Genomic DNA, 446,408 nt, shown 5'->3' with positions numbered 1-446,408 from the left:
GTCGTCCAGCTACACACGTAGGCTTGGCCTCCCTTCACTCAGGACCTGCCCTTCTGGCCTGGAGGCTGTCATTCATTCATTCATTCATTCATTCATTCATTCATTCATTCATTCATTCAATTAATTTATATGCTGCTCATCTCCCCGGGGGGGGGCTTACAATCTCAGTTGCCTTTCCACACACCCCCAGCCTCTCTGAGTATTGGACTGTCGCCCTCCTCCCTCCCAGCCATGGGATGGGGGAACAGCAGTCAACGTCCTCCAGAAGGCTGAAGGTGGTCTTGGGATTCCCCTTGGCTGAGGACGGGATTTGTGGCGGGCAAATGGCTTCCGCACCACACAGGCCCTTTAGTTCTGGATTTTCTTTGCCCGTTCTGAAATGGAGAGCCCAATTAATGCCACCAGGTTATTTTTGCATTCCATCCTTTGCCATGGGTTGTAGCAATGTGTTCTTTTTAGTTGTGGAACCCCGTTAAGGTCCACCCTGTCCAGGCAAAACAGTGTTGCAGCTTTTCAGGGCTCTTACACTTTAAAGGAGGGTTTCTCAACCTCAGCGACTTTAAGATGTGTGGACTTCAACTCCCAGAATTCCCCAGCCAGCACGGCTGGCTGGGGAATTCTGGGAGTTGAAGTCCACACATCTTAGAGTCGCTGAGGTTGAGAAACCCTGCTTTAAACACTTCCCATTTTACATATACATCTTCTGTTTTGCAAGGGAAGAACTCATAACAAAGGACATAATTGACGATTACGTCACTTTTCTTCCCTTTTTCCCCTCCACCGAGATCTGGATGAGAATCGGTGGGTTTAAATTCTGGGCAGGGAGTCCGAGGTTAAACGTTTGGAACGATCGCCTGCTTACAGACATCCTGCCGCATCAGCGCCCGTCCGGGTGAGCAGGAGCCTATGCCTTTCGTTGTTTTGCACGGAGGCTTTTCAAACCGAGATTAGCTCAGGAGGGCTTCGGGGTGAGGCCAAGACAATGTTGTCTCTGAAGACAGCTGCCCTGTGCTTCTCACCAGCCAGCTGGGCGAGGGCTGTCAGAACAGGTCCTGCCAGCCCTATTAGCAAGCCGCCCTCGCGCTGGGCCGCATGACAAGGTGTGAAGGCGCAGAGGGAGAGGCTGGAGCGTGCCAGGGGACGGGGGTCTTGGCTGGTGGGGGGGGCAGGGCAGAAAGACAGGGAGGGAGGGAGGGAGGGAGGCAAGACCTGTGCAGGCTGGCGACAGCATCCAAGGGGTGGGAAGCAGCTGGTAATTAGCCTCGCCCGCCTGCATCATGCCAGCTTCTGGGCCTGGAGAAGTGAGGAAGTTCAGCATGCAAGGAAGCAATTATCCAGAGCATGCAACTCTGGGGGAAAGGGAAAGAGGGCAGCCCCACTGCTTTGGGGGGTGGGGGGGACAATAGACAGGTCGGGGCTCCAGGACAGAAGCTGCTAACTCTGCCCCACTCCGGACCTCTTTGCAAGGCAAAGGCTGACTCCCCCTTCCTTGGCGCAGTTTCCGAAAGAGGAAGACCTTGTCCAGCAGAAGACGACAAACATCTCAAAACAACCCCCCAACCCACAACTGTTCCAGCATGATCTAGGGCAAGGCACCAATTTTCATCTTGGATCCAGGAAGAGGCCAACCCAGGGACCCCCATTTAGCCACCTTGTCCCCAGTGCTGTTTCCAAGGCAATCGCTGGGGCCCAGAATTGGTTTGACCCCCCCCGAAAATGCCTCTCCAGTTGAGCAACCTCATGGAAGGCATGGAAAGGGGGGGGGTCCAAAGAGATGGGGAGGTGTAAAACAGAGAGGGAAGGAGGCTGAAACCCTGGAGGTTGAGAAGAGGCACCAGATAGGTCAAGAGCAGTTGATCTGAGAGTTTTAAAGGGCGGGGGGGGGGGTAAATAGCATAGGAAATGAGATTGCAAATTAACGCTTTGGCTTATAAATTGCAAATCCCCGGGGCTCACCCCTGCTGCTTGGTAAAGCACCATGGACACACTGGGTGTGTGTGTGTGTGCGCACGCGCGTGTGCACGCACATGTGTGTCTTCCATACAAATTCTGGGAAGCTGGGAAGCTGGGAACTCCTATAGAGTCAGGCCAGCCCAATCTCAGAAGGTTGAAAAGGTTCTGGCCCAATTTCTCCTCAAGCAATGTGCTTGAGCTCCATAGGTTTGGCGGGGTGTCAACCCTACAAGGTAGGCCAGGTCAGGAAAGAGACTCCCCAGGACTATGGGAACCTGCTTATTGTTGCAAGGTATAACAACAGAATTTTGAAAGTCTGTTCTCCCTCCCTCTTCTCATACTCAAGAGAATCAAGGCAAAGCAATCTTGAGTTTCTTCCTCACAGTCTCTTCCATTCTGGAACTTTGCTGCTGAATACCTTCTTCAAGGCCATCTCTGTACCCCGCACAGGATGCGACTGCTCATTGATCATCTTCCCCCCACTTCAGAACTTGGTTTATGACTGGGATGGTCTAGGGCTTGCTGATAGACTGATACCAGGGACTAGTCACTTGGCTGAAGCCCCGGAAGAGAGGGAGGGGCTGGGGAGGTACCTGAGTTTAAGTCCCTCCTTGGCCATCTGTTCCAGAAGCTGACCCTGAGGATTCAGCTCAACCCCATGGATGGTGCCTCAATCCTGTCTCCCACATGGTGAAACTGCTGGGTGAGATCCAGTGCCCTCCTCTGCTCCATTTTTCCCATCTACAGTACTGTTTGGGACCCAGTAACATTTGGAGTGGCCATGTTCCCAGAAGGCATTGAAGTCCATCCATCTTCAAGTTGCCAAGGTTGAAAAACACTGATCTAGGACTAATCCACTACAGACAGTCCTCACTTAACAACCATTCATTTAGTGACTGTTCAAAGTTACAACGGTGCTGAACAAAGGGACTTACAACCGGACCTTGCACTTACAACCGTCGCAGCACCCCTATGGTCACGTGATCACAATCCAGGCGCTTGGCGACCAGCTCGCACTTACAACAGTTGCAGCATTCCGGAGTCCTGTGATCACCATTTGCGACCTTCCCAACCAGCTTCCAGCAAGCAAAATCAGTGGGGAAACACATGATTTGCTTAACAACCTTGTGATTCGCTTAATGACCGCTGCAAAACAGGTCATAAAATCGGGCGCAACTCGTTTAACAATCGCCCTGCTTGACCACAAATTTTCTGGTCCCTATTGTGGTCGTTAAGCGAAGACTCCCTGAACTACAATGTTTGCTCCTGAAAAAGCCAGGGAGGTGCGCGATAGCCTCAGCCTTTACTTATGGCTCAGCTGCAGCACGTTTTATCTGAAACCACAAATCTTCCAAGTACAGCACTGAAGAAATTGGGCGATGCTTGCAGTCTGCGCCACGGTTCTCCATCATGCAACGGCTGTGGTTGCTTTCCCCAGCCCCCCCCAACTGGGGAACCCCCCCATGGGTAGGCGAGAAGGCGCACTTTCTGGTGGCCCTTCAGCGTGGCGACCAGCTGCCTCTTTAGAAAGCATTCAGCGTGAGTGTGATCTTGAGGGTTCCTGTTAGGGACTATCACCCTGCTTCTCACGTTGCCTCGCATCAGCTTATGCACCCCGAATAAGGCAGAAGCACTCCAAAGTTTTATAGCAATAATTACGCTAGGACATCCTTCCTGATTCCCAGCAACCGATGAGTTTTTTTCTGCTCTGGTCTTGCAAAACTTTTTCACCGAGGCGACATTCAGTAGGTGAAGGTGCTTTTCCTAAATCATCTGGGGAGGAATAAAAAATCGTGATTGATTAGGTGCCATCAAGTTGGGGTCATCTCTTAGCAACCACATAGATCAATCTTCCGCAGGATTAAAAAAAAAATCCACAGACCTCCTTAAGTGGACAGATCTGAATGACTCCATTTGCCAGTTTTTGGCAAGCGGTCAAGAGGGAGCCTCCAAGATTGGTGGCAGTCTATCTCTGAGAACCAACCGGGGGGAGAGGGTTTAAGGCCAGAAACACCTGGATTATGGGATTCATCTGAAGGCTAAGCAGGCCTTTGATCCGTTTTGGAGCACTTCTGGGTTCTTCTCCTCTGTTTGCAAGAGAGCCTACTGGAATGCGTGGCCATCACGAATTAAATTATTAATAATAATGATGATGACGATGTTCCTTCCCCAGAAAATGTCAAGGCAAGCCTGGCTGTTCCCTCCACCCCCGAAGCAACTCCACTGGCAACCTGTGCCAAGAACAGCTCCATCGAAAGACTCCCCTCCCTCGCCAGTCGCCGGAAAAGGCCCTTTCTCGCAGACACTCATCAGAAAATGGGCAAGCAGGGATCGGAGAGAGGCACCTTTGGGATTTGGACAGAGGCAGCTACGTCTCCCTGCAGTTTAGCCTCCTTTCTCTGGTCTCCGTTGTGGGGCTTATTTGCCCCCCCCCACGAAAGGGGTGGTCGAGGGACAATGGCTCTTCCTAGTCATTTCCCATCAGTTTGAAACCTGGCCTCAAATCCTGATCCAAAATCTTCTGTTTTCTAACTTACCAGCACTCGGGCTCCTGCAGGAGCAACGAATATGCATTGGGGGGGCAATGTGACCCCGACACATCCTTGGTCTCGCTGGGGCGGAGCTGCACCGGCCCTCTTGCAAGGGAGGTGGCCAGGCTGTCAGTGGCTCTGCCAGGACCTGGTGGCTGGCAGGGCGTCTTCTCAGGCCACACCCCTTGCCCCATGTTCAAGTTTCCCAGGCGGTGGGTTCCCTCAACAGGCCGCGGAAGGAGCTGCTGCAGGCCCCCACTCTGAAGCCGGCGCAGCAGACTTCAAGCAGGCGGCCATCCCAAGAAAGCGCACTTCGGCCTGCAGCAGAGAGAGGAGACCTGATCTGCTTTTTTTGGGGTTCACATCCCAAAACACTGCTGCTTTCCAAAGGTTTCCGTGCAAACCTGAGGGAGGCTGTTCAGTCCAGAGATCCCTCTCTGATCCTTGGGTTCCTGCAAAGACCTACCATCTTACGCAAATCGTGGTTCCGTCCAAGCTTGGGCACAACCCCGTGGGCACTATGAGGGTGCCCGGCATCACAGCTGCTGGGGTTGTGTGGCCCCCAGTTCTCACCCAGGCGTTTTGCTTGGGAGAATTAGAACTGAGAGAGTTGGTGACCAAGGATTATGGGGGCTGAAACCTGTTGTGGTCGGAAGGCACCGATCCGAGAGGCGAGTGAAGAGAAGGCTGCTGAGGGCATCTGCGCTGCACGCTTAACCCTTTGGTTGTGGGGGCGGTGGCTTGATGCTCTTTACCATCCTCCGGTGTTCAGAGGACTGTCACATAAAAAGGCAGGTTGGCCGAGGACTTCGAGCAACAGGTTCCAAGGAGACGCCGCCTCTGGCCAGGGCTTCCAGTCTTCGGCTGTCCAACATCTTGGCCTGCTTGGCTCATGTTCCAAAACTTCATGTCTGCTTTAGCTTTGCCGGCTGGGTGAATCCAACTATTCCAGGTTTTAAGCTATGGTTGATGGCTTAGTGTTGCATGTGGACAATTATGGCTGATTCAGCAAACCACCATTAAGCTTATTATGGTGCAGTCTGAGATACATACCCAACCTTCACCTTGGAGGCAGATGGATTTCCCTTGTTCCAGCAGAATGGATGGCCGCCAACCTGGACACCCCGGGGCCTCCAGATGGTTGGGCTACGATTCCAGAATTCTCCCCGCTGTCCTGGATTCTGGAAGCTAAAGGCCCCCATGTTGGGGGCTCCAGGTCAGGGGAGGCACCTATGGCAGTATTTCCTACCGGAGGAGGAGGGTGGCGGCATCTGTGCAGGCAGCTTCCCCGACCTCTTCCCAGAAAGACCCGGGCCTGGTTACCGAATTAAAGCCCAGCGCCCAACAGCTGCGCCCCCCCATCCCGTTAGCACCCTGGGCAGCGGTCCTGACTGGCGCGGGTGCGAACGGCGGCTCAGCGGCAGGTCGGGCGGAAGGCGAGGGAAGGCGCGAGGGCGCCCCCGCCAGCCCCACCTCGCCCGGCCCCACTTTTTGGCCACCGGCCTTCTGCGCGCCAGAGACAGTCACCCCCTCCCCGGGTCACCAGCGCAGGCAAGGGGCGCGGGGGTCCGGGCGGCCACGCCCGTGTCCCCTTGGCCCTCTGGGAGCGGGACCCTCCCCAGCCGCTTCGGCGGCGTCCGGGAGGGGCTGCTCGGCCTTGCGGGTCTGGGGGCCGCCCTGCAGCCCGTCCTGCCGCCTGGGGGCCGGGCTGCGCGGCCCCTCCGCCTTTCGCGGCCCGAGGCCCCGCGCCGTCCGCCCCTCGAGAGGCGGCCCCTCCCGCGCTCCCTCCGGCCCTTCCCGGCCGGGCTCCTCGCCTGTGCCGCCCCTCCCCCGCGGGCCCGGGCCCACCCGCCTCCCGCCGCCGCGCGGCTCCCGCCCCCCGCCCTGACGCGGGCGCTGATGCGGGGTGGTGGGCGAGGCAGGCGGCGGCGAGCGAGCGAGCAAGCGAACGGGCAGCGGCGGCGGCGGCACGGCGGGCAGGGAGGGGCGGAGGGCGGTGGGCGGCAGGCAGGGAGCGAGCGCGCGGCGGCGGCGGCGGCGGCGGCGCTCGGTCCAGCCTCCGCCTGCTCCTGCCGGCGCTCGGCCTCCGCGGCGGCCCCGCTTCCCGCAATCCCCCTCCCCCATGGCCTTCGGCTGAGAGCCTCCCCCCGCTCCCGCTCCCGCTCCCTCCCCCCAGGATGCGGGCAGCGCGCGTCGAGGGCGGCGGAGGCGGAGAGCCCCGCGCGGCTGCACCCCAAGACCCGGCCAGCGAGCGCGGAGCCCAGAGGCGGCGGCGGCGGCGGCGCGGCGGCTGCCGCTTCTCCTCCCGCGGCGGCTGCTAAGGCCGGTAAGGACCGGGCGGGCAAGCGCGGCGGGCGGGCGGGCGGGCGAGGGCGGAGGGACCCGTCTCCCCAGCGCCGGCATCGCTGCTGCCGCTCCATTTTCCCTGCGCTCCGCTCTCGCCCGCGGACTGCCCCCTCCCCGCAAGCCCGCATCTCCCTCTCCTCTCGCAAGCTTGGCCCCCCCGCCTCCCGGGCGCCCCTCTCGTGCCCCCCAGCTCCGAAATTCCCATTGGCGCGGAGCCATTCGGGGACCAAGGCCCCAGGTGCTCTTTTCCACGCGCTCGCCTCCCCTCCGGGCTGCTCCCACAGTCCCTCCGCCATACCCTTCGAAGGAAAATCTCCCCCCCCCCGGTAGATTTTCCTGCTGGCAGGTGGCTTCTGATGCCTCCCCTTCGCTCCGCAATGGAGGCTCCCCCTCCCTCCCTCCCTCCCTCCCTCCTCGGATGCCCCCCTTTCCCGCTCACCCCAGCTGCCGCCTTCTCCATCCATTTTGGTGCACCCCCGGACACCTGGGCACTGCCCGGCTGGACGCCTCCCTCGCTCCCCTCCCATCTTTGGGCCCGCCCGCTGCACCCCCCCCCCGGCCCCTCCTAGACCTGGGGCCTTTTCCAAGCAGCCGGTGGGACTGGCTTTGTCCCCCAGTTTGGCTCCCTGGAGGCTGAACGTGGCTTTGGGGGGGGGGTGCGGTGCTGACACATACAACACTGCCTGGCAAGCGAGCCACCCCCACCGGTGGAGAGGAGAGGTGGGTTGTGGGGCACAGAGAAGGAGGCTGGGGGGGTCGGAGGAGAAGAGAGGTTCTTGGGGGGGACACCGGATCGCGGTGGGGGGAGGAAAGAGCAGCTGTGATCAGAGCGACAGCCCAGCCGAAGGAGGAAAGGGAGGGGGCAAAGCTGGCCCTGGAAGGGAGGGAGGGAGGGAGGGTCTCCCCTGGGCCAAGCGGCAGTGGAGGCAGCAGCAAGGCTGGGGTGCATCTGTTGGGGGCTGCTGGAGCCCAGAGAGAGCAGGCAGGAGCATCACCCGGGGCTTGGGGGGGCACTGCCAGGGGGGCTCTGGAAGTACCCCCTGCCCCTCTCCAGATGGGGGCTTGCTGTTCCAGGAAGGATAGAGGGTTCTGGGGTGGATGCAGGTGGGGGGAGAGGGGCCCCTTGAAAAGGAGACAGAGAAAGAATCCGCCTTGTGGCCTCTGGCGGTGAGGGAGCCCTGGCCCCCGGCTGTGAGCCTCCTCCTGACCCTGCTCAAGGACCACCCTTAAGGAAGGCTTTGGGGTGCAAAATGCAAGATTCCCTCCAGAGCAGGCAGAAAGCCCCCTTCTCCCCCTTAAGGTTTTCTAGCTTTGGGGGAGGAAGGCAGAGAAGTGTGTAGAAGACCGAATGGGGTGTGGAGAAACGTGCAGAGGGGGAATCCCCCCAGGTCCTTGTCTAGAAACTAAACTGAGCAAAGGAAGAACTACTTTGTCCAGCCACAGCAAACCTGTGAAACTCAATGCGGCAAGGAACAGCAAGGCAGCTTGAAAGGGCCTGGAGGTTCTGGGAAACTGTGGCCCTGGGTTCAGGCCATATGCTCAGACCGTAAATATAAATAAATAATAGGATTCAGAACTGCTTCTAGGGACCTTACCTGGAAGGGGGCTGTCCCTGAATGGAATGGGCAGAGAGGGGCCCTAGAGATCAGGCCCTCTTTCTGCCTTGGGGGCTTCAATGCCTTCACCTTCCCCTATCTCCCCCCTCCCCAAACCCCCAAGGGAGTCTGTAATGCAGCACATGTCCCAAAATCAGACTTACAAAAAATCTGGTTAGTTTGAACCCTGGTAGCTGTTTTTTGATAGGGTGAGTGCAGTGCGTGAGCTCCCGTTTGACTCACTATGGTGAACCCAGAATAGAAATTTAATAGACTGAAAAAAGTAAAATGCACCCATAAATAAATACGGTTCATTGTATGGTGTGAACCCTGAAAGTGGGGCTGATCAAGGAAGCAGGCTAGGCGTGTTGGGTGAACGCTGGGCTGGACGTGCGCTCCAGACTTCTGGGTTCCAACCATGCGCACTCTTGCTCAAGCTTGCTTTGGGACCCTCCCAACTTGATGCCACCCCAGCCAGGCAATCCTTGGCCCAGGGAATCTGGGAACTGTGGCCCTAGCCCATCTGGAAGCAGCTGATCTAAGTTTCTCACATGGGGGGGAGGAGAACATGTGGGTTGCTCAGACCCATCAGCCTGAGTGGATGTTGTTGTCACTGGGTGGGTAAGCTTCAGCTCCTCCCCCTTGGGTCAGGGGCTCTCCCTACCCAACCAAGTGCAGGAACAAAATGGGGAGAGGGTTATGCATACCCTGAGCTGCCCTCTGGGGCAACTGCCCCCACCCCCCGCCCACAAACTCGGAGGCAGGCCTCACAGCAGAGCAGGGGGGAGGAGAAATAACAGGGACTGAGCCTTATTCAACCTTTTGCTGGCGAAGCTGGTAGGGGCTTATGGGATCTGTAGTCCTCCAGGCCCGGAGGGGGCCTGCCTGCTTTCGATTTAAGAAAGATCAGACTGCAAAGGATGTTGGAGGCCGTAAAGGGGGGCCTCTTGTCCAGAAGCTGTGAACCCCAGATTCCAAGCGCTTCGGTGGGGAGGGTCTTCATCCCCCTCGGCCTGGGCCTTGGAGGCCTCCTTACCGGCTGGAATGTGGGAGGCTGGAAGGCGGCTTTGGGAGAGGACCAAGGCAGAAGGTCCGATGCAGAGTGTCTTTTGACAAAAGGAGACCTTAGTGCATTGGGGCTTCAGGCAGTGAGTGAGCCCTGCCGGTTCGGAGGGTTAGGGATTCTGGGGAGAGTGGACGGCGCCCCTGTGGCCCGACCAGTCTATCTCTGGGACCAAGAGCGGGCTGCTTCTGGCTGGCCCCGTTGGACTGAGGAGCCGTGTGGGAAGGGCCGGCGGCCCCCTCCCCAAAGCCTGGCCCTTTACTCGCTGCGTGCTGTCACTGAGAAAGGTGCCATCGGAACCAGGCGGTCGGGAGGCAGAGAGAGGAGAAAGGCGGGGCGGAAGGCAGCCTTGCCCCCCCCCCCCCCGCACCCTCCCGATCTGCTGGGGCTCCAAGTCCCAGAACGGGGGCAAGGGATGCTGGCACATCCGGAGGGGAAATGGGTTGGTGGCAGCGGGGGCTGTGCCCGGGAAGGGAAGGGAAGGGACTGAGCTGGGCTTTGGGCGATGAGAGATTCCTGCAGCGAACGGAGCGCGAACCCAGAGCCCCCGGGCGCTCCTCCGGGCCTGGCGGTGAGGAAGCCTTTCTGCTCCTTCCCAAAGCCGGGGGCTGAGCAGGACTCTCCGCCCCCCCCGGAAAGCCTTCTGGGGAATCGCGAGGAGGCTTGGGGACCCCCAGCACCGCAAACGGGTCTGGGGGGATCGCCCCAGCCTCCGAGCAGGCAGAGCACAGCAAGGGCCCCGGCTTTGTCGGGTGGCCCCCGAGATGTGCGGGACGAGAGTGCCGTGGCAGCAAGCCCGGCCTTTCCAGGCAGGGAGGGGGGATTCAGGGGTCCCCCAAGCCCCCCTCCTGGCCCATCCTCCCCAGCGCCGGCCTCTGCACCTGCCTTCCCGCCCCGCGACGGGGAGGGAGCTGCGTAGTAGCACCTGGGGGGCCGGGGAGCCTGCTCTGCGCGGGCGGGCGAGTGCGGCGCCGGCAGATGGGTCTCGGGCTGGATCCTGGCCTCCTTCCAAGGGGGGGGGGGGCTCCGCGTGCCCCTCGGCGGCTGGGCCACGCCAGCCCCGCGTCTCTCGACAGCCCTTCCTTTGACGTCCCTCCGTACGTCGATACGTGTGTGTGTGTTTGTGTGTGTGTGGCGCGTGTTCACGCGCCCGCCCGACGTGTGTGTCCCCGCAGTGTGCTTCTGTGTGGCTGCCGGGAGCCGGGAGGCGCGGGGAGAGGCCCGATCGGCAGCCGGTGTCCGCCCCGGAGCGGGAAACCCGTAACGGTCCCAATCGGGGAGCTTAATTCGCCGGGAGAAGGGGCTCCTGGCCGCGGCCGGGGGAGGGAGGGAGCCGACCGTCCCCCCCCCCCGCTGCATTTTGGCAGATGGGCAGGCATCGTTGGCGCTCTCGCTTCTTGCTTACCTCAACGCCTTCCTTTCGGTCACTCGAGTTGCACGTATTTGTCTAAAGTAATGGTCCGAGCAGGACCAGCCAGCGTTTCCTCCCTCCCTCCCTCCCTTAAACCCTCTCCCAGCCTTTCGCAGCCTTCTGCTGCTGTCTCTCGGTGTCTTGGATCCCCACACCCATCATCCCCAACTGGCTGGGTGGGGGGCAGGCAAAGAGGCAGGCAGTTCAGTCCAGCCCATCTGGAGGGCACCGGGTTGGAGAATGCAGATCCAAGCCCAACCCAGGCCCAGCCTCCCCCAACCTGGCACCCTCCTGGTGGTCTGGCCTTCACCTGCCAGAAACGCTGAAAGCCTGGAGGTGATTCCTTCCCATTCCGGGTTTCCCTGCAGGGAGGGGGGGAACCCTTTGGCCCTCACTCTGGGTTCCCCTCCACCAGCTCCAAGGCAGGCGTCTTTGCACCTGTTGCCACCTCCTTCTCCTCCTCCTCCTCCTCCTCCAGGTGGCACCAGATCTTCTCTAGGCCACGTTCTCCCCCAGCCCTGGAACTGTTCCTTCCCCTTCCCCTTCCCCTTCCCCCTCCCCTTCCTTGTCTCCCAGTGTACCCACAAGGGGAGGGTTCTTCCCTGTTGTGGGTGGGGGACCTCGTTCCCTGGCCAGCCTCCTCCCACCCATTTCCCCAGCAGGCAAATCAGGTGGAAGATGCAGGATCTGGGCCTCCTCTTGCCCGGCCGGCCGGCCGCTCTGGCCCTCTGCCCGCTTCAGAGCTGGTGGCTCCCTTGGTCTGGCTGGCCTCCAGCAAAGCTTTTTCTATTGAGGATTCTGCTTCCGGCTCTGGGCCCCCTCCTCCCTCTCTGCCAGCTGCACGGAGAGGCAGCCAGGCGCCTGGAAATCCCCCTCCCCAGAAGGCCAGAGCCACAGGCGCAGGAGGAAGCCCTGCCCCAGCCCTGCCCCTGGACCTTCTGCCCTGGGTACAGCCTCCGCTCTCCCTCCCTCCTAATCAAAGGGACAAACAGGTTCACACAGCACACTTTACCAGGTCAGGCACTAACTTGAAGACTGACCGTAGCTGGTCATTTTGTGGATTAGCTTCTTGTGTGAGTTCAGCCCATCAGGTGACTGCAAAGTATTGTGCAAACCAGTGTTTCTCAACCTTGGCAACTTGAAGATGCCTGGACTTCAACTCCCAGAATTCCCCAGCCAGCATGGCTGGCTGGGGAATTCTGGGAGTTGAAGTCCAGGCATCTTCAAGTTGCCAAGGTTGAGAAACACTGGTGTAAAACACAAAAAGGATGAATTTGAGAACTAGTTGAGCGTCCTGTCTGGACCCCTGACCCCTTGGACTTAGTGCTGCAGGAGCAAGATCCTTCCGGCGTGGCAGAAGGAGAAGACTTGCCCAGGTGGCTCCTTGGTCTCCTGCTGCCAAGCCTCATCCACCCATGGGAAGGAACCTGACACCGTACACGTCATCACATCATGGTGCACGATGACATCATAAGAGGTGATGTCATCGTGACTTCCAGTGGATGTGTGCGTGCACACCTGGTTCCTTCTTCGTGCCCTTTGCAGAAACTTACTTATTTCTTGGGGATTCCGATGCACATCTGGGATCTGTAACAGCTGAACACCCTCCAGTTGTCTTGTGGGGTGGAGAAGGATGGCACTGATGCCAAGGAATCCCAAATCAAGCCTAAATCCTAAAGCTTCCAAGTGGCGGCACCAGATTTGCCCGTTCCCAGATGCGGACCAGGTTCTCTTTGATGTGGCTTAGCGCATCCTGTGAACCTCCACATTGCAGTTCATAAGCCATGCTTTATGGCTTTGCGGGATGTGCACACTCAAAACTGTGGCTTTTTGAATAAACTGTGGCTTTGAACAAAGGGCAGGACAGGTCCCTGGTCTTCAGCTGACCTCGCACGACAGGGAAAACGACATGGCAAGGCTGGCCGATAAAATACCGGCATGTTTTTTGCAGGGAAAAATGGTTGGTTGCCACATGTGTCTTCCAAGCCCCATCTCCCAAGCGTGGGGCAGCCCGCTGCCATTTGGAAAGAGGCGTTCTCATCCTCCCCCCCTTTTAAAAATTGATGTCTTATTCCTGGCCGGTCTCCAGAACAAAACGAAACTCAAAGGTAGCAGCTGGTCATCGGGTGACTGTGGAAATCTCTGTAAATGCTGCACTTTGGCATCGGGAGATGCTAAATTATTTTTCCACCAAGCTCTTAGCCGTGCTGGCTGGGGGCAATGGGGGTTGTAGTCCAGCTTCTGTGAGGTGATGGGTGTTGGGGGTGGCTGTTCTCGCCCAACCCTGAGCAACTCCCCAGAGCCTGGAGCAGAAGGAGCCATTCCCTGGTGCTTTCCCCCTAGAAGGTGGGCCCCACTGTGGAGGGAGGGGGCAGTCCCCTTGCATGCAGGCCCCACTGAGCTCCTAGGCGCCCCAACTGGGAGGTTCCCCCAGTTGCGTGGGGTGATGGCAATGGCACTTTGCAGGAGGTCTGTTTGCATTTGCTCATGGGGAGCCCCTTAGAGTAAACCTGGTTCCCCCCCACTGGTTGGTGGCTGCACAGACAGCCCTCTGCCCAGGCCCCAGCCTCCCCCCAGACGGCCATTGTGCAGGGCCCAGTGAATAGGAGTGGCTGGATCTGGGTCCAGCAAGGGCCATCACCTAAAGCAGTGTTTTTCAACCTGGGCAACTTTAAGATGTGTGGACTTCAACTCCCAGAATTCCCCGGCCAGCATGCTTTAAGATGTGTGGACTTCAACTCCCAGAATTCCCCAGCCAGCATGCTTTAAGATGTGTGGACTTCAACTCTGGCTGGGGAATTCTGGGAGTTGAAGTTCACATATCTTAAAGTTGCCCAGGTTGAGAAACACAGACCTAAAGCAGTAACATGGGTCATTTATACGGGCACAGAATATTTATGTGAGCATCACTGGGTCTGTGAACATGGCTTTGGGATTTAGTAGTTTGCAGAAATCCAGCTGTGGTCTCTGTCCCCGTGTCTCGTGGAAGAGGGCTGGCATGAGGTGCAAATATGAAAGCCTTTCAGTGGGTTAGTTTTAACCCCCAAACTGGTGGAAAGCGACTTGATTGGCGCTCCTGTGGCTGGGAGCCCCCACGTTCAGCCATGGCACCCCTGTGTGAGTGAATGGGCGCTTCCTCTGGGTTCAGACATTGACCCATAAACGAAATTTGCTGGGTTCAAATATAAAAAGCACACATCAAAGTTAAAAATGAAGAAGCTTTGCATCCTGTATGGATGCAGCTGCTGGTTAAGGGGATTGTGTGACCCAACCTGTGTTGCCATTCATACATTAAATGAGGGCATGGGGGCAGACAGACTGTTGTTGAAACACCACTAATCCAGATAAATGGCTGTGAGCCCCAGAATGTCCTGCATTTCTCTGGGTCTAAAGCATTGTTTCTTGACTTCAGCAACTTTTAAGATGTATGGACTTCATCTCCCAGAATTCCCTGGCCAGCATGCTGGCCAGGGAAATCTGGGAGATGAAGTCCACACATCTTAAAGTTGCTGAGGTTGAGAAACACTGGTCTAAAGGAACAATTGACCAGGGGCATTAACTCATCCTAAAAGAGAGACAGAGTCCTGGAGAGGCCCCGTGAAACACTCCGTCCTATTTCTTTCTTTAGTTTTCACTTTGGCCCTCACTCTCCGGCCAGATGGGGGATTCAAAAGATTGGGGTGTGGGTTAGCCCTTGACTTTGTCTGAGGTGGCGCTGACCCTGGTTATGTCACTGCAGATGAAGCTGTATGTGAGGGAGGACATGGCATTCTCCAGGCCTCCACAGAAGGAGGCCGGAGGACCACCACGAGGGGCCTTGATTGAGTGTGCGGCTGGGGGAAAGGGCGGAGGGAGTCGGCCAGCAGGTGGTACACTTGGCCGGCCGTGTGATGCCAACACAGCCCATGCCCAGGGGCTCAGTGCAGACAGACCTGCAGCAGTCCTGCCGATAGAACTGCGTCTAGGAAGAGAAAACCAGAGTTTCTCAGCCATCGTGGTGTTCAGTAGGTGCCCCGATGCACAGCAGGGTTTCGGAAGGCCTTGCTTGGTAGGAAAATTACCCGTGTGTGTTCGGAGGTGCTCTGCTCTGCTCTGCTCTGCTCTGGCACTGACGGCATCGGCGCCTGGGGGATATCATGATTTCATGGCTCAAAGACTGCAAATTCCATCATTCCTATTATTTGGGTAATGATGTCATGAATGTGGATGACATCACTTCCCCCTCCCCTGCAGACGCCTACAGCTCAGCAGGAGCCCCTGGAAACTGGGAAGGACTCCCCCGTGCTTATGAATGGTTTTGAGGCACATTCATCAGTTATTTCTTCTGTGTGTTGTGATTCAGAGATGCAGATCCTGATATGAAAAGGTCCTTTGGTTCCAAGGGTGAGGAATAAGGTTTTCCACGCAGCTGGGAGAATGCAGAGTGGGTTTTTCAACCTCGGCAACTTTAAGATGTGCGGGCTTCAACTCCCAGAATTCCCCACCCAGGGGATTTTGGGAATTGAAGTCTGCACATCTTAAAGTTGCCAAGGTTGAGAAACACTGATGTAGAGTTAAGACAAGGTCTTCCGCCTTGGTGCAAAGGCAGGTTCCTTGTCTTGCAAATTCCAGCAATCCCCCAGCCCAGCTGATCCTAGGAGCGCTGGGAATTGTGGTTTAGAAAGCAGGTCAAGTTTTAACTCAGCAGACAGTCTACTGTGTTCTTCCATTCCATAGTTTTGACCCTGCTGACGGGATTATGAGACTTGAAATCTTGCATGCCCGGAGGGCACCGGGTAAGGGACTGCTTTTCTCACCTGCAGACATTGCAAAATCTCTAGGTGGGTTCCTATGATTTGCAAGGCTCAGTGGGAAGGGAGTTGGGCACTTTGGGGTCCTGGGCGTAGTGAGAACCAGCCATCGGCTTGGCAGGTTGGTTGAGCGAGGCCATCCCATTGAGACATGTTGGGGATTGCCCAGGAGACGAGCACAGCTGTTGGGCTTGTTAAGCTGGGTTGAGCATTTACCGCGTTGTTGGTGTCTGGCTTGGGACCCAGAGGCTGAACTGAGTGCAAATATCCGACCTCCATCGCCCCGGGCCAGTTTGGAAGACCATGGATGATGTGTGTGTTAGTCCAGCTCACGGACAGTGCCCTTCCGGGGCAGACTCAGTAGGACAAGCGACGCCTAACCAACAGCAGCCCGCCGTAGCAGACCTTTTGTTGTGGTGGGCTCCCCGCTACTCTCCTCTGCATGTTGCCTCCGTATCCTTCCCTTCTCTCCTTCCACCCTCATCAGCATCCCTCCATCTCCTGGGCTCCTCCGAATTTAGCTGCATCCAGCCATCCAGCCTGCTCGCCCTGGCACCCCACGCCCCTTCCTTCTCTCTGCCCCACCCCACGCCCCTTCTCTTGGTCTGTCCTCCGTTCAGTCCCAGGTGTGGGGCGCCTGGTCTCCTGCCTGCTGATCCGCTGCGCTGGCCATCCGTGCGTTAGTTGGAGGGAGTTGGGTTCTGGCACCCCCTTCCGGCCCCTCTCTCTGGGCCTTTGGATTCTCCCAGACGCAATTTTGTACTAATTACATGTTCCTGCTTCTAATTGCCACATTGTGAATGATAAACAAAAAACTCCAATTTTATTTAATTAAAGACCTGGGAGAATCCACCAGGGAGAATTGTACGGTGAAGACTCGGGAGCTGGAGAGAACGCCACAGCCCTCTCTGGAGTGGATCCTCCCAGGATAATGAGGCCGCTTAGGCCCGTGTGTCTCCATGGGCTTGGGTTATCAAGCAGAGTTAGCGATGGCGTGCCTACCATTTTCCTGAGGCTGGGGTGGCAAAGCTGGGCAGACAGCAGTCCCTGGATGAGTACCAGAAGTGGGACACCATGGGCCAGGAGCCACTTGGTCTCGGACACCTTAACTGTCCTTCCAGACCAGGGGAAACCAAAGACGGTGACCTCATAATCTAAGGGAGCCCCCAACCTGATGTCCTGAGGCCTGGGCCGTGGAGGGAGAAGCCACCTGGACATCTTCAGGTAGCTACGCTGACTCCTGGCATGTCCCCAGATGGTGAAGATACACGCAGATCCTCTTTCAGAATGCACCCTTCCCAGACACAGGAGTTGTTATGGGTTGGCCCTGGACTGGGGACCCCTGAGCTCTCATCTCATTCCTCTTTTTGTGGGGGATCAAGGATCTGGCTTGCTTCTGGAAACAGCCTTGGGCATCCTTTTGGGGCGGGCTGGGTGCTTTGGCTGATGTTGACGAATCCACCCTGATGCTTCCCACTCCCCTCTGGGCCCCCAGAGTTGCTTACCATGGTCCTTGGCTGTTCTCCCTTGAAACTAGGTCTGCCCAAGATGCTGGTCTGTTTGTGGTTCAGCATCTCGTGGGAAGCCCAGCACGGGAACTCGGCCTGCATGTTTAGCTGTTGTATGGTTTGGGCATCGCCGATTATGTCAGCACGGCCACTGAGTTTCACTGAGGCAGGTTTAGGGTTGGGAGAGATGGGGGTAAGCAAAATTTGTCTCCTGGGCTCCCCGAGGCGCAGAAGGGCTGCTTCTTCTGTGCCCGCCCTGCTCCCGCTGGCTGCCCTTTCTCTGCCGCCTCTGGTTGACCTCCCGTTCTCTCTTCCCCGTCCCCCAACCTCTAGGTGCCTCCCTCAGGCTTCGCTGGAGGCTGTCGTGCTCTGGAGCCGCTATGGAACGCAACAGATGCCGTTTCTCTGCCCGAAAACTTCCGTGGGTCTCCTGCTAAGACCGCTGGGTTTTCTAACCTTCTGGGCTCCGCCGGCGGCTTCTCCGGGTTATTTCCTCCTCTTCCTCCTCCTCCTCCGCTGCTGCTGCTGCTGCTCCTCAGGTCGGCTGCCTCTGCCTCGGTCTCCCCCCCGCGAAGGACGCTCTCTGGCCTCGCGCCCTCTCCGGCCACCATGTTCCTCTCACCCCCGAGCCTCGTCCTGCGGGTGCTGAATGTCCGGGCGGGCTCCGCCCTCCTGTTCTGGCTCTTGGGGCTGACCCTCCGCTCGCCGCCCCTCTCGGGGCAGAAGCCCGAGGACAAGTACCCCGTGGTGCCCACCAACTACGGGAAGCTGCGAGGCATCAAGAAAGGCCTGAATAACGAGATCCTGGGCCCCGTGGTCCAGTACCTGGGCATCCCGTACGCCACGCCGCCCGTAGGGGAGCGACGCTTCCAGCCGCCCGAGGCTCCTGCTTCCTGGTCCGAGGTGCGCAATGCCACAGCTTTTGCTCCTGTCTGTCCCCAGAATATCCATGGCATGCTTCCAGGGATTATGCTGCCGGTCTGGTTCACCGACAATTTGGAGATTGTGGCCGGCTACGTCCAGAATCAAAGCGAAGATTGTCTCTACCTCAACATCTATGTCCCCATGGAGGACGGTAAGCACGGGGGGAAGCAGGGAAGGGGAGCAGACACGGTGGTGCCGGCCGGGGTCTTACACCCCCTCTCTGTCCCGCCCACCTCCCAAGGGGGCTTCCCGGCCAAAGCCCCTTCTCTCTCTTGGAGGGGCAGTTCTTCCCACCCCCCAGCCTTCTTCCAGCCCCCTGGCTGCTCTCCAATGCCGCGTGCTAACTTCACCCCTCCATCCGACTGTCCATGCTGCCTAACGCGTGCCCACCCTGCTTCCTGGGGGTGGGGGGGCTTCGGGCCCCTTTCCTTGAGGACTCCCTCTGCAGATGCATCAGTGGCGGCTGGCCCCGAAGGGCGGGAGTTCTTGCTGTTTTGGCTCCCGGGGTGGGGCAAGAGGAGGCAGCCGTCTGTCGCGGAAGGCGTGGTTGGAGGCACCCCCACGAGAATCCGCAGAAGCGTAGCTTTGCCGCCCTTCCGGGAAGTTTCGGTCCATCCGGCGCCCCCCCACTCTTCTTTCAGCCCAATCTTGCGTGGTCCCGGAGGAGCCACGACTGACGTGCATTTTGATCATTACTCATGATAACGAACACACAGCCTTTGTACATGTCTGCTGCCTCCTCTGGCTGGTAGAATTGCATGAACTGCCGCCTTCTCCTCACACAGATTCCGGGCTCTGCCTTGGCCGGGGTTGCCCCCGGTTTTTGGGCAGGGGTGGGAGGGGGGTTCCCAGCCCATCTCGAGATCCTCGGTGCAAAACAGGCGCCTTTCGCCTCAGCCACGGTGCCTTCCCCAAGGGAAATGGGCCAGCAGAGGTATATAACTGGGGGGACAGGATACGCTGAAGGAGATCAGAAGCTTCCTGGATCCGGGGCTCTGCTGAGAATCTTCCTAGCTTAGCAAGACATGTGCCGCTCTGCCACGCAGCCTGGAGGCTGTGAAACCAGGATCGGGTGGAAGTTAGAGCAGAGCCTGCGGGACTGTTTGGAAGCCCTCTTCCCATTTACACAAAGGGAGGGACTCACACAATTTGCAGGTCTGGATGCCGGGGACCCCCGCCCCCGTTAAACTTGCAACTCAGCTTTCCCCACTGAAAATGCCCTGGCCAGGACAGGAACAGATACGCAACTTCTGAATAGCCCAGGTTGGGGACACTATGACTCTTCATCCTGCTTACTGAAGTTCCTGATTCTACCCTGCCCCCCCCCCGCATTATTCAGCCTCAGTAGTGTGGCTGGAGCAGGCATCCCCCCCCCCAGCTTGCATCGAATGCTTATGCATCTGGCTGTTCTTCTGTCTGGACAGCTTCTGTCCCCCAACTCTTTTCCTGGGTCTGTCTGTCTTGGGTCACGTGAAGACGCCCTTTTCCACAATCATTCTGCGTTCTTTGCTTCCGCTTCTCCCCCTCCCCTGAAAGAGCAAGGGGATTGCCTGGGGTGGGGTTCAGGGGTATCCGCAGGATGCGGTCAAAAAGGTCAAGATGGCGGCCACAGTGGTGTGATGCACATTAAAGAAACCAGGCAGAGCTTCGGTTCCACCGTTCTTGCTGCCACGTTGGCATTTTTGACCATATCCTGGCCCATACGTTTATTCATTTATTTCTCAGTTTGCGTGCCCCCTTAATTAGGCAGCTGCTCCCCCATTTCCCGCCTCGCCTGAAACCCTTCCAGAGCCCCCTCTATTCCTAACCCCGGCGCCCCGAAAGTTGTCTTCCACAAATTTGGCCTTCCGCTCCCTGTGCTGGAGGGGCAGTCCTGCGACCCATCTGGGCTGCTCAGCTGCGACTCGGGCACCCTCGCCCTGGGCCGTCCCTGCTTCCCAAGCCCCTCTGGACTGGCAGGCAGGAGCCCAGCAAGTGTCCTACGTAGTGTTGACTCTCCAGGCTCCTTGCTGAAATTTCTGCCTGCCTGGCGCACGGTGAATACCCGTCTGCCTCTCTTGGTGCACACACACATGGGCCGTCCTCGGGAAGGACGGGTGCCCGGCGTGGGTCTCTCACCCCAGGGACAGAAATGCTGCCCAGGGCCTCCCCTCCCTGCGCGGGGCTTATTTGAACCTGCCCCCCATCCTGGCTGGGGTGAGAGAGGCTGAAGGGGGGGTGTTTCTCCTGCCTTTCTTCTCCCCTCTCCCCCGCTGGGCTCATTTCTCCTTTTCCATGGCTCCCCCGTTTCCTTCTTCCCTGCCCAGCCATCAAACCTCAGGGCTAATCCAAGCCTTGCCAAAGTGTGGGAAATGCGGGGGGTGGTGGGGGTGGGGGTGGAATAAAGGGGGTGGTGGGGAGAGGTTTTAAAAAAATAAATGAGAAAGGGCTGTGGGGTTGGAGGAACAGCCAGCCTTCCCAGTCTCTTCTCCACCGCCCCCCCCATTTTCTAGCCCGCCGTCCTTTTGCAGCATTGCTAAGTCAGTTGCCTTGGTAACAGGGAAAAAATTGCATTTCAAAAAAAACAGCTAAAGCGAATCCCAAACCGGTAGGCAGGAAAACAAGACAGCTGAGTGTCCTTTGCTGCTGCTGCTGCCGCCGCTGCTGCCGGAGCAACCCCTTCTGGAGCTGGTATTCGCTTCCCCACCTCTTCTCCCCCCTGCTCCCCCCCCCGCCCCTTTGTCACTCTGCCGTGTCACACGTGCCTCTTCCAGATTCCCCTCTGGGCACCTGGGCAGGAAGACCTCAGGTGCGCCCCCTCCCTCCATCAAAGGGGTGCGGGGTTCCCCTCTTCGGGGGGGCAGGGAAGCAGCAGAGCCCTCTTCCTCCTCCGGCGTGGGGGGGCTGGAGCTAGAGAGAGAAAGGAGGACAGGCGGGGAACGTTTCTGCTGACGTGAACAAGAAGGCATGCAAGTTTACATCAGGTGAAAGATGGTTTAATTTGGAGAAGGGGGGCAATTCCATGCTGCTGCTCCAGATAGAGCCTCCTCGTTTTAGGACCCTTGTGCAACACGCAGGGTGCAAGATTTCTCTGGATTCTTTCCCCCCATCGTCTCCCCGCCTTCCTGTAATTCCTGGCTAGTAAAGCGGATAAGAGTAAGACCCACCACAGCAATTCCCGCCCCCGCTCCCCCGGCAACAGATACCTGATTAGAGAAATCTGTTTGTTGGTTACTTGAATTCGTTTGGATGTCATGCCCCTATAATTAGAAGTCAGCCCCACGGAGTTCCGCGGTGCTGGGTCGAAGCATAGGAACCGTAATTTGAAGAAGGGGGAACCGTGCTTTCCTTGTCTTAGGTGACCCCCATTTCCATTTCAGAAAGGACCGTCATAAAAAGGGAGGCCTCTTTCGGGGTGTTGCTTGGTGCCAGCTGTGGCTTTCCAAGAATTTCTATGAAAAATAATTAATTGGGGGGAAAAATTGGCTGATTAAGCAGGGACGTCTGTTTAGTCAATTAAAGAGGTTTCCACTCAATTATTCTAACCGATTAATCCATTAAAAGTTTATACCCCGAATGATAGCAAAGACAATTGTTATCACTACTAACACTTACGACTGTTACCAATAACGTGGTTACTAATAAGGATCCGGAGCCGGAGTGAACCACGAGGCTGAGTCTGTGGCACCACCAAGTTAGAGCTACTGGAAGGAGAGGAACTCTGTGCATGCTCCCTTGTGCCCCCTTCCTTCCAAAGGAAATGAGGCGGGATGCAAAGGACCCCCCCCCCGCACCGGTTCTTTTGCTCAGCTGTCCCGACCAAGGAGAGACTTTGGAGGAAGCAGCGGTCTTCTCCAGGGTCTCAGGGTCCAGACCCTCCACAGGCTGAACTGCAGCCCTTTCCCCCAGGGGCTTCTCCCCTGAGCGGGCTTGTAATGGTCTGTGCAATTTGGAACCGGTTACAAGCTTTTCCAGGGGAGGAATCACAGAGAGGGGAGTGCTAGCCTTTCACAGGTAGCACTGGGAAGGTCTGGAGAAATTATTTAGGAAGACGGAGCCGGTACAGATTTCGCTGCTGCAAGAGGAAGCATAATTTGGGGTGAAATTGGAATCGTTCCTTTCGCTGCAAAGATTGGTTGTTTTCTCAAAGGCTTCCACTTGACGTAACCAAAGCAAGAGTAATTCTACGCTTCATGTTTGGAGCCCGGGGAATATATCGGCAACGGGCAGCAATCCTCAAATTGTATCTCTCCCCCCCCCAAAAAAAAGAAGGAATGCCACAGGTCCTGATAGCTGCCGTTTCCTAAGAACTGGTTTTGGGATTCTGGACTCACTATGTTTTCCATAGCTCTAAGAAAAGAAAGGCGTTGCAGAACAAGGAAGTGATAAATCTGAGTTTATTACTCAGATGTGGACAGACAATCCATTTGACAGACAATCCGAGGGCCACTTCCCCACCTGATCTTCTTTTAATGGGAAACCACGTTGGCCTTCAGCAGTTCCAGGAAATGACATCTCATCCTATTTATCTCAGCTTCCTCAATCAGGTGCCCCCCACCCCCAGGTTGGCACAACACCCTCAGTGGGGGACGGGGGGAGTTGGTGTCCAACACATCTACAGGGCATGGGGCTGGCGGGCCAACAGGATAGGGTGGAACATGATCTCATAGTTGGAGCACCCTGGGAATTGTAGTTCTGGAAGGGAAAACGAGAAAGACTCCCAAGTGCCAGGATCTGGGGGGAGTGGGGAGGCCAGTTGGGGAGGGTCGCAGGGAGCTTCATGACCAGGTTCATGAGCCGGTCCTCCTGGGCTGCCTGAGAGTCCTGGGCCCGGAGGACTCTCCCACACCCTTGCTCTTCTTCTGCTTTTCTCTTCCTCCCTCCTCCTCTCACTGGCCTCTTGCTTTAACCATGGTGAGAAAGCTGTCCTGTCTTCATCCTCAAATTGCCAGCATCCCCTCGTTTATGGGAAAGAGGGCAGAGAGAGAAAGGGGGGACGCCTTTCCATCATGCTTTTCCCCACTGGGCCAGCCGAGCTGAGCGAAAAGTCGCCCCCTTTGCCCTTCCCTGGTGTCCCCTCCGGCCATCAAGACTCACTTCCCCAAGCTTTCCAGTTGTGGCCACGCTCCTGCACTGGTCCACCCTGCCCCATCCTGGCTGACAGCCCCCATCCTGGAGGCGGTAGCCGCGTGGAGTGCTAGACCAGGAAGGAGCAACATTGGAGGAGCTGAGGACCCCACTCAGCCTCCTGACGTGCCAGAGGGCCCCAGAAGGAACAGGGCAAATTGTGTGTGTGTGTGTGTGTGTCATTCTGGGGGGGGACGACAGGAGGGAGAGGTTCCCGAGAGCCCAGAATCCCAGTTTCCCATCAGTTTGGGCAGTTTGGGGGCTGGTGGTTGAGATGAAGGTGGAGCCCTTTGTCTCCTAGAAGCTTCCCAATTTTGAAGAGGAAGAGAAATGAAAAAAACCGCCCCAGGTACCCCTTTCCTCCTGTCCGTCTTCCCTGCGCCCCTTCCGGGGGAGGGGGCTTACTCCCTTCTGTGGTTCGAGCACCCGGGCAGGAGAGAGCGCCCGGCTGGGCCCTCGGTCTCTGCCAGGCAGGGACCAGCTGCGGGACCAGCCTTGGGATGGCCACAGCCGCAGAGGGCAGCCCCCAGACTTTCCGCCCCGCTGTACTGACCAAGACCACCCCCTTCTGGCTTGAGAGCTCCCTGTCCCTGGAGGCCGGGGGTGTGCGCGAAGGAGGTCAAAAAAGTCAAGATGGTAGCCACGGCAGCCTGATCGAAGCCCCACATTTTTATGCGTGTTGCATGCACAACACACGTCAAAAGGGGGCAGGCTTGCGGTTGCCATCTTGAATTTTTTCAGTAGAGCCCCTGCCTTACCGCAGCTGTCTTGGGGGTGCTCGAAAAGTCCAACTTTCTCTCCAAGAAGATCCCCCAAACTGCACACGCTGTTGCCTGCTTTCCGTTCAGCCCCTCTCTCTCGCCTTCCATCTTCCTCCTGGCAGGATCGGTTGATCGCACGATGCCAGGCAGGAATCCAAGCGGTACAACCTTTTCAACCCATGAATTATCTGGCTGGGGAGATTCCACCGCGGTTGGACTCCTACCTGTCCGTCACCCGTGAAATGCGCAGGAACCCAGCTAGAAAAAGCAGTAGGGCTGGACCCCAGAATCAGCCCCCTCCACCCCCCACTCTTGGGGTTTCCAAGTTTGGGAGAGAAGATTCGTTTCCATCCATTTCCGTATTTAACCGTCCGCAGCTGCCCGATCCCTTTGTTTCCTCTCTAACCAACCTTTAATTTCACAGCTTCCAATTTCTTTGTATTTCTGTGTCATTTTTTTCTGGTGGGGGAACAGGAAAAAAATAATCACGTGCACACACATTATACGCACATTCAATCCCAGGAAAAAAAAACCCTAAAGATTGTTTGTATTTTGCTTAAAAAAAATGTTTTTTTCCCTTTTTGATGAACCAAAAACAATCTCTTTTTTTCTTGATCTTTCTCTCTCTTTTTTTCCCCTGTCCCATTTTTCTTTTTTCTTCTTTTTTCTTGCTCTTAGGTCCGCTCACGAAAAAGCGTGAGGAAGCGTCAGCTAACAATCCCACTCCAGACGAAGGTATTTTTTCTGCATGTTTCACAATCTTGCTTTTTAAAATATTTTCCTTTTTTTTGGTTTTTACTTCTTTTTTTATAAAAACCAGAACAAATGATATATATAAACTTTTGACCCCACCCCTTTTTTCCTTTTTTTGGTCTTCTCTTTGAACAAAAAGCCCCCTCCCCTTCTTGTTTTCCAAAAATCATCATGATTTTCACCAGCGGTTCAGTTTCCTCCCTTTCTTCAGCTTGTCCTCTTTTTTTCTTTCTCCCCTTTTTTTGGGAAGGGAAAAATGCCCTTTACCCAAGTAGGTCATTAGATAGAGGGGCTTAAAAGACTTTTTGTTAAAAAAAAAAAAGAAGTTTAGCTGGTTTGGGAACTGTATGTCAGGAGGTAAAATATTCTTCAAAGCTAACCTATTGTCCTGTTGTAAATTAAGGTGGATTTTTCTGGAGGATTGACCAGGGTTGTTCCCTACAAGACTTATTCAACAGTGAATTTGTAAAAAGAAGAAAGTTGGGGGGAAGAAAAGGGTTTGGCTGGACAGAGAGTCTCTTTGTGTTCCTGGTTAGGTTAGTTTCCCACTTCCCACAACAACTGAACATTTAGGAGCAGCGTTTCCTTCCAAGGGGGCCTCACTTGTCACAATCTGTAAATATTTGAACGGGTTTGCATTTGGTTCCCCTCTGTCCCGAAGAAGCAGAGAAGACAAGATCCCATTTTTCTCCTGAACCCATTTTTGAGAAATCTTGGAGGAAACGTGCTGTGTTGTTTGCTCCTCAATGCCACTAGAGGAAGGGCTGTATGTCCCGGGTAGTAAAGAGGGGGATTGGCCTGCCCGTGGTGCACCACGGAAGCTGCGGCCCTGGGATGATGTGGGTCTCGGAAGCATCTTAAGATGCAAGAATCAAAGACCGACTTTCCAGATCGGAATTTGACCCAGCTTGTGCCACCAGTTGCGCTTCTCCACCGCCTCCATAACCCCTGGACCCAGCAGCCAAGAGGGGAGGTCCAGTTTTCTTGGGAAGTGCCCGCTGGGTCTAGATTTAGAGTGTTGAAACAGGGCAGTGCAGGAAAGAAATCTCCAGGATCAGGTGAGGCTCCCTGCGTGGGGCCGAGGGAGAATGACATGGTTCTGTGGCCTTGGGCTACTTTGCTTAACTGGAAACGGTAGCGCTTCTCGACAGGCATCCTCCCTTATAGCCACTGAAGCAGATGTGATGTGTTGACTCCTAATTCCATGCTGGATGGGAGTAAAAGGAATTGGAGGCCAAATAGGGGGCACCAGAGTTATGAAAGGTAAATGTAGCTCCAGATAGTCTACTCTGACTGCTAGTGACCCTTCAGGAAGAGTCTTCTGGTCCCTGATCTTCAACAGAACCAGCTGGGGCTGAAGTGGAGCGTTTTGTAGGCCAAATGGCATTCTTTCCACTGAGCTGCGCCCGTCCCCAGGTTAAATTTGCAAAACGCTTTTTGAAATGTATGGACCTTAGATTTGTCACTGAGAACACGAAGGAAGGAAGGAAGGAAGGAAGGAAGGAAGGAAGGAAGGAAGGAAGGAAGGAAGGAAGGAAGGAAGGAAGGAAGGAAGGAAGGAAGGAAGGAAGGAAGGAAGGAAGGAAGGACTCCAAAATGAATCAATGGCTTTCTTTCTACAGGACAATAAAGTCTGGGGGGAGAGGTAGGAATACAAAAAGGGTTCAGTTGATTCAGTCGTTAAATCCACTGGAAAGAAAAGACAGATCAAGTCATGCAGTGGCTTAAACCAACCCAATCCAGTTAGTACTATTGTGGGAATACTTAAACCCAGTCAGTTCACCCATTCTGCCCACCCACTCCTCCAAGCAAAAGAGCAGGGGAGAAAGAACAGCTGGAAAAGCAAGCCTCTCCATTACAGAACCCCCTGGCAAGGCCTGCAGCTCAGAATAAGCCCCCAAATGCTGACTGGCTGTTTTGGTCAAGCTGTGCCTATTGCTCTTTACCTGGCCAGTGGGAGGGGCTTAGTGATGTCATGAAGCCTTGCCAGTACTCTTCTGGCCCAAGGGCTGATGGGATACTGCCAACTTCCAGGAAAACATGGGTGGGAGCATAGTCCCCCCCACAAAAGGATGATTTAACCAAGTTAGTGTGATTGTGCATTGCCAGAAGCACCCAAAAGGAGATTTTACAGAGTTAGCGGCTGATGAGATAAACTGGTTTATGTGACCAGGACTAGAATCTTGCTATTACAACGATGATGATGGTTATCTTATTCAGTGGTTTTGCCAGTTGAAGCTGATGTTTTTATTTGGGGTTAATCCCACTGAACTGGGCGAGGCAGGTGCTCCAATTTTTGAGCGTGGGTGTGGTTTTCGGTCACAGCTGATGGTGAAATGGGACTGTGCAGCCCAAAAGGTGCTTTTCGGCAGGCGGGGCTGTGAAATCACGCCCCCGCCCCCCGAAGATTGCTTTGTCCTAGGGTTATGGAGTTCCAGCTGTTGTTGTGCCTGGGAAAAGCTGCGCCGGGTTTCAAGAGGTGCAGAGAAACACTCAGCGGTGCAAAGCATCCTTTTGCCTTTCAGCTGGAATCCACGCCGCCCCGCCCTAAAGCACTTGCTCGTTTCCGTGATTTATCTGCCGTTCGTGTCCAAGAAGGGGGCAAGTAAATGGCTGAAATAAATGAAATGCACTTTTTAAAAAAGACGTTGCATAGCCGTTCCCAAATGATGGTGAACGACGTCCCAGAGATCAATATTGTCAACAGGGGGGTAATGGCTGCAGGAGGGAGGGGAGCGTCAGCGGAGACTTATTTCAAAGAGAGCTGGAACATTATGGTGGGTGAGGCAGAAGAGGCGTTGGGGGAATGGCAGGGGTTGAATAGAAATTGGGCCCGGGGAGGAGCAGTTGTGTCCTGCCCTAATTATTTCTTAGTATAGGAGTTTGGGTTGCGTCTCTTTGGGGTCTTTCAACCCGGTAAAGAAAATGATCCAGGATGGTGGCTAATTCCCAGCTATTGTGGGAAGCAAAACCTTCAGCGTACATACTGGTTCGGGGGGTAACAGCATGAGCAGCCCCGATGATGGCTTAGTCCTGTCCTCCCCCCCCCAAGGCACCACTGTAGATCAGCATTTCTCAACCTTGGCAGCTTTCAGATGGGTGGACTCCAACTCCCAGAATTCCCTAGCCAGCATGGGGAATTCTGGGAGTTGGAGTCCACCCATCTGAAAGCTGCCAAGGTTGAGAAACACTGCTGTGGATTCTTTACCCATGATTACTTTTGAGGGCAACGTGTCATCTGAACAACAGTCTCTTATGGGCCGGCGCTAGCCACAGAGAGAACCCATGCACTGCTTTAATGTGCCCCCCCCCTGCATGTCTTAACTGGATCAGCCGCCTCTCTGCTTTCAGACAAAACCTCGGCTTCCAACCTAGCAAATGGGACGAGGGAGTCCCCAGTGCATCCCTCAGGTATGCACAAGGACGTATTCACCCAACAGAGCACGGTGTTCCAACCGGCAAGAGTCACGTCTTCCTCTTCGCCTTGATGTGGAAGCTGGAAGTTTCTGCCGTGGGCTCAGCCACATTCCCTGTTATCTCTGAACTCTGGGAATGCGGTTTCTTTTAAAACTGTGGTTTCAGAGCATGCCGGACTCCAAAGCCACAGCTCAATCCTGGCTTGTTGTGACAAACCACAATTTTAAAGAAACCACCGTTCTCTGGATTTGGCCGCAGAAGGTGAACTGTGGTTGGTGTGAAGGAGTGAATGTTTCCAGTCTTCTTCAGCAATGCAGGGAGGGAGGAGTGTGCAAACCTTACATGATAGTACGTAGTGGGGAAACATGGCTTGGGGTGATCAGACTGGCCCCACAGTTACTTCCTTGCAACTAAACAATCTGCACACAACTCCAGTGCTCAATGGAGTAGCAAAAGGAGCTGAGTTGTAGAAAGAAAAAAATCTTAGGTAGAAAACTAGGAAGCAGGCAAGGTGGAGATTTTCCCCTATATATATTAGATTTCTACTGACCGGGATTTCCCTCCCCACGTTTTCTGGGAAAAGCTGCGCTGATTTGAGGGATGTTCAAAATATTGAGTCTCGGAGACGGAACATTTGGGGAGATTCCAGAAGGCTCCTCCAGATGACACTGATCAGCCTATTCTAGAGATGGTCCAACAGTTTTCCTTCCAGAACAGGAAGTGGCTCGTGATGTTCTTGATGTGGTGTGGCCTGAGATACCAGAATGGAACATTTTATCTAATGGATGTAGATCTTGGGATTCTCCCCATTGCTGTACTGTGTAAGGTGATCCTGACTAAAGTAAGAAAGCCCTGAGATGTCATCATGGCTTATGTCTGAACGTGTAGGGAGACATAGCTTGGTGAGCAACATCACATTTCTCTTCCATCTAATGAGAAGGAGAACCCCAAAGAGCAGAAATAGAGAGTGGGAAGTTAACCTTTGACTAAACCCCTAAAATCTGTGATTCTGCTGAAGGGGTAAATTGTGGCCTGTAGGGGAACTTTGTGCACCATAGTTTAGGAAGTCTTCTTCCCCTTCAGTTGGTCTAGCTTGCTCATCGTGTGCTTAAAAAGGCAGGATGAGATTTAAGGAAGAACGATAAAGATAAAACCATAGAGAATGTCGCCTCGAACCAATGCCAGGTCAGAGTTAAACACCGAATCTTTTAATGACAACCCTATTGCTAGTTTCTATCTGGTGCCGAGAGAATAAAAACAGGGACGTCATCTGAGCTTTTCCGGGGAGGATTTTCCAGATGTGGGGTGCCTCTCCTGAGAAGATGTTCTCCTTGGTCTCTCCTATTGCCTATTATTCCATGGGGGCAACTGAAGACCCCCACTGATGATCTTAAAGAATGGGGAGCCAGCTGGAACCAGATATAAGGTCCTCTGTGTGAGAGTTAACTTCCTTACCTTCACTGGCTCTTTCTCAAGAGGCTTCAGTTTCGAAAGTCAGCTCCTAGTTCCTACAGGGGTGACAGTGGAACCGTTTTGAGTTGGTGCAAGAGTCCCCAAAGGCACGGCTTTTGAACATTTGCTGGCTTGGAAAGGCACACTGATTGTTTCCATGGGCCTGGCAGGGAATCAAAATCCCCACCTACGCACCTCCTGGAGATTGGCTCTCCCTCGATTCAGTCCTGCTGGGAAACGCCTTGCAGCCTGCTGGACCATCAACCGTGCATAGAATGGCCTTGGTGCCTTCCAGATGTTTTGGGACTGCTGGCTGAGAATCCTGGGAGTTTCAGGCACCATATGTATGTGTTTGGAACGCCTAGTTGGCAATGAGCAGGGAGTCTACAACTCGCATGAGATAAAGATAGACGTTCGGACCATCCCTCAGCAAGGAAACAAGAACGCGTGCTTCCCTACAAGAATTTGTTGCTCCTGAAGGTGGTGATGGCTTAGGGGGTGTCCTGTTGAAGGGCAGCGAGTCAGACTTCTGGAAGAGAGAAGGTGAGGAGGCCAAGTCAGAAGGTCTAGAAGCAGAGAAAGGGTCAAAACCAGGTTCTTGGACAGTGGAACACAAGCATTTGTTCTTCACTGGTGACCTGGCAGAAATTTAGTTGTCCAGAAAGATCTCACAGTTCTGGGCAGAGTCTAAACTCAGTAGCTGTTGCTGTAGCACAGGATTGTTGCAAATGTAGAGCTTTTGTACTCCGTTTTGGAGGACTTGCCAAGCTCAGCTGTTCACTCCTAAGGCTTAGCCTGTCAGAAAATTATTCGTATGTAAGAGCTCCTGGAATCTGCTTTTTGGGGGATGGTCTTCCTTGCAAGTCAGCCTTCTTTTGTTTGCTGAATAGCTCAGTAGCCTGCAGGGTCTGCACCCTGCAGGATCTCCTCTTATATATCAAAGCCAGTTTGGGTCAAAGTGGAGTTGGGTTCCCTGCATTTCAGTCTGGTCATTTGAGGATGTTCTCCAAGGGCGGTGCTTCTCAGCATCTTAGAATATCTCCGGCTCTGTTGGAAATGAGGTGCTGGGTCATCAGGACCAGACTTTTGAGATAACAGGTTACATTAACTTCAGCCAAAACATATCACAGCAATCTTTGTTACTGGAGGTTGACAGCATCTCAGGACTGTCCACGAGAGTCCTGCTTGCAACCATAAAACATGAGAAATTGCAATTAAAGTCGTAAATCAGTTTAGGGCCTTACCAGAAAGAAGTGGAAGAACTGAGGGCAGGCAAGCCTGGTCTTCAGGCCAAGAGGTCGCACAGCCAATGTCCAGGGATGGTACAAATGGTCGATCCAGGACATTCTGAAGAGGGGAGACATGACAGCTCGTGACAGGGTGGGAGCTGGGCAGCAGAGGGAGGGCACGGGTTCTTACCAACCCTTCAGATAAGGTGATTCCCATATTGGCAGTGATGTGGGGTAATGCACGGTGTCTCAGGCTGAGCGGCATCTCATCTCGAAATTGCAAGTGTCTTTTCTCCTTAGGAACCAGGAAGGGCCTTGCTGCTCAGCATGGCTGGCTCCTTCCTCTGGGGCGAGAGGATGTAAGACCACAGCAGCCCCCTTAGTGGATGTGGAATCCTGCAAGGACGCCGAGCCTTGGATTTTGTGGAAACCATTTTTGGCGAGGGCCGCCCCCCTGGAAGGATGGCTAGGGTTGGCATCAGGTTTGGGGAGCATGGGCAAAAAGCAGAATCAGGGACCTAGCAGGTCTTTGGGGCATGTGGTGTTCTGGGGGTGTCTGCAGTTGAGGAAACGTGGCAAGGGTGCACGGAGACCTGTGTGTTATTTGGTGTGGGGGGGGGAATGTAGGTAGGGCCAGCACAGAAATGAATTCAATTCATCATGTACAATTTATATCATTACTTGCTCCCCTCATCGTTAAAACAAGGAGTTTTGGAGAGGCTCTGGGGGCCATTTTTAGAGGACCCAATCCTGCCCCACCGGTGTTACCTCCCAAGCGGCACGATGACCTGACATGACGTGCTTAATCAGGTCAAGAGGAAGTAGTTCATGGTAGTGGGAGAAGAACTAAGCCCAGTCAGCAGGGAGAAGGTTATAGAAAGTTAATTTTAACTCCAGATGGCCGCTGGAGTCAGCTGTGCTACGCACATCTGTACAAGAGGGTGAACTGACTACCAGAACAGAGATAAACTCCTAGAGCGGCCCTCAAAAGGAGCTGTTCTAGGAATTCTGTCTTGCTGCTTGTTTTATGTTTCATTCCACTTGAGAGTTGGTGACCCTCTGTCCACCTGGTGTTGGCCCCAGTCAGGCCATCATTGATCACCATTGCAGCTGGGAGAATGTAGAGCGGGGTTTTTCAACCTTGGCAACTGGAAGATGCGTGGACTTCAACTCCCAGAATTCCCCAGCCAGCTATGCTGGCTGGGGAATTCTGGGAGTTGAAGTCCACGCATCTTCCAGTTGCCAAGGTTGAAATAGACAAAACCAAGGCACGATCCATAATGCAGTCCCCCATCTTGGGAATGGCTCCGATGGCTGTGCAAAAGCCTTACCTGTGGGGCAGTGGGATCTGAGGACTGCGCCCTCCCCTGGCAGAGCCTCTGCAGAGTGAACGGTGGGAGAGGAACGCAGCAAGGGGCCTCCAAGGATGGAGAGGGACTTGCAAGGATCTGCCCTGGCCTGAGGCCGGAGGGAGGTCTTCAGCCACCTTGGCCCATCCGTATCGCCAGAGCCAGGCTGGGGCTGGGCAGACCCAGGTCAGAATGGCTGGAGGGTGCCACGCGAACGCTCCCTGGGGCCCGCGTGCAGATGTGGGGGGAGCACCTTTTCTTAGCCCCCACCCTCCCTGTTTGTTCCCCTCAGGAAAGCAGGGGGAGGGGGTGAGTGGAAACTGCTAATTAAGACCTCCGTGCACCTAATTAACGCTCTCCCCTTGCACTGAATTAATTAGGTTCCAGGTTGCCATGGAAATGGGATGTGACCTAGAAACGGAGGCAGGGGGTTGAGGAGGGAGGGGGCATTTTGTGGTTGGTTTTTCCTCTCCCCCCCATCAGATCACAAGGGGGCTGCAATCTGCCAGGACTCTTTGACCTCAGAGCAACTTTTCGTAACAAAGGCAGGCAGAAAAAGGAAGCGAAATCAGACTGAACCCCAAACATCTCAGAAACTTGCTGAGAAGTTTGCAGCTTGATTGAGTTAACCCTCCAGCCTCTCATCAACCACCCTCCTCCAGCACCAACCATGGCCCAGGTCCACCAGCATATCTCTCCCCTTAACCTTGGCTGCTGACCTTTCTCACCTACTGACCATGTTCCTCATCCACGGGTTTGGTTGCTCCCCAGAACCACCTGGGGGGATTCAGGTCTTCTCAGCTCCTGGATGGTCCAGTCATTCCCCCTCGCCTTGGCCTCTCCTAGCCCCTCATCCTTCACGAGCCCCCCCAGCTTCTCCTCTCATGGGCTGATCACCCTTGAGTCTTTGGCAGACCCCATGGTCCTTGGGGCTCTGACAACTTGGTCTTCTCAGCCGCAGGTTCTCCTCTACGCTTGGTTGGATGGTTCATTACAACCAAGCAATGACCACACGTTGTTCTTTGCAGATAGCCTGGTCCTTTGACCAGCACGGCACCCCCAACCGTGCGGCCTGTGGCTCTTCTGCCTTTGGGACACATCCCCTTGCTATTGATGCTTCCTGGGTACCAACCCTGGGGAGTCCGAAGCAGGTCCTTGAGTCAAAGGGGTCTTTCATCGGAAGTGGGGTAAGACAGTATGGCCACCTTCGCCCTTCTGTTGCGGCTGCATGCATCTCCCAGCTGGGATGGCGTCCAAAGGTGGACTGTCTTGGTTGTGTGGAGTCCTTGGTGCTCTCTGGGCTTGGTGGCTGCCTTGCGGACGTTTCATTACCCGACTGGGTCACATCATCAGTGGGATGATCATCGAGGAACGCCGTCTAGCACTGATGATGTGGCCCAGTCGGATAATGAAGCGTCTGCAAGGCAACCGCCCAGCTCGGAGAGCATCGAGGACTCCACAGTTCAACCCTGAGCTACAGAGATTCTCTTCTATCCTGGTTTTCTCTGCCTCATGCTGGCTGCCTTTCTCCTCTCACAGATATCCGAGACAGTGGGAAAAAACCCGTGATGCTCTTCATCCATGGTGGATCTTACATGGAAGGGACCGGGAACATGTTTGACGGCAGTGTCTTGGCTGCGTATGGCAATGTGATTGTTGTCACCCTGAACTACCGGCTCGGCGTGCTGGGTATGGGGGAGAGAGATCCTAGCCTAGGCCTCTGCCTCGGGGGGCGGGGGAGTCACCCCAGGGGTCAGGAGCTTTGCCCTCGAGTCCGGTGGCTTCTTCCAGGGGGAGTCAGACCCCTTCCCTGTCCCCTAGATCAGGGGTAGGCGATGCATGCAACTCCCCCAGCCCCTTTTCCAGTCCTGAGAGCCCCTGCAGGTATTTGCTGATGGATGGACGGATGGACGGACGGACTTCCTTGCCCGCTCCCTGATTTATTTTCCAAACTATAGGTCGTGCCCCAAGCCTAACAGACCCTAGGTGGACAAGAATAAAATGAATCATTTCAAAAACAAGAACAAGCAAAATAGTTGCTTCTCCTTGGTAGAGAGGGCTAGGGCTTTGGGGGTCTTTGGGGGGGGGGCTGCCTTAGGTTTTTTTTTTAGCTCCTTGGATCAACTTAGATCAGGGTTTCTCAACCACCAACTTTAAGATGTGTGGACTTCAACTGGGGAATTCTGGGAGATGAGGTCCACGCATCTTAAAGTTGCGAAGGTCGAGAAACCTTGAGTTAGATTATGGAATTTAAATGACAGCTTTGAAAACTATTATCGTTGCTGTTGTTATGGCCCATTCCTATTTGCAGCATCATGCTTGGGAGATAAAACGATCCTGATCTTTAAACGATCTTTGACTGTTGCTGTGGGTGACCTCATGTTTCGCCTAACCGATACACAGAGAGAACTGCGTGTTGTTAAAAACGTTGCATTTGCATTCAAGCATCCTCATGCAGCAAAAGCCAGAGGTGGACCTTTGCCCTGGAGGATGGGTAGTGTAGTGCAGAAGGCAGCTATTAAGCTGGAGAGAAGACATCCCTCGCTTTTGGGGCTGGGGGTCCCAGCCTGGCACAAGAGCCCCGGCCTTCACATCGACATTGCCCACCACATCTGCATTGGGTGTGGCTCGGCTCCTTCCACCTCTCCCTTTGTTCCCCCTCTGGGCGTGAAATTTACCCAGGCACAGCAGAAATTAATATTTCATTAAAAAGTGTTTAATAATTAATGGCAAGGCCTCGTTATCTCTAGCAAAAGAGCCCCAGGATGGAATAATGATTAATTTTAAAGGAGATTGTTCATGTGTTGATGCAAATGTTTAGCAGAGGCAAAAAAGAAAAAAAAGATATAAAAAGATGCCTTCAGATCGATCGCTTTCTTCAGCTTCTTTTGTTTAAAATAGATACAAAGCAGTCTTCGCTGCGGAAATTACCACATTGGGCTGCCTGATCAAAGCTTGTGTGCCTGGAGGTGGAATAGCATAGAGGAAGAGACAGGGACTAAAAAAATCAGGAAAAGGAGCATGGAATAGAAGTTCTGGGTTTTGTTGTAGTTGAGGGTTTCTCAACCTTGGCAACTTTAAGATGGGTGGACTTCAACTCCCAGAATTCCCCAGCCAGCCATGCTGGCTGGGGAATTCTGGGAGTTGAAGTCCACCCATCTTAAAGTTGCCATGGTTGAGAAACCCTGTTCTAGTCTCTAAATCTAGGCATGACGAATTCTGCCAAGGAGTCACCCAGGGAGGGAAGGACTCAGCTTCCGTCCCAGATGTGGACTTGCACATTTGTGGAAAGCACTGCAGGACGGAGACCAACTGATGCTAACGGGTGCTCCAGGGGGTGGTCATAATACAGTGACCCTCATCTCCTGTTCCTCATTTCTTTCTCTCTATTCCTCCCTCGACAGGGTTCATGAGCACTGGCGACCAATCGGCCAAGGGGAACTACGGTCTCCTCGACCAGATTCAGGCCTTGCGATGGCTGAATGAGAACATTGGCCATTTCGGGGGGGACCCTGAGCGCATCACCATCTTTGGCTCAGGGGCCGGGGCCTCCTGTGTCAACCTTCTCATCCTGTCTCACCACTCGGAAGGTAGTGCTTTGGTGGCCCGGGCGGGTGGCAACTGGCACCCTCCAGAGCAGTGTTTCTCAACCTTGGCAACATTAAGATGGGTGGACTTCAACTCCCAGAATTCCCCAGCCAGCATGGCTGGCTGGGGGATTCTGGGAGTTGAAGTCCACCCATCTTAAAGTTGCCAAGGTTGAGAAACTCTGCTCTGGAGGGGTGTAAAGAAGTGTCAGTGTTCACTACATTTGGGGAACTGTTCGATTTATCTCCTGCATTTAATGATTTAATTGATACGTTGCTGGTATGGACGTTAACAGGGTGTCCGCACTGGGGGGCGGGGGAGGATAAAGAAAACCAAGAGACAAGGCTTCTATCATGTGATTGTGGTGCCATCTTAGCTTTTTCACACACACACATGGATACCCACGTATGCAGACACTGTTCTGTTTGAGTACCTGCTTACATGCAGAAGGTCCGGTTTCAACTGTGGGCATGTTCTGCTGAAAGGACCAGCGGCTTCCCAATCCTCGTCTTCAGATGTGCTGGGAGGGACAGCAACTCCTAGTGTTCTCTCTTAATCTTAGGTGTCCGCCCGTAATAATAGGTGGGAAGGACCTTGGGAGACAGGAGAGAGAGCTGCAGACCGGACAGCCGGCGTGTAAAAGGTGTCTCAGCCCACAGAAGGAAAAGGGGAGTGGGAAGCATGTCAGGAGGGACCCTCCCTAGTTTTCCAGAGAGTAAAAGGAAGGGAGGGGAGAAATACTTTCAGACTTGCAAGATTCTGTTAATGCCACCTTACAATAAAGATAGAGCTAGTAACCAATGCCATGGATTTTGTCTGGGCTACCTCGACGGGCTGACGTCATCCCTCCCCTTGGTCGCTGATTCCTCTTTTCCTTCCCCACCCATAGGTTTGTTCCAGAAAGCTATTGCTCAGAGCGGCACCGCCATTTCCAGTTGGTCAGTCAACTACCAGCCACTCAAATACACCCGGATGCTGGCCTCTAAGGTGGGCTGCGATCACATGGACACCAGCAGCACGGTGGAGTGTCTGCGGCGCAAGCCTTATCGGGAGCTGGTGGACCAAGACATTCAGCCCGCACGCTACCACATTGCGTTTGGCCCCGTGGTGGATGGCGACGTGGTCCCAGATGACCCGGAGATCTTGATGCAGCAAGGCGAGTTCCTCAACTATGACATCCTCATTGGTGTCAACCAGGGAGAGGGGCTGAAGTTTGTGGAGGACTCCATGGAGAACGAAGATGGCATCTCAGCCAGCTACTTTGACTTCACCATTTCCAACTTTGTGGACAACCTGTACGGCTACCCCGAAGGCAAGGATATCTTGCGGGAGACCATCAAGTTCATGTATACTGACTGGGCTGATCGAGACAACGGTGAGATGCGCCGGAAAACCCTCCTGGCTCTCTTCACTGACCACCAGTGGGTAGCTCCTGCCGTGGCTACCGCTAAACTCCACGCCGAGTACCAGTCGCCTGTGTACTTCTATACCTTCTATCATCACTGCCAGACGGACACTCGTCCTGAGTGGGCTGATGCAGCCCATGGGGATGAGATCCCCTACGTCTTCGGCGTGCCCATGATTGGGGCCACGGACCTCTTTCCTTGCAACTTTTCCAAGAACGATGTCATGCTGAGTGCCGTTGTAATGACATACTGGACCAATTTTGCAAAGACAGGGTGAGATAATAATGACGATCATAACCACAACAGCAGAAGGTCAAAAGAGCGAGGGGCAGAGTGGGGAAGGGGGCAGCACAGTAGCTTCAGGGTTGGAAAGCTGGCGAACGGTAATTTGGGTGACCAGCTCCTACATTCAACAGATACAGATATGAGAAGGTAAATGGATGAAGGCAGTCTTCATTCAGTCAAAAGGAGGGACGAGAGAAGAACAGAGAATACTTTCTTTCTCGGAAGGTTTGGGAAAAGGTTGGTTGGGAAATGTGGCCATTTGGTGGTTGAGCGTGACATGTAGTTCATCAGGATTTGTGTGTGAGAAACAGAAAGGCATGTTTCAACCCACCTGAACTTGAAGGAAGAGAAGGAAGTCTGTGGAATGCGTTGTCTGGGCAGGCCCTGGCTAAAATCAAGCCAAGATCAAGACCCTGGTCAAGCATAGAGGAGCAGAAGGCCACTCTAAGCCAAGGAGAGTTTACGATCCAAGTCAACAACCAGGGAGAACTCCTTGCACCAGAAATGGGTCACTCTGAGTTTAAGGCCTTAGAAGTCCTGAAGAGTTGCCCATTATCTAGGTTGGAGAAGTAGAGAAACGGTTTTTTTGTGGAAGGGGGCTTCTGAAGAGCTTGGTGATGATTTCGGTGGAAGGGGGAAGGGATAAAATTGTCGGTCTGTTTGGGGAAACAGGTTGGGGTTCTGTTTCTTAAAAAAAAAAAGCAGAAGATGTGTTATGCCAGTCTGCCATTGAATTCTGGGGGTAGGGGCATTCAGGGGGTCAAAAAGGGGGCTGGCTGGGGCCCATGGACTGTCCAGCCATATATCACAGAGGAGGAAAATACTGTGCTTGAATAGGGAGGAAATGTTAGGTGGCATTATGAAGGGGTGTGGGAGAGGGTTAGGGTTAGGGTTTCGCCCAAACCTTCCCCTTCCACAAGATGAGGGGGAGCAGCCATGAGGCGGGAGAAGGCAGGACTAGAGACCAGGAGAGCAATCGAGGCCTGCCGGGCATTCTTTATCCGGAAAGCAATGCTTTGGGTAGAGGTGTCTGCAGCGGGGGTCAAAAAAGTCAAGATGGCACCTGCGTGCATGTAAAAAAGATGGGACTTCCATTGTGTGGGTGCAGTTGTCATCTTGACTTTTTTTAAATACCTCCCCCCCCAGCAGACACCTCTCAGTTGTTGGACCATCTTCTCAGCAGGGGAGTTGCCCAGAGGGATGAATGAGGCCCAGGTCACCAGTCATGGACTGCAAGGTTGCCTTGGGGGGAAGAGCTTGCCATCAGCTGTCTTGATGGTCCAGGTGTCTGCAATGCCCCCCCACCAGTTCCTCAGAAATACAGGTAGTCCGCATTTAGTGACTGCCTCGTTTAGTGACCGTTTACAGTTAAGACAGTGATGAGAAAGTAACCTTACGACCCATCCTCGCATTTACAACCTTTGCAGGTTTGTAAAACAAAGGAAAGCTGAAGTAAGATCATAAGCACAGTTGCGGTTTCACTTGGCGATCGCTTTGCTTAACAACCGAGTTGCCAGTCCCAATTGTGGTCGTTAAACGAGGACTACCTGTACACCCCCTTGTGCCAGGGACTGAGATGGTCAGTGCATTGCACAAAGAAATACATGGCCGGCGGGGGGAGTGGTTGGAAGGTCCAGAAGGAAGAGCAGAACTTCTGGTCCCATCTACTTTCATGTCATTGCCCCCCCAGCTAACTCTCCCCCATACAAAACGGGGCAGTCTCCTAGCTGGGAAGAAGACAACCCACCCCACACTGTTCCAGAAGCTGTGACAGGTCTGCACGGAGGCTGCTGGAGTGGCAGAGGAAATGGAGTTGTAGTTTCTGGGCCCCGTGCCCGTTCCTCGGTGCCAGCTTTCCCCAGCCCACCAGGGATCCTCAACCACAGCTCCCATCATCCTCAGGCAGCCGGGGCAAAGGCTGTGATCGAAAATATTGAGATATTGAGCGAGGGAGCCTTAGCATACAGACTCTGCATCTCTCATGGGTCCTGAGGATGCCCGGTGAGAACTGGCATTTTCTGGCACTTTTCATTAGGAAACAAACAGGAGCATTTATTTCACGAGGTTTAATTTAGTGTTTCTCAACCGTGGCAATTTTAAGATGGGTGGACTTCAACTCCCAGATTCCCCAGCCAGCACAGCATTCTGGGAGTTGAAGTCCACCCATCTTAAAGTTGCCAAGGTTGAGAAACACTGGTGTAATTGATAGGGCAGCAATCCTGTCCCAGTCTCCTCTTTTCCTATTCTACTTCTCTAATAACAAGAACAACGATAATACTCTTAGTCACAAAAGAAAGATAATGGGGAGAGGAATGGCTTGAAAATTTCGCACAAACCCCAATATTTTGGAACCCAGATGCTCAAACTCTTTCTAAAGAGGTCCAGCGTCCTAACCCTTGCCAGTAGCTTTTCCGAGGCAATGTTCTTACAGACTTCCCTACATTTATTTATTTTACTTTTTCAGGAGTCTAAATCCGAAAAATAAGCTCAATCTGGTAGCATGTGAAAGAGGGAAACTTGGGGGGGGGCGGGGGGAACCCAGAGAGAATTCAGTTTATGAATGCAAATGTAATCTGGCTAGGAGATTTGCACTGTGGCAAAAATGACTTGGAGAGGATTTTAGCAAAAAAACCCGTTTTACTTCCAAAGTTACTCTCATAGCAAAGGAACTCAGAGAAGGGAGAGTTATGTGCTATTCACAGAATTTTGGAGTTGGAGGGGACCCTGTGGATCATCTAGTCCAGTGTTGTCCAAACTTGGCCACTTTAAGATGAGTGGACTTCAACTCCCAGAATTCTGGGAGTTGAAGTCCACTCATCTTAAAGTGGCCAAGTTTGGACAACACTGATCTAGTCCAAACCTGTATCCAGGATACAGGATAACCAGTAAACCATACTTGAGAGGCGGCTGTTTGTAAAAACCTCCAGGTAGATTCTTTAGCTTTCATTTATTTATATGGGAAGGCTGACCTTTGGCTAAACGTCAGCCTGGATTTCCTAACCATATGAAGTTGGGCAATTGGATAATTTTAGCCTTTGTTTTAATGGTAGGGAACCATATTTAGACAGTAAAATATTCTAAATATTCCATGTTTGCAAATATGGTAAGTCCTGCCCTGCTGGTTCCTTGGTTGGTTAGATTTCCCTTCCAGCTTTTATTCAATCCTTTATCTCCTGTTTTTGCATCTCATAGGCTGTTTATGCTAAAATTCTGACCGAAGGGCAAAACTCTCTTGCTGTCAAGCGAGGAACCAGGTGTGTGAACAGCTTCTGGAAGTTTTTTGGCTCCTGATATTCATCTTTCCCCTGTTAGGAAGTTATGCTTTCCAGCCATACATTCCAGAAACCATGTCTGGAAGCCATTCCCAGAATCCCTTAAGACCCCAGAGCGTTGGCCCCGTGCATGCTTGCGTGGAGAGCGCCAAGATTTGCATGCCCGAAGGAAGAACTCTAGGACTCGGATCGCAGTTAGGGATGGGAGCTTCCCGCGACGTTTGCCTGATCCGAAGCGGCTGAGGTGCCATCTTGGGTAGGTCAGCATCCTTTCTTTCTCTCCCCTCCGCAGGGACCCCAACCAGCCGGTGCCGCAGGACACCAAGTTCATCCACACCAAACCGAACCGCTTTGAGGAGGTGGTGTGGACCAAGTTCAACACGAAAGACAAGCAGTATCTGCACATCGGCCTGAAGCCCCGGGTGCGGGACAACTATCGTGCTAACAAGGTGGCTTTCTGGCTGGAACTGGTGCCCCACCTCCACAACCTTCACGAGCCCCCCTACACGTCGACCACCACCCGGATCCCCCCATACGTCACCCGCTGGCCCAGCACCCGGGTGGGGCCAAGCACAACGCGCCAGTCCATCTCTACCCTTCCCCCGGATGAAGATGACGTCGGTCGGCCCCCACGCTACGTCCCCTTCCCCGGAGACTCGCGGGACTACTCCACCGAGCTCAGCGTGACCGTGGCCGTCGGGGCCTCCCTGCTCTTTTTGAACATCTTGGCTTTCGCTGCCCTCTACTACAAACGGGACAAGCGGCACGAGCTGCGGAGCGGGCGACGCCTCAGCCCCCAGCGGAGTGCAGCCAACGACCTGGTGCACGGCGGGCAGGAGGAAGAAATCATGTCCCTTCAGATCAAGCACTTGGAGCATGACGCGCACGACCTGGAGCCCCTCCGACCGCATGAAATCTTACGCCCTGCCTGCCCTCCCGACTACACCCTGGCTCTCCGCCGGGCGCCTGACGACGTCCCCCTGATGACCCCCAATACCATCACCATGATCCCCAGCACCATCACGGGTATGCAAGCTTTGCACCCCTTCAACACGTTCCCCACTGGACACAACAACACCCTTCCTCACCCTCACTCCACCACCCGTGTATAGTTGTCCTCCTCTCTGTGCCCTAAGCCGCCCGGTGGGAGGGGGTCTCTTTCCAACCTGCTCCGAGAGGGAGGCCCTCTTCCCGCCCCATGGCCCCGACAGGCCTTTTGTACAACACTGTGGGGGAACAGCAGGGTGGGATCGCTAGAGAGGCCCGGGGGTAGCCCGGTGGGGTTGGCAGCCCTTCGCCCAAACCTGGTTGCGCCTTGGAGCTTCCACCATCCTCTGAGACGTGGCGTAGCACGGAAGCCAAGGGAGCATGGGAGGCCGCCATTCTTCCGAGAAGTCAAGAATTGGAGTTAGCGGGCACACTGGTGGGAGAACAGCGTCCTTCCGCTCAGGTGTGGAGGGACGTTGGAGAAGCTGATTATCACTTTGAAGGGTGTTTGGGTGCTCAGGTTGCTGGGGAGGCAGAGGGGGAGAGAGGTTCTGGAGAGGACCATAGCCTTCCCAGCCAGGGAGCTGGCACCATTCCTTGGTCCTCCTGAAAAAGAACCAGGCAAGTTCTAGGCACACAGCAAACACAGGAAGGGCCTCGTTAGCTGTTTTGGGGGCTGGATAAACCAGCTCTAAACCTGGGTATCAAAGCCTAGAGGGAGGAAGGACGAAACCAGCATCTGCCCAACTTTTCTATGCCAACCTCCACAGAATCTCCTTGACCCCGCGCGCGCACAGCACCGGATCACACCAGAGAGCAGCTGGTTGCTCTTCCTCTGTCCAGCTTGGTGGCTTGGCCATCTTTTCTGTGGAGCCAAGAAGCGTGTGGAGCAAGGAAAGGACCACGCCCTTGGTCATCTGCGTTCTTAGTTTTTTTGCTGTTTTTCCCAAGCGGAGCTGGGTAGATAGTGCCCAGGTGAGGCCATCTGAGAGCAGATGCTCAACCTCCCATCTGACCCAGGATCGATGGCAGCAGGACCCGAGGGCACTGTGAGGAAGAGTGGGCCACTGGTTGGCATCCCACTGAATGGGAAAGAGAAGTTGATCTCACTCCTTCCTTCTAGAGTGGAGGGTCCAACGGTCTGAAGAGAGAACGCCATCTCTTTCTCGTGCCCTGGAACAAGCCCCTTTTCCATTAGTTTTATCCGCTGGCCTCCAGGAACCAAGAAGAGAGAGCTCCCCCAGGATCCCCAGTGGGCCACCGGGCCACCACTTCCTGTCTCTGCTGGAAGAGGTAGGGGTGAGAACCCCCGGGGAGGCCAGAAGGGAAGCCAGGGCGGGTTCGCGTGCCAGGTCTCTGCAGGCCTGTAGGCTGCTTCCAGGGAGAAAGATGGAGCCCAACAATGGGGCATTCGCTTTTACCGAAGGGGAGAGTAGCAAGAATTTCTCTTTTGTTGGGTTTAAAAATAGGTTATTGCCAGAGATGGAAATCGGGAAGCTCTTTAAAAAAAAAGGAAACGGGACGCAAACATGCCCAGCATTGCAGATCTTGACCCTCCCGGTCGTCCCCCAGTGACATGTTCTCCAGTCTTTTGAAAAATCTTTTTAGGAAGTTGGAAATGCCAAGCCGTGTCTACATTGGACCTTGGAGGTCCCCTTAGATTTGAGGGAGAGAAAACGTCTTTCCTTGCCAACCTCCTCTTCCTTTCTACTTGCCTGGCCCTCCGGGCACACGTCCCACCTGGCACCCCCACTTCTCTTTTGAAGCTTTCTCCTCTTTCTGAAAATGTTCGAACGGGTGAGGGGCGTCCGGGGCTCAGAGGCTTGGGGAAGGCCTTTGTCGTGGCATCTCTGGATCGGGGCTTGGGGCTCCTTCAGGGAGCAGGAAGACTCGTGAGGGGAAAGGCGCTTCTTCTCTGCCTCCATGCGGCTTTTGGAGAGCATCCTCATTCAGATGAGGAGTTCGGTGGGCATCCGCCGTCCCAGCCCATCGTGGCTCCCCCAGAATCCTTCCTGCACAACACGACAATCTCCCGGGCTGGTCCATTGACTGGGGGGGGCTGAGTACCCAGGCATGGGGGTGCTTGGAAGAGCCCATCGTCTTGGGGGGACCGTGAGGCACCAGGCTTTGGACAAAGCTGAGAGTGGAGAAGCCTCCTGAATCCTGGTGCCATTCCAGAGTTGGGTTCTCCCCGTCCTCACCAGGGGACTGCCCAGAAGGCTCTGGGTGGCGGCGGCTGGATTGAATCCTTGTCCCACGAGCGGGCAGGGACGATCCTTCCCACCTTTGCAGGGCGGGGCCCTTTAAAATCGTGCCTACCCACCCAGGTGCGTTGCTTTCTAGGTGCTCCTGCAGTCCTTGCTGATTCTTGCCACGGGTGCCCTCCCTGTATTGTCATCCAGCGTCTTTCTCCCTCCCCTGGACAGGCACCACCACTGGCCGCGGTCTCAGGTCTGCACTACAGTTTTAAATTGCTTGAATTAAGTTGCAACAACACTGTGGTTAAATCTGCAATGTAGACAAGAAGGCCGTCCCATTGCAGACTCCTCTGTTTCGTCGTCGTCCTCCTCCTCCTCGTACTCAGCCGCCACGTGGGTCTTCTTCTGCCCAGTCCATCTGCTCGTGCCCATGTAGAAACTAGAATGCAGTGAACGATCCTTCATTCATCCCTGATCATGTGTAGCTTGGCTTGCTTCCATGAGCCATCTGCTTTTCTCCTAATCATTTACTCTCTTCTTCTGGTGTGATGCGTGCTTCCTCATTGCCCATGAGAACAAGGGTTCCATAAATCGCTGACAGGGTGGGGAGAGCCTGTGGGGCGCATCAAGGCACCCACCCTTCTAGCCGGCATTCCTTGGGTTCTTCCGTACGACGAGGCATCCTCCAGTCCCACCGTGGCAACAGAATCCTATTCCTCCAACATATTCGTGATTTCCACAGAACTGGACTGTCCTGCCTTTAATTTGGGTACATTTTCTCTTAGATCCAGTTAAGACACAGGAAATCCATCCTTTCTTTGCTTTTTTAAAGCACACCATTCTTGAACTCTCTCTGCTGCCTCTCGCCTTGTGCCTCTGCTAATTGTTCTTGGAGAATTTGTTCATCTTTAGTTGTTAATATTCCGATGGAGGGAAGGATAAGAGAAGACAGTGAAGGTTAGGTGAGAGGAAGGGTGGAGAGGAGTTTTGTTCTAAGCCATTTGGGGACTCCATCTCTCTTTGCAATGTTTCAAGTTGGTTTCCTTTTTTTAAAAAAAGAGACTTTATTATGAATAAATATATATCTATATCCATTTTTTTAAAAAAGGAAAACAATTATTTTGTAAAAAAAAATCTAAATAAATAAAAAAGCAAAATTTGTGCCAAACTCAGCGGGGGGGGGGGCATTTTGCTACTGCTTGTTTCAATGATTGGAGGGGTTCCTTTGCTTTGCGATTTAAGTTTGCTAGAGCTTGTGTGAGACATGTCTATGCCAAGGAAAAGAATGCCATTCCGACCTCAGTTGCACTCTGGCAGGCAGACTCCGCCGCCTGACACTCTTGCCAACCGCCGTCACGCCCCCTCCTCTGCACTCGTGCCCCTCCGCTGCCTGTCCCGGATCGGCCCCCTGCCATGAGCGAGAAGCACATGGTTGCCTTGGGGAGCAACCCAAGATGGGAGGCTTCCAAGAAGCTGGACGGAGCTAAATCCCGAGAGGTCCCCGAAATCAGCTCTGGCTGCCAGACCTCGGTGCTGTTGACCCCGCCTGCTCCCCTCCACCCACGTCCTCCTCGGCTGAGATCGACGGCTGCTCCTTCCTCTTGTCCGAAACTGAGTGTGACAGGCCCCTGGAAGCGCCTTCCCGGATTTGGGGCGAAGAGGTGTGTGCCTGTGGTGTGACGTTCTTCCTCCTGACCTGTCCCCGCGGCCCCGCTGGGGTGCCAAGCCAAGAGAGAGGCTGCCTTGGGCGGGACGCTCCCCAGCTCCCCTCTTGTGCTCCGGAGAAAGGGCGCCGGGGATGGAGAAGGGACGAGGCGCCATCCCCATCAACCCCACTTGTCTGCTGAGGACATTTTCCTTCTGGGCATGATGGATGGGCCCTTCCTCTTATACCCCCCACAAATGGAGAGAATCTATTTTTATGAGACTTAGACCTGGCCAGGAGGGGGGCCAATTTTGGAAAACAACCTCCTGCCCCGGCTTCAACGGGTCCCCCTTGTGCCCCGAACAGAGCCACCCCCCCCCCCCGACCGACCTCCAGACTTTGCTAGCCCGCCCTGGCCCGGGGAGGGCTTTTCTCCAGCTTACGGAAAGACGTGCGATTTAAACAAACCAACAGAAATTAAGGTGGTGCTTTTCTTCGTTTTGTTTGTTATGACCTGGATAATGGATGAGCGAGCTCCGGTGTGTCTGGGGGGGGCGGGGGTTGCACGCCCCCCTCAGAAGACGAGGACCTTGGGGCGCAGGGGGGAGGCTGGGATAGAGCTGAGATGCTGTACACATTTTTAAACCTTGCAAGACATGGAAAATGATATTGTAAATATAAAAAAAAGATTTAATTGTTGAATCTGCTTCTTATGTGGCAGCGTTCGGGGAGGGGAGGGGAGGGAGGGGAGGGGGAAATACCCGGGCGCTCCGGAGAGAGACCGCTGTCAGTCTTTATCCCAGGATCGGTGCGGGACGAGGCGGGCTGCCACGGGCCCAGCGCTGACCCTTCTGGAACCGGAATTCCTGGGCTGAGGTTTGGGAGAGGAGGGAGAATTGGCCGTAACTGTTTGGATCCCCACGTGGTCCCGCGGGCTGACGCAATGTGGACCACAGGCTCGGCATCTGGACTTGTACACCGCACTATGCCATGGCTTGCTGGATCAACCACAATCAGCTGGGTTCACGCAACACTCCTGAGCCCCAGCCGAATGGCCCAGCGTGTGAACCCCGCTACGCTCATTCGCCGGCGGTTCCTTCTGCCCACCGCCCCTCCACCCTCCGCCCCTGCCTTCCTCTCCCCACCTTCCGCGCGCTCGTTCAAGGCCCCCCCCGCTTCTTCCGGGGCCCCGCGTCCTCGCCTGGCGCCTGCCATTTGAGGAGGGGGCTGTCCCCTCAGGGCAGCGGGCGGAGTTGCGCAGCCTCGGGGTCTGCCCGCCCCGGCCAAAGCCCCGGGCGGAGGGGCTGCAGCGATGCGAAAGGGGCGGCGGGCGCGCTCGCGTTGCGCCTCGGCGGGCAGGTTGCTATAAATAGCCGCTCGCTCGCTCCGGTTCCAGGCTGCGCCAGCCGCGGGAAGAGGGCAGCGCCGCCCCAAGTGCGCGCCCGGGCGGAGGGGAGGGCGAAAGAAAAGCGGCGGGGCGTCGTCGCCAGCCCTGCCCGCCCTCGCAAGCCCCACACCCGGAGCGGCCCGGGGGGCGAGCGGCGAAGCCCCGACGCCGCGCCCGGCCTCAAGCCCGGGAGGGGGCGGCTGGAGGGGGCAGCAGCCACGTAGCGCCTCGGCTGGCTTTCGGGAGGGGGGGCGGAGGCGGCCCGCCCTCTCGCCTCTGCAGCCCCGCTTGGACCGAAGGAAGGCGGCTCGCCTCGCGACCGAAGGGCTTCAGGGCGCGCGCGCCGCCCAGGCGGGCTCCTCGGAGCGCGGGGGCGCCCTGCCCGTGCTCGCAGCGCACGGAGAGCTGCGGCGCGGCGGGGGGGGGAAGGGGAGGGCGCAGCCCAGACCCGGAGCCGGTCGCCGTCTGCGGCCGGGAAGGCGGCCCTGGAGGGAGAGCGAGCGAGCGAGCGGGCGGGCGGGCGCGCGCGCAAGAGCAACTCCGGGAAGCCCCCCGAGTCGCGCCGCGCCCCGAATGGGTGCTCCGGGGCCCGGAAGCCTGGCACGACTGCAGCCTCGCCCCCCGGCGCGTGCCCTCGGCGGCGATCGGCTGCTCCTGAACAGGGAGGCTCCCTTTCGCTCTTGGGAATCTGGCTCGGAAGCCAACGGCCGCGCTGGCTGAGGCGGTGGGGAGGCGGCTGCGCTGCGAGCGCCGCAGGGCCCGGGCGGAGGCGGCCTTGGCCCTGGCCCGGCGCCCCCTCGGCAGGCCGTGCCCCGGCCTCCGGCAGGGCGCCGATCGTTGAGGCGCGAGCGCGGCCCTTCCCGAGGGCGGGGGGGGCGCCCTGAGGCTGCGTCGGGTCGGTTCCCGCCGGACATCCCGGGCGGGCGGCGGACTCCCCCCGGTGCGCTTCCCTGCAAGCCGGACCAGGGCCCACGTTCACTCGCTGCAGCGTTTTGTGCGAGGTGGGCCGCGCTGCTGGGCGGGGGGCGGGGGGCGGGAGTTGAAGATCCGACGCCCCGGAGGGCGCCATGTTGGGGAAGACTGGCCTGAAACATCAGTGCAGCTGCGGCCCAAGATGGAGACGCCCTCCCACGCCCCCTCCGCTGCGCCAGGCGGCGTCCCTGCGCCGCTGCGGCCCCCTGGCGGCCCGGGATGGTCATTGCAGCTCCGCGGAACACGGTCGTGTCAAGACTGGTCGTTAAGAGAGAAGCGGACGCTTCAACGTGCAGCGTTCCGTTTTTACCCACGTGGGGAAATTGTGCAGAAGAGGGATGGGGTGGAAAATTCGGGGGTGCGTGACTTTGCCCGAAGGACAAGAGTGGACGCTCGCTTCTCCCTCCCCACGTGCTGGAATATCGGAAGCCAGATAATTCTGGTTTGTGACTAATAAAATATTGATCAGAACCGAGACCACGGAAGACCCAGGCGTGGGAGACAGATGCCAGAGAAAGAAAGGGGACCACGGGGAAAAGTCCAAAGGAGGTTTTCCTTCGCTCCTAGCCTCAGCACTCCGTCTGCCCACCCCCAATTGTGTAGAACAGGCCTTGCCATTGTCCAGTTTGCCATGTGGAGCCGAAGAACTGCGCACCCTAAAACACGGCACAGCTATATTTCTCAACCTTGGCAGCTTTAAGACGTCCGGACTTCAACTCCCAGAATTCCCTGGCTGGGAATGTTGGCTGGGGAATTCTGGGAGTTGAAGTCCGGCCGTCTTAAAGTGCCCACGGTTGAGAAACACTGTAGCAGCGAGCGAGGGCGAAGGAAGGGTCTGCGAGCCTTTAAATCGCGCCGGCAACTGTTGCAGCTGCGCTCTCTCGCCGGCTCCCTTAGATTGGCTACCATGCCGTGATTGACGTTCTTAGCTCAACCTCGTAGGCGAATCAGGCCGGAGAGCAACAACAACAACAACAACGAAAAGGAGAAGGGTGGGAACTCATTTCTCATTGGATAATTGCCTGAGTCCAATCTCAGAGGAGCTTGTCATTGGCTTCCGAAAGGGCCGCCTTTCCGGAAGCGGTAGCGAGCGCTGATTGGCTACACTGACCCGTTTATGGGCGCGGCTTGCCTATGAAAGAGGCCCCGAGGACGCTGATTGGCTAAGGCGCACCCTAGTCGGAAGAGTTCGAGCCTGGCTCAGCGGGTGAAGGAGGATGGCGGCCGCAGCTGGGTTTTTCCGCCGCCTCGGGGCGGTGAGCGGGGCGGCCGCGGTGGGAGCGGCCGCCTACGGGGCTCACGGTGAGCGGCGGGGCTGGACTGGACTGGACGCGGGCTGGTCGCGGGCTGGTCCCCGGAGCCCGCTTGCGGGGGCGCTCGGAGCGAGGAGGGCCGCGCTGCAACTTGGCGGGGGTCTTCGCGGGGGCTGCTTTGCCGGGCGCCCGGCGGAGGTCGGGTGGCGCGGCTCCTTCCGCCTCCAGGCTCCTGGGGTTGCAGCGCCCGGAATGGCCAAGCGAGGGGGGGGGCTTCTACGGCTCCCGCCGGCCCTGCTTACGGCGCCATTCCGGCAGACCCCCGCCCTGGGCGTCGGTGGAAACCACGGTGACGTCACGCAGCATGCCCTCGCCGCGCGCAGCTGACCTCATTTGCACCAAGCCATCGAGGGGCTCGTCCCCGCGCGCCCAGCTGTGGGAGGGGCCGAGTGACGGCAGGGCGTCTGACCCGGGCGGGGAGGGCGTGTCCGGAACGGCCGGAGCCGGCCGCCGAGGCCTCTGGGCTCCCCGGGGCGCAGCGAAGCGGTCCCGCGGCTCGGGGCAGGCAAAGGCCGCCGGTGCGCGCTGCGCTCCCCGGCCTTCCCCCTAATAACCGGCCGCTGCTGCTGCTCTTCTTCCAGGGTTCCGCCCCCGGGAACAGCAAGAGTACCTGAAAGAGGTAACGCACACGCGTCCACACACACGCACGTCCGCGTATGTCCCTTGGGCGCTCTGGGCAGGAGCTCCGGCGCCCTGGTGCCTGACGCCTGGGCTGAGAATCACTTCTGCTGCTGGCAAAGCAGGCACCAAGTTGGGGGGCGCTTTGGGCTTCTGCCACCCAACCCGGGGCTTCTCCTGCAGCTGGAGCTGTGGGCGGGCAGAGCGGGTCCTCACGGGTTGATGCTTCCTTTGCAGTTGTATGGCACTGCCAACAAGTACCACTTCCTGCACAGCCTGGCCCTCTTGGCCGTGCCCCATTGCCGATACCCCATGATGGTAGGTATTCTGGACCTCCGAGTCCCTTTGGGAGTGGGGCACGCCACCCGACTTCCTCCAGACACAGCACTGGCAACAGCGGGTGGCAAGTGGTGTCTCCCTTCGGAGGTGGCATGAAAGAGGGGCAGGGCGTCCTGCCTCTTTTGACCCCGCCCTGCTCTCCAGGGTTTCAGCCAGCTAATTCTTGGGGGAGGGGACATTCTGCTTTCTTCCCCTTTCTGAAAATCTGGGCCCTCTCCCAACGGGGTCAGATCCCTGGCCTGCAATGTGCTGCTTGTCCATGGGAAGCCTCTCCCTCCCTCCCCTGGCTGAACGTGAATCCTCTAGAGCTGTGTTTCTCAACTTTGGCAACTTGAAGATGGGTGGACTTCAACTCCCAGAATTCCCCAGCCAGGGAATTCTGGGATTTGAAGTCCGGACATCTTAAAGTGGCCAAGGTTGAGAAATACAGCTGTGCTGTGTTTTAGGGTGCACAGTTCTTAGGCTCCATGGCTGGCTGGGGAATTCTAGGAGTTGAAGTCCACCCATCTTCAAGTTGCCAAAGTTGAGAAACGTGGCTCTAGAGCCACGTTCAGCTTCTGCGCTGCGGTTTTTCCAACTCCATCCAGCTGGGGCAACCAGACTCCCGGCTTCTCCTGGCTTGGAACAGGAAGGGGCATCTGTGCTTTGGAGTGGGAGGGGCAGCCATTAAAGAACTCTTGGCTTTTGTCTCTCGCAGGCTGGGACCATCCTGTCCACAGGCATGGGGCTCTTCTGTGGGCCCTTCTATTACCACGCACTAACGGGAGAGCCTGCCTTCACCCACGTGGCACCCTACGGTGGAAGCCTCCTGATCCTTGGCTGGCTGGCCTTGGCTCCCTGACAGCCCCTCCCCAATCTCCACGTTGTCCCCCAGCCCTGGGCGAGCCAGGAGCATCTGCTTTGCCTTTGGACACCTCCCCTCTGCAGGACGGGCCAAGAGGAGCTCCTGCCTGCACGGGGTCGGGGGGGCCTCTGGGCCAAGACTGGAGCGGCTTCTCTTCGGGGCCTGTCCGAAACCTGCGCTGGGGTTGAATTCTCGAAGGGCTGAGGCCTCTCTCTTTTTAATGAAAATCTCAGTTGTTATAATGGATGGAGATTTGTGACGGGAAGGGAACGGATCGCATTAAGCCATGGATGTTGGGTTTGCTAGAATGTACAGTATGATGCAACTTTAATCATTGTTTACATGACTTTAATAAATGAACTTGATTTTACTTATTCAAGCCACATCCACTTTTAGTTGTGAAACTGAGGCAGCCCCAGGTTGAGTAATAGGAGACCCCCAGGCCAGGGGGGTGAGGTGGGGTGGGGTGGGGGGGTATCTGTTTCAGCTTCCCCCACCCCCAGTGGAAGGGCTGGGCAGCTGCTGCTGTATTTAAACAGCTTGGATTGCACTGTAGGCCACAGGATGTGGGGTTTGGGATGTGCTGGCTAGGGCTGATGGAAATTGTAGTTCAACTCATCCGTGATTTCAGTGTCAGGTGGGAGATGGCACCCTCTGAAATAGTGTGGCTGTGGATAATGGAATGTGGCAAAACAAGCCTTTATTGCGAAACAACCATGGGCTCTCTGGGAAATTAGATTTAAAATGTTGTATCCCTCCTGTAAAATAGGGTGGTCATAAAAATGCCACAGCTATCGGAGAAGCAATCTGGGTTTTCAGCTAAAGTTCCCAAATGCATCAGTGGACTTTGTGTCCGAGTCATGCGAAAGAGAGCGAGTGAGTCTTGGGGCCGTCCACAGGCAAAACTGCTTCTGGGAACTGTTGCAACCCTGAAGAAACCCTAACGGGAATATTCTGGCAAGCCCCTGAAAACCAGCTGGCCTCAGTGTGGCTGGGCAGAGGGAAGGAAGGCTTGGGTATGCCCCCAAGGCTGAGTTTGGGGTTCACTTTGAGAGGGGCATCAAATCGCCTTTTGTAGATGAATGTAAAAGACTGGATAATGTAAAGGTTAAGAGGACAAAAACTGGCATTTCCAAGTGTGATGTAATAATGCTAAGAGAGGGTGCCCTTTGTGGGTCTGCAGGAGGGACAGCCTTGGGGAGTTTGGTATTTCCCCCTATCCCTCCCCACACCCCAAGAGTTTCTGCAAGATGAAGGAGCACAGCCAGATTCCAGCCGTTGGCCCCTAAAAATAAATAAAAGGTGATTTTTCAACCCTGAGGTGGAGCAAAAGAGATTAGATAGGTGTGTGCAGGTAGGCTGAGGTGGGCACTGCCGGGAAAAGAGGCTCTCCCTGGGCTAGAGCAGCGTTTCTCACCCTTGGCAACTTTGAGAGGTGGACTTCAACTCCCAGCATTCCCCAGCCTGCAAAACACCGGGCTAGTACATAGAATCAAATTTGTTTCGAGGCCCTTTGCACATGCCCCAAGGAGGCTGCGCAGCTCGGGGTTCAGGCGCCTACCTGAGCTTTGGGAGCTGCGTTCGCACAACAGCAGCCCCCTGGGCTGAAGACCAGCGGCCGCCGCCTCACCGCAAGCCCCCGGCTTTAGCGCGGCTCCGGCTGCGGCTCCGCGGGGGCGCTGAGCCCAGCGGGAAGCTCCTGCTCGCGCCCAGAGAGCGGCTTGCGAAAAACCCCGGAACCCCGCTTGCGCTCCCCCGGCCCGCCGAGTGGCTGGGGCGGATGGGCGTTGCGTTGCGGCGCAGCCCTCCGCAAGGGTCCCTGCGGAGCCACGGCAGAAAGGCCAGGCCGCTCGCCGGCGGGGAGGACGGGCAGCGCCGGGCAGGGGCGATCGCGGGCCCCGCTCTCGCCTCTTCCCTCTTCCCTCTTCCCTCTGCCCGCAGCCCCAGCGGCGCCTTACCCGGCCGGCCTTCGAAGGGGGCGGGCGGTGGAGCCCGCAGCCCCCGCAAGGGGTTAAGCCGCCCTCGCCGCCCCTCCCCGGCCCCCGCCTGCCCCGCCCCCCCGCCGAGCAGAACAAAGAGCGGCGGGGCCACGCCGCTTTCGTTTCCTCGGCCGGCGGGGCGCGCAGCGGAGGCGCCTTCCCGCTGGGCCTGAAGGTAACGGCAGGGCGGGGCGGGCCCGGGATCCGGCCGCGGAGGGCGCCCGTTCCCTGCCGCGGCCGCTTTGGCTCCGTTTGCAGGAGGCCCCCCGAGGCCCCGCTTGCTGCCTTTCCTGAGGCTGCGCAGCCCTCTCCCATCATCCCCGGCCATGACGGGCGGGGTAGTCCCGGGAGCGGCTCTGGGTGCTTTTCTTCCTCTTCTCTTTTCTGCCCGCGGCTTTGCGGGGCCAGATTTCTCTTCTCGCGCCGCCGCTTTCAAGGGAGGTGGCGGCGTTCCTCGCTCCCTCTGCCCCCGGCGTGGCCTACCCTGCCGGGGTGGAGCAGCACAAGGATTGCCGGACGAACATGGCCGAGTTCTCAGGGCTGCAAACCATGGTTTGCAAGCCACCGCGGCCGGCATCACAGTGCGCGCTAAGCCGAACCCGAACCGCTCCCAGCTCTGATCCCCCTTATTTTGAAGCCCCCGGAACGCCCCAGAAACGAGTGGGCTCCTGCGGCAGGGGCCGCGCCTCTTTCCAGCCCGATCTCGAGGCTTTGTCGGCCGGCCGGTAGGCCGGCCGGTCTGCGCCTTTCCAATCCGGAGCCCCCTCGGGCCCGTCCGTCGGCCTCGCCGGCGCGGATTTCCGCCCGCCGAGGAGCCCTGTGGAACGCGGCGGCCCGCGCGCTGGGCTGCGCCGAGGAGGGCGCTCCCTGAGACTCCCTTCGGTCGCTCCCGCCGTGAAATGCCTCCTCGCCTTCGTTTTCCGGTCGGAGGTGGGCTTCTCCCCCGTCTTCCCGTCCTCCCCCTCCCGCCCCGACCGAGGGCTCCTGCCTCCGTTTGCGCCCCCCTTCTGGAAGGGGCAGCCCACGGGGAGGGTCGCGATCAGGGAGGAGCGCCGGGAGCCGCGAATGCCGAGGGCGCGGGCGGGAGCCGAGGGCGCCTCCGGGGTGCGCGAGGTTTCCTGCTGGGGAAGGCTCGGCAACATTCTTGCGGACCGCGCGAGCGAGGCCGCGACCGCCGCTTTCCTTTTCGGGCAAGAATCGGAGGCTGCCGGCGTTGGGGGGGGGGGCATTCCGCGCCGGCCCTTTTCTGCCAGCGGGCGAGAGCCGTCAGGCTCCCAGTTTCGGCGGGGGGCATCCCTCGGGGGCGTCGATAGCCAGAGCGCCCTTTCGTCTGTTCCTTCAAGCCCGGCCCGGCTTGGAGGGCGGGAGGTGGGCTTGGGAAGGGCCGGGGCCAGAGGGAGGGGCTGGGGCCAGGGAGCGGCAGCGAGGCTTATTGGTTGGATCAGCCTCCCGGGCCCCCCGTCCTCAGCCCCCCGGCAGACTGCCGGATGGTCTTCCAGCATGTGGGGGGCGCTCGGTTGGGGAAGAAGGCTCGGCGCCGGCTGGAGGGCGCGGGCAGGCTCCGCTCCGGCCCCCCGCCCCTCCCCGCAGCCCCTTGGAGAGGGATCCAGTTTCACGCCGGTCACGTGCGGCGCGCAGCCCGAGGAAGGGCCGTTCCTGGAGGAGCAGCTGGTCCCCGCCGTTGCCCGGCGAAGGGCTTCTCCCCTGCGGGCCTGGCGGCCGGTTGGGCGGGCCGTCTCCGTGTGCGCAGCCGGGCGCCTCGCCGCCGCCGCCCCCGGGTTGATCCGAATCGGTGCTTTGGAGGAGACTGGTGCGCTCTGCGGCTCCCCGGGTAGGCTCGCCCCGGTGGGAGGCAGGCGGGGCGGCGGCTGCGCGCTTGGCCCCCGCCGGGGGTTCCCTGGCCTCCCCGAAGGGGACGCGGGCGCAGATCTCTGGCCTGGCGCTTCTCTTAAAGGGGCCCGTTTTTAAGGGCAGCGCAGAAGGAACCGCTTCCCCTTGGCCTCAGCGGGCAAGGCCTTACCGGTTGGATTTCTGGCCGGTGAGAACTCGGAGCCTTACCCAACGGTATGGGCAGTTCCATTGGTCTGAGTCCTGGTGCGTTTGGCTGCCTCCCCGCTGGCCTCTGCCGCGAATTCATAGAAATCCCGAGCGAGGCCAGGCAGGAGTCTGCAGACGTGGAGTCCAGCGCGGGTTGGCCTGGGGGACGCCAGCTGAGGTTGCCTGGGGAAGGCAGTGCCCGCCTGAGCCCAGCAGAGGCCCGCTGCAGTGGATGGGTCTGGGGTGCTTCTCCAACCCAGCGCTTTCCCAGGGTGTTGGACTTCAACTCCCACGGTGCTCAGCCAGTCCGTTGGCAGGTGGGAGCTCCAGTCCCACGCGTTCTCGGCTAGGAGGAGGCTGATCTGATGAATCGAGAGGCGGTTTGTGGAGGAACCCGGTCAGATGGCGCGATGGATGTGCTGGACCTTTGGGGGCAGATGCTGAGCCCCCCCTTCTGTTAAGCGGAGTCACTGTTTCACCCCAGCTCTCTCCCTCTTCGACAGGGTTATCTGGGGACCCAGCAGAGCTTGGAGGGAGACCACTGACAGCGGCCTCTGAACCACCTGCAGGGATCTCCCGATGGAAGGCGCAGGCGGGTGCTGATCCGACATCGCCAGGAGCGGGATCCCTTCCCTCGGAAGACGGGGACCATGGCAGCGCCAGGTTCGCTGCTCTTCTCTTGCCTCTGCCCCCTCCTTGCTCTTGCACGGCACTGCCTCGTTAAGGGGATGGGGAAGCGCCATTTCCCCATGTGCGTTTCCGTTACCTTTTGCCTTTGGAGAGGGGAGCATTTTCTGCCTAGTGGTATTTGCTGTTTGACCCGTGCCTCCCAACCCTTGCATTTCTAATCCTGGGCAATTTCTGGGATTTCGGCAGCAAATGCCAGACCAGAGGGTTGCGCTTCGATGCGGTTTACGCGCCCCTTCTCTTTCAGGTTTCTTGGAGAAGAGTTTAGGGGGCCCAAGATCGCCAAACTGGAGTGCCGGTTCTTGGGCAGGATCTGTCGGGAAAAAATTAGGTGGGGGCTTAGTGTGGCATGGCAGGTGGTGGGGGAGGCCAAGCCATGAATTGGCAGTTGGCAAGTTCCTGTGGGCCAAAATGAGGCTGCTTTCCAGGGGGGTGTGAATCAGTCTGCATTTCAGTTCCAGTTTGGAATTTTCCATTCCCAGTTCTCGGACTTGAAGTCCACACATCTTAAAGTTGGCTAGGTTGAAAAACTGCTCTAGAGACTTGGCCATCATCAGCAGGAGCAAACAGTTCTGTAAACCTAAAAGTCAACAGGGAATTTGGGTGAAGCTTGAGTGGTGAAAGACTCAGGGCGGACAGAAGGGGAAAAACGTCTTAAGAGGGCACGGTGGTAGACTCAGGAACTCCTTGCCACAAGACATAATGGCTGCTTCAGAAGGAAAGTTGTCGAGGCAGGTGGGTTTCCTGATCGTTTGCTAAGTAGGAAAGTTCTCCGGATCTGATGAGCTGTGACTGAATTGCCCACAGCCTTTCTGTTTATGTTCTTTGCTTCCCAAGTACTAATATTATGATTTCTTTTTACTGTCATTTGCAGCAACAGGTGGCTGGGAAGAGGAGAAACTAAACTAAATATGTTAAACTGCTGTCAAAAGTTTATTTTTCCTTGGGAAAAGGCCAATGAGAGGAGACAGAATGAAGGTTTGCCAAACAGGAAAAATGGCGGGGGGGGCAGTGGACAGAGAAAAATTGTTCTCTCCTGTGCAGTCCTTCTGTGGAATGAATAAATTTTGCATTGGCCCAAAGGGATGGCTTTAGAAGGGGAAGAGCTTAGTTACAAACATTCATTGAGGGCAGAAGGGATGTGTGAGCTAACAGGAACCTCCATCTTTGGGAGCAGTTTAGCTGCCTGGCGGAGGCTGGAGATAAACCAGAAAGACTAGCCAACTTTTTTGAAAATAGTTTTGCCTTGATTTTAATTACCTTGTTTTAGGCTTAACTTTCTACCAAGTGTATTTTTTAACTGCTGCAAGTCGTCCAGAGTGTTGTGTCAACAGAAAGGCGAGAATGACATCAATATAGTCCAAAAATTATGGCTTGTTGGTGCCTTTCCTGCATGCTTCCCAGAACTGTTGCCCTCTTCCCACCCTGCTGCCTTTTGGGGACTGCAAGCAGGGCATGATGGGAGTTGCAGTACCTGCCCGCTTCCCAGAAACCCCAGAGGGGGGTGCAGGACTGAGCTGCCCGGGAGGGAGGGAGGGAGAGGGGGGACGGCCCATTCACAGAAAGCGGAGCTGGCGATGATGTGGGCATGCCCGGTGCCTTTGTAGCTGTTTTGCCAGAAGCCGGGCAGGGCCAGGAGGGTGGATGGAGGGCGCGGCTGGAATGCACCTGGGTGTGATAGGAAACCGGGGGGCGGGGGGGAGGCTGAGTCACTCCCTCCACTCCTGATGTAATGATGTAACTCCTGTGACCCTATGAAACATCATCCCCCCCACCCCCGGGGTCAGGCTGGCCTCGATCTTGATGTCCTTCTGGAGTCGCAAATGCGAGAAGGGCGGCTATAGAAATTGAATCAATGAATGAGTCCAGGACCTGTCTGAGCAACCTTCGGCCCTGCTAGACTTGCAGGAGAAGCGCTTCCTTCACCCTCCAGCCCCCTCTTGTGCTCGTTCCCTTCCCCTCCCCTCCATCCCTGCCTAAAGGAAGACTCCTGAGCAAGTGCAGAGAGCACCACCCCTTGGTCAGCTGCGGCTGATCAGTCCACCTAGGTTTGAGGCAAAGGCAGAGGCAGTGCCCTCCTTTCAGAAATTAAGAGCTCAGGGGAGCGGCCTCTGCCCTCCCAACCTCGGGGTCCCTTTTTCCATGCGTTATTTCTGCCCCCGCTTCCCCCCGCCTGATCCCCACCAGGCCCTGTGCTCGGTGTCGGAGACTTTCCTGCGTTATGTCGCCGTTTTCCAGCTTCCTCAGCTCTCCTTCTGTTTCTTTCCAAAAGCTGCCTAGTGGCACTGCCTTCCTCCCGGGTGCCAGTTGCGGTTCCCAGAATTCTCAGCTAACCTGGCCTTTGGCTAGGGGATTCTGGGAGCTGCAGTCCTAACACATTTGGCAGAGCCGGGTGGGGGACGGCTGACCTGGGCTTATGACCCATCTCTGCTTCCTCCCTTGCTAAATTTCACCTTCCTTTCGTTGTCGTTTTCCTTCAGCCCAGGGCCCACCGCCCGCCTTTTGCATCTTTATGGGCCTTCCGGTTTCTCTCTGCGCTTGCCCCCTTCCGTAAACCCTCCCTTAAATCCTTGCAAACAGAATCTCCTCTGTCTCTTACCTGTTGTTCTTTTAAAAGGGACAAAGGACTTTTCGGGGGGAAACTGCTTTGCGAGCAGAATTCTGTTTTTCTCCTTTTTCTTCCTGGGCTGTTCAGGGACCGACTCCCTCCCTCCAGGACTACATTTCCCATTCTGCCCTTGTGCTCTTTGGAAACGGCCACTGTTTGTAGGTGGGAGAAAGCCACCTGCTCTGCTTAAAGGCACAGCGACAGTTTCAGGAGTCGGGGCGTGATGGGTCTCTTGTGACTGCTGCTCTCTCTTTGGTCCTCATTACAGGGTACCATGTTCCACAGCCAGGATATCCTGTTGCTTCTCCCCCTTACCCCGTTGTGCCACAACCACACGCTGGGCCCTCTGCACCAAGCCCAGGGTTCAATGTCTATTCTGCTGCTGGCCACGGGGCTGGCCACGTTGCTCCGCCCCAGCCTCCACCCCGAGGATATCGGGACCACGCTGCTACGCCTCAACATCACCAGCCGCCAGATCCCCACGTGGCCATCACCCCTTACCTGCCTGTGGCAACCAGCATCCCCCCTGGCTTGGAGTACCTTACCCAGGTAAGCACAGGGCTGGCTCTGCTGCTGGACAGAGCAAACTGGCTGCAGATGCTGGAAGACGATGTGGTTAGGGAGGGGGTGGGCAATGCCCAGCCTGCTCCAAGCCGCTTTGTACCTTCCAGCTGTGATGAAAGATGGTGCCCCGCCATCAGGGCTGAAATAAGATTCAGCTGTTCGCAAGCGCACCTGTGCAGAAGGAACGCAAGTCCTGGTTTGAGGCTGCAGCCCTCAAGGAATCTGCCTTAGCAGGGGGAAGGTGTGCTTTGTCTGCAAGGCCCTGGGTTTGGCCCCTAGCAATTCCCAGTCAAAAACTGCTCTTGATGTAGGAGGCTCTGCTGGTTCCCTCGCTGGTGCTGCCCCACCAAAGGCAGCCAGAAATCCTTTAAATGAGCCAGAAGTACGGTGCCTGATCATGGCCCTGGCTGATTGCTAGAAAATCTTTATCGCTCTCTCCGTGAGAACAGTTCATGCGCTGATCAGCCCACATTTCGAACATTGGAAGCATCTGGTTTTGCTGCAGAATGAACCATGGCTGCAGTTCAGTCCTGAGTATTGTCTACAAAGATTTTCCCTTGGGAAATCTTTTCTGCCTTCTCCCCTCCCCTCCCCTCCCCTCCCCTCCCCTCCCATGCATGTCAATGATTAGGCCAGGAATCCTGTTATAAGCAGCCTACAGACTGGGTTTGGGGGCTGCTCTGCCTTCCCCTTTCTGGATTGGGGAGCTGCTTGGCATTCAGAGACAATGATAAAGGGATGCACTGCTGCCCTCAGCCCATTTTCAGGATTTTGTTTTTGCACGCGCGTCTGCTTGTTTGCGTTGGTGATGTAACTGCTTGCTCGCTCCTGGGCCCTCGAAGGCCGCGCTCTCTGATTCTGCTCTGTCTCTTCTCTCCAGGTGGACCAAATTTTGATCCATCAGAAAGTGGAACTTGTGGAAGGTATGGGGTCAAAACCGCTGAAATGCCTTTTAGAACTTGTGCGCAGACCGATTTTGCTGCCCTTCCAATGCTCAGCTTCTGTAGGGCCTTGCACTGGGGGAGTGGTGCGGTCAGGACAGTAGCAGAACTTGAAGACAGAGGTTGGGGGGCCCTGTAGATGCTAAAGGTGCAGGACTGTCTGGGACTTCTGGTGTTGGGCGCCTGTTGCAAGCCACAATGACACCACAATGACGCACATCATGTGCAGCGTGAGGTCAGCACATCAGCTACACATCATGCAAAGAGTGCAAGTCTGAAAATCGTTATTGATTTATTTGCTAGGGTTTCTATGTGCTAAACTCCAAAGGGATTCTGAGCAGTTATGTTCTTCTCTTTTGATCAGAAGGTATAAAATGAAAAGAAGAGAAAAGGTATAACAAGAGAACCGTTTGGCATTACCATTAACATTACAAGAACGCTCGGACTTCAAAATGCCATGGAGCTTTTCTACATCTCTTTCCTAGAGTTGGGGACAATTAGCATCCCTAGTCCCAGATGGGAGGGATCCCGGTGGCTCCCTCAGAGCCCCTCCTTTTGGGGGGTCCCCCACTCACCTCCCTGCGCAATTCTCTCGAGGCTGGTTGACTTCCAAGATGGAGCAATGCCCGAGGTGGCTTGCAGGGGTTTTCCTAAACCGCCTCTCCTGTCTAAAGGAAGAACTGCATGAACATGCTCAAGAAGAACTCTGTGCCAGCTCAGCTGGCATGAGAAGCGAAGCAAGGCGAAACTGGCAGTAGCCATCTGTTGTGGGAACGCGCCTCTGCATGTTGTGTGGATCTGGCAGAACAAGCGGTGACGACCTTACGGGTGCCGTGACTTCATTCCACGGCGTGAGGCAGCCATTATTGGTGTCCTGCGAGGACGACGCCTTTATCGTGGCAGCAAGATGTGGCTTGTGCTCATCTACAGTCCCCGCAGCAGCAGAGCCCGCCACGCGCTTTCGCGCTGATCACCCTGCTCTCGATCCCCGGTAACGGCAGCCTTTTCCTCCGCAGCCTTCATCGGCTTTGAAGGCAACAACAAGTACGAGGTGCGGAACAGCCTGGGCCAGCACATCTTCCACGCGGAAGAGCAGAACGACTGTTGCACGCGCAACTGCTGCGGCTCCCTGCGCCGTTTCTCCATGCGGCTGGACGACCCCACCGGCCGCGAAGTCATTCGCCTGGTCCGGCCGCTGAAGTGCGTCAGCTGCTGGTTCCCCTGCTGCCTTCAGGAGGTAAAGGGGCAGGGGCTGCAGGAATGCGGTTTGGATTCGATCACGAGGGCCAGAAGCTTGGATTCTCAGAAGCGAGAGCGTTTTAAGTTTGCGCAGTAAACCTGCTGAGCGGTGGGGAGAGGTCTCCCTGCCCTTTCAAACTGTCCTGGCGCGGGTGCTTCTGATGTTCCTGGCAGAGAAGCTGGCTGCGGGTCCTCTTGACCGCCAACTTTAACCGACAGTGAAATTTTCCCCGAGTTTCCTTTAACGAGATTGATTAAAAAGGAGTGGAATCAGGTTACAGAAATTGCAGCAACTGGGTTGTTTTTACTTGGGACCCCAGTTTATCTCTCAGCTTCTTAAGGTAGAGACCTTTTCGGGGGCCCCCGTGAACAGGAAGGAGGTTAAGTGTGGGTCAGATTGTGGACTAAACTAAAGCGGGACTGTGGTTTAGCCCTTGCGAAGCAGCTGTTGTGTTGTGTGTGAATCTCTCCATCCTGTTACGTTGCAATTTGGCTTATTTGTCCAAGGATTGGGGGTGACCTGGGCACAGCCACAGAGGCTTCTTGACCCCATTTTAGGAGCCGGCACAGTTTCCCCGGTGCCAGTCTTTCCTTTCCTTTCCTTCCCACAGATGGAAGTGCAGTGCCCCCCGGGCACCACCATCGGGTACGTGGTGCAGACGTGGCATCCGTTCACGCCCCGGTTCTCCATCCAGAACGTCGAGAAGGAGACGGTGCTGCGCGTTTTGGGGCCCTGCTTTGCCTGCAGCTGCGGCGGGGATGTCAGCTTTGAGGTGCGCCCAGGGAGAGCACTTCTGCAGAGAACGGGCTCAAATTTTCCCAAGTTGGGGGGGAGGGGCACTTTGCACATGCTCAGGAACCCCACGCCCTTTAGAATATTTTCCTCAGGTCTTAAAAAATGCCCCTTTTTAAAAAAGCCTTTAAAAAAATTAAGATGGGGGTCCACTTCCTGCGCCGGGTCGAGCAGGAAATACGGTGTATGTTTGAGGTGGGGTCACGGGGAGAGCTTCCTTATGCAGTCCCCTCCCTGGTGTCTCCCTGCAGGTGAAGACGCGGGACGAGTCGCGCGGGGTGGGCCGGATCAGCAAGCAGTGGAGCGGCCTCATCAAGGAGATCTTCACTGATACGGACAACTTTGGGATCCAGTTCCCCATGGACCTGGACGTGAAGGTCAAAGCGGTGCTGCTGGGCGCATGCTTCCTCATCGTGAGTCCGGGTCAGAGATGGGGAGGGGCTGTGGGCTCTGGAATCTGGGGGGTGCCCCTTCCCTGCAGCTCAGCCCCTCCCCATATCCTGGAGGAGACCGCCAGGCGCTTCGCTCGAGCAACGTGTCTCCTACTTTCCGCTGGCAGGATTTCATGTTTTTCGAGAAGACGGGAGAAGTTGGACAGAGGAGCTCCGTGATCACAAGCTGAAATCATCTCAAATTACGGACGATTCCCCCAGTTCTGACCAGAAGGAGAGTGTGTGTGCACGTGTGTGTGTGTGTGTCTAACAGCAATGGAGCAGGGCGACGGGATTAGGGCCGTGTTCTCTTCCGGGTCTGTGTGCCGATGCGCTTGAGGGTCTCGTAGTGGCCGAGAACTCATGCCGGGTCTGTAGCCAGACGGTCAAGCATCCGCCCTCCCTTCCCAGGAGCTGGTGAAAGCCGTGGGATTGGCTGGTCATCGGACGGTTCTTCTGCACCAACCTTGCGAGACTGTCCCGGGCCCTGTATCTGCGGTCCCCTGGCTGAGGATTCTGGGAGTTGAAGTCCAGCTCTCTGAAGGGCTCCCGGTTGGGGAAGGTTGGGTTTGGTCTGTGAGTTTAAAGCCGGGGTGGTGATTCTGGAACAGCAGCTGCAGCGCCAGGTTTGAGCAAGTCCCCTGAGCAGTTCACGGGGAAATGCTTGACCTAGAAGACGGCTGTCTGCGCTCAGCTGCGTTGGCGTGCCTGCCCAGGTTCTGGATGATGGGGCCAGGGGGGTCTGCAGGGTGTGGTCAAACAGGTCAAGATGGTGGCTTTGATGGTGTAAACAAAACTCTGTTTTGCACATAAAGCCAGGCAGAGCCTTGCCCTCTAAACCTGAAGAAAGGAACCTTAGAGTGGTATTTTGCAAACTTGGCACTTTTAAGACGTGTGGACTTCAACTCCCAGAATTCCCCAGCCAGCCTTGCCGGCTGGGGAATTCTGGAAGTTGAAGTCCACACATCTTAAAGTCGCTGAGGTTGAGAAACACTGCCTTAGAGAGAGGTTTTATTGCTTAAATGTTCCTCTGTGGAGTTACCGCAATCGGTAGGGAAGGATGGCGGTGCCCCAAAGGTTATCCAGACCTTCAGGGAGAAGAGGGAAGGAATCAGCCATCCGAGAGATGCTGCAGGCAGATTATTAAAAAAAGGGCACTTTATAATTCCAGATTGGCAGCAGTGCTGCAGCCTTTCCCAAAGAAACTGTCTGAACAATTGGGGCAGAGGCAAAAAAATAAGTGCGTGTTAAAGAAAACAACAACCAGTCATTGGTTTAACAAAGGCACAGTTGTTAGAGCTGATGACCTCAAGGCAAGGAGCAAAATGCACGCCTCAGATGCTTTTGTTGTTTTAAAAAGGAACATCTGGACACTTCTGTCTGCCCCAGTCGGTGATTCACAATTCCCTTTTTTTCTCTCTCTCTCTCTCTCTCTTTCTTTCTTTCTGGCCTCAGACATTTGGGCTTTGATTTGTTTGACAGCCTCTCCCCACTTGGAGCCCTCCAGTGATAGGCTGGGCTGACTGGGTGTGATGGGAGTTGTAGTCTTAAGCGATCGAGAATGACACTACTCTGGGTGTGAGCATGTATAGAATATGTACAGTGTGTCAGTGTGTGTCGGTGTGGCTCGGACCGGTTGGCACGGGTGACGAAGCAAACGCCACAGACGTGTTGGGCCAGCCGTAGGCGGTTCTTCTCTGTCCTGCCCAAACTTATGAATAGTTTTGCTGTCAGAACTGGGGGCTCTCCCCGGCTCATCTTCCTTGACGCCTTTTAACAACCTCCTGCCTCCAGCCAAGATGCCGGACATGAATGTCTGCATTGGTCATCAGTGCCACGTTGCCTTAACCACTAGACCAGGAAGACCCCCACCCCTTTTGAGTGCGGTTGGCGGCTCTACCGTCAGCTCAGGGTTGGGGTCGCGGCGAGGCAGACAGCAGCCCCTTTCCCACCCCTGCATTCCAAAGGCTTGCATAATATTAATGTTCAGTGTATTTTTCTGTACTGTATTTAAATATTTACACCAAGCGTTTTACGGAGGGTCGGGCGGGATGGCATGGGGGATGCACAAGGGGACAAGTAAGAGTTTGCTCCCCGCAATGCTTGCAGAACGGTGACTATGGGAAAAGGACCCGTAGCTGAAAATGAAGGTGGTCGTAGAAGCCGTTGCTTGCTTGGAAAAATTCAGGCCGCTGAGTGTTGTGTTCCTTGAGGGTCCTCCAGCTCAGGCAGTGTTCTCCAACCTGTGGCTTGGGTGATGGGAATTGTAGTCCTCCCTGTACAGGGAGGAAGGTTGGACCTAGAGTGGGAGGCTGAGAGGACCACAAGGAAGGCCTTTGTGGGGGGGGGGGGAACCAATTTTGGGCCTCTGGGATGACAAGGCTTCTGTTTTTCCAGGCCAAACCAAAGAGGAATAAACATATGTAGCACAGGTCCTTTCGTGGTCCTTTGATTGATTGACTGATTGATTGATTTTATTGGATGCCTGTAGCTGCCCATCTCGCCTGTTGTGATAGTGGGCATCAAACATAAGATTAAAAATCAGCAGAAGCACACCAAAATAATACAATAGTAACATGATGGAGTCTAACCAAAGCCGTACAACGGCAGTCTAAAAGCAAAACTCTGGCAGGCTCGCCCGACCTCCAGACCCCCTGCCCGGCTTTTACTCCTTGTTCTTCTGTTCTCCTCCTCAACTTTCTGTATTTGGCCTCGCCAAAGGTGTGGTGTCTCCAGGAAGTGCCCAGATGGCCACAGATACATTTGTGTACAGAGAGCAAACTGGGTCTGCAATTTGGGGTTTTGGTTCAGGGTTTGTCCAGGGTCTGCCTGGAGCGTGATGCGAGAGGCGTACTGCCTGTGTTCACGCAACATGCGAAATCCTCCAACAAAATTGGCAGCTTGTCTCCTTGGCAAGAAAACTGCAGGGACTTGTCCCGGCAGTCTCCGGGAATCGGACACGATTGAACAGATACCTAGCTAGCTATCATCTCTCGGTCTTCACAAAGCATGCAATGACCAGACAGGTTCTGTGTCATCCCCTTCAGACAACCGCTGGTTGCTACCAAACACTGAACTGCTCACAACTCTCGCTTCCCCATTTTAATCTGATCTAGCGCGTTGTGCAACCTGACCCACTGAAAATGATCAAAGGTGTTCTGGGGATCAGCCAAACAGCGAAGCCCCAATTGCTGGATTAATGCAGGGGATCAAGCCATGGGTGTTTGGCCCAATATTTCACCGCCATCTTCAGAAAGGCGCTCTGTGCTGGGCCCAAAGATGTCCGTTGGGGGGATGTTACAAAGTCAAGATGGTGGCACAACGGCAATCGAAGGTCCCACCACGTGGCTGCCATTTTGACTTTTTTATTGCACCCTGCAGACGCCGCTGCTGGGCAGAGTTCTCAAACTGGCGATCAGGGAGCGCGTGAGCCCTTGGACAGGCAGGCTGCAATTAACAGAAGTTGGTGCTGGCTTGCTGTAAATAACTCATGCCTAACTGACCCTTCTCTCCTTTGACAGAATTATTAATTTAGTAGATCAGGGGCATGCTGTAGACATAGTTTACCTGGACCTGGACTTTCTAGTGACATTCTCCTTCAAAAAATGGTAAATGATGGGTTAAATGATACCTAAAACGGAATGTAGAGATGACCTTGGTGAAGGGATGAATGACCCTGACTGAGCCCACCTTGAAGGGCTGACAATATCACTGTTAGATGGATTCACAGCTGGTTCAGTGACACCATCCAAGGAGTGCTCATTATTGACTACACTTCAGCTTGTGGGGGGAGTATTGAGTGGCCTCCTGGACTTTGTGCCACTCCACATTTTAATCAAGACTTGGATGGAGCAGAGGGAACATTTATGTTTGCAGCTGATACAAAGCTGGAGGGTGGCTAATAACTTCCGAGGAGATTCAAAAAGATCTGGAACAGGCGTGAGGAGTGGATGGAAATGAAGAGGAGAAATGCCAATTTCTGCGCCTGGAGAGAAAAACGAAAGCGTCTAGGGCGGGGATGGGATCTGGGTGTGCCTGTTGACCACAAGTTGAACGTGAGCCAGCAGCAAGATGCAGCTGCAAGAAAAGCCAATAGGATCTTTAACGGGAGCACAGAGCCCAGGTCTTGAGAAGTGGTTCTTATTCTGGCTTGCACCCTGGCCAGACCCCATCTGGAGTCCTGCATCCAATACTGGGGCAAACGAGTCTAAAAGGAACGTGGACCACCTGGAGAGTGTTCGGGAGGGCTACCAAGATGGCAAGGGGCCTGAAAACCAAGCCACGTCAGGAACACTTAAAGGCTACATTGGGTCTACCAAAGAGATGACAGAGGAGAGAGATAATGGCAACCTTCAACCATCTAACCCAGTGTTTCTCAACCGTGGCAGCTTGAAGGTGGGTGGACTTCAGCTCCCAGAATTCCCCAGCCAGCATGTCTGGCTGAAGTCCACCCACCTTCAAGCTGCCACGGTTGAGAAACACTGCTCTACAATAGTGGATTCTGTCCGGCACAGGGGGATTCTTCCCATTCTGTGGTTCTGTTTGGTAGGGGGATTGGGCACGGTGACCAGCATGACAAACCAGGTTTAAAACAAACCATAACACAGCTCTTTGGCCAGTCAGTGAGACGAATGTCAGTGGGCGTATGGTGTATGGGAAGAATATAGCAAAGATGCTGGGCAGAAATTCTGCAGGTCTGGCTCCAGTTTTAACGCATGCTTGTGCTGTTCTGTACGTAGGTCCGCCATTAACAACAGCTGGGCACTTCTGGACTGTTTAAGACATTCCCTCTGTAAACGAAACAGGAGAGACTCCTCCGTTTCTGCACAGCCTCCGCTGTGGCACCCCGCTGGGCACTTCCTTGCTGGGTTTGAAGTGGTGCCTACAATAAAGCGGTGCCAGCAGGGTGCATGTCCCCCCCTCCTCCAGAGACACCCTAGGAGTGCACTGATAAATGACCACCTTTATTCGCCTCTTACAAACGTGACCACCCAGAGAGGGGCAGGAAAGCATCTTGCTTTCGCCCGCTGTCCCCCGAGGAACCGAGCTGGAGGCCAGGTGCGTGGACATTTGGGGAGGGGCTGGATGGGCCCTTCCCGTTTGCCCTCCAATGACCTCTCTCTCCCTCCCACCCCAAATTGAGAGCCTCCACGCAGGGAAGAAGCGAAGCGCGCCGGCTAGCCGTGTTTATAAATAAGAAAAGCTGAAGGTTGTCAGAAGAACGCAAGTTACAGTTCTCTCGTCTGCTATCCGGCCGTCGTTGGCCTGGGAAGTTGTGGCGCAGCCCAGTTGAGGTATACCTCCTCAAAGAGGACTAGAACCTTGGGCCACAAGGCTGGGAGGAGTTCTGCATTCACAGGCTGTCAACAGAACCACCAGCTCTTCTGCCAAAATGGGTAGCGCTGAGCCCCCTCTGGGAGCATCTGCCTGGCTTGGGGGGGTGGGGGGGCTATTTGTACATGTGACCAAAGTCATTAGAGGCATCATGAGCAGTGGGTCCTTAGAGAGCCTCCGAAGGTCCCCTGGGAAAGCCCCCCCACCCCCGGAAGGCGAGAGGCGCTTTTCCACGAATGGCCCTTGCTCACAGGCGCCGGAGAAGGCGAGCGGGGATCCCACGGCCACCTGTGGCTGCTCAGGTCCGAAGCCCCCGGCTGAGGACGTAGCGCGAGGCCATGGCGAGGTTCCAGCGGTGCTTCTCCAGGATCCGCCGGCATTCCTCCCAGGAGAGGGAGCTGACGTTGAACAGCTGGTTGACCTGTCGGAAGGGAGGGGCTGTGGGTCCCGCGGCTCGGGGCTCTGGGGCTCCCATCTTGCCCCAGCTCAGCGTGGAAATATCTCCCCAGGACGAGGTGAGCTGGCCGTTGCTGAAGCCTGTCCCCTCCTCCAGGGACACCTGCCCTCCCCCTCCGCGAGGCACAGCTGGAACAGCTGACCGGCCGACCCCAAGGTGGGATCAGCGAGATCGTATCGCACCTTCAGCATCTGGACCGTTTTGGAGACATCCCAGTTGTTCACCCTCAAGGCCTCGTGGCATTCCTCGGTTGTCACCCCGTGGACCCGTTCTTCCACCTGGGGGGCCAAACGGGCATCCTCAGCCAAGAGGCCGCAGGCTCCTGAGCACCCCCCAGAGTCCTTTGCATCGGGCTTAGCTCAGGAGAAGAAAAGGCCTGCAATGGGGGGACGTGGGAGGCGGGCCGAATGAGCGCGTGGGCCTCCTCTTCCTTCAAGGCTTGGTTAGCCTTTGCCAACCCAGCAACTGCCACTGCGTTGGACTACAACTCCCATCACCGTCAGGAGTGTCCACAGGGGGCTAAAAAAAATTTGTGATGGAAACCCTTGTGGAAAAGCCACGTAGCCAAGATCCAGTCCTGCAGCGGAGGGACCCCTGGCCGCTCCCCTCTTTAAAGCCCCCAAAAGTCAAGAGGGCGCCCACGAGGGCTGACATCTTTAACCGCGCCCTGCAGACCGCCCTGGACGTCTACTCCTCACCTCCTTGATCTTCTTCTCGATCTCGCTCATGGTCAGCCTTTGCCCACCAGAGGGGGGCGGCCCCACAGCTCCTTTGGGGACCGGCCTGGGCATCCGCTGGTCCTTCTCCCTGGGCACGGGGGCGTCCACCTTGGGCAGGGCCCAGGAAGGCAGGGCCGGGTTCGGGAAGCGGGAGGCAGGCTTGGGGGGGCCGCGATTCTCAGGCGGTGGGGCTGAAGGGAGGGGCACCGGAAGGTCGCTGAAACGCCGCTGGGCAGCCCCGCTGGGCAAGTCCGTCCTGAAGGGCGGGAACCTCGGCTTGTGGCGCAAGATGGTCAACTCGGAAATGGACTCCAAGCTTTTGGAGAGGCCTGAAGGGGGGAGCAGTTGAGGTTGGGGGGGAAGAGGGGCAGAAGGCTCCTCTAGTCCCTGGGGGGAGGTGGATACTCACGTGCCAGTTGCAGCAACTGCTTGCCCTTGCTTGGGTTCCCCCCACGCAATTTTGTTTTTTTCCTAGGATACAGAAGACACCCCCCCACCCCCGGTTACTGAAGGCATGTTCATTCCCCGCGGGGCAAGACAATTAAACCTGGTGCCCCAGTGGGCCTCTGCTCCCACCCAAATGAATGCCCTGGAGCCAGCGGGAGAGCCAGGCGAGCGGGTCCAGCCACACCCTGCTCTGCCCCTGTCCCACGTCCTTTGCTTGGCGGGAAGGTGTTAGCCCTTCTTGCCGAAGCCGGACAGAACGTGCAGCGCCACCACTGGCCACTTGGTGGCAGGACATGCAGCGCCACTGGACATAGTCCTGCAGGGATCCCACTGCACACCCTCTCAACGTGAAGGGCGTGTGTGTGCGCGTGTGTGTGTGCATGATGCCCATCTCCCACATACTCCTCCTTCTGGTCTTGACCCCCCCATCCTCGATCAGGGTCGATGTCCCCATGACTCAGGTGGAGCAAGGAGCTTCGGATGGGGAGGCTGATCCGCGGGGCCCCTACAGGGGGCGCCCCTTCCTCTGCCGTCACGATGGAAGATGGGAAAATGCCAACTTTCAGCGTCCGTTTATTCTGCCCTCGCCAGGTGGACGGTTCAGGGCTGGAGGGGCGAGAAAGGGGGGAGATGAGAACACGCCCCACGGCACCCCCTATCCTAAAGCTAGTAGCACTGGGAGGGGGGTGTTCAGGTCCTTCAGTCCCAGGCTTCTGAAACCTGGCATTTCCTAGGTGGGCTGGGACTACAACTCCCATCAACTTATGGTAGGCTCTAGAAAGCCTGGGAACGTTCGGAACAAAAGTTAATTTTTAGGGCCTTGTAGCATCTCAGCAGAAGCCAGAAGGGGCAGGGACAAAGGAATAAACCGAGGTTCCTGGGGGCGCTTAAAAGAGGCTAGATGGAGGTCTGAAGGTGATGAATAGATTTAGAGGATTAGATTTGGTAGACAGAGCGCCTGAAGAACTATGGACGGAGGTCCGTAACATTGTACAGGAGGCAGCAACTAAAACCATCCCAAGGAAAAAGAAATGCAAGGAAGCAAAATGGCTGTCTGAGGAGGCTTTACAAATAGCTGTGGAAAGAAGGAATGCGAAAAGCAAGGGTGAAAGGGAAAGATATAAGCAACTGAATGCAGATTTCCAGAGAATAGCCAGGAGAGATAAGAAGGCCTTCTTAAATGAACAATGCAAAGAAATCGAGGAAAACAATAGAATGGGGAAGACTAGAGATCTCTACAAGAAAATTGGAGATATGAAAGGAACGTTTAGTGCAAAGATGGGCATGATAAAGGACAAAAAAGGCAGGGACCTAACAGAAGCAGAAGAGATTAAGAAGAGGTGGCAAGAATACACAGAAGAACTATACAAGAAAGATCTTAATGTCCCTGATGTCCATGCTGGTGTCGTCACGGACCTTGAGCCAGACATCCTGGAGAGTGAAGTCAAGTGGGCCTTAGGAAGCATTGCTAACAACAAAGCTAGTGGAGATGACAGTATTCCAGCTGAGTTATTTAAAATACTAAAAGACGATGCTGTTAAAGTGCTGCACTCAATATGCCAGCAAGTCTGGAAAACGCAACAGTGGCCACGGGATTGGAAAAGGTCAGTTTACGTTCCAATTCCAAAGAAGGGCAATGCCAAAGAATGCTCAAACTATCGCGCAATTGCACTCATTTCACATGCTAGCAAGGTTATGCTCAAAATCCTACAAGCTAGGCTTCAGCAGTACGTGAACCGAGAACTACCGGATGTACAAGCTGGGTTTCGAAGAGGCAGAGGAACTAGAGATCAAATCGCCAACATTCGCTGGATCATGGAGAAAGCATGAGAGTTCCAGAAAAACATCTACTTCTGCTTCACTGACTATGCAAAAGCCTTCGATTGTGTGGATCACAACAAACTGTGGCAAATTCTTAAAGAGATGGGAGTACCAGACCACCTTACCTGTCTCCTGAGAAATCTGTATGTGGGCCAAGAAGCAACAGTCAGAACCGGTCACGGAACAACCGATTGGTTCAAAATAGGGAAAGGTGTACGACAAGGCTGTATACTGTCACCCTGCTTATTTAACCTGTATGCAGAGTACATCATGAGAAATGCCAGGCTGGAAGAATCACAAGCCGGAATCAAGATTGCAGGGAGAATCATCAACAACCTCAGATATGCGGACAATACCACCCTAATGGCAGAAAGTGAAGAAGAACTAAAGAGCCTCTTGATGAGGGTGAAAGAGGAGAGTGCAAAAGCTGGCTTGAAACTCAACATTAAAAAAACTAAGATCATGGCATCTGGACCCATCAATTCCTGGCAAATAGAAGGGGTAGAAATGGAAGCAGTAACAGACTTCATTTATCTGGGCTCCAAGATCACCACAGACGGAGACTGCAGCCATGAAATTAAAAGACGCTTGCTCCTTGGGAGGAAAGCCATGGCAAGCCTAGATAGCATATTAAAAAGCAGAGACGTCACCTTGCCGACAAAGATCCGCATAGTCAAAGCTATGGTTTTTCCAGTAGTAATGTATGGCTGTGAGAGCTGGAGCATAAAGAAGGCTGAGCGCCGAAGAATTGATGCCTTTGAACTGTGGTGCTGGAGAAGACTCTTAAGAGTTCCCTGGACTGCTAGGAGGTCAAACCAGTCAATCTTAAAGGAAATCAACCCTGATTGCTCATTGGAAGGATCGATAATGAAGCTCAAGCTCAGATACTTTGGTCACCTAATGCGAAGAGAGGACTCTTTGGAAAAGACCCTGATGCTGGGAAAGATTGAAGGCAAAAGGAGAAGAGGACGGCAGAGGATGAGATGGTTAGAGAGCATCACTGAAGCAATGAGCATGAAACTGAGCCAACTCCGGGAGGCAGTGAAGGACAGGGAGGCCTGGCGCAATATGGTTCATGGGGCCACGAAGAGTCGGACATGACTTAACGACTGAACAACAACAACCCGCTCCAGCCCTTCCCTCCTACGATTCTAGGAACAGATGCAAGAAGGCACCAGAAGAGAAGAGGCGAGTCAGACTTTGAGGACTAGAAACTTGAAAAGCAGGAGTGGAGCAGGAGTCGGATGGAGCTGAAGGACAGGGAGGCTATGTCATGGGGGGGGGGGCTGGATGAGAGCAGGCCCCTCCCTTTCTCCCAAAGAGAACCGGGCATCCTCACTCACCTGCCTTCGATAATCGTGACCACGTCGTTCACTTCCACCCTCAGCCACCCGGGATCACTCAAGCTGCGGGAGGCCTTCACCTCTTTGGGACGGACCTGCGATAAAAAGAGGTGCAGAAGTGTGACTGAGAACCTCGGAAAGGGTTCTGTCGGTGGGGCGTGGTCAAAAAAGTCAAGATGGCACCCAAGCGGGTGCAACTGGAGCTCGGCCTGCGAAGCTTCTGTCGCACTGTTGTGGCCACTGACACCTTTTTTGACCACATCCTGCCAACCCCCCCGCTGGAGGGGATGCTTGATCCCCAGGGGAGCCCCCTCTGGCTCCTGCCTTCCCCAATCCTTCGGCAAGGCCCCCAGAGCCCTTCCCAAAACCACACCAATTTTAATTCCGAATGCAACAGAAAGCATGAGATAACGCAATGCAGAGGGAGGAGTAACAGTCACTGTGTTTAATTCATGTAATTTTAACGAGGGTTAAGTCAAAGGAAATCCCACCTCGGCTTGCTTGCAGCCACGTCTGTATCCAACCCCCCCCCCTTTCTGAGCGTGGCCCTGGGCCCCAATACCAACAGCGTATCAGCCTTTCTGCCAAGGCTTTTCAACGGCCTGGGATCCAGGGAAAGGCTGATTCCAGCTGAAGTAGATGGATCGCCTTTCTGGCAATGCCGTGCAAAGGAAGAATGGGGAGGAAGGTCCGCAGGAAAGTCAAGCAGGAAAGTCAAGGTGGGGTCCATGACTGTAGGATCAAACTCTGCTCTTTTCTTAACACGTGCTAAGGCAGAGGAGGAGACGGGTACCCTTGGGTTCATTTTATAGAGCAACAGTAGGGTATCAGCTTAGGAAACTGTGCTTTTCTTCTTTTTTCCCAGTGGTGTTCAGATAAACACAGATTAACCTGGTTGCTGCAGGGTCTTGCAAGCCACCTGCCTTCTAGATGTGTGAACTTCAGCTCCCAGAACCACCAGCAGCAGCAGCAGCAGCAGCAGCATAGCCGCCACTGAGAATTCTGGGAGTTGAAGTCCACACATCTGGAAGGCCCTAAGTTGAGAAATGCTGTGACTGAGCCACGAATGGCCCGATGCCCAACCACCTGGCAGTCACCAGCGGGACAGCTGCTCCCCAGATGGGGGACCCACATCCTTCTGTCTCAAGGACGGCCTCCTGGCGCCAAAGAGAGACCTCCCTCCCCACCCCCTTGCCGGTGTTGTGTGAACACGGCCTCCCGCTCACCTCCTGCAACAGGTGGACGATGTCCCGGAACTTCGGCCTCTCCTCGGGGTTGTGGGCCCAGCATTTCAGGGCCAGAGAGTAGATGCCCCTCGGACAATCATCAGTCCTTTCGAGCCGCCCACCTTCTCTGTCTATTTTGATCATGATCTGGGAGGAAGGAAGGGAAAAAAGCCCCCCCACATTTCAGGTTTAGGGGCCACCCAGAGACCTGCAAGAACTCAGAAAGTCAAGATGGCAGCTGTGATCAAACCTCTGCCCATTTTTATGGGCATTGCACATGTGATGCACATGAAAAACAGGTGGAGCTTTGTTTGCACAGTTGCAGCCACCATTTTGACTTTTTCGACCATGCCGTGTGCAGACCCCCCGGAAAAGCAGCTGTTCCCCCAGCATCAGTAGGGAAAGCACACTGCCTCTGAACAGGCCAACCTGATGACCTCCAGATGTCTTAGACTACAGTTCCCATCTTCCCCCACACAGGCTTCTGCACTGGCAAAATGTGCCACCCCCGGGCCTTGGTCTCACCTGCCTCCCGGTCAAACCCATCCAGGGCTCTTCGCAGTAGGAAAACATCTCCCAGAGGGTGACTCCAAACATCCAGACGTCAGAGGCGCTGGTGAAGATGCCCAGGCGCAGACTCTCTGGGGCACACCTGGAAAGATGGCAAGGAGGAGCCGGTCAACTGGGCGGGCTTCCTTCTCGGGCTAGGGGTTAGGGGTTGGCTTGGGAGGCAAAAGTGAGAGGTTAGAAGTGCTTAGCTCTTCTGCCAGCAAACGCCAAGTCAGATTTGCAAACGCAGGAGAGCAAAAGGCAAAACACTCCATCCAATTGGAACGTGCTGCAGATTTCTCCCGCTGGGCAGTTCTGCAGGGTGAAAGTCACCCAATCTGGATTGCTGGAGGAAAAAAGGAAGCTGAGAACTTGCTGCCATCATCACTCAGGATGGAAACTCGCAGACGGAGATTAGTTCTGAGCAGAAAGCGAAAGGAAGCTTCTCTCCCCACACCCCCCGAGGTTTGCGAAAGGGTAGGCGAGGGGATGGCTGGGGCACGCTCTGCACCGGGATGCTCAGGGACACACCAATGTTTCACGGGCCCAAGCCCAGATCGTGCCCTTAAATCCTGGGGTGCTACGTTCCTTCACTCAGGCCTCGACAAGACTCTAGTCCTCATGCCAGCTGAGGGGCCAGCAACAGCGTAAGGAGAAGGGGAAGGAGCGTTACATCCTCCCAGCCTCCATGGGCAGTGGTGGTGGTGAAGCAGAAGCCTTACCAGGCGAACGGGATGCGCCGGTGGGCTGACATGACGTAGCGGTCACTCTTGCTGGACAATGGCCGCATGAGGCCAAAATCTCCAATCTTGGCGTGCTCCTCGGAGACCAGGAGAATGTTGCGGGCGGCCAGGTCCCGATGGACGAAGAGCTTGGACTCCAGGTAGGCCATGGCCCCCGCGACCTGAGCCGCGTAGCTCCAGAGCTGGTGCAGGGGAAACGGAGGGTGGAGGCGGTCGTACAGAGAACCCAGCGTGGCCAACTCCGTTACCTGCCAGGAGAAAGGATTAGTGGTGGCCGGGCCCTTTCCGCCGTAGGCTGAACCCCAGAATAACTCAGCAGGCTAAGCCGCTGGGAAAAAGAAAGGCTTAAAATTCACCAGGGTAAAGGTGTGCAAATGCAGCCCTCGATCCTTCACTGGCCGGGTTGCACATGTTGTGCGAACCCAACTAAAGAATCTTCGCACTCATGTCCTTTGCTCACACACGTCCAGGACTCCCGAACCCTCCGGCTGTTCAGACACCCAGGAAGTTTGGAAGGATGCTGAAAGATTTGCCCCCCCCCTTACCATCTTGAGGGGCTGGGTGAGCACCACGCCATGGAGGCGGAGGAGATGGGGGTGGTCCAGGCAGCACATGGCGTTGACCTCATTGAGGAAGTCAATCAGCGCCCCTGGATCGGAGGAGACGTCTGACCGCAGCGTCTTCACGGCCACGGGGATCTGGGAGAGGGAAGGAAGACCCGGAAGGGGGAGTTGAAGCCTCCTGCTCTAACAACACACAAAGCACGCCATCTCTGAGAGGCCAGAGGCAAACTAGGCGGGCACCAACTCTTGTTCTCCTTGGCATGGGGCACTGCAGCAGAGTTGACACAGGGAAAGGTCTGGAAAGTGCAATTGGTGCAAAATACAGTGGCCAGACTGCTGACCAGTGCAAGGGCCTGGAATCATGTGATTCTTGTGTGCTGAAAGGCCTTCTTTGGCTGCTAGTTGCCGACTGTGCACTGCTTTCCTTTAAAGCCCTAAAGGGTTGGGTTACCTGCAGGTCCCCTTTCCTGCTCTGAATCTGCTTGGCTACTCCGATCTGCAGAGGCCCTTCTGAAAGGCAGGAAGGTCCTTCTCCTGAGCGGCCCCCCCAGGTGCAGAATACAATGGCCCCCCAGGATTGAGGATGACACAGCAAAAGGCCCCCTCTTTCGCCAAGCTTTTAATTCTTTGTTGAGCCAGTCTGGGTTGTAATGACAGGCACACCTAGGGAGGTCAGCCGTGAGCAAAGCCAGTGCCCCCTTGGCTTAGCGGCTGACGGGCGAGCAGGCCAGGCGCTTACCAGGGCCCCCCCAGGAGCGTGCCACTCCGCACGGTGCACGACCCCGAAGCAGCCGTCCCCCAGCCGCTCGCAGAGCTGGAGATCCCACTCGCTGATCAAGCATTTGAGGGAGGCGTCCGTATCCAGCCGGGGAGCAGCCGAGGGCTGGGAGTTCAGCGTTTCTTCGCTTTCTGGACTTCGCCCTCCTGTGAACATCTGGGAGGAGCAAGAAAGAGAAAGAGACAACATCAGGCTGGTGCCCCTCACAATGGCGCTAAGCACCGGAGCAGCCATAGCTGCCTGCGGGAGAATCAAGGCGCTCTTGTGGCCCCTCCTGACAGCTCTGGGCTGCTCTGAGACACGGGAAAACTTCGCCAACGGAGTTGGAAAGTAACAGCGCAACAGAGAATTTAACAGACCTCCATTCAGCAGACTTTGGATGCAACAGACCGAGGCAGAGTCCAGGCTTCAGCCCTATTTAACAGACAAGTCTGCTAAATCTGTATGGCATTTGGCCAAACAACATTTGGAATCAGCAGACTCGTCCATTAAACAAGAGTGAAGTCCAGACTCAGATTCGGTAAGCAAAATAAAATCAGATTTAACTTGGGATTTCAGTGGCCTCCACCCTCCAACAGTCTCTTAAGGAACAACAACAGCAACACAGCAATAATGATACACAAAAGCTAATCAATGTATTCTAAACCTCTTCCTAAAGTGCAGTCAGGAAGGTCATATTTCAACCAGCAACCAGGGAAATCAAGCCACTGTGGTTGAGGAGCTTAGGGGGCTTACAGGGGAAAGCAAAGGGGGTTCGCACAAGATCTTAAATCCAACAAACGCTGCTGCCTTGCTCACCGCTAGCGTCCTGTGGTGGCGTCTTGCACGTGACAAACTCAGAAGCTCACGGGCAAATGACACGGTTTACAGGATTTGGGTCACTTGCCTGTGCAAATTCCACAATCTGCCTCATCAGCACAACCACACTGTTGTGTCACTTCTCCCACTCCTCAAACTCGCCGTGACCAAATCCATCCCCCCGTGTTCAGCTCCCCAGAAGCTGCGCGAGAGAACCGCTGGCTTCCCACGGCTTGCTGCAGCAGAAATGCCTCGGCAGGCGTGCCGCGTAAAGCCCCCCGCCTGTCTCTTCGCGGGAGGGTCAGGGCACCCACCTTGTAGACCCAGGACCTGGGCCGCTGGCCTTGGCCTTGGCCCTTCCTGCGCTTCAAGGCCTCTTCGAGTCGACGCTGCCCTGCAAGAGAAGGTGGCAAGAGGTGGGGTGATTCCTCAGGCCAGGAAAACCGAGTTCTCGCCCAAACGAATGTTGCGTTGCAAAGCAAAGCACTTTGCCTGGACGGGTGACTTAATGGCTTGGCGGTCTCACGGCTGGGCAGAAAAGAAGGAAAGCCGGTGTCTTTCCCACCTGCTACCTGCTCTCGGAAAGGGGAGACTTATATATTTAGTTTAAATGGACATATGCCCATCTTCAGCCCCACTGACTCCTGTTCCATCCTCCTTTGATACCGTGCGCCCTCCCCAGCCTTTCTCTCGGCAGTTCATGAGGACTAGAAAGCCTGGCAGGCTTGTGAGATGCGGAGTCTCTGAGCAGACTCCTCAGTTCCTGCCCCCTGCCAGCACCCTCCAACCCTGTCCGGCAATGCAAGTGCCCCCTCACCTGGGCGCCCCATGCCAATGCGGTCTAGGTCAAGGGGCTTGACGTAGTCAAAATGGCCCGGGCGGGTGACGTGAAGCTCATCTCGGATCCTGGTGTAAAACTGTTCCAGCTGGATTTCACTCAGCAGCTGCAGAAGCCACTCGGTCCCATCGTCTGGAGCCATTGGGGGGGCTTACGGGGGGCAGGAGGAAAAAAAGGGAATGTGGGATTAGAGCAGTGTTTCTCAACCTTGGCCGCTTGAAGATGGGCGGACTTCAACTCCCAGAATTCCCCAGCCAGCCATGCTGGCTGGGGAATTCTGGGAGTTGAAGTCCGCCCATCTTCAAGCGGCCAAGGTTGAGAAACCCTGGATTAGAGAAACCTCACATTGGCGTAAAAGGACACTTCAGGTGTGCAAACAAACACAGTCTGAATGTTGCTGTAAAGTCAGCAAAATTTCTCCAGGCCAGTAAGGTTTTATCGATTCCAGACTTCTCCTGCGAGGCACGTAGCTTGGCTCACTGGCGGAAGTGATCTTTTTTGAGTAAATCCGCCGCCTGCCTGCAGATTCCACAAGTAAACTTAGCTGGCAGCTTCCCAATGTGCTGAATTATATTTCTCGCCACCGCAACCGCTGTGGTTGAGGAGAGCCGTGGTCCAAATGTATCTAGAAGGCGCTGTTCTCCGTCCCTGTTCTCAGTGGGGAACGTGGCTCCTGAAAACATCATCTCTGGGGACAAGTTGGAATTTGCTCTGCAAAGAATGAAACCTCGCCCCACCAGCCAGAATCTCCTTTGGGCAGGCAACGGGTCAATGTCCCGGGTGGTCAATTCGTTTTGCTTTCAACTTCTTCAGGAGAGCAGATAAAAATCCAACTGGTGTGGCTTTTTCGCTGGGACAGAGCCAGATGTTTTCAGGACCAGGGAGCCCTTCCAGCATGAGCCTGATTTGCGGGGGGGGGGGGCTCCCTGGCCTGCAGTCCCCTTTCCCTTCCCCCTGATGAATTCTGCATCTCAGGCTGAAGAGGGACATCGCCCCCCCAGCACCTGACCCTGCCCACATCTGCGTATGAAATACTTGGCCTTTCTACGGGTGGGTCTGCCTGGGGGGGGGGGTTAGAAAACATCCAGTCAAGGGGGGAAGCAAACAGGCCAAACTGGATGCACTTGGGCTGGGATCCGCCTTGGCGAGACAAGGAGCAACGTGGAGGGCAGGGGAGAGAGGAAGTCCCTGGGCTGGGGGGCAGAGAAGTCCCACCCCAACTTTTTCAGCTGGTGTTGTGAGAAAGGGCGAAATGGAGGGGTGCCACGCCCCCCTGCCTCTGGGAGCAACCCCACCTCCAAGGCCCCTGTCCTGCCCCCCAGCCCATTTCTCCGGGGGGGGCGACCGGCTCTGCGCAAACACGAATCAGGGCCTGATTGAGATGCCCAGAGAAGCAGATTTGCAGAAAGGGGGTCAGGAGCCTTCTGCCTCTCCCGGCCACTGCCTTCACCCAAGACGCTCCATCCCCACTTCTGGCCAAAGTGGGGTGTCATCTCATTAACCCCCTTTGTGGATTGGCTCCTCTGGCTTCAAGATGAGTTCCAGAAAGGCTGGATTACACAAGACGAAGGCAGGAAAGAGGGCTGGCCATAAACCAGGATCGCTGCGTGGGGACAATTCCCTTGTCGAAATCAACCCAAGCACAGCCTGCCTCACACCCTGTGCAGGGACAAGGATGTGGGTCCCCAACACACAACTTGCCAACGACCCCAGGCTGCAATTTGGGGGATTTGCTCGATGGGGGGCTCCCCTTCCCAGAACGAACCCCAATTTTGGGGCAAGGGGGCAGCTGTGGTCTTTCTGCTTGGCTGACTTTGAGGTTCGTTCAAGAAATTCATTCCCCACCTCTGCATCCTGCTGGAGGAATCCTCACTCCCTGTTGAATCTCTAACTGGACGACAGGCAGAGATTCAACAGGGAGTGAGGGTCTTGTCACCAAGACAAGGCTCATAAAAATGCTACCAGTGCTACCATCGCCATGTATTCGTGATAAAGATGTCATATTCTTGCCATTAAAGATTTTCTACAGTATATTATTTTTATTTTAAGATCAGTAAGAGTCAGAGTCTCCAGGGATAAGTTGCATAAATAAATAAACAAATGAGATCTTCCCCTAAAATGATAATATGCCAAACTTGAAATGCTAGTGCAAAGGGGAAGGATTGCCCAGGGGCGCTGGCAGGGAAGGGGAGGTCAAAAAAGTCAAGGTGCCCCCACCATCAGCCCGTCCCTTTTAACATGTGTTGTGGCCGCCATCCTGACTTTTTTGACCCCCCTCCCTACCCGCTGATGCCCTGGGCATTACCCCGCCTTCTGAGTCCACCCCCCCGCCCATTCCCTTCCCTGGTTTCTCTGCGTGGGCTCTGGCTCCAGGTCTGTCCTCTCCGGAGTTCCTCCCACGCAGCAGCGGGGCCGCCCTGGCGAAGTCCAGCCCAAAGCAAACACGGCTCGGGCGGTGAGTCAACACCAGCCGCCTCGCCGACTTGCCTGGGGAGGGCTCCCTGGGCTTGGCTTGGCTACGAAGAGCAGGGGAAGAAGGGGCCGCCGGGGGTGGGGGGCGCCGGGCCCAGCCTTCATCCTGCCCGGCGCCCAGCCCGGCCCTCTTCCCAGGCGGGAGCCGTCTCCCCTTCCGCCGACGGGCGGGGAGGCTGCTCCGACGCGGAGCTCTTGCTCCAAGACCGGCCAAGAGACCAGGCGGCACGGCAGGAAGGAGGCCGGGGCGGCCTCAGAGCTCCCAAAGCAGGTCCCCCAACTCGGGGCGCTGCCTACCCGGCTCCACCGCCCCTCTCCGAGGGCAGCTCCCCTGAGCACCCCTTCCAACGAGCAGGACTGCCGCGCCGGTGACCCTCAGCCCATGCCCGGGGATGACGGCAGTTGGGGCCCCACCCAGGAGCCGTGCCCCGCCTGTCCTCCTCCGCTGTGGTGGGGGGGGGGTCAAGGCCTGCCCCAAACTCCTCCGAGTGGCAACCGGAGCAGCTTCAGAAACCAGCTGGCGCGCCGGGGCATCTCCAGCCTTTTTCTGTCCCCTGTGAACCAGGAAGGCCCGTCCGATGCCACCTCTCCAGGGACCTCAGTGGCCCCAGAAACCCTTCCCGGCTTGCCAGAAGGGGCCAGCCCCAGCCCCACAAGTGCCGTCTCCACTCAAGCGGCCCTCTGCCAAATGGGCGTCCTCTCCTCTGCCAAATGGGCGTCCTCTCTGTGGCAAAGGCAGCCCCCTCCCCAATCCTCTGCCCTCCTTGCCAGGGGACGCATTAGCAGGCTGTTCACCGGGTAATGGGGCCCTTTCACAGCGCTGCAAGAGAGGCCCAGGCGGGTTTGCAAATGAAAAGGAAAGGGGTCGCTTGGATGCCTCCAGTTCCAGAATCTGAAACGTCCCATTTGCACGTTTTATCCCCAGGGGATGCTCGGGCTCTGCAGGAGAGGCCAAGGGGTACACTTTTTGTCCCCGGCTTTTTCATTTATTTGCATTAAAACATGTCGTAGAATCAGAGTTGGAGAGCCACAAAGGATATCTAGTCAACCCCCTCCTCATGCAGGATCCACTGGAGCAGTGTTTCTCAACCTTGGCCACTTTAAGATGGGTGGACTTCGACTCCCAGAATTCCCCAGCCAGCAGGGCTGGCTGGGGAATTCTGGGAGTCGAAGTCCACCCATCTTAAAGTGGCCAAGGTTGAGAAACACTGCCTTAGGTACTTGTATCAGATGTTGGGGTGCCAAAAAATAATGGTGACACTCACAGGAAATTGTCACCTCACACACTGGCGGTCATTTGGCCCAGGCACTGCTAATGACAGAGGGTGCTCCTTCGCTAATTCCCTGTTTCATTCTTTTTAATTAAAGAATCGGAAATAAGTTAATAATCAGGACAGCAGAGATCCCGGCCTGCCTCTGCTTTTTACCCCACGTCCTACGCTTAACCGCCGGCCACCAGATCCGACTCCTTACACAGGTAGGCATCCGAGAGCCAGGACGCAGCTCTCCCCAGCTTGAGTGGGTCTGGATATGTGGGACCACAACCTCCATCATTTTCAAACAGCTTGGGGGACACCATCTGGAGAGGTCCCAATGGGGCAGCCCTCTTTCACAACGGCCACGCTCCACCTTCTCACGGGAACCAGGGGATCGAGGCCAGAGATCAACCCTACAGGGAGGCGTGAATCTGATCTCCAGCGTCTCTCAGCAAAATAGTCCCAAATTGGTCTCGTAAACCATTCTTCCATTGCTTTGACTGATTTATTGCCGCCGTTCAGTGTCAGAAAATCGGAGGGATCTAGTAGGAAATCTACTTACAAAGGGATCTAATTTTTCCAAAGGAAACTAGCAGGAAATCTACTCACAAAGGGATCTAATTTTTCCACCTAGCACTATGAATTATGTGTTGAACTACCACCATTGCTGGTTACAGCAAAGCTCTTTTTAGTCAGTTGTACTAGCCAGAAAACGGGCGACGAGACTGAGTTTTGGCTGCTACTGTATAGATTAACACTTCTCCCCTGACCCCGGTTCAATATCCGATGATGCTTTCAACTAAGCCTCGTGTGTTGCATTTTCAGGATGGGGGAGATTGTTCTGGAGGACAGGATATCTCCCAAAGAAATCTCCTCTGTGTCCTCAGCAACAGCTAATAAGAAGCGGTAGATCCAAAGGACTGGCTGGGAATTTCAAAATCCCATTTCTAGCCTTCCCTGGCAAGTCACCACGGGTTGGCCTCAGCAGTTCCACCTATCAAATGGGAACAAGCAGGAGCACAGAACGCTTTGCACAGAAGAGACTGGCTGTACTAGCAGATAAAAGACAGAAATATTGAAAGCCAGGGCAGTGCAAATTAAAGGAGAGAGAGTGTGTGTGTGTGTGTGAGACAAAAAGTTAATATAAACTTTAAAGGCGCCTTATAACTTGCAGCCATGGGCGCGAGTCCAAGGCGGGAGTCGCGAAGCGGAAGAACCTGGGGGAAAAGCCTGCATGCGCAGCTCCCTCCCCTCGCACCGAGGTGTCCAGGCCTTTATTTTCCTCGTAATTACCGCGGGGAAATGCCTGGCGTGCCAGGTGAGCGAAACTCAAAACTGGAGGAAGGATTTCCTGTGTGGAAAAGGTGCCCGAAGAAGCAAATTGGACCCGGGCAGAGGAACTCGCCATTGTGGAGAGAAAATACCAGCCAGAAAACGCAGGCAAACCAGAAAAAGTGTGCCACCAGAAGTGGGGCGGGGGGGGGCATTAATTTCTTAATCAAGAAATTAACGGATGGATGGATGGATGGGTGGGAGGGAGGGAGGGAGGGAGGGCAGGCGAAGGGGCACCTGGTCGGAGAAAGCAGGAAACGACCGTTCCCTCTTGAGAAGTCCGTGGGGACGCCTCTGCCCCAAATCCCTCACCTTTCGCCGCTCACCTGCGCGAAGGGATCCGCGGAGAGTTCGGCTTCTCTGTTATGGCAGCAGATCCGCCCGCCCGCCTGCCTGCCCGCCTGCCTGCCTGCCTTCCTTCCTGGACGGGCAGCCAAGGGAGGCGGGCGGGTGGCTGAGCTCGCTCCCCACGCCTCCCCCACGGCTCACCTGGCCGCCAGGTGGGAGGAGGAGGGGCGGGGAGGGGCGGGGGGCGGAGCTCGGCTTGACCCGAAAGGCCAGGCGGGCGCTGGGGCTTCCAGCCCGGGGCCAGGCGGGACCTCCCACCCGGGTGGCGGGGTGGGGCGGGCGGGCAGCCAGGCGCCTTGCCCAGCTCGGGGCGCTCGTCTCCCCGGGGAGCTCCGGGGTCAGGCGCGCGGAAGCATCCTCGGGCCCTCGCGTCTTTGCTCCTGGCCCTGCGTGGGCGGGGGTCTCGGCGGACCTCCAGGGATGCGGGAGAAGCCACGGGCTGAATCCGGGGTACAAGCCGGGCCTGCAGCGCGCCTCTTCTGCGGCAGCTGCTCTTGGGGTGGTGGGAACTCGGCAGGGAGTGATGCGGGAGGCTTCGTGGGCCAAAGGTGGCCCCGGAGACGGGAGAACGGAGGGGCGGGATCTTGGGAAAGAGGAGAATCGTTCCGAAGAGGCGCGGGAGGGAGGAAGGAAGGAACCAGACTGGGGAAATTTGCCCCCGCACCGAGTTTCAGCGCTTGGGGCGCCTCCTCCGGCCGCGCTAGCCTGGCGCCACGACGCTCGCTCTCCGACTGCCGGGGTTCGTGTCCCCATGCGTCGTCACCCGCGACTCACCCCAGCACCCCCCCCCCCGGAGCCTGTCTTTAGCTGCACAGCGTCTGGGGGGCAGGGAGGGAGGGGCCGCGTAAAATAGAGGTCGCCACTGCAGCCCTGCGATTGCCGCCTTGTCCACCCCCGGGGTATTTTTGATCCTCTGCAATACATGTCAGCCAAGCTGTGGGGCTTCACTTGCACAGTCGTGGTCACCATCTTGACTTTTCTGCCCCCCACCCTGCAGACACCCCTGTTTAGATGTTCTGAGCTTAAGGAGGCCTCTTTGTCTTCTTCCAATGGAAGTCTTGCTGGGCCAACAGTTGATGGTGTCTCTGGGAGAGGCACCTGGCAGCTCCGATTGACTCTGAGACCTGCTGCAGCCCCCTCCCCCATGCCTGCCCCTCCCCTTTGGGGCTCTTAACTGGGGCTGAAGGCGACATGGCTGCTGCAGGGGCACCTGATCACAGAACATCTGCCCACAACCATTACGGGGCACCACATGGGCACGGGGTCAGCATTCTTATGGGCAAGCACCGCAGCTGCTTTGAAGCCCGCGCCAAGGAGTCTTCTGAAAGATGGCTGGACTGTAAGAAAAAGGGCTCTGCTCGGTGTCGCCTGGGAAAGGCACAGCTAGCGGTGTGTTTGTGGTTATGACTTACGGTTTTGTACTGTTTTTGCTGATCAGGGTTTTGTGTGGTCATACATTTGACTTTTCCCTACACCAGTGCAATTTTGAGTACTCCAGGGGCTACTTCCTAGTGCCGTCGGCCACCAGTCAGGACCGGCGCTGCCATTCCTGTGCTGGGACAGGTGGGAGCTGGCGTGAAACCAGCAAACGTGCTGCCCGGTTCCCCTTTTTGCCTGCATGACGGGTCACAGAGCAGGGAAGACTGCTGACTGAGGCACCAGGAGACCCTCATCCACAGCTCTCCTCCACTCCACCAACCTAGCCATTTCCAGACACGGGTTCAGTGCCCTTCGGGAAGAACGCTCCACCTGTGTTCAGAAGGTGGACGTTGGATGCAACGGGAAAAAATTGCTTTGGAGAAGAGGCCCACAGGGACATTGGGAGCATCAAAGACACTGTCTCGCAGGAATGTCCGGGGATGGTGTCAAAAAAGTCAAGATGGCAGCTGCAACCGTGTGATAATCCCCCCTTTTACAAGTGTCTCATATGTGATATGTGCAATAAAAGAGGCAGGGCTTGATCCCATGGTTGCAACCACTGTGATTTTTGGCAACTGCCCACACCCCGACAGCTGCCCTCCCACCTTGGCTTCTGCAGGAGTTGCCACTCAGCTGCCCACAAATGGGGGGGATTAAGGATGTGTTTTACCTCTGCAACAGGGGAGTAGTGGTGAGGAGAGGAATATTTTCTCTGCAGGGGTCAGATTTACAAAACTGAAGGTCTTAAATTAGCAAGCTAAACAATTAAGAGGTTGTAGCCTCTTCGGTTTGTTGTAGCTGCTCCGTCCGACAAGTCCCAGCAATGTGGTTTCGACATGATCGATTGCGCAGGAGGCCCCATATCACTCCCCGAGCCAGAGTCAAGCCTCTAACTGTTTGTTTCCCCCACCCACACACATTGCTCCGAGCCATGAACAGACAGCAGTGCTGACACACGGTCTGCATCTCCAATGCAGCGGGATTGCAAAACGCAGCGGCGAACCCGGAGGGCCATGAGTCCATATGCTTCGAGGGGGTACTCAGCCCATCTGCCTGTTTTTGACGCACCTTCTTTGCCAATCCACACTTGCACGCAGAGTGTGAACAAACACACACTTGCCTTTGTTCAGATACTTCACACGCTTTTCTTTTTTCTAGCACTTGCACTTATTTTACATATACACGCATTCCTGTGTGCGCGAACAAAGCATGCTTTCTGGGTGGGAATGGTGATGGAGCCAGCCACATTCCTGCACACCGGGGTCCACATCTTTTCACTCGTGCACGTTCGCTGCTCGTGTGCCAAGGGAGGGGATGCTAGGAGCGGCCTGCGTCCTTCCCCTCCCATCCCACTGAGGCATCTACTTGGTTCCAAGGCCGGGACGGAGCCAAAACCTACAAGCAGAAAAGGGAAAAATGGCTGTCCAGACAACCTTTAGTGACCTGTTGCACAGGGTGATTTATGGTGCAAGTATGCAGAATGTGTCGCACGCAGCTTTCTGCAAGCTGCCGGCCCTCCAGGATTCCCAGCTCAGTGCTAGCTCAGAATTCTGGGAATTCAGTCCCTTGAGGGCCGGGGGTTGGGGAAGGCTGCTGACGTGGGTACAAGCCACTGCCCCTTTAGACTGCATCCAGACCACGTGGTAATCCTTGAACCCAGGGGGATGAAGCACATGGCGCCCAAACAGATAAATTGTGAAAGGGTAAGGTGACTCCTGGGTTCACAGAAGACCTGGGCTAGATTCGCCGAACCATTTGAAGCACAAGCTGTCCGACTTTGGTTGACCTAGACTAATGTTTTTCAAACTTGGCCACTTTAAGAGGGGTGGACTTCAACTCCCAGAATTCCCCTGCCAGCATGGCTGGCAGGGGAATTCTGGGAGTTGAAGTCCACCCCTCTTAAAGTGGCCAAGTTTGAAAAACACCGACCTAGACCAAGCCATGCAAGGATTCCACAACGTCATCAGTGCCTTGACCCACCCACAGGCAAAGCATGTGGGGTCTGCCTGAGAGACCCTGACCCACGCTTTCATGAAGGAGAACCCTCCTCCACACGATCTCCATCCTCCTGGGAGCCACCTCCCCATTCAGCGCCCCCCGCCCCATTCTGGGCGGCCTCCTGGCCGTCTGCCCACCTCCCCCAGGAAAGGCCACTCACTCCAGCGCACAGGAGACCAGTCCCAGGAGGAAGCAGGAGCCGGAGAGGATAAGGAGCAGCTGGATGACCTTTGGCAAGCCTTGGTACTCTGTGGGGCAGAGGAGAAGCAAGGGGGGAGTTCCCTGGGGAGGAAGGGAGGGCGGTGGCCCCAGAGAGCAGGGAGGGAGGGACACCGGAAGAGCCTGGGAAAGCAGCAGTGGAGGGGGGAAACGGGAACAGCAGGTGGGGAAAGAGGCTGGGGGTGGGGGGCAAGAAGGGGGGGGAAACCAGGCGGGGAGGGGGAGCAAACTGGGAGAACCGGGCAGGCTCAGCCAGGGAGGGAGAGAGGGGCCCGCTGCCCACCAGGCTACCGCCAGGGAGGGGGCAGGAGAGGAGGGTGGTGGGGCCGGCCTCTCACCTGGGTAGCAGGTCCTCACGTCCCAACAGGGCATCTCCACCCTGCGGCAGGTGGAGCAGTTGAACAGGGAGGCCACGACCTCTGCCAGGAGAGAACGGGGGGGGGGGTTAGCCGTGGCCCTTGGCCCTGTGGCCCCAAGTTGCACAGGTGAACTGTGGCTCCCCTGCAGAGGCGCTGGGGGGGGCTATGCAAGGTCAGCGAGGGAGGCCGTTCTCCTCGGCTTCCCCCACCCTGCGCCCAGAGCGGCTTCTTTCACTCCAGTCGCCTTTCTGCTTTAATGCCAGCCAGCCCTGCCGGGCAAGACGCAGCTCTGCCCGCCTGCTCCCAGGCCGTTCATTAATTGATTAAATCTGCCGACATTGGCTGGTGACTAAAGGGAATCCCTTCGTGGCTGAGGCGGATCCCAGCAATTTATGAGAGTAATTGGCATCTTGAAGGAGCTCGGAATGGACGAGGCGCCTCTTTTAGGGCAAGGGCAATTCTCGGGATTTTGCTTTCAAATTCATCCAGGCAGGGTCATTGGGGGTTCAAGAAGTCAAGAGGGAAGGTGCATGTGAAAAAGAGGTGTGGTTTTGCACAATTGAGGCGGCCACCTTGTCCTATGTTGACTGCCCCAATCCCCTTACGTCCAAGATGCCTTTTTAAAAAGTCAATTTCAAAGGCTTTTGGTAAAGATTAGATTTGTCTTATTTCTGCCTTTCCCCCCTTTTGTGCCAGAGGCATTGAAATATTTGCATGGGCTCTGTTCCTAGGGGTAATATAGAGGGGGTTTGCCCTTAAAGAGCAGGATTTTATTCTCTATTTATTATTAAATTTATAGCGCACCTTTCTGTACCAACACTCATGGCAGCTGACAACAATTTAAAAATGCAAAATGTAGCAGAAATATCAATATAATGAAAATCAAAGTCGGGCTTTAAGATCAATCAAACGTCATTAAAATAATTATCCATCAGATGCTTTGTGGGGAAGCCCAGCCCTTCTCCCCAAACTTACGACAAGCAGGAGGACACAGGGCTAGAAGAGAAAGAATTAAAAAAATATATAAATTGTTAGAAAGCAGATGGACACAAAAAATAAATACCCCAGACATGAGTAACTGGGAACAACCCTTGGCTGATAACCATGAGGACTAGATCCCTGTGTGACCTGCAAAACTTTTGGAGCAAATGATGCTTTTGAATTTGGGGTAGGCTGTCCTTGCACACCCCCGTAGCCCACAGATGACTTGATGTTTGTCCATTATCCAATACCACCAGTGTCAGTGGCCCCCTAATCCTGGGCGTGTAAGATCATTTGGGGAGAAGACTAGACACACTCTGCAAACAGAATCACAAAATGTGAGGATCAGAGGGGACCTTCAAGGTCATCTAGTCCACCCCCCGCCGGCTCTGCTTCCTGTCTGAGCAACGCCCCAGCACTGCTGGACCCATACGTCAAATGATGCTGCAGAGTCAGACTCAGCATCTCTGTTTAGGAAATTCCTCCGAGCTGAGTCGCAGGCATCTGCCAGGACAAGCAGAAACCCTCGTCTCGGAGGCGAGCGAGCGCCATTGCGAAGAAAGCAGGCAGACAGGTCAACAGGCCAAACAACACCCCTGATAGCTGAGTGCGGCTTCTCACACCTTCCCGGGTCTCCCCTGGCATCTTAACCTCATGAAGCCAGTTCCAAAACTTCGGGACGTCAGCAAAACTTTGCTTTATTTCTGAGGAAAAAAAGAGGAGAGTCCTGCAGAGCTGTGGACTATGGCTCCCACCATCCCCAGCCACACCCAGAGGCTGCCTTGACCAATTTGTCCAGGGAAAAGCCAGCCAGCCAGCCAGCCAGCCACCCTGGCACCCTGCCGAAGCCCCCCAGGACTGGGGGCCCCGGGACACTTACCTATCACCCGGAGGACGCGATGGGCTTTTTCCAGGAGCAGATCCAGAGCCACCTCGTCTGGGCAGGGGAAGCAGAGAAGGGGGTCATGGAGGACTGTGCTGCAAGCCGGGGCTGGGCCTGGGGGAGATCTGGCTGGGGAAAAGCTGGTGGCCAGCCCTGCTTGGCCCTGAAGCCCGGAAAGCAGTGCGGGCTAACCCTGTGTTGTTTGGCCTGGCCTACCTCGCAGGGCCCGTGGTCCGGAGGCTTATGAGACCCAGCACCCAGGAAGCCTCTCTTGGAGGAGCACGAAATTTAAGGGGGAAAAAAAAAACTGCAATGGAGGCAGATTTGCACAGCTGGCTGAACCTGGCTGTGAAATTGATGCCTTTTATGGACTGACATACTCCCTTGAACCCTAAAGTAACCAAGTTGTCCGCATTCGCACAAGCAAGCCACAAGTCCACCCCAAGCTGAGCTCCACACCCCAGCTGGCTTGGGCCTTTCCGGGATGCGACTGACCAGTGGAGTTACTTTAACCCTAGGAATGACCAGCCTTGGGGTCAGTGTCACCCTTTGCAAGATCTTTTGCGTGATCTCACAGCACAGCAGCCTCCCCTACAAAATGACCTAGTTAAATGTGTGGGAACACGGCCAATAGCCATCTTGGCATCCCCAAATGTCTTGGGCCTCAGATCCCAGAACGCACAGCCAGCACGGCCTCTGGAGGAGGCCAGCCTGGGAAAGGCTGAGAGCCTATTTTCTCCAGTGCCCTCCGTACTCCGTGGGGACCTGCATTTTCTTCCCTGAGCACGGACAAGACGGTTGAGGTGCAGAGTCTGTGAAAAGTCAGAACCACTTCTCTAGGTGCTAATGACAACAGGAATGATCTGAGGGATACATAAATATTTTACAGGTAGTCCTCGACTTACGACCATTCGCTTAATGACCATTTGAAGTTACAACAGTGTTGAAAGAAGTGACTTACGACTGGTCCTCGCACTTACAGCCATCACAGCGTCCCCATAGTCACATGATCAAAATTTGGGCACTTGGCAACCGGCGTATATTTACAATGGCCACAGCATCCTGGGGTCACCTGATCACCATTAGTAATCTTCCCAGCCAGCTTCTGACTAGCCAAGTCAACAAGGGAAGCCAAATTCACTTAACAACCACAGCAAAAACGGTCATAAAATCGGGTGTGAGTCACTTAACGACTTCATTGCTTAGCACTAGAAGTTCTGGTCCCAGTTGTGGTCGTAAGTTGAGTACTACCTGTACTGAGATGTGAACTGCAGCAAAATGTTGCAGCTTCACATCCTCTCGCTAGCCCTCCATGAAACGCATTCGGCATCCTAGTATTGCTCTTTCCCTCGCCAAAAGGCAGGATGCTGCTGGAGTATTTGGCGTTTGCATTTTACTGGTACAATGGGCAGCAAAGCAACTCTGGCCGACCAGGCCGTGCTGGGCACAGGGCTACATTATTCCTATGGGTCAGGCTTCTCCTCAGCACGATTCTTCCCCTCCTTCTTCATCCCCCCTCCACCCCGGGCTGGTTCAGGGTCCTGGCATCTCTACCTAAGGCAAAGTCCCGAACGGCCTCTCCCCCCCAGGGGTAGTTGGAGCAGGTGCCCTGGTGGAAGCGTTCTCGATAGCGGGCACAGAGCTGGGCAAAGCGCACCCGCAGGTTTTTGAACTGCGGCCCGCAGTTGAGGCAAGCCTCTGCGCTGGGGCCCCGGCTGGCCAGAAGGAAGAGGAAGAGGACTGCTGTGGCGGTCAGCAGGCCACCTGGCCCCAGGGCCCCTGGGGTGGAGGGTGCTGGAGGGCCCATGGTGGGCAGCAGCTCGGCGGAGCTGGGAAGGGGTGGGTGGGGCCCTCAGGGACTTCCGGAACCCCCTTTCCACGGTCCGTTTGGGCCGTGGCTTTGGCGACGGTTCTAGAGCCCCGAGGTTCATCCTTGGCGGAGCAGGAGAGCAGCCCTCAAGGCCGGTGGGCCATCTGGGGGGTGAAGCCAGGAAGGGGCATCTGGGGACGGGTTTCAAGCAAGTGGAAGCGTGTTTGTCTTTCCGCGAGGAGAATTTTTTCAGTTTTTAGGGGGGGACCACGCTGGGACAAGGGAAGAAAGGCATTAGGACCGAAGACCCCTTGATGCCTCGGGCCCCTGCCGTCTTATTTGCTGGGAATGCTGGGACGTGCACCCCTATCTTTGGGGCGGCTGGAGGACTGCCCTCCTTTGCAATGGGCTTCCTCTGAAGACTCTTCTCAAACGCCCCTGGGGCTGAAACCAGCAAGTAGGAAAGCAGGGGCCAATCCTTACTCCAGTGTTTCTCAACCTTGGCCACTTGAAGATGGGTGGACTTCAACTCCCAGAATTCCCCAGCCAGCCATGAATTCCTCCTCCTCATCTGTGAAAGTTTCTTATTTTGGGACGCTGTGCCTACCGCTGTGGGGGTGTCGATGCTCTTTTGGACCCCTGGATTTGCGACGGCTTTCTTGGGATTTTTGGAGTGCCACTATTGCGCTGGGTGAATGTCGCCCGCCCTGTTCAGTGCCGGTGTTCTCGAAGGGCAGGCTGTAATTTTTGATAAAGCTAACGCATCTTCTGCACGCCCTGGCAGGCACACCCTTGTGGCTTATTCACACCGCCCGGGGCTGAGGCGGCTGCGGGTGTCACGTGAGGCTTGACCTAAATTCTGGCTTGGGCCTGAGTAAGCACCCTCCCCAGGCCCACTTCTCCCTGCGCGCGGCTCTGACACACAGACGGGTGTGTCACGGGCACATGCTCCCAGACTCACAACTCTCCCGTGCACTGTGCGGCCCAATCTTTCGCTCCCCGTCCTCTGCCCTTCCCACCCTTCCTGGAAGAGACCCAGGCAAAGTTCAGACCAGACGGTTGGCGCATGAGAGGGCTGGGTTTCAAGGAGGCCCCGGCACATCTGCAGCCGGGCCAGAATTCTGCGGTTCCTGCGAGACGCTGCAGGTCCGAGGGGCCAGGTGGCATATCCCCAATGGAGCCTGCGCGGAGGGCTCCTTTTCCCAGGCCCCCCTCACCTGGACCCTGAGCATGCAGGAGGAAAGGGGGGGTGACTGTCAAGGCGCTGCAGAGCATGGGGAACCCCCTCCCCAAGACCAAGAATGGTGGAGTTGGAAGGTCCCCCCCAAGGATCATAGTCAGGGTGCCGCAGAACCAGTTTCACCGTCTCTGAGTGGTGCCTGTACAGCCTCTTCTTGACAATCCCCATGGTGGCCAAATCCTGGCTTGCTTAAAAGCACCACCTCCCTTTGAAGATACAGCAGACGGGCATTCAGCAGGCCGACAGCAACGGTGCACCGCGGGCTCCCAGCAAAGCAGCCCTAAGCAGAAGCAGAAGCAGAAGCAGAAGCAGAGCGTATATCCCCTTGGCCTACTACGTTGCAAAGAAAAGGCAGACACGGGGGTAAATCACAGCGTGACGGTGGAATGGTTTCGATAAACCCATCTGGGTGACCTTACTCCAGTGTTTCTCAACCTCGGCCCCTTGAGCATTAGCTGGCTGGGGAGTTCTGGGAGTTGAAGTTCACCCATCTTCAAGTCGCTGAGGTTGAGAAACACTGGGTTAAGGAACCCCTTAAGAGTCCCCTCTTCCCCCTCAGCCCTCTCCCTCCCCCGCAATAAGCCCCACACCCTGCATTGGGCATCCGTGGAAGGCGAATCCTCGGCACTTCCTGCCAGCCACTGGAGAGCGCCCGTTGGAGATCCACTCGGAGAATGACGCCATCTGCTGCCTTGGCTCCGGCAGACAGTGGGAGCTGCGCCCTCTGCTGGCTAAGCGGTGCAGCTGCACGTTGGCCTTAAAACATCTGGTCGCCAGAGGTTTATCCTACGAATAGCTAACCCAGTTCACTGTTCCCAGTGGGGACAGCAGCCCAGTGCATCTGAGAAACCCCAAGCAGTGGGAGGAAGACCAACTGCCTGGTTCCAGGAGCAAAATTATTCCAGATATGTAGTTTTTTCTGGCAGCACAGGGTTTGTGGGGCTTTTCTCCTTACCTCTCACTCCCAAAGAGAACCTAGCACCCAAGGCAGAGAATGCATGGCCTCTCTTCAGCATCCCCTGCCTGGGTGCCCTCCGGACGGGGACCAACTTTCAGTAGTAGCCATGCTGAGTCGAGAAGCTTGGGATTTGTAGTCCCCACCTCTGGAGAAGGTCCAAGGTGGGAGAGCTCACAGCTCAGCCGCTGGTTTATGCTGTAGTTTGGGCTCTCGTGATGGTGAACCAGCCCTCCGTTCTGCCGAACGGGATTTTGGCAAGATGGAAGGAAGCGGGCATTGAATATTGAGTATTTTCTATTAAAGGAAGCTAAGCTGCCATTTTGGGTATGCACCCGATTATTTGCAAACTAAAATATGCAGCTAATGCAAATGGAGTCTTTTGGTATATTTAAAGCAAACACACTTTAGTGCATGAAAAAAAAATCCCCCAGGCCGGCCATTCTCAAATCCACCCATTTCCGCGCATGCTAATCTCCACTTAGCTGTTGCGGCCCACACAGATCCCGGGGTCAAGGACGCAGCTAGACAACAGATGTCGATGTGGCTCCCAGAATCTCACATCTAACACGTCTTTCCTGGCCGCAGCATTTGCGGATTTCATTTTAACATCACGTAAGTTGAGGAACAGCGACGGAGAGATCGGTGGGCTGGTATATCCGGGCGCAGCATCCACCGATTCCCAGATGTTGTTACATCTCACAAACAGCTGGGGAATCTGCTGGCCTCCCTTGCCCAGCAACCCCAGATTTCAAGGCAAGACCATATGGAAAAGCAACACTGGCAAGCTTTATTGGAACAGGGCAATCAAACCGAGGGCCTCACATTCCCCTGAGCTGCTGCAAAGCCCACTCCCCATCCCACCCCCCAGACAGGCAGGCCCCGACATTGCTCTTGAAACAGGCAAATCAGTCCAGATGGAGCTTGTATGACGTTCTTCCCATTTTCCACCCCAGCTGAAAACACATTTATTCGCTATTTTTGTGTCTGGCAGGTCATCGCCGGCAAAAGATGAAGGCACCAGGAAAACTGACCCTAGGAAGCCATCTAGGGCAGCATTTCTCAACCTTTCAGATGTGTGAGACTACAGTTCCCATAATCCCCCACTAGCAGCTTGGAGCGGCCTTTTGTGTGCAGAGCATAGAAAGCCTCTCAGGTATGATACCATAAATTAGAAGCAAAATAAATTAAAAAGGAAGGTGTACAACGACTACCCCCATTAATTACATGCACACCCCAAAAATCATGTTCATTAATTGCAGGGCAAAAACTAGTCAGAGGCCAGCTGAACTGTTACAGCATCCACTTGACAATAATCTGAACATCTTGGAAAAACACTGCCTCCTGGCGTCTTAAAAACTAGATACATTTTGGTGGACTGCAATTTACCCCATCAGGTGTGAATTATAATCCACCATGGCTTACGCGAAACTAAAACAAACCAGGTTCATCATTTTGGGGTCATAAGACTCGCTGGGCAAGCGAAGGGTTGGGCAGAAAAAGCAGCTCATTTTTTGCAAACTTTAAAGGAGGCCCATGAAGATCAAGGACCAGTGCTTCCCAACCTCAGCCACTTTAAGATGGGTGGACTTCAACTCCCAGAATTCCCCAGCCAGCCAACTCTGGGAGTTGAAGTCCGCCCATCTGAAAGTGGCTGAGGTTGGGAAGCACCACAAAGGGCTGAGCAGCTCTTCAGATTAAAGGCAAGGAAAGGCTGGGGGCACACGGAGTCTGAGAATACTTGTGGGGGTACAGTTGCTGAATGGTGCCCTGCGTGCGCCACCCTCCTCCTGCTTTGAATCCAAACCACTGCTGAGCACAAAGGTGTGGACAGGCCCACTGGCAGCCAACTTCTGCAATGCTCCCCGTTTACCCCATAGCTGTAGGCCTGCCATATCCTCCCCAGGCTCCCCCACATCTCAGGGCACTTGGCTTTTGCTCCTGGGCCTCCAGGAAAAGCCACAATGATGTCACATGCGCCACGAGGTCACTGCACAAACGAGATGAATTCCATGTACGGATTTCAGGCTGCGGTCCACACAGATGACCTAGCGTGGGCCGTTTACACAAGCGCGTTGTGACGTGCATGACATCATTTGCAGGAGAGCGTCACCGTGATGTCACTGTCCCTCCCCACCGATGCTCCTGCCTCCCCCGTCCATCTCCCCACGTAGATTCTTCATCGCCGCAGCCAAGGAGGGAAGATTTGGACAGAGGGACCACGTCCACGGCTCTTCTGCTTTGCTGCTACGTCGGAGGCCGAAAGCAGAGGCAACGGATGAGATCTAGAAGGGGGGGGAGAAGAAGGGGGGGGAACGGGAGAGAAACTGTAAAGCCTCTCTGATCAAGCCACACAAAGGCAGACTTTGGCTCTGCAGACAAAGGCCTGTTTGTCAGGGCCACAGAAGGGAGTTTTTCTTCTCCCTCTGACCTCCAGGCATCGCCACGTACCACTCGCTGCCCACCCCAGAGAGAGCGCATCTTCTCCACGCAGGCTTCCCCAACCGGTGGCCCTCCGGGACTGCCGTTCCCCCATTCCCTGCCCAGCCCACTTTTTAGGGCACGTTCCTTTCGAGCGCTCAGATCCTCACCCTGGAGAGCAAAACTTGGCGTTCCTCATCCTCATCCTCTTCCCTCCCTCCCATCGTGAACTGGGAGATCACGCAGCTTTTTGGAGCTCCGCCCAGTTTGGCATCTTCAAAGGGCCGCTGTGCCCTCGAAGCAGCCGCCTAACCCTGGAAGGCACCTTGCCTGCCCACTCCAGTGCCAGGTCTCAGGAGAAGCCCTCCCTGCCATCCCCCTCTTCTCTCCCGGCTTCAGGCATCGTGCCACCTTTAAAGCCAGGGGCCCTTGGCAAAACCAGAAACGTGGCCCTGCCGTGAGGGCAAGGCCCGCGAGACTTGGATGTTGGGCTAAGCCGGAGTAAGGTTTGTTTGATTTCAGCTTGAGGTGCTGCATGAATCCACCCACTCTGGCTTGTGGCATAACACAACAGAGCCAACCGGCTTAGGCATGTTTATGCAATAAACATGGTTACGTGAACTCCAGCTCTGAACAGCACATGCTTTATTTCCCTCAGGAAAAGGGCCGCAGTCTGCTTCACATCCCACTTTAGTGTTGTGGGTCCTGGGGGGAGGACGAGCAAGGGACACCCTGGGTCTCGCAACATCATGGTGCCCGTGAGGTCATCGTGGCTTCTTCTGGCCGCTTACCCTGTCGATTCTGCTCGAGGCAGAGCTGGCTGCCACAGTCTACCTCTCTGCCCTGGTGTTCGGGGGGACGCCGCTCAATGCCGCGCAAGCCGCACAGAGCGGGCATTCAGGATATCCGCCGGGTCAGGGAACACCAAATCCACGCGGAAGCCTTGCGCGAGTGCCACCTTCAGCACCTCCTCCAGGAATTCATTGGAGGACCTGATCTCTCTGCCGTCCACACGCAGGGGGTGCAGCTTCTGTTTGGCATACTCTGCAGTGGGCAGAGCAGGTGGGCATGGGGCCCACTCCAAGCAAAGGTGGTGGCACATTGTGCTTTCTACATGGGACGTTTCTGGAGAACAGTCCGGCGTCTCATCATCCGTTTCCACATCTTCTTCCATGGAATCGCCCAGGCAAATTCTCAGATCGCCATTAGACGACCAACCGTCCAGCTGCCTCTTACGTCCTCTGCCCTCCCTGTGGGCTGCGTGGACTTCTGGAAACCCTGGCCCTCTCTGAGACTGGTCCGGCTTCCCCCCAGAAGGCCCTTTGTCCAAACTCCCGTTGGCGCATTCGGGGCGGCCCAGGCGTCTACGTAGGACGGCCAGGAAGTGCCTGTCCGTGCAGAAGACGTTGGCCGTGAAGATCTCAAGGCAGCAAGAGCTGAGTTCGTAGTTCTGCGGCCCACGGCGCACGTTGAAGTGCAGCCGGCGCAGGTGCAAGTCCACATCTGCGTGGAGCACCGCGTTGGTCCGCTGGCGCCACCGCTCCACCTCGACCCGCCGCAGCTCCTCCAGAAGGGGACGGATCTGGTAGAAGTCCGCCTCGGCCCGCAGCAGGGAGAGCTCGGCGTAGCCCTCCGGAAGGTCCAGCCGGCCAAAACGGAGGAAGTTCAGGACGTGGCGGAAGGTCTTGCCGTCCCGGTCGATGAAGTAGTTCCCGCAGCTGTCCAGGAGGGCTGGCTGTGGATCGCGGAACATGGCCCCCAGCATGGAGTCAGGGAACCGGGTCAGCGTGTCCAGCGTGGTGCTGTAGAGTTTCCCACCCACGTTCAGGGTCACGAGGTGGCCGGTCCGGCCCAGACCCTCGCAGGTATCCGGCATCCTCAAGAAGCCACCTGTGGGGAGGAGAAGAGGAGGGGGTGTTGCTCAGAGGGAGCCTTCAGGAGCCTTCAGCCCTGCCCAATTTGTTGGTGCACCTTTGGGCCACTAAACATTGGACAAAGGAAAATGTTCCCGAGCTCCCTGGCAAAAAACATTGCTTGATCCGCTCCACCCGCACTTTTGGGCTGGGGAAAGAAAGGGGACCTAGACAAGCAGGGACCCGGAGCAGAGCAGGGAGCCCGGGCACACGGGGCGGGGGGGCAAAGGTGCGCCTCCCTGGCCAGGTCGGGGCGGTTCCCGGCCTGGGACCTCCCCGTCGGAGTTGCTGCCTGCGGGGGCCGGGTGGGCTGGCGGAGCTCCGAGCAGGCAAGCCGATTCGCCGGCCTTTCGCTGAGATGTCCGAGGGGGCGGCGGGGGCGATCAGGAGGGGAAGCCGACAAGCGCACCTGTAAAGCCGGGAGGAGGAGCAGCGGCCTCGGACTCAGCCCCCCCATCGGCGCCGGCCTCGGAAGGATGCGGACTGGGGTCCTCCCCTCTCCCCTCCGTGCCCGAAAGCCGGGGCGCGTCCTGGGAGAGCCTTCGGGGCTGGCCCGGCAGAGGTCCCCGGGCTGGGGGGGCGAGGGTCCCGCCCGCGAAGTCTCCCCGGCCGCGCTTCGGGAAGCCGATCCGGCCGCCGGGGGGGCGCAGAGCGAGCGGGGGCCGTACCTGGCGGGCGCCTCGGCGCGGTCTCGGAGCGGCTCCGCGGCGCCGGTGCAGGAAGCCAAGCGCGTCTCGCCTGACTCAGCTTCTCTGGGCGCCGCCGCCGCCGCCCTTTATAGGGGAGGGAGCGGCGGGGGCGGGCGGAGTGGCTCCCCGCCCCGGGAAGGCCGGCCGGGGGGCCGGGGCTCTCGCTCCGCCGCTTCTGCCCCTCGGAGCCGCCAGGCTGGCCCTGCCCGCACCCCGGAGCCGCGCTCGGAGCGCCCCCCTGGGAATGCGCCCCTCGCCCTTCCGGCCCCCTCCCGGCGCGCACAGGGCCGGAGCAGCCCCGGACGCCCTGCGGGGGCAGCTGCGGCGGCGGCTCTCGTCGTCGTCCCGTCCCGAGCGCCGCCGGTCTCTGCCTCCCGGCCCGAGCGATGCCCGTCCGCCCGCCCGCCCGCCGCCAAGTCGGGCCGCAGGAGAGGCCCCGGCGGCGGCGGCGGCGGGAGCGAGGAGGGAAGCGGGGGTCTCTCCTGACCTGGAATTCCGCCTTCCTTGCGCGGCTTCTCCTAGCCCGTTTCTCGGGTGCAAGAGACGGACGAGCAGCCGGCAGCCGGTTCGGGGTCTGGGCAGCGCAGAAGCCAAGGGGGCGAATGCGTGGAGAAGCGAGGGCGGTGCAGGGAAGGTGGGAACCTGGGTTCGAGGCTCCCCGGGCCACGCAGGTTTCGTGGGAGACTCCGGGCCACTCCAATTTCTCCTTCTCCGCCCAGCTCAGCCTACCTTGCGGGGTGGTGGTGATGGGAAAGAATGGGAGGCAGGAATGCCCTACTATCTTGCAGGAAAGGCGGCTAGGAATGAACAGATAAAAGACTCCTGCGAAGGTCATTGCATCCGCCTTCTAAACAAAGAAGTAAGATAGATAAACGAGGGCCCCACGGCATGTGCATATATATATCTGTTCATTCCTAGCCGCCTTTCCTGCAAGATAGTAGGGCATTCCTGCCTCCCATTCTTTCCCATAACCACCACCCCGCAAGGTAGGCTGAGCTGGGCAGAGAAGGAGAAATTGGACTGGCCCGGAGTATGTATGTATGTATGTATGTATGTATAAATAAATATACATATATACACACACACACACAAACATATATATATATATATATATATATATATATATATATATATATATATTGTCTCGTCCATGTATAGACATTGTGGTAGTAGACAAAGACCAGAAGACAGCGGTAGTGATAGATTCCACAGAAGGTCGTGGAGAATAACAGGACTAAGATCCTGGGGGCTTCCAGATCCAGACAGACAGGCAGGTACTGGCCAATCAACCAGACCTCGTGGTAGTAGACAAGGACCAGAAGACGGGTGGTGATAGATGTAGCGGTGCCAAGTGACAGCCACATCAGGAAGGAGGAGTATGAGAAGCAGGAGAAGTACCGGGGCCTGAAGGAAGAACTAGAGAGGATGTGGAAAGTCAAGGCCAACGTGGTCCCAGTGGTGGTAGGAGCACTTGGGGCCGTGACTCCTAAGCCGGGAGAGGGGCTCCAACAGACCCCAGGAACAACATCAGAGCTCTCTGTGCAGAAGAGTGCAGTGCTAGGAACAGCTAAGAGACTCTGCAGAACCCTCAAACTCCCAGGCCTCTGGTAGAGGACCCGAGATTGAGGAAGACACGTACCACCCATAGGGGTGAGAGGGGATTTATATATATATATATATGTATATATCTATGTATGTATGTGTGTGTGTGTGTGTGTGTGTGTGTGTGTATATATATATATATATATATATATATATATATATATATAAATTAAATCTATATGCTGCCCATCTCCCCCAGAGGGCGGCCCTGGGCATGTCCTTATTTATTACGTTTGTCTGTTTTATTGATCGGTAATTCTGTTGAAAGCCCTTTGCAGGGTGGTAACTAAGATAGAGGGCAAGGGGGTGGGTTTCCCAGTGGCTAAACCCCCCCAATGGACAGATGATTCAGGAGGGCCGCTGCTAAGGTCCCCTTCAGCTTTTCCAACTTTGGGGGGACACACAAAACTGCCTTCTGCTGAGTCAGGCTTGCCCCAGCCCACCCTGCGGCCAAGCAGGGCTCTGTCCCAAGGCCTGGGCTAGGCATGTTCCACCCCAGGGGCTGCTGAGCCCCTCCTTTTGGGGGTAACCATCTGCAGGACTCGCTGCTTGATTGCTGACCATGGCTGGTGTCTTCTCCACCCGCTCACCAGCGTGGCACTTTCTTCGTGCCCTTTTACAAGCCCCAACAAAACTGGCGCTTGGCCGCAGCGGGCCCTGCTGTGGCTCAGCCCCCACCCCCTGCACAGGCCACATTCTTCCCTCGCTGTCGTAATGACATTCAGGAGCTCGTTGCCCAACCCTGTTTCCCAGGTAGAAACCAAACAAACTGGGTGAGTCCTGGAAGGAAACCAGGCTGGGGAGCCGCCCCCGCAGAAGCGATCCTGCGCCTCGTTTTCAGTGGCACGTAGATGCGTCTGAACGCACCCCGGGTGACCTGCTGCAAACGTTCCAGGTTTGTTTTCCAGAAGCTGGTCGTATTGTAAAACCTGCTGCTAATTTCTGACTTGAGTCACTGTCTGCGACCTGAATCAGAGGCCTCCCGTAGTGCCAGGCCTCCCAGCACATCAGCTGGGAAGGAGAGGCGCCTCTGCCTATGGAATTGCCCCGGGCCTTTGCAGCTCTCCCTGAAACTTTCCTAAAATTCCCTCATTCCTCCTCCCTGTTTCCCAGGGAGGGACTCGTTTGTCTTATTTAGATGTCTACTGGATGGAATCTCGTCTGCGTGGGAGACAAGCAGAGATGGCGCCGAGGAACCATCTTCAGGCCACGGGAGGTTCCTGAAGAATCCAGCTGGATTTTGGGGGCGGCAAAACGCTCGTGGCCTGATCCAGCTTCAGGTTTCTTCCAGAGCTCTCCATGCCAGGGTTCAGGACCCTCAATTGTAGCATTGAGATTTTCAGCCCTGAGGATGCACCTGTGCTCTACCTTGCTACCTTAAGAAACGTAGTTAATCCAAACCATGGATTAACACCTTGGCGTTACGGCCTGACTCAGAGAAGGTGAGTAAACTGGAGAAGCAAGGCCCTTTCCAAACCAGCCTCAGCAAAGGTGTCTCACATCCTCTTCTGCTCCGTGACCAACAGCACGGCATATCCTGGCCGGGGGAACAAAGCCTGTTTCGGCACCTACCAACCAGCTGTGCCAGCTGTTACTTGCGAGTCACGTCCGCCAGAACCTGGAGACACTCAACGGGGAGGAGAGGCAGTTTTGAGAAGAGCCAGTGACTGGTTTTCACCAGCAGCATCCCCACAGGGCTAAACTGATGTGGCTGCTGAGCCCCGAGGTGGCGAGCAGAGAAGCCCCACGTTCTCTTGGCTTCCATCTTTTCCCCAAGCCCGTCTCCCTCCATGTATGAAGGAATACAGCACCCAGCATGCCCAGCCAAGGGAAGGCACCAGGCTTGGAAAGATTAAATCTAGTTAATCCCCGACTCTGAATTGCTGAGAAGTTACACCCTTTGGTGCCCTTCACACCAGCTGGCCCCTGGCATAGCCAGCGAGACAGAAGTGCCACGCCGTCTGGCCCTTCTCATTCCTCAGTCTCCAAAACTGGCATATTCCTGCAGCAAAATCAGATTACTTGCCTAATTGATGCTGAGTATGCGATCTGAATGTTGTGCATCGCAGAAACTTTTAATGCATGGATGTTCAGAACATACATAGAGGCTGGCGTTGGAGCAAAATGGTTTCTCTTAGCCAAGCTTAATTCAAGCGTCTCAAAGTTGTCCCCTTCAGCTAAGTTTTCAGCCAAAGCATATTGTGGACCTAAATCCTATATTAATTGGTCAGACCTGTACCACTGGCTTTGGTCTATTCAACGCTAGAAAAGGCCCCATTTTCGATCTCTAACTATGCACCTTTTGCCCCACTGAGCAGAAATGCCACGTGTTCTCACTCCTTTGGGGGAAATGGTCAGCCAGGGGCCTGACGGGGGCGGAGGGTGGTGCAATGCACAGAAAAATGGGGCAGGGCTTCAATCCCACCATTTTGACTTTTTTGCCCCCCTCCCAGCTTCTGGATAGCCCCTGCTGTTGGCTATAGATAATGAACGAAATGAGCAGCTTCAGTAAGTTAAGTGAAAGGTTTGGAGAAAACCCGTTCAGGTGGTCGTGGGGTGCAGGAAAATAGGCTGCAGAGATTGATTGGGGAGGGGGTCTGTCAGGGACGCCAGAAGAGAGGACAATATGGCAGAAAGGGGGGAGGGAGGCAGAAATGGCCACTGTTTGGAGACAAAGCAAGTAATGGGGGTGCCAACAGAGCCCAACTGACCCCCAGATGTTCCGGGAGGCTGCTGAAGGCCAGAAGTCACGCAATCCGACGTGCCAATTCTGCGGATGGAAGGGAGGAGCTTGGGAACAAAGCGGGGAACCTTGCCAGGACCCAGTCCAAACCGGGATCCCCTGGACCCACCACCAGCGACAGCCACCGCCTCCCCTTAAGTATTCATCTCCATCTCGCAGATCCAGCCGTAGTCGCGGGTGCAGTGGTCGTCGTTCCAGCAGCCGTCGCGGTGAAGGTGGGCGCAGTCCTCCCCACCCCCGAGGCCGTGGCCGTACCAGTCGTCCGGCTGATCGGCGCACCAGTACCTGAGTCAAAAAGACGGGATTGGTTCCTTGGGTGTATTTGTGCCTTCAAGCAGAATAAAACCAGCGCCCCCCCGGAAAAAAAGCCATCCCGGTTCACAGAGGGGAATCCACAGATCACGTTCCATGGAGAATCAGAATTTGGGGGGGGAGCAGCACCACAGGGTTAGATCCTGGCCCCCGCCCTCTTCCATATTTTTACTAACAACTCAGATGAAAAGCCGGAGCAAGCATGCCTCAAATCTGCAGATGGCCCAAACTGAATGGCAGGGTTGCTAACGACCGAGGCAAGAGAAATAAAATTCAAAGCAGTCTGGACCGGTTCTAGAAATTAAACCATAAAATGAAATGTAGCAAAGGAAAAATGCAAAGTTCTCCATTGGGGAACCAAACCAAATGCCCAGAGAGACACAGAGGATGCCTGCCCCAGAAATACTGTAATTTTTGTGGAAAAGACGCTGGCACTTGAGTTGGTTGCAAAATAAATATAAATTTGTGGTGCAACCTGGCTGAAAAAAAGGCCAAGGCCACTTCGGACTACATGAACAGACGGGTGTCCGCAAGGTGTGGTCAACAGAGTCAAGATGGTGGCACCAGGGGATGGCCGAAGCTCAGAGGAGTCAACTTGACTTTTTTGACCAGACCCTGCAGACCCCCCTGTCAGTAGAAATCTATTTTAAAAGCCCCAAAAGCATTTGTTCTCCTCAATTGTGCACTTGCCAGACCTGAACCCAGATCGAGCATCCCGTTTTTAGAAAAATTCAGGGAAACTGGATCTGGTGGCTCGAAGCGCCCACAGGAATGGTCTGGGGAGGGCAAATATTTAAGTCCTATAAAGGGCGACTGAAGGAGCTGAAGTTTCTTTAGCTTTGGAGAGAGAAGAGCTGGGTGGGGAGAGGCACAGAGTAACCCTCTTGAAATCTCTGAAGGGAGGCCACGCAGGAGAAAAGGCCAATTCCATCTCTTTCACCAAGAATGCAAGACTGAAACGGGACCTTCTCCTAAGAGGAAAGAGCAGCTGGACCCAGAGCCGTGTTTCTCAACCTCGTCCGCTTGAAGATGGGTGGGCTTCAACTCCCAGAATTCCCCCGCCTGCCCTAAGCTGGCGGTTGGAGTAGATGGCCTCAAGAGTTCCGCCCAAGGGCTTCCCCAAGGCTGCTAGCCAAAGGCATTCTGGGGGAATCCCCCCCAGTGAACTTACTGTTGCTGAATGGCGTAGGGCGACCCGTCCACCCACTTCCAGCTGCCACTGGAGTCCGTCAGCCCGATCCACATGTACTGAGGCCTCACGCGCACCGCCACGAATTGCTGCCATGAGAAAGGGGAAGAGTAGCTTCAGGGCATCCCAACCTCTCGGTCTACCCGGGTAGGAATGCCCCTCCCAGCGTATGGTAGAGTTGGAAGGAATATCTAGCCCAGTGTTTCTCAACCTCGGGCACTTTAAGATGTGTGGACTTCAACTCCCAGAATTCCCCAGCCAGCATGGCTGGCTGGGGAATTCTGGGAGTTGAAGTCCACACATCTTAAAGTTGCCGAGGTTGAGAAACATGGATCTAGTCCAACTGCGTCTTGAGTCAAACACTGGAATGGGTAGAAACGCCACCACCTACTTGCTCCTCGTAGGAGTTGATGATCACCAGGTGGGCGTCGCGGCTCTCGCACTCGGCTTTGGCTTCCTGCCACGGCTTCCCCACCCGGGACTCCCAGTAGCAGCTTTTCCGAAACGCATCCCAGCCCTTCGGACAGCAAGCCTCCACTCGGTCTGGGAAGGTAGAAAACGGGCCAGGATGAGAGGAGGAGACGGCTTCGGCCATGCCGGACTATGACTCCCATCGCCCCCAGCCAGCACCTCCTCTCCTTCCTCTGGAGAGAAGCCCGGGATGAATCGGCGGGCGTTTGCTAGGACTTGGGAAGGGCGTCAAGAATGGTTTGCTGTGCTGTTTTGGGGGAGCATTGATGGAATGTGGGGTTTAGCTATTTCGTTATGAATTTGCAAACTGCCCAGAGTTCCATGGCATATACGTTTAATAAAGTATTATTATATTCATTCAGTTTATACGGCCGCCCACCTCAAACACATGACTCTGGGTGGCTAACAGAGAATAAAGACTGTTTCTCAACCTTAACAACTTTAAGATAGGTGGACTTCAACTCCCAGAATTCCCCAGCCAGCCTTGCTGGCTGGGGAATTCTGGGAGTTGAAGTCCACCTATCTTAAAGTTGCTAAGGCTGAGAAATACTGCAGTAGAAAGAGACGGGCAGTGCCTTAAGCTGTTTGCACTGCACTCCTGTCCAAGGAAACAATGGGCCCAGCGTCCCCAAAGATGAAAAGGACGCCTCTTCCCATCCCCTGCAATTAACATCTGGAATTCGTCTCAAAGAGCCCTCTCCAGAAGAACCATCAGCCGCTGGGGACCAAGGGAGCGGATCTTCCCATCATGCACTGGTCCTGAGCATCTCCACCACCCGAAGCCCTGCCAGGAAACCCATCGGGGCAGCCCGATGCCGAACGCCGGAAGAGCGTCCGCTCCTCTGGGCGTGGGACGGCGCCCGGAAAAGGCCGGAATCCGAGGCATGGGCAAGGGAGGCCGGAGACACCAACGAAGGAGACGGAGGAGAAGCCTGGATTGGCTTCTCCTCCAGGTCTGCGCCAGGCCTCATTCTTGGCATTCCAGGGCTTCACACGCCCAGCGGGCGAACCTGTTCGATTGTGCTTAAAATCCTCAAAGTCGCAATTCAGCCTTATGTGACTCTTCTGCAGCTCTTTCATCTGGTTTAGGAGGTGTTCTCTGGCTGTGAAAGTGAGCGAGAGCGAGAGAGAGAGAGAGAGAGGGCCTATTTTAAAAATAAAACTATTTTAACGTGTTTTGAAAGACAGGCGCTTTCCGAAGCTAGGTATGAAAGCCCTGGGAGGGAACTTCACCCCAGCTTCACCGCTCCTTCCAGCCAGAATTCCAGCGTGTGGCTGGGCTGGAGTTTTAAGCAGCCTCTGATTTTTTCGTCCCGTCAAGTTTGCGGTTTTCCCACAGCAGCAAGAAGGCAAAGCGTTAGCCATCATCGGAGCAGTCCGTGGCGAAACACATAAAAAACGTGGGCAGGCCAGCTCTGTTCCAGAGAAGGGTTCTGCGTGGAGTCAGGCCGGGATGTCCACCGAGCGCGGCCCCAAAAATAAGGATGCCGGCCACAGTGGTGCATCTTATTTCTAGATAGCAGGGCTGATTTCGAGAGAACGAGGATGCAAACTTCCCCAGAGATGGCAGAGAAACGTTTACAATTCACAGCCTGGACTTTGCAGGCCTGGGCAACCATCTCCTCCAGGAAGGGACTGGCTGTCAGAGGTCAAATAAGACCCTTTCTCTCATCTTTTAGGGCTTCCCCACCCCTCCAAATGGATTGAGGTCCCTATTAATCTATTCCCCCTTCCTTATTTTCCTCTTTGAGGCCCCCCAAATCTGCAAAAGAAGTGGATCGTTTAAGGAAGGCTCTGTTGCACTTCCAGACTGATCAGCCTAAAGCAGTGTTTCTCAACCTCAGCAACTTTATTATGGGATTACAGTCCTCCTACAGGAAAGAACCCCAATTTAGGACCTGCTGTAGAATATGAACTTCCAGTGTTTCTCAACCTCAGCAACTTTAAGATATGTGGACTTCAACTCCCAGAATTCCCCAGCCAGCATGGCTGGCTGGGGAATTCTGGGGGTTGAAGTCCACACCTCTTAAAGTTGTCGAGGTTGAGAATCACTGACCTACATCAACCAGATTGCCATTAAAAGAAGTCATCTATTTACTAAACCTAAAATTGTCTGTGTGGAAGCATTTCAAAGAAAAAAAAATATTTAGAAACCTCGACAGTCCAGGAGCCTCCATGGGGAGTTGGGGTGGGGTGTCAAAAGAGTCAATATTCCTTAATGGTTTTAAAGTAAGTTTTTTTAAAAAATGCAGGTAGGGCCCTGCACGGTACCGACTTGACTTTTTTGACCCCCCCCCCCTACTTTGCATTTTTTACAGGTAAGTTTCTCCACGTAAATACGTTGTAAAAAGCTCGTCAGATGCCATGAACGTGAGTTCATCGGATCAGGGGCGTCTGCAGGAGGAAGAGGGTTTGTCATAAGCCAGGATGACCGCTGCAACTGTGCAATTGAAGCCCCACCCTCTCTTTACGTGGGTGGTGTAATAGTGGGTGTCATCTTGATGTTATTGACCCCTCCCCAAGGATGCTTTTGACAGCCCCCCCCCCATTTTGTCCTGCAAGCCTACAAGGAAGGACAAGCAGATAGAAGGGGTGAACGGTGAACGGTTGTGCCCTTCACAAGCACACACGTGTGTGTATGCGTACAAAGGACACACGCATGCCCACACTTCAACCCCATAGCCCAGCCCTCATCAAAGAATTTCTCCAGACAATCATTTGGGTCTTTTACGATTGGAGAAAACCTGCCCAGGTCTTGCCCTGCTTTTCTGCGTGGGCCGAGGAAGAAACAGAAGACGGAAACTGCCAGCGCCGAACGCCTTAGAGAGGGATTAACCCCACCGAGCGATGAAACGCCGTTTCCCCACGGGTCCTGTGGACGCTCGGTTGGCCTCCACAGTCCGAGGGAAGGTGTAAGGCAGCATTTTTCAACTCTGGGAACTTTATGAGAGGTGGACTTCAACTCCCGGACTGTGGGCGTCCCGCAGAAATTCTGGACTGTTGCCCGTCGGCTACACCCTCGTCCGGGTTGGGCTGCAGCGGCCAGGGACAAAAAGCACTTTGCCCAACCTTCAGAGGGGTTGCCGACGACGCCTGGGGTGACAGAAGAAATCGCCCAATTCCCCAGACGGGGGGGGGGGGGAAGGGAGGGCTGGGTTCAACATTCACTCCTGGGAGCCAGTTGGAGGAAGGGGGGGGTTGCTGGAGAAATCTCCCCCCCCAAAAGTAACTCTGAAAAGGGTATATCTGGGAAAGCGGGGACTTTTCCTGCATCCCCGCCATTTTCCATTTGGGTGGGAGGGCCACGGGGAAGAGCGCTTGGCATTCCCTGGCAAAGCTCCATGGGCAAAGAAGGGGGAGTCGGGACCGCCGGGTTTTGCTCCCGTACCTCCGTTGGCCTCCTCAGTCAGTTGCTTCACTCTCCCCTCCACGTCAGTGAGTCTCCCCTCGGCACCTGTCTCTGCAAGGCACAGATGGAACTGATGTTAGCCCTGCAAGGTAGACCAGACCAGAAGCACCACCAGGAGGACTCCCTCTATCTTTATGGTACGGCGGCAGGAACAGAATCTTGCAAGATGGAAAGGATCCCTCCCCTCCTCCCCTTTTACTCTCCGAAAATGAGGGAGGGTCCCTTCAGAGACGCTTCCCGCGCCCTCTCGCCTTTGGCGGGCTGAGATACCTTGTCCAGTCTGCGGCTCTCCCTCCTGCCTCCCGAGGTCATTCCCACAGACCCTTAGAACTGGGGAGGGATGGGGAGCCCCCCCCACCTCCCCCTGGCATCCCACTGCCCACCTTGCTTCTGCTTGGGGACAGAACCAGCTGAGTCTAGCGCAAGAGTGATGCTAAGCAGAATAAAAGGAACGGAAGAACGAAGCTATTAAGGGGAACCAAGGCTAACCTCGGTTAAGCAGCCCGTTGAGTCAGTCAAGCTTCTTTCGGACGGGTATCTTGTTCTCCCACAGATATGAACTGGGGTAAGAACTCTGCATTTGGGTGCAAAGATTTTTCTGCCTTGACTCTTTCATCCTGAACTGGACTCTCGGTCGCGTTTCTCTGAATCCTGAAGTTGGCCACCTTTGGTCACGGGGCTGCCCCAGACGTGTTGGGAATGCAGTGGAAGCCCCCCGCAGCTGGGGTGGCTGGGGAGTGGCCATGGGGAACGAAGGGCCGAGGATTCTGGCCCTGGACTAGATGACCCCCTGGGCCCCGGCAATCCTCACCTTCTCTGTTTTGAGGATTCTAGAAAGCCGCTTTAACTAGTTATGTCTCTTGGCTGAAGTCAGCTTTGGGGTATATTGTTCATTTTTCTGTGGTACGCCACCCAGAGTCACACGGTGTGAGTTGGGCAGCCCCATAAAATCCATCAAATAAATAAATAAACGTTGTTGGGAGCTAACATTAAAGGAATTTTGCGGGGGCAGGAGGAGGAAGTTCTTCCAGGGTCATTCTGGACTATCTTAAATGCTGTGTGGGGTTTTGTTTTAGAAGCAGCAGCGTTTTTATGGGCCCAAGCGCAGGGCCAGCTCACTTTCATTCCAGACCTGCGGCGCGACACGAGCAGAAACCGGAACCAGACCCAGAGTTTTAACTTCCGCTGATCCCTGCGAGGCTTACCTTGTTTCTGGAGATCCGTGATCTCCTTCCCAGCTGTTTGATTGAGGCTCTCGAGACTCTCCTGGACCTTCTGCAACTGAGAGTTGTAGAGATGGCCTGGGAGGCAACAAGAGGAAGGGAAAAGTCTTGAGGAAGAGGAGGGCCTAATTCTGTCCTAAATGTTGTACCCAACTGCTTTCTTATTTTGCCCCGTCTGCGCTCTGCCTGGTGATCACCTGGTGGTCGCCAGTTCCCTGGCCTTTTGTTGTGCTCCGACCTCTCTTCCGGCGTTGTCCCACACCAGCTCACTCACCTTTGGCCCCAAACACGATGACCGTCACGGTGAGGACGATGCTGAGACCCAGCAGGATTAGAACCAGATGTCGGCTAGGGCAGACACGTCGGCCCCAGGTTCGGCTCCGAGGCAGCTTGGGAGGAGCTAAGAGAAGAGGACCCAAACATGTTTTTTTTTCCCCCAAACCTCAACCTCCACTTACTAATGGCATCTAATGCTTACTCAATCAGCATCTTCCAGCAGGGCTGCAGGGCTGGGATCTTGGTGCACATCTCATGGAATCAGGCATTCAGACTCTAAGTATGTTTGGAGTTCAGCTTCCAAGCGGGACGAGGAAATAATCAGTGCAAAAAAGATGTCTCATGCAGGCCAACCCTTGCTTAATCCAACTGGAAGGTGTAAGGCAGCATTTCTCAACCTTGGCAACTTTATGAGAAGTGGACTTCAACTCCCAGAATTCTGTGCTGGCTGGGGAATTCTGGGAGTTGAAGTCCACTTCTCATAAAGTTGCCAAGGTTGAGAAATGCTGGTCTAAAGCAAAGTGAGTGAAGGAAGGAGACAGAGCAGGTCATAAGTAGAGCAATAGAAATGTCAGTGGAAAACTGGGAGGATAGGAGTAGGAGAGAAACAGGAATCTAGGCCACGGTGGATCTAATAAGAGAGAGGAAGGCACAGGCTTCATCTGACCTAGCATAAACTCCTACTAGGTCCTAGACCTAGCCTATAATTATACTTGTAGAAAGCTGCCTCCACATCTGGCCGCCTTAGAACAATTCACCCACTGCTTTGCCACAATTAGGCGAAAGGGCCACTGCAATCTTAATTAGTAGCTTTCTTTCCCTTTTACAGTGTATGAATGAAGAGACCACTCCAAAGTGCTGCCAAGAGCTATAAGATCAGAGCAGGCTAAACATGTATTCACAAAGAGTCGAATAAATAAAAGGAGCAAACAAATGTATAAATAATCCTGGAACGGGGTCGACCAGGAAGCGCTAAACGAGGCAGAAGCTTTTATTTCAAGGTGCAATAGTCCTTCTGTGGCATTTTCCTAATCCAATTTGGATAACAAATTGGAGCTGCCCCTATATTTAATCACAAACCCCTGGAAAAACATTTTTGGGAAAATGGGGGAGGCAAAGTAAGAAAAACAACACAGTTTGGCATTTAGTAACTAAACCAGAGGCTCCACGTTGCCTGCAAGATATAGGAGAACAATGGATGGGGATCGCTGGCAAAGAGACAAGTGATTTTTAGTTGCTAGCTACCCTGTTCCTCTTTCATGAAGCTCCCTTGCATATTACTCACGACCTTTCAAGAAAGTGGGGGGGCAAAGTCTGCTACAGGACCAGCATTTCTCAACCTTGGCAGCTTGAAGATGGGTGGACTTCAACTCCCAGAATTCCCCAGCCAGCCATGCTGGCTGGGGAATTCTGGGAGTTGAAGTCCACCCATCTTCAAGCTGCCAAGGTTGAGAAAACTGTAGAAGACGGTGCCCACTGGCTAAGAAAGAGCTACAGACTGACATTCAAGGACTGCAGTGCTTATGCGGGGCTAGAAAAAGCTTTGCCAGAACCTGGCTCCTGCGCACCTTTTCTCTTGGGCACGTCATCCTCGTTCTCCGCATTGAAAGCCACGGAAAGATCCTGGTAATCTCGGATCATTTCGAGACGCTTCCTGGGAAGAGGTCCAACCCCCTGGAAACACAAAATAAGGGCCACGGTCGGAGGGTGAGCTGAGCTTGGCAGAAATCGCCCTCCTTCCCTTTCTTCCGGAGGGGCTTCTGGGCCACCTGGCTTTCGGGCTCTGCCTCCTGAGCCAGGGGCCTTGAGGGCATCTCCTTACCTTTTTGTCTCAAGGAAGGACGCCCGGAAGGCAACCTGCACCCTTCTTGCCAAAGTCACCCCTCCTGGCCGGGGCCAAGTCTTCCAACCTCCCGCACGAGTCACTGAATCCCTGGTAGGAGCAACAGAGAAACCAGGGATGAGAAAGACTCGGGGGCTTCCTGCAGCACCTAAGAAGGTCCCATCAGGGCAATGCGACGTCTGCACCGTTCCCTGCTTCCCTTTCCTCAGGAAAAACAGGCAGTCCCAAGAGGGCCTTTAAAGATGAGTTTTTCATATATCTGCATTGATGAATGAACCTAAAAGTCTCCTTTTAAGAGAAGAGATTTCCCCCCTCCACGCTCACATTCTCTTGCCTTGGATATCCAGCCTCCCTCTCTGTCTCCATACCCTTAAGTTTTAAGAGACCTTCCCTTGCTGTGTGGACTCTCTGAAACCCAGTCCTTGGTTTTACCTCCTGGCCCTTCTTGGTGCTTGCAATACCAACATTATTTGCAGTTCTGGGGGTAGCTGATGGTTTGAGGACGCTCCTTCCGTCTTTTAGCTTCTGTATATATTTTTATCGTTTTTTGAATCCCTTTTTTTTTTACTCGTAAGCCGCCTAGAGTCACTTATACAGCGAGATGAGCGGCGTACACATTTGATGAATGAAATAAATAAATATAAAAGGCCAACATGGCTTCTCTTCCAGAAGAGAACCGCAGAGACCGCAGAGGTGACTTCCAAACTGTTCACCTCACCTTATTTGTCATGGGGGAAACAGCCAGTGTCCTCTCTATCCGGCCGACCCACTGGCCGGCCCCCGCGAGATTTTCCGAGGGCAGGATTCCTCCCATCTGGGGTTCTGGGCCCCTGGCAGCAGGGAGGGAATAACCCAAGCCCCCACCCCCTTCGCACCCTCAGAGCCTCCCCAATTGTCACGTATACTGCAAAAGTCAGAAAATCATCACGCACGCCTAATCGTATCCTCTCTTCTGCATTTAAAGCCGCTTCACGAATGCACTTCTTGTCCTGTCCTGGACTGTTTGCCCGGACCCTGGAGAAGGGCCCCTGGCTTGCCAGTCCAGGGCCAAGCACCCCGAACCCCAACCCTAGAGGGAGAGAGAAATGGGTACAACCTGGCCAAGGCTAATCCTGTCTTATCTGACTGAGGTTCCAGGGGCCCCTGGTCCTCACCCACCAGCGCCGACGGTTTCACTTCTTCCTCTGTTGATCTTTGCACTGTCAATATGTGACTCTCTGCAGGGTGTTCCAAACTCTCCAAAAGTTTGCCAAGCTGTGCCAGAAGGGAAGCGCCTCGCTCGTTCTGCAATGGGTCATTTTTATATTGAGCTCAGCTCCTCCCTTGGCTCCCTCCCAGAAGTGAAAGCGAAGCCCCCGTGGCCACCCCTTCGGAAGAGCGTTTCCCCAAACATAGGAACCAAGGAGTACACAAAACGTTATGCAATACATGCAGATCACAGACCGTACAACTCTCAATAAATACTCGTGTTTTTAGCTGGCGCAATAGACGCCTTTTCTCGATGCAGAGAGACGAGGGTGGCTTTGGGCCACCTATTGAGAAATAGGTGGACAAAGACCAGAACGAGCGCTCTGTAGGGGAGTAGAGCAGTGTTTCTCAACCTTGGCAGCTTGAAGGTGGGTGGACTTCAACTCCCAGGCTGGCTGGGGAATTCTGGGAGTTGAAGTCCACCCATCTTAAGGTTGCCAAGGTCAAGAAACACTAGGTTAGATGGACAACTGGTAGGGTTGACAAAAGGAGAGTGGATGACAGGGGTTCCAGGGGGGTCAAAAAAGTCAAGGTGCTGGTTGTGCTCATGTGATCAAAGCCCCTCCTCTTTTTTATATATGTCTGCAACACACATAAAAATGGTGTGTTTTACTGGTGCTCCCAGGTTCGGCTTTTGGTCACTCACTCACACACAGCCTGTTGAGGCACATGGATCTCGTAAGCCCCCCTTGCCTTCTACCTGGGTTTTCCAAATGGGGGGCCAGAGCAGACAGACACACAGCCCTGGCCAGCAGCCGGGAAGTAATTGGGGGCACACACACGTTACTTTCAGCAAACCCCGAGGCACAGCAGGTTCTTTGGAATACATGGAGACTGGTGAATTGGAAGCTGCCACAAAACGTCACTGGCCAGAATGCACATTTGCTCTTTCTCACATGTACACACTCATCCCCACTTAACGTCTTTCACAACTAGGCTGCTGGGCACGAGCTAGAAGCGTCAGGGACGGAGGCCGCCAAGTCTGGATCCCAAAGGATTCAAGGAGTGGGTGGGCTTCAGGACCCTTTTTGTCCCCAGAAGTTCTTGCTTTGTTGATTGATGGGGTGGGGGGGCGGTTCCCATGTGCTCAGGCCCAACTTCCTTCGGCTGGTTCAGGTGACATTTTTCCTAGTTGCCTTACTGACTTGCTTCCTTCTTATCTAGCTCCCCAAAAGGATCTTTTAGACAAGATTCCTGCTTCCCCGCCTGCTTCCTCTTTAGTTAGGGCAGCTTCAGCCTGGTTGCACATCTGGAGCTTTGGTCATGCAGATGTGACCACCATCTTTCTTTACTTCTTTGGCTGCCCCCGTGCACGTCCTTGGTGGGGAGCAGCAGAACAGAAAAATCGCAGTATCTCCCCCGTCTCTGTCTTCTTTTTAATTGCAGGGCTTCCCAGTATTTGATATAAATTGCTGAGTCATAAGGCAAAATTTCTTGATGGCGTCGATGACTCCAGTGCATTGTTTTTCCACCTTGGCAACTGTAAGATGTCAGCCACCCGCGCACCTGCCTTCTTGAGAAGGGGACGTCTGGCTTCCTGTTTTGGGAGACCTTCCACCATTTCCTCTTTCGGAGGCCAGTGTGGCTTTGCGGTGAAATTCTGCGGCCACGTTTTCCTGATATCGCTTTACGGAGCTTGGGGTCCCATCTGGCCGATGAATTTTAGAGCCAACGGGGAGCTCGCTTTAGGAGTGGGGTTCTCCTTTGGAGGGGGGAGAGATACGGTGGGGGTGGGCAAGCTGGGCAGGGCCTCTCGTGCATGGCATTGGGGCGCAGTCTTCCGCTGGGGGGAAGAACGAGCACAGTCTTTCTCAAACGCGGCCACTTGAAGGTGTCCGGACCACGGCCGACTGGGGAATTCTGGGACTTGAAGTCCACACAACGTCAGGTGGCCAAGATGGAAAAACGCCACTCTACGGCCCTTGGAGGCTATAAAGGTAGAGTTGCCTCTGCTTCGTCATGGCTAGTGCGGCCGAGCGGGATTTTTGGTTCTTCATTGCTTAGCTTTTTCTGTAGTCTCTATTCCGTATCCATTATTTTAGGGTTCACTTTAAGGCCTTAACTGACCCCGCCTGCAAGTTGCTTCACTACAACTTTGCCATCTTTTGGATGGATCCGATCCAAATTTAGAAACTTTCGTTTCTGCAAATCCAATCCAACGCAGCTTCATTTGCACCCGGGGTCTGATTTCCCAACTGACTTTCTTTTTCATCTGATTGCAGGCCATTTAGCATTTACTCCAGAGCCCTTCATTTGTTGTTGGCCATTTCACTGACTACACTCAGAACGAGGGCAATCGTATCCTTAAAATCTGCTGACCGAAAAGTTCCTGGAACTCAGTCAGCGGATTTTGAGTTCACTGCCATGACAGATGCACGAAGGAACTCCCTCCATGTGCCGGCAAAACCTTCTACCAGCAGTCTTTCCACCCACGTGTTGACACTTGGCATTTTTATAGATAGATTTTCTTCACAGTCATCGGTCCCCAACCAGGTCCTTCAGGCCTTGGCATCGGTGCACTCCCTCCACCTTGCTGCTGGGCTTCCTCCTCTTTTCTGCCACTTTCTAACTTCATGGGCTGCTCACGAGAACGGAGACTTTGCATAACGTCTTCAAAGAATTGTAACTGGAGCCTGGTGTCTCGAGTGAGAACTCGAGGTCCTTTGGTTCAACGATCCATCGGTCTCTTTTCTTGGCTGTCCACGGTCTTCTCCGGAGTCTTCCCCAACCCCAAAGTTCAAAGGCGCCAATGCCCTTCTGCTCCTGCTCCTGCTCCTGCTCCTTCAAAGTCCAACTTCTGCTTCCGTAGAGGGTCACGGGGAACCCCATGGCTTGCACGATTCTGCTCTTCGTAGGCTCAGACACATTGGAACGTCTGAATACCTTTTTCCGAAGCCTTCGTGGTTGCTCTACGACATGTCTTGACTGCTGCTTCCTCTACTGCTGATAGTCAGTCCCGAAAGGCAGAAGTTCTCCACCGCTTTGATTTTTTCATTCTCAGTTCCAAGGCTGGTGGCTGTACTAATGCTGGTGGTTCTTCTTCCTCTTTAAATGGAGTCCCCTTTTTTCCACTCGCTCCTTGACTGTCATTCCCAGAGCTTGCAGCTCCTTTGCGTTTTCAGCTAACAGAGGAGCACCGTCGGTGTGAGTGTATTTAATTCTGCAGGATTCTGTTAACAGGGTCTATACCAGCAGAGTTCCAGTTAATCTTTTGGAGCCTGTCTTCTGGCCTACATCAGTCTTGAAAGGCTGACCATGTTTTCCCTTCCCTTCCTCTTAGGCCAAAGAGAGTCAGGGCAGAATCACTTTAACTGTCTTTCTAATGCAGTGTTTCTCAACCTTGGCAACTTTAAGAAGTGTGGACTTCAACTGCTAAACTACTAAACTGGAAAGGAAGATTCCCCTGGACAATGTGGGGTCCTCAGGGAGGGCGTTAAGAGCAGACTCTTCTGAATGGCCTTTGTCAGCTAAGGATTGACTTTCGGGCGAGCTGCTCGAAGCCATTTGCAAATACAAATAGAGCAATAAATGCAACACTGTTCTTCCTGGGTGTGGAGGCTGATGTGGGGAACAGCAACTTAGATGGTGCAGCACAGGGAAGAACAGGAGAATATTTCCCTGGCCTGGGATCTTGCTGGGCACCATGGGCTTTGGATACTTTGCCCAGAAAGGACCCACTTAGAGTCTTGGATAGTTTCCCCAAGGGGGTATCTGGCATAATCCAACGGTGAAGAAAAAGAATTGCCCAACACAAAGAAAAGCCATCTTTAGTTTAGCAAATTAGACAATCACACAATCAGCTATAAAATGCTGAAGAAGGAAATGGAGGAGAAGGGGAACTTGTGTACCAGAGAAATGGCAAAAGCCGACTCCTGGGGCTTTCCTATCATGGTTTTGTGAAGCATGAACTCTCTTTCCTGAGCAACCATCCTGCAGGGTTTCACTTCCCCCTGGTCTTCTGGAGATTTGCTCCGCAGTTTCCCGCCGTTGCTCTGAAACGGATATTTTTGCCAACTCACAACTTATTGACTTCTCCTGTATGGGAGCGCTGAGCCTCTTCTTCAGCCAAAAGCCTTTCAGAGCAAGTCGCGCTGGGGCAGTTAGAGCAGCCCGTCCCGAACTCAACGAGCTTCAGAGCTCGGAGCTCCTCGGAAGGTCGCCCGGTCCCATTCTCTCGGCATCGGTCAGACCTTTGGGGCTGTGCGATCCCTGCAAAGAAGTCAGGCCCCAAAAATGGATGTTTAAGAGGCCGCAGCAACATTAACGCCTCTGCCCAGCCTTGACGTACCCCCCAACAGAAGGAGCCCCCCTCTGGGGCTTTCCAAGCGGGTAGTTCCAGGGGCAACCAGCTTCTTCTACCCGTGTCCCAAAAAGCTTCCTTGTCGCGGTCGCCCACTGGCTCTACTCATGTGGCAGCCGAGAACAGGCGGGCCCCGTGGTCGGCATGCCAGCTTTTCGAATTCAGGGCAGCCGTCCCGTCTCCTTTTCCTTCTCCACCTGCCCAAAGCTCGCATCTTTCCAATGTCCCTCCTAGTCTGAGACGCGGGGCTGGCTTCTCTCCAGTTTACCATTCCGGCTGCGAGTGAACCCCCACCCACACGTCGTTGCCCTTTCCAGAAGGGAACGCCGGGCACAGGAGGACGAGAGCCGCCGAAGCCTGGGGAGAGGCTTACAAGGTGCCAGGAGCATCACGCCGCGTCTCTCTGCTCACGTCAAAAGCCTCCAGGCCAGAACGGGAGGCCCACCTGCCTTTGGAAGATGAAAGCAAACCCTCGGAACGGAGAGACCTGGGCAGGCGGGCACGATACGGTCCCATCCAGAAGATGGGGGAGAAGGGGCATTCCAGGCCCACGTGTAAGTTGCTGTTTGGCTGGGTTAACGCAACCCAACCGGAATTAACCCCCTTCTGCATTGGTACAACGCACCGAGCAGTTGAAGAAACAGGTTGGATTTGCACAGGGGGAAAAAAACCCATCAAGGTTACAACTAGCCAACCTTAGGGGCCTTTAATGCGGAACAATCCCCACTGAAATTAAACGCGGAGTGTTTTTACTATCAGTTGAAGACTTATTTGGCGGCCCAAAGGTTCTGCAGTTATGAACTACCTACCCTTATAGTTGCTGAAATGAAGTTCATGTTTTCTTTTGGAAGGGACGGATTTCATTTTACTTGTGACTGTTTTGCTGCAGACTGCTCTGAGATTTCAGACATGATGAAAAGTGGAATATAATTTGTAACGAATAAATGCATTGCTAATTGGGTGATTTGATTTGATTTGATTTGATCATCATCAGGGAAAATAACACCAGGGAGTCGATGTTGTAGGATGGAGGGACTTTGATTCCCCGCATAAACTAGGCCCCCCCAAAAGCTAAGCAGGATTGGGCCTTGATTGAGACACCCCCAGAAATCCCAGGGCTGGGAGGTTGAAAAAAAGACAGGGGAAGAAGGTAATGGCAATTCACTTCAGCACTGTGGTCACCAAACCTGAATGATGCGTTCAGGAAGCAAGAGTGTCTGCAGGGTGTGGTCAAAAAAGTCAATATGGCAGCCACACTGGTGAAATAGAATGGGGAGTTCTGGGAGTTGAAGTCCACCCATCTTCAAGTCTCCAAGTTTGTTCTTCCCCCCAGCGGAAGACTGAGCCCCAATGCCATGCACGAGAGGCCCTGCCCAGCTTGCCCACCCGCACCGTGTCCCTCCCTTCCAAAGGAGACCCCCACAACCCCGTTGGCTCTAAAATTCATCGGCCAGATGGGACCCCAAGCTCCGTAAAGCGATATCAGGGAAACGTGGCCGCAGAATTTCACCGCAAAGCCACACTGGCCTCCGAAAGAGGAAATGGTGGAAGGTCTCTGAAAACGAAGCCAAACATCCACCTTCTCAAGTACGCAGGCGGGGGGGGGGGAGGCCATGACTCAGAACCGCTTGAATACTCTGGAAACAGGGCTGATTTCCCCTCGCCCCCCCCCCGGTCTCGTCAGCCCCCTCTTGCAATCTGCAGAGAGTTGCTGGTGGGGTGCAAAGATTCACTGATGGGCCGTGAACTCAACTGGGGGTGTCCTGGGGGGCTCCGTCCATTTGAGGAACGCCCCTCCCAGCCCACCTCCTTGCAAATCTCACTAAGCCATGGAGGGAAAGTGCCAGTGGGGATGGGGTCTGCAAAACTGTAAGAGCCCCCCCCCCCCACACACACACACAGAGGCACGCAACCGGTAGAGTTTTGTCTTTGAGCAAAAGGCTGGCAGGAAGGTGCGGGGGGTGGGTGGGAATCGCTCTCCCAAAAGTGAAGTGGGGCAGGAGACAGAGAAGTGGTCGGGGTAAAAAGGAAACTGGATTCAGTGGAAAAGCTGATTTAGATAACTGAGGACAATTAATACAATTGTGATTCTGTTAGTCGGATGCAACTAAAATGAATAATATGATTATGGGGCAGTACTTTCTCCCTTCTGCTCTGTTATCGACCACAGCTGGATAGCAATTTTTTTAATGGCTTGGAGAGAGTGCGCGAAGACCCTCACTTGGCATGATAGGGGGTTCATCATGGCTGGCTGGGGAATTCTGGGAGTCGAAGTCCCCACGTCTTCAAGGGGCCAAGGTTGAGAAATGTTGGCAGAAAGATTTGAACTTCGATGCTGTGATCCTTCAATCGCCCGTCAGCTGGCTGTTAATGAGCATAGCTGAAAGGCAGAAGGGTCCAGGGAGGGTCAAAAAAGTCAAAATGGTGCTGGTGCAATCACCACCACTATCTTGCCTTTATTCCCCCAATGAATCCAAGGATGTATAAGAGATTCAAGGCAGAAAAGACTTAAACCACCCACGTTCTTGCCCCACGTCTGCGCGAGAACCACAAATGGTCCCAGAAGAAGCTGGACTAACACAGCAGGGCTGTTCTTGTCTCTTTAGTTCACTGGAAATGTGGATTGATAGCTTCCCTCTTCCTTCCCTTTTACTCTATAAAAAAACAAAGGCAGGACATTGCTTTTTTTCCACTGTGGAACAAAACTTATTTTTAAAAAGTGCAGTGATGGCACATCCAAGGGAGGCATAGAAGGAGGAGGAACACCTTTCCACATGTGTCCCCCCCTGGCAGGGCTTCTGGAAGTCCTCTCTGGGTGCAGAACGCCTTGGCCTTGAGCAGCGTCCAGTGCGACAGGCAGCATTTGCTGGGGAGGGGGCAGGAGTCCCTTTTCCAAACACGCAGCATTAAAATGCCCGTGGGTCAAACCGCACTGAGTTTTTTTCAGTAATAGATCTCTTCTAAAGATTATATACAGGTCGTTCTTGTTTAGCGACTGCCTCATTTAGCGACCATTTGCAGTTACGACAGTGATGAAAAAGTAACTTTACGACCAATCCTCGCACTGTTGACCTTCACAGGTCTGTAAAGCAAAGGAAAGCTGAAGTCGGATCTTGGGCAGTCGTGGTTCCACTTTGCCACTGCTTTGTTTAACGACTGAGAGGCCGGTCCCCATTGTGGTCACTAAACGAGGGCGACTTGCATGACCAAGCTGGTTATCTAGCTGCACCTTTTCATGAATAGATACTATTCAAGATATGACAACAGGAAAAATCCTTAGTTCTTACTGAACGATAGAGCGTTAATAGCTTTTGTGCCCGTATTCCTCATTGCGATGCTTTTGAAGAAGGAAATCCAACTTCCTCTTCGTGGGGCTTATATAACTGCTTTTGAAAGCTGGTAGAAGTCCTTCTGAATTGTCCAACTTCCTTATTCAAAGTCAATGCCGGCATTTGGACAGTAACCATGGCATGTAAACTTTTGACGGTATCCTGCACCATCCAGTGGAAGCATGACGAACCTCAGATAATGAGATAGAAAGCTAAGAGATAAACGTTAAAAAAAAAAAAAGGAATTGTTACTGCTGGTTTCGTGGGCTGCAGAAAAGGCCTTTGATATGGCCCAGTGGAAAACTTTGGAGCCGTCATCGATTTTCTCTTGTTAATTAATCGGATTAAAAAGGGCTCCTCTAATCCTTTGGCCACGGTTATTAGAAATGGGATTCTTCCCCTATCAAGAGGTCTTCTGAACCTCATAAAGGCTGTCCTTTATCTCCTATTTCATTTGATATTGGATCCCCTGGATACAACGGCGTGATGAACTACCAGGTTACTCAGTACATGGAAATCTCTCATATATTTGTATAGGAAATGCACGTACCAAAAAGTGATGCTTCTATGGAAATTTGGGAGGGGGGAGGAGGCTTTTCCTCAGTGCCTGAATTCTTTTGAACACCTTGGAATGATTTTCCCAAGGAAAAAATATTGGTAGGTGTAACAATTTCAAACTGCTAATCCCAAATTAATATGGTTAAAATTTCCAGGGAGATGATGGGCGAAAAACATTTGTTGTAAAAATCCTTCAAGATCAATGTAAGTATTTTGAGGGATTCTCCTGTTAATACGTTTAAAGCAGTGTTTCTCAACCTTGGGGACTTTAAGATGTGTGGACTTCAACTCCCAGAATTCCCCAGCCAGCATGGCTGGCTGGGGAATTCTGGGAGTTGAAGTCCACACATCTTAAAGTCCCCAAGGTTGAGAAACATTGGTTTAAGCTAATTCAAGCAGACAGATCACTTTTTGTCGTTTTCTCTTTCTGTATATTTCAAAAAAGACTTTTTAAAAGCCAAAGTGCTCAGGGAGGGGGCAGTCCCACCAGTGCAGTCCCCCCCCCAAAAGAAATCACGCTGCTGGACACGCCTGTGGGTTTTCATTGATTTTTAATTATTCATTGCCGAAGGCGATAATATTTCTATGCAAAATACTCTCTTATATCTCCCCCCAGCCCAGCCCCGCCCCCCCACCCCTGCCGATCCTCAGTGCCCCCCCCGCAAGAAACCACCCCAGCTAGTTCTTTTTGGCATTTTGGAAAGGGGAGCGACCCTTTGCGCCTGGCCAACTCCTTCCGTGTTGGCGGCGGGGGGGGGGCACAGGGATCCTGTCCCTGGGTAGAAAGCCCTTGACAAGTCAGTCAGCAGGATGGCAGCCACCTCTGGAGTGCTGAGCATGGGGGGGGCAGGGGGCAGGGCTGAGACCCCCTCTAGCTCCCCCCAAACCCTGCCCAGCCTTGAGCCTCTGGGGCCAGAAGCAGCTTCTCCAGGAGGGCCCAAGTTTGCAGGTCCTCCCCGGGGTAATAAATAAATCTTTCTCTCTCTATACATATATACCTATATACTCCCCCCTCCCCGCCTTTCCATGGACAATGGTTCCTCCCAGGCCACTGCCTTCTCAGCCTGGCATTGGCCACCGGGGGGGGGCACCCAAAGCCATTTATGCCACCCCAAGCTGCCGCTCTGTTGTGCTCAGAACCCCCCTTTCTTCTGCCCGCCTCTCTCTTCCCTTTTCCAGGCGAGCTTCTAATGTTGGCTCTCTCACCTGGACATGTAAAAGAAACAACTATATGAAGGTGTTTGGGGGGGAAAAACGGGGGCCTGGTCTACCCGCCGGGGCAGGGGGCGTCAGCGGCGGGGACGGGGCTCGTCTGCTCTGCCACCTGGAAGCCTCTCTGCCTCAGAGGGCAGGGCCAGGCAGTTTGGAAATGTTCGCTTTCTCCCCTGCCTCCGAGTCTTTGATGCCTACCATGCTGAGGACTAGCAACTTGGTTCCCTTTCTGGAGAGCATCAGTTGCGTCAACCCCGTCAGGGCAGGCGGAACCCGCAAGGCACAACGTCCCAGCAGCCAAGCGGGTGATTTCCCCACTGAAAAAGCAACTCTCCCTCCTGTCCTTCGGTAATTCACAACTTTTACCGCCCCCCCACCCCCCCACCCCCGGCCACGACCCGTTAAGAGGTATTGAATTTTGTGTCTTGCAGGGGACTGCCAAAGCAGTGTGGGGGCGGGGGGGCGGACAAATTTATCTAACCCATCCTCTTCCCCCACTTTCTCTGTTTTTCTTTTATGTACAAAAAATCATCATCATCAATCCATTCCTTCTGGAAATTAAAATTTCCCGCCCGTTAAAACTGTTCTCCTTTATATATTTTTTTTCGTACACCACGCACAGCCGCACCAAAATACTTGATAGGACCGCAAAAATAATCACAGGACATAGAAAAAAAAAAAAATTTTTTTATCTTCTTTCGCTCTCTTTCTCATCTCCTCCTCCTCCTCCCCTCCCTTGCACGGAAAGAAAAATAGAGATTGCTGCAGTTCCCCCTTTTTTTGCTCATTCTTGAAGCCACAGGTGACTCCTCACACACTCAAGAGGAAATAAATAAGAAGAATCAAAAGAAGAAAAATGCAACTGAAAAAAAGCATTTTTTCATATATATATATATGTGACATTTATTTCACATATATATGAATGTAAGAAATTCCAAAGTCACTTGGCTATTCTGCACAAGCACAAATTATTTTCCTCCAGTCCTTGTTTTAACTCAGTGTTTCTCAACCTCGGCAACTTTAAGATGGGTGGACTGCAACTCCCAGCATGCCCCAGCCAGCCATGCTGGCTGGGGCATGCTGGGAGTTGAAGTCCACCCATCTTAAAGTTGCCGAGGTTGAGAAGCGCTGTTTTAACTGACAATTATTCTTCAGTCAAACTCACGGAGGGAAAGAAGGAAAGCTAAAATCTTCCTTTCCAGGGGAAAAACAGGTATTTTAAAAAGCAAAATGGAGGGTGGTGATTTTGACCCACCCTTTGCAGGCTCGTCCTTCTCTCACTACACTCCCGATCTCATCCTTCCTCTGCTCTAAAGAAGATGATCAAAGAATCAAAAGTCTTGCCAAACTCTTCTTCCACTTTCTATCACTCGACTGATTCTATCGAAGACAGAAGTGGATTAAAAGCGGCTTCTGCTTGTAGGGAAAAAAAAAAGAAAATGAAAATTCCTTCCTTCCTTCCTTCCTTCCTTCCTTCCTTCCTTCCTTCCTTCCTTCCTTCCTTCCTTCCTTCCTTCCTTCCTTCCTTCCTTCCTTCCTTCCTTCCTTCCTTCCTTCCTTCCTTCCTTCCTTCCTTCCTTCCTTCCTTCCTTCCTTCCTTCCTTCCTTCCTTCCTTCCAATTCCTACCTTGCTTTCTGCCTGTAGAATAAAAGGGATCAGAATCTAAGGACCAGCCCCCCCTTTTGTCCCCCAACACCGCCACCTGCCCCCCAAATGACCGCATGCAAGTGCTAGCGCTGTTGGGGATGGGGGAAAAGCCCCTCTTTTGGGCCGCAGAAAGAAAACGTTGGGGGGCACTGCAACGCGAGGTTGGCAAGAAGAGAAAAGGACCCCCCCCGGTACTAAAGAAGAGAAGAAGAAACTCAAAGAAGGGTGTATCTCAAGGCGTCCCCCCCCACCCCAAAGAGTAGCCAACAGCTAAGTTCGAGGTGGCAAAGGCAGGGCGCTCCTCTGCTCCCGAGGCGGCTCCGGCGTCGTCATCGTGGTTGCAGAGTTGGTGGGTGGTTGGCAGAATTCAGGATCCCTTCCCGGAAAATTCAGTTCATCGCCCCTAAAGTCTCTCGCGAGCCGGGATCCAGATGTAGGGACCAGACAGCTCCTCCACGATCCTCTTGATCTTGTGGTAGACCTCCTCGAAGCTCTCTCCTTCTACGATGGCTGGGGGGGAGAGAAGAGAGGCTAAGGGCCCTGGGCTGGGCAAGGGGGCCCTCCTGGCCCTGAAGGCGGGGGCTCTCGGCTGGGGAGGGAAGGCCGGGCCGAAACTGCCCACATTTGGTCAATCAGGATTCGCGCAAATCGCCCCGACACCGATCGTTGCTCCCCACGTCCAGCCCTTCCGTTCCCTTCCCAGAGGGTGCCTCCGATCACGCACAGAGTGCTTCTTCTCCTACAGCATCTTTACTCCCGGCCCTGGATGCCAAAGATTGAGATCCCTATTATCGGACATCAACAATATCCTTCTGCAGTGTTTCTCCACCTTGGCTGCTTGGAGATGTGTGGACTTCAACTCCCAGAATTCCCCAGTCAGCCACGAATTCTGGGAGTTAAAGTCCAGACATCTGGGAATTCTGGGAGCTGAAGTCCCGACATCTTCAAGCGGGCAAATTGAGAGGCTCTGCTCTATCACATTTAAATCTCGCCTACTGTATCCTCAACAGAATTTTATGCATTCAAACCGCTATAAAAGCAACCGATACGAAAAGCAAGTTTCTCTCAGCTTGGCCTCCAACAGGAACACTGAAGCTGATATTACAGACGTAATCTGAGTAGCTGCGGCTTCGGAGGAGCCACGTGTTCACGGCATACGTCAAGCTGAAAAGAGAGACGTGCCGCTCCTTACAGCGACAAGGAGGCTGGGCACTCTAGCGGCTGTCCGCTTCCGAACAAAGAAAGTCTGCACATGCTCAAAGGCCTTCTTTGCACATGCTCCGAGGCCAGCCAGCCAGAACAGAGCCTACGTTTCTGTATAGAAGGAAATGTTGCTCTCAGCTCCGTGCAACCTCCGAGAGCGATGCCCAAGGCACAAGCGCACTCACTTTGACCGCATCTCCACGTAGGTTTGTGGACTAGATACGTGCATATGGACTAGAAACTTGACGTTATTAAAAGAAAAAGTTTTGTGAAAACCGTCCTGGGCAACAAAGCTGCTCTCTTCTTTGAAACAGAGGCAGTTCTCTGGGTGGGGGGCTTACCCGAAAAGCATTCTGTAAACTCTTGCTCCAGTTTCGTAGCTCTGTCGAAGGCCTTCCGCGCCTGCTCCTCCGTTATCCGCTTGTTAATTTCTCTGGGACCACAAACAGAGGACCAGGACGTCAAAGGCTGATACACCCACGAAGCCCCGAGGACCTGCCCCGTCCCCTCGTTCACGTCCACCCTGGCTCTCTGCACGTGTGCAGATAACCCCACTGGGGTTCTCCCTCCTCCTCCCTCGTCCAACGTTCTGCGGCTTCTCAGCACCGAATGCGGGAAAGGGACGCCGACCGGAGGGGTGGACCGGTCCTAAATATGGAAGCTCCAGGTGTGTTGGACTACGACTAGTGGCTGGGCTGGTTGTGAATGATGGGAAGGGTAGTCCAGCGCACCTGCAGACCTTGGGTTGGAGAAGGCTGGAATGTGAGGACAAGGATTGCCAGTTTAGCGAGTTGCTGTGCTGGAGCTGGTCGTAACTCGAGGGGCTGTTCTCTTAACGGACGTAAGTCTCTTCCGGAGCGACCAAAGAAAACCCAAAGAGCCGCTCGCGGACCCCGCCTGCTGCAGAGATGCAATGCTTGCTCCCGGTGCTTAGCGCTTTGCGTGTGGAGGAAGACTGCCCCTAAACATGGGGGCTCCATTTACCCTGTCTGCCAAATGTCCACCTAGCCTCTAAGCGTAGAGCCACGGAGGCTGCTGGCTTCCCCGGCCTCGTGGCCGTGAATGCCACAGCTTCGTCCTCTGCCCTTTGAAGGTGTTTTCCTCTCATCTCGTCCCCGTCAGGCCCCAGCAGCGCACAAGAACAACAAAACCGTCCCCTTTGCTCGGCTGCAGCCCCCGGCGCCCCCCGCTTGCTCCCGCCCCAAACCCTGAGCACCACACACGGGCAGCCGGGCTACTCACAAAACATTCTCGAGGGAGCGCGGCCGAATGAAAATGGCGATGGGGTGAAGCTGAGCCGCTTGCAGCCTCCGGACGGCGTTGGCTGAAACGTCCAAAATGCAGTGCTTGCCCTGGTGGGGGGAGAGAGAGAGAGAGAGAGATGGGGTCAGCACCCCCCGGAGGGCGCGCCTGTGCACACGCGCAGGGGTCTGCCTGGGGACGCCCCCCCTTGCTCCCTCAAAGCACGGCTGTCCGTTGCCTGCACGGCCACTCCGCTCTCAGCCGGTGGGGGCCTGGAACTGGGCGTCAGATGACGGGTTACGACCGGTGGGGCCCTGCCGAAGCCCGCCTGGACTAGGGAAGCGCTCTCTCTCTCTCTCTCTCTCTCTCTCCGCCTAGCTGTCAGCCCTACAAGGTAGGCCAGACTAAGAAACCAATGCCATTTTATTGGGACGGACAGCTGCAGCGACAGAATCTTGCACGTCTGAATGTGCTCCTTCCCACCCACCCGGCTCACTTTATCTTCCTCTAAACTAGGGAGGGGCCTGAGACGTTTCCTCAGATTAATTTCTTGGAAAGGACTCGAGCCGCGCTTGTCTGACTGCTGCTCTTCCTCCTGCCTGCAACCCCATTCCGTGGGCTCTCTAAACTAGCCTACCTCACAAGGCCGTTGTATGGATAACAAGGGAGGACTGTCGTAGTCTCCCAAGGCAAGGCACGAAAGACCCATTCTAGGCACACGCCAACCAAGGGGACAAGGGAGCCTCCCAAAACTCAGTCAATTAGTTGATCAGATCAGTTGGGCTCCTACAACCAACTGAGCCAATCGCACCGGCCAAGCTTAGCAGGCTGGGGAAATACTCCCCAACTTGGTGAGGGGCGTTGGGGGAACCCAACCGATATATTTTACAGATAGTCCTTGTTTAACAACCACTCACTCAGTGACTATTCAAAGTTATGAAGGTGCTAAATGAGGAGACTTACAATGGGTCCTCGTAGTTGTGGCCGTCTCAGCATCCCCATGGTCACGTGATCGCAATTTGGGTGCCTGGTGACCAGCATGCAATTACAACGGTCACATTATCCCGTGGTCACATGAACGCCATTTGCGACCTTCCCTGCTGGCTTCTAACAAGAAAGTCAGTGGGGAAGCTGGCAGGAGGTCACAAATGGTGACCATGTGACACTGCGTGGAATTTGCCTAACAATGGCAACTGGGACTGCCACAACTGCCGTTGTAAGTCAGTGCAGTCACGTGATATCGGGCTTTATGACTGGGTCGCTTAGCGATGGGAGTTTCCAGTCCCAGTTACCATCGTTAAGCAAGGACTACCTGTACTGCGTTGTCCTGGTTACCAGTAGTCCTTGCTTAACAACCACAATAGGGACCAGAAAATTTGTTGTTAAGTGGGACAGTTATTAAGCAAGATGCACACGATTTTACGACCTTTTTTGTAGTGGTTGTTAAGCAAATCACCATGGTCGTTAAGCAAATCATGCTGTTCCCCATTGATTTTGCTTGCCGAAAGCCGGCAGGGAAGGTTGCAAATGGCGATCACGTGACCATGGGATGCTGCAATTGTCATTAAGTGTGAGTTGGTTGCCAAGCGCCTCGATTGTGATCACGTGACTGTGGGGTTGCTGTGACAGTTGTAAGTGTGAGGACCAGTTGTAAGTCCCTTTGTTCAGGTCTGTTGTAACTTCGAATAGTTGCTAAATGAATGGTCGTTAAGTGAGGACTACCTGTACTGAAATATTATGTATCTTACTCCCAGGTCATCTTTGGGAAATCACCTTTGGTGCAAATGCAGCTGTTCCTGTTGCTGCTGACTCGGCTAAGGAGCTGTGTGAACCAGCCCCTGCAAATTCTCTTCCTTGCAGGGGTGCTGCAGGGATGGGGTAAAAATATGGGAGCCACAGCCACGTGGTCAAAGCCCCGTCCTATTTTTACGTGCGCCCTGCAGACACCCCCGCTTGCGCGCCTCCCAGTCCCACCACATACCTGTTCGGCCACCTCCCGTACGGACTGGACGCTCGTCCCGTAAAGGTGGCTGTTGTACTGTCCAGCCTCAATGAATTTGTGGCTTTGAATGTCCTTCTCCATCTTCTCCCGCGAAGCCACAAAGTGGTAATCTCGGCCGTCCACTTCATACTCCCGCTTCGGCCGCGTGGTGTCTGCAGAGGCCAGGAAGGGAGAATGTCTGTCACTGCCGGGGCGGGCTGGAGGCGGTCTCTGCCCGCGGGAGCAGCTCCTGGGCGACCCCAGACCCGCTTCCCCAGTAAGAGGGCAAGGGGGCATCTCTCAGCGGTCGACTCACGTGGGACGCAAGAACCAAATTTGTCTGGAAATTCGGAGAGGAGGTCATCGTTGACCCGGTCCTTGGTGGGGCCCAAAATAATGATGGGGCGGGCGTAATGAACTAGAACGAAAGGCAGAGCAGTTAAAATGGAGGCGGAGGCCGTCGGTCACCTGAAAGGGGAGAGGCAAAATCCAAACAGGGACGCTGAAACCTTTGAGCACCTGAGACTTTTTGCACTTCACCAAATGGTGGGTGCAGGTGCAAGCGGAGAACGATGGGGGTTGGAGTTACCCCACACACAACCACTGCTGGGTGGAGCTAGACTCCGACAAGACGGGGAGGTCACGGTCTCCCCCCTGAACTCCTTGTTGTAGCAATACTCCGTGGAGGTGAGAGGTAGAGTGGGGAGCCAGAAGTGCGATGCTGCTGCAAAAAAGCCCGAAGCTGCTTGGTCTACTAGCAGGAGCACCGAGTCCCAGTCCCAGAAAGTAACTGCCCTTTCGGCATTCAGTGCCCAGTTCTGGTGCGCTGCAGTCTGCAGGGACGGGGGCAAACTGGAGCAAGGGCTATCAAGATGGGAGGAGGGGATCTGGGAAGCAAGGGCTGTGAGGAACAGGGAGAGGACCCGGGTAGGAGTCGCCTGCAGAGGGGAGACGGGCGGCATCTTCAGGTATCGAGGGGGCTGTCCTCCTGCGAAGGGAGCGGGCGCGGGGATGGTCCAGTTGCGTGTATTTGAAAGTGGGCATAGTAAGACGCGGAGGACAAGGGGCTGTGCCGGATGTCCAGCGGGGGGGGGGGGTCCAAAAATTGAAGGTGGCAGCTGTCACCTGCGAATGACCCGGGTGTGCAAAAGGCCTGAAGAGGCAGGTTTCTGAATTGGAAGAGCGTGAATTAGTGAAGCAGCGCAGAATGGGGCTGATGCTGAAATCTGGGTAGAGCAAATCCAGGATGTTTCCCCAGATATTTTAAACCGGCTTCACAGCTTCTGTTTGGCTACTTTGCATCTTTTCAGCTTGTGTGATATCGAAGGAGAAAGCCAAACCGGTTTGCCTGCTGCTCCTGGGGTTGAGGGAGGCGGAAAGAGCGGGTGGAAGGAGGCAACTCCTGGGGTGTCACCAGGGACAAGGGGGGAGAGGCGGATAGGCAGAGGGTTTGGCCAGGGAAAGAAACCAACCCTTCTCCGCAATGCAGCCTGCTCCAATCAGGTGCCCTTCAGAGGTGTTGGACTACATCCCCCATCACTCCCAGCCAGCTTGGGGAAGCCTTTCAACTGCCTTGCACAGGGGTGGTTCTTCCTTCTCATTTCTACACCTTACAGGTAGTCTTCACTTAACGACCACAATAGGGACCAGAAAATTTGTTGTTAAGTGGGGCGGTTCTTAAGCGAGGCATCATGTGACTGCACCTGATTTTATGGCAGTCGTTAAGCGAATCATCACAGTCATTAAGTGAATCATGTGGTTCCCCATTGATTTTGCTTGCTGGAAGCCGGCTAGGAAGGTTGCAAATGATGATCGTGTGACCCCAGGATGCTGCAATTGTCATAAGTGTGAGCTGGTTGCCAAGTGCCTGGATTGTGATCACATGACCACAGGGGTGCTATGACAGATGTAAGTGCGAGGACTGGTCGTAAGTAGCTTTTTTCAGCGCTGTTGTAACTTCGAACAGTAGCTAAACAAGTGGGCGTTAAGCGAGGACTCCCTACACATCATTTCTACCTTGGGCTTCCTGAACTGCTGATACTCCGATTGCCTCTTTTTTTTTTTTTCCTCTTTTCGCTTCCAGCCTTCTGACCCATCTCTGTCTTTCTGGGATTTTAAACAACCGTCCTGCCCGCTGCCTTTTTACTGGAAGACGGGATACTAATGTTCTGAACAGAAGCCCAAGCGCGGGGCGGCGGGGAGAAAGCAAAGGAGCCAGAAACGGGGTTTTCACCTTCCATCTGCACAACAGTTTCGTAGCTCAAGACAGCGTCTTCTCGACCTGGAGAGGAAAAGAAGGGGGCCCGGTCACCTTCCTTCTTGGCAGGACGCGCCCCGGGCGCCAAGGCTCGCACTAGGCGGGGGTCGGAGGAGCAGGGCGGGGAGCGGAAACGACTGGCTGCAAGCAGGGAGGGAAGGGGGCGGAAGACGGGGGACTGCCAAACGCGGGACAGGAGCACTGACGGGAGCTGAGACAGGCACCCACCTTGACAGCCTGATCCGGGCACCCGATCCTGGAGAGGGAAGGAAGAGAAGTGAGGAAGAGGGTGAGAGAAGGAGCAGAGAGAAAGCGACGGGAACGCACACACAAAGAAGCCTGCGCGCTTCTGCCGCGGAGCTGGGCCCCCGTCGGTTGAGGCTGGAGGGGTTTCCTGCTGCTGAAGGACGGCCAAACGCAGGAACAGGGGCAGGACAAAATGGGGCGGCTGGTCCCGCCCCCAGAGGTCCTCCAGATGTGGCCTAATGACAAACCCCATCCTTCCGCCCAGCGGGACACACACCTCTGGAGGATGGGGACAGCTGCTTGGGACAGCCGTTACATGTAACGTTTGGGTTCTCATAAGAAAGAGGTTTCCAAGCTGCAGAAGAAATCCGGGGGGAAACGCCCTTCAGGGCAAAACGCAGAGCGGGTCTCTCTCCGGGCACACCTGTTCTTTTGAGGTCACCCAACGAAACTACCTAGCAGAGGTCGGAGGGCAGGGAATGGCCATCGCTGGCTCAGAGGTGCCTTTCCCAACCGTGGCACCTTTAGGACATGTGGACCTCGACTCCCAGAATTCCCCAGCCAGCAAGCCAACAAATGAATAAAATGTGTAACAGGTAGTCCTCGAGTTACGACAGCAATTGGGACCAGAATTTCTGTTGCTAAGCAGTGAGGTCGTAAAGCAAAGAGGGAACCTGCTGTCCTTAACAGAATTGCGGCAGTCGTTAGGTGAGGACCTCCTCACAACTTCCTCTGGCTCCACAACCAAAATTAGTGGGGAAGCCGGCAGAAAGTTGCAAGTCCCAGGTGGCTTGCAAGCAGGCCAGCAGCCAGGTAAGTGCCTGCTGCCGAGTGGGGGAGGGTACACGGGGGTGCGCGAGGGGTGGGGAGGTGCAGCAAGGCTCAGGGAGGGTGTGCGGGCTACGCAAGGATGCAAGGGAGGTGTGGCGTGGATGTGTGGGAGTGTGCAAGTGGCTGGTGCAGCGTGAGCATAGAGGGGCTGGGGGAGGGCACGTGGGTGGGGGAGATTTACCCCAGTGACTTCTGACCTTCCCTGCCAGCTTCCCCATTGACTTTTTGGGGAAGCCAGCAGGGAAGGTCACAAATGGCGATCACACGATCGCAGGGTGCTGCAACCAGTTGTAAGTGCAAGCTGGTTGCCAAGCTCCCAGATCACAATCACATGACTTCATAACGTAACTTCGAACCATCACTGAACAAATGGTCGTAAGTCGAGAACTACCTGTAGCCAGAAACGGTGTGGCCAGACTCCAGATTAGTTGCTGCTCCATCATTCCAAATCATCTGTCAGCTTAGAGCTCTTGGCAAATGCCCCCCCCCATTCTGTCTGGATCCTTAACTCCGGCCTTTTCTGGCCACTCAAGGGCAGGGATGCGACTCACCTTTGCTTTTAACCGCGTCCACTCCCGTCGCTCGACCCTGCAGAAGGCAGAGAGGAGGAGCATCACCCCGTGCCTTTCTTCTCAGCCCCTCCACCAATTGCCAAAGCCCGGTATCTTCTCCAACTGCCCAAGGACGCCCCCCGCCCCACCAAATCAAGAACCACCCCAAATGGCACAAGAGCACTGCATCTCGCAACTAAGAATGTCAACGTCTTGCAAGACTCCACACGGTTTCATGAAATTGATTTACATTATTTACCATATCAATTTAAGGAGCACCCAAATCACTAAAATCTGGCAGGGGTTTTGCACGTCCTCATGCAAGAATTTGGTGTTTTCGCACAACCAAGGAAGGCTGCAGGCATTTCCCAAGACTGGGCAATTCGGCATGCCAAGCTCACACAGCCGGACACATTTTAATGTGGCCTGGGCCCCTCTTTTGGAAGTAACAGGAGATACGTCCCCACCACCCACCCAAAGCCCCTTCCCTTACCGCCGCTTGCTGGGAATAAAGCCGATCTCGTCACTGTCCCCATCCGGGTGGACCCGCCGGGCTTGCCACCATTCCTCGTCAGAAGCGTCAATCACGTGGAGGACGTCCCCGAAATGGAAGCTCAGAGCTTGGCTTAAGAACCCACAATCCTTGGTCTTGTCGTAGTCGAAGAGAGCCCTGATTGGTGGGGAGGGGGGCGTGTAGGGGAGAAGGCCGAGGTATCATGGACTGAGCTAAGTTCTGCCTAAAATCCTCCCCTTCCCTTAATTAGTGGGGCGTGACAAACAGCAGCCTCCCAGAAGTGTTGGACTTCAGCGCCCATAATCCCTGCCATGGGAACTGAAGGCTAACACATCTGGAAGACACCGGATTGGGGATGTTCAAATTAAGGGAACAATTCACAATTCAGATTCAGAATCTTTGAAACCTAAAATGAAAATATAGTATCTGGGTGGTGATGGGGGAACATCTGCATTCTTCTCTCATTTCTAGAGATGCCAGGTTGGGGAACAGGAAGATGGTTCTCAGGATTCATCACTGTCTAGTAGACAGGTCTTCTCGTCTCCCCACATCTCTCCCCTTGTCTCAGCAGCGCCCATCCAATCTTTGCCGACCTCAAAAACCTAATCCGGGTTGGGCCGGGTTAACCCTTGGATGGATGACCAGCAGCAAAGCTCACGCGGTATCGGTGAAAAAATACCATCACGGCCACCATGGTGACTTTTCTGACCCCCTGGGGCTTGGGGAAGGGGGCGCTAATCCAAGGTCTCACCGGATGTAGAAGCCTCTCTTGGGGTTACTCCGGAGCGACGCGGTCCCTGAACCCAAACTGCTGTTCATCAGTTGTTCCCGGAGATCATGGATCTTGGCCTCAAAGCGGCTGTACTCTGCAAGAGGGAGGATCAGAGGAACAGGGGGTTGATGCCGCTGGGCTCATAGAATCACGGAGCTGTAGAGTTGGAGGGCACACCACGGGTCATCCACTGCCTCATCGTGCAGGAAAACCGATTAAACTATCCTTGAGAGGTTCCTCTTCTTCAAAACCTCCAGAGATGGAGGAGCCAGCACCTTCATAGGTAGCCTGGTCTACTGTGGTTGAGACCTCACCCTCGGGAAGACACAGGCGCTGTCTTGCTCATCTACCAGGGCCACCTCCTTGAACCACAGGGCTCAGCCTTCTCCGCATCTGGATAAGGTTGGCCCTTTGCAGTTTGCAGCCCCTTCCCCTCCAATATTCCCCTCCAAATTCTCCCCTGTCGTTTGCTCCAATAGCCCTCGGCTGGATGGAGGCAGAGTCGGAAGCTATCTTCCCCGATTGAGGGTTTCATTTTCACCCTCCCCCCTCCCATGGACACTCATGCACGTTGCGTGTGCCTCCCCACCCCCAAGCACTCACCATCTGGCTTGTACTGGGCAATGATGGTGACCGTCTGCCCGGCGTTTTTCAGGGCAATGGCAGCCTGTTCATGAGTTGCGTTCCTGAGATCCACGCCATTGACCTGTCAAAGGAGGTCGGTGAGAGCCATCATTCTGGGTTAACTTGAGGTCAGGCCCCAGCTGGCCCCTGGAGGAAGCAGGAATTGGGAGGGAGTGTCTTACGGAGAGGATCTGGTCCCCTTTCCGGAGCTCCCCGCTGAGGTCAGCTGGTCCTCCAGCCAGGATGAAGGAGATAAAAATGCCCTCGCCGTCTTCACCCCCGACAATGTTGAAACCCAGCCCTGTAGAGCCACGGTGGATCACAATGCGGCGCGGTTCCCTGAAGAGACAAGGGACAGGAATGGGAGAAATAGAGAGCTGGAAGGATCCTTACTGGTCATGCAGTCCAGCCCCCTGCTCCCTTGCTGGCTGGAGAACTCTGGGAGTTGAAGTCCAGCCATCTTAAAGTTGCCAAGTTTGAAAAGTGCTGCAGCAGAACATCTCTGATAGGTGACCCTCCAGCCTCTCCTCCTCCTAATGTCTAGCCTGATTCCTTCCTTGTAGGTTCTGGTCCTGCCCTGCACAGCAGCAGAGAGTGAACCCACTCCCTCCTCTGGGTGACAGCCCTTCAGATAGTTAAAGACCGTTCTCAGACCTCCTCTCAGTCTCTTTTGCAGACTAAACACACCCACATCCTTTACGTCTTCCTCGGCGAGACTGGGGTCCGGGCCACTCGCCATCTTGGTAGCCCTCCTCTGAACTCACTCCGGTTTGTCAGTGTTTTTGAAGTGCGGTGCCCACAACTGAGCGCCAAGCCATCATCAGCCCCAAAGGACGGCGGGAGGGAAAACTGGGAGCTTGGGACCGCATTGGCCCTCCCTTCTAAACATTTTCGGTGCGTGCCCCTCCAACTCTCAGAAGTATTTATCACAATTTAGAGGCTGCCTGACTCCAAGCAACACAGGGAGGCTTACGTTTTAAAAATAAGGAAAGTAGGAAAACTGAGACAGCTTGATGTCCCGGTGAAGGTGCTGGACTAGAAACCAGGCAACTGTGAGTTCTAGTCCTCCCTTAGGTATGAACTGTCACTCTGTCTCAGCCCAGCCCACCTCACAGGGTTTGGTGGTGGGGGAAACAGGACGAGGGGGCATTATGTATGCTGCCTTGAGCTGTACAAAATAAAGCTGGGATATAAATCGGAGGAATAAATTAAGGAGATCCTGAGGCCACGCTGAGCAGAGGCATCCGCTGGCCTTGGTGCTGAATGTGGGTGTGAATTCAGCACCACGGTCAGCGAACCGCTCTGCCAAGGCTCTGCGGTGGGAGGGGATCCAGACCCCCAGGAGGCGGAGCCAGCACTCACCTGGGAATATCCTCCTCCCCCATCAGTTCTTTCGGGATGGGGGAGTATCTTCGAGGAGAGGTGGGGGTCATGGCTTGCGGGTAGTCTGTACCCAGGTAACTCTGATGGCCAATTTCGTTGTCCAGGTGATGGGAGTAAGCTAATAATAAATAATAACAACTTATTAAATGTACATGCCACCCGACGCCCAGCCACTCTGCCAAATGAATACGCGAAAGGCAAAAGGAAAGAAAGCCCATGTAAAGAAGGGAGATGGCATTTTGCACAGACAGAGAGCTTGAGTTCAAAATTTGCAAATGAAGTGCTAAGAAATGTATTGGGCGGGGCAATAAAGTGTCTTAAAAAAAATGAACGAGGCTCCCCTTTCGTTAAAAACAGTGTCTTTAATGTCCCTGGCAGTCAGGGATAAAGAAAAACCCACTTCTCTGCAAGCATCATGAGTTCCGATGGGTCTCGCACACGGCCATCCCCAGACCCACAGCTGCCCACAGATACCTCCATTACGAGCTCTCTAGGAGATGGGGAATGGGCAGCGGCAGGAGGAAGGGGCGGGAAGCCACTCACAGGAAGTGAGGTCAGGGGGGGCGTAGGAGTCGTTCAGGTCGAGGGTGGTGGGCTTGGCCACCTTCAGGTACACAACGTCAAACGTGTTCTTCAGAGCTGCCACGGCGTCTTCGTGCATCACGTCCTCCAGACTCACGTTGTTTACCTGCAAGAAGGGGAAGACGGGGCTGTTGGTCGACGGACTCACCCGTTGCCCGGGGAGAAGACATCCAGCATCTCACCCAATCCATGTTCATCCTGACTAGTTGCAAACCGAGTATCTGCTTAGCTTATCTGGATATTGTTCTCGGCTGGGGTTGGGACTTTGTCCCTCATCTTAACATGTTTCCTGAATCCCCCCGGTTAAGCTGGTTTACATTTCAATGTACTGTGTGAACCCAGAAAACGAGCCTGCTCCATGGCCACCCTGTCTGTTTCCCCGTGGAGCGTAAAGCAGGGAGGGACGTTTTGTTCCTGCAGCCTCATTTTAATCTGCTGCGAGAGGGGTGCTTGGGCCTCAAGGGAGATGTATCGGCCACTTCCCTGCCGCCTGGGGAAAGAGAAAAGGCAGCAGAGGATGGCAGAAAGACGAAGGAGGAGTTTCGAGAGATGATGTGTCCCACCATTTCATGCCAGCCCCGTCCAGAAAAACATTCTCTATTCATTCCCCTCTACTAGCCTCAAGACTGGTCAAAATATGGACTTGGCTTTAGAGATTGTACCCACTAAGGTACCTATGTTGGGGGCACGGTCAAAAAAATCCCAATTTAATTATTAATTAAAGCATTTATAACAGCTGCCCAACTCAGAGCATGTGGCAAAGGATGGGGCCTGTGACTGCCCATCAAAGCCTCACCCTTTTTAAATCTTCAGCATGTGTAAAAACAGGGCAAGGCTTTGATGGCGCAGTCACAACTGCCATCTTGACTTTATTTACCTCCACCTCAGACACCCCTCTTATCAATATTTTGCTAGCAAGAAAATGATGCTATTCTTGACTGCTTGAAGGGCTTTTGGAAGAGGCCAAGGTGGGAACTTCATACACTCTTTCCTCCAAGAAAATGCCCCTGATTGTAAGGAGTCTTCCTGGACTAGGCTAATCCAGGATTCACCTCAGGGGAGGGAGGACCCCAACTGGGGCCATTAACTAACTTCAGATGGGGAAACAGACACTTTCCTAGAAGAAAAACAAAGAAGCTGACATTTCTGTATGCAGCTTCTGCCCACCCTCAAAGCCTTAATGGGCAGATTACAATTCTGAGATGATGGGAGATGTAATCCAACTCCCTGGAGGCTCCCCTCTTGTGGAAAGTTGTAGATTTCCCCCAACCTACGCCTAGGAGTGCCCACAGGAAGAAGGCAGCCAGCGACATCCCACGTAGCATGACTTCAATGCACCAATTGATGAGTTGGGTTGGGTTAAATTAGGTTGAGCTGGGTTGAGTTGAGTTGGGTTGGGTTGGGTTGAGTTGGGTTGCATCATCACTGCTTCTGCCCGATGCCTATTCTGTCAACCATTGTTGGTCTGGACTGAAATTATCTATTCCTTTGGTGATCTCTGGATTTGACTTTTGGGGAGTTAAGTTCTTGCAAGGCAACTCCCCCACCCCCGTTCTTACCGCCAGGATTTTGTCCCCGATCTGCAGCCGCCCGTCCTTGTGGGCTGCCCCGCCCTCAATGATCTTGGTGACGTAGATGCTGTTGTCACCAGGAATGTGCTGGTTGCCCACCCCACCCGCAATGCTGAAGCCCAGCCCTATGGAGAAAGAACAGGGAAGAAAATCAGTACAGGGATGGCTGGGGGGAGTGGGGGAGTAAAAAAGCCCCACCCCTTTCCCACATGTGTTGACACAGTTGTGGCTGCCATCTTGGCCTCTTTGACCCCTCCCCCAGGAGACACCTTTGGATCGGTGGTGGTGGCATTTTTAGGGGTGGAAAAATGACCTGCTGCTTTATTCCCCAAGGAGCAGGTCATCTTCCCAGTGAGAGATACGAAACTTAGAGGAGGGGAGGGAGAGGGCTGGACAGGAGGCGAAGAGATCTGGAGAAAGCCTTTTCCTAGGGGTGAGTTCCTTTGAGCAATTTTGAGAACTGCTTGTGCTGGGATGATGAAGGTCCACAGGTCTGGAAGATGGCCTCTAAGGTCACCTAGCCCAACCCCGTCCGAGGCAGGATCCACTTCAGCATCTCTGACATGCACATCTGGATGGCTTGAAGGCCTCTAGCAAAGGGGAGCTCACACTTCCGGGGATAGCCAAAAAGACAGCCTGAATTCAACAGCCCTTTTCTCTCATTTGCTCCCAGCACCTGGCATTTAAAGGTACACCAAACCTGCCCATGGAGGTTCTCTTTATGAAGCTTACTCTTGCTAGGGGTGGGGGGTGGAGATTTTTTTCCTTGGGAATACCGTTCTCTACGGAGGGCATTCTTCTCCCTAATCAGGAGCACAAGTAGACAGACATTGGCTACGTGGGAGAACGTGGCTTCACCCAAATGGGAGCCGGGATGCAGCGCCGTCCAAAGGGGGGAACATGAGCTGGGCTCCTTCCAAGTGCACATCTTCTTCCCCAGGTCACTGGGACGTCTTGGGGCGGGGGGGGGGGGCTCACCTTTAGGGCCTTTGATCAGCTTGATCTCTATCACTTTCTCCGCCAGCGGTTTCCTGCGCATGACGTAGAGTCGCACGATGGAGCCCGCCTCCTTCAGCGCCTCAACCGCCGTGCTGTGCGTCACCTCCCGTACATCCACATCGTTCACGAAAAGGATGCTGTCGTTCACTCTGACCGGGGAGAAATCAGATGAGACACATCAAAACCAGATGGAGCTCTGATTGCCCGGCTGTGGCCGCCATTTTGACTTTTTTGACCACACCCGGTGGCTACCCTGGGGGGGGCACTTCTTTGAGGGGAATGGGTAGAGAGCCCAGCCCAGTCACCACCTATTTTACCACACTGCCTTCCAGAATGATCCAACTGAGCCCTTCAGCCACCCCGGTTGGGGTGAGGGGAGTCTAGGGGTTATCTTCTTATAGCATTTCTATCTTGGCTTTCAAACCCAGCAGGTGACAACTTTAGCCAGCCTTGGCTGATCTTGGAAAGAAAAGGTCAGCAGGGTTAGGCTTGGAAAATGCTTGGATGGGGGACCACCAGGATATCCCAGGTTTCTAGGTGAATCTAAAAATCGAGCAGTCAAAACTGCCTCCCACTTTGGTATTGTTGTGTAGAAAATTGGCTGTATTGAGCACAGGCTCAACTTGATGGAATACTTCCCTTTTTTCCCTGCCTAGAAGTCAGTCAAGGCCACAGCAACCCTTCAATGATTAAAGCCACCAAAAATAAAAATAAGATCGACAATTCCTTCATTCAGACTGAAAAGTCCTGCTGGAAGTGGCGGATCCTGTTTCTCTTCCTGCACCATTTGAGCCCAATTCTGCCGGAATCCACTACCCGGGAGCTGGACTGCAGAAGGCCTAAACAAACCTTGGAAAATTAGGGGGTCCTTAAGGGGGCCTTTCCTGGTGATCTAAAGACCCGGATGGGTCCGTATTGAGACCAGCAGTTTTGCAGATGCTTAAAGGTTAAAAACGACCCTTTCAACAGTGCTCAGCCAGAAAACAACGTCCACCGGCACGTCTCTCTTAATAAAGGCATTACGTGCATCCAATATTGTTTCCCATTATCAGCTCGGCTGCCAGTTTGGCAAACAATTCAGGGAAGCCCCCCGTGCCCCCCAAGAAGGCAAGTTGAGATGCTCCCCAGATCCCCGAGTGGAAGACGGTGGCTGTTCAGAGAAGGCAGCTCTGCTAGGCTTCTCCCCCCACCGCCCACCGCCCACCACCCCACCCGATGCTCACCTTAACCTCCCATCCTGAGCAGCTGCGCCCCCCGGAATGATTTTGGTAATGAAGATGCTGGGGTCGTCACCCACGTGCGGGTTGTCGGTGCCCCCGGCGATGCTGAACCCCAGCCCCGAGTTGCCCTGGGAGAGAATAAATCTAAATGCAAGTTAACCGATACGACTGCCGCGCCCGCAGGTCACGTCCCACTGCGGAAACCAGAGTTGGTTTAACGTGATGGTTGGTTCACTCGACATGAGAAGAGAGGGTGGGTTTCCCACGGTCCAAGTGGAACTGGAAACGCCTCAATTCTAGTTGAGCTTAATCTAGACCAGTGTTTCTCGACCTTGGCAACTTTAAGATGGGTGGACTTCAACTCCCAGAATTCCCCAGCCAGCTGGGGAATTCTGGGAGTTGAAGTCCACCCATCTTAAAGTTGCCAAGGTCGAGAAACACTGGTCTAACATGTTGTGTGAACCAGAAACATCCTTCCCCAGGCCCAAACCCAGCCATCAACTGACCCAAATACCTTCCTCGTTTCAACCATCCCCCTTCAGTTAAACAGATTCACCTCCAATCCCATCCCTTACGGCTAGTCCCCCCTTGCCCGCCCGCCCCCCGGAATTACCCTCTCTAGAGTGATCTCTTCGTATTCCATCTCGCCTTCCGTTCCATTGACCTGGGGAAAGAAGGGGAAGGGCGGAGGTTGGCGGAGGCAGGTTTACCGACCCAAGAGCCAAGAGCTTCTGGGAGACCCTTGGGGCAAGTGGCCGGAGAAGGGGGCATGCAAGGGGGGGAGAGGGGGAGAGAGGCCCAGGGAGGCCATGCGGTCGAGCTCTGCAGAAACTCACATAAGCTGGTGCTTCTAAAGTGTCCGTGTTGACGATGACTGGTGGGGAGTTAGCCTAGAGGAGAAAGAGAGAGAAAGAGGAGGCGGTGAAATTATGGGGCTGCCCAGGTCCAAGGCAACATCTCGTAACTCTTGCAAGGCTCTTACGCGGGCCCGGACATGCAAGGTCAAAGGGTCCTACCCCAAGTTTTTTTCCCTGTGGAAGTCCTGCAGGCACCCCGGACCTCTTCTCCCCTGGCCAAGAGGTGCCCCAGCCAGTTCTCCCCAAATCCTAAGCGCGGCATTTTCCCTGCCATCGGCCCACAGCCACCTTGCAGGGCTCCTGCGAGACTCTCGGGGGGCAGAAGGGAGACCCTCCGCCGAAGCCGTAAATCCCACACAATGGAAACAGGACCCTCCAGTCTCCGCATTAAAGGGAAAACATGGAATGAACGCGGCCAAAGGTTGGGCTGTGGGTCCCCAAGCCCGTTTCGAGGGGGAGGCTCAGACCGTGGGTACCCCCAATATTTAGGCAAGGTTGGTTCCCCTGATTGACGGAAGTGAGGATGAAGTGGCCCAGGGGACCGATGGATGGCCAAGGGGGCACCCCAAGTGCATCTGTTGGGATACCAAGTTGGGGCATCCGGAGGCACTGTGCCTCCAAGAGGAAGGTGGCAATGGCGGGCGCCGAGCTGTTTGTCCTGCAATTAAGTGGATTGAAATCCCGTTTGGCTCCCGATCCGCCAACCTCTCCCCCGCCACCACTGGCATTCTCTCCCTCTCATTCTTCCACCTCCAGTGGCCGCTGACAACAGTAGCCATGGCAACTCCATGACAACAGCATCTCCCTTTGGGGACGGAAAAGAAGGGGACCGCCAGGCCAGGAGCGCTTGCACCAGCCTCCCTCCCTCCTAACCTGACGCAGCAAATGACCAGAGGCGGGGGGGCTATTTTAGGTAAAAGGGACGCACCCCCACCTAGGCCAAAATGACTCCCCTCCCTCCTTCTGCTGCGGGGGGAAGGGGCAATATCGGACTCCAGCTCAGCCTTCCACCCTGACCTCCTTTGGGTGTGTTTGGACCACAACTCCCATCGTCCCCACCTGGGGGGACGGACGCTGGAGTCCAACACTCCCACAGGCAGCGAAGGCTGGACTGGTGTTGCAGAGGTTTGCACCTGAAAAAGGCAGCCCTCAGGGGTGCTCTTGACGGACCCACACACCGTGACTGCGTTTGTGCAGCAAGGAGGCCACCAAGGCCCGGACCCCCCGACAATTAGTGTTACTGTGGGTCGCACGGTCAGCTGGTTGTTTAGGCTGGATTTGGCACTTTTATCCCCCTATCGAGCCCTATTATTATTATTATTATTATTATTATTATTATTATTATTCCTCTTCGCCAGGGCTATGATGAAAAGGCCTGGAGTGAAGCTCTTCCAAGGGTGGGGGAGAGAAGAGAGAGAGGAAGCCCCCATCAACGCCACTCAGACGCCCATTTCCCCTCTGCAATGCTTTCAAGGAGGTGGACGGGCAGCTCCCAGAATTCCCGGCCACCCCAGCGAAGGGCGTTCTGGGAGTTGCCGTCCCCCTCCGGAGGGTGCCAGGTTTAGCAAGCGAGCGGATGAACCTCGCCTCCTTTTGCACCCCGGCGCCTTCCCAAGATCCCCTTTCCTCCCCCTGCCAACCTGTTCTGCCCTTCTGGCGAGTGCTCAGTTTCAAAGAATGATAACGTTGGAAGGGGGCATCAGAGGTCATCCAGTCGAACCCCCAGTTGAGTGCATGATCTACCATCCGGCCTCCCCTGGGAGACCCCCAGCGGAAGAGGCTTCCCCACTTCAAAAGGCAGCCTGACCGGTCACACAGGTCAAGGAGCTCTGCCTTAGCTCTGGCCTCCTTGTCATTTGACCCCCTTGGTGTGAATCCCGCCTCTGGGCCAACAGAGAACAAGCCCACTCCCTGTCCGGGGTGGGGGCCGTTCCACCTGTCATCCACCTTTCGGCTAAACACGCCCAGATCCCTTAAGAGGTCTTCCATGGGCTTGGTTTCCAGACCCCTCCCCTCTGAACTGCCCATTATTCCCTGCCCCCTTGGAACTGGGGTGCCCAAAACTGGACCCAGAGCCCCAAGGGGGTCGGACCAGGGCAGAGCAGAGGGGACCCTTCCCATTAGCTGTCTTTCCCCCATTCATAACCTTCTTGGCATGTTTCAGTCTCAGTCCCTCTACTGCAGTGTTTCTCAACCTTGGCAGCTTGAAGATGGGTGGACTTCAACTCCCAGAATTCCCCAGCCAGCCAATTCAGCCTGGCTGCCTGGGGAATTCTGGGAGTTGAAGTCCACCCATCTTCAAGCTGCCAAGGTTGAGAAACACTGCTCTACTGTTTGAGCCCCCAGCTGTCTCTCTGCCCCCCGACAGCAACAAAGCACCCCCCGGAGGAGGCGGCCTGCATAAGATGGGCCGGGGAATGCTGATGCCCCAATCCAGATGCAATGACTACAGCTCCCATCATCCTCAGGCAAGGTTGGCTGGCCTAGGCATTCATCTCATCCACCAAACCCTCCAGAATTGAGGCTTCTGGCTTTGCTTCCGTTGGAGCCCGACTCCCCGGACCCTTCCCCCAGAACTTCCCCCAGGGGCCCCTTCTGCCCCCCCAGCCCAACCCTTTTCATTCTCAGCCCTTCTCTTTTCCGAGACAGAGGCAGGGGGACACTCCAGCTGAGCTCTCCTAGGGCTTAAGGAAAGCAAGGCGGTACGGGGCCACGCCGGGACTCGGACGGAAGGCCACTAGGAAATGCCAGGAGTGGAGGCTAGGCTGGGAAACTTTTTTTAGAAATGCAGAAGCGATGCAGGAAAGCTATGCCTGTGCAGCCAGCTCACCCCAGCTTGTCAGACCTCCGCCGGTGTTGGAGGGAAGGACGTGGGGACTCAGCACCATCCCGGGGATGGAGGGAGGGGACGCTGATGCGCTGGACCCCAAGGCTGGCTGTCGGGGGCCACAGGGGGGGCAGAGAAGGCTCAGCCCCCACCTCCGGGGGTCTCTGGTCTTCCCACAATGAGAAGAATGGCGAACATGTGCTGTGGGCTGGTGCCAGGTTGGCAGCTGCGTGTGGGTAGAGGGACTGTGTGGGAGAAGGTTTGTGGAAGCGCAGGCAGGTGGGTGGCATTTGATGATCTCTGCAGGGGGCTTTTGGGAGAAGGCCGGGTGCGAAAGAGAGCGCGAGAGGGGCCGCGGCACCCGGCAGGTTGGCTGAACTACCATCTACAGCCCGGGGGCCTCTGCAGTTCCCTTGAACTTCATGTGGGAGAGACAAGACTGGGTGTCGGGAGTAACGGGGGGCACCCCAAGAGGAGGGACCCGAGCTTGGGAGCACTGCATCCGTGTAGGTGCGCTCTCCAGCCCCAGCCTTGATCTGGGCTGGCTGGTGGAATAAGGAAGCTGCGGTGCCCATACATCTGGAGGGCACCCTGTTGGGGAACACTGCCATTACACAGCGTTACACAAACAATGGCAGTGTCCCCCAACGGGGCGCCCTCCTGATGTGTCGCAACGCTACAAAACATGTTCCTGAGTCAATATTCCCCATTTACCGACTTCCCAGGGCTTGGGCCCATATGGCTGTGCTGGCAAGGGATGATGGGTGCTGGAGTCCAGCCCAGCCACCCCACCCTGATTGGTGCAGCAATCCTCCTGCCCCTCTGGCCAGGCCCGAGAGGAGAAGGGGTGATGTGCAGCTGTGCCCACCGCTGCATCTGTGCCTGATCCAAAACTAGCCGAGCGGTGGAGATCCAGCTCTTGCGGGGGGGGGCTGCGCTAAGAGCAGCGGCGGGGGGGGGGCTGCCTGCGCATGGGAAAGGAGAGAAGGCAGCAAGGGAAGGGGGTGTCCTTGCGGAAGGAATGCCCCCCGGGAACCGTGGAGAACATCCTCCCCCCACCCCAGGAGACCCACTCAGGGAGGCCCAGCTGCACGGCCACTTCAGCTCCTGGAGTTTAAAACTTGTAAGAAACAAATAATAAAAAGGGGACGAGTCCACCTGACTCACGCACCCCGACCACTAAGGAGAGGGACACTGCTACCAAAAAGGCCACAATGCGGGGGGTCCTCAGGTTATGAACGCCCACTTTACGGACGACCCATAGTTAAGGACGGAGCCTACTGTAGCAAAATTCAAGTTAAAGGCACAATGATTCGAGTTCATTACACAATGCTCCTTATACAGTATTATACAATCATGCTGTTCCAGCTTACGTACAAATTCGACTTACGGACAGACCTTGGGAACAGAACTCATTCTTAAGATGAGGACTCCCTGTACAGTACGCTGTATTCTGACACACTTTGCCACAAAAGCAACTATGCATGGTGTTGTCGATGCGTTGCAGCCTGCAGAGGTCGATCCGTGCACAAAGCGCTCAGGGGCGCAGGTGACCCACCACGAATGCATCAAATGTGTCACTGGGCACTCAGCGATCTTGATCTCTTGCCCCGCACCAAGACAGGACCAACAGGACACTTTCGGAAAGGAGACCACCCTGACACAACCCCTCCTATTTGTTCCGAGGCAGAGCAAGGAAGCGGACCTCACGCAGGACTAGCTGCACCCTGTGTCCTTGTGGTTAATCTCCCCTAAATCCTTCCACGGGAGTAAGCCTGAAGTAGGTGGGCTGTACTTTTCACAGTTTAAATGGGCCTCCCGCAAATGGGCATATATATCCACGTGCAGATTCTCATCCATATTATTAAACCCGCCTCGCAGATGCTGGGCAATATTGCAACATAGCAACGTTTTAAAAAATAGAACAAGCTTTGAAAAATATCCTTCCCTTTAGAAAATTAGAACGTCAAGGAAAGGCTGGTTGAAACCCATATCCCTGAGATGCTAGATTTCTTCGTGCAAGTATGGTGGGTTGCCAACTATTGAGACCACAACTCCATGTCAAGACACACAGGTGAGAAGGGTTTGCCACCTTGCTGGGAACAGCCCCTTAAGGGCTTAATGCTCTGCTACCCACCCTGTGGTTGAGGTGTGTGCGAATGCTGACCGTGACTTTGTTAGCGTAATCGGTCGACGGAGCCCATCCCTGATTATTAAGGCTGGTTAGAAAACGGAGCCCATGCAAGGTCTCCTACTGAATCCTGGCTTACGGAATTCGGCACAACTGAATTAATCCTGGGATGGAAGGACGGGGCCATACAGTTCCCTGAAGAGCCTCCATGGGTTTCTAGCAGCGAGTGCGATTCCTTCACCTCGCAATCTCAACGCCCACCTTTGGTTTCTAAAAAGCCCCTGAAAAGGGGGACACAAACTTTTTTCAGCCTGCTGTACTTGGCCGGGAATGTCCCAGCAGGATTGCAGAAAAGAACGCGCTCTGCCCGTGGTCAGAAGCCCAGGGACATTTCTCAGGATGGCGATCTGAAAACGCAGGGAAGGAGCGAAGGCTGGGGGTCCAGGAGCAGGGCAGGGACCAGGGGAGGGGGGTGTGCATGGGGGGAGATGGCAGTTCGACCCCCACTTCTCTCCGTGTCCCGTCTGGGCCAGGGCAGCTCAGCGCGGGAGCATCGGAGGACGCAGCCCAGAAGCGCTGCCTCTCCTGGGGACGGGACCATTTCTATTTCTACAAAGGCGTTGCACAAGCAACCCACTTTTCCTTTCCAAAAAGAGAACGGGGCTGGGGGGGGAGTAAGGCCGTAAATCTGCTGCCAGGGGAGGGAGGGATGAATTATTTAGAGCTGCTAATGAGGCTGCCTCCTTCTGTGCTGAAAACTCAATGAGTTTCATTTCATTACACACACACACACACACACACACACAGAGCATCTTTTTTGGGAGAGGGAGAAAACTCCCGCGGTGGCTCCCCCTAGCAGCCACCTGGATTACTGCAGATCAGATTTGGCGACCTGACTCCCCGGGTGCTGGGACTACAACTCCCAGAGTTCCTCCTCTGCTGTTGGGAATTCCAAGGCTTCTCACTAACGGCTTGCCCCCCCCCCCGCCAGCTGCATGACAGCTGGAGAGGCTTCTGGCTTCAAAGAACCAAGCCAAAACTCACCTCTCCGACCACAGGGGAGGTTGCATTTCACCCTGCAGGCTGGCTGGGGAATTCTGGGAGTTGAAGTCCACCCCGTTGAGCTTGAGAAACCCGGGCCCAGTCCTCACGCTGGCGGGCTGCCGGCTGGCAGATGAATTGTTTGTCCGTCTCTCCTGACCCCTGAACTGCTGGAAGCCCCATCGCAAGACATGGACTCCCCTTCCCAGCAGCCCCCAGCAGCAGGAGGGGACTTGCAGCCAATCAGAGCCAGAGCCTCTGCTGAAAAGGACGGGCCCTCCCCCCCCCCGCAGCTCCCCACTCCTGCTCTGGAGGGCATGCCCCTCCCCCCTCCCCCCCTTTGAATCTTGGATGCATTGAAGGATGCAGAAATAGCAAAAGCAGGTTGGCCTTTTGGCCCCCCCGCCCCCACAGCCACTGCACTGATCCCCCCCCCTTGCCAGGCAATGCAGCACTTCTCAGAAGCAAATGCACCAACCCCAGCAGGCCTTTCATCTTCAAAGCAACACCCTTCCTCTGACCTGGGGGGGAGGAAGCCGGCGGGGGCGCAGGAGGGGGCGGGAAACTGAGGCAGAGAGGCCGGCCGGCCGGCCTGCCTGCAGAGATGGCTAAACTGGTGCTTTCCTTAAAAGCGGGGGGGGCGTTGACAGCAAGACCGCTTGCAAATGTCGACAGGTTCAGGGTTGAAATGAAATGCAACCGAGGGGTGTTCCCTCCCCCGCCCCCCCGGCCACTTTCCCTTTCTTAGGAAAAATAGCAGAATGGATTATTTGAAAGTCATGTCCTGCACGCCCCCCCCCCCTTTCTCTCCCATTCATAACTCGGGAACATTTACAGTATAAACACGCTGACGCCATCTGTCTCGAAGGCTGACGCACTCCACTTGCCCCAACAGAAAACAACAACACACACACACAGACGCACACACAGACACACCGGGACATAAACACACACCGCTTCATTCAGACAAGCTGGCCCGGCCCCCCCCTTCCTCCCCTTTCATTCAGCCTCCAAATCTCACCCCTCATCCTCCCCCCAATTAAAATCATCTGCCCAGGGACACACAACACCCAGACCGATGGCTGGGGGGGTCTCCAAAGGGGGACTTGGTCTCCCTGACCGGGGCCCTTCTCACCCTCCCATCCAATGACCCACCTGGACCCCAGCAGTGCAGCACCTCCAGGCGGCCGAACACCCCACCCCATCAGGTGGCCCTGGGGCTCCAGCGGCCCCCAAGCAAGCCACTCCTCTCCTGACAGAATGGGGGGCTCTCTTGGGGTCATTTCTTATGGGGCAAACTTCTAAGGGTATGTGGAGGGGGTTGACTGTGGGGCTTGGAAACCGGGGACCCCCATGGACTGATGTCCCCCTGATGGAGGGAGAAGTTTTTACCTTGCTGGAGCTGCCCCCCCACGGCAGTCCCAACCTGCTCATCCCCACAAGCTGAGCTCTCCTGCCAGAGGAGCTCCCCCCACCCCCAGTGAGTCCCCAGAGAGAGAATGCAAAGCCCCTGCCCTGCCTCCATGTCTCATTGCTTAAGTCACTCCCCCTCGGGCCTAGGAGAATACACGAGCACCCCCCCAGCATCATCCTTCCCAAAACCGGCCCCTTCTCTCTTCTGGGCCTTCTGCCCCCCAGCAGTCTGGCCCACCCAACCCACAGGACCAGCCCTTTGCTCCATCCTGCCTGGCGGTGGCCCCCCAAAATGTAATCCACACCCCCAAATATCTGCACTGAGTCTTACTGGGCACAGCTGTCTGGGACTACAGCCCCCGGTCGGAAGGGATGGGAGTTGTAGTCCAGTGCAGCTGGAAGGCCAGGTTGGAGGCTGCTGCCCTAGACTCCCAGAGCAGGAGTGACTCCAGGGAGACCCCTCGCTCCCCCCTGTCCAAACCAACCCTGCGCTCCCTGCAGCCTCCAAAGAAAACCTGGGGGTCTTTTAAAAACTGCCTCCTTGTCCAGTGCTCAACCCTCCTCCCTTTGCCGTCCCAAATTATAGCCCCCCACCCCCGTCGCTGCCCCCACAATACCGTGAGCAGATGCCGTTCCCTCTTCGCCTTCCGGACGTTGCTAAGAAAGCGACGGCCCATTTTCTTGGCATACCAGACGGATACAAACATGATGCCCCGGGGGGGGGGGACGTGCCACCGAAAGGTGGGGTTGGACCGAGGCAGGGTCACCCCCGTTCCTTGCGAGCCCCTTCAAAATTCCAAAATTCCTCCAAGCTTTGCTGTCCTGATCTGGGGGTTTAGTTTGCTTGGGGAGGAAGGGGCCCCCAGGCTACATCTGCCTGGAAACTTCTGTGCTGGGCTGGATGGCAGGAGGCTGACTTGTACCACTGACTGGCGGGGGGGCAGAGAAGGCGCTCTATTCCTCCGCCCGGCTCAGCCTCGTCATCCTCAGTCGAGTGGCAACCTCTCCTTCCTTCCTTCCTTCCTTCCTTCCTTCCTTCCTTCCTTCCTTCCTTCCTTCCTTCCTTCCTTCCTTCCTTCCTTCCTTCCTTCCTTCCTTCCGCCTGCTTGTGTCAGGTGCAAAGAAGCGGGGGTCCAAACCAGCTCACACTCTCAATGGGGCAGGAAAGAATTCAATAAAAGAGGAGGAGCCAGCCCCAAAAAGGGAAAAAAGGGGGAATGGGCAATCTCTGCGTGGGGAGCAAGGGGTGGCGAGGCCGGGGGGCGATCGCAGGCTCCCTGCTGCTGGATCCTGCAGCACGGTAGGTAGGCATCTCCCGGGCGCCGGACGCCCCTTTCTGCCCCCCCACCAGCATGCTCCTCCCCACTGCCTTTCTGCAACCGTTGGCTCTTAGCAGATGGAGGCCCAGGTGGAGCGGCATCGGATCCCCCACGCCTGCTGGGGCCAGAGATGCAGGAAAGGGGGAGGAAGAAAGCAAGCCCCTCTGGGAAGGGGGCTTAGATAGAAAGCGAGGTCTCCCCCCCACCCCGCTGGCCATCCAGAGGCCTCCGCTCTGCACCCCCCAGCCTGGGGGGCAGCTCGAGGGCAGCCTCTCCGCGGCTGGTTTCCACAGCCGGGGCCCCATCGCTCGAGAGCATCTTTTCAGCGGCGGGGAGGGAGGGGGAAGGGGCTCCGGGCTTCCGGTGGCAGCCGGCGGGGGGCAGAAAAAAAGGCACAAGGGCTCTGGGTCTTGGGGGGACGGGGCGGCGGGTCAGCACGGAGAAGACCCGGGAGGGGGGCTGGGGGGCGGGAGGGAGGGGGTGCTGGAAGCAGAGCCCGCCTGATGGCTGGGGAAAGGGAGAAGAAAGGAGCCCGGAAAAAGGAGGGGCACGGCTGCCCGGTGGGCCACAGGTCCTGGACCGAAGGGATGGGGAGCAGGTGGGCGCCCGCTGGAAGACCCCCATTACCTGCTCAAGAAGGACGGAGCTCCTCCGAAACAGCGGGGCCGAAGGGCCGGCCAGAGGCTGGGCAGGCAGGGGCGCGCCAGGGCCGGCTCCCGGGCACCAAACTGACGCCGCCAGGCGGGCTTTTGGACCGGGAAGAGGCGCCGTCCAGGAGCGCCCCGCTGTTGGCCGCATCAGCCACCAGGGGGAGCCCTTCTCCTGCTGCTGCCTGCTGCAAAGCCTTCGGGCCGCCTTCCCCAACCTGGCGCCCTGCACATGTGTGGGGCTCTGGGCATGCCGGGAGCTGTAGTCCCAACGCAGCTGGAGGGGACCAGATGGGCGAAGGCCAGCCTAAGGGGCCGAAGGGGAAGAAAAGCGACAGATCTTGTTGGAGGGGGAGGGGAAGGAATAGCGGGGAGGGGGAGCAAGTGAAGGGGAGAAGGAGGGAGATGGCGCTCTCCCCACGCCTGCCATCCTGCTGGGGGAGCTGCGCTGGGCTCCATTTCAGCCCCACGAGCAGTCCTGCTCCTCCCTCCCCTCCCTGCCTCTGCTCCGGACCTCCAATTAACGGGGTTCAAACCAGGAATCAGGGAGCTGCTCGCACCTTTTCCCATCGCACATTCTACGAAAAGGCAGAAGCTTCGGGGCCTTTTCATAAAATGTGCGAGTCAGAAAAAGTGCTACTGGACTCCTTGTGATTTTTGCCCCCCCTCCCCCCCCCGCGGTAGACGAACTCTCCGATGGGATGGGAGGGAAGGAAGGAAAAGCCTCGGGCAGTCGTCGTAGTAATAACGATACCCTACAGATCCTCTCTAAATCAGTTTCCTCCTCCTGGCATCTTCCTTCTCCAATGGGGACCCCCCCCAGTTGAAAAACGCGGAGTGGGAGGATGCACCGCTCTGGAGATGGAGGTTCCATCTAGCTGGGGGGGACACGGATGCTTAAATTCTCCACCCCCGATACAAGGGGCTGATCTGGCCCCGAGAGCCCTTGGACGTGAAAAGCCCCCAGACTCCAACAGGGCAAAATATTCTGCCTGGTCCAGAAACGCCGAAAGAGAAGATTCGTCGGAGGCCGCATAATTAGCACCACCAGGGCATCTGTTTGCTGCTTCCTGGAAGTTATGATTCCCCCAAATTCCTAGGGAGAAGCCCCTGTTTTTGAATTAAAAAGGGCCTTTGCCCATTTGCCTCCCCCTACCACCCTAGAGAAGATCCCTGTTTGAATGCCATGCCTCTCCACACTCTAAATCAGTGTTTTTTTCAACCTTGGCCACTTTAAGATGTGTTGACTTCAACTGCCAGAATCGGACACGTTTCACAGTTCAGTCGGTGCTGCTGTCGGGGAATCCCGGGGGTACGATCAGTTTGGCACCTCCTGCCTACGTGAGGCTGGCATGGTTGTGAGTTCTCCTCCCCAGCTGCCGGGCACTGTCCTGCAGGGCCATTCTGCTTTGGGCAGTGAGGCGGTCCAGATCCTTCAGAGGGGTTCCTACCCTGTATCTCTCCAAACCCTGGCTTGGAGACGGGATCAGCCTGACCAGCCGTGAAGTGAGGGGGCTGAGAGGCGAAGAGGGGGGAGAGGGAGAGAGCTGGCTTAACTTCCTTATGGTGCAACTCTCCCTGCGCTTGTCAGCTTTTGAGCTTGGGTTTAGCACTCTGCTGGAATAGCGCTAAGCCCACGTTCCAAGGAAGCCAACCACAGGAGGGCTGTTCCAGAAGAGTGCTAAAGCCACGCTAGAAAGTAGCAGAAAACATCTGCGCAAGTTCTGATGGAAGACAAACCCTCCCTGCCCCCCCCCCGCCCCAGTCTTATCCACCCCCTCCTCGGCCCCATCCCAACCCACGTTATGGAGAACGATGGGGGAATGTTTCCCCATCAGCTGGCGATGTTTCAGGAGAAGGGAAGGGAAGGAAGCTGGACAAGTCCCTGCCATAACACGCTCTGTATGATGTAAATGAAGACCATTGTGCCCCTGGCAGAATGGCCATTGCCAAGGGGGGGCAGTACATGTTCTGCTCCTCAAGGACTGGTGCGCCACGCCGGGCTGGATGAAGAGCCCTGGAAGCGCTTTGTGGAGGCTCTGATGGCCGATGCCCAGGACAGAAGTGGAGCCCCGCTATTTCTGCCAGCTGCCCTGGTATTTGTAAGGAAGAACAGGGGAGACAAAGTCACCTGGAAACACCTGGATCCCCTCTCCCAAGCACAGATCTGCCCTGCCACCCTTCTACTGTTCCCTGAAGAAGCTTTCTTCTGGAGGGGGGCACAGATGTACCATCTTTTCAGCCGCAGAACAGCGTGGAACACACGGAGATTTTAATGCCAGCCTACCTTACCAGGTGCTTGTCGAGGACAAGGCCACACACTTGAAACATTCTCAACCATCCGCATGCAACTGATAAAACTTATTTAATTAGCATTGGTATATCCCATCATTCATACTGCACTGACTCTTATTTTTTAAAACAGGAGAAGAAACAACATAAACTAAAACCCGCGGCGTTGTAAAGTCAGCGTTAAAAAAACCAGCAGCGTCTGTCCTCGACCTAAACAGCATGGTTAAAAAAAATATAGAAAGGAGCCTTTCCCTGGTGCTGGAACTAAGCAGGATTGGGCCTTTAGCAGGAAAGGGAACCACCAGGAAATCCTGGGCAGCAGACTGAAGAGCCCTTTCTGCATTGATGCTAGGACCGCCACACGGATCTATCGATGGAATAACCGAGAGCTGAGCTCCGTTCACAGAAATGTTTACCCTCCCCTTAAAAGGAACTGGGGGGAGACAGACTCCATCCTGACCCTTTTGAATCTCTTCCTAATTGGTACGAAGCTGCATAAAATTGATGGAAAAGTTTAAGCGCAGGCTTTAGGAAAATCCTTTTCGCATCCTTGCTTTGGGGAGAAGGGACTAGCAAGGAGCCCACCGCTCTGCAAAGGCTCTGGGAAATTTCAGTTTCCCCCCCTCAACCAGCGAGAGCTGGAGACCCACGGAAAGGCTCCCTGGGCCGAGGAGGCAGACGTCCATAAAACGGCGTTGGGTCTCAGACGGATCCAGGTCGGGTCTCAGAGGAGCCCTGCTTCGGTTCCACCCCCCCAAAAAACTTTCAGAAACCGTCCCAGGTTGGGAGGAATTTAAAGCACGTCTCTCCGCCCTCCTTTCAGGAGTCCTGCAAGGGCTGTGTCCAAACCCACGAATTGGACCGTTCAGAGTGTGAAGGTTGGGGCCCCGCACGGGCCCATTTCCCGCACCTCCCCACTTGAGGCATGGCGGTGACCCCAAACCACGTTCGCCACATGAAGACCGTCCGTCTAACCCCCGAATCCAACCTTCCTCCCCACGGTTCGCGATTGTAAATACATATACCTCTCAGCAGGGCAGAGCGGAGGCCACGCGTGTTGTGGGGCTGTGGAAAGGTTGTGTGAGGGTGGATGTCGGGGGGGCACACAATGCACCAAGCCATGCCCATCATGCCCACACATGCATGCACAATGCAGAGCAGTGTTTCTCCACCCTGGCAACTTGAAGATGTGTGGACTTCAACTCCCAGAATTCCCTAGCCAGCCAGGCTGGCTGGGGAATTCTGGGAGTTGAAGTCCACACATCTTCAAGCTGCCAGGGTGGAGAAACACTGACGTAGAGAGTAAACAGAGCCACAACAGGTACCTACACTCATGCCAACCTCCTGGCATACCCAGGATAGGGCGGTGGGGGCAGTCTGCCCAGGCGCAGACCAGAAGTGGGTGCACTGTCTGGCAACTTGGGGACGACAAGGAGGTGTCTCTCCAGAGGGACGGTGGCAAGTATGGAGTCAGGTCGCTGCTGCCAGCACCCTGATCAGCTGTTTGACAGCTGGTGGCACAGCACAGCGGCAACCGAGGAGGGAAAGTGCTAAAAAGTCACCCGCTCCGGGTGTCACACTTTCCAGGTGCGCCACTGCCTGCCTCATGTCCAGGTAGCCTTGGGTGATCCCGCTGCCGTATCCTGTATCCCCGAATTCAGCGCTGGGGGCGACAGCCACCCACCTGCCAGAATCACCCCCGGCTTTGCGCTTCCACGCTGGGGCGTTTGTGCCCATCTGCAATTTGAGGACTATTGAAAGCACTGGCCTTCGGGGCCAAGGAGGAGCAAATCAGACACAGGCCTGGGTGAAAACTAACCTGGGCCTCGTTGGGAAGAAAGGGGAAATTTGGGGAAGTTTAAAAACGTTCATTTTTCAGCAGGATTTTGTTTCTCGTTCCAGGGGTAAGAGCTCGGGTTGCTCCGTGTGCGCACGAGATCGTTCCACATCTAAAAAGCCAGGAGTAATGCTGGCTGCTAATGCTCTATGAAAACTCAGCGAGGAACAGAAAACTGAAGAACAAAGTCTTCCAGCTTGCCAGGACCACGCGCATGTGGACGCTGTGCCGCAGCACGTCGCCAAGACAGAGACACCCTAATACACGTCATGAGTGCAAAATAGCACACCGCCAACAGTTTTGAAATCTCACAGGCTCTGCGCTCCCCATCTGGCCTCATGCTGGCGTTCCTTGGGTAGGAGCGACCCCCCGCCTTCCACCAACACTGCCACTGGACGAGGCTGAGCAGAGCATTATTTCTGACGTTCTTCAACAGCAACGTGAAACACCCGGAGGAAATCTGAGGCCGTTGACGTAGGCTTGGGTAATGCTCCTCCTCTGAAAAACTGTGTATGCGTCTCAGAGCGTGGGGCGCAATGTGGGGAGGGTCAACGAGCCTCAAGCAGGCCGTTCTTAAAATGCTGGGAGTAGCCGTCACCCCCGAAGGAACTCAGAGCCAAAGGCAAATGTTGGTCTCTCGCTGCCCAGGACCCGAAAGCCACAGATCTGCACATTTTCAAGAAGCTGTGCACAGACACATTTGCAGCCAAGACAACTGGTGCCAAGCCACTCTGCGTGACAAGAAAAGTGCCACACTGACGCACTGGCTGCACAACGGAAAGACTGGCATGCATCAAGAATGATTCTTCACACCAAAGCGACAGCGACACACGCAGGCTTCAACGACAGGGCCCTGGCAAGGTACAGGGGCCAGCCTCTCCTGACCCACCACCTATTGCTGCATGTAACCCAAATACACGTCAACATGCACCACGTCTCGCGCACAGGAACAGAGACACGGCAGTCATGCCAGCGCACAGGTGACAATGCCCACGGACTCCAGTGAAGACCACGGTGGGTGCAGGTGTGTGGAGGGGGTGCGGCAGGGGTGGGCGGGGCCAGGTGCGCCCGTGGTGGCAGCGACAGAACGGTGCCCCCTCTCCTGGCCGGGGCACCCGTGCCCCCCCTTCCTACCTTGATGGGGGAGATGTGCGAGTGAGACACGTAGCCGTGGACGCTCTCGATCTGGGATAGGTTCTTCTCCGCCACGTGGACCAGCTCGGGGGCCTTTACCTGGTTGGGGAGGTGGGCGGGGCTATGCTCCAGCGGGGGGCTGTCTTCATCTTGGTAACGATATTTCTGAAAGGAAAGAGGCAGACCGTCAGCGCCGACGCCTGGCATGACCCGCAGAGGAAGCAGGCGGCTTTCGCGCCAGCCGACACCTGGATCTGCGCCAGGGCTCGTCTCGTGATCCCAAAGCTGGGGACAGTGAGACCACAGCCCCTCAAGCTCCCCCCGCAAACCGGGCCCACATCTTTGGAAATACAGCAGTGATGGGCAAATTGTGCCTGCCCCATTCGGGGGAAAGTAATTGCGGCAGCCAGCCCCCTTCCTCCAAATTTGAGACCAAAAGGGACCCCAGGGGGCCAACTGGAAGATGCCAATGCAGACCCTGCCACTTTTCCTGACGCCTCCCTCCCTAAATACCGCCGCCCTTCAGTTCTCAGGTCCATCTCTGACCGCTATCAGTGCCTTGAACCCCACAGGACCCTTCCCCATTTCCAGAGTGCCCCCATCTTCTGTCCTCCCACCTGGGCCAGAGGTTTGCAGGCAGGTCAAAAAAGTCAAGATGGGAGCCAGGACCACGTGACTGAAGCCCTGTCCCTTTGCATATTGTATTAAAAAAAAAAGATGGGGGTTCAAACACCCAGTTGTACCTCCACCTTGACTTTTTTGACCCTGCCCCCCATGGAGACCCCTGGCCTTCAAAGTCACCACATGGGAGCAGGGAGGGACGTCAATTAAACATCGCCAAAGCAGGGAAACGGGCAGGAGAAACACAACAAAAGCGATTACAGGATTGGGGAAAATCAAAGCGTTTCGATTTCTAAGAGATTCATTTCTCCGTGGCCCCAAAGAGCAGTTTCAAGGAAACCCACAGAAGACATCAAACAGAAGGGAGCTGCCAGGCGCACAAGCGTTTCAAAAGTGCTGGACTTCAATCTCCAGTGCCCAGTTGGTACAGACATGAGCGGTTTTTAAAAAGGCGTTTTAATACTTCCTTTAAGAAAAAGGTCTCCCGTGCAGGGAAAAAGGCCTTTTCAGCCAGTCCCTGAATCACTCCCAGCCTTGTGACCCTGACCGGGAAGAGTCTGCTTTTAACCCCCGAGCTTATTCTGAACTGCAGGGTTCAGGGGCTACAATCTGGAAAGTCGGAAGTTGCTCTGAGCATGTGCAGAATGTGCTGGAACAAGACCAGAGAAATTGCTGGGGCTTTTCCTCATGCACGAGACCCCGGAATTGAGGGTGGGGGCACGGGGGTCCACTGGAGGAAACAAAGGAGACAAATACTGCAGTGTTACACAGAATGACCTCGCTGTGCAAGATACAACTGTCAGAATAAACTTTTTTTCATTAAGAAGAATAAGAATGATTAATTTTAAAAAGTCCCGTAATTTGTGTCATATGCACAATAATGCCAGGATATGTATGGCATCACCGTGACTTCTACTAGGGGCTTGAGGGGAGCGGGGCTTTACATTAAACCAGTGTTTTTCCAACTTGGCCCCTTGAAGATGCGTGGACTTCAATTCCCAGAATTCCCCAGCCAAGTTTGAGAAACCCTGCATTAAACTGATCCCGCCCCCCCCCCCCGCAAATAGCTACCATTCCACAGTTCTGGAATCTTTATCCATGATTAATATTGCATGATTTTGACTTGACGGTTAAACACTTTTTATTGCAAATTGTCACGTTTAATTGTCACATTGCAAATAGTCATTTTGGGAACCACTTGGGGAGGTGTTATGTAGACGATGATGATTGGTGACTTTTTCACTCTCCTTCCCTTTCCCCCTCTTCTTTTGCTGTGATTTCCACTGACACACTCAGACTGCACATTTTCACAAAAATGCCTACTACCGTTCCACTCCCAACAAGAACACAGCAATGGTCCTGCTCGGTGAAGCCAAGGGCCATCTAGCCCAGCCTCTTCATTCTGCCAGCAGCCAGCCAGGTGCCTCCAAGGAGCTTCCGAGTAGGAGAGGGCACCTTCCCCTCTCTTGCTGGTGTTCCCCTGCAAGTGGGACCCGGAGGCACCTGCACCCAACCTGGAAGCAGCCCTGGGTCTTCAGGGCTGACAGGGAGACCTGTCCTCCATGAATCCCCCTTCAAAGCCATTCCAGATAGGGGCCACCACCATGCCTTGCAGGAATGAACTCCACAGACTGTGAGAAGCTAAGGAGAGCCCTCTTCCCTCAGCCCAAGGGCCATCCTGGGCCAGATGCCTCCAAGGAGCTCCCACGCAGGAGGTGGAGATGCTCCCCTGCAAGTGGGACCTGGAGGCACCTGCTCCCAACCTGGAGATAACATGGAATCTTGTTGACCCTAAAAAAACCAGCACACCAGGAATGTATCAAATCCCCCTTTAAAGTCCTCCCAGTTAATGGTTAACCCCCCAAGCCCACAGAATGCAAGTGTCAAGCCCTCCCGCCTACCCCACTGGGCTGGAAGGAAGCAAAAATTACACAACTTTGGGATGGTGTCTGTAATGCTCCTCTGGGGTAGATTCAGGAACTGAGAAAGGAATTTCAACCCTCATTTATTCACTGTAGGAGGAAAGCCACATTAGGCTACAGTAGCTAAAAGCCAGAAGGATTTCATAAGAAGCTTTTTAATAAAAGGTGTTTGTTGGAGAAGGCGCTACCAGACTCCTCCTGACTTTTAACCTCATTTATAGTGAGTTCATTAAGGAGGAGTTTCTCGGAATGATCTCAAAATCTTCTTCCCAGCCCTCTGGCCATCTTGGCTGAGCTGCCATGTCGAAGCGCTTGCATCCACATTTCCAGGCCTTTTCCAGCCACCCCACAATCTTCCACATCAAGAACAGGACAAGACCCATCTTGGTGCAGTATTTCGTTTCTTCCCCTTGCAAGTTGGGATCTAGAGCCAACCCTGAGTTGGGCATTCAGGGGCTGGAGCATCATAAAAATAATGTGCCGGAAAAAATTCCTCCAGGGACAGCCTGGAGCTAAAGAGGGAAAAAGCTACATTTTGCCAAAGGCAGCCCACCGCCGTCCCTGGGTGGCAACGACTCCAAGGAACTGAAAGCCCCCTTCCACGAAAGGGGGTCTTTGGAAGGAAGGGAATCACCAACTGCACGAGTGGCAAGCATGCCCAAATTGTCCGAGTCGTGTGAGCTGGGCACAGTCTAAACTTCTGTTGATTGATCAATCAACTGAAGCTGGAAAGGAAGGCAGAGGAAACCCCTTAGTGCCTCTTTTTCAAATGCCCCCCCATCAAGGACCACGAAATGAACATTTGGGACAGCCCTCCCTTGGGTTGTCTTCATCTTGAAGAGCTGGAACTTGGTATGTTTCAGCCCACGGACCACAATCGCATTTGTGTATTCCCTTCCAGACTTTCCATTCAAATACTTTTTAAGACGAAATCCTGTACTCCAAAGATTAATCCAAAATTAAGAACATATTTACTACTTGAATTGTTTTATAAACCACATGCCATAATAACTCTTCTTGGTCAACGTTTTCAAGTAGCAATCTCTGAATACTCGGGAGATAAGGGTTGACGCAGGTCCAGCTCAATGATCCTCAAATGTCCTATAGAAGAGTTCCTCAACCTTGGCAACTTTAAGATGGGTGGACTTCAACTCCCAGAATTCCCCAGCCAGCAAGAATTCTGGGAGTTGAAGTCCACCCATCTTAAAGTTGCCAAGGTTGAGGAACCCTGTCCTACAGTACTCAACTTTTGTCTCTGCATGTGAGTGTTTTTGCACAAGATCGCAGCTAAGTGGAGTGAAAATACGGAGGCAGTGAGTGGGCTCTGCTTGGCCAGCCATGTTGGGGTTCACGTGGGGAGGATGGAGTAGACCTGATGGACCTCTGTGGATCACCAGGGGCCACTGGAGCAATGCAACATCCAGAAGCAGGACTTCTGAGATGCAAGACCCTCTCTCTCTCTTTCTCTCTCATGCACACACACAAATGTTGCGTCCTGCTTTCGGTTATCTCAATGCAGTTCCAACCAGATCTGCCTCGCAGCACATGAGGGGTGGCAGGCTTGCTATGGAGCTGGGGGAGTCTTTCCTGTGGCAGCACTGGGTGCAAAAAATGCGGTGGGACCTGATGCTTGCAATGTTTACCAGTCCTGTACTTCGAGGTATGAGCAAAGTACCTTCTGTTCCACGGAAAAAGTGCTTGGAATCAAAGGCATTCACCTTCCTGGTGCCCAGCATTTAGCAATAAACCCTGAATGTAAGTATTGTTCCAAATGCCCTCACATACAGTACTTACCTGCACCATGTTGCAAAAATGTGGGCAAACTGGCTTCCCAACACGGAAAGAAAACTAGCTAGTTTATGTTTGGGCCCCTGGAAATACAGTACAGAGATCTATATTAGAGTGCATAAATAGAGGCTTGGAACAAAACTGAAGTAGGGAGTTGAAGAGGATTTGGGGAAAATGTCCCCCTCTCCACTCAGCTACAGTCTTGATTTCTTCTCTTTTCCTTTTCATGGTACCCCAAAGGGAAAGAAATAATTATGGTTGCTCCCTTGCAGCTCGATTGTCTGGAGTGAAGGAGTTACTGAAGCCTGCAGAACACAGTCCAACTGGGACTTTTAAATGCGGATTGACAGGGAATCAGAAGGCTGGGGGAACGGAGGTTGAAGCCACAGAAAGCAAAGAGCACAAACCTTTAGCAAGAATCTCCTCCTAACATCGAATTATGGGGGGGCACCCCAGTCTGACCTTGGCTTACAAAGCACGTTTTCAACTATAGGTACAGACAGTCTCTCCAGAAAAGTATGCTATTGGGAACAAAAATGAATGCTGGATTTGTGCTGGATAGATTCGTTTGGAAAGAGAGGAGAGGCAGAGGAGAGCAGCAAAGATGGGGATGGGCTCGGGGGGCTGAGTCCTACAAAGAAAGGTTAAAGCAGCTGGGTATGCTTAGCCTAAAGAAGAGAAATGCAAGATTCTGCACCTGGCAGGAAAAACCAGACGCGCAGGGACCAGACAGGTGGTACCTGGCTCAGCAGTAGCATTTGCGAGAGGATCCGGGTGCCTTGGTGGAGCACAGATCAAGCATGAGCCTGCAATGTGCTGCCGCTGCCCAAAGGCCCAAGGCGATCTTCAGCCGCGTTGACAGATACACAATGTCCGGATCCCGGGAAGAGATAGTCCCGCTCTACGCTGCATTGCCCAGACCGGGCCTGGCGTGAGGGGTCCGGTTCTGGTCACCTCAACGCAAGAAGGACGCTGAGGAACTGGAGAGGGGCAGAGAAGAGCCACCGGGACGGGGATGGGCTCGGAGGCTGAGTCCTGCAAAGTCCGGATAAAGGACCTGGATGCTTTTGGCCTAAAGAGGAGAAGGAACACGAGCGCCGTCTTCCAAGCCTCAAAGGGCTGCCCCAGGGAGGAGGGGGGGATTTGTTCTCCAGGGGTAGGACAAGAACCAAGGGTAGAAACTTTATAGGAGATGCAAAACTGAAATAAGGAGGAATTTCCTGGCCATGATTGCTACCAGGCGGGGGACCAGCCTCCCTCCTAGAGTTGTGAGGGCTCCATCGCTGGAGGTCTCCAAGCCAAGTTTGGACAGCCCCTTGTCCAGGATGGTCTGAGGCTTCCTGCCCTGGGCAGGGGGTTGGACTGGGTGACGTCCAAGGTCCCTTCCCAGCGTAGGTTTCTATGAGTTGAAGGTACTGGTCTCACCTTATTAAAAACTAAAGCAGAGCTGGGGAAATAAAGTCGCATCGCCAGTTGTGACCCCAACCATGGCACGTGAACACAGTTAAGCCTGGGAAGAAGACAGCAGTAACCACATCGCTCAACTTTTCCCTGCCTTGGCCATTGTTATTTAGAGAAAGAGGCCTGATTCACTGTAACAAGAGAGTAAGAACTGAATATTCATCATCGGTTGAGTCTGGATTTTCCTGGAAAAGATGGGAAAATGATCTGGGAGCAGAAAGGGCTCTCCTCTTAAACATCTGGGCCAAACTCCCCTGGACCAGCTGAGCCAAATTGGTTGCACAAAGCGTTTGCATGGCCTCCGTGGGCAAGAGGGGACGCTAACTTACACCAGAAATACAGGAGGATTCAAGGGGCGTTCGTGGGGTTTCCCCACACGATCCTTTCAGAGTCTCATTTTTTTAAAAACTGCAAACGGAAGCAGTTTCCCGGCCCGAATGCTTTTCGCTTGGAAGAAGAACGGAGCGCCCCACTAGATCTGGCCATTATTGTTGATTAGCCCTCAAAGAGCACCCCCGGAGCAGCGGGGGCGAATTCACTCTGTTCCTGACACGCTTCGGGCAGGGCGAACAGAGGAACAGACCAGCCATGAGGGATTCCCAAGAGGAGGAGACGCAAGGGAAGAAGCTTTCCCAGAAAAAGTCGTTCCAGATCGTAGCTTCCTCGGGAAGGGCAGAGATGGGTTAATCCAGAGTGTTTCAACCTTGGCAACTTTAAGATGCATGGACTTCAACTCCCAGAATTCCCCAGCCAGCAGGAAAACAGAGTCCCTGAGAAGTGGGGGGAGGATGGCATCATAAGTGACATCACAGACATCATGACATCGTCCTGCAACTGAGCTATAATTTGCATCACTGACTTCCTTGGCAGGATGATGTCACAATGCGCTACATGGGCTGCCCAACTGTCATCCTGTAGCCTCCAAATGTGTAGGACTACAAGGCCAGTAATCCCCTGCCAGCATCTCAGCCTTGCTGGATCAACCAAAACGGCTCCGTTCATCCAACCGGGCGCTTCCGGAAGGCAAAGGATCACTGTGGACATCCTAGTCCATTGCATTCTAGCAAGTGGTGTTCACAAGCGCGCTGCCTCTGCGCATGGCACCCCTGGCTATGAAATGCCATGCCCCCGCGTACCGGAGCCACAAGGCCCACGAAGTCTGCACGGCGTGAAGCCATCCAGGTTGCGAGACACCCTGGAAGCTGAAGTCCCAACCCAGCTCAAGGCCGCCAAGACAGCACGAGTTATGGCCGTCTTTTCCTCGTCTCGGATCCTTTCTAGATTTGGAGGTGAACGGTGGCCCTGTCGCTTTAATTTCTTGGGACGACTTTCCCCTTTGAGGGCCCAGCAAAAGAAAGACTGACCTGCGCCAGCAAAGCCCTTTCCCCATTGGCTGAACTGCTGTGACGTCGCTAGAGGTTCAGCCACGCAGGTGCAACAGCATGGAGTGGTAGGAGAATATATGGCACTGGTTAGGGTATACAAAATAAAGTAAACCTTCCTTTGCCCTAGTTATCTTTGCAGGGACTTGAGAATACAATAAGCCATAAAGCCAGTGTTTCTCAACCTTGGCCACTTGAAGATGTGTGGACTTCAACTCCCAGAATTCCCCAGCCAGCCATGCTGGCTGGGGAATTCTGGGAGTTGAAGTCCACGCATCTTCAAGTGGCCAAGGTTGAGAAACATTGCATAAAACACTCAGGAAGCCAGGAATGCTGGTAACTTTAGGGGGAAAATATTTGAGGCAACCTAAGTTCTGGGAAGCAAGGACAACATGAGATAAACATATAAGAGGTACCTTGCTAAAAGTAACCATGTTCATAGGATAACATCTTTGTTCCTTCACTGCTATCGCTGTTGCCTTGTCCAAGAAGTTAAGTTTTCTTATGTGATGCTTTTAACTGGGTTTTCATTATACAGCTAGTCCTTGTTTAGCGACCATAATTGGGACTGACAACTTGGTCATTAAGTGAAGCGGACGCTCAGGGAAACTATGACTGTGCTTCAGCTTTTCTTTGCCTTACAGAACTGCGAAGGTCATAAATGCAAGGATTGGTTGGTCGCTAAGTTTATCACCATTGTAACTGCAAATGGTCACTAAAAAGGCAGTCACTAAACGAGGACTACCTATATATTTTTTATTCCGTAAGCCACCTAGAATCTTTTTGGACTTGGTCAGCCTTAACAAATCAAATCAATGAGTCAATAAATGGTTTTTTCATAGTGCCACGCATCCCATCCCCACCCTTTTTAGGCTTTGCTTGGTCTTTCCTCCAGCACCATAATAAACAACTTTGCTTCAATGCGACCATGACTTGGTCTCCAGTCTAAACAAACTTTTTGGGAAATTGGTGAAAGGGAATTCAATTAGAGTGGCATAGGGACCAGAATACACCCCACATATCATCAGAAGCATCAGTAGGGGAGCCAAGACAGCAGCTATAAGCACATGACTGAAACCCTTTTTGACATGCCCCTGATTTTCTGAAAATTATTTGCAGATTGGAGCCAGCTTTTTGCATGGACCCCAATAACCGGAGAGGAAATTAATTAATTTTAATTAATTTAAAATTTAAAATTTTTAATTTAATTAATTTAATTAAAAATTTTAATTAATTTAAAATTAAAAATAATTAATTAATTACTATTATTTAAAAGACCTATATGGCCGCCCATCTTAAGCAACTCTGGGCGGCTCACTATGTTCCTTAATGGGAATATTCCATATTTCTTATTTCTAAACTCCAACACTTTGAAGGAGACATTTACAGAACTTCAGAAAGATTTTATAACCAGCCCGTCCATTTAAAGATAAGCCCAAACGTTGCAAAAACCATGACACTGGGATATTTCTTATGGCCCAAGTTCGCGTGGTCTGCAAGTCTTCTTCCCCAGCTGAGACAGCATAACCTGTTGTGTTTCTTGCTCGGAAAAGATGCATCGTTTCCCCGCTCAGCGAGAAATCAACCAGAGATGGTGCCCTAAAGCCAAAGGAGCATTTGCTCATACCTCCAGCATGGACTCCTTGACACTGCTTTTTAAGAGGGGAAAAACAAAACAAGCATTTTTCAGGAGGGAGCAATTTGCCGGCCCAGCAGATTCTGGAAAATTCTGTTCTGGGAATTTGCTGAGAGCAGACACTCCCACCCCAGATCTGCACCAGAGTCACGGGATGCTAAGATTCAGACACAAATATACCTTGTTCTGGTCTACCTAACATGGCTGGAAGTGCAGAAAAACCACCTTTTCCCAAACAGGAGATCCAGACATTATCTGACCTTGTGGCTGAGACAGCAACAGGACTGGATACCTCCAAATGGATCACACTTTATTTCCATCGCCACCACCCCCTTTCATCTATTAATAGTGTTTCTCAACCTCAACAACTTTAAGATATGTGGACTTCAACTCCCAGAATTCCCCAGCCAGCCATGCTGGCTGGGGAATTCTGGGAGTTGAAGTCCACATATCTTAAAGTTGCTGAGGTTGAGAAACACTGGAAGTTCATATTCTACAGCAGGTCCTAAATTGGGGTTCTTTCCTGTAGGAGGACTGTAATCCCATAATTTCTGCTAGGAGTTAAGGATCCAACCCATCCAGAGGACACCAAGATGAGGAAGGCTGCTAATGTGTCTTCATCCCCCAGCAAGTAGATCTGAGCAGGCCAGCAAGCTACCTTGCAACGCAAGACCTAAATTATTTATATTGTCCCTTTTCATACACAACCTGAGGAGCTGGTCCTAAGTCAAAAGAGCCCCCCCATTGGCCGACAAGCAAAGCCCACGCTGCCTGGATTTTGATGGAGGCTGCTTCTCATGAACTTTCTTATGGGCAACCAGGCAGCTCCAGGAACCTCATCTGAGAGTCAGCTCCGTGTTTGTTCTCCCCCTTCAAATCTGCTGAGACGGCCATCTGTTCATTGCAAAGCCCATCTCTCCATGGCAACTAGCATGTTTTCCCCGTGTAAGGGGGATCGTGTTCTTCAAAGGCATGAGAGAACTTGAGGAGAATTGGGCTGAGGTCCACTGAGGCTGGGTCTAGTTCAAGAAGAAGCAGAGGAGAGCAACTGCCCTCCCGGCTCCCAGGGACAAAAGACTCGAGGATGGGGGCCCAGGTACGTGGTGGGCAGAGGGGCCAGCCAGGGGCCGGGCCCTGGGGATGGAAGTCCTCCCGATTCTGCCCAGGTGAGGAAGCTGCTTCAGGACTTTCTTTCTCTGCAATCGCAAGAGGATGAAGATTTCTAACTCTTATCAGTCAGTCAACATTCAACTGCTTAATGACAGTGACAAACACGTGCTTGAGTCTGCGGGTGAATTTTGGAAACAGCCGTGACAATGTGCGTGGCAGTGATTTCTGGCTCATTCTACTATTCCTGGGGTTCTCCCATTTTCTATGATTTAGCACCTGGTTTTAACCTGGGTTTTGGCGCAAGCCCTCGTACTGGATCTTTTCAGATTATGTACCGTTCATCTTCACATATGTATAGTCCATGGATTTGGATTATCTGCCATTGGGTAAATTACTTTGCCTTCTTGCGGCTATATAAATTTGATAGATAGATAGATAGATAGATAGATAGATAGATAGATAGATAGATAGATAGATAGATAAATAAATAAATAAAATTAAAATAATATGATGTGGGTTGGAGGCCACAAGAGAAGGAAAAGGAAGATTTAAGGAGAGCAGAGAACCCACTTCAGTTTCCACCCGTGCCTTGGAAAGCCTCTCTTCATTCAGGAGGACTCCCTGCCCCATGGGCCACTATGTAGAAACTATGGAAGGAAACAGCCCCCGCCCTTGCCAGGAGCTCAAGCGGGTGGTCAGTCCACTTCCACCGGTCCACCCCTGATGCCTCTGTCATAATTCTTTGCCCTTTCCAGGCGAGACTCAGGGACACGGGAAGAGTGCAAGTTGATTGTCCTCCACCTTAGCCCACCCAGGTCCTATGAACATCCCCAGGAGATCTCCTTGGGGAGAAGAAGGCACCTTTGGACCTCCAGAAGCCACATTCTGGTGCAATTCCTGTCCAGCCAGAGAGGGTGGGCCGGGGTGAAAAGCCAGACTTTGCCTGGGCCAGCTCCAAGGCTCTTCCCATCAGCCTGGCCCAACTGATGGTTTGGACCACAACTCCCACACGCCCAGCGGGAACAGCTCTTGGCTGGAGATGAAGGGAGTTGCAACCAAGCTACCCGGGGTGGGTGGCTGGGCACCAGCTTGGGGAAGACTGTGGGAGATGCTCAGGCGTTTTCCTTCCAACGTGGCTTCAGGCTGGGCACTCCAGGGCTTCACCTGTTTTCTTACTACCTAAGACTGGCAACTTCTCTGGAAATGTTCTTGGGACGGGAGCCAGATACGCAATGCCCCGAAATAATGAAAAAGGGAAAATCGGGATAGATCAAGGTTTCTCAACCCTGACTTTAAGATGGGTGGACTTCAACTCCCAGAATTCCGGGAGTTGAAGTCCACCCATCTTAAAGTTGCTACGGTTGAGAAACACTGGGATAGATGCCCCCCCCCGCACTTACTGTAGGCTACCCCAAGCAGCAGCCACGGACCAACCCCGAGAGAAGCCGTGTGCAACGCCCCTCCCACCTGAAAGAGCCCTCCCCACGTGGGACTGGGTTTCCCAAAATGATCAGCTCCGCACACAAGAAACGGGACCGCCCCCCCTCCCGCCCAGCACCGCCCGCTTGGTTACCTGGGGGAGCGCCGAAGCCACCGGCACGATTAAGCCCGCCCCCGAGCTCTGACTGGCTGGTGGCGAGAGCCACGGCCGCCCTGCCATCTGCTGCCCCTCCGAGGCGCCCCTCCCTGAGCGGAGCTCCGGATTAATCCCTAAAGCCTCTTAAAGAACGGGCGAGCCGGCTTTCCTCTTCGGAAAGACCCGCTGGACAGCCGGCGCCGGGGGCGGGGGGCCCACTGCGGGAGCAGACCTTCCTCTGCCCCCGGGGCTGCCCTCCCTCCTCAGCCTGGATCCCCCCCAGCTGCCTTGGACTCCGACTCCCATCATCCCCCCGCCCGCGGGACTGGAACGGGGGTCCCGGCGGCCGAAGAGCGGGCTGCAACTCCAACTCCAGCCACGCTCCGGAGAGGGGCTCCACGCCCCCGCGGGAGTGACTCTGGGGCAGGATCCGAGGCCCCGGGCTCCGGGGGGTCTTCCTGCCGCCCCGCAAGTGAACCCTTGGCCGAGCAACACAGCCCGCGCGGGTCTCCGCGTTCGGCGCTCGGGGGGCTCCCCTCTTCCAGCTGCCCCCTCCGTCCTCCCGCTTCCCACCCCGGAAAGAGGGAGGCGGGGGGACTCGGGGGTCCCCCACTCCGTTTCGTCGCCGGCAGCTCGGAGATCCCGGAGCCGAGTCCTGCTCCGCCGGCTCGGGGGAAGGCGGCTCCGGGACCTCGCTCGACGGCCCCGGCGTCTCTCCCATCGCGGGCAACGGAGAGCCGCCCGTCCGCGGTTCCCCCGGACGAAGGCCGGGCTGGCTGCTGCGCTCCACGGGCGCGCCGCGCGGGCGGCCAGGTCCGTCGGCCCGGGGTGGGCGGGGAGAGGCCCTACCTTGCAGCCGAAGACGAGCGAGAGCGTCCGGTTGCTGCAGGTGACCTTGCACTGGCACAGGACGGGCGAGAAGCAGCCCGGCTGGCAGACCGCGGGGCACACGCCGTTCAGCCCCATCGCTCAGCCGCCCCGGCCGGGGCCCATCGGCTACCCGCCGCCGCCGCCGCCGCCGCCGCGCACTGGCCGCACCTGCGCTGCCCGCCGCCCTGCGGGCTCCAGCTGCCGCTCCCCCCGGCCGGCCAACTCCGCTCCCCTCCCCCCAGGATGGGCGCGGCCCCGCCTCCCGCTCCTCCCAGCAGGCAAGGGCAAGGATTGGGCCAGGGGGGCGGAGGCGGAGGTGCTCTGCCCGGCCCCCTCCAAGCAGAAGGACCTTCGGCAGGACAGGGAGGTGGGGACAACAACAGTGGCACCTAGAGACGCGCTGCTCCTGAACCTGGAGGTTCTCTTTCACCAGCTCCCACTCAGTACAGGAAAGCCCCAAAGTGGGACTCCTCTTGTTCTGGGGGCTGCTCAGGAAGGCCACGGCCTCCCCACACCCCCAATTTCCCGCCAGTGATGCTTGGTGCCAGTTATGCGCAATGCCCATAACACAAGCAGAGCTTTGATCATACCATCAAAGCCACCACCGTGACTTTTTTGACTGTCCCCTGCAGAGAATCCTGCTTTTTTCCAAAAAGGTTGGATCTGGTTGGTCCTTGCCTGGAGACCACTGTGGAGTCCCAGGGCTGTGGACCAGGAAGCCACATCTAGATCTCAGAAGAAGGCCATGACAAGCCGCTTCTGTATTTCTGCTGGGGTCCCCTAGAGTCCAGTTGAACTCCCATCTCTACCTTTACCTTAAAGCAGGTACATTTGACTTTGTCAACCCACAGAATTAGACTGTATTGTTTTATTCAGCCAAATCCTGTAGGAGAAAAGAGGACGACACACAGTCTTCGGATCAGAAGGTGGAGGCGCCCAAAAGGAGGCCATCAAGACTAGAAGGAAGAGTTGGCCATTTTGTTTATTTATTTATTTATTCCATTGCTAAGACCTCCCACTCACCAGGTTACAGGAGCCAAGGGTTCTGGAGTCTCTCGGCAATGCACAGGCTATGGTGAGCAAACAGGAGAACCCTTAATGCACAAAGGTGGAGACGATCTAATACGCATTACTGAAATCTGGTGGGACATAACTTACGGGTGGAACACAAGGGCTGAAGGATCTAATTCAGTGTTTCTCAACCTTGGCAAGTTTGAGATGTGTGGACTTCAACTCCCAGAATTCCGGGAGTTGAAGTCCACACATCTCAAACTTGCCAAAGTTGAGAAACACTGATCTAAGTTATACAGAAGGATGAATAAGGAAACAAGGAAGACGAGTATTTTATGGGGAGGAAGTACACACAAGTTGAGGTCCAGAAATTGGAACATGAGGGTCCCAGTCAAGAACATCTGGTAAGAATTCAAGAAAGAGAGAGGGGGAGATATATCATGGTGAGGGTGTGCTATAGACCACCAAGCCAGTTAGACCTGATCTCAGAACTTCAACTCTCTGGGCACCTGTTGGAAAGCCAACTTGGCCAAGATTGGCCAAGATCTCAACACCTCCTCAGTGGTCTTGCTATTTCAGTTACCAGAAGGCTGAAGAAGAGATCTCCTAGATCAGATCCTAACCAAGAGGGAATTGGTGGTTGAGGAGATAAAAGCAGGGGGAACTTTGAGAGGATGTGACCATGTCATCTTGGGGTTCGAGATGCTACGGGAAGAGAAACTGGAACACAGTCATACACGCACACCAAATATCAGGGGAGACAATTTCAGTAAGCTTAGAGAAGTGTTGGGTAGGATCCCAAGCACAGAAATCTGCAGGTCAAAGGGAGCACACGAGAGTTGGGAGCTTCTCAAAAATAAGATACTGGAAGTCCAGTTGAAGACATGCCAAGAAGGAGAAAAAGGAAGCACTTTGGCTAAGAGTCGAAAGGGACATTTATAGGAAGACCAGCGATGAGATCATCAATGAGGAACTCCAGCAAGTGGTCTACCAAGCCAGCAAAGACAGTTCCCCAGACCAGTGTTGCTCAACCTCGGCAACTTTAAGATGAGTGGACTTCAACTCCCAGAATTCCCCAGCCAGCCATGCTGGCTGGGGAATTCTGGGAGTTGAAGACCACCCATCTTAAAGTTGCCGAGGTTGAGAAACACTGGCCAGACAAACACCCTGTCCTCATCTCTTAGTTCCTGACTCTTGCTCTTTCTACTTTGAAACAGCACAGACTTCTCTAAGCAGTTGCGTGAGCTTTTGGAAATGAAGATAATCCACTTTTGCAAAGCACGGGAAGGTTGCAAAAAAAGCCTCTAAATGCTTCCAGCTACCAAGTTCAACGGTGAGGAACACAATTCAATGAAATTTACATGGAGCTGTTGAAGTCAAGACAAAACCGGGAGGCTGAAGGAAAATCTTTAGCAGGAACTCCTAAACGGAACGCAGAGATCGTTGCAAACGATCTGCTGAAACGCTGAGTGGATGCTCGAGTAGTTACCCACAACCCACCGTTGCTTATAGTACCAAGTTCTGCATGGGGGGAATGGTCAGAAGGAAACACTGTCACACCAATGCCCACCTTGATCAGCCTGAAATGTCTCGGTACAAGATGCTTTGGCTGGCGAAACCAAAATGGGCCTCTTTGGTCAGAACGACACAAGACCCCTTTGGAGAGAAAAGGGTGAAGCCTTTGAACGGGAGGAAAAAAACACCTTATGCTCTATTGCGGTGTGACAGCCAGTGGCACAGGAAATATTGTGCAGGTGGGAGGAAGAATGCATTCCACGAAATAGCCACATATCCTAGAAGCTAAGGTCCCACAGGCAGTGAAGCAAATGGAAACTGGAAGGAAGTTGCGTAGTTCAGCAAGACCTCAGTCCCAACCATGCCTCTAGATCAGTGTTGCTCAACCTCGGCCACTTTAAGACGCGTGGACTTCAACTCCCAGAATTCCCCAGCCAGCCTTGCTGGCTGGGGAATTCTGGGAGTTGAAGTCCACGCGTCTTAAAGTGGCCGAGGTTGAGAAACACTGCTCTGGATCAACCTTGAAGTGCCTCCAGGAAAAATCCCAAAAGTGGGAAGAGAAAGACCCTCAGCTGCCTGCAGGAAATGTTTGACAGCTGTAATTTCTAGCTCTTCCAAAGTATGGGAAGCGAGTCCTAACTTCTGCACCCTCGTGTAAGCCTCTGCGCATAAACAGTAAGCACACCTCCAAACTTGCAGAAAAAGCGTTACATTTAACTTCGATCCCTCTAGAATTTGGGTCAGCTTTGAGGGATCCATTGAAACGTATCATTTGCATCAGTTGCAAGCCCAGGTGAGGTGCCTCCTCGTCCTGTTCTCTCCTGCATCTTTCCCCAACACTAGCACATGGTTTTTGCTTATAGATTCCATGCTATTTTTTTTTTCCTCCTAAATGTGGGGAGCAGAGAGTTTGGGTTATTCGTGCTTGCTCTTTTGGAGACAAAGAAACACTAGCTTTGGGGAAAAGGACAGGCGCCTTGCTCACTCATAATGCACTCAGGCTGTGATGGAAATTGCTTTGGGTCCCATTCCCTCAAGCAGAATAGGAAGAATAGATTGGAGTGTTTTCCACCTGGCCAGACCAGCCTCCCGCAACCTGGCCGAGGTTTCAGAGCCCCCCTTTGGAGCTGGGTCTGCTGAGAAGCAGTAGGGAAACAGAGCAAGTGCCTTGCAGTCCCCTTTGGTGGGCTTTTGGAGCACATCTGGTGAGACATGGCTTATCAACATCTGCCTGGCTCAGATCCCACTTCAGAGCTCCTCCTCTTAGATCCTCACTGGCTCATCTCAAGTGACTGGCAGGCACACTGGCCAGGATCTGGGGTGGGAGGGGTCTTCCCCAGCCCTGCCAGGGGGTGCAGAATAATGTATCCCAAGCTGTCCTTCCAGGTTGGAGACATCATAAAGTCCTCCTCCCCCCAGGATTCAGAGGAACACTCAACATTTACTGTGATTTTGAATAGCAAGGAATATACAGTACTTGGTTCTGGGTGCAGAATTGGGTAACCCACTCAGATAATTAATTGCTTATATCCAGGGGAGGAGGAAAACCTCCATGTGGGATGGCAAATTCCAGGTTGTAGTTATTTCTAGTTATAGCAAACTTCACCTGTACCAAACTGGGTTAAACTGCTGGTTTGGTAAAAGGGCAATGCCTCCCTCAAACTCCTGGTGATCTTCCAGCTGCATCTATACCATTTTGGGGGGAGTGCACCAAGGGGCTTCCGGGACGTGTCTGATGCCTCCCTTCCTAGAACTAACCACACCTGACGCTGCTTAACTTTTGGGGATCAACTAGAGTTGGCTGCACATGATGACTTTGGGTTTGGGCAAATGTGAGAAAGCCTCACCCAGAATCTCAGGGGCTGGGGGTTTTTTTGCGGGGCAGACCCCTGGATTCAAAAATGCAACCTGTTTGTTCACAGAGGCAACTTCAAGAGCTGCAGGGAACAAGCCGGACCCCTGCGGTGAGATGGTGTCCCAGCAAGGCCCTCAGCCCTGATCACTTTTCATCTCGACATGCGTGAGAAAGGAGTCCAGACGCACAGGGATCTCTCCTGCCCCGGCCAACTGCCTGACTGGTTCCCAATCATACAGACATTTCACCCCTCTCTGCCCACACCAGGGCAATCTTCGGCCCTGCCCCTCGCCTCTCTCTTCTGGCACCTTCTCCACCTTCTCATATGAAGACAGACCTCAGGACCGTTGCAACAAAAACGCTCAGCTTTGACGGAGGGACCAGCTCAACACCCGAATTTTAAGCAGGTTGAATCCCGCAGAGGCTGCTGCCGTAGCTGACTTTTCTTCCACCCCCAGGATAGGGAGCGTTGCAGAACAGCTTGCTAACACGCCGGTTCACAGGGTTTTGACCCTCGGCTCTTCGAAAGGTCTAAAATCGCCTGCCTTGAGTCACAGTCTTCCGGAGGTTAAACTACAGCTTCCACGGTCCACCCAAAAGCACGCTCACTGGGAGATGATGAAGTCGTATAAAACAATATATGCTGTTACTCTCTCCCCAGAGCAGAAGGATGGAACCAACCGACAATTTTGCTTAAATGTTTAAGACCATTTGCAAGAAATGTGGGTTGCTCTCCCTGCCTAGCACAGCGGGACCATGGCCCGACCTGAGGAAAGCTTAACACACAATCCTGAATTCCAGTCAAAAATCAGAATGGCTGATCACTCGATTTCTCGCTTGCTTTCTGCCTCCAGCCAAGGCCCCACCTCAAAAGCCACCTCTGGGGGCCGCTGGTCTGTGCCAACAGCTTTCCCAGAGCTGCCCCCATTTTCACACATTGCCCTAAGCCACGATGGCTGTGGCTTGCAGCTTCAAAGGGTGCACGAATCCAAGCACTGTGGTTTAACTTTCTACAAACCAGGCCGTGACTGCATGGTCAACAAACTACGGTTGCAAAGAGAGGCTCGCCACAAGTTTTGCATGGATGCAGAACTTCTGTCCCACCTTTTCAAACCCCTTGCACACAACATCCTCCCTCTTGAAAATCTGCACACACACCAAGACAGGCGCACCCTCACTCGCACATTGCTTCTGTAATTATGACATGCTTCTACTGCAGACAAGACATCCGGTCTACTGGGGAGAATTAAAGGGAGGGAGGGAGGGAGGGAGGGAGGCACCAGCGATGCAACTTTCTGTGGCCCTGCTGAGGTTTTGATGCTGAATTCATGGCACCAAAGAGCCACCAAATCTAACTCTGGTCCAAGGTGCAAAAGCATTTCATTTGGATGAAAATATCAAAACATAATCTGCACCAGGATGAGACGCCCAAGTCACACACAACCCATCCATGTTAGCCACCAACTGTTTTTGACTGAAGGGACCCTTTAAAACATCATGCTCAGGGAAACTGGGCTCTCTCCTGTCCTGTTTGTGCGAAAGCAGACATCCGCACGCCAGCAAAGTCCACCTTTTGGAAGGTGGCACGTCAAGCCGAAAGAGTTTCAGATCCTTGGGGGGGGTCTCCTGGGTGGGTGGGAATAAGAGGCCGTGACTTCTCAGTGACCCACTCCCCAGCCACTTCCAGAGCTGGCGGAAGAAAGAACCTACTTCCCGTCTTCTTGTGTCTGACTTGGCTTCAGCAGTTAGAGGGTCTCTGCGTCACTCTCTGAAGATTGCCACAAGCAGCCAACCTGATTAGAGACCCTGCAGCTAGGCCTGAGCTATGTCACTGCTTGGGGGGGTAGGGGGTGGGGGGCGGAGAGTACCTTGTCTCAAATTCAGCTTCCCAACTTCAGAAGCCGAATCTCCTGCCTCAATTCTCCTCTCTGGCCGTTTTGCTCCCCTGCAGGACAACCAGAGGTCAAAGTGTCTCTGAGCATGTGCAAACATCCTCCAGAAAATCGATCAATAATGCTAGCCAGACCTTATAGCAAGGGGCGGGGGTTAGGGGATTTGAATGACCTTTCTCCCAAGAAGCTATGCATGGGGGAAGGTAAATGAGCAACTCCAGTCCTTCTTTTCACCTCCCTCCTCCCCAGCTGTGTCGGCGTGGGCTATTCCAAGCTGATTAATCCCTAGGGTTAATCAGAGATCCTCCCCCCTCCCTTTTCCCAATGGGGACAGGAGACAGCGCCACCCTCCTCCCTCCGCAAGCAGACTGAAAAGATGCCGCTGAGCCCCCACAGCACTGCACCCTGCACGATGCGGAGCATCCCTCTGCCCCCCAAGGGTGGATCACAAGGATTCCCCAGACCCTTCCCCCTGCTGTCACTTTCCCCAGTCTGTGGCCTTCCAAAGGGGTCCACGTGGCAGTTTGGAGAACCCCCAGCCCTAGAGCATCACTTCATCTTTGCCCCAGGTCAAGAAATAGGGGCCTGCCCTGGAGGAGCAGCAGCAACAGGAGCAGGCGGGAGAGGGGAAATGGCTGTTCAGCCCCGGCATATCGAAAGGAGAGGGGCTTTCTGGTGAGCCCAGAGAAGCTGGGGAGCAGGGAAGCTCCTCGTCAACTTGAGATTAAAGTACACAGAGGGAGCAGTTGAAAGCTGCTGGTGCGCCCACAATGTCGCTGGGTCTCTGCAAGGGAATTCCTCCCTCCCGCCTTCAACCCAGCAGTTTGGAGATGCAACTCCCACCCTACACCTGGTACCAACCCGGCTTCCCCGGGGGGCGGGGGGGCGATCCTTGTCCCGGATGCTCTCGGGGTTTGGGGATGAAGATGTGAAGGCCTCTGGGTCGCTTCTCTGGGGCCCTAGAGCAGGTCCCACAAGGCTCTCCCGGCCAGCCTGGGCTGGAGTTGTTCAGACCAGGAGTCTGGGCCACCCAACAGCCAGCCAGCTGCAGTCAAGAGCAAACAAGAGATGGCGGGAGGGTTTCCCCCATCCCATCACCTGCCAGCAGCTGGGATGCAAGACGGACACTGCGGTTGGAGAAGCTATTCCAGAGAGACTCGACTACCTCTGACTTAATGCTGGCTTTCCTCTAGAGCAGTGTTTCTCAACCTCAGCAACTTTAAGAGGCGTGGACTTCAACTCCCAGAATTCCCCAGCCAGCCTTGCTTGGAAAAAAATTACGGCGCTTCTTCCAGAGGGAAGCAAGGCAAGGGCCAGGATCTGGTCCCGTGGGCAGTTCTGGGCCGTCCAGTGCTCTTCTGCCATTGCTCAGTTGGACACCTCCATTCCCTTAAGCCTCAAAGATTCAGCTTGGAGGTTGGAGAAACTTTTCAAGCAGCCCCCCACCCACCCCCTGCAATCATAGTTTTCTCCCGAAGGGGAAGGGGATTTCCCTCGGAAGTAGAAGAACAAAGCATGGTCTTAATAAATTAATGTTTAAGTTACATTTCATTGACCGGGACAGAAACAGCTGTCTGTTGGGGGGAGGTCAATGGGCATGTAAAAAAAGGGACAGCCCTTTGATTGCATGGTCACGGCTACCATCTTGACTGTTTTGACACACAGACACACAGACACTCCTGCAGGAAGATCTGGGTTGTACTTCATCCAGCTAAACTCTAATGCAATTTACTTGGGGTTCAGTGTGTTGGATGAAGCCAGTTCTCGTAGCTTAGCCATGGCTAAACCAACATGGTGTAGGTCAGTGTTTCTCAATCTTGGCAACTTTAAGATGTGTGGACTTCAGCTCCCAGAATTCCCCAGCCAGCTTTGCTGGCTGGGGAATTCTGGGAGTTGAAGTCCACACATCTTAAAGTTGCCAAGATTGAGAAACACTGATGTAGGGCTATGTGAGAACATGGTCTCCCTTCCACACACAAAGGGCTTTGTCCGGCCTGCCAACAAAGCAGGCGTTTACTCAAAGTCGGGGACAAATGGGCCCACCCCCCTGCTTTTGGGGGGCCCTTGACAAGTGACTGATCAGACGTCCTTCCCACCCAACTACAAGGCTGAACGTTGAGAATCAGGTCTCTGTGTCACTTTCCTAGCAGTCTTGACGGGCCTTACTTTTTAAAAGGCTGCTGAAGAGGAAAGAGAATCAAGTCCTTCGGAGTTATATTTCTGGAAGAACGTTTTCAAGAACGCTTTCAGATTAAGTCAGCCAAGTCTCTCCTTCAACACTGCAAGCTTTGGAATAATTCTCTTCTATTAGAACAGGAGAGCACGTCCCCTTCGATTGGAATATTCTGAATAGTTTATACCTATGCAAATAAGTCAGCCCATCCAGAAAATGGGAGACTTCTTGTTTGAAAAAGAAAAAAACCTTGCTTGAATCGTTTGTTAAAATCAGGAACACCTAATTGCTCTTCATCCGTGGAATTTCTCTTGTTTTAATAACAAAAGTTAAGAGCCTTTTCAAGCAAACCTGGGCCCCTTCCGCCCTCCCCCCCCATGCTACTCGCTTATTTCTCTCAACATTTGTGGCAACCATTCGAAATACAAGAAGCCGGTCTTTCTGTCTACACCCAGCAGCCATTTGGAAAAAAAGAAAAAGAAAAGAAAAGGTTAATATTTCCGGGAGCCCCTGAAGGGGTAGTGACATATTTTAGCATCTCTGCAGCCACAATTGCGATAAAAAAGCCTCTGTGCCCTTGGAAACCGGACGGATTCTGCAGAGGGACATTAAGCAGCAGAACAAACCCCCAAAGCCTGCAAATAACCCCAGCTGATCAACCGTATTGATAACCAACAAAAACCAGCATGGAGTGGCTGGGGGAACGTCCTGTCCTGTCCCCGAAGCCATTCGTGCCCAGAGTTTGGAAATGAATGCAACTGGGGGGAGGCGTCTGAAAGGAAATCTAAAAGGAGAGAAGGAATAGCCCTGATCCTCAGTGACCTCTCTCCCTGGGGAGGGCAGCATGCATGGAAGGGGAGGGGGCTTAGGTTGCCAATTAGCCAGGGGGCTGATTAAAAGGGAGGGGGGAGAGGCAGAGCGGGTGCTGCGTCCGGCCGCGGCTACATTGGAGGCAGCGAACTGGGCCACATCGGCCAATGGAGGGGTGGGCCGGGGTCTCCAGGGAGCGGGCCCACAGAGAGCAGGGCTGGGGGGTGGAAGGGGGAAGGCCAGGTGAGAGTGTCTGTGTGTCTGAGAAAGAGACAGGGAGAGACCAGATGTGGGGCAAATACATTATAACGTTTGGGATGCCGGAGGGAGGCCCCGGCGTGGCTGGGAATACTGGGAACGGCCGGGGGGGGGGTCATCTTCGGGGTGCCAAAAAAATGTGGGGCTGCAGGTAAGCCTGTGAGCTGTGGTGGGAGAGTCAAGGGCACAAACCCAAGCCTGGGGGTGGGGTCTAGCAGAAATAAAGGGGGTGAGTGACTGATGGCACCCCGACACCACGTCCTTTCACTTCAGAAATTATTTAATTATTTTAACCATAACCAGGGACTCCACTGCGGCTGCTGGAAGAGATGCACTGAAAACATCCGCTAGGCTGCGGGGGGGGGGGGGGGGGGAGGTTGGTCCATATTTGTGCCTAATCGCCTCCCCCCCTCCGCATTTCACTTGCACACACCGAGACCTTTTCCAGGGTCAGGACAAGCCCACCCGGCCCTTCGGCTGGGGGAGTCCCGCGGCAGCCCCTGGGAGCGGGTCCGGAGGCACGCCGGGGCCTTGCCCGACCCCTCCCCGCCCTCTCGCTCCCACCTGTTGCCGGGGGGAGGCAGAGGCACGGGCACGGGCGAGGGCGGCGGGCGGCCTGGGGGCTGCGGCGGGGGTCGGAAAGATAGAAGAGGTGGAACCTACCACGCAAAGGCACATGGAAGAAAGTCTCTCCTTCGTCTTCATGGGGGTGGGGGTGGAGAGGGGGCGCTGGGAGGGGGCCGCTGCTGCTGGAGGAGGAGGGGGCTCGCGCCCCGGGAGGAAGGACGGACCGGGAAAGGAGGGCGGCGGAGGGGGAGGAGGAGGAGAAGCGGATCCAGGCGGGGTGGCGGGGGAGGGAGGGAGGCGATTCCAAAAACTGCTGCGGCAGGGGGAGGGGAGGGCCGGGGCGTGCGCGCGGCGGGCGGCGGGCGGCGGGCGGCGGGGCTGCGGCGCGGGGGAGACCGTCGCAGGCGGCGGGGAGCGCCCAGGACGCTGCGCTGGGCGGGGGCGGGGGGCGAGAGGGGAGGAGGCGCCCTTGCGGCCCCCGAGCGCTGCGGACCGAGGGCGCGCGGCCGGGCGGCCGGCCGGGCGGGTGGCTGCGCCGCTGCCCCGAAGGGAAGGCGAGCGTGCGGGGAAGGAGCCAGACGCCGCCGCTGCAGCACGCCGGGAGTGGCCGGGCAGCCGGCGGAGGAGCGGCGCTTGCCTGCCGGCGCTCGGCCGAAGGCGGGGCAGCGGAGCCGCCGGGCCCGAGCGAGCGAGCGCCGGCCGCTTTGCCCGTACGCCCCGGTGCTGGGGAGCGGCCGCAGCCGAAGCCGGGGGCGAGCAGCGGCCCTTCCTCCGGCGCAGGACGCCGAGCCGGGCACTCCGCCGCTGCGGCTCGGGCGCGCGGGGCGGCCCGGGACCCGGAGAGCGGCAGCGGCGCCTCCGCGCCCGCGTGTGGCCGAAGGGCGCGCGCGTGTCCCGGAGAGGGGCCGGGGCCGGGGCCGGGCGCTCCGGAGTGGGGGGCAGGAGGAGGCGGGAGAGCCCCGGGAACGCAGCGCCCGGCCCGCGTCCCTCGCGGCCGAGCGCGGGGTTCCCGGGAGGCCCCCGGGCGGCCCTGGAAGCGCGCCTGTTCCGCACACGCGTCCTCCGCAGAGCAGGACCAGCCCTGGCCAGAGCGGCCCGGCTGGCCGGCGGGCCGCAGCCGCGCCGCCGGGAGGGCTGCGGCAGGCCTAGGCGCGCGTGCTGGTGCTGGTGCAGGTGCAGGTGCTGGTGCAGTGGCACGCCGGCAGCGGACGCCCGGGGCCCGGGGCACAGCTGCCCCCCCCCCGCGGCCCACGCCGGGTCTGCTTCCGAGCCCCCGGGGAGCCGGAGCGCAGCCGGGAACGCCCCCCGGCCGATGGCGGGGAGGGGGCGAGCCGCCGTATCTGGAGCGGAGCGTGGCCTCCGAGGGGTCCGCGAGGAAGCCGGAAGTTCGCGGCGGCTGGGGTAAGGCAGCGCGCCTCGGCCTCGGCGGTTTCGGCCGTGGAGGTGACCCGCGCCCCGGGCAGGGGCCGCTTCTCCCGCGGCTCTTCTCGACCCCGCCAGGCTGACCCGTCCGTGGTCAGCCCGGTCGCCGGGCTGTGAGACTCCGTTTGCCCATCTGGAGCATGGGCACAACCAAACTGGCCCACCTCTGCCCCGGAATGGCTGGGGATTATTGAGGAGCAGCCAGGGACTGTATCGGAGAGGGCATGCCAGCCTTCCCCAGACTGGAATGATGGGAATTGTAGTCCCAACCAGCCTTAACCCTACAATCTACTTCCCTTTTAGAGGATTCCTGCCCCGAGGGAGATGGAGGACTGGCGGGTGAGGGGGGAGCCATCCCTCCCTCCCTCCCTCCCCATCTCCCCCCACACCGCGCAGACCCAGGGGGCGGAGCCACCTTTTTCCCCCCTCCATCATCCGCAGTGATGCGTTTCCTACATTCATCCCAGCCTCCCTGTCTCTTAGTTGCTTGGCAACCAAGCCACTGGGGTTCTGGGGTTGTCATGGTGACAGGCTGCTGCTCCCGCAAGGAACTGGTTGGGTGTGTGTGTGTGAATGGGGCTGGGGGGTCGGCAAGCATGCGATTAAACAAGCCCCAAAAAGGGAAAAGCCAAGCGGGTCTCGCTGGGGCCAAAGGTCGGGGCGGGGGGAGCGTTTTGGGGCAGAGGCGGTGGGCCAAGGGTGGCCTGGAAGATGCCCCACCTCCCTGCGTTGTTGAACTTTTTAAATCCAACCTGCTGTTTCCTTCAGTTTTGCAGCTGCAACCCCAAGCCCCCCCCCCGTTTTAGCTGCATCTCCACAGCAGCTTCTTCAGCAGCCTGCAAGGGACCCCCTCCAGATGTGCAGACCTGCAGCTGCACGGGTGCCACGGGTCAGTGGAGGACAAGGGAACGCGCATTCTTTCTCTCCACCAAATACACACGCTCTCCCCGCATGCACCAGAACAATGGGTGCCAAGCCGGTCAGTTTCACAGTCCCCCCTCGCCGTTACCGTAACCTCTGGGCAAAGGTTGCTGCCCCAAAGACCCATTTTGCCTGCAACCTCGAGGCTGGTGCGGATGGCACCTCTGCGTTTCCCGGGCTGCGCAGGAGGCAGCTTCAACGGAGGGGTTTGGACGCTGGGCGGCTTGCTCCGAAGTGGGATATAACAAAAAGAATAAGCAACAGGTCGATCTAAGTGCTTTGAGGGATTTCTTTCCTAGCGATCTTCCTTTCTCCTCCCCTTGTGCAATTTGGGGTGGCGGATTTAGAAAGAGCTTCCTCAAGCCTCATCTTTGGACAGATCATATTAAATGCCGAAAGGAAACCAAAGAGCTGTGCGTATCGTATATCGGGGAAGGAATCGTAAAAAGCATTATGCAGAAATCAGATACTTCAGCAGTGTTTCTCAACCTTGGCCGCTTGAAGACGTGTGGACTCCAACTCCCAGAATTCCCCAGCCAGCATGGCTGGCTGGGGAATTCTGGGAGTTGAAGTCCACACGTCTTCAAGGGGCCAAGGTTGAGAAATACTCTACAGTGTAAAAAGTATGGGTCCAAAACCCCCAGTACTACAAACTGCAGAGTAGTATTCTGGTCCCCTCCCAATGTGTTGGACCACAGCTCCCATCATCCTCAGTCAGCATCTCTCGTTAATTTCAAAAAGAGTTGGACCTCGGCACCCCTGAAGAGCCTTGGGTTGGAGGAGGGGGATAACTGTGTATACTTTCGTATATTTCTCCTACCCTATTTATTCATGGACCCTGTTATTTGCATCCATCATTTTAATGTTCCAGTGTGCCCCCTTTTTATGGGGCAGGGGAAAAACATAAAGAAGTCAAAGTATGTTATTTTGGTGGTTGTCCATAAGGAAGTAATCCAGATGAGAAAAGGCCACTCTTCAGAGCCATGTTCTCCACTTAGGGGAGTGTTCTAGAATGGACAGAACCTCAACAAGGGATTTGGGGGTTCGCTGAGACCCACTGGTGGCCTTTCTCAATAAGGCAACTGCCAGACCTGTGGGATCCCCATCTCATCATCCCCAGCTGGCACAAGGCCAACCAAGGGAGCTGGGAATGATGGGAGGCCACAGGTCTGGAGGGAGATGGGCTGGGCAGCCTTGGAGCTAAGCCCTAGCGTTGGGGATCCTGAGATCTTGGCAATAGTTTTGGGTCTGGAAGATGTGACTGGCAGGAGATGTGATTCCACCCAGACATCGAGATAAGAAACCAATCACCCCTTAGAGCAGTGTTCCTCAACCTTCTCAACTTGAAGAAGGGTGGACTTCAACTCCCAGAATTCCCCAGCCAGCCTTGCTGGAATTCTGGGAGTTGAAGTCCACCCTTCTTCAAGTTGAGAAGGTTGAGGAACACTGTGCTAACCAAAATGGTTGGACAATAATACCCATGTTCTAACAGACAGACAGACCTGCTGGTGGTCCCACAAGCCAAGTTTGACCCTTCACTTGCTGGGACCATGAATGGTAATTTCACCAGCATGTATGTGAAGAAGCCAGGGATGGTGACCTCTGCATTAATATTAACCATGTTTCCAGAACACTAAAAAAAAGCAATGGTCCTGCCACTATATTACACAAGTGAACTGTGTAAGTGCTGCACACACGTCAGCCACCTAGGGAGGGAAAAACCAAAGGGCCAGGTTTGCATAAACTAGATCAGTTGATGTAGTCCTTGGTGCTCTCTGAGCTGGGTGGTTGGCTTGCAGACATCTCATTACCCAACTAGGTAGTGAAGATTAACTCATTCACTCACACTGATGGTGTTCCCTAGTTGGGTAATGAAACCTCCCAGCTCACCAAGGACTCCACAGTTCAACCCTGAGCTACAGAGCTTCTCTGCCAAGTTTGGTAGGCCAGACTGGGAGAGCTGCAGCGTCTGATGGTGGGATTTCACTTTGAGAAGCAGATGCTCGGGGAAGATCTACCTCCTGACATGTTGGAAAGCAGATGGCCTGTTTCCAAGGACCCTCCCTGCCTAGCAGGTCAACCCCCAGATCCAGAGCAACGCCCTAGAGAGGCCCCAGAACGTTGCTCCCAGCAGGACTGCAAAACAGCATAGCCTTCAGGACGTGTGACCATTTGGTTCATGGTTGAACATGGTTCAAGGATTTCAAGAAACTCTGGGGACTTTGGGGGTGTTAAGGCTAGAGTGGGGAAATCAGAAGCAAAGGTCCGTCCCAGTAACAATTGCAGAAAGATTGGCTCCCTCTCTCCAGTGAGAAACTGCCATTACACCCCACAGGTGGGAGAAAGAGATGGAAGGCTTGAATCCTGGATCAGCTATATCTGTAGCTTGAGTCTTACGGTTAGCAGTAAGGGAGGGAGGGGTGCATTGGGGTACTTCGTGGTTGTGTCCTGGACCCATCGTTCTCCAATATTTTCAGAAATGATTTAGATGGGGGACAGAAGGGATGCTCAACCAATGTGCAGGTGACAAGCTCAAGGTTCAAGAGGATCTGGATAGACTTGGACATTGGGCCCGATCCAACCAAACGTCCTTCAGTGGCGAGAAGTGCAAGATTCTGCACTTGGCAGGAAAAACCAGACGCGCAGGTACAAGACAGGTGGTACCTGGCTCAGTGGTAGTATTTGCGAGAGGATCCGGGTGCCTTGGTGGAGCACAGATTAAGCATGAGCCTGCAATGTGCTGCCGCTGCCCAAAGAGCCAAGGCGATCTTCAGCCGCGTTGACAGATACACAATGTCCGGATCCCGGGAAGAGATAGTCCCGCTCTACGCTGCATTGCCCAGACCGGGCCTGGCGTGAGGGGTCCGGTTCTGGTCACCTCAACGCAAGAAGGACGCTGAGGAACTGGAGAGGGGCAGAGAAGAGCCACCGGGTCGGGGATGGGCTCGGAGGCTGAGTCCTGCAAAGTCCGGATTAAGGACCTGGATGCTTTTGGCCTAAAGAGGAGAAGGAACATGAGCGCCATCTTCCAAGCCTTGAAGGACTGCCCCAGGGAGGAGGGGGTGGATTTGTTCTCCAAAGGGCCCGAGGGTGGGGCAAGAACCAAGGAGTGGATGTTTTTTGCTGGGGGAGGGTCCAAACTTGAAATAAGGAGGAATTTCCTGGCCATGAGAGCTCTGAAGGAGTGGAAGAGCCTCCCTCCTGGAGTTGTGGGGCTGCATCACTGGAAGTTCTCAAACAAAGACTGGACAGCCCCTTGTCCTGGAGGGTCTGAGGCTTCCTGCCCTGGGCATGGGCTGAAGACCACCAGGGTGTCTCCCCACCCTAGGATTCTACGATGTGCCAGCAGTGGCTCTGATGGTTTTAACAGAGAATTAGACAAAAGTAATAGAGAACAGAGCAATGAGAGACTGTGAGTCATGGGAGTGATGCACCTCCTCCCAGGAGCAGGGCCAGTCTACCTCTCAGTCCTGGATGCTGGGAGCCTAAGCGGGAGGCTCTTGGGCTCTTGTCCAGCTTGAGGTCTTGCCAGGATAACCCTGGGCCTTTGGTCATATCCTGCCTTTTTGTTATTTTAGTGCCCACCAGTATGGCACAAGAAGGCTGAACCACTTCAGAAGAAGAGGTGTCATAAGTTCATCACCCCAGGTGGACTTGGTGCCAGCTGGGCAGGTTCCAGAATGATGCAATCTGAAGAACCTTCTGATGCACGAAAGTCACTGCGATGGGACCAGGAGGAGACCGACCGACCGGCAGGCAGGCACCGTGCCGCCCATCCGCACGAGAGCAACACCTGCCTTCCTTGAGGGATGCAAACTCGACATGAAATCATCCAGATGTTTGCCGCTTCGTTTGGTTGACCCCCCTCCTATGTGTTTCTGATTCACTACCAGAGCATTTCAAGGAGCTCATTTCTAGCAGGCGGCCAGCCCAGAGGCTGAGCAGAGAGAGCGCACCAGAAGGAAAGGGATGGATTATTGTCAAAAGTGGTCCCTCGAGGACCGAGATTCGGTAATGTTCTCCTTTTTTCCCACTCTTTGAAGGGTAGCCAGGTGAGATGAGGGAGAAGTCTGGGCAACCTGATGCCCATTGGCCCCAGGCAGTAGGAGAATATATTGCCAATGCTAGTGCAGGAAGACTCTCCCACAGATCATGTGCAGCTTTCAAGGACTGTGCGCAGATCCATATAGGCCTTACTGTCCTGATACAGGCAATGGGTTCCTCTAACACAGTGTTTCTCAACCTTGGGCACTTTAAGACCTGTGGACTTCAACTCCCAGAATTCCCCAGCCAGCCTTGCTGGCTGGGGAATTCTGGGAGTTGAAGTCCACAGGTCTTAAAGTGCCCAAGGTTGAGAAACACTGCTTTAACAGTGGTGCAACTCCCTTCATCTTCCTCGACCTCTTGGCTGTTTTCCGTACCGTTATGGCATCCTTCCAGCCTGACTTCAGGGTTTGGGAATGGGGTGGCTTTGTGGGCAGTGGCTCTGCCCCACCCTCTCCCCACCCCTATTTAGCATCTACATGGGATTGTCGGGGGAGGTGAGTGGTAGCATGGACGATGGGGATCCTTCCAACACCAGCTGTATATCACAACCCTCAGCTAACCAAGCAGTGCCATCCATCCAAGCTGGTGCCGGGGCCTGGAGGCTGTGGGGACCTGGATGGGAGGAACAGGACCAGCCTAGCAAGACTGAGGGGTTTGGGGCTCATGGATCACCCTGTCCAGAGACCAGCTGTCTATACTTTTTAAGGGGATTGTACTTCTCCAGAGGGAACTGGTGTGCAACTGGAAGACCAAGCGGCAACCGTGGCCAGAAGGGCAGGGATTTAGCCTGAGCATCAATTATACCCTTTCCTGGGTTGACAGACCCTACTCCATGGTCACTCATCCCTTAGTCACCTCCTCTACTACTGCATTGCACTCTACATGGGGCCACCCTTGAAGACCACTCAGAGACTTCAGCTGGCCTAAAATGCAGCTGTGTGAACTGTTATGGTTCATCTTCATACACTCATTGGACACCTCTCCTTTAGGAGCTGCCCCAACTACTAGTTGGTTTCCAGGTGCAATTGGGGGCACTGATGATCATCTACAAATCCTTCACGGCTCAGAGCCTGGATATTTAACCCTAAAATTTTTTTTTCTGATTTCCTAACCCTAACCAGGACGATTGTCTTTGGAGCTGGGAGGGGTGTGTGATTTCGTTTATGTTTTAAGGGGTCTGGCCCCCAGTCGCTGAGCTTAGAGCGCTGGGGGTTGGTGTAGAAGGGTTTTTACACAAATAAAAATTTCTGATTTCCTAAAAAAACAAATTTCTGATTTCCTAACCCTAACCCTAACCCACTTTTTCCAGTTGTCTGCCTTATAAAATCAGGCAGGACAGGCCCTAACCCTGCTCTCCTTTTTAAGAAAAGCTTAAAAACCTGGCTTGTCAAGTGGCCCACACAACTGGGGTGGTTTGTATCCCCCCTGCTGGTCAGATGGTCAGAAAGTTCATGTTTGGTATATTCCCCCAGCGCACAAGGATTTCTGCATTTAGATGCATGTTCTTAGGAAGTTTTTAATTTTGCCTGCAGCCTTGAGTTGTTTTTGATTTGGCATTATTATTATTATTAGTAGTGGTAGTAGTAGTATTATTATTATTCCTGTATTATTGACACAGAGCACAATTCACAGCCAGAACTGTCCATGCAACACACCACAAACCGTTGCAACTCGCTCCCAAACTGTCTGAAATAGTTTTAAATAGGATGTAACCGTTGATGGAGGGAAAGGAAAATCCATTCCTGGATTTCGGTTTTTGCCATGGTGACCAAGTGGAACCTGCAAAGCTGAAGGCAGTTTACCATAGTAACAATAGCTGGGTTTCTCCAGATTTTGCACCTTCCTGAGACTCAGTAAATAACCAGTGAGACTAACAGCTCCTCCAGAGGAACAACGGCTACCTAGCCTTGCCCAGGCCAATTAGGGCTGTCGGCCACAGTGGGCGGACAGACGCAGACCGATCCTCCCTTAGACAGCTGCGTGAGCCAAGTTTCAAAGGAGAAAAGAGACAATTGGATCCCTTTCAGATGTGCTGGGAGCTGGAATCCCAAACATCTGGAGAAGGCTGCAAACGCACGCTATGTGTTGGTGCCAGATGCGATGTGAACGATGTGACAAATGGTCCCCTCAGCAGGGTAGCCTGGGAGAGAAAGCCACCCAGTCCTCACAGGGGTCTGGTGCCAATCACGACACATCCCTTGCCTTCGGATGACATCATGCACATAAAGTCAAGGCCGTAATCACATCAGCTGCATCCTGCGCCCAATGAAGTCACGCCCCGAGGGGCCTCCCTTGGCCCCCCTGCATGGTCACCCCCTCCAGGTCGTGCCCCTCATCCGGGCAACGGCGCTGCTCTCGAGGGGCACAAACCCTCCAGTGGCTTTGGCAGCACAGTGACAAAGGACAACCCTTTACGTTTCTACCCACTGTACTCCCCACTCCTGCGACAGAGTCCTGGGAACCCAGATAATCAAATCCAACTCCTTCTGCGGCTTCCCTGGGAGGAAACATCTACAGCTTCCTGGCTTAGGAAGACAAGAGTCCCGCAAGTCTTTGCCTTGGCTCCCTCTCTCACTGCAACGGGGCTGGGGAGTATTGAGTGGGGGATTCATGCAATAGGCAAAGGAGGATCGGGGCACAATTTACCCGTGGAGCTCCCTGACACAAGGCGGGGGGGCTCCACCCCTCTGATGGTCTTCGAAGGGGCCCCAGAGAACACCAGAAGGGGACTTCACTCCTTCTGAAGAGGATGGCTGCAACTGAGGGGCGGGGGGCCCTTGTGGGGTGCCTTGGAGCTCTGCCCTCTCCCCCCTGCTATGAAACACCTACATGAAAGTGCTGGGGAGGTCACCCACCAGTTTTTTTATGAGGTACCAATAGGGAGAAGTCAAAAAAGTCAAGATGGAATCAGCAATGGCAACATTGAACCCCCACCCCGTTTTTACGTGCCCTGTAGGTACCCCCAGCACAATAAAGATGCAGCCGCCATCTTGACTTTTTAAGCCTCTTCAGAGGTCCCTGGGGGTCGGGTTGCCGTACAGATACATGGGTTACTTGGCTCCCGTTTCTATTTTTCTTAATGAACTATACATTGATATTTTTGTATTTATTTTCCTTCTGTGGCCTCAGAAACTCCTGCCAGTCTTTGCGCTTACAGACGGCTGCGTAAATATCAAGAAATAAAGGCAAGAAATAAATGAATTAGAATCGGGACACCTTCGCGTGGCAGGAAGGGTCAGGAGAGACCCACTCTGGGAATGGCACCATCTTGCCAGCCCCAGCCCATGGGCTCTCGCAGTTCCAAATCCATGAGAACTTTAGGGGGGGATCCTATTGTATTCATTCTGCACGGGGGGGGGGGGTCCCTCTGGGACCACTGTGGAAAGCGGAGGTTGGCTCAATGGGCCCTTGGCATGATCTGGGGGGACCCTCCCTAGATTTTGGGTTCGGACCTCAGACACCTGCTGGGTCTCAGCTGGACAGAAGCGGGGAGAGGCCTCATGGGTGCCAGTCCCTCCTGGACTCCAGGGTGGAAAGTGAGAAGGGTTCCACTTTCAGCTTTACCTGTGTGCACCCACCCACCCACCCACACACACACACCTCAGATGTATTTGCACCAGGGCTGTACACAAGGGCGGGTCAATTCAATCAAGATGGCGGCCACAGCCGTGCGATCAAAGCCTTCCCCCCTTTTTACGTGCCATCCTGACTCTTTTGACCCCTGCCTGTGGATGCATCCGATTTGCACGCTGACCACAGTGCCGAGGAAAGAAAATTGCAGAGGACACCAGAGTGCTCCCTGAGCCGGCAGCCATGACACCAGCACCCCGACCCCCACTTGAGGCTGCTCCGTCACCCGCACAGGATTTCTGAAAGGGCCGTTTGGGTCCCCCTCCGCTCTGAAAGGGCCGCCATCCAAGGGAGCCGGCTCTGGGCTGCACAGCCTTCCCAAGCGGGGCTTTTGCTGGGGTGGGGGGCCGGGGGGGAGGAGGGACGTGGTGGGGGGAGAGTCCCAGGGCTCCAGCAAAGGAGGCTGTGGGTCTGCCCAGCCTTCACTCCTCCCTGGCTAAAAGCCAGAAATGTCCCAATTTGTGCCTTTGGGATGTGTGTGAGGGGAAGCAAAAGCAGCCTTCCCAGGAGGCAGCTGCATCCAGATGTGTTGGGGACCGTTGGTACAAAGCCAACCTCTTCTGCACTCAGTCTTTGAAATGGCTCCTTGCCACCCACTCAACTGTTCCCCCCCCCCGTGGAACTGTTTGCCAATTCTCTTGCTATCCCTGAGGACTAGAAACTTGGAAAGCGGGCTGAGGAAGTCAAGATTCCCCTCGGCTGCTGGAGGAGGCATGCGCCACATGTCCCCGAGCCTTCGCAGGCTCAGAGCAGCCGGACCAACGTAGCCACCCCACGGCTCAAAGAAATCCAGCTGAGAACCTGAGTCGGGGGCCGGCGCAGTGACTGGCGGGGCAACTGGCCCGGGCCACGGGGCTTCTCCAGCACCTGAGTGCCAGGGCCGGAGCCCTGCAGGGCCTCTGCCCTCGATCTCGTGAGCCTCCTTTGCAGAATCGTGCCCAACGAACGAGGGCTGGGCGCTGCCTTTTCTAAGTCTCGCCCCCCTTCAAAGTGCCATCAGCGCAACGCCCGCATTTCCAGGGGGAGAGAGCGAGGCGCCCATCCGCCAGAGAAGCAAGCCTTCATGTGAGGAGAGCCACCCAGGGGCACGCCAGGCATGCTCAGAGGCACTCTCGCTGGCTTTGACTTCACCTGTCCCTACGATGTTGATGATGACGATGACGATGATGTGAGATTTATTAAACTTGTATGCCACCCGACTCCCAACGGCTCAGAACAACCTGCCCAAGAAATGTCGATAAAATCAACAGGGTGAATGAAAGGTGGAAGGTAAAGCTGGAAGGTGGCCGGCCACGCGCGCAGAAGCCGGGCTCCCTCCGCCTCGCTGGATCGGCTGCCCCGGTGAGGGCGAGGGAGGCCGAAGCCGAGCCCCGGAAGGAGATCAGCCACCTCAGTTTGGGGTGAGGGGAGCGGGCGGGGGAAGTCTCTGGGAAGGGGGGCGCCGGGGCTGAGGGAGGGACAGGGTGGGGTGGGGGGGCGTAGCTGTGCGTTGCCTGAAATAATCCCCCCTACGCATCCGCGATCCCGTTATCCCTGGTTGCCATGGCATCCGAGAGGCAGCCGAGGCGGATGGGAAGCTGGGGGAGGCGGGGGGGCTTTCAAGGTTGGGGGGCTGGGAGAGGAAGCACAGAAGGGAAAGGACTTAAGCGGGGAGGGGAAGAAAGGGTCAGCCGTCAGGAGCGGGTCAGACCCGGGTCTCGGCTGTCCCTGCCTCCTCCCTTGACCGGAGGTTTTATGCACTTCCTGACAAACGCACAGCCCTCCGGCCCGCCGAAGCACTTTCCGGAGAGAGCGTTCGATTTACGGCCGTGCCACCCCCACCCCCCCGCGGCCCATCTTGCTGCCTTACCCTTTTGGCTTTTGGCTGGCAGCCCACCCTACGCTGGAGGCCTCCAGGGCGTTGGACTACAACTCCCATGGTTCTCGCCAGCCACCCCATCGCTTGTTTATGCTGAGATTTCGTCCGGCGTGAGAGACCCCGGGGGCAATAGTAGATCTGGGGTGCTGCAGGGGGCAGAACGAGAACTGGGCACGGCCCTCAGGGCTTTTTCCCAAGCAGGCCGCTAGTTAACCTGGACGGGAGCCTCTCCCAGTTCTGCAGGCCGATGTTCCTCTGCGAGCCAGGCAGAAACCCAGCTTGGTTCTTTTTCTGCAGAGGCAGTTGCCTAAAGGGGCATCAGATGGGCAAAAGGCTGCTCTGGAATCCCCAGTTTAGTGTCCGTGGGAATCGTGGCCAGAAAGATCCTTTGGCGCCCATCACAATTCTTTGCCCTTCACAGCTTTTACATGTTACTTTAATTAATTTGGGGGCTTGCAAAGTGAAGCACTTGGCCAGGAAGGCCTGCTGGGTATATCGGATGAGAGAGGGAGGGAACTGGGGGTTATGCGTGTGGGTAAATGGGGTATAGGAAGGAAGGAAGGAAGGAAGGAAGGAAGGAAGGAAGGAAGGAAGGAAGGAAGGAAGGAAGGAAGGAAGGAAGGAAGGAAGGAAGGAGAAAGACATTTGAAGAAAGACATTTAATGAAAAATTTTCATTTATTGCAGGACGGTTGAAGTCAAAGTTTAGGGGGGATTGAGATCTCACTTCAAGTTCTAGCAAAGTTATTTGTCACCTCCTCCATCAGCTTGAATTTCTGTGGAACAGCTGCCCCCTAACTGGCTGGGCCTCTCCCAGCCTCCTGCGACAGCCCTTTGAGGCAGCACCCACAACCCCTTTGCCAATTCCCAAATCCCCACCAGTCCAAGAAGGCATTCGGGGCCACAAAGGAACACAGGAATACTTAGGACGCCTTATGTCACATAAGTAACCCATAACGACCCCCGTTGCTTGACCACAGCTCAAGATTCTGGTCCCTATTAAAAGGCTACCATTACTGAGGCCTCCCAGCGTGTTCCCGTGCTCAGCAAAGACCTGGGAAATCTTCTCCCTTCCCTGCAGACATCTGCCTTTCAGCTAGGCTTGGAGAAGGTTTCCACAAACTGGACGCTAGCGAGGAGGAGGGAAGCTGTGCTCTGACATCTGGATGGGGTGTTCCCTTTCATTGCCTGCCACCCCTCGCTGCCTCCTAACTCAGATTTCTTCAGGAACTGCAGACCCCGTGTGTGTGTGTGTCTTTACACCTCTCCAGAGTGGTGTTTCTCAACCTCAGCAACTTTAAGATGGGTGGACTTCAATTCCCAGAATTCCCCAGCCAGCTATGCTGGCTGGGGAATTCTGGGAGTTGAAGCCCACCCATCTTAAAGTTGCTGAGGTTGAGAAACATTACCCCAAAGTAAATAATTGATGCTTCTAGACCAGACCTGCACCTGGACAGAGGAAAGGGTCAACTCCACCGCATTACCGCTGCCTTACTGAGACAGAATCCAAGCTGGGGTGGGGTCTTCCAGCTCTTTGCCCCTAACAGCCAGGCGGATGCTCAACAAGCCTTTTAGAGGAGCCCCAACGGCCCAAACCATCACTCTTATGGACGCCCACCAATGAAGTCAGGCATTTCCCTCATCCAAGCCAGCCGCTCTCCCCCAAAGCAGCCGCCCCACCCTTTGGGGTGGTGGATCTCAGAAGCAGCCATTTCCCGGCCCACCCAGACGTCCAGGGCATTTGCAAACTGAAAATGGCTTCCCGGGGTGGGGGTGGGGGTGCAAAGCAAAGCAAAGCAAAGCATTTGTTCCTGGAAAGTGTGCAAAAGTTGTGTTTCTTTTTGTTTTAGCAACTTACGGAAGTTGCTCTTTGGAATAGATTTCCAAAACACTTTGAATACGCTTTGTTAGCATATTCAAGGCATGAATAAAGGGGCGTGGGTGATGGCAAGGGGCGATTTGTGTGTATGAATGATTGTGTTCTGTAGGCATAACCTACTTCCCAGGGCTGTTGACAGGATAAAACAGCTTGTGCGTGGCTTTGTACATGCAACACGTGTTCCCTGGCTAGCAGGCTAATCCATTTTCTGCATTCACACGCTGCACTGAACTGTAAGCAAGTGGCCTGGCTTCACACAACCTCCCCAACCTACTTGAGGTTAAATCTGCTCGGTTAACTTAGTTAAGAGTATTGCATGAATACACCCTTTGCAAGTGCAGGGGCCGAGTCACAAAAGCTAAGCCATGGGAGCCCACGGCCTACTCCAGTTTGGTGCAGTGATTAAAAGCACCAGGCTAAAAACCAGAAGGCCGTGAGTTCGAGTCTTGCCTTAGGCACCAAAAGCAGCTGGAAGACTTTGGGCCAGTCCCTCCTTCTCAGCCCTGGGAAGGAGGAAGCCAGGGCAAACCTCTTCTGAAAACGTGGCCAAGAAAACTGCAGGGACTTGTCCAAACAGTCACCAGCACCAAAACAGGACACATGCACCAAAAAAGTAAAAAATAAAATAAAAACCCAACCCAAAAACAACCGACTCCAGAGCAATAAACCTCATAGGTAGAAAAAATGATGATAGAAGGCAGTTCAAGATATCTTCAAGACAGCTTACCATGGAAATATTAAAATACAATAAGAACAAGTGAATATTGAGACTTGATTGTAAAATGCCATCCATTAACAGAATGTGTGTGAGTGAGTGAGTGTGTGTGTGTGTGCGTGTGTGCATCCTTCCTCAACCCAGTGGCTTCACCCTCAGTTGGACCAGCGCCCCCAAAGTCCCACCAAGTGCGCCTCCATCAAGCTAGCTGGGAAGACAAGGGGGTTGTGTCCAAAGGCACCAAGTGGGGGAACCCTTTTATAAAATCATTGGGTGCTTTGTCCCCAAAAAATCAGGAGGCGGTTTGCACCGTTGACCCAGCTCCAGGCCAGGGCCGCCATGCAGCCTTTTCACCCTGGCCTAGAAGAAGACCTTTTCTCTCCCTCTTTCCGATGTTCTTCCTTCTCCACCACCCAGTTATGGCAGCATTCATTTTACCTGCTCTCTACTGACTCCAAGCTGCTTCTCAATCTAGAAACTCCCCCCCCCCGCCTGCCAGTGTTGGCCCCAACCGGTTCTCCAGCTGCCCACCTTCCAGGTGGGGGTGGTCAAAGGTCCCCCCTGGTGAAGTCACTGCCTCTCCAAAGTCCCTTCCCGGTTCACACAGCATCCCCCCCCCGCCCTTTAGTTCTGCTCTTTCCTTCTTGCACACACACACACTCATACACATGGACCAGTGACTCATTCCTGGGACAGATTATCAATGGCAGGAACCACGCGGCGTGTAACACGCACATACACACACACACAAGAGTGTCACCCACAAATGTCCCTCCTCCCGTCTTTCTGCTGCTGCTAAAGAACACCGTGCTCTTACAAGATGTCCATGAATATGGAAAAAAAGTGTGGAGAGAAAAAGCAGCTGGTGGGAATATGGATCCTATTCCCTGTCTTTTTAAATTCTAGGCAAGGTGGGGGCATTCCTTGGGTGGCCTTGAGGAACGCTGTTCTGCTTGGTCCCCACTCCCAAAATACCTACACGGAAAGGGACCTGACAGGGAGCAGAGGGTGCGAGTTGCAGACCTCGCGTGTCAGTGACCAAGAGTGAACACTGAAGCCGATGCTGGCCACGTCTAGACCTCTAGATACGCTGCTTCCTCACTGGGGCTTCTGTGGGATCATTTCATGCTAGATCATGAACCTCTAAATTAGCTAAAAGAGGTGTGTGGGGGGTCTTCCCATGCCCTCCAATCTCTTGGATCTCCTTCAGCCAGGAGGAATTTGAGGGGTCAGTCAATGAAGCATTACATACATGCGCTGGATGGGACCAGCATTTCTGTCTGGGGGTGAGCTTTCACGCCTTTGCTTTTGCTTTGCATATATGAAGCGTTTTCATGCAGTTAACAAGCATGCCTTGTTCTCATTGCTTAACACTGAACACTGGTGGGGCATTAGCCTGCTGTTCCCAGGTGAGTTGCCGCTGAGTGAAGAAGGATTGAGGCGCCACCCTGGAGGTTCTTCAGGAGAACGTGAATCATTCTTCCATCAAGAAGTGACCATCCAGGATCTCACCCCCTTACAGCTGCTGGCTTTTGACCTTTCAGCTCTGGGGTCCAAAACACAAATGCCTGTGTGGCTTTTAAAACCAGGCCCTGCTCCAAACTTGTCGAGTGGCACAGCGGGCTTTCCCCAAACGCATCTTCTACTGCGCTCAATATCTGTCTGTCTGTCTGTCTGTCCGTCTACCTCCCATTTACAAGTACTGCTTTGAACTCTCGGTCATCCGTGGGATTCTTCCTAAGAAGCCCAAGTGCTAAACTCTACAGGAAACTTGGCAAATGGGTTCCCCAGTTTTGTGAGGTTAATTCCAAGACTTTTCACAATGCAGAACTGAACCTGTTGACATGCGTATCTGCCCACATGTGCAGAAAGAGATGAGGAGGAGCTGAAGGTTGGAGGCCAGCCTCGAAGGGTTGAGGGGAAGCCCTTTCTCCAGAAGAAGGGCACTGTTTGGTACGCCGAGGGATGCACCCTCAGTCCCTTTTTGGAGCAAGAGGACCAAGGCTCAGGGTTAGCTGAAGGTGGCTTCTTCCCCTTTCCAAACAGTCTAGCTGACTCTCTGATATCAACATCTTTTTGCACCTCTCATACTGAGCATTTCTCTTTGTCTAGATGCTTTCAAGTTGCTATTTTCACAGGCCAGAAGGCATAATAAAATGCCACCTCAATTGCTAAAAAAAACCAAAAAAATTAAACCCCAACGCCTCCAGAATGCCCAGATCAACTGGGAGAGGGAAAAAATCCAAACTGCGCTGTTAACATCTTTCAACCCAAATGAAAAGGGGGTCTACCAGCATCTGGTGCCTGCACATCTGCTCTTCTCAGCTAGTATAACAGCCTAGAAATGCCTTCATTAATTAACCCGATCAGCTAAAGGCCTAACAGCTGCATTCGCATAACATGTTAAGCTCGGTTAGTTTTAATCTTGGCTTAATCTTGGCTTTTCTGGTGGCTTAGCATGTTCTGGATTAATTCAGTGGCCAAGCTGAGCCTATGGGGAGAATCCAGCCCCTGTGATCAGTCAAGGAGTGAACAGACCCCCCACCCCACCCCTTTTGTCAAGCCAACTCTTTCATCCCCTCCTTTGCTGGATCCTGTTCTTAACATGGTCAAGTTGGAAGGAACGTTTTCCCCAGGTTCAGCCATGACTTTATGGACACAGAAGGATGGCGGGTGCCAAGAAGGGACAGAATTGTTGCCAGCTCCTTGACCTGGCTGTAAGAAAGGAAGGGAAGAAGCTGGGAAGGATATATCAATCTGAAAACACCCTTGGGGATCTCTTCCCCACAGTCCTTGACCAGCATAAAATCTGAGGGCTGGCAGGAGAAGATCCTGTATCAGCCAAGATGGATTGGTGTCGGGAAGGAAGTAACCGATCCATCACTCCTCAGCGCATCCATTATTAATAGGAGATGGGCAGTTGAGAGACGGGGGCAGCTCTGGGCCATCAGAGGAAACCCCCACCCCCATCTCTACTTTGCCCTTACAAATGGCTTCCTTGCACATCCCCAGGTATTATTCCCAGATCCTCTCGTGCCCAAACTCCGCTCTTGACCAGTGTTTCCAAGGCTCCCATGCCATCTAGCTCCACGCAAAAACTGTGGGCCATTTTCAGGGAGTTCTTAGACCATCCCCTCATTTCTGTCCAGCTGTGGCTTTCAGAGCCAACTTCCACTCTTCATTCCTCCTAAAAGCAACTCCTTCAGTCGAGGTCGCTGAGGGCCTTGGTGGTCCTATAACCCAACATTACCACCCTTCCCAGCACCTACACATTCATCCTGGGCAAAATGATGGAGGAGACCCATCTTCTTGTTGGCCCTCAGATTTGCACCCTGGCACCCACCTCTCCCAGAGAAAACATGCCAAAGGGAAGAAAAATCCCCCCCGCCCCAGTGTTCTTAGCCTTGCCATTTGCAGTCAGACCTTTCCAACCCCCTCCCAGATCACCCCCCAGAGCTTTCCATGGGTGGGAAATGAACAGCACTGCAGCTCCTACGATGAAGAACCGTCAGACACCGTAACCATAAGACTGTACTTCACCCACACAGAGAGAAATCAGCATTCATGCACAGTCTGAGTGTGATATTTAGCACACGCACTGCGAGTGTGTGTTGGGCAGAACGAATTGGCTCCTTCTTGTGCTATTTCTGGAACTCTTTCTCTCTCCTCCCCCCCCCCCCCCCGTGATGTGCTCCCAAAATTCCTCTTCTGCTCCCAGGAATGCCAGAGAAGTGCTACTGCTTAAGCATCTTCTATCTCTTGCCACACCTGTTACAGGGCGCCCCCACCAGCCCCTCCCTGCCCCCACTTCCTTCCCTCACCCCCGTGCCTTATTTTGTGATCAGGCATTCACCCCACCCTGATTAATCAGGACTGAATCATTGCACTGACAGGCTGCAGAATTGCTCTGTGCTTCCATGGAAGGACAGCCACCCAGGCCTTTGGGGCTGGAGAAGAGGATAGCGGGCACAGCTTCCAGGGTCCCCCCCCCCTCAATTCCCAGGTGCTGCATTCTTAAGCTAGTTTCAGTCCTCAGAAGCCACGTGAGTTGATTAACCGATAATCATCCAGAGATACACAGCAGAAGGAAGCACAAAACCCATTGCAGCTCTGGACATCTGTTTGATCTGTCTCACACCTCGTTCAGGCCTTCTGAGGTTCTCCTTCCCCTGCCCTGCCACCACCAGCTCTTCCCAGTGCCCTTCTTGGCACATCCAGGCCTTCCACATCCTTCTTTCTTCCACTCACACCCCCCCCATTTACACACCTGTAATCTCCATTATCACACACCTGTAGGAAAGCTACTTCCTAAAGCATCAAGAAAAGAGGCACCTCCCGATCAATGTCCAGTCCAGCCCCCTACGAAGCACCAGGCCCCAAGTGAGGCCTGGACATTCTTCGTCTCGCTCCCCAGCGCCATGCAAATCAGGAAAGGTGAAGCGGTGAGATGGGGGGAAGGAGGACAGAACCTGGCGAGGGCTAAGGGGGCGCAGGGAAGAGGGAAGGCAGCTGGAGGCCTCTTGGGGATCTGTTGGGGCTCCAAGGCACTCGACTCAGACAACCCTCCCCCTCCCTGTTGGACACCTGGCAAGTCTCCCCAAGACAAGGAGAATCTAGAAAGCCCAACAACACGTACAAGTGTGCCTGTGTGCTCACGACATACGGTTTCAGCAATCAAAAATCCCCCTACACACGAGCACGGCCAACACCCAAAGTCCTCCCTGCTCAGTCAATGCTGTGCAACAAGGGAAGGGAAGGGAAGGGAAGGGAAGGGAAGGGAAGGGAAGGGAAGGGAAGGGAAGGGAAGGGAAGGGAAGGGAAGGGAAGGGGGGTCTTTGAGCACCCTAAAATATGTACTGCAGGGAAGAAAAACACTGTCTGCAACACCCATTTGTATGAACAGTAATGAGCCGGCACTAAGAGGGCAACCTTGTGGAGCACCTCCCTGCACTGGTTCGAGCCTCAGGAGCACAAGGATGATCTGGGGGCAAGGCGGAGGGGGTTTCCAACCCTTCCCCAGCAATCTGAACAAGGCTGCTCCACAGACCTGCAGCCCCGCACCCAATTTCGGCCCCCCGTTCCCCCACCTCCAGCACCGTCACGGCACCCAGTCCCAGCGGCAAGCGCCGGGACCATGGACAGCGCCGGGGTTCAGCACCAAGGCCAGCTCCCGGATTCCCACGCTCCCGCTCCGCGGCCCGAGGGGCCATGCCAGCCGCTGCATCCCCCTCCCCACCTAAGCCCCACCACCCCGTCTCACCCCAAAGTGTCTTATCCCACGCAGCCCTCAGCGCCATGGAAACTGCCGAGAGAGCTCGCTTCCCACCCCTTTATCTCCTTCCACCGCCGCCCCCAGCCTCGGCCGACCACTAAGGCCCCCTCCCAGCCTCCGAGGCTGTGGCAAGGCAGCCGCCCCGGCCGCTCGCTCCAGCCCCTGCCCTGCCCCGTCCTCTGCCCCGCGAGGCACACCCCAGGCAGGCCCCCCAGCCAGCCGGCCGGCCGTGGGAGTCTTACCTTGGTGGTGACTATGCACAAGCAATCCATTTGTCTCTGGACCCAAGCAGCAGTAGCTAGCTGGAGAAGATCTGTAGCACATCAGACACGCTGGGGCTCAGGGTTACCACTTGCCCCCGTGACAATGGTCCTTGGCTCGCTCGCCTTGGCAGCTGAGGGCACCCGGGGGGCTCCTAAGGGCTCCAACGCTGGCGTGTGCGCGTGTACGCGTGCCCGGGGGGGCTGGGTGTGTAAATGTGCAAGAAGCGAAAGGCAGCGTGTGTGTGAAAGGGAAGAGCAGAGATCCAAGAGGAAGAGGAAGGGGGGGGAGCGAGCTGGCTTGCGGTGAGTGGGTTGGGGGGGAAGTGACAGAATGTGAGAAAGGAAGGGGAGGGCGCGCGGGCGGGCGGGGGGGAGGAGAAGGAGGCGGCTGCTCCCCAAATCAGCCCTGCTCCAGCCCCCTCCCCTCAGGATGGGCAGCTGGAGGAAGGTGCAGAAGTAGGCAGAAATGCGGGAGAGAACTGGGGAGAAAAGGTATGGTGGGGAGCCTGGGAGACAGGCAGGGGCAAGGCAGAGCCCCTCGGCCCCCGCTCCCGTCCGAGGAAGGGCAGAGGGAAGGGGGAAAGGCAAGGATGCGAGGCAGGCAGGGGATCCACCAAGCAAGGGGGCAGAGGGGCGGATTAACCTCTGGAGTGCCGGAAGGGAGGTGGGTGGCGAGAGGTGGCGGCGGCGTCACCACAAGTTAACTCTGCAGGCGCTGGAAGGGGTGAGTGAACCTGAAGGTGGCAAGACGGGGGCAGGGGAGGGTACATTCAGCTGGGCATCAAGGAAGACCAGGCCAGGCTGGCTGGGGATTAAGGGGGCTGAAGTCCAAGATACGGGGAGGGCCCTCTCGAGTTGGACTTCCCAGTTGCCCAGCTGAGGCCTCCTCCACGTGGGAATCTGAGTGAAACCCAGAAAACCCAAATCCAGCAGCTTAAGACCTGCCACGAATCCAGTTTGGACACAGCCAAGGGCTCGCCATGCACAAAGGATGGGAAAACACCCACAGGAGAAAGACGAGCTCCGGGCAAGAGACCTTTGGCTGGTGCCAAAGAGCTATCAGCCAAGCCCCATGGATTTCTTTCAGGAAGCAGATGGATGATTTGAGGATCCCCCAGAAAAGTTCTCCTCGAGCGCTGGCAAAGACCCTTGGATCCAGACCTCATCCCCGTATTCTCTGCCCCATGCAGGAGTGAGCACACACTTACTTGAAGCACTCCCATTAGCTGTACGGCTGGCTTGGTTTAGTGGCGGTGTGCCACTGGGTTCATTCAGTAAACCACGACTTCATGCAATGTGTGCAGCCAGCCACAGCAGAAATCATCTCATGAATACCTCCGCCCAAAAAACAAAAACAAAAAATTGGGGTGGGGGATTTCCTTGAAGGACAGCAAAGACGAGATTGCAGAGATTCCCAATCTGCACATTGTAGAAAGTCTCTCCAAGAACCCACCGACCCCTTCTTCACCACCTCCCATTCCCCTGATGAGCTGCACGGGGAGCCGAGGACGGGGCTGGAAAAAGAAGGGAGCAGGCAGAAAACCTGCCTGCGTGAAAAGGAGGTGGAAATATATGGTAAGACGGAAGATGAGGTAGGAGGGGAGCATGAAAAAACTTTAATTTCTCTACCTGGACTGCAGGAATGAGCAGAGTGAGGTAAGAAGGTCTGCTGGAAAGGCCAGGAATAAAAAGACCCAGTGAGAGGTGGTCTCCACAGGCACGCAGAAGGAAAAGCGTGTGAGCGAGACCCCGCCTCCAAGCGGACACCCTCCAGATTGTCAGACTACAACTCCCATCATCTGCAGGGGGTTGCGCAGGCTGGAGATGAAGAAGAGGCCTGTGCAGGGGACCTCATGGCCAGATTCTGCCCCAGTTCGGCGGAAAGGGAGAGCAGGATCCGTTGGTGCACTGAAAGCTGTGCCAGGAGCTCACCGAGTTTTCCATTCAGCTTCCAAGCCAAACAGAGGAAAAACTATGTGTGTATATATATAAACAGGCAGCAAACCCCATGCTCCCTCGCACGGATGATGTGGCCTAGCTGGGCAACGAAACGCCTGCAAAGAAACAACCAAGCTCAGAGAGCCCCAAGGACGCCACAGCACAAAGATTTGTCCCCTCAACTTATCTGCCATCTTACTCCAGAGAGGATGGTGGCTTTGGACACCACGCAGAGTACAAGGTCCGCAACCTTCCCCGTTGTAATCCAAGGTAGACTGCTTCTGAAGCAGTAGGCTCACCCTGAAACACTCTGAAGGGGTCCCAGGGCCTTGACCAAAATGATGGCATTCCTGTGCTCCGAAATGGAGAAACCTCCTCGTAGAAAGAAACCTCACGAGATCATTAGCTCTCAGTGGCTCCTCTGTCTTCCTGACCCTTCCGTTCTTCCAGAAGGGCTGGACTACAAAGCCCATTTTCCCAGCCAGCACAACCAATGGCCATAGGAGTGCTCCAAGGGGCAACAGCTACCTAACTGGTGGGCACTATCAGTTTTCAGAGTTCGCCCAACCTGGGTTTTATTTTATTTTATTTCTGTCCATCAGTCTGATATTTTCTTCTGGGGGGAGGCTCCCAGCTGCTTTATTTTCAGTCTGGGACGCAGGGAGAGAGCGGACGCCACCCCTGAGCTTCCAGAAGCCACTGCTCGGTTGCCAGGCCTCCTGGCCTTGGGCCCAAACGCCACCCTCTGCCCGGACTGCCAGCTACGGGCGTCCACAGGGCACGGCCAAAACGTCAAGATGGCTACAGCGGCGTGATTGAAACTCTGCCTGTTTTTTACCTGCGATGCATCGGCCACTGTCTTGACCTTTTGGACCACGCCCTGCTGACCACCCTGCTGCCTCATTCCACCCTTCCTGGCCTGCTCCTCCTACTGCCCGCCAGCCAGATCTGCACATGGAACTGTTACGATCACAACGGGCACTACAGTACGGGCGGCTTCTTCCACATTTTGGCGAGTCCTGCTTGCAAATGTCACTACTTCGTTTTCAGTGTTACTGTCTAAAAAGATTATAATCTTCTGTCTGCTAGCATATTATTATTGTTGCTGTTGGTCGCACAGTCAGCCAGATGTTTAGAGTGGATTTGGCATTTTTGTCCACCTGGGGACTCCTTCCCAAGGACCTGGGACAGGCAGATGTTGTTGTCTGATGGGGTTCAAGGGATCATCGCAGGAGGTGAGCTGTTCCAAGCAAAACTGCCTTTTGCAACGGACTGACGGTGATTTGGTCAATGCCGAGGGTCTTCGAGGGCTGCTCCAGATGCTTTGGGATTACACCCAAGATGCCTATAACTATTGGTACAGTCTTTGCTTTCTTTTGCCACAGTCGTCCTACTTCTATTTGCAAGTCTTGATCCATTTTGTGATCTTCTCCAGCTCTGTATTCAACGATACCTTTAACACCATCAAACCGCAGCATCTTTATTCGTATTAGGATCAGCATTGCTACATCTACGACTACAGAGTTTTCGAGCATCTGCATTGCTCTGCATCAGAAGTCTCATCATCTCCATCCAGGGGGAGGGAGTGATGGGAGCTGTAGTCAGAAGCCACTACACCGCAGCAGGTTGGGAAGGTGGCCTGACACGAGAAATCCCTGCCTGTGGCATAGAAGCAAAGCCAGATTCCAGACTGGAACAATTAAAGGGGCAGATGTCCCAAATCCCCACGGTGCTGAAGGCGTGGATGGGAGATGGCAGGTCAGCGTCCTCCGTCCAAAGTTTTAGCAGCCATCAAGGCTCTTGCAGCATCCGTGTCCCGGCCTGTTTCCCCTCCTTTCTCTCTCAGGAACCTCCCTTTGCTCCTGAGCATGTTCTATTCTCATTCATGCCCCCCAGGGCAGCAGAAGGGCCAGGACACCCCCAGGGCAGGAGGGACAGGAGGAGGGAGCCACAAGAATCATCTCTCTGTCACACAACCCCCGGCTAAGGCGTGGAACGCATTGCGATAAGGTGCTGTGACAGTTGCACAACCTGTGGGTGAGGTTGATGGTTATTGAGCAAAGTTCCCTTCTGGTCATTAGATCGTGTTCCTCAACCTTGCTGAGTTTAAGATGGGTGGACTTCAACTCCCAGAATTCCCCAGCCAGCAAAGCTGGCTGGGGAATTCTGGGAGTTGAAGTCCACCCATCTTAAACTCAGCAAGGTTGAGGAACACTGCATTAGATCATGATAGTCAAATCTGAACGCAGGACCCTCTTTTCCTCCCTTGGGAAAATGTCTAAACTGCCCCAGTCAAGAACATCCCCCCACCCCCACCCCACAAGTGGGCACTGTCCTCCTCCTCTCTTTCTGGTTCCTAAGAGAAGAGCTGAGAGATTAATTAACTGGAGTTTCACTTCGTTAGCGAAAAGATGCCCCCCATGGTCCTCTCCAGCCGGCCCAACCCAATTAGATCTTTTCCCTGCAGGATTCTTCCTCCTTCATCTTCTTTCTCCCTTTCGTTCTTTACCTAGAAGCAGCCTCGGATCAGAAGATCTCTCCCGCTCTCATCCGTCAGCGATCCCCACTAGATGGTCCGCGGCTGAATTCTGCAGGTCTTTGCCACAGGCACACCCACTTCTCCAGGCTCCAAATCCAGAACCGAGCAGGGTTTGGGTCGCCCAAGGGGGACCGAGAACCCATTTCCCAGAGGGGGGGGTCCCGGCAAAAGGCAGCAGGGGGGCTGAGAGTCCACAGGTTGCACGAAGCCTCAGGTTTCCAAAGCTCCTCAGGCCTGGGCATTTGTTCGTTTTAAAAAGATAAATCAATCCGTCCCGGAACCCCTGATCAAGAGGCAAATATGGAGGGGTAGAAATTTGGCTTTCTTCGCGTGAACTTTTCTGGCCCTTAAATCTCTGATGGAGCGCTATCAAAGCCTCGCAGAACCCAGTGTGAACAATCCTGCACTAAGCCACCGTCTTTGGGCTCAGTATGTCGTGGGAACCCAGCCAGATTTGGTTCATTCAATAAACCATGGTTAAACAAACCACAGTTTCATGCAATGTGCAAATCCAGCCTCTATATCTTCAAATATATCTGCGTTCACACCAAGCATTTCTGCGTCTCACAGCACCGTTCTCCACACGCACCCAAGGGAAGGAAGGAAGGAAAATAGATGGTCACGGTGGGCTCAGTCTGAATCCCCATGATCGGATTGGGCATTCCCGCCCCCCGTAAACATCAGCCTCCTTTTCTTTGGCTAATGTTTGGGTCTGCAATGTCCAGAATGGCCCCACCCTCCATAGAAATAAGTCTGTGTGCAGGGGAACGCGAGACAGAGATGGGAGTGGGCTAGAAAACGCCCCTTTCTGTGAGCTGAAAGACAGTGCCGAACCCAGAACTGAGCCAGGACGAGGCTCGGCGTGGGGGGAGTTGGGTGGAAACAAGAAGACAAAGTGGAAACACCCCTACCTTTGGCTGAGGCCTCTGAGAAGTTGGGGGGCCACTCTCTGAAACTGTTACCTCATAAAACTCCTGGATATCTGGATGCCAAGCAAGAGGGGAAAAGCAAATCAGTCTTTTAGAGAAGGGGCCAATTTCGCCCAATGTACGTTGTAAAAACTGAGCAAATGTGATGCTTCTCAGCAGCAAGAGGAAGAGTTGGCACAGCCTCGCATCCTTGCTGTAAACCCTTGAATGCCCCCTTGTGAGGTAGATGAGGGGCGGTCAAAAAAGTCAAGATGGTGGCCAGAACTGTTCAAATGAATCCCTGCCCATCTTTTTATGTGCATCGCGCATGCCAACGTCTTGATCTTCTTGGCCTCCCCATGGAGAGAGGCCCTACTTGGCACAGGTGCCAGCCTACATCCAGAGCACCTCATCCCTCATCAGCAAAGATGACCAAGGCCCGCTGCCTTCTGCCTCCTCCCTTTTAGGCTATTCTGAGTAAGGTGAAGTCTCCATGGAGCTGCATGGTTGACTTGTGAACAGTTCCATAAAGCTTTTTTGGCAACAGTCCAGAAATGGTGGCCATTACCTTCTCCTGAGATCTCCTGGTGGTCTCTCGACCATTACCGCCGCTGAGCTTCTCTGAGTTCAGGCCAGATTGGGAAGAAAACTCTAACCTTGCCCCTAAATCTCTGCCTGTCTCGCCCGCATTCACACGACACTCTTAACAAGGTCACCATAGTGACCTGTTTGGTCGGTCTTCGGAATGCCCCGAACCACAGACGCCTCCTGAGGCCTTTATTTGACCTGCTGCAGCACGGGGCGCAGTGTGAACCCAGCCGACCGATCGTCTTCCATTCTCCCGGCTCTTTCAGCCGCCCTGCAACTGAGATTCCTAGCCACCCCTGGGGCGGCTGTCCAGCCGACGAGGGCCGCGCGGATTTGCTTGCACTGCTGTTTCTCCTCCATCTGCAGAAGGCGTCCTCTGGCAACTCTGCTAAATATAAGCCGTCTTTCGAAAGTCTGGAAAATTACAGGATTGGCGAGCCTAACTCAGAAATAACGGAGATCTCTTGATCTAAACATACACCAGACGCAGCTTAGTTCTGCAACCTGGTTTGTGGACAGCGAGGGTGCCAGACGCCCCCGGCACGTCCCCAGAGCTGCTCTGACTACCGTCCCACTCAGCTGGTCCTGGGCCTTCGCCTTCCTGGGTCACATGTGAAAATCTTGCCCCTCCCCACAAGAAACCATTCTGCCCCCCTTGGGTAGGCCCTGCTAACAGCTGCAGGGCGCGATGCCCGGGAGAGCCACTTTGGGCAGCCAGAACATGTGGAAGGTGACAAGTGGGTCTCTGAGAATAGGACACCGCACTTCCCTCGCCTCCCAGCAGGTGGCAGCAACTCCCCAACCTCGGCTAATCGTTTGTCCTGGAATGGGAGACTCTGGGAAATCCCGGTGCTGGATGTAAAACCGAGAACCAGAGAAACTCTCCTAGAAGAGAACGGCAAACCATCTTCATACTGCTGCCAAGAAAACTGCAGGAAGGTGCCCATCTGGTCCTTCAGAACAAGTGACAGTTCTCAGAAGCCAAACGTTGGGCCTGGTTCCCACCGGATGGGTGACCAACAGGAGATCCTAGGGCTTTCTCCCCTTGCCCATTTCTAGCAAGCCTCATACCTACCCAAAAGGGCGTGGAACAGTTCGCTTTGGAAGATCCCAAGGAGCTGGTCCATGTCATGTTGGGAATCCGGGTCCAGCAACGTTGGTTGCTTCATGAGCTGCAGGATGGTCGCGGCATCTGGGGTGGAGGGAAAAGGGTGAAGGGCACTGAGAAATGGAGTAGGAGGCCGCGGCCTGTTGCAAAGCGAAGAGGAGAAGGCCTTGAAGGAAGCGTGCAACAGCCGCTACGAAAAGGCTGCTTAGCCCCGGAAGGCGGAGCGGGTGAGGAAGAAACTCAAGACGGCCTCACCTTGGTCCTCTTGGGTGGGATAGGACGGAGAGAGATCGGACTTTGCAGGCTGGGTCATTGCACCCTATTAAAGCCAGTAGTTCTTACGGAGTCTGTCTCCCTCCCTGCTCGCCTGGACAGCTGCCATGCGCTTGACCGGAGGCTACCATCGAGGTCCACCCTGAGGCTCCCGCTGACCAAGAGCGCCGCAGCCCACTGCCAGCTCCCGATCGGCTCCTGGGTGCAATTCAAGGGACGGTTCTGCCCCTCAAAGGCCTTCGCGGGACCCCCCAGAGCACCTTCCCAGGCAGGACTGACCTGCCCGTCTGGGGGTTCTGGGGCAAGGTGCTGGGGATCCCCCACTCCTGCAAGTTGGGGGGAGGGAGATTCACAGGCGTCCCTCTGCTTTCCTCCCGCCCTGACCGGACGTGCACCGCATCGCTGGCCCTCCAGAACTGATCTGGAGAGCTCACAGAGGACGTCCTGGAATGATTTCTTCTTTCTTCTTTCTCCCCCTCCTTTACTTTCATTATTTTTGTTGCCATGATTTTATTGTTACCTTGGATATTTCATTCATATTGTTGTTTATATTTCTACTTTCTGTCAGTGATACTGGCAGGTGCAAATCAAGTCAAATCAATTATCCACCAATATCTTTTCACGCAGGGCCGGTCAAAGAGGGGAATTTGGGGCTGGCATTTCATCTCCAGGCAGGGCAGCTGAATAAAAGGGGGCTCTCAATGGCTACGAAGACGGGGACTCCGGCCTCCCCCCAAGTCCCGGCAGCTGCCTGCTGGGAAGTGAGAGGGGAAGGGGCTGGTGGGCTTCGCCAAAGCATGCAATGCAGGGCCCCCACGGGGGGTGGTGTCGAAAAAGTCAAAATGGTAGCCATGCGTGCAATTGCACCTGCCATCTGCATTTTTTGACCCCCCTCTACCCCCCCCAGATCCTCTGGTCCATTTGGGCCCTGGGTGACCCAGAAGGCTGGACTAGGTGGGCCCTCAGCCTGATCCAGCCTCAGGGTTCTTCTGAGTTTACGTTTTATTGATGGAAAACCAAGAGTTGGAGGAAGACTGTTGAAAATAGGCATAGAAACAATATTTAGCTGTTCCAGTGTAAAATCTTGGAACTCGTTTTCAGTGTCAAATTTAAGGTCCGACGGGGGGGGGGGGGAGTACACCGAGGCTGGGCCTTCCAGTGAACTGCATCACCCAGAGGTGCTCTTTCCCTTTTAAAGGTATTTCCAGAGCACTGAACTAGACAGGCACCTCCTAGCTTAGGGTATTGCACGAACCCAACTCGTTGGTTGGTTTCTGGTCTGTCATGTGAACCCTGCATATTGGCTAATTCAGTAAACCAGGGTTCCATTGTCCTAGCAAGCATGCCTCCTCCAGCTTCCCGCCCCTCCTTTTCCCCAGGCCCAAACAGTTCCAGAGGTGTGGGTGCGTTGCGGGCTTCTGAACACACGGCACGCAGACAGATCTCACCTTCGCTTCGCCTATTTATCGCGACAGAAATAGGATCCCAGCGCCTCTTCCGCGAAAATCACAAGGGCTTATCCGGAATGATTGGCTGTTCTGGGGAAGTTATTGCCTGTAATCACCGCTTACCTGTCTTTTAACGGCTGAATACAGGATGGTTTGAGCCCATTGGTTTAAACCCGCATTTCTAAGCGGAGCAGGTTCCAAGTACGTGGCCCAACGCCCAGAATTCCCCCATCCTGCATGGCCCCTGCTGAGAATTCTGGGAGCTGAAGCCCACCCATCTCCAAGTTGCCCAGGGGGAGAATGCCAGCAGAAATGGCTTGTCGGCTGTCTAAACAGCATTAAGAAAGGGGCTGGTTAGCCGGCCTCCCCTGCACTGTGGCTTGTTCATGGAGATCACCTAGAGCAGTGTTTCTCAACGTCGGCAACTCTAAGATGGGTGGACTTCAACTCCCAGAATTCCCCAGCCAGCTGGGGAATTCTGGGAGTTGAAGTCCACCCATCTTAGAGTTGCCGACGTTGAGAAACACTGTCCTAGAGACATTTTCTAGCAAGAGGCCTGTGGGGAGGCGATGGTTTCCTTTCCCTCTCCTTGTGGCGCCCTGGATTTTGCACGGACCAAGAGGAGGAATTGGCACCGTTCGCACCCTGACCTCTGCATCGCACCCAGGCCCCCTTCCCTCCTCAGCAGGCCATCTTTCCCCCCAAGAGAGAAACTCCCCCAATTCAATCAGCCTCACCAGAGCCCGGGGTGGCAGCAGAGGGCGGAGGCCTCTGTGCCAGGGGGTGAAGCTGCCACACCGACAGCTGCCTGCCAACCTGGGCCCCCAAGACGAGCCGCTTACCCTCCTGCTCCTGCCTGCCCCATCCCGCGCAATTCCTCTGCCCAGACAAGACCGTTACGCAGAAATGCGCGGCAGCAATTGCACCAGATTGCCTGAACCGGGTGCGCCCACCAGCCCCGGCCAGCACGGAGGTTCGGATTTCCAGCGTCGAAGGTGCCCTCCTGCTGCGCAAAGCCCCGCCAAACTCCTCCTGCCCCTTGCCAACCGAGGCAGATTAGCAAGAGAGCAGCCATGCCCAGAAAGGGCAGCGGGGAGGCCCCCACGCTCAATCAGGGGCCCTCGTGCATCGTCACGTTGCACGGGAAATGACCCCTGCAAACCATCTCCAGGGGACGGTCAAGGTCCGGATCCCCCCGCGGCTTCGCCCCAAAGCGGTGTTGGTTCCCATGCCCCGAGAGCTCTCGAGGACTGGGGTTGCAGCTCCAGAAGGGAACCGTCTCCCCACCACCTCCAAGGAACACCCGCAAATCCAGGTAGTGGAGAGAAACGCGTTTGCTCAAGGCGGAGACACGGAAGTCGCCCTACCTTGCCTTTTTACCGGCATCTTGCAAAGGCCCTTAGCGCAGGGAGAGCGCTAATCTCTTAATCTCTCCCCCAAACAGCTGCCGGCTTAAAAGATTTGTAGGGCTGACCTCCATCCGCTCCCCAAAAGCATTCTGGGGGATGTGGGATCGCTCGCTCTACCCAAGCAGCCAAATTCCCGGGGCCGGAATAAAGTTTCACCAAACTTCTGGAGACCGAGGATCACTTTTCCAAGCCCTTTCTGGCTTTCAAAATTCAAGAACAAACATCGCTTTTAGAAATCGCAATGAACGAAGCAGTGGGGTGGGAGAGCGTCTGATTCTGAACGCTTTTAATAAAGTTCTCTTCATCGGACGGTACTTGCAATTAGGAATCTTGTCAATAATCAAGTGCAACCTGAAAAAAAGACCTGGAGCTTTGCTCTAGAAATCTCATTTTCTCCCTATTTATTGCCATTTAATTTATCCCACACGAATTAAAATATTTAAGTTTTCCACTTTGTAATTCCTGTGTAGAAACAATGTTTATGGTCTAGTTTTGATAAGCTTACAAACTGAATTAATTTTATACCAACACCTATGGACACTATATAGACTTTTTCTCCTTTTTGTTCATTTTTCTTTTATTCATATTTAGTTTATCTCCATCACTATAACATATATAGGGTTTTTTTTTTCTTCCAACGTATAACTACCATTTGTCTTTTTTTTTCCCCCCCCTGCTGGCTTTCTGGCTTTTGTGCTTGCTATTAAAAACAAAATTTTAAAAAGGAAAAGGAAAAATAATGAGGCAAACAGGTATCCACAATCTTTTAAAAAAGAGGTAAGAACTGGTAATTGCTCTCTGCCACATTTTTAAGTTCAGTTCCCACGGTATGCCTCATAGATGATCAAGTAGATTGGAATTATTACTATTACTATTATTATTACTATTTCACAGCAATTGTCCAGAGGGCTGCACATGTTTTTCTCTGCTGTAAACAGGCTCAGAATCTCACTTTTCTCTCCCCCCCTTTGGAAAGATGTGCGACTCGAGACAGCTGCCTTCACCAGGTGCTGCTTCCACATTTCCAATCTGCTGCATCACATGGCAATAATTTCAAAATCACTTGCGCTGCGGGGGGCACCATCCTGGCACACTCCTCCTCCCTCCCACGCGCCATCAATTATGCCCCATCCTCACACCAGATATTGGATAAAACCATTTAATAGTAACTCTCAGAAAGTACAACACAACAGCGGGGACTGCAAAAGCAACTGGACGGCTGAATGTCCAGGGAGCCTGTGACCGCTGGCACCTGGAAGGCCAACGGCGACATTTCCCTCGCCGGAAGGGTCTCAAAAACGGGGACGTCTGCGGACGACGTTAAGGCTTTTGGAGAACAACAAGGCCTCTCTTTCCAAAAATGGCGCCCCATCTTCTAGCGCAGGCAGGGGAATGAGCCCTGAACGCTGGGGGTCTCAGAAACCCAGGGCGTAGGGGGAGACCACCCCTCCGTTCTCCACCAATGCTTTGGAGATGACCCGAAGGTTCTTGAAGAGCTGCTGGGAGGAGCTGGACTGGAGGGACGTCAGGTTCTGGGCGACTCGCTCGTAGGCCTGAGCAGGAGACAAGGACAGCTGAGAAACCCACCCCAAGGAAGTTGGGGCTCGAAAAACAGGAACGAGAAGATGCCAGGAGAGAGGAGCTCAGGAGGAGCAGAGCTGACAACGGCGCAGGGCCACGCGCACCTCCCGACACGAAGGCGGGAGCGGATGGTGCCGCTGAGAAAATCGCTTTTAGTTATTCATTTGTAATTGATTTTGCTCCAGATGAAGGAAGGTTTATTTAATTCCAATTATTTATATACTGCTTTTCCATTAGCCTATCTGAGAACGTGGCTAATGAAAAAGCTCCACTCTCTCACTGCAGGCTAACCCAATTACCTCAGCTTTCTTTCCTGTCACTTATACATGATCAAATTTAGCTCTCGGCAATAAAGAGGATTTTACATTACCAGGAGCTGTACCTCATCGTTCCTGGATTACATCCCCTTAGGAAAAGGGATCCAGTTTGGCTCTCGCAGTTTCTCTTGAGTTCGTGTTCCCTTGAAAATCATCCTGACCTTTCTTAAGAAAAAACCCGCCAAACTTTGCTCCTGTTTTCCATCTACCAAGGAGCTGAAGGATGGAGAAAATTCCAAGGGACAGTCAGATTTTGTATTTCAAATTTGGGAATGCAACCGGGGTTTGCTTCTTTCTTTGACTCAGCAGACTTCAACCCGATGGAGCCAAATTTGACCACTTCTAGGCTGGTCCTGGTTTCAGCCAAGACCGTAATTAAATGAAGATTTGTGGCTGGAACATTTAATAATCTAACACGTAATAATACTTCCATGAATGAGAGCCTATGCGTTGCAATGAAGATGTGTGGTTTCGTCTTTCCTTAAGCCCAAAAGCCAGCTGGGGGACGCTGGGGCAACCCTCCTCTTTCAGCCCAGCCCACCTCACAAGGTCGTTGGGGGGAAAACTGGAGGTGGGAGCATTACGCAAAATGGCTTGAGTTGTATAAAACAAAGGTGGGATATAAATTTAATAATAATCAATCTCCCCCCCCTTTTGCTGCAGAACGTTTCTCAAAATTTTGCACATTAATTGGCCTGATGAAAACATTTCATTAAGGTGGATTCCTGGCATTGTTGTTTTAGGGCCAAGACGGCTCCTTCTGACTTTGCAAAGATGGCCAGCCGACTTTCCAACTCCTTTTTGACAGCGCTCAGAGCGAGAAAGGTTTTTCCTCTCGAACAGCATCTGTGCACAATGTTCCAAAGACTTCATAAGTCATTCTGGATGCATTAAGGAGCAGGTCATTTATAGAGGCCCTGAGAACCTCAGAGAGCCAGACACACTTCGACTTGGTTTGGGCAGAAATCCTCCCAATTTGGGAGTGATCAAGGACCCCAAGGCTGAAGGTTCCTAGAAAGGGGTTTTGGAAGGAAGAGCTGGACAAGGGATCTCAACAGCTTCCTGGCTGTGGCTTCTGCGCCTCCATTTCTGCTCTCATTTGCTTTACAAAAGTCTCTTAATTTCTCAACAGACTCCAGCGGCCATGGCCGTGCATTTTTGGTACTAACCACCAACCTTTGCAACTGATTTTCCTGCATATCCTTTTCCTATTAACTCTCCGCTCTCTTTCTTTCTCTGTCCTGTGCCAAATCTTAAGACTGTGGATCATGTGGGGTGAGTCTGGGACTCTCGTACTTTTATAAAGTACCATGTGCCCTGATGACACTAGAACAGTGTTCCTCAACCTTGGGAACTTTAAGATGGGTGGACTTCAATTCCCAGAATTCCATGGCTGCCTGGGGAATTCTGGGAGTTGAAGTCCACCCATCTTAAAGTTCCCAAGGTTGAGGAACGCTGCTCTAAAGGAAGAAACAAGAGTTACATTTCGCTGCTTTTCTCCATTCTACTCACTCCAAACTCCCTTAGGTTATGCACCTCGAGATACTGAACCCCCCCCAAGAAGATTTACCTCCATGCACCAGGTCTCGCAAAGCACCTTCTCGTGCTCAGCAGTAGCTTGACCCTGTTCCAGGGACCGCGATGCTCTATCAGGATGAGAAAGAGGGGAGCAACGTCAGTTGGGTGTTTTTGGAAGGGCAAGAGAATTACAGGGTGGGGGGATTCGGGAGGGAGTCGCTTAATCAGAGATCTTTAGCTGGACTAGAAATAACCACAGGAGTTGAGAGTTCTGATTCATTTGCTCTCCGTGGGAAAAGCGGTCCAGAATTTCTTAAAATTGCCCACTGGGTCTGCCACAGAGGTCTCCCTTCTCGCATCCCCTATTGAACCTTTCCTCTCTAATTTTTAGCTCCACCGTAAGAGAGGAAAGGAAAATGGCCTGGGGGCGAAGGCTCACCTGGACAGAACGACCACCATGGCGTAGATATCAATTGCGCTGTCAGCAATGCGCTTCAGCATAAACTGTTCGTCTGGAATTTGGGGGGGAGAGGAGGGAAAAAGAGGGTTAGGAAAGCAAAAACTGAAATCTTGGGAAGGATGCAGACAGAAGCGGGATCAGAAATATTCTTATTCCAGCTTCTAACTGTGGCCTACTGGAATCCTTGTGTGACCCTTGTCTCCAAGAGTTGGAAATTGGGGATGGCTGGCCATGAAGAAGGAGATTCCCTTTAGATATCACAACGGTGGACAAAAGGAACCGCGCAAGTAGTAGGTAACACCAGAAACCTTTCAGTGCAAAGCAGGATGCTCGCAGCCCGGTTTCTAGATTAATTCCTCCCCTGCTCTCATCACAGGAATTAAGCTTCTAACGTTCCTCTTGAGATTGAGAAATAAAATACCCAAAACTTCACAAAACAAAGACGTGAATATTGGGGAGAGCAGAGGTTTGTCTTTCCAGCCCCCTTGACAAGAAACCCACCGTGGCACCACCCCATCGAGGCCCCCAAACTTACCAATGACCTTCTTCCCGTGTTTGAGAAGCTGCTCCTCGATGATGCCCGCAAAGAGGTCAACTGCTCGGACAGTCTGGAGAGGGGAGAGGGGAGGCGACCCGGGAGGTGAAAGGGGGTGGGTGACCACCACGAGAGAAATGCAGGCCCCTCCTGAGACCAGCTCCAGATTTGAATGCACACTCCCAGGGGTGTGCAAACCTGCTGCCTTGGCATTAAACTGCCCTGGGCCAACTTTTCTGCAACTTGATCCCTCCAGATGGGTGAACTACAATTCCCATGGGGCTTGAGAAGCCTGGGGGTTGTAGTCCAACAGATCGGAAGGCACCCGGCATGGGAGAAGCTACCTTAGACCCAAGGTTCATCCCAAACTGTCTCTTTCCTTGGATTAAAAATAACCAACATCATTTCCCTCAATAAGACAAACGAAGTGACTGTTCGGTTTTCTTAAACGCTCCACTGCCGATCTGTGTGTGTTAAAAAGCAGGAGAGACTTTTCTTTTTCAGGAAAACAAACACATTCCAGTAATAAACGAAGCCAGCGGAAGGAGGAGGGAAGGGCAGAACCGATGCGGGGAAAAATAAAGCAGGGCAGTTTCTGACATTTTGAGAGAAAAAATGCAGAATTCTCCAGTTGGAACCAAGCAAGCGGAGGGTTGCCCCTTCTGCCCAGACATCCGCGCTCACCACCACTGGGTTGGCACCGTAAACTAAGCCACGTTTTCCTTTCACTCTGTTCGTTGAATAAGGACCGAGCGTCCATGCTGATAAACTGCTGGCTTCTTCCCACGACATCCTAGCCCAGGACCTGCTGGTGCCCAGTTTCCCCTCCCAACGAGACAAAGACCCCCGTTGCTCCGCGTGGAGATCCAGGCAGACTCACCTGCTCACTGCTGGACTCCAAACTTGGGTGCGCCACACCTTTCAGGGTAATCCCTGTCCCCAAGCCTGCTCTCCTGAGGAGGGGGAGACAAAGGGGGTGAGAAGCAGCTCCAGAATTCTCTTCCCCCTCCCCAGCCCAGCCCCAGCATTCCTACCAAGCCCACCCTAAAAATACCGAGGAGCAGAGAGGCTCACACAACGGGCCCTGAAATGCGCAGACAAACAGATGACCCAAGGGGAAAGCGGGAGAGAGATGGATGGACTCATTCATTCACAAAACGAGGCAGAAAGACCCCCCTCTCTTCGACGGGGGCTCCGGATCGGATGGCAAAAATGACCACCGCTCACGGCACAGGACGAGTGGAAGAAAACAACCCAGCCCGTTTTGTCGTGCAACAGAGAACTCACTGCCAAAAAGTGAAGGCTGTTCTTCCAGGTGGCTTAAAACAGAACAAAAAAAAGACAGACAGACTTGCTAGAGAAAGCCCGGGTCTGTTAGCAACAGTAACTATGTGGAGAGCCTCCAGTATCAGAGGCAGTCCACCTTCCAGAACAGATGCATTTGCTTCCTCTATGACATCCTTGCGGTGTAGAAGTTTCCTGGAGTTGTCTAATGCAGAAAGAGGCCTGATTTGCTCGTGACCCCACAGCCTGTGTTCCTTTTGGGTCTAGGGCAGTGTTTCTCAACCTTGGCCTCTTGAAGAGGTGTGGACCTCAACTCCCAGAATTCCCCAGCACAGCACAGAATTCTGGGAGTTGAAGTCCACACCTCTTCAAGAGGCCAAGGTTGAGAAACAGTGGCTTAGGATGATCTGCAAACCCAGCCACAATGGCTTGTTCAACATCCTGGCTTAGCTTTAGGCATGAATCACCCCACTGGTGACGCTACAACCGTCAGCATTCCTCCCACTCCCTCTCTTTAAAATTCCAGGAAGCATAAAAACCCACCACCTTCCCCAGCTACAGAAGGTGGAATCCGCCCCCAGCCTGACAAGGGAATGCAGGCAGGGGGAACCCATCTCTCTTCTCCCCGGGAGGGCAGATCCGTACCTGCGCACCCGCTTGCCGGCCTCGCTGACCAAGAGCCCAGCGTTCCCAAAGGGGTTCTTGATGGCCTGCTGCAAACCACGGAGCTGATTCCCTGCGTTCTGGACCGGAGAGAAGAAACGGCGTCAGAGAGAAGGGTCAGACCAGACGGGAAACATGGCCAGATAAGCTAATTCTACTTTATCATAAAGCTACACGAACAGGACCTTGCAAGTCTGAAAGTACAATTCTCCCGCCGTCTCTTTTACCACCTAGGAAACTAGGGAGCCTCTTTCTCCGTCCCTTATGCAGCTGTGGGCTATTCCCTCTCTTATCTGACTATTCCCTAGGCAGCATCTCTTCCCCCCCATCTCTCAAGGTCTTTCCCACATACCATTACAAGAAAGGAAATGGCCTGGATCCCCCCAGCGCAGAGCTTTCCTTGCTCCCAAAAGAGCTAACGGGAGGCCACCCTGACCCCCCCCCCTTGCCACCTTTCTGGATCAGCATCCCTACAGCTCCCTTGCCCACCCATCAGGATCCGCCTCCAGCTTTTTTCAGCTCCCCCAAACCTCTCCCCACACTGCCTGTTCCTCCAGCAACCCACCTGAAATCCGTAGAGGGCAATGAAAAGCCGCAAGATATCGTTGGTGCCCTCGAAGATCCGGAAGATGCGCAAATCGCGCATCACTTGCTCCACCCCGGCTTCCTGAGGCCGAGAAAGCAGGCGGAAGGGGGGTGGGAGAGAGAGAGAAGCAAAGCTGATCAATGCCAGAAGGGTTTTGCCAAGGGGTGATGCCTCTGCAGTCAGGAGCCACAATCTGGGACCTGCGCAAAATGCGATGGTCTCCCACCCAGGAAGTCACCGTCAAGCATTGGCACACAAGCTATAAGAGCTAATGAATGTTTGGTTCTCACACCGATGAAGGTTCAGGAAGCAATTACGTAAACAGACGTTTACAAACTTCCCCGTTGTCAGCGAAGAGACCTGCCTTCTCACCGGTTCAAGAGAAAACCATTAGAAAGAAAATTAAAGCCCAGCCCTAAAGAACAGGAAACATAGTCGGTGGTTCTAAAGGGGAAACGGATCAGGTGCTGGCGCTCTTATCTCCCTGTGCCACGCTCCTCAGCCAATGTCGCTAAAAAGGACTTGATAGGAATCAGGCATGGAAAACATCGTTTTTGGTTTTCGGCAGCAGCCAAAAGGTCTGAAGTGAACCTGGAATCAGGCGCCCCTAATGCTGCTGGAAATGGGAGAGGGGTGGATGCTGGTCCCCCATAAACTGACCTTCATGAATCCCATTCCACCCATGGTCTGGATGCATTCATCTGAAACCGTCCAGGCAGCTTCCTGAGCAGGGGGAAAAAATACAGACAAAAACAACACCGACTTAGCGTTCCGGTCTGGAAACGGACAGACGGCTGCGCGTTTTCAGTTGCCAGCAGCACAGGGTTCCAGTGCAAGCCAGAGTGGGACGGCTGCATTTGCGGTGGACGCAAACGGCATCGGGCGGGTCAGCTGCACGTTGGCATCGTCCCCCTTCCTGGCCTGCAGGCACCTGCAAGAGGCCCCGTGGCAAAGGGAGGCTCTGCGTGCGAAGCAAGTCGCTTGTTTTACAGCCCCCCGCCCCAGCCAGCACTCACCGAGCCAAAGACTTTGCTGATGGCCGCCTCGATCTGGAAGTCCGAAGCCCCCCGGTCCATGTTTGCGCTGATCATGTACGCCATCGACTGCAGAGAGGAAGCACCGAGGGTCTTTCAGGAAGGTCAGGAAGGTCTTTTACATTATTATACTTTAGTCCAGGGTTTCTCAACCTTGGCAAGTTTAAGATGTGTGGACTTCAACTCCCAGAATTCCCCAGCCAGCCATGGGGGATTCTGGGAGTTGAAGTCCACACAAAACAGTCTTTTCTTTGGATCTGTCTCAGTGATTTGCTTTGGGAGAAACCATGTTCCTAGTCCTTGTGGCTGCAAAGTTAGATGGGAATGCCACAGGTCTGAGAAGTGACGCTTTGGCGCCACGCTGATCGGCACACACGCCTTCCCTTTCCCACTCCTTCACCTCTGTCACGTAGTGCAGCATGGCCATGCGGGCCAGCTTCTCCTGGATCACACCAAACTTATGGATCTTTTCCGCAAACTGGGTTCGGTTGGCAGCAAAGTCCACCTTTGGGATGGCAAGGAACACGGGAGGGAGATTCAGAAGGGGAGGGAGCAGAGGGGAGGCCCAAGCAGACGCATCCCGAACAACACCTTCAAGGGGGCATCTGAAGGCAAGGCGGGGGCTGCAATTGTGCCCCAAAGTCACTCACCGCCTTGCCAATTAGAGCCCGCATGGTGCCAGCCAACGCAGCTGCCATGCCAAATCGCCCGTTGTTGAGGATGTTCATGGCCACCTTGAACCCAGCCCCAGGCGTCCCCAGAACGTTCTCTGCCGGGACGCGGACTCCGTCAAAGTAGACTTCGGCCGTGTTGGATGCCTTGATGCCCATCTTCTTCTCAGGGGGGCCGCTGGAGGGGCACAAGGGGAATCAGAAATCCCAGAAGACACCTGGGGGGGCTTCTCTGCCTGCCCTACACCACGCCCTGCAAATCTGCCACCCCAGCTCAAGAGGGGGCTAGCAGCTTCTCCCAAAGGGGGACCCCAAAGAAACTCCTTCAGGTAAAACGTGACCTGAACTAAAATGGCTAGATGTCGGGGGGCGGTCCTCAGCTGCTCACCTGGTGACCCCCTTGAAAGATCGCTCCACGATGAAGGCCGTTATCTTGTCCTTCATTGCGCCCGTCTCATCTTTCTGCGGTGTTTTGGCAAACACGGTAAATACGTCAGCAATGCCACCGTTGCTGTGAGAAAATGCAGAGCTTTAGGACCCTCACTCAGGACCCCGCAGGGCAGACCCCCCCCACTGCAGAACCCCCCCCAGCAAGGTCCAGCTGGAGCCCAGAGAGGTTCCCTTAATCATTCCTGCCATTTTGTTCTTGCTTTAATGCATGCTTTCAGATGTCCTCCCTCTAGTATTTTATTTTATTCCTTGTTTGTATACTGTTTGCAGGGCGGTGATCATCAGTGCGTTCAAAACCAAACCAAAGGATAAACGTAAACGCTCTCCCCCAAATTTGCCTCAGTTGTACGTGCAAATGAACAGAGTCAGAAAAGATCTGAATCAGCTGATCAGACTAGCAGAATATGGGGAAACTGAGGCAGAACGGTTCCCCGGCACCTTTACCGTCCCTCTCGCGTTGGGCGGAGAACACGTCGGTGGCTGTTTGTTTTCTAGGTCTCTCGCCTTCGCCTTCGTTCTGTTCTGCCACCAAAACTGTTTTGTTCTGCACTTCAAGGCTCCTCTGCTCCTTCCGGGAGATGGGGCAACGTCTCGGCTCCCACACGCCCCCTCACCTGATCCAGAGTTTGCTCCCGTTGAGGGTATAGTAGGAGCCGCAGGGACTGAGCTCAGCCCTGCTCCGGATCGAGGCTGCGTCGGAGCCGCTGGTGGTCTCGGTGAGGCAGAAGGCGGCGATGGTCTCCCCTGCGGAGGCAAAGTGGCACAGAGGGCATTCCCGGGGCCCGCTTCTAGCCCACCGTCCGGCCCAGCAGCTGGCAAGCTGCAGGCAAGAGAAGCGCGAGAGCCAGCGTGGTGTTGTGGGGAAGGCGCCAGACTAGAAACGGGGGTGCTGTGAGTTGTAGTCCTCCCTCAGGCACAAAAGCCGGCTGGGTGACTTGGGGCCAGCCGCTCGCTCTTAGCCCAACCCACCTCACAGGGTCGTGGGGGGAAAACTGGAGGTGCTGACTTGAGTTGCGCAAATGAAGTTGGGACGTAAATCTAGTAACAAACAAAATAAATAAATCTGCTCTATCCTCGGGATCCGGACACAGCCCTTTGCCGGCCACTTGGGAGAAACAGATGAGCAGGTCGTGCCAGACGAAATCCTGCCTTTCGGACGTTGCAAAGATCACATTTTTGGGGCCGGAGCCGCCTCCTGCTCCCTTTCGCTCCCCCTCCCCTAGCCCCCTGGCTGTGCCTCCCCGACACCCAGCCTACCTGCTGCCAACTTGGGCAGGTATTTCTCCTTCTGCTTGGGGGAGCCGTAGAGCAGAATTCCCTTGAAGCCAATGGACTGATGGGCGCCGAGGGTGATGCCCACTCCCAGGTCGTGCATGCCCACAATCTCAACTAACCGAGCGTACTGGGGAGCAGAGGGGGAGAGAGGCAGCGCGCAGGATCAGAAGCAGGGCCTCTGAACACGGGGAGGGCCCAGCGCAGGGCCGCCCCAGTTGGAAGGCCGATGGACGCTCCCGAGGTGCCCCGTCTGACCTCCGCCTGCAGCGGAGGAGAGTCGGCCCCACCACCCTCCGGAGGGCCGGGACTGACCTGGGTGTTGGTGAGCCCCAGCCCGCCCAGGGCGATGGGGATTTGCAGGCCGAAGGCCCCCAGCTCTTTCAGGCCTTGCATCGTATTCTCCTCCACCTGCTCCAGCTCGTCGTTCCGGGCCGGGTTGTTCACATCCTGCCGACGGGGGAAGAGAGCAGCGGGCAGTGCTTGGGGAGGCCCCTCCTCCCACCTGCCCCCAACCCAAAAGAGCCCTCCTTCGAAGCCTCACCTCAAAGAAGCGAGAGACGGGGCCCACCAGCTCCTGCAGAGTCTGGGACTGCTCCTCGTTCAGGACTGCAACAAAACCAGAGGAGTTATTCGGGGCAAGCCACTGGATGATTTGGGGTACAGGGAGTCCTCGACTTACAACTGTTAAGCGATCGTTCAAGTTGCAACAGTGCTGAAAAAAGTGACTTACAACCGGTCCTCGTGCTTATGGCCATCGTGGAGTCCCTATGGTCACGTGATCACAATTCAGGCACTTGGCAATTGGCATGCATTTATGACCGTTGCAGCATCCTGGGGTCACGTGATCACCATTGGCGACCTTCCCAGGGGGCTTCCGAGAAGCAAAGTCCGTGGGGGAAGCTGGATTTGCTTAACGACCACAGCAAAAAAGGTTGCAAAATCGGGCACAACTCTCTTAACGACCGGATCGCTTAGCAACAGACGTTCTGGTCCCAACTGTGGTTGTTGAAGACTGCCTGTAGCGTCAGCACCCTCCTGGGCTCCCCTGCCCCACCAAGCTGGGGGGCACCTGCTCCTTTCAGCTCAGCCTGCCCTCCCTGGGTCCACCCGTGCCCCGTGCAAACAGGCCTTGACTCCAAACAAACAAGCAGAAAAGGAGCTTTTTGTACAAAAGGGTCCACTTTTCAATCCATGGGCTGGACCAGGGAATCCTGTACACGCACACAGCGCCCCACACCCCCCCGGCCCTCTCTTCCATCCCACGCCCAGCCGCCCCTCTTTTACCTGAAGGATAAGGGAAGACTTGCTCCGTGATGATCTGGCCCTTGAAGATGCCCACCGCAAACGACTTTGTCTCCTGGATGTTGGTGGGAGCAAAGGCAAGAATAAGCGGGATTGGGCCAGCGACACCTTTGCGGCCCCGGGGACCTGGGCTGAAGTCCCAGCACCATCTGTTTCGGGGGGGGGGGACCGGGAAGGGACGCAACCGCCTCTCTGCTAACGGCCCACGGCTCTCCCTGTGATCCGAGATTCCCCTCTCAAAAATCCAGTCCAGCAGCACCCAGGGCTCGGATCATGGCGCCAGGCCCACCATCGGGCAGACGTGGCCCCCACAGACTCCCCTGGTCCAATCTCTCTGCGGCCCTCCCCAACTCAATTAGGAAAGCGGGGCAGAGCTCACGGCTCCTGCTGTCGCTTTCCCCGGTTTTTCTGCTTTTGCCGTACTTCCACCGAGCTTTCAACAACCCTGCGGTGCTTTTATTTAAACTTATTTATTACTAGGATGGGCAGAGCCAAGCCAGCAACTTGCCGTCTGGGATCCCAACCCAGAGAGGCGTCGGTTGGCATTCACTTGACCTCAGAAACAGCCACCGCCCAAGCCGGAGGAGGTGGGAAGGGAAAAACAAGATTTGGGCCGGAAGAGACCAGGGCAGGTGCCCTTTAAAAGCTGTTGGGGGCCTTCGTTGGTCTATCCCCTTCCTCCCCTCCTCGCTCGGCCCCCACCAGCCCTTAGGATGTTTCTGGACCTTCCGTGACATCACGTGCACGCGGCCAATAGGAAAGCAGGAGCTTGCAAAGCTAGAAGGACATCTCCTTGCTCCCTCTGCCTCCCCTTAACCAAAGCCGGGTTCCCCTGCATCGGGGTTAACCCCCCAAATATTCTCTCCCCCCTCCAGGGAGGGAGGAAAGGGCACGTACCGCAGGCAGAGGCTTCTTTTCCGACTCATCTTGGGACGTCAGGTCCACCTTGGAACTGGCTTTTTCCGGGACGGGCTGCAAAAGAGGGACACAGCGTGACGTTCCCGGATCTCCACTGGGCGCTTCCCTCATCCCAGGCCTTCGGACTGAAGGCTGCGTAAAAGCGAATTTCGCTTGCTTCGTTTTTAGAGAAGCCAGGCGAGGTTGGGACTGACGGGCCGCAGCCGGGAGAGGAGACAGAGGCATGCCGGCCGTGGCGCGGCGCGCTGTGTAGCGCAACCAGCCTTTAATCCTGGCGAGACTCCCACACTGTTAATCTAGGACCGCCTCGCTCAGGCTGACGTGGTGACAGATTCCTGGGTCGCGTAATTGGAGCGTAAACCGCCCGCTTGTTACATTTATTTCACCTGTTTTTATCCCTCTGTGGTCTCCTGCCCTTAAGGATGGTGCACAAGAAAGAGGAAAGGTCAACCTGGCCCAGAAGCCGCCGTTCGGGGTCCGCAGGATGCACCCAATTACCAAGGAAGCCCGCGGCTTCAGATGCCGATGCCCCGTTGCAACGGCCAGGCTTCGGGGGGGGCTCAGGGGCCGCCCGTGGCCGGCCAACGCCTTCGCGACTTGCAAGCCCCCAGCTCGGAAGCGGTGGTCCTAAAGGGGGGCAGGTGGGCGGGCGACTGCGGGAGCAGCGCCTCCAAGGCGGCAGCCGGCGCCCTCCCGGGGGGCGTTGGCGGGCGAGATGCTTCGCGCGGCGCCCGCCCTCGCCCTCACCTTTCCCCTAGATAAAGCCCGCATACTTCCGGGGTGACGTGCCCGATCTTCAAACGGCACCGAGAGTTTCCGACCGGGCTCTGGGGCCGGCCAAGGCCGCAGAGGTGACCCCCGCGGAGGGGCCGGGCGGGGGCGGGGGCCTCGGCCGGCGGGGGCCCCGCTCAGCCGACGCAACCCAGGCGGGACCCCCGGAACTCAAAGGGGGCGGGGATGCGGCCGTAGAGGGGGAAGAGACTCCGCCGAGCGGCCGCGAGGGTCCGGGGCGAGGCCCCCGCGCGGCCGGCGGGCGGGCGGAGAAGTAAAGCTGCCAGTCCTCACGAAGACCGCCCGCCTCTCCAGCTCGGCGCCCGGCCCGGCCCGGCCCGGCCCGGCGGGGCGCGGCGGGGGCAGCGCCGGGAGGACCCGAAGCAGCAAGCGGCGAGCACCGAGGCGGCCCCCGCCCCCCCCGTCCCCGTCCCCGTCCCCGTACCTGGGCGGCGACGGCGGCCTGCGCGGCGTAGGGCCTGGCCCCGAGCGGGCGGGCGCGGGTCCCGGCGCGGGCGGGGGCGGGCCTGCGGAAGGGAGGGTCGCGGTGAGAACGCGGGGCGCTTCCGGCGCAGCCTCCCGAACTCGAGGGGGGCGCCGCGCAGCCCCCCGCCCCCCCGGGCGCCCCGAGCGCCACGCACCCCCGCAGGGCCCCGAGCAGCAGGACGCTCCGGGAGAGGCGGCGCGGCAGTCGGAGGGCCGCCATGCCGGGGCTCGGGCCGAGGTCCCCCTCGCGGGCTGCGCTGCTGCTGCTGCTGCTGCTGCTGCTGCCGCCGCTGCGTCGGCTCCGCGCCCCGCCCGCCTGGCTGCTCCGCCTCCCGGGCCAAGCGGGGGAGGGGGCGGGGCTGGCGGGGCACGCCGGGAGTTGGAGTCCCCGGCTGGGGACGTGGCTGCTCGGGCGCCCCGGCGGCTCCCGGCCCGCGGGCACGGGCCGCTCGCCCCTTCCGGGCAGCGGCGCCTCCCTCCCGCCGGGCGAGGGGCAGGGGCGCGCGGGGGCGCCTGGCCGGGCTGCCGGAGCGGCCGCCGGCTACTTTTAAGCCCTGCTCCGGCCCGCCCGTGACCGGCGGCCTCTTCGGGGGCGCGGCCCCCGCCCGCCCGCCCGCCCCCCCGGCTTTGGAGGCCAGAGCCTGCCGAGGGCAGCGCAGACGGGGCGGCCTCGCCTGCTTGGTTGTCTGCGCATTCGGCCGTTGGCGCCGGTAGCCTCGCGGCCCTCAGCCGTCGGCCGGGGCGCTCTGGAGTTGAAGGGCGCGCCCCGCGAAAGTTGCCGGGGTCGACGAACACCGGATTACGCGATAAGCCAAACCTCGGCTCGGCCTGCTAAGCTATGCAACTTACGCAACTCACGATTTATCTGCGGGCTCAGATGAATTCAAACCACAGCACCAAGCGCGAGGTTTTCCTCGGCCGCCCTTCCCAATTGGCAGCCCCGCATCCAACTCGGTTTACAAAACGCACAGCCGCACGCTTTGGCTTTATTACGTTTTTTTTTATTGAATGCTTTTTGTACACAAAAAGAGCTAAAAAATAAATATGTTATTACAAAATAGTTATCTGCTACCGGCCACACACACGCCCTGGCACACGCATGCACAGACCCCCTAGAGATACAGGAGGGCTAAATAGTCGGGGTCCGATCCCGAGGACGGCCGTTCCGACCGGAGACCTCCAGACGCGTCAGGACCACGCCCCCATCTCCCCATCCGTCAGCAGAAGGGGCCGATGGAGCTTGTAGTCCACCACATCTGGCAGGCCCCGGGCCGGAGGCCGCCCCAACAGGATGCCTGCTGTTGCATCTAAAACATCCTTGTGGGACCACGTGGGCTTGGGCAAAGTAGCACCATTGAAGACAGAGTCTGTACCCTGTTCGAAGGAGAAAGGAATGAGGCAGAAAGATGGGGGGGGGGAGGCACAGGCACAAAATCAGCCCCCTTCCTCCCCTTTTGCCTTGTCCCCAATTCTGTCCTACCAAAACTGCAGTGGCTTTCAAGAAGGAAGTGAGACAGGAGGGGCCCAAGTGCCTGCACAGGGTTCGAGTGATGAGAGGCGGCTGCAAAGCCCCGCGGCCCCCTGCCCGCGTTGAGACGATTCAGCTCCCAACGTGGGAACCGGAAGTGGCTTGAGGCTTTGCGGCTCTCCCCTTACCCGGTGGAACCCCGCCGGCCCACGGGAATGCCTGCGACCCCTCTGCTGTCGTGAGGAACACGACCGGGGTGCTGCTTATCCCCCCAAATATTCTACCTCAGTTTACTAGCTGCGACTTCTGGAATTATTCCTTCGCCCACAAACCTCACAAGGAGAGAAGGTGCCTGTCGAGTGAAAAAAGGATCTAGTTTTTTTGGCATTTCTGAAAAAGGAAACATTGGTTGGCATGTAAAATTGCCAAGGTTACTCCCAGGAATGCCCTAATACTGGCTTCATTGGAAAAAAGACCGTCAGGGCTGGGGGGCGGACTGGCGGGCCGGGTGAGCGCAGGCCGCAGCTCACCAAACGCTTGGGGAAAATTCCTCCCCTTCGAGGACCCCCGGTCCTTTTTTCCCAGAACGGAGCCCACGACCAAAGCAAGAACTCTACCAACTCAGCCAGGGGACCCTCCTCGATACCATCTTAGCGGGATTTTATGCCGTCCCCAGCTAAGGGCTCTCCTCCTCTGCAACTCCCGGCTCTCGAGGGCCATCTGCTCTAGGCGGTGCCTCCCAGAGATCATCCTGCACAATTCCCAGCCCCGCTGCCCAGGGAGGACGGCCCCACATCGGGGGAGGCGGGCCGAAAGGCGGTCCTCATCTATACCCCAGAGTTGACCATCTCCAACCGAAAGAACCCCCGAGGGGCGGAACTGAGGGAGCCACAGGCTGCAAACGAAAAGTCTCCATTTCTGGATGTGGGAGACCGAGTGAGAGGGGAGGAGGGACGGCCATTGCAAAGCAACGTAGAATAGGCACCAAAGGGGCGCTTGGACGGCAGCCTCCTGGGGATACAAAGAGTTGGTCAAAACGAAGCTATAAGGGAAATAAAGCCAACCCCTCAGAGGACAGGCTGGGCTGTAGTGTTAAAATGAAGTTGGGGACAGGATGCTTTATACAAAAGGAAGTTTAAACGAATAGGAATCGACTTAACTCCGGAAACGTGAATTTAAAAAATTCTATAAAAACATTTTCTTAATAAAAACACAAAACAAAATTACCACTTCATTGATACCGGTTTTGTGACCCTCTCAAGAGGAAGGTTTTGAAAGTACCGTCAAGACGAGGCTGCTGCTGCTGTGGAAACCAGGGGCGCCTGCAGGGTAAGGTCAACACGTTGCGTAGAAAAAGCAGGCGGAGTTTTGATTGTACCTTTTCCTCCGCCATCTTGACTTTTTTGACCATACCCTGCAGGCACCCCTGGGGGAAGCAGAAGTCCCTTTGCAAACCGCTCCAGTGAAGGGAAGGCAGAAGGAACCACCCGATCACAAATCTGTGAAAAAAAAAATCTGACTGAGGGATCGGGGAAAATCCCACCACCGCTGGGCATCTCCAGAGGCCGCCGGGAAGACAATGTGATTTTCCAAGGCTGGTCAGGTGGCTTCTGAGAGGGGCCAACGTGAAGAATATGGAGCCTCGCTGCCCCAGGATGGCAAGGCACAAACATCGCAGGAAGCAGAGGGTGCATGATTCGAAAGACCTGAGTCACGACACTCGAGAAGCAGCTTAGCCAGCCGTGGGACTTGGCCACGGGGCTATGCCCGCTCCGAACAACCCACTGAATGGCCTGCTGAGGACCAGAGACCACGAGAGGTGGGAACAGAAATGGGCAGCAAATCTCTCTGCTGGCGAGTCACAGACGAGAGAGATCGGGCACAGACAGAGCTTCTGTGGAGACACAGAGCAGCAACACGGACCTCCGTGGCTGAGATTGCCAGGCAGGGTCAAGGCGGAATCGGGAGGGTTTGGTCCATCCGACCTCTTTTGTGGTGAGGGACCACGAAAAGCAAGAGGCCAGACCTCTCTGGGTGGCTGGTTTCTGGCGGGAATGGCTGGCGGGGAGGAGCCAGCAGCCCCGTCACATCACATCCACAAAGAACTCGCTGGGGTTGCCCATCGCCATGTGGAAGGACTGGCGGCTGGCCGTGAGCTCGGGGGGCACCGAGCCCAAGTCACGCACCGGGGGGGCGCCTGGAGGCTGCACTGCAGCAGCGGCAGTGGGTGGCGGAGGTGGCACCATCATCACCACCATCGGCTTGTAGCCCATGGGGACGCCCCCAGGGGCCGCGTAGGCACTGTGGAGGGAGTGGTGGGAACGCACGCTGCCGCCCCCCAGGCTGTGCTGGCTGCGCTGCGAAGCCCCCTCCCCGCTCGGCCCCGCTGCCGCCCCCCCGCGCTGGCTGCCGCTGCGGGTGGAATATTCCGATTCACTCCCGCTCCCAGACTTGGAATCCGCCCCCGCCTTCTCCTCCTTGGGTCTCCCAGCCCCCCGGCCACCCCCGCTGCCGCCCCCGCCCCCATCGCTGCGGTTCGAGCCACTGCTCCGGCTGCCTGCAAGACAGAAAAGCAAAGGGCCGTGTCAGCCGCGTTCCTGGCAGCCCCTCCCTGTCCCACCTTTGCCAAGAACCCAGTCCTATTTCGGGCCACCTCTTCTTCCCTCCCAGTGATGCAGGAAGTGGCCATCCTGGGCAGGAAGTGTTGCCCGTCCCAATAGCGGGCACTCCAGCTTTCCCCATCCGCCCGTTAAGCCAGCCCAGAGCCACATCCTCCCCAGACGTCCGAGTGTCCCCCCGCCGCACCACCTACCTTCACTCTGCTGACTGCCAGCGCTTCCCATCCCATAGCTGTACGAAGAGAGCTCGTGGTAAGGCGGGGGCTGGGGGCTGTATGGATGGGGGGCTGGATACTGGTAGGGGAAGGTCGGCATCAGAGGCCAAGGAGTGGCACCTGGCAGAGGCAGAGGCGCCAGGGTGTCCTGGTCGGAGGCCCCACTGGATCCGTCGTTGTCGTTGAGGGAGAGGTTGGCCATATCTAGGGAACAAAGGAGCCAATCAGGAAGACGCCTCACCTCCAGCAGAAGGGCTGGTGTTCCTAAGCTGTTGGTTGCAGGGGCTTTCCCCATCCCAAGGACCTGACCCCTCCCTCCAGGATTTCAAGTCGTTTAGCAACTACAGTTGGGACCAGCAATTCGGTCATTAAGCGAAGTGGTCACTAAGTGAAACCGCAATGGTGCTTATGATCGTACTTCAGCTTTCCTCTGCTTTACAGACCTGCGAAGATCATAAATGCAAGGACTGGTTGCAAAGTTACTTTTTCATCACCATCGTAAATGTGAATGGTCACTAAACAGGGCAGCCACTAAATGAGAACTGCCTGTACACTCTTTGAGTAAAGATGAGACCAACAGAAGAAATAGCAAGAAAAATTAAGGGTAGGGAAAATTCACAAGACAGTGAAAAGAAACAGGAACGATAAGGGTCCAATTGGACAAGAAAACATGGCTTCCTCAGACTTAAAATTACGTAACCAAAATAGGGCAAGAGAAAGGGGAGAGAGAGCAGCCAAATTAAGCATTCTCTGCAGAACTTCCTTTTTCTGGAAATCACTTTCCACTCAAGCCTGCAGAGTACCCAAAATACCCCAAGACCTTCTGAGCTGGAAGGCCTTGGATTTCAACCAAAGCAACGCTAAGCCAGCCAACACCTTTCAGCAGGTTCCTCGGTTTCCTGCAGACCTAGAAGGGTCAGGCTCAAACTTAACCAACCTGAACAATTCTCACAGCTGCGGCCACTCTTTATTGCAGGCCGCTCCAATCGCAAACAAGGTCTCTATGGCCTTACAAAGTTCCGGGACTTGAGACGGGGCCCACCCAAAAACAGGGAAAAAAGAGAGAGGGGAGGGCCCCGGTGTGCAGAGCCCAGTCCTGCTCACCCCAGGCCAGCTCCCTGCTGCCACTTACAGTTCTCGCAGCTGCTGAAGTCGCCAAAGATGTAGTAGCACTGCTCGGAGAAGGTGATCTTGTTCACCGTGTGGCGGATGAAGCCAGCTTTCAAGAGGTTGCTGGCGTACTTCCGGGCTTCGCGGCGGTCCTGGAACCCCTCCACGTGGTGATAGAGCCAGTCCACCACGTCCGAGCCTGGCAGGATAATGGGAAGACGGTCCCCGCGTTAGCAGGCTGTGGAGGGGGGAACGCCCATCCCTGCTGCTGGCTGCCTGGTTCAGGAATCAGCTCCCCCCATTCAGCCATTACCTAGGAAAGCGTCAGGAATGGTGATCTTCAGCCACATGCGGTCCCGCACCTCCAGGCCAGACTCGGGAGACGCCATTGCCTTGGTGACCGAAGCCATGTCCGTGTGGATCGAGAGGTTGAAGTCATCAAAGCCTAACAAAAGAAGATTTGGGGGCAGCGGGGAGGGAACGTAATCCGTAATCTTCCAGAGAAGCCCCTGCTCTGCTCTGCTCTGCTCTCCCCCCAGACGTTCTGTTCCACCCCCCCCATCCTCTGGTTCCAGAGGTGGCCGGGGAAGCGGCAGACTCACGTTCGGTCTCGGCGACGGAGGTCCCTGAAGTGATAGTACTCATCGAACTGCTCCCTGGGTAGGGGGCAAAGGCCCCTGTCAGAGCAGCGGAGTGGGACACCCAAGCCGCCGGGTCGATGGGCTGGATTGGTTCGTCTGGACAGAACAAGGATGGGATATGGAGAATCCCCGCAGCTCCTGGAAGACTGGGGCGACTGGCACCCGTCTCCTCACCCCACTGCCCCCCCTCCGGACTGGCTGTAATCTGGGTCTGCCGATTCTCGCCAGTTTCTAAGCTGAACCGGTTTCTGTGAGCGAACCCCAACGGCTTCTCTGCCATGGCCAAACCCTACCAGCACCAAAGCCCTTTTTGCAGCCAGGACCGGCATGGATGACTTACTTCTCGGCAAGGTGAAATACCCTTGTGGGGACGGGTCCCAGCATTTGGCCACTGTCAGTACAATTGGACTGCAAAGGAAGGAAAGGAAGGAATGATTCTCAGACAGCTAGAAGCCCCCTCCCCAGCGCGCAGCCTTGTGCGAGACAGATCTCGAGAGGTCTGGCAGGGAGCAGCACTCACCCCGGCTTGTGCACAATCTCCCTCAAGACTCTCACGGCGTCATCGTTGCTCATGTTCTCAAAATTAATGTCATTAACCTGAGATAAAAAGAAAGAGAACATTTTCAGGCCTGCTGGAGTCTCACTCACCCTCCTCCAACAGATGGAGGGAGTTCTAAATTCACACCTGCAGGAGCTGAAAGACTCCAAGAAAACAGGAAACTGTTTGTTTGCACCGTGTAAAGGAAACGGTGCGTGCATCTCACCTGGAGCAGCATATCTCCAGGTTCAATCCTGCCATCTGCTGCCACTGCTCCCCCTTTCATGATAGAACCAATGTAGATCCCTCCGTCTCCCCGCTCGTTGCTTTGCCCCACAATGGAGATGCCCAGGAAGTTGTATTTTTCTACCCAAACAAGAAGAGAGCTGTCAAAGGTTCGGTCATAGGATGCCTGAGCAGGATCATATTTTCAGCAGGGTCACGTCAGCCAGCTCCCCGACCCCCTCAGGCCACCTATGAGAGATGCAGACCCCCTCATCTTCTGATGGAAACTTCCCAGAAAACAAATCTATTACTCTCTGTTTTTGATTTTTTCCTGAGCGAGTGGGCAGGGTGGATGGGAGCACCCATTTATTGTCTTCCCAAAAGGGAGATTTTAAACATTTTTTGATCTTGGTGGGTTTTCAGAGAAAATTAAGGAGTAAAACGAAATGCCTTGAATCCCTGCCATGCTGAAAACTCAGGAAATGCTGCGGGAGCCAGAACAGAGGCAATGGAAGGCCCCCACCCAAATTAGATGAAGATCTTTCACCCTTTCCTTCTTGCTTTTGGAACCTTATATTTGGAGTTTTCCCCAGTCTTTTTTGTACACACGTGTTCTTACCCATGTTCAAGGTGACAGTGATGATGTTGAGGGACATGGTAGAGTCAGTGACGCTGCTGAAGGAGGACGTCTGAAACAGTTGCAGAGGAGGGGGAATGGATGCAGGACCAGACTGCCTCCCCAGCTGTCATCCCCCACCCTTGGTTCTCCACCAAATGGGCAAGAAGAGAGCCCCGGGCCCCAGCCTCGGCTCTGGGTCCTGAGACCCAGCCAATTCCTCACCCGTCCCCCAGACCTACCCGTTCGAGACGCGGTGGCCGCTGCTTTCTCCGCCTGCGGTGGCGCTTGAGGAGGCGGGAGGCGCTGCTCTGCTCTGTGGAGCTGCTAAATCTAACGAAGGGAAGAGACCGCCAGCTAGAGAAGGGAAGGCCTTCCCGCAAGCCGAGAGGCACAACGGAAGCACCTTCCGAACAGGACACCGTCCAGCGAGAGCAGCAGTACTTTCCAAAACCCACCCATGCACCCGCCGGCCTGCCTACTGCTCCTCTGGGTATAAACACAAGCGCTCCTTAAATGCTGTCAGGAAACAAGACGCACGCCAGAGAGGCAAGCCAAAAGATGGAACTTCGTGGCCACCCGCTGAAAACAAAACAAAACATCCTCTCCAATCTATAGAGAAGGACTTCTGCTGCTGGCAGTGCCCTGCTTGGTGTTTTGCTTTGGCAAAGACGAAGACAAGCTCTGGGGCACCCAATAGTTCCCTGCAGCCCAGGCCCATCCAGAACGGGGAAAAACTAACAACGTTCCTTTCCTTTGCCGGGAAAGCAACCAAATGTCCCCAGACTCTAGGACTCTCAACGCTGCCGAAGGAGAAGACTCCCAGAGATTAGTCCCACTTCCGGGCACATCCCTCCGAGAGCTAGGAGGCCTGGCTGCCCACTCCCAGAGCAGCACTTCCAAGAATAAAGAAGTTGCGATTGCTCGCAGCTGAAACCCTGTGCTGGAAACGCCGCCCGCCGTCTCTGCAGCTCTCACCGGCTCATGGCGTCATCGTCATCTGAGTCGCAGAGACTGGTGGTCTCCAGCTCGCTGGTGAGCAGAGTGGAGGAACTCTCGTACCCTGCCAAGTGCCGCTCCAGCCGGGATTGCCCGTTCATCCGGTGCCCGCCTGAGAGAAGGGGAAGGCATCAGACGGATCCACCCGCCGGGACCTTCCTCTCCCTCCCCAGCTGCAAATAGAGGAAAGGTCCGGAAGCTCTCAGTCGGGCGCCCCACTCACCTCCATGCTCCGTGCTCTCCCTGCGACGCGGGCGCTCCCTCCGCAGTGAAACAACAGACTCCGTCTCGGTTTCGTGGTCCGAGTTCTCGCAGCTGCCCGAGAGATTTGGGCTGCGAAGACAAACAGAACCCCTTGGTTGCAAAACCATCCCAAAGTTTGAGAATGGGCACCCCAAAAGTTGGCCCAGGCTTCCCCTCTTCTCCTAAGAGGTCCTCAAGCAGCACCTCTGAATTTAGCCAAGGTTCTAGGTGGGCTACCCACCCTCCGAGTCCCCGCTTTATCTACTCACTGGAACGAAGGAGGGCGGGAGTCCCCGATGCCGCTCGTCCGCTCTACGGGCAATGGAGGAAGCGGAGGCGGCGGGGGAGAAGGCTCCGATCGTACCTCTGCGGGAGGGGGCGGAGGAGGGGGCTCGGGCGGGGGGAGCTCCGAAGACACCAGCTGTGTTGGGGAAAGGGAGGAGGGGTGTGAGGCTTCCCCGGCCATCTGACCCTGCCCGGAGACTGGAAGCGTTCCCACGTGGACCCGAGCGGAGCGCCAGGAGCTGGGCCGGCAGGATCGGCCCAGGGTCTCCCTCCCCCCACCGCATTTCAAGCAGCAGCAGCAGCAGCAGCAGCTCTCCCCGGCTAAGCCCCCGGGGAGGCAAGGCCCGAACGGGGGTCGCGGGAGCTCCGTACCCAGGAGACGACTCTGCCGTTGAAGCAGGGGAGCCTGGCGCCGTCGTCCGAGATCTCCTCCTTCACCACCCTGCAAGGGGAGGCGCCGCGCTCAGGAGGGGGGCGAGCCGAGCCGAGCCGAGCCGAGCCGGGGGCCCTCCCGCCGCGGGCCCCGAGGCGCCCCTCCCTCCTCGCCGAGGCAACGGCTGCACGCGGGGCCGACCCCCGAGGCCGGCTGCCCTCGAGGCCCAGAGGCCGGGCCGGGGGCTTCGGCCTCCTCGGGGGTCGCGGGGGGCGCGAGGGGCCTACCCGAAGTCCTGGTCCATGCTCTTGAAGAAGTACTTGGCGCCGGGCCGGGCGAGCGCCGCCTTGACGTGGCCCAGCGTGATGCGCTCGGCCGGCACCGGGATCTTGACCAGGTAGGGCGTCTCCTCCTCGTCCAGGTGGTAGATCACCTTCGTCTCGCCCGCCGCGGGGCCCGGGCCCGCCGTCGCCATGGCAACCCGGCGGGGGAGGGGCGCCGCCGCCGCGGTCCGCCGCCGGGTGGGGGGCAGCAGCGCGCGCGGGGCGGGGGAAGGCGGCGGCGGGGGGCGGGGCGCGGGCCTCTCCTCGTCGCGCGGCGGCGGCGGCGGCGGCGGCGGCAGCAACAGCGGCGGCCCGCCCTCCCGGCGCGTCATACGTCACCACGCACGGCCCCGCCCCCGGGAGGCGGCCGCTAAGCGCCCCGCGTTCCCGTCACGTGGCCGAAGCTGTGACGCTACCGGAAGTGGCGCGCCGCCCGGGTGACGCGGGCGGAAGTCCGCGCGCCGCCTCGCCCCCGGGGTTGCGCGCGGCCGGGCTGGGCGGGGAAGGGGGCCCTCCGCTCCCCGCCCTTGACCCGCCGGGAGCCGAGCGCCGCGCCGCGGGCCCGGCCTGGGGGAGTACGCCCCCCGGCCGGAAGAAAGGCCGAACCTCCCGCCCCAGGGCAGTCTACCTGCCTCCCTCCCCCCGCCACATCAATGAAGAGCCGACTCCGCTGTACAAACTCCCAAAGGGTCTACGTGTTTTTATTTACAGTCGAAAACTCTGCCATGTACACTTCTGCAAATATTAAAACAAACGGCGGGGCCCCCGCCCGGCCCCCTGAGCGCCCGCCGCGCTCCCTCCGGCGGAGCGGAAGGGGCTTCCCGCCGGCCTCGGCGCGCCGGGGATAAGCGGAACGCCCCCGCCTCTCCTCCCGCGCTCTCCCGGCGTTTCCTCCTTTCTCTCTTCATGACGCGACATTAACGGGAACAAAGTCGAACGGCGCCCCTCCGCGAAACCCGCGGGCCTAACCGGAAGCGGCAGCGGCGGCGGCGGCCGGGGCCCTTCCCTGGCGCTCCCCCGCGGGGGACAACTCGGAAAACAAGAGCACGAACTTCGTTCAAAAGGGCTCCCAACCGGGAAACCGACCGACCGACCGACCCAGGGAACAGGAACAGAAAAAACCGCTTCGTCTTCTATTTACAGAGGAGCTTCGCTGGAACCGGACAGGGCAGGAGAAGGGCCAAGGAAGCGGCAGGCTCTGCTCAGCCGTCCTTCCCCAGCGTCAGCAGCCCGCGGTGGACGCGGGACCTTCCGATCGCCGCGCGTCCCCAGAAGGGGAAGGCGGGCCGGAGTCAAGCCCACAAGCAGGAGCGGGGTTAAGGCAAGGGCCCGGCGTGGCCTAGCCGGAATCTGCCGATTTCGATAAGCGCTGGGGCCGTCACCACCCCCAATGCCCAGCGCCTCGTCTTCTGCCCCTGAGGCTCAAAGGGGCCCCCGATCCAGAGCAGGCCCCCTGCTCTGTCCAGTCTTTTCCCTCTCCAGGAGCCGTGCCCCCTCCTGTGCTAGGGCTCCCCGCCTCCCCGGGACGCGAGGGCAGCAGTTGCACTGAGGGCCGTGGGGGGCGGTGGGGCCAGCGGCGGCTGCTTCCGAGAACTCTCTTTGCACTTCTGGCAGAAGAAGATGTCAGGAACGTTGGTCTTCTTGATCTTGGCGCAGGAGAGGTGGATCCAGGTGCCGCACTGGTTGCACTCGATCATGGGCCGCCCCGCGAAGGGCTTCTGGCAATAGCACGTGATGAGGTCCCATGAGTCATCCCCTGGAAAGGCAGGCAGAGAGGGCGTGTTCAGAAAGGCCCCCGAAACAGCACAGAGACAGGCGTGGACATTGCTCCCGAAAATCGCCAGCAGGAGATGAATTTTCCACCTTGGCTTTAGGTCAGTGTTTCTCAAGCGTGGCAGCTTGAAGACGTGTGGACTTCAACTCCCAGCAAGGCTGGCTGGGGAATTCTGGGAGTTGAAGTCCACACGTCTTCAAGTGGCCAAGTTTGAGAAACACTGCTTTAGGTTCTTAGTTTTAAGACTCTCTCAAAGCTTCAAAACAAAAACGTGCTGAAGATGCAAAGAAGAGGGTTGGGGAGATGGACCAATTTTCTAACCACTACAGTCCCAGATTTAACACATTATTTTTCTTGTTTTACTAAGGGTACAAAAAAAATACACAACTTAATTTGGCTACACAGTTTTGAGTACTTTGAAGGACCAGGCTGGGGATATTCAGGTTGCTAAGAGCTGACATTCACTTGATGGCACATAATCAAATCAAATCTCCACGTTTCTCCCACCAATCTGATGTTAGTACGGAAAGTGGCTGGGACCTCAGGAGGAGGATTTCAGGACGAAATCCAAAAAGGTCTAGAATATCCAAGGATTTGGCAACAGGATCTCGAATGAGCACACTCGCATGGAGGAAACTGAGCTGAATATGAAGCAGGCCGTGCTCCTCTGCAGTCTCTTCACATCCCCCGCAGGGACAAATAAGAGAATTTGGGGGGATTATCCAATCTGGTGTCCCATCTCATGTCCCGCAGGAGGCTGAGGCTAACTCATCCTGGCTTCCATGAACCTAGGACCGAGCCAGTCAGGCAGCTCCATCTGTTGCTTAGCAAGTATAAAACTAAACACACAGAAACTAACGCCGGCCGCTGTATTTCCCCTTCCCATTCTCGCTCCAGAGGTTAGTAATCGGACCCGTAAAATTATCGACTGTTAAATGCAAGAGATGTCAGGAGGTGGTTTTCAATGGATGCCAAATAAAGATCATCGGGAACGCAACCACTTAGCCCAGCTCCAACCCTAACCCTCCTCTCACCTGACTCCACCATGATGTCCTCGTCCATGACCCTCATCTCGCCTTCGCTAGAGCTCCCTTCCCCGTCCTGGCTGGTCTCCGTGCTGACGCCTTCCTTGCCTTCTGCGTCCTCCAGCTTAATGGGGAACGTGGCGGCCAGCAGCTCTGGCGGAGCCTGGACCGGGACCCGGGCCGTGGCCGCCCCCTCCTCCCCGCCCGGCCGCAGAGGGGCCGCCCCATCCTCCTCCTCCGAGTCCGTCTCGCTCACAGAAGCTTTGTGCTTCTTCTCGCAGCGCTCGGCCCTTTTCAACTTCCGCTTCTTGCTCTCTTTGATCCGCGAGCGCTTCTCCCCCACCGGGTCGCCCCGGTTCCGCTTGGCGCCCCCAGCTTCCGAGGCAGCCTTCCGGTTCCGCTTGTCCTTCTTCTTATCCGAGGCCACTTTGGGCCCCGCCAGGGGTGGCGGCTGCCTGCTGACGGGATCTAGGTCGAAAAGGGAGTCCTTGAGTTTCATTTTCTCCAGCAGCGAGCTGTCCGACTTGAGGCGCCGGAACGCGGCTTTCTTCTTGGATGACTTGGCCTTCTTCACGAAGGTCTCGATGGTGTGCAGGTCCGACTGCGTGGACTCCCAGCCGTCGCTGTCCACCACGCTCTCGGGGCGGATGGGGGAGTTGGAGCCGGAGGGCGTCCAGTCATTTTCCTGGTGGGAAGAGAAGGCAGACGCGCACGACTGTTCTGCGGCCGCCCCAGAGAAGAACCTGACGTCCGAGGTTCGTTCTCTGAAGGAGTCGGTCTGCAGCTCCCGAACCGCCTAACGTGTCTGGGGAACCCCACAAGGCCTTCAGGTTTGCTGGAGGGGCAGGCGTCCTTTAGCTTCTCTCACCCCAGAACACAGACTGTTCCTACCCCATTGGCGAAGTTCTGCTTCCACACTCCAAACGTTTTCTATTTAAGCTAGAAACTTGCGAGAGGTGCAAGGGAGAACTGAGAGACCCAGAACTTGGAAATACGCTACTGTGTGGCTCACCAGGTTGTTTGTGCATCTCATCCTCCTTTCTTTGCAAAGCTTTTAAGGCCCTTATTTGGTTTCATGTGTACAGTTACAGAAAAAAAGTGTTCCTGCTGGGTTCAAAAGGGCAGGGTTGTTTGTGTGATGGGTTGTTTGTGTAATACGCTATGGCCAAAAACAAAGACACAGTGGTGTTCACACAATGCATTTATCACTATTTGATAAGTGAAATGCTACCATAACATTCTAAACCTGGGTAGGGGGTTGGTGGGGTCAGAAAAGTCCCCAAATCCACCAAAGCACGGTCTCCAACCTCCATTTTACCTCAGTCTAGCAAGATGCGCAAAACCCAGCTGCTGGGTCCAGCTATGCGTTAGAATAAACCAAAATGCAGATTAAAAAAGATGAGACCATCTGGATTGCAACTAACAACTGACTGTTTCAAAATTCCAGACTAGCAGCCTGCAACCCTGAGTCTAAAAATCTTCCTTTCTACTTTTCCAGGATTTACGAGCTGCTCCAATTTGCCAGCTCTGGTGAGTTTTCAACTCCCCAACGTGTAACTGGGATTAAAATCATACATTCAATTAAAACGACCACTAGAAACAATCGGGAGTTGCGAGCCCTGTAACCCACTCCCAAGCCTCGTCGCTCCGCATCTGCTCCTTTCAAACGCGGGGAAACTGTCCGGCTTAGCAACTCCCAAGGTCGCAGCAAGGGACTCTAAAGAGACGCTATTCCGAAACGCTCCCGGGCAGGTCCACGTGAAACGCAGGAGAGCCCGCTGTAGCGTACGATGCCGCTGGCAGGGGCAAGAACTACAGCTCCCAACGTGCACTTGACGAAGCGTCCGGGGCTATGCTGCGCGACAAGCAGAGACACGTCCGCGCCTTGCTTCTCAGAGTCGCCTACATTTCCCAGCATGCACCGCCCCGTGCTCTTGGGCAAGATGGCCTTGCCTCAAAGGCGACCGGGAGTTGCAGTTTCTGCTGGAAGCTAATCGAGCTCTCAAAGGTCCGGGCTGGCAGGACGAGCGGGGCGGCGGCGCCCCACCGGAAGGGCGGCTCTGGAGCCCGTGGACCGAAGGCGAAAGCGAAGGCCCGGCCGGGCCCCCTCCTGCCGCCCGCCCGGCCGGCTTCTAGAAGGGGCCGGGCAGGGGGTCTCCCCGCCCGGCCACGCGCCCGGCGGAAGAGCGCGCTCCCTCGCGCGGCCGCTCAGCACTGGGGAAGGGGGCGCCCCCCGTCCAGCCCCCGACTCACCTCCTTAGAGGAAGGGATGTAGCCGGCGTAGGCCAGGACGAAGCTGCAGAACTTGTTGAAGTCCTCGATGGTCCGTTGCCGCTTCTCGGGAGGCTGGTAAGAGGCGGCTGCGGGTCAGCGGGCGCAGGTCCGCCCCGGCCTCGCAGGCGCAAGCAAGGACGGACGGACGGAAGGAAGGAAGGAAGGGGGCCCCCGCCGCGGCCGCCCCGCCGGCGGATTCACGCCCCCCGGGCCCCGTCGCCCACTCGCTCCCCCGCCCCATGGGGGGCCCTCCGGGGGACAGCCGCGGGGCGGGGCGGGGCGGGGCGGGGGCGCTCGCTCGCTCGCTCGCTCGCTGCCCTCCGCCGCCGGCGAAGCACATGCGGAGATGTTGCAACCAGGCGGCATTTCCAGCCGGCGGCCCTGCCCGCTCGGTGGGGCTGCGGACGGCGTCGCGGGAAGGGCGGGCGAGCACGCAGCGCCCCCCGAACGGCGGGGGGCGCCCGGCTGCCGGGGAGAGGACCGCCGCCCGCCCGCCCCCCCCAGCAAGGCTGCGGGTGGGAGCCGCCGCCAGCCCGCAAACTTTTCCCCCCCGTCTCTCCTTTACCTGCGTCTCCGCTTTGAGGCTCGGAGGTGGATCTGGAAAGCGAAAGAGAACGAGAACCCCGCGGGGCCGTTTGCGGGGGGCCGTTCCAGCCGCCCCCCGCCGCCCCCCCGCCAGGAGAGCGCCGCACAAAAGCGGAGCCGGAGCAGCAACTCGGCCAGCGGCGTTTCCAGGCAGGGCCCGCGGCACGTGCCCCCCCGCGGCACAATCCCGGCAGCCCCCCACGCGCCCGCTCGCGGGGAGGGCCGCCGACCCGGCCTGCTGCGCCGCGGCCGGCGGACCCCTCCCGGGCGCCCCCCGCCCCCCGCCCCCGGCCGAGAGCTCAGCCCCCCCGTCCCTCGGCTCGGGGACTCGCAGGAAACCCTCCTCCCTTCCGGGGGCGGGGGCCGCCCAGGGCCGGCGGCGCCCCCTCGCCCGGCCCGGGCCCCCGGCCCCCCCGCCGCCCTCCGGGCGAGGAGCGGGTCTCCGGCCCCCAACTTTCCCTGCCCCTTCCCGGGTCCGGCTCCTCCGCCCGCCCAACTTCCTCCTCGCCCCCCGCTCCGCCGCGAGCCGCTCGCCCTCGGCACCCCGCCCGGCCGGCCCCGCGGTGCCCCCTGCCGGGGGGCCGCCCCTCGCCCCCAGACCCCCCGCCCGTCTGGCTCGCCTTTCCCTACCTTCGGGGCTCGGCTCCGCCATGGCCGGCCCCCTGCCCGGCCGGCCGCCCCTGCCCGCGACGGGGACTCGGAAACCCGCCGCCGCCGCGCTCTCGCCGCCTCGCCCGGTGCTGCTGCTGCCGCCGCCGCCGCCGCCGCCGCCCTCCTCCTCCTCCTCGCCGCTCCCCCTCCCTCCAGCAAACTCGGAGCGGCGGCCCCTCCCCTCGCTCATGACCCGCCGCGGAGCATCTCGGGAGGTGGAGTCTCGCCAGCCGCAAGGGTGTCCCGCCGGGACGGCAGCCCGACACTACGGCTCCCGGCAGGCCGCGCGCGGCGCGTGCGCGGTCTGCTGCCCCCGCCCTGGCGTCCCGTACCATCCCCGGGGGAAAGAGGGCACGCCGGGTAATGTGGTCCCCGCTCCCGCCCGGGCCCGGCGAGAGGGTGCTGGGGGCTGCTGCGGGCTTCGGGGCACTTCGCCCAGCGGCGAGGCGGGATCCGGAGCCCCGCGGCGGAGAGGCCGCGCCGCTTTTCCCCCGTCGCGGCGGCGGCGGCGGCACCCGGGAGACCTGGGCGGCCCCGCCGGCTGCCTCGGCGGGGCTCGTTCGGCCTTCGTGTGGCGGGGGGGCCCCGCAGAGGCGAGTCCGTGGCGGCGGGCGCGCTTGCCGTGCGGTGCCCGGCCAGGGAGGGCTTCTCGCCCCCCGTTCCCGCTCCCTTCTCCGCCCTCCAGCGCGACGCCCGCGCTCGGCCGGCAGGCGGGATCCTCCGTCCCCGCAGAACGGCCGAGCCGACGCCTTCGCAGGCTCGAGGCGGGACAAGCCGGGGCGGGGGAGACCCCGACGAGGGCGAGGCGGGCCCCAACGGCCCCCCTCCACACCAAGGGCGCGCGGCCTCCTGCAAGCCGGGCGCAAGAGGCGCCCGCCGCCCCTCGGACGCGTTAGCGGGGAAGGCGCCGCCGGGCTCCCCAGCCCTGGTTTCCGTAAGGCTTGTGGCTCCCGAGCTAGCAAACGGACCCATCACCCCATCTGCTCTAGGACTGGAGCAGAACGCGCGGGGGATTCTGGGAGCCGAAGTCCACGCATCGTTAGGGGACGCTGGGCTCCCAGAATCCCCGTTAGGGACCAGGGACTCTTCCCAACCAGGGCCCCAACGCCTGTCGGTTCCTTCACTCCACCGGCCGGGATTCAGGCCCCAGATTTTACACATCCCAAAGGTACGCTAAGAACATTTAATACCTCCCGAATAAAAATTCTCCAGAGCCTTGCGTTTCTCCTTACATACTTTTTTTTTAATCAGCATTCTCCCCCCACTCTGGTTACAGAAACTGCCAGGCAGAGCACGTCCCTGATGAGGGCAAACTCAGGGCGCGCGGCAAAGGAAGTTGCGAGGCTGAAACGGGGCAGGATTTTTTTCTTTTTGTTGAGAATTTGAGATCTACCTTTTTGAAAGAAAAGAACGAAAGAGGGAAAGGAAAAGAAAGAAAGACAGAGGGAAAAGGGGGAAAATGCAAGGGAGAGGTATTTAATTTTAGCTACAACCACCTCAAAAAAAACTCAGAGCGAGGCAAAGGGGGGCGTCAAGGAGCAAGATTGTAAGAGGAAGAGGTTCAAGGTTAAGCCAGGAATATGCCAAAAAGAAAAAAGGGGGGGAAAACCTCCGTTTTCCTGGGGCAAAAAAACTTTTTAACATAAAATCAACAACAAGTAACAACACAAAGTGCAGGTCCCTTCAGGAGCAGGTGCCCCTTGGCGGCAGCCGCCGGGGTCGGCTCTTACATGCTGCCGTAGACGCTCTCGTCGCTGTAGGCGATGTAAAGGAAGAAATCCTCCTCGTGGTGTTCCTGGAATGGGGGGGGGGAGATGCTGTTAGATCAAGGCACGGGGGCCCTCTGGGGGCTCAGACGGAGCAACCCACTGCAAAGGGTGAGGGGCTCCCAAAGGGCTCTTCAACTCGGGGGCCCGTCCCGATGTGCACGTTTCTTAGCGTTATATCCCACCTTTCGTTTGGGAAGTCAGCCCCCCCCCCCCGACCCACCACCCTGTGCGATGGGCTGGGCTGGGCTGGGCTGGGCTGAGGGAGGGGCGCCGAAGCCTTCCGGTGAGCACCCCCACCCTGCCTCCCCACTCTGTCCCAAAGCGGACAGCCCCTCCCGTCCCTTCTTCCCGCGCTCGCAGGAGACGACCGGGGTCCACGACAAACCCAAACCGGGGGGGGGGTCGGGGGGCGGCTCGGCTCATCTTCCGGGACTCGTCGGGAACCCGCGTGTGTAGCCTTTGGGGTCCCCCGACGCGCGTCAGGGGCGGCTCGACAGCCGGGGCGGGGCGGGGCGGGGGGCGCACCTGGTAGAGCTGCCCCATCGTGGCGCTGGTGGGCGGGATGACGTTGTTGACGAAGAAGAAGAGCGCGTCCTCGGCCCGCAGGTGGATCCTCTTCCGGATCAGGAAGTAGAACTGCCCCACTGAGGAAGAAGAGGGGGCGCGTCACCGCGGGGGGCAGGGATGGGGGACGGAGGGGCGGCCTGAAGCGCGGCCCCCCCGCGGCGCCCCCCCGCCGCCCCCGAGGCCGCCTTACCCGTGAGGTCCGAGGGGACCAGGTACTTCTTCTTGTCCAGGTCTCCTATCCGGGCCTTGGGGGCCTTTTCCACGATGACCTGCGAGAGAGGCGGGGTGACGCGGGGCCGCGGGCCGGGCCGGGGAAGGGGCCCCGCGGCGGCGCGCCGCGACCGGCCGGGGCATCCCGGGCAGCCGCGGCAGGGAGGGAGCGCGGGGGGGGCGCCTCCAGGGCCGGGCCGAGCTCCGAGGCGCGGCCGGGGCCACCGGGAGAGCCCGAGCGGTGGGCCGCGGGGAAGCCGGCCGAACCCCGCTCCCGCCCGGGGGCCCTCGGAGCGCGGTGCGGCGGCTCACCGGGACCCGGTCCGGGTACTTCTTGCGGATCTTCTCCCCCTCGGAGCGGCGCTTCTCGAAGGGGTGCTCCTCCTTGTAGACGAACTTCATGGCGGCGGCGGCGGCGGCGGCGGGCGGTGGAGGCGACGCGGCGGACCGGGGACGGGCCGCTGCACCCAACCAGCGCGCGTGCGCAGGACGGGCGCGGCGCAGCGCTCGCGCAGGGATCCGGCGGGGGCGGGCAGAACGAGTCCCGGCGCCCTCGGCCCGGCCCGCGGGGAGGCGGGGCCTCGAGCTCGCTCGGCCCCAACGGGCGCGGCTTGAGCGGGTGGCGCGCCCGGGCGCGGCGGGAGCGCGGACCGCGCTGGTTCTGTTGCCGGGTGGCGCCGCGGGCGCGAGCGCGCGCGAGGGAAAGGGCGCTTTCGCCGGCTGCGCGGAGGCCCCGCCCCCCGCAGCGCGACGTCAGGGGCGATTCCCCGGAGCCTCTGCGTCGCTTGCGTGGCCGCGTGACACCAAAACAAAGTAGTGCGCCCCCTCCCAGGGATAAACGGGGAGCGAGCGGGGAAGGCCGCTCCGAGGAACAGGGGACGGAAACGGCGCGGCGTCCCCCACCGCCAAGAAGCCCCCCCTCCCTATTCAAGCCGGCCTGGAAGGGGAGGCGCGGAAGGATCGGGGCGAGGGGGCGGTGCGGTGCAGCGGCCCATCATGTGACTGACGTAAGCCGAGAGGAATTGTCACGTGTCCCTCCCCGTCTCGCCTAACCTGACGGGCGGTCGCGGGTCACGTGGGGCGGCCGCCCCCGCTTTCTGCGCGGGCGGACTACAATGCCCGTCGCCCTCCCAGCTGTCTGGCCGGGATGGGCGCTGTAGTCCCCAGCCACGCCGCGGACGGGGCGATGGAGCCACGCTGCTCCAGCCGCTTCCAGGTTGCCCAGCCCCACACGTCTTTGGGGCCACCGGAGCGAGCAGGGAACTGCAGGGGCGCCAGGGGAAGGGGCCCTGCCAGGAAGGGCCCAGGGGCCCCAGCCGTCGGCAGGCTTTCCCCCCCAGCGGCCCCAGCCTGGAGCGGCCGATGCACAGCAGCCCAGGGCAACACCCAAGCACAGGAGCCAGATCTGGCCAAGCCATGGCCTGCAGTGAGCCAGGGGGCTCCGGCTCCGCCTCACCCCGGCTGGAAGACCAACTCCAGCCCAGGCTGGGGCAACTCCCCGCTTCCACCACCTCACCCCCTGACCTCAGGGGAGGAATAAAGGCCGGATTCGGGGAGAAAGGCACTGCGCCAGCCATTCACGCGCCCAGCCAGCTCCCTCCCGCTCAGGAGGAATAAGAACCGCCAAGAGTCAGTTTCGGTGTTTTGGTTTTTTTCCACCTCAGTTCAAGGCTATAATATCTCATCATTCGACCCCTCCCCACCCCAGAAGTCCAAGAAATAAAATAAAAACGAAGACATCCTGGAACGAGGGGCCTCCACGCAATTTCCAGCGGAAGGGCCAACCTGCTTCCACTGCAGGGGGAGGGGGGCAAGACCCTTGAAAAAGGAAGCCGGGCTTGCCAGTCATCGGAAAGGTCCTTCTTGGATGAAGCAGCCCCCTCTTTTATCCAAGGGCTGGGGGAGGGGGAGAGAAAGGAACATAAAAGCTGGGGAGGGAGGGTGCTCTTTCCCATGAGAAACACAGCCTCCTCTCAAAAGGTCTGTCGTGTCGGTCTCTGCAGCTGGCTCGTGTCACCCCCTTTCTTGTGCATCTTGCCCCCCGCAGCCGCCGGTCTCGCGCCAGCAGCACGGCCCTCTCCCCCTCTTTGCCCGGCTGAGTCTCTGCCAGTCTCCGGGGTGCCGGTCGCGGTGGAGAGGGCAGCAGATGGCCGCGGGGGGAGGCCGAAGTGCAGTTCCCCTGGGCGTCGTCCCCCGCTGGCTGGCCACGTCTGAAGCCGTTTGTCAGAACCCCAGCGACCAAGGCACACGGGGGGCGCGATGGTGGGATAAGGCAGAGGTTGAGGCCAAACCCTGAAGAAAGGAGGAGCCGCCGTCACCAAAGGCGATGCTGATGCAGGTTCCGGCTGAGCACCGACCGGACGTCCGCTGTGAACCTGAAGGGGAGGAGACCAGTGAATGCCGCTTCCTCCGTCCGCTGACCTTCTGCTTCCCCCTTGCTCCCCTTGGCTGCGGTCACACATGCTCAGCCAGTCCCAGGACCCACCGGGAAAATTTGGCCAGCCCTCCCGTCCCCTGCGAAGCCCCCCACCTCCAGGAGTGAGACCCCTCTCGTCGCTGGGGTGTTACCTCAAGGCATCGAGCATAGGGAGGAGGTTGAGAAGCGCCGTGTCACTGGGGTCACTGAACCATGACTTAATGGGGATCGCGTTATCTGCCGGACAGAAAGCCAAGCACCTCGTTCACACTCCCAGGCAGAGCACTGGAAGCAGGCACCCCGAGGCTGGGCTGGAGCAGCAGGTCCCCCAGACCAGCATCCTGGGTCCCCAGGGGCCACCGAGAGGCCCCCTGAACACGGAAAGGAGAGCAGCAGATCTTTTCCCACTGCTGCTGTAACAGCAGCGTGTAACTCCACCTCCCTGTGACCAAGGAGAGCATCAAGACGGGGAACTCATGAGTGTGTTCATCTACCACAAACTCCCCCCCCGAAAGCTGTTGTCTGTGGCCATCCTCCTCACATCGAATTCCACATCTTAAGCGCTGTGAACAGAAGCTCGAAGTTTCCCCGTTTTTTCTAACAGATGAGCCCAAGTTCAGCGCTGCGCAAAAGCAAGACAATCCTGCCTCCAGCCACATTTTCCCCAGCATACCTGCTTTAGGAGACCTCAGTCATGCCTCCCATTAACCATCTCGGCTCCAAGCTCAAAAGCCTCAAGTTCTACTCAGTAATCACCTTGTTCACCCTTCTCTCCCATCTCCCCACCATCCCTTCTGCTGGGCCTCTTCACAAAGTCTAAAGTGGTTGAAAGCCAGGATGGCTTCCTCTTGCTACACCTGTGCTCGGGGACCAAGAAGGCTGTGTCACCTTCAGTTTCATCCTGCTTCTCGTTTTTCCAAACTTGCAAGTTCGTGCCGCGCCATTTCCACAAAAGCAAAAGGCCATGTAGAAGCCGAGATGTTTCTCGTAACGTGCGCACTGGGCTTCTTCCAATAGGAAATGACTCACGGATCGTTTCCCCTAAGACGCGAGAGGGTGAGTTCTCCTAATACGCGTGAACTAGCTGCAGCCCAGAAACCCAACTTGCTTGTGGGGGGCAGGGGGGACAGAAAAAACGTCTTGCCTGGATGGCTCCTGTAGGCTCCTGGGGAATTGTCCAAGATGACGATGCTGGACAGATCGTTATGGACCACTGAAAGATCTTTGATGTAACTGCCCAGCTCCAAAGTGCAGTGCTGAAGAAAGAGAGCGCGTGGAGGAAAAGGTCAGTCCCCGCAAAGGCAACTCTCTGCCTGCTGAAAGGGAAAGAGGGCCCAGGAGAAAAGGCTGCTGGCTGAGGGGCAGCTGGCTCGCCAGCTGCGGACAGGTGTCTGGGGGGGCCACTCACCTGCCTGTAGTATCTCCGCCTCAGGATGCTCCTGTTGTTATCCAGCTTATCCGCCACCGCGGAGCCATAGATTTCCATGCTGGCTGTGAAGACCACAAGCTCGTACCACTGGCTCACCTGGAAGAGGGGAGGGCGGGGAGCAGGGAGGCCAAAAGGTGGGAGGGGACGTCTTACTTGGATTCATTCCCACCGAAACGCCCCCCGGGCTTCCCTCAAGGCTGCGTCCTGGCCTCCCACTCTGGCGTTCTCCAGAAGGACTCCTCACAGCTGAGGCTGGGAGTCCAAGGCATTGCCCCAACAGGCCTGGGGGGTACTGGGGTGGGGGGAAGGCTGCTATCAACCGAGCATCCCCCCATTCCTTAATTAAACCATGCCCCTCCTGCTCCAAGGTATGCAGATAAACCCAGAAAAGCTGTCGGGCCAACGGCCCGCCACTGCCTCCCCGTGGCCAGGAGAAGTCAGCAACAAGGCCTGCTGTCCAGCAGCCCGCCCACCCCCTCCTGTCTTGCAACATTTCCCAGTTTCGAGAGGATGCTCCACCTAGCCTAGAGAGGGGCTGTTTGACCTTTCTCCTCTTGCAGAAAGCACAGCAGGCAGCCTCCCCAGGCCAGGTGTCAAGGATGCCAGGCTATAAACCTCATTGTCCCCACCCAACAGGACCACTCAACTCCTATCTAACAGGAGGTGTAAATTTAGAAAAGGGCCATTATTCAGTTGTGCTTTTTCACTTCCGTGTAGCTGGGAAAACCCCTCCCCATGACCAGAGCCCACAGAAAAAACCTGGAGACTTTGCCTGACCCCATCCTGCCGCTTTCTCCAGAAACCAAATCTAAATCTGTCCCAAGGCAGCTGCCTCTCATTCCAAAGAACCCTGTGCTGCTTTTCAGGGACAGAAGAGATGCCACAGCTAGCCTGGCCCCCTTTGCTGGCCTCTCTAGCCTTCAGTCTCTGTAGCAAGAGACCGTCTTAATCGCTGTAAGTTCGAGATGAATCTTTAGACATGCTGACATCCCTCGGGCATTCTTGTCTGAAGCAGAAATATAGCCACACCGCATTCTTACCACTTCTAGAAAAAAGTCCACGTGCGGCCTCTTATGTACAAAAAAGCGGACGGGATGCTTATCTATGACGACCTGGGAAAAGGAACGGTCGTTAGAAACAGTCTGCAAAGAGCACGGGCATCCGACACTGACAACCTCATGACCTCTCGCGACCAACAGCCCATTTCCCGGAACCAGGCTACTGAGGATGCCAGCTAACGAGAAGTATTCAGAACTGGAAACATCTTTTTATGTCTGGGCAGGCTCCTGGGCCCTCCATCCCAAACCACCACTCAAAGTTGGTGGCGCAGCTGGACTCCAGGACTGTCCAAGAGGCCTTTGGCTGGCTCTGGGCATGTGCAGGAAGGAAGGCCTCCCAATCAAGAGCGCCCTGGGAGACCGCCACGCTCCAACCCTGCAGCTTCTGCAAAAGGACTACCGTTTTGAACCCAACGACTTCATGTCTACACCTCTTCAGAGAGCCTGGTCTTGGTCCAGAAGGGCCTCACCTTCAGAATAAAGTCAGGGGGAGTCCCTGGCCTCACTGTGGGCCTCAGGACCCCATCGTGATGGGAATGAATCAGTGTCTCATCCAGGTCGAGGACGAGGATCTTCCTCTTCACCTGGTCTGCCGGAGAGAGAAAAAGGAGGCGAGTGACGTGAGACCCAGAGCCCTGAACCCCTTCCAGCCCCCTGCAATGTACATCTGAGACATAAGATAATACTTACTAAGCCGCTCCCGCGAAACCCTGGAAAGGGGAAGAATATCATAGCGCACGGTTTGATACTGGATCACCTGCCAGTGGAACACACAACAACGAAAAGGTTGGGATTGTGAAAACAGGCTCAAATCAGAGTTTCTGGCAGGCCAAGGGCACACCCAGACACAGGGCGGCCAATTCCACAGGAGTGGCTTGCCACAGAAGAATGCAGACAAGAAATCTGGTGGTACCATAAACCCTGATCAAAGTATTATGGTTAAAATTTTGTGAGGCTGAGCCACAGATGGCTAAATCTTGGTTCCTAAGTGGTCACAAATTGCTTACTGGCCCAGAAAAGAGGAAATTAGTTCAAAGGTTTCCCAAGAACAGTGCCCATGAACCAAGCCCATACTGCAAAAACAAACATTTCTCTTCTGCTTCCATTTCACATTATGGGGAGAGGAAAAAACAGGCTTCCCTAATCTGGCACCCCCTGGATGTGCTGCTGCTGCGGTTCCCAGAATTCCCAGCCCATCTGCAGTACCAACAATCTGGAGAGTGCCAGGTTGGAGAAGGAAAAGAATCTGCCAAGAAATCCTGCAGGCACTGATAGATTTCAAGCAGGCGATCCCAACCCCCACCCCACCTGAGAGAAGGCCACGCTGGCTGCAGATACCAGCTGCTGTAAGCTAGCACACCTGAAGGGCTTCTGGCTGGGAAAGGTAAGACTTAATTCTCAGAGTTCTGTCAAAATCTAGAATTCAGACTACGGCCTTTCACACCCCACGCCTTCAGGTCTGGGGCACAGGGCTCCAGGAACCTGCCCTTCTTAAGCCCAGCTCCCAGAAGGCCCCACAGATAACAGCACCAGCTGCTGACCCTCCAAGTTCACCAAGGATCCTCCTTGGCCCAAGCACTTTTCTGTACACAATGCATCTGATTCTTGAATTAAATTACTGTCATTCTCCCCTCTCTCTCTCTCTCACACACACACACACACACACACACCCCTACCTTTCAAGGAAAAAGCTACTGCCAAATCCAGGCGCTTGCTGGACTGGACGGTATTTTAATTTTTTTTTTTAACGGAAGGAGGGGATGGAAAGGACAGACACAAAATAATTTGGGGGTATGTTGCACGACAATAAGGTGGGAAGGTGAATGAGATGCAGCCTGAGCCTCACCTTCCCCTCAGCCAATGCATTTCCCACGCAACCCGAGAATCCTGCACGCAGACAAAACCCAAATGGAGACATTAACTTTTGAAAAAGACGCCTCCCCACCACATTTCCAGCTCAATCTGTTTCTTGTCAAAGGAATTTTGAGGTGTAAAACACAGCTCTGGAAGATACTCATGAAGCTGACTTCATCCTGCCGCCTTATCTGTGGAGCCCAGCACTGTCACCCTCTCTGATCTCCAGAAGCTCGGTAGGATCACCGGATGAGGGTTTCACCCAAGCCCCTCTGCGGGCCGAGCAAGGGCCCCACAGGCCAAGAGAACCCCCTGCTCCTTAATTCTCCTTGCCCCTAAAAGGCAGACATTTGCCTGCCTGCCTGACGGGCCCAGGGCGAGGGCTCAACCACCAGGCTCACCTGCTCAGCGACAAGGTAACCCCAATTTCCATCTGTTTCGGAAAGGCCTCTTGGAGGGAGGGAAAAGGAGGGGGGACAGAGAAGGGTCACTGTTCTGTCACACAGCACATCTCAGGAAGGAGGGAAGGAGCCACACACAAGGATCTCACACCAGTTAGGCAGGCTGTTAATCACAGGTGGCAACATGGCCCAAAAGCCAACAGGGCACAGAAGCTCTTCCAAGTCTATTTTTGCCTTCCATCTGCTGCTTGTCCACAAAAGGCTCAGCTCCTCCTTTGCAAGGGTACCAGGACAGGCACCGGGCACCGACCCAACCATCTCCTCTCTGCTCTGACACAAGTGCGTGCGCAACAGCCCTTCCGCCCCGCTCCAGGGCCCTCCAGATGCTTCAAGTAATACTCATGCCTCCGGCAGGCCCCCTCCAGCCCCACAAGCTCTTCTTCCAAAATTAGCCTCCTGTGGTTGGGAAGCTGGCCAAGGTCTCAAGGTCCCAGCCCAACCAGAAGGGAAGGGCGCCGGAGGCAACTCCCGGACAGGGAAAGAGAAAGAAAGAAAGGATCAGGGGCCTGGACAGCAAGACCTGCTCTCGGCCAGGCACACCAGTGGTGGGGGGCTCCCTGCCCGCATCTCCCTGGCTTGGGAAACAAGGGGAGGGGGCACAAGCTGTTATAACAAGCAGTGGTGTCTGTGTTCTGCCTCCCTTCTCACCAGGAAAGGAAGGGAGGTAAATCAGAGAGTCGGGAGTGGAAGAAGCAACTGCGGATAGGACCCTTATCCAAGGAGGATGACAATGGCCTTTCTTCCACCCCTCCAAGCAGAATGCAGGAAATTGGGGGGAGGGTCAAATCTTCGCCACTTGCACCCCTCCAGAGGGTGGAGGGATGGGGGAATACAACAACGCAGCAACCAAGCAACAGCAGACCCTGCCCTCTGGAATAACCCAATCAGGAGTACGGGATGCTGGTGAGATAAGGCGGGGGGGCATCTACCCTCTCTACTTCCCCGAGGCAAACCTGCAACTCCAGGCCCAACACACACAGGAGAAAGAAGTTGCTCCTCCAGCAGCACTTCCTCATTTGGGCTCCTGGACGCTTATTTTTAAAACCCAAGGAAAGGGTGACTTTTGAAGCCCTGATTACAACTTACAGCAAAGACGCTGCGAGGGGTGTTAAGAAAGCAGGACAGCAAAATAGCCTGAAACGATCTCCAAGCCAGTCAGTTTCCCTCTTGTGGTGACCCCCTCTTCCCCACAGTCCTGAGAGCACTGCGGATCCAACCCTCCCGTCCACTATTTCCTAGAAGCAGCAATTGCCTAAGAAGATCTGGAGAACCTCACATTCCACATTGCTGTCGGCTTCACTTCTCAGTTCCAGAACCAACACCCAAAGTCTGAAGCAACCACCTTCAGAGGAAGACCCAGATGCACCAGGCGCATGGGAAAAGCTTAATGCCCACGTGCTCCCTCTGGCAATGCCCGAAGGAGCGTAGTCAAAGGCAGCAGGCCAGCTCCCCAAGGCTGCTGAAGAGGGCCTCCCACAAAGCAACAGGCCTGGGTGGAGAGGCTTTCCTGGGGCTACTGCCAGCCTTCTTTCACAAGGGCACAAAAATAGCTTCTGCCACCTTGGGCTGGAAGGACGAGGAACTAGGATTCAAAAGAAAAAACCACTGTTGGGAGTCCAACTTGCTCCAAAACACCCATTTTGGTCTTTTGCACTCTCAGAGCAAAGGCAAGGCAGCATGACTCGCTCAGGAAGAGTTGTAAGGCCACACGCCCAAAGTGAGATTGCTCCACCACTGGCGGCCCCAGCTACCTCACCATCACACACGTTAAGGGCTCCAACAATCCCCACTGAAACCAGCAGGGAGACCAAAAGCTCTGGCAAGGCCGCTCATCCAGGTTATCATCAAAGCTGATCACAAGACAAACTTCCAACTATGGGATTGAACGTAGCCAAGAATATCATCTTCGGACATGGCCAAATAGATCATCTTGTTAAAGACTTTCCCCACGGCAGGCCCAACTTCTTGGAACACGGGTTTCCATTCATGCAAGCCCTCCCTGAAACCAGATGTATCTTAAGCAAGGCACAGAACGTGGCAAGAGGGCACTTCCTGAGCACGGCCCTTGACCGTCTCTCCCAAGTAGGCAGAGAATGCCTGACTACGCGCAGCCACCAAGGGGACTGCGACGGTGGCCAATGCCTCTTTCCAAAGTGTGTGTGAAAGAAAGGAGAGATAAGTAGTGCTCAACAGCTCTTGTACTATGGCTAAACACAATATATAAGCCATCTGACCATGATGGTCCCCACCTGCCATCTAAACGGGAGAGGGCATTCTTGATGAAAGAAGGCAGATGGAAGGATTTCCCTGATACAACAGAGGAACCCCCTCAATGGCAGGCCATGTCTGCCCTATTAAAGCCTCCCATTTGAAAATCCCATTAACGCCTGAAGAGCGGCAGCTATTCTTGCCTAGAATAGGCATGGCAAAACAGTTTGTATAGGGAAAAGAGCAAGCAAGCCTTTGGTGTAACTCTGAGGTCCTCATCACTTCAATCCATGCCCCCTTTTTCCTCTCTGAGGTAACCAGGCATTCTGTCTTTCACTTTCAGATTCCTGAGGGGGAAGAGCTGGGTTCCATTCTTCTGCCCTCCCACCACTTCTAAAGTCATGTAAAATGCAGAAGCACCAAAACTGAAAGATATGGAAACACCTATTTGCTTGGCCAAACAAAGGAGCTATCTTCAGCTTAGCCACACCAGACTGAACCTTCTGCGCCTATCCTGCATAACATGCCTTTGCCCCTCAGACCGGGAACAGCAAAAAAAGGTGACTGGTGCTGAGTCCCAACTGGAGTTGGCTTCCTTTTTCTCTTCTAATCTGAATTCACATATGGGTGAATTGGAACTGAACTGAATTGAAAAAAATCACCTCCAAAGCTTGGGATGACAGACACCAGAAAGGATGGAAGAAACATCCAACCGGACTGCTTTGTAAGGCCTCCAAGAAGGAGCTGAAACTGACAAACTTGTGATTGAAGGAATACCGCATACTAGAACATCATTCAGAAACAAACAGGCATGGTTTGATGGCATGCAGTTAATAATAAATATCAAGCTTAACAGACAATGTTTTGTCTTAACACAGCTCCATACTCTTCCTCTCTCCCAGGCTGAGGACAATAAACAGTGTTTTCTACACCCCAGTGTTCTCCCGAATGGCATAAATCTTTCCAGATATGCCTTCCAGAAAGGAAAACCTTCTGCCATGAGCTAAAGATCACTCTTTCTTTGCCACTCACTATGGTGTGGCCCTCAAAGGAAAGCTCCCTTTATTTTCCAGTTGCAGTCACGCATACAAAACATGAGCACAGTTTCAGCTCTTAGAGGATAAATGGAAAACTGTTACAGTCACAAACTGACGATGCCATCAATTTTGCGTGCTGCAGAGGTACTTGAATTTTGAGCACAAACTGAAACTGCAATGATTTCTCCACTTAGAACTGAATTTTAACAGCACCCATTTGCCATTCCCTCCATTGTGCACCACCCATACTGGGAGAAGGAAAAGAAGCTAACACCTTGGGACAATCTTAAAGACTGCAACATCTATAGAAATCAAAACAATCCATTTATGGCTACATCTGTTTTTGGAAAGGGCTTAAAAAAGCAGGTTTAGCCTGGCCTCAACTTTCTGCCTCTGAATTCCTTTACGGGTCACAGACAATGATTTAGTCAGATCAGCCTATCAATAGCATGCCCTAGCTTCACTCCAACTTAACTCACAACACCTATTATTTATAGGCCATATCAGGAATGCAGAGTTTTGTCCAGATACAGGCTTAGTTTATCTCGCCACCAATGTTCAGGGGTGGGATCTATTTGTTTCTTCCTTGAACCTAGCCCACACCCTGCCTGTTATTACAGTGCCATGAAAGAGTCTTATCCACGACATGAACCGGAACTCACATCTTTACGAGCTTATTTGATATCTGAAAGAAGGTGAATGGAAGGATCCAAAGACAAGACGTGTCTTCCCCGTACAGAAAGGGGGGGGGGAGGTTGTGGGTGGACAAAGGAGTTATGTAAAAACTTCCTGCCCGGAGGAAATATTGGAAGGAAGACAAAGACAAAACCCGGTTCCTACCCTGCACCTGCGCTCCGGGAGGCTCTCAGCCCGCCACGACCCTAAGGTCACCCTCGGCCCCCACAACCAGGCCCCGAGCATCCCCTCCCTCCCCGGTCCAGCTGCCCGCAAAGGCCCCTGCGCTTCCCCACCATCTCCCGCCGCAACGCGTAGCCGCCCGTGCCTGGCCTTCGGGGCCGGCGGCTCTGCCTCCTACGCCCCTCCCTGACCACTCCGAGACCCGCCGGCGACCCCTCCTCCGCCAGGCCTGGGGGCACCCCATCGCCGCTCGCGAGGGGCAAGCCGGCGGGAAGCAGCACGCCGCGGCTCCGGCGGGGAGCGACGCGGACGCGAGGGCGCCTCCGCCGGACTCCGGCTCCCTGCCGGCCGCCTCAGCCCGCGGAGGCGGGGCGCGCTCTGCACGCCCTCAGGGGCGCCCCGGCCGCGGGAAGGCAACGGCCCGCCGCCCCCCGTCCCCAGCGGTACTCACGGTGCGGGCCTGCCGGCGCAGCAGGTACAGCAGGAAGCTCCAGAGCTTGGCGGCGAAGGCGAGGAAGGCCCGGAGGCCGAGCAGGCACTGCGAGCGCATCATCCCGCCGGCGGGGCCCGCCGCGCCCCCGGCCCGGCCCAGCTCCGCCAGCTTCCAGCGGGGAACGAAGGACGGACGGACGGAAGAGGGGAGGCGGGGGGCGGGAGGGCCGCCCTCCGGCTCAGCCCGTGCCCGCGGGCCCCGCCATCCCAGCTCCGCGACGGCCGCTGTCGGTCGCTACCGCCTTGGGGGGAAGCGCTCCCCCCGCCCCCGCCGACTCTCGCCTCTTCTTCAGGCTACTTCCGGAGCAACCGACGGAGCGCTAGAGTCTGCTTCCGGAGCGCGGGGGCGCGTCCAATTAGAAGCCGAGGGAGGCGTAGGGAGGGGGAGGGCTCCGCGCATGCGCCTCTCGCGGCGGCGCTCGAAGCGTCCGCCGTGGAATTTGAAAGCAAAGCAAGGGGTGGAAGCGAGCGCGCATGTGCCACAGGAACTGGCCGTCCCCCCCCAAAAGAAGCCGAACGCGCATGTGCGAAGAGTTTACGCTCTCTCTGCCTTCTCCTTCTGTAGTACAAAGTAACACGAAAAGGCGATTTCAGACGTTGTTTCCTGCTCCGCGCCCCGTCCCACGGCGGGACAACGAGAGAGAACCAGCTACGGAAGGCAGAATGGGTTTTATAACTGCTCCACTTGCAGTATTATTAGCAGCGGGCCACACTGCAGGGTTGTTTTTTCATTCGGGGCGTCCTTTTCGCAGCCTCCCCACTGCTGCCTGAAAAGACGGGCAGCTCTTCGTCCCTTTGATTTTGGGTCTCGAAATCTGGAGAGTTAGTGCATTGCACGTTGGCAAGGGTTGCTCTTTTCTTCCCTTTGCTTTTCTTTCTGCCCATTTTTTAAAATTCTACTCATTTATGCTTTCTCTTTTTAAAAAGAACGATTTCTAGATTTGCTGTAAACTGAGCACACAGGCTCTATGGCAGTGTTTCTCAACCTCGGCGACTTTAAGCCGTGTGGACTTCAACTCCCAGAATTCCCCAGCCAGCATGGCTGGCTAGGGAATTCTGGGAGTTGAAGTCCACACGGCTTAAAGTCACCGAGGTTGAGAAACACTACTCTAGAGTGTTTATATTCCCCAAAAGACTCAGATGCAGCCACTGAGTTCCTTAAGTCACCCCTCCGAGCGATTTTATAAATGCACAGTACTACATTACAAAATATTAAAACGCATGGAAATATTTGAACATGGTGATCATTTATTGTCTTCGTATTAAGAGTCACACAAAGCCAGTGCTATCGGCATTCAAACGGTTTATTTGCTCTGGCTGCAAATCTCTCCTTCCTCAAAAGGACGGGCGATACCCGATCACTCTTCCCGATACCCATCCCCTTCAACAAAGGCTTATCATCAGGGCCAGGCTCCAACCCATCTGCCCTTCTTGTGACATGTTATTTCCCAGGTGAAGCAGATCTGGACTGTTTTTCCTCTCCAGAGAGCACCATGTTCCGATCTGCCGTGCAAGACCGTTCCCGGGGGCTGATGGGTTCTGTCCCCATGATTACCAAGTTGCAAAGGAATGCAGCCCCCCAAGGGCAACTTAGATGATTCCAGGTCCAGATCATTTGCAGACGGAAAACAGCCAGTTCCCCATTTCTCTCTCACACATCCAAGTCATCGTCGGGATCTTCTTCGTCAAAGTCATCGGCAGCATCTGGTTCATAGTAAATCTTGGCTTCCTCCGTGGACGTCTGCAGCAGGGAGGATTTCCTGTGAGTTAAGCAGAAAACAGGTGAGGGCAACGAAGTATAGTGGCAGGAATAATCAAAGCCTTCAAGGCCACCTCAAGAGGGTGTGAGGTACTTGGGAATGAAAAGAACCACCTGTATGCCACCTTGAGCATCTGGAAGAAAAGGCAGGAGCAGAGAGAAGGTAAGGATAACTGGGTGCCTGGGAAGATGCTGGCAGAGTGGAGTGGAACAGACATGCGAAGAGAGATTGGGGTGAGAAAAAGAGATGGGCTGAGTCCACACATCCCACTAAGGCAGCGAGCAGCCACTTTTGCAGCCGGGCACCCATCATGTTATCAGCCTCTGACTGCCACTGCAGGCTTTATGCAGCTATCTTTCACCTTTGGGGCACAAGAAAAGGAGAAAAACCATGCTGTCAAAACCAGTAGTCCCTCCCCCCCAAATCCAAGAGTACTCAAGAGGGCCCTGAAACAGGGTCTTGAGGTCCAAAGAGGTTCTAAAGAAGCAAGATTCAAAGTTAGGTGTGCTTTCTCCAACCACTGTCCACTGCCCATGCTGGCTGAGAACAATGGGACCGTGGTCTTAACACAAACTTGGCAACTTTAAGACATGTGGACTTCAACTCCCAGAACTCCTCAGCCAGCATGCTGGCTGATGAATTCTGGGAGTTGAAATCCACACGTCTTAAAGTTGCCAAGTTTGAAAAACACTGATCTAACACGTGGAGAGTGCTACGTTGGACAAGGGTACCTTTGAAATGACTACGCTATTCGTCACGAAAAGCGAGGATACTTGACAAGAAAAAAAATACAGTGAAACCTTGGTTCAATGGACCAGTTGGGTCGAGATGGTGCCTGTCACCCCCAAACGTCTCTTAAATCTCACTTTGTATCATTTGCGGCCATTCACATCATTACGTCTTTACCCACAGGGCACAAATCTAACTGCCTCATCTGGACTACTTTGGAAGCACCAGATTTCTCTGTTCCTTTGGAAGGAATGTCCCAAGTGAAATTTGGTCCGATGCACCCAGAGGCTGCCAAATGGGGTCCGTTAAATTGAGTTTTCACTCTGTTAAGATGTCACATTCGTACACTTCTATTGCAACAGCAGAGCAGCTTCTGTCATTGCAAAATATCCAGAATATGTGAGAGAAAAATACAAAAGGTCCTTACTTTTCCTCGCTGAAGTGGTACGGGAGAGGCACTGATTCCCTGGCCCGGCGCTCGGCTTCCGAGAGGCGCAGGTTGAAGGTCAGATCGGCAGTAGGATCAGCCTGGAAAGATCCCAAGATAAAAGGCATTCAGTGCAAGCGACGGGGAACGTGGAAGAGCATCACTGGAATAAGTCATGGAACAAGGAAAACATCTCCCCGTGCCAAAGCAGCAATCTGGTGTAAGAGCACCGCCCCAGATGTTTTAGGCCTTGGGGGCCAAAGGAAGTTAGACCCTGAAGGCTAAATCCTATGAAGAGCATTTAAAAAGAACTGGGTAGGTTTAGCCCAATGTTTTTCAAACTTGGCAACTTTAAGATGTGTGGGCTTCTTCTCCCAGAATTCCCCAGCCAGCCCTGCTAACCCTAACCCTTGCTGGCTGGGGAATTCTGGGAGCTGAAGTCTTGAAATTCTATCTGGGAACTCGTGGAACGTGTTCATCTATTGCATTCTTTCTAAAGTATTTGGTGGAGCTCTCAGTGAAACTCCCCCCCCCCGATTTTATTGTTTCTGACAAACAACCCACCCTAATCCCCCAACCAAACCCCTGCTCCAGTTAAATCTTTCACAAGCCCAAAGCTGGGAGCTCCCTCTCTGAAGACCAGCAAGGCACGTACTGCGGTTGGTCCCCGGCCATCCTCTGCATCGTCCTCTCTGGAAACACCATTCGGTGGCAGCTCGCCAAGGAATTTGAAAACAAATCCTGGGAGGATGGTGAAGAGTTCTCTCTGGGGAGGGAAGGGCAGAAAGGGTGGGGGTGGAGGGAGATCAGAAAAACCTGCTTCAGCCTTCCTTTGCAAGCCCAACTTCTTTGCAAGCACAAACACGGGCCTTCTCCATGGTGGCTCCCTCCCTATGGAGTATCATTACCCCAGAGACAAGACTGGCCCCCACCTTGATACTTCTCCGAAAGGCCCCGAAGACGTGGTTTTGTCAGTGGGCCTGGGGGCCCCAAGCTGATACGGAGCTGATCAAATGGTTAATTTGAATGTGTTTGTTGCTGCCAGGGGGTAGGGGGTTTATTTTTTTTGTGGGTTTTAATTCTGTAAACTGCCCAGAGTCACCATTGTGAGTTGGGCAGCCATACACATTTGTTATATATATAAATATATATAAATAAAATAAATAAAATAAACTCTTCCAAATATTCATGTTTATATAAACGCTTTAGAGATCCGAAGCCACGACCCTGTGCCATCATTAGATGCTGATTTGGGTCGCACGACACTCCAGTCTAGCCATTGCTTGCACCACTACGTGATTCTCTCTTCCTTACCTAACCACAGCTGTGCGTGCTTTTGTTATAGCCAGGCAGCTGTACTGGGGAGGAGCAGACGGACTCCTCCTAGCCTTCACGGTTACAACAGCAATTTTGCATACCAACTGCTTGTTTTGAGCTCCTTCCCAAATGCCCAGGTTACGTTTACATGAAATCTAAAGAACAAGAGTAGAGTTGGACTTAAACAATTAATCTCAGGGTGCAGCCAGAAAAAGAAAAAGGGGGGGGGCAGTGAAAAATTCCATTTCTCTTATCTACACCCTCACTTAACACTGGATGGCAAGAAACTTTGTTGGATTCCTGTCTACCGAACCAACCTTCGGCGGCCTGTGCTGTCTTCCCCATCTGTCAAAGAATCTGCACCTGTGTACCTCAAGTTTGAGCATTCTCACCTTCTGGAAAAACTTGCTCCCCCTCTTTCTATGGAAGACAACAGCTGCATGGGGAGTCCCATCCCCGCCTTGCCCAGACCGTGGTGCTGGCTGCAGCGTCACCACAAGGCGGGCCAGGGCCTTCAGGACGTCCTGCTGCGCAGGCGGGTGCAAATCGCCATGGAGGAGTGCCACGCATCGGACAATTTTCAGCCCTGCAGAGAAAAGGAGCCTTAGCGGGACATTGGCTGGTCATTCCTTAAGCGCTGCATGGATCCTTATCAGACTCTGTCTGAGAACAGAGGAATGGAAGGCGGGGGAGATTAAATCCTGCCGCATATTAAGCCCTAAAAATGAGCTTTCTTAGGAAATAAATTCAAAGAAACTTAATTCACTGATTATGCGTCATCAAGTGGGTGTTGGCTCTTAGCAGCCACATAAACAGATTTACGCGACACTGAAAACTGTGTTTGGCCCACAAACTGAGCCTGAAGGCTTGCCTTTCTCCCACCTCAGCAGCAAAAGGATTGGGGTCCTCTGCCCCTAACAATAATTATTCAGGTTTCTTTCAAGTACACAAAACGGTCAAGGGTTTCCACTTGCTTTAGAAGTGAACACGCAGACTGGAAGGAGGCTGCTGCCAGTATGATCAGCAGCCTCCCTTCTCAACCCCAAAGCATCCCTGTTTGCTCACCCACAGCACTTGCTCTCCTGGGCAGCTGCGCCAGAACCTGGCAGACGGAGGGAAAGGGGAGGCGGAGCAGCAGCCAGCTGAGGGAGTCCAGCACCACCGTGGCGGACCCCTGTGAGGCTGCGGCCAGGCGGGCCGCCAACTCGGAGGCAGAGAATTCTCCCAGGGTCAGGCCGCTGCCCCTCCCCGACCAGCCAAGAGGATCTCGGAAAGCATCATGAAACAATATCCTGGAAGAAAGCGGGTTATCTTTATTGGCAACCTCGGCTTTGTGCAGCACCACTGGCAAACACACGGACACACACAAGCACTGCTAAGTTGGAACAGGGAAAGCGGATCAGCCCAGCTATCAGAATCTTTTCCCTTCGCCGCTTCTTCCAAAGCTGCTTTTTTTTTTTTTTGAAGTTTTGGCATGACTCATTAATTTTACAGATGCTTCTCTTGCTAACACTCCTTCTGTCTGATCCTGATTTTGGCACGGGGTCAACCAGATCCCATAAAAAAAAATAAATAAATAAAAGGAAGTAAACGGGTCACTGGTGTGGTATGTGCACACACCCATGTCTGTATCCACAACCGGTCTCGGTCGGGTTCAAATAACACACTAGACTGGTTCGGAGCTCGGAACGATGTACAGACCCAGTCCCTGCAGTTGGCTTACGGCTGGATGATTGCATGAACCCAGAACATTGGACTAATTCAATTATCCGCGGGTGAGCATGAAGTGTAACTGCAGTCTCTGCTCCTAGAGAAACTCTGACTTCCCAGTATGAATCTGACCCAAAGTCAGTTGCGTGCATTTTCTCTATTTGAAAATGGAAAAACTTCAACACACCCCTAAAATTAGCCTCCTTCATCACAAGAGAACACAAAATTCCAGCCTAGCTCGTGTGCATGAATGCCTCCTCCCACACAGTTTACATCAATACCTCGTCCACTGCAGCCTTTCCACCTGCCAATGTCTGCCCTTCATGGCTTTGCTTGCCGGAACTGAAAGCTGTCTTTACGGGAAAGCAACAATATTAAGAACAAGAGCCGCAGTCAGCAGTGTGCTAAAGCCCAAGGAAAAACATGTCTAGTCAAGGACTGGGTTTAAGGACCATCTATCCAGATCCTGCTGGCTGTACCACACACTGAACTGCAAACTGACCAACCCATGCAATTCCAGAAAGCTGAGTGGAGTAAACCACAACTCACTTCAGAACTGCTGGAGCCAAAGTCTACAGCGTTTGCCTAAATTTTGGGCTGACTCACAGTGCCTTCCCCCACTTTCAAATCACACACACACACACACACACGAAGCTTGGGACTCACCGGGGGGTCACTTCGGCGCTCAGCCCAGCCTTGAATTCCAACTCTGGGAGCTCAAAGCTGAGGACATGGACGGTCTCTGCCCTAGTGAAGAGAAGCAAGAGCTGGTCACCCAGCTGAGGGCAGCAGCCGTTTTCACACTCCTCAGTGGAAAGAAAATTCAGGGGCAAGGAGACCAGAGAGAGGATTAGATTTTGGAGGCAGAATGGGGACCATCTTTGGCCAGGGACATCAGGGGCAGCCTTAGCCCTCCTCCCACCAGAAGGGCCTGGGGTGGGGGCCTGTGACAGAGTGGGGGGAGGGAGGACATCTGCAGAAATATGGACTACAACGTTCATCATCCCCCAACAGCACGGGAAGGCTGAAGGTGGCTGATTTGGGGTCATTTCCCCCTAGATCTAGGGCTCCCACAGTTGGTGGGCAGCCAGTCTTTGGGCTGGGACCAAGCCCTCAAGGCCCCTCGCTCACCGTTGTGCCGCAGCTGCTACGAAGCTCTTGAGCAGGGCGCGGCCTTCGCAGGCGACCGAATCTGCCAGAGGAAAAGCCCAGGAAGGAAACAGGCTGGTCAGCCAAAGAGTTCTCCCAACCGCTCACAAGCAGCCGCGTCCTCCTTGCCACCCTCTGCCTTCCTCAGCTTGCGGGGGCGGGGGGTGTGTGTGCACGGGATGGGAAACCACCGGGAGATCCCACCGCCCGAGGCTAAACGCCGGTAGCGAACCGCGTTCATACTGCTGCCCAGGAAACCCTTCTCCCTGCCGCCCCCACCGTGCCGCCGCTCCTCCCTGTGCCCTTTCCTCCCCTCCAGCTCCCCCGTAAAAGGAGCGCCGCTCCGCAGCAGCCGCGGGGACGGCAGGGCAAGGCCGGGCGGGGGCCCCTCTCCTCCTCCCGCGCCCCTCACCCTGGATGAGGACCAGCCCCTCGGCGGCCCCAGACACCAGCTCCCCCAGCATCCCTTCGCGGCTCTTCCGCCTCCCTGCGCATCCCGGGCTCCGCCCGGCGCCCTCCGCGCGACCCGATGACGTCACCGTACGGCTGCCCGAAAGACCGTAAGGCCTCCTTACGGCCGCCCTCCGCTGGGCGCCGCCATCACCTTAGGTGGCTACGGCGCTGCCGGATCGAGGAAGCGGCGCGGGAGGAGGAAAAGCGAGGACCGAGAGGAGCCCGCCAGTCCCCCTTTGCGTGTTTCCTGCCTTACTCGGCGCCTCTGAAGCCTCCCCCGCGGAGGGACCCGGGTTTGGGCTTTGCCATCCTTGCACGCTGGAGCGCCTCTGGTTGCAGAAGGCCGGCGCGCGGGGTGGCAAAGCGCGGGAGCCCGCTGGAGGAGGCTGGCGAGCTCGGCCTGCCCTTCCCTCGATCGTGCAGGATCCCCCGCCAAACCTCCTTCCGTTCAAGCGAGCCAGCCGCCCGAGCTTTTCCCCCCAAGGCCGCTCGAGGCAGCCACCCTCCCGCCCTAAAACAGGCTGCGCGCTGCTGAAGGAACGGGCAGCTCGACCAAACCGAGAGGGACTCGGGAAGGGGGAGCCCCGCGGGGGACGCCAGAGGGAGGAGAGGCCCCTCTCCGCTTCCCTTCCAAAGGAGCGGCGGGGGAAGAGGGGCTTTGATTCCCGCCCTGCCCGACGGTGCGCGGTCTCCCGGGCGGAACCGGAGGAGAGGGCGGCAAGGCCAGGCTGCTTCCACGCTTCACGCGTCCGCCCATCTCTGGCCTTCCCTGCAGAGCGGCGCCCCTCCACCTCAACGGCTTCGAGAGGGGTGGACTTCAACTCCCAGAATTCCCCAGCCAGCCTTGCTGGCTGGGGAATTCTGGGAGTTGAAGTCCACCCCTCTCCAAGCCGCTGAGGTGGAGGGGCGCCGCTGTAGGGAAGGCAGGCAGCCGTGGCCGTTAGCAAACCTCTCGCCTGGCCCGGCAGAAGGCGGCACTACAGTGCCCATGCTGCACGCGCGGGGAGAAGCGCCGCAGGCCTGCTCCGGGCTGCGGCTCCGCCGTCCTCGCGCTGGCAACGGCTCGCTCGGCCTCAGCCCTCGGGCGAGCACGGCCGCCGTAGACCCCGGGCACGCGAGCGAGCGGCCGCCCGGCCACCCGGCCGTCAAGCGCGGCGCGGCTCTCCTGCCGTCGAGTGCGGCGGCGTCGCCAGGCGCAGCGGCCGGTCGTCCGGCGCGGCCGTCAAGCGCGGCGGCGCCCTACTGCCGCCAAGCGGGGCGGCGGCGACATGCCCCTCTGCCGTAAAGCGCGGCCGGGCGCCCTGCTGCGGGGGCCTGGTCGGGGCGGGATGCTGGGCGGCGGCGGCGGCGGCGGGGGCAGCGGGGCCGCCGGGGGGGCGCCGCTGCCGCTGCTGCACCCGCGGACGGGGCGGCTGGTGACGGTGTCCCGCGGCGGGCGCAGCGCGGCTCGCTCGCAGCCGGGCCAGGAGTTCAACCACGGGCTGGTGCTGAGCCGCGAGCCCCTCGCCCCCGGCGCCGTCTTCACCGTCCGCATCGACCGCAAGGTGAGGCCCGGGGGCGGGGGCCGGGGCTCGCGAGGGGCGGCGGCGGAGCGCGGGGGTCGCAGGGGACGGGGCTGGAGGGGCAGAGCCGGGAGTGGGGAGGGGTCCCGGGGAAGGCCGAGGCAGCGGGGCGGCCCTCCCCCTCTGCGGGGGCAGAGCCTGGGGCTGGCAGGGGAGGGGGCTGCGGGAGGGGAGGGGAGGGGAGGGGAGGGGATGCCCCCCCTCCCCGCCGCCTGGTCCTTTCCCTTCGCCGGTTCTCGCGCTGCAGCGGCCGGTCGCGGCTCTCCGGGACGCAAAAGGGGGCCCCCGAGGGAGACGGGGAGGGAGCCGGGCTGGGACTCCGGGTCCCCCAGGACGGGGGTTGCGGAAACGTTGAAGCCCCGCGGAGTCTGCGGCGGAGGCCCAGCCTGGGGGAGCGCCCTGCCCCCCGATCCGCGGAAGCACCCTTTCGCCCACCCCGACTCGTCCAAGCCCTCCGGAATGGCCCCGGTCCGAGGACGGTCTGGCCGGAGCCGGCTGTGCCAGCGCCGCCTGCAGGAATCTTTGTCCACCTCCCCCTCTGTCTGCCGTGCAGGTCAACTCCTGGAGTGGCTCCATCGAGATTGGGGTTACGGCCTTAGATCCCAACCACCTTGATTTCCCCAGCAGCGCCACCGGCCTCAAGGGGGGCTCCTGGATCATTTCCGGCTGCTCGGTGCTGCGCGACGGGCGCTCCATCTTGGAGGAGTACGGGCAAGACCTGGATCAGTTGGGCGAAGGCGACCGGGTGGGCATTCAGCGGACAGCCGGCGGGGAGCTGCGCCTGTGGGTCAACGGGCAGGACTGCGGCGTGGCGGCCACCGGCATCCCGCCCCGCGTCTGGGCTGTGGTTGACTTGTACGGCAAGTGTACCCAGATCACTGTGGTGCCTGGCAACCCGGAGGAAGCGGAGGAGGGAGCTGCCCACGATGAAGGTACTTGGGAGCGTCCCCGAAAGAGGAGAACGGTTGTGGCAGATGGTTGAGAAGCGCTAAGCGCAGGGCAGAAAAGTAGCAAGGCCGGCCGGCCGCAGCGCGGCTTAGTGCCACGCGTGAATGATAGAGAAGTATAAAACGGTGCAGAAAGCGTGGGCAAACGTTTTTCTCCGCATCTCACGGCATTCAAATTTGGGATTGTCTGTCATAAGCCAACATGGGGTGATTTGGGACTGATGGAACGAAGGGTGTTCTGCACAAGGTGAAGTCAAGGTAGGGATTTTGGTGCCCTCGGCAAGGAGGCCAGTTTAGACAGCTGTCGAAGGGGACTGGACAGATGTGCGGAGGAGCGAGCCACCGCGGCTACTAGCCTTTTGGGCACTTTGCTGCCTCCTTAAATACCAGCTGTTGGGAAGCGGGAGTGGAAAAGGGTGTCATCCCGCCTCCCCTCGTGGGCCGCCTGGCTGCAGGCGCTGGCCCTGCGGGGCCCTGGCCTTGAGGCAGGGCTCCCTTACGTTTTGTGGGCTGGAGTCCAACGCGTCCAGCGGGCACCAGCAGCTGGGGGGTTCCCATGACAGGCTGAACCACAGGCTCCTGGACCCTCTCTTCTGGCATTCTGAGGGAATCCACCTCTCTTTAATCCCTTTGTGGGGTTCTTGGCTACCCCTTCAAGACCTTGACCCAGAGGAGTTCTTGGCCTGATCCCGGGGCATGGTGCCCTGTGGCTGCTCTCAGAAGCACTCCTCCCAGCCTTTCTTCTTCTTGCCCCCCCCCCACCCCTCTGTAGCTCTGGAGCCGCCTTGCAATCAGACCCGGCCAGATAAATTTCCCAGCAGCCTGGAATCGGAGAATGGTGAGCCTCCCCACTTTTTGTCCTGTTGGTGCAAAAGACCAGCAAGTCAAGATGCAGGGATGGGGGAAAAAAAAATTGTTTGCTGCTTTAGGGGGTGCCCTGGCAGTCTTCACTTAAGATATTAAGCCCTGATCTGTTCGTCTCTTGAATGAGCCACAGCGGCTGGGTTGGCATCACCCCAGCTTAACTTGGTCCAGGGGCCAGCTGCTCTATTATGATGCCAACAGGCCGGGGGGGGAATTGCTCCCGGCAGAAGCCCTTGGCATTCAGAAAACGGGCACCCCAGAGCCAAGGGCTGCTGGCATCCAAGCTGAGCGGGTTGACTTCCACCTGGCCCTCACTGCCCCCCCACCTGCAGGCTTCTCCAGCATGGAGCTGTCAGAGGTTGTGAGCAATGCCATCCTGTCTGCCTACAACGGGAGCCTGCTGAACGTCAACTTGGGCAGCCCCCCCTCGGACTCGCCCCCCTGTGGGGCCCCGCCCATGACCTCCAACGACGCCCTCCTCTTCCACGAGAAGTGCGGCACGCTGATCAAGCTGAGCAACAACAACAAAACAGCCGAGAGGCGCCGGCCGTTGGACGAGTTCAACAATGGAGTGGTCATGACCAACCGCCCGCTGCGGGACAATGAGATGTTTGAGGTAAGGGGCTCCTGGCCCGTCCAGCTTCACCTTGGCAAGACAAGGCCCCCCCGCCTTCTCCCCCACCCCCCGAAAAAAAACTCCAAGGGTTGAGTCTAGCTCACAGGGTGTGTGCTGCTACTTCATTATGCATCCGCTGTGTTTTCACAACACACAAACCCATGGGTTAATCAGGCGTGGTCTGAATTAACCCTTTGACTGGGTTTGCACATGAATTGACCAAACCAGCTGGGCTTGCACAACTTGCGAGTCCACAAAAACCTAGCCAAGCGGAGTGTGTTGTGTGAATAGGGCTGCTAGGTCCTTCGCCAACCTGGTGGAGCATGGCCCTAGCCATTGTTTCCACAGCATTGTTACCTGCAGTTAGCTAAACTGTGATTGATGAAATTAGCCCAATATTGTGGTTTGCAGATAGTGAACAAGGATTAACTACAGGGCTGCCTTTGCTGAGTTGTGAATGGCTTGTTCATGGTGTACAAATCCAGTGGCCGAGATGCTAGTAGCCAACGTGTTTTAATTTAGTGCATTCTGCAAAACCCGCCGTTATTTGCACGTGAGAGACCGAGAGACGTGGACGAAGCCACAAGTGTGTCGGGAGCTCATCCTGTGTTGGGATTTTGCGTAGCGAATGTGGTCACTGGATACCCCTGAGGACAAATAGAGGGGCGTCCCTGCTGGGAGGCAGCCCCAAGCAGGCCTTTCTCTGATATCTGCTTAATACTTGGATGGGGGACCACTAGGAAATCTAAGGGTTGAAGGCTAGGTGGGAAGTCATGGTCAACCATTTCCCTAGAAAATAATCTGGGTTGTCACCAGATGCTTGAGGGAAGGGAGCTGGATTTTTTTATTCCTTTCATCCGTCTTGCTCCAGTTGCTGATGGAGGGTGGTAACGGATTCAGGACTGCCCCCAAAAGAAAATCAGTTTCCATTTTGTTATTGTTCCAATACGTTTGAAAGCTACTGACAAGTCAGTCAAGCAGAGATAACAGAGTGTAAAGCGATCAATACATTTTGCAGTAACCTAAACACCCTGATTCATACAGTAGTAACGCCATTGACGCAATGAAGCAATTGCTGTGTAATTTATTAAAATCGTAAGCAAGGGTAAAAAGTAGAACAATTCAAATCTGGGAAAAGGATAGTAAATTCCGATCCTTGCTAACCCTGTTCCCAGCAAAAGTATCCTTAAGCATTCTAAGTATTTATGCTTCTGGGAATTATTGTTATTTTTCATTCCAGCCTTTTCAGGTGAAAATACCAAAAATGTAGAGGAAGGGGAAGAATAGGAATGTTCCACATTTGAAAAATGCCAAGTTTTGAGTTGAAATTAGATTGTTGTGACTCTCCCTGAAGTGTTCCAACACGGCTCTGATGATTGCAGACGTATTTCAAGCTCAGAACAGCCCCGTTTCAACGTCAGATCGCTTTGGGCCAGGTTGAAACAGCTCTTTTGAACTCAAAGAGTGTTTTGAATTTGAATTGTTCTGCCATCACTAGGGAAGACAGAAGAGGAAAGTTTTTCTGTAAGTTAAAGAAAGTCATGAAGAACTCTGAATGGTTCTTCTCTCCATCTTGAAAGAGTGACCCAAGGCCTAGAGTTAGATGGAATTCAACGGCCTACCTGTGAGCATCAAGAAAATGGGATGCCAGGTCAACGTTTGTGTAGATGTCTGTCTCTCGGTGCCATAGGCCTGACCCGGTTGTCATTTTGGTTTGATGTAACCCTCATTGCATTGGATGGCTCTTCCTTGGATTCTCACTGGCGGTTGGTTGCATCCTAGGCCCACTGTTTAAAATTTGCAGTACAGCGATAGTTCGTTAAACCAGAACTTTATTGTGATTTGATCAGATCTCCAGCAAATTGGTTATTGATCGGAGAATCCAGATGTAAGAAAGCCGGTTAAGAAGTAAAGGTCTACTTACATTTTAGTCTATACTTTGCTACAACAAAGCTTAGTTTTCAGAATAGTGCATTAGAGCGCTTAGGTGAAATAAGTAATGGTGTTGCAACAATTGCATACAGATAAATCTATTTAAGCAACAACAATATAATTTCTTATTATAAGTCCCAATAAATTTTAACAAGTTCTGCATTCATCCATAGTCAGAGGAGGACTACGCTATAAACAAAGATAAATTTCAAGTGGGTAATTGCTCATTTTAATCATGAGAATGCAAAATTGCATTTTTTTCCCACTACTTCAACTTCCTTCTCACAGCTTATAGAAACTCTCGCTGTCCATCAAGCCTTTCCTTGAATTTAAGTCTCTGCCAAACTGAGAGAAAGTGAATATGGGAGGGGAACTTTGTGTTGATTTAGGGACACTGACCAGGTTCCTGTCTCATGCTCACTGATAATTAGTCTGGCTCAGCCAGTTAACCATGAGTAAGCGGAGGGTGGCTTGCCAGGGGTTTCATACCCTGCTCTTGTTTCTTTACTACTTACATCTTCAGCTACCCACAGTTATACCCACATGGCTTGAAAATGCCTTTATTGGATTTCATCAGGCTTACCCCACATAGGGACGCCTTTGAAAGGCCATTGGGAGGCTTCCCTTGGTACTGATGGAGCAGTGGCTGAAGGTGACGGAATGGCTGCTCTGAGTCAGGGCATGTGGACATGGACATGATGGGCCACCAGAGAACCACCAAGGGAAAAATGCTAGAATGATGCATCCCTCTGGGGCAACAGATGCTTCCTCCTTCTCCTCTTCCTCCTCCCCCCCACTTCTTCATAGGCACCAAGAAATAGACCCAGAAGGAGTTCCAAGAAGTGTGGCAACTGGAGGAAAGACCCAGTTCAGAATTGCCAGAAATTAGCTCTTAAGCCTCAAATCCACAGTGCAAGATGTTTATTAAAAGAGAATAATAAGAGTGAGAACAAAGGGGGAACTGGGAAACAGTCCGGCAGTGAAAAACATTAAGTTTAAGGTGAACTCTTGGCAGTTAAATCCAGCCCGGGCTTATCTCAAGGGTAGCTTCGAATGGGCTGCGCCAGCTGACCAGGAGTAATGAAAGAGATTCCACATAGTTGTTGGGCGGGGAGGGACATGGGATTGCTCTCCAATATTTTTCAAGAATTGGGGTGCGGTACATACTGTGCAGAATTCAGCTTCTGGGTCCTGAGGTTGACTAGAGCATCCTTCCTACCCCAGGGCAGGGATCTCCACAGGTACCGAATTACAACTGGTGGGGAGTTCTGGAGCTTTTTAGAGGGGGAGGCAGATTTCAGGCTGCAAAGGAAAGTAGGTCCGGTGTGCAAAGGAATTAAAGGTGCCAATTTTGTTTTTAGATCCGAATTGACAAGCTGGTGGATAAGTGGTCGGGGTCCATAGAAATCGGGGTCACCACACACAATCCCAACAACCTGGAGTATCCGGCCACCATGACTAACCTGCGCTCAGGTGACTTCCCTGCTCATGTGGGAGGGGGAGACCCTGACAGGTTTGGAAAGGGTCTGCAGTGCTGAATTGTGGAGAAGCACCGGGGGGGGGGAAGTCCCATCAGCTGGCCCCTTGTCCCCACTCAGTTCTTCTTGTCATGCTCCATCCGCACCATGAAGGAACCATCATGATGAGTGGCTGTGGCATTCTGACAAACGGCAAAGGGACGCGAAGGGAATACTGTGAATTCAGCTTGGATGAGTTGCAGGTGAGCAGGACATCCCCCTTCCACCAGTCGCGGCTCCCCCCTTTCGGACACGCCCTCCAGTAACCTCCCATCCCCTGCCTTTCTGCTTCCCGCAGGAAGGTGACCACATTGGCTTGACCAGGAAGTCCAACAACGCCCTTCACTTTTACATCAATGGCATTGACCAAGGTGGGCACAGTCCTCAACACGAAATGGTGCAGGCCTTTTGGGGATTCAGAGACCAAAGCAGAGGCTGGGGAGGCTTATGGGTCTTGAAGGGAAGGGGGAGAATGGGTTATGTTCATCAAGAGGAAGGAGCAATAGGACAGTCAGTCTGGTCTTCTTTGGGTGGGTTGCCTATGAGCTTGGGGAGGAAGAAATGGGAAGAGGGACCCTCACGGGGTGAGCCAATCAGGGCATTGTGGCAGGAGTAATGAGTAGAGTAACACCACTAATTACTTTACCAAGCCAGCCTTGATGACAAGGTTAGAATTGGCTGAACTGCCACATTTGTTCCTCCCCTCCGGAGCAGATCACTCTTTTTCTTGTTGGGGGGAGTCAAGTGACAGTGACGCGCTCCTCCTTCCAGGCGTTGCCACCACCCTCACCCCCTTGGTGGTCTACGGTGTGGTGGACCTCTACGGCATGGCCGTGAAGGTCACCATCGTGCACAACCATAATCACAGCGACCGGCTTCGGCGCAACAACGCCATCATGAGGGCACTCTCCCCTGATGTGGGGCGCCGGGCCATCGACGCAGCGGGCAATGAGCCGGAGCTGGAACGTCTCCTCTTCCACCCAAATTGCGGGCAGAAAGCTGCCATCATCAACGAGGGACGGACGGCACTACGGCCTCAGTACGTGTCTTAATAGCCCTTGCTCTAGTTCATTGCTTCTTTTAGCCTTTGGTCACTCTGTCTCTTATCCTCTGTTCCCACTCACCCATCCCTGTCCTTCTAGCAAATCTCCTGGTTGGAGTACAGGTAGTCCTCACTTAACAACCGTTCATTTAACAAAGTTTCAAAGTTACAGTGGCTTCAGAAACAGTGCTTTATGACCTGTACTTGCACTTACAACCATTGCAAACTGTCACACCACCCCCACAGTCAATCGCAATTTGCAACCTTTTTTACGATGGTCGTAAAATGAATCACCATGGTTGTTAAGCAAATCACATGGTTATTAAACAAATTATGTGGTCGTTAAGCGAATTCTGACAAAAAAGTCCATTGGGGAAGCCGAATTCACTTACCGACCACATAATGACCATGTGATTTGCTTTATAGCTGTTGTAAAAATGGTCATAAAATTGGGTCCAGTCACATGGTGACTCAACGCCTGCTCAACTTAATGACCAATTTTCTGGTCCTTATTTTCATTAAGCGAGGACTACCTGTATTGTTTGAAGTTTTCTCTTTGAAATGGACTTCTGCCTGTCCTTGTAGAACTTCAACCATTTGTCTACATCCCATTGCTCACACCTTGCACTGTTAGAATGTTTATGAATGGTCCATGGCATCCTGCAGCTTTTAGCAGCGGCCCAAGAAAACTTACATCCAAGCTCCAGCCCATTTTCCATTCTACGTTACCCAGATGCCTCCTGTTGAGGGCCTCTGCGCTCTGGTCTTGTCCTGCTACCCCTGTTCTGCCTCCCAGCCCTGGTCTGATGGGCACCATCCCAAGAGCAGCCCTAAGCTAGAGTTCTGCCTTTGCCTCCCCTGCCTGTACAGTGCCACGGACGACTTTAACCACGGAGTAGTCTTGAGCAACCGGCCACTGCGGAATGGCGAGGTCTTCCAGGTGCGGATTGACAAGATGGTGGACAAATGGGCTGGCTCCATTGAGATTGGCGTCACCACCCACAACCCCACGTACTTGCAGCTGCCATCCACCATGACCAACCTGCGGTCAGGTGAGGACCACAACCCGGGCATCTCGGACAGGGTCTTGGCGCACCAGTCTCATCCAGGGACATTGTGCTTTTGTCTTCTAATGTTTGCTTTTCCAGCCTTGGGGAGGAGAGAGAATTGAGAAAAATAGCAAAAACCTTCACATCTCCACTTTCCTGCAGTTTTGAGACAATCAGAAAGGGCTGATAGACTTTCAGATATCCATGTTTGCACATGAGGGCTGGAAACCTGGGGCAAGTTCCAGCTTAAACAAGAGGCTGTAACCAAACATGGTTCTGTGCCTTGACCAGGGAATCTTGGTTTGTAGAACAGGGCCAGTCTTGTCCTGGAGAGGCCCGCCAAGCACTGATCATCTTTCTCCTGAAGCTGGATCAGGCTGGCCTCATTCTACTGAGCTGATTGCCATGGGAAGGAAGGCTGTGTGAACAGAGCAAGAGGGATCCTTGAGATATGATACAGCTGTTGCAGTGACTCATGGCTGTTCGTGTCCTTCTCCTCCATGAAGTCATCTGCTCTACTTTTAAAGCAGTCTGAGTTGGAGGTCATTCCCCATCTTGTAGGAAGGAAATCCATGGACGAAATCCACAGAGTATAAAGAAATGCATATTTTCCCGGTTCTATTGTGGATCTACAGCTAAGGGGCCAAATTACACAATAATTTATCATTTCATAAACCTCTTTTAATGTCCCCTTTTTGTGGCTGATTTTTCTAAACAAAAAATGAGTTGCAGTGTTCCTGACCCCAGGATCATTTGTGATTTTCTTTTCCACTGCTAAAGTGCCCTTTCCAAAACGGGGTCACCAGAACTGTACCATTTTCAAATCTCTTTGCTCCTGCTTTCCTTCTCGTCGCTCTCAAGTCATTCTGTGATGGTCCTCAGCTCTCTCCACCTGGTGAGGAGTAAACTAGACCAACCAACTGGAGAGAGCAAGGAGGAACAAGCTGTCTGGTAAAGGGCTGTTCTCCATCCTTGCCTCACTGATGGGGTGCTTCTTGGCTGATCTCATGCAGGAACTTGGATGATGACCGGGAATGGGGTGATGCACAATGGTACCACCATCCTGGATGAATATGGCCATAACCTGGATCGCTTAAAGGTAAGCTGGGGCAAGCCCGGGGGAGAGAAAAATGTTTATGAGGCAGAGGAAGGGGAACATGGTGTGGCATCCGATGCAGAATTATAGAACTGTCTTCAAGAAAGAGTAATACAAGTAGTCCTCGCTTAACACCATTCATTTAACGACAGTCCAGAGTTACGACAGCGTTAGGAAAAGCACTTTACAACCCCCCCACTGTCATGTGATCACGATTTGCCACATTTTTATGATTAAGTAAATCACCATGGTCATTAAGTGAATCACATGGTTGTTAAGCGAATCACATGGTGGTTAAGTGAGTTCCAGCAAAAAACGTCCATTGGGAAAGCTGGATTTGTTTAACGACCATGTGATTTGCTTAACGACCATTGTGAAAAAGGTCATAAAATCAGCTGTGTTTCGCTTAACAACCAAATTGCTTAGCAACCTAAATTCTAGTCTCTATTGTGGTTGGATAGTAAGGACTACCTGTAAAGGGCTGTGATTGGGTGGAAGCGGCCATTGCAGAGACCTGGAGAGATTAGGTGCTTTGAGGGAGGGGCAGGGACAGGAGTGGTGGAGAATCAGCTGAAGGTAAGTTAACAGGAGGGCAGGGCAGGATGTGCGGACAAAAGACTGGAGCACAGCAGAAGAGATCACGGGGATTTGCTTTGCATCCGATTCTAGGAAGAGGCAGATGCGAATGGCCCAGGCCCCGCCTCTTGCCGTTTCCTTTTGTGGGGCCTCTAGCGGGGGGGGCTGCAGCCCAGCGGCCCCAGAGCAGAGTTTAAGGTTAGAAGCGGCCATAGTTCTGGCCGTCAGACGTTCAGGGCCTCCGCACTGGAAACGAAGCGGTCTGCACCCACTCAGCTTTCCTTCGCCTGCCCTCTCTGGGGCTGTCCCCTCCTCCCCCCCTACTCAGGCAGGCGACACCGTGGGCGTTGTGCGGAAGGAGGACGGGACCCTGCATTTCTTTGTCAATGGCGTGGCGCAAGGCCCGGCTGCCTGGAACGTCCCACCAAACATCTACGCCGTGGCGGATCTCTACGGGCAGGCGGCCCAAGCAACCATCGTGGATGACACAGGTAACGGACGCAGACAGAAGCGGGGCTGGGGTGCGCTAGGGAACGGGGTTGGGGCAGGAACAAGGAGCTTGGGCTTATTTTGAAACCCAGCAGCCAGGAAGTCAGAAGTTGATTTACAACCAGCCAGGAAAAGAGAGGGCACCAAAAATGCAGGAAGACGCCCCCATCCAGAAGAGCGAGGGGCGTATCCAGATGGCCAGGGATACGGTTATGCAGGGGACACACCTCCCCTTCAGGTTCATGAGGAACTCATGAAACCCAGTGAGTTTCTCACGTGCTGGCTTTGGACTTGAGCAGCAAAACGCATACGTCGGCGGTCCCTCCGCCTGCCTTGGGGGCGGGTTGGTCTCTGGGAGGGGGGCGCAAGTGTTGTACTGGTGGGCCACGCCCTGCTTCCTTCCCAGATCTTCTTCCTCTTCCCGACGATCTCTCGGAGGGAAACAACCAACTGTCCCCCAGCAGCCCGTCTTCCGTGGCTTCGGGCAGCGACCTGCGTTTCCACCACCTGCACGGCAACAATGCCATCATCACGAACGGGGGGCGCACCGCCCTGCGCCAGAACTGCCGCAGTGAATTCAACGACGCCATCGTCATCTCCAACCGGTCAGCGAAGGGCACGGGGTGACGGCTTCCTCCCTCCTCCCCTGCGGGCTGAGTGTTTCTGAAGCAGGGGTTGGGTTGATCAGAGCGCCAGAGCCTGGGGTCTCAATGGGAGGGATCCTTGCCCCTTGGGTGGCTGTGGATGACCTCTGTCTCTTCGGAGCTCTCACCCCCACCCCATTTTAGAGAACAAGGAAGAATGCCTTCCATTGTAGAGCACAGCTTTGGTGGAGGGCGTGCATGAGTGCGCAGAGGGAGCGATGTTGCCAGCCTATTTGAAGAGGCCCCAGATAATGGCAAAGACCCTTCTTAACTTTAGTTAGAGGAAACAGGCCAGATTCGTAGACTATGATGGCTGGGTTGCCATTCATCGTTTTCTGGTCCAGAAGCAGCAGCAGGCCGTTTGCCCCAAACTTTCAGAGTTTCTAAACTTCTCCTGGTTGCCATGCTGGGGGCCTGCTTGTTCTCTGAATGCTCCTCTCCTTCCGCAAAGCACTGAAGACCTCGATTTGCTCCAGGGCCTGGAGTCGGGAGGTTCAGTGGCCCGTTGAGTGGTTTCAGTTGATGGTCCTGTGGGTTCATCCTCGGGCTATTGCTGGGTCTTGATTTTGCTAATGTTGTTTTAATGCGCTGTTAGCCGCCCAGAGTCGCATTTGCGAGAGGGGGAAGCCGCGTGCATTAATTTAATAAATAATAAATGAAATAAACCATCACAACGAAGCCAGACGCTGCACCATTCTGGGAGAAAGCTAGCCCCAAATGGCTTTCATTGCAACCACCCCTTGTATTCCACAGGCCCCTCCGGGATGGTGAACTCTTTGAAATCGTCATCCAGAAGATGGTGGATCGCTGGTCTGGCTCCATCGAAGCAGGTGAGGGGGCGGAAGAGACGGGGGGGAGCAGAGGCCTAGAGCAGTGTTGTCCAAACTTGGCCACTTTAAGATGAGTGGCTTTGCTGGCTGGGGAATTCTGGGAGTTGAAGTCCACTCATCTTAAAGTGGCCAAGTTTGGACAACACTGGCCTAGAGGGACAGCGCCGCTTAGCGCTTTTGGCATCCTTCTCCCCAGGCGTCACCGCCATCCGTCCAGAGGACCTGGAATTTCCCAATACCATGACAGACATTGACTACGATACCTGGATGCTGAGGTGAACAAAGAGGGAGGGCGACTAATCTTAGCCGTGGAGAGACAGACAAAACAGCCCTTCCTGGAAGGGCCCACTGCAGAATGTTGGCAGGGGGGCGATGCACTGCAGTGTGCCAAGAGGGCTTTTGTGGGGAGGAAGCTGTTGATGGCCCCTTACTCCAGATGGCAGCAGCCACAGAGTCACCGCGTTGGAAGGACCGCAGCAGCATCGTCTCGCCCGCAGGGCAGACGGCTCTGAATCTCAGACGCTGAGGAACCTGAGGCTCTGAGTCCTCCTGCCTTGCTTGGCTGCTGAGGGAGCCAAAGGCCTTTGGCCCTGTTCTCTGGGGCTCTTCTGAAGTCCACGGGGGCAGGGGGCAAAACAATCAAGATGGCGTCTGCACAGTCAAAGCCCCCGCCCTTTTTTTCATGGCACTGCTTCCCTGGAAAGGGCGGTGGTGGCAGCCGCTAGAGTTTTCTTCCCTTCCTCTCCTCCTAGCGGCACCGCCATCATGCAGGACGGAAACACCATGCGTAACAATTATGGCTGTGACTTGGACTCGCTGACCACTGGCTCGCGCATCGGCATGATGCGCACAGCCAAAGGGGACTTGCATTACTTCATCAACAGCGTTGACCAGGGAGTGGCTTGCTCGGGGCTGCCCCCAGGGAAGGGTGAGGCCATTAGCTGGAGCTCGAGGGGGGCGGGAGGAAAGACGGACAGGATGGCAGAATCGGCAGGCCAAGGATGAATCTGGAGGGTTGGCTCTGGGCAGGGGCCACGCAGCACTTGAGAAAGGGTCTGGGGGCACCGGGCTGATTATTCTGGGAGTGAGAATTATCAAGCACCCAGAAGGCTGCTTTTCTGCAGCCCCCGAAAAGGGGTGGTGCCTGAGGAGTCATGGGTGGAAAGCAGACCAGGGGGCCGGCTGGGGGATTCTGGAAAGGTCAGTCCCCCTTCATCTGGAGGGCAGCAAGTTGGGGATTCTTCTGGAAGCTGCTTTGCAGAGAGACATGACAAATGTGGGGAAGAACCTTATGCCTGTCATGCCACCGGTATTCCCTTCCTCTGTGGGAGGGAACGTCTTCGGGGAATTGTGGATGCAAGTGAGGAGGAGGGGTGGGTGGGGATGGGTCCCTCTGCCCCACACTCACCCCACTCTCTCCCACACATGTCAGAGGTCTATGCCGTGGTCGACCTCTACGGCCAGTGCGTCCAGGTGTCCATCACCAGCTCCACCGGGCCCCTGGACAACAGCCTCTCCACCAGCAACATCACGGAGAAATCCTTCCCCATCCACTCCCCAGGTGAGAAGCCAAGGGCTCCAGCCCCTTGAAAGAGCCTCTGCCCCCAAGCCTCGAGGCACCATTGACTGCCTCGCCTGTCCTCCGCCCTTGCCTTGCAGTTCCTGGGGTGGCCCACCGCTTCCACAGCAGCTGCGGCAAGAACGTGGCCTTCCAGGACGATGGGTGCCGGGCCATGCGGGTGGCCGGTTTCTGCCACGGCATCGTCTTCAGCATGAAGGAATTGAAGACGGATGAAATCTTCGAGGTGAGGCCCTGCTACCGTGGTCGTCCAGAAGCACCAAAGCAGGAGTCTGTCTGGGAGTCCCATCCTGCTGGGGTGCCCCATGGAGACGGCCGTGAAGCGCCAGGGAAGAGCGAGCTGTGCTGAACTGCGCCGTCTTGAGGGCATCAGCGCACTCAAAGGACAACGTTCCTGCCTCCCCTTTGTCTCTCTAGGTGAAGATAGACGAGCTGGATGAAAAGTGGTCTGGGTCAGTCCACGTGGGTTTGACCACTCTGCTGCCCTCAGATGCCTCTTGTATGGCCACAGGGCTGCCCTCCTCTGTCTTGGAGCTCCGTGCCAAGGTGACCTGGCTGGTGACGGGCTCGGAGGTCCGGCGCAACGGCATCCTGCAGAAGCAGAACTATGGGTGTTCTCTGGAGCGTCTCGGGGTGAGCGCGGGGTGTGGAACCCAAGGCTGGGAGGGTGCCCAGGTGAAGGTCAACCAAAGCAAAATTGTGATGTGAGAAGGCTGGTTTTGCATATCTCCCTAAGCTGTGGTTTGCTTTAGACGTGGTGGGTTGACCCAGCCGCTGTGCCTGGGCCAAATAAGCCAGATCGTGGCTTAGCGCTACATGCAGACACAGCCCAGACAATGCAACTTGGTCTGCAGACTTCCAGACAGAGGAGCCTTAGCGCAACTCCCCCAGCACCTCTTGCTGGTGCTCAGCTGGCACTGAGCTTCCAAGCATTCATTGCTCTGGCTTTGGCGCCATTTCTGTGGGGGCGCTGCTCCCTCCCACCCCGTCGCCTCTAGGCCACCGGCTTCGGGCACCCCCTCCCTTCTGCCCATTCTGCCCTCAAGAGTCAGGAGCGACTGGCTCTGCCGCCTCCACAGTGACCTCGCTTGTCCTCCAGGTGGGGAGCCGTGTGGGCGTGAAGCACTGCACTGACGACACCATGCACGTGCTGATCGACGGAGAGGACATGGGGCCGGCCGCGACTGGCGTGGCCAAGGTAAAAGGCCCAAAACTTGTGCTGGCTAAGGGCTCCAGCGGGATGTGCCAATGTGGCATTTGCAGAGAAGCCCCAGCAAGAGAGGGCAGTTGTTTTCACATCTCACAGACCAGCCTGTTCCCATCTGATGCCCGCAGACAGGCTGGGGTGGCTGGAGACCACATTGGCAAGGAACATGCCTGAAAGCTGGAGGGCACCTGATTGGGGGATGATGCTGCAGACAGCCCCCTGCCCTTTTGGGAAGCTGGGCTGGATAGAGAGCATGCTGGCTGGGGAATTCTGGGAGTTGAAGTCCACGTGTCTTAAAGTTGCCAAGGTTGAGAAACACTGATCTAAAGGCTTCTTGTGCCTTTCCATGGAAGGAAAGAAAAGGGCTGGAGGGAGCCGTAGAGTTAGGTGGGACGACAAGCAAAGTTTAAAGCGATTCCATCAAGAAATGTCTTCTTCGTGGTTTGTTTCTCTTCCATGCCTCCTCTGCTCTCAGAATGTCTATGTGGTGTTAGATCTCTATGGCCGGGTGACGTCGGTTTCCATCGTCAGCTCCACCATGCTGGAAGAGGCAGAGGGCACCCACCCGCCCTCGGTCACCTCGGAGCCCTACAGCGAAGAGGAGGAAGAGCCCACGCCGGTCCGTGCTCCCAGTTCTGTTCTTTGAACGTGCCTGAGAAAGCGGCTGGAAAAGCAGCCTGCAGAGCAACCTTAATTTTTCTCTCGGAGAAACGTTGCTCGTCCACAAGGGCTGGGGGAGCAGATGGGAAGAGCGGAGGAAATGTCTGCTGAGACAAAGAAGCTGGTTAAGGGGCCGAGCAGGACCGGTTGGGAAAGGAAAAGGCCCAGATATGGCCGGTCCTTTAAAAAAGAATGACACCCTCCCCACACACCTTCTGTCTTTCAGTGTGAAAACGATATGCCCTCTGTGACTTCTTCCATGGAATTCCTTGAAAATCACGGCAAAAACATCCTCTTGTCCAACGGCAACCTGACGGCCACTCGGGTCTCCAGCTACAACCAGGGCATTGTGGTGGTGGCTCCCCCTCTGCCACAGCAGCAGCTGTTCCAGGTGGGCGGGGGGCCTGGGCTCCCACCACTCTGGATAACGCCCTGGCGAGGGCGTTGCTAGCGTGGGAAAAGCCTGGTTTTCTGAGGGGAGGGGGCAGTTCAGGGAGGGGCTTCTGCCTGGTGCTGGCGGAAGGGAGACGGCTGAGCCATTCTGGCAACCTCTCTCATGATGGCAGCGTAAACGGGCTCCGCTTCCAAGAGAGAGGCTTGCAAGGAGAGCCCGGATGCCGCCCTTCTGTTTGGCAGGCACAGGAGTGGGCAGAGTGCCCCCCGCTCCCCCTGATTGGCAGTAACCTCCACAAGTGCTGTTGGCTAGATTGCCCTTCTGTCTGCCTTTCTCAGTCGGAGGGGCACCAAGGGGCGAAGGCTCACTTTAATTCATTCTCCTGGCTTACCAGGGTTCAAGCGGGCTTCCCAGTGCACGATCCTTTTGGGACACTTGGGGCTGGCACTTGAGGGATACCCCATCCTTGCCTGGCACCGTGTCCTCCTAGAAAGAGCAAGGGGCTGCAGGGTCGTGTAAGGGCCCCAAGTGTGTCATGGGGGAGCCCCTCTTTCCAGGGGCAGGGGGCTCTCCATGGTTTCCTCCTCCCCTCCCTCAGGGCTCCCCTCTGATCTGCCCCTCTTCTTCCAGTTCCAGATAGACTCCCTCAACCCCCAGTGGACCGCCTCGCTCTCTCTCGGCGTCATTGGCAGCTCTCCAGAGCGGCTCAACTTCCCGGCCACAGCCTGCTCTCTCAAGCGCTCCACGTGGCTGCTGCAGCGCGACTCAGTCTTCCACAACTCTCTCAAGGTGCAAGGCGTGTGGCTGGGCGCAGAGGGCGGTGCTGGGAGGGAGAAGCGTGTCCACGGTTGGGGAGCCGAGCCCTGCGCTTACCCTCCCTCTGCAGATCTGCGAGAACTACGGCCCCAACCTGGACACCTGCCCCGAGGGGACGCTGTTGGGGGTCCTGGTGGACGCCAGCGGCTGCCTTCACCTGTACATCAATGGCATCGACCAGGGCGTGGCTGCGCAAGACATCCCCAGTCCCTGCTATGTGCTGATCGATCTCTACGGGCAGTGCGAGCAGGTGAGGGGCCATCCAGGAGGGGAAGAGGTGGCTTGAGGTGGAGAAGAGGCGGCAGCGGCAGGAGGAGGAAGAAGAGACAATACTGCAACCTTGCCAAGGTGGCCACGCTTCCTCCGGGGTTAAATTGTTCACCTTCGAAGGCTCCCTTAGAGCCCAGCCGTATGCTCTTAAGCGTGAGCTTCTTGCCACCCCCACTGCTTTCCAGACTGGCCCCATCCCCCTTGAGAAGGTCCAGCTTGTCTTGATTCCAGTCTCCCTCTCCCCTTCCTGTCAAGGTTCTCCTAGGTGTTGACTGGCCTCGCCACCTTATGAAAAGCCACTGCAGCCCTTTGCTGGCTGGGTTTCCCCACTGCACCAAGCTGTGGCTTGAAGAAACCCCATTCTGGCTTTGCAGGCTACGTCTAGCAGAGCGAATGTGTTCTCCGCCCAAGACAGGGACCAGAAGCCCCCTAAACCAGGGTTCCTCAACCTCAGCAACTTCAAGATGGGTGGACTTCAACTCATGGCTGGCTGGGGAATTCTGGGAGTTGAAGTCCACCCATCTTGAAGTTGCTGAGGTTGAGGAACCCTGCCCTAAACTCACGTGCAAGCCTGATCCAGTACCTTGTGGAGCACCGTTCCTCAGCCAGGGCATTGTATGAAAAAGGGTTTTCTTGCTGCTGCTCCAGGGATCTGACCCCTCCTCCCTTATTGCCTCTGTTTTTCCTAGGTCACCATTATGACCAATGACACTCCTGCAGTGGGAGCAGAGGGCACCGACCCCCAAGGCCAGGGGGACATGGAGAAGGCCGACATGGTGGACGGTGAGCACGATGTTTCCGGTGGTCAGAGCCCGGTGTCCTTCCACTTCCTCCATTCAGAATCCTTGTTTGACCTGGGTTTATGAGGTCAGCTTGGTTATTGCTAGCAGTTCAGCCATCATCTTGCAATCCTAGGATTTGGGGGTTTCTGTGATCTTCTGACTTTGAGGAACATGTTCCCTAGAGGATGCGGGCTTCACCTCCCCTCAGTTCTTGACCTGCACAGGAGCCCACAAGCACCTGCCTTCTACATTCCAGGTATCAAGGAGAGCGTGTGCTGGACCCCTCCCGTGGACCTGAACCCCACCAAGATTTGCGAGTATCACGCCCTCTGCGCACGCTTCAAGGACCTGCTTCTCTTGCCAGGTGAGCTTTACGCTCCATGGGAAAGAAAATGCCGTTATGCAAATCCATCCCCTTTGTACACCATGCTCCGCACACACCGGTTGTAGGAAGGGAACCAGTAGGAGTTTGTGTCCCGTATATTTGTATGTGTTTCAAAACAAGGTTTTTCCGTTTTCCACGGGAGACTAGAACTTGGTGGGGATCGATGAGTGTCTAAGAGCAAAATAAAAAGTTCACAGCCAATTTTCTATCACTAGAGCTTTGCCTCCTGATCAAAGGGTCCAGAATTTTTTTTTAACTGACAGGTTCTGTGGCCCTAAAAATTTTGAAAACCCCTACTTTAGAAGAAGGGAAAAGATAAAAACTCTCCAGGTCTGCCTGTCTCTGGTCAGTCGGTCGGTCTATCTATCTAAAAGATTTTTGTCACGAAGAACTATGTGGTCACCAGGAGTCGAAAACGATTTGATGGCACAGAATCAAGCGACATAAAAGGTTTATATGGCCACCATTCTTATACCATAGAATTCTGAGTGGCTAATAACCAAACCTAGGTACTTGAACAGACGGGGCTAGGCCTCCTGCGACTGCAGAAACCGGAGCTCTGAAACGATCTTATATTTTATTTATTATTTTATTTATTAAATGTCTATGCCACCCATATTCCCTCCATTATAGCCTAGATCTTCCCCTAATTATTTGTAACTGGCAAGTCAAACCATATTGATATGCTATCTCTCTCTCACACACACACGCACACACACACACACACACACACACAGACACTTAGGTACATATAGCTGAAAAAACGTACGCTTCTTGATTTACCCTTCGGGTCCACTGCTGCTTAAATCTTCCCAACTAAGTAATATTAAGGATTAGAAAAAAAGACTCCTTTTTTAAAAAAAACACACATCCCACAAAAAAATAAAATAAAATTAATTGCGCTCTGACATCTGAGAGCCTTGTTTCTGCCTTGGAACATGCACAGCTTCTCTGGGCCGCCTTCCTAACGTGGTTCCTCCCCGATCTTTCCCCAGAGGCTTATTTTGCAGAAGACCCCAAGCTGAGCCTCTGCTACTGCGAGTCTTGCCACAAGCTCCGGGGCGACGAGGCCTATTACAAGCGGGGGGAGCCTCCCCGGGACTACGCCCTGCCTTTTGGGTGGTGCCGCTTCAACCTCAGGTACCAGCCGGGTGGGAACGAGGTGGCCTCTCGCGTGGGACGGCAGAAGCTGCGGAGGTGTGGGCTGTGCCGCCGTTGGAGCAGCGGAAGCTGTTACAAAGCAGCTTTAGGGAAAGGATTTCCCTCCTCCCGGTTCCCGGACCGTAGGCCTTCCACCCACCGCCGGCTTTTTTTGCAGAGTGAACCCCCGTTTGGAAGTGGCCAGTACCTCTAAGAAGTGGCACATGGCCTACCATGGAACAAGCATCGGAGCCGTGCGCCGCATGTTGGATCAAGGACAGTTGGTGCCAGGTAAGCAGCACAGCCAGTTTGGGGGAGCAGTGAAGGCCTCGGGCTAGAAGCCGGGAGGCTGTGAGTTCTAGTCCCGCCTTAGCCACGAAGCCAGCTGGGTGACCTCGGGCAGCCCCTCCCTCAGCCCCAGGGAGGAGGCCGGGGCAAACCCCTTCCGAAAACCTTGCCAGGGAAAAGGCAGGGACTAGTCCAGGCAGTCGCCCGGAGTCAAGGCTGACTTGAAGGCACAAAACCAAAACGAAACCAGAAAAAAGCAGCAGAGGCCCCTGATTTGATGGCCAAGCTGAACCAGTTGCATCAGCTGCAAGCTGAAAGGGCCTTCCCCTTGTTTCCCTTGCAAGGTTTGGATTGAGAGAGAGTGTGGCTCGGTGGTCTTTCTCTCTTACCCCAGCATCTGTCGCAGGGTTGTTGTGGAGGAGGGAACACTACGCATGCTGTCTTGAGCTCCTGAGCCATAGAACTGTGAAGTTGGACAAGACCCCGAGAATCATCCAGTCCAGGGTTTCTCAAACTTGGCCACTTTGAGATGGCTGGCTGGGGAATTCTGGGAATTGAAATCCACACATCTTAAAGTGGCCAAGTTTGAGAAACACTGGGCTAGTCCAAAACCAGTCAAACCATCTTGAAAAGTCGCTGTCCAGCTACCTCTTAAAACCTCCAGAGACAAATAGATATACAGAACTTACTATACAAGGTCTGAAGCTTTTCCTTATACAGGTAGTCCTCACTTAACAATGCTAATTGGAACCAGAAACTCCATCATTAAGTGACGAAGTCGTAAGTCAAAAAACCACATGACTGCGCCGCTTAGTGATGGCACTCCTCGTTGCTGTCATGAAGCAAGGATCCCACATGACCGCGACTTGCAACTTCCTGCCGGCTTCCCCATTGACTCTGTTCTTTGGAAGCCAACAGGAAAGGTCACAAATCAAAGCCGTAGGTACGAGGAGCGGTAGTAACTACCACTCAGTCATTGCTGTCGTAAGTTTGAACGGTCACTGAACGAGTGGTCGTTAAATGAGGACCACCTGTATGTAGACAAAATCTAGGTAGCTGCAAGCTGAACCAGCCGGAGTCTACTGGACTAGTCAGTCATATCAAATGTAATGAAATTAATAATAATAAATAATAAGCCCATTATTTCTGGTCCAAGGTTTTGTGGCCATGGGAAGGAATTCTGCCCCGCTTCCAGGTACTAAACGCTATCTGTCAGTCCGAGCCTTGCAAGGAAATAAGCAGAAGGCCCTTCCAGCTTGTAGCAGGAGCTACTCGGGGTGCGAGATGCAACAAATGGGGGGCCTCTGCCACTGCTTTTTTTTCCTTTGGTGTTTCCCCACTTGAAGGAAAGGCAGGATATTAACAATCTAGCACACATGTAAAGTAAGAACTTCTTAAGGACACCGTCAGAGGTCTAGCCAACCAGGATTTGCTCGCGGCCTATAGAATTGGAGCTGGCAGAGAGGATTGGCGGGGGGGGAGCCCCGTCTAATGTGGTTCCACCTGCATCCTGATCGCGGCATCCACCAGCGCCCGCCCAGCCACGAGCACCTCTCCCCGCTTCGGCTGGTTCTTTTTGTTTTAGCTTCCTTGATTTAAAGGCCCGCATAAACAGGAAGCAAGGTGCTGTAGAGCAGCATTTGGGGCCCACCAGGATCTGGAGAGACCCCAAAAGGAAGATGGCAGCTAGGGCTCTCTTTGGGGAGGCTGCCCGGCCCCCAGAGGGGAAGGCAGAGGGGTGCGAGCTGGAAGGCAGCCTCTTGGGAGGCTCAGTGGGGTGGTGGGAGCAGCCCCACCGGCTGGCTCTCTAGTCGTCTTGGGACTGGCCATGGGGAGCCTGCTCCTACCACGTGTCAGCGCTTCAGCCCCCCACCCCAGAAACGCCACGGCACCCTTCCCTTCTCCCTCCCCCTGCAGGGAGCACGTCTATTTTAAGCTGCCGCCCGGTGAAGGCCGACCCACAGGGAGGGGGCACTGGCAGCAGCGGCAACGGGGGGTACCTCGAGGCGGAGGAGAACAGCGTGCAAGGGCGCGAGGAGATCCACCACGTCCTGCTGTCCCCCACGCTGCGCTACGCGGGGCTGGAGCCTTTCGCCACCAAAGTGCAGTACGTATTGCGGGGGGCAAGCTGGGGGGAGACGGGAGAGCAGGACGCAGGAGCAGCTCTCGTCTTCCCGGTTGGCTCTGCAGCCAGCAGCGGACGAGAGCGGACAACGGGTGCCTGCCGGGGAGCGCCACAGAGGTCAAGATGGCAGCCGTGGCGGTGCAGTTGGCGTTCTGCCTAGTTTTTATGTGCGCACGCACACGCAGGCGGGACTTGGATGGTGCCCTTGCGGCCACCTTCTTGCCTTTGTTGACCCCCCACCCCCCCCGCAGGCACTCCCGGTCTGGAAGAGGTCTGGAAGCACAAAAAGCTGAGCGGGGGAGAATTTTTATTTCTTTATTTTCATTTTACATTCTTAACATACACCCTTAACACAACAATCTTCAAACTTGAAGAAGAAAAATAGAAACCAAGTCAAAAGACAAGAAAAAAACAAAAAAGAAACCTGAAAAAGTGGGGGAATACAATATACTGTACCTAGTATACTTTTTATATAATTGTTTTTATTGAAGTTTAAGAAGACGAAGATAAAAAACTAATACAAACTAAGAAAAATATAAAAAAGAAAACAGTACAGAGAGGAAAACGGGGGGAGGGGGAAAAGGATAAAGAAAAAAGATATATAAAGAAATGGCTTCCCTCTTCATCAAGACAAATACAATTTCAGTAACTTATCACTTTCTGTAATGTTTCAACCAAAAGTCTCTTCATCCCATTTCTCATCTTTTTATCTATTAGCATTGTCTTAAAGCCTCATCATTCAGTCTTGATCAGCAAAAGCCTATTAAGATTTGCCAGAACTATCTATCTACCTACCAACCTACCTACCTACCTTAAACAAGTAAATCAATTTCATAATCCTTTCCTTTCCTTTACTGAGTAACCTACCATTTTCTGTAAAATACAACAACAATCTCTTCTTCTCATATCTTGTATCTATAAACAAATCTTAAAAACTTGGTCATTCAAACCTAATCAAGAAAAAATTCATTAAGAGTTACCAGAAACAACATATTGAAAATCTTGAACTTTAATCCCTTCAAATAATATCCCACAAATTAATTTCTTATCATTTTCTCTTCGTCTCCTCTCAGAAACTCCTTCACAAGTTTAACACTTTCCATAGCTTAAAACTTTTTTCTAAAAAATACAACAAAAAAATATCTTCTTCCTATATCTTATCTATAAACAAATCTTTAAAGCCTCGTCCTTCAGTCCTGGTCAAGAAAAAACCCATTAAAAGCTACTAGAAAAAAACATACATATAAACAAACAAACCTTGGTAAAATAAGCCAACTTTATAGTCTTTTTGTTTTTGAAAATCTTGATGTTTATTCCTTTTAAGTAGTGTCCCAAAAGCTGGTTTCTTTTCATTGTTTCTTTATCTTTTCTCAGGAATTCCTTCATCAGTGTAACACATCTCTTTTGTAAGTCCAAAATAAGAAGTTGTCCAAGTCACTCTCCTGATTTATTATTTGTGTGTCCCTTTTAGCTGTTAAAATATCAGCCGGTTTCATTTGCAAATCCTGTGTTCATCTTTGTCAATGTATCCTGTCGTTTTTAAATCCATATCCAAAACAGCCTGATTCTCAGTTGTATCCTCTTCTGTCTCCTCTTTTAAACCCATTTTTATAGTAGCAGACAATCTTAAGAGAAAGTTCTGAGTACATTGTTGCCAAAATATCCTTGAATTTTTCCAAAGTTAAAATACTTTTCTCCATTCTGTATTAGTGGGTCTTCCCCTTTAATTATAATCTTTAGCCGTTTCTGGTTGCCTCTAGTAAGCAGCCTTCAAGGTCTCTCCTCTTACCATGTTTTTCTCTAATCCACAACATTTTCCCATGGAAAGATTTCTTACACTTAGATTCAAAATCTTCATATATTTTTAATAGGATTTTAAATAAACCACAGGAAGGATTCTTATAATTAGTTTCAAAATCTTACTTCCAGTCATTCTGGCCCCTTAGGCTGTTTGTAACTTTACATTTATTTAAATGTAAACAAATTTAACTAATCTAATCACCCTTTTGCTGCTTATTTCCAAATAATTTTTTTTGTTTAAGTTCTTAAACTTACATGAAACTTCTTTCACTGAGGATTAAAGGAGAATCACACAGAATCACTTGCCCTTCTGAAGGTTCTTAGTATCCAAAAAGCAATTTATGAGCCATTTCCAGAAGTGATTAAGAGAGGAAGTGGGCAAACTCAGTGTCCCGCTGAAGGCTCCAAACCGCAGCTTGGGCAAAGCCAACTCTCCCGGCTCCTGGAGCTCTAAAACCCGCCGGAAACCCGCTGTTTTATGGTCTTGTCACGGGGAGCATCTATATGGAGCACTACGGGTGATCCCAGTTCCTCCCCTTTATCCAGAGAGGAATTTCGAGGTGCCGATCCATTCGTCAGCTCCTTGTTCTGCCACGGTGGTCGGCTCCACTAAAAACAAAGCCGTCTTCAGTCCGCCGTTGCTTCCCCGGAAGTCCTATGTATATTATACTTATCAGTACTCACTGGTTTACTAATAAATATGCTACTATAATACGATCAGTACAAACTATTATTGTAAAATATCAGAAAATGGGAGAAATGATCCAAAACTCTGCATGAGGTTAATCTGGAAGCAGCCACTGAAGGTGGGATGGTGGACATCTCCGAACAGGTTCCTGCAAAGATCTTGTCTTGTCAGTGGCTGGTGGCAAACCTACGTATGGTCAGAGATGCGCTCTGGCTATCACCAGGGGAGGGGTGGAGCATGAACCGGAGACCCCCATCCCTCCCTCCCTCCCTCCCAAAACCCAAGGTTGACCAGGCCTCCGTTTGACCTGCTAGTGGTCATCCTTAGGGCCTTGGACCAGCCCGCCTCCCGTGAAAGAAAGTCAAAGAACCCTCTTCCGTTTCCAGATTCAAAGACCCAAAGTCCCACCGGCAGCACTCCGCCCAGGTGGCCTTCCAGGTGTGCGTGCGTCCCGGCTCCTACAAGGTGTGCCCCCCGTCGCTGGTGGCCTCTGAGCCCGTGGACCCCCGCTTCAGCAGTGCCGAGATCGAGTGGGTCACCAAGGAGAAAGGTGCTACTGTGCTGTTCGGGCTCCTCGTGCGTGTGGAGTGAGACCGGCCTGCCCTCCGCGGGGGACGCAGCAGCTTTTGCCAAAAACCCGCACTCCCCGTGGCCTGACCTTCAGCGATGGCGCACAGACTGGGTGGAAGTGGCGTGTCTGGGGGGGCTCTTTTACGGCCAGCAGGCATGCCAGATGGATTGGAGAGACTCAGAGGAGAGCTCTAGTGGGGGGGCAAGGGGGGCTGCCTGTGGGAGCTGTTTTCCTCCTTTTTTTTCTTTTGCACAGAGACAAGACAAGCTAAAGGGGAGGGGGGCTGGGAGACTGTTAAGAGCATGAGTCGGGGTTGGGAAAGGAGGGGTTATGTAGTTGCCACAAAAGGACTGTTGAATTTTGGACCCGGGGGGGCTCTTTCTGGAACCCCCGGGGATTTCTATATACTGACATCATTTCCCTTCCTGTCCCACCCCACTGCGGTTTGAAACACTTTTCCTAGCATTGATGCCTCTTTCCCTGGGAACAGATTGGGCCAAGGGGTTGGGGGGGGTCCTCACCTTTTTCCTTGACGGTGACACCTGGCAGGCACTTAGGCATGAACTGAGCTTGGGAGGGGCTCATCCAGACCCCCTCCCCTCGTCCCCAAGCTGCTCTTCTGGATTTCCAGGGCGGACCTAACGACGTCTCGGCTTCTTCATACGTGATGGTGCGTTTAATCCCTTTGCCCCCCCAACCCCGCCTGGTTCATTCTTAGGAGGCTGGGATGAGGTTAGCAGGGGCCCATGCAGCCAGCTTCCCTTTTTGCCCTCCGTGGAAAGTAGGGGGAGAGGGTGCGGATTCCTAATTTTGCATCGGGCTTCATGTGTTCAGAGGGTAGCCCACGCTTTTCCTCCTGCCCACGTCCACGTGAGACTGATAATCCCCCGTGCCCATAAAGAAGCACACCTTATTCAGATTTCTGAGTTCTGTTGCTCTTACTCTCCCGGTCTGACAAATGCTTGTCCCTGTTTATGGGGCAGTGAGATATGTGTGCAGACACACATTTTCCTCCCCCTTCCTTTATTTATTGATGTGTTGATCGTCAAACAAATGTGAATTTTTTTTAGGGGGCAAAGGATGTAAGGCGCACGGTGCCCATCTTCTTTCCCTTCGATTTATATTTTAAATGCTATTTATGCTGCTTCTTCACTTTATTTGTTGAAAATTTACTTTTTTTTTTTTACATCTGTCTGAAGCTGTGTGGGGGTTTTGTTTTTTTGATGGCTTCCCCCCCCCTTTTTGGACAAAAGTTACAAGATTGTACAAAAGTTCCCCTTCCCTCCAAGGGTTTATAAACCACAGTTCAACTGGTTTTCTGTTTGTGTCCTTAATCACTCTCCCGCTACCCCCAAACTGGATCACCACAAGCGGCTGCCACCCCACTGCAGCTTTCCTGACTCCCTTATTTATTTTATTTCAGCCCAATATCCAGAATTCTCTGAGTGGCTTAAAATAAAGGTAGAAGTAAAACAGACCAAGAGAAAGCATTTGTATCGTAGCACCCACCTGAGGGCTGCACAGACTTCGCAATGGCAGATCCCACGGGCAAGCTTTGGGATTCGCGCGAGAGGAGACAGGGTCTGTGATTTTTGTGCATTTTATACCCTCCCCAAACCAGGGCATAAAGAATAAACAGTAAGTCACAAGCTGCCAAACAGACAGATGTTGCTAGGAAAAAGAGCCCAGCCGGAGGGACGCAAGTAGATCAGATCAGGACCACGAGATTGGCGAGGGTGGGCAAGGAGCATCGCGCTTGTCCTGTCATCGTTGTGCAAATGATGTCGCAACCCAGTGAGATCACCATGGCTCCTGGATGCTTGTGCTGGAAGCGATTTAGCCGTGCGTCACACATAACGAGCAAGATAATCAAGTGCGCGGGAGGGATGGCTGGCTGGCTGATGAATGGAGGCACAGCTGGTGGGAGACCAGTTCGAGTCTTCTTCAGCAGCTCCACGGGAAAGGGATCTTGATGTCAGCCCTTCAAGGTAGGCCAAGGCAAAAAACAGACATTGCAGGGAGTCCAGAAATGCAATTTTACTGTAGTAGTGCAGTGTTTTTCCCCCAGTTTGCAGGCTGACCGGGGGAATTCTGGGAGTTGAAGTCCACGTCCTAAGGATGCGGAGGTTGAGAAACACTGTAGGAGCAGTATAGCGAAAGACTGATTCTCACGCCTGCTTCAGCCTCTGGACCCCGTAATCCCTTTTCCATCCCTGCTCCGTGTGTTTTCATGCCAAGGTCCTCTCTAAATACCTTTACACTCAGCGGGGCCCAATATTCTTCCGTATTCTCATGAACATGATGAAGCGATGGCGATGCTTTTTAAAAATAATTGGCACCAAACCGAGCATGGTGGCTAATATTCCAAACACCCTCCAAACCTTAAAAGGATAGGTTAGAGATGGGCCCAAAATTGTTCACTTAGGAAGCAAAAAAAGATGCACAAGTGTAGGATGAGAGAAACCTGGCTTGGCTATGGCAGGCGTGAAAAAGACATTGAGAAGGTAGTCGGCTGCAACCTGCGTGCGAGTCGGCAGCGTGAACTGGCTGCCAAAAGGGCTAATGCAGTTACAGTGTTTCCAAAGCATCAGAAGGCAGAGATCCACTCGATTCTGCACCAACGGGATCCCTGCTCCAGTGCCGCGTCCGTTTGCAGGCACCACCTTTTTAAGACTTGGAGAAACTGATTCCAACGTGATCCAGAGACAAGCAATGGTCTTGCGAGGAGAGACGGGCTTAACCGTGTTTGGCCACGAGACGTGCCCCAGCATCACACCAAGGCGGTCAAGACCCGTCCTCCCTCGTTCCCAAATAGAGGAGGACTAATGATCTTCGGTTAAACGAAATCTCCTTCGAGTCAAGTTCAACTCCCGGTGACTTCCTGGGCGCGTCAGAGAAGTTTTCTTGGCAGCGTAAAGGAAGCGGCGGGCCAAGGGCTTCATCTTGTTCCTGAGATCATCCCTGAGATTTCCTGATGGCCCCCCATCCAAGCGCTAAGTGGGTCTCGTCAAGTTACAAGAAGGCAGATCCCAGCGTCCAGCTACGAAGAATCCCGGACAGAACAGCGGGCAATCCAGAGAGGTCTCGGAGATGCCCTTTCGCCGAACGTGTTTTATCGGGGTGCCTGCACCAAGCAGGGGGCTGGATGGATGGCCCCAAGAGCCCCTTCCAGCTCCAGGTTCTCCTGATCATCCCCCCGATAAATGCGCCCCGTTTGAAGCTGTCTGGCTCGGGGGGGGGAGCCAATCCCTCCCTTCCGGATCAAGACGCGGGCATTACTTAAGGTGGGCATCAGCCCACCAGGCTGGGCAACTGAAGACAGCCCCCCCGTACCTGGGGTCATGTCTGCAGAGGGCCTCTAGCTCAAGAACGGGGCCAGACCCCCACCCGCATTTCGGGAGGAGACAGCTGCCCCCCCACCCCCAGCCCACGAGGGGTGCCGTGGCCCCCGGCGTCCCCCACCCCGCCGGGCAGGGCGGCTGCAGGAGGTCGCCGGCCGCGGGGGGGCCTGGGCGGGGGCGACCACCCCGCAAGGGCGTCGTTGGCGGCGGGAAGCAGCGACAAGGGCGGGGCAGGCCTCTTCCCGGCTTGGGGGACCGGGGCGCCCCATCGCGGGGGAGGGGGACCTCCAGGGCAGGGCTTCGCCGGGGGGGGGGCTCGGCTGCGCGCCCCCGCCGCGCGCGTGCCGGGGGAGGGGAGGAGCCGCGCCCCCTCCGCCCCCCGTTCCTCCCGCGGGGAGGGGCCGCCGCGACCCGGAAGAGGAAGCGGAGGAGGCCCCGGGCTGGGGTCGCCGCCGCCGCCGCCGCCGCCACCGGGGGTCCGCGAGGGTCGCCGCCGCCGCCATGCCGGCCCTGCTGGAGCGGCCGAAGCTGAGCTCGGCCATGGCCCGCGCCCTGCACCGGCACGTCATGGTGGAGCGCGAGCGGAAGCGGCAGGGTGAGCCCGCGGGGGCTGCGCGGCCCAGGCCCGGGGGCGCCGGGCTTTGCCCCGCCGGCGGGGGGCAGGAGCGGAGGCCTTCGACGGCCGGCCGGCTGGCCGGCCTGAGGGGAGCCCGCTGCTCGGGCGACGGGGCGGCGTAGTGAACGCCGCTCGCCCCGCCGGGCCGGCCGAGAACGTCGGAGGGGCCCGGGGACGCCCGGCGATGGGGTCAGACGCGGGCTGCCCGGAGGACGCGCCCCGAAAGCGGGAGAGGAGGAAGCCAAGGGGGCGGGGCGGGGCGGGGGGCGCGACGCCCCCCCGAGCGGCAGGGCCCCTCCGTCTGCTGAGCGGGGGCCCTTCGCCTCCGGGGGCGCCCGCCATGGGGGGGCCGGCCCCGCCTGTCTGCGAGGCCTGAGGGCAGCCCCGTCTCCGTCCGCAGAAGAAGAAGAGGTGGACAAGATGATGGAGCAGAAGATGAAGGAGGAGCAGGAGAGGAGGAGGAAGAAGGAGATGGAGGAGCGCATGTCCCTGGAGGAGACGAAGGAGCAGGTGGGTGCCGGGAGCGCGAGGACCCTCCCTCTCGCCCGCCCACATGCCCGGGATGCCCCGCGCCCCCCTGACTGCCCCCTCCCTGCCCTCCCCGCAGATCCTGAAGCTGCAGGAGAAGCTTCAAGCTCTGCAGGAGGAGAAACACCAGCTTTTCCTCCAGCTGAAGAAGGTTCTGCACGAGGAGGAGAAGCGCCGTCGCAAGGAGCAAAGGTGGGCGAGAGCGGAGGCGGAGGCAGCTCGCCCCACATGTTCCCTCCCCCTCAGCCATGGGGCCAGCCTTCGCTAGCCCAAGGCCCTCAGGAAGGGTGGAAACGGCGCTTCTTCCGGGCTGGCCGGCGTTGCGTCTGCAGGCCGCCTATCCAGAGGACGCCAGGCTGGGCCAGGCCGTCTTGGGGAGCAACGCAGCAGCGTCCGGGGCCGTGCTGGACGTCAGGAGAGGCCGTGCCCATTTCATCCGCTGCTCTGTGGCTCCTCTCAGCCCCAAACAAGCGAGATCCAGACAGTTCGGTTTTCAGGGAATTAACGGGGAATGATCCAGCTGGATTGTCTGCCGTTGATACCTTTGCGCTTAAACCTAAAACAAAAGAAAGTGGGCTTTCCATACAAGTGGCACGTAAGAAATGTGGGTTACGCAGAGGGGACTTCTTTTTCCTTGAGGGACAAGAACAGGGCGCCCAAGCTGGGGCTCGTGACATGTCTCCAGTACGGAGACTGCCACAAAGCAAAGGCAACAGTTGTGCCAGGCAGTGGCTGGCCGGGGAGCTCCGTGCTGCTCTTGGGGGCTGACAGCTTTCCCTCGCTTACCCCCCCAGCGATATGACCACCTTGGCAGCTGCCGCCTATCAGCAGGGCATGGCTGTGCACGCTGGGACCCACATCCTCAACATGCAAGGTGGGTGGCTCTGGCTGTGGGTCAGGGTTCTGTCAGGTGGGGGCCGAGATCGTGGCAGGCGAGGGGACCCAGGCCGCCAGTGGGTCTCCAGACCCAGAGAAGCAGATGGCGGGAGGGCTTTGCTTTCTCTGCTGCGCTGGAGAAGCCACTGGAAAGAGAGGATCGGGGTCTTCCCTTCCCTGCAGAAAAATCTCCTTCCTTTGGGGAACTTCTTTCAGCGTAATCCATGTGCTTTCTCCGCAGGGAGTCCAGGTGGCCATAACCGGGCTGGGACCCTCATCTCAGCTGACCGAGCCAAGCAGATGTTTGGACCTCCTGTTATCACGGTACAGCCCCCAGCGGGTGAACGAACAGGAGGCTTGCCTGCGCTCATCCCAAACCGTTGTAACCCTTTGACTAGGGCTCGGCTTGGAATCCAGCTAGCATACTCTTACCTGGGGGGGCGGTGTCACACACGGCCCGTTTGGGCGAAGACACCCCCTTGTGCGCGACATTGTTGTGGTTCGTACTGAGTAACTATGGATGCCACATCTGGGTTCATATCCAGGCTCCACTGCAAACCCCTTTGGAGCCCTCTAACAAATCTGTGATTGGTTCACACGTTGTGCGAAACCTGGTTTGCTTCATTGTAGTTGTTCAAATAAGCTACGGTAGGCTAGGCCCATGCAGTATGTCACCCCACCAAGTATCATTTACAACGCGCAGCAATTTAGTTCACACAATACATTAAGCTCAACTACAACTTGGTTTATCGTAATTATTAGTACTAAATTATTATCGTCCAGGAAGACGATAACAGTATGGACTTACCTGTTTGCTTCTGGGTCTGTATGTCAGTGGTGATGACCCTCATAATCTATTGAGCAAGCTACGACCTGGCTGAGCTTCTGTGCGAAATCAGACAAGAGGCTTTAGGTCTTAAAATCTCTTTTTTTTTTCCTTTTCTTTTTGATAAGTAGGTAAAATCTCCCAGCCCACCGTAGCCCCCAAGGTAGCACCTTTTCCAGCAAACCAATTTTATTGAAAGGAAGAAGCGTTTCCAGATCTGATGGAGTGAGCTGGAGCTCATGAAAGCTTTGCCTTTTAATAAAAGTGGTTAGTTGGAAAAGGTGCTCCTGACTATTTTTTTTTTTTATCACTCTAAGTAGCGTTTCTCAACCTCAGCAACTTTAAGACGTGTGGACTGCCTGGGGGAATTCTGGGAGTTGGAGTCCACGTCTTAAAGTTACTGCCCTAGACCGACACGGCCCCCCTCCTACAGTGCACACAACACAGAGAGAGGAAACGTTTGGGGGCCTCTAGGGACTGAAATGCCCAGGAAAAAGAGTGGAGGATGCTTCTGAGGCCCACTTTGGGGTGGTCTTTTCTCCCTGGCAGACGCGGCACTTTGCTACCCAACCAGCTTTCCCGGCTGGCACCCCGGAACATGGGCAGTACCAGGGCAGCCAGGCTGGGCACAGCCCCTATGCCGTGGGCCAGAGCCAGCACACGGTGCCCGTCAGCTATGCCAGCAGTCAGTCAATCCGAGGTGAGCAGGAGAGGGGAGGAGGCGGAGAAGATGGGTGGGTGGGTGGGCGTTAGCGAGCAGCCTCCTGACCCTGGCTGGGGCAGAACAGGCCAGAAGCGGGACCCACGCCCCCTCCTTCTCTTCCTCCGCCCTTCCAGGCCCATCTGCTTTCTCCACCATGCAGTATTTGTCTCAGCAGCAACCGGGTTATGCAATCCATGGTCACTTCCCTGCTGCTCAGGCAGGTAAGCCGGGTACCAAGGACTCTCTGATTTGGGAGGGGCTCCAAAACACGGACTCTTCCCGGATGCTCATTTTCTCCCCTGATGATGATGATGATGACAATGATGATGATGATGACTGCCCCTCCTTGTGTCTGGTCAGGGTTCATTCCTCCAAGCACCACCATCCCTCTTCAGAAGCAGTTGGAACACGCTAATCAGCAGTCTGGATTTTCTGATTCGGTGAGTTCAGACCCTGAACGCTTCTTGGTTTGGCAGGTGACAGTCCGCTAGTTTTCTGCCCCCCAAGGGTCTTCAGAGGAGCTCGCAGTGTGACGTTTCTGTCCCAGGCACCCTCAATAAATCAGTTTACCAGGCCAGAACTCAACAAGCCACCACGCATTCTCCCAGTCCTGGGCAGATGCTGTCCTCGCGTTCCATCTAAACCCACAAACCTCCTGCCTTCAGCTGGATGATTTGTCTGGGGAGGGGGCAGGTGTTCTTGCCCTCGTTTCTCAAGCTCCCAGAAACAAGGTGGGTTTAATCTGCTGCTTCCACCCCGTAGCTCGGCCTTTCCCAAATGAGTGCCCCCACGACTGCCAGCAGTGGGTCAATAGGTAACCCAGCAGTTCTGGTAGGCATAAGTAAGAGGACCCGACGTCATGTCTTCGTTTTGAGTCTGGAACGTAGAAAGGTGTCTTTCAGACAAAACTCTGGATGCATCCAGATGTGCTGAGTGGGCACTTCTCTGCCACTGCGGGAGGGGATCAGTCTGAGAAAGAAGAGTGCTGGGGCTGATCCTTTGTGGCTTTGCACTTGTCTTTCAGTCAACCCTTCGTCCGATGCACCCCCAGGCCCTCCATCCGAACCAGGGGCTCCTACAAGCCTCTCAGCTCCCCGTCCAAATGCAGACCACCGCCAAGGTAAGGTCAGGGTCGGAAGGCCGGTCTCCATCCGTGTGCCTTTCTCCTTCCTGGCTTCCCAGGTTGGCGTGCCTTGTCTAAACAGCCTGGGTTCCCCTTCGTGGTTTTGCCCCTCCTGAATTGGGTATGACTGTGATTTAGCTTTGCTGGTTTCGTGTGAGAGGAGAGTGAACGACCTGCTCCTTTCCTTTCTCATCCTGCTCTGAACTGCTTGTTGATGTTGGATGGTTTTCTCTTTCTGCTTTTTAATCGCGCTGCAGCCCAGTTTGGCCTACACTCACACGGCCCGGCCTGCTTCTCCTGGTAGCTTCCCGCAGCAGCCTCACACGGTACGTTCTTCTCTGAGAGGTGGAAGTGGGGTTGAATCTAAAGCAAAGGCCGCTGTTAACATATAATGAGACTGTTTCTGAGCACATACAGAATGCTTGCATTTCAGTAACAAGGAGCTAGAGCCTGTGTCTGATCTTGGAGGGAATAATAAAGATGCAAAAGTAAGGCAGGGTCTCCTACCTCGCTTTAGAAATGGAGGGGGGAGAGAAAATTCAAGTCAATTCTTCCAGCTTGATTCCTCCTTCAACCATTGTAGTGTTTTCAGGATTTTTCTTCCGCCTTTTCTATTTTTCTGTTGAAGCACAGGAGACAAATGCGTTGTCAGTTAGAAGTTGGCTGCTTTGGGTGCAAAGCAGCAGTTCTTTAAAAAAAAGAGTCAACAAGCATCACAAAAATAAGGCCCACTGGAAAAATGTGAGGTTAGCAACCTCCTTGAAAAATGAACAGTTCAAGCAACAGTAAAATGGGTGCAAGTCAGGAATGGGGATGTTTGGAAAGAGGCCCTGGAAGGGAGTTTCAGAGGCAGGTGGCCAGAATACCTCCACACTATCTGACTCCATTGACCGGAGATCATCAGCCCCCCAAAGCACATGCAGTCTTTTCACAATGGGGGGATTTTAGACAGAGAAAGGGTGCTAAATATTCCCTGCCTGAGCCATGTAAGGCACATTAGTACCATGCAACTTTTTCCCCTCAACAGAGGATTGAGTGTTCATAACAGCGATGTGCGTGTTTAAACTTTTTTCCTTTAAACGGCTTCTATCTTGCAGTCTGGCTTCCAGGCTTCTCCGCAGCCAGCACCCCGGCATCCTTTTATACAGCACCCGCAGGGTCAGCGTTTCTACCACAAGTGAGCACCGGTGGGTGGACCCCAGTGGTTGCTTCAGCATCCCACCCGATCCCCATCGTGCCCAAGGAAGAACGGTCTTGGATGACTGGATGCATGGGACTACTTCTGTTCCCGCTTTCCTCCTGAAATGTCATGAATTTTGCAAAAGCAGTGATTGCGCTCTAAATACATTCTGCTTCGTTCATTTCGAGGAGGGTGAGCGTGGCGTGGTTTGTTCCAACCCCCGGTCGGCCACTTAGCATTGTGGTAGAAGCCAGGATTGGAGGGTGGGCTTGCCAGTTAGGCTACAGCGGAAGAAAGCAAAGCCACGTGTATTCTTGCATAGTGCGTTCTGACTGAATCTGAGTTCACAGGCTTAGTGTTTGGGGTCAGAAAAGCTGAACTGGGCCTTTCCTGCAACTGATGAGAGCTGATTCCAAAAGCTGATTCACTGGGCTTCACACAGGGTTCAAACTTATCTCTGGTGGCTTCCCTGGTCGAAAAGAAGAGCACTCTTTTCTTGCACCTCTCCTCATACAGTTCCTCCACGGAGCAGCTCCCTAACCAGTGGGTGGGGCTGAAACATAGGGTCCATTGAGGCCAGGGAATCTAGCCCCTGCCCAAGACAGGGACCCAAAGGGAAGCTGGCAACAAAATTATTATAAAAGAACAAAGGGAAGCTGGCTAGCCTCTGTCTGAGCCACTCCGACTAAGGATTGCCCAGCGTTTTTCTGACTCATCCGTTCCATTATTAAATTGTCCTCTTGGGAAAGCTCCTCATAATTCCACCAGCATCTGTCTTCATTCAAGCTTTATTTGCTTTGGAACTTCGGAATTATTCTCTCTGTCCAGCCCTGGCGAGACTACATTGGGAATGCGGTGTAGGATCCTGGGCACCCCATTTTCAGAAAGGCACTGGCAGGCTCAGAAGAGGGCAACAAAGATGACGCAGGGCCTGGAGGAGGTGCCCTACAGGGACTGGCAGAAGGCAGCTGGTGCTCAGTCTGGGAAAGAGAACGGAGGAGAAACGTGATAGCCGGGTTCAGGTACATAAAAGGAAGCTACAGAGAAGGCAGTCAAGGACTATTCTCGAAGGCCATAGAAACTGAGATCGGAAATGTCAGAAGTCGCGACGACCTAGATTTCATGTCATGTTTAAGAAAATGTCCTGATCTGTGGCACAGTAGAACAGGCTACCTGTGAAGGTTGTGGGTTCTCCATCTGGAGGGTTCTAAGAAGAGGCTGGACAGCCACCTGCCACAGATAGCGCGATTGGTTTTCCTTCACGTTGCAGAGGGTTGGACTAGATGGTTCTTCTGGTCTCTTCCAGCTCTGTGATTCTATGATCTAGAGACCTTTGCTGCGGCACATTCTTTCAAGTACTGGAAGAATACCTATCGTGCCAGCTCGGTCACGTCTTCTCAAGGCTGAACGTTTTCTGTACTTAATACAGTGTCCTAAGTTTCTAGTCTTCTGATCATCTTCACTGCTGTTCTCTGGTTTTTTTCCATTGTGTTGTTTTTAAAAGATGGTACCTGGAACTCAACCCAATGCTCAAGGTTGTGTGACCAACCCAGAATAAAGTGGAATGCCGGCTTCTTGTGGTTTGGAAGCTATGCCTGTTGAACCCCCTAAAATTGCATTGCTGACTCATACTCAGCTTATAATTATCTACGGCGGCGGAGGGGGGAACAAATACTGTTACCCAGTACTGCACATTTAACGTAATGCAAAAATCCTATAGAACACAACAGCCCACAATTTAAACAAAATAGCAAGATGGTATTCAGTTTCAAAAGATCCTCCAGGATAATTCAGGTTTTACAGTGATACCTCGGGATACGAACGCCTCTGCTTGCGAATTTTTCGGGTTACGACCAGCTCCGGCCCCAAAATTTTACCTCGGTTTGCGAACTCCGCCTCGGGGTACGAGCCATTTTCCGCCCGTGCCACGTGGTCCGCGGCCATTTTCTGCCCTTGCCACGTGGTCCGCGGCCATTTTTCCGGCCCTGCCGCGTGGTCCGCGGCCGTTTTCACGCCGCGCCGGGCTGTTTTCGTGCCGGGCCGGGCCGTTTTCGCGCCGCGCCGGGCCGTTTTCGCGCCGCGCCGGGCCGTTTTCGCGCCGCGCCGGGCCGTTTTCGCGCCGCGCCACGCTGCACCCGGCCATTTTCGCGCCGCAACGGTAATTACATTGAACCTTATGGGAAATTGCCTCGGGTTGCGACCAAATTCCGGCGGAGGGCGGAACGGATTAACCGGATTTACATTGAACCCTATGGGGAAATTTCCTTCGGGTTACGACCAACTCGGGATACGCCCAGAGTCACGGAACGGATTAAGTTCGTATCCCGAGGTACCACTGTACTTCATAGAAATCATCAGTGGGGCTAATCTAGCATCTAATGGGGGCAAATCTATATGGTGAGCATTTTAAGAGAAAAACATGATCTTCTAGCTTCAGCACCTTTTAGCTCATGAAAATGTGAGATTACCAAGGACTTGTCCTGTGATGTATCTATTGGACAGGTTGATTCTGGCTGGAGCAGGTAGTCCTGAAGATGCCTGAGTACCAAGACCTGTGGGGCTCTCTAGGGCAAAGCCAGCACTTTGAATAGCACTCAGAAGATTATTGGGAACCAGTCCATAGCCTTGACCACTAATGAATTATGCTCCTGCTGGTTGATACCAGACAGCAACTGGACCACCATATTCCATATCAATGGTAGCTTCTGCGTGGTCTTCCAAGGCAGCCCCACTAGGAACACATTGCAACAATTTATGCTCACAGTGATGAGAATGTGAGTTATGGATGGAAAGTCCTCATGCTCCAAGTCGGTCTGCAAGTGGCATACTAGCCAGAACTGGGCAATGCCTCCTTGGCCACAGCCTCCACTTGCCCATCCAGTGGTAGCCATGAGTCCAGGAAGAGCCCCAAATTAGAGGTAGTTCTTCCCTGAGATAAAACATTGGAGCCACCCAAGATTCTTGACGGACAAATAGCAAAACCACCTTATCTGGGTTCAATTCTTGTCCTGTGCAGAGGCTAATGGCCTCCAGATGCTAGGACAAGCCTTCTATGGCATCACCAGTTTGACCCGAGGGAGTGAGGTGAATTTGTGCATCAAGAGGCTGATGACATCAAACCCCAAACCAGTGGGGTTCCTATAAATGTTAAATGATAGTGGGGAGATAACTGCATCTCACAGACCTTACATGTGAGTAATCAGACCATCCTCTACTTTCCCATAATCAAATGAAACTGCCCACTAAGGAAGGAGCAGAATCCTTCCTCAGTTCTGACAGGCAATCAAGGTCACCATAGTACTGAATGTGATACATCTATCAAAGTCCTCATAAAAGTACTCAACCACCATGGCTGTCATCCGAGCCTGAAAAGGATTCAGAAAACCCCATTCTCTCCAAAATGTTGTGGCACCCATTTGTACCTTGCCCCACTTTGATGAGAAATTATTGGTTTCAAAGTTTTTGAGCCACCTGTGTTATCTACTCATGACACCCAGCTCACACCTGGTTACATTGCCAATTGGAATGCTTTTTTTTTTTTTAATGCTTCACTAAAACCAAGATATATTACAACTACAGCATTCCCACACTTTACTAAGCAAGCTTCTAGTCAAGACAGCTGTTTCAGCCTGGTGAGTGAGGCTTGTTCTTGGCCAGGCTGACTTCTAGCAATTGCAGCACTGTTTTCAAACAGCTTGGAGATTGTTCTTCTTGGGTTTTGATGTCAATCTGCCTGCCGTTCCTCCTATCCTTCTTTCCAAATAGAGACATCAGTCTTCCTGTGGTCACCTGTCACTTCACTTGTTCTTCTGGACTTCTCAACATTCAGCCAGATCATTAGCAAGTTCTCCCATATTGTCAGATGCAATTGGTGCAAATAGCCCTGGAGAGAGGTGCTCCTCGGAAGCATAAGTTTCATTTCTGCTCTTCATAATTGCCTGGCAAAACACACAGGAGCCGAGTAACTCAGCCTTTTCTTTACTCGTTCACGTGTTGCTGTCTTCACTAAGCAGCTGGTATACCGGTTTTAATTTTCACCTTATCTAAAGTGCTGGCTTCATTCTGAGCATGTTTCCTGATGCTACCCCAGAGACCCAGGCTAGCTAGACCAACTCGTGCCTCTTTCCATCTCAGAACTTTCTGTGGGTGCAGCCATTTTTTCGTGCTGCCCTATTTTTCCTTCATGAAACGGTTTGTAATTGTACCTTTACTATCTCCTTTTTCACAGCAGCTTCCCATTTGGTTTGACTTGACTCGACTTGGCGTAACTATGAGAATCCACTTTTTGGAAATCTGATAGGCATTTGACTGGCCTACCTCTCAGTCTCTTAAAGTCCAGGACTCCCATCACGCCAGTTGCTTTCCAGCAACATTCCTGCTGCTTCCTCTTCTTTGGTTAACTCTTCCCTGCTCCCACGCCAAGCTGACCCTCTTCCACGAAGGATAGCGTTGCTGGCCGAAGCCGGCAGCCATCCCTCTCCGAAAGAGGCGCGACAGGCTGATGGAAGGCACCATCCCCAACGCCCTCTTGGCTGGGCAGGCAGGAATAGCCCCACCAACCAACTGGCTTTTCTGGTTGCTCTGCTTATTTTAACCAAGACGCTCTAATCCAAGGCTGCCGCATTTATCCCCTTGGATTTCTAAGCAGACCCCTTCTCTGTGCAGGGCAAGGCTTCCTCCCTTTCTGCCCCCTTTGAACAAACAGGGTATGCGGAAGGCATTGCAATGACACAGCGGGAGCCAGGCGTTCATATTAAACTTGTTTTTATTGAGGTTGATTAACAAATGGGTTGGATTAACAGGGGAGAGGGAGGGGAAGGGAGGAGGCCACAGCTTGACCTGTGAACAGCAGAGGAGAGTAAATATGAACCAAGGAGACAGTTGGGGTGCTAGTTGGTTACCCCCAAAGATCCCTACCTTAAACAGCTCTTGGGTGGGGACAGTTACCCAGCATGAAGGGCTTGGGGAGGAAAAGGTGCTGGAGATGCTAACTCCCAAGAATGAGGGGCTCAGAGGCAGCTACAGCACGGGGGTGGGGTGGGGTGGGGGTCAGGCGGGGAAGGGAGGGGAGGGGAGGGGAGGGGAGGGGAGGGGAGGGGAGGGGAAGGGAAATCAAACATGATTGACAGGGACCAGAGCAACCCTGCTCCCACTCTGGAGAGGCTGTTGCCCCATCCCGGGCCCGGCAGGGATCTTCCTCCCCCCACCGTTCCAGACAAAGGGAGGCTTCTGTGGGCTCCAGAAAGGATTAAGAAGTGGGTTTAAGCAAGCTCAGCAGCCAGAGCGGGGATCCCCAAAAGAAATGCGCTTAACGGGTAACCTCCCAGCACAAGAGAAGTGACCAAACTGCCGCAACCACCCAGGAGAGCGGGGGGGAAGCAGCCCCCCTCACCAACCCTCAACAGAAACGCTCACAAGAACGAACACCTTGGACAGGGTGACGCGCGCGGCCTCTCAGGCCACAAGAGCATTTTGCTCGGCTGGTGGTTTCCTGGAAAGGGGCAGCTCCCCCCAACGCTGCCATCTCTTGAAAGAAGAATGAAAACTAAAAAAAAGTTAAACAGAAGTCTTTTGCAATGTTTCCCCCTCCTTCTAGCAGTTTAAATATTTTCCTTTAAGTGCAAATTCTCAACTTCTCTTGCCAGAAAACAGCTGTAGTGTTACTAGCACCCAAGAGAGGGAGGGGAGGGGAGGGGAGGGGAGGGGCGAGGGAGGGACCAAACAAGAAAAATAATAATGAAGGATTACATCAGCATCCAGCTTTTGCTTTTTTCTTTAAAAAGACCACAAAATAAAACATTGGTTTTCTTTTGTTTAATTCAAAAGGGAGGAGCGGGAGGATTCTGTTTTTGTTTCAAAGGGAGGGAAAGAGAAAAAAAAAAGATTTGGGTGGTTTGGAGCCAAATCTGACAGTCTGCGGGTTGCGATCCTCTCTGGTTCATAACAAGTTGGAGCGGCTGCTGCCTGCAGGAAAGGGGGAGACGGCGGGGGTTAAAGAGCCCCCCGGGAAACAGAACCCCGAAGGCAACCGGCCCCTCTCCCCCCACCCCGCCCGCTTCTCCAGGCCGCCCTGGACTAACCTGTGGTTCCTTATTTAGCCATGGCCTTGATAGCAACAGCAGCTTCCTCAGTCATTGCAGACAGAACGGTGATCTGAGGAGAGAACCAGCAGAGTCCCCAGGTGACGTTCCTCAGGCAGGAAAAGCCCGGGGCCAAATGCCTTCCCCAAACCACCCCCCGCCCCAAAGCAAGGCCTCCCAAGCCCCAGCCCCGAGAGCGCTGATCCCCACCCCCTGGGCGCTGGATCTGCCCTCGCCCCCCCGCTCCGCCGGCCTTTCAAGACCACAGGGCCAAGGAAACCCGAACTGCCAGGCCTCACCAGGATTTCTTCTCCACTGTCGTATTTCTGTTCAATCTCCTTGCCCAGTTCTCCCTCAGGGAGACGCAGATCCTCCCGGACATCCCCGCTGTCCTGGAGCAGAGAAAGGTAGCCATCCTGGATCCCAATAAGCTGCAACACAAGGGGAAGGGAGAGATGACAGTGAACACCGCGCTGGCCAGCCCTGGAGGGCCTCATGCAAGCCAGGACTCCCGAAAGGAGCTTTCAGAAGTGCTCTGCTCCTCTCCTGGGCTAGGGTGGCACCCATTTCAAGCAGCAATAGCAAAAGGGCCCCAGCAGGACTCAGACCAATCATGTTTGTCAGCCTCCATCCCAAAGGAGAGGAAAAAAGTGCTTTGGTTATCTAAGGCAGTGTTTCTTAACCATGACAACTTTAAGATGGGTGGACTTCAACTCCCAGAATTCCCCAGCCAGCCAGAGGTCTGGGGGTTGAAGTCCACCCATCTTAAAGTTGCCAAGGTTGATGATCTAAAGGACAATCTGTCTTCCGTGGCATCTACCTGGCTGATACAATCAGGCAGAGCTGGCATGAAGCAGTGCCACCTGCTGGGGCTAGAAAGCAGGCCTTCTCCGCTGCCCTCTGGAACCCTCTCCCACAAGACAGAGCGGGCCCTCACCCTGGCCACGTTCAAAAGAGCTCTGAAAACCTGGTTCTTTCCCCAGGCCTTCGGTTAGATGAGGCAGCATATCTGATTGCCTTCTAACGGTTCCTTTTCTTCTGCCACTGGGGTGGGCACTGTTATTTTAATTGTACTGTGCGACAGCTATATTGTACCCCACCCATAGTTGTTATAGAGTTGGGTAGCTTTATACACTTCAAAAATAAACCAATAAATAAAATAACATCAAGTGATTAGAGTAAAATTCATGGCAATAATTTTTATGGTTTAATTGTTGTTGTGGTTTTATTGTTGTTGTGAGCCACCCAGCATTGTGCTTTAAGATGGGCAGCCATATAAACCTTTACATAAATAAATAACAGGAGCCTGGAAATAACCCCCTAATCATGTAGCCCCCTTACTGCTCTGGGGCAGTAAGAAGCCCCACTGGGGCAGCTTAGAGCCACTGCAGACAAAGGGAAGGGCTCTGTAATGGGCAGGAGGAAGAACCTTGAGGGCCAGGAGGAAGAGCTGCTCCTGAGATGACAGTCAGGTAAAAGAAACCTGAGTCCAGGCTAGAATGGCAACCTGAGAAAGCGTCTCAGATGAGACCCTCCCCAGTTCTCATGAAGATAGAGGGAGGGAGGGGGGAGGCGCATTCAGATTTGCAAGAGTCTGTTGCTATAACCCTGTCATAAAAGTAGCATTACCACGCATGACTTTGGTTTCCTAGTCTGGTCTGCCTTGAAGGGGTGACAGGTTCAAAAGGAGGCCTGGACTGGCTGACCAATCACTGCCCTCCCCACAATGGACGACAGACGCAGCCAAGGGAAGCTCTCCTGCCCAGGGAGAAGCCACATGCCTGAGGAGGGGTGCTATGGCCTGAAAACTAACAACAAACCATTTGCTGCTTGCAAGCCCCGACTCTGTCCTCGGGCGCCTACCTGGAAGTCATTTCTCTTGATGTTGGGCACGTCCATGTTGTGAGTTGAGGGACAGATATCTTCATATTTTTTCCCAGTGAAGATGTCTATGCCAACAAGATGCACCTAAGATTTCGGAGGTGGGGAGAGAGGGAGGGAGAAGGCTTCAGCACAATCCCTTACAAGAGCCTCCTGTCAGCGCTGCCTTCCAGTCACCCTGCGCTCTATGGCAGTCTTTCTCAACCACACCAACTTTGAGATGCGTGGATCCCAACTCCCAGTACTCCAGGGATTCCAGGAGTTGGTCCATATATCTTAAAAGTTGGTGAGGCTGAGAAAGACTGCTCTAGTGCCATCTCATCTTCCTCCCGTGGGACTAGCTCGCTCTCCAGGCTACTTCCCACCCCGCCTGCTTCTCCTTAGGCTGTGAACTTGTTAAAAAAAATACTAGCAGCCACCTGATGCTTTCTTTTAACTGCCCTTAAGACTCACGTTTGTAGCCTTAAGGAAAAACCTGCAGTTTCCATGTTTTTGTTTAACTGAAATACGTATGCAAGAGACAAGAACGTTTCAAAGCGGCTAGGCGTTATTCTCTCAGAGTAACTACTGGGTGCTCCGAAAGGCCAGCACTTCCCTTCAAAGCTGCTGCAGCCTTCCCCCCAAAAGAAGGGAGCAATACCCCCACCCCAGTGGTCCTTGAGACACTTGCAGAATGGGCACGCGCAGATCCTGAGATGGAGAGAAACCCCCACTGGCCACATAGGCCTCGTAGGTCCAGGGGAGGTGGCGTGGTTTGAACAAGAGAGAACGGAATTCAAATAAGCCGACTGCCATTTTAAGGCTTAGGCCTTGCCTCTGTGCGTAGTCAAGGTTTGGGGCAGATTGCTTGTCTCTTTGTAAAGAGATTCCTCGTGCTCCTGGCAGAGTTTTGTGATGGCATTCGCAACACACTCCAAGTCCATTCACAACTCCAAAAAAGGTTGAAGACTTTGGCTTTATCCAAACCCCAAAATACCCAGTCCACAGAAACAGATGAACCCAGTCATCAACAGCAGAAGGAATTTCAGTGCGTGGACCAGACACCCAAACTATGTGCTTGTACAGTCTGTATGTCCAGCAGGATAAGGTGGAAAGGACCTTTCAGCTAATAACAAGTCACAGGGACGGAAGAGACATTTTAAGAGGAAAGTCTAGGTGAATTCCACTTAGAATTTTTAAAGCAATTGATATGTTAAAGACTGCATTCTAGTGGGAGGCTCAAACTCTAAGGCTCCTCCTTTCAAAGAAATGGCTTACATAAAAAAAATATAGGGCTTTTAATTTTCCTGATTTTCAGCACTGGAGATTTTTGTGTTGGAATGAAAGCAATATTGATTATGTACTATAATGGACCCAACTGGAGCTGTTAATTAGCCCTTTAGAAATCCTGGCTTTGTTCCAAGTGCAGCAGAAAGCTTTTTATATTTCCAGCACTGAAGGTGGTCAGACATATTTGGATGCTATTAGGTAACTAATTAAAATTTGATTTCTGTTCTCATGAGTAACTGATTGTCAGAATAATCCTTATTTAAAAATTATGGGTAAAATGTGCCTTTGGTAAGTGTGGACTGAAAATGGGAGTTACTCTTAAACGGCTGGTCACTGATACTTTAAAAAGTTGTGAAACATTGCCCAAAGAATGTAATTTGCCAAAAAGAAATGAATGGCAATGCATTCAGTTAAAATCTCTGTTTGGACCAGATGCATGGAAACCCTTCTGATTCTGAATATCAGTGAAATCTTTTTAGTGGCTAAACCAACTACACAGTTTTTATTGTCAATTTTAAAACTCTGTGTCTGTGTGTCTGTTGAACACTTCAATGGTTTTTTTTTTAAATGTTGGTTATTTGCACCTCCTTATGTTGAAGATATAAAAAAAATGTAACATCTTTGGTCATGCCCCTTGATAGTTCCTTACGCGTGGAATATTCTTATTACGGCAAACCAGATTCTTTGCATAAAGTTAAAATTAAAGGATGTCAATGTTGCTAAATTACATTGCAAAAATTTAGAATTTGTCTGTTTACAAAGAACTTTGGTTTTACCAAATCTGGACTGTTGCCAAAAGAGATCATAATATGCTACTGGAAAGACCCTTGTATTCCAGATACCAAAGGTTGACTTGATGAATTGTGTTAATTCTCACCCTTTGAACAGGGGCCTTTTTGAGCATAAAGAAAAGACCAGACAGGAAGACTCCGTGTGGTCAGTTGTTTAAAAAATGAACTGTAGCAATTCTTACATAAATGCAATTATTGTTATATATGTACTGTACTTATCTTAGCTTTTTTTTTCCCTTTTGGTAGTTCATTTTTATAATTTGTTTCATTTTATTTACATTAACATTTATTTTGTAATTACAGCAGTAAACATTTTTTAAAATAGTCTTAAAAATGAGCCCCGGAACAGAGACCACTTTTTGAATTTTTTTTCCCAGTTGTAAATGCTATTACATAACAGTTTTGTTACACCAATGCAGCTGTTGTATTAACACAACCTGGCATATTCTGGGAAACCATTAATCCACTTAAAGCTAAATTTGGGTGGATTTGCCCTGGAACACAGGGAGCCCCACCACTGCCTCGCCCCTCCCTTAACTTGCCAGACTGAGATGTGGATTCAGCATCTACTCTGGACCATCCTTTGGCCAGGCAACACTTCCAGGTCCAGGGATAGAGCTACCAGCTTCCAAGAGAATTCTTCACAAGTGAAGGAAGTTTAATTCCAGCCTCTGGTCCCCAAAGGCGCACTCTTGGTTCAGGATGTGCTCGAGGGCCTCCCAAAAGCAAGAGGCTCAAGAAAATGTTTAAACTCCTTCCTCCCTCCCCTGCCTTTGGAAGGAAGTCTCCAGGAATAACACTACCAGAAGCGTTTACGGTGTTCTGCAGCAGCCCTCCCCCAGAAATCATTCCACGGAAGAGGCCCTATAGGAGGAACAAGGAGAGCAGCCTTTTCAGGCGAACTAGGTACGGGCAGGCTGGCATGGGAGCAAGACGGATGCGCTGCAGAGCCAATGGGATGAAAGCTGGAGCAAAGGCACGTGCAGCGACGTTCTACCTAGATACATATAAACAGCCGGAGTTCTCTCAGCTGAACTCCAAGGACTCCAGTTTCCAAGGATAGCCCACAAAGAACATATTACAGGTCATCCAATCTGCAAAATACTAGCTCATGGATCACCAGGGCCAGGAGGATTTATTATAAAGAGGTAGGTGAAGGTTGCGGGGCAGAAGGCACCTGCTGCAGCTTTTAATCGCTCCATTCTAATTTCTCCCAACTCCTGCACCAGAGTTTTCTTTATTTCTTCTCTTCAACATACAAAGGTCTCATGGTGCCATGTGGGGATCTTATACCTTAAACCAGTACTCCTTGTCTGGATCGTTACATCTTCAGAATTTCATGGAAATTAAAGATTGGGGGAAGGATTAACTACTCTCATTAATGCTTTGTTTCCCTTTGAGAATGTTGCCTCTTTTTGCTAACTGTGGGATTACTCCGAGTCTGTCTATGCAGGGTACGGCTCCATAAGCAAAGGAAGGCTTGAATCAGAAAGGAGGGGCAGTTCCAGTCGAAAAGGCCTGTGCGGGTTGGGGAAAAAGGAGTAGACGTCCTTGGTGGCAGCCAGACACTGTGCCTTCTACCATCTCACGGCTGTGAGATGAAAGAGTCAGGACGGCAGAGAGGAAAACCAGAGGGGAATCACCTCCGCCAAGCAGTCCTTTGACTCCCTGTTCACTGAAACATTCATTCTCCTCCTCCGCCCAGGGGAGACACCATGGGCCCATGATCCCCATCCATGGTCCTCATCTTTACACCTTCCCAGACAACTCATTTAGCTTGCTGAGATGTTCAAGGGCAAGCCACATCTGCCAGCCGCACAAGGGTGCGCGCACACACACAAGGCAGAAACATGCTGGTACCCAGTAAGAGAAGAATGCCATTTGCTTCCTGTCTGAGCACGCAAACACACACACAACTAGGAGTTCCCCAAAGTGGGCCCAAAAGGGAAGCAGCCTCCTGTCACAGATTACACCCACTTACTTTGGCATGGCCGTGCTTGCCCGTCTTGGAAGTGGACATCTCCACAATCTTGCAGGGACGCCCCTTGAGCACCACAAAGCCGTTCTTGCGGAGGGCGGAGCACTGCATGGGGAAGGTGGCGGAGGCCCCGGCGTCGCCGGTCTCAAAGTCTAGGTCATCAGCCATGGTGGATCAGGTGTTGTGGAAACCGCTGGGGAAGAAGAAACAAGAGTCTCAGGACAGACAGGCTCACGTCTCCCTGGCAGGCCTCCTGAACTAGTCCTGCTGCAACACCCTTCTGTACCAAGTAGAATAAAACAAACCCTGCCAGGAGAAATATGGAGGCGGCAACATAGGACAGAGCACCCTCTTCCTTTAAAATACTATGAGTGTTACACCCGTGGACATGAAGTTTCCATACCCTCTGGTTGGTATACCACAAGCACACGCACTGTTCCCAAAGCTGCAAAAGCTGCAAGAGAAGAGGTTAAATATATGATGATGTATTAAGATGAACACCGTGCAAAACCTTTTAAGAGTGCTTCGTGCCAAGGGTCGCAAAAAAATTCCACAGCAATGAATTCTCCAAATTTAAGTGCTGCGAGAAACACGTTCGCGAGATTTTACCATGCCAGCCAATTTACTCCTTAGGTCAGTCATATTTTGTTTACAGCTCTTTGGGACCAAGAGCACACAAGCTCATGCTACTTTCTAGGGCAATCCGGCCCACTCAGCTTATTCTTAACCAGATGCTTGGCTATTTGGGGGAGGGGGACTACAACAGCGCACGTTGCGTTAAGTAGAGGCACACATCCAACGTGCTTCAGAATGAGCACTATGGAGGTGGAGGCAACACAGCCCCAAAATCTGAGTCTAGGGAAAACTCACACACCATACAGCACTGCCTGTAATTTTTACCCATTGAAAGGAAGCTGCCAAGGCAACAGCTAAACTAATTTGACATCTTTTCAGTCGTGCAAAACTGGCACCTAAAAACGAATGTCTGCTCCTGAAAATCTTTGCCAGCACTGCTGACAATTTTTGCCTGCAATACAGACTTAAGTATCTCACAGTGGTTCCTCCAGGCCATCTCCCAGGACAGGCACCACCCCTCAGAAGGCCTCCCCTGGCCTGCAGCCCTCTGTAACTTAGCAATAAGCCTGTAAGGTTGCTTTCTGTGCAGACATTAGCCCAAGATTTAGCAAATATCTAGCCTGATACTTCAACCACACCTTCTGCTTCATGGATTCCCCACGCTCTACTTTGGGATCAACTGCTCCACACCTGAAGCTGGTAATGTTAACAGCTTTGAAGTGCTGGATCTATACATCTCAAGGTGCTGATGAATCCAAAGAAGCAATTTCAGTAATGTGGTCAATAGCAAAATATCCTTTCAAAACATATTTCAAACGTGTGATTTAAAATCTGGAGTTGCACAGCAATTCTGCTTTGGGGGGAGGGGAGGGGAGGGGAGGGGGAATAAACATACTTGATTTGAGAAAAAGTCCATTTTTCCTTTCAGCCTACATTTTTAAAAAACTCCCCATCTAGTTCTAGCAAAGAATGGGACTCTATGCCCCAAGGAGCCTGCTTGCTGATTTACAAAAGAAAATCCATGTTCTGGACATGTAAATAGGATAATTGCTTCATCAAGCAAACAACCTCCCCTAAGGCTTAAAGGTCTAAGTATACACTGAAAGTAGAGTTCAGAAACCCCCATCAGCACCCCAACACAATCCTATCACCTTCAGGTCTAATCAAAAACAAGACCTGCTCAGCACCTACCCTTCTGGAAAGGAATTTACATGATACGCCGCTGTTCTTTGGCCAACTCTCCCCAAATGCAGATTTACCCAGAGCAGCTGGCCCCCTGGGAATGCTTCTCAAGGGGCTGCAGGGTGATGGACAAAAGAGGCTCAGGGCTCCAAGTCAACCCGAACCCTCCCCAGCTCACATCAGAGCTGGAAAAACTAGATTCAGTTCCTGAGGAGGTGCTGTAGGCTCACCCTAGCGTTAAGACAAAGCGGAGAAGACATGAGGTGGCTGTAGTCACAGCTGCTGGCTCCTACACAGCCCCCACCTGCCACGCCAAGTCGGGAGGAGCCCGGAGAGCCTCCTTCCCCTCCCCGGAGATCAACTGGGCTCAGTTGAGTTTCAGCTCGTGGCTGCTCCCGCTGCTGCCCCATATCCCCCCAAAGCTACTCTAACCTGCCCGAGGCTCCGATAATTGAGTAGGACAACTGGCAACCGTAATAGCTCCCGGAGACTGACAGCTCCTCCGGAGGCCGTGGCGGCGGCCATATCGCCGCCGAGCGAGCCGAGCGCCCTGGAGCCCTGCCACCACGTGCTTCCGATTTTGTCTGCAGCCGGGGAGCAGCGGGAAAGGAGGGAGCCACAGAACAGGCAGGAAGTTTTAACCCACTTTGTGAGCAAGCGGCAGCCCTCCGTGCCACATGTTTGGAGGGAGACTCCCTCGTCCCTGCCAACACCAAGCATGATTCAGCTAAGCTGCCACTGCGGAGAGCCAGGCTCCACCACATGACCAGCTCGGAGGGGGGGGAAGGGAGCAGCAACATGGGGAGGAAGAGACCCCTCTTTTTATCTCAGAGCAGGACGCGCCACCCGGCTGCTTCACCTCCCCACACGCTCTTGGCATGCTGAGAGGCTCCTCTGCATGTGTTCCTCGAGCCTCGCACGCTTCAGCATCCGAGCAGACTCTACCCTAATCCTAAAGTCTGCTCCGGAGGGGCCTCCCACAGCCACAGCCACAGCCACAGCCACAGCCACAGCCAGTCATTCAAGCACCAGCCCAGGTCTGAATCCCTCCCGGCCGAGGTCTCTGTTGCGCAAAGGACCCCAGGCAGCCCTCCCAAACCGGCCCAGAGGTCGTCTATCCAGGGGGAAAGAAGAAGAAGAAGAACTCCTAGGAAGGCGATCGCTGTCCACCGGGAGCCACTAACATGGCTGCCAGAGACGGAAACCCCCCAAACTGAGCTACCTCGTCCTGCTCTTTGCAGGGGAGCAAAAATGATTCCGGCCACGGCACCTCTTCCAGCATACTTACACGCACCCCTCGCCCTCCAGAAAGCCCTGTCTAGGTAACTAAGACTGTGCGGCTGTTAATAAGGAGAACTCCACCAAGTAGGCACGCTGAACAAACCGCATCGAATGGCAATGCCACCCAGGAGGAGGAAGGCTGCTTCCACCTGCTCTTCCCAACATTTAAACTGCCGTAGCAGCAACTCTGAAAAGACTGCTCCCAGCATGCAGGAGAAGGTAAGAAACAGGAGTTGCACCTTTGTTCTTTAAGGAGCCTTTTTCGCCTCCCTCACTAACCGTCTAAAAGCCATTCAAAGTTCTAGCATCCACCTCTGCATTTCTACACGAAAAAGTTACCCCACCCAACAGCTTACTCCTACTGTGTAAAAAGTTGCCTGAAACGCAAAGCCAAAATTCTGCTTTCTTATGTTTCCTGCTGTCCTCCCATCACCCTTAAATCGGGGGGGGGGGGGGGGGGCGCAGGCTTTCACCTACACCTTCCCTTTAAAGGGAAACCATGTGCTTCTCCCCCTGGAAGACTGAGGTCACACAACCGTCTTAACTGGGCTTCTGAATTAACCTATTTTTGGGTTCCCGTAATATTCTCAGCCACAAGATAACCGAGCAGTGCCAGGTTTGCACAAGCCAAGCCACAAAAAAAATCTAGTCAAGGTTAAATCTCGCTCACCGTAGCGCGTTGTGCAAATGCAGCAAGGTTGCATATGTCATGAGAACTCAGCCTAAGACGCGCTCCCTCCAAACGTGCTCGGGCACCGGAGGGCCTGCTTGCCGCCCGACCACGGCCGCTGCCCGCGTGCCCCCGCCCCCGAGCCACGCTTCCCGACTCCCCGCGCCGCTTTCCCTAAAAAAGCGCCGTCTACCCCGGGCCTGGGGACCCGCTTCCATTCATGGCTCGGCCACTCCCTTCCCTCTGCCCCGGCCAGGCGTGCAACCGCCTCTCCCCCCGCGCCCGGGCAGCGACCGAGCCGCGCTTGAGGGGAGGCCCCCGCCTGCGGGGCGGCCCACCCCGCGCTCCTCCCGGGTTCAGCTCAGGACGCGCCCCCCTGGGCCGCCCCGCGAGCCGGGCGCCGCTCCCCCGGCCCGGGCTGCCTCTCGCCCTCCCGGCGCCGCCGAGAATCCGCCCCGAAGCCGGGCGCCCGCTCCCTCTCCCCCTGCGCCTGCCCCACCGCGGGGGCGCGACAGAGGGGACCGCGAGGCCCCGCCAGCAGCGCTCCGAGCCCCGCAGCCCCGCGCGGGCCAACGCCGTCCCCTCAGCCGCGCCCCCGCCCCACCGAAGCCCCTCCAGCCAGGAAGCCGGCCCGGCGGCCGAGAAGTGCCCGAGAGCCCCGGGGAGCCCCTCCCGGCCCGCAGGACACGCTGCCCGTCGCCCGCGGCGCGGCCCGGCCATCCGGCCCACGTGGAGGCGGCGGAGGGACTCCGCCAACTTTCGCCCGGCCGCCGAGGCCCGCCCCCTCCCCGGAAGCCCCAGGGCAGGGGTCCTCGGGGGCGGCGGAAGGGAGCGCCGGCGGCGGGGCCCCCAAGCGCCGCCCGGGACCGGCGCCGCCTCCCCGCCCCGTGACTCAGCCGAGAGGGGGCGGCCGCCCAGCGCAGGCCTCTCCTCGCTCCGCACCACGCGAGAGGCGGCGGCCACGGCCGGCGCTGCGCCTGCCTCGCCGGCGGCCCTGGTCCGAGGCGGGCGCCACGCGGCCCGGCCCCCGGGGCGCTTCGCCGGCCGGCTGGCCGACCAGCCAGCCGCCCGACGCACGCGCGCGCGGCCGCCCTCGCACTCCCTCCCGCGCTCCCTCACTCACCCGCCCGCGAGCTCAACCGCCGCCGCCGCTGCCTGCTGCAACCCAGCCCGCAGTGCGCACGCGCACTTATCGCCTCCTCTCGCGCTCTCTCCCCCTCCGCCCCGTCGCCGCACGCGCACTGGCGACGAAGCCCAGCCCAAAGCGAGAGGAAGGAGGAGGTGCCTCTTCGGCAGACGCCACGCTGCGCCTGCGCTCCAGCTCGGGACGGGGCCAAGCCGGTTCCGAGCGTGCGCGGCGGGCGCCGAAGGGCGGGGCGACGCGAACGCGCATGCCCACCGGGGGACGCTCTGGCCAGGCGTCCTCAGTGCGCATGCCCAGTGATAAAAAAATCCCAACTAGGAAACGTCCTACTTCATCGCCCGGGGGTTGCGTTGAGGTAGCGCGCAGGCGCATAGAACGGCCTTCTTCCCTCCCCCCGCGGCCATTTGCATCCGACGACGCATGCTCCTGCGGTCCCGCACGCCTCGATTTTAGGGGCCTCCGCAGCCTCAGTGAACGTTCTCCACCCAGCCCTCGAACCCCACGAGGACGCATGCGTGCCTGTGCTCGCGGGCCAAACACTCGTACCACCGAGTGTGCGTATGAGCGGCCCAGAGCGGCACGCCCAAAGCCTTTTTCCTACCACGCGGCCTTCGGCGGCCATCTTGCCCGGGCCGCGGCCGCCATGGTTTCCATGGCAACGGTGCTTGTCACCGTTCAAATCCGCGCGAGGTCGGGCCGCTCCCGAAGCGAAAAATTGGGGCTTCGGAATGAAGAAAAAGCCTTCTTTCTGAACGGCCAGGGCTCCGTGACGCCCCGTCCACTGCAGCTTTAACCACCCCTTCCTCGATTCGGTGTCTGTGGATGGCTCGGCCTCCGAGTCCCATGCTTCCCAGCCGAAAGGGGCGGGAGCCTGTGGGGTCCGCCGTCCAGGGCCGAGGCGGTCCCCGGCTGCGCTCCGAGGAAGCCGCTGAAAGGGATTTGGGAGCCCAGCCCCGCTGCCGCTCCTGGGGCCGGTCCGGCAGGCCGAGCTTCCTCCAGTGAGGCGATACATCTTTCTAAAGTAAAGCAAAACGTGCGGTTTGCAGGCGGGAATGCCGATCCTAGGCCCGTGGGCAGTGCCGTCCTGCCCGGCCCGATCCCGCCCCCCCCAAGAGGCTGGCACTACAAAGCCCATATCCCTGGCTGGCGCCAGGTCCTGAGGGGGAAACTGGGGGGCTCGGCGTTGCCTTCCCTGTTGCGGCAGGGCGCCTGGCCGCCCGTGCCCGCCAGCAGAAGCCCAGGGGAGGAAGCGGCCTGGGCGGGGTCGGCAACCTCCGGCCCTTGGGCTTCACCCTGGCCTGGAGAAGCGGCAGCTGCCTGGGGGCCAGGAGGCGAACAGAGGTGCCCAGGGCAGCTGCCGTGCAAGGAGCCTGCTCTCCGAGGGCCCTTGGCATCCCTGAGGCCGAGGCGGGTGACTCCGCTTGCTCCGTGCCCTTCCTTTTTCCCCAAGATCCGGCTTTGTTGCGATCCTCTTCAGGACCGTTCAGATGTTTTAACGCGTTGCTCGTGTAGGAGGGCGCTCTGTGGGGCAACGGCCCAGGCCGCATCTTCGGTCCCACCCTGTTGCCTCTCGGAACAACAATGGAACATGTCAAAAGTGCGGGCAGAAAGCCAGGACGGCCTCAGCCCAGAGCACGCAGGGTGCCCACATCGACAGCAGAGGGCAGACTCCGCCAGCCATGACTCTGCCTGCCAGTGGAGGGGGACCAGCTGCGGTCGAGCCGCCAGCCGAAAGCCACCCCAGAGCCAGCATCCTCTGCAAACCCACCATGGGGGGGTGGGGGGCACCGTTCAGGGTACGTCGTGTGTAGCCCGCAAAGTTGGGATAATTGAGTAAACCACAGTTAAATGAGTTTGCCATGCAGACCGAGCTGCTTTCGCAATCATTTTAGAAAACAGAGTGGATGTGCAGATGAAACACTTTGCAAAGCCAGGCGGTGCCTTAGGCAGGTCTGTGCTGGGTAACGATCAGGGGCGAGGTCTTTCTTATTTCGTTGTGCCTTTCAACCACTTTTGGCAGCCGGACATTAACTCTTTGGCCTGTCTACTCCACAGCGGCCATCCAGAAGCCCATGGGCCATGCTGGCTCGGGGACAAATGGAACTTGCCCTTCAATCAGGTTGGGGAAGCCACCACCACTTTCATCCCTGGGTTCCCCACCCAGAACTCAGCCAAAAAGGGGGTGGAAAGTTAGTGGTTGGCTTGGGTGCCGTGCTCAAGAGTCCAGCTGGACTGGATGGAGGATGTCTTTAGGTCATGGTTCAGTGTATGGTGGGAAACCCAGCCATGACGTCAGCACATTGGGCAAAAGAGCCCCTTCCATTAACTCTCAGTCAGGTGTATTTTGTTGGAGCACAGCAGGTTTGGGCAACCCCAAAATTGTGGGGGGTTTCAGCCTGGGTTCAGCAATTTGTGTGAACCCGAATAACCTAGCCGCGGTTACTGGATGCAGTCGTGGTGATGCACATAGACAGCTGTAACAAGGATTAGATCAATTTGAGCCAAATAAGGTCAGCATCATAATAATTTATTAAATTTATATGCTGCCCTACTCCCAGCAACTCTGTTTGGCTAACAGATGTCACCCTATAAAATACCAGCAGCAGCCAAGTCCAGATGCTTCTCAGGCCATTTACTGTGGAATACGAGGCAAAGAGAAGATGTTACTTTGCTCAGGGCAGCTTGGGCAGTCCCCTCGAGGCTAACCCCCAGAAATCAAGGGGAAAATCCTCTCGAGGCGGGCCAAGGATCCGACTACAGAACAGGAACAGATTTATAGTGAGACAAGATGAATATTTGGCAAAAAAAATTCTTGTACATGAGGCTGAAACTCTGGAAGTGAGTGGTAGCTTTATGCCCACGTGCTTTTTAAAAATTCCTTTAATACAGAAAATAAATGAGGAAGCTTGCAGGCGGAAAAGCAAAACACCTGGTTCTTAGACATCATCTTTTTTTCCAGGAATGCATCCTGAAATACTCCTTCCCACCTACCTTGCAAGATCGTGGTTGTGGGAATAAAGGAGGAGCAAGAAGACCTCCATGTACAATGCTCGACATGTCAAGTTATGCAAAGGCAATAATAGTTAATAACAGGGCTTATTAACTAACAGTTGACCATCCTTCCAGAAGACACGTGTCTTCTTTGTCTCAGTTGCCATTCCAAAAAAAGATGTGCTTGATTTAAGGAGGTAGCAAAACAGGGTCCAGACTCGCCCAGAGGTGCCTCAAATCACCTTGTCCCCTCCAAATCAGGACTGCTGCTCAGTTCTAATTCATAATTATAATTGTAGTTTTTATTTGCCATGCGGCAGTTTTGTGGGGGTGAGGGGCCCCAAACATACTCCCAACACTTCAAATTTTCCCACCATCACCCTCCCAAGCCTCAAGACCACACATTAACGCATCATTAACGGTCCCAGACTTTGCTAAATCAACCTGCAATGCCCTGAAGTACAAACAATAATAATAATGATGTATTAAATTTATATGCTGCCCGACTCCCAGCGACTCTGGGCAGTTTAGAAATTGTTAAAAATATTTAAAAACAAGACAACAAAAAAGAACAGAGATGGCAGTTGTCCTCACCAAAGGCCAGGATGAAGAGCAACGTCTTCAGGGCCCTTCAAAATACCAGCAAAGCGAGGGCCATTTGAATCTTGGGGAGGGGGGCACCTTATTTATTTAACAAATCTATATGGCTGCCCAACTCACCCACAGTGACTCCAGGTGGCTTACAAAGCAAAATCCCCTATACAAAAAAACCATCAACATGGCGGCCAAAAACACAATCAATCGTTCCCGAAGGCAGGGCAGCTACCAGGAAGGTGTGCTTCCGGGGTCCTGAAAGATGGCGCTGTTCAATCAATGGGACCCGGAGTGCGCCAACCCTGCCAGATCAACCAGACAGGTAGGTACTATGGGAGACGGGCAGTCCCTCAAGTAACCAGGCCCTGTGCCACGTAGGCCTTCATAGGTAGCAACCAGCACCTTGAACCGCACCTGGAAGCAAGCTGGCAACCAGTGCAGCTCACGGAGCAGAAGTGTTACCCGGTCATACCGAGGCGTGCTCATTGCTGTCTGCGCTGCTGCATTCTGGACCAGCTGAAGCTTCTGGGCAATCTTCAAGGGCAGTCCCACGTACAGTGCATTGCAGTAGTCAAGCTGTGAGGTGACCAGGGCATAAGTGACTGTCTGAGGAGCACTCCAATCTAGGAAAGGGCACAACTGGCACACCAGATGAAGCTGGGCAAAAGTCTTCCTGGCCACAGTTACCACCTACCCATCAAGCAAGAGCTGTGAGTCCAGGAAGATGCCCAAATTGTGCATCACCCTGCAATGAGGGAGCGCCACCCCACCCAAGGCCAAAGATGGGACATCCCCAGATCTGGGCAGTCCAAACACCCACAGCCCCTCGGTCTTGTAGGACTGAGTCGGAACTGGCTCTTCCCCATCCAAGGACAGAACAGAACCACAACAGCCTCGCTCGGCTGGCCCAGAGTCAAAAGATATGGTTGGGTATCATCAGCGTACTGATGATACCGAACCCCACACCAGCAGAGGACCTCACCCAGCAGTTTCATGTAGATGTGGAAAAGGAGGGGAGAAAGATGGCACCCCACAAATGGGGGGCCCTGGGGGACAATCCCTCCCGACCAACTAACTCTGACTGGAACTGGCCCTGGGGGAAGGAGGAGAGCGACCGTAACACGGTGCCCCCCAAGCCCCAACCCATGAAGCCGGCTCAGAAGGTCACCGTTGTCAACAGCATCGAAAGCCGAGAGATCAAGGAACACCATCGCGGCTCCGCCACAGAATTAGCCACATTTAGCCCTGTCACTAGTTTTTCAAGGTTTGAGTGAAGTTATACAGAGAGAGCGCTAACCATTTATTTTTTTCTACCAGCTTCCTCCAGCCTCGGATTCTATTCTCACTCTCGCTTAGTCAGCCGGGGTTAAAAAAAACACGAAGCTGCTATGCGTAATGAGAGAACTTGGATTTCCTGGAATTCTGCGGCTCACGACTGATGTAATTCTCTAAGTTCATCCTGCACGGTAGGTGGGAGTGGTCTTTAAGAGTCTGCCTAGCATTTCTTTCACTTTTGCACTTAATTCATCAAAGGCCTGTCTCAGTCTCCAATTCTTACCAAGGCACACTAACAATCTCAAGCTGAACCACCCAGGGAGGGAGTTCACGGTTGTCCCCATTTTACTGACTGGGGCACTGAGGCCGAGAACACACGTACAGTACTGTGCAAAAGTTTTAGGCAGGTTCGAAAAAATGCTGTAAAGTAAGAATGCTTTCAAGAATATATATTGTAATTGTGTATGTTTATCAATTTACAAAATGCAAAGGGAGCAAACAGAAGAGAAATCCAAGTCAAATCAATATTTGGTGTGACCCCCCTTTGCCTTCAAAATGGCATCAGTTCTTACACTTGCACACTTTGTACACTTGCACAAAGTCAGGGATCTTGTAGGATTAGAGTCAGGTGTATGATTAACCAATTATACCAAGCAGGTGCTAATGATCATCAGTTTCATATGTAGGTTGAAACACAGTCATTAACTGAAACAGAAACAACTGTGTAGGAGGCTTAAAACAACCAAACTCTGCTACTAAGGTGAGGTTGTGGAAGACAGTTTCATGTCACAGGTCTTACACCATGGCAAGACTGAGCACAGCAACAAGACACGAGCTAGTTAGACTGCATCGGCAAGGTCTCTCCCAGGCAAAAATTTCAAAGCAGACTGGGGTTTCAAGATGTGCTGTTCAAGCTCTTTTGAAGAAGTGCAAAGAAATGGGCAACGTTGAGGACCGTAGACGCAGCGGTCGGCCAAGGAAACTTAATGCAGCAGACGGAAGACACACCATGCTTACTTCCCTTTGACATCAGATGTCCAGCAGTGCCATCAGCACAGAACTGGCGGAAACCAGTGGGACCCAGGTACACCCACCTACTATCTGAAGAAGTCTGGCCAGAAGTGGTCTTCATGGAAGAATTGAGGCCCAAAAGCCATACCTCCAACGTGGAAACAAGGCTAAGCGACTCAACTATGCATGAAAACATAGGAACTGGGGTGCAGAAAAATGGCAGCAGGTGCTCTGGACTGATGAGTCAAAATTTGAAATATTTGGCTGTAGCAGGAGGCAGTTTGTTTGCCGAAGGGCTGGAGAGCGGTACAAGAATGACTGTCTGCAGGCAACAGTGAAGCATGGTGGAGGTTCCTTGCAAGTTAGGGGCTGCATTTCTGCAAATGGAGTTGGAGATTTGGTCAGGATCAATGGTGTCCTCAATGCTGAGAAATACAGCCAGATACTTATCCATCATGCCATACCATCAGGGAGGCGTGTGATTGGCCCCAAATTTATTCTGCAGCAAGACAAGGACCCCAAACATACAGCCAATGTCATTCAGAACTATCTTCAGCGTAAAGAAGAATAAGGAGTCCTGGAAGTGATGGTTTGGCCCCCACAGAGCCCTGATCTCAACATCATCGAGTCTGTCTGGGATTACATGCAGAGACAGAAGGATTAGAGGCAGCCTACATCCACGGGAGATCTGTGGTTAGTTCTCCAAGAAGTTTGGAACAGCCTACCTGCCGAGTTCCTTCAAAAACTGTGTGCAAGTGTACCTAGAAGAACTGATGCTGTTTTGAAGGCAAAGGGCGGTCACGCCAAATATTGATTTGATTTGGATTTCTCTTCTGTTCGCTCACTTGCATTTTGTAAATTGATAAACATAAACAATTACAATATATATTTTTGAAAGCATTCTTTACAGCATTTTTTTCACACCTGCCTAAAACTTTTGCACAGTACTGTACGTACACATGGCCAAGATTGCACTGGCACGTCTGTTCATGGCTAATGCTCCAAACTGTGGGAGGACCGCTTCTGTCAAAGAACGCACAAAACCTCTCCACAGCAGAACAGCGAAGCAACCGGTGAGTAGAAAGCTACTTCTATCTGCGTTCCGCCAAGACATCTGCTTTCCTCCGTGCTACACACACAGCTCTCAACCTTTAATCTCTTAAGCCCCTCCTACTACAAGATCAAAGAACCCGCTTCCCCGATGATGAAAACAGAAAAATCACATATCCAGGAAAGACACTAAAATGTTTTCAAGCAGTTATTTGGTGTCATTTATGGCCAGCCTTAAAGACTGAAGTTTCGCTGACTTGCTGGATGTCCCACCGAGGCTACTTCTGAGTTCTGTTTGTGGTGCGTTGCAGGAGAGCATGTTAGTCTAAAAAAATCAGGAGTCTGGTAGCAACTTTTCCGACTCACTAGTGTTATTAAAAGGCAGAAGCTTTTGTGTGCTAGAGGTTGAGAACCATGTTAACAGAGCTCCCATCCTCTGGCTGGCTGTGGATGATGGTACTAAAGTGCATCTGGAGGGCACCCCATTATATGGAAGGCTGCTTTGCGCAATTACTCGGAAGTAAGCCCCGCTCCATGGATTTAAAGGGAGCTTAATGCCCAGGTAAGGGTTGCAGACCTGCAGGAGCTAAAAGCACTTCCTATAAGGAATCCAAGTAGAAAGTCTTAAGTTGGGCAAGTACAAGCAACTTCTTGCTTTAATGTCTGGAGTAAGGAAGTGCCTTCCAAGACCTGTGTCCCCAACTGACCAGCTGGTCAATCCAGGGCTGATTGTTATTTTCCCCACAGCTTCTACTGAGGGAACACCACACCCTCTTTGGTTAATGGTTATACAGACAAACAAGAATGTTGGACTTTTACCTTACCGAAATAACCAAAAAGATTACAATACACAGTGGGGGAGAAAGAAAAAGAAGGAATAAATTTTAAATCTTGATTTCTTTTTTTTCTTTCTCCCCACCCCATTAAATTAAGAGTCTCAATGTAATTTGCTCAGCTTGGGGAGAAAATCAGATTGAGTTTAGGAGGAATGACCGGGAATGGCCGCAGATGTCCCATTTCAGAGCACAAAACCGTTGGGCCGTCTCACTCTACAGTCATCTAGGAAAGAGGATTCCTGAATTAAGGGAGGCATCTCACTCCCAGATGGATGAAGTTTACCTTCCAGACATGCTGGTAATGCGTCCCTTGAGCAAGTTACTTGGCCACGGTGAGCGTCACCGACTTCCACGGGATTTGCTCTCAGGTTAGGGTGGGGAGGACCAAAGCGGTACCAAGTGCAAGCATAAGGCAAGGAGGGAAATGTTACAAACACCGGTAATCAGGATCCCAAATGCCTGTCAAAAGTTGCAGCAATGAGCTACAATCAGTGTGGCAGGGCAGCAATAAACAAACACAGACGCGATGCGAGCCACGAAGGAAACCATCAGGAGGCTGCAAAGGCACGCAGGAGGCCCAAGGGAGGGGTTAAGGGTCTGTTTTGTCAGGGACCGCGAGGGCATCTGGCTCCGTGGCACCCAGCCGAAAATGCAAATGTTCGGGGGGGGAGAAGCCAACACCGCGCCCGGGCTCCCCGCGCGCTTGACCGGGCTACGGAATCAGCCCATCTTCTGGGGTCGCGCAATACTCCGACTCCAAAGTCCCGAAGCGGGGCGGATTCGTCCGGCGCTCGGAGCGCAGCGAGACCGGCGAGCCCCTCCGCGGCGGCGCGGCGTGAACGCGGCGCACCTGCAGCTATTAACGGACACGAGAGGCAGCGCCCGCCCCGGCTCCGCTCTCCTCGCAGGCAAGCCCCGTTTCCCCAGCGAGGCTCCCCCACGCCCCGTCACCGACTTCCCAAACGGCGCGCGGCGGCCGGCCAGCCGGCCGGGCCGGACCGGACCGGACCGACCCAAGCGCTGGCCCAGCGGCGGCGCGGCCACGCAAACGCGCGCAGGCGGCCCCCGCGGTCCGACCGCGGCGCCGGCGGCGCTCGCCCCACGTGGCCGAGGCGCACCTGAGCGGCGCCCGCGGCCAATGGGGGCGTGGGGGGCGTGGCCGGGAGGGGCATAAAAGTCAAGGTAGCGGCCGGTAGGCAGCGGCGACACCTGATTGGCCGGAGCGCGCGTGGGCGAAGGGGTGGCAAAAGCGGCCGTTGCTGATTGGGCGTTGGCGCCGCGAGGAGCGAGGGTGTGTCCCCAGGCGCGAGGCGCGGGTTCGGCGGCCGCAGCGGCAGGAGCGGCGGCGGCGGCGGCGGCGGCGGCGGCGGCGGCACCAACGGGCGGGCGGGCGGCTGGCAGCCAGCAGCAGCAGCAGCAGAGCGGCGGCGGCGGGGATGCTGAGCGAAGCGGAGAGCGGGGGCGGAGCCGTTCCCGGCACCGGAGAGAGCCCCGCGGGGGAACCGGCGGCCGGGGTGGCCAAGCCCGCGGCCCCCGCGGGCGGCGTCGCGGCTCGGAGCCAGGCGGCCAAGCGCGTCCTAGGTGAGGGGGCGGGGCCGCGGGGGAGCCGTTGCGGGCGGGGCGGGGCCTGGGCGCGCGGGCGGGCGGGGCTTGCCGGAGGGGCGGGGCCAAGCCCCTCGCCGGGGCGGCCGCCCTGCCGGCCCCCTTTCCCCGCGGCCGGCTGGCCGGCCGGCCGGCGGCGCGGGACTACAGCTCCCATCATCCGGGTCGCGGGAGGTGGGCTTTGTAGCGGCTGGGGGGCGCTGCCCTCTTCGGGGCTCCGCGGCTGGGCACATGGGTCGTTGGGCAGCCGCCGGCGCTCTCGGCTTCCCCTCGCCGGCCTGGAAGGGGCGCCCCGCGCTGGGCATCCCGCCCGCCCGCAGAGCGAGTGCGGCGGTCGGCGGGCCACGGCGCGCCCGCGTTGCGGTTTGCAGCGCGCGATGGCGGGGGGAAGAGTCGGGCCGCTCGGCGGGGGCTGGGAGGGGGGGGAGGAGGAGGAGGAGGAGGGAGGATGGGGGTCCCGCCTGGCCCAGGAGCCCCCGCCGGCCGGGCCACCTCCGGGCTGGAAGCTGGGGCGGTGCGGAGCCGGCGCTGGGCTCGCGTCTGGCCCGGCCCCCTCGCCTGCTCGGAGCGCCTCAGATGCTCTTGGAGAAACGCGGCGAGCCTCCCGAGGGACGCCTCCGGCCAGGGTCAATTGCGACCGGGTGGCAGGCCGCCCTTCTGCGCTCCAGAGTCTCTGGAGCCTCGAACCGGATTGTTCCCGGGCTGCTAAAGCCCCCCAGCCTGCACGATGGGCAGGATGTCAGCGGGCAGCCCCGAGCGCTCTTGGCCCGCTGGACCAGGATGACGGGGAGGCTGGCTCCAAAAGCAGCAGCCCTTCCTCTCTGGGCATGGGGACGTGCCTCTCCACGTGTCACCAGTCTTCTTTCTTCCTGCAATGACTTCCAGCCACCCAGGTGCAGGGCACAGTGAAATGGTTCAACGTCCGCAATGGCTATGGATTTATAAACAGGTGAGCCTTCCCCGCCTGCTTCCCAAAAGTGAGCTTTTTAATCCTGAGAGATTTTTACAAAGGGTCTTGGTGGACTTCATCCCTCTAGAGAAATGGTCAGCTGGGGTTCTGACAGGTTAAATTTAATCCAGTGAGAAACTTTGGCTGTCTCGTGAAGGTAAAATCTCATTTGCTTTAATGTTTAGGTGTTATTAGATACTCCAACTGTCTGACTTAAGAACCCAACAAAGAGATTCCCTCGCTCTAGTTGTGCTGTGTAAAAGGCTGGCCTCCCTCGTCAGAGGGTTGAAGGGCATCGTCTGGAATAAAGCTGCATCCCTTGGGGGTATTGGCATCTCTCTCCCTACTAACTTAGTGCGTTTCTCTACCTTGTCAATAAGAAGGCTCAGCCGGAGCCTGGAGCTGGTTCTGCCGCTCAGTGCCAACTTCCTCCTCCTGGAGAAAAGCAACTGACTCAGAGGAGCAAAGATTACCTGGCAAATGTGGTTGTTGGTCAGATGACCAGCTATCGTTTTTCTGTTTGTGTGGCTTCAGAAATCTGGGCTGGCTCATTGACCTAACCTGCCAGAGAAAACATTTGTTGGAGTGGCCTAAACAAACAGCTGGCCGAGCCAAGTAGAATAACTGGGATGCCTTATCTGTGCTCTGTCCTTGTACCAAGATGCCCCCTTGGGCTGACAGCGTGTATAGGAAATGTGTGATGCCAGCAGGGAGCCCCAGGTCCGTGTGTCAGACATGGCATGGATTTCAGATGAGGTGGATGGGACAGGCTAAGAGCTTCTGGCAAAGTCACAAGGCAGATGTAGATGTGTCTTCATGTTGGCTGTGCTTCATTTATTTTGATGGGTCTGGTACTTCTTCCTGGAAAAATTCCGTTGGGAATTAAGGGACTTTTCTCCTTTGTGGCTTTCAATTCACGGCTTAAAGATCCGAAACTTCATGCTGGGCTCCCGTTGTACAAGATGCATCAGATCGCAAAAAACAAATTTATAATCAGTTTGGGGACAAAGGCTAGTTGGATGCCTGTCCCCATTGAGGAGGTACAAAGTAGGGTATCCAAAGGACCTTCGTTCCTCCAGTTGGTTTGGCACAAGCTTCTGGTCAGGCTGACATCTCATGGATGTTGGGCTCGGGGGTCAAAGGAAGACTCAGTTCCTGAGCTTTTCTAATGCCTTTAGTCAAACACAGTCTGGTTAGAATTTGGAGGCAGGGCTTGTAGATCTCCTTAAAGCTCCCACTTTATCTCCCAATTTTAGTCCTGATTCAGCACAAACAGTTCTGAGCCCGAAGGATGAATGATTTCAGGTTTACGTCTTTTCCTTCCTTCCCCTCTCCCTCCCTCCTTACAGGAATGATACCAAAGAGGATGTGTTTGTGCACCAGGTAAGAACTAAGCATCGGACAGGTTAATTTCATTTTTAAATTCCCCTTTCTGTTATTCCTTAAGCATACACCTTAGTCCTTGCTGCCTTGCTCCTTGTAGTAAGCTAGAGTTAGCAAAGACAGTTAGAGTTCGTTCCTCTGTTGACATTTTGGGAAGCGTTGGTGCTACAACTTTTGGGAATTTCATTCCTGTAGCAATAGTAGCTGACACCTGCTAGATGAACAGCAACATTTCCTTTAGATCAAGCATCTACTTTGTATATAATGCCTCCCCAGCGAAGGATAACTTGTCCAACGTCTTTGTATCCGTCTTTGGATACTGTACTTCAGTTAAAACGCCCGGCTGAAGCTTCCTGAGCTAGAGAGAGGCGCTGTGACACAAGCTCATGAGAGCATCGGGGGCTCCATTAATTATTACTGTAAACCAGCCCCACTTGCGTCTCTTCCTGCAATGCCTCCGTTTCAGCGTGATTTAGCTGTTCTCGCTGGGAGCCATTGACACCCTTATCTCTCCCAATACGGTAATGAATTCCCTAGTGTAATTGCACGCCTGTGTGAAGATGTTCTTTGTTCAATTGCCTATTCCTAATTGCCAGGCCCTGCAAAAAAGCTTCGAAAAGGCAGTTGGCTAGTTCATGATTGTCAAAGCCCACAACCAGGGATGGTGTGATGGGTGCAGAGTTTTTGGCTTCTTGCTTCAAACCCCCCTCCCCAAATGTTTCTGCATCCTTGGAAAATCAGTGCAGTGTAAATGCACCAAGGCTCTGCCTTCCCTTTTACAAAAAGTTGATAAGGGGAAGTGGGAGGCACTTGATACGTAGGCTAATCCTTGCGCCCAAAAAGCTCATTCTGCCTTGTCTTTCCTCCTTACTAGACAGCGATCAAGAGAAACAATCCTCGTAAATTCCTGCGAAGTGTTGGAGATGGGGAGACGGTGGAGTTCGATGTTGTGGAAGGAGAGAAGGTGCGGCCTCACAGTGGCCTTGGCCGGGCGTCCTTCCAGGGCCGTGCCGGGGTCTCCCGGCTGACCCTTTCCTCCTTGTCTTCCGCAGGGGGCTGAGGCGGCCAACGTCACCGGCCCCGGCGGCGTCCCCGTGAAGGGCAGCCGCTATGCTCCCAACCGCCGCCGCTTCCGCAGGTTTATCCCCAGGCCCCGGCAGGCTCCGCTGCCTCCGGATGCTGCCCGGCCAGAAGGGGCCGCGGAGACTGTCAGCGAGGGGGAGAGAGTGGACGACGCGGTACAGCAGCGCCCTCGCAGGAGGCGCCCCCCGCCCTTCTTCTTCCGCCGGAGATTTGTGCGAGGGCCCCGGGCTCAGTCCCAGCAGCAGCAGGCCCAGCCAGCGGAAGTGAGTCCTCCTGCCAGCTCCTGGGGCCACAGAGCCAGTCGCCCCATTGCTTTCTGGACTGTGGCCGTTAGCCCCGGGGGTAGAAAGGGGACCTTTGCCTCTCGCGCTTGATGATCGGCAGCCAGGATTCCCACCCAGTCCTGCTCCATGGAATTAATTTGTTTGGACAGCACCCAGAGCCGTCTGGGGTTGTGACGGTGCCGGCCCCTGGGAACACCCGATTCAAAGAGTGCCTCTGGGCCCCATGTGGGAAACGGGGAAGGGGCTTGGAGGCTCAAGTGTGGGCAGTCCCAGACAAAGGAAAGGCTGCCTGTGGGCTGAGGGGCAGCACTGAGGTCCTTTGCCCAAGTCGCCTTTTTTGTGTCTACAGAGGGGGTGCGTTAAATGGTTTGCTTTTAGTACATTGGGCATTTCCCCTGGTTTTTGTGAGTAGTGGGTAGGTTACATTGGCTCTTGGCGCAGAAGGATGTTTGCTGGTTTCTTCGACCATTGGTGGAAGAAAAAGGCATCTGGTTCTGCTTTCCAGGACCAAATGGGAGGTTTGGCCTTTGAGAATGAAGCCCTGCCTGTCCCTGTTGCTCAGTTTCACGGCTGAGCTGCTTCTCTTCCTGCATTGCTGGCGTGCTTCCTGGGTGGTTGGGGGCCATTTTGTGAGAGCACCCCCAGCCCTCTCAGATGCGCCGGCAGGTGGATGTCCCTTCCAGCTGGAGCCCGAGGACCTTCGAATGACCGCGCTCTTCCTTCCCAGGGCTCCGAAAGCACAGACCCCAAAGATGCTACCCAGCCTGAAGGAGACCAGCCCCAGCAGATCCAGGCCGGGGAAAGAGCCCCCGCGCCTCGTTTCCGTCCCAGATACCGCAGGCAAGTCTTTCTCTACCTGGCAGCCCCAGGGAAGATGGCCAAGCCACCATCTTCCCCTGGTTAAGGTAGGGCTGCGTTGGCCTAGCCAAAGGGAGCAGGTTTCCCCACACAGGTTAGCAGGAGCAGGATTGTACGGAATAGAGTCATGAGACCACACCGGGATTGTTCTGGTTTTTAGCGAGGGAGAAATAGCGGTTTGCTTGATGGTGAAGTGGGTCGATCGGGCAAAATGTGAAGATTCCTCTGAAATCTAGTAGAAGCCATAGGAAACGCTGACGGAAGGGGTTGGTCTGTGCGCTCTCAAAGAGACAAGGAATTGGCACAAGTGGAGTTTAGAAGATTCCTGTATCGCTCCCGTAATCAAGTGGCATTCAGCAGAATAAGGCTGCCATAAGTAGCGAATCTGCTAAATGTTTCGATTGTGCCCACCATTCTTAAGTTTTTAAAAACCACGGTGCTCCAAGGCTTTCTTGCTTACCTCCGGCCACCAAATCTTGAGCAAAATCGCTTTGAAAGCTCTGCAGGCCTCGGCTGTGGGAAATTCCTGGAGGGAATGGCAAAGCTGGTGAGCGGCTGCTGACGGCCACGCGGAAAGCTTATTCTGCTCTAGGGCGTCCCCAGTTCTTTGGGCGCGGGGGGGTCTCTTTCTGCAAGGGGGAAGAAGGCCGTGAGCTGATTCCCACCCCGTGTCCTGCCCAGACCTTTCCGCCCCCGTCCACCGCAGCAGCCCACCACGGAGGGAGGAGACGGCGAGACGAAAGCAGCACAAGCCCCAGCGGACGGGATCCGTCCCGAGCCACAACGGCAGCGCAATCGGCCTTACTTCCAGCGTCGACGCCAGCAGACAGCTGCAGCTCGCCAGACGGCAGCTGAGGTGAGGGCAGGGAACGGTGGGTGATGTGCTGGTTGCGGGCCGGGCCCGCTGGGCGGAATTGTTCTGCACAACAGAAGGGGGCAGCGTCTGCTTGAAGACCTCCGCAAGCCCCGGCTGGCTTAAAAGGGTTTTAAAATGTAGAGGACGGTAATGGAAAGTAAAGTACCAGCCTCTGCTTTTGCCTTCACTTCCGAGGATGGCTCTGAGCCCACAAAGGTGTTTTGGGTATCCTAAGGGTATCTAATTTATCTTCTAGGAAACTCCCCCAGGCAGGGAGGAGAGGTGGGTAGAAAGCTTCCTTGGGAAGGGTTGTTCTAGTGGGTTTTCAAAAGTCCAGACTTCCCCCCACCCCAAATTTCCACTTTTAAGCAACTTTTGCTTTTCTTCTTTTTATATAATTTCCCTTTGTGTCCAATAGTGGTACAGATAGACCTCACTTAATGACAATAATTGGGAGCAGAAACTCTGTCATTAAGTGATGTGGTTGTAAGTTGAAAAACCATGTGACTGTGCTGTTTAGTGACAGCAGTCCCAACAATCTTGGTTCCATCGTGAAGCAAGGACCTCACGTGACCGTGACTTGCAACTTCCTGCCAGCTTTCCCATTGACTTTGCTTGTTGGAAGCTGGCAGGGAAGGTCGCAAATGGCGATCACTTGACCACAGGATGCTGCAACAGTCAAAAGTGTGGGCCCGAAAGCTGAGTGCCCGAAACATGATCACGTGACTGCAGGGATACCGCAATGGCCGCAAGTTGGAGGACCGGTTGTATGTACCACTCGTTCAGCGCCGTCATAACTTCAAACAGTTGCTGAACGAGGGATTGTTAACCGAGGACCACTTGTAATTAAAAATGCTGATGGATTTCAGTTGCTGAGGTGGGCAGGAACCCTTGATGTGGTAATCATAATACCTTTACATCATAGAATCATAGAACAAAAGGGTTCAAGGTGATCTTGGAGATAATCTAATCCAACCCCCTGCCTAGCGCAGGGATCTACAACTCCAGCATCCCTGGCAGATGGCCATCCAGCCTGTTTCAGTGCCTCCGGCCGAGGTGAGTCCAGCAGCTCCAAAGCAGCCTGTTCCACTGATGAGCAGCTCTTCCTGTTAGAAAATTCCTCCTGATGTCCCGCCAACATTTGCTTCCTTGTAATCTGAATACCTTGTTTCCTGTCCTGTCGCTCTGACCCAGTCTGCCCCGTCTTCCGTGTGACGGCCCTCCAGGTGCTTGGAGACTGCTGTCATGTCTTCCTGCAATCTCCTCTTCTCTACTAAGACAGGGAGCAGGTCCCCACATCTTAACGCCAGGAGGGACTTTGCTCGCAATAGTCTATTTAATTTGGCAAAGCACCAGAGCTGGAACCAGATGTGCGAAGCGAAGTATTCCGCTAGAATGTCATCAAGGTCTCAAGCAGAGGAATTTAAAATGGCCCACTCTCTCTCCCTCAAGACCGACCTTAAGCAGAAAAGCTGTGGGTAGCCACTTTTATTACTATTGTAGCATCCTGTGCAAGGCAACACGTATGGGGGTCTCCCCATGCTTTATTTTCCAAGGAACAGCCCTGTGAGGTTGGCTGCGCAGAGCACTGGCAACGGGTCAAGGCACCGAATGAGTCTCCGTGTCTGAAGATGGATTCCAATTGAAATTTCCAGAGCCAAGTCCAACACTTGGCACCCTCCCCTACCTGGACTTTTATGTTAATTTGGAATTTGGGAAGATGGGGGCAACGTCGGCATTCCCCTTCACTTTGCCTTTAGGGTCAAAAAGGTTACCTCTGTTACTTTATGGCAGTGTTTCTCAACCTTGGCTGCTTGAAGATGGGTGGACTTCAACTCCCAGAATTCAAGTCCACCCATCTTCAAGCGGCCAAGGTTGAGAAACACCGCTTTACAGTTAGTATATCCATGCCTTCTAAGCTTTTGTTTTTCTGAAATAATTCAAACTCTGATTGCTGTAGAAAGCAGCTTTCCTGGCTTCTGAATGCCCGAGGTGCCTTCGCTCAATCCACAAGGAAGGCGGGATGGGGAAGGTCTCCCTTACCCCACGGGTGCCCCGCACTGGCTGGTCGTCTTCCCTGCGTGGCTACCTGTGCAGCCCCTTCCCCTGCAGGTCTCCGCTCAGACACGTGAGCCTCCTCTCTTCTGCCCTAGGCCCCCACCGCTACCAAGGAGCAGCCGGCTCCCAGCTCCGCAGCTGCCGGCGGAGACACCCCTGCTGCCAGCGCTCCTGCGATGACTCAAGAAGCCGCAGTGGAAGCCAGCAAGCCTGCTTCCCCAGCCCAGGAAAGTCCCACCCAGCCGCTGCCGGAAATCCAGCAACAGCTTGTGGATGTAAGCAGGGCACCCCATATCCCCGGGATCGCTCCCCTAGGGGTCCCAAGGCGGCTCCCCCACGGGATGCCTTGGAGAGACGCGCTGGACGTGGGCTGGCCCTGTGGTGCCTTTCTGGGCCACGAGGGGTCCCCCTCGAGCTGGGCTGCAGCGGGCGTTTGCAGCCTGCTGCCTTCCGTTGCAGATTTCAACACCTGAGCCAGGGGGAGAGCTTGCCCCAGCCTTACTGGCATGAAGACCTGCACACAATGAGGGGATGCCAAGAGCTGTGATCTGGTAAGGGGGGCTGGGCAGGGAGCGAGTCGGCAGTGGGTGGGGGGTTTCCCAAGATGGTGAATTTGGAGGAGTTTCAACTCTGCTCCAATGTATTTTCACAACAAACCTATGAGGTAGGCCGGGTTGAAAGAGGCTGATTGATTTGAAGTCGGCTAATAATAAAACATTGTTAATCCGTGACCCTCCAAACATGAACTTACATTTTGGGTTAGTTGGAAAAGACTTGCCGTTCAGTTCGCACTAAATTTTCTTGATTTGATGCATTGGGGAGGGGGGCTCTGAAAGCTGCCAGACGTCTGGAATGCAAACGAACGTCTCTGAAATTTCTGGAGCAGGACAGCGTTCTTCCTCCCCTCACGATGCTTCTAGTGTTTCATTGGCCAGGTATCTCTCCGATGCAGTAACAAGGGAAGATTTGTTGGGAAATCTGGGCTTTTTCTCGGCCCGCCAGCTACCCCTGATGCCCCTGGCTAGCTGCCTGGTTAAAGCAGAAGCCCTTCCTGCCTGTCAAGCCATCAGAGCTGTTTGGGAGCTGCCAATAAGTTGTGCTTGTCTTGCTCAGCAGTTGTTTTAGGCATGGGGGCCTTGCATCTCCTGCTGAAAATTCAGATTAGGTTTGCATTCCTCTTCCTAATCAGTTTTCAGAGTCCTCCTGGGTGTGTGTGTGTGTGTGTGTGTGTGTGTGTGTGTGTGTGTTCGTGTTCCTCCTGCTCCCTGTGAACGTGGCCATAGCTGCCCTTCCTTTGATGGCCTCCCTGGGAAGAGCAGCCTGCCGCCGTTCCTTTGCGCCAAGGGGCTCCCCAGGGCCGTTTCTGCGATGGCACCTGACTGCGATTCCCTCCCTTACAGGTATCCACAATGTGCCTCCAACCCAAGTTACCTCATCCTGCACTTGAAGAGACCCCAAACTTCACCAATACCCCCTTTGCTGCTGTTGAAGCCCTAAATGTTAAAATAATAAACCTGACGGGGGAACTTGACCAAAGAGAAAAGTCACTTTGCTTTAAAAAAACCTTCGGAGGGGTTTGTCTTCCCCCTCCCACAGCTTTGCCAGTTAGAGAAAAAGAAACTGGCTGTTGAATCTTCAGTTAATTTTTTTCTCCCCCCATTGTTGAAGAACACCCTGTGTGAACCATTGTGTGCAGTTTGGGCGTCAGTAAAAAGAAAAAAAAATTTGCACAGAGCTGTGTGTCACCTGTTTTCTGTCAAAAATTAAATGGTATTTTTAAACTGGAGGTAGGATTTTCTTTGCCATCCTTTGTCATAGCGAATGCCCTCGTGTCTTTGATCTGACTTCCTAAAACCTGTCAAAATCCTTGCTGGCGGCAACAGAGCGGGTTTCCTTTGCCCTGAATTAAACCTGCCGAGTGGAGCGCTAAAAGATCACGAGTTGGTGCTCTCGAGCAGAGCCGCACGGTCGGCGCAGGGCTGGAGCATCAGGCCCCCTCCCTTGGTGGCTTTCTGGGACCTAGCTGTGGGTTTTAGAAAAGGAGCCCCACAAACCTGAAGGACCACCACCTCCTCCTCCTCCTCGCTGGAATGCAACGTTTCCGCCTTAAAGGAACGGCAGCCGATGCTCAACAGGCACGGGGGGGGGGGGCATGGCTTCGCTGTTCCTCCCAGAGAGGCAGATGAGACAGGCGCAGCTGGGGGTTTGTTTGAAAGGGGCTGCTAAGGGGCGAGAGCGTTGCTCCACCTTCTCTAAGCCTGCAGCCTGGTCCTGAGCCCAGCCGGCTTAGATCGAATTGGCACCTCTTCCAGAGCCCACGGGTGGGTGGGGAGCCCCCGTGACCTAATGGTGCACGCGGCATCACTCTGCCTGGGTGCTCTCCAGGGCCCAGGTCTGTATGGCGGGTGGGGGGCAAGGTGGCATCTGCACACCTGGGTTGGGCTGTTGGCCACTCCAAAGGAGGGAGAGGTAGTTGCTAGCCCGTACGTGAGGAAAGGGCCGTCGCTCCTGGAAGAGCGCATGGGGTGGGGGAGGAAGACGATGGCAAAGGCTGTGTGGGTCTCAAAAAGCTGCTGGATGTGGGGCTGATCAACTGCTCTGCATAAGGAGGGCGGAAATATTTCTTCCCCTTCCCTGGGAAAACATGAGCAAGCCATTTGAATAAAGAGGGATATCTCTGTAGGAGAAGGTCAGAAGTTTCTCAAGGGAAGCCATGTGAACAGCCGTGAAAGGAAGTCTAGAATTGCTCCAAAGCCTTCAGGAATAGCTCTTTCCACGGACAGGCCACGCACTGGGGAGTTAATGTTCTCCTGGTTTCTCTAATGTGATTCATGGATTAGAGTCCAGCTGCCTCCTATGTTTTGCAGGGCATCTGAACATTCCCATTGCCTTTGGGAACTAATTTCTTATGTGAAATTGCTGAGTATCAAGGAGTTGCGCAAAGCAAGAAAAACCCACAACGTAGCCATCCGTTCTTTATATACAAATACCATTTTTCTAGAAATACAAAAGGTAACATGCACACACAAAAACCTGCCTGCAATTTTAAGACATTTTCTCCAATTACATAAGCTGAAAACCAAATCCTTTGCACCCTTAGAGCAGAAAACTTAATCTCTTGTTTTTTTAGAGTCGTGGAGTCTCACATCTTTTCATTTCTATTCTGAGTTCTGCACAGGTAACAAAATTTCTGGAGTGATGCAGTCCACCGGCTTCTATTTTAAACTGCTGTGCTTTAATAGGAAAAAAAATCCAAATCCTAACCTGGATGGATGCAAAGAGATGCTTGAAAACTGCAGTGGTCAAAAGTGCTGAAGAATCAAACCGGGAATGAAAACTGAGGCAATTTTGAAAGTGTGACACAACCACAGATCTCTGCTAGAAAACTAATTCCTGGGAAGCTCCCCGTCTTTCGAAAGCCCGGGGCCCTTGGGACAAGCTGGGGGATAGAATTCAACTGGGTTCAAACCAGCTCATACCTGGATGGGAGGCACGTGAGCGTGCTTGGCAAGATAGGAAGTCAGTTGCACAGCGATCCCTTTTGCTATTCTAAATGGGAAGAATTTTTTTCTTTTGAACAACTTTCTGGGTCGTAAAATCAGCTAACGCCAGGTTTTCTTTTAATCTCCCTGGGCGAGCCCCTGCAGTAGTTTGGGAGGCAGCGGTCTTGTAACCGCGAGGGCCCTGGAGAGGCCGAAGACCGGGGTTTTAGCAGTGCCATCTGATCAGCCGCCCTGCCAAGTCCTTCCTGGCCCGGACCAGGCACGGGCTGGCTCAGCTGGGACGTTTCAGTGCATCGGTTCAGCTCTCTGGAGGAGCAGCCCCTCTCTCGCTCTCGGCCCCCTGCCTCAGAGAAAGGGGAAGGGGCCAAAGAGGCGCAAGGATAAAGGGGGGTCAACGGGGGGGGTCAACGGGGGGGTCCCCACCCCAGGCCACGCCAAGAGAGCACCCAAGGGAATGCCTCTCTCCCTGTCTTGCGCGCCTGGGCTGGGGACTAGTAGCCTACTCCTCCTACCCTGGAGGAGCCCTTGGCTGCATCCCACAGCCTGGACGTGGTTCAGGAGCGCCCTCCACCTCTCCCGCCGACGCCGCCTCGTCTGGGCTCCATCTTCACGTATCCAGGGCTTGATGTCTAAGAGGTGACAAACCTGGCCCGAAAATTGGCACTCTGGAGCACGTGGATGCCCCGAAGGACAAAGGCTGCCAGTGGAGTCTCCTGGGTGAGTGGGAAGGCACTCTGCCCATGTTCTGGGGCACTCCTGAGTGTACATCCCAGGTCAAGGCACTCAGGGAAACAGGACTCAGTCCTACCCAAGGCCAACAGGTAGAAAACGAAGGAAGTCTTTGGAGAGGGCCAGTTGGCCGCCGGTGTCTCTCTTGGGGGGGGTGGCTCTTCCTCCAGAATGTGCTTTGGGGAATTTTGGGCAAATCTAGGCAAAAGAGGCTGCCGAGGAGGCACCTTCCCACCCCACCAGCCTACCCGCAAAGCCATATTTACAGCAGTGACAAAACTGGCCACTCCTTGTGCGACTTTTCTGCCGCAACATGAAAAGAGTTACCTGCCCTCCCTAATCGTCTCACTGATAAAAACGACCCCCCTCTATTGCTTTTCTTCTAAAAACAAATTTAAAAAAGTAAATGCAACCGGACCAAATGAACTGTTTGGCCCAGACCGCAAGCCCCTCTCCCCGGGGCTCGCGGCCTTAAAGTGCTAGACAAACCCGGGTATCTTTGCCACCATCCCTGATTCCACAGACCGTGTCCATGACTCCCTTCTCTGTCGTCCCCCTTGTCCCTTCATTCGTGGTTGTCTGGACTCAGTTCGTCCAGCTCGGTGTACGGCTTGATCTCGCGATCCAACAAAGACGGGGTGCGTCGGAATGTGGCGGCGATGTCGTCAAAGGTGCGCCCGCGGGTCTCGGGCACCTTGAGGTACGTGAAGATGGCGAACACAAAGAGAAGGATGGCGAAGATGAGGAAGACGTAAGCCCCAATTGCCTCCTGCAAGAAGAAGGAGCAGAGTGAGGAGCTGCCCCGTAGCTCACAGCCCCCACGCAGTGCTTCTTCGGGGGGGGTGCGTCCGTGGCCTGAGCCCCTTCTTTCCACCCGCTGACCACGCCTGGTCCAATTTCTCACCCTTCCGATGCAGGAACTTGTTAAACCTGTGGTGCAAATCCGTTTAACCCAGTTGAAAGGACTGAAGAATTCTCCCCAAATCAAATGAAAAATTAGCCCCCCCTCCACGCCTCTCCCTCCTCTGCCTGTCAGGCTTCCAAAAGCGTCCAGCATGACTCCTGGCCCCCAAATGTTGCCCACCCCAGTTCTATGGGAAGGTGACTCAGCTGACGTGGTGGGCAGCAGCCGAACCGAACCTGCTCTGCTGGGCAGGTGGGGCAGGCATTGGCAGAACCATCCAGCGTTGGCAGCCTTAATGTATGTATAATTGGAGCCTTTGGCAAGAAGGGGTATGTAGGTTAGCAGTGCCCTGCACAACGCAACCAGGAATCTCGGCGCCATTTCAATGCTCACTCTGTTTCCTTAAGAGCACCCATTTGACATTATGGTTAGATTCAAAGGATTTTTCCAGCTTTTCTTTCTTTCTTTCTTTCTTTCTTTCTTTCAGCCTGTTGTGAAAACGAAGATCTCCAAGTTAGATGGAGAGCTTTTCCGGAGCTGCCCACTGGTGAATCTCGATCAGTGTTTTTCAACCTCGGCCACTTGAAGAGGTGTGGACTTCAACTCCCAGAATTCCCCAGCCAGCATGGCTGGCTGGGGAATTCTGGGGGTTGAAGTCCACACCTCTTCAAGTGGCCGAGGTTGAGAAATACTGGTCTAGAGACAGCACCTTGAGTTTACTCAGTTGAAGACCCGGCTGCTGCACGCATCCAGCCTGTTCACCTCAGTTCGTTTTTAACCTTGATTCGTTTTGTTCTGAATGCAGCCTGGGTGGGCGGACCAGAGTTCAGTGCACCGTGTGAACCCAGAACATGGGTTAATCGAATAACCAAATTCAGCATGTTGTAGCTATGCAACTGTCACTAGAACAGAACTATTATTGGACAGTTAAACAAAATTAAAAGGACAGTAACAATAATGTCCATTTGAAAGGATAAATATTGGATCCTGCCCCGGCATCTATCTCCAGGAAGAAAAATGTCCTTCTATCAATGCCAGAGGATCCCCCTCTGTGATTTCCAGGGTCTGAGGCCAATGGACCAGCTTATTTCTCCTGGACCTGCGTCAAAATAGATCAATGAGATCTGTCTTCGGTCAGCGTAGCCAGTGACCGAAAGCATGGCCTGCAACTTATGACACGTATGACCTTCTGCAGTCTGGAAGCTTTTTTTAATGTTCCTTTTCTGAATTCCATGTCTGGAATTTCACTCCACCCTGCAAGATACTCGGTTCTGCTTAGGGAATCCCCATTCCCAAAGTGGCATCTCTACCCCCTATAAGGGACAGCTGCCAAAAGACCAGCTCTCCTCTCCCTGAACGGAATTCACATATTCAATATATAAGAACCACCATCAAGTTTAAGGGTTGATTCCTGAGCCTTTTTTTCCCTCTTCCCTCCCCCTCCCTCTCTCCTTTCATGCTATGCCATTTAGAGGGTAAGCCCATGGCTAAAAGCTTCTTTACATTTCATTAACTGATTAACTTGGCTAAAGAGCGGGAGAAAGAAGTAAGTCACCCTCATCACCTGCATCGAGGTCCCAAACTCACCTGGATGGACGGGAAACTCATGCCAATGATGAAATTGCAAGTCCAGTTGGCAAAGCCGGCCATGGCCATCGCAGCTGGACGGGGCCCCTGGCTGAACAGTTCTGCCACAATGAACCACGGAATGGGGCCCGGCCCGATCTCGAAGAAGGCCACAAAGCCGAAAATGGCCACCATGCTGAGGTAGCCCATCGACGGCACACTTTTCTGTCAAGGGGAGGAAACGGGAGCTTCTGAGCGGATTTTCTGGCCGCCAAAGGCCAGACCCTTCCCTGCAGGGTGCATTTCTTCGCTTATCGTAGTGGAACCCCAGACTGGAACAGCTCAGATGACTTGGAAGGGATAATGGCTTATTCAGAGGCTGTCAAACCAGTTCCTCGCTAGCCCACCGAGCTAGAAGTACACTCTTATTTATGTATTTATTGACTGGTTAGATTTATATCCTGCCTTTAGCTTCAGGGGGTGCGCCTCATGCACCCTCCTCCCATTTTTTCCTGGAACAACAACCCTGCGAGGGAGGCTGGACAGAGAGAAGGCGACTGGCCCAAAGTCACCCAGGGAGCTCTGGCGGCCAAAGATGGATTCTCTCTGCTCCTAGTCCGACACCCTCGCCCCAATGGCTGCCGTCTTCACCACATATCTATATATTTGGGTGCAAACGTGAAACGTTTAGGCTCTCACGGCGAGAGGGGCCCTTTGGTGAACCACTGGGGAAGAGCGGATAGGCAGTTGTGGCCTTCTCTCTCTCTCAAAAGAAAACTGGATTGCCAGTTCAGAGTAAGGGAGGGTGGAACTCCCTGCCACAAGATGTGGCTGACAGGCATGGAAGCCATTTTCAGGTGAAACCCACCCTCTGAACCGGAGCCATCGGGAGGGGCACTCTTGGCCCAGCTACTCACCAGGAAGAGGAGCGAGAACATCATTAAGAGGGCGCAGACGCCCATCCCCAATAAGCCTACGAGGTGCAACGTCCGCCTTCCTGCCCGCTCGACCAGGAACACCTGGAGGAGGGCGGAAAAGTTAGAAAGCAAAAGAGGCTGAGAATAGTCAACAGGGGAAGGAGGCCGATGGTCATGGGAATCCTAACAGCGGTTTAATTTCTATAGCAACTTTCAGCACTTGACAATCGCGAAAGCTTGCAAACGACGGAAGGGAAGGATGGAGGGATCCAGACTCTCGTGTAGGGCCGATGTCTCCAACCTGTTGTCCTTCCTTCATCCCCAGCCCAAGGGCCTCGCCACCCTGCAACATTTCTGGAGGATCCTTGCAAGAGCCCTTCTCCTGCTGCGCCCACAAAGACTCCCAAGGGGGCATATTTGGACTCCCATTTTAAGCAGCCAGGCTCAGTTTAAACCACGATTCAAAATGCACATCCGGCGGGGCACGCTTGTCTCTGAGCTCAAAGATCATATCAGAATGAGGTGCTCAAATAAAAGGTCTACTTAAATGCACGTCTGAGTGAAAATTTAACAGTTCCTGCGTATGCATTTCATTTCAAAACGTAATGTTGGAACCCAGAATAGACTTAGAAAGGGAAGAGGAAGGACCGAGTGAGCTAAGAACGAGCGGGTCCGTGGCTGCAATGATTTCACAAGCCCTGGCTGAACTTTATGTCCTGTTCCGTTCAACAGCCCCTTTAGAAGAGGAGAAGGCCTAAGGCCAGGAGAACAACTTGGAAAAGGACACTTTACTGGATATGCTAAAGAAACTGGCTGATGTTTTAAAAATCAAAAGGGAAACACAAATGACAAACCAAGAGAGTGACCTGGATGATTTTTTTCTGATTGGGTTTACAAAAGGCTTGAAGAAGTTTGTGCGATGGGACAAAGAAGAATTGGAGAGAAATCAAATCCTACAACAATATTTGGATGAACTAAAGATTAAGACTGTTAGAAGTAGAAAGAAGGAATGTAAAGTTGGTTTATTTGATCAAGGTTAAAATAAGATATGTTGTTACAAAGCTGGCAACCCTTCATGAACTTTTTGCTGATGTCTGGACTGAAAAGTGGATGCCTTATGGATTTGTCTATAGATAAGAGAAGGGATGTGGGATGAAGAGTTATTTATTTGTAACCTTAGAGGGGGTGAAGAGTCTCTAAATTTGTTTATACTTGTTGTGATGAAGGTTGGAAGTCACTTCTCTATATATTTCTTTTCTCTTTCTTTATGATTTTCTCACTTTTCTTTCTTTCTTTCTTTCTTTCTTTCTTTCTTTCTTTCTTTCTTTCTTTCTTTCTTTCTTTTCTTCACTTTTTATTCTTTCTTCTGTTCTCTTCTCTTTCTTTAAGTTTAGTTGTATTAGTTTTTACTATTATAATAAAAAATCTCTCTCTCTCTCTCTCTCTGAATGAAGAGGAAAAGGTCCCCTCCTGAAGATTCAAAAGCCCCCTCTGTGAGATGCACAGGGTTTATCGGCTACACTAAAATGCCAACATCGGTACTCTGGGGTGTCCATTGGGAAAGTCAAAATAGTCAAGAGGGTATCTATGATCACGCAGTTCCAGTTGCGTCCCTTTTTAACATGCATTTGTACACGTGGCCCCGGCTTTTTCTTTTTCATTTCATGTCCAATCACCCCCTCCACACACACATCTTTTTACAGCAAATGGGAGCAACTGCCAGTTTGAAGGGTGGGAAACCAGCTGTTGAAGGCTATCACCTCCCAGCATCCCCTGCTGGAGCAATCAATGACGAGGGGTGCTGGGTGTTGAGGCTGGGCCTCATCTGCACCACCCCAGCTTCCCCCTTCCAATTCAAGAGGAGCCCCTTTGGAGAAGACAACGTGGGGTCAGGAGCTCTTACCGAAACGATGGTGAAGATGGTGTTGACCACGCCCGTCCCGATGGTCGCGTAAATGGGCTGCTCCAGGCCAGCTTTGGTCAAGATGTCAGTGGAGTAATAGAAGACCTAAACAGGAAGGGGAGAGGCTCTTCCTGGCCCTTGGGCTCCCCAGCCCCTGCCCCCTTTTGTCCTCCCTCCGGCAGCCCAACTCACCGCGTTGATGCCGGACAGCTGCTGGGAGAGCTGAAGGACCACCGCAATCAAGAGCGGCTGACGGTAGACGCGGGAGCGGAAGAGCTGGGCGATGGAGACCTTGTGTTCCATGTCCATGCGGCGTTTCTCCTCCTTCATCTCAGTCAGGGCGGCACTCACATCCTGGCAGCCGGTCAGCCGCTTGAGACCTGGGCAGGGCCCACGTGGGGTTAGCATGGGCAAAGCATGGGCTAATGAGGGTGGGGGGAGAGCAAGGGGAAATAGGAGACCCTGGAAGTGTGGGAAAAATGGGGTGGGGGAAGAGTGATGGCCAACGGTTGGGATGGCTGGAATGAGCGTCCCCAGCCTGGCTATTTCAGGGCACTAGGACTGTGATTCCCAGCATCCCTTGGGATGCTAGCTAGCTGAGGATTCTGGGAGGATGTTAGCTGAGGATTGTGGGAGTTGCAGCCTAAGTGCACCTGGAGGGTAATGGATTTGATGGACAGGATTCCATTGGTGGATCTCTAGACATGGTCAGCGGTGAAAAGGTGAGGGAAGGGAGGAATAGACCAGGAGAGCTACATCTGGCTGAGCAGAAGAAGCGGTCCCCCACAGGGTGGGCAGGTGAGAAGAAAAAAATAAGCCGTGGCTCAGAAGAGGGCTGGGGACACACCACCACGTCCCCCCTTTACTCAGGCGACTAAGTGTACCCAGTGTTGCATCTAAAGAAACCTGCATTCAATCCAGCTTAGCCAAGCAGAGGGGTGAAGAACAGAAAGGGGGTGGATGACAGAACTGAAGCTGAGCCAGAGACCCCTTGCTGGGGGGGCCAGGCCCACAGCAACAGCCGCCGACTCCGAGGGAGCGCAAGACGCAGCCGCTCACTTTCTCTGGCCTTGGACTCCTTGTTTCGAACGATGTACAGGTAGCGCGGGCTCTCCGGGCAGAAAGGGAACAGCAGGAGCTGGAGGATGGAGGGGACCACGGTGACGCCCAGCAAGAGGGGCCACAGGGTCTCTGTCCCCAGCAGGGTCTCCAGGCCACACACCTGTTGCAGGAGAAAGCCAGCAGCTTCGAGACTGGTTTTGACTCAGAGTGCACTGGAAGATGCAGCAATAGATATGGGTTCATCTCTATACCTCTCAGCCTTCCGATGTAGAGATTGCCCTGGCCAGGGGAGTCCAAAAAGTCAAGATGGGGGCTGCAATTGCAGCCGTCATCTTGACTTTTGGACCCTCCCCGCGTGGACATCCCTGCATGCTGGCTGGGAATGATGGGAGAGAAGTCTCATGACCCCTTAGAGCACACTAAGTGGGGAAGGAGTCCAGTGCCAAACCCCCAAAGTAACTGTAATTTACACTTCCCCAAAGACCTTCCAGAGAAGGAACACGTTGTAAGACTTCGATAAAAAGTGTTTCAGAACAAGCACACTTAATTTGAGTAGCTTGTGATCTGTTGCTAACTGTTTAGTCAGTAGGGGACCCGGTCGACTTTCCAAGCAAGTCCATTCTCAGTTTCATGGGCTGGAATTCACAGGACTTCACGGTTGCCCTGCTGACAGTTGGCCTCATGGATTTCAGTGGTGCTTCTCATAAGTAGCATAGTTTAAATGCTACCAGCAGCAGAAACTAAGCTTGCTTTCTAGATCCAGCTATGGTTCCTGCACGCCCCCTCCCCTTGCCAACGAATGGGCTCTGCTCCTGATTCACATGAAGAGGAGCCCCACATTTCCATTCTAAATCAAGGGAAGTCCAGGCCACCCCCCACATCGGCCCCTGACCCTTCTCTGACATGATCCTCGTCCATCCACACCCCCAAATCTATAACATGGGGGGCACACAGGATGCTTACCTGGGCAAAAAGTATTCCAATGACAATGGCCAGCTGATTCAGGGTACCCAAAGCCCCCCGAAGTTTGGTGGGGGAGATCTCCCCCACATACATGGGGACAAGTCCTGAGGCAAATCCTGGCACAGAAGGGGAAAAAAGGGGGGGGGAGATGAATGAGACAGCCAAGTTCACCCCCAGCCCCTGCTCAGAGGGGTTACCCACTGAAATGCCTCCTCCCGTAAAAACAATGCTGGAAGTCCATCACCTGCAGAGGCATGCAACTCCTGAACATGGAGGTTTAACAGAAAGGGAGCCTAGGACTCTCCAAAGAAAGGGCCGTCCTGGGTTAGCCCAGCTCCCCATCACCAGTCCTGCTCCTTTGACTTTAGGGCATCTTTGCCTGCCTTCTCGTGTTATAGGTAAGCGTGTTGGAAGGTTGGAAGGTTGGTCGGTTCGTTCATTCGTTCGTTCATTCATTCATTCAATGACTACATTGACACACCATCCCAGTCATGACTGATTCAGTGCAATTTACAAACCTCTGAATGGGATTAAGACAAAATGCAACACCAAGACGGTTGTGGCGAACCCTTAGCAGTGCCAGCTTCCTCCCACCTCGGAGCAGTCAAGAGATCTGGGAGTTACGTCCCCAATATATCTTCTCCCGTGGGCTCCCTTTCTCCACCGGCACCCAAGAGCCAGCAGAAGGAAAGCCAGCCTCCCTTGTCCTCCCCCCATGAAACGAGGGCCCCCCATACCTGAGAAAGCCCCAATCATGAACCGCCCAAAGATCATCATCTCGTAGGATTTCCCCAGCTTCGCCAGCCCCATCAGGCCTCCGCCAAGAAAGGCCAGGCTGTTGTTGATGATCATGGCTCTCTTCCTGGAAGGAGAGAGGAGACCAAGCTGCGTGGACAACGAGTCCCTTCTGGGGTGCCCCAGAGCCTCAAAGGTGCCAGTCGACACCCAGGGAGCCTTGCCGGCTTTTGGGGCTTGCTCAGCGAAGGAAGGACCTGTGGCTGCACAGAGGAACCTGGCTACCATTTCACAGCAATCTGACCAGACTGTGTTACGCCCTGTAGATTTACCTAGGATTAAGTCCAATTCAGGCCTGGAATATCAATCCACATTTCTCACTCAATTTGCAACAGCTGCAGAGCCGTAGGAAATATACGCATATCGTAAGAAAAAAAATTTCAGCTCTCAGCACGAACCTAAGCGCCAAATTGCAGACCTCAAACATGGTGCACAAATTGACTTTGATTTCACATCAAGCACAGCAAGGAATCCAATGTCTCCTTTCTTACAGAAACCTCTGGGTCTCCTTCCCCCAAGCCTCATTCCTGTACTGCAGGACAGGCAGACATTCAACTGGGTGCTACCGTTTGTTATTGACTAACAGGCTTCTCTGTCCAAAGCCATGGAACCTGGGTCATCTCTAGGAGTTGTCACCGATTTGCAATTTATAATGTTGTTTGTGAGGGAGGCATTACTAAACACCCGGAGAGCAATCAAATTAACTGTAATTAGTTTCTTTCATTACAAGTAAAATTAGATTTAATGAAGGCTCCATTCCCTCGGGGGAGCAACCCCATGCCAGACCACCGCTGTAACCCTGAAACACACCATCTGAATGTCCCTTGCACCAGTTTACGGAATGAGAACCCTGGCCTGGCCTTGCAGGGAGGCAGCACTGCCCGTCAAGGCTTCTCTCCAGTTGCAGCACACTCTGCCCATGCTCAGAGGAGGCACCCCTTCCTTGCTAGGAGTTCACCCCGGGAGGGCTCACCTGCCAAGCCATTCAGAGACCACGCCAACCATAAAGGAGGCGAGCATGCCGCCGAGGGAGAAGATGGAGACCGACAACGACCACAGGATGTTGAGGACCCCGGGGTCGATGGACGTAGCGTTCTCCACGCCTTGGCGGTGCATCCACGTCGCATTGTAATTCTGCTCAATGATCTGTGGAGGGGAAGGGGGTGAATGTGGCGAGCAAGATCAGTCAGGGATCAGCCTTCGCGATCGGAAAGGAAAGTGGTCTGGGCTGGAATTCAACCCCCCTCCAGAAACATGTGAATCTCACAGGCTGAGAGCTGGTGTGCCTCATGCCCAGGCCCATCCCTGGCTGCTGGCCATGGGGTTGGCAGGGCGGGTGCTCCTAAACATGGGGATTCAGGCAGGTTGGCAAAGACCACAACAGCTTGCTTGGCCCTCCTGTCAATGGTCAGACCAAAACCAGGTTTTACATGGAAGGTGCCAGCAAGACTTTTTCCTGTGAAATGCACTGAAAGGGGAAGAGGCTGTGTTGGTTGACTATTATTCAAATAAAACACCATCCTCAATTCCTGATTCAAATTAATATGACAGGCAATGGCTTGTTTGGTTTTTAAAAGCACCCGAAAAACATGGCGGGTAAGAACAGAATAGCAGCAATAAAAGCTTCCTGTTGCTTTCCTTTCCAGGAACAGCCAAAGAACTGAATTGTCTGATATTTCCTTCTCTTAGTCACACGTGTGGATTTGCACAGATCTGTGCAAGTGGTAGGTGTTCTCCATCTAAAGAGTTCACTTGGGGGAGGCAAGGTGGACACTGGATTAGCAACTCACACTTAAAATATTTTAGCTGGGGCTTTGCAAGTATGAAAAAAGTCCCACCCAGGAGCATCCGTAGGAGGGTAAAAAAAGTCAGGATGGTGGCTGCAACGGTGCCATAGAAACCCTGCCTGGTTTTTTCATGTGTAGGGCAAGGCTTTGATCACATGACCCCAGTGGCCATTTTGACTTTTTTGACCTAGCTCTGCGGAAAAGGCTCTAATGGCCGGAAAGGCAGAAGGAAAGAGAAGACGAGGATGACCAGCAGCAAGATGGAGGGACTCAGTTACAGTGGAGATGCGGCACCTTGGAAGACCTGAAGGACCAGGTTGGGGACCGGCTGTCATGGAGGAAATCTGTCTAGGTCAGTGTTGTTCAAACTTGGCGAGTTTAAGATGGGTGGACTTCAACTCCCAGAATTCCCCAGCCAGCATAGCTGGCTGGGGAATTCTGGGAGTTGAAGTCCACCCATCTTAAACTCGCCAAGTTTGAACAACACTGACCTAGGTGGTCAGTAGGGGTCGGCACTGACTTGATAACACATAATCAGTGTTATCACACCCCACCCCTTGCAGGCACCTCTGTTCCCACCCACTGCTAAAAAGCCAGGCCTATTCCCAGGCACAACTGAAGCATCTTCACGAGAGGCCTTTCGAAACTGACGGTGGTGCAGGTTGGAGGAACGGAGAGCTACGCGGACTCCCCGCTGGCCTCAGGACCAGCTCCTTCAGTACCTTTTGTGGTGCATTGATCACCCCGATGTTGTATCCGAACTGCAGGGACCCCAAGATGGCCGTGAAGACAGACAGGACTAAGACGGGGGTTATCCCGCTACCAGCGTCCTCCTCGCCGCCCTGAAAAACACAGTCCCAGGAAGCTCCTTCAGTTCACAGCAGAGTCACTCGGACCACGGAGAAAAGGTGACCGCTGGCGCACTGGGGGTGACCTGGCAAAACCCAAGCGCTTCCCTCCAATACATTTTTTCCCCTTAGAGCCTTTGCTCCGGTGCTGGGTGTCCTCAGAGCTGCGTGCACCGGTTGCTCCACCTCGTTCAGGCGATGCCTTGCCAAAGGAGGCTGAAGGGCAATGAGGGAACATGCAGCCACAGGCCCGTGATATACAGCACCTCCAGCAGCATTCCCGTGTACAGGGCAGGGCATGCTCCTGGGTGCAGAGAATGCCCTTGCTATTTTTCTCCCCGAAAACCCTCAATCCTCCCTCCCCATTTTGGGTGGTTTTGGAATTCAGCGCAGATAAAAAGTCTCCAGGGCCGAGACCAGAATTACAGTCCTGCATAAGAAGTCCAGAATTGCACCGGTTCGCCTGCTGCAATTACTTCTTTTCACTTTTTACTACACCCTGCCCACCCCCACCCCCGAGATGGACTCTTTTTTGAGCAGAAAGGAGCCGACCATCAAAACGAAGGAGGGAGGGGAGCGTTATCCATTTCCAGAACTTTGCTTTACTCCAGGAAGCAGCAAGAAGACAACTTATCTAGCCTTGCCCAACCCCAGCCAGGCTTAGAGCAGTGAGAAAGTCAATATTTGATTTTAGCACTCCATGAGCCACCACACTGCTGGCCTTCCGGCAGACACCAGCACGTCTGCACAGGGAGGAGAGAACGGAAGAAGACCCACAACCCCACAGATCCTTGCTTTGGGAGGGAAGTGAGAAGTGGCCTTGCACAGTCAGAAATGCAACACTCTTGAGAGGGAGCTATCAGACAACTCAGAGAAAGACCCCTTCCCCCATTTAAATCCTGGGGGAAAAGAGATGTTAGCGGGAACAGCTCCAGCCTGGCATCGATAGGGAACGCCCTCCCATAAAATCATGTACCAGACAGTGTGACCTAATGGTTAAACTGCACTGGGCGAGGGCTGGGGAGACCCACGGTCAAGTACACCCTCAGGCATGGAAGCGCTCTCTCAGCCCAGCCTACCTCACAAGGTTGTTGTTGGGAGAACGAAATGTATTTATTTTTTAGATTTACTGTATATAGGCTCAGGTACACGACTCTGGGCAGCTTACAGGATGCGCAGAACAAAAACAGAATACAATATAAAATTTATCAAAACCATATCGAAAAGCACAATCCACAGCTGAAGTGTAAAAACCACCACCAACATTCAACATAATAATAATAATAATAATAATAATAATAATAATAATAATAATAATAATAGTAGTAGTAGTAGTAGTAGTAGTAGTAGTAGTGGGGGGGGGGCAGAAGTGTCGGCCCCGGCAGGACTGAGGGGCTGCGGGTCGCTTCATCTGGGTTTCATTTTTCCTGCCCCGCCCCGTTTTGTGAGTCTGGTTCCAAATCCAGGGTGCTGAAAACGGGTCCTGAGGGCAGCTAGTTTGCACGACTAGGTAGCCCCCGGGTCACGGAGGCCCGGTTTACGGACCACCCATAGTTAAGAACGGAGCCTGTCGCAGCAACAGGCGAGTTAGTGGTTTTCCTCCTTCGGCTTCGGCAGACGAAGCGCGCGATCCCCCCGGAGAGGCTCCCTGCTATCCGGGGGAGGGTCCAAAGGAGCGCGTCGGAAGGGAGAACGAGGCGAGGGCGCCCTGCCGCCCCACTCCCCTTCGGCTCTTCCCCGGCGCCCACCGAGCCCCGAGGGCAGCCCGACCCGGGCCCAGCTCGGCTCCTCCCCGCGCCCGCCAAGCCGCCTGCTGCCCCCGAGCTGGCACCGCTGGCGCGCAAGTGCCTCCCCCGCAGCAGCAGCAGCAGCAGCAGCAGCAGCAGCAGCGCCCGGAGGGCCCTCCGCCGAAAGGGGAAGGGGCGGGCAGGGGGAGCAGAAGCGGAGGCACCTACCCGCCTTCTCCCCAGCACCATCTTCAGCAGCGGCCGGCGGGGAAAAGCCCTCCTGCCAGGACTCCCGCTGGCAGCTGAAGCGTTTTCGAGTGACGCAGGCGGCAGCCCGCCCTTCCCGCGCCCCTCCGGGCCCGACGTTTTTCCAAGGAACGGCGGAATCCGCAGGGAGGAGCCCCGGCCAGGAAAGCGGCGCCGCGAGCCGCGAGCAAGAGCGACGCGTTCGCAAAACCGCCTTGGACCCTCCCGCAGAAGTTCTGCCCCCTGCTCGGCAGGTTTTCACTTCTCTCCTTGCCACGCGATGCTGGGCGAGAAGCGCGGCCGTCCTGCGCTGCACGCGTTGCTTGTTTTCGTTTCATTTTCACGTATTTACTTATTATTTACTTACTTACTTATTTATTTATTTTTACTGTAATTGGAGACGTAAGCCCCTTGGAGCCGGCTCCCAACGGAAGCCGTCTGAGCAAAGCAAACAAGTATTTTAAATAAATGTATTGATTATACATTTTCTGCTGCCAGAGTCTCTGGCTGGTTTGGGGCTTTTTGCCTGAAGCTGAAAATTCAACAAAATGCAACCTTTGCCTGGGGACAGAAGCTCCCCTGTTGCATTTCTGCCTGCCGTTACGCTCCTCGGAGCCGCTTAAGACGGGGAGAGTTTAAAGACCGGCGGAGACCCCACAGACGGAGCGCTGGGTCAGTGCCCGCCCGGGGGGGGGGATTCTTGCAATGGAGAGAGGAGGCCGGTAGCGTCCGCGGTTGCAGAGGCTAAAGCCGGTGGCCGCGGCTTTCCTTCCCTCGCGCCGCCCGCCCGCCGAAAGGGTTACGGGATCGTCCTCGCCGCGTCCACGCGCAGGAAGGCGTGTGTATGTGGGGAAGGGCGGACAGCCTCGGAGTCGGTTTTCCAAACGCAGCCCTCCCACGTCTTGGGGGACAGCAGGCACCGAAGTCCATATTAGGGGATGGAGCTGAAAGGCAGCAGACTCAGAAATGTAAACAGAGAAAGAGGTCAATAGGAGCAGGCAGCCAGTTTCCTTGTGCTGCGGGACAGGAAGGGAGGGCAGGCAGTTGGGGGGTGTCACCCTTTATGGCCCCCGTGGGGAAGGAGAGGAGCTGATCTGAAACCCAGGCGAAGCCTCAGAAGCCTCTGGGAGCGCAGGGAAGCAAGGCCCACGGGTGTCTGAGTGTGTGCAGAGTGCCTTCCAATGAGGGCTTGCAACCTGGCAAGGCGGAGGGGGCGGGTATGGAGGGTTTGGATGTAAGCCAAGGGTGAATCCCAGCTCCTCTTCACACCAGAGATTATGGCCCTGAAGGGGCTGGCAGGGAGATTCTCTAAGCAATCTTTGCTTGCTGGGAAAAACTCTTTCTCGGCAACAATGTCTGTTTCTAGCCCTCCCCAAAATGTCTGTTCCCAGGCATCGTTGATGTTGCTTTCCTGGCCACAAAGATAATGCCCTCAGACGGGAAACGTCCACTGCAATTCACGAAAACTTCTCCCTTTGAATAAAACCGGTGTGCCGGAAAATGTGCTACCAGACTCCTGTTTTCTTTGCTACCGTCAACTCACAGGGCTCTCCTCCTTTAATGTCCACAAATGGAAGAGGGGGAGCGTTTCCTCCCTGCAGTATGGCTTTGGGGTAGAGATTTCCTGAGAACGCAACCCAGCCTCTGCTGAATAAAGCTGGCCCTTCTCAAGACACCGGTGTTCCTCCAGAGATCGCGGTGGAAGAGAGAAAGAGCTTGGCGGAAATCCCTTGTCTACGTGCGCGCCAACTCATGTGCAGGTCAAATGCAAACCCGTGGCACTTCCCTTCAGCCCCTCCCCAACGCATAACCGTTTTTCCAGACAGTTGCGTATCCACAATCCCAGTCATAAAAATTATGAGAGATAACGTTATCAGGCTCAAACTTTTAAATTTGAAAAAGAGCGCCCTGAAGAATCATAAGAAACTCCAGAAACATCTTGGAGGATCAAGGAAAAAGAAAAAACACAGGTGAAAAAACACCCTGGACCAGTTCAGAGAGACTCCCCCCACACCCCAAAGAGTAACCCAAAGGACACTGCCTCTAGACATGGAGGTTCCACTTCACTGGCACAACCAACAGCCACTAATGATCCTCTCGCATTGTAGGTACCGAAGCTGGTGAGTCAGGAATCTCTGACTCTCATGCCAGAAAAGAGAGATGGCAGAAATGCTCAAGGCCAAGGCTGCTGCTTCAAAGAGGTGGGAAGAAGAGGGCTGGGACTCAAAACTTGCCCAGGAACGTCTCTAGCATAGAAGCCACAATTCCAGGGAATAGTTAAATGGAAAAGCGGGACCAATGCATGTAATTCTTGGCGGTAAACTTGCCAAACCAAGTTCCTTGTATCTGCTTGGAATGCGGAACGAGAGAACTTCTCCTCCAACGCTCCTGGAGGACAGACCGCACTGATTAAGCAACAGCCGGAGATGCCTGGAAGCTCTCAGCTGTAGAGCAACTCACCGAGACTTTTCTCTGGAATCAGTCTCTAACCAGCAGATAAACCAGCAGAACTGGCCACAAGCAGCAGCTCAGTTCTTCTCTTGGCTCAACCCCCCTAGAGCAGTGTTTCTCAACCTTGGCCACTTTAAGATGTGTGGACTTCAACTCCCAGAATTCCCCAGCCAGCCATGCTGGCTGGGGAATTCTGGGAGTTGAAGTCCACACATCTTAAAGTGGCCAAGGTTGAGAAACACTGGCCTAGAGTCCTCCAGTGCTGAACACCCCCCACAACCCCTGACAAGTTCAATAAGAACCCTGACAGATTTATTCCTTTCCCTACTCTGTGTGAATTCAACATCTCCCTCTACCCTGAGGCTTTCCCCACAATTCTACACTGTGTAGATCATTGGCCTGACGCCTAGGACAACTCTAGCAATTTGGTGGCACACCAGAGATCTGCATGTGAGGATCCTGTCAAAGGGGTGACTCCACGGCAGGAAATCTGCTTGCCTCTGACAGGGTGGGCAAGAATACTTCAGTGATCTGCACTTACTGGTTCTCAGCATCGGCTGGAATGCAAGGGCTTACTTCAGGGGTGGCTGCAGGGGAGGGTCAACATCTGCAAGGTAGCTAGTGCAGCAACACAAGGGAAGTCCTGCCCCTTTTCTATCTTGAACCCACGTCCTAGGAAGCTCCATCTTTTGCCCGGGAAAACTGCTAGGGTGTACTTGGTCTATGTTTTGATTGTGGAGAACCTGGGCATTTTGCGTGTGAGTCCCTGCAACTGTATTTAGCCTCCCCATTGTAGTTTGCAATAGTCCTAAGGATAGACTGGCTTTAGAAAGGAAGGAGCGAAGACTTCGATCCCCCATCAGTGTTGTGTCTATCGCATTCCTGGAGCTCAGGTTCCCCAAAATTCCTCAGGCCTGAGATGCAAACGTGGGTTCTAATATATAGGAATCAGGGAGCTGTTTTGCACGTTCCCCTTCCTAATTCTCTGCACTAAATCTGCTGATCTAAATTTTGTGAGTCTGCTTGGAATGTGGAGTGGAGAGGGAGTTTAATTCAGTGTTTTTCAAACTTAGCAACTTGAAGATGCGTGGACTTCAGCTCCCAGAATTCCCCAGCCAGCATGTCCACACATCTTCAAGTTGCCAAGTTTGAAAAACACTAGTTTAATTGCTGTACCTTCTTTTAACCAAGCCAAACCACTAGGTATTATTGCTTCTCATGGCAATTACTTCAATGTGCTAGGAAGAAGTGTCACAAATGCAACTGGGTCGAGTTCCAGTTTGACTCTTGCTGACTTCATGGAAAAAAGTCTGCAGTGTTATGGAAATAATTTGCTATTGCTTTTTCCCAGTTCTTAAAAAAACTTTGCAGTCTTACCCACAATTTTCAGATTTCCTGGTGGTCTCCCATCCAAGGGCTAGCCTCAATCAACCAAGTCCTAAACACCACAGAGCCCTGATTTGATCAAAGAAACCCAGAACAAAGACCTCATCAGAAGAATTCGGAGTGTGTATTTAAAAATTGGATATTTGGACCGCAAGTCATTTAGGGATATAAAACCTTGAACTGGGCAGTGAATGAAGCCCTCAGGGCTGGTTCACCCCACATGCTAATCCCTAAACCCAGGCTAAGAGAAGCACAATGGCTGTGTGTTCACATCACATGCGATGCCAAGACAAATGAAACCCCTATGAGCCTCATTCAGACAACCTGCTAAAACAATGTTTGGCTCTCACATGCTGAACCCCCCCCCCGGTTTATTTTCCAAGCCCAGAAAAGTGGGAGGACTATCATTCTAATGGAAGCAGCCATCATTTCTCATGGGAATCAAAGCTGTTTCCATTTCAGTACTGTATCAGGCTGGTTAGGAAAAAAAGCACTCTGAGCATGCTCAGAGGGACCCGGCTTTTTGTTGCTAATGTTTTATTTCCTCATTAGGCAATGCCTTACGTTGCCTTGGCCGCCTAAAGTCCCTCCCAAGGCAGTGTTCCTAAGCATGCACAGGCAGAGGGTCACTCCAGCACCGATTAAAACTTTCAAAAGTATTCAAAGTATGTTTGTTTCTTCTCAATCGCAATGACAGAGACGCACACAACTTCCAGGGTGCTGAAAACCACTCTTGATCCTCTCTCAAGATCACTCAAGGACACGGCAGGATGTGTGTGTGGGTGTGCGTTTGTGTGTGTAGGCACAACTGAGCTAGTTGTGGGCGGGTGCATTTGTGTCTCTGACATGCTCAGATAAACACCCCGCCGTCACCACCGAGAAGAAATACGACTCCTTTACACCATAACTGGAGCTCCCGTCAATCTCCAGTTCCTCCCAAGAAAATAATCTCAGTAGACCTCTGGAGAAGCACCATTTGGTCTCCGCGAGCAGGATGGAGGACAGCTGTATCGCTCGTGGCGGCAAAAAAGTCAGGCGCCCAGGAGCACCGTTTCCAATGACCAGTTTACTCAAAAGCAGCGGCTGTGGTGGGCTGCTGATCCTGCCTCTTAATAAAATGGCTTCGTTGGAGAAGGGGCTACCAGGCTCCTGGTCTTTTAAACCAGAAGGGGGATGTCTTCCAAGTCAGCTCTAATTTCAGCTGCCCACCCTCAAGGGGTGGCGGGTGGGGAAGGAGGCAGCAAGGCCATGTGGGCTGGACCACGAGAAGCAGGTGATGCTCAAGAGCATATTCTGGCAGGGGAGCTGACCCCTCTCGCAGAGTGGGGGTCACCCCCTTGCACCATCCATCTCCCTCCCTTGGCTGGCTGTCCTGAGCCCCCCAACAAAGAGGTGCCAGTGTGTTGCGTAATCGGTTGCATAATCAGACCCCCCCCCCGTGAACTAGGAGGCGGGAGGTGGGGCGTACGGCTCCCTTGACAACCTCAAGCCCATGTTGGGCGCAGGGCTGCTCTGCTGAGCCTGGGGCGTGGGGGAGTTGCCGAGCTTTGAAAGGGCAGCGCCCATTTGCCCGAGGCATCACAGGGTCGCCCTGGAGTGAGGCTAGTGCCCTGGAGGAACTCAGCAGCAGTTCGTAAACCATGGTCTATGGCTCAGGGCAGGGTAGGATCCCCACCAGCTGTGGCTTGGTTAGCAAACCCAGTTAAAAAGAGCAGGGTTTGAGGTATTGAGTGAGCCTCGCCACCGGGCCTTGCAAAGTCATAGGAGCAAGTCTGGCAGGTAAAACCTAGTCACTGTGGTCTATGAAGCATGGCTTATGGCTTACAAGATGGTTAGACCAGCCAATGATAGTTTATCCACAAATCCTGGAAGGCTAAGAAGGCAGTTTTGGGCAGGAACACTAGCTTGCTTGCAACCATGTCTGTCTGTCTGTCCATCCGACTATCAATGGGTCTATCTACATGTCTGTCTGTCCATCTGTTTGGCTAACCATCCTTCCTTCCCACAGTCAAGTTGAGCTGTGAGACACGGTCCTAACATGCTTGCCGATTACAGAAAGCATTTCCCACATCAAGGACCTGTCAGAGAAGGTGGGAAGTTGTAACAATAATTTTAAAAGCCCCTGAGCATTAACAGGGTGCCTCTCCCCCCACACCACACCCCAGCATGGTAACCGCAGATTTCCTGACATGTCTTCAAAGGAGGTTTTGAAACCTGAAGGGCCCAATTTTAGCAAATGATTTCAATCCAAAAGAAATAAAAGGTCTTAGAAGGTGACATGGGTTATAAACAGATCCCGCACGTGGCAAAGCACTAGGGATCACATGGGGGAAGCTGCACCAGTAACAATGCAATGCACTTTTACATGGGTGTGAGCTCAGTGAGGGGGAAGAGAGTTTTTGGCAAGTCTCGTAACAGAGCATCAAGCCCACATGGATTTCGCCAGGGGTGATGCACCAAGCACACAACGGCGGTCCATGAAAAAGCTGCGCCATTCTCAACACACCGATGGCTGCTTCCATGCAGGATACACTTTTCACACTCATGGATGAGCCTTTTCTGGGACACCAAATCTATGGCTTATGAAAAATAAAATAGAAATGCCAGTTCACCGCTCAGGGTGGTACAAAGGTTGCGCCGAAGCAGACCTGCCAAGAGCATGAAATGCTTCAAAGGGAAGCACGGCTAAAGACTGTGAAATGCGTGGGTCTGACCCCACATGTTCAGATCTACAGAGGCTGTCTTCTGCACAGCACAGTCAGTTTGCTGAATCCCTATCCTCTGAGATCAGGGATAATTTTTCTCTTTCCCAGAGTTTTCCTGAGGGCCTTGGGCAAGTCTCCCTCTGAGCCCCAGTTTTGCTATCTGTAAAATGGGCGGCCTTTCAGCCACCCACATGGGGCTACTCGTGCATCCACAATCAACGTTACCCCTTTTGCGTGGGAGTTCATAGGTGCCACTAAATACCTTCCTATGAAATACCCACTATAAAGTCATATCTTAACAGCTAAAGAATTATGGAGACAGCTCTTTGAACAGTGCGATAGGGCAGGGAAGACTAATAAGCCAACATTTTGTGAATGGAGCCAATACATTAAATCACATTTTCTCAACCTTAGCAACTTTAAGATGTGTGGACTTCAACACATGAAGTCCGCGCATCTTAAAGTTGCTGAGGTTGAGAAACCCTGGATTAGATAAATCAGGATTGGCTTCCACACCTACGTGCAGTTAATTTGCAGGTACCAGCGAGCAGTTCTGCAACATATTTCAGATTTTTTTAAAAGATGGAGGGACAGAAAAAGAAGGCTCAGGTGAGCCTCTGGTGGGCAGGGAACAGCCCCTTCTGTGGCATGCCAGGCTAGTTCTCATCACCAGCCCTCATCCTGCCCGGCGTGGCCCAGCGGGATGATTTGCCCACCACGTACAAAGTCCTCAGACAGCTGCAGTTTCATCCGTGGAGCGACCTCAGCCAAATGCGACACATTCAATCCATAAACGGAGGAAACGGTTTGGCGCGCCAACCGACTTGTGGACCCAAGATGTCAGCCTCAGTTTTCTCGCTCAACCCGCGAAAAGAAAGTAAAACCTGCACAGCAGTGGGGTTCACCCAAGCCAACCCACCTAGGTTTAAACATGGTTGGGTTGCCAGTCACCCTGGGAGGCAGCGACTGGGTTTCTTGGCCTGGCACTTTGCACTTGTGGGGAGCCCAACAGTTATCTGTTGTTAGCATAATGTGGGTTTTCTATTGTTATGGGAACCAGTAAGATCGTCATCTCAGGACTGTCGGTGGCACCCAACTGCATGGGGCGAGTCTCAGTCTCAGAGGCGCATTTCTGTAAGGAAATGCCCCTTTGCACATCACCAGCGGGGCACGACCAACAAGGCCCATCCCAACCATCCATAAATGGATAAAAAGGTCCTCTTTAGCAGATGCAAGCATTGTTCCTGAATTCCATGAGGTCTAGAAACATTCCATTTCAGGTTTCTTGACCTTGGTATCAGATACTTTACAAGAGATCCAGATTCGACTCCTCCCTCCACCACCAACCCAGGCTGGGTTCTCACAACCTGCCAAACTCTAAATCTGGGACAATAACATCCAGTGTCGGCCAATAAACTTCAGATGGCATCATCAGGAACTTGGAGTACTATGAAACACACCATGCCCCTTCTCTAGCCAAATCTGTCTCTGCTAAACTTTTAAAATATTTGGTTAACGCAAGTAGAATCGGTCAGAAGGAAAAAGACAAGGGTCAAGTAAGGATCGGACCACAAACCCATTTTAACCTGGCAGGTGCCAGGGGATTCCTCGTCCCGGACATGGGCATTACCTATTCTGGAAGGCTGACCTGTGTATTGAGGGGTGGGGGAGATGGGAGGGCGAGAAAGACCCTTTGCAGGTGTTCAGAGGCAACTCTCCCTCTCTTTCCAGCGCAGAGAGACCCCTTGCGGGCTTTGTGGGCAGGCGCAGCCCCCTAACTCCCGCAAAGAGCGCCAAGGCCCGGGGAGGGGGGCGAAGGAAGCCGCCAGAGTTCCCCAGCTGCTCCCCCGGGGTGGCTGGCAGGAGGCTGCGCCCGGGGGCGCCCAGTCCCTCCGAGTCTTTCCCAAGGGCGGGGAGACGCTGCACCCCCGGGGTAGCGAGAGGCGCTCGGCTTGCCCGTCTGCACGGAAGCCTCAGGACATGGGGGGGGGGGGTTCTTGGAAAGGTCAGACGGGGCCAAAGCGCTGGCCGAGCCCTGGAGAATGATGCCCCCGGCTCGGCCGGGTTTTCCTCTCGCCCGCCCCAGTCACCTCCTTCGCCGTCGCCGCCGCCTCCTCTTCCTCCTCTTCCTCTTCTCTTCGGATCTGCTGGAAGCCGGCTGGCATCTTCCTGGCAGGGAGGGCGCTCGGAAGGCTTTCTGTGCGGGGCAGCGCCTCTGGTCGCGGCCGTCGAGGGAACCGCGTTCAGTCCCAGGGCTGGGGGGCAGTTGCAAAGGGCCCGGGGGTCTGCCCGCGAGGCCAAGAGGCACTTGGGAGCAGCGAGCGGGGAGTCCCGCGCCCGGCTGGCGAGTCCTGGGCGCCGGGCAGGGCCAGGCAGGGCACCCTGAAGCGCCCGCCCCCGCTCGCTCATTGGACCCGCCCGGACGGGGAGGGGGCGCTCAGGGCGCGTGAGTCTCCGAGCTGCCGGGGGTGGGGCAGAGCCCGGGCTTTCGGGGGGCGAGCTCAGGTAGGCGCGGGAGGGGCCCCGGATAGGCCCTGGTGCAGCGCGAGTCTCCTGGTGCTGGAGAAGCGGGACGGAAGGGAGCGCTTGCAGATGGGGCGATTATCATCAATAATTATCATGATAATTATTATGGTTTGGGCTGTTAATTCCGCGGTCTACACCTCACCCGCCAGGGTGCGAGGCCGTTCAAGAGTCTTCCTCGCCCTGAGCCTTTTTTTCTTCACAACAACTGTGCCAGGTAGGCCAGGCTTGAACACATTAACTGGTACCGGGTTGCGATTGAGGAACGAGTTATGGGGCGGGGGCGGGTAAGGACGCGGAGGACACCCTCCAGCCATTACAGGATATACCAAATGACTTCCAAGGTCTTTCCCTTGGGTACCCCAATCATTGCTTTTACGTATAGAGGCTGTGTTCCCCTTTAATCGCCCCATTAATGGGAAGGGGGAGAGAGAAGCTATCTGGGAATAATGGGAATGGGAACGGGAATTATAATTGCAATGGTTAAGGTAGCACTGTTGCGGGGGGGGGGGGGTTATCCCAAAATCTACCTGGCACCTAATGAGTTCAATCTAGCCATAGGTCCACTGCTTCCCCTCCCCTCTGAACCTATGGAGGAAGGGTCAACACTTCTCCTTCCTTGTTTTATTTAACATAGGAATGTCCGGGACAGAAAACACAGGGACGTTTTCCTTCCTTTGCTCCACCCCCTCCCCAACTTCCATTCCTGCTTTTCTCCCCACTTAAATCCAGCTCGATGCCCATCAACTCGCAGCCTTGCTGAGGACTCAGAAGGGGGGTTCAGCAACACCCTGCACATAACCTGGGTCAGGAAGACATGAGAGCCATGCCCCAACCCGTGAACTATTTGACAGCCCACCTCATACAACAGGTGAAGACCGGGTCTGATTGTCTACCAGCCCATTGGAGCCAAGGCAGATCTATTGTGGGAACCCAGCCAGTCTGACTCTGGGGTCAAGATGTGCCAATTCTCTCCTGTGGTCACGGGATGGCACAGCTGCCCGCAGGTCACCCGGTGGGGGTGGGAGGGGGCTGTAACTTGAGCCAAGGGACAGAAACAGAGGAAGGAGGGGGAGAGGCCTTCATCCCTCCCCCCCCCCCCCCGCTGGCCCTAGGTCTTGTGTGTGCTCCCCCTTTGGGTGGCATTTAGAGAAAGTCACTCCCCCCCCCCCCGCGGGTGCCCTTCAGATCCCTTCCCTCCTCGGGGAGTCTTCAGCCAATCCAACTCACACCCGGGGTGGTCGTGCTTCTCCGAAAATAACCTGGAAGGGCAGCCAAGGGGAACCAAATGGAGCCTGGTGCCAGAGTCCTGGCTTAGCGTAAATTGAGGGTGGGGGGAGACTCTGAGCAGCTGCTAAGCGAGCAGGAGGGCTTGTCTGGAGGAGCAGAAAAGCCCACCCTCCCCACCCCCAAACCCTTGCCTGGCTTCGACTCTCTCGAAGCGTTCTTCATTTTTCAGCTCTCTTTATTTTTGGGGGGTGGGTAAGAATTTGTTTTGTTGCTCTTCTAAGCAAGAGAAGAGAACCAGAGAAAGAATCTGAGGGTTGTGGTGTTCTCAGAGGTCACCTAGTTCACCCCCCTACTCAATGCAGATCCCTTAAAGCATCCTGGGCTGATGAGAATGCAGCCTTTGTTGGAACATTTCCCTTTCCCTTCCTTTGGGAGCCAACCTGTTCCCCAGGTGACGGCTTCTGTCACTGCAAAATCCCTCCTAATATTTAACTTGATATTTACTCTCCTGTGGTTTCAGCCCTTTGGCTTCCGCCCCCCCCCCCGCCCCCCTCCATCCTCTATTTGACAATTCTTTTGACAGCTGAAGACTCTTCCGCAGACTCAACATACTCAGATCTCTTAATCATTCCGGGTGGGACCTGGTTTCCAGATGCCTCCCCATCTTGGCAGCCCCCTCTGAACTCATTTATTTCTCCCCCTTTTGAACTGGGGTGCCCCGGACTGGACCCGGGACTTCAGGTGGAGTCTTACCAGGGCAGAGGAGCGGGGAACAGCTCCTTTCTATCACTGGATTTTATGCTCCTGTTAATGCCCCCAAAATAGCTTTGGCCTTTTTAGCAGCTGCGTCCTGCTGTTGGCTCACGTTTAGCTTGGGGTTGACAAGGGCGGCGAGATCCTTTGCACGTGTCCGACTGCCAAGCCAGATCTCCCCCATCCCAGATTTGCCCTTTCATTTTTTTCTCTACTCTTGATGCAGGACCTCGTGTTCCTCCTCGTTCAACTGCACCGACCATTTTTTAATCCCGTTTAGATCTTTCCACGTCTCCTGTTTCTCAGCTGCTAGTCATGGGCAATTCCTTACTCGCATGTCATCCGCAAGTTTGACCGTTCCTCCTCACTCCCTTCATTCAGGCAACTGCGGGCGGCATCTTTACTTTCTTGACAACCCCCATCCCAACACCGATGGCCTCTTTATTCAGGTTATTCGTTTGGTGGAGAAAAATAGACGGACCGGACGCAGGGGAGGCTGCGCCCCCTCCCTCTCTGACTTTTGGGTGGGACCAGGGTCAGACCCAGTTCCTCTCTTTGCCCAGCCCCTACCGGACCCAAAGTGGCCCGCGCCCAGGGCGCCTAACGAGGGAGTTGCAACAGAGTAGCAAGGTGAGGAACCGCAACGTTCCATCCTCAATCAGGGACACGCCCCCATTGTCTCAACGTTCCATCCCGCTAACGAGGGGCCCCCCAGCTCGACCGCCTCTCCCGTTTCGCCCAGGAGCAGAAATCGCCCCCGATACACGGACAAAGACCCGCTGAGCTTCCCCAAAGGTCTCCAGCCAGATCCCGAGGATTCCCACCTGGGAGCCCTCCCGCTTCTGTAAAAATCTTTGCTTTCCTAAACATCGTTCGGGGCCCTTCCTTCTTGTAAAGCTGGGAGTCAGCAACCGTTGCAATGAGCTGGTCCTTTCTCAGGACTGTGCTCTGTACTTCTGAGTTTTCCCTGACAGAGGCATGGGACTAGGCAGAAAGGAATTTAGGAAGGCGTCGTGTGTGCGCGTGCACACGCACCGAGACGAGACGTCTTCTCTACTTTCCTCAAAAACTGAACTTCTGGGGAAGGGTTATATCGGAAGCATCTGAGAACCAGTAATATTTTTGAAAACTGCCCTCCCCAAATCAGAGGGGGGTGGCAAAATAGAGTGACAGCCATTTGTCTCCTTTGGGTCTTTCATCAGGGATATTTCCAAACAGCCAGAGACCACCAGACAGAATGGCTGATTGGCAGTAAATAATTAGTTGGCTCCTGGGACTGAGCGCAGCACCAAGAGTCAGACGCACCGGCCTCCTTTTAGCCCCTTAAAATAATCTCCAAAGCCCCCAGTGAGATTTTGATCTACTGAAGGATCTTTGGGGAACATGCATTACATTCCCCACCCCAAGAGAAGCACCCAAGTTATAGTTTCTCTCCTTCAATGAAGCTGCAGGGAAAGAAAACGTTTTGGGGGAAAAAAAGACGATAAAATCAAATTTCTGTGCAACAAAGATGGCCTTGTTGGCTGTTACTAGCCTTCTCTGATTTCCACCACATCCCAGCCAGCAAGGGGAAAAGGTGACTGAAGCAGGGAGGTCTGCGGGGCATGGTCAAAAAAGTCAAAATGGTGGCCATGGGGATCCAATCCAAGCATTTTGACTTTTTTGACCACACCTTGCAGACACCCCTGGACTGAAGTAAGACACACAAGGCCGTCATGCTCTTGAATTCCAGGGCAAGTAGCATTGTGCAAAATGCAGAAATCTCATAAGGAATAGACAAAAAATTAAAGGTGCAAGTGAAGGGAAAGGAAAGCAAATAGTTAAATTAATTTTGGCCCTTCCCCTTTCACTAGACCTCTCTAGAGCAGTGTTTCTCAACCTTGGCCGCTTTCAGCTGGGTGGACTTCAACTCCCAGAATTCCCCAGCCAGTGAGTTAGAGAGCTCACTGAGGTCTGTCTTACCAGCTGTTGGAATACTGACGCCTATCCCTTTGTTTTTTTTTAACGTTAGCAATTCGTGAGGGGGATGGATTTGCAAAGGGAATATATGAAGGACAAGGGAAGGGAGATTATCTAACAAATTATCTCGTCTTCCAGAATTCTGCGTAGAGGAGCAGAGAGAAGGTCTTGGAGATGCTGCCAGGCTTTTGAGATTCTGTTATTAGAGCCAATATCAATAAAATAGAGTCCTAGTACTGTATTTCTTGCGGGATCTGTTTCCTGACCTGGCCTACCTTGAAGGGCTGACATTTTACCTTCCATATGTCAAGGTGAACCCACTGGGTTTGCTAAGAAATTTCTAGGGCAGGCTTCACCTCCCGGGTCCCCTCCCAATTTGTTGGAGTTACTCCATTCACCCCCATCCAAAGGTTGGGGAGAACTGGTAGATTCACCATTACACATAGGAAATGGGGTGCGTGTGAGTTCTTAAGGTTATCAGAGAAAGTACAGAACGCCAGAGTCAGTGGTGTCCGGGGTTGGGGGTGCGCTCACTATCCTGCAGATTTTCACACTCCTCATTTTGCACTCCCCTGCTCTGTGAGTCTTCCCCTGTATGTGACACTATGGCTCACGCGTGTCATGACATCACCATGCCGGTGACATCACAAGGATAGTGCCATCGCGGCTTGTACCGGGCGCAGCTCTTAGATCTGCTTCCAACTTCGGGCGCCGATACCCAGATCCCTTGCTGCCAAGAGATCACAGGAAATAAGAAGTGAAGATTTTTTTTATTAGCAAAATTGGAAATTAATTTTGGAGAAACAGCCTCAACTCAACAGAAGCCAAACTGGCGGGATCCCCAGTTGGACAGCTCCCTGATTTCTGTTTTTTCCCACCAGCAGTTCTCCTGTCTGAATAGTCACAGCCGTTTCCTTCTTCCACCTAGAATTTGGAAAGCAGGCCTCCAGGTTAGACCCCTCCCCTATGCCCAGTGTTCCTTAGGAAAAAAATGTGGGAATTTTGCGCTCTGTTGTCTAGGAAGGTGATAGGTCCAGATCTTAAATCTAGATAGGGGATGCAGCTAAAATTCCAGGGTCCGTGCCAAAGGAACCTCCTGGCCAGGGGCAGTTTATCTGTGGAGCTCTTGGCTCAGGAAACCAAAGCAAGCTGAAACTCTTCCGAATTTCTTGCCCAGGATCCTCTACTGGAGAGGACATGGATGTTTTAAAGTGCCACCTTTCCAGACAGAAAGCTGACAATCTGTAGGTGCTCCAAAGCAGATTCTCTCCAATTTTCCAGAAACCCCGAGTGAGAAAAGGTCCTTGTTGCCAGAGCAGGAAAGGTGATCTAACTGCATGTGGCTGCCGGGAAGCCAAGCACCGTATTTTTAGATGCGATCATCCCTCGGCCCCGGCAAATGTCAAGCATTCAGTGGGGCCACGTGGAGCCTGCCGACTTAAAGGGTCAGCGGTGGGAACCCAGGCGGCCCTCCGTTGCTGCCACCTGAGGAGCAGCGTGGCCAGGCCAGAGAGGGGCTCCCACCTCCCCCCCCCCACCGTCTGGAAAGTAGGCAAGAGGAGGGGCTGCAGAGCCCAGACAGAAAGAGACTGCAGATTTCTCCCCGTTCCAAAAAAGTGCTTACGGTTCACACTTCAACAAAACTCAAGCATGACAAACGTGGCAATGGGTGCGTGCAGAGGGCTTGATGATTGATTATAGTGTGCAAACCCTGGCTTATGGTGCAGATCTTCTCAATCTGGAGCATTTCTAGAGGTGTTTGGCTTCAATTCCCAGAATTCTCCCAGCTGGCTGGGGGATTCTGGGAAGTGAAGTTACCCAGGTTGGGAAACGCTACCGTACCTTGGGTAAACATTGCCAACTATGGTTTATTCAGTTCATTGCAACGGAGCAAACTGGGGTGCCGTGGGCTGTGCAAACCTAGCCTATGAATTCTACTCATGAATGTGTGAATATTATCTAATAGCAACAACAGTAATTTGCCCTCACATTTAAAATCACAGAGCAATCGATTCTGGACATAAAATGGATCATAGAATTTAGTTCCAGCACTGAATGGGAATCACGGCCCTGGGGAGGCATCTGCTCTGATGAGCGCCCCCCCCCCACAAAGCGTTCCTAGAGCTCCAAAAGACTTCATTCCCTACATCTGGCCCCACTCCTCCCCCCCCCCCCCCGTTAATGAGAAGTAAAAGGTGTTACAGTAGGCGAGTAGGAAAGTGATGGCAATACTTCTGCTGAGGCCCCTCTTCCCACCAGTCCAGCTCCAGATGTGCTTGGAGGGCAGCTGGCTGGGCTGGTCGTATGTGCTGTGGGCTTCCTGCCCTAACGCTGCTCCCAACCTGGGGACATCCAAGGACAAGAACAGGCAGACGAAGAGGGTTGAGGGTGACCTCGAACAATTCCATGGGGCAAGGATGAAGCCTTGAAGCATGAAGCTGGCAGGAAAGGCCTTTTCTGCGCACGTCCAAAGACCCTTCTTGGACTGTTCCTGGGTCCATTGATCTGTAGCTATTCATCAACCGTCCCTGGGTCCAGCCTTCCATTGCTAATCCATCCGTCCCCTTAAAATCCCCCTGAAACATGCCCCAGGTGGGCTCAGCTGCTCCCCAAATTTAGATGCCATCTCCAGAGCCCTCCCAGACTGCCTTTTTTAACCTGCCAGAAAGTGGAGAGCTGTAATCTTAGAGTTGCAAGGGGCTTCATTCGAACCCCAGTCCCATCTCCCACTCAGGACAGGGTCGCCTCCTGCAGCTCACACAGCCAGGACAAGGCCCCCCCTCACTGGCAGCCTGTCCCACTGGCTGAGCACTGGGACAGTTGGGAAGGTCTAACCTGAACCTCCTTCCTTGCTGTTTCGGCCCCTTAGTTCTGGCCCTGCCCTCTGGGGCGACCCATTGCTGTGGGGGAACCCTTCTGACAATATCTGAATACTGCCGTCCTATCTCCCCTTGGTCTTCTTTTCTGCAAAGACGCACAACTGACGCGCAATGTGAAGATGCAGAACACGTTAAACCACAACCGGGGAAAAGAGATTGTGGCTGAGCACAGAAGGCAGAGCAGAAGAACCACTCATGCATTTTATGCCTTGTCCAACAAAGATCAACATGAGGCATACGAAGGGGCAGAAGATTAGCTCCGGAAATAAAATCTACTGAAAAGTATCAAAACAAGGAAGAGTAGCTTTTCTTTCGTAAGCCCTCCTTTTTCTTTTTAGATTTGGGGTCATTTAAACCAAGTAAGAAATGTCTGACTGTCTCTATCATCCATCCATCCATCCATCCATCCATCCATCCATCCTTTTTTCTTTTTCTTTTCCTTCCCTTCCTTCCTTCTCTTTCTTTCTCTCTCTCTCTTTCCCTCCCTCCCTCCTTTCCTTCTCTTTCTCTTTCCTTCCTTCCTTCCGTCCGTCCGAATAATTTATACAGCCTCCCATCTCACGACAGTGACTCTGGACAATGTACAAACATTAAAACCCAACACCTAAAACAATAACCCAACACATTAATTTAAAGACTTTGCCGATTACCAGGCAAAAGGCTGCAGATCCTGTATCCATCTTCTCAGGCATAAGCTCAGCTGAAATGGAATAGCTTGCATCATTGTTAAAAATGGAATTATTTCTGGAGTTCCCTCCTACTCCTTTGAAAAGACAGCGGTAAAATACATAATGCCTTTCAGTAAAAATAGTTAGCTGGACTCCTTCGGGTTAGGGTTGTTACCCAGATCTAACAGTTATATCCAGATCTGGTAGCCCTAGAGTGATGTTTCTCAAACTTGGCAACATTAAGACATGTGGACTTCAACTCCCAGAATTCCCCAGCCAGCAAGTCTTAAAAGTTGCCAAGTTTGAGAAACACTGCCCTACAGTATTAAAACACAGCTAAACGACTGGACCACCTCTTCTTTCAATGATTCAGAAAAAGTGTCCTTGTGAAGTACTAATTTATTCCTGTAATTGGACGCATCACTCAGTAACAGATCAGGGCCAGGCTTTCCCAGGGGTAAGTGTGAATCCAGATGACCGCTGGATATTTGCAGCCCAGATGTGGCAGGCTTATTCTCAGTAACATTAGAAATGCACATTTTGGACATCGCGAGCCAAGAGTTAAGTTGCAGCAAGGGTGGCACCTGGAGGCCAATTGCAAAAGTACATGTCTGAATTCACTGGCCAAAATCCAGCCCAGGTTTTCTCAGAAGCTGCCTCACTCTCTCGAAAAGGGTGGCCTTGGGTAGGTGGGTGGGTCATCAGGAAGACCTGGACTAGATTCCCTTGCATGACTCACGCTACCACCATCACGGGATGGCTTGGAGGCAGAAGCCCGTTTTCTTCTCTGTAAACCAGTGTTTCTCAAACTTGGCAGCTTTAAGACATGTGGACATCAAACTCCCAGAATTCCCCAGCTGGGGAATTCTGGGAGTTTGACGTCCACATGTCTTAAAGCTGCCAAGTTTGAGAAACACTGTGTAAACTATTATGGTCTGAGACCTCAAGGAAGGGCAGCGTCCTTGACAGCCGCCAAGAAGCTACCGGGGAGGGCCGGTGCCCTTCATCCACGGGGGAGATGTCTGGACGAGGCCTTTGCAAGGGAGGATCTCTACATCTCATGTCTAAACCTTGCCAATAAAACCAGACTGCATGCAACTTCCTCTTTTGCATTTCCCAAGCCGAATTTACAATTTACAACCTCCTTGGGGCAGGGATCTTTCAGCTGCATCTTGTAAAATCCCACATACATCCATGATATTGCTGCTTTTGCTTTTATATCGTTATTGCTATTGTTATTTCACGTCATTCGACTTTGGTGCCGACTGACTCCCAAGGGACTCCGGGCAGCTCGCAATATAAAAACCAGAATGCAAATACCCTAAGATGAATAAAAAATACAGTATCAGAAATAATAAAATGGCAATCCAGGCTGCTTACATCAAAACGCGTTCAATGTTTATTATATGAATAATAAACATATGATTGTTTTTATATCACCACCATCATCATGGCTGCTGTTGACACAGTCTACCAGATAGTTCTGACTGGATTTGGGACTTCTGACTATCACATTCTTCCCGAGGATCTAGGATATCTAATTGTCACTATATAGGAGTTGTCCCAAGTAATGGGCCTTTTTGTAATGGATGTCCATTCCTATTGTATTTAAGTGCTTGTCCAGATCTTCTGCGATGACACCAAGCCTACCGGCCACCACCACAACTTTCTTTTTCCACATTTGCTTGATTGCTGTTTGAAGGTCTTTATTTCTCTTCTGTATGTGTGTGTGTGTGTGTGTATTAAAGTTTTTATATATATAAACTTAGTTTTGTATATAACACTCTTAGTTTTGTATATAAATTAATACAAAACTAAGAGACCTACAAACAAAAAGAAAAAGAGAAAAGAAATATTAAAGATGACTTCTCCCTCCCTCCAAACAAGTATATGCATTAACAGTAATTTAACACCTTCTCTGATATTACTAAAAAAGCCCTCTTCGTCCCCTTTCTCATCCCTAAACAGTAACCGTATTATGAGAAATATTCAACAATCAATCTGACCAGCACAAGCATTAAGAGTGCCAGTAATAATGAACTACATATTTTAAGCTGAAACAAATTTTGCATTTGAAGGTCTTTATTTCTCTTCTGAAAGCTTCTGCCTTTGAATGAAATTTGTTCATCGGAAAAGGCGCCTTTTGATTCTTGGCTAGCCTAGAGTAACACAGCTCTCCTCCAACCACAGGTTAGGTATTTTTCAGAGCCCACCCACCCACCTTTTCAGAGCCCACCCGCCCACCGCCCACCGCCTTACCCAACTCCCCAATCCAGCCTGCAAATCTCCCAGCCACCACTAGGTGACAGTAAAGAGAGAGGGGAAAGGGAAACTCAGCACTGTCTGCTGCTCATCCAGAGGTTCGCAGCCCAGATCTGGTAGCCCCAAGCTTTGGCATGACGTCTGCCTAGCCCTCTTGCGCTTTGGGCATTTCCCAGTCCCGAGGACAAAACTCTGTCCTGTGGTGGCCCGCTGGATGGGTGGTGGCCGTGTTTTTGTCCCTCCTCCCCAATGACTGTTAATCACAAGGAACTTGCCAAGGAGCGTGTCATCCTCTCGGTTTCAGGTTTCACCGTGGGGAGGAAGCAACAGGCCCATAAAAGTGAGTTTTGATGAGGGCATGGCTCCTGGGATGGAGAAGCAGAGATGAGGTCTGCTTTACCTGGATCTATGATACTGGGCGGGGCAGGAATACCTGACCATATTTGGGCTTCACTACAGCCACACTTCAGCGCATCATGGAGAGGCGGGGGAAGGGGGGGCTTTGCACCGGGAGAGAAATTGAAAGCCGGTTCCAGTTGTGGAGGATGACCTGGCTGTCTCTCTCTCTCTCTCTCTCGCACACTCACACTTTCTCCTGCCACTGGCCTTCAGGTCGCACGGGAAGCAGACAACACCTCTACGATTGGAAATGCTCCAGGGGAATCCATAAAGGACAGGAAGCGCACACCAAGTGACAAGGAACACACAGAGGCCGTCTCCCGCAGTCCTGAACTCTACTGGAGGAACCCATGCGCGAGAGCCACTCTGAGCACGTGCAGAGTGGCAACGAACCCACCCAGGCCCCATAAAGGAGACCAACGGTGCATGCCCAGAGGGGTCATCACCACCATTTCCCCCAACCTGCTGCCTCACAGACTTGTTGGACTTCCACTGCCATAGCCCCAGAGCCCCCCTTAGCCCCAGAGATGGCTGCAGAAAATGGGCACTGAAGTCCAACATCTATCTATCTATCTATCTATCTATCTATCTATCTATCTATCTATCAATCAATCAATCAAATTTGTCACCGCCCATCTCACTGCAGAGCGGCTCCGGGCAGTTTACATTAAAAGAATAAATATTAATTATAATATAAATATTAATTAAAAGCACATTACAAAAGGTTCCTATATAAATAATAAATATCATCAAGGAAGCTGATGTTAGTATGTCTGAACGGTACCCAAGTTAGGGAAGGGAGGCGCTGGTGTGTGTCCAGGAGACTCAGCTCTGCACGGTAACAGAGTGATACCTTTACCTGGCTGGCAGGGGAACTCCCACTCCTGCCCAGGGCTGATGTGGGCACAGGGGGGTCTTTAGCTAATCATTACACATTACGAGAACCTCCTTGGAACCAAGTCTACCCCCTTTGCGCATCTAAAAGTACAAGTAGAAACGAACAAACCACATTTGTAGAGCAAGGCAGTCTGTGCATGGCTGGGTGCACCCACACGGTGTTCCCCTGACTTCACATTGTGTTCTGGGGTGGAGACTTGGAGGAAGAGCCCTGCAAACGCCTGAAAGTCCACTCTGCAGTGGGATCAAGGCCAAGCCTGCCCCTTGAGTCTAGCCCCTGGGCATGAGCGCACAAGAGCATGGCAGGAAAGCAAAGGGTTTTTTTCTGCTCTTTGTTCCCCCTTGTACCGTTTGATATAGACTGCCTTGGAATACGGAGGATTCATTTGGCTTTACGAACAGCCACAGATCAACTGTGATTAATCCCCCTTTTATGCCCTTTAGCTGAAAAGCTGGTTGTCACGCCTTGTTCCCATTTATTCTGTAAAAGCTTTCTCACAGAGAAATGATTCATTCTTCCAAAGCCAGGCGCGTAACTCTGAAAAAGAGGGGTGCTCTTTCCACACGTTTAGAAGCACTTTTGCAAGGTCGTATTTCTCGGAAATACTTTAGGCTGCTTTTCAGGTAACCTCATGGAATAAGATTAATATCCAAATTTATAAAAGCCCATCATCATCGTCATCATCAGAAAACCTGCTACTTAATTCTTAATTTTTCCTTTCAACCCTGAGATTGCTAAAGTTTCCCTGGCGTTCACCAATTGTCCAGGGTCCAAGCAACAAATATTCTCTGTAGTTCTTCAAGGGAGGATGGGAGGGAAATGCAGGTCTTGAATTTTGCAATAATCCGTGGCTCGAAAAAAACATGGGCCCCTTACCTGGGTCCAATGCTCCACAGCCAGGTGGATGGATTTGATTATGACATCGAGGCAGCCCTGAGAACTCTGACATGCCACTAACCCTAACCCTAGCCCAACCTTTGCTTCCCTAGAGCGTCACAGGGAATACCACGGCTTGCACAATTCTGATCTCTGTCGGTATAGACACGTGACGGCATTTGAATACCTCTTCCGATACCTCAGGTTACGGCATCGGTTCAGTTCTCCAACTTTGCAGAACGGCAGTGCCCTAAAAGGAGAAAATAAGTGTGCCCCCCCCCCATCAGTAACACGAATGGTTTGACTGGCGTTAAGGCTTGGCAAGAAATACATGTCCTGCTTATTTTTAATAATTGCTGTTTCTCTGCCCTTGGGGTGTCGCCTGACAGGGTCCCCGGGGCTCCCGAAGAGGGAGGGCGTCTGCTCCGTGGGTGATGCGCTGCCGGGAGCAGAGAAAACCTTGGCTGGCAGGGAGGAAGATGGAGGAAAGAGGCGGCGGCGGCGTCCTCCAGGAAGCAACCTGGCCTCGGGTGTGGGTTTCTGCCGACACGCCCCTCCGCCCGGAGGTCAGCCCCCGCCCCTCCGCCGCCTAGGGCATAAATACAGGTGCGCTCACCTGGCGCGCAGGTGAAGGCAGGCGCTCGCGCTCCGGCTCCTCGCGCCATGGCCAACTCGGGCTTGCAGCTGCTGGGCTTCACGCTGTGCCTGCTGGGCGTGATCGCCAACCTGACGTCCACCATCCTGCCCCAGTGGCGGGTCTCCTCCTTCGCCGAGGGCAGCATCATCACGGCGCAGTCCTACCAGCTGGGCCTCTGGATGGAGTGCGTCTGGCAGAGCACGGGCCAGCTGCAGTGCAAGATCTTCGACTCCATGTTCAGCCTCAGCCGTGAGTGGCGGCGGGCCGGGCGGGGGGCGCCGGGGGGCCTGGGAGAAGCCGCGCCGGGCAGCGCCTCTGCGAGCCTGCGGGCCGGGCCGGGCCGGGGAGGGTCGGGTCGGGGCGGCGCGCCGAGAGTCGGGCGGGGCGGCCGCTACTTCGCCCTTTCGACCCCGCCGGTTGCTGATTAAGCCGTCGGCGGAGGCGGCGCGCCGGCTCGTTCGCGCCTTCGGGGCGCCCTGGCCGCGCTTGTGAGCCGCCCGAAGGCTCCCGCGGGTCGCTTGCCGGCCTCCCCGCTCCCCCCGCGGTCCTGGGCGCCGCTGCCCTTCGTCGGACGGGGCGTTTCTTGTCGAGGGCGGAAATGCGCGGGGAAGGCGCCCGCGGAGGGGCCTTTCGGCTCGGGCGCCCAGCCCGCCGGCGGCGGCGCCGCGCTTGCTGGGAGGGCTTCGCGGAGGACCCGGTCGGGAGGAAGGGCTGCTGGGGGCGCGCGGGGGCCGCCCAGGCCCTCCCGGCGCCTCCGCCCAGAGCCCCGTTCAAGATGGCCCCGTCCCCTGGCTGGAGGTCAGCGCCGTGGCTGCCCGCCCGCCCGTCCGCCCGCCCGCCCTCAGGCTGGAAGGCGGCGAGCCACGCCGGGCGCGGAGGACTTCGGGGCTGTCGAAGACCTTCGCTCCCGGCCGTGCGTTGGCAGAGGGCGGCGCGCGGACCCCCCGGAGGGGTCCCCCCGATGGCCGCCCCCTCGCCTCCTTCGCCCCTGGGGAAGCCGCGTCTGTTCCGCCGGGCCTCCCCGTCTCCCGGGGGGCCAAATCCGGGCGCCTTTAAGGAGCCTCAAACCGGGAGCTGGGGGGCCACTGCCGCCGGGCGGGGCGGAGGGGGCTCTCAGGGGCGCGGGGGGCCTCAGTCTCTGTGGACCCAGCCTCGCCTCGCTCGCCTCGGGCGCCTCTTCCGGGCACCTGCTCCCGCCGCTGCCCCGCGGGAGGTTCCCGGCGCTGCCGCCGCCGCCGCCGCCTCTTTGTGGGAAGGAAGACGGCCCCAGCCCCTCCGGCGACTTTCCCTCCGCTCCCTCCCTCCCCGAACTCCCAGGGCCGGTTCGGTCAGGTGCTCCGGCCTTCTCCCCTCCCTCGGGAGCCACACCTTCGGAGGAAGCGTGACAAAGGCCCTGCGCGGCCCGACTTCCCCCCTCGCCCCCCAGCCTTCCAAGGAGGTGGGGCAGAAAGCGGGGGCGGGAGGGAGGCGCGCATCTGCTCTCCCACTCGCAGAAAGAGCCAGCCGGGGCCCACGCGCCCCCTTGCCCAGCCTTGCACCCTCCAGCCATTGCACCGGGCCCAGGGTTTGGGTGGGGAAAAGGGGCGGGGAAATGTATTTTATTTTATTTTATATTTCGAATTTGGTCACCGGCCATCTCATGAGGAAGTCACGGGGGCGTCCCCAAAACCCGAGTCACTGGGTTCCCAAGTTTCCCTCTATCCATGCAAAGCTAAAGCCATCTGAGTTCAGACACAAAGCATGACGAGAGGGCACATTAGAGCAGTGTTCCTCAACCTTGGCCGCTTGAAGATGGGTGGACTTCAACTCCCAGAATTCCCCAGCCAGCCTTGCTGGCTGGGGAATTCTGGGAGTTGAAGTCCACCCATCTTCAAGCGGCCAAGGTTGAGGAACGCAGCTGGTGGGTCCAGCCAGGTTGAAGTTGGCATCGTAACTCCATCGCAGCCCAAGGCTTCTCCCCAAAAATCCGGAAATATCTCCTTGGGTGCGACAGCTGGTCCTCAAAAAGCCCAAAGTCGGTTTGGTGATTTTATTCTGAGCAAAAGACACCGCCAGCATGCTTAACAGCCCCTGGTGCTGCCGGGAATCCACCTACAATCTGGTTTTGCCTCAAAATGGCATCGTGAAAGGTGCCGTTCGGAGGCCACCTTCGGCCCAGCGCAGCTCCGCCCTTGGTCCGGCTGCTCTCGCGCGGGGCCTTTTCGCCAAAGACCGTAGCATTTTACTCGCACGTTCTTCTCCTAACCTGAGTGTGGAATGTGGTGGTGGAGAAATGGGTCCCCTCCAATGTCTGAGTTTTCGCCACTGCCCAGATTGGCCCCGAGCTGTACCTTTCTTGGGCCGGTGTTGTTATATTTTCTGAAGTGGAAGGAGCTGCTGGGTGGGGCCTCTTTGGCCTTCCAAAGGGGTTCGGAGTCTGCAGAACGTCTAAAGTTTTGCAAAGCAGACACCGCTAACAAGTCTGGTTCTGTCTGAAAAACAAACAGAAGATCTGTCCTGCAATGAGGAAACCTGGGTTTGTGACTTTCCGAGATGGAGCAATATTTAATCTGCAGGCCGGGAAGGGTGAACCAGGTGTGAGAATGTGCGGAGCTCTGAGACTTCCCGCTGAGCAGGAGAGGAAGTGAAGACTCTGCTTGGTTGGAGAAGGGGAAACTGGAAGGGCTGGGCCGTTCATGGGCAAATTTAGATGCCAGGATCCCCATGGCTCATTCAGGTGAAGGCACCCGCTAGAATGGGCTGGCTGGCTTTCTCCCTCTGCCCCGAAAGTTCCCGTCTCTGTTTATAAAACCGAAATGGCGCGCCAAAGCCACCTGATACCTTATCGACTTCATTACTTGAGAAAACAAACCTTGTTTGTCTGCAGGGTAAACGCAACCACAGGGTCAGCCAGTCAGGGCGGAACAGGCCAGCGGCAGGGCAGTTGGGAAGCTGGAGGAGTTCGGTTGGGGGCTGTCGCCCGCAAAGGGGTTCTGCGCCCATTTCACAGGTGTTGTCAGCTGGAGGTGTTGCCTGAGGTTGGAAATCTGGACTCCGGTGACGGGGAGAGATCGTGAATTCGGTAGAGAGCCATGTTGGTTATGGGGGCAGGAAGTCACACAGCTCACAAAAGTTTGTGTCTTTTCATAAGACGCGTGAGTCAGAAAAGGTGCTCCCGGACACCTCCTGATTTTTTTGTAAAGGGGTGATTATCTCAGTGGTGACAGAAGAAATCAGGTTTCCTTAGCTGAAAATGTGGTTTAAATGAACACTATTTCCTCTTAGATGTGTGTTTAATAAGAAAGTTGCTCACTGAAAAGGCAGTGAGGACCCCTCCTTAAAGCCAGGAATCCTGGTTCTCCCCCCCCCGGACCTTTACACACACACAAATACACACCCACACACGCCCGGCACCTATATGTCAATGCTCCCCTCTCTGTTTTCCGCTCCAACACTGAGGTTTCACCGAAACGACACTCTTGTCTTTGTTCAGGCAGCCGTTGCCTGGTGTGTGTGTGTGTGTGTGTGTGTGTGTGTGTGTGATGACCGTTGTGCCTGAGTGCAGTTGCTGGCACACCTGTCCCAAGGGAGGGGTGATGTCACCTTGCCACCGGGGCCGTGGGGAGAGGAGGAAAGGGTGGGGCTGATCTGCCCCTCCATATTCTGGAAGGCAGAAACTGGGAAAGGTGGCCTTGGAAACACCTGGAGGGCAGAACTACCCCACTCCTGACTGGTTTGGGGAAGAGGCAAAGCCTGCGACTTTAGGTTCCTTTTCTCCCCCTGCCCCACAAAGCCAGGCTTTAAGCTGGATTATTGCCAGGAATCGCTCATCGTAGGTGATAATAGAGCACTTTCCAGGGGTGTCTGCAGGGTGTGATCGAAAAAGCCGTGGCGGACCTCTGATCGCACCCCTGGGCCTGCGGCCGTGACTTCTTTCTGACCCCACCCAGCAGACACCCCTGCTTTGCAACCGCCTTCCCCAGTAGGATCATCTGGGGGGTGGGTGAGATAGGCCCAAGTCCTTTCTGGCTGGGAATACTGGGAATTGTAGTCCTCGGGAGGCTGCCTTTGAACACAGAACGTGTTGCACCTTTTCGGTGTGGGCGGTAAACCGGGAAGAGGTTGGACTTTTATTCCAGGTTCCATCTGATGTGGTGGAAGGAGGTCAGGGAGAGTTTGGCCAGATGAGGGGGGCTCTTGGGGCTCAATCCAGATGTGGCCCCAGAGGCTTGCTGCTCGTGGTGAAATAGCAGGTCCCCCATGCACCCCCCCAAAAATCAGGCACAGGGCGTGGTTACCACCGAACATATTTAGAATGCCCCAAGAATAACTTGTTAAGGACACCCTCCATCAGACAGACAGACAGACAGAGAGATGCCCTTATCCAAAAAAATCAAGGTGGGGTTATCTTTGGTTCCAGATAAATATTTAACTTTTTGATGTAGAAACCCTTTGTCTATGATTATACTTTACAATATCATAAACCTTATTGATGGGAGGGGCTTTAACTCTCGTGGGGTGGGGGCGTCCTGGAGTGATGTGCCCGGGACTGCACCACCCCCAAACTGCTGAGGCTGAGATGAAAAGGAGGCGAGTTCAGGACAAAAACGGCCGGAAGCTCTCATTACATTTCAATTGAGCAAAGCATGAATTAATCAAAGGCTGTTAATAGGGTTATGCTCTGTGGACCTAGCTGTTTTGTCTTCTCTTGCATTTAAGACTGCAATTCAGGGACAGCACATGGAGGGGCTGCCCCCAAGGGTTGAGTGTGGGGGGGCTGCTTTGTCACCCCTGCCCCCTTTTTGCTCCCCAAATCCACCACATTTGGAGTTGGGAGTTTGAAGTCTGAAGACTTGCTCCTCAGCCAGCCTCTTGATGTTTTCTGGTCTTTATTCGTGGTCCAGAGTTTCACTGGATAGATTTATCTTATTTTATCTTATTTATTTTTGCAATTTCTATAGCCGCCTATTTCAGTCCAAGTGACTCTGGGCAGCGAGGTGGGTGGCCTTATACATCTGATAAACAAATAAAATCTTGCCTCCTGGGACCCTTGTTCAGAGCCCCCGCTCCCCCCGCCGCCAAAGAAGTGTAGATTTCTTCTTGTTCCCTCTCGGCCTCCATGAGCTGTTAACGCAAGGTGTGGTTTTATAGTTGTGGTGTGCAAATGGCTCCCTTAGACTTTGCCACCTGGATAGGTTATGGAGGAGCCAAAGGTGAAACTGAACAGTGATACCTTTTCCATCTTGTGTGTGTGTGAGACAAGCAAGGCCAGGCTGGTGATTCCGTGCAGCTGGGCTGGGGAGGCCCCCCTTTCAAGGAATTGGGGGGGTCAACCCTTCAGACGTGGCCTATTTCTGGACAAGGGAAAGGGTGAAACTGCAGACCAGGGTTGCTGTGCTGAAAATCCCAGGCTTAATCCCAGGAGGTGCTCCCGGAAGAGACATAAAATGGTGCCAGAGAGGGAGGCAGAAAAGAGGGTGCGAAAGGACTTGCGGGCATGATCTGAGAGAAAACGGTTTAAGAAATGGGCAGATTTGACACATCCAGAACGTTGCAACAGTGCAGAGGGAAATAATTCACCCCATCTCTGGAAGGATCAGTTGAGCTTAGGAATACAAGCCTTTCTTTACTTTGGATTGACTTATTTATTTTGGCTTTTCCGAGCCAAATATCGAAGGCAGTACACAAACACATTTACTCCTCCTGGCTTTATCCCTGCAGTTTTCACAACGACAGTCTGCCTTTCTGACTTCCTGGCCTAGCCTGACAGGGCTTAAGTTGTAAAAGTTAAGCCTGGCGCTGCCCCTTCTGAGACCGGCCATATAAGCAGATTTGCGTCATTTTCTTGGCAGCGGACGGTTCTCGCCTTCTTCCATCTGCTGTGGCCGAGCTCGACCCTCCTTAGCTTTTTCAGCTCACCTGGGGTCAGCTCGGTGATGGCTCCTAAAATCACCTAAAAAATGTCTAAAATGACCTAGTAAAAACAGCTAGAAGATGTAGAAAAGAATCAAGCATCCATTCAAAAGAAAAGATTAGATTTTGGGGGTTGGGGCTGGCAATGGAAGCCCAGGGCATTGGGGGGCACTGGGAGGAGAGGGGGGCTCTGCGGGCTCCAGCCTGGGGGCTCCATCTTTTGGAGAAGATGTGGTCTTTAGGAGTGGATGGAAAAGGCCATGTGACAGGCAAGGTGGCGAGGCGGGCTGTGGGCACAGTGGTGTGCCAAGTGACAAAGCCTCATGTTACGGTGTTTCGCAGGATAACCCAGAGTTTCTGGTGCTGTTAGCGGGTGACTCATGCCTACCTCACTGGGCAGCCCCACCCTGTTCTTGGGGCACGTCATGCTCCTTGTGAAATTGTCCCTTTTTGTAGTAGCAAGAGTTTTCCTCCTCTTCCATATTTTTTTTTCTTTTTCCGTCTTATTTATCGATTGGGTTCATACCCCGCCTTCCCCTTCAGGAGCTCAAGGCATTGAAAGCTCTCCTTCCTCTAGTTTTCCTCCACAAAAACAACCCTGTGAAGTAGGAGTACAGAACTGCTGATAAGTCATATGGGACAAATAAATCTTGGGAGATCCTGTTATCCCAGGGTTTATTCCCAACAATTATTTCTTTTTTATTTTATCTTCCCTTTCCTTCAGGAACTCAACGCAGTGTACACCGCACTGCCTCCCCCCTTTTCCCCCAACAACAACCCTGCGAGGTAGATTGGGCTGAGAGAGGAATTGGCCCAAAGTCCCCTGGGGAGCCTCGGTGGCTGAGGGGGGGCTCGAACCCAAATCCAACACCATAACCTCTATACCAACTGGCTCTGTTCTTTTTTTCTGGGACCCTAGAACATTTTTAAAGAAAGGCACAGAGCTGAACTAATACAGCCACGATCTTTTTGCTTTTACCCGTCTTTATCGAAAGAGGGGAGAAACCTATTCTATTCTATTCTATTCTATTCTATTCTATTCTATTCTATTCTATTCTATTCTATTCTATTCTATTCTATTCTATTCTTTCAAATTTATCCACTGTCTGACTCCTGAGGACTCTTAGTGTGTGCAAGGACACACGTGGCAGATGCCCCTTGGCGCGCCTCCACGGATCCCTTTCTGAGAGGGGCTATTCCTTTGTGCCTTTTTACGCTCGAGCGTGAGTGCTTTAAGTATTGTAATATTTTCAGAGGAGGGCTTCAGTGAAAAAGGCTGGGAAGCGTGTGCCACACCCAAGCAAACACTCTGCGTTTCTGGTCTTTTCTGTCCTGCGAGGGATCTGCGAGCACCGCCTCTCCGATCTGTTGGCCCGCAGGTGTGCCGTGGGCCTGGCTGGGTTGGGGCTGTCAGGAGTTGCGATCCAGCTATCCGGGAAGAAGCGTCTGGTGCCCCAGGCTGGGCGCTGGGGTGCTTGGGTTCTCCGTCGGGGAGGCGAGGGTTTGGCCTGGAGGCTGCCAGGGCTGGCAGAACGGGGCTCCTTGGGAAAAGGGTGGCGGCTGGGTGTTGAGAAAGGAGGAAACTCTCCCGGTTGCCTCGAGCGTGACCCTCTCGCTTTGCCTCCACAGCTGCCATGCAAGCTACTCGGGCGCTGATGGTGATCTCCATTATCTTGGGCGTGATTGGCGGTGGAATTGCCACCATGGGCATGAAGTGCACCCACTGCGGAGATGACAACAAAGTCACCAAGGCCCGCATTGCCATGACCGGGGGTTTGGTCTTCATAGTCGGAGGTGAGTTTCTTCCGCCCCTTCCTTCCGGGCTGCACCTGACTGTAGTTCCCTAGCAGGCAGGGACTTGTGTCTTACACAGGCTGTTGGCACAGCGTCGCCTGACTGGGGTGCCCCAAGGGACGTTCACCCCAAACTGGCTCAGTCAAAACCAACCGCCTTATGCCTCAGTCACTGGATGAAGCAGCTCATCCTGGAGCCTCTGGGAAATTGCTAACCATGGTTTATAACACATCGGCTGCACTCACACAGCATGGTTTGCCTGCTCCCTCTGTTAACCCGTTTTCCGGCTCTGCGCTGAACTGCTCGCTGGCCTCCAGATGCTGGATTTGCGCAGCCAGATAGATGAAAAGGAATAAACATAGCAAAGTCAATTCTGGTGTAGTTTGGCCAACTAACCCAACCACCAAGCCTCTTCCTGGCCTCATAACGGTGGTCGTGTGAACACGGCCATTGGGAATCTGGCCTGAAAGTGGCAGAGTTGTGATTTCTTCCCAGTGCGTGGCAGCCCCAGCGTTCCTGCAGTTTTGGATGGCACCCACCTGCTGTCCCTTGCCAGCAGGGATGCCCAGTAGGTTATGGCCCAAAAGGTCAAGGTGGTGCTGCCACGGTGCAACTGAAGCGGCACCTGAGTTATGTGAAGGGAGCTGGACTCGGAGGCGTCATCTGCGTGGTCCCCAAAAGAGGACGAACTGAAACATAAAACTCTTCTAAGTCTGAGCCGGCTGGAAACCTATTTGCAGGATTCCCTTTCTCGCTCCCACAGCTCGGTTTCTGCAGATGAACTAGCAGCCTTAATAAGCTAATAGCCCCTTTTGCCCTCTGCAAAGACCCCAAACTGCTGAGGCTGCTGTGTCTGTTGGCAGAAATGGATTCCTTGGGGCAAGGCAAGGGTTCACAGGTGTGAAAGAAGGTGGGGGACGCTGGTTCGGCTGTGACTCCCATAATTTCCCACCACCGCCAATCAGCTGATTGGCAGAGCCTGGCGCACGTGGTAATCTGTGTGGAGGCAGTTCAAAGGGAGGGATTTTAGTCAGAGGTCAGCCACTTAATATCTGGCCACAGTTAAAGTTGCAAATATTTACATATTTATTTTAAAATATGCTTGCCACCTTTCAAAACTCAGGGCACCTTTGTATTGCAACATTAATCATTGTAGTTTGGGGGATTTTTAAAGAATGATAAGGATCAGCAGTGTGGTCAAACTTTACCACAGCGTATATATGTGGCAAACTTACTTTTGCCTACTGCAAGGCCAAAGTAGACCCTGCTGGGCCCTGAATCAGCCAAAGAAGAAGAATTTCTTTCCTGCAATTCATCGGCTTATGGAATCTCTGGGGAGGAATCCGTCAGAACAAAGATGCTGTGTTGTGACCCCCTTTTTTCCCCTCCCTCAGGCTTGGCTTCCCTTGTGGCTTGCTCTTGGATGGCACACCAGATCATAACAGACTTCTACAACCCCATGTCGCCCACAAATAAAAGGTACGTTGTCCAGAGGAAAGGGGGTGGGTAAACACCCCCCGGCCAGTTCCAGAGCAAACGGCTGCTTGTTCTGTCTCGTCTGACCCCCAGACTTAGAGAATCCCCTTTGCAATGCTTCCAGCTGCAAACCGAGATTCACTTGTTCTCCTGGCTCCGCCCCTTCTTTCCTGGCCCCGCCCATTTAGAGTACAGGGCCATTTGATGAGTGAAGGGGGCCCCAACCTCTGCACCCCAGATTTGGCATCCCCCCGCTCCCCCACTGCTGCTTCCAAGGCAGGAAGGAAACCTTGGAGGGCCGGCGGGACATTTGGAGAGCATCTGGTGACTGCTCCGGTGGAGATGGCCCCCACCTAGCCCCCGTTTTCCAGGGGGCAGCCCAGCCCAGCGAATGCTTTCCCCCTGCTGCAGATAAATAGGAGGCAGGGAGCCTTGTGGGCCCGCAAGGGGGGCTCTGGGAGGCGGAGGGACCTCTCTGAAAACAGCCTGCTCACGGCGGATCTCTTTTTGTATCCCAGGTACGAAATGGGCGCTTCCGTCTACCTCGGCTGGGCGGGGGCAGCCTTGTTGCTGCTGGGGGGTGGGCTGCTGGCCTGCTCATGCCCCGGAGACTCCGGCTACAAGGGCCGCCAGTATCCTCAAGGGAAGCCCGTCTCCAAGCCCCCCAGCAGCCGGGAGTACGTCTAGTTGCCCGGGAAGCTCCCAAGCTGGTTCCGAGACCCACGTGCCCCCGAGCCTGGAACGGCCTGGACTTTGCTGCCCATCTGCACCTACTGGACTCTTTCGAATCGCCTCGGCATCCCTCCCCCCCAAGTTTTTAGCCTGTTTTATTCCTCCTCTGCCCTTTGATTCAATTGTTTTTTAAAATAGTGTTCCTGAAGGGAGGGTGGGGCCTTTTTATCCGCTTGTACATTTCGCTCTGGCTGCCCAGAATCCTGCAGAGGGATCGGAGGTGGGTAACACCCCTAATTCTTCAGCTGTACCGGCTGGGGATTATAGGGTTTCAAATCCAGTGCAGGAAGATTTGGCGGGTAAGAACCCACCTCCGGCTCAATAAATCTTTCTGGACAGATCCAAGGGTATTGGGTGGAATTACCCCGGTTCGGATTGACATACCGAGGTAAAGAAAGACCCAAACCACCGGTCGAGTTTTCCTTCCCCCTGACACCGAAGGAATTCGCATCTTAGGAGCTCTGCTACTCTTGGCCCCTGGAGCTCAAATTGTTAAGCGGGTTCTCTTGCAAATGTTTACATGTCAGGGCATCTGTTGTGTAGGGAATACAGATGGGTGTGGTGGCCAAGCCGAAGCGGCACGCTGGTTGAATTCTCGCTGGAGACTTTTTGCCACTTCAAAAGCTGTTTGGGTTGTGTAAATATGTACATTTGCTGGGGAACACTAGAGCTAAGAGAGGGCAATTTGATTCAAGCATATCCCTTCTGATCAGTTTTATCCCACCCCTAAATTCTCCCAGTAAAATGCTCTTGCTTTTATCGCAAAATCGTATTTTGGAAAATTTTACATTTACTAATGTTTGCTTGCTTTGTTAGATTTTAACTTTTTTCTTCATTGCATGGGGAAAGGGATGAATGAAAATTTGGATAGGAAAGAAGGTATTTTTAGAGTAAAACCTTGCCTTATTTAAAGCACTGACTCCTGAGGGTACTATGTGCATTTTCTGTATTTTTTAAAAAAATTGTATTGCTGGGAATTAATATTTTTTTGTATGTAATAAATAAGTGTTTTGGACAAACGCTCTCCTTAGTCTAGAGCAGGTCATAATGAAATTGATCTGTAAGCCCCCTGAAAACAAGTTTGTAATTTACCAAAAGTCAGCATGGCTTATTGCAAGAACAAACATCACTAGACTTATTATATTTTTTGATTGGGTAACTTTCTTAATAGATGGTGGGAATGTGGTAGACGTAATATACCTTGACTTCAGCAGCGTGAAAAAATAACCCACAAGCTAAATTAATTATCAAGTTAAATGTAGGCTAGATGGCATGACAGTTACATGGAAAACTGATTTGGAGGTCATACTCAAAAGAATGCTCATCAGTTGTTCTTCATCAAATTTAAGAGGTATGAAGCGGTGGCTACAAAGACTGATCCTGCTTCCTTCAATATTTTAATGAACAATTTGGGTGGAAGGCGAAGGGAATATTTTCAGATGATTTGAAATTGGATGAGGTGGCTAATACCCTAGAACAGTGTTTCTCAGCCTCAGCAACTTTAAGATGGGAGGGGAATTCTGGGAGTTGAAGTCCACACAAGTTCTGGGAGGAAGTCCATACATCTTCAAGTTACTAAGGTTGAGAAACACTGCCCTAGAAAATGGAAATAACATTCAAAATGGTTTTGATAGGTTGGAGAAATGGCTAAAAGAAACAATGAAATTTAACAAAAACAAGGGCAAATTTATTGTAGGAAACAGAAAACAGATGCATAAATATAGGACAAGGGACATCTGGGTTAGTAAAAATATTTGTGGAAAAGATCTTGGAATAGCAGTTGATTGCCACTGGCCAACAGTGTGATGTGGATATAAAGTCACCTGCAATTGTAGGTGACTCAATAGAAGTGTAATTTCCAAATTACAGGAAATAGTCATTCCACACTATTCTGCCCTGGTCAGACCTCACCTTGAGTATCGTGTTCCATTCTGGGCACCAGACTTAAAATTCAGAGAAACAAGGAGATTCAAAGAAGGGACCAGAGATGAATCAGGGGACTGGAACGAAAGAAAGAGAAAGGAGCTGAGTTTGTTTAATCTTGAAAAAAACTAACAGGTTGACTGGTACCTGGAAGGAAATAACATACCAGAAGGCCGCGCCCTTTGGCGCACAGGGCGCAGAATCGCAGGAAAGGGGGTTCCAGCTGAACGCTAGAAAAACTTTCTAGTAGGAAGAGCGACTGGACACCGCAACTCCTGACCCAGAGAAGCGGGGAGCTCCCAGCTGTTGGATGTGCTCAGGTGGGGGCTGGGCAGCCCTCTCTGAATTTGGACTTTTCTAGGGCCTCAAAGACCCCTCCCAGCTCTGGAATTCGGAGGGTACAATTTTAATCTTGCCATAATGCGTTACAAATCGCCTCTGTTTTGGAGTTTATTTGTAACATACAGTACAGTTAAAAGAAGCCGTACGGTAGCCTGTTGGGTGAACATAACCTAAAAACATTGACCTAAGACAGAAATAACAAAATACAGAACAACAGCTAAAAGGAATTAATGTTGATGGATTCCCCAACTCCATGTTGGGTAACATTGAAATGTGAAAAGAACAAAGGGATGAATGTAAGAGTCCCAGATTGGGGAGGGGGAGCTTGGGGGTGATACACGTGAAAAAGGAGTGGGTTTGAATTGGGCACCCTTGGCTTCCAGGCCTAAAAGCAGCCTTCCAAAGGGTCCTGCTCAGGGTGCTGGGCTACCAAAGGGGCCCTCAGCAGGGGAGCCCTGGTGGGTGGGCTTTCAAATATCCCGGTCCCCAAACAATTCACAGCTTTAAAGCTTGCTTTGGTAAATGGTGCACGTGAGAATTTAACAGAGCCCCTACTGTGGGGAGAAGATACGTGGAACCTAACGGCACGGCTGATCAAAACACATCCATCATGGGGCAAAAACATCTCAGCTGAGCCTACGGGTCCGTCTTTCCCAGATGGCTCCCCCATCCAACGCCTAACTAAGCCTGAGCTGGCATAGTGTTCTAGGTTGGTGAATGAGAGCCACCTCTGCCCCTCCTGGTGATCCTGGGAAAAGAGGCAGCTGCTTTAAAGGGCTGCAGAGAGGGGCACCCTTTGCCCCATTCCACTCCTGGAATGGGAGGCTCTGAAGCACCTTTGGGAATTAGACACTTCCCCCCCCAGTCAAGTTCAACTCCTGCCAGCGGATGACTAGTATCTCTGTGTCGCAGACCCCAAACCCCAAAGGTGCTTTGGAACACACCGGCAATGCGCACAGCCTTTTCACCAGATCCCATCTATTTCTGGAATAACAGCGCTATCCCGTGGCCAACACGGGGAACGCAGGAGACACTTCCTGGCACCGCCTTCTGGGAGCAAGTCCGAGGCCCTTGGTGGAGCCAAGCACAGGGGCATCTTTGCTGCTCTGCGCGGCCACAGATGATGGAAGTCACGTTCTATCCTACCTGAAGGATTGTCACATAGAAAGGGGAGCGCACTTACCCTCTGTTGCCCCAAAACGTGGGGCCCAGAACCAAGGGGCTGAAGGTATATGGAGGGAGGTTCAGGGAAGACTCCAGGAGGAGCTTCCTGACTCTGCCAGCGGTCGGCCAGCGGAACAGCCTGCCGCATGAAGGGGTTCGGTCTCCTTTGCTATAGATCACACAGAGACTGGAGGGCCCTCTGTCAGAGACGGAGTAGTTCAGGGGGTTTCAAACTTTTTCAGGCCACGTATCTGTAAATTCAAAATTACCTGGAACTCCTGATCAGGAGGCAAAATTCTAGTAATAGAAAACCAGCTGGCGTGGAGCCTTCTGGGCCTGTGGACATGGTCTCTCAGAGAACCCCATCAAGGGCTCCAGGGAACGCAGCTTGACAAACCCTGCTCCGGTGGATACTGCCCTGAGCGGGGGCTAGACTGGATGACCTGAAGACCCCTTCCAGCCCTAGGATTCTCCGTCAGGAGGGCCCAGGTTAGGAGAGAGAGGAAGGGTTGGAGCCGGCAAGAAGCAGCAAGATCAAACCGAGGATTCCTGGCACCTGAAAGACGAAGACAATTATGGTCTCACCACTTTGCTCTGATCCCGGAGCAGAGTCATCTAGGAAGTGGACTAAATCCCTACACTGCAAGACATCCCTTAATCTTTAAAGGGCTACAAGGGGGCTTGTTTCCTGAAGGGGGGGGAAAAAGCAAGGAAAAGTTTTATTTGTGGCCGTACTTTCAGAACAAGGCTTGAGAAGAAACGTTTTACAGCAGTGTGAACCAGCAGCTTCTTGGCTGAGGGAAAGGCACTCTGCGCATGCTCTAAACCCCTGGCCTCACCTACAGGGCCATTTTGCACATTTGACTGAGCCGGCTAAGGTTGGACTGGCTTGGTGCTCGGAAGGGAGACCACGAGGAAATCACGGGGCTGTGGGCTTGGTCGGGAGTTGAAGGAAATCCCCGCAGCGCAGATCATCACCTTCCTGTTGCCAAGCAAACAGCTGGAGCTGAGTTTGCTTGAGGGAAATGTGTGTGTTTTATAGGCGCTTGACAGCCCAGCCTCAGACTTCAATTAATTCTGAACACTTTAAACACGATTTTCCCCCGGCGGTTCAAAGAAGCCTCAGACACAACGGGAGAGTGCCAAGCACCCCTGTCCCAAAGCCATTTGGCCCAGGCGCGCGGTCCCGCCGCCGGCCAGGTGAGGCGAGAGGTTCCCGTGGGAACGCGCCGGGAAGCTTTTGAAGACGAAGGCCCGCCGCGGAAGGGGGGCTTCCCCCCAAACCCAGCAGTCGCCCGTGAGAACGAACGCCGCCGCGCGGGCAGCGCGCTGACGGGGCGAGCAGGCGAGGAGGATGCCCCAGCGGCGGCCGAGGGCCTCGGAAGCGGGCGCCCTGCTCGGCCTCCCGGGCTGGCAGCGCCGCCCGGCGTCCGGCTCCGGGTTCCCCCGACGGCCTTCGGGCGGAGCTACGAGCCCGAGCGCCAGGCGGCGCCCGGCGCCCGGCTGCGGCTTCGCGGGGCTTCGCGTCCGGCCGCCTCTCCCGGGCGCGCCCAAGATGACTCCCTCGCCGGGCGGCGCCAGCGGCCCCGCACTCCGCCCCGGGGCGGAGCGGGGGCCGCGCTCGCCGGTGCCTCCTGGCGCCGCCCGCGGGCGGCTCTTCTTGCCTCCCCGCAGCCGTGGCGAGCTCTGGTCCAGGTGGCGCCGCCGGCCCGCGCTGCGCCGCTTCCTTCGCTCCCCAGCGCCCCGCAGCAGCGCCGCCGCCGCCGCCGCCGCCGCCCCGTCCTCCCCGGGCCGGGCCGGCAGGATGACGGTCAAGCTGGGCTTCGAGGAGTGCCTGAAAGACTCGCCCCGCTTCAGGTGAGGGCCCGCGTCTTTACGCGGCAGCCGGGCGCGGCGGTGCCAGGCGGCGGCAGGCGCCCCCAGCCAGCCCGGCGTTCGGCCCCGGCGGCCCGGGCGGCGCGCGGGCTGGGCTTCGGGGCGCCCCGGCGAGCCCCGCGGAAGCCGAAGGCGGGCCGCCTCCCTCCCGCCTTTGAGCAGCAGAAGTTGGCGACGGGTCCTGCAGGTGCTGGAGCCCCGGAAGGGGGACGTCGCGGCTTTCCCGAGCCCGCTCTAGCTCCACTTCCAATTCTAAAGCGGCAGCGCCCCTCCCGTCGTCTTCCTTCTGCCCGGGGTCCGGTGGGCGGCGGTTGAGAGCAAAGGCGGGGGGGGGGGGGTGTCAGACACGCCCAGGGAGGCAAAACTGAGTTTCGGGAGCACAGCGAGGGAGTTCTGGAACTCTGCACCGGTTCCCAGGGGATCCGGTGATTTCACCGCCCCCCCCCCCCCGCCATCCTTTACATCTCAACGCAGGTTTGCCTCTGCAGACTGGGGTAGGCAGGGCCGAAGGTGGCCTTAATTGTTATGACGGACAGAAGGGGCAAGCTGTAGGGCGAAGTGGCAACTTTCAGACCTGTTCAGTTCAGCTCACGCTGCTTCTCTCTTCTGATGAGACAGAAAAGCAACATTTTTCTTTGCGTCCCGGCAGAACCGAACCGACTGCGTTGTTTTGTACCCAAACTGCAAGGGAGAGGCCTAAGATGCAACCTCAGTCAAACATGTCCGTGTCTGTGTCACGTTACGTGGGCCCCAGCCCTCTTCCGGCCTGCAGAAGCCTCAGCCACCAAACTAGCCAAGCCCATCATGATGTAGCCTGTTGTGCAAACTCAGTTGGTGTGGTGAGCTTGAGATACGGCCTGTTCCGTGAACCCAGGTAGTTGGGCTTAAGGCATAAACCATGTTCCAGCTAACCATGGGCTGGCGTGTTGTACAAACAATGGTGGTATCCTCACAGAGGGCCAAGGAGGAGAAAGAGGACCGACGTGAGAAGGTATTTATGGCACAGAGAAGGCTGGAAAAACCAGCCAGGGCTGTGGTAGCAAATGAGCAAGTTCTTGTGACCACTTGCAGAACAGCTTCAGCCTGTGGTTTCCTGTCAGAGACACATTCCCCCCCGCCCCCACCCCCGGCAGGAGCATCCACAGCTTCAGCCGCCATCTTGACCGGGCAGAGCTGTTTGGGGGTCCCCAAGGCTTGGAGCTGAGCCTCACTTAGGAGAGAAGATTTCCCTCCTCCTTTTCATGGTGGAATCCACCCTGCCTGTGTTTCCCCTTCCGCGCCTGCGTCACAAGCCCGCAGCTCTCTCGGAAAGAGGCTGGTAAGGAAGAGACCACCGAGATCCTAGTTTTCAAGACCTGGAATCCTAGATGGTGGGGCGCGAAGGAGGCTCGCAGACCTCCCTGATGGCTCTCCGGGATGGAGACAGGCTGTTCCATGGCTTCATGGCTATCACGGCCAGGGAATTCGAGTTTGGGCATGGCTGCCAGTCTTGCCAAGGGTGGAAAATCTCTCTCCTCCCCTCCTGAGTGACCCGTCCCTCAGCTGAGGCGGGCTCCAGCCTCGATCACCCCCTGCCAGCAGGTGGGTTGGCTGTGTTGGCACGGGATGATGGTTGGGGAGGCCGGGTGAGCCATCAGAGCTAAGCTGAAGAAAGCTGGGCCATTCTGTTCCAAAACCTGACGAGGATGTGAGAAGTTGTTTCCGAGAGTCACTTATTTCCACCCCAGACCCGCTGCCACGTTGTTCCTCTGGCAGACTTTTTCCATGCTTCCGTGTCCTGCTGAAGCAGGCTGGGATGCTCCCCTCTTGTTCTGGGGTGCAGTGCTCCCTGCTGTGCGTGAATCTGCTCTCTCGCTTGCTTCTTCTTTACAGGGTTTTTCTTAGCATTTCCTGCAGGTTTTGTTCATTTCCCCCCAAAGTGACTAACTTCTCTTTCTTGGTTTTTATCTTAAGCCGTGGTCCCCATGCATTGTGGGAGGGTGGCAGCCAACGTGGAAGCTTGCAGGGCTGAAAAGTGCCAGGTTCCCCTTCACGAGAAGGAGCCTCTGTTTGTGTGTGTCTCCTTCTCCTCCTCCCAAAGACTGCCTTCCCAACATTTTGTAGGCTTTGAACTACAAGTCCCATTGTCCACAGCAACCTGGCTGGCTGAGGGTGATGGGCAAGGAAACCCAACCCGTCTAGAAGGTGCCAAGTTGGAGAAGGCTCTTCCTGAGGGTTTTGGTTCCCGTTAGGATTGCGTTTTCTTTGTGGGCATGGGGGGGGGTAGGCTATCCTTCAATGCCACCTTTTCTAATTTTGCCAAAGCTGCTTTCAAGGTTTTACAGGCATCACAAGGTGAGGTGTGCTCCGGGTGGGGAGGGTCTCTGGGCAACCGACGGGAAATAGCTTACAACCCTGACGGAGGCAGGAAGTTGTGAGATGACCGCAACAGAGCAGACGGAGGGGGGCCGTGGAGAGAGTGCAAGAGCGCAGCTTGCAAACGGTTGCCCAGCCCTGAAGCTCCCGCAACTCCTTTCCCCAACGTGGTGCCCCTCAGGTGTGCAGGCCTTAACCCACATGTGCTGCAAGGGATTCTGGGAACGGACATCCCACAGGCCTGGAGGGTGCGCCGTTGGAAAAAACTGCCCTATGAAGACCACGCTGTGATCTCTCCTTGGCACATCACCCTTCAGTCTCCATGGGATAAACACTCTGCGCTGCCTTAGAAGGGGGTGGGTGTTGCTCTACATTTCCCAGAATGCTCTTCCAAGCTAGCATCCCTGCAGGGCAGTCTGGGAAATTGCAATTCTGGCTAGGAATTGCAGCCTGGAGGGTGTGGCTGGAAGTTCTGCTTTAATGGTGGATATCCTCAAGGCCCTGCCATTGCCCCAGTGTGCCAGGCTTTGGGGCCAGCTGAGCCCCCTCTTTCTCATTGACTGGATGGGTCATTCAAGCACCAGCTGCAACAGAACTTGGGCACCCTCCTTCTTGTTCTTCTAACACAGTGTTTCTCAACTCAGCAACTGGCTGGCTGGGGAATTCTGGGAGTTGAAGTCCACCCATCTTAAAGTTGCTGAGGTTGAGAAACACTGCTCTAACACAGCCTTTCCCACCCTGGCACCCTATTTGCATGTTGGGTGCACCCTGGGAGTCTCCTGCTGAGAATTCTGGGCCATGGAGTCCCAACTCCAGATTGGGGAAGGCTGGGTGTTTGAGAGTGGGGGGCAGAGGGACTGTGACCCGCAAGCTGCATTTTAATTTCGACGAAGAGCCTGTGTCTGCGGCTGTTTACTCGGAAAGGATTTTGGAAGCTGCTCACACCCGAAACGTGCTCGTCACTAACATGGTTCTGCAAGATGTGAACGGAAGTTGCAAGGCTCCTTCCCCCGAGATCATATCATGAGTCTGTGGCTGTGACTCGGCTTTGAACTGAAGGCATTAATGCTCATATACGTTTGCAATGGTTTCCTATCCACCTCTGCTGATCTATTTCCTTTCTTCCCCCCCCAAAAAAAACCCCCTTAGGGCTGCCGTTGAGACAGTGGAAACCGACGTATCGGTGTTGGAGACCCAACTGGAAAAGGTGAGCTGGCCACCCCACTTTCTTGCACGCTGGGGAGCGTGGGCAAAGGGCTGAGTGATGTGTCTCGGTGGCGGCCCACCGATCTGCGTCACCAAACGCTTTGGAAAGTGTTTGTGTGTTCCCAAGAGGAAGAAAAACCAGATGTTGCAGGTGGGCGGAAGGAGACGAGAAGGAGAACGTAGCAAAGATTTGTTTTCAGGCCTTTAAAACTCTGTAGCTGTTTTGGATTACACCATCAGAGCATCTTACGGTCCAGGAGAGCAATTTCCTGTACACAGTGTTTGCTAGAACATTTCACATCCTTTCTGATCTAGGTCCTTTTAGATCCTAGATCAGTTGTTTCTCAACCTCAGCAGCTTGAAGATGGGTGGACCTCAGCAGCTATGCTGGCTGGGGAATTCTGGGAATTGAAGTCTACCCATCTTCAAGCTGCTGAGGTTGAGAAACCCTGTTGTAGATAATAGTTTTACACTCCCCCTTTAAAGTTTCAAATTATTTCAGTTGTGAAATACCTGGAAGGTATTTCTCTTTTTATTTCCTTTCCATGGCATTCTGTGCTCTGCTCTTGTTGTACCGGATTTCCCCTTCAAGACAGCAAAACACCTGCTTGCTGACTCTGGTTTTAGAAGAAAGGAAAATAAACTTGATCGCGTGGTCATTTTAAGCTCGCCTGCCACGCAACAGCATAAAGCGGATTTTACACACCCCGTTTGCATTTTACGTTCGTTTCAAGCTAGACACAGGTGGAAGAATAAGAGCGGCTTTTGCTCCTGGTGCTAAAGCCATGAGAACAGGCAACCCTTTTATTGCCAAAAAGGATAAGAGATTTGGAAAGCAGAGGTCGGCGGGGAGTCCAGCTGCATGATCCCCAAGGGTGTTTTTTTGAAATTACAAATAAGAAGGAAGGTTGCCATTGGTAACCAGAAACAAACTGAGTCCCAAATGACCATCTAGACAGCAGCCACCAACGGGTACCCCCCAGTTGTTTCTGGTTACTAATGGCAACCTGGAGCAAATGCGTGCGCCCGTTTTCCTTTCCTCCTCCTCCAAGAAGGGTTGGGGTGTCTCTTTCCTCCAAGTTATCTTCACAACAACCCTGTGAGGTAGGGTTGGGCCTGTTTGATGAGCTGAGTCCTGCTGCTGAACCCACTTTCAGGTGGCGCCTGGGAGGGGCGGGCAGCCCCATCATGTCTCAGCCTCATCCACTTCAGCCTGGATTGTGAAGGCGTGGGGTTGGAGAAGGCTAGGAGAATTATGCCATAAATCAGCTTTTAAAGTTTGGGGCCCGTTGACCCGGAGTTCGGGGCTCACCTGCTGAGCGCAACCCTTCCCGGAAACGCTGGATTTTGCAACGCCTTTGCAGCAGGTGAGAGAGACGATGCTGTGCAAAGGTGCAACGCCACCGTTCTAGGTAAAAAGGGGGCTTGCTCTGTTTTAGAGTCCGGTCTCTTCAAATTTAAAAATCCACTAAAAGATTTTTGATTGAATCTGCAGATGTTCAGGTTATTATACACTTGGCCCTTTTAGGCCAGCAGCTGCTTAGTTTAGATCAGTGTTCTCAACCTTGGCAGCTTGAAGATGGGTGGACTTCAACTCCCAGAATTCCCCAGCCAGCATGGCTGGCTGGGGAATTCTGGGAGCTGAAGTCCACCCATCTTCAAGCTGCCAAGGCTGAGAAACACTGGCTTAGATTGTGATCCCCCCCTTGGCAGGATAGATGTCCACTCCTGGGGTCCGTGTGTCCCAACTCTGACCTTTCTGCCCTTCCTGGTAGTTGCTGAAGCTATGCAGTGCCATGCTGGAATCCGGGCGCCAATACTGCAGCCACAGCAAGAGCTTGGCATGTGGGATTCGGGAACTTTCCCAGCATTCCTCGGGGGATGCGTTGATGAGCGTAAGTGGACTCTGGTGGGAGGGGCTGGGGGTGCCCCAAACTGGCGGGGGAGCTGGGCTGTCTTTTGGGAGAGCCTCCGGCTGGGGAAAGGACCGGGCATCAGGGCACTGCGTGGCTCTCGGCTGCTCCGTGTCCCAGCTGGTGCCACCTGCTCATCTGCCTCACCGGGAGGGAGGCGGCACAGCTGGAAAGATGGGTTTGGCCCTGGCCTTTCTGGGGAGGGGATGCGTGTGATGGAGCAGCAGCCTTTTGCCCCCAGTGTGAGGTTGGCCGAGAAGAGCCGAGTGTGAAAAGCAAAGTCAATCATCCGAATTGGGTGATGTTATTCGAGGGCGACAGTTGGAGAGGGAGGAAGGGCTGGGCTGCGTCTGAAGCTGGTCTCGGTTCCAGAACTGGTATCCTCATGCATGGGGGAATGGCCAGGTTCTGCCTCTGAGCACGTGCAGAGGGCCTCGCATCCAACCTCAGCTGGAACCTGGGAAGTCGCCGAATGCTGAGTCCGATGGCTGTATTGGGCACCCTGCTGCCTGGGTGCGATGGGAGTTGTAGTCCAGCCCCTGAGGTCTGAACTCTCCAGGTCTGGCTGAAAATGGGTTGGCCTCAGTTTCACCCGAACTGAGTGCCGAGAAGACAAAGAGGGCGAGTTTAAAATCATGGTCCCGGGACGAAACGCCACGCGCTGTTTCCTCTTTGTAAATTGAGTTTTCGTTTCTCGGCTGCCGACTGCAAGCTCCAGAAATGAGTCCCTGCAGCCTGCAAACCCCTAGACCGAATATTCCTCACCACAGTGTTTTTCTTGTGATTTAATGCATTCTCTTCCTGCAGGAATGCCTGGAAAAGTTTTCCCAGGGGCTGAACAAAATGATGGAGCAGCATGAGGTGAATCGCTTCATCCCCCCTTCCTTTGGCCCTTCCCCTTTTTAATTCAGCCTCCCTGCTGCTGGCCGGCCTTGAAAAAAACTAAGCCGGGCCCATGAAGGATGGGAGACCACCAGGAAATCGCAACCCTGTAAGCGAGAGGGGAAGCTCAGAAGAAGCCCAGAGAATGGTACTGTAATAGCAGACTTCTGCTGCACTGTTGCATCGACGTGTCCTTCCGGTCATCAGGGCCCGAGCTTGGATCAAAGAAATCTTTTCTGTCTAAACCAGCATTTTCCTGTATGGGAAAGCTGCCCCTTTAATCCCCGGAGATGCGGAATAAGAGAACCCTTTTTGATCTCCGGCAAAGAAGCCGCGATCCGCTTTGGATCCCTTTCTCTGCCCGCTTTAAATCCCTCTTCCGTGGATCTGGATTCCACCCTCCTGCTGAGCAGATGGTTTCCTCCTGTTTCCTGTGGATTTTCTTCGCGTTTCCGTGGAGGATGTGGCTCACGCGGTAGAGCTCACAAGCCAACCCCTGGGTTGGGGCGGCCCTTGGAGATCCTCCAAAAGTATGTTATTCAGGGCGGTGGAAAGGCAGCATTTTTAAGCATACGGGGAGCAAGTGTATTTTAAGTTAAAAACTAAGAAAAGATTCTCTTGCATCAAAACTTGACCCCTGATGGCTTTGTGGACCCTCCCTTGTAGTTTTCTTGGCAAGCACAGGGGTGTTGTAGACCTGCCAGTCTAGCTTGCAGCTGGGGAGATTTCCTGGTGGTGTCCCATCCACACCTGAAGATTCAAAAGGCCCGATCCTGCTTACATTTTATACATCTTGTTTCACTGGAGTTTGCTTGCTTCTCACCCCCCCTGCAGCGCCATGCTTAAAGTCCTCTTTTTGTCGCAGGAACTCCTGGAGACCACCCAGCAGTCCCTCAAGCAGCAGCTGCAAACTCTGGTGAAGGAGTAAGTCTGTCTTGTGCTTGTGGGTGGGTGGGTGGGGGGGACGAGACGAACATCAGGGGCAGAAGAAAGGCCACCTGGATTGGCAGGGGGTCCAGTTGCTATCGGATCCCAGAGACGAAAGAGAAATAAGTATTGACTGGAATGCTCCTTGCTTGATATTCCCCCCACCCCACCTCCAGCTGTAAAGCAGTCTTTTCCCAGTGTGGTATCCATGCAGACTGGGGAATTCTGGGGATTGTAGTCCCACCACACCTGGGAGGTGGCACGTTGGAAAGGTGGTTGTAAGGTCTGTGACGAGAGGGGGCCCTTCTGTATCCACCTTCTTCCCTAAGGATCCTTCCTTTCAGGGCACCTTTTTGGGTTGGAAGGGACCCCTGAGGTCATGAAGTCCAACCCCATGCTCAGTGCGGGACCCCCAAAGCAAGCATCCCTGGCCAATGGCTGCTTAGCCCCCTTGTGCATTGTGCCCCCAAAGAAGAGAAGAGGGTCTTTTACCAGTGCCACCCATGCCGAGCTGATCCTGGCACTAAAGAGCACTCTTGAGCAGAGGGAAGGTGTAACAAGAAGTTCCCTTTTTAACCAAAGAAGCCAAATTTCTAGATAGAAAAAGGAGCTTATCGGGAAAAGGGGAATGCAGGAAAAACACAGGAAGGCAACAGTCACAGGATTCATTCAAATTAAATCAATAGCACCGTTGAAGTAGTTTGGGATTATCCACTTGAAGAAGATCTTGCCTTTCAGAACGAGTTCTGAGCTGCCTGCGGAGAGGATGCTTATGGAGAAAGGGTGTCTGGCTCTTCTGTTGGGGTGTGGTTAGGCAGGCCTCCTTGTCCCTTTTCCTATCCTCTTGAAACTATTCTCATGTGGATGCTAAAAGCCAGCGTCTCTGAGCAAAATGCTCTTCCCTGGTGTCTTAGGTCTGGCCAGCCCACCAGAATGTCCTTGGCAGCTGACACTGCCCCCCCCACCCCCCAGCCCATGCAATTGAATGATAAAGGCACCAGCTGGTTGCACTACTGTATGAAAAGAATCATGTGAGGGAGTAAATTATATGGATCCTTGCTTCTAAGCAGAGTGTCAACCACTCAGGACCTTAAGGCGGCATTGTGCCACCCCCCAGTATGGGAGTTTGTTAGCTTAGTGGTATGTGAAAGCGGCCAGTGAATCACTGGGCAGGGTTTATCCTAGTTTGTCACTCTGTCTATTAAACCTACCAACTATTGATAGCTTTGCATTTGGTATCTTCCTCCCCTGCATATTTGAGTTCACACAAGATGCTCAACCAGGCTAAACTGGGTTTAGATGTTGGGGGTTAGGGAGGCAGCCATCGGCTTACCTGTGTGAATCAGGGCATCCCATAGCACGGCGAGAAGGTTGATCCGTTCTGGCATCACGCGTTCCGTGACTACAGCTCCGGTGTTTGGCTGACCCAGGCTCCGTGCGTCGCGTGAACCCAGCCGCTTCTGTTTCAGGGACATTAAGCACTTCAAAGAGGCCCGGAAGGAATTTGAGCGGGGCAGCGAAAGTTTAGCCAGCGCCTTGCACCATAACGCTGAGGTGCCCCGTCGGCGCCACCACGAGGCTGAAGACGCCATGGTTGCCCTCAAGGCCGCTCGCACCACTTTCCGCAACCGAGCCCTCGACTACGTGCTGCAGGTGGGGGTCCACCAGGGCACCTGGCCAAGGGGTTCCCCGTTCTGGGTCATGTTGAGGGCTCGCAGGGCAAAAGGCGTGGCGGGGGGGACACGGGTCGGAGAGGGGGTCCCGTGCCCCACGGGAGTCCAGACGCTTGTCCTCTCTTTCAGATCAACGTGATTCAATCCAAGAAGAAATTTGAGATCCTGAAGTTTGTGAGTAACTTTGGGTCTCCACGGTCTGCCCCAACCTGATGCCGCCTCGGTCTCTCGGACTACAACTCCCAGCATGCCCAGCCAGTCTGACCTTGAGCCTGCTGCCTGGAGAGGGTGGGGCCTTGCTAAGGGGCAGGTAGCTGGGGGCTGGGGGCTAGCTTAGCTTTTGGCACACGTCCACAAAGGCTGCTTCTGTGGGTTGCTGGAGCATTCGGACCTCTGGCTGCTGGAGTTCATGTGAGCGAGGTTTGCTGTGTGCGCAGGGTGACGCTGCAGCACAGGACAGTTTTGTGTTTTGTAAGATGGGGTTGGTGTAGACCAGTGTTTCTCCAGCTTGGCCACTTTAAGACATGTGGACTTCAATTCCCAGAATTCCCCAGTCAGCTATGCTGGCTGGGGAATTCTGGGAGTTGAAGTCCACATGTCTTAAAGTGGCCAAGCTGGAGAAACACTGGTGTAGACTTGTAGAGTCGGCTTGGCCTTCTCTCTTGCATCCTGAGCGTGCCAGAAAACCTCCCTTGCCCTTCTGAATTTCAGCCTCGTCTTGTTTTCAGTGCCCAGTTCGCACCTGGCCCGTGGGAAATACAAAAACAGAGCAACTCTGAGCATGCCTAAAGTTCCTTTTCTTTCCTAAACGGGAGCTCTCTCTTGCGCATTTTGTCTGCAACTCTTCCTGCTTGCCAAGAGCGGTTTTAAGGCACCTTCCGACCCCCGAACCTTCTTCTGAGCGGAAGCCGGAGGTCGGCCTCTCGATATCTCTGTTTCCCGTCTTTCCAGATCTTGTCCTTCATGGAGGCGCAATCTGTCTTCCTCGAGCAGGGCTTCCATGCGTCGAAACAGCTGGAACAGTATCGCAAAGACTTGGCTGCTCAGGTGAGGGGGCCAAGCGGTTCTGGAAAGGGGGGGTCCAGATGCAGAAGAGGTTGCGGGGAGATTGGCTGCCCATTGGCAGCAAGTAAGACCGGAGAGGAAGCGGACGGAAAGGTGCCGAAGGCCGGCCAGAAAGGCTTGCACAAACAGGATGCAGAAATTCAGATTCTACACTCTTTAGCAGCAGAATCTCCCTTGCCCCAGATGCTTCCCAGGGTAGGCTGAACCACATCTGGAGTCCGCTGTTCCGTTCTGGGTACCAACTCCTAAATTGGGAGTTGATAAACCGTGACAAATCCGGGATACAAGAACGCTAGCAAGCCTGCCAGGCCAATCGCTGGCCGAGCTAATGCCTGGCTTGCAGAAGACGGAGAAGACCACCTGCTGCCTTCAGCTCTCTGCAGGACTGCCCCCAAAGCTGGTTGGGGCTCTGATCCTGTCCTCCTATGTGGCGGACGGGCTGCGCGCCAGGCGCGACTCCTCCTGGGTTAGGAAAGGTGCCGGGGTCTAGGATTTTAAGGCAGGTGAAAAACCTTTAACGAGAGGGAGGGCAAGCTGAAAGATTACAAAGACAAAAATTAGCAGCCCGCAGTTTTCCTCCTGCTTTATTTTGCATGAAAATGCCAGAAGTGTGAGTCAGAAGCCCAACCCCACCCCCCGCAAAATCCGTTGGGCAACTTTTACCCATTAACCCCCACCCCCCCACCACTTTGAGGATTTGCAAAGTTGAAGTGATTGGTTGCGGTTTAGAATTAGTAGAAAAGTTTTAATTTCAAATCAGGGTTAGTTCCTTGTGTTGTTACATGCTATTAAAGCAGTGTTGCTCAACCTTGGTGACTTTAAGATGGGTGGACTTCAACTCCCAGAATTCCCCAGCCAGCTGTGCTGGCTGGGGAATTCTGGGAGTTGAAGTCCACCCATCTTAAAGTCACCAAGGTTGAGAAACAGTATATTAAAGGTTGGGATGTTTCAAACCTGCCAGGAGTTCCCTCGCTCTCTTTCCCATTCTTTATCTCGCTCAACTAGAAATTTAAATATTGCTTTCTTCCACACCCTGTTGCCTAATTTTTCGGGGTGCCTTTTCCCAGTGCCTTCCCACCTCCTGCTGATTTTTGAATTGGTTTGTGTGGGTGAGTGGAAGCGTTGAAGGCGTTTTTCATTCTGAGCAAGAGACGTTTACTTCTTTTCGAGAGTGTTGGTGGTGCGAGAAACTTGGTGCAAATGTTGGTTCAAAGCCAGACCACTTTTGTAAAAAAAAAAAAAAAAGTCAGTTGGCCAGGGTTGGGTGTGATGGGATTTGTAGTTCGACTACATGTGAAGCCCAGCAGGTTCCCCAGTCCTGTAGGTTTTATGTTCGTCCAGATGTTATAATTTCCCAGCGGTAAAAGGATTGCTGCAGAACTCTGAATGTAGGTTTTAATCCCCACAGCCATAGAAAGATAGGCTAAATAAAGGGGGAAACGCCAACGTCATTGGCAAGGGAGGGGGCCAATGCATTCTTATTTGCATATTCACTAATCTTAATCTTGTTGGGGAGGGAAGGGAAGGGAAGGGACGTTAACGTCCATCCAGTGTTGTTGACTTCACATCTCACCCAGCCGTTTCCTTTTGGAAGAGCCAGACTTCCCTGCAAAGCGACCCCTGATCTGGGTTTTGGCTGGAGGGCGGGCAGGAGGCAGGGGAGGCGGGTTGGAAGTGGCCTCCTTTTTTCCCAGCCCAGCTGCTTTGCAGAAGCTGGGTTTTCTCTGCCCTCCCGTAGCCTTTGGCCTGACGCTGGCGCTCCTTTTTCAGCTCCACGAGCTGGTCCTGGAGTCAGCCCGCGAAAAGAGGGACATGGAGCAGAGGCACACCGCCATAAAACAGAAGGTGAGGCCCTCGGGGCGGGCTGGAAGGGCACCGGTTTTGCGGGAGGCGGGGTCCGCCTTCCCAAACTGCAGCAGGCATGCCAAAAGGGCAGCCCCCCCCCCATCCAGGGGCAGGGAGACAGCTTTATAAAACAAAAAGCTGCCATAAACTTTGCAGGAACTTAAGACGCCCATTTTATCTCTTGGGAACTTCCGAGTCGGCACCAGGTGAGCCTCTCTAGGGCGGGTGGGCGTCCTCCAGCCTGAACACTTGACGTGCCAGTGCTCCCCTGGGTTCCCTGGCCTGGGCAGCTGAGTTTTATAAGTGAAAATCCAGGGTGGGAGGAGCTTGTGAGGGAAGGGGTGGAGCCTGTGCCCAAAGGGAGAAGGTTTATTCTACCGGGGCTAAAGTGGGGCTTGATGGGGGGAAGAGCTGGACAGACGAGAGAGGAGGAAGGAGAGGATCTGCTTGCAGGGATGAGGAGGTGCATCTTCTCTTGTGTCCTTGTTCAGGATTTGACCCAAGAGGATGATGTTCCAGAGATCCGGACGGAGCCAGGCGAGGTGGTGATGGAAGGGTACTTGTATAAACGGGCCAGCAACGCATTCAAGACCTGGAGCAGGTGAGCAACGCCTCCCTCCCCAGAGAAGCACATCTGCTTCCTGTCTTTGCAGCTGGTCCTGTGTCTGATCCTCTCCTAGACCAGTGTTTCCCAACCTTGGCAACTTGAAGTTGTGTGGACTTCAACTCCCAGAATTCCCCAGCCAGCATGGCTGGCTGGGGAATTCTGGGAGTTGAAGTCCACACAACTTCAAGTTGCCAGGGTTGAGAAACACTGTCACAGACCAAGTCAGACAACTCCAGACTACCTGCCTCCCTTTGGGGTTGAAGGGAGCTTCCCCCCACAGCTGCTATTGGGAAGGTAGACTGCTCTGACCTGGGGAAGCTCTCCTGGGCTGTCCTCCTTCCATGATTACTCTCCTTTTCCTCCCCGTCCTGCCAGCTTCTGTGCTCACCTACTGTTTTTAAATTCCAGGCGCTGGTTTTCCATCCAGAGTAACCAGCTGGTGTATCAAAAGAAGGCCAAGGTGAGGATCTGCGTCTGGGGGACGGCTAGTTTTTATTTTTGGGAAGGGCCACACACCTAGGAGTGGACTAAGCTTGGTTGAAAGTCTAGGAGGGAGAAACGGGGTCGGTATGTTTCGTTTACATCGGATGAAAAGTCCTTTAGCTATTGATGTGACCTGGTCAACCATACCCCGAGGCGGCTCTAGATTGGCGCATTGCATTAAGGTCCGGTTGACTGTCTCGATCACAGTTATCCACAGACCTGTCTTGTGCTGTGCTGCAAACCAGGGTTTACCCATTGCAACCTTGGGTACCTGCAGCAAGCTAAGCTGGAAGAAAGGAAGCGCCACTGGATCACGATCCGGTGCAAACCTAGCTGGATGAGGCGGCCAGAAGCTTTTTCTCCGAAGCATTTGGGTGGGAATGGGGGCTGTGGGGAGGATCTTCTTGGAGTGGAGCTGAGGACGAGACTGACCAGGTGCGCCACGTCTTTCCTCCCCCAAACGCCCAGGACGCCGTGACGGTGGTCGTGGAGGATCTCCGACTCTGCACGGTCAAGCTTTGCCAGGAACACGAGCGCCGCTTCTGTTTCGAGGTGGTCTCCCCTTCGAAGTGAGTCTACCGTCTCCCCTGTTCTTCCGAGGGCTGGCTTAGGGCTGCCATAGATAGGGGCGTTCACAGCAGGTAGGTCAAAAAAGTCAAGATGATGCCCATGGCCACATGACTGAAGCTTCACTTGTGTGGTCACTGGTGCCGTCTAGATTTTTTGACCCTCCCTCAGGCATCTCTGTCCCGAGAAGACCCAGGATTCCCTTTCCCTGCCTGTCTCTCTTGTATATTGTTTCTCAACCTTAGCAACTTTAAGATAGGTGGACTTCAACTCCCAGAATTCCCTAGCCAGCATGGCTGGCTGGGGAATTCTGGGAATCGAAGTCCACCTATCTAAAAATTGCTAAGTTTTGAAACATTGCTCTTGTAGAAGCTGCCTTCTTCAAGCTGATTCCGAGCGGCACCTGCAGGCCTGGATGTCCGCCGTCCAGAGCAGCATTGCGTCAGCTTACAGCGAGGAACGTCCAGAACCCCTGGGGCAGGTAAGACATGACAGCATCCAGCCCAAGTTGCAATCTGCATGCAGTGAGGTCCTTGTTGCAAATGGGGTACAAGTAGTCCTCACTTAATGACTGTTCGTTTAGTGACCGAAGTTACGACAATGCTAAAAAAAGTGACTTACAACCAGTGCCTGAAGTTACAACCATCTCAGCGCCCCATGTCACAAGATCGCGATCCAGGCGCTTGGCAACCAGCTTACACTTACGACAGTTGCAGCGTCCCAGGTCATGTGCTCGCCATTTGCGACCTTCCCAGCTGGCTTCTGGCAAGCAAAATCAAGGGGGAACTGTGTGATTCACTTAACGACTGCCGCAAAAAAGGTCATAAAATCGGGTCCGGTCACATGCTGATTCGCTTAACTACCGCTTAGCAACCTAAATTCCAATTCCAGTTCTGGTTGTTAAGCGAGGACTGCCTGTAGTTAGAGGCGTGGGTCATGATGTCTGATACAAGGACGCAAATCACAGCATCCCCAGCCTGGCCCCGAAAGACTGCAAAATCTGTTGCCTCCCTGGTCTTCTCCTTGCACTCAGTTCATTCATCCTATCATCAAGCAAGCCACATTAAGTGGGTAGAGTTGCAGATGGATTTAATCCATTGTTCTAGTTTGGAATCGGAGGCATGTAGCTGCTTTAATATTCTGATTTTATCATTGTTTCTATTGTAAGCCGCCTAGAGTCCCTTTATTGTGAGACAGGCGGCTCTATAAATGTGATAAACAAGCCATAAATATCCCCGGTCCCTTTGCCTGGCCTGTGGCTTCTCTGGGGTGCCCTCTAAGCTGCAGCTTCTGCAAAAGTGTGCAAGAAATCCCAGGATCAGAGAGGGTGTAGCTAAAGTGGGCAAATGAAGCGCCTGAGCCACAACCCAGGAAGCTGAGACAAGGAAAATTTTGCTGCGGGTTTTTAGTGCTTATTACTTCGTGCATCCAAGCCCCAGTCTTTCCTGGGGGCCCATATGGTGAAAATATCCAGCATCCCATTTTCAGCCGATACTGAGAGCAGATCTCCAGGCGGAGAAAAGTCATTTGAAAATGGCTGGGGCCTGCCTGTTCTTGACCGAGGGCTGAAGGCCGGGTCAGGGATTTTTGTGGGGGCCCCATATTGCTTCTTCCCTGACCTTCTGCTGTCAGCTTCAGAGGCTGGAGAATCGCAAGTCGGTTTCTTGCTGGTTTGTGGCTCTTGGCCCAAAATGTTCTTGTCTTCCCCGCTCAGTAACCTGCCAGCTACAGAACTTTCCAGCAGCTAAGCCTGTTTTTTTTCACTTTTTAACCAAAAGGTTAGCCAGCTAGGGAACTTTTCAGGGAGCATATTTGCTCCCTGACACTGTGGCTGTCGCTGTAATTCCATATTATTCTTCGGAAACAATGTTCCCCACAACGTCCAAATTTCAGCAGTCACCTCCTTCAGCTTTTTCAAACCGTCTCCCTGGTCTTAAGGACTAGCTGCTTGGTATGTCCTTGCTGTTGTTAAAGGAGAGCTGGGAGTTTCTCAGGATAACAGTCTCCCACGGGGGCGCTTGAACCTGCACAGGTTGGACTGTAGGCAAGCCTTTGCATCTGCGCTTCTTTGCAGCCCCTGGAACGCAGCACGTCTCTCACAGCAGCCACCCTGCAATCCCCCTCCAGCCGGAAACTGCGGGGTGGTGTGGACAAGCACGTGGTGGATCAGGTGCAGCGGCTGGAGGGCAATGCCCAGTGTTGTGACTGCCGCGAGCCGGCACCCGAATGGGCCAGCATCAACCTGGGCATCACGCTTTGCATCGAGTGCTCCGGGATCCACAGGTGACTTGGCCACCACGTTGCAGGGAACAGAAGGAGGACGCGGCGCTGACTCCGATTCCCCCCACCCCACCCCGTTATAAAGAGCGAGGCTTGAGACAAGCAAGAGAGCAGGAATAGGGCCTGAGAAGGGAGTGCCTGGGGAGGTGGGGCTTGCAAGAAAGGAGGCAAGGCTTCCAGAAAGAGGTGGAGCTTGTGCAAAGGGAGAAAGCAGAGGCTGGAGTTGATCAGGAAGGGGTCATTAGATAAGGAGCAGGTCTCCTGCAGCATTGGAAGAAAGAGGCCGTAGGTGTCCGTGGGTGGGGACAGGTGGCCCCGTATTTGCAACACTGATACCACTGTGGATGGGACAGGGCTGTGGCTGCTCCTGGACACCTAGAGAAGAGGCAGGTCTCTCTTCTCCCTTTGAGCCACGTCTGTTTTTCACCCGCCTTCTCTGCTTAGGAGCCTCGGTGTCCATTTCTCCAAGGTGCGATCGCTCACTCTTGATGCCTGGGAACCTGAGCTGGTGAAGGTAAGAGGGGGGTGGATGGCAGAAGTGGTGAAACAGGTTGAGATGCCAACAAATCAGCAAACTCCAGTGGGGCACTAGCAGGGGGGCCACAAGAGAGACCCCTTGATTTAGGGGACATTCTGTTCTTCCAGAAAAATATATGGCAGCTCCCGGAAAGGCTTCTGGGCTTCTGCATCACCCAATATTAGCAACCCTTTGGGTTAGAAGTGTGCAAGATTCAGATCCGGAGTGGGAAAGGCAATTTCGATCTGGCATGGGCACGCTCAAGCACGCTCACACCAAGTCCAAAGAACATCTTGGTGCATACTGTATGTTTACTGGGGGCAGCCCACAGAACCAGCCCAGGAATTCCAATTTTGGAAAGTCTGTTACAAAGAAGTGAGGCTAAAATTCATCGTCCTGGAAAGCTTTGTGGAAAAAATGCTTTTTAACACAGAAACGCTGCACCCAGGGAGTCCCCCACCTGCATTTTTCTGACTTCAGTGAGTCCTAGGACTTTGATGGGGAGGGAGGGAAAGTAGCTGGAGCTTACAACGTTTTGGGCACACAGAACAGCCATAGACCTCCTGCCAGACACCTTTACCTCCTCTTCTCCTCCCCTACTACTTGGAGGTAGTATCCTGGATCCTGGGGAGGAGGGAGGAGAGAGGAGAAGAGAAGCTGGGATGAGGATACCCCTAAACACCCCTCTTGTTGCTTGCAGCTGATGTCCGTGTTGGGGAATCATGTCATCAACCAGATCTATGAGGCCCGGGTTGAGGAAATGAATATGAAGCGCCCCCAGCCAGGAAGTTTGCGGTGAGCGTCCCTTTTCTTGAAGCACCCCCTTCTATCCAAATCCCACCCTGGACTATTTTCATCCAGGTTGAGTCCATGAATGTGTTCCCACACCTGCCCTCTAGGTGGCGCAGCTGCACCGGAGGGCTGAAGTTACATGTCTTGGCCTCTAGAGGTCCTCCGTAGGGCACCTCTCCTCCCCAAACGGGTCTCTTCCAGATGCCTTGTGCAGGGGGATGTTCACGGGCAGAAGGCTGCCCTGACCCTCACGCCCCACAAAGGTTCTTGGTGCAAGAGCATGGCAGGCCATAATTAGCGGCTTCTGAGCATCTCCTGAAAATTACTGCTGCTGTCCATCCCTTTTAAAGAACAAAAACTGAAACTTTCTCTTGGCGGGTGTCATTTCCTGTCCAGATCTGAAAAGGAGGCCTGGATCCGGGCCAAATACGTGGAAAGAAAATTTATTACCAAGTTCCCCAACACTGGGATGCATCTGAGTCGCAGCAGAGAGCCCGTGGGGCAGGAGAGAGCCCCCAGGCCATTCCCCAAGCCCAAGCCACCAGGCCAAATCCGCCGGGGCACAGGTAAGAGAGGTTGGCCTTTTCCTTCTCCAAGAGGGGCATTCCAGTGAGGGCAGAGTTGAACAACTGGAAGGATGCCCAGTGTGACTTGTTGCCATTCTAATTACAGGAAATCCTCAACCTACAATCATTCGTTCAGTGACTGTTCAAAGTTATGACGGGGCTGAACAAATGGTGGCTATGACCGGTCCTCAGAGTTCCAGCCGTCCCAGCATCCCTGCAGTTACATGATCATGATCTGGGTGCTTGGCAACTGGTTTGCACTTACGACTGATTGCAGTGCCCCATGATCACGTGATCGCCATTTGCAACCTTCCCTACTGCCTTCCTGTGATTTTTTGGGGGCCCACCCCCTCCCTCCCTCCCTCCTTCCCTCCCTTCCTTCCTCCCTCCCTCCCTCCCTCCCTTCCTTCCTTCCTTCCTTCCTTCCTTCCTTCCTTCCTTCCTTCCTCTACCCTCTAAACAATCTCATTGCCAGCATGTCACCCACACAAACACCCACAACAGCAGAGCTCCGTTAACTTCTTGGCCCCAAGGCCAGAGAGAAAACTCAGGTCCTCATGGCTTTCCGGAAGGCCCTCCGGTCTGTCTTGGGGTTCGTCAGCTGGGGACCCCAGGGAAGGGACTCCTTGCCAGGGGAGTGAGAAGGAGAGCAGCCTGTAATTTCTCCTTCTCGGCCCTGTCCCTGTTCAAGGTGGGGGATGTGGAAAGCTCCAACTTCTTCCATTTTGGGGGCAGGAGTTTGTGATCAAGGGGGCAGGCTGGGTGGCAGAGCCCAGAAGTCTGGTTTTGGCGATCAGTGAGGCTTGGCCGAGCCCCCATGGGCAGCACTCTGGGCCACTGGTCCGAGGAACGAGATGAAATAAAGTAAGATGCTCCTGGGCATGTGAAGAGAGCATTTCTTCCTCCTCTTAGCTTCTTCAGCTCGACAAATACACCCTCTAATCCTGAAAACTCTTGTTTAGGCCTGGAAGGAATTAAATGAGGATTCTTACTGAAGCAGAGCGTGAGGTAGCTGTGGTGTTTTTCAAAATGCAGGTGTGGGTCAAAGCATTGCTCTCCCCACTTCCCCCATTGCCTTGACTGGTTGCAAGATAAGCCTTCTCCGTTGGCCATGCTAACTGGAGGATGAAGAGAGCTGAAGTACGAGACTTTTAGTCAGGGATTGCTGGCCTATGAGTACAGGTAGTCCCCGTTTAGCAACCACCTTGTTTAGTGACCATTCGCAGTTATGACGGTGATGAAAAAGTAACTTTACGACCAGTCCTCACATTAAGCCTTCGCAGGTCTGTAAATCAAAGGAAAGCTGAAGAAGGATCGTACGCACCATTGTGGTTTCACTTAATGACTGCTTCACTTAACAATCGAGTTCCCGGTCCCTATTGTGATCACTAAACGAGGACAACCTGTACGCCTTGGTGGTTTTAATACTCTTGATCCTTTTTCTCAAAGGAATCCGCGAGGGAGTCTCTTCAAGTCCTGCTGCTTCATCTTCAGAGGACCTACATAATTTGCACCCAGGAGCCCTGCTCTACCGCGCAGCCGCCGCGCCCCCTAGTTTGCCCACCATGGCAGATGCTCTGGCTCACGGAGCGGATGTCAACTGGGTGAACGCGGCCCAGGAAAGCCGAACCCCGTTGCTGCAGGCCGTTGCTGCTGTGAGTCTGCAGTCCTGGGGCTAGAGACCGAGGGGTGGTCTAGAGAAGGTTGATGGGCTTCGGTTCTCCCCACCAGAGACAGCTGTGCCACAGCCACGAGGTCAATGGGCACAATTTGATTCCCGGAAAATTAAAAGAAGGTCTAAGGAGAGGGTGGCAGGAAATAAAATGTTTTAATTCACCCTTGCTGGCAAAAACCCGGGCGGTAGCAGCAGCCGGGGCCTGTTTTTTGCCAGTAAGCAAGTGACCAGCTCTGCTTTGTGGCATCCAGGCACGCGAAGAGACATCACCTCGCAGCGGTGTCATGACCCATGGGGAATAAAGGAGGGGCTCGCTTAGTGATGTCACTGTGTGGGAGGCTTGCCCCACCTTGCCCCACCGTCCATTCTTTCTTATGGAGCAACGTTCTTTCTGTTTTTATCCAGAATTCACTGCTGGCTTGTGAATTTTTGCTTCAAAACGGAGCCAACGTGAACCAGACCGACTGCAAAGGGAGAGGACCTTTGCATCATGCCACCGTTTTAGGCCACACTGGGTACGACTCTTCTTTTGCACGTTCATCTGTCCCCGTGGTGAAAGTTGCTCCGTCTTTGTGTTTCCATTTATTTGGAAGAAATCCCTGAGCCTCTTAAAATAAATAGATGCCGAATGATACTTGCAGGCGGGTAGAGCTTTCGTTGATTAAATATTTATGTTTGTATTTTCACTTGTTTCTTTGGTTAGCGTTTGGAGCAGGTCAAAATGTACGAATGTTAAAACAGCCAAAAATGGGGGGGGGGGTTACCAGTTGGTAGAACTGATGTACATCAGTGCTTCACCTCCTACCCCAAACTAAAATCTGCTGGAAGGTCCTTAGGCAGGGGGGTTATCGAGATTCAGTGGACTGAATTCCCAGTGCAGGCTTGAACTAGAGGCGTCTCATTTGGGTGGGTAAAAGCTGCTTGAACCCACGGCCGATAGCTCTGCAGACTGCAGAAAGAAAGCAGTGCCCAGCTGTGCCCAACTGTGCCCAGAGGCTCCGGGGCGTTAAATGCAGCTGATTTAGGTCGTGCAGCGTGTTTCAATCAGCTCGGCTCACGGACAGACAATCTGATTAGAAGTTTGCAAAACCTGAATCGCAGGAGCCCCGGAGTTCAGATCTCCAACCAGGGGATCTTTGCACTGCTAAACCAGCCTTCCCTGACAGGGTTGTCCCCAGATCACTGGGTGTGAAGGCTGCGAGGTAGGGGATTATGGGTGTTGGAGTCCACCAAGTAAACATCTTGTTTGTGAAGTAACAGGCACATCACCTGCACGTCAAGCACACGTTCCAAAGGGACTTCGACCCTTTGGTCCCCCAGATCGCAGCACACCTGGTATTGTGCTGCATTATGATTTTATATTTTATTTTACATTTTGGTTTGCCCAGTAGCCAAAGCGATCCGTCTCTCCGGGAACCTCCTATTCAGAGCTCTGTCCCCATTTCTCCTCCCCCCAGGCTGGCTTGCCTGTTTCTCAAACGCGGTGCCAACATGAACGCCGTCGACGGGGAGGGCAAGGACCCGCTCAGCATCGCCATCGATTTGGCCAACGCGGACATTGTGACCTTGTAAGAGAAGGCCTCCTCCCTTTCCTACCTGCCCTGTTGAATGCCCGGGAGCGGGCACCAGTCCTGGCTGGGAGGGTGACAAGACTTAGGGGAGGGTGGGCCTGATGTCTCACCTTTTTCTGGAATCACCTGCAATTTGGGGAAAGAGGGCTAGCAAGTAGAGGTGCCAAAGGCGGATTTACTGCCTGGAATGGGTCACCCAGTGGCAATCCATCCTGTCCCCTTTTTTAAGAGAAGACAGTGAAGAGAGCATAGCTGTGGGGCCATCACCAAACCGTCCCTCTCATTTTAGTGGGGCTTCCATGGCCAATTTTAAGATCTGACACATTTGGAATGGTTTCTATTCCTCCTGTTTGCGCTGCTGAGCCTTTCAAGATAGCCAGGATTGAACGCAGCCTGACAGCTTCCCACTCAGCACTGTGGCCATTACGCAGCTGGTGTGGTGTGGTTCGCAAGTAATCAGGCAGGTCTACTCTGCACCTGTGGGACTTTCTAAATTGTCTCCTAGGGCAGCCCCAGAGAGAATGCATTGCAGTAATCTAGTCTCCATTAAAGTAATGCCCTCCATATAGTTGGGATTGCAGCTCCCTGAATTTCCAGCAGGATGGAGAATTTACTGATGGGGTATTTTGGGAGTGCCACGTTTGGGGACTAGACATAACCAGGATAAATGTACCCTTTGGGGGCTCTTTGTGAGAATCCTCTATGATTTCTCCTTCCTTTCTCTTTCCACCTTCCACCCCAAAGGTTGCGACTGGCCAAGATGCGCGAAGCTGAGCTGGCCTTGGGCCACTCCGGTGAGTCTTGCCCTCTGTAAGAAGGGATGGAGGTGGGAAATGTAGGCGGGGGACAGACTTGGCTCCCACCTCGATGTTCCTTTGTGAAATGCGAATTTCTAGATCCCTATTTTCTGCTGGGGAATAGCCCAGCTCTCAGTGTTCATCTTCCCTGATCTGTAAAATGGGCACCCCAGGGGATCTATTTTGCAGAGCTGCCAATAGGGCAGGGTCGATCCCCCTGAGCATTTCCTGTGCTTTAGAATCCCAACATTGCCATGGGTTCCTTCAAAGCCTGGAAGGGATAAAGCTTTGGGGGAAATTTCTAAGTGCCCCCCCCATGCACCCAGAAGACAAATTGGCCAACGGAGGTGACTTTTGGGTATCCTAAACTAGCTTTGTGGTCATGCTGGCCAAGGATTATGGGAGGTGAAGTTAGCTGACCTAGAGGACCCCCAGTCTGCAGGGACAGAAGCACAGCATTCCTTCGGACCCAACCCGGTGCTTTTTCTCCAGGAGATGAAACCTATCTGGACATCTTCCAAGACTTCTCCTTGATGGCCTCCAATGACCCAGAGAAGCTGGCGAGGCGAAGCTACGACCTGAAACTCACCACCTTGTGAAGCCCTGGAGAAGCCGTCCTCAGGATGGGAAACCCACGGGGAATGCACCTTTTCCTTTCGGCAAGGAGCGGCGGAGTGGCTTGATCGTCCAAAACAAAATTAAGTTGCAGGGGGACCAAGGGGTCATTTTCAAGCTCGGATCCTCCAAACTCTCCTTCCGCCCCGGCTCACTTTGGGGTAAATTTGGCAAGAAAACAGTCGGGACAGCAAAGATCAGAGTGTGGGAGGCTGCCTCATTTTGGATCCTTCTGTTTCCCACTCTGATTTTTCCTTTTTATTTATTGCTTTTGGACTGTCTATAATTGCAGGATGGTGCCAATTGACAGATATAGAATCAGTTTCCACCCCAGATCCAGCTTTCCTTTCTGAGCTTGGAAACAGCAATGTCCCGGTCTGGAAAGGTGAAAGCTTATTGCGAAAAAATAAAAATAATTGATACAGAGAGGTGAAAGTGGGGTGTTGTTGCTGGGAGGGTGACAGATTTTATGTGGGAATAAACATGGCTCTCCAGAATACAGGAATGATGCTTTGCAGGTCGTGAGGTAGATCCGTTGGACTGAAGATCTCAAAGTGTGACTCCTGCAGCTGTGGTTGATTTGTGCTATGTATGCTAGTGCCCTCATTTGTTTTAGGACATTATCGGTAGCCCCTGTGGTGTGCCTGAATCTCATACTTTTTCACCTTTTCGGTGTTTATCTTTTAAACCTTTGAAAGAGTTAATTACTCACTTAGTAGATTGGGGGAACGCCCTGGACATAGTTTACCCGGACCGCAGCAAAGCCTTTGAGAGAGTGCCTCACAGCAGACTTCTTCATAAAATGGTAACATATGGGCTAGATGATACCACGGCTGGATTCAGTTGGTGGAATTACCACTGCAAAAGATATTCCTTGACGCCGTGTTTCTCAACCTTTTCAGATGCGTGAACTTCAACTCCCAGAATTCCCTGGTCAGCATGCTGGCTGGGGAATTCTGGGAGTTGAAGTCCATGCATCTAATGTTGCCAAGGATGAGAAACACTGCCTTAACAGCTTCACTTCACCTTAGAGGCAAGTAACTGGTAAAGGCCACAAGATTTATCCTGGGGCCTGTTGAATAGTTTGACCAATTACTTGTAGGACAGAGTTGAGGGGACCCTTATAAAATGTGCAGATGACACAAAGCTGAGAGGGATGATTAATACCTTAGAGGAGAGGAGACTTGAAAAGACCCAGACAGGCTTGAACCATGGGTGGAAATGAATAGGATGGAGTTCAACAGGAGAAATGTCCGTTTCTGCATCTGGAGAGAAAATTGAAAGGCACTAAGTAAGAAGTTGGACCAGATGGCCTCGCGTACCCCTTCGAACTCTGAAGTTTCTAAATGAGCCAGTGCTTAACATGGCCCACATCGTGGCATCTGCTCTGTGGTGCTGGGTTGAATCTCAGGACACCCCCACCCCATGGGGGAAATCAGCTCGTCTTGGTCGCGGTGTGCGGCGCTGAGAACAACCCTGATTCGCATCTGTGTTTGCACAACACAAAACTTGCAAGGGTGTGCTGCTATTTTAACCCCTCTGGGTGACACCCAGCTTTCTAACCAGGAATTGTGGCTTCACGTGCTGGCTGACCCCAAAACGCAACCTTTCCAGAAGCCTGAATGGGTCCCTGGGGTCTTTCCTGCAGAATTGCACACACCTGGAGGTGAAAGAGCTGCGTCGCCTCCTTTAATCAGCCCGCTGGATCAAGCCAGGCAGGGACTGGTCTGTTACGTGTCCTCGCTAACTGGGGAATTTGAGCCCGGCCAAAACATGTCTTCTCCAGCCCAATTTGCTTTATGCCACGGAATCTAAACATTCTGTGTATGCTCAACAGAACTGTCGTCTTCACTGCGTGCACATGGCAGACTCGGGTGCCAACAGCAATAGAGTGTTTTGTTTAAACCTTGGAACTGATCAACAGGTCTTCACAAAGGCACAAAGCTGTGGTTTGGGGCTGCAGCCAGGAACCGGTGGCCCCACCTTGCCCTGCCAGCCTCCCCGGGGCAGCAGGAGCCACCCAGGCCTGGTGCCCTCTGGGAACGCTCGGGCAGCCCCTCCCTTGGGGGCAGAGACAGCCTCCACCCCCCCAGCTTTTGGACGGGCACCAACTGTTGCCCATTTGCTGGTGTCTGAAAGTGCCCAGAACCAGGAGAGGTTGGCGCTGCCAACGCCCTCCCTGGCTCCTGGCAGGGAAAGGCCTTGCTAAAGGAGCATTTCTACCTTCAGTTGCTGCAGGTAAGGAATGGGGGGGGCAATGAGAAACAGGCCAAAGTTTGCCCTGAGCCTTTTGGGGGAGGGAGGCTCCTCGGTCGAAAGACTGTCCCTTTTGCATCTTCCCGTGTTGCTCTCCCCGTTTCTTGCTTGCCCTGCTCCCATCCCACTGGCTTGGTTCTTACTCCTTCATTGGGGGGGGGCGGTAACCCGTGACCCTCCAAATGGTGCTGCATTACACTGCCCAGCGGCTCCCAAGCGGGCCACGGCTGCAGGGACTTGCCTTCGCTCTGGAAAGCAGCCAGTCCCTGACCCTTGACAAGGTGCCAATGCCCCTCCAGAGCGCAGGCTTCCTTCTCGTGCTCCTCCACTTGCCCCCGTTGCCCCTTCTCCCCAGCAGCCTGGTGTCCTGCCTGCGTGCCCCCCCGCCCGGTTCTCAGCAAAACCACGTTTTGTTTTTTTAAACCGGCCTGTGCGCCCCTCCCAGCTCGGAAAAAGCCGGTTTCCCAGGCAGATGGAGTTACGCTCAGCCCGCCCGCTGCCCCGACCGGTTCTGAGATCTCTCCTGTCCCTTTGGCTTAACAAATTAAGCCCTGTTTTGGGCAATCGGTTGGCAGCCTTGGTTATTTAACCGTGGCTTCCTCTCCTTTCCAACTCAGTGGAGAGAATTTGCGCAAAAACTCTCCAAAAACACAAACTCTTTTTCTTTTGCACACAAACTTCGTGTAAAAACTTCGAACAGGGCAGGAGTAGATGTGATGTGAGTGAAGAAGCCAACCGACGGAGGCTGGAAACGGCCGGATCCTGCCAGGGGCTGCAGAGGGGAGCACGGTGGAGTTGTGGCTGGGGGGCCGCTGTCCCCTCCACGCTAAGTCCCCCCTTCCCAGAGCAGAGCAACCGCAGCCCGGCCTGCACTTTCCGACGCCCGCGGGGCCTGGCAGGGCCGGGCAGGGTCTGAGCTCCGTGGAGGAGGCGGGATCCGCTGCGTCCCCCGGTTTGGAGGCTCAGCGCCCGTGGCTCAGCCCGTCCTTGCTTCTGCTCTTTTATCCTTCCCAGCCCAGCGGAACAGTGGGGAGAAATTATGGAGGGAGGGGGCTTCGGCTCTGTCCGTCCATAGGCGAATCCTCTCAATGGGGAGCGGGGCCACATCTGGAGTGGAGGAGGAAGACATCGAAAGAAAGACCCCAGTGCAAAATGGGTGGGGGAAAACATTCAGGAAACTCCCTGCATCCTGTCCAGTTGGGCAGCGGCCTGCGCAAAGCTCCCCTCCCCCCTTTCATCCTGTGACCCACAGCAATGAAGGGTTCCAAACCCCCCCCCCTTTGCTTCCCCAACCCGATCGCTTTGTGCAGCTTTTCCCTTGAAGGTGAAAGCCTGGCGGCCTCCCCTGCCTTTGCCTCACGACGACAACCCTGCGAGGTAGACTGGGACAGGCCAGATCCACCCAGGGAGGCCCATGGCCAAGCGGGGACTTGAACTACAAACCTTGGCACCCCTCAAGGTGCCGAGGGAAGGAAGGCTGGGCCACCAGCAAACCAAATTGGGGGGGGGGGCGGGGTCCAAGAAGTTACGACGTGCTGCAAACACCCCCACCCCTCCTCATCCCCCCCGGAAACAGAGCGACCCGCGATCTTCCTCGGAACCAGAAACGAAGCAGCCCCGACGCGCGATGGGTGATGGAGGCCACGCCTGCCCCCTGCAGGCCGGGCCTGGTATTGCTCTGGTCCAGGTTTGGCCCCTCTGAAACCAGGGGGTGCTTCTCCTCCCGCTCCAGGAGGCAGCACCGCTGGGCGAGCGGACCCCCCTTCTCGGCAAGGCTCCCTCCTGCAGCCCCACAGCCGGAGATGCCGCCGCCGCTGGAAGAGCCCCCCGACGGAGGCTGGGGGTGGCTGGTTGTCCTGGCAGGATTCCTGGCCAACTCGCTCACCTTCGGCGTCTTGCGATCCCTGGGCGTCCTCTTCGAAGACCTGGTGGAGGCTTTCGAGGCCACCACGGCCCAGGTCTCCTGGGTGACAGCCATCGCCCTGGCGACGGAGCAATTTGCTAGTGAGTGTGGCGAGCGGGGCGGCCCCCGAGGAGGCCCTGCTGCTTCTGGCATCTGGACCCCGTGCTACAGTCCTCCCCTCCGTGGCTGAGCTGACCCAAGATGGATCCAAACAAGGGATCCACCCATGGTTCGAAATTCAGACTCCTCCGTGCAAGAGGTTAAAGCAAGAACTCCCCTGCGTCAGGGGCGAGGGGGGGGAGAGGACACTGGTGAGCACACTCACAAAATGGCTGCCACGGTGGGCAGGAATAGTCGCAAAGCGCCCATTTCTTCAAAAACTAGCGAATTGCTGTTGGAACGCGCTCTGACCTGTGATCTTAGCTTCCTTTTCAGGTCAGATGAAGCGAGCCTTGGCCTATCGTCGGCCCTATTTTATTTTCTAAAAAACATTCTGGAGTCTGTAGGGATCATTTTTGGAAAGGCAGACAGTGCTTCCAGCTGGTGTATTTACAGGATAGCATGCTAACTTCTCAGAAAGAGATCGATATAGGGATATTAATGCAGTGTTTCTCAACCTTGGCCACTTTAAGACGTGTGGACTTCAACTCCCAGAATTCCCCAGCCAGCCTTTCCCTTGCTGGCTGGGGAATTCTGGGAGTTGAAGTCCACACGTCTTAAAGTGGCCAAGGTTGAGAAACACTGCATTAATGGATTTGGAGGGAGAAAATAAAATTGGGTAGAGCAGAGGGCTGGAAGGCACCAGGGATGCACCCTTGCAAGTGTGGGTCCTGCTGGGAAGTATCTGAATCGAGTCATCATGAAGCATCGGAGTCTGCCAGAGCCATCAGCTTCTTCTCAAAGTTTTGGTGACTCGGATGGCATAGCTCCAGAGCCAAAATCATACTCCCTTTCTCCTGCGGAAACTCATCCTTCAGGCTTTATTTCTTCTGCCTTGTGAAATGTGCACCTCTTGACTGGTCATTGGCAGCTCGTTATATTTTAGGGGAAGGAAAGGAGGGCTCTGAGCAGGTGTATCCCCAGGATATGGTCAAAAAGGCTAAGGTGGCTATGATTGCCCCGTGGCTCTAAAGATGCAATCGAAGGGCTGTTTTTTATCTGCGTCGCCCAGTTTAGGCATCGCAGAAAGGGTTAAATTCACCAGGCAAGCAGCTTCTCAGCGACAGGCAGTCATCCTTTAAGGGATCCTCCTCTCATTTACATGTCAATATGGTAAGAGCTTACGAAAATCCTTTGTACAGTAGTCCTTGCTTAACGACCATTTGTTTAGCAACCGTTCACAGTTACAACAGTGCTAAAAGCTACTGATGACCAGTCCTCGGGCTTACAATGGTTGCAGTGTCCCAGGGTCACGTGATTGCCATTTGCGACCTTCCCAGCCAGCTTCCAGCAAGCAAAATCAATAGAGAACCATGTGGTTCACTTAATGACCATGTGATTTGCTTAACAACCGTGGTGATTTGCTTAACGACCGATGCAAAAAATGTTGTAAAATTGGTCATACCTCGCTTAATGACCACCCTGTTTAATGATGAATTTTCCAGTCCCTATTGTGGTCGTTAAGTGAGGACTACCTGTAGTTCAATCAAGAGCTCAGGATCACTTGGGGAAATTGGGAGTGGCAACAGGGCACGACCACCTCTTCCCTCCTGCCCCCATCTTCCCTGCAAGACATTGAGGGCTGTGGGCCTTGGGACCCAATTCATTTCCAAGCTGTGAAACGGACGCTGTCTGACCCCTCCGTCTCTCTCTTCCTGGCCAGGTCCGCTGGGCACAGCGGCGAGCACACGCTACGGAGCTCGTCCGGTGGTCATGCTGGGCAGTTTATTCTCTTCTTTGGGAATCTTTGGGGCCTCCTTCAGCACCACCTTACTCCAGTTATACCTCACCCTGGGGTTCCTGACAGGTGAGTCGGACGGCCTCTGCTCTCCTGGTTGCTCCCGGCCCTTCGGAGCGCGTAGATCCGCACCCAGTTTCATGCCCTTTGGAGCCTCCAGGGATGTCCGCGGGGCATGATCAATACGGTCAAGCTGGCTGCCGCGGTGTGGTTGAAGCTCTGGCTCTCTTTATGCGCAATGCGTCAGTTGTGCTCTCGTGGCCGCTCCACAAACACCCTGCCGGCCTCTTTTCCATCTCCTTTTGAACAGATCCGCAGGGGGCTTCCTTCTCTCCCTTGTCTCCCTGCAGGTTTGGGCTGGGCGCTGGCCTTTGCCCCCACCATGGGCACCCTCTCGCGCTACTTCTCCTCCCGACGCTCCCTGGCCATGGGGCTGGCCCTGACCGGGAACGGACTGGCCTCCTTTGCCCTTTCTCCTCTCCTGCGCCTTCTGGCTGACTCACTTGCCTGGCGTGGTGCTTTGCTGGTCACCTCCGCCTTCAGCCTCCACCTGTTGCTCTGCGGGGCCCTACTGCGGCCCCTGGCCCTGCGGGGGGACCAGCCCAAGCTGAGCGCCCCCTTCGATTTGGGCCTCTTTGCCCAGAGAGGCTTCGGGGCCTTTGCCCTGGGCACTGCCCTGCTGGCAGCCGGATACTTCACCCCCTATGTTCACCTGGATGCCTACAGCCGGGCCCTGGGCGTGGGGCCCTACAGAGCTGCCTTGGTGGTCTCGCTGGCCGCGTTGGCCGATGCCCTGGCCCGGCTGCTGGCCGGCTGCCTGGCCGATCGGCATGTCCTGCCGCCCGTCTACCTGCTGGTGCTCTTCAACTCCTTTGTGGGGGGCACCCTTCTCTTCTTGCCAGCCACGTCCTCGTATGGCAGCCTGCTCACCCTGGCCTTGCTCTATGGCCTCAGCGCAGGAAGCTTTGCGACAGTGGCCTTTGCGGTCTTGCCAGAGCTGGTCGGCGTCGCCCGCGTAGTGAATGCCACGGGGCTGTGCCTGATGTCAATGAGCGTCGGTGGATTGTTGGGACCCCCCCTCTCAGGTGAGAAGAAGAGTGGTCTTGCTGACAGCTTCTTGGGGTCCCTCGGGGTCCCTGTGGTGCTGCTCAGCCAGCCGTAGCTCTGGGCAAGCCCTGTGCAAGATGGGCTCAATGCTGCTAAATCAGTGTTTCTCAAACCTGGCCCCTTTAAGACCTGTGGACTTCAACTCCCAGAATTCCCCAGCCAGCCTGGCTGGCTGGGGAATTCTGGGAGTTGGGCCACAGGTCTTAAAGGGGCCAGGTTTGAGAAACACTGTGCTAAATCCCAGCTGCTTTCTAGCTCAGACTGGAAATCTTGCCAGCAGTGGGTGCAGAAGCTGTTGGCCATGCCACTGTTTTCAGCGAGACAAAGGGTTTATCTGAAACCACGATTAAGCTAGCAATGCTGGTCTTTGCCTCCTTGTCTCTCCCTTTCTCTCCAGGCCTCCTGCGGGACCAAACAGGAGACTTCACTGCCTCGTTCCTGGTCGGTGGCGCCTTTGTCCTCTGTGCCAGTCTGGTGTTCCTTGCCCTTCCCTCCCCCTTGGGCAGCTGCTGTAGCGCCCAGCCAGATGAGATGCCCGGTGCCAAGGGGCAGCAAAAGCCTCCCTGCCCCCTGCCCGCTGCCCCCTGTGCCAGGGGGCATTTGGAAATATAGAAAACATGCAGCCTTCCTCAATCCAGTGTCCTCCAGTCTGACAGATTGCAATGCCCATCACAGCCAGCCCAACAGGGGATGATGGGAGTGGGAATCTAACCCATCCAGGGGACACCAGCTTCCTCGCGCTCTCTTCTCGTCCCCTTCTCCAACCAGGCGCCCTCCAGATGTGAGGACTCCAGGGCCCCTTCCTCAACAACAAAATGTTATTGTTATAACATTTTTACAACATAAGAATCTTGGAAGGCCCCTGGGCTGGATAAGGACAAAGGGCCCCTCTAGTCCAGCCTTCTGGGACCCCCAGAGATCAGCTAGATCAGGCGGTCCCAAAAGTCTCACGTGTCACACAAAAGGCTTTGATAGGTTGGTCACAGCCACCATTTTGACTTTTTCGACACCTCCCCCAGTGGACGCCCCTGCCCACCAGCCCCTTCCCTTCTTGCTTCCCAGCAGGCAGCAGCTGGGACTTGGGGGGAGGCCGGAACCCCCCGTGTCCGTAGCCATGGAGAGTCCCCTTTTAATCAGCTGCCCTGCCTGGAGATGAAATGCCGGCCACCAATTCCCCTTCGACCAGCGCTGCATGAAAATTTCGGTGGGTCCTGAGCCTCCCTGACCTTCGATGTCTGGAAGCGGGAGACAAGCATCTCCCCATGGTCTCACCCCTGGCAGTGCCAGGCACCTGCAAAGCTGTGGCCGGACTATCCCCAGTTCCACTGCATTTGTTCCGACCCACCAGACAGAGATGCCCAGCTGGTGGAATTAAACCAGGCATTGGGGAGATGGAGCTACAATATCTGCTAAGAAATCAACCGAGCCAGATCATTTCCCAGGGAAGACCTGTTGAAAGACAGACCGCAGAAACAGAACGCTACTAGTTGTCATTCCCCAGAATTTCCTGGGGAATTCTGGGAGTTGAAGTCCACATATCTTAAAGTTGCCACAGCTGAGATGGTAGGTGAATTCAGGTGGAGGAGCAAAGTCTCTTGTAGAAACACATATGGCTTTTTCCGGTAGTCTGAGGTTTGTGAGGTCAGAAATCAGAAAATTACCTAGTGGGTGAACCTTATTTCTTGTTGCCCCGGCATGTCAGCTGTAAAAGAACTGGCCTTTTCCAATGGAATGGGCAAGGTGTGGAAGGGCTTGAGTTTTAGGGGTATTTTGGGGGAACAAAAGGTCATTTTTTCATGATTTGGTCTTCCCTATATGATGCCAGCTTAGCAGACACACCAGGGGGCGCTGTTGAGCTGTATCAGAATAATTGCATTAGTACAGTGTTTCTCAACCTTGGCAGCGTGAAGATGGGTGGACTTCAACTCCCAGAATTCCCCAGCCAGCCTTGCTGGCTGGGGAATTCTGGGAGTTGAAGCCCACCCATCTTCACGCTGCCAAGGTTGAGAAACCTTGCACATGGAACATTTGGGAGGAATTCACCAAATACTTTTAAAAGCAATGAAAAGGCCCTGCTGGGGATGTGCCCCACCGTTGAGTCCTGGCACAGGGGGGCTCAGGGGGAAGGCGTCCCTTTGAGAAAGGAAGGGCTGGGTGGCTCTTCTAGAACTGTTGGTGCTATGCGCACCCCGTGCAGGTCTGTTTTTGCGTCCTTCTGACGGCTGGGAGCCTGGGAGTCCCTGGGGGGGTTGGAGTTTGGCGGAGCAAGGAGGGGTTGGCAGGAGAAGAAATTGGGCAGCAGCAGGAGCGAGAAGCCGCCAGCCATCACAAAAGCGCCTCCAACCAAGAAGGAGGCGTTGTAGCTCCCGGTCACGTCCCGGATCCAACCTGAAGGAGGAGACAGTCTGTTACTGCGCGAGAAATGTCTTGATTTGGGAAAAATAACTGGTCAAAAGGAATTCTTCTGTAACAGGGTTCTGCAAAGGGGGGCCAGTTGGTCTGGGGGGAAGGCTCCAGGCTAGGAACTGGGAGACGGCGAGTTCGAGTCCCGTCTTAGGCAGGAAAGCCGGCTGGGTGACTTTGGACCAGGCCCCCTCTCTCAGCCCAACCCACCTCACAGGGTTGTTGTTGTGGGGAAAATAGGAGGAGGAAGGAGTATGAGGTATGTTCGCCACCTTGAGTTATTTATAAAAATCGAAAAAAAAACTTTAAAATTGTGGGGAGAAGAAAACAGCAGCATGCCAGTTGTAAAAAAAATCCTTTTTGAGCACTGGGACTTCCAAAATCATACTTTAAATTCAGTCTTCTCCTTCCTGGCATCTTCCAGGGACCCCTAAGAACAGCTCTCCTCATCCCAAGAAAATTCCATTTGTGAGTTTTCTAATAGGCACAAATCTTGCACATAGGGTTCCCCTGATAAAATGCATTTTTGTACATCCTTTTTATGAATGCGTGTAAGCACAAATGCACACGTACACACACACAGACCTACAGCAAACTTTGCTGCAAAATTGCACCTTGTAAAAATTTATCTATGGGGTTGCTAAGAGTTGACAATGACTGATCGATCGATCGATAACGAAGTTTTAAGATCTTTGTTCCAAAAGGCAAGCAAGGGAATTTCTCCCCCATCGCTCCAACTGGTATCCAGTTCCCTCCCTCCTCTGCTGGCCCTGCTGGCTAGGCATTCTGGGAGTTGTAGTCCAGCCCCATTTTCCCAGCTGGGTTTTCTCACCTGACAAAGGGGGTCCCGCTAAGGCCGGAGCGCTTTCCAGGAGGTGGATGACCCCGATGGCTCCCATAATCTGCTCTGTCCCCACAATCTCCACCAGGCTGGAGAACTTGAGGGGGATCACGGCACTGGCCAGGAAGCCGTAGCAGATGCTGAGGACCATCAAGGCGACGTAGCTGCCTCCCAGTGTGAGGGCCAGCATGGCAAAGCCAGTCAGGAAGGTCCAGATGGCCAGGTGGTGGGACAGTCTCAGGGTGCGGGTGCAGCCCGCCAGCCAGCCGGCCACGATCCTGCCTCCAATGTCGGCGATGCCCACCGCAGACACCAGGAAGGCTGCCTGGTACTCATCGAAGCCCCTCTCCCGAGCATGGGGCACGAGATGGACAAAGGGGATGAAATAGCCGGTGGTAATCAGCACGCCGGCCACGCCAAAGGTCTGGAAGGCGCGCTGGGACAGCAAAGGCAGGCCCAGCAGGGTGGCCAGCTTGTCCCCTCGGCTGTCTGGCGAGGGAGGCCCCTGAGAGTTCTCCTTGGCCCGGGGCAGCGGCCGGAGGAGGGCACCGCAGGGCACCAGGTGGAAGGCCATCCCGGCCACCAGCAGGAGGGCCCCCCGCCAGCCGTAGGCATCCACCAGGAGCTGGAAGAGCGGCGAGAAAGCCAGCGAGGCAATGCCGGTGCCGGAGAAGGCCACCGAGTTGGCCAGGGCACGACGCCGGTCGAAGTAGCGAGCCAGCAGGGCCATGGAGGGGGAGAAGATCAGGGCCCCCCCGATTCCTGATGGGGGAGAGAGGAGAAGTTAGTGAGGCCACCGCAAAAGCCCCTTTCCTCCGCCTGAATCTGCGCGTGACCACGTTGGAGGACGGAAGACCCTCGCTGCCCCTCGTGGTGCCCGGCATCCTTTCGAAGGCTCGCAGCAGAATACGAGCCTGGGATATAACGCGGAGACCAGCAACTAAAACCCCATTCATATTTTAATCCTGACCCCGGAGCCTGCTCAGTGAGTGGAGGGATCGTGTGAAATCCTGATTCTGAACCTTGATTGTTGGCTTCCCTGTATCCTGGCTGGGTTGGTACAACACTTGGGCCTCCAAGTGGGGAGAATGCCATCGACGGTATGTTGGCTTGCAAAGTACGCTCTGGATTCGAGAGCCAAGCTTGGTGGGAGTGTGTGAACCCTGTGGGAGAAACCAGCCTCGCAGCATCCTGGCCCAGATCCGCCCAAACTGGAGGTTTACCCTCCTTCCAGTCCACAGTCACCTTTGCAGGCGTTGCAGAGACAACTAAGCCAAACGTAGGATCTAAAACAAGCCACAATGAGCACCTGAACGCCGCTGCTGCAGGGTAGGGTGCTGAAGGGGGGGGTTGCCTTGCAGCCCCGCTAGAAAGACACCATTAGCTCGAAATGAGAGGGACACGTTTGCAGGAGACTTTGAGGGTATTCAGGAAAGGGTCTACAGCAGTGTTGTCCAAACGTGGCCACTTTAAGATGAGTGGACTTCAACTCCCAGAATTCCCCAGCCAGCCATGCTGGCTGGGGAATTCTGGGAGGTGAAATCCACTCATCTTAAAGTGGCCAAGTTTGGACAACACTGGTCTACAGCTAAACCGGTTCAAACTGCCTTGTGTGTTGCAATCTCTTGCCCCATAAGACTATAAAAACTAAGTTGGCGTGGCACACCCTGGCATACCTGCTGCCTATGCTTTGGGTGCTGACCACCCAGCTTCCTTTACTCGGCCGAATAAAGAGCTGTTTCTTTCTAAGAGCCTCCTCCTGAATTCTTGGCATTGGATTTCTCTGGGATGCAGGGCTGCAAACCTTACAGTGAAAAACGGTCAAGATAAAGGTGGGGCATAAAACAGGTAGAACTTCAGTCACACCCCCGCAGTTGCCATCTTGGCTTTCCGGACCGTATCCTGCAGACGCCCCCGTCACCGTGGCTCGTCACGGGTGCCAGTGTTCGGCGACTGCACAGGACTGATATAGCCCGGAGGCGGCTTACCTGTGAGCAGGCCAATCAACAGGTAGAGCTGGGCCAGGCTGGTGGCGAACGAGGCCGCGCAGTAGCCCAACCCGGAAAGGATCCCCCCAGCGATGGCCACCGGGCGCTCCCCGTAGCGGGTGCCAAGCGCGCTTGCCAGCGGGCCTGGGCGGGCGCAGAGAAAGAGAGAAAAATGGGGGAATTAAGGCGTTTCCCACCTTTCACGTTCATCAGCTGGTTGCAAAAATCAGCGGATGGGCCTTCTCCACCATTAAACGTGCTCCCCGGCCATGGAGTGAAATAGAGCCCGGTTAGGGCCAACCAGAGAATTTTGGAGGAAAATGCTCGAGTGAATGGCAGATTTTCATTAGAAAAAAAAAAAAGCAAGGTGAAATATTGATTATTACTGACTTAATTCACTTCCTCAGCAATCTGGGGACCATTGAGCAGGATATTTTCCCCCTATTGGTTTTGTAGATGCTGTTCCTATTGTTGGCTTGTAATCTGGTTTTAAGATGGGCGGCTATACAAATGTAATAAGCAAAGGAAGAATAAATAAGTAAGTAAACCAATGCGTCGATGACATAACTGGCCACTTCCCCAACCTGATGCCCTCTGCAAAGACAAGCTATCTGTTGGTTTCATGTATTCTGCCCTGACTTTCAGCCTGAAGAAAACACAAATCAGTCTATAGAAGAATAAAAACAGACAGTCTCTGTGTGCTCAGGACTTTCAGGTCTTAAGTCCCAGCATGAAAGGAAAGAGCAGAGGGGAGGGCAAAGGAAAGCAGGCCACACAGGCATAACGTCGGTCTTACAATGATGCAGTTAGTCTGTCTGTGGGCCCTAGACGACACTCATCTGCCTCAGAGCAGATGTTCTCTTAATCCCAGGAAGGAGCAAGGAACTTTACCTAAGTCGTCCGGCTGACCTCCCGTTCTGCTTCTTCCTCGCCTAGGTCGGCCACGCAGGCAGAGAATGCTGAGTTTCCCACCCAAAATAATTGGAGGGCGCCTGATGGAGGAACTCAGGGCTGGCAACGCCATCATCTACTGCAAAATGGGTGGCGCGCTGCAAGAATATTTCCCAGGCCTGGGTCTAAATCAGCGTTTCTCAACCTCAGCCGCTTTAAGTTGGGTGAACGTCAACTCCCAGAATTCCCCAGCTGGGGAATTCTGGGAGTTGACGTTCACCCAACTTAAAGCGGCTGAGGTTGAGAAACGCTGGTCTACATTATGAGGCTAGTTCAAAACACACAGAGCAATGATACTGATAAAGTATTCGGACTTTGTCCTTCAAAAAATTAGTTGATCTGCTATTACAAGGCATTCGTTTAACTTTTTTTTCATTTTCAAACCTTCCCGACTAGTCAAATGATTATTCAAGACAGCTAACACTGGTGGTAATAATAATAATAGTAGTAGTAATAATAATAATAATTATTATTATTATTATCATCATTAGTCACTTTGTGTGAGACGGGTGGCAAACAAACAAATAACAACAGAGCCTCGATTGTACCATCATAGCCCCCCCCTTGACTTTTTCGACCCTACCCTAAAGAGAGCATTATGAAAAGTATTGATACGTAACGGCCCGTGGGCCAGCACCGACGAAATCAGGCGGTGCCCGTCGCTGGGAAGCACTCACTGGCGAACATGAGCGTGGCCACGGTGATGGAGGGGATCCAGGACGTGGCGCCTGAGCGCTCTTCGAAGTAATCGGTGAACGCCACGAAGAAAACGCCGAAGGAGCGGATGACGCCAAAGATCAGGGCGGACTGCAGAAAAGCCGCCAGGACGATGGCCCACCCCCAGCCCCCATCCAGGGCGCCATCCCGGGCATGGGGAGGGCTCATTCCAGGCAGGAGTTTAGGTCTCTCCGTTCCCGTGGAAGGGCAGCACCACGACACCTCCCGAGCCGAAGCAGTCTCCCGGCGCCACCTCCCTTCACGCCTCTCGTTTGCCCAAGCCGGGACCTGCGCACCTTAAGCAATCCATATTTCAGTGCCCTCTTATCATCGAAAAGTCGGTCAAAGTTTGCAGCAAGGCGTGCAGATTTCCTGGGAGATGGGCAAGTCCAGGGTGGAGAAATCAGGCTTTCAGCGGGCATGCCCACAAGACAAGGAGTCGAAGGGTCTGTGTAAACCAGTGTTTCTCAGCCTCAGCAACTTTAAGATGGGTGGACTTCAGTTCCCAGAATTCCCCAGCCAGCATGCTGGCTGGGGAATTCTGGGAGATGAAGTCCACGCATCTTAAAGCATGCTGGCTGGGGAATTCAGGGAGTTGAAGTCCACCCACCTTAAAATTGCTGAGGTTGAGAAACACTGGTGTAAACAAACGACGGGTTGCAACTGAGTTCACAAAATGCCCTTGGAAAAAGTACATTTTGGCTCTGAGGACTCCCCTCTCTTGCTGCTGTGGGGCTTTCCAGATGTGCCCTTTCTTTCTTCTAAAGCAGCAGCTCTCAAAGGGTGGTCTGGGGACCCCTGGGGATCCCCGAGACCCTTTCAGGGGGTCTGCAAACTCAAATAGAGAAACATTTTAAAATTTCTCCGTTTCAATTTTTAATACAGTAAATATCAGTAGATTCCACCCACCACAACCAAAGTTCTTTGGGGTCCTCAATCATTTTTAAGCATGTAAAGGGGTCCCGAGACCAAAACATTTGAGAACTGCTGTTCTAAAGCAGCCTGTGAATGTGCACGGAGGATGCAATGCAAGGGGGTGCGACCGATGGGGAAGCAGGGAGAACTTACAGTCGTGATCCAGCAGAAACATCCGTGCAAATAAAATTAGTTTGGGCTGACCTTCCTCCAGCTTGGATGGAGGAGAGATGTTTAAGTCTATGAAAGGGAAAAAGCAGGACGAGTTTGGGAGCACCGTTTGCGAGGCCCGAACTTCATTCAGGCAGAAGCTTTCGTGAGCTACAGCTTTATTCAAGTTTGGGGGTCACAAACGGTGCTTCCAAACTCGTCCTGTTTTTTTGCTTCTCCAACCAGTGGCTCAGGGCTGTGGTAGAATGCCAACATCTGGAATTTTTGTAAAAAAATGAAGGTCTGGGCACTCTTCATGCTTGACCCCAAAGGCAGAATGTGCAGCTGGTGGAGGAAGACGGGAGCTTTGGAGAGGTTTGACAGCCTGTGCCAACAACTTACGATGACAATTTTCAGAGAAAGGAGGGAGGAATTTAAACTCACTCACCCCACTTTCTGCCTGGTTTATTATGAGTCAATTTTTCTCCTGAACTTGGCTGATTGTTTTTCGTCTTTAATGTTCTTGATCGGCATTAGAAAGAGTCTGAGATCTTAGTTGCTTATTCGCGGCCTGAAAGTATGCTTTAGAGCAATAAAGTATAAATGTAAATAAAGCCTTTGCTGAGCTAAGGTATTTTTTCCCCGAAAGAAGAATGCTACTGCAAGATTCTTCAGAGCCCCAGGCCTCTGTTTCCCAGCTGACCGTGACAGAAAGAACCAAGCTGGTGATTTATTTATTTGTTACGTCTGTCTCCTTCCAGACCTTCCAGATTCCAGAGCTGTCTGCCATTGGGAGTTTTAAAATACATAAATAAATGCATTCAGGAGCAAAAGGCAGCATGCAGAGCCTCCCCGGTTTTCCCAACAACTCTTCCCTGAAAGGAGGTTGAATAGAACACTGATGAATAAAATCAACAAATTAAAAGAATAGAGCGATGTTTTTCAACCTTAGCAACTTTAAGGTGGGTGGACTTCAATTCCCAGAATTCCCCAGCCAGCATGCTGGCTGGGGAATTCTGGGAGTTGAAGTCCACCCACCTTAAAGTTGCCAAAGTTGAAAACTACTGGAATAGAGAAATGCATCCACTTCTTTAATTGGTTGATTTTGGTTTGCAGCTGTAATGACCTGACTTATTTGATTCATATCTCAGCTTTCCTTCAGGAGTGCAAGGCAGCATTTATGTATTTATTAAATATATATTAATTTAACTTTATAGGGCCTCCCAACTCCATGACAACTCACATATGCTCTCGGTCCTCCTCTTTTTCCCCAAACCTCAGCCTTGCAAGGTAGGCTGGCTCAGAGAGGGTGATGGGCCCAAAGTCTCCCAGAGATCGTCTGTGGCTGGGGGCAGACTCGAACCTGGAGTTTCCCGGTACCTGTCCAGCTCCTTCACCACTCCACCCCATTGTCTCTATATGTCCGACAGCTTGCAATGCATTGAGTGGGACCTGCAGGATTTGCCCCGGTCGCTGGAATTAACAAGAGAGGTCTGTGGTGGATCTAGCCACAACGCGCCGCGAGCCGAGTACAACCTGCTACGTTGCAGGGCAGGCGCAGATATTCCGGTGCGTCTTCAGCACCGAATGCGCAGCTCCCACGTCCAACGGCACAGAATTCTATGGCTTTTCTTCTGTCGACAGCAGCTTTCTCATTTAAGTATTTGAAATGGTTTTTAATGTTGCGTAATGCACGTGGAAAGACAAGCACATTCTTAGACACTGAAGCTTCAAAAACAAAACAACCCCCACCCCAAAAACCTTGTCTTCTCAAAGGAACAGCATCTCTCGATCCCAGAGTAATACTGAACATTCCTCGGTTCGCTTTACAAGTGAAATTGACCAGCCCCTTGGAAACTGACTAGGCATCAGATGGCTTGTCAGTTTCTTATTCCACTGATATTAAAAAAAAAAAAAGCATCAAACAAGTACAGGTAGTCCTCATTTAGCGACTGCCTCGTTTAGCGACCGTTCACAGTTACAACAGTGATGAAAAAGTAACTTATGACCAATCCTCGCATTTACGACCTTCGCAGGTCTGTAAAGCAAAGGAAAGCTGAAGGAAGATCTAAGCACCATTGCGGTTTCACTTAGTGACCGCTTTGCTTAATGACCGAGTTGCCGATCCCAATTGTGGTTGCAAAACGAGGACTACCTGTGACAGCAATTTAGGTCAGGGCTTCGATCACATGGTTGCGGTTGCTATCTTGATATTTTTTTTAAACCCCCCCTCCCCCCTTGCAAACACCCCTGCCTGGTGTCCTGTAAAACCAACAGAGATCTCTCCCCTGTGTCGAAGTCACAAGAACGAGTTGGACCAGCAGCAAGTATGAAGAGCTGTGGACGAGGAAGTGAGGGACGAAGAGGTTTTTCTTTTTTCTGTTTGGTTGTGGGAATGGACTAGCCCGTTTCTATCTGGTAAAGGTTTCTGCCTTGTTGGGGTAACCCTCCTGATTCCAGGGTCTTTGGGTCTTGGTGTTCAGCTGTGCCAGGCGGCTGGGTTTTGGGTGGTCTTGAGCAAGAGAAGTAGTTGGGCAACGTAAGAAGGACAAGGCTACCAGCCAAGAGGACCGCTCCAGCGGAGATGAAGGACGCGGTGAAGTTCCCCGTGATATCTCTCAGCCAACCTGAAATGCAACATATGGGGGTTAACTCTCAGGATGTAGCATAGCCAGCTTTCCCCCACGGGCCACCTCATGTCCACCCACTGAGAAGGGAAGCTCTTTGACTACAAGGCAGCTGAGTTCACTGTCATCCTTAAGCAGGTGAGGTGAAGACCTTGAAGATGCCTTCACACCACATGCAGATCTTGGTCGGTGCTCACTTTGTTTAAGGGTTGTCGGGTCATGCACTTGGTTAGTCCAGTGTTTCTCAACCTTGGCAACTTGAAGATGGGTGGACTTCAACTCCCAGAATTCCCCAACCCCCTTGCTGGCTGGGGAATTCTGGGAGTTGAAGTCCACACATCTTCAAGCTGCCAAGGTTGAGAAACACTGGGTTAGTCTATGGTTAAATCTGTGTGAGCTCAGAAAATGGGTTAGTAATGAGGTTCAGCATGTTGTATAAAGACTGCAAAAAGACAATATGGCAGACTAAAATCCAAAAATACGCACTGATTTTAGGGATCCTTTCCTCAGTAGAGGCCAGGATAATAAAGCAGACCAAAATAGCTCACATACGATCAGAAAAAAAGCCTTCCTCTCTTTTCTCCGAACTGTGGCAGGTCTTCCAGACTTTGCAAATGGGCCCTTGGGCCTGAATGTAACTCAAGCTGTAGGGTGTGGTCAAAAAAGTCAAGATGGCAGACACAACCACGTGATCCGTTTCCACCTGTTTTTATGTCTATACTCCCTGCCCTGTCGCCACGCTGAATTTTCCCCAAGTGATCCTGACCTCTTGGCTGCACTCCAAAGAAGTTTCGTAAGCTCTTACCATATTGACATGTAAATGAGAGGAGGATCCCTTAAAGGATGACTGCCTGTCGCTGAGAAGCTGCTTGCCTGGTGAATTTAACCCTTTCTGTGAGGCCTAAACTGGGCGACGCACATTAAAACAGGCAGAGCTTTCACCGTCTTGACTTTTTTTACCAAACCCTGCATACATGCCTGTGATCTATCTCTCCCCCCCCGCCCCGATTTCAAGACCAATGAGTGACATTTTGGACTTCCCCCCTGCAGGTGACTGTGCCCCTTTTCTTTCCACCATTCTTATAGAGCTGGGGTTTCCCAGTCCAAGGCCTGCACCGCTTAGCTGGCCACGTTCTTTTGTAGGGAAGGACCTTCAACTCTTCTATACCATGGCATCCATCTACGGTTTGAATGTGAACGTTTAGCTCAAAACTCAGGCACGCTGGAGGGTCTTCTCAGAAGGAGGGCAACCCCAAAACTTTACCTGAAATGGGGGTCCCCACCAGGGCCCCTGTGCTCTCCAGCATATGCATGAATCCAATGCCCGCCAGCACGTATCTGGCACCGACAATCTCCACCAGGCTGGTGAACTGCAGCGGGACCAGGGCCCCGGCAAAGAATCCGTAGCAGAGGCCGAGGGGCATCAGGGTCTCGAGGCTGTGTCCCAGGGGCACCAGGGTGAGGGCGATGCCTGTCAAGGCCATCCAAAGGGTCAAGTCGTGGACCGAACGGGAGAAGACCTGGGAATCCGCCAGCCAGCCAGCAAAGATGCGACCCGCCATGTCTGCAATGGCGGCGACCGACATGATGGAAGCCGCATCGTATTCTCTGCAGCCCACTTCCCTTGCGTAGGCCACCAAGTGGGCGTAGGGGACAAAGTACCCCATGTCCACCAGGACAAAGACCAAGACGTAGCGCAGGAAGGGTCGGTGATGCAACAGCTCCAGTGCAAAGGAGGAGGCCAGGGTCCTCGGCTCCTGGCAGAAGCCCCCCCCCTTGTCTCCAGGGGGCTTGCCTCCTTCCACAGCCAAGGGGCGCAGCACCGCACCGGATGCCAGCAAGTTCAGGGATATGCCTGCCACGATCTGGAGTGCCCCCCGCCATCCGTATAAGTCCACCAGGTACTGGAAGAACGGGGAGAAGGCCAGCGAGGAGACCCCGGCCCCCGACACGGCCAGACCCATGGCCAGTGTCCGTCGCTTCTCAAAGTAATGGGACACAGCAGCCACGGAAGGTGTGAACACGAGGGCCCATCCTAGCCCTGTCACCAGCGGGAGAGAGGGAGGAGGGAGGAAACACTTTGGTCAGACTCGGCAGGGCCTCCAATTTGATCAGACCCACAGAACCCCCCACCTGGAGACTTCCCATCTGCAATCTATGCCAGCCATCCGGCTGGTGCGGCTGCAACCTAAAAGGCCTTGAAGGATGGGGCATGTGGTCTATGCCCAGAGGGCACCAGCTTGGGAGAGGCCGGTCTATGCCCTCTGGAAACCTGAGGTCCAACTTAGGGTAGCTCCATGTTCAGGAAGCAGGAGATGGTGGCACCAGGGCCAGGCGCTCACTGGTGCCACGTGAGACCTTCTGCACCTTCAGCAAAGGCAGCGTGGGGCTTTTGGGCTTGAGAAGGTCAGCAATCTGCAGTGACCTCCTCCAGGGCTAGGTCAAATGCCCTGGGTTCCCTTCCCTTAGGACTTTGCCCTCCAACTGCCTTAAATCTCTGCTCTGGAGGGTTGTTGTTGTTGTTTTTTTAAAAAAACTTTGCCTTGGAGCTTGCTGAGAGATTCTGCTTCCCAAGAACCGATGGGTGCCTTCTCCAGCAAGGGCAAGAGCCCTCTGAGGGGCCACGTTTGCGTCTGGTGCTTGTCTAAGTCCTGAGATGTCTCGATGGCATCGGTCTGCTTGAAAAGGGTTTTCTTAGTGCAGAGGGTTTCTCCAAACGTTTCACTCTTCCTGCGCCCCTTTTCAAAGACCTGGGGGGGGGAGATGTTCACAGCAAAAACCTACCTGTAAGCAGGCCGACACTGAGGTACAGATGGATCAGGTTGGTGGAGAAGGACGCCAGGAACAGCCCCCCACTTGCCAGAAAACCACCAGCCATCACAACGGGACGTGCCCCGTAGCGGGCGCTGAGGGCGCTCCCCATCGGGCCTGGGAGAGAGCAGCGTAAAAAGCTTAGGAGACCACTCAGCCCCCTCCACCAAGTGCTCAGACACGCTTCCCAACCAGGTGCCCTCGAGAAATATGGGGAGGGATGGCAACCCCCAAGCTCCAAAGGCTTGGTTTTCCAAACCAGAGAAGAAGACCACGCCACCCTTGTTCCAGATTTGGACTGGCACTTGGCTCTCACCTGGACGCCAGGCTAATTTGGCACCACCAGGCTGGGAGTCAGCTAAATGCAGGAGGCGCGGACCACCTCCTCCTGCTCTTTGCAGCTTCAGGACCTGCTCTCAGAGACGGCCATTACCTTAATCGCCTAATGGCAGGGCCAGCTTCAACCCCGTCGCGATATGCTTTAATCACATGCAGTAGAGCTGCTTAACCTCTGATGCCAGTTTAGCGTTTGCTAGAAATTCTCGGTCCAGCAAAGCAAACTCAGGAAGACATAGCACACCAAGCTTGTACACCCAGCCCCAAAGAAGCAAACCATGTTAGGCTTAGCCTGGCAGGCTTATCAAATGTTATCCATCCTGAGGCTGACTAACTTTGCTCAAATGTCTGGGAGCCAAAATATTCTACTCCTAGAAGTGGGTGAACTAGCAATGCCTAAGGGGAAACAAAGTCCAGATATTTCACCTCATTTTGGATGCTTCCATCTAACTTTAAACAGTGCTGGAAAGAAATAGTCAAGTGTTTCCCCCCTCCCCTTCTTACAGTATAGCTAAAGGAAATCAAATTAAAGGTAGTCCTCACTTAACGACCATAACTGGGACTGGAATTTAGGTCGCTAAATGATGTGGTTGTTAAGTGAAGCATCATGATGGACCCAATTTTACGACCTTTTGTGCAGCAGTCATTAAGTGAATCACGTGGTCGTTAAGCAAATCACGCAGTTCTTAAGTGAATCACGTGGTTCCCCATTGATTTTGCTTGCCGGAAGCCAGCTGGGAAGGTTGGAAGTGGTGATCGCACGACCCCGGGACGCTGCAACTGTCATAAGTGTGAGCTGGTTGCCAAGTACCCAGATCGCGATCACGTGACTGTGGGGGTGCTGCGATGGTTGTAAGTGTGAGGACAGGTTGTAAGTCCCTTTGTTCAGCACCTTTGTAACTTTGGTCACTAAACAAATAGTTGTCAAGTGAGGACTACCTGTTCACCGTTTTAAGTTTTGCAGTGCCAGTTAGGTGCAAAAGGCTTGAAATACCTTTTCCAGCGATATTGTCTCTTTTCACACACCCAAGAGCGACTCAGATGAATGCACAAAAGCCTCTCCTGCTCCACTCTTCCCACTTTCCCTTGCCAGGGCACTCTCCAGAGCTGGATTACAACCCCCATCAGCCCCTGCCATGCTCACTGGGGGACGCTGCACCCCTCTGGTAGATCCGTGCTTGGCCAGCCTGCAAGCGCCCTTCCCTGCGGAGCAAAGCTTCTCCCTTACTTGCAAACTGCAGGACGGCGATCCCCAGGGACACCACCCAGGAGATGCTGCTGGAGGATTCTCCGAAATGGGCCAGAAACTCCACAAAGAAGACGCCGAAGGAGCGGATCACCCCGAAGACCAGGGCCGACTGCACAAAGCCTGCCAGGACGACCATCCATCCCCACCCGCCGTCCGGAGCGGCTGGAGCCGCGGGAGAAGACGTGGGCACCTGGTCCTTTCCGGAGGCAGAAGGTGGAAGGACAGAGCAGAGAAGGGGGGAAAAAAAACAGTGAAGCAGCCCGGCTGGTGTGGAAAAAGGCAGAGAGCAACAACTGAAAAAAAGAGAAACCAGGGCTACAGATGCAAAGCAATTCAAATGCCCAGATTGCACCACTTTTGCCATCACAATGGCTTGTCTCTTTTTGCTATATTTCTTTCTTTTCTTCACTTTTTGCCACCTCCACCTCCTCCTCCTCCTCCTCCTCCTCCTCTTCCTCCTCCTCCTCCTCCTCCTCCTCCTCCTCCTCCTCCTCCTCTTCTTCTTCTTCTTCTTCTTCTTCTTCTTCTTCTTCTTCTTCTTCTTCTTCTTCTTCTTCTTCTTCTTCTTCTTCTTCTTCCTCCTCCTCCTCCTCCTCCTCCTCCTCCTCCTCCTCCTCCTCCTCCTTTGTTTAGGGTTTTCCTCTGATAGGCATCGTTTCTTCTCTAAGAGTTTATTATGTGCACCTCCTGACTGGTCCAAATTGGAATGATTTTTTTTTTTTAATCCATAGAATTAAAGAGAAAGTCAGGAGGGAGCAGAAGTGCTGTACAGTTCTAAAGACAACGGCAGAAAATTCGGAATTTCTCCTCCCTGGCTGCCATGCAGACCTTTTTCTCCCCAGTTGCAGGGCAGATGTTGAGAGGGGAATATTCTTGGAGTCAGAAGCCTCACTGGGGGAATTCAGCCCACTCCCATTCTCTCAGCCCAACCTACCGTGCAGGGTTGTTGTTTCAGGCATAAAATGAAAAAGGAACCCATGACAGCTGCTCTGAGCAACTTACACAGAAGGGAGGAATAAATGAAAGAAAGAAATCCACAAACACTAGAATTTGGGGGGAGCAATCTTAAGTTCAGGGGGAACTTAAGGATCTTAACACACACACACAACTGAGATCTGCAGGAGGAGGCAATTGACTGCCATCATGCAGTCGTTGCATAAATGACAGAAGGGCACCACACCTGTCAAGACATCATTGCCCCTTCCGCAATACTCAGGAAAACGGCATAGCATCCCTTGGGGTGTTCATGGTGCCCACAGCCCAGAGGAGGTGCCAAGCCACTCGGGGCTTTAAGATTCCACCAAAAGAGTGTTTTGGTCAACTCTGGCTTCAGATAAATCCGACCCTGCGATTTCTCAATTTAGAGGCATGGAAAACCCATCCTTGAGAGCCGTCTTTCTCAATCTCAGCAACTTGAAGATGTGTGGACTTCAACTCCCAGAATTCCCCAGCCAGCCAAGTCCACACATCTTCAAGTTGCTGAGATTGAGAAAGACGGCTTCGCAGAAACAAAGACCAGTGAGAGGAGCGCCTGGGGCCATGAAGGCATCTCACCTGGACCATACTCACCTGGAGTATCTTTAAAAGAAGAAAAGCTGCAGCTTGCTGGTCTCATCTAGTCTCTGTCCCTAAGCCCCCTCCCTTGCCCTTCCCTCGCTGCTTCTGGGGACCTCCCCAGTGCCCAGATTTTGATCCCTGCGCCCCAGTCCTGGGGCACCTGCAGCTTAAATTGCAGGCGGCTTAGAATCAGCCTGTCGCTCCCTTTCAGGTTGCCCCATCTTCCTGCCCCAGGAGCCCCCCCCCGCCCCCCGCCCCCAACCAGGGCTCCTGCCTTGGAAACCGTTGCAGTGAAACTCCCCCCGGACCGTGCGCCCTACATGCTCAGCCAGGTCCGCCAGGGAGCAAGAGCTGCGACTGCTCCGGTTTCTTTAGGTCAGCGTCGGTTCGTTTTTTCCTCCCTCAGCCTTGCCCCATCTAGGCTGCACGCACGCTTTCTGATCCAGTGCATCGCGCAGATCCAGAGAACGGGGGCCATCGCTAACCGCGGGTTGTGTGAACGCGGCCAGGAGGAGGAAGAGAGTTCCCCGCCCTGCTGCATCCTCAGAAACGCCACGTGCCCGTCCCGCTCTCTGCAGGAACGACGCGTTTGCGCCTGGAGACCCTCCAGATTCAACCTCCCGCTCGGCGACGACGTTTGCTGCGGAGGGGAGCCGCGGGGGGAACCCACCATTGCACCGCGGTCCGAGGACGCCGCCGCCGCCGCCGCCGCCGCCGCCGCCGCGCGAGACCCGGCCCGCCTGTCCCGTCTCGGATGCAGGACTGAGCCGCCCCGCCCGCAGCCCGGCCGAGCCAAGCGCGGTCCCCGCCGGGCCAAAGTCTGGCTCCGCGTCCTCAAACCCTCTTCCTCGCCCAGCCAATAACGGAGCTGCTCTGCCCGTTCCCAGGGCCGGCAGGCGAGGGCTGAGGGCTTCGGGGAATGGCAGACTTGGCCCAGGCAGGCGCGGGTCCGGCGGGCAAACCTTCTTGGAAGCATTTCTGCAACGCCCGGGTGGAGCCGGAGAATTCAGGCGGGCATTCTAGGAAGTTGCTGAGCAGGGAGGGAAAAGCGCTCTGCACGTGCCCAGAGCAGGCTTCCCCACCCGGCGCTCTCTAGGAGGGAAGGAAGCGGTGAATTTCTCCGGGTGCCGGGCGGAGGGGAAGATTGGCTTGGAGCAGAGGGCATCTTTGCGGGGTTGCGAGTGCTTGCATTTAATTTGGGGGGGGGGGATTATGGGAGAAAGTATTCTGCACAATGGTGCGGAGTAGATGAGGCAACATATCACAGGCAAGGCTGAGACTATGTTACAATGGGGGGGTGGTGTTTTTTTCCTTTGATGTTTAAAAATGGCCCCAAACCTGTGTTGAAGCGTCGGGAAAGAGCATTTGCGGGCCTCCCCGCTTCAAATGGGAGGAAACCTGAGCTGCTAGTTTTCAGAGTGCGGGGACTCCGCAGGCCCGGAGCGCTGAGCTGCCAATTCTTGACTTTAAAAAACGCTGGTTGAATTCACACATTGCACTGAGCCCAAAGGGGCATTGTTTGATTGGGGGGTTGCATGTTGTGGGACTCCAACTTTTAAGGTTCTTTTGCACAAAAAGTACTTTAGGGCAGTGTTTCTCAGCCTTGGCGACTTTAAGGTGTGTGGACTTCAGCTCCCAGAATTCCCCAGCCAGCCATGCTGGCTGGGGAATTCTGGGAGTTGAAGTCCGCGCATCTTAAAGTCGCCAAGGCTGAGAAACACTGCTTTAGGGTAATGCGTGAATCTCACTGCTCCATGCTCGCTCCTTTGCCACAACCTAAAAATCCAATATCCATATTAAGAGCAATACATTTATTGGGCCAATTCAAAGGTCATCCAAAAGAATTCCTTATTTGGCCAAAAGTTACGAAACAAGTGAAGGAGGGGAGGAAGGAAACGCGATTGGATGTGGGACCGTGAAACCTGCAGAGTCAGGAGAGTTTTCATGCACGTTTTACTTCAGGACTTTCTCCTGGCAGTAAAAATACTGGTTTTGGTGCATGCTGTCGAAGGGGGGCCATTTCCAATAAAATATTTATATTTCCCTGTTGTTTGGGTTCACTGATGGCTGCATGATGTGTCTCGATTATTAAATTATTGGTATTGTGTTTTTTTCAATTATTTTTAGGTGCACTGAAACCAATTAATGGGTATTTATTTATTTATTTATTTATTTATTTATTTATTTATTTTCATTTTTGCCCTGGAAGCAAATTAAATTAATTGGCAAAAACGATAGAAGCAAAGATTGTATCTAAGTTTGCAGAGCACTAACCAGGTTTGGGTGGTTCGGGGTTCAGTATGTGGAACGTATCCTTAGCGATTTTTGCAAACCAGATGAAGCCACAAGAGCGTTTATCAGCTTGGGCATTGCACATTCTACAAACACAATAATGTTTTTTTTGGTAACCTGGATTTAGTATGTTGTCTGAGCCTAGCCAATGAAGAGCATCCTTCAACCGTCCATCTGAGGTCTGTTTTTCAGGGTTCAGCTTCGTTGTGTGAATCTAACAATATAAATTACCAGTGTTTCTCAGTCTTGAGAACGTCAGGATGTGTGGAACTTCAATTCCCAGCTGTAAAAAACACATGGACCAAGTGGGGGAGGAAGTTCCAGACCCATCCCTGAGCCCACTTCTGGGCCAAGGGACCTTTCGGGAGATCTGGACTTCGGAAATGTTGATCAGCCCTTCCTTGGTGAGTGTGGGGTTCAGCCTCAGCCACTTGAAGATGTGTGGACTTCAACTCCCAGAATTCCCCAGCCAGCATGCTGGCTGGGGAATTCTGGGAATTGAAGTCCACATGTCTTTAAGTTGCCAAGGTTGAGAAACACTGTATTAGCAAAACAGTATTATAAGGTTGCTTCATTATCCTTTCAGTTAAAAACAATGAAATTAAGGCTAGAATGTTTTTTGGGCTGAAAGACAAAGTAAAAATATTCCAGGGAGAGAAATACAATATTCTGTGACCGGTGGAAATCAGAGAGATGTTGATCCCATTGCTAATGTCGCCCAGAGTTTCTCCTGAAGAGGACCCCCTTTTTCATGCCATCCTCCCCATTGACTTCTGGGGTGCCCCGACCAGGCAAAATGTCCATTTCAAGTGGACCATCTTGGCATCTCCCGCACTTGAGGGCCCAAGAAGCAGCTGTCTGCAGAACTCAGCTGAGCCCTCTTCACTTTCTCTTTAAAAACGCAGAGCGAGAGGCCGGAGGGAGGATGGATTTAGGGCAGGGAGATTTATTCCCGTTTGGGATGACTGTAATGTTCGACCAAGAAATCTCAACTCGCACAGCTTTCCTGAGAAGTGTGGGGGGGGGGGGGAATGGGAAAATGTCCTTGCAATGGGATTGGCTTCCCAGTGCAAGTGAAATAAGCCATGAAAAATAACATAAAAATAATCCTCCCCAAAGACCAGAAGACTCCCCACCCAGGAGTCAAGTGCCCCAAAAGAAAAAGAAAAAGGGAATAAAAGAGAATTTCAGAGCATGAGTCTTTGAGGGCTGCTCAAAGTTCAGTGGAAGTTGTCCCCAGTCGAGGTTGCTGTGACTTGGTCCCCTCCGTGTAGGTTGGATTCAAGCCCTTGCCCCCGGGCCATTCAGCTTGTGGATGATGGGACTGTAGTAGGCTCCAGGGTTTTCATTACAGTAGGGATCAGGGCCGTAAAATGCCTTGTGCTTGGCTCGGGGCTTAAAAACCAAGCCAGGTCAGTTTCTCTGGCGCACACAGACCCTTTTTCCACTGTGAACTTTCCCTTTTGCGCTCCAAAGGGCAGAAGGGCCCTCGGCCAATGCCTGGGGGGGGGGGCAAAGGAATTAAGGGCCAGCTGGAAGCAAAGTCCGGCCTGCAGATGCCCTACCACCCCCTTGACGTCTCTTGTCAAGCGGCAGGGCCCCTCCTTGGCCGAAGGTCTCTGGAGAGCTTGCAAGAGGACCTGGCGGTCGAAGCCTCCCATCCTGCTGTCCCACACCAGAAACCCAGCCCAGCAAGGCGGATGGGTGAAAAGGAGAGCCTCTGAGAACATGCAGATTACAACGCTCAGCCTAGAACTAGTCGAACCCTCGACTGCTAAAGGCAAGCTTTTCCCATGGCAGCAAGTCCAGTGTCGTGAATTCAGCACTGGGGTGTAGTTGGGTGGCATGGCACCGCCAGGCACATCCAAAATTGGCACATCCAAAGGTTTAGGGCCACCTGCAAGGCCTTTCCACCCCTTGCCATCAGACGAACATTTTTGCTATGGCAGAGGTGTTGGGGAGGGGGTCAAAAAAGTAAAGCTGGTGGTCGCAACCATGAAATCCAAGTCACCTCTTTATGACTGTCACCATGCCCCATCTTTTCTGAAATATACTTTTCTGAAATATTATTTTATTGCCACTTGTACGCCACCCCCAACCATCCAGACAGACCTGTTTGGCTTCAACCCTACATTAAATGGGGCAAGAGTGCAAACGCTGGAGCCGCACCAGGCTCTTGTGTCAGCAGGGAGTGAAAGCCCCCCAAGTAACCCCATTGCAGGGGATGCAGACAAGGGCCCCGATGTTGGGAGGGGGCGGGAGGCAGGATCTTTATTATTATTTTATCCCACTTTTTTTATATATAAGTCAAGGTGGCGAACATAGCTAATACTCCTGCCTCCTACTTTCCCCACCACAACAACCCTGTGAGGTGGGTTGGGCTGAGAGAGAGGGGCAGGCTAAAGGAGACCTAGAACTCACTGTCTCCTGGTTTCTAGGCCAGCACCTTAACCACGACACCAGACTGGCTCCATGGGCTACTTGCAAAAATAATAATAATAATACCACCCGTAGAGGAAATGCATATTTAAAATTGGTTATTTGCAGCAGGTTGTACAGCTTTCACAATACAGAAACAATAAAAGTCCTTCAACGAGGAAGAGGAAGAGGAAGGAGGAGAATATAGCAACTTTTCCCCCTCAGACTGATATAACTGATAACACTGACATCTGTGCAAAAATTGTAATTTTTGAGTGTCCCAAATACCATATAATTACAAAATTGAAAAATTTGTTGAAATAAGGATTTGGGGTATGGGGAAATGAGGATTTTGAGGATGGGATTTTCACATATACGTTGATCACCACCTAGAACACAACACCCCAGAGAGAATGATCATTGAAAAGAGAAGAGTAATTTTGGTAGATGCAGCAACGCCCAGGCACGGCAGAATCGAGGAAAAAGAATTGGAAAAACATTCAGAATAAAAAGATCAAAATGGGTTGAAAGTCACCCCTTTAGTTATTGGTTTTTTAGATGAAATAACAGATTTTTTTTTTACAAAAATTAAATATTACAACTATATTAATTGTGGTTTTGAAAAAAAAAAAAATCTTACTGAGCACGATAACTAAGGTTACCTGGATAATTCCCAGGTTCCTGCATGGAACTTGAATTTCTACAAAATTTCTACAGTCAAAGAAGGGGTTTTCTTAGGTTGTTCTTTGAACTGTGTTACTCCTTGATGAATAAAACATAATTCTGCCCCCCTAGCCTTACGTAGCAACTTCAATCCCAACCAACTCTAAAATTACAGCCTCCCTCATCATCTGTCATTATATTCTGAGAGCTCTAAAAAATGGTTAAATAAAGACATCCAAGCATCCTCTCCCAAAATGATGTTTATCCTAAATTCACCCATACACGCTGCATATAAAGACTAAACGGTACGTTTTCTTTACAGCTTCACCCATCCCACGTCAGACTACATCACACATCGCCCCCAGCCAGCATGGCCGAGTGGTAGGGCTGGGAGTGATGGGAGAGGTAATCCAACATGCCCAGATTGCCCCCTGCTGGGCACTGATAGGTGGCACTTGGAGCTGAACGTTTCTTTCTCTTTGCTAAGACTTGGCACAGGATCGATGCCTTGATCCGCTGTTGAGGCAAGTGATGAGTGGGGGGGGGACAGGGGGCCCCTCAGGGCCACCTGGAGGATGCACGGGAGAAGGGGTGCATTTTGCAAAAGCCTGCAACTGGAGAGGGAGACCCTTCCCACCCCCAGGGGTTTGCATAGGCAGGTGACTCTTCCAATACCTGAGCGGAGGCTGTTCCCCCAGATGCACAACCCCCCCCGGCGGGCTTCCGAGAGACCACCCGCAGCAGAGGACCCATCAATCGGGCAGGAGGGAGGAACCATCCGGGAGGAGGGGAGCCTTGGCACAAGAGAAAAATGTGCAGGGAGAGGGGCAAAAAAGTCACGATGGCGGCCCAGCCAGGGCTTTGATCATAGGGCAGGGCTGCCATCTTGACTTTTGATCCTCTGCAGACACCCCATGGCAAGGAGGGCATCTAAGAACCTCTCACAGACACCAAGGAGGGAATTTGTGCTGGGCAGCTATTGGGGGTAAGGGGGGGCGTTAGGCAAGAAACCCCCTGTGGGGCAGCTTGCACCCAAACAGGGAGCGTCCCCGACCCCGAGGTGGCTGAGGCCGTTTCGGCTGAGAGATTCTGCCGGCTGGGGTGTCCAACGCTGGCGTTTGAGCCCACCCAGTGCCAGGGGCTGAGTCCGCGATTGGCCAAGGAGGGTGGGTCCTCTGGCTGCGCTCTGCAGCCCCACCCCAAGGCCCACAGGGCAGCCCCCACGCGGGGCCAAGCTGCTGAGCGGAAACCCCTTCGAAATGGGACTTGTCCTTTCCTCTTCTGCCCATGGAGCGGGGCCTCCAAGAGGAAGCCGGCAGCGAGGCAAGGGGCGCCCCACTCCAGGGCTGTGGAGAAGGGGCCAGGGAGTCCTCTGGGCCTGGCACCACGAGGGCCGAAGGGAGGCCGCGGCTTCCCCATCCGAGGTTCGATCTTCCTAAAAACCAGCTCCTTGGCCCACCGAGGAAAAAGACTGTTCGTTTAAGGCACTGGCAGGTAAATCAGTAGTAAGACATGACCTCACCTAGCTGCAATGAGTAACTTTCTCACACACACAAACACTCACTCACTCACTCACACACACACACACACACACACACCCATCTGATCTGGCCCAGAGCCCTCCTCCCTGCCCCCAGCTCTGGAGCCGCATCCACCTTTGGACCCCTGCAGGCTCTCAGCTCTTCAAGGGGGTCTGCTGTGCCACCGGCCCCACCTTGCAGGAGGGGCACTTTTCGGGAGAGAGGGGTGCAGGGGCCACCGAGGTCAACCGGCCACCATCTCCGGCCTCCCCACCGACCCGGGCGTCCTGCCCAGCCGGCCAGGCCAGGCAGCTGGAGAAGTTGGGCACCGTCATCAGGAGAAGGCTGCCGGCCAAGAGGAAGGAGCCGGCAGCTAGGAAGGACGCCGCGTAGTTGCCCGTCAGGTCTCTCAGGGCGCCTGAAAGAAAACAGCCAAAGGTGAGCCGGAGCCAGCCGGGCCTCGGGTGAACGGTGTGCGGCTCAGTCGCCAGCAGCAGTCGCCCTGTGCATCAGTGGACTCAGAAAACAGGCCACCAAAAAGAGACAAATCGCAGAGGATAAAACCATGGAGGACCCAGAGGAAGACCTCTTTCTCCCTTTCTCCCAAGACTGGGCCAGGGCACAGTTCTGCTAATGCCTGTATAGAAACCGAGGGCCCGCTGGCAACTGGAGCGCCACGGGCAGGTCTGGCGGCTGCTGCAAACCAGGGGTAACAGAGCCGGAAAAAGTGCAGAAGAGGACAAGCGAAGGGACCAGGGGCTCCAACACCTTCTTGCAAGAACATCTGGGACAGCTTAGCACAAGAGGGGAGACCTGGTGCAGCTGTGTAGTTTCCTGCCCAGCCTGGAGAAAGCAGACAGGGAGAAGCTATTCTCCCTCTCGATATGGGGACCAGTGGTCATCCAGTGAAGGTGGTTGGAAGGAGATTTAGAAAGACAAAAGACTCATCTTCACCCAGTGCATAAATAACCTGTGGAATTCACTGCCACAGGATGCAGAGATGGCCACCAATTTCGATGGAATTCAGAAGGGACTGGAAATACTCCTGGAGGACAGGTCTACCTTATGGGCCTTGAAGACTCCATGTTACCTCTGGATGGAGGGCAGACACGCAAGCAAAATACGTTCAGGCATGCCATTGATTGATTGATTGATTATTTGTGTGCTATAATTACTTCCGAAAGGCCTTCCTGAAGAGCCATGTTCTCACCTCCTTCCTGAAGGCTGGGGGGGGGGGGCATCCTTCCTTCTGGGAGCAACCAGTTCCACAGGAGGACAGCTGCAGTGGACAGGCCACCTTCCATTGTACTTCCTGGTAGGGGTGGACCCTTGGCCCTGAGCCATATAGAGCTTCGTAGGCAGGGACCACCACCTTGAACTACACTCAGAAACTTACTGGTAACCAGTGCACCTCCTACAGCAGAGGTATAATGTGGCAGAATCATGAGTGACCATTGAACATGCGTGCTGCTGCATTATGGACCAGCTTAAGCTTTTGTGTGGTCTTCAGACTCAGCTTCGTGTAGAATGATTTACGGTAATCTATTCTAGAGGTGCCAAGGGTAGCGAGTGACTATCTTCAGTGCGCCCTGTTCCAGGTAAGCTTGCAACTGTTGCCCCAACCACAGCTGTGCAAAAGGTCTCCTGGATATGGTCTCCACCTGGTCTCAGAGGAGGCTGGAGTCCAGGAGGACCCCCAGAATGCGAGACTGCTCTTGGGGGACAAAGATAGTGCAGTTGGCATCTAAATCAACAGCCACTTCATCTTGTCTGGATTAAATTTGAGGCTCTTTTTTCCCCACCTAGATCTTGATAGCCTCCAGACAGCAAGTCATGACTTCCACCCCAACTGGGTATCATCTGCACATTGATCATACTTCACCCCAAACTGACAAATGATCTCTCCCAGGGTTTCCTCTGCTCCCCACTCCCCAACCACCATCTGGACCCACCTACTCTGGCAGGAGCAGAACCACGGCCACCCTGAGCCACCAAATCCCAACCCTTGTAGGTGGTCCAGAAAGCTACTGTGGTCAACAGTACTGAAAGCTGCTGAGATCTAGGAGGACAAGGATGGTCACGCCACCTCTACCCAAGTCCCGCCACACGTCATCCACGAGTGACCAATGCAGTTTCCATCCCACGCCTGGTCTGAATCCAGGCTGTCAGAAGTCCAAATCGGCCATACTCTGCAGAGCCCTCTCCAATGCAGTGCCATCATTTCCTCAGATACTGTCCCAAAACAGGACAGGTTGGAGATGGGACAACAGCTGGCACTGAGCAAGTGAACCAGTTCCTCTTTAAGAAATGTGGGTGTCTCTCCTTGCCTCAAGGAAGCACTGACTACACCCCAGGTCCAACTCCCAGTCCTCTCCTTGGCTGCTTATATCAGCCAAGCAGGGCAAGGATCCAACGAGCAAGCAGCAGAGCCAAGATCACCAAGGCCTCTGCCCACTTCCTCAGGATCCACAGGCTCATAAACCTCCCAGATGAGTCCACAAGATGTCACCTCTGGCCTCTCAGAAGATCCTCCCCCTCCAGTTTCCAACTTGGCGTGGATGTGAATGATTTTGCCCACCAAATGCTCAGCCAGATGATCACAACTCACGCTGACTGGATCTTCCGGACCATCCTTCTCCCTGTATAGCGGGCCAGCTTTCTGTGAACCCAAGGGTGGAGAAGTGCTTTCCCACCTGCGTGATACAGAACAGGCTTGGACCTGGGCCCTTACTCCTGCCTGCTTGGACAGGCTTCTTGCTTGCTGCAGGCGACGCTCTAGATGTCTCTTCACCCGCTTCATTTCCTGGAGCTCCTCAGCTCACTGAGGCGCTACATGGGGTCAGCAGGTGGGGATAAGTGCTCAGGGGCAATCCTATGGAGGATCCTAACCCTCTCCATATCCCAGAGGTCAACAAGGCACCCAATAGATCACTGGGGAACTCCCCAAGCACCGCCAGAAAACCTACAAGATTCACCAGACAACTCAACACCCATCTGGTTGTGTTTGCTTCCTCCTCAGCCCTGGATAACTGTCAGGCCGGGGGGAGCCAGAAGAACGAGCTCTGAATGTGCCACCCACCTGACAGGGGGGACCCCAAGAGTCCCCCAATGCTCTCTATCATCTGCAGCAGCCCCATGGAACTGAAGATGTTTTCGATGCCCACGATCTCAGGAACGATGGAGAAGACCACAGGTGTCAGGGCTCCAGAGAAGAATCCGTAGCCAAGGCTAATGGCCACGAGGATGGGGTAGGTGCGGCCCCAGGGGATCAGCAGCAAGGAGATGCCCGTCAGAAAGGTCCACGCCACCAGGATGTGGATCAGCTGAGCTGACCTGCAGCTGCCCAGCCAGCCAGAGAAGAGGCGACCGCAGAGGTCCGCCACTGCCGCCAGAGACATCAGAAAGGCCGCCTGGTACTCATCGAACTCCAGCTCTCTTGCCCGGGCCACCAAATGGACATAGGGGATAAAATAGCCCGTATTGACCAGCGTGATGGCCAAGACAAACCGCATGAAAGGGCAGTGGGACAGAAGCTGCAGCCCAAAGAGAGCGGAGACCGTCTTCCGGCACGGCCCCGCCAGCCTTCCGCCGGACAGGTCCTCCTTCAGGGTCAGGGGCCGGATCAGGGCGCCGCAGACTACGAGGTTGAACGACATGCCTGCCACAATCATCAGGGCCCCCCTCCAGCCATAGGTGTCGACCAGGAATTGGAAGAGAGGGGAGAAGGCAAAGGAGGAGAGTCCCACACCAGTTAGGGCCAAACTGGTAGCCAGGGTCCGGTGCTTCTTGAAGTAGCGAGCCACAGAAGCCATGGAAGGCGTGAAGACCAAGGCCCAGCCGAACCCTGCAACAAAAGAAAAGGCTCCCTCCAGCTTCCCTGCCGAGCAGCCACCTTTCCTGAAAGACAGAGATCTTCTACAGCTTATTCCAAGACGGCAGCAGCCACAACCAGCAGGACCGTTCTCTTCTTGCTGGCAGCCATCTTGGAACAAAAAGTAACTTTGCCTTTGACTTACAGGTAGTCCTCATTTAACAACCACAATTGGGACCAGAATTTAGGTCGCTAAGCGATGCGATTGTTACGCAAGGCATCATGTGACCGCACCTGATTTTACGACATTTTTGTGGTGGTCGTTAAGCAAATCATGCAGTTGTTAAGTGAATCACGGGGTTCCCCATTGATTTTGCTTGCTGGAAGCTGGCTGGGAAGGTCGCAAATGGTGATCCCGGGACGCAGCAACGATTGTAACTTTGGGAGCCGGACATAAGTCCCTTTTTTTTAGCACTGTTGTAACTTTGAAGAGTTGCTAAACGAACTGTCGTTAAGCAAGGACTACCTCTATCTGCTTGCTCATGGGATTTATAGCTGTCACAATCAAGTTGGCAACAAATAGATATGGCAACGTAATTAAAATGTCTGCAGGAAAGCATAAAAATAAGCAAAACTCCCAAAAATTTGGAAGCAAAAACCCAGTAACACTCTCGGACTGCATCTTTCCACTGGAATTGGCCTGGAATCAGGAGCCGCAGCCAATTATCCCCCATTCGGGGAAGTTGGGAGGGGCAAAACCTGGAGGGGCTGCTTTTCTGCCATCGGGAAGCCCGACCGGTGCCAATTCTGGTTGCTTTCTGGAAGCAGCTGAAAACAGCTTTTCCCGGCGGTTGTGTGTGGGCCAGATGCTGTTCGGGGTGCGTTTCTGTGCTTTTGAATGTTATTACTATGGAGGTTTTGTTCTCGGCTGGAACCTCTTGGGAGCCCACCTAGGATTGCAGCGGGATATAAATTTGATGAATGAATAAATAAGTAATAACATTCAGCCGCTCAGCAGTGTCATCTCAGACGCCGTAGGCCAGCGTTTCTCAACCTCGGCACCTTTCAGATGGGTAGGCTCCTTCCTTGCTGGCTGGGGAATTCTGGGAGTTGAAGTCCACATGTCTTAAGTTGCCGAGGCTGAGAAACGCTGCTCTGGACTTAAAGGGGCTGGCTTGCAAGAGATGGGGGTTTTAGAAGTAGGTAATTTCAGGGCAAGGTTTGGGCAGGTCGCTGGGCTAGGGAGCGATTGTGGGATTTCCAGTAACGTACCTGAAAGAAGCCCAATGCTGAGATATAAATGCACCAGACGGGTGGCAAACGATGCCAACAGAAGCCCCAGGGCTGAGAAACACCCACCAGCCATGATAACGGGCCGAGCCCCATAGCAGGAGCTCAGGGCACTTCCTACTGGACCTGCAAGGAACGACAGACCCCAGTTACTCCAGCCCTGTTGCGTGGAACACCCTCCGCTTCCCGGTGCCAAAGCTGCCCTTGGCTCTTTACAGCCATGGGGATTCTCCGGCCAGGGCATGTGCCCGTCGGGCCTTTCCTTTGGAGCCGCCACAGGCCAAGACACAAGTTCCGTCCAGAGAAGCTGTGCCCTTGTCACCCATTCCCACGCTACCAAAGTTGGAATGCTTATGCTTATCCCGTAGCATCCCTGACCCAAAGGGAGGATGACTCTGGTTGGCTGTTTATAGCACCCGCAGGTCAGTGTTTCTCAGTCTCAACAACTTTCAGGGAAGTGAATTCTGGGAGTTGAAGTCCATCCACCTTAAAGTCACGGGACTGAGAAACAGTGCCTGGCTGGGAATTCTGGGAATGGAGATCCACCCACCTTAAAGTCACGGGACTGAGAAACAGTGCCTGGCTGGGAATTCTGGGAGTGGAGATCCACCCACCTTAAAGTCAGGAGACTGAGAAACACAGACTGGCTGGGAATTCTGGGAGTGGAGATCCACCCACCTTAAAGTCATGAGACTGAGAAACAGTGCCTGGCTGGGAATTCTGGGAGTTGAGGTCCACCCACCTTAAAGTCAGGAGACTGAGAAACACAGACTGGCTGGGAATTCTGGGAGTTGAGGTCCACCCACCTTAAAGTCAGGAGACTGAGAAACACAGACTGGCTGGGAATTCTGGGAGTTGAGGTCCACCCACCTTAAAGTCAGGAGACTGAGAAACACGGACTGGCTGGGAATTCTGGGAGTTGAGGTCCACCCACCTTAAAGTCAGGAGACTGAGAAACACAGACTGGCTGGGAATTCTGGGAGTTGAGGTCCACCCACCTTAAAGTCAGGAGACTGAGAAACACAGACTGGCTGGGAATTCTGGGAGTTGAGGTCCACCCACCTTAAAGTCAGGAGACTGAGAAACACGGACTGGCTGGGAATTCTGGGAGTGGAGATCCACCCACCTTAAAGTCATGAGACCAAGAAACAGTGCCTGGCTGGGAATTCTGGGAATGGAGATCCACCCACCTTAAAGTCAGGAGACTGAGAAACAGTGCCTGGCTGGGAATTCAGGAAGTTGAGGTCTACCCACCTTAAAGTCATGAGACTGAGAAACACAGACTGGCTGGGAATTCTGGGAGTGGAGATCCACCCACCTTAAAGTCATGAGACCAAGAAACAGTGCCTGGCTGGGAATTCTGGGAGTGGAGATCCACCCACCTTAAAGTCATGAGACCAAGAAACAGTGCCTGGCTGGGAATTCTGGGAATGGAGATCCACCCACCTTAAAGTCATGAGACCAAGAAACAGTGCCTGGCTGGGAATTCTGGGAGTTGAGGTCCACCCACCTTAAAGTCATGAGACCAAGAAACAGTGCCTGGCTGGGAATTCTGGGAGTGGAGATCCACCCACCTTAAAGTCATGAGACCAAGAAACAGTGCCTGGCTGGGAATTCTGGGAATGGAGATCCACCCACCTTAAAGTCAGGAGACTGAGAAACACAGACTGGCTGGGAATTCTGGGAGTGGAGATCCACCCACCTTAAAGTCATGAGACCAAGAAACAGTGCCTGGCTGGGAATTCTGGGAGTGGAGATCCACCCACCTTAAAGTCATGAGACCAAGAAACAGTGCCTGGCTGGGAATTCTGGGAATGGAGATCCACCCACCTTAAAGTCATGAGACCAAGAAACAGTGCCTGGCTGGGAATTCTGGGAGTTGAGGTCCACCCACCTTAAAGTCAGGAGACTGAGAAACACAGACTGGCTGGGAATTCTGGGAGTGGAGATCCACCCACCTTAAAGTCATGAGACTGAGAAACAGTGCCTGGCTGGGAATTCTGGGAATGGAGATCCACCCACCTTAAAGTCATGAGACTGAGAAACACAGACTGGCTGGGAATTCTGGGAGTGGAGATCCACCCACCTTAAAGTCATGAGACCGAGAAACAGTGCCTGGCTGGGAATTCTGGGAGTTGAGGTCCACCCACCTTAAAGTCAGGAGACTGAGAAACACAGACTGGCTGGGAATTCTGGGAGTGGAGATCCACCCACCTTAAAGTCATGAGACTGAGAAACAGTGCCTGGCTGGGAATTCTGGGAATGGAGATCCACCCACCTTAAAGTCATGAGACTGAGAAACACAGACTGGCTGGGAATTCTGGGAGTGGAGATCCACCCACCTTAAAGTCATGAGACCGAGAAACAGTGCCTGGCTGGGAATTCTGGGAGTTGAGGTCCACCCACCTTAAAGTCAGGAGACTGAGAAACACAGACTGGCTGGGAATTCTGGGAGTTGAGGTCCACCCACCTTAAAGTCAGGAGACTGAGAAACACAGACTGGCTGGGAATTCTGGGAGTGGAGATCCACCCACCTTAAAGTCATGAGACTGAGAAACAGTGCCTGGCTGGGAATTCTGGGAATGGAGATCCACCCACCTTAAAGTCATGAGACTGAGAAACAGTGCCTGGCTGGGAATTCTGGGAGTTGAGGTCCACCCACCTTAAAGTCAGGAGACTGAGAAACAGTGCCTGGCTGGGAATTCTGGGAGTTGAGGTCCACCCACCTTAAAGTCAGGAGACCGAGAAACAGTGCCTGGCTGGGAATTCTGGGAGTTGAGGTCCACCCACCTTAAAGTCAGGAGACTGAGAAACACAGACTGGCTGGGAATTCTGGGAATGGAGATCCACCCACCTTAAAGTCATGAGACTGAGAAACACAGACTGGCTGGGAATTCTGGGAGTGGAGATCCACCCACCTTAAAGTCATGAGACCGAGAAACAGTGCCTGGCTGGGAATTCTGGGAGTTGAGGTCCACCCACCTTAAAGTCAGGAGACTGAGAAACACAGACTGGCTGGGAATTCTGGGAGTGGAGATCCACCCACCTTAAAGTCATGAGACTGAGAAACAGTGCCTGGCTGGGAATTCTGGGAGTTGAGGTCCACCCACCTTAAAGTCAGGAGACTGAGAAACAGTGCCTGGCTGGGAATTCTGGGAGTTGAGGTCCACCCACCTTAAAGTCAGGAGACTGAGAAACACAGACTGGCTGGGAATTCTGGGAGTGGAGATCCACCCACCTTAAAGTCATGAGACTGAGAAACAGTGCCTGGCTGGGAATTCTGGGAATGGAGATCCACCCACCTTAAAGTCATGAGACTGAGAAACACAGACTGGCTGGGAATTCTGGGAGTGGAGATCCACCCACCTTAAAGTCATGAGACCGAGAAACAGTGCCTGGCTGGGAATTCTGGGAGTTGAGGTCCACCCACCTTAAAGTCAGGAGACTGAGAAACACAGACTGGCTGGGAATTCTGGGAGTGGAGATCCACCCACCTTAAAGTCATGAGACTGAGAAACAGTGCCTGGCTGGGAATTCTGGGAGTTGAGGTCCACCCACCTTAAAGTCAGGAGACTGAGAAACAGTGCCTGGCTGGGAATTCTGGGAGTTGAGGTCCACCCACCTTAAAGTCAGGAGACTGAGAAACAGTGCCTGGCTGGGAATTCTGGGAGTTGAGGTCCACCCACCTTAAAGTCAGGAGACTGAGAAACAGTGCCTGGCTGGGAATTCTGGGAGTTGAGGTCCACCCACCTTAAAGTCAGGAGACTGAGAAACAGTGCCTGGCTGGGAATTCTGGGAGCTGAAATCCACCCACCTTAAAGTCATGAGACTGAGAAACACAGACTGGCTGGGAATTCTGGGAGTGGAGATCCACCCACCTTAAAGTCACGGGACTGAGAAACACGGACTGGCTGGGAATTCTGGGAGTTGAGGTCCATCCACCTTAAAGTCACTGAGAAACACTGTCCTGCAGGATAACAGCTGTTCGTTGGGGTTTAATAAACGGCCCCTCCCACCCCAGGGCCCTCTGCTTCCTGCCCCCCAGCGCTCACCCTTCGTGACTCACTGGCAAACTGCTGCACCGCGATCCCGATGGACGTGATCCAAGAGACCCGTCCCGACAACTCCTCGAAGTGCACCACGAACTCAAAGAAGAAGACGCCGAAGGAGCGGATGACGCCGAAGACCAGGGCGGACTGCAGGAAGGCCGCCAGCACCACTGCCCACCCCCAGCCTCCGTCGGGGGGGGCAGGGCCCACGGCTCTCCAGACCAGCATGGATCCCTGGGGGCAGGGAGGAGAGGAAGGGGAGGGCGGAAAGTTGCATGGGCACCACACGCTGGGTGGGCGTCGTTTGAACCTTGCTGGTGGCTGCGCGTTGTTCAAGTCTAGTGCTTTTAGTTACTTGCAGAAGGTGGTCAAAAAAGTCAAAATGGCAGCCGCCATGGGGCAATCAGTGCCATGTGTTTTTCACGTGGGTCATGAAATGGGCAGAGCATTGATCACACCATTGGGGGCGCCATTTTGACTTTCTTGACCATACCCTGCGGACAGCCCTGGTCACTTGGTGGCTCCCGGTGTTGTTGGGGAACCAAAGTGAGCACGTGTGAACGCAATCTGACACTCGCTAAGGTTTTCCAACCCTGCTCAGTAACCCTCTTCCGTAAAATTTAACATTTGGGGGCCACTGGGCATTAGCCCCAACCTCTGGGCTCCCCCCAGGAGAGAACAGAAATGGACCAGGAAGAGGCACTGGGTCTGGGACACTCCAAGGCCAGTGTCCGGCATCTGAAAAAGCAAGGGGGCCTCTGAGGATGTGCAAAGTTCTCTTCCCTCGGCTGCAATTGGTCAGCCTCTCCCCCCATCAACACGGCAGGCCCTTCTCGCCCCTGGGATTTCTCACTCTCCCGCCCCTGGCCAGTCCTTCTCGGGCTCCCCCCCAGTGCCCTCCCCAGGGAGGATTCCAGGAAGCTGCGATCTGCTTTCCTGCCTTCTGCAAGCAGGTTATTATTTTATTGCATTTATTCAATTTATACAGCCGCCCACCTCAGACCAGGGACTCTGGTTTGGGGGGGGCGGGGGGGCAAGAAATCAGAAGGGAATTGGGTTCTTTCAGGCTGTACGGCGATCCAGAGGGAAAGCACGGAGGACCTTTGGGATTACGGGGGCCGAGGACGCCCCCTCCCTGAGCATCCCCAGAGGCAAGGCGATACTCCCCCCGCGAAAGGGAGCGCATCCCCCCTCCGCCCGGACCGAGCAGATGAAGCATCCGACAGGCTTGCGCCCATTTGATGCCCAACAGCTTTGCCCCCCCCTTTTCTTACCGGGAACGGTGGGCGGGGGGGCACCAAGCTCGCGCCCCCCCTGCAGCAACAGCGAGTGAGGAAGCGGCTACAAGGTTGCAGGACTCCAAGGGGCGGGGCCTGCGGCGATAAGCCACGCCCCCTCCGTCTAGTTCATCGCGTTCCAAGAATCGCTTGGTGGGAGGCGGTCAAGCCGGCGCAGCCGCACTGGCGGCGGGCAAGGACGGGGGTCGCGCGGGGGAACCGGAGAAGATGCGGAAGGTTGCGGCGGGAGGACAGGTGTCTCTGCGCCGGCTCCCCTGCCTGCGCCCTGGGAACGCGCTGCGGCCTCCTCCCCACCTCCAGCGGGGCCCACGGAGCCGCCAGCCCCGGCCGGCTGACTCGCTGAAATGGACCGTTAGGCGTTTGGGAAGTGCAGCAAACCTCCAGCTGCGAGGCAGTCTACCTGAGTGCCGGTGCATGAAGAGAGGGAATGGAATGCCTGCGAGGGGGATGCTGGATGCGAGGGGGCCAGGGCTGGAGAGGCAGGAGAAGCGCCCCGCGCTCGGCCGCTCTTAATCCGCCTCCCTTCGAATAGGACCGCCTTCCATCCTTCTTCTCTCCCCTCTCCTGCTGCTTGGCCTTCGGCTTTTCCGGATGATGGATGCTGTAGTCCGGAGAATCTTCGCCGTTGGGAACCTGCTTTCTTACTGCCCCTCCCAGGAAAAGAAGTTAGGTTGTGTAATTGCACTAGCCTCTGAAGGCGTGCAAAAGTCACTCCGGAAATGAGATTGATTGTTGGGGCACAGCTGCCTTAGCCCGTGGCTGCAAAAAGCCAGGCCGGGCCCACTTTTTTGCCGATTTTATTCAAAAGCAGAAGCAAAGGGTTGTCGTTGAGATGAATGGGAGGGGGGCGTAGATCCCCTTGGCGGCCACCTTGAGCTCCTGGGGAAACAGCACATTTCCGCTGAGCATCTTCTGTCGTTTTGGTCTCGCCTGGTATGGGGGGAAAAAAACCAGGGGAAGCCACATTCACTGGTCCCTTCTGCAGGCTTGCAAATTGTCCTGATCATTTGAACCCCTTTCTTCTTACACAAACTACAATAGCAACAGTAATAAG

General features: G+C 54.3%; 25 protein-coding genes across 45 annotated transcripts; 9 read left to right on the top strand and 16 right to left on the bottom strand.

Annotated features, from left to right (window-relative positions):
- The first annotated feature begins 6,365 nt into the window (after positions 1-6,365).
- On the top strand, positions 6,366-46,223 carry NLGN2 (neuroligin 2). The gene is made up of 7 exons (XM_088142070.1): positions 6,366-6,810; positions 17,531-18,272; positions 24,667-24,723; positions 33,728-33,877; positions 35,593-35,778; positions 36,666-37,455; positions 41,032-46,223. The coding sequence occupies exons 2-7, from the start codon at positions 17,807-17,809 to the stop codon at positions 41,849-41,851; spliced, it is 2,469 nt and encodes an 822-aa protein (XP_087998196.1). The 5' UTR covers positions 6,366-6,810; positions 17,531-17,806; the 3' UTR covers positions 41,852-46,223.
- Positions 46,224-49,074: 2,851 nt separating this feature from the next.
- On the top strand, positions 49,075-51,416 carry TMEM256 (transmembrane protein 256). The gene is made up of 4 exons (XM_088142185.1): positions 49,075-49,230; positions 49,823-49,860; positions 50,097-50,177; positions 50,896-51,416. The coding sequence occupies exons 1-4, from the start codon at positions 49,146-49,148 to the stop codon at positions 51,037-51,039; spliced, it is 348 nt and encodes a 115-aa protein (XP_087998311.1). The 5' UTR covers positions 49,075-49,145; the 3' UTR covers positions 51,040-51,416.
- Positions 51,417-52,992: 1,576 nt separating this feature from the next.
- PLSCR3 (phospholipid scramblase 3) lies at positions 52,993-64,755 on the top strand. Of its 5 annotated transcripts, none has more exons than XM_088142146.1 (8): positions 52,993-53,196; positions 55,562-55,721; positions 58,622-58,902; positions 59,798-59,840; positions 60,875-61,095; positions 61,709-61,870; positions 62,142-62,303; positions 62,450-64,755. In XM_088142146.1, exons 2-8 carry the CDS (start codon positions 55,709-55,711, stop codon positions 62,510-62,512), a joined length of 945 nt encoding a protein of 314 aa, XP_087998272.1. In that variant the 5' UTR covers positions 52,993-53,196; positions 55,562-55,708; the 3' UTR covers positions 62,513-64,755. The 5 variants fall into 5 exon arrangements, with proteins under 5 accessions (XP_087998272.1, XP_087998275.1, XP_087998273.1 ...); XM_088142149.1 differs by lacking the exon at positions 52,993-53,196 and adding an exon at positions 53,828-54,125; XM_088142147.1 differs by lacking the exon at positions 52,993-53,196 and adding an exon at positions 54,065-54,211.
- TNK1 (tyrosine kinase non receptor 1) lies at positions 64,326-83,489 on the bottom strand. Of its 4 annotated transcripts, XM_025175293.2 has the most exons (15): positions 83,324-83,487; positions 77,917-78,087; positions 77,414-77,493; positions 76,263-76,457; positions 75,506-75,658; positions 74,940-75,208; positions 74,194-74,320; positions 73,669-73,815; positions 72,443-72,537; positions 69,681-69,884; positions 69,241-69,302; positions 68,811-69,160; positions 68,295-68,390; positions 67,907-68,076; positions 67,022-67,111 (listed from the first exon to the last, which is right to left on the bottom strand). In XM_025175293.2, exons 2-14 carry the CDS (start codon positions 78,077-78,079, stop codon positions 67,954-67,956), a joined length of 2,064 nt encoding a protein of 687 aa, XP_025031061.2. In that variant the 5' UTR covers positions 78,080-78,087; positions 83,324-83,487; the 3' UTR covers positions 67,022-67,111; positions 67,907-67,953. The 4 variants fall into 4 exon arrangements, with proteins under 4 accessions (XP_025031065.2, XP_025031061.2, XP_025031062.2 ...); XM_025175297.2 differs by lacking the exon at positions 68,811-69,160 and having other exon boundaries at positions 64,326-67,111; positions 83,324-83,489; XM_025175294.2 differs by lacking the exon at positions 67,022-67,111 and having other exon boundaries at positions 67,851-68,076; positions 83,310-83,487.
- Positions 83,490-85,898: 2,409 nt separating this feature from the next.
- TMEM95 (transmembrane protein 95) lies at positions 85,899-91,011 on the bottom strand. Its single transcript, XM_088141989.1, has 7 exons — positions 90,759-91,011; positions 89,202-89,258; positions 88,945-89,025; positions 88,316-88,336; positions 87,320-87,400; positions 86,923-87,010; positions 85,899-86,159 (listed from the first exon to the last, which is right to left on the bottom strand). Exons 1-7 carry the CDS (start codon positions 91,009-91,011, stop codon positions 86,126-86,128), a joined length of 615 nt encoding a protein of 204 aa, XP_087998115.1. The 3' UTR covers positions 85,899-86,125.
- A 3,889-nt stretch (positions 91,012-94,900) lies between these two features.
- Positions 94,901-98,278, bottom strand: KCTD11 (potassium channel tetramerization domain containing 11). Its single transcript, XM_088142141.1, has 3 exons — positions 98,212-98,278; positions 96,422-97,520; positions 94,901-95,494 (listed from the first exon to the last, which is right to left on the bottom strand). The coding sequence occupies exon 2, from the start codon at positions 97,504-97,506 to the stop codon at positions 96,496-96,498; it is 1,011 nt and encodes a 336-aa protein (XP_087998267.1). The 5' UTR covers positions 97,507-97,520; positions 98,212-98,278; the 3' UTR covers positions 94,901-95,494; positions 96,422-96,495.
- A 3,610-nt stretch (positions 98,279-101,888) lies between these two features.
- On the bottom strand, positions 101,889-112,595 carry LOC103056520 (asialoglycoprotein receptor 1-like). 4 transcript variants are annotated; one of them, XM_025175299.2, is made up of 10 exons: positions 112,459-112,595; positions 111,280-111,390; positions 111,026-111,131; positions 109,456-109,581; positions 109,164-109,259; positions 107,938-108,009; positions 105,560-105,652; positions 104,470-104,621; positions 104,061-104,167; positions 101,889-102,862 (listed from the first exon to the last, which is right to left on the bottom strand). In XM_025175299.2, the coding sequence occupies exons 3-10, from the start codon at positions 111,096-111,098 to the stop codon at positions 102,712-102,714; spliced, it is 870 nt and encodes a 289-aa protein (XP_025031067.1). In that variant the 5' UTR covers positions 111,099-111,131; positions 111,280-111,390; positions 112,459-112,595; the 3' UTR covers positions 101,889-102,711. The 4 variants fall into 4 exon arrangements, with proteins under 4 accessions (XP_025031067.1, XP_007441702.1, XP_025031069.1 ...); XM_007441640.3 differs by having other exon boundaries at positions 112,397-112,584; XM_025175301.2 differs by having other exon boundaries at positions 112,455-112,581.
- A 10,869-nt stretch (positions 112,596-123,464) lies between these two features.
- Positions 123,465-167,584, bottom strand: DLG4 (discs large MAGUK scaffold protein 4). Its single transcript, XM_088142074.1, has 21 exons — positions 167,415-167,584; positions 155,070-155,234; positions 140,408-140,461; positions 140,185-140,235; positions 139,575-139,699; positions 138,331-138,500; positions 137,341-137,477; positions 135,743-135,887; positions 135,179-135,317; positions 133,999-134,155; positions 133,796-133,898; positions 133,172-133,286; positions 132,400-132,576; positions 131,907-131,943; positions 130,507-130,534; positions 130,255-130,302; positions 128,338-128,439; positions 128,022-128,194; positions 126,041-126,150; positions 125,140-125,231; positions 123,465-124,105 (listed from the first exon to the last, which is right to left on the bottom strand). The coding sequence occupies exons 1-21, from the start codon at positions 167,529-167,531 to the stop codon at positions 123,999-124,001; spliced, it is 2,352 nt and encodes a 783-aa protein (XP_087998200.1). The 5' UTR covers positions 167,532-167,584; the 3' UTR covers positions 123,465-123,998.
- A 41,294-nt stretch (positions 167,585-208,878) lies between these two features.
- On the bottom strand, positions 208,879-221,900 carry ACADVL (acyl-CoA dehydrogenase very long chain). The gene is made up of 20 exons (XM_088142090.1): positions 221,740-221,900; positions 221,544-221,625; positions 220,307-220,381; positions 219,392-219,464; positions 218,649-218,713; positions 218,420-218,554; positions 218,090-218,234; positions 217,447-217,576; positions 216,771-216,893; positions 216,362-216,560; positions 216,112-216,216; positions 215,694-215,780; positions 215,338-215,400; positions 214,657-214,758; positions 214,074-214,171; positions 213,025-213,097; positions 212,145-212,217; positions 211,589-211,661; positions 211,202-211,277; positions 208,879-209,286 (listed from the first exon to the last, which is right to left on the bottom strand). Exons 1-20 carry the CDS (start codon positions 221,802-221,804, stop codon positions 209,149-209,151), a joined length of 1,980 nt encoding a protein of 659 aa, XP_087998216.1. The 5' UTR covers positions 221,805-221,900; the 3' UTR covers positions 208,879-209,148.
- A 2,656-nt stretch (positions 221,901-224,556) lies between these two features.
- DVL2 (dishevelled segment polarity protein 2) lies at positions 224,557-231,582 on the bottom strand. Its single transcript, XM_088142071.1, has 15 exons — positions 231,203-231,582; positions 230,915-230,984; positions 230,527-230,678; positions 230,238-230,347; positions 229,994-230,126; positions 229,258-229,348; positions 229,019-229,088; positions 228,401-228,540; positions 228,157-228,233; positions 227,977-228,044; positions 227,598-227,732; positions 227,309-227,440; positions 227,018-227,194; positions 225,865-226,089; positions 224,557-225,609 (listed from the first exon to the last, which is right to left on the bottom strand). The coding sequence occupies exons 1-15, from the start codon at positions 231,568-231,570 to the stop codon at positions 225,137-225,139; spliced, it is 2,421 nt and encodes an 806-aa protein (XP_087998197.1). The 5' UTR covers positions 231,571-231,582; the 3' UTR covers positions 224,557-225,136.
- A 319-nt stretch (positions 231,583-231,901) lies between these two features.
- Positions 231,902-237,774, bottom strand: PHF23 (PHD finger protein 23). Its single transcript, XM_088142110.1, has 5 exons — positions 237,527-237,774; positions 236,877-236,908; positions 236,291-236,383; positions 234,047-234,722; positions 231,902-232,994 (listed from the first exon to the last, which is right to left on the bottom strand). Exons 1-5 carry the CDS (start codon positions 237,735-237,737, stop codon positions 232,741-232,743), a joined length of 1,266 nt encoding a protein of 421 aa, XP_087998236.1. The 5' UTR covers positions 237,738-237,774; the 3' UTR covers positions 231,902-232,740.
- A 994-nt stretch (positions 237,775-238,768) lies between these two features.
- On the bottom strand, positions 238,769-240,750 carry GABARAP (GABA type A receptor-associated protein). 2 transcript variants are annotated; one of them, XM_088142183.1, is made up of 5 exons: positions 240,406-240,750; positions 240,074-240,152; positions 239,842-239,960; positions 239,278-239,342; positions 238,769-238,940 (listed from the first exon to the last, which is right to left on the bottom strand). In XM_088142183.1, exons 1-5 carry the CDS (start codon positions 240,493-240,495, stop codon positions 238,937-238,939), a joined length of 357 nt encoding a protein of 118 aa, XP_087998309.1. In that variant the 5' UTR covers positions 240,496-240,750; the 3' UTR covers positions 238,769-238,936. The 2 variants fall into 2 exon arrangements, with proteins under 2 accessions (XP_087998309.1, XP_087998310.1); XM_088142184.1 differs by having other exon boundaries at positions 238,769-239,342; positions 240,406-240,697.
- A 977-nt stretch (positions 240,751-241,727) lies between these two features.
- CTDNEP1 (CTD nuclear envelope phosphatase 1) lies at positions 241,728-252,240 on the bottom strand. 2 transcript variants are annotated; one of them, XM_088142163.1, is made up of 8 exons: positions 251,866-252,240; positions 245,687-245,753; positions 245,467-245,585; positions 244,979-245,050; positions 243,918-244,034; positions 243,654-243,765; positions 242,662-242,746; positions 241,728-242,468 (listed from the first exon to the last, which is right to left on the bottom strand). In XM_088142163.1, exons 1-8 carry the CDS (start codon positions 251,965-251,967, stop codon positions 242,408-242,410), a joined length of 735 nt encoding a protein of 244 aa, XP_087998289.1. In that variant the 5' UTR covers positions 251,968-252,240; the 3' UTR covers positions 241,728-242,407. The 2 variants fall into 2 exon arrangements, with proteins under 2 accessions (XP_087998289.1, XP_025031465.1); XM_025175697.2 differs by lacking the exon at positions 251,866-252,240 and adding an exon at positions 248,588-248,728.
- Positions 252,241-253,134: 894 nt separating this feature from the next.
- On the bottom strand, positions 253,135-260,246 carry ELP5 (elongator acetyltransferase complex subunit 5). 2 transcript variants are annotated; one of them, XR_003086260.2, is made up of 9 exons: positions 259,411-260,246; positions 258,981-259,041; positions 258,516-258,596; positions 257,205-257,431; positions 256,532-256,725; positions 256,137-256,294; positions 255,478-255,588; positions 254,823-254,923; positions 253,135-253,666 (listed from the first exon to the last, which is right to left on the bottom strand). XR_003086260.2 is itself a non-coding variant. In XM_007442246.4 (8 exons), the coding sequence occupies exons 1-8, from the start codon at positions 259,460-259,462 to the stop codon at positions 253,558-253,560; spliced, it is 936 nt and encodes a 311-aa protein (XP_007442308.1). In that variant the 5' UTR covers positions 259,463-260,238; the 3' UTR covers positions 253,135-253,557. The 2 variants fall into 2 exon arrangements, 1 of the variants encoding a protein (XP_007442308.1); XM_007442246.4 differs by lacking the exon at positions 256,137-256,294 and having other exon boundaries at positions 259,411-260,238.
- Positions 260,247-260,704: 458 nt separating this feature from the next.
- NEURL4 (neuralized E3 ubiquitin protein ligase 4) lies at positions 260,705-286,506 on the top strand. 2 transcript variants are annotated; one of them, XM_088142031.1, is made up of 29 exons: positions 260,705-260,995; positions 261,567-261,945; positions 262,733-262,798; positions 263,157-263,440; positions 266,734-266,845; positions 267,004-267,092; positions 267,188-267,260; positions 267,661-267,928; positions 268,802-268,983; positions 269,994-270,079; positions 270,981-271,143; positions 271,548-271,746; positions 272,539-272,615; positions 272,812-272,890; positions 273,368-273,543; positions 274,048-274,176; positions 274,275-274,420; positions 274,612-274,827; positions 275,294-275,392; positions 275,877-276,020; positions 276,288-276,452; positions 277,086-277,244; positions 277,342-277,521; positions 278,231-278,324; positions 278,580-278,687; positions 279,704-279,848; positions 280,027-280,139; positions 282,054-282,243; positions 285,136-286,506. In XM_088142031.1, exons 1-29 carry the CDS (start codon positions 260,720-260,722, stop codon positions 285,338-285,340), a joined length of 4,602 nt encoding a protein of 1,533 aa, XP_087998157.1. In that variant the 5' UTR covers positions 260,705-260,719; the 3' UTR covers positions 285,341-286,506. The 2 variants fall into 2 exon arrangements, with proteins under 2 accessions (XP_087998157.1, XP_087998156.1); XM_088142030.1 differs by having other exon boundaries at positions 266,971-267,092.
- Positions 286,507-289,065: 2,559 nt separating this feature from the next.
- On the top strand, positions 289,066-294,700 carry GPS2 (G protein pathway suppressor 2). Its single transcript, XM_088142133.1, has 11 exons — positions 289,066-289,256; positions 289,678-289,787; positions 289,885-289,997; positions 290,600-290,679; positions 290,923-291,005; positions 292,057-292,207; positions 292,345-292,431; positions 292,571-292,650; positions 293,235-293,330; positions 293,591-293,659; positions 294,431-294,700. Exons 1-11 carry the CDS (start codon positions 289,163-289,165, stop codon positions 294,512-294,514), a joined length of 1,047 nt encoding a protein of 348 aa, XP_087998259.1. The 5' UTR covers positions 289,066-289,162; the 3' UTR covers positions 294,515-294,700.
- A 4,560-nt stretch (positions 294,701-299,260) lies between these two features.
- On the bottom strand, positions 299,261-311,497 carry EIF5A (eukaryotic translation initiation factor 5A). Of its 2 annotated transcripts, none has more exons than XM_088142178.1 (6): positions 311,345-311,497; positions 306,516-306,705; positions 302,457-302,561; positions 300,893-301,024; positions 300,594-300,666; positions 299,261-300,477 (listed from the first exon to the last, which is right to left on the bottom strand). In XM_088142178.1, exons 2-5 carry the CDS (start codon positions 306,678-306,680, stop codon positions 300,604-300,606), a joined length of 465 nt encoding a protein of 154 aa, XP_087998304.1. In that variant the 5' UTR covers positions 306,681-306,705; positions 311,345-311,497; the 3' UTR covers positions 299,261-300,477; positions 300,594-300,603. The 2 variants fall into 2 exon arrangements, with proteins under 2 accessions (XP_087998304.1, XP_087998305.1); XM_088142179.1 differs by lacking the exon at positions 311,345-311,497 and adding an exon at positions 306,818-306,969.
- Positions 311,498-320,321: 8,824 nt separating this feature from the next.
- YBX2 (Y-box binding protein 2) lies at positions 320,322-329,979 on the top strand. Of its 2 annotated transcripts, XM_088142123.1 has the most exons (10): positions 320,324-320,703; positions 321,610-321,673; positions 323,023-323,056; positions 323,931-324,020; positions 324,109-324,402; positions 325,151-325,263; positions 325,963-326,137; positions 328,291-328,470; positions 328,655-328,746; positions 329,596-329,979. In XM_088142123.1, the coding sequence occupies exons 1-9, from the start codon at positions 320,559-320,561 to the stop codon at positions 328,703-328,705; spliced, it is 1,146 nt and encodes a 381-aa protein (XP_087998249.1). In that variant the 5' UTR covers positions 320,324-320,558; the 3' UTR covers positions 328,706-328,746; positions 329,596-329,979. The 2 variants fall into 2 exon arrangements, 1 of the variants encoding a protein (XP_087998249.1); XR_015796461.1 differs by lacking the exons at positions 328,655-328,746; positions 329,596-329,979 and adding an exon at positions 327,063-327,193 and having other exon boundaries at positions 320,322-320,703; positions 328,291-328,376.
- A 1,184-nt stretch (positions 329,980-331,163) lies between these two features.
- On the bottom strand, positions 331,164-366,890 carry SLC2A4 (solute carrier family 2 member 4). 3 transcript variants are annotated; one of them, XM_088142100.1, is made up of 11 exons: positions 366,751-366,890; positions 343,047-343,166; positions 341,511-341,683; positions 340,480-340,604; positions 339,743-339,858; positions 338,777-338,939; positions 337,910-338,097; positions 337,718-337,822; positions 335,815-335,916; positions 334,919-335,122; positions 331,164-333,196 (listed from the first exon to the last, which is right to left on the bottom strand). In XM_088142100.1, exons 3-11 carry the CDS (start codon positions 341,651-341,653, stop codon positions 332,993-332,995), a joined length of 1,350 nt encoding a protein of 449 aa, XP_087998226.1. In that variant the 5' UTR covers positions 341,654-341,683; positions 343,047-343,166; positions 366,751-366,890; the 3' UTR covers positions 331,164-332,992. The 3 variants fall into 3 exon arrangements, with proteins under 3 accessions (XP_087998226.1, XP_087998224.1, XP_087998225.1); XM_088142098.1 differs by lacking the exon at positions 366,751-366,890 and adding an exon at positions 353,778-354,051; XM_088142099.1 differs by lacking the exon at positions 366,751-366,890 and adding an exon at positions 345,128-345,624.
- On the top strand, positions 366,798-377,684 carry CLDN7 (claudin 7). The gene is made up of 4 exons (XM_007443459.4): positions 366,798-367,020; positions 374,293-374,457; positions 375,852-375,936; positions 376,452-377,684. The coding sequence occupies exons 1-4, from the start codon at positions 366,798-366,800 to the stop codon at positions 376,618-376,620; spliced, it is 642 nt and encodes a 213-aa protein (XP_007443521.1). The 3' UTR covers positions 376,621-377,684.
- A 4,035-nt stretch (positions 377,685-381,719) lies between these two features.
- On the top strand, positions 381,720-404,790 carry ACAP1 (ArfGAP with coiled-coil, ankyrin repeat and PH domains 1). Of its 2 annotated transcripts, none has more exons than XM_088142078.1 (22): positions 381,720-381,951; positions 385,474-385,531; positions 387,306-387,425; positions 388,251-388,304; positions 389,191-389,249; positions 390,722-390,905; positions 391,055-391,099; positions 391,877-391,972; positions 393,761-393,835; positions 394,327-394,436; positions 394,851-394,902; positions 395,394-395,494; positions 395,862-395,973; positions 397,567-397,775; positions 398,217-398,286; positions 398,990-399,084; positions 399,478-399,647; positions 401,097-401,302; positions 401,728-401,837; positions 402,780-402,890; positions 403,638-403,687; positions 404,183-404,790. In XM_088142078.1, exons 1-22 carry the CDS (start codon positions 381,899-381,901, stop codon positions 404,287-404,289), a joined length of 2,247 nt encoding a protein of 748 aa, XP_087998204.1. In that variant the 5' UTR covers positions 381,720-381,898; the 3' UTR covers positions 404,290-404,790. The 2 variants fall into 2 exon arrangements, with proteins under 2 accessions (XP_087998204.1, XP_087998203.1); XM_088142077.1 differs by lacking the exon at positions 381,720-381,951 and adding an exon at positions 382,432-383,287.
- Positions 404,791-408,363: 3,573 nt separating this feature from the next.
- Positions 408,364-412,080, top strand: SLC16A11 (solute carrier family 16 member 11). Its single transcript, XM_007443192.3, has 4 exons — positions 408,364-408,565; positions 410,287-410,430; positions 410,712-411,446; positions 411,866-412,080. Exons 1-4 carry the CDS (start codon positions 408,364-408,366, stop codon positions 412,078-412,080), a joined length of 1,296 nt encoding a protein of 431 aa, XP_007443254.2.
- Positions 412,081-412,909: 829 nt separating this feature from the next.
- LOC103050029 (monocarboxylate transporter 13-like) lies at positions 412,910-418,818 on the bottom strand. 2 transcript variants are annotated; one of them, XM_025176255.2, is made up of 5 exons: positions 418,329-418,816; positions 416,701-416,844; positions 414,704-415,474; positions 413,481-413,856; positions 412,910-413,363 (listed from the first exon to the last, which is right to left on the bottom strand). In XM_025176255.2, exons 1-4 carry the CDS (start codon positions 418,534-418,536, stop codon positions 413,585-413,587), a joined length of 1,395 nt encoding a protein of 464 aa, XP_025032023.2. In that variant the 5' UTR covers positions 418,537-418,816; the 3' UTR covers positions 412,910-413,363; positions 413,481-413,584. The 2 variants fall into 2 exon arrangements, with proteins under 2 accessions (XP_025032023.2, XP_087998232.1); XM_088142106.1 differs by lacking the exon at positions 416,701-416,844 and having other exon boundaries at positions 418,329-418,818.
- A 2,302-nt stretch (positions 418,819-421,120) lies between these two features.
- Positions 421,121-428,989, bottom strand: LOC103049781 (monocarboxylate transporter 13-like). Its single transcript, XM_088141988.1, has 5 exons — positions 428,684-428,989; positions 426,436-426,652; positions 424,845-424,988; positions 423,325-424,101; positions 421,121-422,060 (listed from the first exon to the last, which is right to left on the bottom strand). Exons 1-5 carry the CDS (start codon positions 428,987-428,989, stop codon positions 421,834-421,836), a joined length of 1,671 nt encoding a protein of 556 aa, XP_087998114.1. The 3' UTR covers positions 421,121-421,833.
- A 3,848-nt stretch (positions 428,990-432,837) lies between these two features.
- LOC103049536 (monocarboxylate transporter 13-like) lies at positions 432,838-446,076 on the bottom strand. Its single transcript, XM_088142338.1, has 5 exons — positions 445,331-446,076; positions 444,074-444,290; positions 439,990-440,133; positions 437,986-438,750; positions 432,838-435,324 (listed from the first exon to the last, which is right to left on the bottom strand). The coding sequence occupies exons 2-5, from the start codon at positions 444,282-444,284 to the stop codon at positions 435,062-435,064; spliced, it is 1,383 nt and encodes a 460-aa protein (XP_087998464.1). The 5' UTR covers positions 444,285-444,290; positions 445,331-446,076; the 3' UTR covers positions 432,838-435,061.
- Positions 446,077-446,408: the final 332 nt, after the last annotated feature.

This window comes from Python bivittatus, unplaced genomic scaffold, assembly GCF_059951505.1.
Source record: "Python bivittatus isolate LINGU-HERP-01145 unplaced genomic scaffold, Pbiv_v1 ctg000370_np1212, whole genome shotgun sequence".
Classification (NCBI taxonomy): Eukaryota; Metazoa; Chordata; class Lepidosauria; order Squamata; family Pythonidae; genus Python; species Python bivittatus.
Note: the sequence above shows the minus strand (reverse complement) of the source record. Positions and strands in the feature narration are given on the sequence as shown.

Coding starts and splice junctions, on each gene's coding strand:
- ELP5 (XM_007442246.4), bottom strand. CDS start 259,462: ATGCTGGGGGAGCTGGTGTCTGGGGCCGCCGAGGGGCTGGTCCTCATC. Junction 258,597..258,980: donor GTAGCAGCTGCGGCACAACG/GTGAGCGAGGGG, acceptor TCTCTTCACTAG/GGCAGAGACCGTCCATGTCC. Junction 256,726..257,204: donor CAGGAGAGCAAGTGCTGTGG/GTGAGCAAACAG, acceptor TTTTCTCTGCAG/GGCTGAAAATTGTCCGATGC.
- NLGN2 (XM_088142070.1), top strand. CDS start 17,807: ATGTTCCTCTCACCCCCGAGCCTCGTCCTGCGGGTGCTGAATGTCCGG. Junction 18,273..24,666: donor CTATGTCCCCATGGAGGACG/GTAAGCACGGGG, acceptor TCTTGCTCTTAG/GTCCGCTCACGAAAAAGCGT. Junction 35,779..36,665: donor CCTGTCTCACCACTCGGAAG/GTAGTGCTTTGG, acceptor CCCCACCCATAG/GTTTGTTCCAGAAAGCTATT.
- ACADVL (XM_088142090.1), bottom strand. CDS start 221,804: ATGGCGGCCCTCCGACTGCCGCGCCGCCTCTCCCGGAGCGTCCTGCTG. Junction 218,235..218,419: donor TGGGGCTCACCAACACCCAG/GTCAGTCCCGGC, acceptor TCTGCTCCCCAG/TACGCTCGGTTAGTTGAGAT. Junction 211,662..212,144: donor ACACGGGAAGAAGGTCATTG/GTAAGTTTGGGG, acceptor CCCAAATTCCAG/ACGAACAGTTTATGCTGAAG.
- LOC103049536 (XM_088142338.1), bottom strand. CDS start 444,284: ATGCTGGTCTGGAGAGCCGTGGGCCCTGCCCCCCCCGACGGAGGCTGG. Junction 440,134..444,073: donor CGCGGTGCAGCAGTTTGCCA/GTGAGTCACGAA, acceptor CGTTCCTTGCAG/GTCCAGTAGGAAGTGCCCTG. Junction 435,325..437,985: donor CTTGGGGTCCCCCCTGTCAG/GTGGGTGGCACA, acceptor GTTTTCTTTCAG/GCGCCCTGAGAGACCTGACG.
- LOC103056520 (XM_025175299.2), bottom strand. CDS start 111,098: ATGATCCGAGATTACCAGGATCTTTCCGTGGCTTTCAATGCGGAGAAC. Junction 109,582..111,025: donor TGACGTGCCCAAGAGAAAAG/GTGCGCAGGAGC, acceptor CTCTTCTCTTAG/CTCCTCCCAAGCTGCCTCGG. Junction 104,168..104,469: donor TCAACTCCTACGAGGAGCAA/GTAGGTGGTGGC, acceptor TTCTCATGGCAG/CAATTCGTGGCGGTGCGCGT.
- PHF23 (XM_088142110.1), bottom strand. CDS start 237,737: ATGAGCGAGGGGAGGGGCCGCCGCTCCGAGTTTGCTGGAGGGAGGGGG. Junction 236,909..237,526: donor GGCGGAGCCGAGCCCCGAAG/GTAGGGAAAGGC, acceptor TTCGCTTTCCAG/ATCCACCTCCGAGCCTCAAA. Junction 236,384..236,876: donor GCCTCAAAGCGGAGACGCAG/GTAAAGGAGAGA, acceptor GCCTCTTACCAG/CCTCCCGAGAAGCGGCAACG.
- CLDN7 (XM_007443459.4), top strand. CDS start 366,798: ATGGCCAACTCGGGCTTGCAGCTGCTGGGCTTCACGCTGTGCCTGCTG. Junction 374,458..375,851: donor TTTGGTCTTCATAGTCGGAG/GTGAGTTTCTTC, acceptor CCCCTCCCTCAG/GCTTGGCTTCCCTTGTGGCT. Junction 375,937..376,451: donor ATGTCGCCCACAAATAAAAG/GTACGTTGTCCA, acceptor TTTGTATCCCAG/GTACGAAATGGGCGCTTCCG.
- TMEM256 (XM_088142185.1), top strand. CDS start 49,146: ATGGCGGCCGCAGCTGGGTTTTTCCGCCGCCTCGGGGCGGTGAGCGGG. Junction 49,231..49,822: donor GGCCGCCTACGGGGCTCACG/GTGAGCGGCGGG, acceptor CTCTTCTTCCAG/GGTTCCGCCCCCGGGAACAG. Junction 49,861..50,096: donor AGCAAGAGTACCTGAAAGAG/GTAACGCACACG, acceptor CTTCCTTTGCAG/TTGTATGGCACTGCCAACAA.
- PLSCR3 (XM_088142146.1), top strand. Junction 58,903..59,797: donor GCTTGGAGTACCTTACCCAG/GTAAGCACAGGG, acceptor TCTTCTCTCCAG/GTGGACCAAATTTTGATCCA. Junction 61,871..62,141: donor GCGGGGATGTCAGCTTTGAG/GTGCGCCCAGGG, acceptor GTCTCCCTGCAG/GTGAAGACGCGGGACGAGTC.
- DLG4 (XM_088142074.1), bottom strand. CDS start 167,531: ATGGGGCTGAACGGCGTGTGCCCCGCGGTCTGCCAGCCGGGCTGCTTC. Junction 133,287..133,795: donor TGCCCAGTACAAGCCAGATG/GTGAGTGCTTGG, acceptor TCCCTCTTGCAG/AGTACAGCCGCTTTGAGGCC. Junction 130,535..131,906: donor GGACGCGGTTAAAAGCAAAG/GTGAGTCGCATC, acceptor TTCCCTCTCCAG/GATCGGGTGCCCGGATCAGG.
- NEURL4 (XM_088142030.1), top strand. CDS start 260,720: ATGCCCCTCTGCCGTAAAGCGCGGCCGGGCGCCCTGCTGCGGGGGCCT. Junction 270,080..270,980: donor ATAACCTGGATCGCTTAAAG/GTAAGCTGGGGC, acceptor CCCCCTACTCAG/GCAGGCGACACCGTGGGCGT. Junction 272,616..272,811: donor GTCTGGCTCCATCGAAGCAG/GTGAGGGGGCGG, acceptor CCTTCTCCCCAG/GCGTCACCGCCATCCGTCCA.
- EIF5A (XM_088142178.1), bottom strand. CDS start 306,680: ATGGCTGATGACCTAGACTTTGAGACCGGCGACGCCGGGGCCTCCGCC. Junction 302,562..306,515: donor GCAAGCACGGCCATGCCAAA/GTAAGTGGGTGT, acceptor CCGAAATCTTAG/GTGCATCTTGTTGGCATAGA. Junction 301,025..302,456: donor TCAAGAGAAATGACTTCCAG/GTAGGCGCCCGA, acceptor CTTGTGTTGCAG/CTTATTGGGATCCAGGATGG.
- SLC16A11 (XM_007443192.3), top strand. CDS start 408,364: ATGCCGCCGCCGCTGGAAGAGCCCCCCGACGGAGGCTGGGGGTGGCTG. Junction 408,566..410,286: donor GGCGACGGAGCAATTTGCTA/GTGAGTGTGGCG, acceptor CTTCCTGGCCAG/GTCCGCTGGGCACAGCGGCG. Junction 411,447..411,865: donor GTTGGGACCCCCCCTCTCAG/GTGAGAAGAAGA, acceptor CTTTCTCTCCAG/GCCTCCTGCGGGACCAAACA.
- SLC2A4 (XM_088142098.1), bottom strand. CDS start 353,852: ATGCCAGCCGGCTTCCAGCAGATCCGAAGAGAAGAGGAAGAGGAGGAA. Junction 335,917..337,717: donor CCATCTTCACCATCGTTTCG/GTAAGAGCTCCT, acceptor GCCCTCCTCCAG/GTGTTCCTGGTCGAGCGGGC. Junction 335,123..335,814: donor TGTTCTCGCTCCTCTTCCTG/GTGAGTAGCTGG, acceptor TCCCCTTGACAG/AAAAGTGTGCCGTCGATGGG.
- GPS2 (XM_088142133.1), top strand. CDS start 289,163: ATGCCGGCCCTGCTGGAGCGGCCGAAGCTGAGCTCGGCCATGGCCCGC. Junction 290,680..290,922: donor CCACATCCTCAACATGCAAG/GTGGGTGGCTCT, acceptor CTTTCTCCGCAG/GGAGTCCAGGTGGCCATAAC. Junction 293,660..294,430: donor TCCCGCAGCAGCCTCACACG/GTACGTTCTTCT, acceptor TCTATCTTGCAG/TCTGGCTTCCAGGCTTCTCC.
- LOC103050029 (XM_025176255.2), bottom strand. CDS start 418,536: ATGAGCCCTCCCCATGCCCGGGATGGCGCCCTGGATGGGGGCTGGGGG. Junction 416,845..418,328: donor GGCCACGCTCATGTTCGCCA/GTGAGTGCTTCC, acceptor GCGCCCGCCCAG/GCCCGCTGGCAAGCGCGCTT. Junction 413,857..414,703: donor AGCGGGACCCCCTTTGTCAG/GTGAGAAAACCC, acceptor CTCCTCCTTCAG/GTTGGATCCGGGACGTGACC.
- ACAP1 (XM_088142077.1), top strand. CDS start 383,211: ATGGTGGAATCCACCCTGCCTGTGTTTCCCCTTCCGCGCCTGCGTCAC. Junction 399,085..399,477: donor CCCCAGCCAGGAAGTTTGCG/GTGAGCGTCCCT, acceptor TTTCCTGTCCAG/ATCTGAAAAGGAGGCCTGGA. Junction 401,303..401,727: donor TGCTGCAGGCCGTTGCTGCT/GTGAGTCTGCAG, acceptor GTTTTTATCCAG/AATTCACTGCTGGCTTGTGA.
- TMEM95 (XM_088141989.1), bottom strand. CDS start 91,011: ATGGGCCCTCCAGCACCCTCCACCCCAGGGGCCCTGGGGCCAGGTGGC. Junction 89,026..89,201: donor TCGCGTCCTCCGGGTGATAG/GTAAGTGTCCCG, acceptor TTTTTTCCTCAG/AAATAAAGCAAAGTTTTGCT. Junction 86,160..86,922: donor CTGGTCTCCTGTGCGCTGGA/GTGAGTGGCCTT, acceptor TTCTGCTTGTAG/GTTTTGGCTCCGTCCCGGCC.
- KCTD11 (XM_088142141.1), bottom strand. CDS start 97,506: ATGCCGGATACCTGCGAGGGTCTGGGCCGGACCGGCCACCTCGTGACC.
- GABARAP (XM_088142183.1), bottom strand. CDS start 240,495: ATGAAGTTCGTCTACAAGGAGGAGCACCCCTTCGAGAAGCGCCGCTCC. Junction 239,961..240,073: donor GGTCCCCTCGGACCTCACGG/GTAAGGCGGCCT, acceptor CTTCTTCCTCAG/TGGGGCAGTTCTACTTCCTG. Junction 239,343..239,841: donor CGATGGGGCAGCTCTACCAG/GTGCGCCCCCCG, acceptor CCCCCATTCCAG/GAACACCACGAGGAGGATTT.
- TNK1 (XM_025175293.2), bottom strand. CDS start 78,079: ATGGCTCCAGACGATGGGACCGAGTGGCTTCTGCAGCTGCTGAGTGAA. Junction 77,494..77,916: donor CATTGGCATGGGGCGCCCAG/GTGAGGGGGCAC, acceptor CTTCTCTTGCAG/GGCAGCGTCGACTCGAAGAG. Junction 75,659..76,262: donor ACGCTCCTGGGGGGGCCCTG/GTAAGCGCCTGG, acceptor TCCCTCTCCCAG/ATCCCCGTGGCCGTGAAGAC.
- YBX2 (XM_088142123.1), top strand. CDS start 320,559: ATGCTGAGCGAAGCGGAGAGCGGGGGCGGAGCCGTTCCCGGCACCGGA. Junction 320,704..321,609: donor GGCGGCCAAGCGCGTCCTAG/GTGAGGGGGCGG, acceptor AATGACTTCCAG/CCACCCAGGTGCAGGGCACA. Junction 321,674..323,022: donor GGCTATGGATTTATAAACAG/GTGAGCCTTCCC, acceptor CCCTCCTTACAG/GAATGATACCAAAGAGGATG.
- CTDNEP1 (XM_088142163.1), bottom strand. CDS start 251,967: ATGATGCGCTCGCAGTGCCTGCTCGGCCTCCGGGCCTTCCTCGCCTTC. Junction 245,586..245,686: donor GGTTTCGCGGGAGCGGCTTA/GTAAGTATTATC, acceptor TCTCTCCGGCAG/ACCAGGTGAAGAGGAAGATC. Junction 244,035..244,978: donor TGGACTTTTTTCTAGAAGTG/GTAAGAATGCGG, acceptor CCCCTCTTCCAG/GTGAGCCAGTGGTACGAGCT.
- LOC103049781 (XM_088141988.1), bottom strand. CDS start 428,989: ATGCTTCCAAGAAGGTTTGCCCGCCGGACCCGCGCCTGCCTGGGCCAA. Junction 426,653..428,683: donor CCTCGGACCGCGGTGCAATG/GTGGGTTCCCCC, acceptor GCCTCCGGAAAG/GACCAGGTGCCCACGTCTTC. Junction 424,102..424,844: donor CAGTGTCGGCCTGCTTACAG/GTAGGTTTTTGC, acceptor CGCTGGTGACAG/GGCTAGGATGGGCCCTCGTG.
- DVL2 (XM_088142071.1), bottom strand. CDS start 231,570: ATGACGCGCCGGGAGGGCGGGCCGCCGCTGTTGCTGCCGCCGCCGCCG. Junction 230,985..231,202: donor AGCATGGACCAGGACTTCGG/GTAGGCCCCTCG, acceptor CTCCCCTTGCAG/GGTGGTGAAGGAGGAGATCT. Junction 230,679..230,914: donor ACGGCAGAGTCGTCTCCTGG/GTACGGAGCTCC, acceptor TCCCCAACACAG/CTGGTGTCTTCGGAGCTCCC.